The sequence below is a fragment of the Ambystoma mexicanum genome, chromosome 1q (genome assembly GCF_040938575.1).
Source record: "Ambystoma mexicanum isolate Mex_15411 chromosome 1q, UKY_AmexF1_1, whole genome shotgun sequence".
In the NCBI taxonomy this organism is placed as follows: domain Eukaryota; kingdom Metazoa; phylum Chordata; class Amphibia; order Caudata; family Ambystomatidae; genus Ambystoma; species Ambystoma mexicanum.
In genome coordinates, this window is record NC_090922.1 from 391,972,236 (window position 1) to 392,548,951 (window position 576,716).

The following is a 576,716-nucleotide window of genomic DNA, read 5'->3' on the forward strand; positions in this document are numbered from 1 at the left end:
GTCATTCTCCTGTCTTTATTTGTTATCGTTCTGGTAGGGTTAGTTAAGGTTAGTTTTGGACGGTGCACAGATTCTGTTAAAACATTCACTGACGACTGACGAGCACCTTAGCTCATTTTGTTAGATAGGGACGACTAATAGCATAGGCAGAGGTAGGCATTTTCCTTTTCTCTAATAAAAGCTACAGGGAAATGGCTTACCAGAGTCTGCGCCTTTCTTCTGACCCACCCCAGGTGTGAATGTGGTTCAGCAGCAACCCAAAAAGCAAAGTATAACAGTCCAAAATAAAGGAATGTCCAAACAAGTTTGTATTAAAAAATATATATCTATATGTTACACGGCCCGCAGTAGCGGCCGTGTAGTTATGGTTAATTTGCTAAACCCATAGGAAGACCACTTTTTGGGCGGCTTATAACTTCACTCCCCCTCGAGGAATCCTCACCAAACTTTGCAAAAAAAGTTTATGGCCCGCTCCAAATTCTTTCGACACGTTTGGTGAGGTTTCGAGCTGGGGAGGCAAAGTTATAGGAGGGGTCCTACATTTTTTTTTCTCCATAGACTGAATGGGCAAAACCTTTGCGCACGGCTAGACCCCAAATGGCTAGATGAATTTTTACCAAATTTGAGGCAGTAGTGGGGGCTTGGTTCCCGAAAGCGTGCTTTTGTGTGTTTGGTGGAAATCCGACCAGTACTTCTGTTGCAAAGAACTGAAATGTACATCTAAAAAAATAAGTGATATCTGGCTCCGCTCTGTGGATCCATTTACCCGTTCGCTCCACTGACAAAAGTCTAGTTTGCTTGCAGTACGCCATGATGTCAGCGAATATTGGACGCTGGCAGTGGTTTTGCTGGAGGGAAATGTGCTGTGCATCAAAGGTTTTGGGAAACGCCGCCATGGTGTATCGGAGGACAATGCTGTGCCGGAAGGTGTTGCAAAACATGGTTTGCAGGATCAGGTGGGTGAAAGAGGGGATGAAAAGTTTGGGGGAGTGAAAAGCGGAAAATATGATATATTTGTTTAGGTCAAAGAAAAAGATGGTGTGTGAGGGGTGTATGCGAGCAATGCAGCAATTTGCGGGTAGCTCCTTAGGCAACCTTCTGTGGCGACTGCATGGACACTCCATTAGGAATGGGGACTGCATTGCAGATGATGCGAAGAAATTGACAATGTATTGTGCTGTTGGCTACGGGTGTCGGTGGCAGTGGTACATTTGGCAAGTATGGTATGTGGCCAAATGTTCCCATGCATGCCTCCATTACCTTGTGGTTATGGGCAAGACATAGGCTTTTGGGTGCATGGGCGGAGGCCGTAGACCACTGCATGCACCCAAGATCCTAGGGCTTGGGCACAGCCTTGCTTCAAGGAGCACAGTAAAACATTGCCACATGAAAGGATTTTTTACCATCACACTTTTGCGATATGGACCATTTGTACCCAAGAGCCTAGGGCTTGGGCACCACACCCGCAATGCAATGCTGCCATGCATGGGAGAGCAGTGAGGCAATTTCCAGGTAGCTCATCTAGGGGCTACCTTCTGTGGCGATTGCATGGATGCTCCATTGGGAACGGGGACTGCAGTGCAGATGATGCAAAGAAATTGAGAATGGGCTGTGCTGTGGGTTAGGGGTGCCAGATGGTATCTTGACTTTGTGGGTTCCCATTGTGTTGTGGCGGTGGGTAGGGGTGTCATTGGCTGTGCTACGTTTGTAAAGTATGGTACATGGCCACATGTTCCCATGCATGCCTCCATTGCCTTGTAGTGTTTGTGGGCAAGGCCTAGGCTTTTGGGTGCATGGGCAGAGGCCGTAGGCCACCGTATGCACCCAAGATCCTAGGGCTTGGGCACAGCCTTGCTTCAGGGAGCACAGTAAGACATTGCCACATGAAAGGATTTTCTTACCATCACACCTTTGCAATATGGACCATTTGTACCGAAGAGCCTAGGGCTTGGGCACCACCCCGCATTGCAATGCCGCCATGCATGGGAGAGCAGTGAGGCAATTTGCGGGTAGCTCATCCGACTACCTTCAGTGGCGATTGCATAGATGCTCCATTGGGAATGGGGACTGCATTGCAGATGATGCAAAGAAATTGAGAATGTGTTGTGCTGTTGGCTAGGGGTGCCGGTGGTTATGTTGACTTTGCGGGTTCCCATTGTGTTGTGGCGGTGGGTAGGGGTGTCATTAGCTGTGCTACATTTGTGAAGTATGGTATGTGGCCACATGTTCCCATGCATGCCTCCATTGCCTTGTAGTGGTTGTGGGCAAGGCCTAGGCACTTGGGTGCATGGGCAGAGGCTGTAGGCCTCCGTATGTACCCAAGAGGCTAGGGCTTGGGCACAGCCTTGCTTCAGGGAGGGCAGTAAGACATTGCCACATGAAAGGATTTTTTTACATCACATGTTTGCGATGCGGACCATTTACGCAGCTACTCACATATACTTCATTGGTGGGTAGCTGCACAGGCGACTATCATTTTTTGGTGAGTGCAGGCAGACTCCATTTGGGATGGGGAGTGCATTGGAGACAATATGAGGACACTTCCAGTCGGTGTACTATGTTGTGTTGTGCCTGCAAAGCCCCTGCTGCCTTGTATGCATGGCTAGGGCCCATGGACCTAACAGTCTAGACACTGGTTGGAAGTAGGTTTCAGAATGTTGCCTTGTTTGGGTCCGTTACTATACCCATACGCACCTGTAGTCAGGAAAGCTATGTGGCCACATGTTCCCATGCATGGCTCTATTGCCTTGTAGTGGGTGTGCCCAAGGACTAGGCTCTTGGGTGCATGGGCGGAGGCCATAGGCCTCTGCATGAAGTTTCCCACGCGAAAGGGCCCTGTGCGAGTGGGGTACGTGTATAACTGGGGTTTGCATGAAGTTTCACACGCAAAAGGGCCCTGTGCGAGCGGGGTACGTGTATAACTGGGGTTCGCGTGAAGCTTCACACGCGAAAGGGCCTGTGCGAGCGGGATACGTGTATAACTGGGGTTCGAGTGAAGTTTCACACGCGAAAGGTCCAGTTTGAGTGGGGTACATGTATTACTGGGGTGCGCGGGAAGTTTCACACGGGAAAGGGCCTGTGCGAGTGTGGTACGTGTATTACTGGGGTTCGCGTGAAGTTTTACACGCGAAAGGGCCCTGTGCGAGTGGGGTACGTGTATTCCTGGGGTTCGCGTGGTTTGACACGTGAAAGGGCAACGCCCGTGCGTGATACATCACAGACGCGCTTACACGCTAAGGGCCTTTGGTCCAATGAAATCGCGTACGTGTGCTGACCTGTTTACGCGCTAAGGGCCTTTCCTCGAATTACACGCTGACGTGCAATTTTTTCACGTGCCAAATCACTCCGTATCAAGCTGGCCACGCATACACACACGAAAGACCACGCTCCTGCCCTGAAGGCCATTTTCCTGCCCCCCAGAACCCCGAGCACGCTCCCACCTGCCATCTGCTGCTGCCTGACTGTCTGCTGCCCACGTTCCCTGCTATTTGGTGCCTGCACATCAGCCATCTGCAATGGTCCAGTTGCTGTGTCCACCCCTGCTGGAACAGAAGACTCCCGACTGGGATACCATCGCTCCACAGCCCAGCCCCAGGTCCCGGTTGCCCACCCACTCCTGCCTCTGGGGTTGCCATGTCGGGCACATCTCCATCTGGCACCACTGGCAATCCCCAGCCAGAGAGGCACAGGGCCACCCAGCTTCACTGCCACCGAAGTTGGTGTCCTGGTGGAGCATGTCCTGGGGCATTATGATGCCCTCTTCGGAACATCACGCGCCAACAGGGAAGGACAGGAGAGGATCTGGGACGACGTAGTGGTTGCCATCAACGCGGAGGGGGTGGCAACCCACGACATCAAGCATGTCAAGAAGCGCTGGGAGGACTTCAGGTCCAGGACCCTCCACAAGGCCCGGCGCCTCGCGGAGGGGGGCCGGGCACGCATGTGTAACATCGAGATGAGGGTCCTGGAACGCGTAGGCCCAGCGCTCCACGCCCAGATCCTTCGGAGGCAGACCCGTCCGGAGTTGAGCGGTAAGTGGCCAAGCATTGCTGTGTGAGACAGGGCATGTTGCAGTGTGCTGGTAGTCTGATGCTTGCCTGTATGTGTGACATAGGCCATGTATGGATGTGTGTGTGCAGGGACATCATTGTCATGCATGTGAGACCAGTTATGTGTGAACCACATGTTTGGTGCATGTGTTTTAATGCAACATGGGGAGCTCTATGCGGAATGCACACATGAAAGCATGGCTGTCTCTGTTCCTGGACATGAAGGGGGGGTGAGGAATGGGTGCTGATGTCATGTACATGTATGGTGCACATGTGTGTGTGTGTGCCAGAGAAGTGTGTGTGTGACTTTGAAACGCCATGGCTGCATGCGACTTTGAAGGCAACATCATGGTTTACAGGGGCCCTTCTACATGGATGTTGATGTTGATTGTAGGGGCTAGGACTGTTTCTGCATGTGCGTTGTGTGCATTCACCCATGTGTTGTGGAATAACAGGATGGAAGTGACATTTGACAGTGCCACTCATGTGTTATTGCTTCCTGTCTAGGGTATTTTGTACTGTACCCTGATGCTTGTGTTTTATGTCTCCCTCTACGCAGCGTCAAGTGAAGAAGAGGGCGGAGACGGCGCTGTGGAGCCAAGTGGTGGGGATGCCTCCACTGGGCGACGATGCAAAGCCCAGCCACCCTCCCAGGAATTACCATCATCCGGGACTGAGGGGACTGGTGCTGCGTCTGCCACAATGGCTGTGGCGGAAGGGCTGGGTGAGCCCCCACAGGGGCTTCCAATGGCGGAAGACGGTATGGAGACATCCAGGTTGGTGGTCTACACAGAGGAGGAGGAGCCCGCTACTGAGCCGCACATGGGGCCTGGTGGGGGTAGTACCACTGGTGGAAGTGGTGCAGTCCAGTGCCAGGGTCAGGAGGCAGCACAGGTCACCACGGAGGGGCCTGTGCATGTCGCTGTCCCTGACCATGTGACTGCACCACCATGCACCAGCAGGGAGGCCCCGTCCCAGGCCTGTCCGCAGGTAGGGGAGAGTACCATGTCATCTGCCTCTCCACTACCTGCGGACGAGGGGTCCCACGAACGTATGGGCTCCGTCCTAGTTGGTGGGCCCCTAGATGTGTCGCGCACTCTGGCGGACCTCTCCTCCTCTGTGGAGACTATGCACCAGTCGTTCTCCACACCGTCTTCCGGCCCAGATTCCACCAGGGCCCCCTGTGGACCTGGCCCGACCAACACAGCCAGCTTGGTGGAGCTCACATCCCTGCTACAGACGGGAGTCGGCGGCCCAGCAGGGGTGGACACCACAACTGGAGACCAGCTGATGGAGGATGTGCAGGCACCATCAGACACGGCACATGGACAGCAGCAGCAGGAGCAGGTTCTAGGTGGGAGCCATCATGGCTTGGGGCCTTCAACATCGGAGGGACAGGCATTGGCCAGAGGGCAGGAGGACCCAGGACTGGAAGTGTCTTCCGTGTGGCAGCGGTTAGGCCATGCCATAAATACGGAGCGGCAGCGGGCAGAAGAGGCACGGCTCACGATGGTCAGGGCGGAGAACTCCATGCGGAGGGCCCTGAGGCGGGCTAAGTGCCTCGAGGCAATTTGCAGGGAGTTGGAGGAGAACATGTCATCGTCCCTCAGAACCCTCGGGCCATGGAAGAGGACCGCCTCCAGGACATTGAGCAGGAGTTCGATGATGCCCTGGCCCGGGACATCCAAAAGTGAGCTGTCGGACTAGCCCGCTGCCCTTGTAAATAGTTTTTAGAGTTAGGTTTCCTTTCGTTTTCCTTTTATTTGTGGTCAATGGACAATGCCACACAAATTTTATATAGTTATATTTTTAGGTAAGTAGGTAGGTAGGTTTCAATGTTTTTGGTTGGGATCATGGACCCTTTACATCCTTGGACAATGGATTGTATATAGTTGGACTATGGATTGATTTCTCTTATTTTCTGTATCATGAACATGAAGCAATGGAGATTTTTTTTACATTTCCTTTGGATTTGCGTTGTTGGAGGGTGACTTTGGACTGTTTTTCTTTCAAATGTTTTTGGATTGGTTATCATTTTCAGTCAATCATCTTTTTCACATGCTTTGCATTTCATTTTTCATATTTTGGTATGCTTTCATTTAATTTTGATTCCATGAACATAATACATTTTCATTTTTTAGTTCCATGTGTGGGATTCGCTCATTGGGTTTATGCATGTGAAAATGTGCATTTACACAAGCAATGCCAACTAGTGTATGTGTGTGACGGACATGTGTTGATGTACATAGTTGAATTTTGGTTTCTGTCATGAGATCAGCATTTCACTGCTGGGGGGTGGGGGTGCTGGGGGACATGAGTGGGGGCCTGCTGGCAGGTGCCCTGCACTGCTGGGGGGTGGAAGTGCAAGGGGACATGAGTGGGGGCCTGCTGGCAGGTGCCCTGCACTGGTGGGGGTTGCTGGGGGACATGAGTGGGGGCCTGCTGGCAGGTGCCCTGCACTACTGGGGGGTGGGGGTGCTGGGGGACATGAGTGGGACATGAGTAGGGGCCTGCTGGCAGGTGCCCTGCACTGCTGGGGGGTGGGGTGCTGGGGGACATGAGTGGGGGCCTGCTGGCAGGTGCCCTGCACTGCTGGGGCGTGGGGGTGCTGGGGGACATGAGTGGGGGCCTGCTGGCAGGTGCCCTGCACTGCTGGGGGGTGGGGGTGCTGGGGGGACATGAGTGGGACATGAGTGGGGGCCTGCTGGCAGGTGCCCTGCACTGCTGGGGGGTGGGGGTGCTGGGGGACATGAGTGGGACATGAATGGGGGCCTGCTGGCAGGTGCCCTGCACTGCTGGGGGGTGGGGGTGCTGGGGGACATGAGTGGGACTTGCGTGGGGGCCTGTTGGCAGTTGCCCTGCACTGCTGGGGGGTGGGGGTACAAGGGGACATGAGTGGGACATGAGTGGGGCCCTGCTGGCAGGTGCCCTGCACTGCTGGGAGGTGGGGGTGCTGGTGGACATGAATGGGACATGAGTGAGGGCCTGCTGGGGGGTGGGGGTGCTGGGGGACATGAGTGGGGGCCTGCTGGCAGTTGCCCTGCACTGCTGGGGGGTGGGGGTGCTGGGGGACATGAGTGGGACAGGAGTGGGGGCCTGCTGGCAGCTGCCCTGCACTGCTGGGGGGTGGGGGTGCAGGGGGACATGCGTTGTTGATCAGTAGTGCAAGGTGACATGTGGCTTGGCTGGGGGGCATGCCCATGGTGGATGAGCTGCCTGTGGGACATGACCAGAGGTGCAGGGTAGTCCCCTATGGTGTGGGCTGCCTGCAGGGTCCGTGGAGGGTGCAGAGGGAACACCTGGGAGGACCCACACTGCCAAATCACATGTAGGACTCCCCTGCGCCCCCGAAATACACGTACCCTGCTGAAATGGCGTGAGACTTCCTGCGAGCCCCATAATACACGTACCCCGCTTGCATGATCCCAACCAAAAAAATTGAAACATACCTACCTACCTAAAAATATAACTATATACAGATTTGTGTGGCATTGTCCACTGACCACAAATAAAAGGAAAACGAAAAGGAAACCTAACTCTAAAAACTATTTACAAGGGCAGCGGGCTAGTCCGATGGCTCACTTTTGGATGTCCCGGGCCAGGGCATCATCAAACTCCTGCTCAATGTCCTGAAGGAGGTCCTCTTCCATGGCCCCGAGGGTTCGCAGGGACGACGACATGTTCTCCTCCAACTCCCTGCGAATTGCCTCGAGGCACTCGGCCCACTTCAGGGTCCTCCGCATGGAGTTCTCTGCCCTGACCATCGTGAGCCATGCCTCTTCTGCCCGCTGCCGCTCCGCATATATAGCATGGCCTAAACGCTGCCACACGGAAGACACTTCTAGTCCTGGGTTCTCCTGCCCTCTGGCCGATGCCTGCCCCTCCGATGTCGAAGGCCTCGAGCCATGATGGCTCCCACCTTGCTGCTACTGCTGTGCCTCTGCCTGTGCCCTGGCTCTTGCTGCCTGCACATCCTCCTCCAGCTGGGGTGCAGTTGTTGAGGTGGCCACCCCTGCTGGACGTCTGACTCCCGACTGTGGCAAGGATGTTTCCTCCACCAGCCTGGCCGCAGGGTCAGAGGCAGCTCCACAGGGAACCCAGGTGATACATGGGTGGGAAGATGGCATGGAGGACGACTGGGGCATAGGGGGTTCAGTTGAGGAGGGGGTCGGAACAAGGTCCAGAAAACTGAGGAATCCGGCCCTGGTGAGCTGTCCCAGTAGGTCCACGCGGTCAACGAGCCATCCGAGAAGACGTGCAGTCTCCTCATGGAAAGACTGCAGGTCAGCTCGCATGGCCCATTGACGCAACGCCACCCCACCCAGGACAGGCTCTACCCGGTCCCGGATAGCCACGTCCACAGGGAGAGGAAGGCCAGTTGTAAGCGGATCCCCTCCCTGAAAACGGGTCTGGACGTAGGCATCCCTGCTGGTGCGGGATGATGCAGCCACAGGATCGGGAACAGGATTACAGACAGGCACCTCCGCGGTGGCCTGTGCTGCCTCCTGTCCCTGCCCCTGCACTGCACCCCTGGCACCAGTGGAATCCCCACCTCCAGACCCCATCTCTGTCCCTTGCATGGCCTCCTCCTCCACCAAACCCCCCACCAATCTGGATGACTCTGTGCCATCTTCCTCCGTCGGACCCTGTGGGGTCTCAGCTGCCCCTTCCGCTGCCGAGGAGTCCAACTCCAACCTCTGCCTCTTGGACCTTCCCTCGGCAGCTGCGGCCTGGGACGCGGCACCGGACTCCTCACTCCCAGACAAGATGATAACCTGGGAGGGGAGCCGGGCCTTGTGTCTCCGGCTGGCGGGATGATCCCTGCCGCTGTGCTCCACAGCACCCTCTCCGCCCTCTTCTTCAGTTGACGCTGCAGACAGGGAGAGATAAAACACAGGCATCAGGGCACTGTACAATGGACTGATACACACATGACAGTTGCACATGACTGGCATTGTTTAACTACAGACACGGCATCACACTCCACGACACACATGTCATTTTAACTCACACACATGAACATTTCAACAGCAACATTGCACCAGGCAGCACCATCCATACACATACAACAGCATGAACAGGCAAAGGTGAGCCTAACATCACATGAAACATAAGGAGTGCACTAGACATGCACACACGCCACCAGACTTACATGCATGTCTACATCTCCTCCAACTGTTGCAGTGATGAGATCGCCATACATGTCACATCTGCCATTCATCCTTCTACATATCAGTGTCACGTGCATCCTTGTTGCATCACATTTGCACACTTGTCAGATACACATACATGCACATGTACACAGTGCAGATACATGCATTATGAACCACCATCCATGCCACAACCATGCCAATGTACATACACAGAAATTCACACATGTGTGCTCCCACACATGCATTTGCCCAGCATGCTTACCAACACATACACCATCAATGTGTCTCACAACTGAGAGGACTCACATGTGGCTGCCTCACGCCCATGTTCATACACATCCCTACATGCCCCTACATAAACACATGTGCAACTGGCACACTACTGGCACACCACGACATGCACAGCGTACTATCACCATGCATGTACACTTACCGCTCGACTCAGACGGGTCTTCCTCTCAAGGATCTGGACGTAGAGCATTGGGCATATGCGTTCCAGGACCCTCATTTGATGGTCGACAGCTGGCCCCGGCGCCCCTTGGCATCAGCTGCCTTAGCGAGGCGCCGGGCCTTGTTGAGGGTCCTGGACCTGAAGTCCTCCCAGGGCTTCTTGACATGATGTAAGTCGCGGACTGCCACCCCCTAAGCGTTGATGGCAGTCACAATGTCCATCCAGATCCTAGTCTCTCCATTGTCGGCGCGTGAACTTCCAAAGACGGCATCATACTGCCCCAGCACTTGCTCCACCAGAACACCAACTTCGGTGGCAGTGAAGCTGGTGGCCCTCTGCCTCTCTGGCTGGGGGTTGCCAGTGCTGCCAGATGGTGTTGTGCCTGACAGAGGCAGGAGTGGGTGGGCAACTGGGTCCTGGGGCTGGGCTGTGGAGCGATGGAATCCCATTCAGGAGTGTTCGGTTCCAGCAGGGGTGGTCACAGCAACTACACCCCTGGCTGACGTGCAGGCAGCAAATGGCAGGGCACGTGGGCAGCAGGCAGTCAGGCAGCAGCAGATGGCAGGTGGGAGCGTGCTCGGGGCTCTGGGGGGCAGTAATTTGGCCTTCTGGGCAGGAGCATGGTCTTCTGTGTGTTTTCACGTGGCCAGCTTGATACAGAGTGATTTGCACGTGAAAAAATTGCACGTCAGCGTGTAATTCGAGGAAAGGGCATTAGCGCGTAAGTGCGTCAGCACACGCACGCGATTCCATAGGACCAAAGGCCCTTCCCTCATAGCACGTGATGACAGAGCACATGTGGAAAAACTGCACGTCCGAGTGTCATTGCGTGTAATTGGAGGGAAGCGCCCGCGTACACGCGTATCTGACGTGTGCGTGTGGGCCGGTTTAAAAGCTATGTGTAGGACGCCATTTCCTTGTACGTGCTTTTCGTGGAGAGCGAGTGGGTGAAATCTGTACTTCTTGTCGGTTCACACGCGATTACTTCACAGCGTTTCTAGTTCGTACTCCCTGTTACCTCTGACAGCTCTTTTCTGATTTTTTGTTGGGCCTGTTTCCTCTAACAGAGTTCACTTCTTTTTTTTGTCCTGTCTCCTCAGACAGCGTAAAATTATTCTTTTGGCAGGGGTGTTGCCAACGTGCACACGCGTGTATTTTTCACATTCTTTTTCCAGACAGACGGTGAGTTCCGCACGTACTTAGCAACTGTGCTTGCCCCGTGTGTCACGTTCCCCTTCAGAGGTCATTGTAGGCTGCGTGTATTACGCGTACCCTTATTTTTGTGTTTCTGGGTGCCACGGTAGTGCAGGTTCATTTTTTTACGCACATGGTCTACGAGGGGTTGCGTGCACGTTAATTTTTGATTTTGGGCTGCCTGTGCGTTGCGTGACCCATCATCTTCCCACAGAGGTCACAGACAGCCTTGTTAGAGCACTAGGGTACGAATTCCATCTACTATCCTACCCCTTTGACCTCCAATTGCCCAGGACAATAGTTTACTGCAACTCCCATACGCACAACAACATCAGTGCCAGGGCTGGGAGGCGACCAAGCAGTAAGGGAGGCAAAGGTGGCCGACCCTCAAAAGGTGGGCGTGGTGGGCGCGGTAGGGGACGTGGCCGGGATTTGCAGGGTGCCCCTATACCCCCATGTGTGGAGGACCAATAAGGGACACCCATGCCCCCCCCATGGTTGAGGGAAACATGGCTGACACCATCCAAGCTAAGCCCCTGTTGGACCAGCCCATTGTGGCACCTGACAAGGCACAGGATGACTCCCTGGCTGACTTTCAGGTCAGCAAGTCTAGGCCACGTGTGGCGGTGCAAGTTGTTGTCACCAATCCACGTGGATCTGGGGCAGCTATGTCATCTGCTGCCCCAAGTATGCAGGGTGGGAAGGCTGCAGGGGCAGCTGCAGCTCCATCCGCCCCAGCTCTGACTCTCCCAGCCAGGACAGTGTCAGTCCCGGTCCATCAAACTGACGTTCCCCCTGCTAACATTACCATGCAACCAATGCTTGCATCAAGACCTATGGTCATTGTGCATTCCCACACTCCTACTACCCAGTCCACCGGTGATTCTGCCCCTACTGACCAGAGCGGCGTAAGCCACTCTGGCTCTGCTCCACCTTTTAACAAGAGGAAGAAGGGTGCTTAGGCACAACAGGCTGAGACCCCAGACACGGCTACCCACTCCGGTACCTCAAGGAAGCCTTGCTTTAATGATCCGGAATTTGATGCACTTGTGGGCTATGTGTCGGCACATAGCCATGAAATGCTGGTGACTGCAGGGTACAAGACCACACCTGGTCAACGTAAGGCACACTGGCAGACCATCGCTGACCGCATAAGTCCCCTTGGATTTGTGAGGCGCACAGCTGATGATTGCTACAAGCGGTGGAATGACCTGAAACGTAGAGCAAAGAACAAGCTGGCCTCAAATCATGCCGCTACTCTGGTGACTGGCGGTGGGTCTCCACAAGAGGACAACAAACTCACTGAACATGAGTCTGTTGCTGGGGCCTTCGTCACAGAGGAACAGATCCAAGGTGTGGGAGGACTACCTGATTATGATGCATTGTCGGGTGAGTGCCCAAGCATGTGTGTGTAATGCATGTGTATGTTGTTTGGGTGACGGGTTCTGATTGAGTGCCAGGTGAGGGTGAGTGTGCCTGAGTGGTATGGGTCACCCATGTGCTTCATTCAAAACATTCAGCGGCCTTGGATTTGGGTGTGACAGTATCCCTTCTGCCCACATTAGTAATTTGGCTCAACATTACGGCAGTTGCCCTTGAAGTGGCATCTTGCAACAACATTGTTTGTATTTTTCCGTGTTCGTTCAGGCTGATTGTTTCAATTCTCCCACTTTTGCTAAGCATACCTCAGCCCTATTGTCACATTTGTGACATGCTTCTGTCATTGATGAACCCCACATTGGCCCACATGTGTTACCTTGTTAGATGAATGATTTGACCATTCAGGCTAATTGAGTATTGGCCTGATCACAGGAATATTTGAGGCCTGTTTGAATGTGGAACATGATAGTTGTTTTCTGTCATGTTGAAGTGCACAACCATTGATGTGTACATCGGCCTGCAATCACTGTATTTTTGTACACTGGATGTGTTGCAGTGTGTAGCACATGCCTATTTTGTCACACTATGTAGCATTTTTCATCTCATCATGTCCATCTCACATGGATGGCTGACAGTATTCATTCACTGACATATGGATGTACTTGTGGAATGTACCATGGCTATGTGTGATGGCATGTGTCATGTATGTGTATTGGACATGCCACTCACAGGCAAATGTATGATGGCAGTGCTACCCAGCATGCAGCAAATGTGTTGATCTTCCATTTTGGTGTCATCAGTGTCTGCCTTTTGCCTCCCCTTCCAAATCAGTGACAGTGCATGCATGGGAGGGTTATAGTCATATGGGACATGTGTAAATCATGTACTTGTTCTGTAGCTTGTCAGGCCTATTTGTGTGCTATGGTGCTAATGCCTGTTTCCATTTTTTGTCTTTCATGTTTTTGCAGGGGATGACGCACTTGATGCTGTTGAGGTTGAGGAGATGGTGCAGACCCAGGAGGAATCTCAGGCACGACCGGGCACCAGTGGGGGATGTGGTGTGCTGGTGGGTGAGAACCCAATCTTGCTGCAGAACATTCTGTCGAGCGGTGCCTCTGGGTGCACCTCCCCAGACCTCTATTCAGGTGCTGATTCGGATGATGAGACCTATGTGGCGTCGCAGGTAAGTGTTTCTGGCAGGGATTCTGTTCTGTCCAACCCGCCTGTACCAGGGGTAGAACCCTCTATGGGGATGTCAGTGTTGGTAAGCCCGCCTTTGGTGGTTTCGGATGCAGGGTCACACTCCACAACATCTGATCCTGTTCCTGGGCCAGCAGATCAGAGGGGGAATGCAGTCCTGCAGCCTCAGGCAGTGCCGGCACAGCAAGGCGCAGATCGCCTGCCCCAAACAGGTGTGGTGCCCGCCGACGCGGTGGTTGTATGCCACCAGGCAATACCGCATGGGAACAATCCATGTACGGTATGGCAACCCAACAGGCAGCATCAGTTGAGATGATGGCTCAAGCAATGGAGAGGGTGGCCACTTCCATTGTCCCCCCTGAAAGGCAGATGGAGCAACTACAGCAGGCAACAGACTCCATTTGCCAATCACACAGGTAGGACATGTTGACGTCCAACAGGGACAGATGGGCGGCACTGGAGACTCTACGCCAATCGATATCAATAGAGTCCCAGGGCCACTGGGGAGCCCTGAGGGTAGAACTCCATCACCTCAGGGAGACTCTTGTTGACCTTGAGGCTTCTACCAACTTGAGAACAGAACAGCAGCTGGAGCGGCTCACACGTTCGCTCTCAGCTGAGATGCAGGCAACTCGGGAGGAGATCCGGGCATCACGTCAGGTGCTGCATGGGGATCTCCGCACTAAAATCCTCCAGAACGAGACCTTCCACACCCGCATGCTTGCTGCCATGGAGGACCATACCAGGGCTTTGCGTGGGCTGCCTCCCATAGCACCACCACCTCCTGTGGCAGCACCATCTCCTGTGGCAGCAGCAGAGGGTGATGAGAGCAACAGCAGCAGTTCTCCCACATTGGCATAGCCGTGCAGGCCATGAGCCCATGGGGGTGTTTTTTTTCCCAACATCCACACAGGTGGGTGTTGGTGCGCACCCTGTGCTCGGACCTCCTGGATGGCCTCCCCTCCCCCGCCCCCCACATGGCCATTTTTGATTTTTGATTTTCGATTTTCGATTTCGATTTTTGATTTTGTTTTTAGTGTGTTGCCTTGTGTGGCTCCCGTGGGCATCCACTGTATTCCGGCTGGGCACATGCAGGCTTGTCCTGAGTTTGGGTTAGATGCTTGGGTTTGTGAGACACACACCCCTCCTGCTTCCCGTTTCCATGGCCTTGCAAAGGGTGTGCCCAAGTGACAGTGACTTACACGGTGACGTTGGACTCCCATGAGCTGTGTGGGCAGTCTGTAGTCAATACTGTGTATACATTCCTAGTGGATATTGTTGTTGAATTGTACACTGCATGGTGTATTGCTATGTGCTTGTGCATCCATCTCTTTCGCCTAATTTGCAGGTTAATTCCTCATGTCTTCACAAGGCCATCTACTTTGGAGATGGAGCTCATGTTGTAAGCAGTGCACTTAGACATTTGCGTGGCAGCAGCACTGTACAGTTGGAAGTGGCCGATGTGCTGGCATGATCAGGTTGTAAGACTGCCACTACTTTAACTTAGTACTGTCATGTTTATGCTATGTTTGAGGTTGTGTAGCTGCATTGTATTGTTGGTAAGTATTTGGTCATGTGTGTTGTTAGTTCTACATTACTGGGAGCATATTGTTTGTGGGCAGTTTCCATTAGGGACACTGTACTTTGACACTTGTGTCAGGTTTTGGGGATTGCTTTGTTTGCTCTCACATAGCATGACATGCCATGGTGTGTTGGGTGGCGGTGCTGGGGAGTGGTTGGGTGACATGGCACTGTTGTCATGTTGTATTTTGCAACGGGGTAATGGATTTAGCAGCATAGAAGTGGGTCTTTTGATGACACAGCATTGGTGGTGTTTGTGTAGGTAGGGATGCACACAATGTAACACTTCCAGGTGACCAAACTCAGGGTGGTATGGTTGTGACAGTTGACTGTCCCTTATGTCATCATCATTGATTGTCAGATGGTATGTGCCAGGGCTGTGTGCACTCCACAGGTGTGTGATTTTAGGTGAAGTAATTAGCCACCAGCTGCGTACGGGCTGCCTCACCCTGTGCCCTTTCCCCTCCCATGCGCAGCGGGCGTGCATTTGGTTGGGGATGTGGGGGCACCACCATGTCCACGGGTAGGCCCCGGCGTGTTGCAACGTTGTGCAGGACACATGCTGCCACTATGATCCTGCACACTACTGGGGGAGCTTATAACAGCTGCCCAGCAGAACGGTCTAGGGAGTGAAAGCGTGACTTGAGCACTCCGAAAGTGCGCTCCACTATGCCCCGGGTTGCAATGTGGGCTGTGTTGTATCTTACCTCAGGTGGCGTGGTGGGGTTCCGAATTGGCGTCATCACGTGGGTGCTCAGAGGGTAGGCACTGCCCCCTGGGGAGGTGGTGATGGGTATCATTAGTGGGGTTGTGACATTGCTCAGTATCTGACATGCATGCATGTGCTGTGGCATTTATACTCACCGAGCAGCCATGTATCGCCATGTCGCCCAGCTTCTAGGTCCCGGTTTAGGGTTCACATTCTGTAAATGAAACTGTCGTGGGTGGACCCTGGATAGTTGGCATATACTGAGGTGATGATTCCCTTCCCTTGGCATCACATACTACCTGGGTGTTGATGGAATGCCAGTGCTTGCGGTTTCTATAGATGTGCTCTGATGCCCTGGGGGGACGTAGAGCCACATGGGTGCAGTCAATGGCACCTAGCACTTTGGGGAAGTGTGCCACCCCGTAAAAATCCTGGACGACAGCCTGCCTTTCTGCAGGTGTTCTGGGCAGGTATATGTGCTTGCGGACTGATGGGCCTGCAGTCATGATGGCCAAGACCTTGTGTAGGCAGTGTGACTGCGTGGCCTGTGACATCCCCCCCACTATAGCAGTTGTCCACTGAAATGATCCAGTGGCCAAGAAGTGCAGTACATTGAGGACATTATGCAGGGGGCTGAGTGCTTGGGAGCACAGGGTGGGTGATGTGAGGTCATCCTCCCACTCACTGACCAGGTTGAGTATTATGTGAGGTGGAAACCTGTACCTCCCATACACCTGGTCATCAGGCATCCCAAATAGGCTGGTTCTGGCTGTAAAAATTCTGGGTCTGACTATCCTCCTCCTCCTCCTCCTCCTGCGGTATCCCACGACCACTGCTGCTAGGAACGGTATATTCATTCTGGCGTCTGTGCTTGTTTGTTGTTTGCGCGTACGTTTATGCTGCGCGGGTCCACGTACGCCTGCTTCCTGCTGGCGTACGTGTTTCCTGATCAGCACGTCTTTTTTGGCGCACGCTTTAGCCCCGTTCAATTCCATGAATACGTGTTTTGAACGTGCGTGTGGGCGTTCCGTGCACTTGCCTCCTGTACTTCCCCTGTGACGCCCACATTTTCACGAGTTGTTCCCCATTCCGCGTGTCACACCCCCTATTCCTCCTACTTTTGTTGTGTGCGCCGCGCTATGTGCGATTTCACTGTGCGCGTAGCGCACGCTGTTTGGAGACATGTACGCCAGCGTACGCCACGCAGAATTTTGGCGCACATCCTGGGATTTACACGCGCACAGACTTCCATGAATCGGTGTGCGCGCGTTTCGGTGCGATTTTCGCACTGGCACTGCGATTCGCACGCTTTCGCTGAAAATTTCAGAGCACATTAATTCCATGAATCAGCCTCTGAGTTGAAATGCTGCAAATAACATTGTAGTATTCTGGTTGCAGTTAGATACCAGGTGGTGTATCCTAACTTTTTACAGTGTCCCATTCCTATACGGTACATTTACAAGTTTTTGCATTCCTGTTGCTACTTTCACATCTGTGTACATTCTGAAGTGGTGGTGTACCACTATGGGTTTACGTAGTCATAGTTCCATATGTATAGCATTTGTATGCATATTCTTAGAGAGGCAGTGACTCATTTACATACTTGGTGGTTTCAAAGGTTACTGAGGATAGTTTTGAACCCGCATACTTAGTACTTTCCCATTTAAGTATCATGTGGAAAATACTGCTACTGTCATTTGTGTACACGTATTGTTTGTCTTAGTGTACTCATTGGGTTCATTGGGGATAAAATTATCCAAAACACATTTTAATGCATTTCTTGAATGCTTGCTGTATGCTAAGTTGCTTTAGGGCGACATTGTGGAAGGTAAATCTTTATTTGTGCCATTATGAGGGTACTGGTTGGTGCTGGGGAGTAAGGTATAGTAGTTTTGTGCATCAATGACTACATTTTGGCTTCAAGAATATTAAGTAGGCATTTGCAAGATTTGCAGGTAATCTCTGCTTTGGAATAATGTAAGTATCATTGCATTCTCACCATTAGCATAGCTTTCTAATGTATGCAGTATAGTGGCCTCCACTGATTGTGTCACCTGTGTGGTAGATTATGGCTACTGTTGTGAAGGTTTTCTTGCCAAGTGATACCTAGCCATGTGTGAAGGGAGTAAGTTTCCAAATGTTTTTGGTTCCATCGGCATTGTATCTTAAGAGCATTACAATTACATATTGACTATGTGAGAGTATATGTAGCGTCGAACAATTATCAGAATTGCACGATGTACACAATATGCTATGGTTTGCATTTTGCACCATTTGCTGAAATGGAATGGAGTAATAGTTAGACATTGCTACATACACAAAGCATTCATTGGGGACTTGCTCCTGAATGACATGGTTGCAGAGACTGCATGTATGTTTCCACATGCAGGAAATGTGAAAGATTTCATTCATGAGTATGTTTTTCCTTTCCAGTATTTGTAATAAGTACATTAGAAATTCATGTGGATCTTCTTGTCGGTTTAATGTGAATTTCACCATTCCAGCACAGTAGTCCAACTCTTGCCTTACTCCTGAGACACTGTAAATGTTGTCAGGATTACTTACTGCATTTCTGTGAAGGACGAGTATTTGTAAACACAACTGGTCTGTGACATTTAAATAAATGTTTTCCACAATTGCTGGCATTTGGAATAGAACATTCATTGTGTCATTTGTATAGCAATTAACACCTGTTGTATTAGAAAATGTGAATGGACCAGGTCTTTCTGTGTATGAGTACTTTGATCGAAGGGTACGTAGTGTGTTTGAAGAGGCACATTTTTTTGTGTGTGCAGTTGGGTATGCCTTGTCTTTTTTTTACTCCTTTTGTCTGTGCTTTTGGTAGTTGATGTAGTATGAGCTGATTTGTAATTTCTTTGGTGGTACTGTTGCCAAGTCATTTAGCACTTCTGATGAAATGCGCTTTTTTTTCAAACCTTTGGGTTTATAAGGAACAGGGTACATTTTCAGATGGGATGTGTAGAGTGCACTTAGTCTATTGTACTCTATGATGCAAGGAATGTCTGTGCTGACTGCAGTTGCATAAAAATTCACTAGATATAGTCATTCCAGTGTACGTAGCAGTGACAGCGCTTCGTAACTCATGCCTTCTTTAAAGACTGTGCTGCCAATATCAATCAATGCTTGATCTAAGGTTAGACCTTGCGATTTATGAATAGTTACTGCATAAGCTAGCGACAGAGAAAACTGTTCTCCTCGTACATACATGTCTTTGAAAAGAAGGAATCGAGCCATTGTGCATCCTATCTTTTTTAACTTCTGAAGGTTTGTCAAACTGGATGTTGACAAACTGATTGCTGTCGTCCCGTGGGTATGTCTGGAAGCCAACAACTCTACCAAGTGCTCCATTAAGTAAACCTTGCTCAATGTCAAGGATACGCTTTAGCATTACTCTACAGTTCATACATAAACTTTTGTCCAAACCAGCTGTGTTGGAGATAGAGTTTTTTTAAGGTGTTTAGTCGTGCTATGGCTTGTTGACACATAGGTATTGTCATACAGTGTACGTCTAGTTTGTCTGTGGCGTGAATTTCCACTAGTGGTTGTTTTTCTTTTTTCAGCATTGTTGCATTCAATTGTGCACAGCTTGGTAGAGTTGGCATTAAGGACATACAGGTGACATTTTTGTGAGCTAATTGTTCCATGACATCAGTAGCACATGTGTTACGCCCGTACAGCTCATGGATGCGTCTAGTATTGAGGGTAGACTGTGCCTCCTTTGATAGTACACCAATCCATATGTTTTTCAAAATGTTGGCATAGTTGAGGTCTGCAGACTGACGCATGTTTTGAGTTAGTTCTCTGTATTGGAAATGTTGCCAGAGATTTACATTCCCAATGCTTCCAAGACTTTTATGGCACACTTTGTGTCCTAAGGCTTTGAAGATAGGTTCACCTTTCACTGGTGTTAATTGAAGGAGATCTCCGAAGACAATGACATGTTTTCCTCCAAACAGTTCTTCGTAGTCTGTTTTGAGGACCTCTTGCAATCTGATGTGAATCAAAGCTAACATTAGGTTAGAAACCATACTCAACTCATCTATTAGGAGCATTTTCATTTGTTTCAAAACTCTGCGTAGCTGCATAGCAGCTTCTGCTGAAAGTTTATAGTACTCTAATTTGTTTTGGTGTTCTACTGGAAGGAGTAATAATCGGTGTAGAGTGACTCCACCTGTGTTGTAGCCAGCTAAACCTAAGGGGGTGGTTACAACAGCTGAAAGGTTGTTGTTTGTTAATTGTTGGAGGTATTTGCTGATAATCTTTATTAAGAATGTTTTCCCTGACCCAGCTTCACCACTTACATACAGCAGTAGAGGTTTGTAGTTGTCACAGGTACAAGTTTTACTTTCGTGCTGTATACCATGTTAAATTGTTTCACTTACTTCTAGAAAAATGGTACGTTGCTCATAGTTTAGTTCGGTTTGCAGTACAGCCAACTCTTCTGCAGATTGCACATACTGAAACATGGTGGTGGTTACTTCCATCATGGCTGATTCTCCCTCATTTGCTATGAGCGGCTGTCCAAGTGGTTCTTGGCTGCCTGTTACAGAAGGTTCACTGCTCTCAGAAGTGTCTAAATTTAGTTGTGCTTGAAGTTCTTCTTTTTCTTGGCGTTCATTGTCCAATATGGTTTTGTACCGTGTAAAGTTTCCATCTGTAATTGTACTTTCACTAGCATTGAAAGCATCTTCATAGGAGGCGTGGATGGCTAATAAATCTTCTTTTCTCCATGGTTTGAAAAGTTGCAGTAGAGCCATGTAGTACAGTTCTTTGTGTTGAGGAGTTTTTAATGACAATTTCATGTGGTTAATGAGCCTGCGTTTGGTAAGTTTTACCAGGCTGCCTTCACAACTTTCCACTCTGTATCTACCTTTTTTCTCATCTGGTTTAATGTTATTTTTGTATGAGAAGTTTTGGGCTATCTGGTGCAGGCACATGGCTCCTAAAGTAATACTCCTGTTTGGGTAGTATGTGCCCAATAAGTTGTTCTTCAAAATGTCCTGGCTGTTGGGATCGTTTTTGGCTATTGTTTGTATGTCTTCGTACGATTTCAGTGCTCTCTTTCTGGAAGCAGCAGGACCAAGGCTTAGCCACACTATGTTTTCAGATTTCCCATATAAGGCGGTGCCAGTTAAACGCTCTGCGGCTGTCATGATGCCCGCTCCCGGGGAGCCGGTTCAAGCCCTGCGTCCCCGAAAGCGGACATCCAGTCCCCAAGGAAGGACCTAGCAACCCCATATAGGGGCCCTTTGGACAGTGTCCTGGCGCCTATGGCGCCAGGCTCATAAAATACATCAGTCCTGGCGCCATAGGCGCCAGGCTCATTATGGGAGTGCTTGGGTGCACTTACCTGATGCAGACCATGCTGCAGGATCCCGGCCTCCTTGAGGCCTGAAAGGAACTACTTTACCTGTGCGACTAATTTACCATCCGGGCGTGGTCGGGGAAGGATACATACCTGATTGGAGGAAGGATACATACCTGGAACTTCTTCCAAGGCTATTTAAACCCCACCCGAACAGCCACACGTGCTTCGCGTTGTTCTGCATCTAGCAGCTGGACGCTCACCGTGTCTGCTCCTGCATCCTGACTTCTGCCACGCCTGCCAGCATCCTGGATCACCTGCAAAGAAGAGAAGAAGAGAACAGAAGAAGGAAAAGTCCTTACCTGCTAAACCCGCATCACGGAGACATCTCGCCGACAATCCTGAAAACGAAGACTTTAATTTAAAAGCTCATCGCGTCGATCGCTGCAGCGCCGCATTCCACTCACTACAGGGCGCCTCCATGTTCAGCAGCGATCATCCGGATTCGCAGTCACGCCCCAGCGCCTAGGGTGAAAAAGACCAGAACAAAAGGTGAGAGAGAGAAGGGAATAAGGAAAGCTAAATCTCCATGTTAAGACTTACCTGTTGATTCATTCCCTCTTCATTTCGGGTCCGCGCCGCATGCTGGCATTTCCGGACCCCGGCCCCTAAGGGGAAAAAGAGACATCAGCGTTAATGAGCGAATGATAAGACATTACCAAAAAAAAGCTCATTAAAGACTTACCTGATTTCTACAAGGATTTCACCTCTCATCTCGGGTCGGTGCCTGTTCCCCGGCATTCCGTACCCCGGCCCCTATGGGGAAAAAGACACTAGCATTAGTACATTAATGCATGGACACAAGGGGAACCTCTTATCAAAAAACTTATCTGGAAGCCAAGCAAGTTTGGTTCTCACCAATCCGAAAATCCAGTGAAGTAACTGGATACCAACGCGCCCCTGCATCAGAAGCAGGATGGAGAGCTCGTCCTTCCAGACCCTAAGGTGAGACTCTACGAGAAATCACAGAAGGGTTTCGAGGAGGGTGAGAGGGAAAAGTGGGAGGCTGATTGCATTACCCCACAGACAGTTAATCCCTATTTTCGCCTGCAGAAGGATACTTCTGCGAGCCAGGCAAGCCAGATTTGGGGGCCCGGTCCAGTCCGTCTTCCGAACCCTGCGCATCACCTTAGAAGAGGCCACAGCAGCGCGAACCAGGCCAGCGCCTCCGTGGGAGTCAGGTGAGCGTAACAGAACGCGAAGCCTTCCTACAAATTCCCACCCAGGCGCTATGGAAAGTTCTGAGACTGATAAACTGGCCCAATTACTGGGGAAATTACGGGCCGAAGTACATGCCGCTCGTCAAGAGACTAATGCCCTCAGGAGGGAATTAATAATATCAAAGGAAAGAACTGATGACTTGGCCAGACAGCTTTTGCAAGGTCAAGCTGGGCAAACTCCTCTACCCGGTTCCGGAGGGAACCCAGCTCCTGTGGTTTCCAGTAACCCTGTGCAGATTAATCTACCTGGAAACATGCCGCTGGCCCCACCCGAACGCTTTGCTGGGGACCCCAAACGATTTGCCGTATTCATGAATCAGTGTCGTTTGCACTTCCTATGCAGACCTGGGGCCTTCCCTAATGATCAGACCAAGGTAGCCTTTGTATTGTCATATCTCAGCGGCTGCGCTGCCGATTGGTCAGTTCCACTGGTTACTCAAGATGACCCGATTCTCCGTGATTTTCAAAGGTTTCAAGCAAGCATGGAAAGGTTATTTGCTCGACACTCTCAGGTGCAGGCTCTGGATGACGAACTTCTATCCCTGTGACAGGGCAATCAGGACCTCCTATCCTATATTGCAACCTTTAATAGACTAATTGTGGAAACGGGATGGCCAGAGGATAAAAGAGTCACGTTGTTTTATCGAGGCCTTCGCGGAGAACTTAAAGATGTCTTGGCCCAAGTTGTAAATCCGCCCCAAGAATGCACAGAGTATATAGACTTAGTGGTCCAATTGGATCACAGACTTCAAAACAGAAAAGCAGATCGGTCCAGGTTTGAGACCCGGGTGTTGGTCAAGACCCATGCTAATCCCAAGGGAGTTGATGTCTCTGAGCCTATGGAGGGACTAAAGGACCCTTAACTCAAAAGGAACGTGAAAGGAGGCGGCAGTTAAAATTATGTCTTTATTGTGGGAATTCTGGACACTTTCTACGAGATTGCCCGGCAAAACCGCCCCAAAAGGCGGTAGGAGCCACTGATAAAAACCATGAAGACTCTGTTTCGGGAAACGACTCTGCCCGACAAGTGTAGGGGTCCGCTTGCCGAGCTTGAAAACTAACTCTCAGACCTCGCATTTCATTGTGCCAATGGTTCTCGTAGATCCAGAACAGCCTAAGCGGTTGCATGCAATAAAGGCATACATCGATAGTGGGGCTATTGGAAACTATGTGGATCGTGAATTGGTCTCTAGGATTAACCTCCCTCTCCGTCCTAAAACCAGCAAAGATGTCATCACCACAGTCGATGGAACTGAAATTGCCTCTGGACCGGTAACACATTCCACTACTGAGGTGACTCTTATTGGTCCCGACGGCCATCGGGAGGGTGTTGTGTTTGATGCAATCAAGGCTCCACAGTTTCAGGTTATTCTTGGAATCCCTTGGTTAGAGACACATAATCCTCGAATTGATTGGCGAGCTAAGAGAATAACCTTCCCGGATTGTACACAAACCTGCTACCCAGAAAACCTGAAGATTAATCTAGCATCTGTAACCTCTGCCTCCATGCAACTACCTCCGGAATACCAAGACTTTCAGGACGTCTTCCAAAAGGAACAGGCCAACACGTTACCTCCTCACAGATCGTACGATTGCCAAATCGATCTGGTGCCCGGTGCACAGCCCCCTTGTAGCAGGATTTATGCCCTTACCGAACCTGAGAATCTGCATTTGAGACAATATTTGGATCAATACCTAGCTAATGGTTTTATTCGCCCGTCAAAGTCCCGGGCATCCTCGGCTTTGTTCTTCGTGCCCAAAAAAGAAAGCAACCTTAGAACTTGTATCGATTAACGCGCATTGAACCAGATAACGGTTAAAAACCGTTATCCTCTGCCTATGATCCCTGAACTCCTTGACCAGGTGAAGGACGCTTGCATATACACCAAGTTAGATCTCCGGGGGGCTTATCATCTGGTACGAGTTAAAGAAGGCGACGAATGGAAAACTGCCTTCTGTACTAAATACGGATTATTCGAGTACCAGGTGATGCCTTTCGGATTGTGTAACGCGCCTGCTGCCTTCCAATACTTCATGAATGATGTCCTTCGGGAACTCATCGATGTTTGTGTTGTATATATCGATGACATTCTGGTGTACTCCTCTTCGGAATCTGATCACAGAAAACACGTCAGGGCAGTACTTGAAAAACTGCCCCAACACAAACTATTTGCTAAATTGGAGAAATGTGTTTTCCATACCACAGAAGTCGAGTTTCTAGGTTTCATCCTGACACCCAAAGGAGTCCGAATGGACTCAAGAAAAGTGGATGCCATCCTCAAATGGCCATCACCTAGCTCTGTAAAAGGGGTTCAAAGCATGCTCGGCTTTGCCAATTTCTATCGCAGGTTTATCCCGGAATTTTCACGCGTGGTACAACCCATTACTGCACTCTTGAGGAAAAATAAACGTTTTGAATGGTCTGAAGAAGCCGAGCAGGCCTTTCAGGATTTAAAAGCTAAGTTTACCTCTGCACCTATATTGAAACACCCGCGTCCAGATCTCCCTTATGTCGTCGAGACTGACGCATCCAGCCTAGCCATGGGAGCTGTCCTGTCCCAAAGAGATCCCGAAACCAACCAACTGCATCCCGTAGCATTTTGGTCCAGAAAATTCTCGGCACCCGAGGTTAATTATGCAATCACGGACAAAGAACTGTTAGCCATTAAGTCCGCTTTTAAAGCCTGGCGGGATTATCTGCTTGACGCTCAACATACCATCACAGTGATCACTGATCACCGGAATTTACAGTATTTGAAAACCGCCAAGGCTCAGTCATCACGGCAGCTCCGATGGGCTTTGTTTTTCGCTGAATTTGATTTTGTGATTACCTATCGACCTGGCTGCAAGAATGGCAAAGCAGACGCCTTATCCCGAATTGGAATGGGAGAATCTGATACAAACTCAGAACCAGTACCAATAATTCCCGAACAGAGGATTCTAGGCATGACTTCGTTACAGACGCTTGAAGACATTCAAGCCAGAGTGAAACAACTCCTGGACCCTACAACCTTACAGGAATGGATACAAAAGGGATCAGACTTTACCATAGATAATGGTTTACCTTATTTCCAAGGACGCTTATTCCTGCCACATAAGGAATTACACAAACTAGTTATTTCCGGTTATCATGATACATTAATAGAGGGACACCCCGGTATTGCCAAGACAGAGGAAAAGGTGAAACAACAATTTTGGTGGCCCTCTTGGCGAAAAGATGTTAAATCTTTTGTGATGTCCTGTGGTGTTTGCGCCCAAAATAAAAATCAAAAGAAATGACTAGCCGGTCTCCTTCAACCTCTAGACATACCACCAGCACCCTGGCACACCCTATCAATGGATTTTATTACGGACCTGCCTCCTTGTTCGGGGTACAATACTATTCTGGTAATTGTGGATTTGTTTTCCAAAATGGCCCACTTTATTCCTTTGAAAGGTTTACCTTCAGCTTCTGTCCTAGCCAAAGAATTCCTCGAAAATATTGTTCGGCTACATGGATTCCCATCTATACTAATCTCTGACCGGGGAAGCCAATTCATTTCCCACTTCTGGCGCAAATGTTGTCAAATGGCGCAGATCGACGTAAGATTATCGACCAGTCACCACCCTCAGACCGATGGTCAGACCGAGAGGACAAATCAGACCCTTGAACAGTACTTACGGTGTATGTTACAGCAATCTGAAAGCAACTGGAAAGACATTCTTTGGATAGCCGAATACGCATATAATAATTTGGTACACTCTGGAACTGGCCACAGTCCTTTTTATAATTTGTTTGGGCATCACCCTCGAACCTCAAACCTTGACTCAGCTCAGAACCTCGGAATGCCTGCAGTAGAACATCTGCATTCTACAATTACCCAAGCCTTCAAAGAGGCAACTACGCATTTACAACAAGCCAAGAGAAAATACAAGGAGAATGCTGATCTACATCGGAGTGAAGCACCTCCGTATCAGATTGGGGATCAAGTGTGGTTAGCTACCAGACATTTACCACTCAAAGGGCCTAGAACGTTTAACCCAAAATATCTGGGACCTTATTCTATTACAGCAATAATTAACCCAGTGGCTGTTAAACTTGATTTACCAGCTAGTATGCGAATTCACCCTGTTTTTCATGTGTCACTTCTGAAACCAGTGGTACCCGGAACCCGACTACTCAAACCTCCAGAACCTATTCTAATAGATGGGGAGCCCGAATTCGAAGTGAAGAACATTTTAGACTCAACAATGTTTAGGTCAAAACTGTTCTACCTAATTGATTGGAAGGGGGACGGACCTCAGGAGAGGTCGTGGGAACCCAGCGACCATGTGCATGCACCTCGATTAGTCAGGAAATTCCACCGACTCTTCCCAGACAAACCAAAACCCCCCGAGGGAACAACCTTGGGAGGGGCCTTGGGGGGGAGTGCTGTCATGATACCCGCTCCCGGGGAGCCGGTTCAAGCCCTGCGTCCCCGAAAGCGGACATCCAGTCCCCAAGGAAGGACCCAGCAACCCCATATAGGGGCCCTTTGGACAGTGTCCTGGCGCCTATGGCGCCAGGCTCATAAAACACATCAGTCCTGGCGCCATAGGCGCCAGGCTCATTATGGGAGTGCTTGGGTGCACTTACCTGATGCAGACCATGCTGCAGGATCCCGGCCTCCTTGAGACCTGAAAGGAACTACTTTACCTGTGGGACTAATTTACCATCCGGGCGTAGTTGGGGAAGGATACATACCTGATTGGAGGAAGGATACATACCTGGAACTTCTTCCAAGGCTATTTAAACCCCACCCGAACAGCCACACGTGCTTCGCGTTGTTCTGCATCTAGCAGCTGGACGCTCACCGTGTCTGCTCCTGCATCCTGACTTCTGCCACGCCTGCCAGCATCCTGGATCACCTGCAAAGGAAGGGAAGAAGAGAACAGAAGAAGGAAAAGTCCTTACCTGCTAAAATCCGCATCCCGGAGACATCTCGCCGACAATCCTGAAAAGGAAGACTTTAATTTAAAAGCTCATTGCGTCGATCGCTGCAGCGCCGCATTCCACTCACCTTTACAGGGCGCCTCCATGTTCAGCAGCGATCATCCGGATTCGCAGTCACGCCCCAGCGCCTAGGGAGAAAAAGACCAGAACAAAAGGTGTCTTTTTCCCTATGGGGAAAAAGACACTAGCATTAGTACATTAATGCATAGACACAAGGGGAACCTCTTATCAAAAAACTTACCTGGAAGCCAAGCAAGTTTGGTTCTCACCAATCTGAAAATCCAGTGAAGTAACTGGATACCAACGCGCCCCTGCATCAGAAGCAGGATGGAGAGCTCGTCCTTCCAGACCCTAAGGTGAGACGCTACGAGAAATCTCAGAAGGGTTTCGAGGAGGGTAAGAGGGGAAAGTGGGAGGCCGATTGCATTACCCCACAGACAGTTAATCCCCTATTTTCGCCTACAGAAGGATACTTCTGCGAGCCAGGCAAGCCAGATTTGGGGGCCCGGTCCAGTCCGTCTTCCGAACCCTGCGCATCACCTTAGAAGAGGTCACAGCAGCGCGAACCAGGCCAGCGCCTCCGTGGGAGTCAGGTGAGCGTCACAGCGGCTTCGTAGGAGCCAAATTCTCTATGGGACAGCATTTTTATGCCAAAGCTGTACAATTTTTGTGAGAGTGTTTTGTCAGATGATACGTCATCCCAGAGGTCTTTCAGCTCTGTTTTCTCTGCTTTGGTTAAGTAGGCTGTGACATATCGTGCAACTGCAGTGGATTTGTCTGCAATGTACTATACACCAACATTAGCATTCCATAGGAGGGTAATTATTGAGGTACTTTGATGCTTCACTCCTTTTTATGCAGTATGTGTTCCTAGGAGATTTCCCTTTCTCACTGTGTCGAATCGAAGACATGAAGCTGTTTACTTGCCCTGTTGCTGAAACTGGTGTAGGGAAGCCAAAGCGACATTTGGTGTAGTATTTGCCTCTGTTTTTATATTTACGCCAACAATACTTGCCACACTTGTGTCTTTGGAACTGCAAAATTTGTGCATGTAGGTCACTATGTGTACTTTCTGAAGGGATTTCGAAAGTGACATATTTGTGAATGAACTGCAAAACAGTTTCATCACTCTACTCACCAAATTTAGGAGCATTTCTAATCCACAAAAGCATGTGGATGTGTGATACTCCTCTGGCTTGATATTCTTTTCCCCAAAGGGGAGGAAGTGCTTTATTGCAAATGAAGTGCAGCATGGCAAGGAAACGATGATGGAAGTAGCGTGAAACATTTACAGGATCAAGCGAGCAAAGTTCTCCTGGTGTTTTCATGTCTACACGTGTTTTTTTTTTTTTTGCTATGCGTAGGAAAGTGTGCAAGTCTTCCCATGCATTCTCTGCACAACTTAAAGTGACAAACCATGTGGGTGGGCCATGGTTGCGTAGCATACACCGTACATCTGAGTGCCGTGGGGACCAGTACTCTTTCGTACCACGCATGTTTGCCAAGAGATTTGTAATACTCGACTGTAAAACTTTGTCCTTGTCTTGCACCTTTTGAAGTAGCTGTCTAGTGAAAATGGGAACCTGTTTTCAATGTGTGTGCCACTCCATAACATAGCGTTGCCAGTTCACTTTCAAAGAGGATGTGGAATATGTACTCCACGTTCTGTCTAAATCTAGGGTCTTCAGAATACATTCGTAAGCAGCGGTATTCTGATGCTGTTATTTGTGTGCATCTTTCATCATATCTTCCACCTTTTCCAGTCGGGAAAAGCAGAGGAAAGGCTTGTGCTTCTACACTTTTTCCCATATACCAATTGGCGCTCCTTTGGCTTGCCGCATTTGATATGTTTCTAGTGCATCGTCTATGGTGTCTTTGGAGCGCAGTGGGTGAATTGTATAGTGGTCTAAAATATTGGAGGCTGAAGTAGGATCTAGACATTGAAATTTGCCAGTTGTTGAGGAGTCCTGAATTATTTCAGTCGTTTCTCTCAGGTTTCCTTCAATTTTTTTTTCCTTGTAGTATTCATTGTGGGTTTTAAGGTATTGCAAGGCTTCCATAACTTTGTTTAAGTCCACTAGTTTCTGCCAAATTTTGTGTTTTGTAGGTACACCATTTACTCCGATAATCAAAGATTCTTCTATTGGCCTTTGCACTCGTAGAGTGTCTCAATTTTCTTTCAGATCTAATGGCAAATAAACTACTTTCCCATGAATGCCTTTCAGTAATTCGGCGGGAGGCAGTTGTGCAGTTTTCGTTTGAAGTCATTTTATTGTTTGAAATGGGTGAACTGTTTGTATTATAATGCTCTCATACAAATGAAGCTGCTCCAGTGCGTTTGGCAGTGGAAATACTTCCAAATTATTACTGATCGCCCGTGAAGGCCTTTGGTTATTCTCAAGTTTTGCAGTGCAGTAGGTGCACAGTATGGAGGTGTTCGTAATTTCGTATTAGTTTTCAGTTATAAGGTACAGAGCTAACTGAAATCATTGGGATTCCTCATTGTCTTCTGTTTTCTGAATTATATCAGTAGTTTTGGTGCTCTTTCTATAGAAAGTTCTACGACAACACACACATACTTGGTTTGGCATTTCAGCAGATGTGCTTTTGAACTTTGGTATTTCTTTTTTTGTATGTGTGATATAGAGGTTAATAGCTGCAATGTTGTCAGTACTGTTGTCGGCAAATGCTGGAGTTTGTAAGTGTTCTTCAGTTCCACAATATTACTTTGGATGTGCTCTATTGGTTCGAGCACTTGTTTGGCTGTACCGTGTAGAAGAATATCATTTAAATGTTGCAGTGGTAATGCTGGACTTTTTGCATAGTACAGTTTGTAAACTAGATTTCTGACTGTTGAATGGTGGGTTGCTAACATTTTGATACGGTGGAATGTGGTTTTGCAAGCAGGTTCAGAAATACAGTCTAAGAATGTCCTCGTATTCCTGTGTAGTTGCGCACTGGACTGGAGTCCATGGTTTGTAGTATTTTTATTTTTATTTTCTTGTTGCCTTTGATATAGTGATTGAGGGACTGCTACAAACATTTGATTAAGCATTGGCGAACGTTACACATTGATGTGCAAGGTCATTTGTAGGTGAGACGTGTTGGTTTCCTGGAATGGAGAGTGACATCTAAGTTTGATGGGGATATTTCTGAAAGCAGTCTTTCTTCTTCCATTATGGTATTGTGTATCTTCTCATACCCTCGTCCACTCCGATTTAAGGCAATTTGGTTTGTTTGTTCTTGTTTGTATGATTCTTCATTGAAGTATGGCTCTGCGTTGGTGGCGTGATTCCACTAACCTGTACAGATGTGGCCAAAGGTATCTATGCTGATATTGCGTTTGTTTCGAAGTAGTGCTTGTAATTTACCAATTAATTTTGTTAATGGTTTAATTCTGTTTAAAATTACTATAAACCATTTCCATTTCATGATCATTGCACTGTCTACAAAAGCTTCCAGAATGACTTTTCTGCGGTAGGCTTTGAGGGTTGAGCGTGATTTCTGCCCTCTATTTATAAGGTTTTGAAGAACTCTGTGGTGTAGAATATTTTGTAAAATGAATTTTTTGGAATGCTTGGTTGTGGTTACATTGCTATTTGTACGTGCTCTGTTAGCAGTAGTGCGCGTTGCATTGTTTTTAGTGCTTTTCTTTTCATTCTCACATTTTGACAGATGAATTACACTGGGGCTGATTCATGGAATTTGTGCGCCGAAAAACGGCGATTTGTGCGCTATTCTGCCCGCAAATCCCTGTTTAACAAATGGGCATTTGCAGGCAGAATGGCGCACAAATCGCCGTTTTTCGGCGCACAGATTCCATGAATCAGTCCCACTGTCTTTACTGGTAGGTGCATCCGTTTTCCTTAATGAGTGCATTAGCTCTTCTCTTTCAACTTTATGTAGAAGTTCTGCTTGCAGTGGGTGGCTACTTTCTATGTTTTTAGGTTGCGTGGCTCTATTTCTGCATTGCTTTCTACAGAGTTGAAGTTTGGTAGGCATTGTGTAGTAGCTGTTGGCGAAGAAAGGGAAGTGTGGGCATGCAGATTTTCAAATATAATATGTGTGCAATGTGAATGAGTGGGTCAATAGGATGGTAGGCATATACATGGAAGTGTGTCACTGTGTAATGGCCTCTAACTTTTGGTTGTGGACAGCACCTTACTATGTGGGGATTAATCTAATGGTGGCGACAAAATAAACACTGAGCACCTGTAGAGGTGTCATGAGTAATAATGAAGTAAATACTGGTGGATTGCTGCAAATCTATATTCTACAATGCAACAATAGTGCACTCTTCTAGGAAGAAGTACAACACTATGATGGTATTGTACTTACTTTGTTGCTTGGTGAGAGTAGGTTTATTGCAGGTTGTAATTTGAAGTGCACACGCCAGTGGCTTTCCGGAGAGAGGTGGGTACTGCACCTGTATAAGAAGATGGTAAGAAAATATGTTGGCTAATGGCATAGTGCTTATATTTGTACAATACATTCTTTAAAACTATAGTGGGATTTCTTGGCAGGAAGAGAGAGAGTTTGTATATAAATGGATGGCTTACTATATGAATGGGGACTTGGGAGCATAACCATGTTTGGTAAGGGGGTAGGTGGGTTATTTGGGAGTGTATTGTATGACATCTTATTTAGCATGTGTGTGTATTAGTGTATCACTATTCACTTTCAAATTGGAGTACTTCGCATTGTGGAAGGATGACAAAAAGGTTTGGAAAGCGGAATGTTTTTGTCTGTGCATTTGTATGTACTTCTCTACATATATATGCTTGCTACATGAGTGGAGCCATTGTTTCCAGTCTTTAATTTCCATATGCGCATTTATGAATTTACTGTTGTCAATGCACACAATTTTTTTTTCTTTTTAAGTAATGTTGTAATCCTTGAAGTGTAAAAGGTAAGTGGAAGGAAACAGTTGTTATGCATGGAATGTATGCACTTGGATTAGTTTGGTGGGATACGCTCACTGATCCTTTTGTGTGCGAGTTTTACAAATTTGATTGGAGGTGCATTAATGAGGGAAAGCTTTGTAAAATTGACTGAACAAAAGTACAGAGTAACCATTTGCAAATAACAATGGCTGCTATGGGCAAATGCCAACTTTGCCAGCACCTACCACTGTATGAATTTTGAGTACGTTATGGAGGTTCAGTGCCAGGTACCCTGTTGCGACAAGCTTATAACACAGTTGCAAATGTACTGTACAAAAAGTTTTGATACATACAAGGCATGGTGATGGGTAGCGATGCCGATGTATGTGGATGCAGAATGCGTAGATCGTTTTACAGTACTTTCCAGTGCAGGTGCTTTTGATTCATAGGACAATTGAGCTCTGTGTGTTTAACGGTTAGTATGGACTGTTCAACAGAGGTGATAGCGTAAGATGCAGAATTCTTGGATGTAATTGGTGGATGCGTATGTCACCGTTTAACAGTAGTGAATGAGTGAGTGCTGGGGAAATACTACTAGAAAGGGAAGAAGGACTGCCCCTGCTTTACTGGGGCACGGTCCTCGCGGTAGTTGGGGAAAGCGCACGTGCTACATGCTGTCCTTATTGATATGCTTCGCATGGAAATGGGACTACGGATTATGAAATCATTATTATGAATGCTTTTCTGCTTCATGCTAGGATGTTCTTCTGTGCCCATGAGAACCTTAGTGCTTCTAGTGTGATGTTTGTTAGTGGAGCTGATATTTTTTTTCCCCCTATTGAAAGTAGTCTTCTGTTCCACAATGTAAAATGTAGTTTTCAGAAACTCGTGTTATAATGTAATAATGTAAGGAGGAAAAGCAGAGAGCAGTCCCCAGCAACTACCAAACAAAAAGGTGTTTCTTTACACATTGCTTTACAAAAACAAAAAGAAAAACATTTTTCACAACTACCAACAAAGAGGGCATTCTCTATCCTGCTTCAAATGTGTTTGTGAACCCCGCACACAGGGCAATATGTTTGCGAAAGCCACGGCATTTGTAGGTGTACACGTGCTACATCCGGGTCTTTTCAGGGTGGTTGGCACGGAAATGGGACTGTGCAAGAGTTGGGATTGGTCAATACAATTTCCTGAGTGTGGTGTGTAGCAACAGATTGTGTCAGAATGTGTGTTTGCAAATAGGAGTGGAGATGGTTACGGTATGGTTGTGCCGTTCAGTAGGTGGGCTATATGGCTTTTGGGCGACTCCTGGATACATTGGGTAAAGGTTTACGCCGAACGCTGTGCACTGGCTGCACACCTTGGGTTCCATCATGTCGATGCCCACTGGTACGGAATACGTGGGATGAAGAGGCTTCATGTGGGTCCTCTTTGTGCCAGTTTGGTGACACTCGCTCATCCAGACATTATTATTGTTCATTGAGGAGAGAACAGTTTAGGAGATGTTTGCGACATCTAGCTGCAGGTTTTGGGAACAAGGAGATATTTTGGCACCTCATGGAAATGTTTCCAAAGTCGCACATCATTTTTTTTCGCATTGCCCAGAGACAGATGTGGCTGCGTTCTTCTCATGTGGGCCACAAATGGAGAAAGCACGGTGCAATGTGAACAAGGCTTTTTGTGCGAGACGTTGGCATGTTCTCCTTCCACAATGAAAACATTACGTTTCGTAGCAGCACCATTTTTTGTTCAGATGGAGTTAATCTGACTGATGCTGGCAATGAGCTGTTTCTGCGTAATATCCAAAATGCAGTGCAGCGCTTCCTGCAAGTTTAGCAAGCATTTCCCCTGTGGCTGTTCACCATTTCAAACGTTACAAACACAAACAGCACAAAAAGGCTCTTTTCAGAGCCACCACTTCGTTTTGATAATCGTACAATGTTTTTCACAAAGTCCTGCCACCCATTGTTCACCACCCTGTATGCAGCGCCTGCATGCTTTCATTAAAATTCTATTTTTGAACAGTGCAAGGTGGCTCTGAAAGGAACCTTTTTGTCACCCCTCCCTTCTATTTGTGTTGCATTTGTCCTGTTCTTATAAGACACGCCACTGAAGGACTAGAATGGAAGGGAGGTTTGGCAAAGGATACCAAACTCAGGGATAAGAAATTGCATGTGGAGAGCAGAAGATATTGGGTGGACCTTACTTGGGTGGGGGGCACTCTTTGTCATGCTCCCGGACTGAAGCCTCGAAAGCACTTTGAAATTGTTCCCCCCTGCACAGTACCGTGTCTCAGTACATGCACAATACAGTGACCTTTGAAAGGTATGGGTCTGCTGCGGTGCAAATGGCCTGCAAGGATGGTTGCGGAATGTGCTGGCCCATTGAAGTGTCCCTAGTGGTGGCAGGAGCAGATGCAGAGGATGCTGCAGAGGAAAGTAACCTACTGCCTTCTTGTGCCGCATGCAGGTGGTGCCGTAGCTGTACGAGCCAGGTTTTCTGCGACTGAGTGGAATGTTGCACTCAGTGCATTTTACCAGGTTTGAACAAGATTTGGGAATATCTACAACGGTGGTAAATAGTTTCCACACCCATATTTCACAAAAGGTACCAGGCGCTCCTCTCCAGAGAGAACATGGCATTTCCACACCCATGACTCATGCTGGCTGCACCCAATGGGGATTCCCTCTACTTTATCCTTGTTTCCTTTTTGATGTCAATCTACATTATCACGCCTGTTCCCTTGCTCAGGCCCTTCAGAAGGAGGTGGTGGTGGTGAGGGTATGTGTGTTCCTGAGTCAGAGGTAGTAGGAGAAGCCCTCTTGGTCATTACTTGAAAAGGTACTTTCCAGGCACAGAATTGGTCTGCACGAAGCAATGTGCAGCGCTGCTCTATTCTGGGAAAACCAAACACGGATTGCAGCGCAGCTGTGGGCTGTGGGTGTGCCCTTTTATAGGACTGTTGTGGAGCACGTGCAACCAGAAAGTGGCCCTAAATCTTTCCCTACAATAGGTAGATGCAGAAGGGAGAGTATAGGACCTCTGTAAGGTTGCACTCCCACTGTAAGGCTCCAGACATTGCAGAAAATAGTACTTTTTCGATGTGCACAGGCCCAGATCGTGTCGGCCAAATAAGGGCCCATGCACAGGATGGTTCCGTTCCCATGGTTTGTTTGTTTGTTTGTTTGTTTGTTTATTGTTTTTATACGGCGCACCAAACCCTAGGGTAACTGGGCGCAAGCAGTACAAGAAAGCTTTAGGATTGATGATACATAGAGTTACAGTCATAGAATTACAGTCATAGAATTACTGGTCACATGTTACCGGCAAGCAGTTAAAGATATATACAGTACATTACAATATTTACAGTTGCATTATGGAAGGCAGTAAGAGGTGAAGTTTCAGTGCCAGCTTATATGGTGGCAGGTACTGGCTTAATCTGTGTTTTGACACTAAATTGTTGGGTGAGTGTCATTGGTTCTAATCCATTTCTGTATGTTTCATCTGAAACTGGGGTAGGTTTGATCAGCCCAGAGTGAGTAGGGGAGTGAGTTCCATGTTTGGGCTACCATGACTGGGAAGCTTCTGCCGCCAGATTTGGCTAGGTTGAAACGCGGTACGCTAAGGTAGCAAGAATTGGAGGATCTAGTCAGGCGATTAGTAGTTTTCTTGGCTATCCGGTCAGAAAGGTACTGTGGTGCTGCATTGTTAAGGCATTTGTGGGTCAGGGAAGTTGTTTTTAGCATAATTCTGTCTTTGATTGATAGCCAATGGTTTTGTCTTCTGATCGCAGATATGTGATCTCTGTTTGGGATATTTAGTGCCGTTCTCAGTGCATTGTTTTGTAGCGTTTGGATTTTGTTTAAGATGTATTTGTTAGTCCCCATGTAGAGGGCCTTATAATAGTCCAATCTTGAGAGTATAAGGGCATTAGCGAGGGTAATGCAGCTAGTTGGGGATAGGTAAGGTGTGCAGGCCCTGATTAGTTTGCATGTGTATGCTGATGTGGACGCTAGGGAGTTGACTGGTTTCCTCATGGGTAGGGTGGAGTCGAGGTAGAATCCAAGTATTTTTACTTCCTTTGCAACCTTGATGGTATTGCCATCAATATTGAAGAAGGAGTACTCGTTGTTGAGTTTTTTAAGGTTAGCCGGGGTACCTAGTATTCAGAGTTCGGTCTTGTCGTCATTCAGGCAGAGGCCGTGCGTGGACATCCATGCCTGAATGAGGCGGTAGATTTTGTTCACGAGAGCTGTGTCAGTGATGTAATTGCCCGAAAGGGGTATGAGGATCTGGGTGTCATCTGCGTAATTGGTGTAGGAGACACCCAGAATGTCCAATTTGTCAAACAGTAGCTTTGTGAAGATATTGTACATGGCGGGTGAGACGTATGATCCTTGTGGAATGCCACAAGTTATTGAGATAGGATCTGCTGAGTCTATAGGGGAGAATACTCACATGGTTCTATTGTTGAGGAATGATTGCATGCTACTGCTTCCTTAGAAAAGTGAGCCACTGAGGCAAGGTGTTGGCAGAGGATTTCGTGGTCCACCAACTCAAAAGCAGCTGACAAGTCAAGGAGGAGCAGCATGATAGTTTTCCCTTTGTCAGTGAGGGCCTCAATTTGTGTTTTTAAATCGATCAATGCAGTTTCAGTGCCATGTTGCGGCCTGAAACCTGATTGGCGGGTGCCGAGGAGATGATTAGTGTCCAGGTATGGTTGTATCTGGATGTACGCTACTCTGTCAAGTATCTTTAAAAGAAAGAGAACCGTTGTGATGGGCCTGTAGTTAGTTGGAATGGCTGGATCTAAGGTTTGTTTTTTCAGCAGGGGTAAGACCCAGGATACTTTCAAATTACTTGGGACAATGTTAGTTGAAAAGGATGCATTGATGAGTTTGGTGATAAATGGTGACAGGTCTCTCGCTGCATCTTTGATTAGTTGAGCTTGGGCAGTTGTCGCCCTGGCATCTAGTTGGCTTCAGGGAGGAGATGAGTTTCTCTACTTCAAGGATGGAGACTTTGGCGAATTTAAATTGGTCTGGTTTATTGGTTGGTGTGCCGGTAGTTTGGGAGTGAGCATCATGTTTGGTAAGGGAGGATTTCTTGTTCGCAATCTTTCCTTTGAGGAGTACAATTTTGTTGGCTAAAGCATTCTGAATGTTGGTGCACCAGGCTTTGTCTTTAGTTATATTGTCAGTTGGAGGGATTGGTGCCTCCATTTCTCTTAGTTTGGTAAAGAGTTCTTTTATGTTAGAACTGGCTTTGGCAATCCTGTCATTGTAAAGGTCTTTCTTGGTGTTAATTATTTCTTTTTTGTAGTGGTTGGCAAATTTAGTTAGGTTTGTTTTATTTTCTGCTGATTGTGTGTGTTGCCATAAGGCTTCCAGTTTTCTTTTTTTTGCCTAAGTTCTTTTAAGTGTGGGGTGAACCACGCCTTTAGGTGTGCTTGTGATTTGCTTTTGTGCAGTTTAAGAGGTGCGATAGAGTCCAATGCTGTGGACATAGTTGTGTTGTAAGTGTCGACTGGTATGTTGGGGTCTGTGGATGAAGATAGACGGCTTAATGAAGGCAGGATAAGTGGTAAGAGTCTGTCCATTGTGATATCTTTTTTGTTCCTGGTAGGTTGAGGAGGAGCTATAGTCATGTTTGTTTGTGTCTGTTTGCGTATTACCATGGTGAAGGTAATCAGGTGGTGGTCAGTCCACGGCAGTGGAGAGATGGAATTGATAGATATGTTACAATTTAGGTCGGCCACCCAGTCAAGGGTTCTGCCTTTTGAGTGTGTTGGTAGGTTTACTTTTTGGACAAGTCCTTGTTCTGAGAGCATATTAGTGATAGCTTTGGCGTCATTGTCTGTTTGGTCATTAAAAGCAAGGGTGAAGTCCCCTCTGAGGAGTACTTGAGAGGTTGCATTTGTGTTATTGGAGAGGATGCTTGAAATGTCATCCTCGAAGGATTCATTGGGTCCCGGAGGTCTATACACTAGGTAGATTGTTAGAGTCTTAGAGCTAGATATTGGTATTTTTGTTATAAGCATGTCGCAGGTCGTGTTTGGAGGTGATGGTATAAGTCTGATTGCTAGTTGTGTGGTGACTTGGTGGCAGCGCTATTGTTCTCCATTTGGACGGCTGTCTGCGGGACGTGTAATGGCCAGAATACATTGTTCCCATGTGGATAGCTCTCCTACGGATACCCTTCGGACTACTTAAATGTACGGCACACATGCACTGAACATTTCTAAATAAGCTGAGTGTGTGAACGGTACAGTAGGTGGGATGTTCACGTGCAAAGGTACCCACAGGGCGTGGGTGAGCGATTCCACCTACTAAAAGTACATCACACGTTTCTTCGCATATCTTTGCCAGGGGCGGTGTTACCAGGCGTCACAGGAAGAGATACGCATGCGCAAACTTGTGCGACTGACAAACGTGCGGTCCTACAACTACTTACAGGTGTTTCTGTGGATGTAAACATGCGGCCTGTAGTGGCATCCTACGGATTCTTCCATTGTCCAAAATACTTTCAGCTATCCCCCCGCAAATACCTCCCCTCTCGAGCTCTTCGCTCCTCTACCTCTAACTCCCTCAGGGTCAGTCGTTTTTCAAAGAAACAAGCTGGGGTTAGATCTCTGTCTTCGGCTGGGGCCTCCCTCTGGAACAGCCTCCCTGCCACTCTAAAACTTGAGGAGAAGCATCTCCGGTTCCGGAAGCACCTCAAGACCGATCTCTTTTCTTTTGCCTTCGCTCGCCCTCTCCCCTGCTGATACGTTCTCTCTTGGCACCGTGCACCTGGCCACCCTCTGTCCTGTGGGCCCAAGTACCTGCTCACCCTGCCACCCTCCCGCACTGCCTGCGGGCCACCCCTTGCACTGGGGTCTGTATCTGTACGCATGCAGCCCCCCTTTTTCTTCCTGCACTTATCAGACCTAGCCTGTCTGCTGCCTTAAACCTAGCACTTGCAATTTGCTGGCTGCACTACCACTGTTTGTTGCCTTTATTATTTATTTATTGTTATTTATCTGTTTATCCTCTGCTTCGCACTTTCCACTTCTCTCGCCTTCCATGCACTTTTCCCCTCCCCCTCTCCATTGCACTTGCATGTTCTCAATGTCACTGGGCCTAGTAAGATCGCTGTTTTGTTCTCCCCTGTTCCCCTCCCTTGCCTTGGCACGCTCTGAAACACTTGTGTACGAGCGCGATAGAAATGAAATATCAATATTAATTGTAATTGCGCATAGACCAGCCAAGTGCAACGGTCATACGACTCCTCCATTTCCCTCAATTGTGATCATCCATACCAGTGCTGTGACTTTCAGAGTTACAATGAGATTCTTAAAACAAAGGAAAAGGCACATATACATTCAGTAACAATTTACATATCAACATTTAGTTGCACACATTCATAGCCAATATTCGGAAAGGGAAGGGGGAACAGAAACTGATACATATACTGGGGATTTCGCGTCTCTCATGACATGCAATTTGCCGGGATGGGGGCTGGGAAATGGGTAAAGGGGCATGTGCAGGTGGGGCAGTGGTATTTTATTTTCTCCATAATATGTTATTGTGCAACATTTTTCAAGGTGGCAAAATTGTTCAGCAATTCATCCATTTTGGCGTTCAGGTGGTCTACTTTCATATTTACAACGTTTCCTTCAGTTTCTGTGGCCGTATGTTGTTGTGGAAGAGGTGCCGCTTCCGGTGTACTCCTTTGTATTCCTGTATGTTCTGTTAAAGAAAAACAAATGTGTTTAGTATACATGAAGCAATATATTGTAATTGTGTTTCTTTTCACACTGCGTTCCCTGGGGTTACTATGCTCACTCATTTTGTCATGCGGGAAATTCTCTTCCAGCCATTCTAGAGTGCTTGCACTTGTAGTCATTGTTTCCCTTTTCACACTGCAGTGTCTACCAATGGTGTTATCGTCCTCATTCATTTCTTCATATGTAAAATTCTGTTCCAGCCATTCTAGGGTGGTTGCCATTGCTGCGCACAAAAAGAAAACTTTATGCTTTCCTACTATTGTACACTATAGGACCTGTGCAATTATAACATAAACTTTAGTTTACTTGCCACCTTGCAGTGACTTTCTGCTCTCAGTAATTGGCGTCCCTAACTCTACCTCTTTGTTCGAATGTGAAGCAAGTCTGCTGTAAGATTGTTGAAGGCAGAGGTTATCTGTTGGTGCATTCCATCACGCTGCATACCCTATACCTTTGCGCTGTTTGTTTAGAAAGTACAGACTTTGTGCAGCTACTGCATTTTCCCTTCACATTCACGCACTTGCTGCTGTTGTATGTGTTTCTTGTCTTTGCTGCATGGTATCACTTTGTACAACCACCCCTCCCTTTCTCGGCAGGCTGGAAGCCACCCGATGTCCGCGAACAGATGCACTATTCGCAAACCCTGTGGCTATTAGTATGGAGCCACCGGCTTCAGTAAGCTGTGCAGTAGATCTATACAAAATAAGAGTATCCTGCTAAAAACCTGTGAAATTCTGTGGAAAAAAAACGTTGTTAAAGGGACGTTATGGTTAAGTTGTGCTACTAAAACCCTATCACCTTCACTGAAAAAACTATGATAAAGGAACGTTATGGTTACAGTGCCCTATTACAAATCTTTTCTACAATCCTCCCCCTGCCGACCACCAACTGCTGAATCCTAACTGCTAAATACCTCTCGCAAGAACCAGTTCCTCAAATTGTGTTCCCTAATTCAGATGAAAATCAGCACCCTTTGTCCTTAAAAGGGGGCTCGCCTCCCCCACACTTCCCATTTATCCACTAATCACTGACCCCTTGACTCCACTCCCTGCTTTTTCAATGCTGCTTTCCACCTTTGCCCCTCCTTCCCCCCCTTTCACATTCCATCCGGACACCTCCACTCCTGAGTTGCTGCATCCTCATGCGGTGGCCCTCTTCCAGTGGTTTCTTGTGAATTTTTAATTGGAGGGGCATTAATGTTTCACTTAAATATGGCAGAGAGTGGAGGAAAGGAGAGGGAGTGTGGAAGAGAGAGAAATAGTGAGGGAAGGAGGGGAGTACGGAGGAGAGGGTGGTGTTGTGGTGGAAGGGAGTAGGAGTGTGGAGGAGGGCAGGAGGAGTGTGGCGGAGGACCTTGGTAGTATAGCAGAGGGGAATAGGAGTGTGGAGGAGGGGTGTAATAGAGCAAAGGAGGAACACTACTGTGGAGAGAAGGAAAAGTAACATCAAAGGGCGGAGGCATGATCAGGAAAACAGAAGCATCAAAGATAAAAAGGAATGGTGGGAGGAGTAAGACAGAGAAGACAAGAGTAGAGAAGGGAGAGATGAGAGTGGGCGTGTTAGGCAAAGTCTGAATCACAGCAAGTGTTTTTGAGGCACCATCCCACAACTTAGACCAATAACAGCTTATAGAGTAGGGCAGTGGTATACAACCTTTTTTATTCTGAATGCCTCCCCTTCCCTTGAGTAAAGATATTGTTGTCGAGCCCCCTTCCCCTTGAGTACAGATAATGTTGCTGGGCCACCAAGATGCTATATCTGCTTATATTGTCTGTTGAAAGCAGTCACCGTACACCCTTTCTGAAGAGCCCCGCGCCACACAGGCCATGCTTCAGGTCCCCCGAGCGGGCAGCCCCACAATTTGAAGACTACTGGAGTAGGGAAAGTTAGACAGCCAACTTAGATTATCATCTCTAGCATAATCCAGTTTGTTTAACAGTATGGGTCAACATTTGGTAGCACTAACATGGGGTTTAAGGATGCCTGTGATAGGGAAGAGGTTCAGTAAAGACAAGAGAGAGAGGGGGACGCCCTTAGTGCCGAGCAATCCTTCAATAAAAACCCTTGAACCGCCTCAAAGAGTTCGAGTGTTTTCTGTGCCATCTGTGAAATATGCCTCTAGCATTTCTCTTGGGCTCCCCTAGCTTTTCCTATTTTAGAGGATTGCCACTGTATATTGTCAGACATAGCGGGCATACCTTTACTTGAAATCCCAGGAGGTGGACAAAATGCCTGTTCTACATGCGTGGGAGGTTCTTATTAATAACCTGGTTTTGTCTTCAGTCTGGTTTTTTATTTTTTATTTTATTGTATATGGTTTCCAAAAAACCTTTTCCAAAAAACAGATAGATAATAAAATATATTTCCACGAATATCCAGTAAATTTCATCAAGCATATAATGGGGGGCTATACATTCATATGCATTAAAATGAATTACCCTACAAACACGTCTGCCTAAAACACATAAGAGCAACACATTTAATTACTAAAACAAAAGAAAGGGAGCTACCTATCTATATCAACCAATTAATAACTTGTAAGAAATACTCCACAGCTTAAAACAAATGAATATCAATTTAATAGATAAATAAATCAGATGTTCAAGTTTAAAATTTTCAGAAAAGCTGCTACAGCCAACACATCCTTAATATTCTCACTACTCAAACACTCAGTGGGCCTGATTACAAGGATGGGGGTAGCCTTGCCGGTAAAACCAACAAGGCTACCTCCAAACTTGCAAGAAAATCCGGCATCCGTGAATGAGCAATTACTGGGGTATTCCGGGCCAGCTGGATCCGGTAATTGCCCTTTCGCGGTTGCCGGAATCGGGTGATCCCCATTCCCATTTGAGCCCCATAGTGCTCAATGGGAATGGGGATGCCTATAGCACCGGCACTGTTCATAACGGTGCCTGTGCTACAGGCATGCTGTGCTCGCGGGTGCCTTTCATTCCACCAGGTCAGACCTGATGGAATGAAAGGCACCCACGAGCAGAACTTGGAGTTTCCCGGTCCATATACAACAGTACCGGAAAGCTTACCGGTACCATTGTATCCAGACCGTCAAACTCGTAATGAGGCTCACTGTCTTCATAGGTTTTCTTCATCATGCCATTGTATTGACCGCAGCATTCTGTCCAAATAAGCAGCCCTCTGCACATTCAAAGTGGTACATTGGAAATCAAGGTGTTTAGCGGTTTCTACAGCATCGTTGTTTTTCCCTTCCATAACAAAATCTCCTTGGTCAACAACAGGTTCTGTAATATTAATACAAGTTCTGTAATATTAATTTTGAAACTAAAATAAATATGGGGCAATGGAGCCTCTCTTTTTGTGTTCATGTACCAAGTGCTTCATAGGGGGATAGTCATGGAATCTGCCTGTTGTGTGGACCCAATGCCTGTCGAAGAGAGCATTTTTGACTCTTTCCGGATTATAGATTAATTAATTCTGATCACAACCCAGTTCGGACCATAACATCAAACACTGCCCTCTCACTTGAGCCAGAAAATGTTTCCCACCCCCCAGTGTGGCATATACTTTCATTTCATCATACAGTGAGTCCTGCAATGGGAAAATTAATTTACGAAATAGTGACAGCAATCTCCATTGTGCACGGACCTTCAAGGACAAAAGAACACATTTGAATCTAATTGTCGAAACAGGGATAGCATTAGGAACTTTTAGTACAGCCCTCCATATAAAAGCTTCCAACAAATCCAACTATGTAATTGACACTTCTGTGAAAAAATTCAAATCCATAAATTAGTTTAGGGACTACTTTCCCTTCATAACATTTAATAACTGGAATAATAGAGAAACTGCCAAATTTCCAGTTTACGTTTACAAGTTGGTTTGTTAGCACGGAAATCTTCTGAGCAAGAGCGTGATGAAAGTTTCCATAAATCGGTTCAGCCGAAAAATGAAAACCTAATTAAATAATACTTGAGGAACTTCTGATTGCAGTGTTGTCAAATATCCATGTTAAAGGGCTGCATTTTTTACCACTCGAAATAGAAAGAATTATAGATTTCCACAGGTTGATTAATGGACTGTTGACCTTCACGTAGCCTGAAAAAGACAAAAGAAGCCTCTGCAGCCTGACCCGAGAGTTATCAAAAAGCAGGAAATCGTTTGCATAAGTGATCCAAGGGATTTTTAACTTTCCCAATTTAGGGGGAGAAAAGAGGATGATATTAGGTGTTCATTAATATCTGATACATATAAATTGAAAAGGCAGAGGGCCAAATCGCACCCCTGCCTCAAGCCAGATTGTGTTTCAATTCTTTGTGACATATCCCCTTCCTTATTCAGGTGAACCAATATACCTGAATCCTCATATAAGCCCATGATAAGGCTCAAAAGACTCTGAGGCAGTCCCAACATTTCTAACTTCCACCAAAGTCTTCTCCGATCCACTCTATGGAAGGCTGCTGAAAGGTCTATTGATGCCATAAAAGTGGCTAGAGAAGTCTCACCCCATGCAATTTTCTGAATAACCTGGAAAATGAGCCCATTTATATTGGTTGAATGGCCCTTGCAAAGTCCAGTCAGTAATTTGTTTAACCAATTGACCGAAACGGCCCACTCCTCCAGGTGATGGCGCATCAAGAACACAAAGACCTTACTATTGGCTTTGATTAATGAAATCGGCCGATAATTCCTTGATTTGGTCCTTGTGCTCCGCTTATAGATGGGAATAACAGAAGCTGTCTGCCACACAATTGGAAATGTGCCCTGTAATACTATGCTCCCAAAAAGCATAGTAAGTACGTTAGCCCAATTTTTAGGATCTCACTTCAAAGTATTATTTGTTAGCCTGTTTGGGTCGCAGCACATGATCGTTTACAAGCTTTGATGATTTCCCAAATCTTATCGGTTTCAACATGAAGAGATCAAGGGAAATTCAGGGCTCTTTCATCCTGGGAAAAGAAGGGTCTTACAACTGGTAGAAATTGTGTAGAGGTCTGTTAAAAAATGGACCCACTGTAATTCAGAGACTGCATTTAACTGAAGAACATCTGAAATTGCATCCTGCACATTCACCAGATCCCAAAATGCTTCTGCATCTCTTCTTAAAAGGCTCTGGAGCATGGTCTCTGCATCATTCTGTAAAAGAGATGATGTTCGAGATTTCTGCAAATTTCTATAGCTTTGTTTTACACTCTTGAATGTTTTACAGTTTAACATCTTTTTGGTCATTTGAGTGTTGAATATCTCTAGTACTTTTCCTCATGGATTGTTTTTCTAGTGCAAGCCATTCATCGTACTTACACGTGCCTCCCCTCTTACCCCCATGGGCCTGAGTGCAGGATTCCTTGAAACTGTGTCCATCAATTTAGACACAAAGGATTTGATGTGGTCAACATTAAACACCTCTATTTTCCATTCTAAGGCTTACTTTTCATAACCCTGTTAAAGAGTGCATTAAAAACACCTATATTATGTGCCATCAAACGAACATAATTTCTACCTCCATGGATTCTCAAATTAGTTGGGCCACCCTCGGTTCGAGCATTCAAAAACGTTTTAAATTTGACCTACATAATTGAATGAGCGCTCCATGGGTTTTCAACTACATGCAAGCCAATACAGCAAGTAAACCAAAAGTGGCTCCCAAAAATATGATCTAAGGTAGACGTACTAGAACCTCTATGACATGTATGCTGGCAAAGTTCATTGCCCTGTACATTGCCGTTCACTAATTGGAGACCAACTGATGTCATTGCAACAAACCATTTTATACCCGTCAATTACAGGAGAGGCAGTGAGCCATGTTTCTTGAAGGAAGATAAAATTTGACTCTTTTAAAAAGTGTATTGCAACTGTATTAGAAAACAGATGTGAGCTGCCCCTCGAATTCCATGATGTTAATGACAATTGTACTTTGCTAGTTATTAAAACACTACCTTTAAGCTGGTCATGGTTCTGATTTACACCACAAAGTCGATGTAACTCCTGTCCAGTCAATTTTACTCACATGTTTAACTTCTGGGCATTTCCTTACTTCTTATTGGCGAGTAACATCCACATTCATAATCATTTTAAAACTGCCGCCGGTACAGGGTCCCAATGTTTCAAATATTTGTTCCCTCCAGTCATCAATAGAAAACTCTAGATCAATTAATTTCAATCGCTCCGAATATATTAACTCTTTCACCAGTCTTGACCCAAAGTAAAGAATACACATATTAGTATTTCACCAGTCTGGGAACTCAACTCTTTCAAGATCTGATGAAGAGAGCGCATTTAGAGTCAGGACCTCGGAAAAAATCAACAGTATGTTGGTTCTATTTAGACTCATAGGAACATTTTCACCCAGTAAACTGGAAAACCACTAATTTATTTTACACAGAGGAATTCAGGGAGGTAGTTTCCCCTTGGTGGAATCTGGATTTGCTATGTGTTGTGTCATTTTCTAATGGTGACCGACCTAGCATTACATCTGTGCTCCTAGTGTGCCATAAGATACTGAAGGGTATATTATGTGCCTTACCCACACTATTGGATGTAGCTTTAACAGGATTACCAAGCATACGTAACATTTCATTAGGGACACAGTTACTAGAGACCATACATTGATTATCGATAATGGGTGCGGGCAGCGTCTGTTGAAACCTCATAATATTGGGTGTATACCATTTTTTCCGAACACTTTCAGGAGCGAGACAAATTGGAGGGAGGGTAGGTACAGATACACTGTTAACATTATGCAATTTAGGGGAGACCGTTGTTGGCCCATCCTGTGTATATAACCCCTGTATAGGTGGAACACTCCAGCTAGACAAATTCTATTATAAATCTGTGTTCTTTAAGATCTGATTCACAGTTTCCTCCTCCCCTATCCGATGACCAGATAACACATCAGTTTGGGTCCCTATATCAGATGTTAAACTGTTTTTTGATTAAGGACAGCATTATTTTCAATTGGATCTGAAGGGGCATTGACCCATTCTAGATTCAAAACTGGTTCAATTTCAAGTCTGCAGGGGAAGTGGTCATTGACCAGCACTGCTCCCGAGTGCACAGCTGGATACTGCATAGGATCGCATTGAACTCCCACATTTGTGTACAGTTCATTGCAAATTTCTTCTAATACCGGAGTCATCTGTTGGAGCAAGTCATTTCTCCTATTACCTATTATACTCTGTAATTGTTCAATTTCTCAAAAATGTTCGTGAGGAGATATTCTTTTTTACCAACTTAATATTTTTAGATTTTTTCTTTTTGGATGTTGGCCCAGAGTTAGAGTCACATGTTAAAATGCTGCCTCCTCTATGATTTAATGATGAAGTGTCAATACAAGCGTGGTGTGATTCCACCCCACTGTTCGGCCCTCCCTCATTATCTAAAATTACCTCTGATATATCTCTATTAGTATGAAAATGAGGGGGGGTAGAGGCTCCTGCTCCCGATTCTTCAGAGATTTTAATTGGAGTATTGTTTAAAACTCTACGTGCAACAATGGGAGGTGAAGAAGGAAGAAAGTGTGAGCTAGGTAATTGGTTTTTGAGTTCGAAACCTTCCAATTTAATGTTTATTGCAGTCAGAATTAAAGTGTGTGCCCTAACCTCATCCCAGATATTGTCATAAAGACTGACAAAAGAACTAAGGACCATGTTAAGTGCAGGCACAGTGGGGGAAGTGAGGCAGATGCGCTCATTTGCTTCTCGCAAAGTATGATGAATTACACCCTCCTCCTGACAAACGTCTTCTTCCATTGGCCCAGAAAGAAAGTGGTCATTTACTCTGTTGGAATACCACCACCAGATGCATCACAAGTTTGTTGCACTGCACTTTCTAAAGTGCAACCCATTTCCCAGTAAGACAGAGTCAGCATATCCAATTATGTAAAATTATTCAAGTTATTCAACTCAGTCATTGAGTGTAGCCGTTCCTCATTGGGGCAACCATTCGTATCTCGGTGCGGGTGCCTGTTTTTTTGAAGAAAAAGTCTGTTATTCTCTGGCCCGTTATTGGTGACAATATAGGCTCCACTGAGAGCTTGCGGGCTAGAGCAGGCATATCAGTAGATGTTTTCCTACTTCCTTTAGAGCGGGATACGAAAGGTTGATCCAAAGGAACCAAAACAGAGTTGTACGATAAACGCATTTTCTACACACAAGATTATGCCTAAGAGCTGCAACTATTTCAGTCTCTCTTTGAGCTAAATCCAAGATTATGACGTTGGAATCTGATTGGGATGGACAGAGTAAAGGTGCGTGCCATCATTGAGTGCTTCACCTTTAATACTGATTCAGACTGACTGCGAAGCCCGGAACGTGAGACCATGGCTCGTCCCGCCGCGTATCTAAGAAAATCAAATACAGAGGTTCCTTAACACAAATAGCGTATTATTATATAAAGGCTGATTACCCCGCAGTCTCTGTAGTATTAGCTAACTACAACATTAGCAATGGGGAGCAAGGACAAAATCACTCTAAAGAACAAATCAGGCAAGGAACAGCAAAAGATTAGGTAAGCGTGAATTAATGGACTACAGGTCATAGGGTAGAAACCTGCAGTCCCTGCAGTATGTTGAGGGTTCCTCCATGCCCCCATGCGGTCCCATAGCCCCACCTTGTAAGGACGACACTTCCAGACGCGTCCTCACTGTTCGGGCTTCCCGGTCACTCGGCGCGTCCGGGAAACGCCCCGTTTATTTATGTTGCACGCGACGGCGTGCAACATCACGCCGCCGCATGCGTGCCCGTCATCGGGCAGCGCCACACTCCTCCTTTTTCCAGGAGAACAACAACACACGCTACAACTATTCACTGCACATTAAACACACATTATAACCATAACACTTTAACATTCCCCATTCTGAGAAATGCCCCTTTATTGCCAGCCACCCGGGTCCCCTTACTTCAACAGTGATTGCCACTACAGTAATCAGCCAAATGTCCAAGTACGTAATCGGTGAGGTGAGCAGGTTTCCCTCGCCCAGCCCTCTGGGGGTACCTCCTGCTCACCTCCGGCACGGGTGATCTGTCCACAGGTGTTGGTCTGGCCGGGGACTCAGGTAGGCACGGTGTTTCATCAGTGTCCTCTGGGAGATCCCCGAGGTCGGGCTCAGGAGGCGGGTCCGTTCTTGGATCCCGCAGCTTCTTAAAGAAACTGACATTTCGCGTGACCGCAGACCGGCCATCCGATGTAGTTACCATGGACCCTCTGACCGCGACAACGTCCAACGGTTCTGGCTCATAGGGCAAAGAGAGCTTTCCATGTGGGTGTCTGTTACGAATGAGGACCTCATCACCTGGCTCCAGCCGCTGCAGGCAAAGCCCTCTCCGAACATTCTCCTGCTCGATCCGTGCTCTTTGGTCTGCCTCGACCTGCTGATCATCGATCACGCCCGATTCCTTCTCCCCCACTTCCGGTAGCAATCCACGCGGGCAGCGCCTGAACAATGCCTCCGCCGGGGCCACTCCAGTGGATGCGTGGGGCGTGGTACGATAGACCCTCAGAAATTGGTACAGGGCTCTCTGCAGTGGTTGTCCCTGCCCCTGGGCAATTCTAAAGGTCTTATTTAGAGTCCTCACGAGCCGTTCAGCTTCACCATTGGCCCTTGGCCACAGGGGAGTGATCTTCCTGTGCACCACCCCATAGCTCTCCATTAATTCCGAGAAACGTTCACTCTGGAATGGTGCCCCATTGTCCGAGCACAGCGCCTGTGGGAATCCAGGGGCCGCAAATACCTTCTCCACAGCGACCACCACGTGCTCGAACGCTACCGAGTCCACAAACTCCACTTCTGGATATCTTGAATACTCGTCAACTAGTACCAGGAAGTGGGTGCCCATCGTGGTGGAACCGAAATCCGTGTGGATGACCTCAATGGTCGCGTCCCGCGAGGCATCGCCTCGATCTCCGGCTCATGCTGTAGTGGAGAAGCCGCCTGAAACCACACACAGGCCGCCATGAAGTCATCCACCTTACGCTCCAGTTCCGGAAACCACACCTTCAGCCTTAGGCGGGCCTTGGTCTTGGCGGCACCCTGGTGACCACGATGTGCCAGTGCAATCACGTCGCCCACCTTCGACTGGGGCACCACAATCCGATCACCCCTGAGCAGGAGCCCGGACGTTGAAAATGATAGTTCCTCCCGGACTTTCCATAGCTGCTCAAGTCCAGTCCTGGCCTCCTGAGTGCGCCCTGCCAGGGCCTCCAGCACCGACTTCCAGGAGCCTTGTTGCATGGACTGCTTCAGAATGTTAAAGCACTCATCCTCAGCGGCAGCCGCCTCAAGCTCCTGAAGAGGCATGGCATTCGGCGTGGCCGCCTCCACTACCACCCGGACATGTTCTTCTGCCTCCTCTGCACAAGTGTCAGGGTCTCCACCACTGGGCGCCCCAGGGTGTCTGGAGAAGTAATCGGCCGCATTATTCGCCCCAGGCCGATACACAAGAGTGACCCCATACTCCAGAAGGGTGAGCATCCATCTCTCAATCCGCGTGGGTGGCTTGGATGACGACCCCGCCAGGATAGGAAGCAACGGTTTGTGGTCCGTCACCACCGTCACCGGGTGTCGAGAACATAGAGTCGGAAGTGCCGGCATCCCCAGAGAACTGCCAATGCCTCCCGCTCAATTTGCGAGTATCGTTGTTCCGCCTCAGACAGGGCCTTGCTCGCGTACGCCACCGGGCGGATACCCCCATCAGGGTCTACCTGGGTCAGCACGGCGCCCAATCCAAATGGGCTGTCGTCGACAATGATCTCCGATGGTAACATGGGATCAAAGAATGACATGGTGTCCACAGCTGCCAGGGCGCCCTTGATGTCGTCAAACGCCGCCTGCTCCAGTGGGCCCCAGTTCCAGATTGTGTCCTTCCTCGTTAGTGCCCTGAGCGGTTCCGACCTGTAGGCAAGATTCTTAATAAACCGTCCACAGTATGTAACCTTGCCCAAGAAGCTCCGTACCTCAGACACAGACTCCGGAGGCTGCGCCTTCTTTATGTCCTGCACCTTCTTGGGATCAGGAGACACCCCCCCTCCTTGATCACAAAGCCAAAGAATTCCAGATCAGCTAAGGCACTCCGGATGATGTTCTGGAATACCTCTGCCGCCGAGGAGACACCAAAACTAAGTCTCTTGTAACGGTAGAGCCCTCGATGTGTGGTGAAGGTGGTAATATATCTCGACTCGGGGTGGAGTACAACCTGGTGATACCCTGCCCTGAGGTCCAGTTTCGAAAAGAAGCAAGTACCTTGTACCTCAGCAATGATGTCATCTATCGTCGGAGTGAGGTGCCTCTCTCTCCTGATGGCCTTGTTTGGGAGCCTCATGTCAACACAAATCCTGACAGCGTCGGATTGTTTGGGTTTTCGTGCCACCACTAGAGGGGACACCCGGGGGTGGGGCCCTCCACCTTCTCTATTATGTCCAGATCTACCAGGCTGTCCAGTTCCTTATCGACGTGTTCTCGAAGGTGAAACGGCACCCTCCGATGCTTCAGGGCAATGGGCTGTACCGACTCATCAATATGTAGTCTCACTGGTTCCCCAACCATCTGTCCAATCCCCTTAAACAGTGCCGCATATTTCTCCAACAAGTCATTTATGCCCTCCAAATAGACAGAATATGCGAACGTGACAATGCCAAGGGCCTCTGCTGCAGCACAGCTCAGCAAAGTGTTGGTGCTCACCGGTGTCACATAGAACCGTGCTTTAATTTGAGAGCCATCATGCTCCACCTTGGCCACAAATGCACCATCCAGGGGGATAGGGTCAAGACCACCGAAAGCAAAGATGCGGGCCCTTGGCGTGGCCAACTTGGTGGGTTGGTTCATGGCATCATAATGTCCCCGTGCCATTACATTGACGGATGCACCAGTGTCCACGAGGACCGGGACGGGAGACTGATTCACCTCGATCACACACCTGGGCTCTCTCCTGTTCTTACTCTTCAGGACCCCCACACTTGAGACAAAGAACACATTCTCTTCCTCATTTTCCTCCACTTCCTCCACCTGGGCATCCTCCTCGCTCTGATCCACCTGAGCGACGTTCGGCGGTCGACCCTGGCGGATGAAGCTTGGCCGCCCTGGGCCTCTCGGTACCAGCACAGGCGTGGCCGCCTTGCATACCCTTGAGAAATGGTCCGGCAACCCACACCGTCCACACGTCTTTCCGGCCGCTGGGCACTCTGCTGGGTGGGGTAGGTCATATCCACACTTTATGCATATTTCCCCTGCCCTTCCGGCCCTCTCTCGGGGACCACCTCCAGGTCTTCTGACACACCTGCCGCCGCACCACATCGCACGCACATACCTCCTCAGTCTTGATGGAGCGCGACCCTGCCTCCATTTTGGTTGCTCTCGCCTCTGACACCTCATGGCACCTCCCCAATTCAAGGATGCGCTGAAGCGTGATGCCTGGTTCTCGTAGCACCTGGCGCCTACTCTTGCCCGATGAACACGCCTGGATAAGCATTGTCCTAATCATGTCCTCTGCATCTCCCCAGGCACAGGCTAAGGTGAGACGCCTCAGGCGTACATAGAAGGCGTCCAGGGTTTCATCGTCCTTCTGTTTGGCCGATAGCATCACAAAACGCTCATTGTTCGCGTTGGCAAGAGGCAGAAAGTAAGCTTGCAGGGTGACCTTCGCCTGGCCATACGATCCATCGCCAGGCGGCAGTGATTCAAAAATCTCCTGAACAGACGGTCCCGCCAGATACAGCATGGTTGCCAGCCTAGTGTCATCATCCACCACCTGGGCCGCTCGAAAGTACATGTCCAAACGGTCCACCCACCTCCTCCATCTGGGCCCTAAGCTGGAAGGTGGGCCCGAAACATCAAACTCGGGGATGGGCTGCAGAGCTGCCTGGGTACGCACCTGAGCCATGACAGGAAGGATCTGTGGAGCAGCAGGCCCTGCCACTGGCTGCACGATAGGTGGAGGACCTTGAGGAGCCGCCTGAACAATTGGAGGTTGCTGCACAGGCTGCACTTGAGGTAGCGCATGTGGGGGGGGCGGAGGGGGCCGCTGTCCTGCTGCTGCACCACCTTTGTCCTGTGTCACTCATGAGTCTGAGCGCACAGGCACCCCAACATGTAACACAGGGGCCGCAACTCAAACTCCGCAGTCACTGCAACACCTTTGTGATGATGTAGAGGGTGAAGATCAGTGTGGCCATCAACCTGTTGATGACGATGCACCACCGTGATGATGAAGGGGATGAAAACAGAGTGAGTCCACCAGCCTGATGATGAAAAAGATGATGATGAACTATTCAGCTTTCAATTGTTCCCAAAAATTAGAAGAAGATGATGTGTGGGTCATGTAGATCCTAGGCCCTAAACCTTCTTTCTTGCTTTCACTCGACGTAGAAAACCCAAGGAAAAGGCAAAATTGAAATTAGGCATATAGTCCTGCAGGTATGCCTTCCTGCTATCAGGAGTTCCAAAAATTAAGCCTGGGGCCGTTTCCGAGCCGAAACCAGAGCCTCGTGAAGACCCACAGCTTGTTAACCAAAATGCCCGCCAGCCGTGTGGGTAACGCACTACCCGCAGCAAAGAAACGAAGTGTTGCATCCACCTCGTTTCGGTGAAAAATAAATCAACAGTCACCGCCGGGCCCGGGCATCGTTTCCCCCACTCGTCGCCACTGTTGAGGGTTCCTCCATGCCCCCATGCGGTCCTGTAGCCCCACCTTGTAAGGACGACACTTCCACACGCGTCCTCACTGTTCGGGCTTCCCGGTTGCTCTGCGCGGCCGGGAAATGCCCCATTTATTTATGTTGCATGCGACGGCGTGCAACGTCACGCTACCGTGTGCGTTATAGGCTGCAAGCTTCAGCAGCGTTATGAGAAAAGAGAGAAAGAGAGCAACTCCTCGTATGAGCAATAACCCTTAAATGTAGGAGAAAGAGAAAGGCCCGTTAAAGGCAGGCCAGCTCTGAAAACAAAAAGCAGAAGAGAGTCTGCTTAACAGCTTATCAACTTACAAATGTTTCAGCGATCTTCACCAAAAGCAAAATGCAGAGAGCAGGGTGCAGAGGTGGGGGGCGAGGATCACAATACCTTTATAATAAGACCTCTAGGCCATCCGACAGCTCACACGTCTCTGAGGCACTGAGGCAACAAGGCATCATTCACTTTGACACCTCAAGGCCAGCACCTGCTGAGTGTCTGCCATGGCTTTTGGGTCTTATTTAGCACCATCTCCTCCGCACCTCCTCTCTGCTGCCCCACTGCAGCTGCTACACCCATAGCATTCTGAAAGTTAGAGGAAAGGATGAAATGAAAATACCACCTCCCCGTCAGGCTGCAATGCCTCTGACACACACACGCACTCAGCCGCTTCCGAAAGCCGACTCTGAGGTTTTGCAAGTCCTACAGTCAGGTTCCTCTGCTCTTCCAAGTATTCTTCTTGTACGCATGACCAAACCACTGGTTGAATTCAGGAATGCCTGTTCCCAACCTTGGGGTTACACTAGTTTACACCACCCATGATTTGTTTCCCTTCTTCAATAGCACCTTGACTGTGCAATAATATTCCCTCCAACTATGAATGCAGATGGTTGGTACTTTGTCTTTCCACAGCCTAGTTTCTGGAGTTAGGATTTTGGGGTAAACAGCATTTTATTAGCTTCTCGAGTCTAATTTGGCAATTATGTTCTGCCCATTTACATTTACTGGTACTCAAAACATTTTTTATATGTTGTAAGAGGGCCCTTGCAAATACATGTAGGTTTTCTCCTTGGGACCCTTCCTTTTCTTGCAGGTTTTCCTGTGGTCTGGTATAATTTTGCCAGGGTAATTGGTTCCACTTGCCTGACCTCTCTGGTGGTCTAACTGATTGCCCAAAGATCATGAGTGGCATGCTTTCAGAATCTTCACCCCTCATCGGGGGGTCCTCATATCCTTCTGATATAGAGTATGGTGGAGAATAGGAAAGTACATTCAAGAGGTGATGTGGAGCACACTCCCATGATTGTTCAAATATTTCAATCATATCTTCCGGGCTTGGATCTCTTTCATACTTTGAATCAGTGTCCTCATCGGTAGACTACCTCCCTGTAACTTTAGAATCCTGTTTGGTCTGCATCATCAGAACAGGAAATTCATTGGGTAAGTAATTAGCGTCATAAGCTGCTACTCTCCCTGCATCAATGTCGACTTCGGGCAGCATTCTGTCCAACTCGCCTCTCAGGGGCACTAGATGCTGATCCCTCCCACTTTCAGATGTCTCTTGTGTGGGGGCTATGATGTTCTCTGTCTTAGGTGGTTCTTCCTCATATCTTCCATAAGAAAGGTAATTTGCTCTGGGAAATCCAGTTTTGGTGCTTCTGCCTTCAAGTGCAGGGATTTTTCAACATCCTCTTCCAACTCCTGTACACTCTTGGTGTGGCTTACTGGGTAGATGACTTCATCGAATCGTGGGGGATATTCTGGACCATTTTTAAAGATCTCTTCTCTGGTGAGTTGCCAGAATCTTCCCTTTACTGTGCACTTATGCTGGACATGGGGACTGCACTAGCCTTCTTCTGGCGTGGAGACCTTTTGAAGGGAAGTGTTTTCTACTCTCAGTTCTTCTCTTCTTTGCTCTTCCTTCAACTCTTGGGAGGTCACTGCATACCACTGTGTCATAGTGGAATTGGGTAATGATATCTCCCTCCTTAATCTTCTGCTGGGTGAAGGAAAATGTACAGTGAGAACAGCTTGATTGCTTGGATGGTGTGTAGATACCAGTGTAATTGACACCTTGCAACTTCTATCAAGAGGAGTGGCATTTGAAGGCATGAGGTATCCATGGCAGTTGTGGGGCAGCTCTCATTCAGGTCAGTTTCCACAAAAACCTTCTCTCACCCTGATATTTAGTATTCAGAAGCACTGCATATGTCGTAACAGGTGTTCCAGAGTGAACTACGGTTGGGATGTGGGCCTGAGGGGTCAGGAGGTGAAATATTCATCCTGGTATTCTAAGTTCTCGCCTAACAGAGTTCTCTCAAGTCCGATCCAGGGTTGAGCATGCAGAACGTTACTTACGCTTTCAATGGGAGGCATAATAAGCTGGGTGGACCTAACCTAATCTCCAGTCTTAATTGGAGGCACTTGCTGAACTTTGTACTAGGTTCTGCGATCCCAGTGGTGACACCAAGTCAAATGGCTGAGGGAACACACAACTACTGACATCAGAATAAGCCTAAAGAGTTTTTAAAGGTGCAGAGATAGGAGACAGATACAGGAGTGGTAGGTTTGTTGGCATAAACCTTTATTCAAAAGAAGATAAGGGAAAACCCTACCTAGCCCTATTACTAAGAGGGGTTCCTCTGCTTCAAACCAAATAAGGACGTCCGTAAAAAGTATATAATCCACCGTCCTGTGTCAAAAACCTATTTCTGTCCCTTACCTTATCAACTAAACTAGAAAGGATGTGGGTCTTCTTGATCCAGAAGAATGAATTAGAGTTTCAAATTGAGGACAAACAAAGTTTCAAAGCATTCGGAAAAAAAGTTCTAAAGTGTATAAAAACAAAGTTCCAATGTAGCAAAGTTCTCTGGCTAAAAACAAAGTCCCAATTCAAATATCTTGACACCAAGGGAATGCCTTTCTTCTCTTGGTCTCACTCAGGCTTCTCATTGTGGTTAGAAACACCAGGGTAAATGCCTCCCTTCCCCTGGCATCCTCTTCACAATATGAGGGAGGATACTTCCCTTCATCTGGTCTCTTCTTCACAATACGAGAGAGGATGCTTCCCTTCATCTGGTCTCTTCTTCACAATACCAGGGAGGATGCTTCCCTTCGCCTTTGTTCCTTTTCATACAATAACAGGGAGGACGCTTCTCTTCCCAGGGTCTCTTCTTCTTTCACCTTGCTTCACCTTGCTTCCAAGTCTCTGGGGTACGGGTTCCAAACCTGTAAGGTTCTTTCCTGATATTGTGCTAGAACTGGTTCACTAGCCTGCCAAGTAATGTGACTATGAAGATGATTGACAATGGTAATCTTCATTAGACGTGGGTCTGAGACCCGTCTTCCTTGGTTTCTTTCTTGGGGGTTCAGGAAGGTTACTTTACTTCCCTGAGATTCCCTTATTCCACTGTTTAGTTGGGTCAGGGTATCCCACTGCTCCCTTCTCCCACTACCAACTGGCCTGGTCACGCCAGTACCTTTAGGGTCGATTCTGGTAGTCTTTGGTCACTCTTAGGGTCTTTCTACCTCGGTTTTGGGCTTCTGCAGTCTTCTCCTCTTCTCTGATGTGCTGCGGTAGCTCTGCAGCATGTGGTCCCTCGCAGTGAGCGCGTGTCCTCTCGACCGCGCAGTCCCCTGGCTTCTCCACCTGGATTGCTGCTTCTCCCTATAGTCAGACGGTCCTTCCACCTTTGACCGCTTGGGAACACCTCTGCAGCCTCAGTAAGCTTATGCTCTACAGCCTCTTCTCCTGAAACAAACCCTCTGTGCTTCTTGCTCCTCCAGGGAGGACTTCTCTCACACTTCCTGAGTCTGTCTTCTCTTTTATACTGGCTCTGGTCAGAAGGACTAAAGAAGTCACTAGACCCCTCAACATGGTTCCTATAGGTAATCCTCATGCCTCCACACTTCTCCCTCGTCACTGTACTGATTTTAGGACTCCTCTGAGTCATTGGGGTTCTTTCTTGTCACAGTAAAGCGAAAGAGATCTTCAATTAGGCCACTCCTATTTTTCCTCATCCTAGTTCTTTCTAGGGGATTGTTAGAGTGACTGCAAGTTAGAAACTTATTAGGGAAGTAGTTGTTCTTAAGCTTATAAGGGTAGGCTAGGGTCTGTTGATTGGCAGGAATACCGCATTCTCAGGGGAGGGTTGTCCCTAGTCCCATAACGGTTTTCATCTCCCATGTGATCCTCCGCCTGTGTACCACCCCCACAGGGACTAATGTACGAAGAAAACCACCCTGGCGCCATGGGAAAGGTCTCCCCCTACGGGAGAAGGAACAACATCCACAGATTAATCACAGGTTTTATTAAACAAAAGTAAAACATAAGACTATTGCTTCGAAATTAGTTCAGGGTGGCTGTAACATAAAGTTAGTAATTGAACTCAGGGTGATATATGAAGGCCAGCAAAATAAAAGGCATATAGAAGGTTCTAGACAGGAAGGTATCCTGCTCAGCGATTTCTCAAGCCTAGTCTTCCTCCTATTTCCATGTGTCTCAAAAGTCCTCCCCTTCATGGTGGATCTCCTTCTCTCTGTTACTTATTTCCCTCTTCCAGGGCAAAGTGGCTGTGCCCCCTGTTAGATATCTGCTCTCCTGCAGATTAAAATTACTCTTTTTCTCTTTCTCTTCACTGTAGTATACCCCTCTTTGGGGCTAATAGGGCTTCCTCCATCTCCCTGTGGCAAACCCCTCATCTGGGATCCCACGCTCTACTCTTCCTTAGTGCAGGCCAACTCTCTTCTTGCACATGGGATTCCCTCTTCCTTACTGCATTCTGCCCCTCTTCTGGGCTCATGGGCTCTTCTCTTTCTCCCTGCAGCCAACCCTTCTTCAGGGCTCATGAACTCGCCACTTCTTCACTGCAGCCCACCCTCTTTCAGGGTAATGGGCTCACCTCTTCTTCACTGCGGCTCACCTCTTCTTCACTGCAGCCCACCCCTCTTTAAGGCTCATGGGCTCACCTCTTCCTCAATGGGGTGCTTCCCTCTTCTGGGATTCAAGGGGCTTACTGGGGTACACCCTTCTTGTGGAGATCATGGGCTCTTCTCCCACTTCATTGGAACACACCCCAATTCCAGGGCTTAAGGGGCTTTCCCTCCCCCACACTGGAGCACACCACTCTTCTGGGCTCAAGGTGCTCCCCTGCTCTGGTGCTCTCCCACTTCCTTAGCAAACATCTCTCCTCAGCTCCCAGCCCAAAAGACACAGTCTGTGTTTCTTAGATTCAGTTTTAAAGACCTCACCATCCTCCCATTGGCTGCGGAAAACCTTTGAGTTGATTGATGAAATGCCTTCCTATTCCAAGCCAGGGGTATTAAGTCTTTAAAAGGATTGATGCAGTTTTAGATTTCTTTCATTGATTGTCTGCTGCTGGGCTCCTGCCTTGCTTTCTGGCTGTCCCCCTGCACAGAAGTTTGTTTGGTGGGTTTCTGGTGTTTACAAAGCCATTTTAAGGTGCAAGAAAACTGTAGTCTCCTGTCTGTTTTGCTCTGGAAGGGTGTGTGGCTGAGAGTGTGATGCAGTGGAGTGCTGATGCCAGTTTTCCCTCATAGTGTTCCAAGTCTGTCAGTTAGTGCAGTTAAATCTGACCATCCTGGGTGTGGGATGCCCGATATTCTGGCTCCTGAATTGCTTACCTGTCTTTCCGACCTTGAGTCCTGAACATGTTATCCTAGTCTGGAATAAAGTGTACATGTACCTACAAGCCCACATCAGAGTCTTACCTGCCTCCACAAAACTTCAATATAACACTGGCCATGAGTTGGCTAAAGAACCCAGCAGGCCTCACGTGAACTGAAGGATATGATAAGCTGTGAGAGGGGACAGCTGCCAGAATTACCACCCCTCACAAGTAGAGCATCCCAACGCAGCGCCAACCGATGGGACAAAGAGGGTCAACCAAGAGTTCCCACCTGTAACAATGAGTTACGTTTTCCCCTTTATAGATCTGCACCTGTTGTCTAAGGGGTATCTCTAAATGTGATAGTGTTTTCCAATTGCATGTCTCCCTCTGAATCCCATGTAGACATTCCAGAATCTGCACTGGGGGTTGGAGCTCTAAAGATAATGCATCCTGGCAGATGTAGTCCCAATCACCCTATGTCTTTGAGACCTGGTAGTTCCTTGCTAGTCGCTTTCGGGAGGTTCGGGAATAGTTCCGTGCTAGTCCACCTAAGATCCTGGGTGTGATTTAGAAAGACTCTCTGCTAGGGTCTTTGGGGAGAATCCTTCTGCAGAATTATTCTGCAAGGGCCTTTCCCCTTCATGTGCAGTTATTCTTTCCCTTTACCAGATTATATTTAGGATGATTAGCTGGTCAGGTTGGGGTGCTTTTAGGGTCCTGATAGCCCTGCTCTCAGGCAGACAGGAGACAGGATGCACAGTTGACCCAGTGACTTTGACACATGAATTAGATTGTTTAGGGATATGCTGCCTCGCTCTGGCAAATGGAGGCACTATTTAATGTGTAATAATTGCTCCTTTCCACTTTCCACATTTGCCCTGGGTAACTGATCAGAACTTCGGAACTCAGGTAAGTAACTCGAGGTAGTTGCCCCTTCATAAATGCTCTTGTAAAAAAACTAAAGTGTGTAACACTGGCGGAACTATGTGACAGCACAGTACTGGAGGAGCAACAGTTACTGAAGCATAGGTTTGAGCACAGTAGTAGAGCTGGCTGCAGGCGTAGCAGTGGAATAGCAGGGGGTCTGGGAGAGGAATGATATGGCTGAGGATATTTATTCACTGGCAGAGTAGTATATGTGCCCATTACTGCGATAGCAAGGTGTGCAGAAGCTCAGAATTAAAGTGTACTGGCAGATCTATCCTGTCGAGTCTTCTCACGATGTCACTCTTTCGAATGACCATAATCTAGGACTCTGTTGTTCTGTTAGTAAGTCTGCTTCCCCCAAAAGTAAATTGCCACTTTTAAATACCAGATCCCTTGTTCAATATGCGGTGGAACTGTCCGACTTAATTGAGGATACTAAACTGGATGTATTGTTCCTTACTCAGACATGGCTTCATGGGGCAGCCTACCAGACAGCAGCTCTTGCTGCTCCAGCTGGTTTTAAAATAGTCAGACTTGATCGCACTGTTTCACGAGGCGGGGGTGTCGCTATTATTTAATATTCCTTAATATCCAAAAATCTAATATATTATCAATTAATGCTTCTGAAGCACTTTTAATCAAACTTAACCTTGACCAGAAAACATGAATTAGTATTGACCTCATGTATAGGCCACCGGCTTCAGCTCCTGATTTTGAGGAACAATTATTGGCTTCCTTATCAGATAATTTGAGAACTAATTCCCATTTTCTTTTATTGGGGGACTTTAATTTTAAGCTGTATAATCAAACTGTTTCCTAGGCCACGTCATTAACTAATGCCCTTGAAGCAATTGGCTTCCAGCAACACATCAAGTCCGAGACGTATTTTTGACTGGATTCTTACACATAATCTCAACCTTGATTCTCTTAACATCAAATCATGTCGTTGGTCTGATCATATTACAATCTTGTTTGAGTTATTGCTTCCTTCTCCAGTACAGGGTAGGGACAATAATTTAAGAATGTTTACAAAATCCAGAAACTTGAAAAGGCTTACTTTGACAGCTATTGAACCATTAGTTGCCCCCAAATTGGCAAACCTTCAAACTTTAAAACACTCTAAGGACTTTGTACAGCATTTAAAAAAAACTTTGCATGATGCCATTGACATTCTTGCTCCTATTTCTAATAAAACCATAAAAACCAAAACAATCAAGAATACCTGGTTTAACAATGTTGTCATCAAAACCAGGAAAGACAAAAGGTGCCAAGAAAGATTAATGACGAAAAATTCCTAGTACCGAAAGTTCACTAGCCTATAAGAAATTTGTCAATGATTACAAACAGGATATTCTAGACGCCAAGCCAGTAGCCTATATCACAAGAATAGGCAATTCAAAGTCTAATTCCTGAGATCTATTTGTCATCCTTATATAACCTGATGGCAAGGCCATTTCTAAAACATCCGTGGCTGTCTCTAATGAATGGTGCCAAAATATGTAATTATTTATTGTGCTTACAATACACATGGTACTTTACACAATTCTCCTTCATATAAAAAATCACAATCAATATAAAAACTATATTATATGATATGATACATGACACATAGTTAAGAAATATAGAATTTTCTTAAAAAGAAAACAGCAACATTGTAAATCACAACTTGAACTAATATACATTCTAAAAACAATTCAATGGAAGACACACACCTAATCCACAATCAATTAATAATACAAATCACTAAAATCATATCAGTACAGCATAACCATACACCTAATCCAAAGTTTTAAAATCCTTTATTAGCACCGATTCACTTCGTTAGACATCATTTCACATAAGTCTTGTTCACCTCGATCCGTCATATTATTAAGTTCCCCACAGATGGTTTATCAGAAATTTAACCAGTGCTAAAATGAGGGAAGACTGTGTAGTCATCATTAGTCTGTCCCACAAAGCTGATGATCTTACCTGAGTACTTGAGTACATAAATGGTCCCAGGTTCAAAAAACCTATTGTGCATAAGCTCGGGACACTCAATCACAAGATGATACAGTGACTCTGGTGGGTCCGCATTGCATTATCTACATTTACAAAGAACCTTTGGTATACCCAATCTAGTGTACCATTCCCGGTAATAATTTGATGGAAACCTATGAAGGTACAATCTTGTCTCATTCTATGGGAGATGAGGAATTGTGTACATTCAGTATAATTTCAGTCTAAAGAGATCTTGATTATCAGCCAGCTTGTACTACCGCTTGATTTTATTTTGCAACACCCAATAGGACTCAGATTCAACTGTGTCGGCCAAGGCCATAAAATTGCTGCACCTCGCTTTAAGTTCACACAGGAAGGGATTTTAATCTTTATTTATAAGGTTGCTTATATATGAGCCAAGACTCGGTTTGCCGATATCAGGTGCCCTCTTTAGTAGGACAATGCTTCTTTGATTGCATTGTGCCCACTAAGATTGGAGTCCCAATTCTAGGTGAATCACACTAATGGGATCCGTTCTTGATAAGCACAGTACCTGTTTCATAATGTTCCCTTCCAGTGAATCCAAGTACTTCCTATTATTAAAACGAATCAATTTGCAGCCATATAGCATTATTGCAGATACTTTCAGTCGATAGAACTTGATAAGAGGTATTAACCAAAAGGCACACAACTTACTTCTTACAGACTTCATCAACATTACACAAGACCATTCGATTTTTATATCTTTCCAGTGCCTTTTTTTATGAAATCACAAAACCTAGGTAATAGAATTTATTTATGTATTTATTTATTTTTGTTGCTTATATAGTGTGCCAAGCCCAAGGGCATCTGGTCGCTTGCTTGCACAAATAATCTCACATTTGTTGCACAGGTTACAGGCATACAGACATATTTACATTTATTATACAATTTTTGCAGTTTTATAAATGATCACATTCTATAATATACAAATATACAAATATATAAAGGTTGAATCAAATACATGCGTTGGAACAGTATGTACTTCAGAAGCGCAGTTTATGTGTGAAGAGGTCAGTTTTTAGCGGTTTACGGAAATTCCAGAAGGATTCATGGGCTCTAAGATGGACTGGTAGGGCGTTCCAGAGTTTTCTGGCCATTGTGGGAAAGCTGAAACCCTCTGCTTTTTGAAGCTTGAATTTGGGGATGATGAGGCGGTGCTTGTAGGCTGCTCTTGTGGGTCTGGTGGACTGAGGTTTGGAAATTTTGTCTGCGAGGTAGGCTGGGGCTACTAGGTGATACATTTGTGAGTCAGCGTGAGCGTTTTAAACCAAATCCGTTCTTGGATGGGTAGCCAGTGAAGTATCAGTCTAGTTGCTGAGATGTGTGCTGACCTGGGAATGTTCAACGCTGCTCTGATGGCGTTGTTTTGAAGCATCTGGACTTTTTGTATGTTGTAAGTCGAGGTGCCAGTGTATAGGACGTTGCAGTAGTCTAAACGGGTTAGGATCAGGGCTCTGGCCAGCGTGATGCAGCTGTCAGGAGAGAAAAAGGGTCTGCAGGAGTTGATGAGTTTGCGTGTGTATGAGGTGGCTGAGGCAGTGGCGTTGTAAAAGCAAGGAAATATCGAGGCTGAGTACCACAAAAGGAAATACACCAAACACGGGCTATAAAGATTCACAGAACTTTTAATTTACTGTACAGTTACAAAGAAACAGAAATACAGATAACTATCTGGCTCTCAATATATCACAATGAGTACCAGCTCGTCGGAGTGAGGAGAGAGAGTGCTGGACATCTAGACATTCGGTTTTTATACATTTCAGTAATATTGTCCAGCCCCTCTGCAGGTTAATAATCTGTGGTCTAGAGTTCATGCCGAGTTCACTTATGGCTCATACAATAATATGCACATGGATTACATAGGTTTGTGTTTCCAACAAGTTACAATGGCGATGTATATTCTTAGCTCCAACAGTAAGCCTTAGCACATATCCCTTCACAATGCAGTTCAACCTGTGTCCACGCTTGGCATTTACATAGTATTGTTCTCGATGTATGTTCGTATAGGAGGCTTGTTAGTGCAGACAAGTCTAAACCTAGTCTAAACAGTCGGCCCTCGGACAGTCTAACCATTAACAGAACTCAAAGGTCAGGAAGGTTTGGTTGCAAGTTAGAAACACAGTCCACCATTTTAGAACACAGAATCACATACAGACAAAAAACAAAATGGCGAATGATTCTAAAATGGCGGCGAAGTCGATCTAAAATTGGAACTTTGCAACGTGGTTTTCTTCGCAGTGTGACTAGGCTTAGGCCAATATAATCAGAAGGAGGCACGATATGATTTCCCGTTTAACAAACCCTCCTTTTGGCCTAAGCCAAGCGCTAAACTACAACTAGTCACTTTACGAGTAACTCCACCTCTCAATGTCCATACATCCTGAATCGCAATCATCAGCGATATCAATCGCCATAAGGTCTGTAGCAGAAAATTTCCTTTAACACAAATTCTTTGGTCATTCTTTCCGGTGCGCGTACCTTTTGTCCTAATGTTCCAATTAGTCTGTGCACAACATCCCACTAACATTGAACATATGGCAGGAAGACATTGTATACAGCAACAGCAGAACAACAGAATACCCAAAATAATCAATAAGACTGAGCGTAACTTCCATCCTCAAGATCGTAAGAAGTCCCAGAACCAAGCGCTAAGATCCCAATTTCCGTCGGTAACATGCACTTCTGAACTGAGGACGTGCAGATTTTGTATAGCCTTAAAAATGGTTGGGGAGGAATCCGGTACGAAAACGCAACAAGCGGACCCCACTAATTTCCATACTCCACCACGCTCAGCCAGGATGACATCTAACGCCATCAGGTTCTGAAGTGCCACTAACCTTATTCCTTTCTGTTCTAGAGTCGTGTTATAGAGTATGTCAGTGGTCTGGTTGATGGTTCCCTCCAGTACTCTCGCTAGTCTTCTGATATCCTCAGAGTTTAGTATTTGTCCCCAAAAAGGTACAAAGGATTTTGCTACGCCATCTAGAACTTGTGACAAAGTATCGCCATTTTCGTCCCGCCTTTGACGAGCCCTATAGATTTCTGTGGTACTAGCTATAAATACTCCTGGCAACAGAATTAATAAATAACAGGTTCCCTGCCAATCCCTAGGTAGCCATGAGAAAGCTTCATTACCGCAAACGAAGTAGACAGGTTCGCCTACATACAAAGGTCTGTCCTCACTGGTCAAGTTCGCAACATTGGTGAACCCCTTGAAATCACCCATTGACTGAGTATATTCCTCTATGTGCAGAAAGAAACTGAGTCGGGACTATGGTTAACAGTGTAGGAAGGTGGCGTGGCATCCCTATTGCCTATAGGAGCCATCTTGAAAGAGATCAGAGATTGAAAAGGTGGAGACAATCTATCAGAAGGCCTAATGGAAGCAACATTAAGCTTGCTGCTATTTGCGAAAAGTGAGCATCCCAGGGGTGTTAGAACTTGTCTTTCAAACTCATTCAAATTTGTTCCATCAAAGTTCCTCGAGATGCTATCATTCCATCGGCCAAAGAATAGTGCCCTGAGAGAAGCATAACATGCAGTAGTTAGAGGCAAAGGATGAATATACCAGCCCAACCCTTTGTCTCCATGTTGCAGTAGATGAGAGCATACCCAGCAATTAGACCTGTTCAAAATGGCATGTGTTGCATTCATTATAAGCAGCAGTGTGTTATTATGGTAACTCTGTCTGTGTTGAGAGTCTCTAGGAGATGGAGTGTGCAGATGCACGAAAGTTGTAGGTACAGTGGGTACATTTTTAGTGGGCAAAAGTGTTTTGAGCGGACGTATTTCTTCCATGTACCAAAATCCTAAAGCAATTACTATTGTGAAACCGGTTAACATGATTACAAGAAAACAATACGTTTTAAAAGACCACGTATTCGATCGTCCATTGTCTTTACTGGCCACACAGTCACTTGTTTGTTCCATACGGGTAGAGGCGATAAAGGCATTGTTCCTTCAAAACGAAAAAGCCTGTAGTTAATTTGCTGGTGATCTCCAGATCATGCATTTTCTTAGTCTTTCCCTATCCCTAGCCAACAACTTTCCTTTGTATGCAAAAGACAGGGCAAAGGACAAGCCCTATAATGATTTTCCTGTTAGCACAGCCGAACTGTGCAGTAAGTCTAGCTCCGTGGATGCAGATTGTACCTTGGGACTCCTGGTACAGTGTGGTCTGCGAACAGCGTGTCGTTGCTTCCTGATGGAAGTGGTGAATTTGCAACAGAACCCAACTGTTACGCTCACCTGGCTCCCACAGAGGCGCAGGTCTGGTTTGGAGTGTTGTTGCTTCTTCTATGGTGAAGCGCAGGACCCGGAAGATGGACTGGACCGGACCTTCGAATCTGGCTTGTCTGGCTCGCAGGAATATCTTTCTGTATATGAAAAGGGAGTATTAACAATCTGCGGGAGAAAGCATAAGCCTCCCGCTCCTTTCTCACCCCTCTACGAAACCCTCCTGCGACCCCCACGTGAAGTCTCACCTTAGGGTTTGAAAGGTTGAGCTCTCCATCCTGCTTCTCATGCAGGGACGCGTTGTATCCAGTTACTTCACTGGGAGTTTGATTGTAGAGGGTTCAAGTTTTGTTTTCCCGGTACAGTACCGTAAGGATTCTGTTAATGAGTATGATTCCGCAATAATAATTGTTCGTTGTCTCTTTTTCAGGTGCGGAAACTATTCCAAGAAGAGCTGTGGAACCGAAGAATGAGACTCTGGTGAGCTTGATGAGAGTTCTCTCATTGTCCTTGTAACAATGCGCTCACTAACGCTGATGTCTTTTTTCTCCATAGGGGCCGGGGTCCGGAAATGCCTGGATGCGGCACCGACCCGAAACAAAGCTCAATCCAGAAGAGATCAGTTAAGTCTTTAATGGGGGTTTGGGTAATGTCTTTTCATGCGCCCACTAACGCTGATGTATTTTTTCCCCATAGGGGCCGGGGTCCGGAAATGCCTGGATGCGGCACCGACCCGAAACAAAGATCAATCCAGAAGAAATCAGGTAAGTCTTTAATGGGCGTTGGGTAATGTCTTTTCATGCGCCCACTAACGCTGATGTATTTTTTCCCCATAGGGGCCGGGGTCCGGAAATGCCTGGATGCGGCACCGACCCGAAACAAAGATCAATCCAGAAGAAATCAGGTAAGTCTTTAATGGGCGTTGGGTAACGTCTTTTCATGCGCCCACTAACGCTGATGTCTCTTTTTCCCCTTAGGGGCCGGGGTCCGGAAATGCCAGGATGCGGCACCGACCCGAAATGAAGTTGGAATAACCCAACAGGTAAGCTTTGAAATGGAAATTAAGGTTTCCTTGTTTTCTTTCCCCTCTCACCTTTATTCTTGTCTTTTTCTCCCTAGGCGCGGTGATGTGGCTGCGAGTCCAGATGTCGCCGTAGAACGTGGTGGTACCTTGTACAGGTGAGTGAGATGCGGCGCTGCAGCGATCGATGCGATGTGCTTTTAAATGGATGTCTTCCTTTTCAGGACCGTCAGCGAGATGTCTCCGGAATGCGGATTTAGCAGGTAAGGACTCTTCTTTACCCTTTTCTCTTCTCTTCTCTCTTTGCAGGTGTTCCAGGATGCTGGCAGGAGTGGCAGAAAACAGAATGCAGGAGCAAACACGGTGAGCGTCCAGCTGCTAGATGCAGAACAACGCGAAGCGTGAGTTGCTGCTTGGGCGTGGCTTAAATAGCCTTCAAAGTAGTTCCAGTATGTATCCTTCCCCTCAGGTATGTATTCCTTCCCTGACCACACCCGTGTGGTTAAGTAGTTCCAAAGATAAAGTAGTCCCATTCAGGCCTCAGAAGGCCTGGATGTTGCAGCATGGTCTGCATCAGGTAAGTTAACACTAAGCACCTTTAACATAAAGTCCCCTTTTATGAGCCTGGCGCCTATGGTGCCAGAACTGTGGCCCGATATGAGCCTGGCGCCAAAGGCGCCAGGACTGAGTCCAAAGAGTCCCTACTTGAGGCTGTTGTGACTTCCTTTGAAGACATGATGTCTGCCTCTGGGGTAGCTGGGTCTTGTCTGGCATCTTGGAGGGAGGCATCATGACACCAACAGCGGGGAAAAAGGATCTGCAGGAGAGTGTGGAGATGAAACAGCTGTTTCCCCAGGCCCCACGGGCTCAGGGAGTGTCTCCGAAGCACTCTCAGTACTACTCAATGCTGAGCAATCGTTGGGAGCAGAGCAGATACGTTTTTCCGTATCTTCTTTATCGTATGGCAAAGGGAAGGGTATGCTCTTGACATGCGACGTATGTATCCAGTGCCTCTTGCCCTCCACCCGAATCGCCGTCTGTGTGGCCAGGAGGACCTGGTGCGGGCCTCTCAACCGCGGTGCGAGACAGGATGCTCTTTCGAATGCCTTCACGAGCACCCACTGCCCAGCTCGGATACTATGACCTGGCCCCTCGTACTTTACTGGGAGGGCTTCTCGCACCTGTTGGTAAATCAAATACAGATTTTTAGTTAACCGGTCACAGTAGTCAGAAAGAAGTACATGCTCAATGTCCCTCAGAGCCCAGGGTTTTGGGAGATTCCAAATGTTAGCTGGCCTACCCATGACCACCTCATAGGGGGAGAGCCCAGTCTTAGTCTGTGGGGTGGTGCGCATTGACAGTAACACTATCGGTAAGGCGTCCGGCCATTTCAATTTGGCACACGTCTTAGCAAGCTTGTTCTTTAAAATTCCATTATGTCTCTCTACCAATCCAGCACTCTGAGCATGTCTAGCCGAATGGAACTGTTTATCGATCTGTAATCCCGCGCATATCTGCAGAATTACAGCAGCGATAAAATGTGGACCATTGTCCGACCAGATGACCCTTGGCAAACCAAACCTAGGAAAATATTCCTTGAGCATGGTTTTCGCCGTTGTCATTGCTGTGGCATCTTTTACAGGAAAGGCTTCAACCCATTTACTAAAGGCGCAGATAACAACCAAAACGTATTTAAAGTTATTACAACGTTCCATTTCAATAAAGGCGAAATGTATCACTTCGAAGGGGACAGAAGGTAGACCAAAACTACCCCTTGGTGTCGATGTGCCCTTCCCCATATTGTGCTGTAGACAGATCATGCAACTTTGGACAAAACGCTCAGCTGTTTTGGAGATGTTATCGTTCACCCAGACATTTACTAACATTCTACAAACCTTCCTCGCACAAATGTGGTCGGGCCCATGAGCCATTGCGACCATCATAGTAATGTACGCATCTGGCAACATCCATTTTCCCTCTAACTTATCCAACCTCGCCAAACTCTCAGCCCATTGCTTAGTTTCTTCTAAAGTGGCATCAGCTTGGATATTCTTTACAGATTCAATACCTTTATCTATGGTACAAACATTTGTGGCCTCCCTTGTAGTGTACATATCTGCATAGAGATCAGTAGCAGTTTGTTTGGCTATCTGGTTGGCGAAAGCGTTCCCTTTTCCTACATCACTTATGATTTTCTGATGAGCTGCGCATTTCATGATCGCTAACTAAGTGGGAAGTGCAAGCGCTGAAAGTAACCGCACTATCAAGGAGCCATATTGAATCTTCATTCCATGTGAGGTCAAGAAACCTCATTCTGCCCAAAGTCTACCGAAGTTGTGAACTACCCCAAAAGCATACCGACTATCAGTATATATGTTTACTCTAAGCCCTTTCGGAAAGTTCACAAGCTCGAGTCAATGCAATAATCTCTGCGGCCAGCGCAGAGTTATGCAAAATTCTTTTGGTTTCCACAATCGTGCTTAGTGTGGTGATGGCATAAGCAGCCATGGATGTACCATCCTGAAGTTTGAAACAGGAGCCATTGCAAAACAGCTCCCCTTGTGGGTCGTTCAAAGGTGTATCAAATCGATCCTGCCTTTAGTCTCTTGTTCTGCGGTGTAAAGGCAGTCATGTGACATTTCGTCACTCAAGCAGTACCTTGCAGGAAAGGTAATAGTTCAGCCAGATTCAATACACAACACCTCTTTATTTGAATATGCAGTGAAAACAAGATCAGTTCATATCTCGTTAATCGTGCGGAGGTGAGGTGTTGTGTTTGTGTTCTATTTAATAGAACATCTACAGAGTGAGGTACCAACAAGGTTAAAGCATGGCCTAGGACCATACCCTTGCTCTGTTTTACAGACACAGCAGCAGCAGCGACAGCTCTCTGACATCTCAGCAAAGCGCATGCAACAGGATCAAGGGCGGAAGAAAAGTAACCGCACTGCCTATTCTTCCCTCCATGTTCCTATGTTAATACAGCCAAAGCACATCCATCATATTCATGCACATACAACTCGAAGGCCTTTTCATAATTTGGTGTGCCCAAAACTGGTGCTGAACACAGTGCAGTCTTGAGCTGATCAAAAGCTTTCTGGTGTTCCAAGTTCCACGGCAACGGCAAAGAAATGCCCTTCTTTGTCAAAGCCAACATTGGCTTAATCACTAGTGAGAAATTGGGGATCCACTGCCTACAGTAAGAAGCCATTCCTATCAAGGCTCTGACTTCCTCTGTGTATTTGGGACAGACATGCTAGAAATTATTTTAATTCGTTCAGGCATCAACCTTCTTCCCTCCTTTGACAGGAGATAGCCTAGGTAGGCGACCTCCTGTCGACAATATTGAAACATTTTGAGTAAAGCTTTATGTCCATGTTTTGCTGGTGAATAAGCAACAAAACGGTGCCCTTCTTACAGGAACTTTCTGAATCAGCAGCTAAAAGAAGGTCATCTACGTATTGAAGCAATGTACAAGTGGTAGGCAACTCAGGTGTATAAAGCTGCTCTTTCAAAGCCCTACTGTAAATGCTCGGACTTTCCGTGTACCCTTGCGGCACATGAGTGAATGTAAACGAGCGTCCCCCTAAGGTGAACGCAAACAGATATCTGCTATCCTTGCCTAAAGGAATGCTAAAGAAAGCGACACTAAAATGAGTAGCAGAAGCTGGGATCATAGTTAATATTGTCGTCACATCAGGCACAATAGGACATTTTGGAGCAACAAATTTATTGATATTGTGTAAATCAATGATAAAACGTGTTATCTCCTTTCTTATACACAGGCAAAATCGGACTATTGCACAAACTACCTGCAATTTCTTCAATTACCCCACGGTGTACAAAATCGGAAACTATACGCCTCAAAGCATGCTCGCCATCAATTGAAATCTTATACTGTGGAATACGTGGCAACTTTACTCCTTGTTTCAAAATTATTTTAATAGGCTCAATTTGTAGAACACCGACATCATTGTCATCAATCGCCCATAAACTCTCTGGAACATCACTAAATTCCGGCAGCAAAGGTCTAGTCAGGAACTGTGAGGCAGAAAATTGCTGTGGTGAAATCGTCAAACGCACTCCATCCGAAGAACAATGAATTACCGCATTTAATTCCTTCAACAGATTCAACCCCAACAAATTCTCTCCACAGTTCGTTGTCAAAAGAAACAGACAGTGATCTGTCAGTGGACCCAGTGTAATTGGTACCGGCAAAGAAACCGGACTAACCACTGGTGTACCAGAAATCCCTACAGAAACATTGGTTTGCCCTGACAGTGGAATGTTTGGAATCCGTGAATGGTCAATAGAACACTTCTGCGCTCCTGTATCTATCAAGAATAGATGTTTCCTATTTCCCACTATCATTTCAACGTAGGGACCTTTCTGATTAACGGGAATAGGAGTTGGTTCCAAACCCTGCTTCGGGCAATCCTAGCAAAACAATATATCATCAAAAGGAAGGCCTTCAGAGAGCTATCCAGTAGAAGGATGATCAAAAATGTTTCTATTATCCACACTTGGTGATTGGTTGTCTTGTGAAAAAGGCTGTGAATTCTGGGAAAAGTGGCTTCTACCAGGACCCCCGGCCCCAGGGCGGCCTCTGGATCGTCCACCCATGATACCAAATGTGTTATTCGACCTCTGCTGGAGGATCGGGCATTGTGCTCGCCAATTACCCACTTATCTGCAATAAGCACATTGGTTTGCGTGTACAGGACCCAACGGCGCATTACCCTGTGGAACATACTGTCCCCTAAACTGTGTACTACCCCCTCTAGGGCCTCTCACAATCTGTTGCAACACAACCTTCATTTTCAAGTCTTCCTTTTTCTTTTCAATCCATTCTTTCTCATTATTGACTCGTAAAACTGAGCCATATGCAACACTTCAAACTGAGACTTAGCTTGCAAAGCGCTCTGAGAAGTCATAATTTGCGACTGGATGTCAGGTAGCAATCCACGCACAAATTTGTCTACAAATAGTCGTTTTCCAGACTCTATGCTCAAATCTTGTCCACTGAAATCTGAAAAACACTTGTTCAAACCGATTAAAGAATTCAGTAGCACCCTCAGACTTTCCTTGGACACAAGCAGTAAGTTTGTCCCAAACAATCCTTCTTTCAGGAATTAAGGCTTTCAGTTTCGTCACTATTCTATCAGGCAAAGTCAGTATTACCTGTTTCTCGCCAGCTGGTCTATCTCTATCTTGTCTAACCAAATTATCCCATGTGTCCCCTAACCCTGCTGCATCATCTACTGTCCTAATCTGTTTCCACAAATCAATGGGTAGGAGCACAGGAAATACCAAAACTATATCACTCAGTAAATACTGACTACTGCAAGACAGATTCTCTTTATAAAACCCTGTCAGATTCTTTCTAATATCTGGGTTAGATTGTCTGATGGTGTTCACTTCCTGTCTTGAGAACGGGACGTGAACCAACTGTGATACATAATGTGCAGGAATATCATAAGCAGCTGTACCTGCTGCGGTATTAGCTGGAACCTCAAATTTTGGGACAAATGTCAGAGGAACCTCTCTCATAGGCAACTGAGAGATAGGAAACTCCGAACGCTTACTGAGCAACTGTTACGCTCACCTGACTCCCACGGAGGTGCTGGCCTGTTTGCGCTGCTGTGACCTCTTCTAAGGTGATGCACAGGGTTCAGAAGACGGACTGGACCGGGCCCCCAAATCTGGCTCATCTGGCTCACAGAAGTATCCTTCTGTAGGCGAAAATAGGGGATTAACTGTCTGCGGGGTAATGCAATCGGCCTCCCACTTTCCCCTTTCACCCTCCTTGAAACCCTTCTGTGATTTCTCGTAGCGTCTCACCTTAGGGTCTGGAAGGAGGAGCTCTCCATCCTGCTTCTGATGCAGGGGCGCGTTGGTATCCAGTTACTTCACTGGATTTTCGGATTGGTGAGAACCAAACTTGCTTGGCTTCCAGGTAAGTTTTTTGATAAGAGGTTCCCCTTGTGTCCATGCATTAATGTACTAATGCTAGTGTCTTTTTCCCCATAGGGGCCGTGGTACGGAATGCCGGGGAACAGGCACCGACCCGAGATGAGAGGTGAAATCCTTGTAGAAATCAGGTAAGTCTTTAATGAGCGTTTTTTGGTAATGTCTTTTCATTCTCTCATTAACGCTGATGTCTCTTTTTCCCCTTAGGGTCCGGGGTCCGGAAATGCCAGGATGCGGCGCGGACCCGAAATGAAGAGGGAATGAATCAACAGGTAAGTCTTAACATGGAGATTTAGCTTTCCTTATTCCCTTCTCTCTCTCACCTTTTTTTCTGGTCTTTTTCTCCCTAGGCGCTGGGGCGTGACTGCGAATCCGGATGATCGCTGCTGAACATGGAGGCGCCCTGTAAAGGTGAGTGGAATGCGGCGCTGCAGCGATCGACGCAATGAGCTTTTAAATTAAAGTCTTCCTTTTCAGAATTGTCGGCGAGATGTCTCCGGGATGCGGATTTAGCAGGTAAGGACTTTTCCTTCTTCTGTTCTCTTCTTAACTTCCTTTGCAGGTGATCCAGGATGCTGGCAGGCGTGGCAGAAGTCAGGTTGCAGGAGCAGACACGGTGAGCGTCCAGCTGCTAGATGCAGAACAACGCGAAGCACGTGTGGCTGTTCGGGTGGGGTTTAAATAGCCTTAGAAGAAGTTCCAGGTATGTATCCTTCCTCCAATCAGGTATGTATCCTTCCCCGACCACGCCCGGATGGTACATTTGTCCCACAGGTAAAGTATTTCCTTTCAGGCCTCAAGGAGTCTGGGATCCTGCTGCATGGTCTGCATCAGGTAAGTGCCCCCAAGTATTCCCATAATGAGCCTGGCGCCTATGGCGCCAGGACTGATGTCTTTTATGAGCCTGGCGCCATAGGCACCTGGACACTGTCCAAAGGGCCCCTATATGGGGTTGCTGGGTCCTTCCTTGGGGACTGGATGTCTGCTTTCGGGGGTGCCGGGCTTGAACCGGCTCCCCGGGAGCGGGCATCATGACAGCACTTCCCCCCAAGGCCCCTCCCAAGGTTGTTCCCTCCGGGGGTTTTGGTTTGTCTGGGAAGAGTCGGTGGAATTTCCTGACTAATCGAGGTGCATGCACATGGTCGCTGGGTTCCCACAAGCTCTCCTGAGGTCCGTACCCCTTCCAATCAATTAGGTAGAACAGTTTTGACCTAAACATTTTTGAGTCTAAAATGTTCTTCACTTCGAATTCAGGCTCCCCATCTATTAGAATAGGTTCTGGAGGTTTGAGTAGTCGGGTTCCGGGTACCACTGGTTTCAGAAGTGACACATGAAAAACAGGGTGAATTCGCATACTAGCTGGTAAATCAAGTTTAACAGCCACTGGGTTAATTATTGCCGTAATAGAATAAGGTCCCAGATATTTTGGCTTAAAGGTTCGAGGCCCTTTGAGTGGTAAATGTCTGGTAGCTAACCACACTTGATCCCCAATCTGATACGGAGGTGCTTCACTCCGATGTAGATCAGCATTCTCCTTGTACTTTCTGTTGGCTTGTTGTAAATGCGTAGTTGCCTCTTTGAAGGCTTGGGTAATTGTAGAATGCAGATGTTCTACTGCAGGCATTCTGAGGTTCTGAGGTGAGTCAAGGTTTGAGGTTCGAGGGTGATGCCCAAACAAAGTATAAAAAGGACTGTGGCCAGTTCCAGAGTGTACCGAATTATTATATGCGTATTCGGCTATCCAAAGAATGTCTTTCCAGTTGCTTTCAGATTGCTGTAACATACACCGTAAGTACTGTTCAAGGGTCTGATTTGTCCTCTCGGTCTGACCATCGGTCTGAGGGTGGTGACTGGTCGATAATCTTACGTCGATCTGCGCCATTTGACAACATTTGCGCCAGAAGTGGGAAATGAATTGGCTTTCCCGGTCAGAGATTAGTATAGATGGGAATCCATGTAGCCGAACAATATTTTCGAGGAATTCTTTGGCTAGGACAGAAGCTGAAGGTAAACCTTTCAAAGGAATAAAGTGGGCCATTTTGGAAAACAAATCCACAATTACCAGAATAGTATTGTACCCCGAACAAGGAGGCAGGTCCGTAATAAAATCCATTGATAGGGTGTGCCAGGGTGCTGGTGGTATGTCTAGAGGTTGAAGGAGACCGGCTGGTCTTTTCTTTTGACTTTTATTTTGGGCGCAAACACCACAGGACATCAAAAAAGATTTAACATCTTTTCGCCAAGAGGGCCACCAAAATTGTCGTTTCACCTTTTCCTCTGTCTTGGCAATACCGGGGTGTCCCTCTATTAATGTATCATGAAAACCGGAAATAACTAGTTCGTGTAATTCCTTATGTGGCAGGAATAAGCGTCCTTGGAAATAAGGTAAACCATTATCTATGGTAAAGTCTGATCCTTTTTGTATCCATTCCTGTAAGGTTGTAGGGTCCAGGAGTTGTTTCACTCTGGCTTGAATGTCTTCAAGCATCTGTAACGAAGTCATGCCTAGCATACTCTGTTCGGGAATTATTGGTACTGGTTCTGAGTTTGTATCAGATTCTCCCATTCCAATTCGGGATAAGGCGTCTGCTTTGCCATTCTTGCAGCCAGGTCGATAGGTAATCACGAAATCAAACTCAGCAAAAAACAAAGCCCATCAGAGCTGCCCTGATGACTGAGCCTTGGCGGTTTTCAAATACTGTAAATTCCGGTGATCAGTGATCACTGTGATGGTATGTCGAGCGCCAAGCAGATAATGCCGCCAGGCTTTAAAAGCGGACTTAATGGCTAACAGTTCTTTGTCCGTGATTGCATAATTAACCTCGGGTGCCGAGAATTTTCTGGACCAAAATGCTACGGGATGCAGTTGGTTGGTTTCGGGATCTCTTTGGGACAGGACAGCTCCCATGGCTAGGCTGGATGCGTCAGTCTCGACGACATAAGGGAGATCTGGACGCCGGTGTTTCAATATAGGTGCGGAGGTAAACTTAGCTTTTAAATCCTGAAAGGCCTGCTCGGCTTCTTCAGACCATTCAAAACGTTTATTTTTCCTCAAGAGTGCAGTAATGGGTTGTATCACGCGTGAAAATTCCGGGATAAACCTGCGATAGAAATTGGCAAAGCCGAGCATGCTTTGAACCCCTTTTACAGAGCTAGGTGATGGCCATTTGAGGATGGCATCCACTTTTCTTGAGTCCATTCGGACTCCTTTGGGTGTCAGGATGAAACCTAGAAACTCGACTTACTTCTGTGGTATGGAAAACACATTTCTCCAATTTAGCAAATAGTTTGTGTTGGCGCAGTTTTTCAAGTACTGCCCTGACGTGTTTTCTGTGATCAGATTCCGAAGAGGAGTACACCAGAATGTCATCGATATAGACGACAACACAAACATCGATGAGTTCCCGAAGGACATCATTCATGAAGTATTGGAAGGCAGCAGGCGCTTTACACAATCCGAAAGGCATCACCTGGTACTCGAATAATCCGTATTTAGTACGGAAGGCAGTTTCCCATTCGTCACCTTCTTTAACTCGTACCAGATGATAAGCCCCCCGGAGATCGAACTTGGTGTATATGCAAGCGTCCTTCACCTGGTCAAGGAGTTCAGGGATCAGAGGCAGAGGATAACGGTTTTTAACCGTTATCTGGTTCAATGCGCGGTAATCGATACAAGTTCTAAGGTCGCCTTCTTTTTTGGGCATGAAGAACAAAGCTGAGGATGCCGGGGACTTTGACGGGCGAATAAAACCATTAGCTAGGTATTGATCCAAATATTGTCTCAAATGCAGATTCTCAGGTTCGGTAAGGGCATAAATCCTGCTACAAGGGGGTTGTGCACCGGGCACCAGATCGATTTGGCAATCGTACGATCTGTGAGGAGGTAACGTGTTGGCCTGTTCCTTTTGGAAGACGTCCTGAAAGTCTTGGTATTCCGGAGGTAGTTGCATGGAGGCAGAGGTTACAGATGCTAGATTAATCTTCAGATTTTCTGGGTAGCAGGTTTGTGTACAATCCAGGAAGGTTATTCTCTTAGCTCGCCAATCAATTCGAGGATTATGTGTCTTTAACCAAGGGATTCCAAGAATAACCTGAAACTGTGGAGCCTTGATTACATCAAACACAACACCCTCCCGATGGCCGTCGGGACCAATAAGAGTCACCTCAGTAGTGGAATGTGTTACCGGTCCAGAGGCAATTTCAGTTCCATCGACTGTGGTGATGACATCTTTGCTGGTTTTAGGACGGAGAGGGAGGTTAATCCTAGAGACCAATTTACGATCCACATAGTTTCCAATAGCCCCACTATCGATGTTTGCCTTTATTGCATGCAACCGCTTAGGCTGTTCTGGATCTACAAGAACCATTGGCACAATGAAATGCGAGGTCTGAGAGTTAGTTTTCAAGCTCGGCAAGCGGACCCCTACACTTGTCGGGCGGAGTCGTTTCCCAAAACAGAGTCTTCATGGTTTTTATCAGCGGCTCCTACCGCCTTTCGGGCGGTTTTGCCAGGCAATCTCGTAGAAAGTGTCCAGAATTCCCACAATAAAGACATAATTTTAACTGCCGCCTCCTTTCACGTTCCTTTTGAGTTAAGGGTCCTTTAACCCCTCCAATTCGCATAGGCTTAGAGACATCAACTCCCTTGGGATTAGCATGGGTCTTGACCAACACCCGTGTCTCAAACCTGGACCGATCTGCTTTTCTGTTTTGAAGTCTGTGATCCAATTGGACCACTAAGTCTATATACTCTGTGCATTCTTGGGGTGGATTTACAACTTGGGCCAAGACATCTTTAAGTTCTCCGCGAAGGCCTCGATAAAACAACGTGAGTCTTTTATCCTCTGGCCATCCCGTTTCCACAATTAGTCTATTAAAGGTTGCAATATAGGATAGGAGGTCCTGATTGCCCTGTCGCAGGGATAGAAGTTCGTCATCCAGAGCCTGCCCCTGAGAGTGTCGAGCAAATAACCTTTCCATGCTTGCTTGAAACCTTTGAAAATCACGGAGAATCAAGTCATCTTGAGTAACCAGTGGAACTGACCAATCGGCAGCGCAGCCGCTGAGATATGACAATACAAAGGCTACCTTGGTCTGATCATTAGGGAAGGCCCCAGGTCTGCATAGGAAGTGCAAACGACACTGATTCATGAATACGGCAAATCGTTTGGGGTCCCCAGCAAAGCGTTCGGGTGGGGCCAGCGGCATGTTTCCAGGTAGATTAATCTGCACAGGGTTACTGGAATCCACAGGAGCGTGGTTCCCTCCGGAACCGGGTAGAGGAGTTTGCCCAGCTTGACCTTGCAAAAGCTGTATGGCTAGGTCATCAGTTCTTTCCTTTGATATTATTAATTCCCTCCTGAGGGCATTAGTCTCTTGACGAGCGGCATGTACTTCGGCCCGTAATTCCCCCAGTAATTGGGCCAACTGATCAGTCTCAGAACTTTCCATAGCGCCTGGGTGGGAATTTGTAGGAAGGCTTCGCGTTCTGTTACGCTCACCTGACTCCCACAGAGGCGCTGGCCTGGTTCGCGCTGCTGTGACCTTTTCTAAGGTGATGCGCAGGGTTCGGAAGACGGACTGGACCGGGCCCCCAAATCTGGCTTGTCTGGCTCGCAGAAGTATCCTTCTGTAGGTGAAAATAGGGGATTAACTGTCTGCGGGGTAATGCATTCGGCCTCCCACTTTCCCCTCTCACCCTCCTTGAAACCCTTCTGTGATTTCTCGTAGCGTCTCACCTTAGGGTCTGGAAGGAGGAGCTCTCCATACTGCTTCTGATGCAGGGGCGCGTTGGTATCCAGTTACTTCACTGGATTTTCGGATTGCTGAGAACCAAACTTGCTTGGCTTCCAGGTAAGTTTTTTGATAAGAGGTTCCCCTTGTGTCCATGCATTAATGTACTAATGCTAGTGTCTTTTTCCCCATAGGGGCCGGGGTACAGAATGCCGGGGAACAGGCACTGACCCGAGATGAGAGGTGAAATCCTTGTAGAAATCAGGTAAGTCTTTAATGAGCGTTTTTTGGTAATGCCTTTTCATTCTCTCATTAATGCTGATGTCTCTTTTTCCCCTTAGGGGCCGGGGTCCGGAAATGCCAGGATGCGGCACGGACCCGAAATGAAGAGGGAATGAATCAACAGGTAAGTCTTAACATGGAGATTTAGCTTTTCTTATTCCCTTCTCTCTCTCACCTTTTGCTCTGGTCATTTTCTCCCTAGGCGCTGGGGCGTGACTGCGAATCCGGATGATCGCTGCTGAACATGGAGGCGCCCTGTAAAGGTGAGTGGAATGCGGCGCTGCAGCGATCGACGCGATGAGCTTTTAAATTAAAGTCTTCCTTTTCAGGATTGTCGGCGAGATGTCTCCGGGATGCGGATTTAGCAGGTAAGGACTTTTCCTTCTTCTGTTCTCTTCTTCTCTTCCTTTGCAGGTGATCCAGGATGCTGGCAGGCGTGGCAGAAATCAGGATGCAGGAGCAGACACGGTGAGCGTCCAGCTGCTAGATGCAGAACAACGCGAAGCACGTGTGGCTGTTCGGGTGGGGTTTAAATAGCCTTAGAAGAAGTTCCAGGTATGTATCCTTCCTCCAATCAGGTATGTATCCTTCCCCGACCATGCCCGGATGGTAAATTAGTCCCACAGGTAAAGTAGTTCCTTTCAGGCCTCAAGGAGTCTGGGATCCTGCAGCATGGTCTGCATCAGGTAAGTGCACCCAAGCATTCCCATAATGAGCCTGGCGCCTATGGCGCCAGGACTGATTTCTTTTATGAGACTGGCGCCATAGGCGCCAGGACACTGTCCAAACGGCCCCTATATGGGGTTGCTGGTTCCTTCCTTGGGGACTGGATGTCTGCTTTCGGGGATGCCGGGCTTGAACCGGCTCCCCGGGAGCGGGCATCATGACAGCAACAGAGCTAAATCGAACGCTAAAGCAGCTAAAGATGTGTCAGACGAAAAGACTCTCTTATAGATGTTCAATAATTCTGCGGGACAACAAATCTTTCTTTTTATACATTCATCCTGCAGGTATTCTACCATAAGCTGTATCACTTTGCTCTGCATTTCTGGCGTATACTGACTATACGTGTCATATACTTCTACGGGAGATATCGACATGTCTGAAATCCATCTAATTGCATCTTTTGTGCAAATTTGTGTTTCCTCACTCATCGATTTACAAAGAGGAAGGAACCATTTCTGTACACAAATAGCGCTCAAACTGTCACCATCAATTTCTTCATTCCGTAACCAACTCCCTTCTATACTCAAAAACCCTCTTGACGTGCTCATATACTTTCTCTGCAGTATCTCTTGAATATGCTAAAACATTCAGATCCCTCAACCCTTGTGGGAGATCTACATCATTCAGCCTGTTCCACATTACAGACAAATGAATTCCAAGTCCTTCAATAAAAACATTTTTCTCAGGAAAACTTTCTAGATTAGAGGGTATCAGGTAATATTTTCGCCAGCAAAAATATCGCCAAACATATGGTCGTCGGGAACGGCCACAGGCGATATTTTTGGTGGCGAAAATATTAGGTGCAGGGTTGCGGGGGTGTCCCCCGCAGGGTCCATGTGTTATTTTCAGCGCAATAATATGGCAATATTTTTGCATCGCGATTTTTTGCATTTTTTGCGGCGAAAATATCACATGGAACCGAATAGAGAGTGTGGCAAAAACATCAGATTGTTCACCCTTCTCCATGCATTGTCTAACCCATGCGGTCAAATCATGCTTTCTCTCTTTAGACACAGTATTGCGAGTTACAATCTTTGATTCCACTCCCTTATCAACTACAAGCGGAACAGAACCACTTGGAAGAGAAAGAGTAGAAGAATCTTGTACAATCGATAACAAGGGTGCTATCACTGGTGCAGAAGACAAATCTGCCAGACCCGTAACAGTAGGCAAAGGCGGAGGTACAGGTGGAAGAGCAACGATAGGAGGAGGAACGATAACCGGAGGAAGGGGAGCAATAGGAGGAACGATAAGAGGAGCAGGAACTACCATGGAGGAGGAACGACAGCAGGAAGAGGTAAAGCAACAGGAATAGGAACATGCGGACGTGGCGCAGTGGCACCAGGCCTTCGTTCATTTAAAAGCTTGTCAATTAATTCATCAGACACATGAAAATCTTTAGACAGATATATTTTCTGAATACCAATTTGAAAAGCCCTATACATATTCCTAACTGACTCTGACTGTTTACTTTGATCATACAATAACACTTTCTGAGCGTTGGACATGTATCGGCGCGCATGTTTCTCTCTACTATTAAGTTGCTGCATAGCTTCTTTCTTCCAATTTTGTAATACATCGAATGCTGCAGGTCTAGCTTTTTTCTTTAACAATATAGACTCTAAATATTCTATACGAGGAATCTAAAAGCTACCATTGGTTGGCCACTGAAGTTCGGAAGCATCTCTAGTTTGTCTATGCCAAATATCATTAAACTATACACTATCAATGCCATGCTTACAGTACATAGTACACACCAGCGACCCCTCCTGTGGTGCCGGATGGCTAAATTCCAAAGATTGTCTGTCTCTGCGGAATAATGCCCTGAAGCAGGCAGACAATTTCTCAGGCATATCAGATTCCTGGTGTTACCTGGTCAATAATTGTGCTCGCAAGTACAATACGCCAAAATCAAATTATCAGGATACTTAAGAATCGGGTCACGACTCACCTGATCAAAGAACTAAAGGAGGTCCGATCGGATTACAAAGGACAACTAAGGACCCTCGTGGTTGGTGATTTTGGCAAAACTGCCCGCCTCGATATATGGACCCTCGTCAAGATGCTGTCTCGTACCGCAGGCTCACCATCCAGGGATCGGGTCGTGCAGTACTGTTGAGGTATCGCGTCTCATCCAAGAAGGGGCCTCCTTTCTCACCGTCCGATCCCGGTCCGATAGCCGCGTCAACACTTCAACGAGATGGCATCAATCTTGAGGGTCCCTGTTCGGGCGCCATCTGTAAAAGCAAGGAAATAGCGAGGCTGAGTACCACAAAAGGAAATACACCAAACACAGGCTATAAAGATTCACAGATCTTTTAATCTACTGTACAGTTGCAAAGAAACAGAAATACAGATAGCTATCTGGCTCTCAATACATCACAATGAGTACCAGCCCGTCAGATTGAGGAGCGAGAGTGCTGGACATCTAGAAATTCGGGTTTTTATACATTTCAGTAATATTGTCCAGCCCCTCTACAGGTTAATAATCTGTGTTCTAGAGTTCATGCCAAGTTCACTTATGGCTCATACAATAATATGCACATGGATTACATAGGTTTGTCTTTCCAACAAGTTACAATGGCGATGTATATTCTTAGCTCCAACAGTAAGCCTTAGCACATATCCCTTCACAATGCAGTTCAACCTTTGTCCACGCTTGGCATTTACATAGTATATTGTTCTCGATGTATGTTCGTGGATGTGGCTTGTTAGTGCAGACAATCCTAGGACAACAAGTCATGCTTGGTGCAATGTCTCTTTACCTAGTCTAAACAGTCGGCCCTCGGACAGTCTAACCATTAACAGAACTCAAAGGTCGGGAAGGCTTGGTTGCAATTTAGAAACACAGTCCACCATTTTAGAACAGAGAATCACATAAAGAAATCAAAATGGTGGATGATTCTAAAATGGCAGCAAAGTCGATCTAAAATCAGAACTTTGCAACGTGGTTTTCTTCGCAGAGCGACTAGGCTTAGGCCAATATAATCAGAAGGAGGCACGATATGATTTCCCGTTTAACAGCGTGAGGGAGGAGTCTAAGTAAAATCCCAATGTTTTTACTTGGTTGGTCCGTGATATTGTTTCCATCGATGTTAAAGGATTGAATTACAGTGCTGAGTTTGGCAAGCCTAAGCTGATATCCTATGAGGAGCAGCGGGATCTTGTCATTGTTGAGACACAACCCGTGGTGAGCCAGCCATGACTGTATGGTATGATAAATGGCGTTGAGTGTGAGGGTGTCAGAGATGTGGTCTCATGTGATGGGTATGAGGACCTGGGTGTCATCTGCATAGTTGTTGTAGGTGACGCCCAGCCCATCAAGACAGTCTAACAGGGGCTTTGCAAATCTGTTATAGAAAGTGGGAGACACGCATGAGCCTTGAGATACTACACAGGTAATGGGAGTGGGTGGTGCCTCTGCCTTGGGGGAAAAGACCCTCATAGTGCTGTCAGAGAGGAAGGACTTTATCCATAGGTTGGCATTGGGTGAGAATATGTGTGGCTGTGCTGAGGCGGTTTCATAGGATACTATGGTCCACCAAATCAAAGGCAGCTGAGAGAGCCAATAGGAGCAGCAGGGCGAGCAGCCCTTTATCTTTCATATCGTCCATTTGGACTTTTAAATCTAAAAGGGTTGTTTATGTCCCGTGTCTCAGGCGGGAGCTGGATTGCCTGAGGCACAGAATGTTATCTTCCAGGTACTTCTGAATTTGGAGGTAGTCAACTCTGTCTACATTTTTCAGAAGAAATGGGACTGTTGTGATGGGGCGGTAATTAGTGGGGATGTTGGGGTCAAGGGAGTTTTTTTTAAATAATGGTAGAATCCAAGAGTTTTTGAGGTCTGTTGGGCCACAGTTGTTTTGGAACGAAGCATTTATGAAATTGGTAATGAAAGGAGCAAGTTGGGGTGCACAGTCCTTGATGACTGAGGGTGGGCATGGATCCCCTTGGCATTTGGACGGTTTTAAACTAAAGATCATTTGGAGGACTTCCGTGTTGTTGAACAAGGAGAATTCAAAGGGAGGAGTTTCTGGGTTGTTGGTGGGTTTAGGTTGGTGACTGACTGTGGCAGACGGGTTTGCTAATGTGCCCTTTTTTGCAGATATTTTAGCCTGTAGTTGCGTGATTTTGCCCAAGAGGGAGTTCTGGATGTCCAGGCACCAGTTAGCATTTTTATTGCAGTTTTCTACAGGGGTTCTGGGGGTTTCTAACTCTCTAAGGATAGTGAATAATTATTTAGATTTTGAGTTGGCTTTAGCGATTCTGTCGTTGTACAGTGCGCTTTTGGTTTCGAGGACTTGTAGTTTACAATCTCTAGCAGCCTTGAGGAAGGCGGATTTCTTTAGTTCGGTGGGTGATTTCTTCCAAGAGGCTTCAGCCTTTCTTTTAGTTTTTCTTAAGGTGTTTAGTGTGGTGGTGAACCATCCATTGAGATGTGCAGGTTGTTTGGCTTTGCGAAGTGCAAGGGGGGCCAGTTGGTCTATGACTGCCAGTAAGGTGTCATTGTATTGTTGTGTCATAATGGTTGGGTCTGGGTTGTTCTTGATTTGGGTTGCTATGAAGGGTTGCAGTAATGGCAGTAGGTTGTCAGCCGTTATGTTTCGTTTATATCTGATTGGCGCTTCTGGAGCTAATTTTGGGTTGAGGTTCCTATTGGTGCGTGTTTCGATTTTGAAGGTAATGAGGTGGTGATCTGACCATGGGCAGGGTGAGTAGGATGAGATGGTGGATTTGCAGTTGATGTCTGCGAGTCAATCAAGAGTGCAGCCTTTCACATGAGTGGAATTGTGGATCCTGCGTGAAAATCCGAGGGCAGACATGGTGTTGGCTAGGGTGTTTTTGTCCAATGGGTCACGGTAATTTGGGTAACATCATTTTCGAATGAGAGAGCAGGCCCCGGTGGTCTGTAGATGAGATGGATGTTTAGTGTGGCGTTTGCATTCAGAGACATTTTAACTGAGAGGTGGTCCCACGAGATGAAGGGGTAGTGGGTGCCTCTCTCATGTTTAGGGAGGTTTTGGCTATGATGGCCACGCCTCCACCTTTGACTGTGGGTCTGTCCATTCAGCAAATAGAGTAGCTGTCTGGGATGGCGATAGACAGGGAAGGGCCAGCCGCTGTGTGTAGCCATGATTCGGTTAACGCAAGGAAGTCAAGTTTGTGGGACGTGATAACATCCACCTCTACGACCTTCTGGTTATTAATCGTCCACACATAACTTTTCCTTTTTTTCCTTGTATGAGTGTCATGATATAGGATTTAGCTGAGTTGATTACCAATGAATTGTCACCCAGGTAGGCTGTCACTGCGTTAAGTGCTTTTTGCAGACCTGCTGGAGTACAGTCCATTAAAATCAGGTTGTTCGCATTCACGTTATATTTCATTTTTAAATCAGCACATTTTGGGGGTTACCCTACGAAGTATCACTTACATCCCACAAGTCGCCAAATAGTAATTAAAACATGTTGGCACAGGTACACAACCTTGGGGAACTCCCTTCTCTAATGGTATACCCCTTGATAGGTCACCCTTTGTATTTAGTCTACCTTTTGCTGTGTTCTCTATATATAATAGCTGTTTCATATGCAACAACCCCGGGTCAATACCCCAAATAACAAAGCACCAATAACCAATTACTTTTTGGAAAATACAATCTGATATTATTATTCCATCTGATGTCAGGGATATGCTGGCTAATTCCAAGATAGTTAAGGACTTTCTTTGTTTATCCTTTTGCCAAGTAACTGAGGATGATGTTAGAACTATCATTAAAAAACTCAAACGTACTCTTTGTTTAGGTGATATCTGCCCAGCTCAAACTTTAAAGGATGTCTGAACTTTGTACTTCCTGCGATTACTCAAATTGTGAATCTATCCTTTGCGGACTTGTAAGTTCCAATTTCCCTTACACAAGCCTGGATCACTCCCTTACTTAAAAAGGAACATTTTGATCAGACAATGGCAAGTAATTATAGTCCAATAACAAACAACCCTTTCCTCATAAATATCATAGATAGAATTGCCTATCTGCAGCTATATGAATATATTGAGAAACATAATATACTATATTATAATAGGATACTGGACCTGCATCTAAAATTGCTTCCCTACAGCATGCCTATTCATCCTTCAGCATTGATGGCACTACTACCCCAGTACTTAAACAAGTGAAGACACTTGGTGTCTACCTAGACGCCACTTTAACTATGACTAAACAAATCAACACCCTGACCAGCTCCACCTCCTACACATCCAAACTCATCTCCCTTAGCCGCAAATTCCTCTCAGCCAACAACTGTGTCACTCTAGCAAGAGCTCTCATACTTTCGAAACTTGACTACTGCAATATCCTCTATCTAGGCACTTCCAATACCAATATAGCTAAATTCCAACTGATGCAAAATAAAGCCCTTCGAGCGGCACTAGGAATGAAAAAATCTGACCACATCTCCAACATCAGGAGAACTAACCACTGGCTCCCCATCAAAGCAAGAATACTATTTAAAACCCTCAGCATCACCCATAAATGTATCAACAACAAAGCGCCAAAATATCTCCTCAATGCAGTTACCAAGAAAAACCACACCAGACTCCTCAGATCCAACAACAGCGAAAACCTTGATATCCCACGATATAAAAGAGAAAAAGCAGGCGGGAGCAGCTTTAAAGTACTCGCTCCTAGGCACTGGAATTCCCTTCCTTGCAATATCAAGAATGTAAACTCATACCTGCTATTTAAAAAAATCGCTAAAAACCTGGTTATTCAATCAATTCCAACATGATCATAGAACCAGATCAGTGCAGACTGAATCCTTCTGCCCTCTGTATATCATTTTTTATAATACTGTTCATGTATCATGTCCTATTTTTGCTCTATGTTACTCCAAGTTTGTATTTTTTGCTGTGTTTCACTCCAAGCCTGTATTTCCCCATTGTCTGTAACTACGCTGTGATACCTCAGGGTCTGGGCGAAGATCATTGACGAAATGTACACTGCAGTCCTCATGCTGTTAGACTTGTCAGCGGCCTTTGATTTAGTCGATCATTCAGTGCTGATAAAGAGACTAGGTGAGGTGGCCAATTGCTCGGATGATACAACCAACTGGATAAAAAAGAATTTGGGGCCTCGTACAGTTAGGCTAGCCGTGTGTGATTTGCATGCCATCCCAGTGGATCTTGAGTGCGAGTTCCACAGGGTGCATGCCTCTCACCCACACTGTTTAATGTATATACTAGACCACGGTTCGATTTACTGGATAGCATTAGCATCCCCTATACCAATTTTGCAGATAACTCCCAAATCCTATTAGAGTTATCAAATGATTATGATCAGGATTCCCAGTCCCTCAATAGGATTTTTTCCATTATCGAAGTGTGGATGGCAACTAATTCCTTGGCGATGAATGACAGCAAAACTGAATTCTATGTCAAGACCGGAGGCTCACATTATGCTTCTCTTTCTTTTAATAAAATTACGTAAAGAAAGCTCAGCAGCAAGGTATTTTATGCACTTTCATATAAAGCAAACTCATTCCGAAAGTATGTTGAAAAATACATAACACAGAACCTTTAAAAGTAAAAATATAGTCCATAACATTCTCAGGACAACAAAGAAACGTCATATCCCATGACGCTCCAAAGGTCATCCAGTGTTCTTGGTCACGTGATACTGTTCCTCCAATGAGTGTAAAGGTGCTCCCATAAACAGTCCTGAACAAGAAATAACTTACTCTTTCTTTGCTTCTCACAGCAAGAGATAAGTCATTTCTTGTTCAGAACTGTTTATCCCAATTACAATATTTATCTGTTATTGATGATGTTTATTTTCATGAGCGTTTTTCGATAGTATGTTTAGCTTCATTTATTGAGGAATTTGTTGGCGAGCATTTGTCTTGTTTCCTCCTCATTGTTCAACGACGCCAGCTGCTTCCTGCTGACTTCGGTGCCAATGAGGATCGAACATACATTTTGTTCGTAATATATTTTTCTGTATTGCAGCCCCAGTTCAGACTGCTGCGGCGCCCGCCGTACCTTCTGCTTGCCTCCCTGACCCAGAGTTACACGCGCGGGCTCTGGGGAGGACTACTCAGCCCTCAGCAGGGCGCAACGTGCCTGTGTACCACCATGGGAGCTCCTGCTCTCCCTGGTCCTTTTTTCGACGCTCCGGCGCTCGCACGAGCATTTCCGCTTCAACGAAATAATGGTTAATGTAAGTGCGAGCGCCTGAGCAGATACAGTGTGTGAGATTTATATAAAAAAAAAAAAAATGAGAGAAAGTAAGAGGGATTGCTGGCAGTATCCAAAGCCTAACAGATCTTGATCTGCTCAGCATCCCACACTGCCAAACAATAACTGGAGGTAATACGCCAATGCAAATACGACATTTTTTTATTTATTTAATGGATCTGGCATAATAACATATCTGGGCCAGTGAGAGAAGGTGATCAAGACCAGAAAAGAAAAAAAAAAAAAGAAAAAGAGGAGGTAAGGTGCTTTTAATAATGGCAGCACAATATTCCCCTCAATCAAACCAGGAATGGTCAGAAGGTGAGGACTGTTGTTATATCGATGAAGTAGCAATGGAGAGGAGCCTACAAAAGGTCCTAGGATCCGCTGTTGAGAGCAGCGTCAAAAAGGCTGTAACAGGTATGCTTCTACCAATACAGCAGCGCTTGGAAGACATGGAAGAACGCATGCGAGGGGCTTCTCCAACGAGAGGAAAGAAGACCCAGAAGAGAAAAAACCTTACCCAAGGGGGAAGTAGTCCGGCTCATAAGAGCAAAAGCTCTCGAACCCCCCGAGCCAATTGATGCCTGCCACTGCTGCCGTGTCTGACGGCTTCTCCAGGCTGAAACAAGCCTTTATGACCAGGAAGGTAACCCCTTCCTTTGAAAGACCCTCTACCCCCGAGGAAGGAAACAGGGGTGTTGGACCCTCAAGCCCGGAGGGAGACAAAGAGGGCGTGGATGATGAAGTAAATCCAAGATTGTATGATGACGAATCATCACACACTTCTTCAGAAGAAGATACTGAGACTTGGGATTCGAAACCCTCAACCTCGGGGAGTGTGGCAGTCCCCATCCCCAAGGGAAACAGCATACTACAGAGGGGATGTTCGACCCTGAATATTTGATACATCCCAGGTCCCCCGACTGGGAACATCAGTCAGGACAACTGACTATATGTTTAACAGACTATGTAAGCCTCTGGAAAAAGAGATCAGAGCGAGACTCAGGGCAGAATGTCCATGCCCCGAGATACCACACAAAGCACCATAATTAGATTCGAAGATGATCACATTCATGGCGAAACATGTGAAGGACCCTAGAAAGGGGATAGACAGAGCCTGGAAGTCCTGCCAGGATAAGCTATTGGACGTTGCTGGCCCCTCGCAAAAATATTAGACCTGGTGGAGGGAGCCTCCACTTCCTCAACTCCAAACAATCCAATCATTCTCTCCGGGTGGGCTCAGTGAGCCATCTGCTTTCTGGGAAATGCGAGCTGCGCTATCTCCACCGAGTGCAGGAAGGGCATACTTTTCAAAATAGACTCAAAACTAGCAGAATTGGCGAACACGGAGTCTGGCACCGACGCTCAAGGGCTACTCTTTGGTGATCCTTTTATGAAGGAGATGTCCAAATTCATAGGTACCTTTACTGCACTAGATAAAGCCCAGGCCTCCATCAAGAAGGTTTTCTCATCTAAGGTTTTCACCAGGGCGATCGAGGTCGAGGTCGCTATTCCGGCCTTTATGCCTTCGACAGAAGACCTCAATATCAGCAACAGAATACCTGGCACGACCGTGCCGGTACCTTTTTCCCCTCCAGAGGACATAGCAGAGGCCGCTACTGGAGGAGAGGACCGAGGAGAGGAACGCAACAACCCTCAGGTCAGTCTAATGATAACAGCGCCTGCACCGTTCACACCCATTGGGGGGAGGCTAATATTCTTTTCAGAAGCTTGGGACGCTTTGTCAGGAGACACCTGGGTCAGGGATACGGCACACGGGCTGCGACTGGAATTCTTTGTGCAACCCTTTCAGACCAGTTCCCCTGCCCCAATAATAATGTCAGAATTAGATCAGAGAGCGTTAGACAGCGAAATTCACAGTCTATTTCAGAAGCGAGCGATTCGTCCTTGCTCGACCCCGCAGAAAGGAGAAGGTGCGAAGAAAGGAGAAGGTAAGGCCTGTGATCAATCTAAAAGCACTCATCAAATTCATAGTTTATCGGCATTTCAAGATGGAAGGCATTCACATGCTCAGGGACCTTCTCAGACCAAACGATTGGCTCATACGTCTAGATCTCAAAGACGCTTATCTCGCGCTGCCGATCCACCCGGAATACGTAAATTATCTAAGATTTTCTTGGGAACGTCAAGATTGGGAATTTACGAGTTTACCCTTCAGTCTCTCTTCAGCTCCCTGGGCATTTACCAAGCTGTTGAGACCCGTAGTGGTTCAACTAAGAGAGCAAGGCGTCCGCCTGATAATTTACCCGGACAACATTATTCTCATGGCTCAATCTCAAGAGCTAGTGCAGGAACAAGCCAAGCTGGTTATAGACTTGCTCCACAGTCTCGGCTTCCTCATCAACTGGGAGAAGTCAGTTCTTTGTCCTTCCAGGAATCTAGAATTTCTCGGGTTCGTAGTAGACACCCCGAATTCACAGCTTTGTCTTGCCGCTGCCAAGATACACTCAACCAAAAGGGAAATTCGCAGGCTCCTTCAGATGGACTTGATCTCTCTGCGGGAGCTAGCAAGAGTGATGGGTCTTCTTTCCTTGTCCATTCAAGCAATATTTCCGGGTCCCCTACATTACCTGGAATTGCAAAGATAGAAAGGCCAACACCTGAGACGCAGTCTCTTATTCTCAACGCTTGACACTATCCCTTCAAGCGAGGACAGAGCTAAATTGGTGGCTTTCACACATGGAGGCCTGGAACGGCAGAGCCATCTTCGGTTCCACTCCAGATATCAGCATAGAATCGGACGCCAGTCACTCTGGATGGGGAGCAAGATGTGGCACAGTAGCCACAGGAGGGACTTGGTCCCCACAGGAGCTGGAAATGCACATCAATTGTCTAGAGCTCCTCGCAGGATCATTCGCAGTGCGCTCTTTTGCTAGGGACAAAGGGAGCTGTTGTATACTACTAAATATGGACAACATAACCGCCGTAAGATACATCAATCATCTGGGTGGTACCAGGTCTCGTCCTTTAGCAGAACTCGCCAAAGACTTTTGGCATTTCTGCTTAGATCATCAAATTTCAGTCACTGCGGCATACCTGAATTCTCAAGAATGTAATAGCGGATTTGCACTCCCGCCATTACGTTGATTCCAGCGACTGGAGTCTCGACAAGAATATATTTTTCCGCCTACAGCAGTACTGGGGTCCACTGTCCAAAGACCTTTTTGCGTCTCGGCTCAACACTCAGCTCCCTGTGTTGTACAGCTGGAGACCCGACCTGGCGGTCTCAGTGACAGATGCAGCCTTGGACACAGGGGGTTCTCTACGCATTTCCCCCCTCCTGCATGATAGCGAGGATCCTGGTGAAGGTCCGTCAAGACAAAGCAGAGCTGGTCCTCATAGCCCCAGTCTGGCCCTCTCAGACCTGCTACCCAGTTATTCTGGAACTTTCCACGGATTCTCCAATCCTTCTACCCTGGTATCCAGTTCTCCTATTGGATCCATGGGGACAGGCTCACCCTCTGCTAGTCTCCGGCTCTCTAACTCTAGCAGCTTGGAGGATTTCAGGGCAGGATGGAGAACTCCGGGCATGTCCCGTAAGCAAATTCATCTCATTGAAGAAAGCTGGGCCCCTGCTACCCGCAAACAGTATTCCAATTCCTGGAATACATGGAGGATATGGTGCCAGGACCGGGGTTTCCATCCAGTTTCAGCACCTTTTGAGGAAATGCTCAATTTTTTAGCCTCGTTAGTAGAAAGAGGCCTTGGTTACAGAACGGTAAACGCATATCGATCAGCGATCTCTGCAGGCCACAATTTCATACAAGGGGCCCCAGCTGGGGAGCATCATCTCGTTTGCAGATTATTAAAAGGTATCCGCGTTACAGTACAGCCTCCGTCCGAGTTACAATAAACTTTGGGAAGTTAATAAAGTGCTCAATCTTTTCCTTTCATGGCCAGCTAATGAAGAGCTATCGTGTACGGCACTCTCCAACAAGCTTACTACCTTGCTTTGTCTGGTTTCTTGCAGGAGAGTGTCGGACGTTAGAGCTCTAGATCTAGAGGGTAGGTCTTTTTCCCCTGATGGTATCGTTTTCCACATAAAAAGAACGAAATGCGATTCAAGAGTAATTTCTTACCCGGCTTTTAGAAAACAACCCAAGCTATGCGTAGTTCAGTGTTTAAAAGCCTATGAGGAAGTAACAGCTCTGCTTAGATCCACTCTGGGCGGTCAACTTCTCATAGCTATTCGCAGACCCCATAAGGCAGTCTCAGCCCCTACTTTGGCACGCTGGGTGCGCTGGATGCTAGCCCAAGCAGGGATAGATACACTCCAATTCGGAGCTCATTTAGTTAGAGGAGCAATGGCCTCTAAAGCCTTCCAAGTTGGCGTCCATTTGGAGGACATCATGAGGATGGCTGATTGGGCAGGCAAATCGATTTTTAAAGAATTCTACTTGAAACCAGTAGATCAGCCTGCTTCGATAGTGGTAAGTAAGCTTTGAACGAGCATAATGTGAGCCTCTGTTCTTGACATAGAATAAATATTTTCCATAATGACTTACTAGAAATTCTTGATTCTATTAAAGACACGGAGGCGAGCATTATCCCACCCATCGAAGAAAAGCATGTTTCTTACCGCTTAAGAATGACTCTACCATTATAACAGTCTGTTGATCTAATTTCATGTATTGTTTAACAATAATACAATGCTTTTTTCTCCCGTCCCATTAAGGGAACTAGGGTTGTTATACACAAGAGCTAATATATTTTATTTCTTTCCTTGGCAGTCTCTACAGACAAATCCACCTGATCCACGTTTCAACGACTTCATCTGGTTGAACGAAGTTTGGAATTCTAACACCGAAAGACAGCAAAAGTTTGCAGCCTCGAAAGAGGAAGTTATTTCTTGTTCAGGACTGTTCATGGGAGCACCTATACGTTCATTGGAGGAACAGTATCACGTGACCACGGACACCGGATGACCTTTGGAGCATCATGGGATATGACGTTTTTTTGTTGTCCTGAGATTGTTATGGACTATATATGTACTTTCAAAGGTTCTGTGCTATGTATTTTTCAACGCACTTTCAGAATGAGTTTGCTTTATATGAAAGTGCATAACATACCTTGCTGCTGACCCTTCTTTACGTAATTTTATTAAAAGAAAGAGAAGCATAGTGCTCGCCCCTCTGTCTTTAATAGAGTCAAGAATTTCTAGTAAGTCATTATGGAAAATCTTTATTGCTCATCGTTGGCTCAGGACCACGCCTGAGTAAACTGCACACTAGACATGACTACTTTGTTATTGCTGGCTGTTATATCAAGGTTGCATCCTGTATGAAAACGCTGGGAGTCTACTTCGACTCTCAGCTGCTCTTTTACAATCATGTTTCTCATCTTAGTTCCACATGTGGGTACTGGGTACATTAACAAACTACTGCTTCAAATCCATCTATTCTCATCATTGTAAAATAGAGCCCTATTAGCCACTGCCCTTATAAATTCTAGGCTTGACTATTGTAATAGCATATTCAATGGCATTTCCAAGAAAATTATGAACAAGTTGCAAGTTCTTCAAAATGGAGCAGTCATGGCTACTTACGGACTGGGAAGTCCCGTGCATGTCATCTCTTTCAGGCGTGCACTTCACTGGCTCCCTGAGATGCATTATATTTAACGAAAGGTCATGTCTCTGACACAGAAATGCATCTATGGTGGTGCTCACAGCTATTTGAGCGCCTGATTGCATGTGAAACCCATCACCAGAACTCTTCGCTCGAACAATGATATTTTGTTATGCCAACCTATATATAAACCTGTCAAGTTTGGGGGTTCCAGTTTTGACACCTGGGCCCCTAGAACTTGGAATGATCTTCTGGCTGACATCAGGAATCCTTGTACGAAGAAATTGAAAATAATTTGAAAACCTTTCTTTTGAATAAAGGTATCAATTGAGCTGTTTCTTCCCCTTCTTAAGTCTTGATTTGTGTTGGTTTGCCTTTGTGCCCTGAGACCCCTTGGGGTGTGGCGGCATATACAAAAATAAAAATAATTAAATAATTGTGCGCCTACCCGAATGCTGAGTGGGAATCAACATCACATAGACATGGAAATAACAATTTGAGTAAAGGTTTATTAAGGGTAGTTAAAATGTTGGGCCCAAAACAACATTAAACATTGCCCCACACTGCTTCCCAGGTGCCTAGGTCTAGCCAGAAGCAACTTGTGGGAACAATCAATACAATGGTTTCTCTGGGGCCCTAACCAAACTCTGTATCCCAGAATCGGGATGGCTTCTCCTTAATTTTACGTAGTCAGTCTCTGAGCCTCTTAATCATCAATCTGCTGATCCCTTCCTGGGAGGTGTCAGCACTTTTCTGAATATAATCTTAAAGACTGTAAAGATAATATGCAAAACATATGTTTTTCTTTATGGGATGGCATGTTCGCTGTTCTCCAAATGTAGGTGATTTAGCCAAGAACTTATCTTTACAATTTTGAAGTTTGTATTCAGGTTATGCGACCTCCAGAATACACTGGTCCTGCTGGGTAGTGTGATGGAGTGGTTAGTAGTGTTCATCACGGGCACCGATACAGGTGTTGTGGTTGTGCTCCCCAAGTTCAACAGAATTTTCATCACTAGGATGCCCCATGGCAGCTTGTGAATGCTGAGTGCTCCCACTAGGTATTTCCTTTTGCAGGCTCGCCCCACCACAGTGGCAACAACTTTCATTATCTGACATATGCCTGACAGATGCCAGCAGGGATGGTGACTGGATGTCCCTTGGGAAATACAACTATACAACTTTACCTAATAGTCCGAGCTATGGTGCTCTTTGTTCGTTCTTGTTGTACATAAGGATCAGGTACAGCACAGACAGGGGCAGTAGAAATGTCATCTACATACAAAATAGGTACGGCATGGATAGAGACAGTGAAAGCTTCCCTTCAGTAATGAACTTACATTTCACAGGTAAGGGTAGGGCAAGTGTACATAGCATAGGCAAGATCAGTGCTGTCTCCCCACGAATGCAGAATAGCTACAGTACACATGGTGCTTCCAAAACATTCAGAACAGCTATTGCATGGACGAGTGTTGCAATAGTCCCTCAAATGGGGAACAGCCACGGCATGGGGTGGGGTAATGCAGTCTTGCCTCTCACACAAAACATCTACAGAATATGTCAGCGGCTGTGCAGTCTTTCCTGAAACACATGCCAGATACAAATACAGGAGGGCAGTGCAAGATTCCGTTAAAATGCTGAATTGGCACCCTCTAGATTATGCGTGTGGAAGATGAGGACACAGGTATGGTCTCCCTTCTGCCAAATTCGGAAAATCTTTACTCTCTGTGCACTGGTATAGGAACCCTGTGCTGTGTCCTTTATGGACGGACACAGTTCTAAGTAGGGATAGGATGAGTAGAGCTACAGGGACCAAAGCCTTCAATGAATTACCATGGTACTAGTATGAAGACATATTATATAGTGTGCAGGAAGAATGGCACTGTGACTCACTGGGACACATGCATGACCAGAGATTCTGTGTCTGAATTGCAAAGACTCAGTCTGCATTTCACCATCCTCATTCATTACAGGGCAAAAGGAGTGGCTTGAACAAACCCAAAGGTGGTTAGGCCCCATCTCTGCTATAGTAGTGGGATGGTTGGGCAACTGTTGCTGGCCTGGCCTTCCCTCTTTACAGCCACAAATTGGTAACAACCCCCACCCCCAAACCGCTAAAGGCATGTGAAACTACAACCCAGTCATCCAGCACAAAATGATGCCCTAACAGAGGAGCAGAGTAAGACAGACGTATTGGTACAGATATTAAGATATTTCCAATGCGTGACTCATCGGAAAAGAGGTGCCCCACGTGACCCACATTGATGTCGGAAATAAATCTATGCTTGATTATGCATTGTGAGCAGCAACGTGAAATGTCTCATCTTCATCAGATGGAATGGATTCATAGAGCAAGGAGGGGTCCATTCCGTATCTGTACAAATCTGCCTTACGAGCAACTGCAAATTATTCCCTCACTTGCGCAGCCCAGAATATGCCCACTTTCCCTGTCTCTGTCTTTCTGGGAAGAGAATAGCAACCCAAAATCCACGCAATAAAAATAATCCAAAAAGCCAAGTAAGCACTGCACCTATTTACAAGGGAGAACAAGTTTTAGTACATGCAAAAAGGTCTCAGACAGTTCAGTAGAACTGAACTGATATGGAGCTTGCCATGTCCCACAAGGTTACATGCTATCAATGTTATCCCACCACCATCATTGGCTACTGCCTCTACGACATGACAATGCCCCCCATTTGTCCCTGTACCAATTTGCCACATCTTATCTAACCCCATTCCTCTGAACACGTTGTCTACTACATCCTCATTGGTGACTCCTGGTACGGGATTGGTTATTCAAGCATATTTATAAATTAACAAATCGTGACCGTAATTCGATGCACACCCTTCTGATCCAGATGTGACCAGAGTAAACTGGCAAGGCAAACTCTGCTTTGATTAGACAATAGGCCTTCTCATTATACCAGATGCATTAGCACACACAAGTTGTCTCCCCAACCTTATACTTAATTTATTTGCATCATCTCTGCTCCTCCTATCCCAAATCATGGAACGTATCAGACATGGCTCCCCCCTTATCTCCTCCAAACCCCAGATGCCCAGTAATGACGTGACTGGGGCAATGCTCTTGTGTCTGAATTTCAGGGATTAGTTTGTCTTAGTTCTGTGTCTACTGGTAATTCCTATGGATAACTGCTCATTGGCGAGGGCAGTAGTGCTCTAAATCTTCACCTTGCCGATTGGCATCACAAAACCTTATGTCTGCTCTCATGAATTTGTCCTTCAAAGGGCATATTCCTACCAGCTCTACCAGCAGCTCACATTCCGTTCCCACCATGTTCAGACCTGCAGCTGGATATTATCATTTATCTGTGCACCACGGGTGCCTCTGACCTCGGTTTCTCTCTTGGGGAACAGAAAAGAGGATTTGTTTTTGGGGCTGAGCTACACAGAGCCACACTGCACATAAGGGCATGTGTTCTATTATATTCATATGGTGTACTAGGCTTTCCCATCTAATATGGTGACACTTCGGCCATGTGAACACACTGACCTCACTTCTTGTTACACTCACCTGGCTCCCACAGAGGCGTCGGTCGGACCCGGACTGCTGCGGCCTCCACCCACGTGATGCGTAGTGCAGCGATGACTGACTAGATCTGCCCTTCTAATCTTGTCTGCTTGGCCCGTAGAAATATTCTCCTACAAGTGGAGAGATGGATTTAGCCACTTGTAGATTCAAGTGATAGCACCCCCACTGTCCTCCCCACTAATCACCTCTGAAGCACCCTCTCAGCAATCACACCTTATATTCTTGAAGGATGAGCCCTCCATCCTGCGAAGCACGCAGGGGCGCGTTGATGACCAGTTACTTCACTGGCTTGAAGGTATTGGAAGAGTTGTAGACGAATCCTGACTCCAAAAGATCCTGACGAAGAGCCGTAAGTATATAGTTTGTAAGAGTTCAAAATGTCTGGAATTCACTCCTGTCCAATTCCTCTTTTATCTTGCAGCTTTGACCCAATAAGAAGATTGACAGCTGAAAGCGCTCCAGTAAAAGTCTGTGTTACCCAACACTGTCCGGTAAATAATGCCAAGGGTTAAACTTGCTTCTTTCTCCTTATCTTACAGGTGCGGCATAAGAAGATGTGGCGTGCTGATGAATTATACCTCCGGCGGTAAAATCAGGTAAGCATATGGCGGCTAAAGAGATTGTCTCTGTCTGTTCTCTCTGCTCACCTTGTTGTTTCTTGTCCCCCTTAGGTGCCGGGATTCGGCGATGTAAAGATGGAGACAGCGCCGGATCGAAGAGAGGCTGCGTGGAACAGTGAGTTTGGCGCGGCGCTGCTGCTGGCGATGCGACGCATTTAAAACAAAGTGTTTCCTCTGGTTTGAAGATGCGATGAATCCGGAATCAGGTAAGATATCAGGCAATACTTTTGTTCTAACCTTTGATTCTTTCCTTCTTTCAAGGTGCTCCAGGTTCGAGGCTGTCGTGGCAGAAGGCTGGATGCTGCTGCTGACATGGTGAGCGTTACGCTGCTGGATGCAGAATAATGTGAAGCGTGTGCTGCTCTTCGGGTGTGTTTTAAATAGCCTCCAAAGTAGTCCCAGGTAGGTATTCCTCCCCGACCACAACCGAGTAACAAAATAGTCCCTAAGGTAAAGTAGTCCCTTCCAGGCCTCACATGGGCTTGGATCTTCTTGCAGCATGGTCTGCATCAGGTAAGTGTGCACCTATGAGCCTGGCGCCTATGGCGCCAGGACTGATGTCCCATATGAGCCTGGTGCCATAGGTGCCTGGACTGAACCCAGACAGCCCCTAGCAGGGGTTGCTGGGTTTTCTCAAGGCGACATGATGCCTGCTCCCGGGGCTGAAGGACATGGTCTGGATGCCCGGGGGTATGCATCATGACACTTCTACCACAGTTCCTGTCTGACTCCATCTTTCACCTGTTTCAGCTCTTCCCGCACACCTCACTTTGGATCATAATTTTGGATACAACAACTAAACACGGCCTATAATACTGTCCTATCTATAACCTCTGCAAGCGCAACAGTAATACATGTGTTACTCTTTCTGTGTTGCTATACGTGAGTTTCTAATATGTGTCAAGCCTAACTAAAAACAATTCATGCACCTTCTTCTGCGCCAACCTCAGTCTTCTCCCATAATTATATGTGCTAATAGGTTCTTTTCAACCTAAGTCCCTTTGCCTGGCTCGGATACTGTACGTGCATCCCAACATTCCCCCTTTAGTTAATACTCCATTAACTAACCCTGCTGCCTCATTCTTTCTATAGTCATCGTCATTAGGTACCCATGCCCTACACACCTGATGTCAGCTCCCCCCTTGCCTGGGGCATATTCTTCTGCGGTACCCGTCATAAAGCAACACCCTCCATCTCCTACTAAATCAACCCAGCACTCCATGTAGCTCTCTGGGTATGGTGCGAGTGTGGTCAAGGCACCCTGGGGGTCCAGAACCCGCTCTATTTTTACCATCCTTGGTCTTACAACCCTGCTCCATCTATCAGTCTGGGTGTACTTGTGTTTTGCGAGATGAGGAGCTCTGCCTGCTGTTATTTTTTTTATTTGTATTGTGTTTTGGTTTACAAGAAACCTTCCACAAAATACAAAACATACAGATAATAGGCATAACAAAGTATAAAAACCAATCTTGATTTGTACAAAGGAATACAAATTAAGCACTGAAGTCCAAGACAAAATTATTTTTCGTGTTCCATAAAGAAGAGAAAAAAAAGACATATTAGTTCCCCACATCAGTCTATACCAAAACAGTTATTTGGAATACTCTTTGGAGAAACTCTCCTGTTCCTTGACAAAAACAGTCTGTCTGATTATACTGAGTGCTTCACAATCGAATGTCCAGTGTTTAAGAGTTTCAGTAATCTCGTAAAATTTACAGCAGCAGCAATTTAGGGGGATCCCATACCATGAGTAGGCGTAGACCAGTGCCTAGTTCGCTCTATAGAGTGGAAGTGATTAAGTTTGAAACAGAAAAACCTGCTGGGTCTTTTGGAAAGGAAAACACTTCAGGTATATAGGTAGGTCCCTCCTTTTTCTGGGGAATTTAGAATAGTCTCTGAAAAGTGAATATTTGGATAAAGACTCAATGGTCAACATACAATCATCCTGGAATAGTTCGAATTTCACTTTTCCTGGATTCAAACTAAGTTCCATGTCTGAGGAGGCAATTTCTTCCAGTAGTTCTCTCATACATGTTCTATGTTTAATCACGGATAGAACAGTACCATTTTCTGCCATAAATTGAAAATTCACAAATAATGCATTTGCCAAAGGTCTCAAAAACTTGTAACGTATCTAGAGTTATTTCCATTGATATCGAGCATGGAGGGAAATGAGATCTAGTTCATGGCGAATTACTGTATTAGGGACTGATGATGCTAGGCCCAATACGTTCTTCCACATTAGTCCTTGCAGGCTATCAATAACTGGTCACACATCAACAGATGTCATGTCAAGCCAATATAACAGGACCGGTTCTACCTTGCCCAGATAGTATTTGACTGCTGGTAAAAGTGAAAAGCCACAGACTCTCCTAAATATGTGTTTCATTTGGGACCTCAATGGATTCATTTTGGCCTATAGTGATTCTTTTCACATCTTGACCGAGGATGTATAAGCAGATAGAGGCCACCCTCTCCACCTGTCCATTGCCCAATACCCAGCGCTTGACCACAGACTTTCTTCCACTAGAGAAAACAACCACGTTGGACATATCACCATTTACCACTAGATTGTTAGACTGGGCGTACTCATAAAAAATATTGAGCTTATGTTGGAGGCCTCGCGCTGTTCTGTCAAAGGTGACAACGTTATCAGCAAAAGCCAACCAATGAATGCCAAGATGGCCCAACCAAACAGGAATCAGACCCTGGCATGCCAAATCTCCTCAATATCACTAAGATATGCATTGAAGAGGGTTGGAGCAGGGGTACAGCCCAGCTTCAGCCCCACCTTAACCAATATATGTCCCGTCACTGCACCATCCTTACTTAGGCAGACTCGAAGTTTAGATTCACAATGGAGTGAGGCAATCAGCTGAACAATTTTTATGGGAACCTTGTATCCAAGTAATTTAGCTCACAGACATTCATAGACTGCGCAGTGAAAAGCTGATGAAAAGTCCAGCGAGGTCATATAAATGTCCATACCCTGGGTAGCTTTGGCTTTTTGCAATAGATGTTTTAGCAGTGTAGCATTGAGGGATGTGCCAATTTCTTGACGAAAGCCCACCTGAAAGCATGAAAGAGTAGTATTATGTTTCAGGGAGATGTTAAGATCCCTTAAAAGTAGAATAGAAATCACTTTGCATGTGGAATCGGTAAGAGCAATGGGCCTATAATTCCCAGGGTCTATGACATTTGTATATGGGAATAACAATAGACCCATTTCAAGACAAGGGAACCTTGTTAGTAGCATATACCTCATCAAAATACGGCTTAAGGAAACCAGGCCAGTATTCCTGGTCCCATTTTAAAAGAAAAGGTGGAGGCCATCAGGGCCATGGCCCTGCAAGGTTTAAGTTTATTTATGGCCCATACTATATCAACCATTGCCCAAGGGCAGGGCTCATCACAAATGGGTTGATCAAAGACACTGGAATAGCTAACAGCCATAAATGGAAGAGTACCAAATTTGTTAGCATAATACGAGACCAATATGCTTTCTTGTATGGAATCCAGTCTAGTGTCATAGGCGGAATCCTGAATTGTATTTATGTAAGCCACAAATTGTCTATTATCGGATTTAAGAAGTGTCTTCATCATGAACTGATTATCTTGCTGATAAAGATCATATTTAAGTACTTTGACCAGATTCCTATGTCTAGTGACCTCCTTAGTCCTATGTCTGTGATATTCACAGTCGGATCATCCCCAGCACCTAAAATGCTTCATAGCCTGCCTCTTGTGTCTCTCGGACTCTCTAATTCGGGGATCAAAATGATGAGTATGTGGCCCAAAGATGGCAGAATCCTGCCAGTGGAGGCCACATTAATGCCCTCAGCAATGCATTTGTCCAGGGGTCTCTCACCAGTAATCCATAGCGAGTCATAGCCCAGGAAGTTGTCATCCCTTGTTTTACAGACCTGCATCAAGTAACCTGTGAGCCGTTCATTGGTCCCCTTATCCCATCTACAGGAGAGACCATTCCTAGAAGGTTCAACAGGAATCAATAAGGCCAAACTGACGCAACTACATGCAGATGTCAATATGGAAAAATGAATGATTAAGTGGCCACTACTCCCAGGATCCCGCAAACACATAGGAGTACATCTACACCTCATGGAAGAAGACACAAAAAAGTTATCAATCCATGAGGTACTAGAGCCCCTATGCCAAGTATAGACAGGAGTGCCAGATGAGGAAGAGGCCTCTATAAGCAAGAGATCCCAAGAGGACATGAAATAACCCCTTTCCATGCCCCACCTAAGATTAAGGCAGCATTTAAGAGGTGTAATAGATTTGCCATTTTGAAGCTGACCTTCTGTACAAAAGGCATTAAAATCACCCCCAAGATCATAGCATGCTGATATCCATCTGCCAGCCAGCGGTCGAATAGACTAGTAAGTAGCTCCTGAAAATCCTGGATAGTATGTTTAGTCGGATTCTAGTATACATTGATCAGCAATACATTTCCTATGCCACCCAAAAAACAAACATGTACAGCCAAGATGCCTTTGGACACATACCATAAAGTGGAGGAGACTGAGATATTAACATCAATGGCAATAGCCATACCCCCACTAGTTGTAGCTGGACAAGAGAAAGTAGAATAACCATCCAGTTCAAAGCTCTCCATACACATGATTTCTTGAAAAAAGAGAATATTATGTTTAGACAGTTCAGGTACCATACACCAGGCCCGCTTTAAATTAGTCATACCACAAACATTCCAAGACCACAGACTAACATTGCATATGCTAGAAATGTAAAGGTCTAGCACCCAGAGCTACAAAGGTTTTAATAGCAGCCTCGATCCAAGACTAATCTTGATTTTCCTGCGGTCTCTTGCCTATACCTAATTTAGTCGGCATTGTAGCCAAAACATGTGAAGCAACACCATTGGGAATAAATGCAGATTGCTGGAGAGATTCAGGCGGGGTCAGGTATTCTTTAACCATTTCGTCATTTGTTAGCTGTCAAATGTCATAGTCATAAGACCTACTCCCAAGTCTAAGGTTGTCCGAGCTGATGTCTCGTTTGGACCAGTCATAAGTTTTGTTTGAGGAGGCTGCATGATCAACCTCAACCCGCGCCCCTCCACAAAATTATTCACTCCCTCAGTGGGCTGAGTACCTGTCAGACCTACAGGAACAGAAGCCCCCACACGTGTAATAGGTACAGATGGAATATTGCCCCCTATGCCTTTAGGGTGTATATTCCATAACAAGGTTAACTTGGATTGAACCCCATTAACCAGGGACTCAATTCAACCAGGATCAAGAATGGTTAGGTTACTATTAGGCCTTAAACAGGAGGCAAGTCTGAGTTGGACGTCATTCTTTTGGATTTACAGGCAACCATTTACCTGGCCCAGAACTTTATTTAACTGAAATGACCTTGTTGGTTGGTAAACCAAAATAGGAGCATATTTACCATGTTTCCCTTGCCACTATTTTGAGAGTTTTTCATGCCCACCGTAGAAGCGCTAGTATGAGTAGTTGGTTCTTCAGGTATGCTTGCATAATCATTTTCCACAGCATTAAGAACAATTAGAGTATCTAAGGGAGAGATCTGCACTACATGTTTTTTAGCAACATTGGCAGATCGTTGTTTACCAATAGGTTGATTTTTAGACTTCTTACCCATATTGGCCTTTGCCTTTTTCTTTTTCTTTTTTCTTTTTGTCTGGTAAGGGACAAATGGAAGGGAATGAACCTTGACTGTGGTCAGGGTACCCCGATGTTCACCATCTTCCTCCACAAACAATCCTGTATCCGATATAATAGCAGAAGTAGACCCCATTGCTTCAAAACACTTTACCAAGTGGGAAGGGGAGCCCAAACACTCATTGTAGTTTAGATCTAGGGAGACTTGACCCTTGCAAACGACCTGCAAAGATTTTGGGCCACAAATCTCCGCTCCACTATCTATCACTGCCAGGTTGTATGCCCTTGGAGAATGGGGATCCACAGCTCCCGACTCCCTATCAGCCAGCCCCCTGAGATAGCCCTCAACAAATTACTTCTCATGTATTGCGGCTAGTGTGGCAGTATTAGCCCTGACAGCAGTGGAGACCAACTCTTGCTGTTCATAAAGTGCTGTAAGCTCTTTGTTCACATTGGAAGAAAACCAACCCCATGATGCGTTTTCTCTGGGTAGAATACAGTTCCCAGGTGGAGGCTTAGTCCAAAAGTCCCCCGTAGGGGGATGATGGCAACCTCTGTAGAGCTATCCCCCTTACCTGAGGTAGACCCACAGTTACAGATCCCATAGCTTTAGGTGCCACACCATGATCAACATGTAGACCATCATTGGCCGGAATGTGACAACCCAAGCTCATGGTTTCAGCCAGTAAGGTTTGGCACTGTACACCATGAGAATCAAAGGCAGCCCCTGAGTCTGAAGACCCAGTGTTAATCGCTCTTTCTCCACCAAGAGGACACTTGTTGACCCCATCTGAAGCAGTCCTGGGGATAGCTGTTACATTAGATTCATGATGCCCCTGCCGTATATTTTCCCCATTCAAAGTAGAGACAGTCAGATTAGACCTCTCACAGCCTGTAGTAGTTCGCAGTCCGTGATTTCTCTGCAGTTGGTCAGTCTCGCAATATGCAGGCTCATATAGGAGTAATCATTGTAATTAGCCTGGGCACAGCCAATAGTTACTTCATCCAGATTGGCGTGTTCCATTCTCACACCATCTTGAAGGTGTTCGTCAGCACAGTTTGACAAACCCTTATAGTTTAACAAATGAGGTTCTCTTGTTCCAAAAACAAACGGTTTAGCAGAAGAATGGCGTCACCATACTGCAGGAGCCGAGTGAGGAGCATTGGTCCTGTCCATCAGCTGTTTAGGTGTAGAGACAGTAACAGCTATATGGAACCGTACCTGCTTGGATAGAAGTGAATTGAAAGGGCCATGTAGCATAGATTGCAAAGTACCCAGAAAAATATTCATGTGGCACGAAACTCCAGAAGAGGATAGATCCTTAGGAGGGTCAGAGAAGACATCACCCACATTAGGCGACCGCTCTTCTAAGGATATGGGAGGCTGAGGGCATAAGACTGCAACCCTTTCAGCCACCAGGCTCTCTTCCATTGGGTCCATTGCGACTATAGGTTTGGGTACCGTTTTATGTCGCTCATTAGGTTCCATGTCCGACCTTAGATCATACTACCTAAAATGGGTTCAAAGGTGCGGTTCTGCCCGCAGTCACTGATAATAGGTTACAGCAAATTGCAAAGTCCTAATAGCGGGGGCCCTAGGGTAAAATACCGGCCTAAGTTTGCAAAATTCTTCAATATACAGCTGGTTCAAAGGCCCTCTATGGCCCGCAGTCACTGACTGTAATCCAACTGGATGAAAGAAGCAGGAAAATATTAGAATGTAACACTGGTGAGGATGCAGGGGTAGGGAAGATCCTCAGGCAGAACTTCAAACTTCATTCACAGTGCAAAACACCAGCATTAGCCCACCGCCCCCAAGCAATTGTCTCAAACGGAAAGACAGCAATAGCCAGCGCTACAGTCACCAAGTGCTAAGGGAGGAAACCAATAGCCGGACACAGAGCAGACCAGATAATATGGTCACTGAGGGATAGGTTACGATTGAGGAGCAGAGGCAGAGGCAAAGTCAAGGGCAGAGAGTACGTTTGAACGGCTTACCCCAACGCAATGCCTGAAGTCCACAAGTTCCGTATTACAGGGTTGAACGTAATATGACCTTCCAGCAAAAAAGAGAGAGTGACATATGAGCCGTGCAACTCCCCTCACCCCCAAACACCGGAACACTTTGACTCACTTCGTCCACTTCGCTTCCGGGCTAGAATATGAGAGCAAATCCTTAAAGGGACAGGGGGTCATTCTGAGGTTGGAGGTAAGGAATTACCGGCACCGGTAAGGGTGCTGATGCTGGTAATCCCTTACCTCCGTATTCTGAGGTCCCTTTGCGGGTCCTTCCTTACCTCCTGCTTTTAGCAGGAGTTAAGTACGGGACCCGCAAAGGTACTTCGGAGGTAATTATGGTACCGTAATTTACGGTGCCGTAATTACCTCCTTCCCCATTCCCATTGAGCCCTATGGGGCAGAAATGGGAATGGGGAAGGGCAAAAGGTGAATGGGGAATTACCGGTCCCTCCAACCCTGGAATGGACCGGTAATTACTCCATTCACCATGCCGGATTTGGGACGGTTTCGGAGGCAACCATGGAGCTAATTACTCCATGGTTAGCTCCAAACCCGGAATGAGGCCCACAGTGTCCCACACGAAGAGTTAAGTAGAACGCAGTTCCTCACTGCTAGGTTTCACAAAGCAAATGAGCAGTCTCTGGTTACACCGGCACACTTTGCCTCACTTCGCCCACTTCGCTTCCAGGCTACAATATGAGAACAAATCCTTAAACGGACAGCGTCCCACACGACGAGTTCAATAGAACGCAGGTCCTCACTGCTATGTTTCACAAAGCAAATGCACAGTCTCGGGTCACACCGGAACACTTTGCCCCACTTTGCCCACTTCGCTTCGAGGCTAGAATATGAGAGCAAATCCTTAAAGGGACAGCGTCCCACACAAGGAGTTAAGGGTCACGCTCACCTGGTCTCCACGGGGGCGTGCTTGTGTGCGTAGGGTGTTGTCTGTCCTGATGCTGCTCTGCTTGGCTGGTGATGCTAGCTTGCGTCTCCCCTTACTCCTTGCTTCAGGAGATGTTAGCCTGCAAGTCGAAACAAGATATTAGCTACCGAAGGGAGCTGGTCAGTGGTTTCACCTCCTTCCGGTCTATCCTTCACTTCTTCTGGCTCAACTCTGTTTTTTAATGGGCGAGCTCTCCGTCCTGCACACTCTGCAGGGGCGCAGTTCACAGTCTTTCCTGGATCGAGTTACATCACTAATCCGATGGAAGTTGCTGAAGTAGAAGGCCCGGTAGTAAGCAGGTAAGTCTCTATTCCAATAACTGCTTGAAATGACTGCCTTTAAGTCTTTCTGTTCAAGATAACTAATGTCTGTTATTGTCTTACAGGTGCGGTGTTAAGCGACCTTCGGATGATGGATGACCCTCCTGACAATGATGCTCAGGATTCCTGCCGGTAAGTATTGCGCTGTGCTGGGCGCGCAAATTTTCGCCTCTGTAGCCTTCCTTTGCTACATGCGACTAACCTGTTTGTCTTTTTCTGTTCAGCAGGTACGGCGCGAGTCCAGGAAGAAGAATAGAAGATCCGTGTAGCGGTGTCGAGCTGCGGCGCCCTGCTGAGTGAAGAACTGTCCGATGAAGTTCCTGGAGCGGGCCGATCAGGTGAGTAGCTCCCCGAGAGGGTGCTTCTCGTTCTGTTCTACAGATGCAGCGGTCCGTGGGAAAGCAGGAGATGAGATCTGGATGCACTGCAGGTAAGGCCTTCGATGCTTAAATAACTCCTGTTATTCTCTGTTCGCAGGTGTCGATGGATGGAAGACTCTGGACGGGCGTGGCAGAAGGAAGCAAGAACTGATCTGACACGGTGAGCGTTACGCTGCAGGAGTGCAGAATAACGCGAAGCATGTTCATATTGTTGGGTGCGGTTTAAATATCCTTGCAAGTAGTTCCAAGAAAATAGTCTCTTGTCCGTATCCCTTCTCTCAGGTAAAGTAGTTCCAGGCCACACCCTGAACTGAATGGCTCAGCCTCTCAGAGCCAAGTTAGTGGACCATGTAACTAATACCTCTATGAGCCTGGTGCCAGCGGCACCAGGACTGAGTCCAGGTGAGCCTGGCTGGGGCCTGATAAGCCCCCAAGGGGGCCAAAGTCCGGGATGGCCCCACCAGTTTCAGGGCTTTGGGTGCCTGCACCATGACAGCACTCCCCCCCAAGGCCCCTCTGATGGCTGATCCACTCATCGGTCCTGGTTTGTTTGGGTGATTACGGTGGAACCTTTTCAATAACCGTGGAGCATGTACATTCTCGCTAGGTTCCCATGATCTTTCATGCGGTCCATACCCTTTCCAGTCTATCAAGTAAAAGAGTTTTGATTTGGTGATTTTTGAGTCCAGAATCGCTTTAACCTCGAACTCGGGTTCTCCGTTCACTGTGACCGGTTTCGGTGGTTTCACAACTCATGTTCCAGGTTGCACTGGTTTCAAAAGTGAGACGTGGAACACTGGATACATTTTCATGTGCGGGGGTAAGTCCAATTTCATAGCCACTGGATTAATTATGGCCTTGATGGTATACGGACCCAAATATCTGGGATTGAAGGTACGAGGCCCTTTAACGGGTATGTGCTTTGACGCCAACCAGACTTCATCCCCAACCTGATAACTTGGAGCTTCACTTCTATGTGCGTCGGCTGATTTCTTGTACCTTTCCTTAGCCCGCCTTAGATGATCTGTTGCTTGTTTGAAGGCTTGGGAGATGGTAGAGTGCAAACTTTTCACAGCTGGCATTTCCAGAAGTTGTGGCATGTCAAGGTTGGAAGTTCATGGGTGTAACCAGTAGATTGTATAGAAGGGACTTTGACCTGTGCTGGAATGGAGTGAGTTGTTATAGGCATACTCGGTGATCCATAAAACATCCTTCCAGCTGCCTTCAGTTTGATGTAACGTTCACCTGATATATTGCTCCAAGGTCTGGTTTGTTCTCTCTGTTTGACCATCGGTTTGGGGATGGTGACTGGTGGAAAGTCTTACGTCGATTTGAGCTAACTCACAACACTTCTTCCAGAAGCTTGAGATAAACTGGCTGCCACGGTCTGAGATCAGAATGGAAGGGAATCCATGAATTCGGACAATCTGTTCCAGAAATTCATTAGCCAGAATTGAAGCTGAGGGTAGTCCTTTTAACAGGATGAAGTGGGCCATTTTTGAAAACAAATCCACCACCACTAAAATTGTGTTGAATGCATTACTCGGAGGAAGGTCTGTTATAAAATCAAGAGATAGTGTATGCCAAGGCGTTGGTGGAAAGTCTAATGGCTAAAGCAGGCTTGGTGATTTTTTCTTTTGGGCCTTGTTTTGAGCGCAAACTCCACAGGATAGCACACACTGCTTGATGTCCTTACGCCATGTTGGCCACCAAAATTGTCGTTTGACCTTGGCCTCAGTTTTTGTAATTCCAGGATGACCTTCTACTAATGAGTCATGGTAATGTGAGATGACATTTTCCTGAGGTTCTCTGCTGGGTAGATAGAGATGTCCTCGAAAATAGGGTAGTGTTGGGTGTCCTGACCCACGTTTGAGCTATCATGCTGCAACATTTGGTGCTGTGGGCTTAGAAAATCCAAGATGGCCAAAAAGCCCACATGTACGCCAGAATAGGAAAACTGTGCAGTACTGGCATGGAAAACATCATGATGGCCAGAACTTCCCAGAAAATGCACAGGGAAATGCATGAAGAATAGGCTGCCACCCATTTTGCCTAGGTTGTGAGCACAGGAGGGCACTGCCTAAAACCACCATTGGGCTACCCACACAGTAGCCTGAAACCATTGGGAATGGCAATGCTGATTGCCAAAAGCAACCTAGAACTGTGGGGAATTAATTTTCTTAAATCCCAAAAATGGTTGCATTACCAGTACTCACCACTATCAGAAAGCCGGCGTTTTAAAACCACCAGACTTTTGTGTAAAACTGAACAAATGAAACAAAACCAGACCAAGGAAAGACTTGCTAAGAGGTGGATACAATGTAAAACTATACTCTGAAATGACTTGAAGGAAGTAATTATTGAATGTGTATGTAAAAATCGTAATAGACTTAAACTGGGGGACAAAAAGTGACATTTAGCTGAAACCTGGCTTAATGAAACTGAATTCTGCCTGACATCTACCCCCACAGGAGTTGAAACCTGCTCAGCCACTCTTCCCCTTGCCAAAAGGAGTTGTCACCTCTCTGATTAGATTAGGGGTGGAGCAGCTACAGGGAGTTGAACAAAGGCCTGTCCTGGGCCCAGGCAGATGGTTTATTGGGGGGATCGTAAATGGCTTCCTTTTGAACAAAGCCCTTCCTTGACTCAGGCAGAAGTTATATTGGGGGCGTCGTAAAAGTGGCTTCCTCTTGGCAGAAACGGGGAGGGGCAGCCCCCTCTGAGGACAGGCTGAGCTTAAAGAAAGTGGATAAACTGGTTTCTCCACCATGTGACCTGGGAAGACACACCCCTGTTGGACAGAATATGATTTTAAGAAAGATGTATAACTCATGGTGCGGACTTGTCAAAATTAGCTAAATGATACCATAATTCTTGTGATTTTTCTGCCCACATTTTAAGAGGTTTTAGGACCCGGTGGTATGATCAGAGGGGTTGCTAGTGGAAAATAGGGTTTCACTCCAAATGTCTGCATGTTAAAAATCTGACACTTCATCAATTAATGTCCACACTCCTTGCGCACATGTGTGTAAATTTGGGTAAATGTCCGATATTGCAAAACCAGTTAAAACGTGCAAAATGTTGCCATTTCTGAATGCAAGCCCCCAGGAAGAGCTTGAACAGAGTATACCTCATGTGATATGTGATGGGTGCATGTAATTTTAAACAACTGTGTATCTGTGCAATATGTATTTGAATCAAATATAGATTTGTGGGCAAACTGACCAGGGGAGGATCCTCTGACCCATTTCCTTCCCCCAATCATGGGAGAGGGGAGAATTGGGCCAATGACAAGTAGAGAGGGGCAGGCTTAGCTAGGCCCAGGCACACACCCACTTTCAAAACACATAAAAAGAGACTGCTGGGACAGGTAGAGACATTCAATTCCATTTGCTGCGGAGCATGCTGACCGACGACTTCACATCCAGAGATCCTACACTTAGACTTCCAAGCTAAACAGAGACTACAGAACTTTGAACCAAGAAGGCCCACTGCAAGCAAAAGTATTTGTCAGCAGGCCCAAAAATCATTTGCAGACTATTCACAGCCGGGCTGAGCTGTTGATTCTGGCCTGAAACCCTGCGCCAGAAAGATCCAGAAGCAGTGCTGTACCCAGAGAAAGCAGAGCAGTATCCAGAACAATGGCCGCAGATCCAGAGTGACCCAGACTGCTGTTATCAGAACCAGAGAGTTGACCCAGATCACTGTGAAGTGCCTAGACCAGAACCGGAGTCCAGTCCAAAACCTGACCAGATACGTGGCGAGGCCTATTTCAAAAATATATTGTGAGTACCTAGCAGAACTGTGCAGAACCAATCTCTTAGTTAAAATAATCTAATCCAGACTATTTTAATCTAACAAGAACTGCCTCCTAGAAGTTGTCACTTGTCATTTTGTAAAGCTGCACCACTGTCACTTGTCAATTCTGAAGCTGCAAGCTGTCACATGTCATTTATTTTGAGTTTACTTAAAATCCGAAAAACTACCTTTATTTAATCGTCCGTATCTCTGGAACCGTTTGGGCTACGAACTTGGTTTAACTTTCCTCTGAAAGCTTAGAATCTTACCTTTCCTTTCCAACAAGCCTAGAAGCGACTTCCTACTCCTTATACTTTTTCCGCAATCACGATTCACACACTTGCGAATTTTACCGCGATTTGCGATTTGGTTAAAAATCCAGTCACGTGTAACCATCAGCAGTCATTTCTTTCCTTGCTAAAAATTCGTTTGCCTCTTAATCACCATCTCTGAATCATTGCTAAAGTGAGCCTGCACTCATCCCTAGTATCTCCCACTCACCCTGAACCTCCTGAAGGGAATTAAAAGCATTTTCAGCATATTTCTCACTTCATTGTCGCCATATTCAAAGCATTTTGCCTGTGTTTCAAAACTCCTATCTGTTGTATAAGCTGCTGGGGGGAATTGATCTGAATTCTATTTGATTGCATTCCTAAGAACTGTGTGCTCGCCTCTTCATCTCCTTACATTGCATAAAGGGGGGTGAATTGTCCAAGAAAGTGATTACATTGTCTTTTGCTGAACACCTATCAAGTTATTTTCTGTACTGCATTTTCATTCCATATTGCATCTATTTGAAACCATAAAAGTATTGTTGCTATCTTATCCATCCTATACCCACTCATCATTGATTATAAAGAAGTGTGCTAGTGCCAGACTATCCATTATTGATTACTGCTCAGATTAAGTATGATATTCAATTATTAATTTATTATAAAGTGTGATATATATATATTGTTTACATTCTCAAATAAACCTTTTAAAATTGCAAAACAGAACTACTTCTTGGCTCAGTGGGGTCAGGGGGATTCTAAGAGAGGGGTGTTATATAGGGATAGTCATCCAGAACTCATGAACTGGACATAAAGATATACCAATAAGGGTTTCCATTCAGTATCCCAGACTAGGCATTGACTTAGCTGTAGTGTTGAATTGAATCCTCTTACAAATTGGGAGCTCGAGCCGGACGTATGGGTTAGATCTATCACTTGTGCAGATTAATACAGTGTGCTAACTGACGGGATACATACATCCGGTCGGATCACCACGCTGTTTTACGCTGTAAAGCACTCTTCAAAGGGACACTCTAAGGAAAAGGTCTGTTTTGCAAAAATAAAATACTAATTTCTGTAAGTCAGGACAGAGATCAATGTCTAGAATGACGAACTTGGTAGACATGAAAATAGCGAGGGAGCACCTCTTACATAAGCTATTTGTGAGAGGTGAGTGGACTCACCAGGACCAAACGGTCTGGTTGCAGGCCATCGCGCAACAGGTCACTGAAACAGGGTCAGACACATGGAGAGATCAGGGTCCATTACATGTGGCCCTGAGTGAACTATATATGGCTCCTAAAGCCAAAGATGAACAAAATAAGATTGCCAGGATAGCGGCATACCTGTGCCTATATATGGGAGACATGCAGGATAAATGTACTGAAAGCCAAGATCTGGCAAATAGGCGACAGATGGCGTTAGAGAAGGTCCAATCTGATCTGGACTCTTCTGAGCAGAGGCTGCTCAGGAGCCAGGAGTCAGAAAAGGACAGCAGACAGTACATCACTAAAATAAAGGAGGACATGGATGTGCTGCAACAGGAAAAGGCTGACCAGGATACCAGAATTCTGGCTTTGCAGAAGGAGCACCAAGACAGTTTGGACTCCTTACTGCAGTGCCAGAAAAAGCTGGAGCAACAGATCAATTTCAACAGGGCATGCACAGAGCAGGTAGCCACCCTGCAAATCCAACTAGACAGAGAAAAAGAGGAGAGCAATAAATTGATTCTAAAAGACCTGGATACCCAGGCAGAGTTTGATGAAGAACGCAAGAAAGCTGGTGCCTTTCAAAGGCAGAGGGACGACCTGGCGTCACAAATGCAGGCTCTTGGTCAGGAAAGGGATACCTTTGGCCAGGAAGTCTGCCACTTAAAAAGGAAAATGGAAGAAAATCACCTGGCCCTCCTTAGGTCAGTGGGGGGGTACCCATCAAATCCTGGCAGCAAGGAGGAATCTGAAGACTCCTGTGAACGGCACAGGACACAGGTGACCAGGTCCCCACATTCTGCCAGCCATTCCCAGGCTCGCAGAATCCGGGAAAACCTGGAAGATCAGACAGGAACCTCTGGGAGCAGTGCCTATGAGTCAGAGGATGAATGGGCCAGGGTTACCCGAACCAGAAAGGCCAATAAGGCAAAAAGGGCCTTGCTTAAGGACCCATTGAAGAAAATAAAGGCAATAAGGAGTGTTATCACGCCTTATCATAAGAACGCCAAGTATTCTGTATGGGAACACTTGGAGCTCTATGAGAACATGATGGAGACTTTCCATTTGAAGGACAGCAGTAGCTGCATCCAGTACGTCAAATGGACATTCTCCCCAGAATACTCCAGTTTCTTTGCGGGGCTGGAGGACCAAAATCATTTAAGATGGTCCACCTATAAGGCGGCCATCTTGAAACATTTTTCTGTTCACAGAAATCCTCAAGAGGCTTGCAAGGCAGCCTACAATTTGCAATGTGGGGAGGATCAGGCCCCACAAGAGTTTGTGCAAGAATTAAAACATGCTTTTGCGCAGACCACCAGAAGGGTGCGCACGGATAGCAGAGAATTTATCAATACGTTTTTCCATGCCTTACCCAAATACACAATGACCCAGCTCATGAGAGATTTTCATGAGAAAAAATCTTTAGACTGGGTCATTGAACAGGCTACCTGGATCTATGAGGTGCAGAAGCCTATCGAAAATAGAAATAACGCACCGAAAAACCCCAAAACCAACAGCACCCCTGCTGCTGCCAAGGTGGCAGAGGTAAAGGTTGCCCCCGTTTTAGATTTGGAGATGGGGGGCCTAAAAACCTGCCTGCACCAAATAATTCACAGCCCAGAAGGCCCTTGGGCTAGTCACAGACAGGGAGTCGAGGAGGTAGTCCCACAAATGGGGTCCCCCGCTCCCCTGACTATGTAAGCCCCCGCTACAAGGGAAACCGACCAATCCTGAGTTATGTGTGGACTCCTCAGGCCCAAGGGGGGGGATCCAGCCAAGCACCTGACCCAGGGAACTTCCCTCCTAACTTCCCCCAGGAGGGCAGAAATTCTTCAAATCCTGGGCAGAACTTTTTCCCCAGGTATCCACCCAATTTCCAGCCCCAAAATCATCCATCCTTCTTTCCCCAATTCCCTGAGCCCAGACAACCTAATCCGGAGAGGGGAGGCCAAGGGTGGAGGGGTACCAAAATCTTCCCAACCAGGGGTACTACCAGAGAAGGGATAGCTACCCTTACCGGGATCAGCCCAGGGAAGAAAATAGAGCCCGTATCAGCCTGAGCGGGTTTCACAACTTGAGCGCCAGGTCCAAAATATGGCATGAGATCTGGGTCACATACTGAGGGCTCAACAGAACCCTCAGATGAGCATGCCACCGCAGAATGCCCCAAACAAAATCTCCTGCCCCTGAAAGCCTGCCTCCCAAGGAGCAGAGGGGGGGGGGTAGGAGAAACAAAGGACCCAAACAGACCCACTTTGTGGAGGAGGTACAGGTCTTCCAAGTTGAGGGGGAGGGATCCTCAGAAGATCCTGGGAAAAGGATCTTCTCCTTCAGAGATGGGGGAACTCCTCCCAAGGAAAAATGGGTCCCAAGGGATGCCAATTCAGACTGGGGAGATGTGGAGACTGAGCTACCGCCGCCCATCATCTCATCCCAGAACCGACAATACCAAAATCCCCTGGTTCAAACCCATCCTGGTGACTGCCCCAAAAAAGGGGGGGGCGGCCCGGAACCGGAACCAGGGGAACCCACCATGGCTCTGATCTCCAGTTGCAAACTTTTTCTTTCATATTCCCAAGACTCTCCACAGAATTCTGCCCAAATCTCTTCTCTAGCAATGTCCAAAACCAGAAAGTTAGCCCACCAGTTGTCCAAAAATGTGCATTATCTGTGCCCCCTTGAGGAGAAGGAGGGAAGATACTATGCCCCGGTACAAGTACAGGGGCAGGGTACAGTTTTGGCACTGGTGGACACTGGATCACAAGCTACCCTTCTGTCCAAAAGGGCCTTTGAGGAACTAAATGCAGGAAGGGGGGAGAATTACTGTATTCCTCTCACCTCTCTTCCTGGACAACTGCATAACTTTGACGGGAAGAAAATTCCTGTCGAGGGGACTGCAGACTTGGACATTAAAATTGGGCGACACAAGGTGAAACACCCGGTCATAGTAGTGACTCCAGAGGGCACCCCTTGTTTACTAGGGAATGACCTCCTGAGAAGGTTGTCACCCCTAATAGATTGTGTAAACAAGGTCCTCTGGACCCAGACTAGCCGACCAATAAAATTAAAACAGAGTGTCAACCATGTTAGTTTAAACGGCACCTGCCACATGGTTGAACAAAAATCTGACCAAGTAGAATTTCACTTCCAGAACAACCAAACTCCAGACGTGACAGTAATAGCAGTAGGACAACAGACTGGTGATGGGGGGTCCTCTCTATTTATGAAAATCAACCTTCCTTCCAGTTTAAGGTGGTATTCCACACTGGAAGGAAACACTCTGAAATTCTTTACTAATCCACAATCAGAAAATCCCACTCCTATAGTCCAGAAAGAGGTGAAATCAGCTCAGAGCCTGGCTGATATTCAGCAAATTGGAGAGCAGTTGCTCATCCCTGTTGAGTTAAATGATGGGAAGGACTCTGTTCTCGCTCGAGTGTGTGTGAACAACAGTAAGAGCTTCATCAGCGAAGCCATGTTCCGCCAACTCCCAAAAGATCCGGCCATTCCCACATTCAAACTGATAGACAAATGGGAAATGGACCTGGAAGCACCTAATTCCAAACATCTCCTGCCAATCAGGTGTATGCTCAAAATCTCCATTGGCAACAAGAGCATAGTCCATAATTGTTGGGTCGTGCGAGACGCCACTGCCGCCTTTTACTTAGGCAGTGACATTCTCAATCGCTTTGCCATTAGTTTGGACCTAATAAACTTCAAAGCTTGGTCCCGATTAGCGGATAATCCCATGGGCTTTGATGATCCAGAAAAAACATTTAGGTCAGCTCAATTGCTAACTTATGCAGTTGAAATTCAGATTAAAGAGGAAGTCACCATCCCAGAAAGGACCCGACAATTTTCCCTGGAAGTGAAAGTTAAAAGAGGACAACATTTGAAAAACCCTGATGCTTACATACATCTAAACGCTTCTCTCCAACAGCAAGGGTTGGGGGTAAACCCAACACCATTAGTCAACATAGAACTTGACACCATTCCACTAGAGGCGGATAACAGCGACTTAAAGAGTATTACTCTAGCCGCAGGCACCATTATTGGAATGGCGGTTGATGACCGACGTTTCTCCATTGATTTAGGAAATGAACTGTTAGGGCCAATCCCCAAGGACTGTTTTGACAGTGACAGTGAGGACAATACAACACCAGACAGGATTTTCACCCGGCATTGGGGGAACTTCCTGGTGTACACTTCTTGCCCTTATGGTAAGGAAGATGTGACTTCTGACTTCCGGAGGGATGAGGTGATTTTCCAGGTCCATGAGGGCTGCCTTTCCCACCTGAAGCCTCCAGTCCAAATCAGCACTCTGACCAGGGACTTCTCCACCCAGCTGGAGGAGGCCGCTGAGATAGCCAAACCAGAAGTCTTTCCAGGCTTCAGGCAGATGGTGGAAGAGAGAGTCAACCTAGCTGATGCCTGTGTGACTCTGGAACAGAAGCAAAAGTTGAAACATGTTTTCTTGAATTTCCAAGATCTCTTTGCGGTAGACTCATATGACTGTGGTCGCACTGACATCCACACAACAACAATTCCCACGGACCCTGGAATGACTCCAGTGTTTGTGAAGCAATATCGTTTGCCTCTCGCATCCATGGAGTCCCTTACTGAAATAATTAAGAACCTGGAGTCCCGGGGAATAATCCGTCCAGTTCACAGCACCTTCAATAACCCGGTGCTGGGAATATTGAAACCAAACGTCCAGTGGAGACTCTGCGCCGACCTCCGGGAGCTCAACAAATGGGTCCATACTTCCCGATGGCCTCTGCCCTACATTGACCACGGGCTGGCCCAGATTCAGGGGTCACAGGTATTCACAGCAATAGACCTTACCAATGGATACTGGACCGTGCCTGTCAGTAGGGAGGACCAATACAAACTGGCTTTTACCTTTGGGGGCCAGCATTAAACATGGACCCGGACTCCCTTTGGATACCTCAACTCCGGCAATGAATTCAACATTTTCCTACATAAGGCCATGCCCGACCTGGATGCGAGGGGTAACCTGGTTTATGTAGATGATGTCCTCATCAAAAGTTCATCTGTGGAGGAACACATAGCGGAGATCTGTTATGTTCTGACCCAGTTGAGGGCCGCCGGAGCAAAACTTTCCTTTCAGAAAGCACAGTGGTGTAGAACCCGTGTTAATTTCTTGGGGCATGAGATTACTCCTCAGGGTCTCTGTCCCCAGGAAAAGAAAGTGGAAGCAATTCAGAAACTGAAAGACCCCACAACTCTGCGGGAACTAAGGAGCCTCCTTGGACTGACTAATTACAGCAGAAAGTTCATTGAAGGCTACGCAGAGATCACTAGACCCCTGATTCATCTCTTGAAGGGGGTGGTCAAGTGGGAATGGGGTCCAGAACAATCCGAGGCGGTAAGACAACTCAAAAGAAGCCTCTCACAAGCGCCTTGCCTAGCTTACCCTGTCAGAAACAAGGAGTTCTTCCTGGAGACGGGGTTCTCTAATACGTGCTTGACGGCAGTATTATACCAAAAGCATGACAAGGTCAATAAAGTAATCTCCTATGCGAGCAAAACTTTATCCTCTGTGGAGGAAAAATTCAACGATTGTGAGAAGGCACTCCTGGCAACGGTGTGGGCATTGAAGAATTACCGCCCGTTTATCCAGGGGGAACACATCATAGTGGAGACTCCACACCAGCCTCTGCAATATCTCCAAAGTGACAGAATCCGGGCCAGAAATGTGAGTAATTCCCGAATTACTTCCTGGATTCTGTCAATGCAAGGCTTTCCTGTGGAGGTCAGATATGGCCAAAACAAGAAGAGTCCCCTCGCGCAAGGTCTGGCTGACTTGCATGATTGTGCCAGAGAAAACTGTCTCGAGGACGAAAGTCTAAAAATCAAGGACAACACGGAGGCATACCTTAATTCCCCACACAAAGTCTTTGAAGAAGACAAGTGTGAGGGAATGCCCACTGTCTATGTGGATGGATGCTCTTACCATGTTGACAACGTCGGGGAGAAAGAACTGGTGGCTGGCGTAGGGAATGCATGGGTGAAGGAGTTCCCAGAACCCTCCACTGGATACAAAATTGGTCCCCGAAGTAGTCAGGTGGCAGAATTGATGGCTGTGCATCAGGCCATCCTCACTGCTGTCCAGCATCAACTCCACGAACTGGTCATAATCACAGATTCGGATTATGTACGGAACGGGTTCGTGGAGCACCTGGTTAATTGGAAAACCAGAGGCATGTTATGCGCTAATAACAAACCCCTGAAACATGGGAAGTTAATCCAAAACATTGATGATCTGGTCACCTCGAATGGGATGACCATCTACTGGAAAAAGATCAAGGGTCATTCCAAAGTAGAGGGACCAGACAAAACTGGAAATGACTTAGCTGATCAGCTGGCCAAAACCGGGGCCATCCAAGGGGATCTAATCGAAATAGAGTCCCTGTTGGGGGAATTCCAGGTCACTGCTATCACTAGGTCCCAGACAAATGCTCACAATGATCTTTCAACTGCCCAATGGAGCAAGGAGACCCCTGATGCTGATTTGATTACAGCTCAGAAGGGGGATCCAATTATTGGTAAGTTTTACCCACAACTTGAGGACCCTGAGAACTTTCCCCTGACGGATACCGATTACATTGGGAAAGAGGACCTAAGAGTGTTGATGAAATGTCCAAAAATGTTCCGGATCCAAGACGGTTTGTTGGTAAGGAAATCCAAAGCTGGCCACGATCAGTGGGTGGTTCCTACCTCATTCCGAAGCCTGATGTTAAGTCACGCCCATGATGCGGCCACCGCCGGTCATAGGGAGTTTCACACAACATTGGAAATCTTAAGAGAGGTTGCATACTGGCCACACATGGGGCAGGACCTCGACCTATACTTGAAGGGGTGTCTTGTGTGTGCACAATTTCAGCCATCATCCCTCACGCACCGTGCACCCCTCCAAAAGAGGGGGATGACACTGCCATGGTCAGATTTGCAAATCGACTTTGTAGGCCCTGTAATCCGCTCGTCCAGAGGAAACAAGTACATGTTGACCGTTACATGCTTGTTTACCAAGTGGGTGGAATGTCTCCCAGCCCCAAACTGCAAGGCAGAAACAGCAGCTGCCCTGATGATTAACCACATCTTTTCCCGTTTTGGTCTACCTCAAAGGATTGAGTCAGACAGAGGTAGCCACTTCACCAGTGAAGTAATGACAAAGATGTGGGAGATACTAGGGGTTAAAAGGAAGCTACATATTGCTTACCGGCCAGCTTCTTCTGGGGCAGTAGAGAGATATAACCGAACCATTGTGAGCATATTAAAGAAGTTTGTGGCAGATTCTGGGCCAAGTTGGGATATCCGATTACCTCTGGTCCTAATGGCCATCAGATCTACCTCTTCATCTGCAACCAAAATGTCACCATTTGAGTTGATGACTGGACGCAAGATGGTGCTTCCCCAGCATCTGCTCTACAGAACCCAAGAGCAAACGTTGATAAATGCCTCCACAACTCATGAGTATGTGGAGAATTTAAGGAAACACCTTCAGCATGCTTTTGCCTATGCTCAGCGGAATCTAGAAAGATCAGCCGAGAGCATGAAGACCCACTATGATTTAAAAACTACCCGAAAGGAATATAAGGTGGGTGATCGAGCCTATCTATACAATTTCCAAAGGAACCAGGCCAAAGAGCGAAAATTTTTGCCTACATGGAAGGCACCCTTTGAGATTATAGACAAGATCTCCCCTGTGGCCTACAAGATCCGCATCCCCAAAGGCGGTTTGGCAGAGGGGGAAGACAAGTGGGTCCACATAAACCAGTTGAAGTGTTGCCATCCCAGGCACACTTTGCAGCAACTGGAGGAGTCCTCGGTAATCCCAGAGGGTACCGCTCCAGAGTAATTCAATTCCAACCCTAAAAGATCCTACATATAGCCTATCCAATTCTGTGTTTCTCAAGTTTATGTGTTCCTGTCTCTTAATTTAAAAAAATGTGCATGTTCATATCTGTTGAGTTCTAAAATATATATGCTACCCCACTATATCAATGGTGGGGAGAAATGTCCATGAATAGGTATTGCCGCTCTTCCTTTGTCGTCCTAGGAGAAAGAAAACCTGGAGACTGGCCAGGGAGGACGATCCGGAGACCGGGAGCAGAGACCCAAGGGGCCCGGGGTACCGCCCAATATTCCCATCAGAACCGGCGAGGAGAACCGATCGATCAGTACTGGATGGAGGAAAAGATGCTGAACTGTGCCATTTGCAGAATTGGAAGAAGATTATGCGGACATACCAGTGCGTGGGTCATAACCTTCTGTGCACCCGACTCCCCATCGTCTCAAATTCAAAGTGCAGTCGCGTGGGGGGGCTTTGTTGGGTGTCCTGACCCACGTTTGAGCTATCGTGCTGCAACATTTGGTGCTGTGGGCTTAGAAAATCCAAGATGGTCAAAAAGCCCACATGTACGCCAGAATAGGAAAACTGTGCAGTACTGGCATGGAAAACATCATGATGGCCAGAACTTCCCAGAAAATGCACAGGGAAATGCATGAAGAATAGGCTGCCACCCATTTTTGCCTATGTTGTGAGCACAGGAGGGCACTGCCTAAAACCACCATTGGGCTACCCACACAGTAGCCTGAAACCATTGGGAATGGCAATGCTGATTGCCAAAAGCAACCTAGAACTGTGGGGAATTAATTTTCTTAAATCCCAAAAATGGTTGCATTACCAGTACTCACCACTATCAGAAATGACTTGAAGGAAGTAATTATTGAATGTGTATGTAAAAATCATAATAGACTTAAACTGGGGGACAAAAAGTGACATTTAGCTGAAACCTGGCTTAATGAAACTGAATTCTGCCTGACATCTACCCCCACAGGAGTTAAAACCTGCTCAGCCACTCTTCCCCTTGCCAAAAGGAGTTGTCACCTCTCTGATTAGATTAGGGGTGGAGCAGCTACAGGGAGTTGAACAAAGGCCTGTCCTGGGCAGATGGTTTATTGGGGGGATCGTAAATGGCATCCTTTTGAACAAAGCCCTTCCTTGACTCAGGCAGAAGTTATATTGGGGGCGTCGTAAAAGTGGCTTCCTCTTGGCAGAAACGGGGAGGGGCAGCCCCCTCTGAGGACAGGCTGAGCTTAAAGAAAGTGGATAGACTGGTTTCTCCACCATGTGACCTGGGAAGACACACCCCTGTTGGCCAGAATATGATTTTAAGAAAGATGTATAACTCATGGTGCGAACTTGTCAAAATTAGCTAAATGATACCATAATTCTTGTGATTTTTCTGCCCACATTTTAAGAGGTTTTAGGACCCGGTGGTATGATCAGAGGGGTTGCTAGCGGAAAATAGGGTTTCGCTCCAAATGTCTGCATGTTAAAAATCTGACACTTCATCAATTAATGTCCACACTCCTTGCGCACATGTGTGTAAATTTGGGTAAATGTCCGATATTGCAAAACCAGTTAAAAAGTGAAAAATGTTGCCATTTCTGAATGCAAGCCCCCAGGAAGAGCAGAGTTTGAACAGAGTATACCTCATGTGATATGTGATGGGTGCATGTAATTTTAAACAACTGTGTATCTGTGCAATATGTATTTGAATCAAATATAGATTTGTGGGCAAACTGACCAGGGGAGGATCCTCTGACCCATAAAACCTACAGCATCACTCTGACTCACATTTCCTTCCCCCAATCATGGGAGAGGGGAGAATTGGGCCAATGACAAGTAGAGAGGGGCAGGCTTAGCTAGGCCCAGGCACACACCCACTTTCAAAACACATAAAAAGAGACTGCTGGGACAGGTAGAGACATTCAATTCCATTTGCTGCGGAGCATGCTGACCGACGACTTCACATCCAGAGATCCTACTTAGACTTCCAAGCTAAACAGAGACTACAGAACTTTGAACCAAGAAGGCCCACTGCAAGCAAAAGTATTTGTCAGCAGGCCCAAAAATCATTTGCAGACTATTCACAGCCGGGCTGAGCTGTTGATTCTGGCCTGAAACCCTGCGCCAGAAAGATCCAGAAGCAGTGCTGTACCCAGAGAAAGCAGAGCAGTATCCAGAACCAGAGGCCGCAGATCCAGAGTGACCCAGACTGCTGTTATCAGAACCAGAGAGCTGACCCAGATCACTGTGAAGTGCCTAGACCAGAACCGGAGTCCAGTCCAAAACCTGACCAGATACGTGGCGAGGCCTATTTCAAAAATATATTGTGAGTACCTAGCAGAACTGTGCAGAACCAATCTCTTAGTTAAAATAATCTAATCCAGACTATTTTAATCTAACAAGAACTGCCTCCTAGAAGTTGTCACTTGTCATTTTGTAAAGCTGCACCACTGTCACTTGTCAATTCTGAAGCTGCAAGCTGTCACATGTCATTTTGAGTTTACTTAAAATCCGAAAAACTACCTTTATTTAATCGTCCGTATCTCTGGAACCGTTTGGGCTACGAACTTGGTTTAACTTTCCTCTGAAAGCTTAGAATCTTACCTTTCCTTTCCAACAAGCCTAGAAGCGACTTCCTACTCCTTATACTTTTTTCGCAATCACGATTCACACACTTGCGAATTTTACCGCGATTTGCGATTTGGTTAAAAATCCAGTCACGTGTAACCATCAGCAGTCATTTCTTTCCTTGCTAAAAATTTGTTTGCCTCTTAATCACCATCTCTGAATCATTGCTAAAGTGAGCCTGCACTCATCCCTAGTATCTCCCACTCACCCTGAACCTCCTGAAGGGAATTAAAAGCATTTTCAGCATATTTCTCACTTCATTGTCACCATATTCAAAGCATTTTGCTGGGGGGGAATTGAACTGAATTCTATTTGATTGCATTCCTAAGAACTGTGTGCTCTCCTCTTCATCTCCTTACATTGCATAAAGGGGGGAGGGGTGAATTGTCCAAGAAAGTGATTACATTGTCTTTTGCTGAAATCCTATCAAGTTATTTTCTGTACTGCATTTTCATTCCACATTGCATCTATTTGAAACCATAACAGTATTGTTGCTATCTTATCCATCCTATACCCACTCATCATTGATTATAAAGAAGTGTGCTAGTGCCAGACTATCCATTATTGATTACTGCTCAGATTAAGTATGATATTCAATTATTAATTTATTATAACGTGTGATATATATATATTGTTTACATTCTCAAATAAACCTTTTAAACTTGCAAAACAGAACTACTTCTTGGCTCAGTGGGGTCAGGGGGATTCTAAGAGAGGGGTGTTATATAGGGGTAGTCATCCAGAACTCATGAACTGGACATAAAGATATATCAATAAGGGTTGCCATTCAGTATCCCAGACTAGGCATTGACTTAGCTGTAGTGTTGAATTGAATCCTCTTACAGTAGTTGGTTAGTGACCGAATGGTGAGGACTTTTGGTCGGCCAATCCTTTAGGGTGTTGGAATCCATGAGATGAGAGATACTCTCTTGAACATCTTCTAATGTTAGAGACGTAGTAATCCCAAGAATCTTCTCACCAGGAATGATAGGCGCTGGGTTGGGATTGCGTTTTCCTCATCTACTCCTAAATGGGACAGTGCATCTGCCTTGCCATTTTGACAGCCATGTTGGTAGGTAATTACAAAGTCAAGCTCCGCAAAAAATAATGCCTCTCGGAGTTGACGAGATGATTGGGTTTTTGCCACCTTTAAGTACTGTAAATTGCGATGATCGGTAATTACTGTGATGGTGTGTATAGCTCCGAGGAGGTAATGTCGCCAGGCTTTGAAGGCCGCCTTGATGGCTAACAGTTCCTTGTCCATAATAGCATAGTTCAGCTCGGGAGGCGTACATTTCCGTGACCAAAATGCTACCGGGTGCAGTTGACCAGTTTCGGGATCTCTTTGTGAAAGGACTGCGCCCATTGCCAAACTGGAAGCATCCGTTTCGACCACGTACGGTAGATCTGGACGAGGGTGTTTCAAGATCGGGGCTGAGATGAATCTTTGTTTTAGTTCCTGGAAGGCTTTCTCAGCTTCTTCAGACCATTGAAAACGCTTGTTTTTGTGCAACAGAGTGGTGATGGGGTGCACTAGTTGCGAGAATCCTGGAATGAAGCGCTGATAGATGTTTGCAAAACCGAGCATACTCTAAACTCCTTTAATCGAGGTTGGCGACGGCCAGTTGAGAATGGCATCCACCTTTCGTGAATCCATGCACACACCATGAGGGGTTAGAACAAATCCGAGGAACTCAACCTCAGTAACATGGAAATAACATTTCACCAACTTTGCAAATAACCTGTGTTGTCGAAGTTTGTCCAAAACTGCTCCGACATGTTTCACATGTTCTTGCTCTGAACGGGAGTATACCAGAATGTCGTCGATGTATACTACGACATACACATCAATCATTTCTCGCAAAACATTGTTCATGAAATATTGGAACGCCTCTGGGGCATTGCAAAGGCCAAAAGGCATCACCTGGTATTCAAATAGCCCGTATTTGGTGCGGAAAGCGGTCTTCCATCCGTCCCCTTTCCTGATCCGCACCAGGTGGTAAGCTCCGCGGAGGTCTAACTTGGTGTAAATCTGGGCATCTTTAACTTGATCCAATAAGTCAGGAATCAAAGGCAAGGGGTAATGGTTTTTAACAGTGACCTGATTCAATGCGCAGTAGTCGATGCAAGTTCTAAGGTCACCTTCCTTTTTAGGCACGATGGATAACAGCGAAGCCGCCGGGGACTTGGATGGGTGGATGAAACCGTTAGCTAGGTACTGGTCTAAATATTTTTTCAAATGCAGGTTCTCGGGTTCTGTGACAGCATAGATTCGACCGCACGGAATCGGTGCTCCTGGTACTAGATCAATCTGGCAGTCATACGACCTACGAGGGGGCAGTGTGTTGGCTTGATCCTTTTGGAATACATCCTGATAGTCTTGATATACCAGAGGTAGTAAGTTGGTTGGTTCCCTGATCGTTGTCGCCCCAGTGACCAAAGTACCTTTAGTTGGATAACAAGTCTGAACACAGTCGACTGAGAAGGTCAGCCTCTTGGCATGCCAGTCTATGCAAGGATTGTGTGATTCCAACCATGGCATACCCAGAATTATCTGAAATTGTGGGGCCTTGATTATATCAAACACTATGGTTTCCCGATGACCGTCTTGGCACAAAAGAGTCATCTCTGCAGTAGAGTGTGTTACCGGACCCGAAGCTATTTCAGTTCCGTCGACTGTGGTGACTAAGTCTGTTGTTGCCTTTTCGCAAAGGAAAAGGTTCAACCTTGAAGCCAATTCTTGATCCATATAATTTCCAATAGCTCCACTGTTGATGTATACTCTGACTGCATGCATTCGAGACGGTTGCCTGTGGTTTATAAGGACCATAGGCAAAACTAGGTGCAAGGTCTGGGAGTCCTTCTTTTCGCTCAGCAAGCGGACCTCTACGCCTGCCGGGCAGAGAAGTTTTCTGGCTCAGACTCTGTTTCAACCTTACCAGCGATTCCTACTGCCTTTTTAGGTGGCTTCACTGGGCATTCTCTGAGAAAATGGCTGGCTGAACCACAATATAAACACAACTGTTGTTGTCTTCTCCTATCCCTTTCGGCCTTGGTTAACGCCCCACGTACTCCCCCGATTTGCATGGGTTCTGACACATCGGTGGTCCTGGAGGCATTTTCCTTGGGACGCACGAATACTCTAGAATCAATTCTAGCATGATCTGCCTTACGGTTCTGCAGTCTGTGATCTAGCTGGACTACCAAGTCTATGTACTCAGCACAGTCCCTGGGCGAGTTCACCACTTGAGCTAAAACGTCCTTTAACTCCCCTCTCAGACCACAGTAAAAAAGCGTTGTTCTCTTGTCGTCCGGCCAATCAGTTTCCACAACCAGTCTGTTGAAGGTTGCGATGTATGTTAACAAATCCTGACTGCTCTGACGCAAAGACAAGAGCTCATTATCTAATGCCTGACCTTGACAACGCCGGGCAAATAGCTTCTCCATATCCAATTGGGATCTTTGGAAGTCTCGCAAAATGGGATCATCCCGACTGACCAGCGGTACAGACCAGTCAGCCGCACTGCCGCTAAGATATGAAAGTACAAAAGCCACTTTGGACTGGTCATTTGAAAAGGCTCCTGGCCTGCATAGAAAATGTAGACGGCACTGGTTCATAAACACTGCATACCTTTTCGGATCCCCAGCGAATCGCCTTGGGGGTGCCAAGGGTACAGGTCCAGGGAGGACCACCTGAACCAGACTGCTTGATGTGGGGGGTACTGCTGACCCCACCCCGGGTAGCAGCGTCTGCCCCGCCAGTGACTGGAGCAGCTGTCTGGCGAGATCGTCGGTGCGCTCCTTGGCTAAAATCAGTTCTCTTCGTAAGGCATTGGTTTCCTGTCTAGCCGAATGGACCTCAGCCCTGAGTTCCCCCAAAAGCTGAGCTAGCTGATCAGTTTCTGAGGTTTCCATGACGCCCAGGTAGAGAATTTTGTGTAGGCTTCGTGTTCTGTCACGCTCACCTGGTCTCCACGGGGGCATGCTCGTGTGCGTAGGGTGTTGTCTGTCTTGATGCTGCTCTGCTTGGCTGATGATGCTAGCTTGCGTCTCCCCTTAGTCCTTGCTTCAGGAGATGTTAGCCTGCAAGTCGAAACAAGATATTAGCTACCGAAGGGAGCTGGTCAATGGTTTCACCTCCTTCTGGCCTATCCTTCACTTCTTCTGGCTCACCTCTGTTTTTTAATGGGCGAGCTCTCCGTCGTGCACACTCTGCAGGGGCGCGGTTCACAGTCTTTCCTGGATCGAGTTAGGTCACTGATCCGAAGGAAGTTGCTGAAGTAGAAGGCACGGTAGTAAGCAGGTAAGTCTCTATTCCAATAACTGCTTGAAATGACTGCCTTTAAGTCTTTCTGTTCAAGATAACTAATGTCCGTTATTCTCTTACAGGTGCGGCGTTAAGCGACCTTCGGATGATGGATGACCCTCCTGACAATGATGCTCAGGATTCCTGCCGGTAAGTATTGCGCTGTGCTGGGCGTGCGAATGTTCGCCTCTGTAGCCTTCCTTTGCTACGTGCGACTAACCGGTTTGTCTTTTTCTGTTCAGCAGGTAAGGCGCGAGTCCAGGAAGAAGAATAGAAGATCCGTGTAGCGGTGTCGAGCTGCGGCGCCCTGCTGAGTGAAGAACTGTCCGATGAAGTTCCAGGAGTGGGCCGATCAGGTGAGTAGCTACCCGAGAGGGTGCTTTTCGTTCTGTTCTGAAGATGCGGCGGTCCGTGTGAAAGCAGGAGATGAGATCTGAATGCACTGCAGGTAAGGCCTTTGATGCTTAAATAACTCCTGTTATTCTCTGTTCGCAGGTGCCGATGGATGGAAGACACTGGACGGGCGTGGCAGAAGGAAGCAAGAACTGATCTGACACTGTGAGCGTTACGCTGCAGGAGTGCAGAATAACGCGAAGTGTGTTCAGATTGTTGGGTGCGGTTTAAATAGCCTTGCAAGTTGTTCCAAGAAAATAGTCCTCTTCTCTGTATCCCTTCTCTCAGGTAAAGTAGTTCCAGGCCACACCCTGAACTGAATGGCTCAGTCTCCCAGAGCCAAGTTAATGGACCATGTAACTAACACCTCCATGAGCCTGGCGCCAGCGGCGCCAGGACTGAGTCTAGGTGAGGCTGGCTGGGGCCTGATAAGCCCCCAAGGGGGCCAAATTCTGGGATGGCCCCACCAGTTTCAGGGTTTTGGCTGCCTGCACCATGACATTAAGTAGAACGCAGGTCCTCACTGCTAGGTTTCACGAAGCAAATGAGCAGTCTCTGGTCACACAGGAATACTTTGGCTCACTTCCTGCTGGTTTTAACACCATCATCATCAACGTCGTTTTGCAACATCTCCGGATCATCTGACACAAACAAAAAAGTATGAGCAGAAAAATCACAATGGGAGCAAGCAACTTTATGGCTATTTCTAACCATGACAGGGCCCACCAAAACATTCCATCGAGGGCCCCTCTCGCATTGGGTCAATGACTCTTTATCCACATCATTTGGGGGAGATATGTGAAGTGAAGCAAGATAGAGGCATTGTCTTGCACACTCCCCGTTCCATAGCCGTGAGCAAATCCAGAACATATCTGTCCTGGAGGGTCATAAGCCTTATTGCCCACAATTCTGTCTTTATTGAATTAAGACAGTAGAACAATGGACCTAGATATATGTGAGGCTAGAGGCAATATTTCAAAAATTACAGAAATGATTCTTGTAATAGAAAAATATATATTTTTATTTATATTTATATCACCTCCTATTTCAAGACTTAAATCAGAACATATTTCAACAGTATATGATCTAAGACACCAATATATATTCTTTCATACAACCATTCATACACAAAAAACAAATCTATTCTATTAATGAAAATAAACCACAAAAAGTTGTGTGACATCTGTTCTCGCAAAAGAACATAAACAACGCATCTAATTATATTGCTGTTGTCTCTTATAACTTAATACATATTCTGGTGTTCATAGAGTGGATCTTCTTTCCTCTCTCTAAGATCACTAAGTAATGTAGTCATTCTTGTGAGAAGGTGGAGTGGTGCTGGGTGCTCTCCAAACATCAGATAAGTGGACCCAGTACCACAACTCCTTCACCCGGACTCCAAAGGCTTAAACAAAAAAAACAGTATAAGGCCCCTGGAACCTCTGCTCACTCCAACAGTGGACAAAATTCCTTACGAAGTCTGGGTTCCCTGAATAGTGCTGTAAGTTCAGTTCCGTTCATCTGTCAGCGATACTTCAACTGTGTTTTCTCTTCTAGGAGCAATCTAGTGAGATAAAACTTTTATACTCCATGTTATCTCACGCAAATATCCCTAAAGCTCCTCCCCCAAAACTCCTGCTACCCTGTGAGCATCTGGTGCTGTGCTTGTAGGTGTGAGAGGCACGTGCATCCTCCTCCCAACACTATTTGTTACACTCACCTGATATCCCCAGGGGCGTCTGCAAGGCTCTGAGATCTGGAACCCTGGATGCATAGTTGCCCAGTGCTGAATAATGAATCTGCAATTACAGAAGGGAGGATTTGTGATAACTGTCTCTAATGGGTGAATCTCCCACCTCCCTCTCACCGATTCCCTTCCCACTGGTTTCTTTTCTCACCTTAGTTATTTGTAGGGTGAGCTATCCGTCCTGCGTTTCTTGTGCAGGGGCGCTTGACGTTTGTTGGCGACCTGCCCGAGTTGCTTAATTGGTGCAGTTCGCCTTCCTCGGGCCCAGGTCTGCTGTGACCCCGAATCTGCTGGTAGGCAGGTAGGTTTGTTAATTGTAAGTCGTTGTTCTGTTTATGGTGGGAATTCATTAAAGTCTTTATCTCCTTCTTTTCAGGTGGGAAGGTTTTGATGCTGGCGTGCAGGATGGAGAGGAACGTTTGTTAGGTAAGAGAAAGCGTGAAGCGCAGTGCCTTTATTGTCTTTTAAAGCTAATCTTTGTTTTCTTCTTCTTCTCCTCACAGGCCGCTGTGGTGCTGTGCGGCATCTCAAAATGTGCATGGATGGGCTTGACAAAATCATTTCATATGCAGAGGCCCTTTTTGTTGATCGAGTGGATTTAGATCACTCAAGGATTGCAAACACTGCATGCTCAAATATAATGTCACTGAGCACCCCGTAGTGATGGCTGCAGACTTTTCGATGGCAAAGGCTCGGCATCACTCAATCTAATATGCCATAGTAGTGTCCTTGAGGTTTGTGTCCTAGAGGCTGGGGACCGCGCCTGTCTAGCAGCGCCGGCTTGCTTCTGTGGTCGTCATGAATACCGGCACTTTTTTACCGGCGGACGACTTAGAATGAGGCCCATTATACAGTATTTCTAAAAGTTGATTCTTATTGGATTTCATCTCTTCCGCACATACGTTGCTAAGTAGTACTTCAATGAACTTTCCACGTTTCCCAACCCAGACGTTTTCAGTTTTGTTTCCCAAATGGTTAACCATATCGTTATAAAATACAAACAGGCCCCTTTATACGCGAGACACAAATGTCTAAGCGACCCATAAACAACACATATCATGAAGAGAGACACCAAGAAGAGGAAAATCAGCAGTGAAGTGGTCAAACAAGGGCAAGAAGAGGCAAGAGCATGAATGCCAACAACAATATATAAATTAAATACCAGTGACATTGTACATTTATCTAGCGCGCACACATAATACATCCGATTTTGGCATACCAATATTACAACAATTTCTCTTAATTCCTTTGTTAATTTCCGTGGTTTATGGGATACATTATAATCCCTAACTAAGCCCACCTAGCCCCACCCGTGCCCTAAACTCACTGCCCCTAAACAGGCAGCAACCTAAAATAAGAATATTTCTTAGGCTGTGGACCGCGCCTGTCTAGCAGCGCCGGCTTGCTTCTGTGGTCGTCAACTCCTTGATCTGTTTCTGGCTGGGACTCGAAGTCTGCATGTGACTGGTAGTATAGCTGCAGTAGTAGTAGTCAAATATTTGGGTAGCCAACTGAACACCAGCATGACTTCATAGATTTTTCGTAATTACCCAGGTGAGACAAAGGCTGTTGGGCCAAAGTTAAAAGGTAAGGCGTCAACCTCCAAAGACTGGTCTTTGTGACCCCGAATCTGCTGGTAGGCAGGTAGGTTTGTTAATTGTAAGTCGTTGTTCTGTTTATGGTGGGAATTCATTAAAGTCTTTATCTCCTTCTTTTCAGGTGGGAAGGTTTTGATGCTGGCGTGCAGGATGGAGAGGAACGTTTGTTAGGTAAGAGAAAGCGTGAAGCGCAGTGCCTTTATTGTCTTTTAAAGCTAATCTTTGTTTTCTTCTTCTTCTCCTCACAGGCCGCTGTGGTGCTGTGCGGCATCTCAAAATGTGCATGGATGGGCTTGACAAAATCATTTCATATGCAGAGGCCCTTTTTGTTGATCGAGTGGATTTAGATCACTCAAGGATTGCAAACACTGCATGCTCAAATATAATGTCACTGAGCACCCCGTAGTGATGGCTGCAGACTTTTCGATGGCAAAGGCTCGGCATCACTCAATCTAATATGCCATAGTAGTGTCCTTGAGGTTTGTGTCCTAGAGGCTGGGGACCGCGCCTGTCTAGCAGCGCCGGCTTGCTTCTGTGGTCGTCATGAATACCGGCACTTTTTTACCGGCGGACGACTTAGAATGAGGCCCATTATACAGTATTTCTAAAAGTTGATTCTTATTGGATTTCATCTCTTCCGCACATACGTTGCTAAGTAGTACTTCAATGAACTTTCCACGTTTCCCAACCCAGACGTTTTCAGTTTTGTTTCCCAAATGGTTAACCATATCGTTATAAAATACAAACAGGCCCCTTTATACGCGAGACACAAATGTCTAAGCGACCCATAAACAACACATATCATGAAGAGAGACACCAAGAAGAGGAAAATCAGCAGTGAAGTGGTCAAACAAGGGCAAGAAGAGGCAAGAGCATGAATGCCAACAACAATATATAAATTAAATACCAGTGACATTGTACATTTATCTAGCGCGCACACATAATACATCCGACTTTGGCATACCAATATTACAACAATTTCTCTTAATTCCTTTGTTAATTTCCGTGGTTTATGGGATACATTATAATCCCTAACTAAGCCCACCTAGCCCCACCCGTGCCCTAAACTCACTGCCCCTAAACAGGCAGCAACCTAAAATAAGAATATTTCTTAGGCTGGGGACCGCGCCTGTCTAGCAGCGCCGGCTTGCTTCTGTGGTCGTCAACTCCTTGATCTGTTTCTGGCTGGGACTCGAAGTCTGCATGTGACTGGTAGTATAGCTGCAGTAGTAGTAGTCAAATATTTGGGTAGCCAACTGAACACCAGCATGACTTCATAGATTTTTCGTAATTACCCAGGTGAGACAAAGGCTGTTGGGCCAAAGTTAAAAGGTAAGGCGTCAACCTCCAAAGACTGGTCTTTTCCCTGGGTTTTTTTTTATGAACATTTCATTAAGGCCAGAGTAGATACATACCACTACGAATGTTTTTCATGTGTGCTCTTTCATTGGCCCGAAATCGGTGAATCTGAAATATTTCTTCAGGTAAGTCAATGTCATGCAAAGGTTTTCTTTCTGATTTTGGCAAGGCAATGCAAGCCCAGAAATCGTGTAATCTCGAAATATTTCTGCAGGTAAGCTGAATACTGTGCAAACGTTTTAGAATGCATGAAGGCAAAGTAGGCGTAAACGGGGTCTTTTCCACGAAGTAGGCCAAGTTCGTGTGTTTTGCCTCACAGGCAAATATTTCCCCCACCCGGAATCAGGAATGAGTGAGGGTCAGTGCTGGAGAGCGCCACCATCACAGGTCATACTTGCAGGACTGTAGACCAGAACTAACAGGAGGTAGGCAGGCTGACTCATCAAGACTGGACAGAGTGGAAAGGCGTGCACTATTACCCCGTGCACCGATTCATCCTAACCAAGCAGTCAGTGCCTTGTGATGAAACATTTCTAGAGCCACGCTATATGACCATTCCATTCACTTTTCAATCAGAAACACTTCAGGAAAGATGATTAATAAAAGGCAGAATGTACTTTTAGAAGCAAAGTTTACAGAAAGACAAAGGACAGGGTTGAGACAGTGAGAGGTTCTATGTTGGTATAACATAATTGTTATGAGATCCGAATACCAGTTACCAGAGTCCCTTACTAACATTCATGTAGAGTACCACACCTGTCAACGCAGCCTGGTGAGGGATACTCGCAAATGAGTCAGTTTTGGCTTAATGCACAAAAACCCAGACTCGTTTAAAAGTGGAAAAGGTCGCTTTAATGTGACAGGCCAAAGCTTACAATCAAACGCTTAACTGGCTCCATGGCCTAACAAACTAAAGGAATATTTTAACCATCACTTAAATAAATTAAACATTTTCATTTTCCCCCAACAATTAAATAATTAAATAACCCAATTCCTCCCTAATGATCCCTTGGATCCTACCGTCTCCTTGCCCCTTTTCCAGGCGTCCCGCTTTCTCCCAGGGGCCATGCCCCTCCAGGCTCAATACCTGTTCCCCCGGGGTGACCTGCTTGTGCAAACAGCGCCACCCCATCCTTTCCCGTGTCATTCCCCCATTGGGCTTCCCTCCCCCCACATCAAAAGGGGCCATGCCCCCGGCACCAGAAAAACCCTCCCCCGAGGAGTTCTTTCTGCCCCAACCCCCCCCACTTTTCTACCTCCAACTTTTTACCCATTCTCCCAGCCAAGCACCAAATTCCGCCAGGTAGTGATTATTCCCATACACGGACAAGTGTACCCCAACCTCTCTAAAGATAAGGAGACCCTCAAATGTTATTTCTTTATGGTCCATGACCTGCACTGCCACCGAGGCACAACATTGTACCCTTTCTCTGATTATCCCCTTCCTGGCCCTTCCCTTGCTCCCCCCTTTCCCATCCACTCCACACTCATTGCGGCAACAACTTAGTCCAAACCACCACTGCTTGAGGCCACATTTACCGCACCCCCCCTAAGTCCCTCTTATTTTCCTTAGCAGAGCCAACCCCAAATCTCTCACCAGGTCATTCTCCCCTGCATGCATAATCACCACCTCTGGAACCCAAGCGTTCCCTCGTCCCTGCCAATATATAGGAAGCAGCTGATCCCACCGCCGGCCCCCCAACCCGTGCCAACTCACCACCACTTCCTTGTAACTGCACCCCTGTTACCTTCCAAACCCCTTACTCCACTTCCTTCCCGGCCCACTTAACAATTGAATGGCCAACAAATCAAAACTTGCGCCAACTCCCCTTCCTTTCGCGCAGCATCTGAAAAAGAAAATGCAAAATCACTGACAAGTCAAAAATATTTCAACAACAGTTGGCCCACAAAGCCCTAACCACCTTTTCAACATCCCCATTATCAAACTCCCTGCCGTACCCCTTGTATTTCCCAGACCTTCAACGTCCCACTCTTTCCACCTTGTCTTCTGAAAAAACCCAGCCCGGTACCCACAGATGCTGCGCCCCTCCTAAAGTAATGAGTCCCAAAATCCTCTTCCTTTTCTCCCACCGCCACCAACTCCTTCCGCCATACCCCTAGCACCTGGAACTGGGCATAAGACCTTGCTCCCACGACCCAGCCGAACCCAAGAGCCCCCTCCCTTCTTAACCGTCTTATACCTTTCAATCTTGATGTCTAACCATCTTCTGTAATTTGAAAATCTTCCCATTGCAGTCGCCCTACCCCCCACTTTCCCCCTGACCAACTCAGAAGCCCTGAAAGCCCCCAACAATACCCACGTAAAACAGGTCGCAAACAGCTCCCCTACAAGCAATAAACCATTTGTTCCAACTGTTGTGCCCAGTATTATTCCTTTACATTCCTGCCTTGTCCCCCCTGCACCGGGGGCCCACGTGCACCCCCCCGTCCATGCAGGCCCTTTAGATTATTAATCCTCTCGCCATTGCACCAGGGGCCAAACCTGCACCCCTGTCCATGCAGTCCCTTCCATATAACTCTTTAAGCTCCTTGCATCCCTTACCACCTTTTTCCCGCCTGCACCAGGGGCCCTAATGCACCCCCGTCCATGCATGCCCCTTTCCTGCCTTACCCCTCTCCACCGCTGCACCAGGGGCCAAACCTGCGCCCCCGTCCATGCCGTTCCTTCCATATCACCATCTTCAAGCTACTTGCGTCCATTACCACCTGTTTCCCACCTGCACCAGGGGGCCTAGTGCACCCCCGTCCATGCAGGCCCCCTTTTTCCTTTACTCCTCTCCACCGCTGCACCAGGGGCCAAACCTGCGCCCCCGTCCATGCAGACCATTACACATAAATTTCTCTTCCGGCACCTCGCTTCTCTGTTCCACTTTTTTTTTTTTTTTTTTTTTTATTTAGCTGCACCAGGGGCCCTAGTGCACCCCCGTCCATGCAGACCCATCTCCTCACTTCCCCCTGCTGCACCAGAGGCGCTCCCGCACCTCCGTCCATGCAGCCTGAAGCCTACTCACCTTGTCGTGCGGCAAGCGTGAGGGCTTCACCACCGTCGTCCCTGCCCTCCCAACGACAGCTACCTCTCCCTTACCAATTTCCACCGACACCTCCCCCCTGGGCCCTCCCCTACCTCCGCAACTTCCTCCTCACCTTTCTCCTGTCCCCTTTAATTTGCTCCCAACAAACCTTTCATCAAACCTTGTGCCCCCCGCCTCCTTTACGATAAACTGAGCCCGACCTACCAGCACACCCCAATTTACCTGGCATGCGGTCCTTCCCCCCCATTTCCTTGCCCCGCTCATCACCCCGACCCACTGTCCCCTGCCTGAAAACAATCTGTAACCGGATGCCGACCCGCACACCTGCTGCACTCGTGTTTAAATTTGCACATCCACCTCGTGCAGCCTTCCTTATTGAACGCCCAACATGCTGTCGAAAGCTGTCCTCCGCCTCCTCCCCCCGCCCTCTCATGGGCGGGGCGACCAAGAAAGGGCCGGTAAGGCACAGGCAGCCCACTTGCTGTGAGCAATGTCGGGGCAGGCCTCGTTGGGGCCATCCATTGCAGCCAAAGATCCATATCTATCTCCCCCCAGACCGCCTGACTGTCCTCTGCCATTCTCGCTCTAAATTCCTCATCATACCTTACCCAGGCAAAGCCCCCAAAACTCGTGAAAGCCTTCCTTATTACATCCATATATTTCAACAGGGCCACGCAACGCTCCGGGAACTTTTCGCAATACACACTGGCATAACTGATAAACGCCGCCGTCCAATTCTCAATGGTCACCGGGACCCTCGGGCGTGAAGCCAGCTCTCTCTCTTCCTCCTTAGACCCCTCTTTCGCTCTCACCTCCCTATGAAGCAATTTGAAGACATCCACAAATTCACCTCCCTGTATCTTCTCCCTGGTCGCTGCCATCAAATGTGCCCCCAATGGTTTTGTTATCCCCATGTATGGCAATTTCTTCTCCTTTCCCTTTACCTCCACCTCTTTATCTTTTCCCCCCTGCACCTCGAGCCCCAATGGCTCCACCACTTTGCCCGTTTGGACCTCCACTGAGCAAATGTTCTTTTCAACCCCTTCGGCTCCAAAAGCCTGCACCCCGACCTCCTTCATCACACCTTGAAGACCACCCCGGTCATCCCCCAACCCCCTATTTGTGACCCCTCTCTGCCATGCAGATGACCATTCCCTTTCCCGCTCACCTCTTTCCACGCCTGCCATCTGCGGCCTGGCATCCACACCGGTGCTCCTCATCTCCATTCTTAGAGGGCTCCTGCATTGAGGATGCGGGCTCCTGCCCGAGATGATTTGCTGATCTTCTTCCGAGCCCGGGGCGTCCGCCCCGCCACTCCTCTGACGTCTTCTCGGCGGGGCTGTGGGAACCTCTGCCTGGTCCTCTTCTCTTGGGCGAGGCGTTCCGACCTCCACCCTGACATTCTCGTTGCTAGGGGCTGTGCTGCGCCCTCTAGGCTCTCCTTGCGCTAACCGAGGAGGGGCCGTACCGAAACCCTCACCCTCCATCTGCACAGCGGGAGCTGCGCAGCGCCCTCCGCCCCCACTCCTCCTATCCGGGGGGGCCGTTCCGCGCCCCACCCTACCCTCCTCAATTGACGGGGACCTCTCCCTCCTTCTCCCACCTGCGCTCTTCTGCAGGTATTTACCCCCTCTTCCTCTCTGCCCTGCCACCCCCACCTGCGCCCCACCCCTGCCCCCACTGGTGTTCCCTTGGTCCCTACCCTCTTCCCTAGCGCTATCATACCCTTCCTCCCTCCCTGCTTGCCCCCCTGATCTCCTTAATCCCCCGTCCGCCCTCCTGTCTATCTCCCTCCTCATCTTCCTGCCCCTAGCTTCCCAAATCTCCCCTCTCCCTGCCGTAGGGGTGCAAGCCACCACAGCCGCCAATGCACCGTCTGCCGCCGCTCTGCGCTGCGGCCGGCCCCCACCGCTCTCCTCCTCTCCCATAACTTCCCCTACCTCCTCTTCCAATTGGGCATTAGTTGCCCTGCTAATGATTTCCAGGGCCTTCTTCAAGGCCCCGGCGTCCACCAGCCCCTTCTTGCTCGCCCCCCGGCCTGTCATAGTGCACACTAAACGCGTGTGCCCAAAAATATGCCCCTTTAACTAAAACTACTTACTCTACGCCCCCGAGCCGGGACCTACCCGAGGAAACACCCTGGCCCTGCGAAAACCTAACGCTAAAACAACCAGCCCCCAAAACAAAAACACCACCCGAGTGAGTACCCGAAAATAACCTCATTAAATTTAAAATTAATGAGAGAAAAATTTAACCCAATTATCCTACCTAATTACCAATTATTACCAGGGTTGCCGCTATGCTGCTTTCCTTACACTAATTTGAAAATTTTAAATTTTTTATTTTTTTTTTAATTACCAATCTTTCTTATAAAATCCCTCCCTCCCTACTCCTAGCAAAAAACCCCGTGGAAAGGGGGGGGAACAGAAACACACTATAAAGAAAACAGCACTAATTAGTGCTTGCTCCCTGTCGCGAAGCGCTGCCCCCTAGCGGTGCCCAGACAGCACCGCACTTCACTAAGAGTGCAGGACACGGCCCCTTTAAGACCGCTGCCCGGCCCACCAGACCGAGACAAACGCTCGCTCACAGCGGGCACACCCACGTAAAGAGCCGCGGAGAAGCCGCCGCCGCTCTGCTAATTCCTTGGCCTGAAGCCAACTCGAAGCACGCTCGCGGCACAGATTGCCGCTCCCCCCAGATCCCTGCTCACACCCCCCCGCCCACGGGATAAACCCGGCTGAAAGCGCGGCGGCCCGAAGATAAGGTAAAATGTGAGGGGTGTCTTATCTACGGCACCCCTCCTATGTAATCCGAAAGCAACCGCCACTTATCTTCTTTTTTTTTTTTTTAAACTTAAACTCACTCCTTCCAGATACTCCCCTCCTCACCTGCTCTAAGTACTCCACCTAGGCCCCAGGCGCTACAGGGAAGGCTCGGGAGCAGGCAACAGGACCTGACAATCATCAAGTCCTAACTGACGCCTGCCTCCCGAACCTTCCCTGAGCCCTTAAATACCCCCCCAGGAGGCGCTCTGCCCCACGGCCACTCGCTGGCCATGTGCATCGCCAAAAACTCCCCGGGGGGAAACGCTTCGCGTTCCCCCCGGGGCCCCCCTTCTCTCACCCGCAAATCCTCTTGGCCGTCAATAGGTGTCGGTGGAGGGTACGCCCACACAACTAAACTCGTTTGTTTCAACCGCATTTTCATTTCTAAAGGTTTTATGTGCCGCTCAAACAATGGGATCTGCAGGAGTTCTAATAGATTGAGACCCTCGAGGCTCACAAAATCGTTCTATTTGCATGCAGGTTTTATATATTAATCTTTTTTTAACTTTAATTAACATTTGGATCCCTCTGCCATTCGCACTTTAGGATAATGGGTTAAACAGATTTCCACGGAAGACCTTAGCATGCCCTCATCCGCCCCTCCCTTTTGGAAGATTGTGAGAAGGTAGCCAGGCCTTAAAGTTGTGGGTTTGTACCACCCTTAGAACCCCCAAAGCATGCCATTTCTCCTGAACCATGCCACTGGTAATGGTGGGGGAGGTGTAAGAGTAGTAGTACATGGAGACACCGGTTGAGGTGGAGAGGGAGCACTAGGTGCCAGACATTAACTTATGCCCTGTCACTTGAGAACCCGTCACCTTTGTCTCCTCTGGGCTGCCCTGGCGCATGCCTGGCCACCGGCCAGACCTATACGCATCAGAGGAAGGCCGTTTTCTCCTCAGAGGGTGATTAGGGAACACTGAGCTTCGCGCGCTCTTCAGAAGCCCCTAACGATAATAGATCGCCTTAGATTTCTGGCGCAATAAGCATTCGAGACGATAAGTCTTGTCAGCCTACCCCTCTCGACGCGCCACCCTCATCATCTAGTTTTTGAATCTAGTTTAAATGGCAGTTAAGGATAGTGTGCGGCATCTCACAATGACATTTCGCCTGACAGTTCGGACACGGAACTCAAAATAAATGGTTCCCCGTCCAAATAATAAGTAATAACAATGTTAGCTTGCATAAGAAGAGCAGGAGCGGATTCAAATGCAATATTAATTTTAGGAATATGAGTGACTAGGGAGAGGCAGTGCCAAAGAGACAAATCCCTCATACAGAGCAGCGCTCCCTGCTCGTCCCCCAGGCAACTGCCTGCCTTTCACCCCAGCTCAGCAATTATGTGGCATAATGACTGCAGTGCAAATAAGCAGAGGGATTTTATTAACCCAAATGAGCAATCATCTGCGTATTATTGGCGTTTGATTGACAGTGACAAGTGTCGAACAGACACAGATCTGAGCGTGATGAAAGAAGCTGGCGGCAAAGCTCTTGATAACGTTACTCTAGAAACAGTTGCTTGGCGAGCCTCAGCGAGTAAACAAAGGCGAGGGGATGTGACGCGCATTAATCCCGCCAGTTTTCAACCGTCCTGGGCACCACAAGGGAAAAAAAGAAACGCAATGGGTTCATCGTGTGGCATTTTATATGAATACCAAGATTGCGTTTATGACTCTACAGTAATATATTAATATTGAGAATAAAGGTCATTCCACGTAACGGTTAAGCTGCCGAAGCTCCAACCTTTACATCAATAAGAGTATAGAAACAGTTTGGTATGAAATGCTTAAATTATGTAAAAGAATGTTATTTTATTTCATCGCTAGGCGGGGGCTGGGTGATACCTACAGCGGAGGTGACCTTTCACAGCACCATAACCGTACTCTCCAGGTGTGATCTATGTCTAGGTTGCTTTAGAGTGCTCGACTAAGCGCCCCACAGGCACTACTGCCCCCTAGAGGACCCACACGTTTCAGTTGTGGGGACGGATGGGATCATGGTTGAAGATCGTGCCATGGGCAGAGTGGCCATTGTCCATATGATATTCGCAGGTCGTACAGTGGCCCATGGACCTGTCATGGACGAAAAGTGGTCACTGAGCCAAGACCCAAGTCAGGCTCAGTGGCAATGAGAGGTGACTGGATGGAGACAGGGCGAGGCAGTGTATGGCCTAAGGACAGGCCTCAGGCGTGGCAAACTGGTAACTGACCCCAGTAGGCATGAATTATGGCTTTGGACATGACTGTAGGACAGTGGTATCATTCAAACTGAGGGGAGGGGCCAAAAGGATGTCCTAGGGGCCAGAACTGTTTAAAAATCGATCAAGATGACTGTTTTTAATAAAAATAGTAATCACCTAAATCCTTTTTAAAAGAACCTGCCCAGAAACAATATGTTTACTCAAGGGGGGTGGTGTGGTGGGACCTTGGTATGAAAAAGTTTGAATACCACTGCTGTAGGCCATGGCCAGTGGGCCCTGGACACACAATGGTAGTATAGTGACCACACTGGTTACTTTAGGTTGCAGGACGGGGCCTGGGGCATAACCAAAGTCCAGGTATCAGGAAAATTGATAACTGTGAAGTCGGCGATCCCTGCCTCAAACGGGACCACCAGGATAAGGGTTTCCTCTGCGCGCCCTGCCCTGCATGGGAAAATAAGGAGGCCGAGACGGAGCTCTTCACTCAACGTCTTTATTCATTATCTCCTTTCATCAACTGGACGCTTTCCGGTTCCCACGTCACTTCCCTGCCCACACCCTTGTCCCACCCTCCCTATAACAACTACAATTCCAGACAGTACAGTAACTGGGTGTGGCTAAAGACCTAGGCCAGTGGGCCACAGACCTGCAATGGGGGAAATTAGCCACATAGTCAGGGTGTTTGCCAGGCGAGGTGTCCGGAAGAAGTAGCTTGAAAGGCCCTGGCGCATGACAAAAGACCATGCTCTAGTCAAAGAGGACATTGGCATTGACCACAAGCCTTGGCCAGTGGGCACCCGAAATTGCGATACTGGTCAAGAGTCCGCGGGGCCTGGCCTGCAGCCAGGCCAATTGGCGTCTTCCAAGGGTATGGCAGGACCTAGGGCAAGGTCAAAGGCCCTGGAACAGATATTGTAGCTAGTGGCACAGAACCTGTAGTTCAGTGACCAAAACATTGGATAAAGAGACTTTATGGAAAAGCTGTTGAAGAGAAGGAGTAGACGGAGAAAGGAAGGGAAATATATCATGACAAAACCCTTCAAATTCAGTGAAAAGGCTTTAGTTAAAATGCAATTATGTTGAAACAGCTCAATGGAAAAAAGCTCTTGAAGTTCTTAGTTTTTAGTTAAAAAGATGTTAAGTTTCTAATTTATCACAACAAACCCCCAGAAATTTGGTGGGTTAGGGCAGCTAAGCAACTTAACTTTGGGGCCTGAGCTCCATGGTTCATGAGTACTGTTAGGCATTTGCCCAACGCCTCAGCGGCATTGAAACTGTCTGCGTTTTCCTCCTTATGGAAACGTTGGCATCTCTATGGAAATGATCGCATCCCAAGATGGCGCCATTATAGGAAATGAATGGCATGCAATGATGATATCATGACGTTCACTATGGCCGCCTCCATTGGGATTGCATCGGAGAGGAGTCACAGCTCATTAAAGGTAGCAGCAGGCAAGAACTCAGTGCATCGTAATGCTGCTCACTAGGTTGTCATACACTCTGTTCCCTGCTACCCTGTTATTCTCTGTGCCTCCCTGACCTTCCTTCTTTGCCCACTATTTTCTGGACCTCAATTACTGCTTTGAAGAGAGGGTCCATGTAATGCCCCTTGTGATCCCTATATGCATGACAGCCCGGAGACTGAGAAATTAGAGATGCCAGTCACTGTTTGGCCAGCCCCCAGGAGGGCCAGTAACTTCTACATATGTGAGCCGATATTTTCTTAGACAACCGTTTAAACCTTATCCAGCTGATGTCTTATCGGTTACAGGTGCCTCAACACTGGACGAGTTTGACTAATGATAAATATCCAGCTCTGCTGATGTCATTAGAGACACCACGACATAATAACGTTAACCACAAAACAAACTCGCATTGCTGCACAAAGTTTCACAGACACACAGTTGCACACACAAAGAACATGCTCACACATTCCTGAGCTTATGGAAACTAACCATATGGAACTACAGGATTATATAAGCAGCCTGGAAGAGCCAAGTACCAATAACCCATAAGGAAATTAGTACAATATAGACATGTAGAAAGCATAGCATAACTATAACAGAGTTACATGAAGCCACAGGCCTCACAATAAGAGATGAAGGAAAACAGATTTTACAGCACGCTGCTCAGAACTACTGCTCGCAGCCCAGGCCAGAGGTGAGCAAAACATTCCTGACTCCAGGGACAAGGAGCCACCTGCAAAATAACGGAATACATCCTCACTAATTGCAGTCCAAAAAGCTCAGTTTTGCGGTCCACACTGACGTGATGTGGCCGAGCCGAACAATAGCCATTTCCCTGCAGTGGGAAGAGGAGTACTTTCCAGTGAAGAAGACAAGAACTGATACATGTGTTGTCTAACAATGTTACAACCGGAAGGCACTCTCTCAGGATAGGTGAATTTACCAGTGGCAACAATGGGGACACATAATCTTTCTCATCACTTTGAGAAGGTACACAGAGTGCTGAGAACAGAGCAGGGTCCCAGGCCTAAGGAGACCTGCTCAGCCAATCAGGAAACACAAATCCAGGAGTGGATGGCAAAGGGCACGGGCCAATGGTAGTCCTGCGACCCTGCAACAATGTAATAGATAGTTTTGGGGGAAGTCTCAAGAGAGACCACCTGACATGCAAGGACCAGTCAGCTAACCTTTATAGTTGCCGTCTATAGGCACTACCACCCAGCCACCCAATAGGATGGGCTTGTAGGTTTTTCGGGATTGGTTCTACATTGTGACGACATTTGCTAACAAAAACTCCTGACACGGGTTCAGGAGCTATGATTGCTGGAGAATTATGTTCCTGTATGATCCCTGTCTGTTATGGAAAATAAAGAAGAGTTCTAACTTGCCTTTGGCTGAGTCCTCCATCATTTTCCTGGGGGAAGGTTTGTTGGGCAATGGGTACTCTGCTAAACAGTGATTGTGTAGCATGAATTTCGGTCCTCTGGTATACCATACTTTACAGCTTTGTGTCTCCCAGGCTTGTTATTTTTCTTCCTCTCTGGCTTCTGCACACTAACATTCTAAGTTGATCTCATACTCTCTGCTTACTAGAGCTGAGGCTTGTTAAATCCTGTGTTCCTGGAACGCCTTGCCCCTGTTCTTATGGATTCTCTGTTACTGCTATCTGGAGTGCTGTGTCCTTTCATCCAATTGGGATATTCTGTTTCACCTGGGAGTACTTTGATCCTGTGTCCAGTCCTTCATCTCCTCTGGGCTATTCTCCAGGATTCCAGTCAATGAGGCTTTTTCCTGATACAGTTTTCCTCCTTAATTTTGCAGCTGAGCTCCTGGGGAGATTCCCCACCCCTCTGTCTTTATTCATAGAGGCGAGGTGGCTTCTCAGGGAGACAGGCCTTATCTCGTTGCTCTACATCCCGAGACACTTCTCAGGTAAGGCCTGTCGCTGAGAGATTCCAACACCACCTTCAGAAGGAGGAGATGGTTCAATTACAAGAACTGACTGCTGCAGTGTAGACGTTGACCCGAGAAGTATAGAACCTTAAGACGAACAACGTGATTCTTCATCAGTCAATGGTAAACCAGGACATGATTATGTAAGCATCTCGACCCAAGGGGGCCACCATAGACAAATATTTTGGTGATCCAAAAAAATGTAAAGAGTTTGTCGATGCCTGCACAGAGGTGTTCTCTTTTTGAGAAAATGTCTCCCCTACCTATAGAGCCAAGGTGGGGTTCTTGGTGTCTCATCTGGCAGGAAGTGCCCTGCCTTGGGCTACCCCTTTGGTAATGGCAGGAAGCACGTTACTGGACGACTACAGACTTTCTTTTTGACAGAGTTTCAAGCATATTTGATCAGCTGAAACTCACATACACCAGACAAGATAATCTCTTACAGTTTGTGCAAGGAACCTTGGACATACTCACGTATGCTATGAAATTCTAGCAGCTGGTACTACAACCAGCTTAGCCTGAAGAGGCCTGTTTCACATTGTATCATCGTTGTTTGTGTGACAAGCTCAAGGATTAGTTGGCTCATGTTCCCCGTCCTGCTAACTTTAATGATTTAATACGGTTTGTTCTTCAAATGGATTATGGTTTACAGGAAAGGAAGCAACAAAACTATCCTCCACATCCTCCAACCCCTTCCATAAATCCTTCAGTAACTGAAGAACAAGAAATAGAACCAATGCAGATTGGAGCTGCCCAGGGACCCTTGTCTGAGGATGAATTTACAAGGCGAAGAACCAAGGGCCTGTGTATATATTGTAGCTTAATCATCTAGTACACCTTTGTCCTATTGCACCTCCCAGTAGAAGGGGAAACGCCAGCCCCCATCCATAGAAGGGACAAATGTTTGGGAGAATTCCACAAGTCCCCCCACTATTACTTCACTTGGAACAACAACTGAGCCCAGTACCACTCTTCTTTGGTACTTAAGGTACAGATGGCTGTCAGTGTAAACTGCCTCCTTAGTAGACTTGGGAGCTGCTGGCATATATATGGATCTAGGAAGGCCCACAAGTTGGGAATAACTGAATACTCAAGAAAGAAGCTTTACCAGTAGAAGGGGTTGATAGCCGGCTTCTTTCTAGCAGCCGCATAACTGAGAATAGGCCACAGATGCAGATGAGAGTACAGCAACATAAAAAAACCTTGCCTTTTGATTTAATGACCACAGCAAATGTTCCCCTAATTCTGGGAAGACCTTGGTTGACATACCACAACCCCTTCATCAATTGGACAGCGCACATGTTGCTTTTGGGTTCAGAGACATGTGGCCAGCATTGTTTGGAGGACACTAAAGGCAGTCAGACTCCAATATGCTTGTTGGAAAAATCAACTACACAGACGCTTCATGTTCATCATTTGAGTCCCTCAACGTTTCTCCGGACTGGTTCTACCTCTTAGTCAACTCTTGAAAAAAGGATTTCCCTTCTGTTGGTCATCTGATGCTGAAAAGCATTCCAGGTCTTAAAAGAACATTTCACACTGCACCAGTATTACAACAACCGTCATGTGATCACACATTAATTGTCCATACTGACACATCAGACTATGCCATTAGAGCTGTTTTGACACAGAAGCAAGATCAGGAACAAGAGCACTGCATTGCGTATTATTAATGCACATTAAACAGTGCTGTACTGAACTATTAGGTTCTAGAGAAGGAGCTATTAGCCATAAAACATGTCTGTAAGGAAGGGAGACATCTGTTGTTGTGTGCTTTCTGGCCAGTTACCATACGCACGGATCATCATCACTTGCAGTTACTAGAGAACTTCAACTGTCCGAACAGTCGACAGGTTAGCTGGGTCATTTCTTCTCACATTATGACTTGATAATCACATACATCCCCAGCTCAAAGAACCTTATCGCAGATGCCTTATCCAGGAATGGATGGAAAGAAACCAATACTCCAATTTTGCAGGAAAACAAGCTGCCTAAAGCAACTTTTCTGTGTGTGATTGACACATTCCTTCAGCAACTTCAACAAGCCACTGCAAACTACCCGCTGGACTGGGTGACAAGAAGAAACTTGTCCTTCAAGGAGATCTCCTGAGATATAAGAACTGTATTTAAATACCTACCAAGTAGTTACAAGCTAAAATTCTTCAGTTATCTGATGATACTTGTATTGCTCGGCACTAAGGTGGGAGATCCATACAAGACCTTATTTCCAGGTATTTTTATTGGCCAGGCCTACGTCAACCAGTACAGGAATAAATTTGTCAATGAACGGTCTGTGCACAATATTAGACTGCTCGTACCTTTCTGGTGGGACAGCTAAACCACGCAAATATTCTCTCCAAACCATGTCAAAGAATCTCCACCGATTTCATCACTGATCTGCCTCAATCAAATGGATGTACAACCATAATAGTCATCGTGGATACGCTCACCAAAATGGCACATTTCTCACAATTGCCTAAATTACCCACAGCAACAGAAATGAGTCACGTCTTTGTAAAGGATGTTGTACAGAGCTGTATGATGCCTACTGTCTCGTGCTGTGATGCGACTCCTTGTTTTGATTACATCTGGAGTGTTGCGTGACAGCAGAGACGGTTGGGGAGCATAGGCGGACAGTGTGCTGCCTCCGGGCCGGGCTCGCCTAAATAAAGGAATCTCTACTCACCACTTCTGCCCCCGAGTTTCCTTCAGATGTCTTCTGTTTACATGGGTTGCCTGAAGTCATTGTGTTGAATCGTGGGACACAGTATACATCTAAATTCTGGACTGTTCTGTGCAAAGAATTAGGGATCAACAGGGCTCTATCTTCTGGCGATCATCCTGAATTAAACGGCCAGACAGAGAGACTCAATCAGTCTGTGGAGCAATATCTCAGATGCTTTGCTAATGAAACCCAAGACAACTGGGCTTTTCTGCTCCCAGTCGCTGAATTTTCATATAACAATTCCATACATACTGTAATCCAAATGATTCCATTCTATTGCACATTTGGTTACCATCCCCATTGAATTCCTTCTATAACTTCTCATGGTTCCTTGACCCCTGCAATTAAAGACATCATACAAAACCTTCATAAAGTACAAGATGAAGCCAAAGAACAAGCACAAGAATCGACCAAATGGTTTGTGGCCCACAAAGAACACTTGCCCTATAACACCAGGTGGCAGACCAGGTGTGGCTATCCACTAAATACCTACATAGACATTTGATCCCCACAAAGTTCTCTCCTAAGTACTTTGGACCGTTAAGAATTATGAAGAAAATCATCCCTGTAGCCTTTCATTTGCATCTACCCAGGACCTGGCATCGCACATCCTGTTTTCCATGTTGCCTTGTTAAAACCCTATCACAGTTCCTCCCATGTTTCAGCTTCTCCACCTGTGCTGCTGGGGGATCAACAGGAGTATGAAGGGGAAGCAATGTGATATCACAGAAGCACATCACAATATTTGATTCATTGCAAAGGATACAGCATTTCTGAAAGATCTTGGGAATCTTCAAACGACGTCCATGCACCACTAGTGGTCCACTCCTTCCACAGGAGATACCCAGGTAAACCTGGTGGAGTCGGGTCTGGAAGGGGGCATACTGTTAGCCATTTTCCCATCACCTCCGCAGCATGGAAACTGTGCGCGTCTTCCTCCTTATGGAAGTGTTGGCGTCTCTATGGAAACGGCGGCACGCTATGATGACATCATGACATCCAAGGTGGCCACCGCTATCAGGATCGCATTGGAGAGGAGTCACGGCTCCATAAAGGCAGCAGGAGGCAGGCAGGTACTCAGCGCATAGCAACTCTACTCACTAGTGTTTTGGGCGAACCCCCCTTTATATTTAATAAGCCCTTTGTGCGTGTTCAACCTCCTTTATTGCTCTTCATCTGAAAACAAAACTTCCCTCTTTTCCTCACTCTCTCCTTCCTGCGGCTCCCACATGCCCTCCCTTGCCAAGTGTACCCCCATTTAAAGGAGCCATGCTGTGTTCATCCACAACAACTCTGCCATACGCTCTGTTCCCTGATACTCTGTTTTTCTCTGTGCCTCCCTGGTCTTACTCATCTGCCTGATATGTTCCGGCCCTCAATTAATGCTCTGTGTCTCCCTGGCTTCTTATTTTCATTCTGCTCTGTCTTCTGCACACTCTCGTTTTAAGTTGATCTGTGTCTCTCTGCTTACTCGAGCTGGGGCTTGTTCTAGCTTGTGTTCCTGGAACGCCTTGCCCCTGTTGTTTTGGATACTCTGTTACTGCTATCTGGAGTCCTGGGATACTCTATTTCACTTGGGACTACTCCAGTCCTTCATATCCTCTCGACTACTATTCTCCAGGATTCCAGTCAACGAGGTTTTTTCTGATAAGGTTTCCGCCTCAAGTTCCCCAGCCTTCTGTCTCTATTCAAAGAGGCGAGTTGGCATCTCGGGGAGACAGGCCTTATCTCTTTGCATCTCCACCCCGTGACACTTCTCAGATAAGGCCTGTCGCTCAGAACCACAGATGAAATCACAGAAGACATCACAAGTGACATCATCGTGACATCAACTATGACATCAAATATGACCTCAATGATGGTGTAGAAAACACCTAATACTGACAGAGATGCATTTTTCTCCAAACCCACTACAGCACTCTGAGAATAAAATTAAGTTTGACGCTACTGGACAGCATGAACTAGCATCCCTCTTCCTCCTTCTTGCCAACAGACTTTCAATTGCCCTGGATGAAGCCCATTGCGAAGCCTGCAACAAAAGGAACACCGGAGTTGAGGCAGCTCAGGCAGGGAGACTGGCCAGTGGAGATTGAACCCAGTTTGTAAGTGCTTGTGATAAGAAATATACATCCATTTTATTTATTTTAATTTCATGTAAGCCGTTATGTAAAATCACATGAAAGCAAATTCATTCTCTCTGCACCAAAGCAGTAAGAAAGCTGCATTGCTGTTGGTGATGACATAGATAACAGAAGCCAATGCCTTAATCAAAGAGAGAGCAACAGTACTGTCTGATATTTGTAAGGAATCTGACATAGCAAACAGTTGTGATGCCTCTGCCTAAGGGAGCAATCAACCGAAAAGAGCAACCGACAGGTATAGGAGTTGGAGCAGAAAGGGGGGCAATGGTCTCCAGATGTATGTGAGCAAAGCTGTTGGTCTGATGCTGGCAAAGATAAAGTTTAAAACTATCATCTTTACTCTCATCGCACCTAGAAATGAAGAATGGATTTACTACCTGCACATCGCCCCAAACCCAGTACAGACATTCAGGTGTTGGAGATAAACACTGCAACAGTTCCTATACCCATGCCTTAGCGGTCATACCTGGTTGTCAAGGAGATTGGTGCATTTGCGGGTGGAGCTCCAGATCGCGAGCCTGATGAAGTGACCAAATATCAGTGATTGCCGCCGACACTGAATGTTACATTAAACAACTTCCCTTTAGAATATCATCCAAGAGGAAGAGGACACTGACATTGATGACGCAATTAAAGAAAGCTACACCAAAGAACAGACACTAGCACAGTGGAATATATGAAACTGACATTGAACAGGGCATATGGGACGATTGCCCCCCCCCCCGCTCTGCCTTGTCCATCGTGCGTTGCACAATCAAGGGGCAGAATATTTACGGGCTAAATTCACCCTTTATCCCCCAAAACTGACATTACGATTGGCTTCGGCGGGTCTGCCGTGTGTACCATCCTTTTGCCGCTCTAGTATTGGAGGCCGGGCCTTTTTCGGTGGCCGCAGCCCAGTTATGGAATGATCTATTGGCATTGAAAGATCTGTCTAACCATTTGGCGTTCAGAAAGGCCTTGAAAACCTGTTTGTTTTAGAAGACCTATTAGTGTTAGATGGGCATGCAGACCATTACCTCCCTCTATAGCGCCATGATACCTTGGGGTGACTGTGCACTTTATACATTTTCGTTAAAAAAATATATATATATTCAGAAGCAGCAAAGGCAATGATGTGTAGGTTTGACAATGGAGGTCACTGCATTCTTGCTAGAAGCCAAGTCAATGAACTCTCTGGTGTTGTGGTTAAAAGATGGAGTGGAGGGCCTGAAGAGGTCACCCACCGATTAACAAAGGGGTTTGGTACCTCCTACTTTTCTCAACTCAGGAAATTAGTATGACTGCAGAAACCTTTATAAGGAGCATGGAGCACTCCAGTCATGTATATGGGCTGAAATGCCTAATCCAACAACAGAGGGCCTATTATCAATTCTGTTAATCGCCGAAGTCCCAAACACTATTGTTATCCATTTTAATATTTTGTATTTTATTTAGTTTTATATAACGCCTTACACCAAAGCTCTGAACATAAGAACAAGCATGGTACAAACAATTAAGTTAATATTTAAAACCCAGAATATTTATGTGGTTTCCGTAACCTTCAATTAACCAGACGAGAGAAGGTATGATCAGAGAGAGACCCGAAAAGATAAGTAAACAGTGATGGAACAAAGAAAGAGTGGGAGAGAATTCCAGTCAAAGGGTGCTAAAAGAGAGAAAGACCAAAAGCGAGATTGAGTACAAAGGGGATGAGGAACACATTGCTCAACATACACCCTGGCACCCACCTCCAGGCTGAAGGTACAGGCCACCTAGCAGACATAACACATTATCAAAGCTGCGAGATGATGGTTCAAGATCCTTCAGTAGGGACAATGGGGGACGCCTATGAGGGCCATATAGTTTTCATGACAGGGATACCTAATTTTCAAAGAGGATTGCTAGAGAGGGGTGATGTACTGCTTAACAAGTGCATCCACTGGACTTGGCCCATTAAGGGATGCCTTTCTCTCATTCAGGGCAACATCGTGGATTATGAGAGGACAAGGAACAGGCAGGATGCCATTAGAATGGTGAGGGCAAACACATTCCTTGTCATAAGGTGCTGAGTTTAGGCACATTCAATACACGGCTATTCCCCCTACCACCCTGACAAACCTTTCCCTCTTGAGCTAGTCAGCCACTTCAGGTAGGCTGGGGCAGCAAAGAACTTCCATTAAATCACGGAATGATTGTAAGAATAATCTAATCTACAGCAGAACCCAGGAGAGAGTCCATGCAACATCTACGAAACCAAGAAGCCAGCCACACTCCATGCTTATTAAAGATAGCCAAAGGCCAGGACACCCACCCGCACATATCTGCAAACATACATCACTCCCAATGACACATCGCACAACACCTCTGCCATTAGAATGCAGCTATCATCCCACGATAACAATATGGTCTATCTGGACACATAATGAGTTCTACTACTCTCGCATACTCTCTTGTCAATTTCAAAGCACCCATCCACTTGCCCGCTCAATTTGGGTAGCTAGTAGGGATTTTGGCCACCCCTACCCAACTTTGCTTTGGCCAAAATGTACACACGCAATCTAAACTTCTTTGATCAATTTTCCCAAACCTTGGACTACGGTCCCCCGAGGGCATTCACCCACAGCACTTTTAGGCCATACCAAAGGGATAAAGTGCTATACAAATGACACATTACATTACATATTATGCAATGGGGTTCTGGGAGTCTCTCTACTAGCACAAACACAGCCCATTGACCTGTTCTTGGGTGGATGGCACCTGAGAGAGTCTCAACCAAGTGTTTAGCTCACCCAAAGTGCTGGCAGAGAGACTCCCAGAACCCCCTTTGTTTTGCATATTAAGTAACCTTGGGTCTCACCCTAAGTTACCAGGGGAATCCAGACGTGAACCCTTTGCTCACTGTTCTCAGAGAGGCACAGCTCCACCTCACTGATGATGCCCAACAAGGCTGAAACTTGTGTATGGGGTTGCTGTTGGTACTCTTGTTCAGAGGAGAATTGCCTAGCATTTTGGTACTGGACTGTCCCTGGGCAGGACAAAGACTGATATGCAGGGATATTTCTTCTCTGTGAAAGGGACAGTGAGCTAAAGACTTGGTCCCGGGGGCCATCCACCCAGGGGGCCATCCACCCAAGAACAGGTCAATGGGCTGTATTTGTGCTGGTACAGAGACTGCCAGAACCCACTTTGTTTTACATTACATATTACATTAACATTCCCTCTTTGGAATTCGGGATTCCACTCAGAGGTGCACTGTGCAATAAATTGTTGAACACTGTTGATACGTTGTTTGAATCAATTGTTAATTTCCCACCACGAGAGATTGGGTAGGGCTATTGGCCCAAAGTGCCAACACATGCCAGAAATGATCTGAATGAGGTCGACTAACAAATCTCACCCTCAGTCAAACCTGTCCTAGCGAGCCATTGAGCCCCACAGTTACATCTTGACAGGCCTAAAGGTCCTTTCCTGGAACATTACCTGCCTGAGTAGCAAAATACTAGACCAAGCATGGCAATGGTTCTTTGAAGATAAGCATATTGTTTGTTTTTCAACCCCATTTTTGAATCAATTTTTTGGCAATTTTACTTTGCTCTCTAAGAAGGATGATCGAGAGTGACCGAGTGCAGTGCTCATGACGTGGATAGACATTACTTTAAATGCCACTGTGAAAATATCAGACTCCGCCTTACTTAGTATACGGTCCCTAAATAGTATTTTACCCACTCCTACACGACGGTCAGACCCAAGCAGACGCTACACCAGGACCCCAATCCCAATGTGGCGCCACCGCAGCCAGAAACGGAACCTAAAGATACACTAGTCCTACAAGCCATCGCAGCACTACGCACCTCTATCGAAACAAAAATTGAAGAGATAAGGTCAGATATGCAGCTCATGCGGCAAGATGCCCGTAACCTAACGGAAAGAGTGAACACAAATGAAGCTACCTTGCGAGACAGCGTCGCTGATACCACAGACCTGAAAACAAAGGTAACGGACCTAGAAATGAAAGTAGCGAGGCTAGAGGCGAGATCCGAAGATGCGGAGGGCCGCGCACGGCGCAATAATGTTAGGATCCTGGGGGTCCCGGAAGACATGGAGGGCTCGGACCCTACGGACTTCATAGAAACCTTGCTCCTACAAGAAATAGGGGCGGGAAAACTCTCCCAGGGGTTCTCAGTGGAGCGTGCCCACAGATCTCTTCAAAAGCGCCCCCCGCCAGGGTCGCACCCACGCCCGATAATAGCGAAAATCCTCAACTTCCGAGATAGAGAAATAATACTACGACACTCCAGAGAAGGCGGTGAGATTAGAAGACAGGACTCCAGAATAGTCATATACCCCGACTATACCCCAACGGTCCAACGAGCCAGGAATTCTTTCATACCGGTGAAGGCTAGACTACGAATACTCAATATAAAATATATGCTGCTCTACCCATCTCGCCTTAAAGTTTTATACAAGGGGAAGACAACCTTCTTGGAGACTCCAGCGGCGGCGATCATGTGGATGGAACACAATAATTTAGCGGACAACGGAGAGGACCTTCAGAAGAACAAATAGAAACGAAGTGAATAATAACAAAACGAACACCTATGGAAGGTCCCACACTGAAGATGAGACGCTTAACTAGATATTGCAAGGGACCACACTGAGAATATGGCTATATCGGGCAAGACCACGAAGAACCACGAGCAGAAACACCGCTGACACACCCCCTCACGGAAAGTGCAGGCCAAATGCCTACACTCCACCCGCACCGAAAGGCCTGGAGAGGCCCAGAAAGCTCAGGAGCCCCTGAGCGCTGCAAGTTAGAAGCAACTGCTGGGGGCAGTTTGCAGTTGAACGTTTTTGGTTATTCATCCGTTCAGATGAAAGTTACAACAGTTGGTAAGTCTCCAGAATGCATTAATTCGAAAGAGGGGGAACGGGTCAGGGGAGGGGACACCTGGAGGGCAAACTTCCTCCGGAGCACTGTAACCAGAGACCTCCAGCCAAAAACAACATGGCAGGGAACGTGAAAATAATGACATGGAACGTGAGGGGCCTTGGCACCTACCTCCGAAGGAACAGAATTAAGTCATACCTAAACAGGAAAAAGGTTGAAATAGCGCTTTTACAAGAAACACACTGCACAGCGATACATATGGGTAAACTCCAGGAACATTGGGGAGGACAGGGATTTGGGACTGCTTACTCGAAATATGCCAGAGGGGTGTACACATGGATACACCCCCAGCTCCCTTTCCGCTTATCCAAATCTGTTAGTGATCCAGAGGGCAGATATGTGATTGTATGGGGACATCTCGAGCAACAGGAGCTATGCATAGTGAACACATACCTACCCAATAACAACATCCCGGCCTACTTGGCCTCGATGTACAACATAACCACTCCACATCGGGACTGCCTCTTCATCTGGGAAGGAGATTTCAATTGTGTACGGGATCTCATACTAGACAGGTCGCTACCGCCGCCTACCACCACTATGGCTGCCACGACGGCACTAAACACGCTGATAGACAGACTAGAACTGGCTGATGTGTGGAGGGAACTCCACCCCCACACACGTCACTACTCCTACTTCTCGTCCCCACATGGCCTCCATATGAGACTAGATCACATGCTTGTCGGAAGGGAACACCTACCCCAGATGGAGGGAGCAGAATACCTGGGAAGAACGATCTCAGACCACTCCCCATTAACGTTGAACTGGAACCATGCCGGCCCTTCGCCCCCCATCCCTATGTGGCGCATGCCAACGGTGGCCCTGATGGACCAGGCATTCAGAGACCAACTGCAGGACACGATAGACGACTATATAGAACTGAACAGGGGAAGCGTGAACTACATAAGCACGGTATGGGAGACCCTAAAGGTAGTGACCAGGGGGGAAGTCATGGCAAAAGCAGGCGGCATCAGAAGATCGCTGCGCAAGGAACTAGAGCAGGGAGAAGCAGAAATTGAGAGGCTTAGCACAGACCCCATAGACCCACAAAGGCACGAAGACAGACTTCGAACACTTCGCGAGAAATGCTCAGACGCTTGGAGCAGACTCGCTAAGTTCGATTTCACCACTAGAACAAACAGGACGCACACAGAAGCGGATAGACCCAGTAGGCTCCTGGCATGGCTTTGCAAGAAGGAACATCCCAGACACACTATCACCCTGATTCAGGACGAGCAAGGCATTACACACCAGACACAACAGGAAATAAATGACACTTTTAAGAATTACTACAAACATTTATACTCCCACGAAATGGAAATACCTGGGGACCAAATAGCGGATACCTTAGAAGAAATAGGGCTACCTAGGCTCAACCCGACACAAGCAGAGGAACTAGAAGCAGATATTACAACAGAAGACATTGCCGAAGCGATTAAAGCACAAGCTACGGCCAAGACTCCTGGGAGCGATGGGTTACCCTTGGAATTTTACAAAACATATAGTTCCTCCCTGATACCGCTCTTACACGAGGTCTTTCAAGAAATTTATGAACGAGGTATTCTACCTGACAGCATGAGGGAAACCCTAGTGATCCCAGTACTTAAGCCAAACAAGCTGGCCGAACGCTGCGATTCATATCGCCCGCTGGCTATGCTTAATCAAGATGTTAAGCTATTAACCACAATCCTAGCCCAGAGACTGTCCAGACAGATAGGAGACATCGTACACTCTGATCAGTGTGGGTTTGTTCCAGGTCGAAACACGACCATGAATCTACGCAGACTTCAACACATTATTGCACAAACAGATGCGAGCACCGAATCTTACGCCCTGTTATCACTAGACGCCACCAAGGCGTTTGATTCCATATACTGGGAGTGGCTCTTGGCGGTCCTGAAGGAATTCGGGTTCGGGCCACGATTTATTAGGTGGATCCGAGTACTCTACACCGAACCAAGAGCACAGGTAAAGACTGGGAGACACGTGTCAGAAGTTTGGGAGATATGCAGAGGTACCTGACAAGGCTGCCCACTATCCCCCATGCTTTATATATTGGGATTAGAACCCATAGCCATCTATTTTCGGAAACAATTTTTTGACGCTGGGATAAGGCTAGGGACGATAGATCACATAATTTCACTTTATGCAGATGATGTTCTTTTATACGTCAGAGACCCGCAACTCAATGTCCCAACTATGATGGAAGTCCTTGACAATTTCTCCAAAGTCTCAGGCATCCAGTTCAACAAGGCAAAGTCCTGCCTATTTCCACTATCAGGCCTTAAGGGCAAATGCTTGGAGGAGCTTCCAACACTGGAGATACAGTGGCAGACCACCAAGTTCCGCTATCTGGGTATTCAGATCATGCACACTCCCCAATTGATGCATGAGCATAACACGAATGCAGCAATACCCGCGCTGCGCAGATCAATGTCCTTCTGGGCAAAACTCCCACTGTCGGCAATGGGGAGAATTTCGATAACCAAAATGATAGTCCTCCCCAGGCTCCTGTATAGGTTTCAAAATGTGCAATACTACATCAAGAATTCGTTCTTCCGCCTATTAAGGTCCTTAACTAGAGAATTCATCTGGGGGCAGAGAAGGCACAGAATAGCACACTCTACGCTAGTCTTACAATACGCCCAGGGCGGAATCCAACTCCCGCACTTCGAAAAATATTATTTGGCGGCCCAACTCAGCTTTGTGTCCAAATGGCTGGCTGACGAGAACACATCCGAGACCCCCCTGCTACAATCTCTGATCTCACCACTACAACTTAAAGAACTTCTCTGGGCTCCCCAACGCCTGCTGAATGACACACCTTTCATAGTTACCCTGGGGAAACAAATATGGCAAAGAACAAAGTCACTAAGAAATCAAACACACTTGTACTCCCCAGAAATACCGATGATTTGGGATCTATGCAGATCAGATTCAGACCTACTACACCTCAGGGCCTGGGAGAAGAAAGGGGTTTACATGTGGGGAGATCTATACGATGACGGCTCCTTTAAAGAGTTCGATACACTACAGACCATGGATGGAATACCCACTGGTCAATACCTGTGGTATCGTAAAATACGCGAAATAGCAAGACACAAATGGGACACCTGGCCTGGAGAACCTGAATCAGATCCTCTTACAACACTATTGTATAACCTAGGAGAAGGACAGAAACTGGTCTCCCAAATATACAGACACCTCACCGACAACCCCAATCCGAAGGGAGAGACCCTGAAAAGCAAATGGGAAACAGACACTGGTCGAGAACTCTCGAAGACGGAATGGTCCAGAGCGCTGGCATTCCCTAAAGCTGTATCAAGAAACCACAGATTCCGCTTTATACAACTGAATGTCCTACACCGGACATATCTCACTCCACACAGGATTGCGACATTCAACAAAAATGCAAGCTCCAACTGCCCATGGTGTAAAGCGGACAGAGCTGATCTCATACATATGTTTTGGGAGTGCACCACAGTGCAATCCCTGTGGGCAAGAGTCAAGCTGACATCTGAAAAGACGGGAACCTCCAACTACAGATGGACTCCTGAGGAATGCCTCCTAGGAACGTATCCCAGACCGGCCAAACTTAAACATCGAGTGAAGCTAATGGATCTATTATGCCTTTTGGCCAAAAGACATATCGCTATGTCCTGGAAAAAGCCAGCAGGACCACGGTGTGACGCCTGGCACAGCAAACTTATTAGATGGATTGATGCAGAGACTAAGGCGTGGGAGGATAACGTTACCCGATCCACAGATGAGTCCAGCTCCACCCTAGAAGCATGGCGGGAGATAGTCAGAACTATAACATACCCCTCAGACGACAAACCCCCATGAACAATCACCATCTGGACCATACTAAACTGCAGACACCTAGTAACCCACAAGGGTGATCCCCAAACACCTGAAGCAATCGATGCGTCCAGGAGTCCCCCCCTTCCCCACAATACCCCCCACTAAAGACTTGCTATATGCTTGATGAAAGCAAGATATGGAGACAGTTCATGTTAATGTTAACTGTTTATTGTTCGAAATGTTTTCTCTTTCTTAAGATCTTTATCTCCTCTCTATCCCCTCCCTCCCCCCTCCTCTTCTTTTTTTTTTTTTTTTCTTCTCCTTCCTTCCCTTCCTCCCCTCCCCTCTGTCCACTATTTTATTATTTCAAAGAGTTTTGCAATACATTGCTTGAGAGATCAGCCATTGAGACTGTTTATGACAAATGCCAATAAACAAACTTAAAAATTAAAAATCTAAATAGTATTTTACCCAATCATTTTGGACCATGTGAGAAAAAGTTGGGGCTTTTGGGAGACAGTAGGGTAGACCTCTGGGCGAAATGAGCCGGGTTTCTGGCTGCTGTCCCCTCCCCCACCCCCACTACCCTGACTAACGCCCAGAAAACACCTTGCCCTGCTTCAACAGGCAGGACACTGAGCATAGCACCAGAGCATTTTAGGGTAAGATTTGAAGCATCTCTCCGCCTGCTAACCAACATACTACGGAGGGTGAAATGGTTGACTGCGGTCCTCAAATTCTAAGCTGCCCTTTCACTAAACTGTAGTTAATTGCTTCCATAAGCCTTGCCAGGTTATGGTAATGTCAACACCCCACCTTTCCCTCCTTTGCCAACTTGTAAATACTTGTTATGTTCCTCATGGCGTATATATATATATATATATATATATATATATATATATATATATATATATATATATATATGAGCGAGAGTGTGCGCATTTGTATCTAAAGAAATGGCACCTGTATGCAAATGGGTGTGGGTCGAAGTACAGGGTTGCAGGTGGTTGCCTTGTAAGGCCTACTCCCGCTTTCCCCCACTAACCAACTCTCCTCTAAGATCTCCTACCACCTTTTACTACACAGTCAAATCCCCACAGGAAGCCACCACAGGCCTACCTTTAGCACATCAACACTAACCAAGCCACCATTAAGCTCTCCTCTTTAGCCCGGTCCCACTTGCCCATATTAGGGACTGTGACAAATCATGGGGATTTGTCACATCTTCGCAAGGGGGAGCCTTTCCCTGTGAGGCTAGGGAGGTGAGCCCACCCTTCAATACCCATGTAGAGGTTGAGACAAGCAGGACCTCACTGGGAGAGACTGCCTCTTTGGGGACACGGACTTCCCTTCTGATGAGGAACTCCCTAGGAAACACATCACCAACATACCTCTCAAAATGTCTAGTGAAGAAAGGTCTGAAGAAAATTTCAAAATCTGTAGTCATCAAGATACTCAGATTATTCCTCTAAGAGAAAAACAATATGGTACTGAGATGAGGGAAAAGACCTGAGGAGGAATACAGATCATGAAACAACCAGAGAGAAAGGGCAGTGACATTAAACAGGGAAGTCCCAGGACAGCGTAAGAAAGGAAGTAGGTGGAGACTGGGAGAAGAGTGTCAGAACATGTGAGTTATAAACTGGCTTTGAGAAGTATCCTGAAGGAAAGCTAGACACGTGGCGTCCAATGCGAAGGCGGAATCCAGCTGAAGTTTCAGACGTGCAGTATTGGATAAAATAAAGGATGAGAGAAGCCGATGTGAATACAAGGCATCCCAGTCCAGAACAAGAGCTAAGTGGTGGCGTGACCGAAGGCACGCAGAGGTGGACCAGCAGGCCATGAACAACGCTGAAACCACTTAATTGAATGGAAGAAGAAACAAACCGATAAATCAGAGACCGAAGAGACCATGTATGAAACCACAAGAATTAGGAGAGGCCAGCCTGACAAGTGAAGAAGGAAGTCCCAACCTGTCGAACGTCCTGGTGACGTTATGCCTGAGCACAAGAGTTAAGGGGGAAAACTGGAGATCCTGGAGGGGGACTGAAGAGAATCATTACTGGCACGCTCAACTCATCCCAGTCTAAATAAGAGATTGACATTGAGTGAAGAGAAGTGCTATACAAGACCACGTAAATGACATTACATTACAAAAGTAATGTAGTTTTGATCCTATTGAATGAGTACATTTGGCCAACTGCCGCCCCAGAAGATATTAGGCACCTCAACATTTTAGAAGACTTGATAGTCACCATTGAAGAACAACATAATTCAGAAGTCTTGCACTCAGGCTTTTACCAGGGGGTTTCAAAATAAAGTCATTAGGTGTACCCTTGGAACTTCAGAAGATGAGTGCATAGGGATTCACCGAATTACAAAACGCAGTACCTAAATGCCAATATCACACAACATCTATCTAGCATTGCTCCTGATAAGGTCAGATTTGAGGGCTTGTAATGGCAGATTACCTGGGGGCACCCCTACACACCCACCCTTCAGGGTGGTCTCTAAATGCAGCCACCTAGATCATATCCTGGTGGATCTCTTGGGTGCGATAAGGTACAGCATCTGGTTATCTGAACGAGATCAGAAAGCATCCACAACCTTGTGATTGTTAACACATCTATTGTGTCCAACAGGGAAATCATTGCAAGCACAAATATACTTGTTTCCAATAATCAGTAAAAGATTAGGTGGGCCTGCCTGGATCAAGATACACCCATCCGGCAATGTATATTAATCCCATTCTCTTTTCACTAGAGTCCTCCTAGAATCCCTGTACTCATTTTACATTACAGAAATGTATGAAATGTTGGGATGGTTGGCCACGGGAGGTCATATTGGTGAGTTGGTGCAAGTGGATCTTGGTCATGTGGCCTAAACCATAGCTACGTGTCAATCATTGCTAATATTTTGGTGCCTTTTATTGCTGCCCTTTTTCCCTACTTAAGCAGCCCTCCAGCCTTATTGCTTTTGCAGTTGGTGAGCAGGTGCAAGTTGATCTAGGTCATGTGACCAAATCCCCATTTGCCTGCTTAGCCCTGCCCCTTCCTTATCTTTCTTAACTATTAGATGAAAGGGTGCCTCCCACCCGGGTGTCCAAAGCAATGGGCAGACAAAGAAAAAGGCAATTCCTGTTGGACCTGTTCAGACCAGAAGGAGCTAGGACCAGAACCCCTGCTCCTGTAACATCAGGTATGATCCTTAGACTATGTGTTTTACCCCCTCTCCCAACTTTTCATCCCCACCATCCCCACTAACCATGGTGCTCACCAGCAGCCTCACGGGCACCATCTCGCAGCAATCTCACCAACGTCGCCATGGAACACAACAGCACTCCATTATCCACCTGATGCGCGCCAATGTCAAATCACCAGTAAAGCATGCAGCAGGCATCCCCAACCTCATCTTTATTACAGAGACCTGGATGACATCCATCTCGACCCATATCCTAGACGTCCCCATCCCCAATGGCTGCAGAATTCTACAATAAGACAACCCAAAAAAGATTGGATGAGATCTCGCTAACATACTCAAGGCATTATGGCCATGCACTGAAATGGACATTGCCAATAATCAACTCTTTCATAAACCTTTCCTGCCACTTCCCGCTCTTCCCAGCAGATATAATCACTTTCCACCTCATCTGCAGACCAACCAACCCCAACACCTTCTTCATCAGAGACTTCACAGACTTGGTCAACACCACACGTCTCATGATTGCAACAAAGTCTTTCTCTGCAAATTCAAAATCCTTGGCATCACAGCAAGCAAGTCAATAAAGGAAGATCTCCACTGCCTACTCGACACTCTGAACCTCACACAGCACACATAAGACCCACCTCCCAGAGAAAGCAATATCCTCAACCTCATCATCACTGCCCTGTCCACACCAAATCAGAGCTCTCCAATCACGCTCAACTGGTTGGACCATCTTTCAATCCCATTTTACATTAGTCCCACCACCTCAGTCCATGAAACCCATCAGAAGCACAGCAAACAATCCTTCAGATCATTCAAGAGCTTCCCAGTGGAGGCTCCCACAGAAGAGATCACACACTTCCACCTCAAATGGGCTGATCTACCTCATGTGAACCAGGACTGGAACACGCTTCTCCAAGAACTAAAGTCCCTCAGAACCTACATTACCCACCATGCCCCAGTGAAACAAGGTACCCTCAAGCCTAAACCTTCTGGATACTGGTAGACCTAAGAACATAACTCAAACTAAAGAATGCAAGGAATTCCGTGCTACACACAGACAACTGATCACCACTGCCAAGGCCAACTAGTACCAAATTACCGTAGCCAGTGGCCAACAATGAAAGCAGAGCCCTCTTCAACGCCATCAAGCATTGCACTAACCTATGCCTGCCCCAACCATACCCCATTTAATCAACCCCCATAACTCTTTCTTCATTAAAGACATAGGCATCAATGCCACAACTAACAGCACACTTACACTTCCCATCTCGCCAAACCATCACTACCTGGACAGCTTTCAAGACTTTCACAATGGGAAACCTCACTTCCACTGTAGCATCCCTCAAGGCTATATTGTACATGGACAACACCCTCCCTGCCTCGGTCCTCAAGACCTTTCCAACTGAAGCACTCCTCCCATACCTGACAATCATCAACAGCTCCCTCATTCAATGCATCTTCCCCTCAGCCTTCAATATTAGACACATCCTTGCGCAGCTCAAGAAACCAATACTGGACCCTGGCGACTTAAGCAACTTCCACTCAAACTTCCTAGGTAATATCCTTCAGAAAGTAGTAGTCACGCAACTCCTCCAACACATGGAAGCCAACAACCTCCTTCAGTACTACCAATCTGACTTCAGAACTAGATGCAGCATGGAAACAACTACCATCACGGTGATCAAAGGTGCCCTAAACATCCTTGATGATGGCTATCCTTGCCTCATGATTCTCCTTGACCTCCTAGCAGCAGTCAACACAGTAGACCACAAGACATTTCCTGACATTCTACATCGCCACATGGGGATTGGCGAGATAGTCCTCAGCTTAGTCAAATCCTACTTTGTGACCCGCCACCAATTCGTCAAAATGGCTTCCTCCAGACCACCAATTCTGGTCATCACCTGTGGAATTTTGCAAGGATCCATCATCTCACCCGTGATGTTCAACCTTTACATGGAACCGCTCAGAACCCTCCTGGCTCTACACAGCATCCTTATCCACCAATTTGCAGATGACATGCAGCTCTACCGCAGGTATCCTCAATCGAAGACATCTACAGGCTCAAGGCTTGCCTCTCATTGATCCAGTGCTCAATGTACAGTGCTTACCAGAAGCTCAACCCCTCCAAGAAAGAACTCCTACTGCTGGCCAACAGCTCTGAACACCCTGATATCAGACCATGGCTCTCTGCTATGAACCTTCAGGACTTCACACTCCATCTGACCGGCTGTGCCAATTCTCTTGCGTTTGACATCGACCAACCGCTTTCCTTCAGGCAGCACATAGCAAGGAAAACACAAACGGCTCCGTACCAACTTTCTCTCCTGTGGAACAGAAAGCCAATTTTTCAAAAGACAACTTTAGATCTGTTGTCCAAGCATTGGTCCTCTCCTCACTGGATGGTGACAATACCCTTCTGGGCAGACTTCCAGCAACTTCCCTGGCACCCCTGAGATTTGTGTTTGCATACTGCAGCAAGACTTATCAAATACTCCACAAATTCAACCACAACACCCCATCCTCATCAAACTGCACTGGTTCCTGCTGCAAACACATACCATCTTCAAATCCTACTGCATTATTTTCCAAGCAGTTGCCACTAAGTTCCCAAGCTACCTCACTGAGAAAAACTCTGCATCTCCAAAGGCCTACGAACAACCAGAAGTAAGGGCATGCAGCTCAAACTTGAATTGCGATGATGCAGGAAGGAAAGAACCTGTACAAAGACCATCTCTCTCTACACCCCGAGACTGTGGAACCCCCTCCCAATCAACATCAGACTCACTTTTACATTTCAGGAAAAGCTCAAGGCACTCTTCGTCAAGAAATAGGTCCTCCCTAACACCTAGGTCCACATACGCTGCAATCCCCACCTCACATGAGACTGGGTGATCTGCTCCCCCTTGTTCCCTCCTCTGGCTGCTTGTATATCCCTTGCTGCCAAATTGCCTGCCCTCTACCTCCCCCATTGTTAGCTCACCCCTCCCTTGCATCTCTGCTTCGCTCACTGTGTCCTTTCCCCTGCGATTTGGAAAGTGATTTGTTGCTTCCCAAAGTTAGGTCAATGCTCAATAAATACCCTAATACTAATAATAATGTTTTGACAAGAATTACAAGAAGGATAAAGCCGATCTACTGAGAGCCTTAAAATGACCATCCAGAAGTTGAGAAACATCTACAAGATGCTTGTCTAAAAAAATAAGACTAGATGAGAGCTTGTACTGGGAGGCATGGCTTATGGCTATTGCCAATGATAATCGGTAGGTCTTTTAGAGACTAGTAACAGAGGGATCCATGAGTAAACCCTCAATGTTACCAAAGGGAGGGATGACCGAGAAATGGAATTAAGATAGATTTTAGCCTGCTTTATCAGCTTGTCCATCCCATCCATTTTCATCTAGCTGTGACAATAAAGCTATACTGTTCATACTGGCCCTCGGTGAAAGGCTGATCCTCACAGAAGTGTAAACAATGTTTGCACTCTATTTCCAGGAGCCAGGGAAGGCCCTGGGATAGAACGACCTCTCTACTGAGCTATTTAAGCCTGAACCGTGGGCATGAGTGTCTTTTCTGATCAAATTATGTCCTGCAATACATGTTCATAATTGGTTATCATCCACTTGGTGTGGAGCCAAGATCATTCCAATTTTTAAATAGAGCCAGAGAAATGAGCTGGTGAATTATTTCCACATATCTTTGATTGCCAGCCTTGAAAAGGTAGATAGCATGATTATGCTCCATTGATTGCAGCTAGCAATGCATCAGTGTCAGACTGGGCATTACAATTGGCCCAGGCACCAATGAAAAAGTGTTCCACAGTTGCAAATGGCAAGACATTCCTTTTGTGCTTGAGTAGTACCCAAGGGGGAACATTTTGGTTAAAATGTTTGCCAGTTGTGTACATGTTTTCAAAAAGTAACTATAAACAACAAAGTCTTTCTCTGAAAATTCAAAATCCTTGGCATCACAACAAGCAAGTCAATAAAGGAAGATCTCCACTGCCTACTCGACACTCTGAACCTCACACAGCACACAAAAGACCCACCTCCCAGAGAAAGCAATATCCTCAACCTCATCATCACTGCCCTGTCCACACCAAATCAGAGCTCTCCAATCACGCTCAACTGGTTGGACCATCTTTCAATCCCATTTTACATTAGTCCCACCACCTCAGTCCATGAAACCCATCAGAAGCACAGCAAACAATCCTTCAGATCATTCAAGAGCTTCCCAGTGGAGGCTCCCACAGAAGAGATCACACACTTCCACCTCAAATGGGCTGATCTACCTCATGTGAACCAGGACTGGAACACGCTTCTCCAAGAACTAAAGTCTCTCAGAACCTACATTACCCACCATGCCCCAGTGAAACAAGGTACCCTCAAGCCTAAACCTTCTGGATACTGGTAGACCTAAGAACATAACTCAAACTAAAGAATGCAAGGAATTCCGTGCTACACACAGACAACTGATCACCACTGCCAAGGCCAACTAGTACCAAATTACCGTAGCCAGTGGCCAACAATGAAAGCAGAGCCCTCTTCAACGCCATCAAGCATTGCACTAACCTATGCCTGCCCCAACCATACCCCATTTAATCAACCCCCATAACTCTTTCTTCATTAAAGACATAGGCATCAATGCCACAACTAACAGCACACTTACACTTCCCATCTCGCCAAACCATCACTACCTGGACAGCTTTCAAGACTTTCACAATGGGAAACCTCACTTCCACTGTAGCATCCCTCAAGGCTATATTGTACATGGACAACACCCTCCCTGCCTCGGTCCTCAAGACCTTTCCAACTGAAGCACTCCTCCCATACCTGACAATCATCAACAGCTCCCTCATTCAATGCATCTTCCCCTCAGCCTTCAATATTAGACACATCCTTGCGCAGCTCAAGAAACCAATACTGGACCCTGGCGACTTAAGCAACTTCCACTCAAACTTCCTAGGTAATATCCTTCAGAAAGTAGTAGTCACGCAACTCCTCCAACACATGGAAGCCAACAACCTCCTTCAGTACTACCAATCTGACTTCAGAACTAGATGCAGCATGGAAACAACTACCATCACGGTGATCAAAGGTGCCCTAAACATCCTTGATGATGGCTATCCTTGCCTCATGATTCTCCTTGACCTCCTAGCAGCAGTCAACACAGTAGACCACAAGACATTTCCTGACATTCTACATCGCCACATGGGGATTGGCGAGATAGTCCTCAGCTTAGTCAAATCCTACTTTGTGACCCGCCACCAATTCGTCAAAATGGCTTCCTCCAGACCACCAATTCTGGTCATCACCTGTGGAATTTTGCAAGGATCCATCATCTCACCCGTGATGTTCAACCTTTACATGGAACCGCTCAGAACCCTCCTGGCTCTACACAGCATCCTTATCCACCAATTTGCAGATGACATGCAGCTCTACCGCAGGTATCCTCAATCGAAGACATCTACAGGCTCAAGGCTTGCCTCTCATTGATCCAGTGCTCAATGTACAGTGCTTACCAGAAGCTCAACCCCTCCAAGAAAGAACTCCTACTGCTGGCCAACAGCTCTGAACACCCTGATATCAGACCATGGCTCTCTGCTATGAACCTTCAGGACTTCACACTCCATCTGACCGGCTGTGCCAATTCTCTTGCGTTTGACATCGACCAACCGCTTTCCTTCAGGCAGCACATAGCAAGGAAAACACAAACGGCTCCGTACCAACTTTCTCTCCTGTGGAACAGAAAGCCAATTTTTCAAAAGACAACTTTAGATCTGTTGTCCAAGCATTGGTCCTCTCCTCACTGGATGGTGACAATACCCTTCTGGGCAGACTTCCAGCAACTTCCCTGGCACCCCTGAGATTTGTGTTTGCATACTGCAGCAAGACTTATCAAATACTCCACAAATTCAACCACAACACCCCATCCTCATCAAACTGCACTGGTTCCTGCTGCAAACACATACCATCTTCAAATCCTACTGCATTATTTTCCAAGCAGTTGCCACTAAGTTCCCAAGCTACCTCACTGAGAAAAACTCTGCATCTCCAAAGGCCTACGAACAACCAGAAGTAAGGGCATGCAGCTCAGACTTGAATTGCGATGATGCAGGAAGGAAAGAACCTGTACAAAGACCATCTCTCTCTACACCCAGAGACTGTGGAACCCCCTCCCAATCAACATCAGACTCACTTTTACATTTCAGGAAAAGCTCAAGGCACTCTTCGTCAAGAAATAGGTCCTCCCTAACACCTAGGTCCACATACGCTGCAATCCCCACCTCACATGAGACTGGGTGATCTGCTCCCCCTTGTTCCCTCCTCTGGCTGCTTGTATATCCCTTGCTGCCAAATTGCCTGCCCTCTACCTCCCCCATTGTTAGCTCACCCCTCCCTTGCATCTCTGCTTCGCTCACTGTGTCCTTTCCCCTACGATTTGGAAAGTGCTTTGTTGCTTCCCAAAGTTAGGTCAATGCTCAATAAATACCCTAATACTAATAATAATGTTTTGACAAGAATTACAAGAAGGATAAAGCCGATCTACTGAGAGCCTTAAAATGACCATCCAGAAGTTTAGAAACATCTACAAGATGCTTGTCTAAAAAAATAAGACTAGATGAGAGCTTGTACTGGGAGGCATGGTTTATGGCTATTGCCAATGATAACCGGTAGGTCTTTTAGAGACTAGTAACAGAGGGATCCATGAGTAAACCCTCAATGTTACCAAAGGGAGGGATGACCGAGAAATGGCATTAAGATAGATTTTAGCCTGCTTTATCAGCTTGTCCATCCCATCCATTTTCATCTAGCTGTGACAATAAAGCTATACTGTTCATACTGGCCCTCGGTGAAAGGCTGATCCTCACAGAAGTGTAAACAATGTTTGCACTCTATTTCCAGGAGCCAGGGAAGGCCCTGGGATAGAACGAGCTCTCTACTGAGCTATTTAAGCCTGAACCGTGGGCATGAGTGTCTTTTCTGCTCAAATTATGTCATGCAATACATGTTTATAATTGGTTATCATCCACTTGGTGTGGAGCCAAGATCATTCCAATTTTTAAATAGAGCCAGAGAAATGAGCTGGTGAATTATTTCCACATATCTTTGATTGCCAGCCTTGAAAAGGTAGATAGCATGATTATGCTCCATTGATTGCAGCTAGCAATGCATCAGTGTCAGACTGGGCATTACAATTGGCCCAGGCACCAATGAAAAAGTGTTCCACAGTTGCAAATGGCAAGACATTCCTTTTGTGTTTGAGTAGTACCCAAGGGGGAACATTTTGGTTAAAATGTTTGCCAGTTGTGTACATGTTTTCAAAAAGTAACTATAACTACCTCTGAACATAAGAATGTGTGATTATTAGGAAAGAGATTCTCTATATATGGTTTATTTATTTAAAGACAGATTTCAACTGTGTACTATGTCCACATCTGCGGAGTGCCTTAAGTACCTTAAATATTCCTGCACCCGCAATGCAAAACTTATATATGCAAGAAGATTATTTGAAAACAAACAGACTTCAGTGGTGAGCAAGGATTGTATTATCAGTGGTATTTTAGAGTATTTTTTTAAACATTCGAAATCGTTTTAGAAGTCTGCAAGATACTGCATTTATATGACAATTTACTATTTGATTGAATTGACTCTAGAGATTCTATTATTGGGACCATATAATAACATTAGAGAAATTAAATAAAGTACATACCCATGTGATATGAAATGGTAGTGATTCTAACCTTGGACAGGGTCACAGTCATCATGGCAGCTGCTTTCGGTGCCTTGGCAAAACAGCATTGTAAGAGCATTTGGCAAGATAACAAAGAAAAAGACAAAAATGGGCATGAACATTTTGATTGCTAGGCACATCCACGACAACACCCAAGAAAAAAGAGAGTCCAACCAAGGGTCATTTGTGATTCCTGCCTCGTTCTCCATGACCACCCTAACCGTGAGCAAAGCAGCAATAATCTGAGTCAGAGTCCTATTCTCTGAATCATTAGGAGGCACAAATGTGCAGCACATGTTCCCTGTCTTCTGACAGACCCCTCCCTCCATAGCTGTTAGGCAGTCAAGGATATACCTATTCTGCAAGGCTATGAGCCTCAGGGCCCATGGTTCTTCCTTGATGGCACTGAAAACTGATTCGAAGGAATTCACACATAACAGGAGTTCGTACCGTGTCACCTGTAGGCACTTTGCGTTTGCTGCAGGTTGGACACCTGGTGCAAGGAGGGAAGAAAGAAATGTCTCTGTACGACTAAAACAATATTGTTCCAGGATGTCCATCAAAGCTTTTGAAGATGTCGCTGAAAGTAAGTTTGACTGCTTGGTCCTTCCCAATAGTCCCTCCATCCCACGATCAGACAGAGTCATTGGGGTGTCCATGTGTGATGATGCTGAGAAGTCAAGGGGGACAACAGATGCACCGATGTGGCTTTGAGCATTGGGCAGGCGAGGATTAAATGTTCCTCAGGAAGAGCAAGGACAGGCACATTCAACAAGGTGAAACTGCACACACCTTGCCAGGCTGGAAGTAACTGTCTGTAGGCATGCTGTCCACAAATCTAAAAAACATTGAGAAGCGCAGCTGTACCTCCAGCCAGATCAGCAATGCAAAGTGTGTGGCTGCAGTTCCTATTTGTGCCAAAAGGCACTGTGCCATCGCCTTTGAAACACAGAGAAAAATGGGTCTCTGTATCTTAACAGGTTTTTCCGGCTCATGAGTCATGTTAGATACTTTCAATATTTCTACCACACATTTCCACATTCTTGATTGACACGTGCCACCCCTTCTTCTGAGAATCCCTTCATCCGTCCAGCTCTGCAACTCTTCACCCTTTGCTCTCATCATTTGTTGACAATAATGGCCCCTTTAAAACTCAACTGGACTCTTTGCGTACAACAAACATTCTTCTGCTCTTTACAATCTGTGGCTGAACATTCTTCGTCAACAGGTAAAATAGATACTGTGACTGATTTGAAAATGCCCTCAGACCCTGCACAAAGCTAGGTGCACTAGACATAGTGCCTCTGCTAACTCGATTTCATCTGGGATAAACACCCTAGGGTTAGCAGAACCATGAGGGATGAGAGAGCAAATGTAGCAAAATCCTAAAGATCTACCTCTGCCAGCTCTCCTCATATGGCTATAGCATACATTACCTGCTGCAAAACCATTTGCATCAACTATCGGGTCTAAATTTACATTGTCACCACTGCCCACAAAATCAACGTCAACATTCATTTGTGACCACAATAATATGTCATCAAATTCTAAAATGCTAGATACATTTAAACCATTCACATCCATGCTGTTTGCAATTTCTGAACATGATGACAAGAGAAATGAGAAAGATATATAAACCATCATTTGAATATGCACTGTATATCCAAAGTTGTTTTCTTATTCTTGAAAAATAACAATTTCTGGTTTTCATTTGTTCCCCCTTTTCCACTGGAATGAACTGCAAATTCCTACGGCATACTTAACTTTGATCCTGCCCCTGTGCCAGTGGAGGGGCACCGGTATCCCTTTGTACGTTGATGATATAGACCCAGCTCTTGCTGCCCTCCACCTTCACAGCAGTTGGAATGGTGCGGCCCATGGAAATGCTGCTCATTCCAGTGTTGCACAAAGGAACAGATGAAGATCAGGTCGGTGAGAAAACACAACTTTGGAAAATTTAATTCTGACACATTTGGTTTATGCTCTAAGGTACTCCCTAAACTCCTCACCCAGGACCTCTGCTGACTTATGTGCATTGGATGCTGTCTGTGCAGGTGAGAGAGGTGTGTGTAAGCTATGCCCTGTCACAATCTTGTGAGGGCTAAGGTGGTGATCTTTCCCTGGCTGATTCCTCAAATAAAGCAAAACCAGTGGCAAACAATATAACCAATTTTTACATAAATCAATACACATTTTGTACAACCGGCTCTTAAGAGCTCCATTCAACCACTGCACAATTCATTTGGCCTGTGGGTGATACACTGAACACAACTTGTGCTTCATCTTCAAGAGCGAAGGGATTTCTGAGAACAAGGCATTAAAAAAGTCGGTTTCATTGTCGGATTTCAGGACCTCCCAAATTACTCACTGTGGAAATACCTCCCTCACCACAAATAGTGTTGCAGACTTAGCATCAGGGTGTATGCAGGGACCAACCTCAAGCCATTGGCAGAATGGGGCAACTACGACTTTAAGGTAATGGTAATTATTACATCTTACAATCATATCAACAAAATCAATATGGAGTTTCCGAAATGGCACAGACGGTTTTGCAAAACTCCCCTTACTGACCTCAAGGTGTTTACAGGATTGAATTCGCTACTATGCAGTTTCCTTCAAATCTACTTACCTATTCCTGAAGGTTTGGTATGAACCATTCCTCCTGGAGCTCTGCTGCAATTTATCACCGAGAAGTGTGCTCTGGGTAATGTAGTTGCTCTATAGCCAGAAGATGAAGCTCTACAGGCATTACTTCCTTCCCCGTATGCTCCTGTCTCTGCAGCAAATCCCTGGGTGAGAGGGCACATCCTCTCTTTGCCCAGAGCTCCTGTTCCTCCTTAGGTGTTTTTTTCCATGTATTTCTATAATCTGAAGCAAAGGGACTGCGGTGTGTGTAGCTAGCAACTGTACCTGCTGGGATAAGGTTTCCATTTTCTGGGGTTCTGAGAATGGCAAATATGCAGCTTCTTTCACCGCCCTGTCTGCGGCATCATTTCTAAGTGCTACGTATTTAGTATGATTAGTATCTGCAGTGCACGTAACGATCCCAACCACTGTGGACAAGGTTAGCGCATCAATTAATCTGTATAGCAGCGCATCATGCTGGAAAGGGGACCCGTCACATCTCCTAAACCCTCTTCACTGCCACCTTGATAAACCTGAATGCACAGTGGAGGTTACATAGAATAAATAGTGACTGCCTTCCCCTTACACATTTCTAGCATCTCTATAAATACCACTAATTTTGCCTCTTGCATAGAGTAATGCAAAAGCAACCATTTCTTCAGTCTGACCTCATATTCCCCACCCACAAGGCCCCACAAGGCCCACAATGACTGCACCCATATGCCTCTAACCAGTGTCCTGATTGTTTATCGAGGACCCATCAACAAAATGTTCCTCAACTCCCTCCAAAGCACACTCTTTAATACTCATCCTGTCTTCCTCTTCTCCCTCATATGTTGCACAATCTGGACCTCATTACGAGTTCGGCGGTTGCCGTTAAACTCGTGAAAAAACGTTCCGCCGCCTGATATCCCAGTGCCATTGCAAGTCCCGGCAGCCCGAGATGTCAGGCGGTGAAAAGTGTAAGTTCCCATTCCCGTGGAGTCCCGTAGGACTCAGAGGGAACGGGGACATGGAAGCACCGGTACTGTTGCCAATGGTGCTTCGGTGAAAACCATGCCTGCAGGGGCTGGTGCCCCCGGCAGCTCAGACCTGCTGGGAGCAGCAGCCCCTGCAGGCATACTTGTACTCTGGCAGTCAGGCAAGGGTGCCAATATGCTGCTACCAGCACTGTTATTTCTGGACAGCCAGGCTTGTAATGAGGCCCAATGACATCAGGTTTCACTGGTTCAGCTACAAATATCGCAGGATTGACTAGGTGACACCGTACGGGATGTATGGATGCATTCGATAGAATAACCTCATACCCCAAAAATCTTTTAGCCATCAGAGTCGACTTGCATTTTTTCAAGATCGCAAAGACTGCATGTTCCACGTACAATGCCACTGGGCAATCCATAGTAATGGATTAAGACTTTAGAATTGCAAAATCTGCAGTTGCTAAAGCTTGCTCACAAAGGAACTGTTCCTACATCACTGGGTCTAAAAGTCCATATAGTATATTAAAGGTTTACGGCCTAGCAACGTTTGCTGGGCCAAGACTGCTGCATCACCTGCCTGTTTGAGTGAGTAAACAGATAAAATGGTTTCTTGTTATTCGTGGGTCACCAAGACTAGAGCATTGCCGATCGCAGCCTTGAGTTCCCAAAAGCAAGTCACCATTTCTACAGCCCATTCTATTGGACCCTTCACTTCTGCGCTTCCTTAAGTCCCTACAGTTAGGGCTTCACATAACTAGAGTAGTCAAAGATCCAAGATCTACAATAGTTACAGAGTCCCAAAACTGCTGCATGTGTCTCACCATGACCGGTTAAGGCGTATTTTTAACTGCAGTGGCTCCCTCTGGCTTTACCTTCCTTCCTGTGGGTGATATCACTTGTCCCAAATATACTACATCTGTCTGACAGTACTGCAATTTTTCTTTGTCCACTTTGTACCCCTTCTTTGCAAGCAGGGTGAGGAGCGTTATTGAATCTCCTCGACACTGCTCTTCCGAAGTAATACAGACTAGCAAATTGTCCAAGTACTGCATTACTTACTGGACACATGTACATTCCCCAAAAACATTTGATCCACCCTGTTGAAAACACTTAGAAATTTACAGTACTCCTGGGACAGCCTTGTGTGCTCGAATCTCTAACCACAATATGTAAACGCCATGAGGTACTGAGAATCGGGGTTTAAGGGGACAGAGAAAAATGCATTCTTTAAATCGTTTACTGTGAAGTCGGTCAACCTATTAGGGATATTACAGAGAATGATAGCAGAATTTGGTACTACTGGGAACTCCACCTCAACAATATTGAGGGGATGGAATTCCTGGACCATCCTCCAACTGGATCCACCCTTTACATGGTAGATGGCCATGTTACATGGGGACACAAAAGTTTGTATTATGCCTTGCTTTAAACAACACCATAATGGTCTCGTAAATTCCTTCTTCCACCTCTCTAGACATGGGGTACTGCTTAATCCATGGTAATATCGCACCAGGTTTCAATTTTATCCGCACTGCTCCACCACTCTTTAACAGCCCACATCATGAGGATTGCTGGTCCAGAAATGGTCCGCCACTTTTTCCAAATACTCCATCTAATATGGCAATGTATTTCTAACAATGAGCATGGTCTGTGGTATTTCCCTTTGCTCTATCGCTATCTGGCAAGGCACCCCAATCTCAAAAACCATCTCTCCTGTGTTTTCGGTTTCTTCGAACAATTTCTTGTCAGACACTGATCTTAGCGATAATGTCGGATCGATGCACAAAACTGTGTGCCACTCTCCGCCTTCCTCGTTGGTGCCTGAGAGAAACACCCCATTTTTTTTGATGACTACTGCTTCTAGAAGAATCATAACAATGGTGCCTGGTGTTATCTCCTGCGGCACAGCAGGCCAAAACAAAAACTCAATCAGTACCCACCATGTCTGATCTCTGATTCCTGGGACCCAACTCAACAAAATTATTACCCCATAAAGAAACAAAGTCGAATGTACAGGTATCCCCCTTATCGTGCTATAACTACATTATGCATGCAAACGCGCCGCTTCTCTTACTGGATACAAACCTGGAGTCAAGCATACTATACCTTCCTCCGTGAAAGCAATCGACATGTGGAGTCAACTAAGGAGATCTCTGCCCAAGAGATTTGCATGGCTATTTGTGGAATACAACAAAGGACCAGGTACATTTTGTGTGCCTACCCTAATACGTAGATCTTCAGTTTAAGGAACCAACAGGATAGCCCCAGAGAATCCCTGTGTGTCCATCATTTTGAATGACAAAGGGACCTCACCTTCTTTGATGCAAGATTTTGTAGCCCCTGTGTCGACCATAAATGAAAATGTTTGGTCACCTACCTGCCCACCTAGCTGCGGATCCTCTTCCCGATCGGTGGTAACGGACAGGACAGGACACATCAGAGAACCCTCTGAGCTGTCCTAATCCTGGTACATATTAGAATCTGGAAGCAAGAAAGGATTCCCTCCAAAAACACTTGCTCCAGTGTAATGAGTGACCGTTCTTTGGGGTAAAGGATTTTTCTCCTATGTCTGTACCAGTGCCTGTGCTGGCATGGTCGGTTAAATCACATAGGTCTTTGCAGCCCCAGTTGCTGGGTTCTGTTGAACCCATGCCTGCTGTGATTGCACAGAGCCTGGGGAATATGGCATGGTCCAGAGTTGCATTTACTGAGCTCCTGCATTGAAATACAGTGGCCTGTTTCTGCAATCTCATGCCACATGTTCCATCCTTATGCACAACCAACACTGAACCCCAGACAACCCTCCATAGTTATTTCTCATTGGCCCGTTAAACCGGGGACCCATTCCTCTGAACCCGCCAAATGACCCATTTCCTTGTGAAAATCCTCCCCTACCCCTTGGAAATCCTCTCTTTTGCCTTGGACCGGGAGCATACCCATTGATCCAAACTTGTCTCATATCCGATTCACTATGTCCCGGTTGTGTCAATTGTCCCTGCCTGGACCTGGTAATCACTGCTCCTTCCAAACAGATTTTCACTAGCTGCATAAGCTTGGCCTCTGTCTTTTGTACCTTTTCTATAATCTCCTTTTCCTTCTCTTGGCTTCTTTTACAAAACTGTAAAATTTGTGCCTGAATTTCTGGCCAACTCTTAGCCTCCATCCCTACTACTTTGTCTAGATCATGCTGAACTTCCTTAGGAAGTCCCTTCTTTAGCATATAGCAAAACAACGCAACATTCTTTCCCCACACTTATCCATCTCTGCCCTCCACATTTCCTGAATTAATTGGATGTGTGCAGCAGGATCATCATCATCATTGTTTTGGCCAGAATAGAATGTATTTCGGGCGTATCGGGATATATAACACCCAGGGCCCCCCATACCTGCACCCTGTAAATATTAAATGCTGCTCCATCGTGGGTATTTGTATTCAACTGAAATCCTGGATACCCGCTCACCTCCAAAGCTCGTCTAACCATTCCTTCATTAGAGCCACGAACAAGTTTTTCATATCCGCTATTGCCAACATGACACTGGCAGTGTGTTTCTTTAATGCATGAATTCACTTTCCGCCCCTGCAGTGAGTGAAGGCAGTATCTTCATCATATTATTCTGGTCAATATATGACCACAGGACATAATACACTCTTCCCCGACCCTCCTGGAGCAATGGAAATTGAGTTACACATGCTTTTACAGGGGCTTCCACCATCTCTCTCCTACTAGTTACTACGGCCATGCGAGTACCACGGCATGTTCTAAGATCCCATGGTGTACTCTCTGTCGCTGCTACTGAAGTGGGTAGATGGGCTGCTACACCCTGCTCAACAACCAATTCCCATTCACCTTCATCTCCTACTCCTGTTATTACTTCCCCTGATACTTCTATAGGCACAGAAGCATACTCAGCACTACCGTAGGGTGCAGGCTCCCGTTCTCCCTGCTCGAATTCTGTACCCATAGCAATACTTCCATCCTCCATATGCACATTGAACACCTTTGATAACTGATTTATCCAACCTAACAAGAACTTGTCCATGCCGCCACCTTCCTTCCTCTGCGTCCTTTGCCTGTCTATTCACTTCTTCCCACTCTTCACTTCTCCGCTGTCATAACAGCACTACCTTTTCTTCTGCTAGCCTCAGTGCTTTTTCCAATATTTTTTTAGTTCCTGTGTCTCTACTGACATTTGCAGCCTATCCTCGATCCTAGCGGTAAAAGGCATAATCTCCCCCCCATTTTCACTCATTCTCAACACTTCATCTTCTCTTCTGGCTGCCAACCTCACTCTCTCTCGTTCCTCCACCCTTAATCTCTCTGCTAACCTAGCAGTCGGGGAAGTTATTCCTTTTCCACTCCCCATTCTCAATCTTTCTTAAGCCCTAACCATTGAAGTAGTTACCCTTCGAATTTCATCTATATCCCATTTTCTGGGAATCGTAGGTGATGGAGGTGTTACCTTTGTCTGTCTCGCAACCACTGGCGTGGCCACTGGAAAAAATAGACGTTTGAACTCAGCGTCTGTATAGTCTTCTACAGGTGATAAAGGATAGCACGCATAAATATGGGGGCAGTAAGGAAGGAATACCTGCACCCTCCTTTTCGGCCCTTCCTCTGAGACTTTAACATCATGGACCTTCCCACCTTTCTCATACATCGTCCATAGCTCTAAGATGTTTAACTGCTTCTCTAACTTTGAACCTGTGTGCCTTGCAGTTAAAGTATGCAGGTTTTTCAATATCCCCTTATCATAGGTCCCCTCAGTAGGCTAAGATTTGAGCATTTTACCCATAGTTTCCCGCAGCCGTTCCTGATGGTACTTTAAAATCTTCACCTTATAGCCAGGAAGTACCTATTACCTGACAGAAATGAGTCTCTATACTCCACAGCAATGTAACCAAAATAATTTCACAAAAATAACACTGAAGATGAACCTGCAGCATAAAGGTTCCACCCAAGGAACCCCCCTTTTTGCCCTTTTCCGGTTTCTTAGTCTTCCCCCACAATCAGTCACCTCGCTTAGCTATTTACTTTAATTATACTTCTCACTCTTACACAAAGACAGCATATTTATCCAAATAAACACACGCCGGCCAGTATCTCAGAGATATCTCCTTCACTTGAGCATAGAAGGAGCGCAATGTTTTCCACTACAACACTGCTGCTCTCACTCTCTTCATTACTAGTATGATATTTCTACTACAACACTGTCTTTTCCTAACTAGATGTTGATACAACAGGTTATACCCTTTGTTTTTGTTTATCGAGGGGTTTGTGGTGTATAAGGGTTTCCAAACTAGAAGAAGAAAAGGAACCACAAACGACCTCGTACTCCTGCATTTTTTACCGACTTTCAATAGTCAAGAGCAAGTGATTAGCTCTCACTGAAAATTTCTTCATGTTCGAAGACACATTTTTCCAACAGGTGCATGGTACAAGTATGGTGGCGACATTTGCACCGGACATTGCAAATTTATATATGGACTCTTTTGAAAGAAAGTTAATTTATAATGAAACAAATCCTTTTAGGCAATATATTAGTAATTGGCACCGTTACATAGATGACATTTTTGTCAAGTGGAAGGGAAGTGCTGGGGATTTGGAAAACTTCAAAAATTGGTTGATCACACAAGATCCATACCTGAAATTCACGATGACATCAAACAGCAAAGAGCTACCGTTCCTGATCTAAATGATCCAAAAAAAAAAGGAGGGTAACCTAGAGACAACTCTATATAGAAAATCGACTGATAAAAACACTCTGTTGCATTACGGTAGTAACCACCCTACAAATTTAAATACAAATCTTCCTTACAGACAATTCCTCCGTATAAGAAGAAATTGTAGTAAGAACGAACAATATGAAAAACATGCAACTGATTTGGCGGAGCGACTACAACAACGAGGCTATCCACGCAAATGCATCAGAACGCAAAGAAAAGGGCAATAAATACCCCTCGAGAAATATGTTTGAACAAGCATGCAAAAACCAAAGAGGAGAAAATCACATGTGTCACTACATATAGCCCCATAAGCAATGCAATTAAGAAAACTATCATTAAACTATGGCCTATCATTAACATCCTGGATTTCCAACCTCAAAAACCACGTTTTGTGTTCAAGAAGACACAAAACTTAAGACAAATGCTAGTACACGCGTTTGAGGAGAAGACCATTAAAAACACTCAACAGAATCTATGGTGCCTCCCACCTGTAATAAGGCATCACAAGTGCGGACATTGCTCCGTGTGCCACCTCACGGAGAACCTGAAAGTCATTAATCTAAAGAACATTAAGTGGACATGTAGACTCCATGGGCCATATATGGAATTCGTTGCCCTTGCAACTTATTATATATTGGCAAAACAAAAAGGCAAGTCCGCCAACACATATGTGAACACCGGTCATGCGTTCAAAATAAAGTGGTTGACAAACCGTTGGTGGAACATTTTCAAGCCAAGAAACACACTGAGGCAGACATTAAATGGTTTGTGATCCAAACGGTACCCACCAAACAACGAGGAGGCGATAGAGATCTCGCCCTAAGACGACTGGAGCAAAGATGGATCCAGAAACTTGACAGTGTGCACAATGGCTTAAATACACACATTGAATGGAATTTGTTTTTGTAAAAAGACTAGGACTATCAATGTTGGCAAATAAGAAGGCATTTAACATTACTAGCCTTACATCACTAGTAGCCATAGGTATACACTATGAGGTAGACCCTGTCTAAACAAAGGGGTAGTAAACCTCGGATTTATTAAAATCTGGCCACCAGCCCAATAGCAATAACTGGCACTTTATCCCCACCCTCTGTAGACGGTAGGGAGGTATATAAATCATCACATATGAGGGGGGTAAGTGTAAGCCAAGGGCCAGATAAGAACATCATAATATAACTGAAGGGTGGAAACAGTAGAAAACTGGTGCAATGTGCTTTGCGGCACAAATCTTTATTTCTGGCACAAATAGTACTACGTTTTGTCTGCATTATGCTCTGAACGACTGTGGCATTTTAGGAAATGATACATCATTATGACACTGCTAGTCTGTACATGGAAATAGTGCCACTGTAATTTTTGAATAGTTTTTGTAATAATTTATGTAAAAATGTTGTTGCAAAGACTGCAAATGCCTGTGCCTTGTCTCCCATTTTTCAGGGAATGGTGTGTTTTCACAGTGCAGATAAACATATTCCCCCCCCACACTTTTTTCTAATAAGGCTGTGTTTTCCATTCATTTATTTGTGTGTATATTTAATTTGTTGTATACTTCGCTTCATCAGCCTTGGATACATTTTAACGTGGGGAAATAAGTCCTCTTTCAGTAGACACGGGCTGAATAGACGTGGTATACAGATACCGGAGTGGGCAGCGTTCCCCTCGAGCGCAGCTGCATCTGTTGCGGGCTAGCACACAGCACGTCATTCTGTCTAGTCTTTTCAAGATCAATTAACTTTCCGCATTTGGTGCCGCCAGATTCGTCCTGGGAGTGATCAGCTGACGTGATCAGCTGACATACCCATGTGACTTCAAGGAAGTCATTGAAATATCTGTGAGGACACGCAGAGTTTCCCTCGAGCCCACGCCACATCGACTGAGACGTCAAATTCCCGTGGAGTCCCTCTGAAACTTGTGCCCAAGGGTCCTTGCTTGGAACAACAAGGTGAGATGTGCTTTTAGCACACAGTGGCAAAACGCAAGGAGTTTTTCCCCGACCCAGCCGCCATCGAGTGGCTCTGAATCACAGTACTCACTGCAGTCTGAGCGTTTTTTTCAGACCTTTCGGGGTCTACTAATTTTGTGAACAGACGGGGAAACTCCAGTGTGTGTGGAGTGATAAATACCTGACAACAGTTGCTGAATTGTTTGAATTTCTTTGAAAAAACACAGGCCCCTATCAGCACAGTTAAAACTAGGGTTGTTTTGGCCGCTTTTTTAGGTGAGGGACGGTTTCGCCTGTGTGCATAAGGTGGGACTGAATAAGCATCTATACCCTGTCTCTTGAGCTGCCTCACCCGTACCTCCACACCCACAGACAAGGTATGTCAGGATTGCAAGCTCAGTGTGCACGACAATGTTTAATGTTTAATCATTCAAATCTCATTGCGTATGTAAAATTGGCTTTTCACTCAGTCTATAGGTACTAGTATGTTTCCCTTGTGCTTTGTCGCAGTATAGGATACCGGTCATGAATTTGAAAATGACAGAAATAGTAATGTAGCTGGTCCCTGCGTGTCCATCACTTAAAGGTGAGTGGACTATGATCAAGAAATACCCCTTTTTACTGTGTACATTAAAGAGTACCGGACATATCCATATATCCTTTTCTTTTGTTTTTATGCTTTTAGACAAAAAAGCGTTTTTTTATTTTGGAGGTGTATTCCTCCCCATTCTATCAAGTTTATTTCCTGATGAATGCCTGGTTATATTAAATGATTGGTCAAAACCTCTACAAAAGAAATCCAATCTTCTCCAATTCCCCCATTATCATTGGTCACAATTATCTTAACAACCATCTTCAGCTCATGTGTACAGCACACTCACTTTTAGGATTTATCCGTGGTAGGACATGACATCATCACATAGTTGCACATTTAAACATAAACATAATGTATTTAAAGTTCCAGCTGGCCTGGTTCCTTCACATCCCAGATGTGACTGCACATGTTTTGCAAGGACACTTCAAATAATACGGGGAGGGGGAGAGTAAATATGTTTCCTTTGAACTGGTGATAATTATCTCACCCACCCAGACTTGCTGGCGTCCCTGAAACACTCTAATCTAAACAACTACCAATTCAGCATGGCCTCTGGACATAATCCGAAAAAACAATTGAATACCATATGTATCGGTCAACTCTGGCCTCAGGTGTCCCTTCACCCCAGGTTTACTGCTGATCAAAAGCAAATGGCCTTATTCCCCATAACAGTAAATAACAAGATCCCATGCACTTAAAAGATTGCATCTCCTTTGCGCGATATTGCCAAGTCATAAAAACCCCAGGCCGGCCTGTTGGCTGGCCATCTGCTTAATTTCAAAGCCACTCATTACCTTTCCTTTGGCCTCCAAACACTGCAAAGCCAGTTTTCCCAGTCACATAATACACCTCGCAAAGCCCTGACTGCAGTGCGTGGCCGAACTATGAAAAACACACAGCCTACAGATCTGTTGTTAGAAATTGATTCTGTCTGAGACATGCCGCTCTCCTTGGGGGCAGCATATGCAACCCTGATGGACACAGCGCTATGTAGCTGCCATCGCTTTTCCCATTCGACATTGTTCGTGGAAGAACAAACTGCCACCTTCAAGATGGCCACCCTGTTATATCATGCTACCCAAACCAAGATGGCCACCAAGTGGGACCATGCCGCCCAACCGAAGATGGCCACTGGCATCCAGTCTCAACTGGCAGTTGTTATCAGCAAGCAGTCAGTATAAAAGCAGGACACAAGCAAGAAGCAGTATCTTGCTTTGCAGATCCTGAGATGCCATTTCGAAAGACTATAGGTATTTAGCCTTACGTTTGCTTTCTTAACTGTACAGACTGCTTGCCTAAGTGATCACTACTAAGCCCTTTATGTGTTTGTCTATAACCCTGGACCCTTGACTCTAGACCCTTTTTCTTAAACTGGAACTCAGTATATATACCTTTTTAAGATACCCTTGTGGTTTGAGCTCCAATACTGGAGATTAAGGTGATTATTCTTATACTGGGGAAGGGGGAAAGAACTCTGTAACTGACCACTATTACCGACACTAATTGATTGTTATTGTTTCCACTACAGCTCCCGTTTTGAGGTGCCAGGATATCAACCTGAAGCATCTATGTTATGTCACTTCTGTTTTGGTAGTCATAGTCCCCTCCTCTGTTTCATTGGTGAACAGGGAGTAGTCTCTGACGTCCAAATTAGGAGTAGAACCTTCTTCGTGACTCCCAGGAGGACGCCGCTGTTTGTCAGAATCACAGTTGTGACATCTGTACATTTTCATCATGCTCCCCAAATTGTCCCAAACATATGCCCTTGAGACGTCCATGTATATATGTCGGTGCAAGCATGTTTTAAAAACTACCACGTCCTCTTCATTGTGGTTTCTTCCTGACAAATCCATTTTCTCGCATGTGCATTTTGAAGCTCCTCAGTTGCTCAGCTTCTAGGCACTTTGTGGCACTCCATACCCAGATTGTATTGATATTTAATTGGTGATTTTGACATTTATCTTGCTGTGCACGAGCATATCTTAAATGCGTGAACTTAAACACCAAGTAACACTTCAAATAACAAATATTCCATTCTCATTAACTACACTGGATACATATAACAATGCGACATTGCGCCAAATTTGCTGCTCAATATGGCACGCGCAACGTGAACCCCTGTTTCTCTTTGGAACCTTTCCTGGCCACCCCAAAGCACTTCTCCTTGGCTCACAGACTGCTGCTTGCTTCGTTTAGCTGGCATTTCTCTCTATGCCTTCACTTGCTTCTTTGTAGTGTCCCGGTATTGCACGGCATGACCGGACATCTATCGACTTGCTTTTACTAGTGGTCTCGGCAATCGTTTCTGTAAGGGCTATCCACCACGGTGTCTTGTTCTTGGTCTTGCCACAACCTCTTTGCAGGCTTCTGCCTTGCTGGCTTCTCTCAGTCCGGGTTCAACTTCACAGTGTCACAGGCATCCCTCTGGCAAGTTTAAAAATTGCAGGCTTCCTGGTTTCCGTCTTCCCCAGGTGTGATGTAGCAGGGAAGTTCTCACGGAGGACTCCTTAATCAACCTCCTCGTAGATTGGTCCCTTTTATTTAACGAGATATGCTTGTCTTCCATAAGATAATGGCATCAGTTAGGTGCCTCTTCCTCCCTGTCTTGATACTTTAAATCTTTGCGTCCTTTTGAGCATCCCATGTAGGTTACACTATGTCCAGCCTTAGGGAGTTCCTCATGGCATGGAAAGTCGTTGTCCTCAAAAAGGGAGTCTCTCCTGGTAAGGTCCCACTTGTCTTGCGGGTATTGCGGAGTCGGCTCACCTCCCTAGCCTCACAAGGGGCTCCCATTGGTGGAGAAGGTATAAATTCCCTCGATTAGTCCCACTAGACTGTGACATGTGAAAAATGTCATATGTGCAAGAAGATTTGAAAACCAACTTCATTGGTGAGCAAGAGATATGACATTATATTATCAGTGGTATTTTAGAGCATATTTAAAATATATCTATATATTTGTATTTCTTTGTACAAATCAAGATTGGTTTTTATGCCTTTTATGCCTATTATCTGTTGTTTTGTATTTTGTGGAAGGTTTTTTGTAAACCAAAACACAATTAAAAATATATATATATATTTGAAATAGTATTAGAAGCCTGCAAGATTCTGCATTTATATGAAAATGTACTATTTCATTGAATTGACTCTTGAAGGATTTTTTATTGAGACTATTTAATATCGTTAGAGAAATAAAATAAAGTGAGTTAATTATATGTTTCAGAGATGAAGTCACACTCAATTAACAATTACTGTATAGCTGATCATGAATTGAACATATGCATGACAGTGCATAATAAGTCAAATGCTTTTAGGATTATCTTTAATCTTTTTACTAATATAGGTGACCTAATATACTATTTTCTTGTGTTTGTCTGTTTTCCTTTGCTAATTCTTTCTTTTTTGATTGATGGTGTGTTATAATGCTTAGATGTATATATTTAATGATATTTATTTTGTAAACATTTATATGTGAAATGTGATGAATCTGATGATGTCATCACTCCTTTCCCAGAGGAAGCCTCTCCTCATGTGGCCAGGGGACGGCAGCCGCTATCTGATCCTGACACTGGGGGTGGCTATTTGAGGGAGAACCACATGGGGAGAGGCGATCCTCAGGGGGTGGAGCGATATCATTGGGTGAGACATGGTATCCCCCATTCCCTTTTAGGGACACCCCTTCAATACCTCAGACCCTCATAGCATACTGTGGCAGTAACCTTCAATATTCTCCAACACTTAGTCATAGCACCTTTAAACATTACGTAGTGATATCTGTAATAAACACTGACACGAGGAAGAGAGCAACTGGAATGAAGATTACTCAGCTAAACTGAAGTGAGCAGTCTAGTTGCTGGAGAAATCTGATTGGCTCCAAACGGCTTCTTTCAGTAACATGGGCGTTCAAAGATGGAGCCGAGGAGAAATGTAGAGATATCCGACCTGCTAGTCTCTGGTAGGGAAGCCAAACTGTCAGATGGACATGTGAGTGAGGAGACGCGAGAGAATCCAGGAGGCGGCGAGTGAGGCAGAGAAGCGGCCAGCAGAAAGGGGGAGACAGCGTCTGGACCACAGATGCATTCCTGCAGGCAAGAGAGATGCTGAAGTGGGGCATGAGGCAAAGGAACTTTGTGCCGTCAAGGGAAGCCAGAGCGACATGCAGACTGCCACCAGCCAGAGCGACGCGTTGCCCGAACTGGAGAGATTGGAAGCGGAGATAGACCTCAGTGGGGTTGAGAAGTCAACAGAGCCGTCCTTAAACCAGTGAGCCCACAGTGTAGGGTTGGGGCCCTGGGAGGCAACTGGAAAAGGCAGTCCTGGTCCCTAACTGGAAGAGGGGGCAAAGTCCTCATGGTTTACATCACAAACTGAGTTTCACAGTACTTGTATTTGGGGAGCTACAACAACACTAGTGATAAGAGGAAATATGGGGGAAAGCATATACACTCAGATCCTGAAAATTAACATATAAATCTGGCAGGAGAGTATACCAGGTGTTTTGTGAAACTAGTACCTGCACCCAAATTGTATCAAAGAACATATGAGCGAACCTAGCAGGAGAGTATACCAGGTATTTTGCGAGTCAGAGAATCCCAAGGAAAATTCATGCCCTTAGGATTTTGAATTACGCTGAATATGGAAAAGACCTGGGGAAGGGAGTAATTTCCCCTGGAGTGAATGGCAACACTAAGAGGAGGGGGTTATCCTCTTCGGTTACAAAGAACCTGGTTATTCTTTTGAACGTTTGTTTTGGTGGAGTGAAACCCGGGGAAGAGAGTCATTCCCTGGAACCGTGAACACTATCCATTTGGAACTTTTGTGGATTTATACCTTTTGTTGAACTTGAACATTTGTACACGTTTCAATTCAAAGACAATACGCTTAACACCTTAGAGTTACTTTTAGAATTAGATGGCTGGGGTAGGATTTCGGACACAGGACATTTTTGCTTTGGACATCTTGACATAGAACAGGCCTTTGGTTGAGGTAGGGAAATACCTCCTAGATTAGGGACAGTGAGGCATTTTCCAACCCATTTATTATTTTATAAAAGTTTATACCAATCGCCATGAGCCCTCTGTGTCCATGTCTCGTTCCTAGTTCCTCACAGTAAGAAGATTAGAAAGCAAACTGACTTCATTGTGGATAGATATCTCTACTATTGAAGCTGTAAAATATATGTGTAAAATTCGAATGCTTGCTATGCCTTAAAAAAGCCCAGAGGGTCAAACCATGTGTGGTCATATTTGTACGAGTCTGGCCCCAGAGTCATTACATACATTCATGCTACTCATGGTTTCTTTTACCCTTAGCACTTTTACAGAGATACATCCTATCTTAGTTGGCATGTGAACAACTTGTTTTTGAACCATTTTATTGGTACCTCAAGTCATGTGTTTGACCCATGAATGTTTGCACTGTTTGAGAGAGGTCTGCGGTCTGTTGGAGACACAAGGGTTGATATCTGGGAGAAGCTATCAATGATTTTGGCCACTCTCTGATCACTAAACAAATGCCATTGCTTAACCAATGGCCAAATTTGGAGCAGGGCCCGTTTGGCAAAGCACCTGAGCAGGTAAGGGTGTGGTTTGAGATTTCTCTCAGCCTGCCAACCAGCATAATAGGAACAGTGAAATGAGCACCGAATAGTTCCTGTAACCCTTTGCACTTCGCTGAGGGTACTAAGTTTTGTTCCAAGACATCCCTTACCCTCATCTGCCAATTCCCCAATCCTTGTTGCACATGGTGTAACATGTGTCTATTCGAGGGAGAGAGAGGCGAGGAGGGGTGGTTAACAGTGACACAGTGAGAAAGTGAGGTGTCCAGTGATAGGTGTATAAGTAGGAGGCCATGTTGCTAGGCCTTTTCATGCCCTGCTCTGACATTTAATGCTTTGTTATGTCTTTCATTCCTTTAGACGCCTCGCTGAACCATGTCATGCAATGCTATATGTGGTTTATTTATTTATTTGAGTTCATCAAAAAAAAATCCACGTGCTGTTTAGAGTATTACGAAAAGTGGTGATGAATATTACGTAAAGAATTAATGCAAGCAACAACAGGCTGCATTTTAAACTGCAAGGAATAGCTAGAAGAGTAAGTGTGAAGGCAGAGCGGTGGGTAGCAAGTGTGGGAGTGAAATATAAAGAAAGGAGGGCCTTCCAGAGGTAAGGGGCTAACAGTGAAAACTAATGAATGCACAACTGAGCACCATGGGGGGCTTGGGATTGTCAATAAGAAGAGGGAGGCGCAAACGGGGTGACTAAGAGAGTAATCTGAAACAAGAGACGAAAGATACGAAGACGCAAGGTCATGAACGCATTTACAAATCATTCATAAGTAGCAGAACGGAAAACAAGCAGGGAAAGAACAACATTCAAGTGCAGTAGGCGAGTAAGAAAAATTAGGCTGGGGAGAAAGCAGGCAAGAAAACAAACGGCAGAGGAAAAAGAACGACGGAGAGGAGAAAGAGTGCTAGGAAAGGAGTGAGGCCCATTTATCACTTTAGGAAAAATCAGTGTGAGCAGTTGCAGTGAAAAAGTTTTTTAAAAAAATTACAGGGGTAATTCATAGTATTTAGCGCACAAGTGGCGCACGCAGCTGATGCACAGTGTGCGCATGTGAATCTCTGCGCCAGCCGCGTGCGCTAAAATCCATTTCCGCGCACAGCCTATTCATGGATTTTAGCTACCAAAACCAGCTGTGGCGCACAGTGGTGCAGCGACCCTGCAGCAGCGCCAGTTATGCCCCCAAGAACGCCCCTTGCGCAGGGAAAAGCCATCAAAATCCCCAATCCAGCGCAAAGGGCTGCGCTAACCCTGTACCAGCACGGCAAGCAGGGAACGTGTATTACTGGGGTTCACAGGAAGTTTCACACGCGATAGGCCCTGTGCGAGTCGGGTACATCTATTACTGGGGTTCGCCGGAAGTCTCACACCCGATTGGAGCAGGGTACGTGTATTCCGGGGGTGCGCGGGAAGTTTCACACGCGATTGGCCCTGTGCGAGTGGGGTACGTGTATTACTGGGGTTCTCGGGAAGTCTCACACACGATTGGAGCAGGGTATGTGTATTTCGGGGGTGCGCAGGAAGTTTCACACGCGATTGGCCCTGTGCGAGTGGGGTACGTGTATTACTGGGGTTCGTGGGAACGTTCACACGCGATTGGAGCAGGGTACGTGTATTTCGGGGGTGTGCGGGAAGTTTCACACGCGATTGGCCCTGTGCGAGTGGGGTATGTGTATTACTGGGGTTCGCAGGAAGTTTCACACGCGATTGGAGCAGGGTACGTGTATTTCGGGGGTGCGTGGGAAGTTTCACACGCGATTGGCCCTGTGCGAGTGGGGTACGTGTATTACTGGGGTTCGCGGGAAGTCTCACATGCGATTGGAGCAGGGTACGTGTATTTCGGGGGTGCGCAGGAAGTATCACACACGATTGGCCCTGTGCGAGTGGGGTACGTGTATTACTGGGGTTCACGGGAAGTTTCACACGCGTTTGGAGCAGGGTACGTGTATTTCGGGAGTGCACTGGAAGTTTCACACGTGATTGGCCCTGTGCGAGTGGGGTACGTGTATCACTGGGGTTCGCGGGAAGTTTCACACGTGAAAGGGCCTTTGCGAGTGGGTTACGTGTATTCCTGGGGTGCGGGGGAAGCTTCACACGCGATTGGAGCCGGGTACGTGTATTCCTGGGGTGCGCAGGAAGTTTCACATGTGATTTTGCTGTCAGAGCGGGGTACGTGAATTTCGGGGGTGCGCGGGGAGTCCTACACGTGAATTGGCAGTGTGGGTCCTCCCAGGTGTTCCCTCTACACCCTCCACGGCCCCTGCAGGCAGCCCACACTACACCACAGGGGACTACCCTGCACCTCTGGTCATGTCCCGCAGGCAGCCCATCCACCATGGGCATGCCCCCCAGCCAAGCCACATGTCACCTTGCACTAATGATCACCAACTCATGTCCCCTTGCACCCCCAGCACTGAGGGGCACCTGCCAGCAGGCCCCCACTCATGTCCCACTCATGTCCCCCTGCACCCCCACCCCCCAGCACTGAGGGGCACCTGCCAGCCGGCCCCCACTCATGTCCCCTTGCACCCCCACCCCCCAGCACTGAGGGGCACCTGCCAGCAGGCCCCCACTCATGTCCCACTCATGTCCCCCTGCACCCTCAGCCCCCAGCACTGAGGGGCACCTGACAGCAGGCCCCCACTCATGTCCCCTTGGACCCCCACCCCCAGCACTGTGGGGCATCTGCCAGCAGGCCCCCACTGATGTCCCACTCATGTCCCCCTGCACCCTCAACCCCCCAGCACTGAGGGGCACCTGCCAGCAGGCCCCCACTCATGTCCCCTTGCACCCCCACCCCCAGCACTGAGGGGCACCTGCCAGCAGACCCCCACTCATGTCCCCCTGCACCCCCACCCCCCAGCAGTGAAATGCCGATCTCATGACACAAACCAAAAGTCAACTATGTACATCAACACATGTCCGTCACACACATACACTGGTTGGCATTGCTTGTGTAAACCCACATTTTCACATGCATCAACCCAATGAGCGAATCCCACACATGGAACTAAAAAATGAAAATGTTTTATGTACATAAAATCAAAAATGAAATGAAAGCATACCAAAATATGAAACATGAAATGAAAAGCATGTGAAAAAGATGATTGAATCCAACAACGCAAATCCAAAGGAAATGTAAAAAAAAAATCTCCATTGCTTCATGTTCATAATAAAAAAAAAAGAGAAATCAATCCATAGTCCAACTATTTACAATCCATTGTCCGGAAAAAACAAATCCATTGCTTCATGTCCATAATGGAAAAAAAAGAAATGAATACATGATGAAAATATATACAATCCATTGTCCAAGGATGTAAAGGGTCCATGATCCCAACCAAACAAATGAAACCTACCTAACAAACTACCTAAAAACATAACTATATAAAAATTTGTGTGGCATTGTCCATTGACCACAAATAAAAGGAAAACGAAAAGGAAACCTAACTCAAAAAACTATTTACAAGGGCAGCGGGCTAGTCCGACGGCTCACTTTTGGATGTTCCGGGCCAGGGCATCATCGAACTCCTGCTCAATGTCCTGGAGTCGGTCCTCTTCCATGGCCCGAGGGTTCACAGGGACGACGACATGTTCTCCTCCAACTCCCTGCGAATTGCCTCGATGCACTCGGCCCGCCTCAGGGCCCTCCGCATGGAGTTCTCCACCCTGACCATCGTGAGCCGTGCCTCTTCTGCCCGCTGCCGCTCCACATCTATAGAATGGCCTAACCGCTGCCACACGGAAGAAACTTCCAGTCCTGGGTCCTCCTGCCCTCTGGCCGATGCCTGCCCCTCCGATGTCGAAGGCCCCGAGCCATGATGGCTCCCACCTTGTTGCTGCTGCTGCTGTGCCTCTGCCTGTGCCCTGGCTCTTGCTGCCTGCACATCCTCCTCCGGCAGGGTTGAGGTGGCCACCCCTGATGGACGTCCGACTCCCGACTGTGGCAGGGATGTGTCCTACACCAGCCTGGCCGCAGGGTCAGAGGCAGCTCCACAGGGTACCCAGGTGATACATGGGTGGGAAGATGGCATGGAGGACGACTGGCGCATAGGGGGTTCAGGTGAGGAGGGGGTCGCAAGGAGGTCCAGCACACGGAGGAATCCAGCACTGGTGACCGTCCCAGCAGGTAAACAGGGTCAGAGAGGCACCCGAAATAACGTGCTGTCTCTTCACGAAAAGACTGCACGTCACCTTGCATGCCCCATTGACGCACTGCTATCCCAGGCCAGGACAGGCTCAACATTGCCCCGGATAGCCACGTCCGCAGGGAGAGGAAGGCCAGTTGTTGTGCGCTCATCGCCTCCCTGAAAACGGGTTTGGATGTAGGCATCCCTGCTGGTGCCAGATGATGCAGTGACAGGATCAGGGACAGGATTGCACACAGGCACCTCCGCGGCGGCCTGTGCTGCCTCCTGTCCCTGGTCCTGCACTGCACCACTAGCACCAGTGGAATCCCCACCTCCAGACCCCGTGTGTGTCCCTCCTCCTCCACCATACCTCCCACCAACCTGGATGACTCCATGCCATCTTCCTCCGTCGGACCCTGTGGGGTCTCAGCTGCCCCTTCTGCTGCCGAGGAGTCCACCTCCAACCTCTGCCTCTTGGACCTACCCTCGGCAGCTGCGGCCTGGGACGCGGCTCCAGACTCCTCACTCCCCGATGAGATGACAATCTGGGAGGGGAGCCGGGCCTTGCATCTCCGGCTGCCGGGACGATACCTGCCGCTGTGCTCCACAGCACCCTCTCCGCCCTCTTCTTCAGTTGATGCTGCAGACATGGAGAGATAAAACACAGGCATCAGGGCACTGTACAATGGACTGATACACACATGACAGTTGCACATGAGTGGCAATGTTTAACTTCAGACACGGCATCACACTCCATGACACACATGTCATTTTAACTCACACACATGAACATTTCAACAGCAATATTGCACCAGGCAGCACCAGCCATACGCATACAACAGCATGAACAGCCAAAGGTGAGCCTGACATCACATGAAACACAAGGAGTGCACTAGACTTGCACACATGCCACCACACTTACATGCATGTCTACATCTCCTCCAACTGTTGCAGTGATGAGATCGCCATACATGTCACATCTGCCATTCATCCTTCTACATATCAGTGTCACGTGCATCCATGTTGCATCACAGTTGCACACTTGTCAGCTGCACATACATGCACATGTACACAGTGCAGATACATGCATTATGAACCACCATCCATGCCACAACCATGCCAATGTACATACACAGAAATTCAAACATGTGTGCTCCCACACCTGCATTTGCCCAGCATGCTTACCAACACATACACCATCAATGTGTCTCACAACTGAGAGGACTCACATGTGGCAGCCTCACACCCATGTTCATACACATCCCTACATGGCCCTACATAAACACATGTGCAAACTGCACACTACTGGCACACCACGACACGCACAGCGTACAATCAACATGCATGTACACTTACCGCTCGACTCCAGACGGGTCTGCCTCTCAAGGATCTGGACGTAGAGCGCTGGGCATATGTGTTCCAGGAGCCTCATTTGATGGTTCGACAGCTGGCCCCGGCGCCCCTTGGAACCCGCTGCCTTGGCGAGGCGCCGGGCCTTGTTGAGGGTCCTGGACCTGAAGTCCTCCCAACGCTTCTTGACATGATGTAAGTCGCGGACTGCCACCCCCTCCGCGTTGATGGCAGTCACGATGTCCATCCAGATCCTAGTCCGTCCTTCATTGTCGGCGCACGAACTTCCAAAGAGGGCATCATACTGCCCCAGACTTGCTCCACCAGGACACCAACTTCGGTGGCAGTGAAACTGGTGGCCCTCTGCCTCTCTGGCTGGGGGTTGGCAGTGCTGCCAGATGGTGTTGGGCTGGACATGGCGACCCCAGAGGCAGGAGTCGGTGGGCAACTGGGTCCTGGGGCTGGGCTGTGGAGCAATGGAATCCCAGTCGGGAGTCTTTGGTTCCAGCGGGGGTGGTCACAGCAACTACACCCCTGGCTGACGTGCAGGCAGCAAATGGCAGGGCACGTGGGCAGCAGGCAGTCAGGCAGCAGCAGATGGCAGGTGGGAGCGTGCTCGGGGGGGCAGTAATTCGGCCTTCTGGGCAGGAGCGCGGTCTTCCGTGTGTTTTCGCGTGGCCAGCTTGATACGGAGTGATGTGGCACATGAAAATATTGCACGTCAGCGTGTAATTCGAGGAAAGGGCCTTAGCGCGGAAGCGCATCAGCACACGCACGCGATTTCATTGGACCAAAGGCCCTTAGCGCGTAAGTTACATTACGCGCCCTGGCGTTTCCCTCATAGCACGTGATGACAGAACACACGTGGAAAAACTGCACGTCCGAGTGTCATCGCGTGTAATTGGAGGAAAGCGCCCGCGTACACGCGTATGTGACGTGTACGTGTGGGCCGGTTTAAAAGCTACGTGTAGGACGCCATTTCCTTGTACGTGCTTTTCGTGGAGAGCGAGTGGGTGAAATCTGTACTTCTTGTCGGTTCACACGCGATTACTTCACAGCGTTTCTAGTTCGTACTCCCTGTTACCTCTGACAGCTCTTTTCTGAATTTTTGTTGGGCCTGTTTCCTCAAACAAAGTTCACTTCTCCTTTTGTCCTGTCTCCTCAGACAGCGTACAATTCTTCTTTTGGTGGGGGTGTTGCCAACGTGCACACGTGCGTATTTTTCACATTCTTTTTCCAGGCAGACAGTGAGTTCCGCACGTACTTAGCAACTGTGCTTGCCCCGTGTGTTGTGTTCCCCTTCAGAGGTCATTGTAGGCTGCGTGTATTACGCATACACTTATTTTTGTGTTTCTGGGTGCCACAGCGTAGTGCGGGTTCATTTTTTCACGCACATGGTCTACGAGGGGTTGCGTGCACGTTAATTTTTGATTTTGGGCTGCCTGTGCGTTGCGTGATCCGTCATCTTCCTCCAGGGGTCACAGACAGCCTTGTTAGAGCACTAGGGTATGAATTCCATCTAGTATCCTACCCCTTTGACCCCCAATTGCCCAGGACAATATTTTACTGCAACTCGCATACGCACAACAACATCAGTGCCATGGTTGGGAGGCGACCAAGCGGTAAGGGAGGCAAAGGTGGCCGACCTTCAAAAGGTGGGCGTGGTGGGCGCAGTAGGGGACATGGCCGGGATTTGCAAGGTGCCCCTATACCCTCATGTGTGGAGGAACAATCAGGGACACCCATGCCCCCCCCCCATGGTTGAGGGAAACGTGGCTGACACCATCCCAGCTCAGCCCCTGTTGGACCAGCCCATTGTGGCACCTGACCTGGCACAGGATGACTCGCCACGTGGATCTGGGGCAGCTATGTCATCTGCTGCCCCAAGTATGCAGGGTGGGGAGGCTGCAGGGGCAGCTGCAGCTCCATCCGCCCCAGCCCTGACTCTCCCAGCCAGGACAGTGTCAGTCCAGGTCCATCAAACTGACGTTCCCCCTGCCAACATTACCCTGCAACCAATGCCTGCATCAAGACCTATGGTCATTGTGCATTCCCACACTCCTACTACCCAGTCCACTGGTGATTCTGCCCCTACTGACCAGAGTGGTGTAAGCCACTCTGGCTCTGCTCCACCTTTAAAGAAGAGGAAGTAGGGTGCTCTGGCACAATAGGCTGAGACCCCAGACACGGCTACACACTCCGGTACCTCAAGGAAGCCCTGCTTTAATGAGGCGGAACTTGATGCACTTGTGTCCTTTGCGTCGGCACATAGCCACGAAATGCTGGTGACTGCAGGGTCCAAGACCACGACTGGTCAACGTAAGGCACACTGGCAGATCATCGCCGACTGCATAAGTGCCCTTGGATTTGTGAGGCGCACAGCTGATGATTGTTACAAGCGGTGGAATGACCTAAACGCACAGCAAAGAACAAACTGGCCTCAAATCATGCCGCTACTCTGGTGACTGGCGGTGGGTCTCCACAAGAGGGCAACAAACTCACTGAACATGAGTCTGTTGCTGGGGCCTTCGTCACAGAGGAACAGATCCAAGGTGTGGGAGAACTACCTGATTATGATGCATTGTCCGGTGAGTGCCCATGCATGTGTGTGTAATGCATGTGCATGTTGTTTGGGTGACGGGTTCTCATTGAGTGCCAGGTGAGGGTGTGTGTGCCTTAGTGGTATGGGTCACCCATGTGCTTCATCCAAAACATTCAGCGGCCTTGGATTTGGGTGTGACAGTATCCCTTCTGCCCACAGTAGTAATTTAGCGCAAAATTACGGCAGTTGCCCTTGAAGTGGCATCTTGCAACAACATTGTTTGTATTTTTCAGTGTTCGTTCAAGCTGATTGTTTCAATTCTCCCACTTTTGCTATGCATTCCTCAGCCCTATTGTCACATTTGTGACATGCTTCTGTCATCGATGAACCCCACATTGGCCCACATGTGTTACCTTGTTAGGTGAATGATTTGACCATTCAGGCTGATTGAGTATTGGCCTGATCACATACATTTTTGGGGCCTGTTTGAATGTGGAACATGATAGTTGTTTCCTGTCATGTTGAAGTGCACAACCATTGATGTGTACATCGGCCTCCAATCACTGTATTTTTGTACACTGGATGTGTTGCAGTGTGTGGCAGATGCCTATTTTGTCACACTATGTAGCATTTTTCATCTCATCATGTCCATCTCACATGGATGGCTGACAGTATTAATTCACTGACATATGGATGTACTTGTGGAATGTACCATGGCTATGGTACATGCCATCTGTGTGATGGCATGTGTCATGTATGTGTATTGGACATGCCACTCACAGGCCAATGTGTGATGGCAGTGCTACCCAGCATGCAGCAAATGTGTTGCTCTTCCATCTTGGTGTCATCAGTGTCTGCCTTTTGCCTCCCCTTCCAACTCAGTGACAGTGCATGCATGGGAGGGTTATAGTCATGTGGGACATGTGTAAATCATGTACTGGTTCTGTAGCTTGTCAGGCCTATTTGTGTGCTATGGTGCTAACGCCTGTTTCCATTTTTTGTCTTTCATGTTTTTGCAGGGGATGACGCACTTGATGGTGTTGAGGTTGAGGAGATGGTGCAGACCCAGGAGGGATCTCAGGCACGACCAGTGGGGGACGTGGTGTGGTGGTGGGTGAGAACACAATCTTGCTGCAGACCATTCTGTCCAGGGGTGTCTCTGGGTGCACCTCCCCAGACCTCTATTCAGGTGCTGATTCGGATGATGAGACCTTTGTGCCGTCGCAGGTAAGTGTTTCTGGCAGGGATTCTGTTCTGTCCAACCCACCTGCACCAGGGGTAGAACCCTCTCTATGGGGATGTCAGTGTTGGTAATTCCGCCTTTGGCAGTTACGGATGCAGGGTCACACTCCACAACATCTGATCCTGTTCCTGGGCCAGCAGATCAGAGGGGGAATGCAGTCTTGCAGCCTCAGACAGTGCCGGCACAGCAAGGCGCAGATCGCCTTGCCCCAAACAGGTGTGGTGCCCGCCGATGCGGTGGCCATACGCCACCAGGCAATACCGCATGGGAACAATCCATGTACGGTATGGCAACCCAACAGGCAGCATCAGTTGAGATGATGGCTCAAGCAATGGAGAGGGTGGCCACTTCCATTGTCCCCCCTGAAAGGCAGATGGAGCAACTACAGCAGACAACAGACTCCATTTGCCAATCACACAGGGAGGACATGTTGGCGTCCAACAGGGACAGACGGGCGGCACTGGAGACTCTACGCCAATCGATATCAATAGAGTCCCAGGGCCACAGGGAAGCCCTGAGGGTAGAACTCCAACACTTCAGGGAGACTCTTGTTGACCTTGAGGCTTCCACTAACTTGAGGACAGAACAGCAGCTGGAGCGGCTCACACGTTCGCTCTCAGCTGAGATGCAGGCAACTTGGGAGGAGATCCGGGCATCACGTCAGGTGGTGCATGGGGATCTCCGCACTATAATCCTCCAGAACGAGACCTTCCACACCCGCATGCTTGCTGCCATGGAGGACCATACCAGGGCTTTGCGTGGGCTGCCTCCCATAGCACCACCACCTCCTGTGGCAGCAGCAGAGGGTGATGAGAGCGACAGCAGCAGTTCTCCCGCATTGGCATAGCCGTGCAGGCCATGAGCCCATGGAGGTGTTTTTTTCCCAACATCCACACAGGTGGCTGTTGGTGTGCACCCTGTCCTCGGACCTCCTGGGTGGCCTCCCCCCCCCAGTCCCCACATGGCCATTTTTGATTTTTTGATTTTTTTTTTACAGTGTGTTGCCTTGTGTGGCTCCCGTGGGCATCCACTGTATTCCGCCTGGGCACATGCAGGCTTGTCCTGAGTTTGGGTTAGATGCTTAGGTTAATGAGACACACACCCCTCCTGCTTCCCGTTTCCATGGGCTTGCAAAGGGTGTGCCCAAGTGACAGTGACTTACACAGTGACGTTGGACTCCCATGAGCTGTGTGTGCAGTCTGTAGTCAATACTGTGTATACATTCCTAGTGGATTGGTGTTGTATTGTACACTGCATGGTGTATTGATATGTGCTTGTGCATCCAGGTCTTCCCCCTAATTTGCAGGTTCATTCCTCATGTCTTCACAAGGCCATCTACTTTGGAGATGGAGTTCATGTTGCAAGCAGTGCACTTACACATTTGCATGGCAGCAGCACTGTACAGTTGGATGTGGTCGATGTGCTGCCATAATCAGGTTGTAAGATTACCACTACTTTAACTTAGTACTGTCATGTTTATGCTATGTTTGAGGTTGTGTAGCTGCATTGTATTGTTGATAAGTATTTGGTCATGTGTGTTGTTAGTTCTACATTACTGGGAGCATATTGTGTGTGGCCAGTTTCCATTAGGGACACTGTACTTTGTGACACTTGTGTCATGTTTTGGGGATTGCCTTGTTTGCTCTCACATAGCATGACATGCCATGGTGTGTTGGGTGGCGGTGCTGGGGAGGGGTTGCGTGACATGGCACTGTTGTCATGTTGTATTTTGCAAGGGGGCAATGAATTTAGCAGCATAGAAGTGTGTCTTTTGATGACACAGCACTGGTGGTGTTTGTATAGGTAGGGATGCACACAATGTAACACTTCTAGGTGACCAATCTCAGGCTGGTATGGTTGTGACAGTTGACTGTCCCTTATGTCATCATCATTGATATTCAGATGGTATGTGCCAGGGCTGTGTGCACTCCACAGGGGTGTGATTTTAGGTGAAGGAATTAGCCACCAGCTGCGTACGGGCTGCCTCACCCCGTGCCCTTTCCCCTCCCATGCGCAGCGTCCGTGCATGTGGTTGGGGATGTGGGGGCACCACCATGTCCACGGCAGGCCCCGGCGTGTTGCAACATTGTGCAGGACACATGCTGCCACTATGATCCTGCACACTACTGGGGGAGCGTATAACAGCTGCCCGCCTGAACGGTCAAGGGAGCGAAAGCGTGACTTGAGAACCCCGAATGTGCGCTACACAATGCCCCGGGTTGCAATGTGGGCTGTGTTGTATCTTACCTCGGGTGGCGTGGTGGGGTTCCGAATTGGCGTCATCATGTGGGTGCTCAGAGGGTAGACACTGTCCCCTGGGGAGGTGGTGATGGGTATCATTAGTGGGGTTGTGACATTACTCAGTATCTGACATGCATGCATGTGCTGTGGCATTTATACTCACCGAGCAGCCATGTATCGCCATGCCGCCCAGCTTCTAGGTCCCAGTTTAGGGTTGACATTCTGTAAATAAAACTGTCGTGGGTGGACCCTGGATAGTTGGCATATACTGAGGTGATGATTCCCTTCCCTTGGCATCACATACTACCTGGACGTTGATGGAATGCCAGTGCTTGCGGTTTCTATAGATGTGCTCTGATGCCCTGGGGGGGCGTAGAGCCACATGGGTGCAGTCAATGGCACCTAGCACTTTGGGGAAGTGTGCCACCCCGTAAAAATCCTGGACGACAGCCTGCCTTTCTGCAGGTGTTCTGGGCAGGTATATGTGCTTGAGGACTGATGGGCCTGCAGTCATGATGGCCAAGACCTCGTGTAGGCAGTGTGACTGCGTGGCCTGTGACACCCCCCCCACTATAGCACTTGTCCGCTGAAATGATTCAGTGGCCAAGAAGTGCAGTACATTGAGGACCTTCTCCAGGGGGCTGATTGCTTGGGAGCACAGGGTGGGTGATGTGAGGTCTTCCTCCCACTCACTCACCAGGTCGAGTATTATGTGAGGTGGAAACCTGTACCTCCCATAGACCTGGTCATCAGGCATCCCAAAAAGGCTGGTCCTGGGTGTGAAAATTCTGGGCCTGACTATCCTCCTCCTCCTCCTGCGGTATCCCACGACCACTGCTGCTAGGAACGGTATATTCATCCTGGCGTCTGAGCTTGTTTGTTGTTTGCGCGCACTTTTATGCTGCGCGGGTCCACATATGCCTGCCTCCTGCTGGCGTATGTGTTTCCGGATTAGCGCGCCTTTTTTAGCGCACGTGTTAGCCCCGTTCGAATCCATGAATACGTGTTTTGAACGTGCGTGTGGGCGTTGCGCGCATTTGCCTCCTGTACTTCCCCGTGATGCCCACATTTTCATGCGTTGTTCCCCATTCCGCGTGTCACGCCCTCTGTTCCTCCTACTTTTGTTGTGTGCGCCGCGCTATGTGCGATTTCGCTGTGCGCGTAGTGCACGCTGTTTGGAGACGTGTGCGCCAGCGTGCGCCATGCAGAATTTTGGCGCACATCCTGGGATTTACACGCGCACAGACTTCCATGAATCGCTGTGCGTGGGTTTCGCTGCGATTTTCGCACTGGCACTGTGATTCGCATGCTTTTGCTGAAAATTTCAGCGCACATTAATTCCATGAATCGGCCTGGTACATTTTGCATGTGAGTTTGAAGTGGCTGGAGTGAAAAAAAAGAACAAATGTAAACAGTACAGGAAAGTGAGAAGTTTAAAATTGTACCAAGATTTTGGGCAGAAGAAGAGGAGAGAAGAAGATTAGGAAAGAAGAAATGATGGGGCGTGGGAGTGGACAAGCATGAGAGAAGGGGCAGCAAAGCAAAAATCGCAGTTTGCAACTGGTTGAGGTGAAGAGCCTGTGAGATCATCCAGAGAGTAATAGTAGAAAGTCAGTCAGGAACAAAAGCGTGATATTTATCAGAAAGGGTGACATGGCTTGCTCCTTCAATGGGCTGACGCCTACAGTGGGAATGTGGGAGTAGGGGTGCATGACAGTTCTCTTGGTGTAAATATGAGATCAGATAATGGGACGGTGAACTGTAGGGCATATTGTTTGTGGTGTTTATATAGGCCATAAAATCTGCTGAAAAAAATGGAAAAGGAAGAGAAAGAAAGATTTGAGAATCATCATCATCATCATCATCGTCAGCAATGTAAGCCAAAGGAAATTATATTAGAAGAGAGAAGGAGGCTTTAGACAGAACTTTATAACGGGCTTAGCACTGGCCCTTGAGCGAAACCAAAGTGTAGTTGGAGAAGATGAGAAGCAACACCAGCCCAACAAACGGAATATGAGCGTTTAGAGATATAGTAATAGGACTAGGAATGAGCAGACGCAGAAACACTGTCAAAAAACGAAAAGAAAGGGAGGAACCATGAATAGAATTATCCACTCTGTTGAAAGATTATTTTTTATTTATTTATTTGTGTTTCAGTTCAAAGAACATAAAAATCATAAAACAATAAATTAAAAATGTAAAAGGACATTACTAATTTACATCTCATTATATAAACTTTAAAACAAACAAGGAAGGAAGAAAATGTACAACTCATGATATTATAACTAAACTTAAACCACACCTTATTAGATTTTCTGATTTCACATATTTTCCTCCATTCACGACAGCTTTGGACTCTTAATTTCCGGCATTTATTAGAACCACATTGTAAGGGCATTTCTGACACTAAATGCCATTTGAAACCCTAGCTAACAGACCACCTAGTCCACCAGGCTCTCTAGTTGACTCTTTATTTTTTGCCCCGTCTTAAAGAGAGCAATATTCCTGTGATTATTCCTAGCTGTCAAACAAATCAACCAAAATGAGTAGGACCGTATCTCATTTAGGCAATGCACAAATTCGCTCAAGTGTGCCATGTATACAGGGCCTAGCTTTGTGTCATTCTATGTCTGTTTGTCTCCTCCAGTTCAATGTTGGCACACAATCGACGCCATTGATTTTCATTATACCATAGAAACGGCGAGCGGGAGGAGTGATATTGTCAGGGAGTATGTGATACAGCAGCATTCACAGGCTCTGTGGAAACTGAAAGCCGGTCCAATTACTGATTCAGGTAAGGATACTGAGACGCATTCGAACATTAACAACATAGGGTAGATCATAGCCATAGGTGGATAAGTACACCTCTGTTGTATAATGATGCGCAGGAAACCTTGGTGAGGCTGGTTTGACCCCTTTATTGTGGCTGCAACATCAGCTTTATTACTATCACAACTCAACAGTCCATGAGTCCCGGGGCAACTGGCCCTCTACAATGTTGGATGCTGTGACAAAGTAATTTCTCAAATGGAAGTGATTCTCGTCCATGAGAGGAACATCAGGAGCTCAACCTGCTTCGTGCCCTCAGCTTCGACTTCTGGAGCTTTGCGCTCTATTCAGCCGGCACTTCCTTGTTCTCACGAGATCTCGCGAGACTACAGGTCCCGCGATATCTCTACACACCTCCCCTTGATAATGCAGAACAGCTTATTGCATAACATAGTCATTGTGTCTCACCGGTCTTCTGTGTTCCCTTTTCGGCCAATCTCCTTTCCCGTCACTGGTGTCCAGTACCTGACCAGTTTCCTGGAAGGCTTCTGGTGCATCTCCTTTGGCTTCATCCTTCGTGAAGTCTCTCCCTCCTGCTTCCAGTTCTTGTTCTCGCAAAGTCTCTCTGTCAGGGCCTTCGTAGTGGTTGGGTTCCTCTTGTGGCTTTTCACCTTCACAATGCTTCTCAAACATGGCTACTCGCTCCATGTTCCATGTGTGGCCATCCTCGGTGCGGACATGGTTGGTTCCTCTATGAATCTCTCTTATGGGTTGACTGAACTTCGAACCAGTCATTTGGTCTGTGGTTGGTAGACGTATTTTAATCCAGTCACCTTCCTTTACCTCTCAACCTTGTGTCGTCCTTCTTCTGTTGCTCCATCTTTTCATGCGTGCCTTGCTGTTTTCTAATCTCCATACTACTTCTGACATATCTACTTCATCGTCTTCTCTTACTCTGGCCAACCATGGTGGCACTAGTGTAGACGCTGCTCCCCTCCCTCTCAACATGTGAAATGGGGAGATTTCGGTGATACCGTTGGGCGTTAACCTGTGGGCCGCAATGGCCCCCTTGACAGTTTTGAGGGGATCCATCCCTGAAGTGGTCGCCAATTGGATGGCTCCTTTAAAGAACCTATTGCAACCTATTGCATCCCCAAGCAAAAAGTCAATTTGCTTGGGGATGGTACAGCGCCACTTTCTTTTGATGAATGTTGTTTTTGTGCAGGAATGACTCCATATCCCTTGACACCAACTGTACTCCATTGTCTGTTACTAACTCACTGGGGAGACCCTCTCTCTGAAAGATAGATGTGAGGACTTCTATCACGGTGGCAGTCGTGATATCGGGGACGAACTCAGCTTCTACCCACTTCGACAGGTAGTCCACCAGTACTATACCGTACCGATGCTCAGGCATCATTGTCCCCAGTGGTTCGATAAAGTCTAGTCCCACTTTCGACCATACTGTTTCGGGGATCTCCGTGGGAATCATCAGAGCTTGCCTGATCTTCAAGCGCTTATCACTGTTGAGACACTTGTGGCATCTCTCAATCATTGTGCGAATTTCCTGATCCATGGAGGGCCACCAGTACGCTTCTTTCACTCTTCGCCGCATCATAGTGTTCTCTAGATGCCCTGAGTGGGCTCTGCACAGAATGCAGAATGATTTTTCTCATCCCTGTCGGTGGTATCACTTGGTCCTTTTTCATGATCAGCCCATCCGCCTCTGAAACTTCCTCTGCCACTTTCCAGTACAGCCTCATGCCTTCTGGCACTGACCTTTCATCTGGCCATCCATTCCTGATCCATTCTCTAATTCGCACCATGGTGGGGTCTTTCCCGTCTTCTTCATTCCAATGTCTCTCACTTAGTTCCAGGCAGTCTGGGGCCTTGAGATCTTGGATGGACGTCACTATGCATTCCTCCTGTAGGAAGGTGGTGGCTTTGTCTTTGTCTTCGGGTAACCTTAATATGCAGTCTGCCTGCGCATTTTTCCATCCTGCTATGTGATTAATCTCGAAGGTGTATTCCTGCAGCTTGGCTGCAATGCGTGCCAACCGGGGTGTCAACACTTTTGTCCTTCCTGGACTGAGCCTATGAATGATGGGTTTATGGTTGGTGACCAGTTTAAATTTTGTGCCCCAGCCGTGGAAAGGGCTTTAGAGGCGAATGCAACTACACGTTCTGCATCTCCTTTCCTTTGGGTGAGGATGGCTCCTAATCCACGCACGCTGGCATCCATGGTGATGACTATACACCAATCTGGATTGAACGGTTGCAGGCACAGTGTATCCACTATGTGCTGTATGATACCTTCTACTGTTTCTTTTTTCTGGGCTTCTAGCCATGTGAATTCAGTCCCTTTTTTAAGTAGGTCTCGCAGTGGCGTCGAAGTTTCCGAAAACCTGGGGGATGCATTTGGCATAATATTCTGCTAGTCCTAGGAATGACCGCACTTCATCCTTGTTAGTTGGCTCTAGAGCTTTGATTATTGCTCACAGCAGATTTTGTTTGGGGCTTATGCCTTGTGACAAAATCTTGTATCCTGAGTATTCAACTTCACGTGCTCTCGGTACGCATTTTTCATAGCTTAGCTTGACTCCAGCCTCTTGCAGCTTGGTGAGAACCTTCTTCAGGGTGGCATCATGCGTATGTTCATCTGCGGCATACACCAGGATATCATCCTGGAAATAGGACACATTTTTTATGTCTCGTAGTACCACATCCATCATACGTTGAAATGCTGAGGCCGCAGATGACAGGCCAAAGGGCATCTTCGTGAACTGGTAGGTGCCAAACAGGGTGATGAATGCAGTCAGCGGCTTGGAGTCTTCGTGCAACAGGATTTAATGATACGCATCCCTCATGTCTTACTTGGAGAGCACTCTGGCCTCTTTCATCATGAGGATTAGCTCATTAATGCTTGGCACGGGGCAGCTGACTGAAATCACTTCCAGGTTGAGATTGTGAAGATCGATGCATACCCTTAAGTCTTGTGAATTTAGTTTTTTAATGAGAACAACGGGGCTCAACAACTCTGATGCCTCGATTTCCTTGATGGTGCCTTCCTTCACCATTCTGGCGAGTTGATTTCTGAGCGTGTCTCTGGCGGTCGCTGGTACTGGCCTTACTTTGTGCTCCACAGGGACCGCATTTGCCTTGAATAGTATTTTATGAACAAAGCCTTTAATTTTTCCAGGCCCTTCCGCGAACAGCTTTGGAAAGTTTTCCCTGACAACCGGCGCTGCTCTTGTACTAACTGTCAACACTTGGTCCCCTGTGCTGGTGTGGAGCTTGATTTTGAGCTTGGCATGATCATCCCAACCTAAGACTGCTGGGCCTTCTTGACTGAAGTATATTCTTGTAGTGGTTTCTCTCCCTTTAAACTCCATTTTCCCCTTGATGTAACCTAGTAGGTCGATGGATGCAACTCCGAACACTGTGGGCTTGTGGCAGTTGAGGAGGACTTCGACTGTTTCTGTGCCCATCATCTCTGTAAGTGCGAAGGTGCAAGATGGTTAAGTCTGAACCTGAGTCCGCCATGACTCTCGTTCCGATCTGTTTATTTTGATGGCACAGTGGGCTGTTCACCATTAGCACCGTGGGCCTCCCTTCTTCGTCGGAGGAGGATTCCCTTTCTGCGTTCTACTCTGCATTGACGTTGCTGACCTTTTTGCTTCGCCATCTGCACACAATTGAAAAATGTACGATCTTCTTGCACACTGAGCACTCTTTGTCTCTTGCGGGACATTCTCTGTCATTGGCTAAGTGTTTGGTGCTGGTGCACCTGTGGAACTTCAATGGTTCTTTCCTTACCCACTTCCTGTCTCTTGTGTCAGCGACTGGTTTCTCCTTCTTGGTCTGGAAAGCTATAGCCTGTACCTCTGCAAGGCTGGGTCCGCCTGCGCATTCTTTCCTTCTTCCTGTGGTCTCTTCTACAGCCCTCACAATCTTGACGGCCTTTTCCAGCTGTAACTTTTTTTCTGAAATTGATTTGTCCTGCACCTTCCTGCTGTTGGTATGTACTGTTAGCATATCGCATATCAGTCCTTCAGCGTTATTTCCGAAATTGCACAGTGCGGCTAATTTGCGTAGTTTGGTCACATAGTCGCCCACTGGTTTGGATGCTTTCTGTTTGCAGCTGTAAAACCTTATTCTGTGCAGCACTGTATTCTCCTTGCTGGCAAATCATTTGACGATTCTCCTGACCGCCTCCTTAAACACATTGTCATCTTCACTGGCCGCTAGTTCGGGCATGAGGCTTGCAAACACGCGTTGTCCCTCAACGCCTAGTGCATTCAATAACATGGCTCTGTGCCTTGCCGCCGTGTACCTTGCACTGCCTAATGCCTCCAGGTATGTAGTGAATAGGGGATGCCATTGTGGCCATGTGATGGCAGGCCTACCTGGCGTTTGAAGGAACGGCGGCGATGGGGTTGCTCCTTGCATGGCGCCACATGGGTTCACGTCCTGATCCTCATCGCCAATTATGGTGTATAATGATGCGCAGGAAACCTTGGTGAGGCTGGTTTGACCCCTTTATTGTGGCTGCAACATCAGCTTTATTACTATCCTACACTAGACAGTCCATGAGTCATAGGGCAACTGGCCCCCTACAATGTTGGATGCTGTGGACAAAGTAATGTCTCAAATAGAGGTGATTCTAGCCCATGAGAGGAGCACCGGGAGCTCAACCTGCTCTGTGCCCTCTGCTCCTGCTTCTGGCACTTCGCGCTCTATTCAGCCGGCACTTCCTTGTTCTCACGAGATCTTGCGAGAGTACGGGTCCCACGATATCTCTGCTACCTCTCATATGCGTGTTTTTTTTGTCCCCCCACTCTCCACAGTACCAGACGCGTAGAGCAAGAGAGATCTGCAGTACAGCACGCGTGTTGATGGCGCAAACTAAGGGCCTCATTACACGGTAGGCGGTATGGATTTAACGTTACCTGTAATGGAATACCGGTAACGTTAAATCCCCATGCGGATCACGACCCGGATCACCGCTATTAGCGGCACCGCTAAGTAGGCTGCCACTAATAGCGGCCAGTCCGTGTGCGTGCGACCCATCATCCCGTAAATAGCGCCATGCCGCCAATAGCACACCATCACGAGTCAAGCGGCCATGCTAATAGCGGCATGGTAAAGCACCCAAAGCCCCTTACCGCCATGGCGCTAATACCGCCATCGCGACCCACCCGTTAAGAGAACTGAGAAGTGTTCCCACCTGCCAGAGGTGGACAAAATCAGCACAGGTGGAGGCAATGGAGACTGTGGCAGCTCAAAAGGAGCACACCACACCCCTTCCCACACCCCTTCCCACACCAAGATGGTTCCAATATTGGCAGCATTACATGGCCTGGAGGACCTCATTGCAGTGCAGCTGCAACAACAACAGGCAGCACAAAGGAGACGCAGGAGGAGGAGAAGGGCAAGACAGGCACACAAGCACCACCACGGCACCCAATCATACCACAGAGGCACCCACCAATCCCCAGGATCAGAGCCAGTCCATTTAACCTAACCCCTGAGCAGATACACACCCTGTACCGTCTGGACAGGGCTCCCATCACCAGCATCGTGGACATGATCCATGATGACATTGTGAGCCTCATAGACATCAGAACTGCCATCCCCCCGCTACTGAAGGTGGTGAGTGTGCTGCACTTCCTGGCCACAGGCACCTACCAGCATACAGTGGGACAGATGCATGGCATCTCACAACCAGTATTCTCCCGCACGCTGAACCAGGTACTCGATGCCCTCCTGAAGCATGCACCTGAACACATATCCATGCCACGGACTGCCCAGGAGATTGCAAACACAAAAGTTGGCTTCTATTCACTGGCAGGCATCCCAAGTTGCATCGGGGCCATCGACTGTACCCATGTGGAATTGGTGGTCCCACATCACAATGAAGTAGTCTACCGAAACAGGAAGCAATTCCACTCAATCAATGTCCAAATGGTATGTGACGCCAACAAGATAATCACACATTGCTGTGCTCGATTTCCCGGATCAACCCATGTTTCCATGGTCTTGCGGAACTCAACTATCCCACGCTACATGGAGCAACACACCGGACAATGTTCGTGGCTACTTGGTGAGTAGCAGGGCAAGAACATGGCAATGTGACTGGTGGGGGTTGAGAGATACGTACTCCAACTGGGTGTGAATGGGGGCGGGAGAGATACGTACTCCAACTGGGTGTGAAGGGGGGAAGAGATACGTACTCCAACTGGGTGTGAATGGGGGGGGAGAGATACGTACTCCAACTGGGTGTGAATGGGGGGGAGATACGTACTCCAACTGGGTGTGAAGGCGGGGGGAGATACGTACTCCAACTGGGTGTGAATGGGGGGGAGAGATACGTACTCCAACTGGGTGTAGCCTGTCGTATGTGGGCAAAATGCACATACAGATGTACGGCAATGTCCATCTGGGAAGGCGGCAACGTACTTGAGATGAACCGACATGCAAGTATAAGCTACACAACACAGATGACATTCCAGGTAAAGTAACATTAAACATCCATCCACATACACATTGCACAACATTCCGCGCCACAAAATACAAAAATTCCACACATGCCATCAAGATAGCATCCTGAATTAGTCCAGCACAACATCAATAATGCAATGTGCCCTATAATGCATGCTAAAGGGATCACCACTAGCCATAGCATTTCCCCACACACCTATTCCACCACTGAAGAGATGCCTCTCTGCATGGCAACATCAATGTTGGAATGGCAGTACACCAGCAGTGTGGAAACATATCTGCCTGGGCCCAGGGACACCGAAGACCTCGCATCACCCAGGACATGTCAATTACTGTTTGAGGCATCAATGTGGCATGTCTACTTGCAGGGTCAACCTCCCCCTTGCACGTTGCTGTCACCCAGACCATCTGCATGTATGCTGTCTGAATCACAATGCAATATCAATTTGTGTGATATGAACAGGCCGCTCTTGAGGTGAACAGTAACAGGAACCCGTTCCTTCCCCCACACAGGTGATGCGGGCTATCCCCTGAAGACCTGGCTCCTCACACCTGTACGGAACCCACAGAACAGGCATGAGGAGGAATACAATCGTGCACATACCCGTACCCGCATTGTGATCGAGCAGACTTTTGGCCTTTTGAAGTCACGGTTTAGGTGCATTAGCAGGTCTGGCGGTGCTCTCCTGTATGGACATGAGAAGGTGGGCAAGATCACCACGGTATGTGTCATGCTGCACAATATGTGTATCAGACGGAATGTGCCACTGCCCCCTGAGGTTGAAATGGAAGCACCTGATGAGGATGATGATGGTGATGAGGACGGAGGTGAAGGGGATGCAGGTCTTGCATGAGGTGATGGGCAGGAGGGACGTGCTGTGAGACAGCATCTGATCAACCAAATATTCTGAGGAACATGTTTTTGTACTGTCACATGGATATGGGTATCAATGCACTGGTGTATGTTTGGGAGCCCGCAATGGACCCTGTCGCCAATAAAGTACACATACACAATGAAGATGTCCAAGCCTGTGTTTTGATCATAAACCAGTGTATTGAGAAACAGAAAGGTGTAGAAGTGCAAGTAACAAAACATCCCACCACCCTACCCCTCACCCCCCACAACAGACCCATAATACCCTACCCCCCCACAACAGACCCATAACACCCTACCCCCCCACAACAGACCCATAACACCCAACGCCCCACCCCCCACAACAGACCCATAACACCCTGAACTCCCACCCCCCACCAACAGTCCCTCATGTGTCTGCCATGTTTGCCCTGGCCAATGCACACAGAGGAATCTCCATTGACACCCTATTTGCCATTGTCTTTGGCAGCATCTTGGGGACGGTCAGTCGTGCGCCTGGTGGTGCGTGTAGAGCGCCGGAGGGGGCTTGTCTGTCTCGACCCCGAAGATGATGATGGGGCAGACTGGGCTGGCTGTGAAAAGTGGCGGTCCATGGTGTCAGCCATGCGAACAAGGACCTCCCTGAGCATCGCTATCTCGTTGCATAGCCTGTCGGTGTTTGCATCCATTCTCTCAGTGGAGTGCCTCACCGTCTCCACAATGTTCTCCCTGAGTGGGGCAGCCTCCTAGATATGCTGGCCAACCAGCACAGTAAGCTCGTGTTGTCGTTCCAGGATGGTGGTCAGTTGGGGGGCAGTGCTGGGTGACCGTGCACTGGATGCTGTGCCCTCTGATGCCCCCACTGCAGCAGGTGAAGGTAGGTAACATGGGGGACATAATTACTGGGTAGTTGTCCTCAACAGTCACATCAGACCCAGGGGTCTGGGATGGGGCTGGCTCTGAGGTTCTAGGGGGGCTTGGGGTGTGCATCTCCATAGGCTCGACTAGGGTGTCCTCCGGATCGGATATGGGGGCAGTGGCGGCTGCCTCACCAGCAGAGCTTGCCACAGCTGATGGTGGGCCCTCGGTGGCTGGCATTGGTGCCAGTGGGTTCACCACCGGTGGTGGGGCTGCAGTTTCTGGTGCAGCTACTACTGCCCTGGCAGTGGCACTGTGACAATGTTTTCTGCTCGTCAGGTGTGACCTTCCCTCCTTGCCCCTGGATGTTGTTGGGTTGTCCTTCGGCTCCTGTGCCCTTGGCCTCTTGCACGTAGCTGGTGCCTGGGATGCATCAGTGGCATCCTCACCATCTGTATGTGAGCCTGTCAGGGACGAGAAGGGGGATGGCATTGGTTGCGTTTCAACATACTTAATGCAGATTACATAAATGATGCAGTTGTGGCCATTGGGACTTAGTAGTTGTGGATGCAGGTGATGTGCCAGTTCAGTGCCTCATCCATGCATGGTTGTGTTTGGAACTTGTCTCTGGTGATGTGTGCATGTGTGTGTGTTTGGGTCTGACACTGACATGGTGAGGGATGGATGCATGTGTGGATGTGTGTCCATGCATGAGAGGAGGCTGTGCTCACATATGGGGGGGACAGTACATTCACATCGCATCCTGTCATGTGTACACTCACCTCCATCTGAAGTGGTACCCACGCCGAACTCCATGCTGCCCACTCCCTCAATGGATTCAACGGCAATCAGGTTTTAACATGTCTCCTCCCATTCCTTCATTCTGATTGGTGAACCATCTCCACCGGCACTGGCAATGCGATGGTTTTCAGCCAGGATGCCCCTCACCCGCAGTCTGAGGTCGTCCCACCTCTTCCTGCATTCGCGCACAGTGCGCGTGCTGGTGCCCACAGCACTGACTTTGACTGCTACCTACTCCCAGATGGCTTTTTTTTTTCAATAAGGTTGGCCGGCGCATGTCATTAGCAAAAACTACCTCTGCATTCTCAGCCAGGGTCTGTGTTAGCATGTTCAATTCCTCTGGCGTATATTTCTCCTTGCGCTGCCTGTCAGAGGTTTTTTTTAATGCCTTGGGCATGATGCAGGTGTCCCAGATGATTTTGCACTGCTCACAACTCAAAACAGGTCCTGGGGGCAGAGGATGGCAATGGATTGTGTTTTTAAAGATGGCCGCTGTGCTCTTTCCCGTTCCTGTGCGATGACGCTATTTCCGGTTCCGCAATTTAACGGTCACCGCTAATAGCGGTGACGGCTATTTGCATGTAGCGCGAGGGCGGAGGTGCTATGTGCACTTTCGTGGAAGCCGGTAAGGGACTTTTAGGGGACTTTACCGGCATGGCGGTAGGGTCATTAACGGCATGGCGCTATGCTCGTGTCCGCGTACTCGTGATTGTGCGCTATTAGCGCCCTCTTGCGAGGGCAGACACGTTAATAGCGCCATGCCGCTAATTTGCGTTTTTTACCGCACAGCGTGTAATGAGGCCCTAAGACATTGAACAGTGTGATTTCAACCAAAGTAGCCACGTGAACCCAGACTGATAATAAGGTCAGGATACTAATGACTAGTGTGACCAATGCACCTTAAGGGGACATGTGAAGAGTGGGAGGAAGATCCTGGGAAGCAACAAGGTATATAACTGCTGCCTCCTCTCCACCCCGTATCAGGCCGAGAGAAGGTACCCTGGGACACAGTACAAGTGAAGCCACTGAGACTTCATAACAGCCATTTTGACTGTTACTCTGAACTGTGTGCAACAGAATGCAGTGAAAGACATTCAGGTATGAGCAAGCTTGCTCTTTTGAGTTTGACTAGACATACCGAGTAATGTCAGTTTGCCCATCTCAATACATGGGGCTACCCTTTAACCATGAAAGAGCAACCTAATTAGCCCCGACCTCACTATGCGGAACGGTATTGTGAACGCCAATGGGAACAAAGAGATTTTAGGGTCTGAATTGGAGTTGGTAAGTTAAACCCAATTCAACAATAGCTGTTGGTAACATTTAAACAGCGGTGACTTGTGAGCAACAAGAGGGCACAATTGAAATGTAAAGTTAATAAGAGTATCAAACACTCCTGTAGCATATTTAAAATACAACACACGTGGTAATTGTTACACATGTTCATGTCGTCTCAGAAGATAATTTTGGGTTCCCTCCCATCGACCAAACCCGGATCTATCGAGTTAAAGAGATCAAGGGACTAAACTGGACTAATTAATAAGATCTACAGACTACAAAAAAGGGAATCAAGAAATAGCATACCCCTGAAGAATTTCCTACAGTAGTTTTTAACTGAGAAGAAGGAATGACACATGTTGGGCGAATGTAGTATGAGTAGTAGGAGTGAGTTAATTTGTTTTTTATAGTTAATGTATGGTATTGTATAATTAATTGTATGCATTAAAGCAGAAGCACTTTAGTTACTCTTTCGTGTTGCATTGCTGTGTGGACTTCCCATTTGAGAATTTCTTTTTAGAGTTATTTAAACATAATAAAAATTGTATTTTTGTACATTAATGAATTGACTGGTCCTTTGTAAATGTTATTATATAACAGTGTGATGTAAGGTGTAACCTAAAACCGTCTGAAATGACCCGACCCAGTGACACTATAGTTAATATTAGGTTAGTAACCTGCAGAGGGGCTTTTTAACTGGGTCATTATATTTTCCCTCGAGTCTCTATTTTTGTTTTGTAGAGGCACACAATTGAAACCATCTGTCCTTTTTTGCCATACCAATTCTGGGGCCTGTTAAAGCCTGTGAGGACAGCTGGTTTGAGAGCATCAGTAACACAAATCTTCTCAGAGCCAGGCGCCCTCCTCAGATATTTTTGTGGACGCAGATAGTCCAATTGAATGACCAGATAATCCTTGCGAGTCCTCAGGCCTGCCAAATGGGAGTGGTTAACGCTCTAATCCCACATTATTAGCCTGTATCTAAACTCCCTCCCAAGGATTTCTGGATAGTTCTCCCATTGTGAGCACCACCCTGTTACTTCAAACAATTCTTCATTCCAGCAAACCTCTGCAATTGGTGTTGCCCCTCAGTTTTTATAACCATACTCATAATCACCAGTAATGTTGATAGCGGGGTCTTCATAAACTTAATGTAGAGCAAACTCATCTTTAAGTGTATAAGGTCAGCCAACGAGGTGAGACCGAGCTCTAATCTCACTACGTCTATTGCTACAGACTGCGGGTTGTCCCAATATTCTTTTCCAAACCTTCCCTTCCACTATTTGTAACCATCTAGTGTCAGCCTTGAGGGTAGCTTCAAAGCCATAAATAACAGCGGGGGAAATGCTCTGTGCACACACCTGTATGACTCCAGCCAGGCTAAATCCTGCAGTTCTTTCTGCAAATGCCTTAACACCGACAGTGTGTGCTATCGCGCCATCAGTTATTATTTCAATAATATCCGTACATTTATTGTCAGCTCTGATTGGCAGTCCAAGGTATTAATACACAGATACCCTTGTGATATCTGCTGAGCACGTCTCCAGCTTCCTGGTTAAGCCTCTCCAGGCATAGACCATCATCTTTGTTTTGCCAAGGTTTATTATAAGACCATTCTCAAGCACATGTTGTGTGAGTTCAGCCATTGCCCTTCTCAGTCCCACACTGACACCCAATTTACATGCGTGGCCCCAATCTTAGGGAGGAAACAATTCAAGGAAAGTAACCGAGCAGGGAAATCAGCAAGGAAAAGGTTAAAAAGCATGGGTGCAAGCACACACTCCTACTTTAAAGCTCTCACAGTGGGTATTTCCCTTGAGCATGCACCCATGATAATAAGCTTCACCTGAACACTCATCTGCAATATCGTCAATAATGGCTCTCACAGCCCCCATCCAGGTAATTTTGCCCACAGTCGGTCTCTGTCGACAGTGTCGAATGGCGTCTTAAAGTCAACATATACCAGGTACATTGGGGGCATCCCCTTCTTTTTTGTGTTGGCCATTAGCCTGCTCAGTAACAAAATATTATCAGCAGTGGAGCAACCCGACCTGAATATCATCTGGAAAGGGGATACAATCTGCTTTTCCTCAGCCCACTCTTTTAGGGCCTTTAGTATCATGGAGGCGAACATCTTCCATGCAATGTCCAGCATAGATAGTACACAGTAGTTTGCCAAACCGTTGCAATCTTTATTTTTATAAATGGGTATTAAGATTGCCCGTCTCCATGATTCCAGAATTAATCCCTCTACATAGACGTGGGTAAATAATGTTAACAAAATCTCACACAGAACTCAGGGTTTGCAGAAATAACCACACTAGCCAAGGCATCCGGCCCGGTATTCTCGATTTTTTTCCATTTTTTAATCAGTAACATTGTATCCTCCTTATCAAACTCAATCTCAAATTTGGAGCCCCCAATTTCCGTTCTGCGAAGTGAGTCCATTGCATCACCCCCATATGTGTGAGTTATATGTTTTATCCACACTTCTTACTTTATGAGGTTTATAACAATGGCTGACTTGGGTCTTTTTAGGTCGTTCAGAGCTTTCCATACGCTCTTGTATCTCCTATAGTAATGACCCATGGCATATACTGACACTAGGCATTCTAAATGGACAGGCGCCATCTTTTTAGCCAGTTACGATATTTAGATTTCTCATTCTTTATTTTAAGAGCTATCACAGATGCCTCCAGCAAAGACCTCCTGATCGATCTTATTTTGCGCCTTAGATCGTTTTTTGCTTCATGTATAGTTGGGTCAAATACTCCTCCATGTAACACAGCGTCCTCTGTTACCAACTGCTGCTACACTGACAGAACACAGAGCCATCCATCTTATAAAGTCGCTGGCAGGAATTGATGGTTTTGCATATAATACTTCGGCCATGTTTCTTATTACAATGTCCTCCATGGCCTTCATATTTTTGACCGTCCAGATTATCCTGTTTTCCCCCATGTTTATATCAATATCACCAATTCTAGCAGATGATTTAGAGGTATATTTAATCCAACCATTGCATGATCACTATCGGATGTATGCAGGATGGAGGGTCTTCATTGATACTATGTTCTCAAGATCACAGGGACTGACAAAAAATAGTCCAAGATCGGCTTCCTACCAGCCATCTGCCACGCATGCTCACAGGGGGCGTCTCCCGTCATTCTCCTGTTAAGCATGCATAACTCCAATTCTTTGTCAAAACGCATCCACCGCAGACTCGCCTTATTAGGATGGGTCTGCATCATAGTGCTGGTGGCCCTCACATGCTGTGAAGGAGTTATTATCTTCTTATCAACACAATGTGCGTTGAAGTTACCGCCAACTACAATCGATTTCAACCCATTCTTTTGGTACCAGTTACTGATGATTTCAGATAGAGACTCCTGGATGCAGCTGGTGTCAGCACCCCCTGGTGGATCATAGACGTTGACCACCAGCAGTGTTTTCCAACCCCACTGCAAGTATATTTTCCCTATTTCCAGTTGATCTAATTTCTGTCACCTCGAGATCATTTACCGCACCAATAATCATACCCCCATCGGTCTTCCAAGTGTAGCCTTTTTTGCCATGGCTTGTGGGTTTCTGTAGCCATCCATTATCAAGAAGGGCGATGAGAAAGAAGGGGCATTTCTTTTTTTAAACGTATATTTTTATTGATTTCACAGAAGAGCAAAGAGAAAGAAATTATCATCAATCGACAAGCATTACATGGAACCAATAAGTAAGGGCAATGCAAGTACTTGGCATTTCCACAGTGACACTAATGGACAGGAGGCCATAGAATAATTCAACCAAAATGTCACCATTAATGCCAAAAAGAGGAATGAGTGGGGGCGGGAGGTAAGAAGCAAGAGGACAAAGGGAATACCAAGGAGAGAGGGGAGAAGATAAAGAAAAAAAGGACGAAGAAATCTCGCTTAACCGGGCCCAAGGATGGGTCAGCCACAACACTCCACAAAACCAACTCAGAGTCTGTCAAAGTTGTTTTCACACACTCACCTTTTGTAGTCAAAGCTCTCGTGAGAGGCCAGAGTCTTATACTTGATACACCTGGTTCCTCATTCTGTTGGCATTTGGTTTGTTCTCCTGAAGGACTTTGAAACTGAGGGTCCGCACTTTCTGGCTGAGTTTCGCGTTTCTACAGTTTCCTTGCTCAAGGAGATCTGCTGCTTTTCTCATCAATGAAAAGAGGACTCATCAGCGGATGCACCTGTATTCAGAGGGTGCGAAGAGTCATGATTGGTGGGCTCCCTTTCTCCCCAATTGGTTATTTTCGTCGCAAGTGTCCTGGGAAGTGTTGGTCTTTCTGTAGTCTTAATTTTCTTAGCTGCTGCTAAAAGAAATTGAACAGTAAAGCATCATTTTGCTTCCTTGCCTTTAATGGCCTTTAATGAAAGAATGATTTACATTTTCTAGCTCATAGGTAGAGAATAGAAACCTGTCATTGTTGGTGCAGCGCCTGGTGGCTTCTTTATTGTATCTTGTAAAGATTTTTTGGCGTTGGATTCCTCCTCCACTAAATGCTCCATCGGAGTCACTGAAGTGACCACCATCAGTGTATTTGCCTTCTTGTTGGCCAACGTTGCTATATTATTTTTGATATTACTGCACAGCTCTGAATCAGTGCCAGTTGTTTGATTTTCTTACTAATAGTCTGTTTTGATGAGTTAAGAGACGATTTGCTTCTTTGTCGTTTCCTGGGTCCTTCAGTGCTACCTGGCGCTGTGGCTGTCTCTGTGCTGATTAGTTGACCTCAAGTAGCATGTGGAGATTAGCTGCTTATGGACATTTGAATACGTTCTTCGTTAGGTTCGTTGGTGGAGCCTTGCCCCATAATGTGTTATTCGTCGGCAAGGGGTAGGTGATATTCCAGATCTTCCAATCTTTGACTCACTGATTTCTTGGGGAGGGAGATGATAATGGAATGTGCATGTGATTATTAATCTGCTGCGTTTTTAGAATTGTCGAGCCCCCGGTGTACTTTTCTTGAGTTTCCTTTTTATTGCCGGTCTAGCGAGATGACTTATTCTATTCTTCACTGCATGATATCCTTAGCATAATAGATAAGCCAATTGCTCACACCATAGGCATTTTATTCAAAGGTGTGAATGCCTTTGAACAAATGTTGTATGTTCCAAAAGGACGTTTAGTCAATGAATGCCTCTCTCAAAAATTCAACAAGGTGTAAGTGCCAGCTAAAGGAACATTTCCCAGATGCAGACTCCCTTGGCTTGATAACTACTTATGCGATTGTTGGAGTTCATGTTTTCGTCTCAGCCTATCAAGAGGTGATAATCCTTCCTTCTAGTTTACAGGCTGGATTTTGACATTTGAATGCATTTTGAGGATATTGGCGTGTTTTGTACCTGCTTTTTTCCTTCCGTTTCAATACATTTTGATCCTGCCTTGTGTGTTTCTAACAACAGGAAGTGTTAAAAATACATCAGGATTCGAATTTCCAAAAAGCACAGAAACTAAATGCATAATGTGGTTGTAGAGTTGTTAGAAACCTTCCAGAATTATTTACCAAAATGCGATGACATGAAGGAAGAAGGCAGCAGGAAGAGAGAAGGCAGGTGAGAGGAAGGGAAAGGACACAGGATCACTAGCATCGAAACCAGAGAGCAGGGAAGTGAGTGATTGCAACACAAGGCAGTTCAGTGAGCAGGGACAGAAAGGAAGAATACCTCTGAGGACCATGGAGGTGCAGCTGGTAGTTATCATGGGGGTGATAATTGTTCACTCTTCGAGACACGTCGAGTGAGTCGTGACGGGCGTCAGTATTACAGCAGGAGGTAGGGTTCGGAGCAGTCTAATTGTCTCACCTCAAGCTCACACACTCTCAGAAGCCTAACAGCACGCTTCTGGAAGGTGAAGAGGAGGAGGCTGGCAGGCTGCGCAGCAGTGCACTGCGCACTCCCAGGCAGGGCTGGGCTGGCACGTGCCGTATTCCCCGGGGGTGGTGGAGGAGGGGAACGCACGAGCAAGAGTTGTTGTCAACAACTCTTGCTCGTGGTCCTGCGTCGTTCTCCCCCCCTCTTCCGTCCCCCACTGTTGTTGTGAATGGAATTGGATTCGGATAGAATCCACCCGGCCGGGCCCGTGCCTGCTGCATGCAAACTTCAGAGTCATTTCAGAGTCTGAAGTTTGCACGCATCAGTACACATGGCACATGCTGCTGCAGAGCAGACTCCCGGACACACAAACTGGGGTGGATAAATGCCATTGCCCCCCCACTTAAGATTGTTGGGGGGATTTGTCCCTGCATGTCCTACCCCCATGATAACTAGGGTCAGGATGAGAGAGAAACCTCCCCCTCAGATGTTACACCTTAGTGGTCAAGCTACTGGCCATTCTCTTCCCTTGTTTCAGAAGCCACCTCGTCTCCATTGGGGAAGCAAAATGTTCATATGAACTGCCATGGGATAAGTTAGAAAGGGAACCGTGCACCGTCATGCAAAAGAGCATAAAGTATGGGAATAGAAAGGGGGTTGACCCATGAAGCACTTTGGAGACGGGATGCCTAAGTGGACACATAGCACCTGATAAGATGGAGCAAGGATTTCTAGAGAACGAAGCAGGGAAAGATAACACATGACCCAGCGAAGCAGGGATGTCCGATCGAGGCATAGCAGAAGATGACGCCATGCTTACCAAATGCAGCTCTTTTCCAAGGTCATGGAAGCCTCTAGCCTACATTAAAAAGGGCTTCTTTTGTCTGTTCAGGGATTTGTTTATTCGGACTGGGAAACTCTTTCGGGTTCTTTCCTTACAGTTTAATGAAAATAAATGGACTCTGTTATCTGTGGTAACTCGAAATCGCAGAGTGAGTTTTTGCTTATACTGGGCTGTCCCTACAGGGATTGCAAATACCCAGCTGAGACATTGACAGGACTGTGGACTTCTCTCTGAAATCCACGTGCCAAACAGAGAGGTAGGAGACCTTATGAAATCCCTTCCGGGGTATGAGATAGGGGCTGATTATAAGTAGGTGCGTCGTTCTGGGCTTACTGGGTATGAACCATATTATATTAAGCAACAGAGAGCAGACGCATGTTTGGGCGGAGGGAGTTGCTGTCCTTCAAACTAGTTAAACAGGTCAGGTCAGGATGGAACACATATGCACAATGTCGGTAACAATAACCAGCATAATATGATGCATCATGGAATCCGAAAATTATGAGCAGAAATACCCCAAGAAGAGAATAGAGGGATGAGCTGGTGGGCAGAAACCAGGCAAAGAACATAGCTCTCAACCATTTATGTCGCAAAGGCGGGTGAAAACACCCGATTTTATTTTTGGCGGGTGAGAGGCCCATTGAAACGAATGGGTGTGCATGAGACTTGGCGAGTCAGCTGTTTACAAGGCGGGTAACACCCGCCAAAAGCGTGTGAGTTGAGAGCTATGCAAAGAACGAGTGATGATGAATGCGGGGACGAGTTCCTGACCAGGTCTGGGACTTAATCTGGCTTCAGCAGCACCAGGGCCTTCCGATGTGAGTGAGTTCTGAAAGCAAACGGCTGGGGACAGGACCAGTGCAACCTCGTGACCCCGGAACTGATTGAGAATATTCGTATCTCGGGCGCATCTGGCATTGCTGTAAATGTCTCCTTCCTAGAGCTCCTTAATAAGTAGAGCTTTGCTTTTGTGTGATTGCAAGATAGGGGCACAACATTCCACGAACGTGTCGATTCTACGAAGGGGCACAGGACAGCAGCACATTTTTTGTATATACAATATAACCAAGAAACGTACACGTTCTCACAAATGGGGCTCCCTTACACACGAAAATGGGTATAAATAATGTCCAATTGAAGTTGGAAAGGTAAACTCGTTTTTGCTTCGAATCAGGTGCAAGTCTGAAATGTTGGGGAGCCGGATGTGAGCAGATCTTGAATGGAGGGCTATGGTCTAGTAAAAGAACTCATCAACTCTTTAGAGGTGCCTGCAGGATCCTTTGTGTTCAGGTTCTTCGCTGACAGGTTCTCCCATTGTGTGGTCTGGGTCCTCATGGACAATACCTAATCCCCCACACTAGCTTGAGATGGGGGTTTAGATTCTATAAAAGACAAGGAGGCGAGTATTATGCATTAACAATCTTTACTGAGATCCACAGCAGCAAAGAAAAAACTTTGTAAAACGAAATTTTTCTAAGAAACATAAAGTCATAACAATGCAATGGGAACATCCCAGTTCAACATGGTGGGCAGGTCATGCCCTGGAGGTAGCCAATAGGGAGCCGGCCAATCCCATATAGGTCCATTCCTTTAACAACTCCCCCTCTTTCTGAAGCTGATCCTTCTCACACGACCACCGAACAACTTCTCCACGTACAATGAAGACCAAACTCCTATGGAGACGCCGGAGCTGAACCGTCAGCAACTTGGAGCGGAAACTCTTTCCTCTTCCTGCGTCAAAGCCATCAATCGAAAGCTGAAACAACAACCAACACCAGTAAGGGTGGGTGGGTGGGATAATACTCGCCTCCTTGTCTTTTATAGAATCTAAACCCCCATCTCACGCTAGTGTGGGGGATTAGGTATTCTATGGCAAGACAGGAGGCTCATATTATGCAAGTTCAAAGCCCTTGCATTACATTCACCGCCACATGAGCAATACGTTTATGGTAAAATGTCTTAAAAGTTGACTCCCTTGACCAGTCAGCTGCTTTTAGAATCTGTTCCAAGCTACCCCCCAGAAAGGCTGCTTTAGAGGCCATAGCGCCACGGACTGAGTGGGGACCAAAGGAGGAAGTGTCAACCCCTGCCTCTCGCATAACCCATTTGATCCATCTGGCCAAAGTAGAAGGGGAGACCGGTTTATGGGGTTTTCGGAAGGAAATCAGCAGCTGAGAGGTATTGGGAGGTCTAAAACGTTCAGTTTTGAGCTCAAAACATTTCAGACAATTAACCACACATAATTTACAATCTTCAGGAAAAGCTGGATAGGATATCGAGGAAGTCATGCATTTAGTCCTTCGTGAGATAAAGAAAGTAACCCCCTGAGGGGTGAACATCTTATTATCCACATCCAAAGCTCTGATATCAGAGACCCTTTTAATAGATACTAGACATAGTAACATAGCAAGTTTGGCAAATAACTGCTGCAGGGACAGTTCTTCATTAAGAGGCCAGGACCTGAAGAGCTGCAGAACCATATTAACATCCCAAAGAACCGAATACTTCGGTTGTGGTGGAACCTTAATACGGATAGATTTGAGGGCTCTTCTCACCAAAAAATGCCTACCCACCGGTTCCCCTTTCACCAAAAGGTGTCCTGCTGAAATAGCTGAACGAAAACCATTAACAGTCCTGTAGGCTTTTCCTTCCTTATACAACTCCACTAAAAAATTAACCACCTCTACAGGAGGGGCCGAAACGGGATTGAGGTGCCTAGCCACACACCAGCTAACCCATTTGTTCCATGCTGAGGAATACCCCCCCTTAGTAGAGGGTGCCCAGGAGTCCCTGATGACCGCCATAGAGTCTTGCGAAAGTCCTCTGAAGCACCAGGAAGAGCTGAAATCTTCCAAGCCATAAGGGCAAGGTGTCCCCGCAGGACCAACTCGTGAGGGTGACCCTCCGGATCCACCAGCAATAGGGGATCGGGAGGGAGGAGACGGGGAATATCTACTGCTAATTCCAGCAGAGCCGGAAACCAAACCTGAGAGGGCCAAAAGGGGGTAACTAGAACCAGAGACGCCGCTTGTGTGCGCGCTTGGACCAGAACCCGCGCTATCATGGCAAAGGGAGGAAAGGCATACCCCAACTGACCCGACCAATCCTGGAGGAAAGCGTCGGTGCCCAGAGCTAACGGATCTGGTCTCCAACTGTAAAACCTGGGAACTTGACAATTCAGTCTCGAGGCAAACAAGTCTATGGTCAGGGGACCCCAGAGGGACGCTAAGCGGGCGAAAAGAGATCTGTTCAACATCCAATCGCTCCTGTCTTGCAGGTGCCTGGAGTTCCAATCTGCCACTTCGTTGCTTGCTCCCGGGAGGTATTCCGCTTTCAATATAATATCCCTGTCGAGGCAAAAATGCCAGAACTCTCTTGCAAATCCGCCAAGACCTTGGAGCTGGTACCCACCAGATGGTTGTCCATGCGGAGGAGAACACAACAATTCCCCCGATCCTTGAGGAGACTCCGAACCGCAAAGGACCCCGCTAACAACTCTAGGCGGTTGATATGTAGTTGTTTCTCTGACTCCGACCATTTCCCACCTGTGGAAACCTGACCTAATCTGGCTCCCCAACCTGATCTGCTCGCATCTGACTCCAGTACGACATCCGGAGATGGGCCAAATATTGCCTTGCCATTCCATGCCTCCATGTGCCTGAGCCACCACAGGAGTTCCAATCTGGCTTCCGGTGGCAATACCACCATTTGGGAGTAAGAGAGACATTTGCTCAAATGCTTGGCTTTTAAGCGCTGCAGAGCTCTGTAATGTAGGGGAGCAGGGAAGATAGCCTGAATGGATGCTGACAGCATTCCCACAACTCTGGCTAACTGCCTCAGGGAGATGCTCCATCTTTTGAGGAGCAGACGAATTTCCTTCTTTATCTTGGAGAGTCTGGTGTCTGGGAGAAGAAGGATGCAAAGCTTTGAATCTATATTGAAGCCCAGAAATTGGATACATTGCGTAGGCTTCAATATGGATTTTTTTTACATTTATCACAAAACCTAGATCCTGCAAGAGGGTCACAGTTAATTTCAGATGAGAACACAGAGTTTGATAATTCTGGGCTAGGAGCAACATGTCGTCCAAATAAATTATGTTCCGAATCCCCCTGGATCTGAGAAGGGCCATCACCGGCCTCAGGAGCTTGGTGAAACACCATGGGGCCGAGGACAGGCCAAACGGAAGGGATGCAAACTGCCACACCCGCCCCCCCCATTGAAACTGAAGAAACTCCTGATGCGGGGGAAAGACGGGAACAACTAGGTAAGCGTCTTTGAAGTCCAATTTGACCATCCAATCTGCAGGGAGAAGGGTGTCCCTGAGTAAATGAATTCCCTCCATTTTGAAGTGGTGATACACCACAAAAGAGTTGAGGGCTTTCAGGTTGATTACTGGGCGAAACCTCTGGTCTGGTTTCGGAACTAGAAAAATGGAACTTAGAAACTGAGAGGCCTTGTAAGAGGCCGGGACTACCGCCCCCTTGGAGATGAGATCCCTTACCTCCAAATCTATGAGGGATTGTTTGACTTCGTCGAACACCAGAGGAAGGGGAAAGGACAACTGACAAGGTGGGGCATAGAATTCTATTTGATAACCCTGAACCGTTTGTAACACCCAAGGATCTGAAGTGAGGGCCTCCCACTGTGGAAGAAACTTGGCTAGTCTGCCCCCTAGACTTTTGAGGGAAAAAACTTTTAGCACCTGAGAAAGTACCTGAATGCCCTCTTGATCTTCCGGCTCCTCTGCCGGCACGTCCTCTCCCAATCGAGTTTTGTTGTGGGTAGAAGTGGTTATGTGCTCCCCGAGCAGAGGAGGTATGGTGTGCGCCACGGGGCGCAAACTGGCGGGGACGGGAGGAGCCCTGGGAAAATCGGCCGGAGGAGCGGGCCCTACCTCGTCCAGCCTTGTTAAAAACCTTTGGGGCAAAGACCTTTTTTATATTAACCTGCACCTTGTCCAGCGCTGTAAAGGTGTGAACATAAGCCGACAAGTCTTTCAGGAAAGAATCCCCAAATAAATTACCCTGAGCTGAAGGGCCACCTTCTCTTTCGGCCATGTCTGCCAACTTGGAATCCAACCTCATCAACAATGATTTTCTCCTCTCCCTACATATGGAGGCATTAGCGTTGCCGAGCAGGCATACCGTACGTTGGATCCAACCCCTTAATGCGTCAACGTCAACCGGGGTATTAGAGGCCGCCGCCTCTTCTGCCATTTCAAAAATCTGCGTGACTGGACCCAGGATGTCCAACAGTCTGTCTTGGCAACTACACCACGCTTTATCGACCCCCTTCTTGGGGTCCTTCCCTTTTTGGGACAGAAAAGCCGCCATAGACTGGTCTATTTCTGGCACTAAAGCCACCTTGTCTGCAAGCACAGGTCTGGGACATTCCGACCGCATCTTATTACGATCCTCTTTGGGCATAGGGCGCCTTATCCAGAACTTGAGGAACGAGGAAACCTCCTCAGAGGGCTGCCACTCGGCTGACCTGGGGTGCTGAATCAGGGCAGGGTCAAAGAAAGGCACCCCGATACCATCAAGCAGGGGCGCTTCCTGAGGGCCCACAGAAGTTACTTTCTTTTTCTGCCTCCTAGGGGGCGAATCAGAATCAACAGAACTTTCTGAGGATGACACCGCAATAGGGTACTCCTCCGGCGCGAAACACGCGTGCGCAGGCCCAGGTGTGGAAGTGAAAGGTTGATGAGACTCTTCCCACCCTCTCTTTAAAGTTATTTTAGGGGAAGATATGGGAGAAATGGCCAAGGGGGGACTGAATTGTCCCTGGATATGTTTAGTTTTGGCCGTACATTTTTTAGGGGCCAGGGTTGCAACAGATGGGGAAGCATCATGGGAGGGGTGGAAATCCGCAATGCGGGATATTAATCTGTCAAAGGCAGACGCCAAGGTGTTATTTAAACCAGTTAAAGCTGTGTCCAACGAGGACTGAATAGCTTGAGCCACTGAAGGCTGGGCATGACAGGATTGATCCCCTATATTGTCTCCAGACCTGTCGCTTTTCTTGGCAGTACGTACTTGAGTGCTGGCATCAGCAGAGGAGGGGAGCACCCCCTTATCCATGACAGCACTTGGCAGTATTCCACTCGGAATAAATATATATAAATATATAATATGTCAACAAACAGCCGGGCAAGCTGTTAAACCATGCAGGCCTAGCAGGCTGAACCCACAATTCCACAGGGATTAAAATCAGGGGGAGGGCCCCGTAGGCCTCACACAGGCAGAGGCTGCTGACTAGCAGTCAAAAGCACGCGAGCAGCGTGAGGGAAAAATTATAAAACAACATATGTTAAAGAACCTTTGTAATTATACAAGAACAATCCACCAAAATTATTTTTTCTATTTACACAGAAACCCCCCCCCAGGCGGATAGCAGGTTCGAACCGCAAACCTCCAAACTAGCAGTGGCACACCTACAGCATGTGCCAGAGACCCAGTGAAAACGCACGCAGTCTGTCAGAATATAAGCTTTCTGACTCAGGCTGCCGCGCGATAAAACAAACAAAGCAGACGCCGCGGCCCCGAACAGGGACGCGCGCCTGAAATAGAACGCTGCGAGCGTTCGCAACAATGTGTCCCTAAGGACCCACACAGCGTGTGAGAGGGAACTCGCGCCTTTCAGGCAGCGCGTAGCACCAAGAGGCGGAGCGGGCTCCAATTAGGAACGCCACGCTCGCGTGTGTGAAGGAACATGAAATAAAATGAAAACTCTCAAGGAAAAAAAGCACACGCTTTAAACGAACGCCGTAAATAAGGCAAACAAAGATAATAGAGTAATAAATCAATCAATTCCTACAGAAATGCCACAATGTAACAAGTACAAGCTAAGCAAACTGTAGGTGTGACTTAGCTGTGGGTCAGCAGCAAAGAAAGAGGGGGAGTTGTTAAAGGAATGGACCTATATGGGATTGGCCCGCTCCCTATTGGCTACCTCCAGGGCATGACCTGCCCACCATGTTGAACTGGGATGTTCCCATTGCATTGTTATGACTTTATGTTTCTTGGAAAAATTTCGTTTTACAAAGTTTTTTCTTTGCTGCTGTGGATCTCATTAAAGATTGTTAATGCATAATACTCGCCTCCTGTCTTGCCATAGAATCATTCAGCCGTTTGTTATGACAACAAATTGGGCAGGACCCGTTCCAGGCCCCTGGCAGAGCTAAACAAGTGGTTTTTGGGAGTTCTGTCTGGAATACGGTAAAAGGGTTCAGGCGAATCAGCCACCAGGGGGTGCAGAGATGTGTTAACTCTTCTGCGTCGCTCCATCCCTGCCTGGTGAAAAAGGGACCTGAGCCTCCTCACAATGGACCTGGTGCCCCAATGTGCCCCACAACATCTGCAGAACACAGGAGTGAAAACCTGGGCTCACAGACCCCCGGTAAACCGGGGATACAGCGCTGAGGAGGAGGACCCAGTGTCAGCGGGGTGCTCGGGCCATCCTCCAGCTCTGTACGGAAACAGCGCCAGCCCATGGCACAAGAGGTGAGCCAGACCTGGGGGTGCACAGAGGACAGACCGCGGGGAAACGGCCAACTGGGGGGCACAACAGAGCAACTAAAACCCCAGGGAGTGATGCCCGGTACCATCAGGCACAAAAGGAATAAATAAGCTGGGACATTGCTGCGAGGCACCCACCCACGGCTGGACTGAAACCACCAACACCCCAGGACCCAAACAGAACGGTGAACGCCCGGAGCGGGCAGACAACCAGGCTAATACCCACGGCAGACGGCCTTTGAGCGAGCTGCGCAGACAGCCCTGGATTGCAACTCCAAACACCAGCGGTTGCATCCAGACACATCTGAGTGGGGTGGCCCTTGCTCCCTCCCCCACCTCATGGGAGTAAGGGGAAATAAGCTGACTCATGGTCACAGAAGCCAAGAAAGAGACTGCACTGCCCCAAGAGGGCCCACTGGCCCAGGAGACACCTAGTGTTTCGGGGAACGGCCCCACGGGGTACACTGTGTGCACCTGGCTAAAGCACTGGTCAGGCCTTGACAGGGTCAGAGATAATGGGGGCCGGGCTACCCCGGGGGTGCGGGGGAACAGTGGCATTGAATGGACTGAGCCCAACCCCACCAGCATATCTCACCAACCCTGGGAAAAACCAGAGGAGGCTTGGTGAGCTACGTAATAGAACTCTGCCAAGCCCTGAGGAAAAAGAATATTAACAACCTCCAGGGGTTAACAGGAGGGGGACCACCCACCCCTCACCACAAGAAATAATGCCTGCGACACCACAGACACTACCTGGATGAGTTGGAAGAAGGCCCTGCAGGAATTCTGCTTCCAAGAAACCCCAGAGAGCTAGGGAGGCGCGACCCCCCACAAAATGGGCAAGCAGACGACACCATGTCCACAAAAACTGACATTGCAGCACTAATGCAAGAAATTAGGGACATGAAAGCCGACATAGGCCACAGGCTGGAAAAGATGGATCAAAGAGTCGACAAGATGTGTAGAGGAGGTCCCAAATAAAGCCTGCACTCCAGTCGCCCATTTTGAAGTACCAGGAACGTTCACACCAAAATATGTGACGTATGATGAGCAGATGAATCAGCAGAGAGCTGCAGTAGGGCTCTGCTCAGTACCTATCAGAAGAGCAACACCTATTTAAGAACCGATACCAAGAAAACCATGGACAGTAAGGTATCCATTAAGGAAACCTTACCAGCAAATGAGACGAAATGAAGATTGCCTAAGTACAGTCCCGGAGAAACCAAAAAGGTCTTAATGGAAGACGAATGGTGACGTCACGAGGACCCCGACTGACGTAAAAGTAGAAGAAATGACAACCCGAGAATGACACCCAGAGACAAAACGCCATGAATAAGGATATTGTGAACCTAAGAGGGGAGAACGATGTTGAAATACAAATTAGCTTAAGCTGTAAACAGGATGAAGGTATTCAACCAGCTAACACCTGTACATATGCTCGGAACCGCAAGAAAGCTAAGAAAACAATGCAGCTTGCAATGCTAAGTAGAAGAATAGTGCGGCAAGCGCCATTATACATAATCTACCTCAAAACGAAGCACAGTATTATAAGTGTTATTCCACTTTGCAAACGAAGCAGAATCAACCCAGGTTACTAAAGGCCGAATGAGCAAAGATTCATATTCTGGCAAAATGAGAAGAGACGCCTGAATCGAGACTCGGCAGATGCAACTCCTGCCAGGAGAGCCAAGGTCATACCAATAGAAGGAACGCACAGTAGCTACATATAACTGAAACTTAAGAACAGAATATCCTGTCTCTGAAAGGCCCAGATAAGGAGGTATAGGCAGGTGGCAAGCTGAATAAGAATCAAATGCACAAATTAAGAGAAACTATACAAATTCACGGTCTGGGAAGCACGTGACCATCCAAGCGAGGGGAAGCACAAGTTCACACCTACGCTTGGCATCCGCCGAGGCAGAGATATCAGGACTTTCCCAGACAAAAGATGCAGTTTCGAGGCCAACAACAGTAACCTAATTGACACATAGTTGCTGAAGTGATGATTGATTGTAACTGTCACGACCCTCGCCCAAAACCCCCTCTGGCAAACCCATTGGGCAGGTGGAGTCAGGACTCTGGCCTCTAGAGCCTGGCATCCTCTTCAAAAGCCTTCATGGGGCCAGTCCTGGTGCCTATGGCGCCAGGCTCATACACCATGAAAAACAATGTGCTTGGGAACTACTTTATTGTATTGTCAGCCAACATGGAGGCATCCACATAGCTTGGTTCCAAAGAACCAAGCTATGCAGTCTAGTGTTTTGGGTATGGTAGCCTAGGGACTACTTTACCTGGACAATTTTGTTGGGGCTATTTAAACCACACCCGAGCAAGACAACACGCTTCGCGTTACTTTGCAGCTTGCAACGTGACGCTCACCGTGTCCAGCTATTCCCTCGAACCTCGGAGAAGCAGAGCCTGCAAGGAGACAAAAGGAACATCATTAGTAGCAGCAGCATCTTACCTGCAGTCTTCATCTTTAAACACTCGGAGCTACTGAGTACAGCTTCCTCGAATCTGCACGCCTCCCGGACAGAACGACCTGAAAGAGGAAGATAGAGGCAACATTAAAGAAAGCAGTAGAGATATTTACAAATTACGAACTGCTCAAAAGACTTACCTGGCAGGTCGCCTCTCGGCTGGCACCACTCCGGACATTCCACTCGTGCTGAAGAACACCGCGACCTACAAGGAAGGAAAACACAGGTTAGAAAAGGCAAGACTTTGCAGCACTGCTCATAGCGCTTACTTACCGCATCATAGCGCTCTTAATGCGCCATCATTTACCAGTGGGGCTCAATCAAGCCAGTTCACTGCGCTGAAGCTTTGCATACCTAAGGGAGAAAAAAGAGACATTTTATACAAAGAAAGGCATGCAGGATAGCAACAAAACTAAAGAACAGCAATAAGACCCACCTGAACAATATCAAACAGGCCGGCGTCAGTGAAGTAACTGGACTGCACTCGCCCATGAAAGACAACACGCCCCTGCAAAGAAGGCAGGACGGAGAGCACGCCTAATTCTACCACAAGGCAGAACCTTCCTCGCAGACCACATCAGGGCAAAGCTGAAAAGCATACCAGTGAGTAACCCGGCTGTGTGGCGTCCCTGTGGATACCAGGTGAGCGTAACAGAACGCAAAGCCTACCATAACAAATCCACCTGGGCGCCATGGAGACATCAGAAATGGGCCAATTGGCCCAATTACTAGGAGAGCTTCGTGCTGAGGTTCATTCTGCCCAACAAGAGACTAATGCCCTCCGGAGAGACCTAATAGTGACCAAAGAACGCACTGAAGAGATTACCAGGCAATACTTGCAATCACAGGCAGGACAGACGCCTCTACCTGGAAGCAATCCAACGATGCAAAACCCCGCCATACCACCCACTCCGGTACAGATCACGTTACCTGGAACAGTGCCCCTGGCACCACCAGAAAGGTTCTCAGGCACCCACGGAAGTATGCGGCATTCATCAATCAGTGCCGCCTTCATTTTCTTTGTAGGCCTGGAGCATTTCCAAACGACCAAGCTCGGGTAACTTTTGTCTTATCATACCTGAGTGGTAGTGCAGAAGATTGGTCGGTGCCGTTGGTAACCCATGACGATCCTCTATTACATGACTTTGGGGGGTACCAGAGAGAAATGGAAAAACTTTTTGCTCGCCATACCCAGGAACAAGCAGTAGACAATGAACTCTTGTCCCTCCGACAGGAATCAGGACTTGTTAACGTACATTGCTACCTTCAACAGACTGGTTGCCGAAACTAGGTGGCCAGAAAACAAAAGAACCACGTTATTCCATCGAGGCTTACGAGGCGAATTAAAGGATGTCTTAGCCCAGGTGGTTAATCCACCCAGAGACTGTGCAGAATTCATAAATCTGGTCGTGCAGCTAGACCACCGGTTGCAGGACCGAAAGGCAGACCGGTCTAAGACGCACCCTCAGATCGTGTATATTCGACCAAGGGAAAACACACCCCGTGTGCCTGAAAATGCTGTAGAACCCATGCAGATTGGAGAGATACGGCCTCCATTAACAAAACAAGAGTGGGACAAAAGAAGACGACAACAGCTCTGTTTGTATTGTGGGAAACCAGGACATTTCCTGAAGGACTGTCCAGTAAAACCCCCAAGAAGAACAGTCGGGGCCACAGAGAAGGATGAAGCTAAGGAATCGGAAAACTACCAAGCTCGACAAGCGCAGAGGTCAGTTTGTTGAGTGAGAAGAAAGAGTTGCTGACCTCGTACTTTGCAATACCAGTGATCTTAATTAACCACCAACAGTCGTCAAGAATGCATGCCATTGAAGCATACATCGATAGCGGAGCAGTTGGAAATTATATTGATCAAGAACTGGCAGCAGAGATGGGGCTTCCTTTGTGTTCTAAGCCAACTATGGACAAGGTAACCACCGTGGATGGGACAGAAATCGCTTCCGGACCAGTAACCCAGTGCACAGCCAGGGTAACCTTGCTGTGCCAGGACGGACATCGGGAGTCTATTTCATTCGATCTCATCAAAGAACCTCAGTTCAGGCTAATACTAGGGATGCCATGGTTGGTTGCTCACAACCCTTTGATAGACTGGCGGGCACGAAAATTAACCTTCCCCGGTGACTGCTCCCAGGTCTGCTATTACCAAGAGGAGAAACCCGACGTCTGTATCCCCATGACTCCCGGAGTGACAGTATCAACTCTGGGAGCAACTAATACCTTGCCAAGTGAATACCATGATTTCCAGGATGTTTTCCGAAAGGACCAAGCCAATACATTGCCGCCGCACAGGCCCTATGACTGTCAGATCGACCTTGTTCCTGGTGCACAAATACCTTGCGCTCTCACAGAACCAGAAAACCTTCATTTGAAATCCTATTTAGACCAGTATCTTGCAAACAGATTTATCCGTCCTTGGTTCTTCGTACCGAAAAAGGAAGGAGACTTGAGAACCTGTATTGACTACCGCGTATTGAACCAGATCACCGTGAAGAACCGCTACCCCTTGCCACTCATCCCTGAGATGCTAGACCAAGTTAAAGATGCCCAGATTTATACCAAATTGGACCTTCAATGAGCGTACCATCTGGTCCGTGTCAGAAAAGGAGATGAATGGAAAACCGCCTTCCGTACTAAGTACAGCTTGTTTGAATATCAAGTCATGCCCTTCGGGTTATGCAATGCTCCTGCGCCATTCCAGTATTTCATGAATGACGTCTTAAGGGAGTTAATTGATGTGTGCGCCTTAGTGCACATAGACGACATCTTAGTATACTTAGCCTCGGAACAAGATCATGTTAGGCACGTTCGTTCAGTCCTCACCAAGATCCATCAACATTGCTTGTTTGCAAAGCTTGACAAATGCTTTTTTCACGTCACCAAAGTAGAATTTCTTGGTTTTATCCTTACTCCAGGAGGCATCAGAATGGACGTGCACAAGGTAGATGCCATTCTGAAATGGCCTTCACTGACGTCTCTGAAAGGGGTACAAAGCATGCTGGGCTTTGCGAACTTCTACCGCCGGTTCATCCCAGACTTCTCTCAGGTTGTACACCCAATCACAGTACTATTATGAAAAAACAATAAAAAGTTTGCTTGGACTGAAGAAGCAGAAGAAGCCTTTCAGGAACTTAAACAAAGGTTTACCTCCACTCCAATCCTGCAACATCCTCGTCCAGACCTCCCTTATGTCGTTGAAACTGATGCGTCCAGTCTCGCAATGGGGGCTGTCCTTTCACAGAGATACCCGGAAACCGGCCAGCTACATCCGGTGGCCTTCTGGTCGAAAAAGTTTCTCACCTCCAGAGATTAATTATGCCATCACGGACAAGGAATTCCTGGCTATCAAATCTGCCTTTAAAGCCTGGAGGCACTACCTTCTGGGGGCCAGACACACCATTACAGTCATCACAGACTACCGAAACCTGCAATATCTCAAAACAGCCAAGGCCCAGTCCTCGCGCCAATTACGGTGGGCCCTTTTCTTCGCCGGATAGGATTATGTAATCACATTTCGACCAGGAGTCAGAAACGGAAAGGCGGATGCCTTATCTCGCATGGGCATAGATGAAATAGTATATATAACTCCAGACCCAGTACCTATTATACCAGAAGACAAACTCTTAGTATCACGACAGCCTTAACACAAGCAGAACTACAAAAAGAAAACCAACGGACAATGAATCCTGATGCCTACCTCGCATGGCAAACTCAAGGAGAACAATATACCATCAAGGACCATCTACCCTTTTTTAGGGATCGCCTATATGTACCCAAGAAGGAATTACAACAGCATATTATTTCAAACTATCACAATTCACTGATCGAAGGGCTTCTTGGGATCGCCAAAACCCTAGCTAAGGTGAAAGAGAACTTTTGGTGACCTACCTGGCGTAAGGACATCGTTCAGTATATTCAGTCCTGCGGTGTCTACACACCAAATAAATCACAGAAACAAAAACCATCTGGTCTCCTACAACCATTGGACATTCCTCCAGTTCCATGGCACACTCTTTCCCTTGACTTCATCACTGATCTACCTCCAAGCCAAGGGTTCAGCACCATCCTTGAAGTTGTGGACTTATTCTCGAAGATGGCCCGTTTTATTCCCCTCATAGGCCTCCCAGACGCAGCCACTTTAGCAAAAGTGTTCCTGGAGGGCATGGTTAAGCTACATGGCTTCCCTTCGGTTCTGGTCTCTGATCAAGGCAGCCAGTTTGTTTCAAACCTCTGGAAAAAATGTTGTGCAATGGAGCAGATCGACGTTCGGCTATCTACCAGTCACCATCCCCAAACGGACGGCCAAAACGAGAGAACCAATCAGACACTCGAGCAATATTTACAGTGCATGCTGCACCACGAACAAAGGAATTGGAAAGACCTACTATGGATAGCCGAATATGCATCTGACAATTCTTTTCATTCAAGCACGGGACACACAATCATTACTCAGGCTTTCAAAAAGGTAAAGGAACACCTTATTCATGCCAAAGAAAAACAAAAGAGATTTGCCGACCAACACCAGACAAAGGCCCCTGAGTATCAAGTAGGAGACAAAGTTTGGTTAGCCGCTAAATTCGTACCCACCAAGGGAACCCGGACCTTTCATCCCAGATTCTTAGAACCCTATACCATTAAGGCAATTATCAACCCAGCAGCAGTGAAACTGGATTTACCATCTAATCTACACATCCACCCGGTATTCCATGTGTCCCTCCTGAAAACAATGCAACCCGGCACACGGATTGGGACACCACCTAAGCCCATACTTGTTGATGGAGAACCAGAATTCAAAGTCAAAGATATCTTGGACTTCAAATACTCTAGGACCAAGCTATATTATCTCGTCGATTGGAAAGGATTTGGACCACAAGATAGATCCTGGGAGCCCAGTGAGAATATCCACACACCACGTCTAATCAGGAAATTCCATCAGAACTTCCCAACCAAACCTGGGCCAGACAGAAGGAACACCATGGGAGGGGCCTTAGGGGAGAGGGCTGTCACGACCCTCGCCCAAAACCCCCTCTGGCAATGGCCAGGTGGAGTCAGGACTCGGGCCTCTAGAGCCTGACATCCTCTTCAAAAGCCCTCATGGGGCCAGTCCTGGCGCCTATGCCGCCAGGCTCATACACCATGAAAAACAATGTGCTTGGGAACTACTTTATTGTATTGTCAGCCAACATGGAGGCATCCACATAGCTTGGTTCCTAAGAACCAAGCTATGTGGTCTAGTGTTTTGGGTGTGGTGGCCTAGGGACTACTTTACCTGGACTATTTTGTTGGGGCTATTTAAACCACACCCGAGCAAGACAACACGCTTTGCGTTACTTTGCAGCTTGCAACGTGACGCTCACCGTGTCCAGCTATTCCCTCGAACCTCGGAGAAGCAGAACCTGCAAGGAGACAAAAGGAACATCATTAGCAGCAGCATCTTACCTGCAGTCTTCATCTTTAAATGCTCGCAGTTACTGAGAACAGTTTCCTTGAATCTGCACACCACCCGGACAGAACGACCTGAAAGAGGAAGATAGAGGCAACATTAAAGAAAGCTGTAGTGACATTTACAAATTACGAACTGCTCAAAAGGCTTACCTGGCTGGTCGCCTCTCAGCTGGCACCAGTCCGGATATTCCACTCGCGCTGAAGAACACCGCGACCTACAAGGAAGGAAAACACAGGTTAGCAAAGGCAAGACTTCGCAGCGCTGCGCATAGCGCTTACTTACCACATCATAGCGCTCTTAATGCGCCATCATTTACCAGCGGGGCTCAACCAAGCCAGTTTGCCGCGCTGAAGCTCCGCATACCTAAGGGAGAAAAAAGAGACATTTTAAACAAAGAAAGGCATGCAGGATAGCAACAAAACTAAAGAACAGCAATAAGACCCACCTGAACAATATCAAACGGGCCGGCATCAGTGAAGTAACTGGACCGCACTCGCCCATGAAAGACAACGCGCCCCTGCAAAGAAGGCAGGACGGAGAGCACGCCTAATTCTACCACAAGGCAGAACCTTCCCCGCAGACCACATCAGGGCAAAGCTGAGAAGCATACCAGCGAGTAACCCGGCTGGGTGGCATCCCTGTGGATACCAGGTGAGTGTAACAGTAACCTTAATTGGAGAAAGGCCAGGTAACTATGGGGCACCCTGCACTTGGCTGACCATTCTGGGTGCTGCCAAGCAAAGTGGAAATGTATGCATAGGGTTGTTGCCAAACCAATCACAATGGACCAAATAATCTAGGGTCCTATAGTTAGTAGAACCAATGGAACGTTGTACCTTTAGTAACGTCTACAGTAGTCATGTTTGAAGGAAGGGCTTAGACGCCACCTGACAATGCTTACCCAATCCCCTCACTCCGTTACCATATACAGATATAGTATCTATATTAAAGTTACCTTTTCCTAACCAATAGAATTGCATATTAACTTTTGAGTGCTGTACGTCAATTATGACGAATTTTCAGTATAAATGCTATGATTTTTATGAAGTTCATTGGAATTGAAGCGAGGAGGACGATCGCATCACTGCTGATTTCCATGACTCCCTGTTTTTTATAATTGTCATTAAACGGACTCACTTTACCAAACCATTGAGTTGTCCTTATTGATTGGTGTTGGAGTAATAAATCTGCACCCCATCCATCTCAAGGGTGCAGCTATCTCGTCTTAAAGTACTTTTGGAGCAACCTCGGCTCTATGGGCCGGCCGGAGGTCTCCAGAGTACAGATGGAAGATAGAATACAGAGCTTGGAGGCCAACCAATCATCGGTAGACATACTGGAGGCACAGATCGATACCAGATTATCCCCTTTGAAGAAGAGGATTGAGGATAAGACCCTACAAATGGACGATTTTGAAAACAAGGAGTGGAGGAACAACCTCAGGATCTTTGGCTTCACGGAGAAGGAAGGGGAGACGGAAAGGGACATCTACTGGGCTGTCAAAGATGTGGTCCACCTACTGTTCAGCGATGAGGTGACAAATGAACCCACCATAGATAGAGCACACAGGGCAGGAGGTAGAGTCGGTGGACCGCTTTCAGTTCTGGTCCACTTCCATTAATATGCAGAAAAGGTAAAAATCTTGAAAGAAGCTAGGAAAGCTGCCACCATCACCTACAACAATGCGTCAATATCGATCTATCAAGACCTCGCCTCCTTCACTCTGGCTAGCAGAAGGATATGTGCCCCACTAACACAGTGTCACTAGAAAAGGGGATACGATATTGCTGGGGCTTCCCCTTTTCACTTACTTTCGAATATATGGGCCAGAAAACTAGACTGGTCACCGAAGAAGATAATAAAGGAGCAATCTGAGAATATGTGGACACCCCGGACGATCAGAGACAGCCCTCTGGGGAAGCTGTTGATGGGAGGAACGGAAGAGGACCACCAAGGGACACGACACAGGTCCAGGGCTCAAGGAAATTAAAAAAATTGAACAAGCCACCGCACAACGGTGGCTTCCGATACCATCGAGGGAGGGATGCTACCTTATGCTCGATCTTGTGGATGCTCAGTTTAGCTGTGTTTGGGGGGCCCTCCTTATCTCTGCTGGCCTTAGTGGGTAGGCCTCACGCTGAGACTGGGGTCAGGAGGGAAATTACATATTGGCCTGACGAGGAGAGGGGGAAGAGGAGTGTTAAAGGTTAACAGAATGGTTTTGTGGGGGGCTCGACACACAGAAGTATTGCTGAAAATTAGCCCAGGGGCATAGGGCAGGTTGGTGGTCCAGTCACGTACCAGGAATGGTTAGACTCCCTGACTGGGCGCCTGGGAAGGAGGGAGGGAGGGAAGACAATGGGGAAGTCGGGAAGGGAATGAGGAGAGACATTGGAGAGGGTGCAAAGGAGAGGATGGGGTCTCGCTCCTTTCAGGTGGGTGGGGGAAAAGTTCACAGGGAGTTGGGGGTTTTAGTTTTCATGGTTTCCAGCACACGGAATAGTTCATATTCAGGGCCGCAGGCAGCAATAAACAGAACCGGGAACAGTGTAGCAAATTACAAGGTATTCAGGGAAAAAGTGAGTCTCTAACAGCCCGATGGCTGACATGCTACCAACCTTGGAGATAGGCTCCTTCAACGCTAGGGGAGTCAACTCTCTGACAAAGACATTACTCCTAGTGCGGGAATACTCATAGGCTAAACTAGACCTGCTCTTTCTACAGGAAACACACTGGCTGAGGGGACAGGAGCCATCTCTCCGGGGTGGGGGTAAAATAGGGGAAGTCCATCGACCCTCATTCACATCCAAAAAGAGAGGGGTAGCAATCGTCATGTCCAACACACTGGGGTTCAAGACGGAAGCAACATTAAGGGACCCGGATGGACGATACCAGTTCATCAGAGTCGATATCCAGGGAACCCCACCAGATCTGGGAGTGTATATATAGCCTGAACGAAGGTCAAATACCCTTCTGGGAGAAAGTCCAGGACAAGCTGCAACTTTTTGTGGGAGGCACCCTCATAGTAGGAGGGGAATTTAACATGGTCCTGGACCCCCTAAAAGATAGGAAGAGGATGGCAGCGCAGAAGCTCCCCCTGTTAGATGAAACCACATCACAAAACTTCCATAGGATCAACTAAGACATGGGCTTGGTGGACTCCCTAACCCCCTCGTCCACAGGGTACCCCACTCCATGTATTACTCGAAAGCTCACAAATCCTTTTCTAGTATCGACCACATCCTAGTGGATAGCACCTTAGCTGGTCTTGTGGAGGAGACCCGAGTGGACCCAGCCCCGTGGTTGGATCATGACCTTGTGCAAATTACCCTGAGAGGGGGCTAGGGACTCCAACGAAGAGGAAGATGGAAGTGTAACAACTCCCTACTGAAAGATAAAGAGATAGCCCAGATGGTGCTCAATAACATACAAGAGTACTTCAAACTAAACAACAATGGGGAGGTAGGCCCACATACTCTATGGGATGGATTCAAGGCCACGATCCGTGGGGTCCTAATACGGATATGGTCCCAAAGGAAGAGGGAGGGGAAGAAACAGGAAGCCCTCCTAATGGGGATGATCGCTGAAAACCAGTCAGGACGAGTCCCGGGAGGTTCCATTACCCTAGACCAGACGAAGTTGCTAGAGAATTATAATGCTCAACTAAAAGACCCTCTGCTTAGCAAGACTGAGAAGAAACTACTCTTCTTAAAACAAAAATATTACGAAAAAGACGACAAAGTGGGCAAATTATTGGCATGGAAGTTGAGAAAAGCCCAGAAAAGTAAGAAGGTCAGGGCGGTGAGGACCGATGAGGGGACAAAGTGTTATGACACCAAAGGTATAGGGATGCCCTTTAAAAAATATTATGAGTTGTTATACAAGTCCGAATTTGACGGAGACGAATCCCATCTAGAGGACTTCCTGGGACAACTCCCCATACCGAGACTAGCCAGAGAGACCGCTTCCGACCTGGAAGCTCCAGATCATGAAGGGGGGTACAACAGAGGGGGGGATGGGTTCTCAGTGAAATCGTTTAAGACATACCGGCCCACCCTGGCCCCACACCTGGTGAAAGTTTTCAACGCAGTTTTAGAGGAACACTTGCAGAGACAATGATGGGGGACATTATAGTGGTAATACCAAAAAAAGGTAAAGACCTGACCTGACACAGCGATCAATCTCTCTACTCAACACAGACGTGAAAATCTTGGCAAAAATATTGGGCAAAATGTTGTGGGGGTTTTGCCTTCCTTGGTCCACAGTGACCAGGTCGCTTTATCAGCGGTCGCCAGGGATCAGACAATATTTGGAAGACAATCGACCTAATGCATAATGCGAGACAGACCATCCTGGATACGTGCCTCCTTTCGCTCGATTCGGAGAAGGATTTCGATAGGGTGGAATTGAGGTATATGACTATCCTTCTGGAAAAAATGGGAATAGGGGAAAACATTCGTAAATGGGTGGGGGCACTATACAGATCACCGGGTACATGGATCCAGGTTAACAGGGAACTGACAGATTCTTTCCGGCTCACTAGGGGAACAAGACAGGGGTGCCCCTTTATCCTCCTTATTGTATGCGCTCACGATGTAACCCCCTGGCAATATCAATAAGGAACCACCATATCATAAAGGGTATCCAGAGAGGGGAAGCAGAGTTTAAGCTCTCTCTATTTGTGGACGACATATACCTCGTACCTCGACATGTACCTCGTCGACACACCTTCATCGCTCCCAGCCCTATTATTCTCACTCATCGACTCATTTGGCACCTTCTCGGGCCTACGCATTAATAAATCTAAATCGGTCCTGATGCTACTCAGCATAGTTGACCCAGACATAGACCAGAGGAACCGAATGTTAGGGGTAAAAGTAGAAAAATCAGCTAACACATACCTAGGGGTACAGCTCCCACAGAACTTAATTACACTCGCAACAATGAACAAGCCGCTGATGCCGACCATAAAAGCCAACTTGAAGCTGTGGGGTACTATGATATTATCCTGGTAAGGTTGCATGACAGCGATAAAAATGAACATCCTCCCCCGACTTCTATATCTGTTCACAGCCCTACCCACGAGAATCCCAGAGCCTTTCTTCGCAGACCTCCATCGCAGTGTACAGAGGTTTGTCTGGCAGAATAAAACCCAGAGGATCAGAAGATCCACCCTCACCTTGCTCAGGGAAAGGGAGGCTTTGGCCTCCCAGATTTTGTCCCATACCATAAGGCGGCCCAATTGAGTTTGATCCTAGAACATATGCATGACTATCTGGAGACATACTGGACATACCTAGAGGACATGGATACACACCCAGCCAAAGTAAGGGACTTACTCTGGGCCCCATAAAGGGACATACTGAATAGGCTGAAAGACCCCCAATCCCTGTGAGTACTGTGGTCCCTTTGGGGGGAGGGAAGACACACGGAGAATCTGTCCACATGGCCTTCCCCAATGTCATCAGTCTGGGGCCCCAACATAAGACTGAGGGACAAAGGCTTCTGCAATGCGCCAGCATGGTCTGAGAGGGGATTGGAAAGGGTAAGATAGCTTTTTAGGGATGAGGTGTTCCTAGACTATGGACCAGTGGCAGAAGTACTAGGTAGCGACAAGATCACCATATTTGAATACCTACTCCTGAAGGGAAAAGATGGGGGGAAAAGTTAAGACGCCCACTCACACCATTTGAGAAAGTTCTAGATACCTCACAAATGAGGAGCATAATTATGACCAAACTTTATAAGTTCGGAATACAAGCGACAAAACGAGCAGGCAAGGTTTTAAAAAACACTGGAACTAACTTGCCGGTGAGGAACTCTCAGAAGAGGTTTAGGGGAGGACATATAAAATAGATTTCCTCCTTACAACAGCTATGGAACACAATTTAAAAGTGATACATGGGTGGCATAGGGACCCCTTGAAGGTTACTCGAATGTTTGCGGGGTCATCCCTGTTGTGTCCAAGGGAAGAGAAAAAATGTGGTTGCATTGGCCCCATATTCAACTGTACTGGAAAGATCTACTGGGCTGGATGTCCGAGATCATAGGCGAAACCCTCTCCCTTGATCCCCTCCAGATATTACTGCCCCCCCCCCCCAGGGTTTCCGACACTTAAAGCCTCAGAATGTGGGAAACGGTGCTGAGAGTGGGCAGGGTGGCTCTTGCCCTGAAATGGTGGGGTGCTACAGTGCCAAACAAAAGCTAATGGATGCAGAAACTAAGAGATATGAATTTAATGGACAAGCTGACAGCTATGGTGAATGACGAGATGAGTTGGTTCAGGAAGGAATGGAACCCTGCCATAAGCAAATGGGGATGGGACGTACACTACAGGGCGTGGGAAGCCTAGAAACCAAGATAAGGCAATCTGAGATGCAGGGGGAAGGAGAGAAATAATTATAACACGATCCTTGGGGGGATGGAACGGGAAAACGAAGAACTGCTAATTGTTGTACAGCCCAAGGAGTTTGGGGAATTGCCGAAGGAAATGTGAAAATAGACTGAAGCCTGGGCCACCTGGGAACTTGAATTACCTTGCCGTGCTCAAAGGAGAAATAGTGACTCTCGACCCGCATGGGAGTGATGCACAAAACCATTGTTCTTTGTTCTGTTAGGGAGCGAGGGGGTGGCCGGCAAAGGGAAGCTTACCTTGTTGATCTGTATGACTACAATGTGATATGTATACCTGGTAACCTTCAATAAAAATTCAAAATTTTAAAACAAAATGGGTGCAAGCGGAAATACCTCCAGGCACTTGGAATCTGGTGTCAGACTGGTGCTCTCAGCATTGGCGGGATTCCAGGGATTGAATGCTTCTGGGTCTCTCTTTCTGATGCTAGAAGCACATAGGAGTATCTTCCAGATAGACCTTTTTGCATCCTGCCTCAACTCTTCTTCAGCTGGAGACTGGAACACTCTCCCAAAGCAATGGACACATTCTTCGGGGAACAGGGATTCACTATGCCTTTCCTCTCTTCATCATTGCCAAGACTTTACTGGATGCACAGCTGCAGGGGTCAACATTGGTGCTGGTAACACCATTTTAGATAGCTCTGCCATGTGTTTGTGCCCTCCCCGACTCTATGTGAAAAGAAATGAATAATACAGACACTACCTGGACAGGGAATAAGGCACAAAAGAGCAGGCTGTGAGAGTTCAAGGAAAAGTTTATCTAGATCTCTGAGAGCGCTCTGACCACATCAAGGTTACAACACATTTATATAGTACATTGACATCTTTAACATATGATGCTACGTTGGACCTGGATTGGTCAGCCGGGGTGGTGTCTTAGGTGTGGGCATCATCTCTTCCTCCGGGTTGGTTGCTTGGTTGGCGGGAGGATTGACGTCAGACATCTGTGCTCCGGATGGGTGAAGGTCAGGTCGCTGTGAAACACGGTGGTCACTATCTAAGCTAAGCTAAGAAAATACATTCTGAGTAATGTATGCACTAAATAATAGTTGATCAAAAGACCCTCAGTAGTGTATCATGTCATTGTACAAATCACTCAAGAGTTTATATCATCTAAACATTTGGGTTATACAGGATACAGGTTTATGGGCCTTGACCACTATAATACTGTCATTGAACTATAGGGTTAGTCTCACAAGAATCTCAGGTATGTGGCACTTGTTAGTATTGGGCACGATATACTGCAGCAGGGGTCTAATGTTAGTTGAGGGTCTGTTGGGTGGGCTCCATAGCATGGTTGGCAGTCTGGCACATGAAAGGAGTGCCTTGTAAGGACACGGGTTACAATGGCAATAAGTTTCAACTGGCGAGGGTAAGAGGGCAAGGACACTTTTGTGGAGATGGACGAGCTATGTGCTTGGCTCATGTTGGTTCACATGCAGGACAGTGATCTCAGAGGAAAAGGGATGTGTTACATTTATTATTTGTTGCAAGCAGCTCCGGATTCAGCGTGAGAATGGAGCTGCAGAGTTTTCCACTTGGAGTGGGGACGTGGCGGGGGCCATGTGCTCCGAGCTACTGCGGTGGGCAAAAGGGAGAGATGCATTTTGTACTATCGCAGTGAGGCCTGGTTACCAAGATGGATTCGAAAGGGGGTACAAAAAATGGATGCCCTGTGCCCTGCTTGGTGGTCCCATCTACGCGAATGTAACCCAAAGATAACATCTCATAAGGGCGAGGGGCGTACTCACCACTAGAGGCACTTGGTCCAAGTTTTGTACTGAGAAGTGATGGTAGAGAGGGGCCCACTGGCCCCTCGCTCCCACACATTCCCCCCTTTCGTTACATCTAAAGTAATGAATACTTCTACTTTTTAATTTTTTCATTCTCCCTTCGGTAGTACTCAGCCTCTGCCACAGCCACGTCCCACGCAGGGGTGCCTTTTATGGGCATCCATGCTCTGCATACGCTTCTTAAGCTATTTCTTCTTCAGGCATATTCATCTGGTGTACACATTAAGTAAATACCTCCATCCCCATCTAGATCTACCCATACCTCTTGGTACCATTGGTACCTCTTGGTTCTTTTATCGTTGTATGATGCAAATTATCAACTATATGCCCATATTGCCTGTAAATTGCTGTCATCCTGTATTGTGGTGTAGTGTATTCCTCTGTTTGCATTTGTGCATCTATCGTTGTAGCTACCGTTGTCGGTCGGCTCATTGTTACCATCATCATAGCTGAGGTTGGCATGCTTTTCTCGCAACACTGTAGTCCCAGTTGACACACACAAAAGAACAGGAGCACAAAGACGATGATGGGGATCAGTATTTTCATTGCCACATTTACCCATGATGGTATCCAGCTGAACAAATTGTCGAACCATGTGCTTTCTTCTGCTCCTCCTTCCGCTCTCATTCTCTCCCCTAGATTGTGCACTGCTGTTATCACATGGGAGAGTCTCCAGTTATCAGCATCTTCAGTTGGCACGAATGTGCAACACGCCCCCCCCCCGATTTTTCTGCAAACACTGCCGTCCATCGCCGTGAGGAGATCTAGGACATATCTGTTTTGCATTGTCATTAGAGCAGTGCGCGGAGCTCTATTTTTAACTCGTTGAACCCTTCTTCAGTGTCGTTAGCCAGTTGAATGAGCTCCCAGCGCACTATCTGCAACCATTTGGCGTTCGCTCGTACTTGCAGTCCCGGGACAAGAAGTGAGGCGAAGAATGTCTCTGCTGATGAAAAGAGCTTGTATTTCTGCGGGATCTCAGCAAGGAGTTTCGATGATTCGGATGAAATGTAATTGTAGGATCTTTTACTTCGTGTCAATCTTTTCTTTAGTTCATATTCTGACAATAGTTCAAATGCTGGAGCTTCTGTTCTTATTAGTTGGGGCGCTGTCGATGGTTCAGCCAATTGCCCTGCTGCCGATATGCCAGCCGATTGCTCTGCTGCCCCTTGGATGTGGCTTTCTGGTATTACCATCAGGGCTGTGTGGAGGGTGGCTAGAGCACAAGTTCCATTCCACGATGCACGGAGGTGCAGGTAAGCTTGTTTGCCGCAAACCCAATACATATCCATTAGTGCAGCTGTGCCTTTCTTCATGTCGGGTATGATTACTGCTTTGTTACATCTCCTTGTCTCCCCCATGTTCACTTTTCCTTCCCCATGGAAACACAGTTCATGTGGCACTTCTTTTTGTATTTTAATAGGTTTTTCTAATGCTGTGACCCACGTTAGCTTTGTGACATGTTGCGACCAGATGGGGTCACATACCTCTTTTATCCATTGGAAAGTGTCATTTTATAGGCCTCGAAGTTCTTCGGCTTTGCATTCAATTGTTTCTTCGTGCCACTTGTTTTCTGCATATCGCGTCCCCTTAATGACAAGAAATGGTTCTTTGAGGCAAATTACTCCTTGGTGTCTGCTTGTGCACGTTTTCTCATTCTCCAGTTTTTTCAATGTGACGGTGTGTGCTTGGAATGTGCTCTTTATTCTGCATAAAACCAGGTGAATTAAACATTGGGCCTCCGACAAGGGCACTTCCTGTGGTACTAACATTTTCGGTGTTCCTGATGCGTGCGGAATGAGTGAACAGACGTAGTAGCTTTCATTTGTTGCTTGCTTCGCCATGGCACTGATTTCAGAATACCATTTATTTTATTGATCAGGGTGGTGGGGATCTTCTATTTCATCTAACCCCAGGTCATGATAGATGTCGTATCTTTTCCCTCCCGCCCCCCTTTTCCTCCTCCTCCTCCCTCCCTGGTTATTGTTTTTCACCCTTTTGTAGTGTATTGGAAGGTTTATAGTCAAAATGTCGAAAAAAAAATGTCGACAAACAAAAATGTCAAAAAAAAATGTCGAAAATAATAATGTCGACATCCTATACTTATAATGTAAAAAGTCATTTTTTTGAAAAAAAAATGTCGACAAAAAAATGTCACTTAAAACTATCAACACCTCACCCAACACCCACCTGACACCCCCTCCCCCCCACACCCCCCACCACCACCCTCCCACCCCTCATACTCAACACATTCTAATTATATATTTATTTATTTATTTTTTCAATAAATAAATAACCAAAAAGAGTATCATTTACTATTGGGGGGGGTCCCCCCAACCCCCCCCTCACCCAACACCCCCCTGCCACCCCCCCACACCCTCCCCAACCACCCTCCCACCCCTCATACTCAACACATTCTAATTATATATTTATTTATTTATTTTTTCAATAAATAAATAACCAAAAAGAGTATCATTTACTATTGGGGGGGTCCCCCCCCCAGCCCCCCCTCACCCAACACCCCCCTGCCACCCCCCCCCACAACCCCTCCAACCACCCTCCCATTCTAATTATATTTATTTATTTATTCTTACAATAAATACAAAATTTCGAAAAAATATCGAAAAATGTCGACATTTTTGTTTGTCGACATTATTGTTTTTCGACATTTATTTGTCGACATTTTGACTGTCGACATTTTGACTGTCTACATTATGACTGCACACCTATTGGAAACATTCCAGCCCAGGTTGTATCTTTGCTATTCAATATGGCATGTGTATCGTCATCAGTAGCAACAATGTTGGGTGAGGTAGCGTGTGTGGTTGTCTGTAAATTGGCACTAGTGTTAATTAAATCATTTGGCCAATAATAATCTCCATCATATTCGTTATATCCATAAGCATTACTCATATTTATATTGAAACGTAATACTGACACACTTGTTGATCCTACAGTGATGCATTCTGAGGGTTGCAACACATCTGTTTTGTTGACATTAATCTCATGTGACTCTTTCCATATAGTCTTTACCCAAGTCCATATCATTTGTGATCCTTCTCGTATCATGTTAGCCCCGCTTCCTCCCCTTTGCATGTTATTAACAAAAGATAAAAGGGTATAATACCAAGCTGCGAAAAACAACATTACTGACATCAAAATTGCAGCACATTTCAAAACACATTCAACGTTACTGAACCTTTTAGCCCTAATGGCGACCCTATCACTATCTAGCATTAATTCGTTCTCAGCGATTGTAGGTCGTTGGGCCATTTTTCACCTGGAGGGGCGATATAAATTTGTTAAGCCACCACAATATATACATGTATTTACATTCTTTGTTCAACTTCATGTTTTAATCATCATTTTAGTCTTGTTTGTTCTTTTACTCTATTGCACATGTACTTTTGCTATAGAGATAGTAATCGGAATGGAGGTGGGAGATAGAGAGGGAGAGATAGTTGAGGTGTATGGAGAATATTTCGATCATTACAGAGGAGAGGAGGAAACTATAGAAAAGAAGGAAGGAGGAGATAAGTCGAGCAGAACAAAATACATATCATAACTTTTATCTCTGCATATTCTCTTTACTGACAATTTTGTTATTTGTTTTCAACCTCATTTGTGGTACCAGTGGCACCATCTTGCTCCTCCTGGGGGATTGTACTATCGTGTGCCCTCCTCACATCTGATAAGTGCACCCAATACTTCAATCCTTTTACCTTCACCGCGGTGGTTGTACTATAGATGACCTCATAACGGCCATGAAACCTGGGTGAATTCCACCTCCTCACAATGCTGCGGACGTACACATGTGCTCCTGGCATCAGTGGCCCGCTTGAACTGTCTATGGCCGTGGTAGTATCCGTCGCCACATTTTCAGTAAAAGGTGGTGCTATTTGTCGCGCTATGCAGCGTACTGCACGTCTTGACTGGGTCAGGTATTCCTTGAACTCTTCCCCCCGCACTGTGGCAGCCCTGTGCGCATCTGATGCTCTTCTAATCGGGGATACTGGCGTGTGTATTCACCTCCCAGTCACAATTTCGTGGGGGCTTAGATGGTGGTCTTTACATGGTTGCGTCCTGAGTTGGAACAGTGCTAGGGGCAAGCAATACACCCATTTTCTCTTCAATGTGTTACACAGCTTAGATAGCTTACTCTTTAATAATTCGTTGATCTTTTCTACCACTCGATTCGCCATTGAGTTATAAATTGAGCATAGTTTGTGTTTTACCCCCAAGAGTGATGTCACTTCCTTAAAGAGGTCATTCACAAAGTGCGTACCGTTGTCGGATCTAATCACATTGCATATTCCCCATCGTGAAAACACCTCCCTCACAAGGAACTTGGCCGCACACTTTGTGTCTGGGTGGGGACATGGGCCCGCTTCCACCCATCTTGAAAAGGGGCACACCACCACAATCAAATATCTTGCTCCATTACACCGCTCTCCCATATCAGCATAGTCTATGTGGAGCTCTCTAAATGGTCCTGTTGGTCGGGGCAGGGTACCGCGCAGTGTTCTTAATGTCATTCCTGAATTATATGTTTGGCATGTTATGCATTCTACAATGAATTTCGACAGGTGCTCTTGCAAATTGGGGACGAACCAGTGTTCCTGGATGTCTGCGGGAATGTGTTGCTTTGCTACATGGCCGGGGAAATGCAGCTGTTGGAATGCTATTTCTAGTAACTCTATGGTCATTACAACCTTTCCTGTTGTCTCCTGTCTCCAAATGAGATCCGTGGCTGATTGTTTACATCCCCGTTTGCTTCACAGTTCTTGCTCCTCTTGTGGTGCTCGTCTTTGTAATTCTATTATCCGCACTATTGGGGTATTATTGTATGCTTCTTCTTGTGGATCTGTGGTGGTTGCTTTTACAATGCATTTGAGTGTTGGTGTCACATTGAAATACGAGGCCTCCTTCGCTGCTGCGTCGGCTGCCGCGTTTCCCAATGAGATTGCATCTGTATTGTTGGTATGGGCTTGGCATTTCACCACTGTCACTACCGATGGTACTGCTAATGCATCTATTCGACGTGTTTTTCCCCTGTTTCGGGGTTTATTGATGCTGACCCATCTATGAAATATATTTCTCCCTCCTGTAGGGCATTTTCGCTTGCTTTCGGGATGTCATCACCTTCCCCCTCATATGTGGCACAATCGTGTTCCTGTATGTCCTCTGTCGTGCATGGCTCTGTAATAAATGTTGATGGGTTCACTGTTTTGCACCTCACAACATGTATGTTGGGGCTTGAAATTATTACTTCATATGCTGTTGCTCTTTGTGTCGTTAGTGTTGATTTTGATCGCTCAAGGATGGCGAACAGGGAATGCTTCGCATATAGCGTTACAGAACATCCCATGACAATGGTGGCGCTCTTTTCAATCGCGAAGGCCTGAGTTGCGAGAGCCTGTTCGCACGCGAAATGGCCTTGCATTACTGGATCTAGTGTCCCACTGTAGTAAGCCAATGGTTTGTGACCTAGGGATGTTTTCTGTGTCAGTACTGCTGTCATCAGTGTCCCATTGCAGTGTGAAAACAAGAAAGATTCCCTCTCATAATCTGGGTTCGCGAGGACTGGGGCGTCAGCAATGAGGTCTTTTAATTTCAAATACTGTGTTATCATTTCCTGCGTCTATTTTATTGCTGCTCTATTTTTCTGTGCCTCTTTTAACGCTTGTAGTAAGGTGCGTGTGTATGTCGCGTAATCAAGGATCCATGCTCGGCAATAGTTACAAATGCCAAGAAACTTTTGCATGTCTTTCACAGTTTTTGGGATTATTATGTTGCGTATAGCAGCTGCTCTGTCTGGGAGTATTCGCTTCCCCTCTTTTGATATTAGCTGTCTGAGGTATACAACCTCGGCGAGATAGTATTGCAATTTCCCTTTGTCTACCTTGTATCCCTTGGTAGCTAGCACATTCAGTAGTGCTATCGAGTCTTCTCAGCACTTTTCTTCTGTATGGCTACAGACAAGTAAATCGTCTACGTACTGAATGATGGTGCTCTCTACATCTATATTTCCAATGTCTTCCCGTAACACCCTGTTAAAAATGCTGGGGCTTTCACAATACCCTTGCGGGAGTCTGCGATGTTCATACCTGTTGTTCCCTAATGTGAACGCTGTCAGGTACTGGGATCCTGGGTCGAGTGGTATGGAGAAGAAAGCATTCTTCAAGTCAATTACAGTGAAACATGTTGATTCTTTTGGCACACTGCACAATATTGATGCCGGGTTAGGCACTAATTGGAACTCTTTTTGAATGACGTCATTGAGTGGGCGGAGATCCTGGATCATCCTCCGCGCCCCTCCTTTTGCTTTTTTGATCGGGAAAATCGCTGTATTACATGGGGAGTTTGATGGCACTATGATGCCTTGTTTCAGGAGTGCATTTATGGTCTCCCTAATTCCCTCCTCCGCTTCTCTTGATATATGATATTGTTTCATCCTTGGCAGTATTGCACCTGGCTTGAGTTTTATTTTTATTGGTGTCACCTCATGCAGTAGCCCTACATCGTGGGGTCCTGTGGTCCAAATTTCAGGTGCTACTTTTGCCATGTCTTCCTCAAATATAGTCAGTGGGGCCTTAATGCTAGCCATCAGTGGGTTATGTACCTCTCTGTACTGGATGATAATATCACATGGTATGCTTATTTCCATTATTATTTCTCCATCATTCTCACCATCAGTGAATAATTCCTCGTCTGTTATATCTCGTAGCATTATGTTTGGGTCTATGCATAACACAGTTCTCCACTCGCACCGATGCGCGTCCAGTCCTATGACCACAATACGTTTGCTGGATACTTGAACTGCCTCGATGTCTATGGACATTATCGTGCCTGGCACGACGTCTGTGTGTGCAATTGGGCGGAATATGAAATCTGATGGTGTTCTCCATTCTTTTCTCGTTATCTCTGGCACCGCTCGTGCTAATACCTTCATACCATAAATAAACATGCTTATATCAATGGGTATTCCTCACACCACAACTTCGTTCATTACTGCGCTGATCATCAACATTGCTCGTACTGGGCATACGCTTGGTGTTGACCACACTATTCCTCGTTCTGTAAACGAGATGGTCATGTTTAATTTGCGTAACAAATCTCTCCCCAGCAAATTGATTGGCGCGTCTTCGTGATACAGTAAGGGTGCGTGCACGGTTTTTCCCCCACCGTTATTTCAAGATTTTTAGTGTAAGGAACTTTTAAAATAGCCCCAGAGAACCCCTGTGTCTCTAAATTCCTGCCTGAGAGCGGAAACCACCCTTCAATAAGACATGATGTCTCCGCTCCTGAGTCTACCATAAAGATAAACTGCTTATTTCCTATCTCTGCACCCACTAGTGGTTCCTCTTCTGCACATAGGGTGGGGGATAGGACTGGACACGCAAGTGTTCCCTGTGGGCTGTCCTAATCTGAATGTCTTTCTTGCCCTGGCACTGAGAAGACATTGGGCCTCATTACACGGTAGGCGGTAACCATGGCGCTATTAGTGCCATGGTTGCCGCCAGTATTTTACAGTGTCCGCCTTGGTGGATGGTGGAATTACCGCCCTACTCCAAGGTGAGCGGGGGCGGTAATTCCCCATTCACCAAGGCACTTCCCCATTCCCATTTTTGCCCCCATAAGGCATAATGGGAATGGGGAAGGCACTAGTTACGGTACCGCAAATTACGGTACTGTAATTAGCACCAAGGTCCCTTTGCGGCACCCTACTTTAACGGCTGGTAAAACCAGCCATTAAGGTCGGGTCCCGCAAAGGGAACCCGTAGTAAGGCGGTAAGGGTTTACCGTTACCGGTGCCCTTACCGGTACCGGTAAACCCTTATCACCTACCGTGTAATGAGGCCCATTGTCTCCAATCACGGACACGCCACGGTATGGTGCGGGCGCACCGTTTGCAGATGTTGCATAGCAATTATTGTTTGCGCTTCCCACTGCATTTTGTCTTGCCATAGGTTGTTTTGGTGGTTGCTGTCCTTGCTGCACCTGAGGTTCATTATAGCATTGGTCTTGCTGTCTCCCACTTCCCATCGGTAGTCCATAGGGGCTACCTGGGTGTGGGCACCCCCAACCTTGTTCGTTCTCCATGGGCTGTTGCCCCTGGAAAAGAATACCCAGAAGGCCGCATTCTACAATCTCTGCAGTAGTGTCCCCATCTCCCACAGTTCCAGCATGACCATTGTGGTCCACCTCTCATTCCCTGACCGCCAAATCCTCTATTTCCCATACCTCCAAACCACCCTCTTGGCCATGGTACCCACCTCTTCCTCTTGCTGGTCTTTCTTACCACTGTTGTCCACCGTATTTCTCTTCTCCGTTCCACTGCCCTTGTCCTCCTGTGGCCCGCAGTGCTGCTATTGTTGCTGGTCTGTTTCCCACTCCTTCGTCCCCCTCGTTTTCTCGGTCTGTGGCTGCGCTGGCATTGACGGCGGCGACCTTCACTAATTTGTTCTGTACCAGCTTTGCTTCGTCTGTCAGCCTTTTTTGTGCTATCTCCTTTTCTCTCTCTTTGATCCTCCTGCAGTGGTGCACAATTATACTCTGTATTTCATGCCAGCCCTTGGCTTCTATCCCAGCTATTTTGTCCAAGGCCTTCTGCACCTCCTTCGGGAGCCTCTTTTTAATGATAAAATAAAACAAGGCGGTGGACTGGTTCCATGCCGTGCCAGTTTCGCTTCTCCATAAATCCTGCACCCGCAGTATGAATTGCATAGGATCCTCGTTCTCCTCCATTGTGCACTGCATCACTAAATGTAAATCTGGAATATCTGGAAACGTGCGCCTCAATGCATCCCATACTTGTGCTCGAACGTTATTGAACACTGATCCATTGTGGCGGTCACAACTCATCGTGACTCCGGGGAATCCGGCCTTTTCCCACACTGCGTCTGCTTGGTCACCAATTGCTGACACTAATAAGCTCTTCACATCCCTTATCACTAGCGGCACTCCTGCTGTGTTTTTCTCAAAGGCGTGTATCCATTAACCCAGCCCCTCCCGATAGTGGGGGGAGGACCTTAAGCAAGTTATTTTTATCCATTTGAGCCCATGGAACGTAGTGTGGCCTAACAACATTAACCAAAAGAAGACAAAAAGGGCTACTAGATAAAGCTGCGAAATTCGTCCCCCTTAACTCGGCCTACGGTCGTTTCAAAACATAAAGAATCTCGCAGCCTCCATATAGGACCCCCTCTTAGGTATTGAAATTCACCAAAGGTCGAAAATTACAAACAGTAAACCATATACACCACTGAATGGTCTAAATCAGTATAATATTTTATTAAATTGACATGTTGAACTGTTCAATTTTCTTACAAAAAATATATTTGTTAAAAACAAACAATCACTAGAAGCCTAAAATCACATTAAGAATCTCGTAAACATCCTTACTCATAATAAAGTGCACAGTGAACCCAAAACTATTGGGAAAATATTTCTTTTTAAAAAAAAGGAAAATAGGCTCTGCTACAAACAACTAACTTCATTGTCAAGTTGTAAGAACAGAGTAAAAAAGACCCAATCTCATGAAAACTTTGCGTTTTGATACTAAACTCAGTAGGAGTCCCTACTATACCGGGTACAACCTCTCTATAACAAATACCTGGTTCGGTGAATCCGCCTGATGTAAGATTGGCGGTTCTAAACAGTTAAATATAACTTTAGTGTATCAAGATGTTGGCAATAATACAACATCATCATAAACCCGACATGTTTCATTCTCAAACAACGATTTATACAATTGCGAGAAATTCATCAGGGGTGGAGCAAAAAAACGACAAAAATAATAGGTCTTGGAACTGAAAACTTCAGACACTTCGGTTTAGTTTCCTTCACGGTGAATATCATTTACCTAGGGGGAACAATATGGAGAAAACAGCTATAAGTAAAAGCTGTGAATACTATGCATAGCTCAAGAAACAGCAGGATTGTTAATTGCACCACTGTGAGCTTACCGTCAACGTTATCAAGTAAACTGTGAAGGGACGGGTAGGTAAAGGTATCTTCTTAGTAGATACAGATGAATCTAGAACAGACAATATAACAACGCTTAAGGAAAAAACTCATCACGGGATTTGCAACCTCAAAACATTTATAATTTTAGCCTAAATATTAAAAAAACAGATTATCCAAAGGATGGATGAATTAATGAAGGGTCTCTTACAGACGGAGTGTACTCCAAAGAATGAATAGATGGATAGACAACTAGAACTCTTAACATTCTAATATTTTGTTAGTATATTACATAGTTCGCCTATTCTGAAGTCTGCAGGAAAACATTCAGAAACTGTTGAACATGTAGCAACTGTTCAGCTAAAGTTTGAAGACCAAAGTGGTCAGCGTCTTGACATATAGCAACATTTACCTTGTGTTCTAAGTACCTATACGTCCACTCTCGCCAACTCCAATATGTGGGGACTGGTACTAGCCCATTATGGACTTAACCCCGATGGCAGAAAGGACAAGATGAAAAAACCGCTCGGCGTAGATACGTGTGTTCTCAGTCGTATACAATGGCGAACTCCTGGATAAAAAGAAGGAGAGACGCCATGAGTGGGACCATTTAGGCATAAAAGTAGCTGTTAGAAAAATGTCTCGTTAACCGATGTATAAAGTGGCAATACACGATAACCGCCTCAACACTAGCCGTTGTTTAGCCTCTGTGACTTCTGAAGGTAACTGAGCTCGATCATTACTTACTTCATGTCAGTTTGTCGAACTCGCGAGCTTCTGTTTCCAGTTTACGAATTCGGGCCGCCGTCGACTGTGTTGACGGATGTGACGAATTTTTAAAAGCTCCGCGTAGGAGATTGTGAAACTAGAACACCTGTATAGGGAATTGCTGGCTGATTAGTTAAAGGGGCAGCGCCCGTTAGGTAACGCAAGGGAGCCGAGCTCGAGCCAAAATAACCTACTAGAGAGAAATGGGCACTGGTCTGAGAATTGCAGTAGAAAACTTGCACTGCATATCCATTCGGTACTACTCGGTAAAGCTAGCGAAAACTAGGAAAAACGGAACTAGAGTTTTACATGCTATTCCAATCGATGGCTTCGTTTAGTCCGATCTCTGTTGTATTGCACAAAAAAATTAACCAGGTTTCTTTAGTTAATAGACGTTTCGTAACAGAGTCACCATCCGAGCCAGCAGCAATATGCAATAACACGGTCCATCTAAGTTCATCTGCTTTGTGGTTCATAACCACAAAATGGCCTACCATAGGTGCTGTCATCACTTTATTCTTAATGCAACTCCTGTGTTCGGAGATTCTTACTTTCACTTTGCGTTTGGTCATTCCTATGTACATTTTACCACAGGGGCACCATATTGCATAAACCACATTGCTAGAATTGCAGTTAGTAAAGGTTTTTTGTAACCAAAGTTTCTTAAGGCCAATATCAACGTGCAATGTTCTACTAGTAAGTATACAATTGGTACAATGGCCACACGGTGCATGGCCCACCGTTTTTGGTAGACCCCACATTTCAGTAACACTCTTTTGCCGGTGTTGACCTCTGGAGATGTCATTCTTCGTGAGGAGTTCTTTGAGGTTGGGTCCTCTTTTGAATGCACACATAGGTGGATCTAACGGGCATTCGCCTTGTCGGAGGATGTGCCAATTTTTCGTAATAATTTTTACGACTTGATTAGCTAAAGGGCTGAAAGTGCTGACAAACACTAAGTTTTTACTTTCTGTGGACTTGTCCCGATATTCTAGAAGTGCGCCTCGGTCATTGTTCGAGGACCTCTTGTAAGCACGCTTAATAATCTTTTCAGGATAACTTCGTGCTTTCAATTTGGACCCTAAGGCTTGAGCTTCTTGACGGAAAATGTCACGTGTAGAGCTGTTTCTTTTAAGGCGCAGAAATTGGCCAAACGGAAGATTTTCCCTCGTATGTCTAGGGTGGCAGCTCCTAAATTCTAATAGTGAGTTGCGGTCGGTGGGTTTATGAAAAGGTTTGACTTTCAAAATATTTAACCCGCTATCTACCCAGATGGTAACATCTAGAAAGTTAAGTTCCTTGTTGCTATGGGTGGAAGTGAACTTCAAATGTCGGTTTTGTTTATTGATCCATTCTACAAATTCTTCAAACATGGCCAAAGTGCCATTCCAGATGATTAATATATCATCAATATAGCGTCGCCACAACCCCAGATTGTTAAAAAAGGGGTTAGAGGGGTTGTAAATCACACCTCTTTCAAAGCTTTCTACGTATAGGTTAGCTGCTGAGGGGGCAACTGATGACCCCATGGCTGTGCCATGAACTTGATGGTATAGCTGGCCATTGAACCCGAAATAATTTTCGGTTAAGGCCATCTCGGCGCACCACAGAATGAAACTATTGGGTACTTTGCCCTTTGTTCTTTTGGTTAGGAGTGTTTCTTCCAAAACTTGTAATGTATCCTGCTGGGGGATACAAGTATAGAGAGACACTATGTCAAGACTAACCATTAACTGCTGATGAGGGTCGAATTGCATGTCTTCAACCATGTTAATCACTTCTGTGGTATCTTGTACAAAGGAATACATGGCTGCGACATGTGGTTTAAGATACCTGTCGGCAAACCGCGAGAGTGGTTCTAAAATCGCACCAGTGCCTGAGACAATCGGACGTCCCGGAGGGTTCACCATTGTCTTATGAATTTTTGGAAGAATGTAGAATTTCGGTATAGTGGGATCTTTAACTTGTAAATAATCGCACTCTTGTTGACATATCCAACCACGTTCAAGTGCCTTCTCTACTTTGTTGGTAATGAGTGCGGCCAAACGTTTAGTAGGATCTTCCGTGATAGGTTGGTAGAAACTTTTATCGTTGAGTTGGCGTAAACATTCATTAATGTAATCACTCCTGTTAAGCGTAGTGTGGCCTACCTGCTCCTTTATGTATCAATGGCATTTGTAACTTGTGTTTCTTTACTACCTTACTTACCACACCTTTCTTTATTTTACTTACCATCATATTTCCCCCTCGCTGTCTTAGTCTACCCTGCCATAGTGGTGGCTATGGTGTATCTGGGTACCGGCGGTTTGGCAGTGGGGACCCGGTCTCGGCAGCTGCCTCTTCATATTCGTCTAAGTCACTCCACACCTCTTCTATTTCTGATTCTTGCTCATTGTTCCCTTCACATCCTTCTCCTCTCTCACTCTCTGGGGTGGGTGGGCGTATTATCCTCACGGGTTTGTCATTTAGATGAAACAGGAACTCCCCTGACCGCCACTCTTTCTCTTGCCCTTGTGGTATGCTTGTTCCTTGTGATGATACTGATCGCGCTAGCTCTGAGATCACTTGCGCCACTTCCCCTGCTGTGCTCAATGTTGGCGTTAGATCCACTATGGATAATGGTGGCACCTCTCCTCCCCCTGGCAGCATTTGGCCTCTATCGCACAATGCTCTTAGCCGCGTTATTTCCATCTGTGCATGCGCTAGCTGGCGGTCTAATTCTCCAGTGAAGTGTGCCAAATTCACGGGGGTGCGCTTGTTGGCCCATACAACCCTCCTTTATCATAGGGGGGTGGTGCTGTGGCAACTGCTCCGGTTGTGGGTGCGGGAGTGGGACATGCTGGTATGTACAGGGGCTCACTGTATCCTACTGCTGGCCTTGACATTAAAGGATATATTTTGGTTGTATCGCCTTCAGCTGTAGTGGTAGTGCACTCGCCCTTTGGCGTTCACTTACCTCTTCCTGCGTTTTCTGTGTTTCATTTGTTTTTTCTTTATTTACCTCTGCTGTAGGCGTAACTTCTTCAAACATTCGCCACAAGTCTAGTACTTCCCTTCTATTTTGTAGTTGTTTCCCCTTATACCTTGCTACCAAGTGTGTGGATACTAAATCTAATACTCTTTTGTCGAATGACCCACCTTCTGGCCAAATTGGCGTCACACTGTCCCCTTTTATCTTCGTCAACCATTGGTCGTGGTACTTTTGTATTTTCTCACTGTATAACATAACGGAAGGTGCTGACAAATATGTGCTAGTGGTGTTATTCCCCCCATTACGATGTGTTTCCTTTCCTCCCTTTGTCTGTACTTACCTTTCGACCACCCTTTCCCCTTAATCACTTCTTCACTAGTCTTTTTTCTTTCTAGTTGGATAATACACCACGAGTCTTCTCAGTTACTTGTAATTTGTATGCACATATATGTATCAAGATAAATATATCAATCACTTTTCAACATTAACCTTATAGTTGTTGCATGTTCAAATTCAACAGTTCATTGTTGCATATTTTGCCACTTTACCCACAAATTAATCACAGTACTTGGATATCCTTGATGAATAGACAGAACACGAAAGCACATATAACACTTATCATGCACATGCACTGCCTGCGCGTGTTTTCTCCCCGTTTGCTCTTTTTTCCACCCCTTTCCCGTTTCGCCTACTCTTCTCATTCACTCCCCACCTCTTACACCCTCTTACTTTTTTCCAAGAATCCTTTCGTTCCCAGAAAAAGAATGTTCTAAATAACTACTCCGAGTCTACTCAATATACGAGACTCCTACTATTTTCTCTGTATCTTCACTGATTTATTCTGCACTGGACGAGACAATACTACGCGGCGCCGCCTTCTACCCCGTTCGGGCTAGGATACCACTTCTCTTTTTTCTCTTCACTTCTTACAAAACCTAATGGCCATATAAAGGACAGATCAGAAAAGCCTAATCATCACTCATACAGGCCCTACTCTTCCCTATTACCCGTTACTACCTGTTTCCCCTATTTCCCCCTTACCTTTCCTTCGTAACCTTCGCAACCGGCACTCACGTGTTCAGTCAGGTGACCCGAGGGTCGCCACTCGCAGTCCGACCCCAGTCAGGCTCGCACCCCAACCAAGCCGTGGCCCGCCTCGGCGAGCAGCTTTTCAGTCAGGTATTCGTCAACCGGGAACCCTTGACCCTTCTTCGTAGTGCGCACAGGCTGGTCAGCCGCAGAGGCGATGGTTTTGCTGGGGGCGTCCCGGATCTCGCCGGTCGGCGCCGGCCTCGAGGCACCTCTCCGATCATTTTGCAGGGGGTCACCAAATTTTTGTGCCCTCCCCGACTCTACGTGAAAAAGAATGAATAATACAGACACTCCCTGGACAGGGAATAAGGCACAAAAGAGCAGGCTGCAAGAGTTCAAGGAAAGGTGTATCTAGATCTCTGAGAGCGCTCTGACCACATCAAGGTTACAACACATTTATATAGTACATTGACATCTTTAACATATGATGCTACGTTGGACCTGGATTGGTCAGCCGGGGTGGTGTCTTAGGTGTGGGCATCATTCTTCCTCCGGGTTGGTTGCTTGTTTGGCGGGAGGATTGACGTCAGGCATCTGTGCTCCGGATGGGTGAAGGTCAGGTCACTGTGAAACACGGTGGTCACTATCTAAGCTAAACTAAGAAAATACATTCTGAGTAAAGCATGCATTAAATAATAGTTGATCAAAAGACCCTCAGTAGTGTATCATGTCATTGTACAAATCACTCAAGAGTTTATATCATCTACAACATTTGGGTTATACAGGTCACAGGTTTATGGGCCTTGACCACTATAATACTGTCATTGAACTATAGGGTTAGTCTCACAAGAATCTCAGGTATGTGGCAATTGTTAGTATTGGGCACGATATACTGCAGCAGGGGTCTAATGTTAGTTGATGATCTGTTGGGTGGGCTTCATAGCATGGTTGGCAGTCTGGCACATGAAAGGAATGCCTTGCAAGAACACAGGGTTAGAATGGCAATATGTTTCAACTGGCGAGGATAAGAGGGCAAGGACACTTTTGTGGAGATGGACGAGCTATGTTCTTGGCTCATGTTGGTTCACATGCAGGACAGTGATCTCAGAGGAAAAGGGATGTGTTACATTTATTATTTGTTGCAAGCAGCTCCGGCTTCAGCGTGAGAATGGAGCTGCAGAGTTTTCCAGTTGGAGTGGGGACGAGGGTGGGGGCCATGTGCTCCGAGCTACTGCGGCGGGCAAAAGGGAGAGATGCATTGTGTACTATCGCAGTGAGGCCTGGTTACCAAGATGCAGTCAAAAGGGGGTACAAAAAATTGATGCCCTGTCCCCTGCTTGGTGGTCCCATCTACGCGATTGTTACCCAAAGTTAACATCACATAAGGGTGTGGGGCGTACCCACCACTAGAGGCACTTGGTCCGAGTTTTGTACTGAGAAGTGATGGTAGAGAGGGGCCCATTGGCCCCTGGCTCCCACACACATGCTACCCCGTTGGCCCTGCAGCTGGCCATAAAGCTCACAATCTTGCTGTCCCAGCTCCAGGACTTTCTACTGGATCCATCTCTTTGGCCTCATCCGGGGCATTAAACGAGTCTGTTTATCTAATGGCCTGGAAGATTTCAAGGGTAGATGGGCGTGTGAGGGTCTTTCACCAGCAGCTTCAGGCTTTATCAGGCATTCCTGGGATGCTTGCTCGGGCAGGGTTTATGACTCTGCTTGGAAGGTCTAGGTTCCCCTTAATTGAGGACTATCACAGGTAGGACATGTTTGGCTAACTCGGCTTCATCTTTATCTTACCAGATGGTAAATACTTATAGGCCTGCTATCGCATCAAGGAATTGGCTGGTTGTAGGTATGCAGGTAAGGGAACTTCCTTTGGCCTGTCAACTGTTTGGGGAAATTGGGCTCAGCAACCCTCCTCAGTCCATGTATTCCCGTTTGTGGCACTTGAACTGTGTGTTGTCTTTGTTCAGGGACCGGCTGCATAATGGGGACCTGTCTTTGCAGTCAACATTGTCAAAGTTTCTGATGCTCATGTGTCTGGTGGCTTTCAGAAGAGTGTCTGACGTGGGAGCTATTGCACTATCTGGGAGGTATTTTCCCCATATGGGGTACTTTCCTCTTTTCCTGCAAATCCCAAACAGGGTGTAGGTGTATCTCTGTTCTACGGTTGGATGATTTAACTAAACGTTGTGTATTTGGATGTCTTAGGAAATTGAGTCTTGGGACTCGGGCTGTGAGGAGCTCGGCTTTGCAGCTTTTCTGATCCTTCCTTGAGTTGTCTTCCTGTTCCTTCCCCTACACTGGCTAGATGGGTACAGTGGGTGATGTCTTTGGCCACGGTTGGCACCTCCATGTATGGGACCTGCTCAGCAAGGGCAGCTATGGCTTCCAAGATTTTTTGGTCTGGGGCCTGGTTGGATATTCTCTACGCAACTTATTGGTCTAACAAACAGATATTTATGTATTTTTAATGTAGACCTGGTGTGCATGTGTCCAGCAATGTTTTTGAGCAGCTTTCAACGTGCATAATAGGAAGCATCCGCGCCACTGAATTTCGATTATTCGTAGTAGTTATAATGGAAAATCTGGATTCTACCAATGGCACAGAGGTGAGTATTAACCTGCGCAATGTGACCCACCCTCATTATGATCTTTTTGTGTACTTTGCAGTGGCTGAACCGTCTCGGTCATTCCAGACTTTTGTCTGAGTAGTTTGGCAGGATTTTCAGGATTCTGAGATGGGCGTGTTATTTGTTGGTATTCATCTCCCTTTTTCTGAAGTTGCCATTGAGAAGGGCTGGTGGTGGCAGTCATTAATGGCCGTCAGAGGAGTCACAGACATTTTTTTTTTATAAGACTAAGGATACCATTGCTGTCAGAAGGGGCTCACGTTGTATCCATTGGATTTGTAGTTTGTTTTTTATTTTTTTTACTGCTGTGGAAAATTAAAGAAATGTGAAATGCATAACACTCGCTTCCATGCAATTATTAGAATCTCGACTCTCCATCATAACTACGAGTAATAATCGAAATTGTAGTTTAAAGGGGTGCCTGACAGCCCCACGTGGTATATACCTCAGTTTTGAAGGAGGCGGTGACATGCTTTTTGTTATGGGTATTATTTACAATAAAATAGAGTTTATTGCCTTTAAAGCATTAGTCTCACCTCCCTCTTCACTTTCATTTAATTTAAGATCTCAGGTGCATCTGGTGTGCCCCTCTCCTGTTGGCACCACAGGTTGGCACCATTCGTGTACTCTATGTTTTCTGTGGGGCACTCTTTTCCAAGTAAGAAGTCTATATATCTACGGGGTATCGCATGTTTTTCCGACATGATTTTTTTCAAAGTAATTTTTGCGGACACAATGTGCTATAGAGGCAAAGAACACGGATGGCACGGAGTGTGATTGCATCTATGAGAGGGCAAATCTTACGATCAAATGAATGTTTGGTGTCAAATTAAATATCACAGTAGAGCATCACAAGTTTGATTCCAGACTCAAAGCACCTCAACAGTACATAACTGATTTTGTGACTGGGCTATGGGAACTGACTATCAACTACACCATTGGTGATGTGGGTGACCAGTTGATCAGGGACCAACCAATAATCAATTTCTATTAACACAAAATACAAGAAGCCCCAAGGTGCAGCAGGGATTCCACCCTTGATGATCACCACAAGCATTGACTAACCCTTATATTGTATGATAAAGGTCAATAAAACGGGCAAAAAGAATAATAAAGACTTCACACCGGGCAAACAGACCAGTTTCTGGGAGAATTGGGGACAAGGGCAAACATCTCACTTGAAGGATTTCTTTCAGGGGGGAAACCCACTAATATTCGAAGCAAAACTTTGGCGTAGGGGAAAAAGATAGATACACGTACATTCAGATTCAGCATTGGATAACACAAAAGGAGGTTAGGAAAGTGGCCACCCGGACCCCGATAGGCCTGGAGCTGACGCTGCATGAAGGGGACGTTTCAAGGGTAGAATCTAGACTGTATAGGCTGCTGGACAAAGCACAAGGGAGCGACACCCTCTCATATATTGACAACTGGACGAGGGACCTGGGGGCTCCCATCACAGAGGAGGAGTGGGCCCAAATCTGGAGAACACAGAAATCCTCCAAATGTACAGCAATTGGAGAGACGGCATATAAGATTTGTTTTAGGTGGTGCTTGACCCCCCATAGTCTGCACAAAATGATCCCTAACTACCCGCCCACGTGCTGGAGGCAATGCAGAGGTAAGGGAGACCAATACCACATGTGGTGGTCCTGCCCCAAGGCCACTTTTTATTGGAAGGAAGTCCTGGAGCACATAAAGGAAACTACAGGGAAACAACTGCCAGCCATACCTAAGGTTATATATTTGGGAACAGTGGTCGAAGGCATTTACGCAGCAACTAGCAACAATGCCGCCCTCATTACCTGTAACGCTCACCTGATTCCCGCAGAGGCGCCGGTCTTGACTGGGTGAATGCCGTATCTTCAAAGGTGATGTGTAACACACGGTTGGCTCTTTGGGCTGGACCTCTGTGCACTGTATGTCTGACTTGAAGAGTAAGATGTCTGCAGATAGAGAATATGGGATTAATGAACTGGGGTTATTGGGTGCCTCTCTCCTCTTCCCTTTCTCTTCTCCTGTAGAACCCCAAAGGTTAACGCCCTCACCTTAGGTAAGTGAACGCCGAGCTCTCCATCTGCCTCGGGGCAGGGTGCCGTAACCAGTTTCTTCACTGGATAAGGGTGCAGGCCTCTTGCCCTCAGAGGACTGCTGTCCGTCGTTAACTGCACGAACGGTAAGTTCTGGGCACTTCAAATGTCTTAAAAGTCTTTTGTAATGATATCTCTTGTTTTGCAGGGTTCCGGCGATGGCGGATGGCGGACTGATGAGAGTTGAGGATCGAACCCGCGTGAGGAATAGAAGCGCCTGGAAGCACGTAAGTAAGCGCTTGTAGCCTGCTTCACGATGCGCACTAACTGTCCCTTTTATCTTGCAGGTACAAGTTCGGAGCTTTAGAGAAGCTGAAGGGTGCTGGAATACCCACTGGATTCGGCGTGGGAAGGAGTAATGGCACGTGAGTAATAAAGTTGCCCAATGTCTTTAAACGCACCTTCTTTTGTCTTTCAGATGCGGGATGCAGCGCTGAAGGCCTCCGGAGCGTGCGAAGAGTAGGTAAGCCTTTGTCTTTCAGATGCCGGAATGCAGCGCGAGGCGTTGGTGACAGCCGATGGACCAGGTAAGAGATGCGCTGCCACTGAAGACCGTAGTGCTAACCTGTTCTTTCTTTGTCTTTACAGGTGCTGCTGAAGACTGGATTCCAGGATGGTAAGCCTTTGTTCCCTTAGGCCCAGGATCAGAAGCAGAGGACACGATGAGCGTTCTGCTGCAGAGAATGCAGAATAACACAAAGCAAGATTCATCCATCGGGTGTGGTTTAAATAGCTTCCTCTAGTGCTTAGGTGTCTCCTTCCACAGCCACACCTAGGTAAGAAAAGAGTTCCTGCTTTCCAGAAGAGTTCCAGTGTTCTGAACCTAGGGAGTGGCTCCTGCCCCACCCAACAGGAAAAGTAGTCCCAAACAGAAGAGGATCAGGGGTTCAACTGGCAGGTAAGTAAGCAGCATGGTCTGCTGCAGGTAAGTCCACCCAAGCATTATGAGCCCGGCGCTTCCAGCGCTGGGACTGGGCATCTTTATGAGCCTGGTGCCACTGGCGCCAGGACAGGGTCCAAAAGGTCCCAATTGGGACTGGCTGGCACTCGGAACCGGGGTTATGGGTCTGCTTCCAAGGGAGTCGGGCAAGTCCTGATCTTTTGGAAGCAGAGATCATGACATTACCCACCAGTTAATGGCAACAAAGATGACCCTCGCCCAGGGCAGGAAGAATCCAGACGTCCCTATAATAGCATGCTGGTGGGTAAAAATGTTGAATGTAATGGCCATGGAGAAAGTAGGGGCCCTGAAGGACGGCAAGTATCTGACATTCCGGGCAATACGGGACCCCATCCTTGAGTTTGTCAGAGAGAGAAGCACAATATTATAGACCGAAGGTGTTGAGAGCTATATAAAACTGAGGGCCAACAAAGAAGGAGCAGGGAATCCCGAACCTGCGAACTATGTAGGTTAACGCGACACAAGGATACCACCGGAGGTCAGAAGAATTGGGTCCATACCATACGGGGATGGGGAGGGCGGAGGAGGGGGATTAGGGAAAATCTGTTGAACTGTTATAATCAATGTTGGTTCAAATCACTTAAAAATACACAATCTACAACCCTAAGGATAAATATGTAAGTGTGGCTATCGTAAACTGTATGTGATACAATGGTGGCACAAGTGCCCCAATAAGTTTAACGGAATAATGAATGTGATTGAAAAAATTAAGTTTTGAAGAAAAAACAATCCTGGCAAAAAGAAAGAGGTGTGCACAACATCAAAAAACACGGGCGACCACCCAGGATGTCAGTTGCAGAAATGCTGTGCCTCTATCGGGGATCAACACAACTGTTATACAGGTGTGGTAGTTATGCACACCCAACCAATAGTATGACTGCCCCAAAAATGACAGCAAAAGCAAGTTCTGGAGGAAAACTAACATTTTGACAAGGCCTGCTACAAAGATTAATCAAAGAAATAGTGATGGCAAACATTCATGAAGACTCAGACAACAAACTAGTCCTCCTAATTTCTGATCACTAGCAATCCAAACAATGGAAGAAACAATACTGAGACATAACCTTTCTACAATTCTGATGATATGATCACCTCAGAGTTGCCACAGACCAGCATGAATATAACAAAGCAAGGATGTGACCCCATGTAATCGTGCAATATTTAGGGAGAATAAATCAGTTCGGAAAGCAAATTTGAAGCGCAAGTCCTAATCTACAGAAGGACCATGGTCCAAAACCCAAATACTTCTAAACAATAACAATTTGCATTCATGGTTAGACTGCTCAGAAGGTATTCTACAAACTCACTTTCAGTTCTTGTGGGATTGCAAGGTCTAAAACCATTCTATAGATGATGCCTGTGAATGCTGTCTGTTTTGGGAATTGGCGCGTGGCCTCCAGGTGACACTTGATTGGTCCCTCGTCGGTCCAGAACTAATTTTCATGGTTCAGTTATTGTACTGTGCCCGTCAGCCTAGGGCGTTGAGCCACGCTCAGAGCTAGTCACAAGCTCAGATTGATCTGGAGACTACCACAGGCTTCACATCCTCACAAGTCAACCACAAGCTCGGCATCTCGGAAAGATCTCCTGGCTTGGACTTTCAGAGAAGCTTCCTGGCTAAGATTATCTGGGAGCCTTTTTAGCTCTGATGGTCAAAAAGCCACACTCCACACTTCATTCACAAAGCAAATCTTATTTTTTCTTGGTGAGTTTAGCAGTCTCACCAGCAATCCAGATGGTTCCTGGGTTGCCTCTATCTCTCATCCACTCTTTGTGCTTCTTTCTATTCCTTTGCAACAAGTCTTTTCTGTTTACCCTGGTGGGCTTGCCAGACCCACCAGGAAGTCTCCCAGCTAGACTCTGACTCTCTTTCTCTCTCTCAATCTGTCTGTCTTTCCCTCTCTCTCTCTCTCTCCCTCCCTCTGTCTCTCCCTCCCTCTCTCCCTCTCTCTCTCCCTCTCTCTCTCTCTATCTCCCTCCCTCTCCATCTCTCTATCTGTGTCCCTCTCTTTCTCTGAGTCAACAGTCTTCCGGCCCCAACTATTTCTTGACCCAGATCAACAAGACTATCCACCTCCCTAGCACTTGCACCATGCCGTTCCCCAAGATAAGGATCCATAGATCTAGCTGTCTTCCTCTCAGCAGCCCTTGGCCTTCTTGGCTTGACCAATGGTGGTTTCATGTATTGGGCTTCTCTGTCCACCTCTGCCTCCTGTGACGAATTGAGGGAACTCATCCCTTTTCCCCAGGGGGAGCCTCCCCCTTTGAGGCTTGAGAAGTGACCCCGGCTTTGCAAGACCCTGCCTAGGGGTTTGGGCAAACAGGACCTCACTGGGAGAGACTCCCTCTTAGGGGAAAGGACTCCCGTTCCTTTGAGGAATTCCCTAAACCATTCCCCATGGTAGCATACATGGGACTGTCTGACCTGAAGAACAATATAAAATCCCGACAGTTGGCTGAAGGCAAAGCTAGAATATGTTGTTTCTACCAGGAAAAGGGTTCTGTCACTTGAAAGAGAGACATCCACTCAACTGGGACGAGTGAACTGTAAAAGGGGGCCAATCCAAGGTGAGTAAAAGAGACGCATACGCAAGCGGGGAGGCCCCCTGTATGTGTAGCAGCTGACAGAGTAGGAGTTGAGGAGAGCCGCAGAGCCCATGACTTTCAGAAGTAGTCTGACAGCATGGACCAAATGCTGAAGAGCCAGTGTCTACCCGTAACGAGATACAGTAGAGAATAGGATATACATCCCGGTGATGGTGTGACCACGACAACTTCGTTGAGGGCAGGGCGCCCATCCAATGATGCCGAAACCATAAGGCTGAGAATTCAGCGAACAAGTAGCTTACCCAAAGTGATAACGGGACGCTAATCGATAGAGGACCAGTAGTGGGGACCCGGTCAAAGCAAACAGACAGAGAGGCAGAACGAATGAGAAGAACCTGAGCAAGTGCAGGCCCCAGAGAAGTTCCCCTGTAAGACCAGTGGTAACAGGGAAAATGGGAGGCCCGGGAAACTGCCGGGGACTCGTTATTTAACAGGAGAAACATGTTGCAGTGCAAATGCCGAAGCATTGAATGTAAAGTTGATGAAGTTGAACTTTGACAATGTGATAGAGAGAATCACGCCTAAGCCTGAGAGAGAGGTCATTACAACTTGGATACAAATACCCTGGGAAGAGAGGAAAGTACCCTATATAGGAGGAAGTAAAGAGTGGACTACCTCAAAGAGAGAACATTCCGCTGACAGAAAAGGAATTATGATCAACAGTGAAGGAAATATCCTTAAGACTCGAACACCAATACCCTGGGAAGAGGGGAAACTGGCCAATATCCTAAGAAGAAGGGAACCGTGGAACAATACAGAAAAATAGAGTATGCTAATGAGAAGAAGAAAGTAACGATTACATTTGAACTAGAGGTCAGTAAAACAAGGAGAGCAAGGCCCTGGGAAGAGGGGCACATAGTCCTTAATATCAAGAAACATAAAGTGGAACATATCAGAAAGAGAATTCTGTGAAATAAATTTAAGAGGAACTCATAGGAGAAAAGTGATACAAAGTAAATCCTATTAGACAGAGAAAGTAAACCCGCACCAGAAAAGGGCCAGGAAAATTCATTGTCAAGGCAGCATACCACTCATAAGAAAGTATATGTTCCAGAAACCTCTAAGACCTGCTTGTCTGAATCAAAGGAAAAAGCAAAGTACTATTAGGGGTTCCTGGAGAACAACCCCAAAGAGAGGGAAAAACACAAAGACCTGGTGAAGGAATTACAAGTAGTCATACAGAGTGTTACAAGATACTATTTAAGAACATGCTATTAGCAAGAACTCAGAAGGAGAACCATTGCCCGATGAGACAATCAGGGGAAGGGAAGCCTTGTCCTGAACTTAGTTTATTTGAATAGTGGTATGGTCAGTTAGACTTCGCTTTTGGACAGCTGACTAATTCATTTGGACATTTCCTGACAACTGACAAGCACCTTAGTTATTTACATAGGTAGGGAACACCCACATAGAAATAAGGAAAAATTTGCCTTTTTCTTATCATTTAATAAAACACTCATTAGAAATGTCATCACTGTGTCTGCATCCCTCCTTTGACCCGCCACACTCTGTAATGCCCTGCATCAATCTCCAGCCCCTCGTAGCCTCTCTGAGTCTCCTCATTCCTTTCTCTCCGTCTCTTTTCCAACCTCCACCTAGCTCAGTTATTTTTCTCATTTCATCTCTGTTCCACCTCGCACTCTGTTCCTTGCCTGATGCATCCTCCTTACTCCTTCCTGATGTTGCTCTTCTCCACTTCCGTCCTCACCTGGATACTTCCGCCTTCCCCTCCAAATCTAGCTTGTTTGCAGCACTTCCTCACTGCCGACCTCTCTACAACACCTTTTACCCGAATCTGTCCCTGCCTCCTTTAATGTTCATGGCTGTTAGAAGATTGTGGCAATGAGGTCCTGACTGGTGAAACATGGGTCCTGGTGGCAGTGAACTTCTTTGATTTGCTATTGGCATTCCCTGGGTTCCTGCTGCTGTGTACAGCATAACTAGTGGACAGTGCTCACGCAACACCTCTATGTACAGCCTTCTGTCGTGACCTTGCGATCAGCAAACGCGGATTGTGACTGCCATTCAGGCATGGCAGCACCCGAGTTTCCCATTCCAACAGGGTCTGTGTGGAGGCGGACTGAGTTCTAAGGTCTCCATCTAGGATTCTAACATTGTCAGGGGAGATGGAGTCGGACCGAATTACAAAATTGGGAATGGATAAAAGTCACTGGTCGATCCTCCATGCACCATCTCACGAGTGGGCGGCTATCGCGGGCACCCAGCATCAGTATCATGACCGTCCCCTGCATCGCTCAGGCAAAGCTATACAAAATATAGAAAGAGCCTCTCTCACCCTAGGAATGGAAGATCAGGGGTCATTGCAGATCAAGCTATATCCATGTGGCGAGGAGCCATTCATGGTGTTACAAATCTACACATATGGCAAGCTGCTAGCCAAGGACTCAACTATCATTCACAAGGTTGCAGGTACAGGGTATGTACATACAAATCATTTTAGGGACGGAACCATACAAGGCAGCTGGCCAAAGAAACCCACATTTCGGGGATGTGGGGCGCTAAATCTTCAAATGTTGGGAGAGGCGCTAACTTCAAAGATGGCGTCGGGGGGCAAACGTATTTGCGTGAGGGCATCTAACTTATTTACGCATTCTAATGAGACTATTCTAGTGCAGCTTCAATGTTACAAGCAGTTAACTCTCTCATTTAAGTCTGAAAGCACCCACTTAATGACTGCTGTGAGAATGAGCGGTCTCCTGTCCACCCTCTACCCTTCCAATCACTTCCCTGGCATGCAAGTTCTAACCCCACATCACTATTTCAATTGTCTAAAAATGTATGCATGTGAATGCAGGTGCTAACAATAAAATGTTTTATGTTAGTCATTTCTGGGCCTTCAATAACAGCACAGCCTAGGAGCTGTTCAACATCTGCGCCCTGGACTGTCCAGTTATGGCTCTGTCAGAGATGGATTTAACACGGGGGTCCCCTGCTCTGCCTTTCTCATATCAAAGGCAAACAGCCTGGAACTCCTACTGAGATCTTATTCTTTTAACAGGCTCAGCAAACACACCATTTACAGAGGGAGGTGATTAGTGATGTTAACAGTTTACAATGCATGCAACATTTGTCCTTAAAGTTCACAATTGTTGCACTTGTGATGGCCATTAATTCCTCCCAGCCTAAGCTATGCCTACCCAGGGCCCTCTAAATCTGCCACTGGGCGCTGTAGGTCAGCCAGGTTGAGTCAACATAGAGGGTGGGGGGCCTGAAACCCGGTCAGCTCAATGGTGATGTGCCACTGATGCAAGTATACCAAAGAGCCAGGTCTGTACCCTTCTCAGAGAGAACTGGACTTACGTTGTTCCTCGACAATCATCTGGTAAACAAGGAAATCAAGTTTGTGGCAGCCTTAGTGTGGCTGAGTCCCATTGTATTCACTGAAAAGGTGAATGACAAGGAAATGTGTCTCCCTATCAGTCTCAGATGTCTGAATATGACCATAGTTGCAGACCATTTCCACCTGCTCAACTGTACAGACCTGATCCTACAACTACATAGCTCCCACCCTTTTTTGTCACCAAGGCGGGTGAAAACACCCGATTTTCTTTTTATCAGGTGAGAGGCCCATAGAAGTGAAGGGGCATATGAGGGACTTGGCGGGTGATTCATCTGCTTTCAAGGTGGGTGACACCCACCAAAAGTGGGTTAGTTGAGAGCTATGCAACTATAACACTTATTGTTCTCAACTGTGCATGAGGAGTTCATATTACCAGATCATGTTCCACCACATGTCCAAATGGCTCACAGTGTTTTTTTCCCAAGGAGGATCTACTAGTACACCAGTATGCCTTTCCACTTGTTGTAAGGCAAGACCGCCAGACAACCAGATAATAAAAAACACTTCTCTTAAGAAAAAGGCTTGATGCAACTCTTTGCAAGGAAAACAAGGTTTACTTTGCATACAAAAAGGATAAAGGTGACAGAAGGTCCCGTAGAACCAGACTGACACAGAGCTCACTGTTAGTTCAAAGCAAGTATGCAGTTTTATATGAAGCCAACCTCACTCGTGATGTAAACAATATCAACCCACCACCCTCATTGGCTACCACCTATATACATACTACTGGCCCCTTATACTCCCTTGACCGATTGGCCACAGTCTAATCTGCCCCTACCCCCTAACACGTGGTCCCCCTACTCTGTCATTTAGGTTTTCCGCTACCTGATTGGCGAGGTGCCTGATTTGTCCCCCTCCTCATTGGATTGGTCACATGGTGTGCACCTGGTTGTTAACAAGAGCTCAGTGGATAACTCCAAGGTCAAACTGGCTCCTTAGAATAATAGTGCCCTTCTCGATGTAAAACACACAGGCGCCCCACCATGCTTCCCCATCGATGAACTAAATTTGTTGGTATCACCTCCTGCGCCTTGTATCACAAATCACTGGGTGTTTGACTCCCTGCTCCCCTCTTATCACATTCCCCTCTCAAGAGCTTCACCTGGGCCTTTTGAGGACCACACTAATCAGCCAAATTCTGATGGATTTAGGTGTCCTGTTTACGGGCATCTGGCAGTTCAAACGGGATGGCCATTTTCCTGGGGAGCGCTAGTGCCCTAAATCTAAAACAGACATGCTGGCAGCTCAAGACCTATAGCCAGGGTCTCATGGGTTTGTCCCTCAGGGCGGGCACTGGCCTGCCCATGCTTGGCCATTCACATTCCTTTCTGCCTTTGCAGGCCTACAGCTTGATACAATTGAACTTTTATCTGTTCAGCCTGAAGGCCTCTATGCTCGGTTTCACTGCTGTGGCTTGGGAAGGGGAGATGATTCGAACTGTCTATTGCATTACGCTGCCACACTTCCAACAGGGATTGCAAAATACTAGGCCTCACTTCCGATATGGCAGTGGATCAGTATTTCTTGTGCCTGGGCCTATGGAAGTGTATTCCACAACAACAATATCTATTATTCCAGGCCCCTGCAGCCGTGCATGTTTACCTTTGCGTGCGCTAATAGATTTTCCTGACCCTGAATCATTTGGGTGGGCATGGGAGCTGAACGTGCATCCCAACATTCTCCCCTTTAGTTAATACTTCATTAACTAACCCAACAGCCTCCCTCCTTCTATATTCTTCATCTTTGTGGACCCATGCTCTGCACACATTATGCAACCTTCCCCCACTGCGGGCATACTCTTCTGGGGTGCCAGTCATAGAACAACACCCTCCATCTCCTGCTAAATCGTCCCATCATTCTCTGTAATTCTCCGGGTCCTGCGGGGTTGTGTGCAATGTCCATGGGGGGTCAAGGGGCCAATATAATATTATCATCCTTGGCATATTGCCATCCCATTTATCCATTTGGATATATTCGTGATTTATGAGAGGAGGAGCTTTACCTGCCCTTATCAAAACCATCATAATGGTACTGTTTGGAAGAGCCTTTGTGCAGCATCGGAGTATCATTTGGCACGTGCAGCGGGAACACCGTGATAGAAACCAGTATCTTCACTGCTATTCCAAGCCAAGTTGGAGCCCACGAGAACATTGTATCGAACCAATCTTCAGCTTCACTCCTGCTTCAGTTTGCATGCCTGTCAATAAGTCCAGGACGTACCTATTTTATAGCCGAATTGCACATATTTCGATTTTTATCGAATTCAACCCCTGTGTTGTGTCGTTCGCAGGCTGGATCATTCCCCACTGGACTATTTGCAGCTATTTGGTGCTGGTTGCGGCCTGGACACCTGGCACTAGTAGAGAGGCAAAGAACATTTCTGTTTGGTATACAGTTGATATTTATTTGGGATTGCTTTCAATAGGTTGGAGGAGTCTTCATATAAATAGTTTGAATGCTTTTGTCTGTTTCTTCCCATTGAGCACTTCTTCCTCTTCACTTGTGGGGGTTCAGATAGCCTTGGCTCTGCTGCAGGCGTGTTTGCTATTGCCATTTGGGCATCAGGAACCGCTAAAATAGCTGAATGCAAGGTCATTAATGAGCATGCTCCTCTCCATGATGGTGGGAGATGCATGTATGCCCGTTGACCGCACACTCAAAAGATGTGCATAAGAGCAGCAGATGTGTTTTTGCTGAGGTCTGGAATACACAGTGTCTTGTTGCACTTGCTGTTGGTTGCCACAGGAACAGTCCCATGTCCTTGGAAACAAAACTCGTATTCGTCTGCTGTTTGCACTTTCACTGGAGTTTCTTTTATTTCAGTCCATGTTAATTTGACACAAACGTGGCCCATATAGTGAGACAGTTCTTGTTTATGTTCAAAATGATCTCTTCATCGAATCCCGCCTAACCCCTGCCGCACAGCTTACTACTGCCTCCTCTAATCTGTTGGATACAAACAACACTCCTTCCATCTTCGGCAATGCTTGTGCCTTGCACTGGGGTTCTTTTTCATCTTTTGCAAATTTTTCCTCATCTTTGTCCATCAATACAACTTGTTCTCCGTGCCCTTGGAACATGCTTTGTAACAGACACAGTGCCAAATGGATTACACACTGGGCTTCTAGGGGTGGTATCTCTTGGGGTATTAACATTTTGAGTGCCTCTGATGCATGCATGGTGAGAGAACAAACATAACAGCTCTGATTTGACCTCTGCTTCCCCAATGAGCACATGCGACTGTACCACAAGTTACTGAATTCTGGATAGTGCACATCAGTCATTGTATCAAATACTACCTCTTTGCAGTGGTCATATACCTTCTCTTCTTCAACCCCTCTTTTGACCCTGCGGGTCTTCCAGTGTTAAGTGGGCTAAGGCGCCTAGTGCTTGAGATGGGGATACTGTGGCATCTGGGATAGTGAGGCAGTTTTCCTGGCAATAGGTAGACTCAAAAAGCACATGGCCCTGGGACCAATTGATGATGGGATTGTGAACCCACAACCAGGGTACGCCTAGTATGGGTCTGAACTGTGGGGTGGTGATTAGATCAAATGCAATGGTTTCCCTGTGGGTATCCTGGATAAGTAAGGATAGAGGTGCTGTCTGGTGCTTGATGGGGCCTGAAATCAGAGATGTACCATCGACTGCCTGCACTGGCTCAGGACGTTTCTTATTTTGCAAAGGTGGGTTGAGAGATGCAGCCAAAGAGATGTCAACATAGTTACCCATAGCGCCTAAATCTATCACCAGCTGCACAAGGTGTTTGGTGTTGTCAGAGGACCACAGTACTGCGTGAATGAACATAGTCCTGGTGTCTCCCAGTGGTGGGAACGACATTGAGGGGGTCGTGTAATGGCTCATTCATGCCCCCTGTTCTAAGGACGAGCCTTCTGAAAACCCGGCAGCTTTATTGGCTTGGGGCGTCTGGGGCATTCCTTAATGAAATGCCTGTTCACACCACAATATAAGCATGCGTTAGCCAACCTCCGTCGCTCTCTCTCACTGGCATTGATCAGGCTATGGATGCACTCTATTTGCATGGGTTCCCTGGAGGTTTCAGTGGCAGGAAGAACAGGGATAAAGGATAGACATGGACCTCTACTGGCCTCCATTTTTCATTCTGCTCGCCGGGCGTCCACCTGAAGAGCTAAATCCACCGGGTCGGGGTATTGAGTGGGCAAAGCAGGTACTACAGCCAAGGCGTCCTTCATGGGTTCACTTAGCCCCCTATAAAAGACAACAGCCTTCTTGTTTTCTGGCCAGGCCGTTTCTACTGATAACAGATTGAAGCGCGTGATATAGTCAATTAGGGAGGTTTTTCCCTGGGTTAACTCAAGGAGTTCCAGGTCTCAGGTTTGTGCCTTATGACGTGTGTCAAACACTCTAGTCATCTCGGTCACTGTGAAGCAGCAGCGCCTCGGCTGGTGCCGCGGCGGCCGCGGCGTGTAGCCGGCACGCACGAGTCGGGAGGCGCTGCCATGTCCGCGGCAAGAGAGGGGAAAGGGAAACCCGCGGAGGTTAGCCGCGCGGCTAAAACCGCTACGGGTGGACACGGCAGGGCCGCGGAAGAAGCCGCTATGTGCAGCCGCGGCGGGGCCGCTCGGCACTCACCTGTTCGCCCCAGTCCGGGGGGGGGGGAGCAGTGTTCACGACGGCGCCGGGATACGAGGGAGCAGCGCCCGGCTCGCCGGCCCCGTGCTGCTCATGGCGCTGACGGAGCTGCACGTTGCAGGGGGGGAGGGCCCAGCATCAGGATGCGTCCCTACGCGTCGCGGCCACAACCGCATGGCCAACACCACCGCCCTCCACCACCAGGGGAACGGGGCCAACACCACCGCCCTCCACCACCAGGGGATCGGGAAGAGCGACACACTGGGATGGCAACCCTTAAGAGAGGTGGGACCATGTCCCAGGAACCAATGAGAAGGGGGTTAACTCAACCCCTCAGTGATTGGTGGGGGCTTGATACCTCCAGCTGTGATAAAAGAGCGCCCAGGGAGACTAATGGGTTGTTCTCATTACACAGGACACGGGGAGGAGAGAGGAGAGCGAACCAGAGTGGTGGGCCTATCCGGACAGCGGCTCGAGATAGGACCAAGCCAGGCCTAACGCCGTTGTACTACAGGAGGACAAGACACCGGTGAAGCTAACCGGGAGGACTTAATAGTTATTATTTCAGCATCTGCTGCCTTAAGCCAGAATAAATATTGTTTTAGCACTTGCCTGTCTCCGACTATAATTCCACCCTTCACACTGGCGACGAAGGTGGGATTTTTAGACAGCGCTATGGAGTCGTTGATAAAGACCCTGTCTGAGGGCCAACAACAATTGCAACAGATGGTACAACTGCAGTCACAACAAGCAGCTGCGGATCGGCAAGCCTTTCAACAAGCCATACAGCTGCAGGGCTCTATATTGACCACCGCACAGGACAACCAGCATGAGGCCATGTCCCGTCTCACCGATGCAGTGGCCAGCACTAGAAATCAACCACTGGTGCCCTCGGCCCTCCTACAAAAGTATAAGGACGGAGAGGATCCCGCCTTCTTCTTTACTAGTTTTGAACGTATAGCCAGAAACGCACAGTGGCCTCCTGACCGGTGGGGTCAGTACGTCGCCCCCCTACTGTCCGGGGTGATGCAGGGCGCCTATCAGGCGGTAAACCCCAACGGCAACACGCCGTACGGGGAGATCAAAGCTGCCGTACTAGACCGCTTAGGCCTGGACGACGAGGCCTACCGGATCCGACTGAGGGAAACCAGGCTCAGGACCGGGGAGAATCCACGCCAGCTATACTATAGGATAAAGGACCTAGCAGAGAAGTGGTTGTTGGCTCCAAACCCCGCTAACCAACCCCTAATCGATAAAATCATTCTGGAACAATTCGTCGAAGCCCTGCCCGGCCAGATGCAGAAATGGGTTAGGCAGCACCATCAACCCACCCTGACCGAGGCTGTGGATATTGCATCGGCATACCAGAAGGCAGGCCACTTCCGACTACCAGCTACAGGGGTATCAGCCCGCATCGCCATCCCGATATCCGACCCCCATATGATTAGGGGTAACCGAGCCTTACCCATAAGATGGAGACCTTCCGATGAGAACAACAGGAGACCCGAAGACAAGAGACCAGGAAGCGAGGAGAAGGCCCCAGCACCGACCCCTGGTTACAAGCAACCGCAGTGCTATGAGTGCAACGAGTGGGGCCACATAGCCCGGTTTTGTCCCAGGAGAAGAACAGTCGAACCCATGGACATCGGCTATCTGACCCCGATAGACGAGAACGGCGTCCCAGGACCATATGTGGTGGACGTTCGAGTCGACGGCAGACCATCACGTGCACTTTTGGACAGCGGCAGCAGGCAGACCGCCATATCACCAACCGTGAGTAACGCTCCCTGCTTACCTAACGTAACCGTACCTATCCGATGCATTCATGGGGACACCAAATGTTATCCGATGAAGGATGTAGTGATTGACTTAAATGAAACCTCCTCTCCCTTGAGGGTTGCCGTCCTACCTTGTCTCCCAACCCCGGTGGTAATTGGGACCGACCTCCCCGGTTTCGGTCAGACATTAAGGGATACAAGGGAGGGGCAGTCCCCGTCCAAATCCGATGTTGCAGGAACCGACCCCGTCTCCCAGGAACCCCCACCCGGGCGAAAGAGGAGGACCCGGATGGCATGGTGTCAGGCCAGTTATATGACCCGGCCTATCGACTGGAAGCTAGAAGGCAACGAAGACACCATAAGGGGGGAGACCCTAACTGACCCCACCCTACGAGTGGCCAGAGAAAGGGCCGCCCGGGAAGGGGAACCCAACATAGCCAGAGGCCCAGGGTTTCTACTGCGACAAGGTCTCCTATACCGAAGGTATAAGGGTGACGACGACGCCATGAAGGAACAACTGGTGCTACCAAAGAGCCACCGACTTATAGTGCTACAACTGGCCCACAACCATCCTTGTGGAGGTCACATGGCCTCTCTTAAAACCCAACAAAACCTACTAAAGAGGTTTTACTGGCCCGGCATTTATGGGGAGGTTGCCCAACACTGCAAGAACTGCCCCACCTGCCAATTGACTAGCGGGGTTCTACCCGCAAGGGCACCACTACAGAAAATGCCCCTCATTTCAATCCCATTCCAGAGGATCAGCATGGACATAGTGGGACCCCTGGAACCAGCCAGCCGTGGTTATAGATACTTACTGGTCGTAGTCGACTACGCTACTCGATACCCCGAGGCCTTTCCCCTAAAGGGAACGTCGGCCCGGTTGTTATGCGACCAGCTAATTCCATTCTTTGCCCGAGTGGGGATTCCCTCCGAGATAATCACCGACCAGGGGACCAATTTTATGTCGACCCTCCTAAAACAAGTATGTGGACAGTTCCAGATCAACCAGTTGAGAACCTCAGTATATCATCCCCAGACTGATGGGCTGGTAGAACGTTATAATCAAACAATCAAGAAGATGCTAAGAAGGGTGACGGGACCAGACGGAAAGAACTGGGATCGGGTGATTCCCCTGGTGTTAATGGTGTTAAGAGACACCCCCCAGTCGTCCACCGGTTTCTCTCCCTTCGAGCTCTTGTTTGGGAGACAACCTCGAACAATACTAGACCTGGTTAAAGAGGAATGGGAAACCACAGAAGAAGTGTTTTTAACCGAGTATACAGAGGAATTAAAGGAACACCTAACCGCACTACGTACACTGGCCCAAGATAACCTTGGACGTGCCCAAACAACTCAAGAAAGAAACTATAACAAGGGGAGCCGTATGAGAACCTTTAACCCAGGGGACCAGGTATTGGTACTCCTGCCTACCAGCACCAATAAACTGTTGGCTAGATGGAGAGGGCAGTACGAGGTCACTGAGGTACTAAGCCCAGTAACCTACCGGGTACACCAGCCTGATCGTACCACCCCTGAAAAGGTCTATCATATCAACCTTCTAAAAAAATGGAATGAGCCTCTTCTGGGCGCCTTTGTATGTATCGAGGAAGCCAAACCGGACGAGATCCTGAACACCGTTCCTGATACCCTGAATTCAGTCAATTGGGGAGACACCCTAACCCTCGAAATGAAGACGGACATCAGGAACCGGTTGTCCCCTTATGCTGACGCCTTTTCCGCCTTACCTGGAAGAACCGATGTTCTTGAGCATATTATCAAAACAGATCCCGGACCACCTGTGAGGCTTAGACCCTACCGGATACCCGAAGCCAGGCGAACCATCATCAATTCCGAAGTGGACGAGATGCTAAGGATGGATATCATCGAGCCTTCGGTCAGCGTTTGGTCATCACCCATAGTGCTTGTCCCTAAGCCGGATGGCTCGGTTCGTTTCTGTATGGACTACAGACAATTGAACGCGGTGTCCCGATACGAAGCCTATCCGATGCCTCGGATGGACGAACTCCTGGAGGGCCTTGGAGCAGCCAGTTTCTTAAGCACTCTCGATTTAACCAAGGGCTATTGGCAAATACCCCTTCGCTCCCAGGACAGGGAGAAAACTGCCTTTTCCACCCCACAAGGCTTATATCAGTATAAAGTCCTACCCTTTGGTCTCCACGGGGCTCCCGCCACATTCCAGAGATTGATGGACATCATACTGAGACCGCATACTGGATACGCTGCTGCCTACCTGGACGATATTGTGGTATACAGCCAATCCTGGGAATCGCATCTGAACCATCTAGAACAAGTAGTGGCTGATTTACAGAAGGCAGGGCTACATATCAACCCCAGGAAGACTACGATGGGAACCAATGAAACCAAATATCTGGGCCACATAGTGGGTGGGGGAGTGCTAAAACCGCAGTTGTCCAAAACACAGGCTATCCAAGATATACCGACTCCCACCAACAGGAAACAAATACGAGCTTTCCTGGGATTGATCGGGTATTACAGAAGATTTATCCCTGACTTCTCCTCGATAGCTGCTCCCTTGACGGACGCATTGAGGCTCAAGGGGAATCCCAACCTGACCAACAACCCGAAGGCCTTGAACGCCATAGCACACCTAAAACAAAGGATCACGTCCAACCCGGTCCTCTGTTGCCCGGACTTCCAGAAACATTTCTTTTTACAAACGGACGCCTCAAACCAGGGCCTGGGAGCTGTGTTATCGCAGAGGAATGGGGAGGACCTGCAACCGGTGTGCTTCATCAGTCGGAAATTGTTGCCCCATGAAGCGGCTTACTCAACCATCGAGAAGGAGTGTTTGGCCATCAAGTGGGCTTTTGACTCGCTCCGGTACTATCTGTTGGGTCGCCGGTTCACTCTGTACACCGACCATGCACCCCTCCAGTGGCTGGCCCAACATAAGGACACGAACCAGAGGGTCCTCCGCTGGTTTCTCTCCCTTCAGCCATTTGATTTCGTCACATTGCACAGGCCTGCCAGGTTTCAGCTGGTGGCTGACTATCTGTCTAGGTGTTCACCCTGGCCCGAACGGCCTGGGATTGGGGTGGGGATGTGTGAAGCAGCAGCGCCTCGGCTGGTGCCGCGGCGGCCGCGGCGTGTAGCCGGCCCGCACGAGTCGGGAGGCGCTGCCATGTCCGCGGCAAGAGAGGGGAAAGGGAAACCCGCGGAGGTTAGCCGCGCGGCTAAAACCGCTACGGGTGGACACGGCAGGGCCGCGGAAGAAGCCGCTATGTGCAGCCGCGGCGGGGCCGCTCGGCACTCACCTGTTCGCCCCAGTCCGGGGGGGGGGGAGCAGTGTTCACGACGGCGCCGGGATACGAGGGAGCAGCGCCCGGCTCGCCGGCCCCGTGCTGCTCATGGCGCTGACGGAGCTGCACGTTGCAGGGGGGGAGGGCCCAGCATCAGGATGCGTCCCTACGCGTCGCGGCCACAACCGCATGGCCAACACCACCGCCCTCCACCACCAGGGGAACGGGGCCAACACCACCGCCCTCCACCACCAGGGGATCGGGAAGAGCGACACACTGGGATGGCAACCCTTAAGAGAGGTGGGACCATGTCCCAGGAACCAATGAGAAGGGGGTTAACTCAACCCCTCAGTGATTGGTGGGGGCTTGATACCTCCAGCTGTGATAAAAGAGCGCCCAGGGAGACTAATGGGTTGTTCTCATTACACAGGACACGGGGAGGAGAGAGGAGAGCGAACCAGAGTGGTGGGCCTATCCGGACAGCGGCTCGAGATAGGACCAAGCCAGGCCTAACGCCGTTGTACTACAGGAGGACAAGACACCGGTGAAGCTAACCGGGAGGACTTAATAGTTATTATTTCAGCATCTGCTGCCTTAAGCCAGAATAAATATTGTTTTAGCACTTGCCTGTCTCCGACTATAATTCCACCCTTCACAGTCACCAACAGGTCAAAATCGTACAAAACAGGGCTGTTGCCCTCCAAAAACAGATTGGGCAAGGTAGCTGCTATGCCACTCAGATGGGATAATGTGAATGCAGCCTTCGAGTCGGGGAATGTTTGAGGGTGACACAGGAAGTGAAATTTGCACTGGTTCAGGAAGGTATGGAACTTCCAAGGGTCACCCCGAAATTTCTCGGGAGCTGCCAGGGGAAAGGGTGTGGGTACGTATACTGGGGCCTGGGGTTATGTTACCGGAGGAGCCGGGTTGGGCAGGAGGATCTCCAAACTCAGGATCTGAGGGCAGGGCATGATGTTCCCTTTGTATGGTGTCTAGCCGCTGGTGGACGGCAGCTGTGGCAGCCGTCAAGTCAGCCCACAAGACCGTAATAGCTTGGACCAAGGGAGCCACTGGGTACCCCGCGGAGGTATCCATATCTAGGTGGAAAGCTTCTCAGTCTGTCAGGACTCGAGGTCCACGTAGATAGGTATACCTCTGTCCCCAAATACCAGTCAGAGAGATCTAAAACCACTCGCTGACCGGTTATTGGGGCCACAGGTGGCAGGAACAAGAACACCGGATCCCCAGGTGGCTGCAAGGGAAAACAAGCAGGTTAGGCAAAACCCCCAAATACACACCACCCGTATAGGAATCAGAATAAGTGAACCTGACACCTACCAGTTGGGAGGCCTGGAGAGTGGTAGAAGGGAGGAGATGGAACAGGATTGCTGCGTTTCCCCCCCAATGTGATCCGGTGTGTTAACAGGGAAGGAATGATTTCAGGATCCTTGCGTTTTCTCCACAGCAGCAATTACAATGTGGTATGGCTTGTTCCCTCCAGCAAGAAGCAGGATAGTAGCAATTGATGATTCACTGATGAGGCTTTAGGCGTTAGCGGACAGTTACTGGGTTGCCACCATGGGTCAAGGCCAACAAGACAATGGGCCTCATTCCGAGTATGGCGGTAAGGGATAGCGGCCACCGCTAACGAGACCGGTGGCGGTAATCCCTTACCGCCATACTCCGAGGTTCCCTTTGCGCCCTCGCCTTTAACGCCTGCTTTGAGCAGGTGTTAAAGTCGAGGGCGCAAAGGGGCCTGCAAGCCAATAACGGTGACCGTAATGAACGGTCACCGTTATTTGCATTTCCCCATTCCCATTGAGCCCTATGGGGGCTCATTTGGGAATGGGGAAGAGCCTTGGTGAATGGGGAATTACCGCCCCGCCAACCTTGGAATGGGGCGGTAATTCCGCCATCCACCAAGGCGCTGCCGGTCCGGGTACGGCGTCAACCAAGGCGTTAATAGCGCCATTGGTTAGCGCCGTACTCGGAATGAGGCCCAATGTCCCAACCATATGGTAAGGACGTAGCGTGGTTCAAATAAAGGCAATTCAAAAGCAGGCCATTAGCTAAAGTACGTGATCAATACCTGAGATATTCACGTGAGGATGCGCCGAGGCCAATGGAAAAGGAAGAGGCAGTCCGTTAGGCTGAAAGGACGAGGTCAGAACAGTCCGGGTGATCAATCCAGAGAACGCCGTTGCAAAAGGGGTAAACAAGAAGCATTCCGTGAAGCAATCGTAGGTCAAATCCAGGAAATAAACAAAGTCGAAACTTGAAACGTTGCACTCCGGTATCAGCACAGCTGAGAAGCACCGTGCAGCACTCTCAGCGTTCATTTATGTTGCAGTCATGTGCGCCGGATCACGTGAACAGGTCCGCCGCGCCTCACGTGAACACGTGATCGGGTCCGCCGCATAGCGTGCGTTGTTCGTGGGGTTGTGCTTGCGTCCCAGCGCCATGGCAACTGCCACTGCAGATGCGGCCATCGCCGCCATGAACAACGTATTCTGCCTGATGCAGTATTTCTCGTGGATGGCGCGGAGCGGCAGCATGCCTAATGTGCGTACTACTGCTGCTGCTGGGCGGAATCACCCTGGGACCTGTGTGTGAATGTACCTCAAGATGGTGAAGGCACATCGGGTGAGTGCTGTGGGGACGTATGCATGACAAGAAGCAATCATGAAAACCAAAAATTAGGGATCCCAAATTATAGTGAAGAATGTTACATATTCTATCATTCAAATGGAGAAGTTATGACAGCAGTGCTCACACAGAAGATCACATTATAGCAGAACCAGTAGGAGAGGATGATTATGTACATGATTGTACAACGTATACTGAATGTTATAATGATATTCCCAAAGATAGAGAAAATGCCCTCGGGAGAGGCGAAGTTGCTTTCTTTGATGGGTCATCCGGAATTGAGCAGAAAACTGGGGAAAGGCATACTGGAGCAGCAGTAGTAAAGCTGAATCGAGAGGGTAAATTTGAGGTAGTGACAATTATGAGATTGTCTTCGAATCATTCAGCACAGGCTGCAGAGTTAGTGACGTTCATCGAAGCACTGCAGAGATTTGAGGATGAGGAAGTGAGGGTGTACTCTGACTCAGCCTATATGACATTAACTGTAAACACAGGTTTGTCACGTTGGAAAAGGAGGGGCTTCCTTCGCGCAGACGGCACTCCAGTGCAACATGTAACCCTATTGGATAGGGTTATAGAAGCATTAAGTCTCCCATTGACCCAGGCAGTTCTAAAATAACAGATTTTATCAAAGCCGCAAGTTCAGAAGCCAAAAGAGCAGACTATTATCCACTCATGTCTAGTCTTGAAATAGAAAATGTTAAAGAGATGATAGTATGATGCATGTTAGCAAAGGAGGGCTTTAACGTGCTGTTTATTGTCCAGTTAATTGAGATACAAGGTTGAGCCACACAAGAAGAACAGGGTCTATGGAGAAAGTGGGGGTGTTCTTTATTCACCAATGAGGCAATTTGGAGACAGACTAGCACTGGAAAGCCAGTTATCCCTCTAGCATTATTGAGAGTAGTGCTGGAGCAGCATCACTACCCAGCGCACATGACTCGAGAGAATCTTGCCGCTACAATTGCCTAAGAATGGTTCCCACCCAATCTAAGAACATGTGGCACAGTTCATTGTAAATTGCATCGTATGCCAGAAATGTACTGCAGGGCTCACTTTGCGAACAGTAACAGGATCAAACCCTAGACCTACTGGCCCATTTCAGCATCTACATATAGATTATGTGGATATGTTACAGACATGAAAGGGCTACAGATATATTCTCATCATAGTATGTCCTTTTTCTAGATGGATCTAGGCAGGTTCATGCACGCACCCTGATGCCTCATGTAATGGCAAGTTCCTTGTGCGTGAGGTGTTCCGCAGGTGGGGTGTTTGCCAGGTGTTGTGGTCTGGCAATGGACCACATTTTGTAAATTAGATGTTTGAACAAATAGTTCTCCTATTAGGTATTAAGCTCAAGTTTTCTTCTGCTTATCACCCACAGGCGAATGGCATCTTTGAGAGATTAAGCAGACTATTTTAAAGAATAGTGAAGCTCAAAATGACCTTAAAAAGGGATGCTACATTTCCTGCCCTGCTAAATCAGCCTGGCTCAGATCACCATTTAACGCCTCATGAGTTGGTGACTGTAAGCTGTATGAGAACCCCACTTGCTCCCCCAACTAGGATAAGAACTGATGCCCACAGTGTAGTGAAGGCATTAGGTAATGAGATGAATGATTACCTAACGACAATGACTGCAAGTGTTTCTTTCATATCTCAACTGGTCAAAAACAGAGACAATCAACCCAATGATTTAGAAGATTTATTGCAGCCACCTGTTTTGTATCCAGGAGACCAGGGGCTAGTACAGAAATATGTGTGTTCCTGGAGCATGCCTAGTTTTGAAGGTCCCTATGAGGTGGAGGAAGTTAGTCCCACCGCAGTAAAGTTAAAAGGTGTCATGGGCACTAGCGTAGCTAGCACTTCCAAGTCACCTTCATATTCAATTCACAAGAGGGGAAAACAGACAGGAACACTGTGGGTGAGGGCATGGCGAGCAAGGATAGGGTTAATATCCATTTCATCCATTGGTACTCCCTACTCCCATAGAATAACATGAGACTTCCTGTTTCCACTAGTATGGATCCTTTTTGTGCCAACCCGGAACTAAGTTGAACACTCTAGTCTTCGGGCGTATCTCTCTATAAATGAGCAACCCATGCTTCGTGTGCTTTCTGTAGCTTCGAGCACACGCTTACGTGGTTCCTGAGACTTCTACAGCTTTCTTCAGCCCTTGTGACCGGCAGATCAGTCTTCTTCACTGCGATCACCTCTCTTGAAAAGAGAAAAACAGAGACGTAAGCTGACAAGCGGTTTTCTACTCACCGTTTTTCAGAGCCCGTCCGGAGGTTTCGCGACTCCTTTTCCACTCGCGGACCGACAAGTCAATCCCGCTCATCTTCTCTGCAAGCTCTTCCGGATTTTCCATCCCCGAGTGACTCTGGCAACCTGCAAAGAGAAAAAACAAAGGAAAAGCAGGTTATTATTTAAAGACACATTGTTGACAAAGACCTTCATAGACAATACGAACCTGAACTCTTTCACACGCGCTAACCCAGTGAAGCAACTGGGATTCCAAGGACATATAGCACTTACCTTATTCCGAAAAGGAATCCATTTGTGCACATATTCTATTCCCGCAGTACGAAGGTTCCAGTGAGGTAACTGGCCTTGGGACACTCTTTGGGAGCTCCAGAACTCCACTATCCAAAATAAACAGTGGAGTTTACATCGCCGAACCAACACAGCAACCAGCAAAACCAGCACCAAGTCAGCGCAACAGCCAGCTGGTCCCGCACCGTAGCGCCCCTGCAGAGGCAGGACGGAGAGCCCACCATCCCAAACAAAGAGGGGAGCCCCAGACACTATATTGCGGCACACAGAGGGGAGAGGGGGTTCCCAGGGGGGTTTGGGTAGCACCACTCACTAACCCGTCATTCTCCCTCCAGGTAAAACTCCCAGTATTCCGGGTGAGAAGAGGGCAAGGCCGAGGTTGGCAAACTCCATCGTTCCTGCGGAGATTCAGGTGAGCATGACAGAACACAAAGCCTACCCTAAAACACCTCCGCCTGAGCGATGGAGATCTCAGAGGTAGATCAGTTGTCAGAGTTATTGGGGGAACTGTGGGCTGAGGTGCATGCAGCCCGTTCTGAAACAAGCGCCTTGAGGCGTGAACTGATAGTGAACAGGGACAAGACAGACGAGATTGCTCGCCAATTACTACAGACTCAAGCGGGATTAGCTCCATTGCCAGGGGGAGCCACGGCTATGCCAACGTCACCACCTCAACCTATAGCAGCACCAGTACAAGTAGTCCTTCCAGGCAACATACCACTGGCGCCCCAGGAGAGGTTCTTAGGAGAGCCCAAAAGGTTCGGGACTTTCATGAACCAGTGTTGCCTACATTTCCTGTGCAAACCAGGGTTGTTCCCCACTGACCAATCAAAAGTGACCTTTGTGTTGTCATACTTGGGGAGACATGCCGCGGACTGGTCTGTACCATTAGTCAATAGGGACGACCCTTTGCTCTGGAATTTTGCCGGTTTCCAGCGTGAGTTGGAAAAGCTTTTCGCTCGTAGCACACAAGGACAGGCCTTGGATGATGAATTGTTATCTCTTCGGCAAGGAAATCAGGATCTTTTGGCTTATGTAGCAACTTTTAATCATCTGGTAGCCGAAACAAACTGGCCCGAAGAAAAACGTGTTGTATTGTTGTTTTGTTTGAATAAAAAATAATTTAAAAAAAAAAAAAAAAAAAAAAACTCTATTTTACCGAGGTCTACGAGGGGAGCTCAAAGACGTCCTGGCACATAGCAATTCAGCTTGATTACCGTTTACAAACCCGTAAGTCCGACCGCTCACGCTCTGAGAGCAGGGCATTCTACATGCGGCCCAAAGAGACGCCGGTTTGCCAGCCCGCGGAAGCACATCCTGAACCCATGCAATTGGTGGAGTTCAAGGTCCACTCACCAAGGCAGCACAAAACAGAAGGCAGCAGGAGCAGTTATGCTTGTACTGTGGAAAATCCAGCCATTTTCTTCGCAATTGCCCAGCAAAACCCCCTCGAAAGACTGTTGGAGCTATGGACAGAGCAAAGGAAGCAACCGAGGCGGAAAACTCCAACTCCCGACAAACATAGAGGTCGGTTTGTCGAGCGCAACTAAGAATCCCTCGACCTCCCACTTTACCTTCCCGGTGACCATCGTGGACCAACGCCAGCCCTCCAGGTTACACGCACTTGAAGCATTCGTGGATAGCGGAGCCATTGGGAATTATTTGGACCTGGAGACGGCAGACAAAATCGGTTTACCAGTCTGTGCAAAGGAAGTCGTAGACAATGTAACCGCTGTCGACGGAACTCAGCTACTATCAAGCCCGGTTACCCGTTGTACTGCAAAGGTCATTATGCTCTGTCAAGACGGACATAAGGAAGAAATCTCATTTGATCTGATTTCGGCTCCTCAATTCCAGATGATCCTTGGCATACCTTGGCTCGAGAAACACAACCCGCTCATAGATTGGTGTAGTAGGTTGTTAACCTTTCCCAGGGACTGCAGACACTGTTATGAGACAGGTCAGGCACCAGAACATCCGATATCTGCATCTCAGAAGGCGTTCCCAGTATTGGGAATACTAGGGGCATTACCCAAAGAATACCAGGACTTTCAAGACGTATTCGCCAAAGAACAAGCCAATACACTGCCCCCGCATCGTTCTTACGACTGCCAGTTAGACCTGGTACCGGGGGCAAAGGTCCCATGCAGCCGCATATACGTCCTGACAGAAGGGAAAAACGCCCATCTAAAGACCTACTTGGACCAGTATCTCGCAAAGGGTTTTATCCGCCCTTCCAAATCTCCCACGGCTTCTCCCCTCTTCTTCGTCCCAAAGAAGGAGGGGGACCTAAGAACGTGCATCGATTATCGCACGTTAAACCAGGTCACAGTAAAGAACCGGTACCCGTTAACGCTAATACCTGTATTGATTGACCAAGTACGACAGGCGCAAGTGCTTACGAAGCTGGATCTTCGAGGGGCCTATCACCTGGTGTGCATAAAGGAGGGTGATGAATGGAAGACCGCGTTCCGCACCAGGTAGGGCCTCTACAAGTATCAGGTAATGCCGTTCGGGCTATGTAATGCGCCGGCGGCATTCCAACACTTCATGAATGATATCCTGCGAGAACTGTTAGACGTATGTGCCGTAGTGTACATAGATGACATCCTCATTTACTCGGCTTCCGTACAAGAACATGTAGCACATGTGCAGGCAGTTCGCCACAAGTTACGCGAAAACCATCTATATGCCAAGCTTAAAAAATGTTCCTTCCATGTCCCCGAAGTCGAGTTTCTAGGATTCGTGTTGTCACCACAAGGGATCCGAATGGACGATAGAAAAGTAGAGGCGATCCTCACTTGGCCATCACCCTCGTCTCTAAAGGGAGTGCAGAGCTTTCTTGGTTTTGCAAACTTCTACCAATGTTTTATACCAGGATTTTCGCACATGGTGCATCCTATTACTACCCTTCTACGCAAGCACCGAAGATTTGAATGGACTCCCGTAGTTGAAGAGGCATTCCGTGCTCTAAAGAGCAGGTTTACGTCAGCCCCCGTATTACAACATCCACAACCAGACCTCCCTTACATTGTTGAAACCGACGCTTCAAGTGTAGCCATGGGAGCGGTCTTATCCCAATGGAATCCCGACACAGGTCATCTTCACACCGTGGCTTTCTGGTCGAAGAAGTTTTCTCCAGCCAAACTGAATTACGCAGTCACGGATAAAGAACTGCTTGCAATTAAGGAGGCCCTCAAGGAATGGAGGCATTATTTACTCGGAGCCAAGCATACCATCACCATAATAACTGATCATCGAAATATCCAGTACTTGCGCTCGGCTAAAACACAATCATCCCGACAGCTTCGCTGGGCTCTGTTCCTATTAGAATATGATTTTGTGATCACTTACCGGCCCGGAGTAAAAAATGGGAAGGCAGATGCTTTATCACGCATCGGCAAAGGGGAACAAGCTTACAGCATTCCTGATCCGGTGGACATCATCCCTGGTGACAAAATCCTGGGTCTATGTGGAGATGATTCTTCATGGGAGGCATTCAAGCAGAAGGTAAAGGATAATCTGTCCGTCAGAGAATTACGAACATGGGAATACAAGGGAGTTAACTTTTCCATCAAGAACGGCCTACCGTATTACCGAGATCGTCTTTACCTTCCAACGCGTACCTTGCAGGAAGAAATACTCACTAACTACCATAATTCACTAATTGAAGGGCACCCAGGAGTGGCAAAGACTGCTGAAAAGATTGAAAGATCCTAGTGGTGGCCAACTCAGCGACAAGACACCCACGACTTTGTTAACTCATGTGGAACATGTGCTCAAAACAAGGCCTCAAGACAAAGGCCCGCCGGCTTATTACAACCACTGGCGATACCACCCACACCCTGGCACACCGTCTCTATGGACTTTGTCACAGACCTACCTCCCAGTTCGGGATTTAACACCATCCTTGTGGTGGTAGATTTGTTCACCAATATGGCCCATTTCATCGCTTTAAAAGGCATTCTATCTGCTCAGGCCTTGGCTCGGGTATTTCTCAATAACATAGTGAAGTTACATGGGTTTCCGTCCATATTAGTCTCCGACAGGGGAAGCCAATTTGTGTTACGATTCTGGAAGCATTGTTGCTCGTTGGCCGGAATAGAAATCCGGTTGTCCACCAGTCACCATCCGCAAACAGACGGGCAAACAGAGCGCACAAATCAAACTCTGGAACAATGCCTCTGTTGTTTATTACATCAGACAGAATACTCTTGGGAGGAAATCCTGTGGATAGCTGAATACGCATACAATAATTCAGTACACGCCTCCACACGCATGAAACCATTTTACACTCTTTATGGCCGCAACCCAAGAACTTCGACATATGACCCGCCAAAAGCCATTGAGATGCCAGCCATTAAGACCTTACACGAAAACATCTCACAAGCAACCCAAGATGCAGTTGAACATCTTGAGGCAGCCAAGGCTACACAAAAAAGGTATGCTGATCGGCACCGATGAGAGACCCCAAATGACCAAGCAGGTGATTCGGTATGGCTTGCATCTAAATATATAGCATTAAAAGGAGCCAGAAAATTCCAACCCAAGTTCGTAGGCCCGTTCACAATTGAAAGCGTAGTTACTCCTGTTGCCATGAAGTTGACTCTACCACCACAAATGCGCATACACCCGGTTTTTCATGTTTCCTTGTTGAAACCTGTACACCCTGGGACTAGAACACTAACTCCACCAGCCCCCATAGAAATCAAAGGGGAGGAATCAGAGTACGAGGTAAAGCAAATGCTGGATTCCAAGATAGTACGAAACACCCTGTATTACTTAGTGGATTGGAAGGGATATGGGCCCCAAGATAGGTCATGGGAGCCAAGCGAGAACATTCATGCCCCTCGGTTATTACTCAAATACCATCGGAACAATCTCACCAAGCCTGGTCCAGGAAGCACACCTTTGAGAGGGGCCTTGAGGGGGGAGGACTGTCATGGGTATTAGCGTAGCTAGCACTTCCAAGTCACCTTCATATTCAATTCATGGCAAGAGGGGAAAACAGACAGGAGCACTGTGGGCGAGGGCATGGCTAGCAAGGATAGGGTTAATATCCATTTCATCCATTGGTACTCCCTACTCCCATAGATTAACATGAGAATTCCTGTTTCCACTAGTATGGATCCTTTTTGTGCCAACCCGGAACTAAGTTGAACACTCTAGTCTTCGGGCGTGGCTCTCTATAAAAGCCATGCCCAATGAGCAACCCATGCTTCGTGTGCATTCTGTAGCTTCGAGCACACGCTTACCTGGTTCCTGAGACTTCTACAGCTTTCTTCCGCCCTTGTGACCGACAGATCAGTCTTCTTCACTGCGATCACCTCTCTTGAAAAGAGAAAAACAGATACGTAAGATGACAAGCAGTTTTCTACTCACCTTTTTTCAGAGCCCGTCCGGAGGTTTCACGACTCCTTTTCCACTCGCGGACCGACAAGTCAATCCCGCTCATCTTCTCTGCAAGCTCTTCCGGATTTTCCATCCCCGAGTGACTCTGGCAACCTGCAAAGAGAAAAAACAAAGGAAAAGCAGGTTATAATTTAAAGACACATTGTTGGCAAAGACCTTCATAGACAATACGAACCTGAACTCTTTCACACGCGCTAACCCAGTGAAGCAACTGGGATTCCAAGGACATATAGCACTTACCTTATTCCGAAAAGGAATCCATTTGTGCACATCTGCTATTCCCGCAGTACGAAGGTTCCAGTGAGGTAACTGGCCTTGGGACACTCTTTGGGAGCTCCAGAACTCCACTATCCAAAATAAACGGTGGAGTTTGCATCGTCGAACCAGCGCAGCAACCAGCAAAACCAGCACCAAGTCAGCGCAACAGCCAGCTGGTCCCGCACCGTAGCGCCCCTGCAGAGGCAGGATGGAGAGCCCGCCATCCCAAACAAAGAGGTGAGCCCCAGACACTATATTGCAGCACACAGAGGGGAAAAGGGGTTCCTGGGTTTGGGTAGCACCACTCACTAACCCGTCCTTCTCCTTCCAGGTAAAGCTCCCAGTATACCGGGTGAGAAGAGGGCAGGGCCGAGGTCGGTAAACTCCATTGCTCCTGCAGAGATTCAGGTGAGCGTGACAAAAGGGTAGCGAACTTCGCTGCATTTACATGATATCAAGCCATAAAATTGAGAAACACCAACCCCTCCTGCAGCTGCCCACAGTGAAGCAAGAGAAGTAGTTCTGTGCATGCTGACTCGTTTGATAACCAAGAAGCAAGCACAAGAATGATGAGCACATAAAAGCACTTTAAACAAGGGATCAATCTTTTCAAATCCGACAAAGAATAAATAGGGCCTCATTACATGGATGGCGGAGAACCATGGCGCTATTAGAGCCATGGTTCATGCCGGTAAAATACCGGCACCGCCTTGGCGGAAAGGGGAATTACCGCCCCATTCCAAGGTTGGCGGGGCAGTAATTCCCCCTTCCACCATTGCCCTTCCCCATTCCCATTTTTGCCCCATAGGGCTCAATGGGAATGGGGAAGACGCTAATTACAGTACCGCAAATTGCGGTACCGTAATTAGCTCCCTGGGTCCCTTTGCGGGTTGGTTTTTAACGCCTGCAAAAAGCAGGCGTTAAATCCCCCAACCCGCAACGGGACCTCGTAGTAAGGCGGTAAGGATTTACCGGTACCGGTATTTTACCGGTACCAGTAAATCCTTACCGCCATCCGTGTAATGAGGCCCATAGACTTGCAATTATCCTGGGAACTTTTCTTCTTTTCTAGATAGGGTTGAGGAACAATGGGACAGAAGAACAGGAGTCAGAAGAAAAGGAGCACATTTCATCTTTTATGAGACCTATTGTAGACACTATACACACAATCTTTCTTGTATGTTATTTTTTCTACATATTCCAGTCTTATCCAGCTGTAATAAGACGATACACGAATATAGTGACATTTCTTAGTAATCCAAGGTGCAATCCTATCATTTTTAGAGTAATAGTTAATGTGAATGTTAAAGGTTACTTGTACCGTGCACTACCACCACCGCAGTGGTCCCCTGGTGCTCTGGTGGATCTGAAAAAGGACAGTGTGAAACAGGGAGGCTGGTGGGAGTGGTTAGTAGGGTGCAGTGGGTGTAGGAAAGTGAGATATAATGTTCTGCTGGCAGCTTCAGTTCGGTTTGCACCATTCGCTGAGCTTAGGTGCGATTTTCGAGTCTGAGCGATTCCCCTGTGCTGTTGTGGATGGTTATGTCTTGTTTGTATGTTGTTGCAGTGTGGTGAAGTACGTGCAGTTTGCTGTGCAGAGATTTGGTCGTATAAGTTTCTGTAGGAGAAGTGTTTGCAGAAAAATTAGGTTTTAGTATTGGGTTAGCAGGGGTTTCTTTTGGTTTTTTTTCCTTACCTCTTTGCTTTGGTTTCTGTGGTCGACATCTATAATCATCCTGTGTGCTTTGATATTGTTTGGCATCCTAGTCGGTAGGTACATTGCGTTGTGGTAATTATCTTCTGTAGAAGTTTAGCGATTTGCGGACGACATGGGTTGAATGCATTTTGAGCATATTGGCGTGTTTTGTACCTGCTTTTTTCCTTCTGTTTCAATACATTTTGATCCTGCCTTGTGTGTTTCTAACAACAGGAAGTGTTAGAAATACATCAGGATTCGAATTTCTTGGGGTTCAAATCCTTTTCAATCAACTAGGTTGTATAGCCTTCCCCTCGAATGCTTGGAAACCAAGATGCTTCTGACTTCGAATTCTGGTTCTCCATCAATAAGTATGGGTTTTGGTGGTGTCCCAATCCGTGTACCGGGCTGCATTGGTTTTAATAGGGACACATGAAATACTGGGTGAATCTGTAGGTTAGGTGGTAAGTCTAGTTTGACGGCCGCTGGATTGATTGATAATTGCCTTGATGGTGTGAGGTCCTAAGTACCTGGGTTGAAAGTCCGGGTTCCCTTGATGGGTACAAACTTGGCAGCCAGCCAAACCTTGTCTCCTACCTGATAGTCTGGGGCCATTTTCCGGTGTTGGTCGGCAAATTGCTTTTGTTTTTCTTTGGCGAAAATAAGATGTTCTTTGGCCTTTTTGAAAGCCTGAGTGATGTTGGTGTGAAGAGTTTTTACTGCTGGCATTTCCAAACTTGTTGGGACATCTAGTTCTGAGGTACATGGGTGTCTACCATAAAGGGTATAAAAGGGTGTTTGTCCGGTACTGGAGTGCAAGGAGTTGTTATATGCGTACTCGGCTATCCATAACAAATCTTTCCAATCTCTTAGTTCATGGTGTAACATGCACCGTAGGTATTGTTCGAGGGTCTGGTTGGTCCTCTCGGTCTGACCGGCCGTTTGGGGTTGATGGCTAGTGGATAGCCGGACGTCAATTTGTGCCATTGCACAACATTTTTTCCAGTAGTTGGAGATGAACTGGCTACCTCGATCGGAGATCAAGACTGATGGGAAGCCATGTAGTTTTACAATACCATCCAGGAACACTTTGGCTAGAGTGGGTGCGTCAGGGAGGCCTTTGAGCGGAATAAAGTGCGCCATCTTTGAGAACAAGTCCACGACTACCAGGATAGTGTTAAACCCTTGACTGGGACGTAGGTCAGTGATGAAGTTGAGGGGAAGAGTGTGCCAGGGAGTGGGGGGAATGTCCAAAGGTTGCAGAAGACCGGATGGTTTTTGTTTTTGTGACTTGGTTTGCGCACAGACTCCGCAGGACTGAACATATCGGATTACGCCAGGCAGGCCACCAGAAGCTCTGTTTTACCTTGGCTAGAGTCTTGGTGATTCCAGGGTGCCCTTCGATCAGGGAATCATGATAACATGAAACAATTTGTTGTTTTAAGTCTTTGGTGGGTACATACAACCGATCCTTAAAAAAGGGTGTGATCTTTAATGGAATATTGTTCTTCTTTGCGCTTGCCATGCGAGGAAGGCATCTGGGTTCATGGTTCGTTGAATCTTATTTCTCAGTTCAACTTGGGTTAAGGCCGCAGTGAGGCCCAAGATCTTGTCTTCCGGTATGATGGGGACTGGATCTGGGGGCGTATATACCAAGTCATCAGTGCCTGTATGAGAGAGTGCGTCAGCTTTTCCATTCTTGACCCCTGGTCGAAAAAGTGATGACATAGTCATATTCGGCGAAGAAAAGGGCCCACCGCAATTGGCGTGAAGACTGGGCTTTAGCTGTCTTAAGGTATTGCAGGTTTCGGTGGTCCGTGATAACTGTAATGGTGTGTCTGGCTCCCAGAAGGTAGTGCCGCCAGACCTTAAAGGCGGATTTGATCGCCAAGAGTTCTTTGTCCGTGATGGCATAGTTCATCTCCGGGGGAGAGAATTTCTTCGACCAAAAGGCCACTGGATGTAGCTGGCCTGTTACTGGGTCTCTTTGTGAGAGGACAGCTCCCATCGCTATGCTGCAAGCGTCTGTTTCCACGATATAAGAAAGATCTGGGTGAGGATGTCGCAGGATTGGCGCAGAAGTGAACCTTTTCTTGAGTTCCTGAAAAGCTTTCTCCGCTTATTCGGTTAAGGCAAATTTTTGGTTATTTTTTCTTAGCAATATGATGATCGGGTGTACGACCTGTGAGAAGTCTGGTATGAACCGGCGATAGAAGTTCGCAAAGCCCAACATGCTCTGTACCCCTTTTACTGACGTTGGTGATGGCCATTTCAAAATGGCGTCCACTTTATGCAGGTCCATTCTGATGCCTCCTGGAGTAAGAATAAAACCCAGAAACTCAACTTCGGTGACGTGAAAAAAGCACTTCTCCAGCTTTGCATATAAACAATGTTCCCGGAGTTTGGAGAGGACTGAACGGACGTGCTTGATATGATCCTGTTTTGAAGTTGAGTAGACTAAGGTATCATCTATGTACACTAGGGCGCAGACATCAATTAACTCTCTCAAAACGTCATTCATGAAATACTGAAACGCTGCAGGAGCGTTGCATAACCCAAAGGGCATGACTTGATATTCGAACAAACCATATTTGGTGCGGAAAGCAGTTTTCCATTCGTCTCCGCTTCTGACCCGTACCAGGTGGTATGTTCCTCAAAGGTCCAGTTTGGTAAATTTGGGCATCTTTGACCTGGTCCAGCATTTCTGTGATGAGCGGCAAGGGGTAACGGTTCTTTACAGTGATCTGGTTTAATGCGCTGTGGTCAATACAAGTTCTTAAGTCCCCTTCTTTTTTCGGTACGAAGAATAAAGGACTAGCTGCAGGGGACTTGGATGGGCGGATGAATCTAATTGCGAGGTACTGGTCTAAATAAGCCTTCAGATGAAGGTTTTCGGGTTCCGTGAGAGCATATATTCTGCCGCAAGGAACTTGAGCACAGGGAACAAGGTCGATCTGGCAGTCATAGGGCCTGTGCGGCGGCAGCGTGTTTGCTTGGTCCTTCTGGAATACATCCTGGAAATCATGGTATTCCTCAGGCAAGGTACTAGTCACTCCCAAAGTTGCCACTAGCAGGTTTCTGTTCTTGGTAATAACAGGCTGGAGAGAAGTCGCTGGGAAAGGTTAATTTTCTTGCCCGCCAGTCAATCAAAGGGTTGTGAGCAACTAACCATGGCATCCCTAGTATGAGCCGGAATTGAGGTGCCTTGATGAGATCGAACAAAATAAATTCCCGATGTCCGTCCTGGCACAGCAAGGTTATCTCAGCTGTGTGCTGGGTTACGGGTCCAGAAGCGATTTCTGTCCCATCCACCGTGGTTACCTTGTCTGTAGTCGGCTTGGAACACAGGGGAAGCCCCATCTCTGCAGCCAGGTCCTGATCTATATAGTTCCCAACTGCTCCACTGTTGATGTATGCTTCAATGGCATGCATTCTTGATGACCGTTGGTTATTAATTAAGATCACCGGAATTGCAAAGTGTGAGGTCGGTGGCTCTTTTCCCTCACTCGACAAACTGACCTCTACGTTTGCCGAGCTGGATAGTTTCCCGACTGACACTCCTTGTCTTCATCTTTTTCCGTGGCTCCAACAATCTTCCTCGGAGGTTTCACTGGGCAGTCCTTCAGGAAATGCCCTGACTTTCCGCAGTACAGATATAGTTGTTGTTGTCTCCTTTTATCTCGCTCTTGTTTTGTTAGCGGGGGTTGTACCCCTCCGAGTTGCATGGGCTCCACAGTATTTTCTTGCACTCCCGTTAGATTGTCTCTAGGTCAAACGTACACTAGCCGAGGGTCCATTTTAGAACGGTCTGCTTTTCGGTCTTGCAACCGGTGGTCCAGTTGCACAACCAAGTCTATGAATTCAGAACAATCTCTGGGAGGATTAACCACTTGAGCTAAAACGTCTTTTAATTCGCCTCGTAAGCCCCGATGAAACAATGTGGTTCTTTTGTTTACAGGCCACCTAGCTTCAGCAACCAATTGGTTGAAAGTAGCGATGTACGTTAACAAATCCAGATTCCCCTGTCGGAGGGAAAGGAGTTCATTGTCCACAGCTTGTTCTCGGGTATGGCGAGCAAAGAGTTTTTCCATTTCCCTCTGAAAGTCCCCAAAGTTATGTAATAAAGGATCATCATGGGACACCAATGGTACTGACCAATCTGCGGCGCTGCCACTTAGGTATGATAAAACAAAGGCTACCCGGGCTTGGTCATTTGGGAATGCTCCCGGCCTGCAAAGAAAATGAAGGCAACACTGATTCATGAAAGCTGCGTATTTTTGTGGATCACCAGCAAACCTCTCCGGTAGTGCCAAAGGAACCGTACCTGGTAACACAACTTGTACCGGAGTAGAGACAGTGGATGACATGCTAGGATTTTGCATCGGTGGGTTGTTCCCAGGTAGAGGCGTCTGACCCGCTTGTGATTGCAAGACTTGACTGCTGATATCTTTGGTACGCTCTTTAGTCACAAATAAGTCTCTCCGGAGAACGTTAGTCTCCTGTCTGGCAGAGAGAACCTCAGCACGAAGTTCTCCCAACAATTGGGCCAATTTGTCTAATTCTGATGTTTCCATGGTGCCCAGGTGGTTTGGTTTGGCAGGCTTCGCATTCTGTTATGCTCACCTGGTATCCACGGGGACGCCACCCAGCTGTGGGGACTCTGGTACCCTTCTCAGCCGCTCCCAGGTATAATCAGCAGAGACGTTCTGCCTGGAAAACAGGTGGGCAATGCTCAAGACTGGGCAACTGGGGGAAGAGCCTCCTGACACCCCGTATGCCTGCAGCCCCTCCCCAGACCTTTCCTCACCTTGTTATGGGTTTTGGTGTGCTCTCCATCCTACCTTCTTGGCAGGGGCATGTTGTCCTTTGTGGGCGAGTGCGATCTAGTTACTTCACTGATGCAGGCCCTTTAGAGTCTTTCAGGTAGGTCTTATTACTGTTATACTGTATGCCTTTCTTGGATTTAAATAATGTCTTTTCTCTCTCCTGAGGTGCGCGGAAGTTCGCTGTGGAACGTTGGCTGATTTGGGACTCGCCGGCAAGTGATGGTGCTTCGAGAGCGCCTTGATGCGGTAAGTAGGCGCTATGCGCAGCGCTATGATGCCTTGCCTTTGCTAACCTGTTGTCTTTTGTTCCCGTAGGATGCGGTGCTCATCTGGAGCAAGAAGTCCCAAGGCGATGCTGGTTGATGGGCGACTCGTGAGGTAAGCTGCCGGCACAATTGTAAAATGTCTAATGTCCTGTTCCCCTCCTTTTTGCAGATCCGACGGTCCGGGAGGCTCGCTGTTCCTTGGATGCTGTTTGCAGGAGGGGAGGGCAGCTAGCGGTGGAATCACAGGTAAGCTGCTGCTATTAATGATGTCCTTTTGTTTTTCAGATGCTGTTCTTCCGAGGTTCGCAGATGCATCTGAACACGATGAGCATCACGTTGCAGGATTGCAAAGTAACGCAAAGCGTGCTATCCAAGTCGGGTGTGGTTTAAATAGCATCAAGAAAGTAGTCCAGGTAAAATAGTCCCTAGGCTACCACACCCAAAACACTATACCGCATAGCTTGGTTCCAAGGAGCCAAGATATGTGGATGCCTCCATGTTGACTGGCACTGAAATAAAGTAGTTCCCAAGCACAAGTCTTCATTAAGTATGAGCCTGGCGCCAAAGGCGCCTGGACTGGCCCCAAGAGGGCCTAGGCAAAGGATGTCTAAGCTTGTTAGGGGCCCGAGTCAAGACCCTCCTGGCCCATGGACCTGCCGGGGGGGTTTCAGGAAGTGGATCGTGACACTCACCTAATTTTGAGATTCCAAGATAGTGGGAGAAAGGCCTAGTTTTCACAGAGTGGCAGATAAGAAAGGTTTGAGATTCATACATAGTGTGAGAAAGGCCTAGGCTTTAAAATATGAAGGGCATTTAAGTTTGCTTGGATTTGCATTGGTCTTCCCAGAAGATCTGACGGGAGTGTGTGATTGGTGCAATTATTGCACGTTTTTGGCTGATTTTGGTGTGCTTATGTTGAGTAGGTAATAAGAGAGGCAGGGCTTTTTGGAATACAGTGATTGCTGTATTCCCCACCCAGACCACACTTATCTTGTCAGTCGCTGCTGGTTGAAGGCTGGCTACTGGCTTCTCAAGCTAACACAGGCAGATACAGTCTGGAGCTGCTTCGTTGGGAGCTGCCCTTTGCCTTGGGGTCCTTAGAAGAAGGGGCTGCATGGGCAGGGGGCTGCCTTAGGGGGTGTGGTTAAGGGCCTGCCTCCTGGAGGGAGACAGCCAATCACAGACAAGGGGCAGGGGAGAGGTCACACAGTTGTGGCAGAGAAATGGAAAAAAAAGTCCAGAAGGCAAGTGGAAATGGCTGTCATTAGCAAGGCAGAGACACACCTGACTATTCTAACCAATCGCAAGGGGAGAGGGCGGGGACTGGGAATAAAAGCCAGAGACAAACAAAGGACTACACCCCAGGGACTTCACACTCTAGATGCAGGCCAGCTCAGAAAAACAGGGTGAGAAGCCACAGAAACACATAGAGAAACCCACCAGAATAGCAAAACTGGTCAAAAATGATTTTAAAAAACACTCAAACCCCTCCACAGGAGCACATGAAACAGGCCAAAAACGGATTACAATCAATGTACAACTACTCACTGAGCATCAACCAACCTCTGAGACTGCGTCCCAACTGGTTTCCTAAGGAGATCCTTTGAGATTGCAGTCCAGAAGGCAAGGCATAGTGGCAACTATCTTACAATTTCTGATATTTGTGTGATCCAAAAGTAGATAACAGATTTGCATATTAAAGTAAACACAAAATGAAGAGGTTTCAGAATTTCAGAAATGTACTACCAAGTTTTCATGGAGTAATAATTGTGATATCATTTTGCATTATGATTTGTGTTTTCCTCCTTATTATGATGATGTTTAGAGACGTCAAAAATGACAATACAGATATGGACGATGTTAATGAAACAACTACTATTGTTCCCACTAGAGGCACAGACAGCTTTTTCTATAATACGACTAAACATCCATGGTATCGATTTAAAAGGAATGTTGAGGAGAACCATGAAAATGTAAATACGTATTTTGACAATTCGGCACAATTAAAGTATAATCTATGATATCAGCACATGGAAAAGGTGGGGAGAAGAATGCCAGATGAAAGCTCTTATGTGTGTTCCCTTGTACTGTATGCTCTGGGAACATCTCAAATATTCATAGCAACAGAAGTATCAGTGAAAAAGGCACATTGCCTGACCACCTTGCACTTTGCCTGACAAGAGGACAATTCCAAGGCAGAACAGCATCCATAGTATGGATGAATAAAAAGACGTATCAAAGAGAAGAAAATAATGTACAAGATATAAAGTCAAGCGAAAACCAAGAGACAATGCATCAAATAATAAAACATGAACAGCCTGGAATAAATGGAGCAGGAATCAAGATAGGTGAAAATAAGATGCCCCAATGTGAAGACAAGACTAGGGAGGAAAGATGAGAATTCTGGGAAAGAGGACAGATACGAATTAAAGGACCAGTGCTCACTCGTGAAGGATGGGCTGATGGATTGGTTGTGTGTAAAACACTAGCATTAACAGGACAATTAGAACACAGAGAAAGAATGCAAGGACACATGCCATAAGACTGCAAGATTGTTTTTGTTGGGCGGCGATGAGGGGGGACCCTTGCAAATACTGTTAGGACTGATTTTCTATACTCTGGCCTGAGGGACAGATGTATAGAAGGCCAACCTCTATTGTGACAGGGACAACTCTGGGAGCTGTAGCCAAACCAGTTCAAGGTAGCAGTGACGAGAGGTCTACGCTAAGTCCCAAGAGCCAAGAGGTGGTGAGCTTATAAAGGGTCCACAATGAGTACACACAACGGGAGTCACAAATTACATTTAGACAATATGTATAAAATTACAGATATTTATGGCCAACAACTCTGTGAAAATTGACTACTAACAGGTAGAAGTATCACACAACACTAATAATAGAATACATATATACAGTCTCTAGATCAACCCCCTGAAAAGGAAAGTGTAGATTAGTTTATGCACTACATGTCCACAGAGAATAAGCCCTAGCTTCAAATGTCCTTCCCAAAGTAGTCTGGGGCCTTATGCCCAAAAGTTCAGGAAAAGTTCTGACACAGTTTGTAACGCTGGATTAAATGAAGCTAGGGAGTCTGGGGTCCAGTGAATGATTCCAGGGGTTAGAGGACAATGTATTCTAACAAAACAAAAGTGTCCACAATTTTTGAAAGGCTTGCGTGAGCAAGCAATGGCAAAGCTAAAGTATTGTAAAGGTTTTAGAAAAGTTAGCAAAACCTTTAAAGGGAGTTTAGGGGCAGGTAAGAACCACTGTAACTTACCCCTGTACTCTGATTCTTCACAGGACTTGGCAGGTCAATGGAAGAAGGTCCGAGGTCGCTTTGCCCGCCGTCAGCTGCTGTCCTTCATTTGCAGGGGTTACAGGTTCGAGCAGATCTCCGGTCAGTGTCTTTAGCTGATGCAAGGACTTTCAATGGCAGAATGAAGCAAAACACGATTCAGGACCCCTCTCAGGACTGGACTCAACTTAGGTAAGCTGTTTTGGATAGTAGTCACCACAGCAGGGCGAAGCAGAGGGATTCACTTGTTGTGGTCGGACTTTCCCTCCTATCTCGGGTCCCCTTGATGCTAGGACTCTGAAATCTCCTTGAGGTAACTCTTGTAGGATGAGCTGAGGATTCCCCAAGTTTCAGGCCTCAACACAGAATGGTGTCATTGGCAGCACAGTAGCCCAAACTCAGAGCTGGTCAGCCACAGGGCAGTCCTGGGGCACTCCCAAAGGCACTTCTTCGCGGGGCACTGAGCAGATGTCAGGAATGGATGTTCCCTCCAATCCACAGGTCACAGCTCCCTTGCAGGACTGCTGAAGATCGATAGCAAGACAGGGCTCATCCAAGACAGCAGCAGAAGCAGGTTGCCAGGCCTCCTTCAGGTGGGTCTCCAGTCTCCTCACGGGTCTTACAGCCGGACAGAAGTCTTGGCTCCTTCAGGATTCTCCAGTATCTCTCTGAAGTGGGTACAGGGGTCCTCTTCTTATCCCAAAAGCCAGGTAAGAGCAGAAACTCCCACTAGCCAATATTAGAACTAGCCCCACACACCCACCAGGAGTGATCCAATCAGGACCACTGGTGGGAACACTCATGCGTAACACTCAGAAACACTGAAACCAGTTTGTGGATTGGGTCTAGACAGTCCCAGCCTACATCCTGCTAGCAAACACAAATAGCCCTCCATTGGCTGCCAAAAGCCTCTGCTTTCCTGGGCACTGGAAATCCATATATTTTTTTTTTAAATTTATTTTATTGACTTTAGTTTTGTAAAAGAAAACAAACTTTTTGTCAATCCTGTTCCAAAATCTCCATGTATTTCTATCACACTACAAGAAAGGCAGGAAAAAAAGGGAAAAAGAAGAAGAGAAGAACAAGAAAGAAGAAGGAGAAAGAAAAGAAGCAAAGTCTTTAACTTCTCTCTTCGACGTCATGCAACAGGCTAACAACGATAATTTAAGAGAATGCCAGTCATCTGTTCTTATCTACAATTTATCATCATGTGGGGCTAAACAGCAACTCTGGTGATTGTGGTAGTATCATGTCCATAAAATTAATAACATCACACGTTAGATGGACATTTATCCCCGTTATTAGGTAATATCATATTTCCATTTTTTGGAGCATAACGTTCTAGGTGCATGGAGCACTGGACATCAATCTTTGGGCACTCAATTATCAAATGTTTAATTGATTCCACCTCTATCTGACAGAATCGACAAGTATCGTTCTTAGTCGTTGGATCTTTTATTTTCATCAACCTTTCTTGCGTGTGGTATAGGTTGAGGCGTAGTCTTAGAAACTGATTCCGATGATAATTCGACGGAAATTTGGCAAGATATTTTGGCAATTCGCCTGCTTTTTGCAGTGTCAGGCCCAAGTCTATCGTTGTTGCCAGTGAGGCTCGTTTCTCTGTGTATATGATCCAATTCCATTGTCTGAATTTTTCTTTTGCCAGTTGTGGAATATTTAGAACCAAGGACATTTTTATATCAGCGGCGTTCAGAAGAGCCATTAATTTCTCTTCCCAACTGTTTAGTAGGGAGGCAGATGCATCATGACTTTTGTTGTTTAAAATGAGGTATGCTTTTGTTACGGGTGATTGTCTCATTTTTCGGAGAAGTGTTATCGATTTCCACAAGACAAGGGAATGTAAGGATTCAAGACCCAGCTCGTGCCTTATTGCCACCATTGAGACACATGGCGGGACTCTGAGAGCTTTACGCCAAAAGCTCCCTTCCAATTATGACCAAAAATTTGCATCCATATTCCACCCTGTTTCGCAGCCAAAACATACCGCTGGGGTCAATTTTTTCTGGTAAAAGGTTACTAATGGTTGTAGTGTGAATTTTCCATATTTTGCATGCAGTTTTAGACCTTGCAATGCAAACATTCTCATGCGAGATGAGACCCGATTGGTCCAGCTCCATTCTCTAATCGAGATGTTGAAAGAGACTCCCAAGTATCGAATTGCATCTGTTCTAGTCAATGATTTGTTGTATACTTTCCACCTGAAGATCTCTTTCTTCGTTTTAGTTTTATGTCCCAAGGCGACAACTTGTGACTTTTTTACATTTATGGTTAGCTGATTTGCCATTAGGTAGTCTTGCAGAGCTGACAGCAGTCTTTGTAGACCTATTTCAGTGCTGTCAAGCAGCACTACATCGTCTGCGTAGATTACGTGGCTTAAGTGATTACCATTTACTTTGGGGGGAAAAGACCGTGCTTGTGCAAGTGCTGCTGGAAGATCTGATATAAAAAGTTTAAACAGCAGGGCTGCCAAGGGGCAACCCTGTTTTACACCTTTTTGGTTTTTATTTCTTCTGATAGTTCACCTTCTGCATTTAGACGCATACGAATGCTGGTGTTTGTGTGTAGTGCCATCAACGGAGATAGTAGCTGATTTGGACAGCCCCAGGTCTTCAATTTCTTCCACAAGAGCTGACGATTGATGCTATCGAAAGCTTGTTTTAGGTCAATGAAAGCTAGAAACATTCTTTTCTTGTGTTTTATTGCATCCAGTTTGACCAGATTTAATAGCATCAGGTTAAGTTCCACTCCGACTCCTTTGGTGAACCCAGTTTGTCTTATGTCATAAATCATGGCGTCTTCTGCCCATATGGAGATTTTTCTTTGGAGGAAGGTGGCAAATATGTTCCCCATAGTGTCTAACAATGCTATGGGACGATAATTTGCCGGATCGTCTCGGTTTCTTCTTTTAAACACTGGGACTACGACAGCACAAGTCCAGGAGACAGGGATCATTGCCGTTTGGGCTATGTGATCGAATAACACTTTGATAAATTGCGCCCAATTATCTTTATTTGCTTTTAGCATATAGTTTGAGATCATGGTTGGTGCAAACTGGAACTTGAAAATATCTTGGAGGACAAAAACGAAGTAAATTTAAACAGAGCTAATGTAATGAGGTTGCTTCATTATGTACCTGCCTTACGAAACATAAGATCGGATGACATTGCAATAGAAGAATACAAAACAGAGTCCAGATCTGACTGGGTAATCCTACATATGAAGTCAAAGACCGTAGCAAGACCACTACTAGATGCAAAAGATGACTTATTGTTCTTCGGATTTGATTTATCAGTGTCTGAAGAGCAGCAGTCTTTCCACAACCCCACATATAAGAAAAGCCAGCATCCTTCTTCCAACAATGCCAAAAGAGAAGTGTTGTGGAAACAACTCAAACACCAGTCTGCACATCCAGCCGAAACAAACAAACAAAGGAGAAATGTATAGGACCACGCTGGGTCAAGAGGCATGACCCAACTATTAACATCATGGAATACGTGAGGATTCGCCCACTTGTTTCAAGAAGGAGGGCCACAAGATATAAAAAGTGTGTTCATCTGTTTGCAAGAAACCTGGCTCCGCAAAATCCCTTCATGCGATGGCTACATGATATTCTTAAATGAGGCTGGTGAAAAATCAATTTGGACGCCCTTCTTCTTGTCTATTGTCCATGATAAAGAACTCCTCAGGTTGGGAAGTGATAGAAATTCAAAACCCCAATTTATTTGTTCAGGCGCTCACTCTTCAAATATCTACATCCGACAAGTCAGGAAATATACAAAAACAGCAACTGTTGCTAATAAACAACCTACTGGAACCCTGTAATGATCTCAGAGTCTGACTATTTGGCTTTATTAACACTGCAAATAGACAGTTGCTACGCATCATTCACAGATCCATTCATCTTAGTGTGTGGTGATCTAAACTACACATGGTTCGGCGAAACAAAAGTTCGTAACCCCAGTGACATGCAAAAAATTCCAACTGTACTTTCAGATTGTGGCACTAAATGGGATTACGAGCTAACGACACGAAACTGCGTAATGCTAAACGGATGCACCAGAGGCGACATCTCTGCAGCCCCCGCTTGGCACTGAGGGGAATTAAAGAAAACTCTGGATTATATCTAGGTTTCCGAAAATCTACACTTTCATATTTAATATCCATTAATAAAGAAATCTACATCAAGCGATCACAATACACTTGTGTTATCCTGGGAGAACTTATATAAACCATGTCAACCCAGCCATGTAACGCCACTAGACATCAACAGCACTCAAAATCGACTGCGAAGAAACAGCAAGTCGATACGGCAATCTGACAACAGATTATATCCAACACCTGTACCCATAGCTCACATGTAGAATATGTGTCTTTACTAAAATAGTTCACCTGTATGCACAAGTCGATGCCCAGAAGCTATAAACATCCATTTAGTCCCGAATTACGAGAAGCTAAGAAAACATTACAAAAAGATCTAAAAATGTTAAAGAAGGCTGGTGGAAAAAATCTAATTTTGCTGATGGCTAAGAGACGTCAACGTTATCGAAATTGGCTCAAGTCTTTTAACAGCATACTGGGACAAGAACACGCTGAACTGATGCTGCGCTTACTGATTCAAAAAGATAGCTGCAACATATGGAAAATCATAAACTCTGGTCACCTAAATCACATGAGCACTCTAGCGAATGGAGTGAATGATGCTAGCTTGGTGAAGCACTATACGGCAGTATTCAACAACGATGACGCAGATAATCTTGCCAATCCTACACTAGAAGCTTGCAATTGGGACGTGATTGAATCTGTTGAAGATATCGGAAATGCAAATCAAAAACTGAAGTCCTTGCGAACCGCCGATCAGTCTCGACTACTTTGGTGTTTCTGATTTTGCGATTGTGCATTCATGTATTTCAGATTAAGCTTCAGTACTGGATTTACTGGAGCTCCAAAGGATTTACTTCGTGTCCCAAGTCGATCGTTGGAGTTGACGAGCTGTTCCTTATTGCGTCCAAGTGGCCGCAATCCAGATGGCCCCAGTGGGTAACGTTCATTCTGAGCGAACTTGCCAGTGATGGCTTGTTCTGGTCTCTCATCGCAATTCATTTCAGGGCCTTCACTTTCAATCGTTGCGCTTTCTGGTTCCTCTTCCTCATCTACTGTGTAAGTTGATAGATCACACAGATTTATTGAGCTATTTGCAGTAAGATCCACTGATGAACTAATGTCATCTCGCCCACGTTTTGTAGCCTTACCTAAGGTGGTTGCAGGTGCTTTTAGTTGATTTTTGTTATTATTTTTCTTTTCTGGCTAATTGAGCACCGAGATGGTTTTTTCAACATTAGGTTGTGGAAGTGTGGTCAGATTTCTTATACATTTTTTTTAGCATCGTTTGTGCGTGGACGTTTTGGGTCTGGGCCCTTCTTTGTGTTTCTCGCAGTTTTTGATTGCTTAGACTTCAGCAGCGCTGGAGCATCTGTGGATTTTATTGATTTGGCCGAACCAGAGAAAATTCCAGACGAGGCTTTTTGGTCCAATACTATTGCTCTGTTATGTTGGGCATTCGAGGATATGGACTTATCATCATTAAGTGACTTACAGGATTGTACAGGAAGTGCCTCTTTACTAGCCAGGGCATTAGTTTGTGAGTCAATGGGAATGTTCAAGCTCGCTGCCATTGTCACTCCATTAACCATCAATATGGTAGAGTTTGGAGCTACTACATCCTCCTTGTTTTTGTTTCTCATGTCAAGGTTTTTCGTGCCTCTGAGAGACTCTTCTGCAGAGTTTAACGCTGTTTCCGTGAATGGCATCACAAGTTGATCTAGTTGAACATTGCGTGGTTTGTTCATGTCCTGGTCAATGTTGTGGTACTTACAGGTGCAAAACTCTCTCATTGTGCTCCCTCGAGGGTGCACTGCGACGTTAAGCCTAATCCACTTTGTGCATTCGACTAAGGCCTCTGCAAGATCAACTTTTTCGTGTGCCTCCCGTTTGGTTATTTCGTTCAGGCGAGAATGCTACTGACGTGAAGTTGCAGCCTAAGTGCTCATTGAATTTTTCCAGAGATGTCAATTTGTTGTTCACAGTAGCTAGTATAGAATTCTGATCACGCACCGCGTCGTTCAACGACTCGTACAGTTTCATAAACAGCATTAAAGCAATGGAAGTTGCTGCTAAGACGTTATTGTAAACCTGGATACCAGCTGCAATGGAAATGTTCCCTTTAGTGTTTGTGGGGTCCCCAACTTGATTACTTGTACACATCTGAGATGGTCTGCTTCCTAACAGGTTGTATTCAGCCCGTCCTGTTTGAGTTTCATCAACGTGGGCATTATCAGTTATTGGTTTACGTGAGCCAGTTGGCTGACAATCATCTGATAGGTCTAGGTTGATCGAGCCCACTGTAATTGGTGGATCATGTATGGAAGCTGCTTTGTTAGCAGAGTGATTAGGTTCTTTCAACATCGTGCTCACTTGTCGAAGTTTTGCGTGTCCCTTATCATGTTTGTTTATGAAGCTGTCATTTAGGCGCTTACGCATGAGGATGAAATCAGCTTTTAAACGTGCCGTCAGCCGTGCTTCACGGGCGGCAACGTCATGAGTCGTGGAGGTGCTTGCATTGAGTGTTGAAAAGGGTACAAGTGGAGACGCCGCCACGTCCATTATTTTGGATTCATCAAGCGTCAGTACTTCTTTGTCACTGGCACATAAATTGCCTGCAGAGTCTTTTAAGATGTTCGCCGCCTTTGTTTCCTGGATGTTTAATTGTAAATGTCATTGTGTTCGCCTTGTGTCTTATTGGCTGCCTCGATGACTTTTGAGCTCTCTAGTTCGTTAGAGGATCCTCGTTGCATGTCATGTATTTGTGCCGATTCTTGCGGTTGTGTAGAATTTGTCTGCAGTATTGGCGAATTCAGTGTTCCAACTGACGGTGACCGCATTGCCAGCAAGTCGGCGTCAGTTATATCGAACAGAAATGTTGCATCTGATGCATCCAAGTATACTGTGGGCGGAGGTAGCGACCTACTATTGCCTGGAAGGTCCTCAGAAGGAGAGTGGTTTACACCTTTACTCGTCGAGTGTTTGAGTTCAACCGTCAATGGAATTGACAATCTGCCATTGTTCGGCAGGTGTTCTGTTGTGGTAATCTGAGGTGCAGGGGTCAAGGTATCCAAGTTTGACTGATGTATGTCATCGACCACCGCCGCAGCCGCCACAGCATTTTCTGCAGCTATTTCTGCCGCTAGCTTAGCAGGCGTATTTGCTGGAGTAATGCTAGGCAGCTCGGAGGAACCCGCCGTCGACAAGGTAGCACTATCAGGTGTTACAATTGCTAGCGACTTAATTTTCGGCAGAGGCACATCAGCTGCTATGCATGACTCGCTTACCTTTGATTTTGCTGGTTTAGAATGCTGCCTCCGCAACTGCAGCAGGCGGTTGCAGGTGTGGGGTCCAACATCTGTTAAAGTCGCTTCAGAGTAATTCGGGGGCAAATCCATCGATAGACTCCCCGCGCAGGCTGAGGGCGGTCTGAGGTGGACTGGGCAGACTGGACTCACTGCCGGACTCCGTGCCGCCTCCGCGCGGGAGATTAGTTTAAATAGAAGCAGAAAGAGGACTAGCACGCTGTAGCTGCAGTTCCTCAGCGACTATCATACAAAGCCACACAAGCAGAGTTTCGGGCAGACTGGACTCACTGCCAGACTCCGCGCCGCGCTCCGCGCGGGAGATTAGTTTAAATAGAAGCAGAAAGAGTACTAGCACACTGTAGCTGCAGCTCCTCAGCGACGATCACACAAAGCCACACAAGCAGAGTTTCGGGCAGACTGGACTCACTGCCGGACTCTGCGCCGCGCTCTGCACGGGAGATTAGTTTAAATAGACGCAGAAAGAGGACTAGCACGCTGTAGCTGCAGCTCCTCAGCGACGATCACACAAAGGCACACAAGCAGAGTTTCGGGCAGACTGGACTCACTGCCTGACTCCGCGCTGCGCTCCACTTGGGAGATTAGTTTAAATAGAAGCAGAAAGAGGACTAGCACGCTGTAGCTGCAGCTCCTCAGCGACGATCACACAAAGCCACACAAGCAGAGTTTCGGGCAGACTGGACTCACTGCGGACTCCGGCATCACACTGCATCGTTTTGAATGTAGAATATTAACAACTGGTTGCAGGCTGATCAGACCTTCTGTGCCAGATAAGATTAATAGCACTCCCCTCGAAGCTGCTGATGAGTCCAGTTAAATGACTGCTGACTCTGCTGCTTTCTTCCCATACATCTTCCCCAGCTGTTTTACGTCTTCCCCCGCTGTTTTTACCATATAAGGATTTTCCTGGACTCACAGGCTAGAAAGAAGGCTAAAAGACAAGAAGGCCAAAGGACAAGCGAAAAACCTTGTGGCATGGCCATGTTTGGTCACTAGCCACAGTTAGTAGCCAAACGCGGAAAAAACGGTAACGCTAAAACAAAAAGCACCAAAGAAGAGTCACTGCTGCCACCAGCTTGTCTATTTAGCACACCTAGAGTAACCAAAAATCACCTGAGTGTTAGCCTAGGGCAAAAATAAACTTTTACCCCATTTTACTGAATTGTAAGCTGCATTATACAATGATAAGAAAATGTCCACAAGTCATATAAAGTTACTAAAAGTAGTAACCAAGTAACAAGACTACGGAAAACAATGTTTCCCAGTACTGACAGCCTGAAGGACATAACAGATGTGCAAAAGACAGTGTACTGAAGCTTAACCCTTTACTGCACTGTATAAAGTACAGATCGGTATCAAAAATAAAAGCAAATGGTTTGGGGGTCCATTAAAATGGGAGGAAATGCGCAATAAAGAGAAATCTTTACTAACACGCTGCACCCCCCAGCCCCCAGACTGGGGACAAGGGGAACTAATCCACCCCTGGAAGGGTACTCTGTTCCAGTCGGTTGTCCCAGTTGGACAGCCCATCAGAATTGCTAAATTTGGGATCTGGCCTAGGCCCAATAGTGAGGTTCAAGGCCTGCAGTCTCATGAACCACCTGAGTCACTTTGGAGTTTCTCCCTTAATATCCACCAACCACTTCAGGGGTTTAGGGCAAGCATACACAGTGAAGTGAGTCCCATGGAGGTAGGACCTCAACTTCCTAAGGCACCATATGATGGAAAAACATCTTTTCTCCACCTGGGGCCACCTGAGTTCTCCACACCTAAACTGGTAGCTGATGTGACATATAGGTTGTTCCTCACCTTTGTCATCAAGCTGCGAAAGTTTCCCAACTATCCCAGTGTCATAGGCATCTGTCTGCACTAGGAAAGGTATCTTCCAATCAAGTGCCCTTAAACCAGGGGCCTGACCTAAGGATTCTTTCAGGCCAGTGAAGGCCTTCTCACACTCAAGGGTCCATAAGAACTCTTTAGGTACCCTTTGAGTAGTGAGGGCAGTCAGAGGGGCAGCTATATTGCTATAACATGTCACTTTACTCCTGTGATTCTCAGTGAGGCCCAGGAAAGTCCTCACTTGGGCTTGGGTAGTGGGGGTTGCCCAGTTCTGTACATGAAGTACTTCACTGACAAGAGGTTGCTTCTTACATACACCACCTTTATGCTCAAGGAAGGAAATGGCCCCTGTTCATTTTGACACTTGTCTCCCTGAACAAGTTGGCCTGATGAAGGTCCTGACACCCAGTCTCTTCAGTTATTCCCAGTCCAGTTCTTTCCAAGTGGGGGTTGAATCTGCCAGGTCATCCAGACATGTATGGCTGAGATCCATTTTCCCATTCAGAACAGCGGATAATCTCATTTGACAGGTGGCAGTTGCAGCCACCAATCCAGAAGTTCAGACACTGAAGTAAGGATCTGAAAAGGCAGAAACTGCTGTCTCCTCCTCAGCATAGTCTGCAAGGGATATGTTTCCATACCCTGTAGAGAGATCAACCAGGCATCTGTACTTTTCAGTACAGAGCTGATCCACCAAGTTGTTACCTCTTAGTGGACCGTGTCTATCTGTCTTGGGGACAGAATACATAGCTCTAGTGTCCATACAGAATCCCAAACTGGCTTTACCTGTATGTTTCTCCAGATTCTCAGAACTGGACTCTAGAGAGCTAGAGTGCTTCAAACCTCCTTGTTCCAACACAGGGTGGATCACACATCAACTGGCAGAACTTCTCTTCTGTTCTGAACCACCACAACACCCAGAATACAGCCTGGTTTACAACAATTTGTTATAGGGGTCTTAATGACAATAAGGAGGGGAATTGCCTCAGTAAAAGTGATTGTTTCCATGTTATCTATACCAGTAGATGACTTAACTACAAGGAAATCAAAAAATCACTGTCAACTGTGTAAGTATTATCTGGACACGCCACCAATGTACCACACTGAGATACCCAATATTGATCCTTTTCACAAAACACCCACATGTGACGTGGAGAGGGTCACACACATTTGTTAGGACTGATTTTCTATACTCTGGCCTGGCAGACAGATGTAGAAGGCCAACCTATAATTTGACAGGGACAACTCTGGGAGCTGTAGCCAAACCAGTTCAAGGTAGCAGTGGCAAGAGTCCTAGGCAGTCTCAAGAGGTGGTGAGCTTTTAAAGGGTCCCCAATGAGTACACACAAGGGGACTCACAAATTAAACTTAGACAATATGTATACAATTACAGTTATTTATTTATGGCCAACAACACAATGAAAAATGACTACTAACAGGTAGAAGTATCACACAACACTAATAATAGAATACATATATACAGTCACTAGAGTAGGGCATAATACAGATCAAACCCCTGTGAAGGAAGGTGTAGATGAGTTTATGCACTACAGGTCCACAAAGAACTAGCCCTAGCTTCAAATGCCCTTCCCTAAGGTGTCTGGGGCCTTTTGCCCAAATGTACAAGCAAAGTTCTGTGACAGTTCATAACGCTAGAAAAAATGAAGGTAGAGTCTCTGGGGTCCCGTGAACGATTACGGGGGTAAGAGGGCAATGTATTCTAACTAACAAAAGCATCTCCAACTTTCGGAAGGCTTGCACAAGCAAGCTATAGCAAAGCCAAAGTATTGCAAATGTTTTAGAAAAGTTAGCAAAACTTTTAAAGGGAGTTTAGGGACAGGTAAGAACCACTGTAACTCACCCCCCCCTACTCTGATTCTTCACAGGACTTAGCAAGTCAATGGAAGAAGATCCGAGGTCGCTTTTCCCGCCGGCAGCCACAAACCTTGATTCGTCGAGGTTGCAGGTTCGAGCAGATCTCCGGTCAGTATCTTTGGCTGATGCAAGGACTCTCAGTGGCAGAATGCAGCAAAACACAATGCATGACCCCTCTCAGGACTGGGCCCGTCTCAGGTAAGCTGTTTCGGATGGTGGTCGCAACAGTACAGCAACGCAAAGTGACTCACTTGACGCAGTCAGACTTTCCCTCCTATCTCGGGTCCCCTTGATGCTAGAACTCAGAACTTTCGTTGAGGTAAGTCTTGTAGGACAAGCTGAGGCTCTCCTAAGTTCCAGGCCTGAATGTGGAACGGCAACGCATGCAGTGCGGTAGCCCAAATTCAGAGCTGGTCCTCCACAGAGCAGTCCCCGGGCACTTCTGAAGGCTCTTCTTAGCAGAGTACCAAGCAGACATCAGGAATCGATGTTCCCTCCACTCCATGGGTTGCAGCTCCCTCCCAGGACTGCTGAAGATCGATAGTAAAACAGGGCTCTTCCATTACAGCAGCAAATGTTGGTCACCAGGCCTCCTTCAGACGGGCCTCTGGTCCCCTCACCGGTCTTATAGCTGAACAGGAGTCTTGGCTCCTTTAGGTTTCTCCAGGATCTTTCTAGAGTAGGTGCAGTGGTCCTCTTCCTAGCCTGAAATCCAAGTAAGTGCAGAAACTCCCACTAGCCAATAGCGGAACTAGCCCCACACACACCCCAGCAGTGGTCCAATCAGGACCACTGGTGGGAACATTCATGCATAACACGTAGACACACTGTAACCAGTTTTTGGATTGAGACCAGCTAGTCCCAGGCCACATCATGCCAGCAAACACACATAGCCCTGCAGTAGACCGCCAAAAGCTTCTGCTTTCCCAGGCACTGGAAGTCTATATAAGGATTTTCTAGTGTGATGAATGTCCCTGTGTCACTGATCTTGGGGTTGGGCTGGCCCGAACGAAAATTCAGATGTACCCTCCATGGCTGGTTAGTCACACCCGGCACTGCATTGAGCAATTCTGTACCCATATAGATTAACAGATGGGGGTGCACTGGTACGCCTCAAGTTGCTCCTTCACTTCCCAATGCATGCAGAAAGACCATTGCCCTTAAATTGCATATAAATAGCATATACCTGGGGTCAAACACACTACCCATTCCTCCATTAATGAGATTGCCATGTTCAATTTGCTTAGTACATCCCTGCCCAACAGATTCACAGGGGAGACCTCTGAGAACAATAATGGTGCTCGCACTTCTCTGTTACCTACCTTGATGGGTAATTCTTCTGTAAATGGAACCAATTGTATTGCCCCAGAGAACACTTGTGTGTCCTTTACCTCACCCGATAAGGGGAAATGCCTCTCCTTAATGCATGACTTTGTTGCTTCAGCGTCTACCAAAAAAAATGAATGGGTTATTGCCCCAACCACCAATGGTTCCTCTTCTGGGCTAATAGTGATTGACAGGACTGGGCATGCTAAGGCTCTCTGTTGGCTGTCCTAGTCTGGATAGGTGTTCATTCCTGGAAAGGTGAAGGGATTGCCCCTTACGCTGGCCCTCTGGTAGTTTGTGACTGTTCCATGAGTTACTAGGTTATCATTATGCGCTTGACGGGCCTGTAGTGGCACAGGATGTATCGCATAAACTGGTGCGCCATTAGGTGCTGGTATAGGCATCTGCAAGAACTAAGGTGGGGTGGGTGTGCAGGAGCAGCCATAGGCAGCGGTGCACCATAAGGAACACTCGTGGGTGCCATGGGGTATGGCTGGAGGTAAGGGACCAGTGCACATGGTGCATATGGGGCCATTTGCGGGTTATATGCAGCCATGCGTCTGCTCCTACACTCCCGTAAGAAGTAGCCCATCCTAACACAAGTCCAACATTGCCCCATGTTCCCATCTCTGAGGCCCATCCTTTCAAATCCTCCATGCCCCCCTGAAATCCTGTGACTCCTCCCTTCCCTCTAGGGAAGCTATATTCAAACTGTGGGGCGCGACCCCCCAGGGGTCCGCGGGTGCATCCCTGGGGGGCCCTGAGAGCTCAGCATGAAATATAAAAAGAAAACATTTTTTTTTTTTTAAATTGGAAGAAATGGGCAGGTGTGGCTCACATGGTCAGGCTGAAGCATGAAACTGTCTCATGCAACAATGAAAAAGTGGGCCGTAGTTGTAAATGGATATTCATTCCTTTAGTCACAGACTGGGCGGCACCTGCGAGCACAGCTCGTCGGATACACCGTCACCGTTATTAATGGTGCCAGTGCATCCGAGCTCCCCATTCCCAATGAGCCCTATCGGGCTCAAATGGGAATGGGGATCTATCGGTACTGGCACCAGCGAAAGGGCAATTATCAGGTCTGCCTAACTCGGCATGACCCGGTAATTGCCCATTCGTGGGTGCCGGACCCGGATGCAACTCCGGCAGCAGCTGTGCCAGTTTTACCGGCACAGCTACCGCCAGGCTTGCAATGAGGCCTACTGTTTCAATAGTACCCAAGGGGGTGCTTTGTGTTAAAATGTAAGTAAATTGTGATATGTTCAGCAACAATGGTCAAAGTTACTAAATGCATAGTTAAGTAACTCATCAAACTGGTCTACATTGGCCAACATGGTGGCCTATTTTGACTGGCCCACACTAGCATTTTACATTTTTGGTACAGGTATTGCCCTATAGGCCAGTCCGAGCCTGGCGGCTCATCCATAATGGGGAGGGGGCGGCCACCCAGTGGCCCCTCACCCATTATGGAGGAGCTAAGGAATCAGCCCAGTGAAACAGTGAGCACTCCCTCAGCTGCTTTTTCCAGCTGGTGGAGTGCTCCTGGGCTGGCTGAACTGTCAAAGGGAAACACTGTTTCCCTTTGACAGGTCAGTTTAGTTCCCCAGCCGCACATGCTCACTGAGCCATGCAAGTGCTGGGGCGTTTTGCTTTGCCAGCATTGCATAGCTCATTGGAAATACTGGCTGGGGCACTGCATGTCTGTATGTCCGAGGGGGAGCTCCTGTGGCTCCTTGCACATACGGACAGAGCAGCCTGGAGCAGGGCGTTTCAGCACCCACACGCAGGCCAATGCAGAAGGTACGTTTATGTTCATTGTTTTTATTTAAACATGTGTATGGATGCGTGTATGCTTATGTTATGAGTGAGTGTATGGTGATGGATGCTCGTGTGAATGATAGAATGATTGCTGTATGAATGTGCAGCGCCTTGCTTGCACAAATAATCATGTTGATTATGTTAGACCCAGTGGAGCCCAGGGGACAGGGATGGCATCTTTTTACTGGACATCTATGATAGATGTCTAGTAAAAAATGGTATGCCTGCCCCCTGGGACCCCCAGCACCAATTGCAAACTGTTTGGTTATTTACCCATTTTTTTGTTAAAAGTATGCTCTATAATGCAACATTTTAAACCATTATTTAAAATAAATTCACAGGGGGAAACTCCCCCTGAATCCCCTTTATTGGTACGGGCTCCCTCACTGCGCTCGGTCGCTATGACATTTTTGGGGGAAATAGTTATGCCCCTCCAAAGGGATGGGGGCGGACCCAGGGACTATGGTGGGAGCACAATGGGTGGGAACCATGGGATAGTGGTGGGAGCAGAGTGGGGAGAGCCCTGGGAGTGTGATGGGGTGGGGAGAACCAGGGACTGGGTAGGAGTGGGATGAGGGAGCCCAGCGACTGTGATGGGAGCAGGTGACGGTGCGCAATATATACTGTCCATTTGGTATTTTTGGGGGTCCCGACCTGCCCAAACTTTGCTCAGGGGGGCCATGGCCAAAAAAGTTTGAAGACCATTGCTCTACGGTACCCTCCTTGGGGCCCTGCCTGATACTGTCCCTGATACCCAACATTTCAATCATGCCACCCTCCCCACACAGGTGCTGCTCGTACCTCTCCCGGTTTCGCCCTGTGTTCCGTCTGCCCTTCTTGTGGTGCAGTTACTACCACCCTCTGTACCGTCAACTTCACCAGCTTCTTACTAGTTCTGCATCCTCCTTTTCTTTTGCTTCTGCCATTTCCTTTGCCTTCTCTCTAAGCCTTTTACAATGGTGTACAATGATGAACTATATCACCCTTTAGCTTCAATCCCTACCACTGTATCTAGCGCTTTCTGTACTTTCTTGTGGAGGCCCGTCTTCACTGTATAATAGAAAAATGCTATGCACCTGTCCCATGGTTCCCCAGTCTCTGCCCTCCACATTTCTCACATCTGCAACATATACTATGCCGCGTCCTCATCATCTTTCATAGTTTGCGCCATTAGAGATTGCATATCTGGTGTGTCAGGATATGTGCGCTGCAGCGCTGCTCATACACCGACCCTACAGTCATTAATGTGGGCCATGTCATGGCTGTTGTCTCCTATTCGCATCCCGGGATACCCTGCCTTGACCCAAATGTCATCTGCCTGGTCTCCCAATACAGAAGCAAACTCTTTGTGTAGCCCAGAGCTAGAGTAATACATGCTGTCTGCTCCTCGAATGTGTGTATCCATTTCCCTGCACCCGCAGTAAGGGATGGTAGTGCTTTGATCAAATTGTTCTTGTCTATATGGGACCAAGGGATATATTTTACCCTTCTAGGACCCTTGTGTATAACGGGAACTGTGCCTCCACCTGTTTTGCCATCTTCTACTTTCCTCCTTCTTTCCCCTTAACTACTGCCATGCGCTCATGGCGCCCCTCAACCTGGGTCCCCATAAACTTTCCACCTGCAATGAAATCATGGGTGGGGTATTATCCTTCCCCTGCTCCTCTTCCGTATCCCACCCTTCCTCCTCTGCTACTGTGGCCATATCGGCATCGGACTTGACTGATCCATAATTTAAACTACTGGCCTGTGTTCGCCCTCTATGTTGCCCCTCAGAATACTTTTGACTACCTTCGGTTTCCACATGCACATCCCTTATCGCCGTACTATCCATTCTGAATAAAATGTCCCCTGCTCTCCACTCATCTGTACCAACTGGGCTCTCTGCATGTCCCCTCTGTCCAGCTTTAATCTTGCTAACTCTTCTTCTGTCTTTTTTTAACACTTTTTCTAACTTCTTCTGTGGCTTTTGCTCTGATTCCCCACGCACTTGAGCTTTTGCGTTTGCAGATGCTATGGTGTTCAGGATGTTCTCATGTTGAGCCACTGTCGAAGGAGGGGAAGGGGCTGTGGTGAGCAGTGGGAAATATGTGGGGTTTGTGTAACCTGTTGTTGTGTTTGTGGGGTAACACCCTGCTGGGGGGCTGTACTACGCATACTGTGTTTGGTGGGGCAGGGCACCCTTGGGTATTCGGAACACTGGACGTGGATCGGGCTGGGACACACGTTACCAGTGGCCCACTCGCTGTTCTTGTAGGTTCTGTCTGGGCATCTTCAAAATCTTCCACCATCGTCCATAATTCTAGGACCCCTTTTCTGTTCTTCAGTTTCTTCCCCTTGTATTTAGCTGCCAAGAACGTATCCATGTGATCCAAATCCTTCTTATTATTTGTTCCCTCTTCTGACCATGGCTTATACATTCCCCTCTCGTCTCAACCACCTACTCTCGATGATACTTCACAATTTTCTGCCGATAAAAAGGGAGGTCCGCACACATATACTCCAGTGGAGTCGACAGCTACATTTTGATGGCCCCTACCTGCTTAAAACATATTCTGTCAACCCAGTCCCTGATCCTGCGGTGCCTTAATACCCCTGCCCCACCCCTTCCCATTTCTATTTTGCTGCCCCCTGCTAGTAACCCCTCACCCACACACTCCAATCTCCTCACACCACTAGAATCCACACACCCTCATACCAATCGCCACACCTTACTTTCACGCCACAAAATAATATACAACACCTCTGGACACCTTGGTCCACACCTCCACAGTAAAAATGCAAATAAAACACAACAACCTACTATTTGTCCTTGTGCACCCTTTTTATCGGGCAGACGGATCCCAGGCCCACTCAATAAACAGGTTCTCTACCCTTATTCTATGTTTTCCTCATAATTTTACAGCACTGTCTTCTTCCCCAATCAGTGAGGATACCATTGCACTCTTATCCTTTACCACATATAATAAAAACCAAACTATAAAATACCACATGGTCTCTCCAAATCCACTTCACCATCAACACACAGTCACACACACCCTGCTCCCCTGTTGTTTTCTCCCACAAAAAGTACACTTATGTCTTCACACTCTCCCGTGTTCCTCCATCACGGGGTCCTGTCAATGGCCTGCACAATCCAGGGGCGGCACCCTGCTCCAAAGACAAGACAGGAATCAGGCAACATGACTCCTGTAAACCTCTCCAGTTTGTGCACAGGTGACTGGTCACCGCAGGTGGGCGCAGCCCCTCTGGATGTGCAGCCAGGAATCCAGATGGATCACCACGGATGGTCTGGGATCACATTGGGTCACTAAATTTGTATGTCAAGAACTTCAGACAACCAGATAATAAAAACACTCCTCTAAGGAAAAAGGCTTGGTGAACCTCTTTGCAGGGAAAACAAGGTTTATTTTGTATACAAAAAGGAAAAAGGTGACAGAAGGTCCCATGGAACTAAACTGACATGAGCTCACTGTTAGTTCAAAGCAAGTACATGTAAACCATATACAGTATTACAGTATTATACAGTATTAACCCTCCACCCTTATTGGCTACCACCGATATACATACTACTGGTTCCCTATAGCCCCTTGACTGATTGACCACAGACTAATAAACCCTTTCCCTCTAACACATGGTCCCCCTACTCCGTCATCTGGGTTTTCCGCTACCTGATTCGTGAGGTACCTGGAATGTTACGCTCCCCATTGGCTTGGTCATGTGGTGTGCACCTGGTCGGTAACATGAGCTCAGTGGATAACTCCATGGTCAAATTGGCTCCTTAGAATAGTGGTATACTTCTCTTGATGCCAGACATGCGAGTGCCCCCACCATGCTTCTCCATCGATGAACTAAATGGGTTGGCATCACCTCCTGCTCCTCATATCACAAATCACAGGGCGTTTCAGTCCTGGCTCCCCCCTTTTCAGCTGCCCCTCCCTGTAGCTTCGCCTGGGCCATTCAAGGACCACACTAATCAGTCGAATTCTGATGGATTTTGGTATCCTGTTTGATGGGCAGCTGACAGTTCAAATGGCATGACCATTCTCCTGGGGGGCACGAGTGCCCTCAATCTAAACTGGACATGTGGGCAGCTCAAGACCATGGGCTTGTCCTTTGGGACGGGCGCAGCCCTGCCCATGCTTGGCCATTCACATTCCTTTCTGGTTTCACAGGCCTACAGCTCAATACAATTAAATTTGTATCTGTTCAGCCTGAAGACCTCTATGCTTGGTTTCACTGCAGGGGCTTGGGAAGGGGAGATGGTTCGAACACTCTATCGCACTAGGCTGCCACACTCCAACAGGGAATGCAAAATACTGGGCCTCACTTCCAATATGGCAGTGCTTCAGTATTTCTCGCGCCTGGGACCAGGGTCTGTGTCATCATTGCTATACACTATATTTTGGCTACTATACTACAATAGCTACATTTACTTTCGCATGCACTAATATATTTTCCTGAGCCTGAATCGTTTGAGTGAGCATGGGAGCTCAATGTGCATCCTTACATTGTCCTCGGCTGCCTCAATTTTCGGAAGTATAATACAATACACCAGGCTTGTTGCCCTACATACCCAGAGGCACAGATTTCCAAGGTGATACATTGGTCTACTGTTCCTCAGAGAAACAATGCTACCTTTCATTACAAAGAGTGCTACAGTATGCAGTGTACATATCAGTAGCCTAAACTTACAAAATGAGTAGTACAGCTTCCTGCAGGGCCAGGTTAAGTACTTGGGATGCTCTATATCAGAAAAAAGTATAAAACACAAACAGAGCTTAGAGGAAGCTCACACGCTCCCCCACAGAAAATCTCTTCCCACCTGACATAAATGGCACCAATTTACATGAAGTTACCTTTCATGTTATGTTGTGTGAAAGACAAAACCAGGTTTTTTGATTGACTGCCTTAAGCACCTACCTTCCACTTGCAACCAACCAGAAGAATGGGACTGATATAAGTGCACCATTGCCAGTCTAGCAGCTATTCAAAGTCACTAGAGGTGTCTATAATGGAGAAGCCTTAATTCAAATCTAGTAGCTCAAGCTTTGATCAGAGTCAAGCACTCCAGCACAAAAGGAGGGCCCTCTGAAGGCAACATGAAGCATGACCCGTCATTATATTGTAAAAATATCTCTGAGATAAATATTAATTCTAAACTAGTCATAGCCAATGAGACATTCAGACCACCCATTTACAGAAAAAGCACTTGCATCTCTCTTGCCCAGACGGGCCATCTGGTGATTACTCTCACAATACGGGGGCTCAAAGAATGCAATCCGTGGTCAGCGATGGGCAGAGAACTTGGGATGCAGGTTGCACAACGCATATTTTTCACCAACAGTGTCGAGCATCTAGAGACCACAATGCCCCACATACAGCCATGTAAAATTAACAGTCAGGATGTTTGAAAAACTGAATGTTGACTTAATTTAGCCATTGGAGCTTGTGCTGCCGGAACTGACACATAGCCTGGTTATTGCATGCCACACTTCCAAGGAGCCCATTTTGCTCTGTAACTTAAATTGGCCGGAGGGGAACGCTTACGTTTGCACTTATGTGCAAACAGGTCCCCTCTGGGCATTTTTCATCATTTGTAGAGTACAAATGAGAAGAGTAAAGAGACAGCAGAAGCTTCTTTATACTTTTATAGAGTAAACGCTGCCTGCCATATGGAATCTGCCTGATTTTTGCTGGTGCAAAAAACAGGCATATTAGACAAGAAATCATTGGTTTTACGCCAGCATGAAAATCTCATGCTGATGTAAAACCAAGTTGTTTTATGAAGGCAGAGGGCAAACGGAAGGCGGAAAACTTAACTCCTGTTCTGCCCACACCTTAAAAAACAATGAAAACCTGGAGCGTGAATTGAGGCTTTAACACAGGCGTAACCCTGTTCCGCATGTCTTCAGCGCTTCCATTTACGCTCCGGGGGCTCGGAAATGAGCCCAAGTGTTTACAATCTGAAATCAAGCCCAGGATCACGACGGTTTCGCCTTTTCAGCCTACCTAGAGCTTTTACCTATACACTATTTTTGGGCGATGGGGTGCAGTTCAAGCACTTTACAAAAAAAGGCATTGCAGTCTCATCGTGTACCACCCAAGAAGAAGTGGGCAGGTAGAAAGAAAAATAATTTAATAAAAGCAACCCTGCAATTGACCAGATCAAAAATCAAGGATGGCAGCGAAACTACAAAAACCCAATTTCTGCTCACAGAATTGGCAAGAACTTCATGACAGGCATCGGCCCCTCGTAAATAATGATTCTTTACCCAGCGACACCAAACTGAAAACAGGTCTGATATCCCCAAGGACCAGTAAACATTGATCTACTCAGGTCGACACCATGAGAGAGTATGTCAGGAACAAGTGAAAAGAGAAATCGAGTACGGCTCCTGGCTCACCACCAGGCACCATGCTACACAAAGGCGAAGGTTAAGCGGTGCCTCCAACCACTGATTTTTCCAACGCCCATAACAAGGACTGCCCCCAATCTAGTGCCTTTGTTTCCTTCCAGCTGGTGTACCCGATTGCAGCCGAACCCTAGAAGAACAAGCACGCACGATAGGTCATTCTCGAGAGCTGTTACGAGCACCAAAAGAGTGGCACAGGTGCAAAGCTCTGCGGTCAGGGTGCCAATGTGCACTGCAATCAACGAGGTACGTTCCAGCCGTGCCTACTTCCAGCTATTGCACCGTCTTTCCGCATGCCTGGGACAGGACAAAGACGCAGTGCTTTAGAAAGAGGCCATCAACCGGGCGTGGGTGCGTACAGTACACACAATCCACTGCTCTGCCTAGATAGGCCAGACAACTCAAGTGCCTACTTAGCCCGACGACGAGAGCTTCTGCCTCCCCTGCCTGGCACCCGGCCAGAAGTTACATATTTATAATGCTCCCCTCAATATCGCGGTCATTTACTTCCTCGGTAATAATAATATTTAGCTGACGAGAAGAATGCTTTAGGCTGCAAAGCGGGGGTTTTCGTTTTAAAATGACAGATCCCAGCCCTTCAGAAATCAGCTTCGTTATGAGACATTAGCGGCAGTATTGCCTGCTTTAATATTCCTGACTGTCTCCGGCAGATGTATCACACATTGGCATTTATTAGTGCCGGGCACAAGTAAGGGGCCATGTTATTAGATTTAAATAACAGCTCGCAGCTACGGTTTGAGTCCAGAAAGATATTAGTCAGAAACAATCTCATTTAATAACACCAAAAAGTAATAAAAGAAAAGCATTCCAACTGATTTGAAATTGAATTTATGAATATTGCTCAGCAGGATTAATGATAAAAAAGTGAACCTGTTTGTCATGTTATAACAGACTTTTCCATTTAAATGCAAAGCTGCCATGCTGTGAGTCCAATGGGTGTGTATATTGCTTCTAAGGAACTGGTCTATTTCACAGGCTGTCTCGGAAACTGGCAATAAACTCTAATTGTGGGGTCAGATAATCAAATTATAATAAAATAGCCTGACGCTAAAATCTATGTTTGAAATTAATGAGGTACAGTAGAGCTGCTATGCATTACAGTAATTCTGTAACGTGCTAAGAGACATTTCATTTGAAATCAGAAATCACCTAAAGGACACTTCCTTCAATTGCAGCTGCGACTGACTGTAGAGCTCCATTTCATTCGGAATGCGCGCCAATTTCAGGCCACGCACTTTGTCAAATGTTCACTTCAAATCCGCCCAATTATTTCTGTGTTTGTGTAAACTAAATACTATATTAGAGCCACCAACGTGTTATTATTCAATTATACAACAAGTTGCTTTACAACGAACCTCTTCCTTTCATTGTACACGACTTACCGCGTAGCGCAAGGCGTTTGCACGATTTTTTATGATGCGACATCGTGTGGATTTCCATCTGTTCTGTGTTTTTTGTGATGAACAACTATTTACCTGTACATTTTGTTTAAGTGGAAAATCTTAAATACTTTTTTTTCAGGAAGTCATCTTCTAGCACCCATACAGTTGTTGCTACGGAGATGTATAGGTAGCTGGGAAGCGAGGGAGTGCTGCACATAGGGAAAGCAGTCAGGGGGCAAGGCTTTAAGTGCGCTGGGGCTAGCCTGAGAAGGGGCTCCGACGGGCATTGGGGCTCCCTAAAGTGCCCTGCTTACCCCAGCCTATCAGGCTGCTAGATGCCAAGGCTTTTTTTCTGAAGCCTGAAGCTCTCGCATGTAACCGAGAGCTTCAGGCTTTCCCAAAAAGCCTCTCCTTTTCATTTTGTTGCTGCCCCCTCCCCCGGCCAGATACCCCTTTCATTAGAGATGCAGGGATCATCACCCTCGCACCCCAGCTGAGAGGGTGATGATCCCTGCATCTCTAGTGAAAGGGTTGCCTTTCAGGGAGGGGGTCATGGCCTCAATTAAAAAGCGAGGCAACACTTACCTGGCCTGAATGCTCCCTGCTAGGCCAGATCAGTGGGCTATGTGCTTTCTGAACTTCATGAATGGCGCACTGTCAACATCTTCTGCTTTCAACCCTTCCTTTGTTTTTTTTTGTTCAACAACTATTTACCTGAACTTAATCTTTAAATAGGAAAATATTGAATATCTCTTTTGTCAAGAACTCTGCTTCTAGCGCTCTAAAAAGTTGTTCCTATGGAGATGTATGTATGTATGACATTTGTAAAGCACACATCTAGCATGGGAGCAAGGGAGAGGGCACATAGGGGTTACTCATAGGGGCTACACCCAGGGGTTACAAATAGGGGTTACACCCAGGGGTTACACATAGGGGTTATACCCAGGGGTTACAAGGAAGGGAGTGTGGGAAGCACCACCACAATTCAAGTTACTCCCACCTAAGGACTTGGGTGGGTATATATAGCACACAGGTCCTGTTGTCTAAAACCCGCCCGATGAAGGCCTAGCCACAAAAAAAGCAGCTTCTCTTAGGACGATTAGGAGCATCCTTCAATAAGCAGGAAAAGCAGATTTCAGGGGCGGGGGGTTACCCTGAAAGTCCCTTGGATGCAGAAGGTTATGAATAGTGAACTAGGTGTCACTACAAAATGCTTGGCTTGTAGATAAAAACAGTCCAACATTGTGTTACAATCAGCAAAGAAAAGGCAGATGAGGTTGATAAACCGTAGCAGGTCCTTCGTAAGGATGGACTGTCCGGATGGGCCATGATATTCAAAATGTGCAAGTGCAATTTGTGGATGAACAGTCGTAGTTTTGCAAGCGGCATAGTTTGTGTAACTTTAAGAAATGCAATGGACATGCTTGGGAACAGGCCATACAGCTGCAATGGTGCTGCCTGGTCTGAAGAGAAGATGTCCCACAATGATGCAATGGCTTAGTTTCATTCACCAGAATAGCTTGCTCCAAAAAAAAGGAGGATGACAAAAAATGCATATCTTGTATAATTAAAATACGTTTTCACATGCCCAAAAATACACAAGTCAGGAATGGGAACTATATTTTTTATCCCTAAAAATCATTGTACTACCAAGTTCCCAAAATAGGGATTACAGTACTCTTATCGCAGATTCTCATTTGGGTCCCATCACTGCCCCCAACAATCCAAAGCCTAAACTCATGGCTGTTTAGTGACCCTTCTGTGCTGAGAACTCAACAGGGACTTCTGACAGCAGCAAAATAACTTTGATCAATAAAATGATAGTGAGATTTCATTGGTTTTGGTGAGTCTATCAAGGCTGGGTTTCCCTGGTCAATTAGGACTATCTTGTCACAAAGTGCTAGTGTGGACTGGTGTGTTGTGTTCACAGACTCTTGTTGGATGCATTGGAAGAGTTTCTGTAAACTCCCTAACAGCAACTGCAGGCCGACCTGAAGGAGCTGAGAGCAGGCTGTGAGAGAAGATGGCATTTGATTGAGAAATATGTGTTATTATAGTGTTGTGCTCACATCCTTATACTAGTTTACGTGATGCTTTACGCAGCAACACTCTCATGAAGGTTCACCAAATTTGGCATGCAACGATCTAGCCAAATTTGAACATTGATGCCATGGCGTGTTTTATGGACATTCATGTGTAAAAAAAAAAAGTATGCGGAAAAATAGGTGTATTTTCCACTGGGTTTTCCATAGACCCAAAAAAAGATTTCGCGACAAATATCTCGAAATGTTCTTTCATTTTTTTCACATTTCGGACACAAACCCGTTCCTTCAGGTACTCGTGCACACCAGAAAAGATATCTAAAATGTGATTACGCAACCTCAGTGGATCACACCATGGCAAAGAACAACACGCTCACAATCACAGGCGTTTAATCCAATTGAACAAGTACATACATCCATCATGAGAGGCACTAACAACAGGCACAGACCATGCGCCTAATGGCAGAATACAAGTGACCACAGATATAATCAATCCACACAGGCGGCACACACAGGTGGAATACAATTCCGCACAAGAGCCACAGACAACAGAGATGGCCAATATACACGCGAGTACACACTAGGCCACCATAGGCCTATACAGCACACATGAGTTTCTAAATGAGCACCAGCAGGTATCAAACGCCTGAAATATGCACAAACTTTGCAACCCACAGACACACACACACACACTTATCTAACGCACACAGACCTGTGTAACACTTTTGTCTAACTCACACATTAGCTGACTCCTAGAGATTTGTATAACTGCTTTTTCTTGCTCCCTTTCTTCGACCAATATGGGTTCCTGAAATCATGTGTTTCCATAACCCCCATCAGCTTGAATGTGCCTAGCCCCTACAGTAGTGTGTTTAGGCCTTCTGCTGCCCTACGCCCAACTAAGATAAGTATGCCCCCCCCCAACTTTACTCCATCTCTTTGCCAGACTCTGCACCTTCACAGACTCCGCCCCTTCACCAGACTTCCCCTACCCCGGTCAAAAACACCCCTTCACCCACATCTTGTAACAGGTTGGCCCCATAATTTAAGGACATTTTTAAAAAATATAGATATATTTTTTAATTCAGATTCACAGTGAGACAGAAAATACAAAACATTCGCCCCTCGCGAGGGGGAGAAGCGTGTGCATCAATAACCGTTTTAACATTTTATTGATGAAACAAAACGATAGAGACGAGAGAAGAAAGAAAAAAGGTGAGAAGGGAAAGAAAGATAGAAAGCCTGGAAGAACCCACCCACCCCACCCTAGCCCGGGGTCGTTTCCTGCTGCTGTTTTTTTACGGATAATTGAGGGTTTTCCTGCTATAACAAGGTGGCAGGACGTTTGTGATGGTTGACTGTAGCATGCACCGACAGTTGGAGCCTTGATGCTCGTATTGGTGCATCAGTGAGGCTCAAGAAGCAAGATGTCTACTTGTGGGGTTGTTCTAGTCTAACTGTGGGCGTTCCTTTGCGGGATCTTCTGAGACGGCTCAGGAGCGAGTTTGCAAGGGCGTGGTATTCAACTCTCAGTATTCCAGGAAGGGGAGCCACTGCACTGCATGTCAATGGGTGTATGAGATTCTTGGAGTTTTGTTGTAAGGCTTTCCATTTCATAGATCTCTTTTGCTTTGTGCAGCCAATCCTTCTTGGTGGATAGGTTAGCCCCTTTCCATTTTATGGTTATGCATACTCGTGCTGCTAAGAGCAAGTTTCTTGGCATGTGAGGGAGGATCCAGTAGTGCTCTTCGACATTTTCTACTCCAAACAGTACGAGGAGGGGGGACAGGTCTCTATTGATACCTTCTATATCTTGGATCCACCCTAGGATCTCCTTCCAGTAGGTCTGAATGAGTGGGCATTCCCACCATCGATGCCAGTATGTATTAACGGTTACATGTCATTTCATGGCGGGATGTTTTTTTGCAGGGTTTTTTACCACTGATTTTTTTTGTAAAAAAACTCATCGAATTTTTTAATTTTTGGGGGTTGCACCCCCAAACCACCCATCCCCTTTAATTATTTTATATCCCCGTACACCCACACCCAATTTATATAATTTTTTTACCCCCCCAAAAAAGTGATGATTGTTTTCGAAAAAAAATCTGCAGTAAAAAACCCAGCGAAAAAACATCCAGCGATGAAATGACATACCGTATTAACTTGTTGACACCCCCTCCAGCAATACGAGCTGGTGCCCCTGTACATTTTAGGTAAGCGGTGTGGGGTTAGGTGCCATTGGACAAGGATCCTGCAATTGTGCATTTCGTATTGGACTACTATGGACGATTTCCAAACTGCTCGATAGATGGCCTGCCAGCCCTTCTGATTGTCCTCCCATACCAATGCCCTATCCCATAGCGCTTGGGTGCGGGGTGCCGGCAGGTGACTACTCTTTATCAGGGCTCTGTAGATCTTTGCAATCAAGCCCTTAGTCTCTGGGTGAGAGTTTAGTATGTTCTCGAAGGGGGTTAGAGGGCGTTGTAGCTGAGCTTTCCATCTCACATCCGTAAGGACCCATTTCAACTGTAGTTAGGGTAGTGGTTTAATTTTGAGGCCCTGCTGGGCTTGTTCTAATTCTTCCCTGGACAGGAAGTTGCCCTCCTTCCACATTGGCCTGCTCTGAGCAGCCCTTGCTCATATTGTGCTTGGAAACGAATCGGGTCTATAAGGAGGTCCCTAATCGGGGGTGAGGGCCCAAATGCAACTCAGGGGTGATGGCCATGTTGTGATCCCAGTCAGGCACAGGTTCCCTTTTTTCCATATAGACCATAGGACCTTCAGGATCGGGTGGTCCAGTACTCGACGTGGAAATGACCCTAGAGGAGCCCAAAGCCATTCCCCTAATGTAACTGAGGCAAGGTATTTGTTTTCCAGGTGGACCCATTGTTTGTCTTTAGTTTCCCTAAAATGATCTACCAAGACCCGGAGTTGTGCTGCCCTATAATACTCCTGAAAGTCTGGGTAAGCAAGGCCGCCCTTCTCTTTGGGTAGAATCAGCGTGCTGTATGCGATATAGGGTCTTTTATGGTCCAAAAGAAAGGCAAGGAGGGTACTCTTTGCTTCTGTGAGGAAGGAGTCTGGTAGGGTGATCGGGAGGGATTGGAATAAGAAGAGGAGTCATGGGAGAACATTCATCTTCACCGCCGTAAGTCTACCCGCCCATGAGAGCTTCAGCCTGGCCCATCCCTCAGTGTCGCATTTGATTTGCGTCCAAAGTGGTTTGTAGTTTGCGTGGTACAGTTGTTTAGGTGTTTTGTTATGGTTATGCCTAAATATTTGAATTCATGTCCAGCTGTCTTTAGTCCCCAGTTGCCCGAGTATGAGTCAGGGTATATTGCTTCATCTGTTAACGGCAGGGCTATCGTTTTATTGTGGTCGATACGGAACCCGGAGTATGTGCCATATTCTTCGATTGTGGACAGGAGTGCTGGGATTGACTGCGAGGGGTGGGTTAGATAGACCAGGACATCATCCGCAAACAAGGCTAATTTGTATTCTTTACTGAATCTCCTGAAGCCAGTTATTTCATTCTCGCTTCAAATGATTTGGGCGAGGGTCTCCATGACTAACACATAGACCAAAGGGGAAAGGGGGCAGCCCTGCCTGGTTCGTCTAGTGAGTTTAAATGGGGAAGATGCTACTCCATTAACTACCACTCTTGCATTCGTGTTGTTATAGAGTGCTCGTGCACCTTGGATCCAGACCTGCTCTTTCCAGGACAAGGGTCATGAAACGCCATTCGTCTCGGTCGAACGCTTTTTCAGCATCAACCGATATCAGTGTCGGGTTCACATCGCCGTGCTCCACCGAGGCCATTAGATCAAGTGTCTTGCGGACGTTATCTGTGCCCTGTCACCCCTTTACGTAACCTACCTGCTCGCTATGGATTAAGTGTGGAAGGATCATATTCAACCTGTTGGCGAGGATGCTGGTATACTTTTTGGCATCTACATTTAGCAGTGAGATGGGTCTATAAGAGCCACATTCTAGTTTATCTTTATCTTCTTTCAGGATCACAATGATCCTGGCCTCCATAAAGGAGGGCGGGGCTTGCCTGGAGGTCATTACATCGTTGAACAGAAGGGATAGAAACGGGGAGAGGGCGTTATTCAGTCTCTTACAGTATGTTGTGGTGAAGTCGTCTTGGCCTAGTGCTGAGCCAGCTTCAAGGTTTGAGATGGCGCGGTGGATTTCCTCTATTGTGATCGGAGCATTGAGCTTTGCTCGGTCTGGGGGATTAATAAGGGGGAAGGTGACTTTGGAAAGAACTTCTGCCTTGCTTTCAGAGGAGGCGCTACAACTAGAGGTATGTAATTGTTCATAGTATTGAGCGAAGCGTGCTGTTATGTCAACCGGGTCGGTTGGAGTATCTCCGGTTGGGGATTTTAACTTGACTACTGCTCTTTCCACTCTGTTTTCTAACTCTGGCGGGCAGGAGTGTGTGGGCATTGTCCCCTTTCGTGTAATATCTCTGCTTGACATATCTAAGGTGGGCTACCGCTTTCCCATGCCAGATGTCTTTGAGTTCCTGCCTGAGTTCTGTGGTCTCAATTAGGAGTTCTGGGGCCTGTACCTTGTCCTGTTCCAGGGCTTTTTCCTTGTCCTGTATTAATTTCTTTAGTCTGGTCTCCCTAAGCAGCTGGGTTCTTTTAATTGATGCCCCCTGGGCCATAATCAGGCCTCTTATGGTGGCCTTTGCCGCCGCCCACACAGTCGTCCTAGGGACGTTGCCTGTGTCATTTCTCTCGAATAACTCTCTTATTTCCGTGTCTATTGATTCTCTGAAGGGTCCGTTTCTAAAAAGCGTGTCATTGCATATCCACCGCTTGTCAACCCGCTTACTGGGGCCCAGGTCCAAACCCTCCACTGCCAGGTCATGGCCAGACCAGCCTATTGATTCTATTGTCGCATTGCCTAGACGGTGCTCCAGGTTTCCTTCCAGGAAAATGTAATCGATTTGTGTGAAAGTGTTGTGCGGGGGAGAATAGAATGTGTATGACTTCTGTGTAGGGTGCTGAGTCCTCCAGGCGTCTATTAAAATATGTTCTTGTATTAAATTCCGGAATAAACCCGTGTCTCGGGGGGGGAGGGTCTGCTCCCTCTCAATAAGATTTCTAGTCTAGTGATGGGTCTGTGACCAGGTTAAAGTCCCCCCCCACATACCAGGGAGCCTGACCTTTTATTTTATAGCCGTGTGAGAAGGTCTCTGCAAAAAGTTAATTGCTGAGCGTTGAGGGCATATACTGAGCATAAGATAATGACTATCATTTTTATGATCCCGTGTACTATCAGGTACCTACCCTCTGGATCATTGTAGGTCCGTGCAATGTGTAGTTCGATGACGTTGCGATACTTAATGCCCACCCCCCCTTTTTTGTCTTGTCACGTGGCCCACAGTGTTCCCCCAACCTGTTTGCCACGCAGCGGGTATTCCTCTCTGCTTTTAAATTTGGTCTCCTGTATGAACAACAAGTCCAATTTTGAAAGTTGGAATAGTCGAGCAGCATGTATCTCTTTTGTGGCGAGTTAAGGGCCTTGACGTTCAGAGACCCGACTCGTATGGTGTCAGTCGCCAGCAAAATGCGGTACTATGTGCCTTACGTGTACTGTGCCCAGCCGAGAGCATGGGATACTCACTTCCCACCCGGTGAACCCACACTGTTGGGGCAACTCTGTTGTCGAGCTGCTCAGACTCGGACATATCAAGTCTAACCTCTGATCACGCCTACCAGCATAACACTGTTGATTTGGTGCTTTCTCTAGCGGAATAACCCTTCCAGCGGCATTGGTAAAACTCGAGTTGTGTATCCCCCCAGCACACCCCCCTAAAAAACTACAAAGAAGGAAAAAGAGAGAGAGAAGATAAGATGTCTTAGGACTCGGAGACGCCCTAGTGAAAGTCATAGGGCCACTCGACGAGTGTCTCCGTCAGAAATCAAGTTCCAAAAACCTTATAACACTTTAACTGATAACCAAACGATTTGCATCATGACTCATATAGGTGCTGTCCAGCCCGGTCAGCAAGCGCAAGAGGACCCAGAGTGGGTTGCCCTTGGACTGATGCAGGTTCAAATGTATTATCCCGCTGGGTGGTCAACGCGACCTGCTCCTTTCTTCCTCTGGGTGAGCATCGGTCTCCCTGGACCGCAGTATTTGCGACTGATAGCTTAAAGGGAGCCTAGTCAGTTCTATGAAGGACCAGTCTCTTGAATTTCCTGGTGCCTTTTGCTTGGCCTCGTCTCGGGTATGGTCCTTGTGGTATTCGTGTGGTTTTCCAACGACGATGACAATTCCTCTTCACCTTCCGCTACGCCGTTCCTCGCTTTTAGTCTATAATCTTTGTTCGCAAATCTGAACGTGAGCGTGAAGGGGTAGCGCCATCTGTATCAGGTGTCTCACTCGCGCAGCCATGTTGTCAGGGGGCGACAGGCACGCCCCTGGGAGAATGTGGCAGCCGAGAGTTCTCGGTAAATCTTGACTCTAGAGTTCTCGAATGCTATTACGTCTCGCTCTCTGGCAAGCCGCACAATTTCCACCGCCTGCCTGTAATAGTGGCATTTAGCTAGGACTTATTTAGGGCCCCCTGGTGGGCCACCCACCCGATGAACTCTGTCAAACTCCAATGCTGGGGTCGGGGGCACCAAGAAAAGAGAGTTCACCAGTGCCTTCACCTTCCTCTCCAGGCCAGCTGGGGCCTCCCCTGGGGTTTCGATCAGACCCTGAATGCAAATGTTTGACCTCCACTCCCTGTTTTCCAAGTCATCTACTTTCACTTCCAGGTTAAAGTTCCTTTGTTCTATGTCTTGTAGGCAGCCCTCGATTCTCATTTCCCCAATGTCTGTGGATTGCTAGTAGTTTTCTAGGGCCTCCACTTTGTCTTCTATTTTGTGGACCTTTTCCTGTAGTGCATTGACCGCTGCAGTCATGTTGCTGCTAAGAGAGCGGATTTCGTCCAGCAGGTGGAGAACATCTGCTTTTGTGGATGCTTCCTGGTCTCCTCCTGGGATCAGCGAGGCTCCCTGGGATTGAGGAGATGCCATATCTCCGGGCTCCCGCCAATACTTTTGTAGCTTCAAAGCTGTGGCAGGGTCCAGTCCCGTCTGCATGTGCACCTTGAGCCACCGGAGCACACCTGGTGGGCCGGTCCCTGTGTCCTGTGTTGGTAGGTCTTTCACACTGCAGGCACTGTTTAGATGCTTCACTCTGTTGCTCTTGTAACCTCCTGGGCCCCCGGGGTCCTGGGGCAGTACAGGTGAGGACATGACAGCCAAGTGGGATAGGATGATGTGACCCCAGTGCTCTGAGTGCTTGCCCGCAGGTGCAGGAGTAGCCGCTGAATGTGGACCGCAGGTGAATGAACCGTTTTCTTAATGTGCCGGGGAGGGGGCAGCAAGGTGCTGCTGCCCTTTTGCAGTGGGAGGTGGTTCCTGCGCTGATAATGAGGGGAGTGCTGCCCCTGCGCTGGGTTCGTTCTCTGGGTGTTCTGTGGCGCGCTCTGCGTCTTATCTGGTAAAGTTGCTGTATGTCATGCATCAGCCCTGGAAGCTTGTCCATCGCTGGAGGTACTACTAACATGGATGCCAGAAGCAAGTCTAACGGTCTAGTCTATTCCAAGATGGCCACCCACTTCTATGACCTGCTGATCAGACTAGCGCTCGGCGCGTTGTATCGAATTGCTACCAGCGCTGCCAGTCCCTTTCAGTGACTCGCTTTCTCTATACAGCTTAGTTCCTAGCCTTTTTTCTGTGCCTTTCATATGTGGTGCTTTCAAGTCTTCAGGTAAGGTGATTGGGATCTATCCAAGCTGTCTTAGCTTTCACTACGCGTTTACTTCGTTACATGTGTATTCCCTATCAGTGTTTACTTTTGCGTTTCGCCCTGCCCCGCCGTGTACAACCGCTAACGCGGTTAGGGTAATTCTGTATCTTTTCTGATCTATTCCCTATCTGTGTTTCCTCTATTCCTTTCCTCTACCACTCAGTATAATTCGGCTTGTTACACTCTCTGCCAGTTTATTCACGGAGGCCAGTGATACCGAAGAAACCTGCGGTATCTCCGCACGCAGAGTCCAGCAACCCGCTCCTTATTCCATACCGGAGTGTTCCATTGCTGGAATTGGTAAACCAACGTTCCCGCTTCAGCAAATCTTCGACAAGACCTAAGATCTTCTTATCTCGATGATCTTGATTCCATCGGGGTTTTTTGCCTATACGACTTTTTCCCCATTTAGGGCGTGCTCCTCTGGTAACCTCCGGTTCTGCATTAGATTCAGACCACGGAGGCGGCCGAGGGAGCGCGGCCATATTTACGACAAAAAAAGGAGAAGAAGAAGCTAGAGAAGAAGATCAAGAAGAGAAGCTCCGTCAGGGTGGAGGAAGAACCTGAACAGACAGGTGAGGAGGAGTCAGGGGAGGAGGAGACCCCGCTTGACACTGTAGCGCTACACTTCTTGTTCGATGCAGCACTCTCCCCTCTGTAGCCAAACTGGGCAGCGCACCTCTGAAGTCCGTGTCAGTTGTGAGGCGGGTGGAGGTCTTCACTTCATTGCTGATCAGGGTGAGGGGTGCCCTGTGAAGCTTGACCCGGGGGGCTGCGCTGGCCGCCTTAGTTCTGTGTTATTATCGGGATGTGTGTATGCCCCTCTGGTCTCCTTCAGTTTGACTTGGCTGTGGTGCCTCCAATATGAAGGGTTGTAGGAGGCCACGGCTAGCAGTCCCTTCACTGGAATCGCCCCCTTCTTGCCAGCCAGCACCAAGCGCAGTCTTCGTGGCATTGACTTGCCCGCCTCTTTACTTCTTGAGGCTGGGCGCGGGCGTAAGAGTGATGATTCCAAGGGCGGGCCGGCCGGCTCGCGGTGGAATGTACGTGTTATACACTGCCCAGAATGCTGTGGTTGGTATGCCTTGACAGAATTGTGTGCGGGACCAACGAACTATGGGCTGGTGCCAGCAAGGGTCTCTCGAAAAAAAAAGTCACTGCAAATGAGCAAAGAGTCTAAGGGAGCGCCAGTCCGCTTTCCTCATATGCCGCCTCTCAGTCCACCTTCCCTTATGGCAATGCTCCTTTGGCTAGCAGGCGGGCGGAGGGGCAGAGAGACCATGGCGTTTGGAAGCGATGTATGAGTTCTATCTCCTCCTCCCGACCCGCTCCTTACCGCCATGCTCCTTGCGGGGGTGGCACTTCTTGGTTTAGTTTAGTTTGTTTATTTATAAAGCGCGTCCGAACCCTCAGGTAGCTGGGCGCATAATCATGTGCACAGCAGAGTTACATATCGTTACACAAACACCTTAATACACCAGTCAGAGCATACATTAGTCCAGGCTCTGAGTAGTTACATACAAGAATAAAGTATACAGAGAACAGGGTACAAAATAGTTACAGTGGAGAGTGAGGACCGGGTTACAGGGTGGTACTGAATCGGATAAAGACATGGTGAACATTACTACATGGTGGCGAACGGCGGCTGGCCGAACGTGTCATTGAGAGATTAGATGTTTAGGCTAGTAACCATGATTTCACCATGGCTCTGAATGGCCAGAATGCGGCTTCCGATCTAATTGCAAGTGGGAGGGTATTCCAACATTGTGCTGCAAGCACTGGGAAGCTTGAACCACCTGCTGTTTTTAGGTTATAGTTGGGGATCTTTAGTTGGTGCAGGTAAGGGGTTCTGGTGGGTCTAGTGGAGCAATGTCTAGTGAATTTGTCTGAGAGGTAACGAGGGGCGGTGTGTGACAGGCACTTATGGGTGATGACCAGAGTTCTTAGCTTGATTCTGTCGCGGATCGGGAGCCAGTGGACTTCTTTGCTGGCCGTGGATATGTGAGCCTTGCGCCGGAGGTTAAGGGCACATCTTAATGCATTATTTTGCAGGATCTGGAGCCTGTTAAAGTTTTTTTGTGGTAGAGCCTAGGTAGAGTGTGTTGCAATAGTCTAATTTAGACAATATCAACGCTCTTGATAAGGTGAGGCAACTAGATGTGGAGAGAAAAGGCCTACAGGCATTGATCAATTTATTGGTGTAGGTGGTGGCTGAGATGGTGGAGATTATTTGTGTTTTTAGTGACAAGGTGGAGTCGAGGTACACACCTAATGTTTTGACCTCTTTGGAGACTTTTATGATGTTGTCGTCAATGGTAAAGGATTGATACCTTTGGTCTAGTTTGTTGAGGCGAGCCTGGGAGCCTACGATAAGCAGTTCTGTCTTATCGTCGATGAGGCAAAGACTGTGTGTGGCCATCCAGGCTTGGATTTCTAAGTATATTTCATTAAGCTTTGCGACATCCTCTTCATAGCTGCCAGTGAGGGTGATGAGGACCTGGGTGTCGTCTGCATAATTAGTGTAGCTGACACCCAGATCGTCAAGACGGTCAAAGAGGAGCTTCGTGAAGATATTGTAAAGTGTGGGGGAAATGCAGGAGCCTTGGGGTACTCCACATGTGATTGGGATAGGGTCCGCAGCCGCGGTGGGGGCAAAGACCCTAGTCGACCTGTCAGACAAAAATGACTGGATCCACTTAGTGGCATTCTGAGAGAATGCAGCAGCCGAGGAGAGGTGTTGAGTGAGGATCTGGTGGTCAACCAGATCGAAGGCAGCAGATAGATCCAACAAGAGCAAAATGGCCAGTTTGCCCTTATCTTTGGCATCATCCATTTGGATTTTTAGATCCAAGATGGCAGTTTTAGTCCCGTGCCTTGGTCTAAAGCCGAATTGTCACAGGCCTAGGAGGTTGTTGTCTTCCAAATGTTGTTGTATTTGGAGGTAGGCAACCCTGTCTAAGATTTTGAGGAGAAATGGGACTGTGGTGATGGGCCTGTAATTTGTGGGGACGTTGGGGTCTAGGTTGGGTTTTTTGAGCAAGGGTAGGACCCACGCTTCTTTAAGGTTATTGGGGACCACTGAGTTTTTGAAGGAAGCATTGATCAAGGAGGTGATGAGAGGGGCTAACTCATTAGCCCCGTCTTTGATGACAGAGGCAGGACAAATGTCACCTTTGCAGTTGGATGGTTTGAGACTGGCGATTATCTTGATTAATTCCTCTTCTGTGACTGGTGAGAAGTGGAAGGAAGGGCAATTAGGGGTGGTGTGGTTTATTATGCTGATGGGATTCTGTTTGGAGGCAAGGTTGGCTTTTTTTGCTTCTATCTTAGTTTGTAGGAGGGCAATTTTATTAGCGAGGGCCAGCTGGATATTATTGCACCAGGCCTTGTCTTTAATGCAGTCCTCTGAAGGAGGCAGTGGTGATTCGAGTTCCCTTAGTATAGAGAATAGTTCTTTGGTGCCTGATTTGGCGTTTTGTATTCTCATGTTATATGGTTGTGGTGGCGCTTGCTGTCAGCCAGTCTGCACTGCGGGGGACCGCCTCCCGGCTTGGCGAGCCTCTCGCAAAGCTGTGTTACTGGGGCTCAGACGTAGGCAGGCGTTCCTGTCGTTGGGACGGGGTTGTACAGCTACACTCAAAGCCTGGCAAGCTGCATGACTCCCAGGGGTAGGGGGGCAGCGAGCTGTGGGGTCCGGGATACGCTTTACTTAAGCAGCAGGAGGCTGCCTCATGTGTTTCACTGCCGGTGCGCGGCCTTGCCACGTGGTCTGGCCCAGTCTCCCGGGGCATTGAGGTCGGAGGCTGAAACTTAGGCTATCCTGGTCCGATTCTCTCCAGGAATGCACCAAGATGTAGCTGGCGTCTTCCTACTGCCTTCCTAGGGGTCGGATTAGCCTGCGGGCTGGGCAAGTCTGTTCACGATCGGTGTTGCTTTCAGGCTCTGACGTAGGTATGCGTTCAGGCGTCCATATTGCCTGTGCCCCCTGGTGGTCTCCCCAAGGACATTTTTAAGACTGTGCGGATTAGAAAGTAATTGCACTGAGTATTAATTCAAGCACGTTATCATCGATGTATGTTGGCTGAAAGTGTGTTTCCAAATCTTTTATGCCCAGGGTTTGGAGACGGCAGTTGAGTACACCAGAGCAAGATGTAGAACCTACCTTTTGTTGGCCAGATAATCATCTTTAAGAGGAAGTGATTGGAGCATGAGATTTCTGCCAAATGGACACAAGTGAGGGAAGGTTGGAACATAGCTTTTCAGTGCCAGTGCTTTCTCGTGAGTAACCTGCTGCCAGTGCCCCCACGTAGATAGCTTCTAGAATGGTCTGTAATTTCTAGAATGCTCTGTAATATGAATGGTTCAGACAACATAACTAACAATGTTTACATGTGAGGTTGTCCAATGTAAATTTTACTTATGAAATATATGCAGGTAATACAGTCACATTAAAAGAAATGTTGATTAAAAAGAACAAACCTCCTGGTACCAATCTCTGGGTCAAACTGATTCTGAGCGACTGGTTCAGCATATATCTGTGAGCCTATATTGCCTAGCCTTCCAAATGGTGATATCGCTGATCTTCTGTAGGTTCAGATCTCTGAATTCTGGGTCTATACTGGTTGAAATTGTTCGGATCACTATTATAATCTCCATGACTCTGCTCCGAGAAGCGTTGATCATTTGGATAGTCCTCAAACTCCTGGTTTACTCTGGTAGGATATCTTGGTACCAATCTCTGGGTCAAACTGATTCTGAGCAACTGGTTCAGCATATATCTGAGCCTATATTGTGCTCAGCATTGCATTATCTTGGGTTTTCTCCTTTGTGAGATATTTGCATCTGGCAACCTGAATCTCATGTCAGAGTAACTTATTGTCTCTGGAGACATTGGAAGCATCTCTATGGACCTTGCTCCGAATTCTCTTAATTCATTGAATGAAGCCAGCATTTGATATTTCCTTTGTTCAATTGGGCTATAACAAAACACAACACTGGGGTCTGAGCCTTTATATCAGGGAGTGACCTAATTGGAACCCATGATCTGAAATGTAGTTGTGGATTACCCAGTATTTAAGGAAATTACCTTCTCATGAGGAAATTAATTCGGTTGACCCTTCTGGGTTTGCTCTTGCCCTTGTAAGTTTGTAAAGCTAGATTATTTTTAAAGAAATGTATTTTGTTTCATGGCTTTTACCTCTAGATCTTTGGTCCCTGGACTGAAAATTATATTCTCCATTTCTTGGCTTTTATTAGAATTGTTAGTTTGAGGTTTTGCATTCACCTCCCATATTTGTTGGCCGATTGTCATGATAATCTCTAGCGAGGTGTGCTATGGTCTCCACTTAGGGAGTAGAAGTAGGTTATATGTAAATTTGATGGTTCAGTTAATGTCTACATTTGGGGCCATGCTTTAAAATGACAACTGAATCTTTGAACAAATGCACAAGGGGATTTTCATTTGGCTCACCAACAGAGTAGGCAACACATTTTGCTTCTTGAAATGAGCGTTATGGATTGATATGTCTGTGCAATTAATTCTTAAAAGCATTCCAACTGCTGGCATTTTGTTCTAACAGACTGGAGAAAAAGGCAGCCTGTTTTTAGCTATTGTCCAGCTAAAATATTTGCTGTTCAATGCTTGCATCTTCATCTGATTTAGAAAAAAGTTACCAGACTTCCTAGATTTTTGTGGGATCCATGTTTTGTTTATGATGTTTATGGTCTTCTACCCTGACGTTGCCTCATCTTCCTCTGATGCTGTATAGTATGTGTCTCCATTTGTCTTAATTAAATCTTGGCCTAGCCCTAACAATGCTACCACTATGGGGCTTTTTGTATTTTTCTTTCAACTTGAAGGCAGACTTACTGGCCTTTGCATAGCTGTTGCCATCCAGGGGGTTCCTACACCTGGTCTATAAATATCTCTCATTTCCACCATTTTCACTTTGAAACTGTCAGTTGCAGTTTCACCTTTGTCCAATAGGTGGCGCTGTGAATGTGAGCTCAAGCACACCATCTTTATATTGTCGTTAAACTGGTGGGTTTTTCATAAGTATTCCACCTACTCCCTCTCCTCTGTTTTTCAGGTTGTAAATCCTCATCCTCAGAAGAGATTTCACTTTGGATAGTGGCTTTGCCACTTTTGAGAAGCCACTTTGTCATTTGAGCATTGTGGTTGTAGAATGCAATGCTCTCTACCCTACCCTGCAATACTTGTAAGTTTAGTTGTTGGTGTATGAGAAATATAATGTGCACGGAGCATATCATATTCCCCTTTCAGTAACTCAAACTTTAGTATTGTGATTATTGTCATCTTTCACCTTTCTAATATTGGAATTCAGTTGATGAATAAATGCTTGGTGCTGTTCAGCCCCTAGTGACAATTGCACCAGATTACTGAATAATTCTTGGCATGTCTGTGACCAGTTTGAAAATCACTTTGTCTAAATGATTCACCTTGTGTTTCACTGCATTCATCTGGTGTAAATGGGAATCTATTTTAGATCGCTGATGATCCACTGTTCTTTGGAGTTCATGTTTTTGTGGAACATTGTGCATGCTCTCACAGGAATTTTAATTGTCACAATCTGTGCACATTCTTTTTGCAAGTAAATTAGCTCAGTTATCTGGTATTCTTCACCCTTATATTGTGTCACTTGGTCTATCAAAATGTTCCTCCTTTGTGAAAGACACAGTGAGCTAAAACATGTGACTGCAGACTCTGAGTGGGCACATTGCCACAGAACAGGTTATCATGCCATGGTCTTTCTTGCAGAGGGGCGCGCATTGACCTCTTTTTGTACGAAAAAAGAACTTGGGATTGGTTACCCTAAGTTCCCTAGTGTTTTCCAGACGTGGACCCCTTGCTCAATGTGCTCAGAGAGGCACAGCTCTACCTCACTGATGAGGCCCGACTAGGCCGAAACACATCTCTGGGGTTGCTGTTGGTACTCTTGTTCAAAGGAGGATTGTCATAGCATTTCAGTGCTGGACTGCTCAAGTGGACGGGACAAAGACTTGTATGTAAATGGTTATTCCTCCTATATGAAAGACGCAGTGACCTAAAACATGTGGCTGCGGACTCTGAGTGGGCACATTCCCACAGAACAGGTTATCATGCTTTGTTCCTTCTTTCAGAAGGGTGCCCTGACCTTTTTTTGACTAGCCTTGTTTGTTTTCAACCAGGCAATTCTGCCCTGTAATTGCTCCTGCTCCTCAGCACACCATCTTAGAACGAACTAGTTTTGCTGCAAGCTTAATTACCACGCCGATTCATGGAATTAATATGCGCTGAAAATTCCCGCGCAAGCGTGCGAAACCGTGCGAATCGCTGTGCAAGCGCGAAAATCGCAGTGCAAGTGCGAAAATCGCAGCAAAACCCGCGCAAATCGATTCATGGAAGGCCATGCGCGAGTAAAATCTGGGATGTGCGCTGAAAATCTGCGTGGCGCACGCCGGTGCACAGGTCATCTAACAGCATGCGCTACGGCCACAGCGAAAGCGCACATAGCAAGGCACACATAACAAAATTAGGCGTAACACGGGGCGTGACATGAGGAATGGGGAACAGCGTGTGAAAATGTGGGTGTCACGGGGGAAGTACAGGAGGCAAGTGCGCGGAACGCCCACACGCTCGCCTACAACACGTATTCATGGATTCGAATAGGGCAAACCAGCGCACGGGCAAAGACACGCACAGGCCTAAACACGTCCGCCACACGAAGGCAGGCGGTAGCGTCCAAGCGCATGAAAAAAATGTGCGCCAAAATATGCGCTAACAAAAAGCACATATATACAGCTCCGATGAATGTCCCATACTGTGGCCCTCTAGGACAAATGACGTGCAAAGGGGTACGCGACAAACACAGACACCCGCTATGTCAAAAATAGCGTGTGCATGTATTTCGGGGGTGCGCGGGAAGTTTCACACGCGATAGGCCTTGGGCGAGTGGGGTACGTGTACATCTGGGGTTCGCGGGAAGTTTCACAAGCCATAGGCCTTGGGCGAGCGGGGTAGGTGTAAATCTGGGGTTTGTGTGAAGTTTCACACACAATATGCCCTGTGCGAGTGGGGTGCGTGCATTTCTGGGGTTTGCATGAAGTTTCACACGCAATTGGCCTTGGGCGAGCGGGGTACGTGTAAATCTGGGGTTCGCGGGAAGTTTCACACGCGATAGGCCTGTGCGAGTGGGGTGCGTGTATTTACGGGGTTTGCGTGAAGTTTCACACGCGATTGGCCTGGGTACGTGTAAATATGGGGTTCGCGGGAAGTCTCACATGCGATTTCAGCAGGGTACTTTTATTTCGGGGGTGCCGTGGAGTCCTACACATCAATTGGCAGTGTGGCTCCTCCCAGGTGTTCACTTTACACCCTCCACAGCCCCTGCAGGCAGCCCACACCACAGGGGACTACCCTGCACCCCTGGTCATGTCCCAAAGGCAGCCCATCCACCATGGGCATGCCCCCCAGGCAAGCCACATGCCAGCTTGCACTACTGATCACCAACGCATGACCCCCTCAACCCCCACCCCCAGCACTAAGGGGCATCTGCCAGCAGGCCCCCACTCATGTCCCCCAGCACCCCCAGCCCCCAGCACTGAGGGGCACCTGCCAGCAGGCCCCCACACATGTCCCCCAGCACCCCCACCCCCCAGCAGTGCAGGGCACCTGCCAGCAGGTCCCCACTCATGTCCCCAGCACCCCCACCCCCCAGCAGTGAGGGGCACCTGCCAGCAGGCCCCCACTCATGTCCCCCAGCACCCCCACCCCCCAGCAGTGCAGGGCACCTGCCAGCAGGTCCCCACTCATGTCTCCCAGCACCCCCACCCCCAGCAGTGCAGGGCACCTGCCAGCAGGCCCCCACTCATGTCCCCCAGCACCCCCAACCCCCAGCAGTGAGGGGCACCTGCCAGCAGGCCCCACTCATGTCCCCCAGCACCTCCACCCCCCATCAGTGCAGGGCACCTGCCAGCAGGCCCCCACTCATGTCCCACTCATGTCCCCTTGCACCCCCACCCCCCCAGAAGTGTAGGGCACCTGCCAGCAGGCCCCCACTCATGTCCCACTAATGACCCCTTGAACCCCACCCCCCAGCAGTGCAGGGCACCTGCCAGCAGGCCCCACTCATGTCCCCCAGCACCCCCACCCCCAGCAGTGAAATGGCGATCTCATGACACAAACCAAAAGTCAACTATGTACACCAACACACGTCCGCCACACGAAGGCGGGCGGTAGCGTCCCTGCGCATTAAAAAAATGTGCGCTAACAAAAAGCACGTATATACAGCTCTGATGAATGTCCCATACTGTGGCCCTCTAGGACAAATGACATGCAAAGGGGTACAGGACAAACACGGACACCCACTGTGTCAAAAATAGCGTGTGCGTGTATTTCGGGGGTGCGCAGGAAGGTTCACACGCGATAGGCCTTGGGCGAGCGGGGTACGTGTATTTCAGGGGTGCACGGGACGTTTTACACGCGATTGGGCCTGGGCGAGCGGGGTACGTGTATTTCAGGGGCTCGCAGGAAGTTTTACACGCAATTGGGCCTGGGCGAGCAGGGTACGTGTATTTCAGGGGCGAGCGGGAAGTTTTACACGCGATTGGGCCTGGGTGAGTGGGGTACGTATGTTACTGGGGTGGACGGGGAAGTACAGGAGCCAAGTGCGCGGAACGGCCACACGCTCGCCTACAACACGTATTAATGGAATCGAACGGGGCTAAGGCATGCGCCAAAAAAGACGCGCTAGGAAGCAGGCGTACGTCGACCCGCGCAGCATAAAAGTGCGCGCAAACAACAAACAAGCTCAGATGCCAGGATGAATATACCGTTCCTAGCAGCAGTGGCCGTGGGATACCGCAGGAGGAGGAGGAGGATAGTCAGGGCCAGAATTTTTACACCCAGAACCAGCCTTTTTGGGATGCCTGATGACCAGGTGTATGGGAGGTACAGGTTTCCACCTCACATAATACTCGACCTGGTCAGTGAGTGGAAGGATGACCTCACATCACCCACTCTGTGCTCCCAAGCACTCAGCCCCCTGGAGAAGGTCCTTAATGTACTGCACTTCTTGGCCACTGGATCATTTCAGCGGACAAGTGCCATAGTTGGGGGGGTGTCACAGGCCACGCAGTCACGCTGCCTACACCAGGTCTTGGCCATCATCAATGTACGCCCCTCAGTCCGCAGGCACATATACCTGCCCAGAACACCTGCAGAAAGGCAGGCTGCCGTCCAGGATTTCTACGGGGTGGCACAATTTCCCAAAGTGCTAGGTGCCACTGATTGCACCCATCTGGCTCTACGTCCCCCCAGGGCATCTGAGCACATCTATAGAAACCGCAAGAACTGGCATTCCATCAACGTCCAGGTAGTATGTGATGCCAAGGCAATCATCACCTCAGTATATGCCAACTATCCAGGGTCCACCCACGACAGTTTCATCTACAGAATGTCAACCCTAAACCGGGACCTAGAAACTGGGCGGCATGGCGACACATGGCTACTTGGTGAGTATAAATACCACTGCACATGCATGCATGTCAGATACTGAGTAATGTCACAACCCCACTAATGATACCCATCACCACCTCCCCAGGGGACAGTGCCTACCCTCTGAGCACCCACATGATGATGCCAATTCGGAACCCCACCACGCCACCCAAAGTAAGATACAACACAGCCCACATTGCAACCCGGGGCATAGTGGAGCGCACATTCGGAGTGCTCAAGTCACGCTTTCGCTCCCTTGACCGTTCTGACGGGCAGCTGTTATACACTCCCCCAGTAGTGTGCAGGATCATAGTGGCAGCATGTGTCCTGCACAACGTTGCACCACGCCGGGGCCTGCCCGTGGACATGGTGGTGCCCCCACATCCCCAACCACATGCACGCCCACTGCGCATGGGAGGGGGAAAGGGCACGGGATGAGGCAGCCATACGCAGCTGGTGGCTAATTACTTCACCTAAAATCAAACCCTTGGTATGTGCCAGGGCTGTGGAGTGCACAAAGCCCAGGCACATACCATCTGACAATCAATGATGATGACTCAAGGGACAGTCAACTGTCACTACCATACCGGCCTGAGATTGTTCACCTGGAAGTGTTACATTGTGTGCATCCCTACCGAAACACCACCAATTCTGTGTCATTAAAAGACATACATCTATGCCAGGACTGCACAACTGATTTTGAGAGAGGGCTGAAAGTATCTTACATGAGGGCTATAGTGGCCCGAAAAGTAAATGTGGGCGGGGCGTTAGGTGGTGTGTGGCAGGAGGCTCCTTCGCCCCCAATTTGTATTAAACACATGGCAAAAGAATATGTTGTTGAGGGGTAACAAATTTCATTTGCATTTCAAACGTACATTTAGTACTACACATTATCCATTGTCATGAATCATTTCAATTTAGTAATTGTATATCGTCTGTTCAATCAAATCATATATATTTTATTGACCCTTGATTGGACATTCAGTTCTTTTTCACTGCTATAGTTTACTGTTCGGGTTGGCCAAGAGGAGTATGGCCTTCGTTGGGTCAGGTTTCCTCATAAAGCAAAGGATGTACATCTCCTAACTGTGCCTGTTTCAGCTTTATTATTGGGTTCACTCTTGGAGTGCAACACAATGCCCCATGGCTCCCACCCCCAACCAAACACTATTCCCCAAGGCCCCCTCACCCCCAACCAAACACTATGCCCCATGGCCCCCTCACCCCCAACCAAACACTAAGCCCCATGGCCCCCTCACCCCCAACTAAACACAATGCCCCATGCCTCCCACCCCCAACCAAACACTATGCCCCATGGCCCCCTCACCCCCAACCAAACACTATGCCCCATGGCCCCCTCACCACCAACTAAACACAATGCCCCATGCCTCCCACCCCCAACCAAACACTATGCCCCATGGCCCTCACCCCCAAACAAACACTATGCCCCATGACCCCCTCACCCCCAACTAAACACAATGCCCCATGTCTCCCACCCCCAACCAAACACCATGCCCCATGGCCCCCTCACCCCCAACCAAATACTAAGCCACATGGCCCCCTCACCCCCAATTAAACAAAATGCCCCATGCCTCCCACCCCCAACCAAACATTATGCCCCATGGCCCCCTCACCCCCAACCAAACACTATGCCCTATGGCTCCCACCACACTTCGGACCAACATCTCCAATCAGGCACGAACTCGAACCCCCACCCCCCTAACTCAGCACACACACTCTCAAGCATGCACCCATACAGACCCGAACCCCACACCCCCCAAATTGCTAAAACATGACAGTACTAAGTGAAAGTAGTAGTAGTCTTACAACCTGAATAAACCAGCACATCAACCCCTTCCAACTGTAGAGTGTTGCTGCCACGCAAATGTGCCAGTGTACTGCATACAACATGAACTCCATCTGAAAAGTAGACGGCCTTGTGAAGACATGAGGAAAGAACCTGCAAATTAGGAGGAAGACATGGATGCACAAGCACATATCAATACACCATGCAGTGTACAATACAACAACAATATCCACTAGGAATGTATACACAGTATTGACTACAGACTGCCCACACAGCTCATGGGAGTCCAACGTCACTGTGTAAGTCACTGTCACTTGGGCACACCCTTTGCAAGCCCATGGAAACAGGAAGCAGGAGGGGTGGGTGTCTCACAAACCCAAGCATCTAACCCAAAGTCAGGACAAGTCTGCATGTGCCCAGTCGGAATACAGTGGCTGCCCATGGGTGCCACACAAGGCAACACACTGTAAAAAAAAAAATCAAAAATAGCCATGTGGGGGCCAGGGAGTGTGGGGGAGGCCACCCAGGAGGTCCAAGGACAGGGTGCACACCAACAGCCACCTGTGTGGATGTTGGGAAAAAAAACACCTCCATGGGCTCATGGCCTGTACGGCTACGCTATTGTGAGAGAATCGCTGCTGTCGCTCTCCCCACCCTCTGCTGCTGCATCAGGAGGTGGTGGCACTATGGGAGGCAGCCCACGCAAAGCCCTGGTCTGGTCCTCCATGGCAGCAAGCATGCGGGTGTGGAAGGTCTCATTCTGGAGGATTATAGTGCGGAGATCCTCATGCACCACCTGACGTGCTGCCTGGATCTCCTCCCGAGTTGCCTGCATCTCAGCTGAGAGCGAACGTGTGAGCCGCTCCAGCTGCTGTTCTGTCCTCAAGTTAGTGGAAGCCTCAAGGTCAACAAGAATGTCCCTGAGGTGATGGAGTTCTACCCTCAGGGCTTCCCTGTGGCCCTGGGACTCTATTGATATCGATTGGCATAGAGTCTCCAGTGCCACCCGTCTGTCCCTGTTGGACGCCAACATGTCCTCCCTGTGTATTTGGCAAATGGAGTCTGTTGCCTGCTGTAGTTGCTCCATCTGCCTTTCAGGGGGGACAATGGAAGTGGCCACCCTCTCCATTGCTTGAGCCATCATCTCAGCTGATGCTGCCTGTTGGTTTGCCATACCGTATATGGATTGCTCCCATGCGGTATTGCCTGGTGGTGTACGGCTACCGCGTCGGCAGGCACCACACCTGTTTGGGGCAAGGCGAACTGCGCCTTGCTGTGCCGGCACTGCTTGAGGTTGCAGGACTGCATTCCCCCTCTGATCTGCTGGCCCAGGAACAGGATCAGATGTTGCGGAGTATGACCCTGCATCCGTAACCACCAAAGGCGGACCTACCAACACTGACATCCCCATAGAGGGTTCTACCCCTGGTGCAGGTGGGTTGGACAGAACAGAATCCCTGCCAGAATGACTTACCTGCAACACCACATAGGTTTCATCATCCGAATCAGCACCTGAATAGAGGTCTGGGGAGGTGCACCCAGAGACACCCCTGGAGAGAATGGTCTGCAGCAAGATTGGGTTCTCACCCACCACCACACCACGTCCCCCACTGGTGCCCAGTCGTGCCTGAGATCCCTCCTAGGTCTGCACCATCTCCTCAACCTCAACAGCATCAGGTGCGTCATCCCCTGCAAAAACATGAAAAACAAAAAATGGAAACAGGCATTAGCACCATGGCACACAAATAGGCCTGACAAGCTACAGAACCAGTACATGATTGACACATGTTCCACATGACTATAACCCTCCCATGCATGCACTGTCACTGAGTTGGAAGGGGAGGCAAATGGCAGACACTGATGACACCAAGATGGAAGAGCAACACATTAGCTGCATGCTGGATAGGAGTGCCATCACACATTGGCCTGTGAGTGGCATGTCCAATCCACATACATGACACATGCCATCACACAGATGGCATGTACCATAGGCATGGTACATATGACAAGTACTGCCATATGTCAGTGAATGAGTGCTGTCACCCATCCATGTGAGATGGACATGATGAGATGAAAAATGCTACATAGTGTGACAATATTACACATGTGCCACTCACTGCAACATATGCAGCGTACAAGAATACACTGATCGCAGGCAGAGGTACACATCAATGGTTCTTCACTTAAACCTCCCATGAAACAACTATCATGTACCACATACAAACTGGCCCCAAAAATCAATGTCAGCAGGCCAATTCTCAATCAGCCTGAATGCTGTACTCATTCACCTAACAAAGTAACACATGTGGGCCAATGTGGTGTGTAATGAATGACAGAAGCATGTCACATATGTGACAATAGGGCTGAGAAATGCGTAGTGAAAGTGGGAGAATAGAAACAATCAGCCTGATGAACACTGAAAAATACGGAACAATGTTGTTGCAAGATGCCACTTCAAGGGCAACTGCCGTAATGTTGCGCAAAATGTCTACTGTGGGCAGAAGGGATACTGTAATACCCAAATCCACGGCCGCAGAATGTTTCGGATGAAGCACATGGGTGACCCAAACCACTCAGGCACAGACACCCTCACCTGGCACTCAATCAGAACCCATCACACACACAGCATACACATGGATCACACACACATGCATGTGCACTCACCGGACAATGCCTCGTAATCTGGCTGTTCTCCCACACCTTGGATCTGTTCCTCTGTGACGTAGGTCCCAGCAACATACTCATGTATAGTGAGTTTGTTGTCCTCTGGTGGAGACCCACCGCCAGTCACCAGAGTAGCGGCATGATTTGAGGCCAGCTTTTTCTTTGCCCTGCGTTTCAGGTCATTCCACCGCTTGTAGCAATCACCAGCTTTACGCCTCACAAATCCAAGGCCACTTATGATGTCCGCGATGGTCTGCCAGTGTGCCTGACGTTGACCAGGTGTGGTCTTGCACCCTGCAGTAATCAACATTTCGCGGTCATGTGCGGACACATACTCCACAAGTGCATCACGTTCGGCCTCATTGATGCTAGGCTTCCTTGACGTGCCGGATTGTGTAGCTGTGTCTGGGGTATCAGCCTGTAGTGGACGAGCACTCTTCTTCTTTCTTTTCGAAGGTGGTGGGGATAGTAAGTGGCTTACGCCGCTCTGGTCACTAGGGGCATGAGCACCGGTGGAATGGGTAGTAGGAGTGTGCGAATGCACACTGACCATGGGACTTGGTGCAGGCATTGGCTGGAGTGTGATGTTGTCAGGAGGAACGTTAGTATGATGGACCAGGACCGACACTGTCCTGGCTGGGAGAGTCACAGCTGGGGTGGATGGAGCTGCAGCTGCCACTGCAGCCTCCCCACCCTGCCTACTCGGGGCAGCTGATGACATAGCTGCCCCAGATCCACGTGGCCTAGTGACACCAACTTGTACCGCCACACATGGCCTAGACTTCTGACCTGGAAGACAGCCTGGGTGTCATCCTGTGCCAGGTCAGGTGCCACAATGGGCCGGTCCAACAAGGGCTGAGCTGGGATGGTGTCAGCCACGTTTCCCTCAACCATGGGGGGGGCATGGGTGTCCCTGATTGGTCCTCCACACATGGGGGGGCTAGGGGCACCCTGCAAATCCCGGCCACGTCCCTTACCGCGCCCACCACGCCCACCTTTTGAAGCTCGGCCACCTTTGCCTCCCTTACCGCTTGCTCGCCTCCCAGCCATGGCACTGATGTTGTTGTGCGTATGGGAGTTGCAGTAAACTATTGTCCTGGGCAATTGGGGGTCAAAGGGGTAGGGTACTATATGGAATTCATACCCTAGTGCACTAGCAAGGCTGGCTGAGACCCCTGGGGGAAGATGACGGGTCACGCAACGCACAGGCACCCCAAAAACAGAAAATAACGTGCACGCAACCCCTCGTAGACCACGTGCGTGGAAAAATGAGCCCGCACTACGCTGTGGCACCCAGAAACACAAAAATAAGCGTACGCGTGGTACACGCAGCCTACAATGACCTCTGAAGGGGTACGCGACACAATGGGCAAGCACAGTTGGTAAATACGTGCGCGACTCACCGTGTGCCTGGAAAAAGAGCGTGAAAAAGAGGCGCGTGTGCGCGTTCGCAACGCCCTGCCAAAAGAAGAATTGTACGCTGTCTGAGGAGACAGGACAAAAGGAGAAGTGAACGCTGTTTGAGGAAACAGGCCCAACAGAAAATCAGAAAAAAGCTGCCAGAGGTAACAGGGAGTACGAACTAGAAACGCTGTGAAGTAAATCGCGTGTGAACCAACAGGAAGTACAGAATTCACCCACTCGCTCTCCATGAAAAGCACGTACAAGGAAATGACGTCCTACACGTACCATTTAAACCGGCCCACACGTCCAACATCAATTCCGCGTGTACGCGCTTGGGCCCTTTCCTCCAATTACACAAGCTGACACTCGGACGTGAGGTTTTTGGACTTGTACGATGAACATGCACCCGGGTTCAGGGAAACGCCCGAGCGCATCACGTCACAGACGCGCTTACACTCTAAGGGCCTTTGGTCCAATGAAATCGCATACGTGTGCTGACGCGCTTACGCGCTAAGGGCCTTCCCTCAAATTACACGCTGACATGCAATTTTTTCACGTGCCAAATCACTCCATATCAAGCTGGCCACGCGAAAACACACGGAAGACCACGCTCCTGCCCTGAAGGCCATTTTCCTGCCCCCAAGAGCCCCGAGCACGCTCCCACCGGCCATCTGCTGCTGTCTGCCTGCCTGCTGCCCGCGTGCCCTGCTTTTTGCTGCCTGCACATCAGCCAGGGGTGCAGTTGCTCTGACCACCCCTGCTGGAACTGAAGACTCCCGACTGGTATACCATCGCTCCACAGCCCTGCCCCAGGACCCAGTTGCCCACCCACAAGTGCCTCTGGGGTTGCCATGTCGGGCACACCACCATCTGGTACCACTGGCAACCCCCAGCCAGAGTGGCAGAGGGCCAACAGCTTCACTGCCACCGAAGTTGGTGTCTTGGTGGAGCAAGCGCTGGGGCAGTATGATGCCCTCTTCGGAAGTTTGCGCGCTGACAAGGAAGGACGGACCAGGATCTGGACAGACATCGTGACTGCCATCAACGCGGAGGGGGTGGCAGTCCGCAAATTCCAACATGTCAAGAAGCGCTGGGAGGACTTCAGGTCCAGGACCCTCAACAGGGCCGGGCGCCTCTTGAGGGCAGCGGATGCTAAGGGGTGCCGGGGCCACCTGTTGGAACATCAAATGAGGGTCCTGGAACGCATATCCCCAGCGCTCCACGTCCAGGTCCTTGAGAGGCAGACCCGTCTGGAGTCGAGCGGTAAGTGTACATGCATACTGATTGTAAGCTGTGCGTGTGGTGGTGTGCCAGTATCGTGCAGGTTGCACATGTCGTTTTGTGGGGCCATGTATGGATGTGTATGTACAAGGCCGTGAGGCTAACAAATGCGAGTCCTCTCATGTGTGAGACACATGGATGGTGCATGTGTGTGTAAGCTTGCATGCCAAATGGAGATGTGGGAGCACACGTTTGAATGACTGTGTATGTAAGTTGGCATGGTTGTGGTATCACACATGGATGTCGGTTCCAGCTGCATGTATCTGCACCGTGTACATGTGCATGTGTGTGTATTTCACAAGGGTGCAACAGTGATGCAACATGGATGCTTGGGACACTGATATGTAGAAGACTGATTGCCAGATGTGACATGGATGCCAATCTCATCACTGCGACAGTTGGTGGAGGTGTACACATGCATGTAAGTGTGGTGGCGTGTGTGCATATCTAGTGCACTCCCTGTGTTTCATGTGATGTCTGGCTCACCTTTGGCTGCTCATGCTGTTGTATGTGTATGGATGGTGCTGGCTGTTGCCATATGGCTGTGGAATTGCTCGTGTGTGTGAGTTGACATGCCATGTGTGTTGGGGATTGTGATGCCATGTCTGAGGTTTGACACTGCCACTCATGTGCAACTGTCATGTGTGTATGAGTCCATTGTACAGTGTCCTGATGCCTGTCTCCTATCTCTTCCTGTCTGCAGCGTCAACTGATGAAGAGGGCAGAGAGGGTGCTGTGGAGCACAGCGGCAGGGATCACACCACCAGCCGGAGACGCAAGGCCCGGCTCCCCTCCCAGGTTGTCATCTTGTCGGGGAGTGAGGAGTCTGCTGCCACGTCCCAGGCCGCAGCTGCCAAGGGAAGGTCCAAGAGGTGGAGGTTGGAGCTGGACTCCTCGGCAGCAGAAGGGGCAGCTGAGACCCCACAGGGTGCCGCGGAGGAAGATGGCACGCAGTCATCCAGGTTGGTGGGGGGTTTGGTGAAGGAGGAGGCCGTGCAAGGGACAGACACAGGGTCTGGAGGTGGGGATTCCACTGGTGCTAGTGGTGCAGTGCAGGGGCAGGAGGCAGCACAGACCGCCGCGGAGGTGCCTGTGTGTAATCCTGTCCCCGATCCTGTGACTGTATCATCCCGCACCAGCAGGGATGCCTACATCCAGACCCGTTTTCAGGGAGGGGATCAGCTTACAACAACTGGCCCACCTCTCCCTGCGGACGTGGCTATCTGGGACCGGGTTGAGTCTGTCCTGGGTGGGGTGGCGGTGCGTTAACGGGCCATGCGAGGTGACCTGCAGTCTTTTCATGGGGAGACTGCACGTCATCTCGAATGGCTCGTTGACCACGTCAGCCTACTGGGACAGGTCACCCAGGCCGGATTCCTCCGTTTGCTGAACCTTGCTTCGACTCCCTCCTCCTCTGAACCCCCTATGCGCCAGTCGTCCTCCGTGCCATCTTCCCACCCATGTATCACTTGGGTACCCTGTGGAGCTGCCCCTGACCGTGCGGCCAGGCTGGTGGAGGACACATCCCTGCCACTGTCGGGAGTCGGACGTCCAGCAGGGGGGGCCACCTCAACAACTGCACCCCAGCCGGAGTAGGATGTGGAGGCAGCAGGAGCCAGGGCACGGGCACAGGCACAGCAGCATCAGCAACAAGATGGGAGTCATGATGGCTTGCGGCCTTCGACATCAGAGAGGCAGGCATCGGCCGGAGGGCAGGAGGACCCAGGACGGGAAGTGTCTTCCGTGTGGCAGCGGTTAGGCCATGCTATAGATGGGGAGCGGCAGCGGGTGGAAGAGGCTCGGCTCACTATGGTCAGGGCGGAGAACTCCATGCAAAGGGCTCTGAGGCGGGCCGAGTGCCTCGAGGCAATTCGCAAGGACCTGGAGGTCTGGATGTCATCGTCCCAGCGAACCCTCGGGGCCTTAGAAGAGGACCGCCACCGGGACATCAAGCAGGAGTTCGATGATGCCCTGGCCCGTGAAATCAGGAAGTGAGCTTTCGGACTAGCACGCTGCCTTTGTATATAGTTAATTAGTGTTAGGTTTCCTTTTGGTTTTCATTTCATTTGGGGCGCGTGGACAATGCCCCACCTTTTTGCATATAGTTGTTCGTTAGGTAGGGTTTTTGTATGTTTCCTTTCAATGGTTGGGCTCATGGACACTGGATTTGTACTTTGTATATAGTTCTACACTGGATTTCACTTCATTTAAGTTTCTTTTATACCATGGATCAATGGATGTGTCTTATTTTTACACTTTGGATTTGGTTGGACGACAGACTCTTTGGACACATTTGCTTTTGGATTGAGTTGGATTCTGCTTTCACACATTTTTTAAAAAATATTTTGGACATGCAGCTTTTTCTTCATTATTTCCATTATTGTGTGTGTTTTTTTATTCATTGGGTTAATTATTGAATATACATTTATTATATACTTTACCGATGTGGTCTCTTTTGTTTTGTGCATGTCACAATGTTGATCTTTTCACAGTCATGTGTCACCATTGCGTGGGTCTGAGGGACATTGATTCATGGCCATGCTGGTTATGTATTTTCTATCATGACTTTGGGAATTCAATGTGGGGTGTTTGGACTGGGGTGGGATTTGGGTGGCCATGAGGGGCATGGACCTGGAGTGTGATGACCTGTCGGGGGAGACATGTATGGCGGCCTGCTGGCAGGTGCCCCTGACTGCTGGGGGGTGGGGGTGCAGGGGGACATGAGTGAGGGCCTGCTGGCAGGTGCCCCTGACTGCTGGGGGATGGGGGTGCAGGGGGACATGAGTGGGGGCCTGCTGGCAGGTGCCCCTGACTGCTGTGGGGTGGGGTGCAGGGGGACATGTGTGGGACATGAGTGGGGGCCTGCTGGCAGGTGCCCCTGACTGCTAGGGGGTGGGGGTACAGGGGGACATGTGTGGGACATGAGTGGGGGCCTGCTGGCAGGTGCCCCTGACTGCTGGGGGGTGGGGGTGTAGGGGGACATGTGTGGGACATGAGTGGGGGCCTGCTGGCAGGTGCCCCTGACTGCTGGGGGGTGGGGGTGCTGGGGACATGTGTGGGGGCCTGCTGGCAGGTGCCCCTGACTGCTGCGGGTGTAGGGGGACATGTGTGGGACATGAGAGGGGGCCTGCTGGCAGGTGTCCCTGACTGCTGGGGGATAGGGGTGCTGGGGGACATGTGTGGGGGTCTGCTGGCAGGTGCCCTACACTGCTGGGGGGTGGGGGTGCTGGGGGACATGTGTGGGACATGAGTGGGGGCCTGCTGGCAGGTGCCCCTGACTGCTGGGGGGTGGGGGTGCTGGGGGACATGTGTGGGGGCCTGCTGGCAGGTGCCCCTGACTGCTGGGGGGTGGGGGTGCTGGGAGACATGTGTGGGGGCCTGCTGGCAGGTGCCCCTGACTGCTGGGGGGTGGGGATGCAGGGGGACATGTGTGGGACATGTGTGGGGGCCTGCTGGCAGGTGCCCCTGACTTCTGGGGGGTGGGGGTGCTGGGAGACATGAGTTGGTGATCATATTGCAACGTGACATGTGGCTTGGCTGGGTGGCATGCCCATGGTGGATGGGCTGCTTGCGGGACATGACCAGGGGTGCAGGGTAGTCCTCTGTGGTGTGGGCTGCCTGCAGGGGCTGTGGAGGGAGTAGAGGGGACACCTAGGAGGACCCACACTGCCAATTCATGTGTAGGACTCCCCGCGCACCCCCGAAATACGTGTTCCCCGCTCTGACAGCAAAATCACGTGTGAAACTTCATGCGCAGCCCAGTAATACACGTACCCTACTCCAATCGCGTGTGAAACTTCCCGCACACCCCTGAAATACACGTACCCAGGCCAATCGCGTGTGAAACTTCCCACGCACCCCTGAAATACACGTACCCAGCCCAATCGCGTGTGAAACTTCCCGCGCACCCTCAAAATACACGTACCCAGGCCAATCGCGTGTGAAACTTCCCGCGCACCCCCGAAATACACGTACCCAGGCCAATCGCGTGTGAAACTTCCCACGCACCACTGAAATACACGTACCCAGGCCAATCGAGTGTGAAACTTCCAGCGCACCCCTGAAATACACGTACCCAGGCCAATCATGTGTGAAACTTCCTGCGCACCCCTGAAATACACGTACCCAGGCCAATCACGTGTGAAACTTTCTGTGCACCCCTGAAATACATGTACCCAGGCCAATCGCGTGTGAAACTTCCTGCGCACCCTTGAAATACACGTACCCAGGCCAATCGCGTGTGAAACTTCCCACGCACCCCCGTAATACACGTACCCCACTCGCACAGGCCCTTTCGCGTGTGAAACTTCACGCGTACCCCAGTAATACACGTTCCCCGCTTGGCGTTTGCTGTTTGGCAGCCATGTGAACTGGTCCAGGGTTAGCGCAGCCCTTTGCGCTGAATTGGGAATTTCGATGGCTTTTCCTTGCGCAAGGGCATTCTTGTGGGCGTAACTGGCACTGCTGCAGGGTCGCTGCGCCACTCTGTGCCACGGCTGGTTTTGGAGGCTAAAATCCATGAATACGCTGTGCGCGGAAATCGATTTTAGCACACGCGGCTGGCGCAGACATTCGCACGCGCACACTGTGAAAATAGTGAAGGAACGTCCCTTATTTGTGCGTCCCAATTAATTGCAATAATTATAATAATAGAAATGCACCCCGTCAGTGAATGAGACCAAGAGATAGTATTGCAGCACGTTATAAAATACAATTACATCATCAATGATTATTTTAGGTGGTGGTAAATGCGGGGTTGCTGGTTGGTGGGGGACATATAGATGCTTCTGCTCCATAGGGGATGGCAGACGCCTATTGGCCGTTGCTCCCTCAGTCCATCTTGTAGCACGTGGGTCAGCTGGGCTCATCACTGCGGTGAAGGATAGTTCAAGCTGGTGTTACATTTCTAACTAGCTATCTAAGTTCAACAATAGGAATTGAATGATGGCGAATATCTGGACATCACATGCAAGGGGGTTCTTTGTAACGGGGGGATAATATATTGGCATGCCGACATACACATTCAGGGCTTCATTGATACCGCACCTCCTGCACTCTGTATCTTTCCTGGGAGCTCGAATTACTGCCTATCATTCTGGTGCCTCATGATACGAACAGACATGTGTTGTTGTTTGGAAGAATCTATTACCACCTGAAATTAGGCCTAGGGTGGGTGTTCTGGAATGGTCAAGGCAAGGGGGTTAGATGCTTATCATGAAAGGAATGGTGAGGTTGGGGCGGGTGAGCTCTGGCCTGGTGGGGGGAGGGTAATGGGGCACGGGCAGTTTAGTGGAAATGGATGGGTATTTGTGCTGCAGCCTGTACCTGTCCCACGCTCTTCACCGAGCACATTCTGTGCAAGAATGATACTAGAGAATTGTAACATTGAGAGGACAGTGAACGGATGAACTTCCATGAGAACAAGGCTAATGCAGAGCTGGTATAATGTGTGAATGGCTTTGTCCCTCTGCGATAAAGGCTGGGGGTGCGAGTGCCGCAGCTTCGCGGAGTGGTGGATTTCGGGCCTAGTAGAAAGATGGCTTTTAGGCCTGGTACAAAATGGAGTTCTAAGGACAAGGCATGTGTGGTGTTATTAGCCTATTTCGTTATGCTAGAGAGCTCTTGCCCATACAGTGTTGGAGGGGGCTTCTTCCCACATGGCTGTGAAGACATTTATTCTATTTGGCGATGCCTAGTGGAGTGGGATAGGACCATATCCTTCCAACATTCCCCCCTTTCATTATTCCTTCAGTAATGAATACCTTTACTCAGTATTTCTACATTCATTTGCCCTTCTCTCTCCTTCTTCCCAGGCAGGGCTACACTTTACAGGCAAACCCTGCTGGGCACACACATTTTAGGCTCTCCCCCGCCAGGCATATTCTTCAGGAGTACAGGGCATATATATACATCCCTCATCCTCATCCAGGTCTACCCATACTTCTTTGTAATTTTCAAGGTCTTCTGGTTTCTTAATGGCTGAATGATGATAATTGTCTAACTCATCCCCAGTGTGGTATATAGATACCATGCAGTATTTGGGTTCATCGCTCTCTCCTGTTTGTATTTGTGCTTCCTGAGTATTTTGAGGTACCTTATGATTATTTCTATTACCAATAGTCACCATCATCATTGCACTACTTGGAATCGTTTTTGCACAACATCAGAGTCCTAACTGGCACACACAGGAGATCAGCAGGATGAACACGATGATAGGGATCAGCATTTTCATTGATGTTCCAAGCCATGAAGGTACCCAGCCGAAGGCCATGTTGAGCCAATCATTTTCCTGCTCTCCGACCTCCTCCATCTTGGCGCCAAGTTTGTGCATTGCTGCCATCACATTTGATAATGTTCCATTTTTAGCATCTGTAGAAGGTTCGAATGTGCAACATGAACTCCCGATCTTTTTGCAAACCCTGCCCTCCATTGCTTTGAGGAGGTCGAGGACATAACGGTTCTGCGTCACCATCAGCTGGAGTGCTCTGAGTTCTACCTTGATAATGTTGAATCCTTTTCGGTGTCATTCGCCAACTGGATCAGCTGCCATTGCACGATTTGCAGTCACTTGGCATTTGCTCTTGCTTGGATGCTGAGCACGAGAGAAGCAAAACATTTCTCTGCTTAGTTGAAAAGCTTGTATTCATCTGGGATCTGTGCAAGCCAAGTCAGATGAACATTGGGACAAGTAGTTGGAGAAGTGTTTCTTCCGGAACAGGTGATCATGTCCCTCTTCTTCTGACAGTATTGCAAAGATGGGGGGTGATGCTGTGGGCGGTGTCTCTGTCAGCCTTGGTGCTGTCTGGCCATCTGCAGTTACATCTCCCCCCTTTAGATGCTCCTCAGGTACGATCAGCAGTGCGGAATGTAGTGTTGCCAGAGCATAGTAGCCCCTCCAGGATGATGGGAGGTGCAAGTATGCTTTTCTGCCGAACACCCAGTAGTAGTCCATTAGTGCTGCAGTATCTTTTCGATGCCTGGAATACCTTAACACCTAGGATATGTAAGATTGAAGATCATCTTCTCTTTCGCAAACAGTTAAAGACAATCTTGTTCAGTTAGGATAAAATCTCTAGTTCTCCCCTGCTACTTCTGTCTTTCGGCGCCTGGATGCCTGCGGGCTTTGGCGCCTTATAAATCTGAATAACATAACATAACAATGATGATGGTTCTGTTGCAACGTTTGTTAGAACCCATGGATACTTTTCCTTTGCCATAGAAACAAAGTTCATAATTCTCTTCTTGCTGTGAATATACAATCATCATGCGGCTACACTACAGAAGCTTTTGCTGTGTTTGCCATTGTAGCGCATCCACAAGTGCAATTCAGTTCTTTCACCCTTGCCCCCTGACCCGAGCACAAGGGAGACACAATCCTGAGGGCCGGAAGAAGGCACCACCTTTGGGAGCTGAAATGTCCAAGGACTTGGCTCTACAGTAGCTTGTCTACATTAAGTAAGTTTAGGGAAACACATTCCAGACGTAGACCTAGGATTGCTCGTTTTTTACTGCAGGCAGACCCACACGAGCTGTGGTCTTTTTGAGGACACACACTTTTACTTTCTTCACAAAAGAAATCTTTGTCAGTTTGTATTTTCACCTTTATGTCTACTTTATATGTGCAGATGTGTACTATGGTACTCAATTATGCTATGTACCTGCCTCCGCTTGAATTGATGTTTTGTTTAAATGTGAAGTCTTAAACTGTTGTATTTCTAGAAATATTGTTCACCTTTAGCATGAGACTTATGCTCTAAACCATTTGTTTAAATATATGAACTGGTATGTATTCATCCGATTTACCATCGATTGGAGTTACCAGGCTGTGAATTTCCTCGATCTGCACATTTATAGATCAGGCAACAACCTCCAAACCGAACTTTACAGGAAGCCATCTGACCACAACAGTTTACTGCATTTCTCGAGTTATCACCCCCAGGGTCTTAGATACAATCTTCCATACGGCCAGTTTCTAAGAATAAGACGGAACTGTTCAAGCAAAGAAAAATACGAGCAACATGCCAACGACCTACAACATCGGCTGAAGGAGGGGGGATACCCCAAAAAATCAATTAGACAGGCAAGAAAAAGGGCATTGAACACTGACAGACCCATATGCCAGACACCGAAGGAGAAAACTGAAATTAACAGATTGGTCTGTGTCACTACATATAGTCCTCTGAGTAATCTTACCAAACAAACAATCAACAAACACTGGCACTTGATAAAAAACAAGGGTACCCTGGAGAAAAAGCCAATTTTTGCATTAAAAAAGAACAAGAATCTAAGGGATACTTTGGTTCATATTTACATCGAAGAAATTAAGACACCAAACACATTGTGGGACCTCCCGAGTGTGGTGGGACACTACCGGTGTGGTACTTGTGTGACATGTCGCTACACCAGCTCCACAAAAACCTTTGGCTACAAGGATTACCATCATATTTTACAGACCCACACCAACTGCAACAGCAAGTTTGTGATCTATGGAATACAATGCCCGTGTCACCTGCTATATATAGGAAAAACCACTAGACCAGTGAAACAGCGAATTTCAGAGCATAGATCCTGCATCAAAAACAAGGTACTGGACAAACCCTTGGTTGACCATTTCAGTCGACTTGGACACACAAATTTTGATATTTCCTGGACCATTATACAGCAACTTACTCCACAAAAAAGAGGAGGGGACAGGGACAAAGCTCTGATGAGACTCGAGCAACAGTTAGTCCATAAACTAGACACTGTCAGAACAGGTTTAAATATATCTGTAGAATGGAAACACTTTTACAGCCAGTGAATTAAAATGAACGGCTTAACTTCCATGATGACCTCCACAGATCCTACACTCTCTGGTACCATGGGTACTATATTTGAGGTTATGTCGCTGGGGAATAACAACCGTTCATTTATACATCTTTATTTTTAATGTATATATTTGGTTGTTGCAAGTTGCACTGTATAATATTCATGTCGTTCTTTAGTGAACGTGTGCATATCTTTGTCTGTATATATTTTTGTTCTGAAATTTGATGCATAAGTGATTAACATGTTTCGATTGATTGCAGATTGTAAGCCATACTTGATTTTACTGTAACGGCTTCAAGTACACAACATTGCGATATACAACATTGCGATACACACTAGGCGCTTCCACCTTGTATGTTGATTAGATCGTAACAACACACGCACTCATTGCCGACATTAGCATTCGTACACATTGTATTACGGTCAGATATTGGTTCTATTTGTTTCCACATGTTGTGTACCCACACTTCAGGTCCCCTACCGTTTGTGCAGGCCCATACAACATTGGGCGGCACCACATAAACTCTGCCTACTTCACGGCATTACATCTGTGAAGTCTAGGCGCTTGCACGCTGTTCCTTTAACTCTGCAGCTGACGTGCAATCAGCGCGCACTACGCTAGCCAAACTGCACACAGTATTCTCGCCCCAAGCGTATGCGTCTAGCAGGTCTGCCCCCTCGAGCCCCTGTGGCATTTTACGATTGGTTTGATTACCCGAGGTCGTCATGGCTACAGTTTCACTTTCACGGCGTTTGTGTCCAGAGACGCTGCGCCGCCTCGCCTAGCCCAGACGAACACATTAAGGTACGAATGTAAGTCAAACCTAATGCGCTCTGATTTTGGGCCATGAAACAGGGCATAGCACAGTACGTTGCCCTCACTATACCTGCAGACCAATATTTTGCTCATAGAAAAGTTTCTTTTCATCCTTACCCATGTGCGTTTTTCGTACACAGATACTGTCACGCTTGGACAATCGTCTCCGCCATTTTGAACCAAGAAGACACATCTTACCATTTCAGGTAAGATTTTATCCATTTTCCATTCACTCATACATGGCACCACGATCTGTACAGAACTCTTACAGATCTTTATATGTTGTTACAGGTAAACATTTGTTCCCTCAACGGCACATTGAATGCCCCAAAGATATCTATACCCATGATGGATTATCTTACTTACCCTCGCACTGGATAAGTCTTTGGTAAGATCTAGGCTCCTCTACTAGGGAGTTTCCTGTTTCTTTTTAAATGAAGCATCCTATGGGAGCTTTGTGAATTATCATTTTACTTAAGGTCATTGTTCCACTTACCCTTTCCCATTTGTTGTTCATAGATAGAGACCCCGGGACTACCATCCATTCCATCACACGTCCTGATGAAGGCCTGCTCATAAAGCTGCACTATACAGCTCTTCGAGGCCATAACACCTTTGTGTCATTCCATCACACGTCCTGATGAAGGCCTGCTCATAAAGCTGCACTATACAGCTCTTTGAGGCCGAACCACCTTTGTGTCGAAGATATCACCATTTAAACGGTGCACATTTGAAGCATTGTTAATGTGCTTTTTGTATATATGTCCATTTATGTGGGTTTATGTTTATTCCTGTGACTGCACAATTGAAATGATCAACCAATAGTAGCAGTTTTCCGTTGTTGTTATTGCATTGAGATCCAGCCTGTCTTACTGGATCATAGCTATATGTATTGTTTTTTCTAAATATCTCTGGGTGCTCTATCCCCACCAACATTATCCAGATGTCATTAAAATACATTTTGTGAAAAGAAATGCAGTAAGAAATGACTGTTATATTTATTATAATGTTGGAACTTTGTGACCTCTCACCCTGAAGTTTTGGTTTTGTTTATCCAATGATAAATTAGACATTTTTGTGGGTGTGATTATGGTTTTATAAGGTGTCACACAATGTAAAAGAGGATCTGTCTGGGAAATGAAGGAATGAAGAGCTGCCTAGAAATCATCAGGTGGAATTGCTAAAAAATTGCTGCAGAACTAACCTTGCCTTGGAGACAGGAATTGGGAGACGAGGAAACAGAGACAGATGCTGGGATCTTTGCAAGGGTAGCCAAATGGAGGGATGAATGCTGTAACCCAGATCAAATTACTGTCCATGTAACTAAGTCACTCTCATGCAATAGCGCCATGATGCCTCTGGGTTGCTAGTGCGCTTTATAAATGTTAAAAAAATTATAAAATTAAATAAAATGCTGGTGGGTGGCTATCCATGACTGAAGTGCCTGACTAGATCCCTGTTTTCCCCAAGAGAGGATCCAGATATGCTGATGTCTTTCATGAGCACCAAACCAAGTGATGACTATGTAAGTTACCTTGCCCAACCAAAACTGATTTTGTGAGGATCTATTTGAATACATAACTTTCCCTTTATTAGTGGATGGGGGGCTAGCTGTAGACCCTTAGCAATTTTACCAAATAATAATTAATTTCCATATAGCCAAATTTACATGGGTTGATTTTATTGAAATTCAAAATCAATAAAATCGCTCTAGTGTGGATAAAAAGCTAGTCTGTAAGATAATTGGGTACTCCTATTTTGCTTACCCCAAAACTCCCTACAGGGAGGGGTGCATTAAAATGAAATTCCCTACTGTTTCTCATTCCCTGAGCCCAGCCTTTAAGGTAAAGGGGTCACAAATGATCAAGTGAGTTACTGGGTTTGCGTTGGGGCAGAACAGTGTCTTCCCAAAATTAAACAGAGGGAAGTCACTGATTTAAAAGTACATCTCTGCTGACCTTGGGAAAGTGTTTCGAGAGAGAAGGGAGATTTTGCATTGCAGAGTGCTGATGAAAAGGGTCTCAAAATAAAGGAAAATTGTTTGCTTTGAACACTTTGTTGTGCTCCAAATGCTAGAATTATCAAGCACGCAGGGAGATCAAGAGCTCTGCGTGTGTTGAATATCAAACAGCATTGCATTTTATTTCAATTCAGCTTCATATAAGGTCATGTTTTAAGATGCTGCATCCTTTTGGCATTCAGGGATTTTGTGTGATAAAAGTATTGAAAAGTTCATTTGAACTGTATTCTAAGCAGAAATGCACACGTATTAGGATTTAATCTTTGTGTTGGTGCCATAGAGAATGTGGTGTGTTGTGTGAAGTAGTTTCTTTATTGATCTTTCCATAAAGGTTAATAAAAAATATGTTCTTTCTGTACACCAGCCTGGTTTTTGGCTTAACGTTGCTAAAGGGGAGAGATTAATTGGTTCTAGATGGGTTGCAGTCAGAGCAAAATAGAATATCAAGGTCTATTTGTGTGGCGCTGTTAATCCCCACATTACCACTGATCCCATAAATATATCTCACATACCTTCTCAAACACATTCCGAACACTGTATTTTCTTAATTCTGAAATGCTAATCTCATTTTGAAATGAAATAAACATTTGGAAAATTAGAATTAAGAAACAAATTGTGATTTTTTTTTAAATTCCCTACATGCTGGGATTAATTTAGGACATATATTTTCTTGTCTGTAATATGAAAAAAAAACCTAGCACCTATGATACAAGAAGTAAAATATGATGTATTAATTTCCGAAAAATAGAATGGTGGAGTTTTAGGCTTATTAATTAGGCACTTCTATTCACTTAATATTTGTGAATATATACAACCTTTTAAAAATGTACATTCATTGAATTTCCTGATGATCAATTAAAATGTAAACTTGGTATTAGTCGTGTGGTTTTATCCATCATTTGGAATATTAAACAACTGTTTTAAATTAGGCAGAGAATAAACTATAAATATATGTTTTATACTCTGTGCAATGCTAATTAGTTCTAAAATGTGTTGTTGTTTTTTGACCTGGTTTTGAACATTTGAAAATGTTCAAAACCTCTCAAAAGGTCGTATTTATAGATCCCAATGATATAATTATGTTATGCTAATTTGGGCAAAGAAAACCCTAGGCATTGCTCAGCCTTATTCATGTGCTTGTAACGTCGACTTCATTTCTTGAATCTACTACAGTGCAACATGAAGTATATGGAACACATCGAAGAGGAGGGGGGGCGTATTATTCAGTACATGCTGTAGTGAAAAACATTGTAAATCATTTGAAAAATCACACTGTCAACATCTTCTATGTGCACTTTAATGACTGCTCACACCTTGGCTGAAGTTCCCGTACACAGGCCACCAATCTCCGGTAGGGATTTTACAGTATATTTATTTATTTGTTTATTTATAATGTGCCAGAACACACGGGCATCAGGGCGCAGAAGAAAAAGAGACGAAGTCAAGGTCAAGTACAGACAGAAGCAGATCAATTCAATGAGTTCATTCAAAAAGTACTGTTTTCAAACGTTTCCTAAACATTGCATGGTTGCTATCCACACATCGGCCTTTAGAGAGGTTATTCCATTCTGGTGCTGCCTTTGACTGGAAAGACCTACCAAGGCCTTTTGCCCGTTTTCTCTTTGGGCAGACCAGGCATATGGAATCGCTAGATCTAGTCGTTCTCTTGGGGCTCGAAAAACTAATGGAATATTTTAAGTACCTCAGTGCTTGACCGTAGAGGCATTTATGCAGCACTGTGCAAACCCTGAAGTAAATCCTTGCCTCCACTCGGTGCCAGTGCAGGTTTTTCTGATGGATGGAAATCGGTTCCTGCCTAGGGATAATTTTTTACGATGCGCACAGCATCGTTTTGCAAAATCAGGAGTTTTCTCAAACTGCCTTTGTTTGCACTGGCTTACAGCGCACTGCAGTGGTCAATTCTTGGCATAGTCAGTGCACAGACTAATGTGATACAATTGGCGTCTGAGACAAAGGGATTCCCTAACCTAAGTAGTCTCAGGTGGTATTGTGTTTTATTGGTGATGTTGTGCACCTGTGCATCTGGTTTGAGGGATGCCTTAAGGACGACTCCTAAGGTCTTGGCCTTAGGGATCATACTGACATGATGATTTTGAATAGTAAAGCCCAAGCACTTGCTGTCGAGTTTAGATTGTGCCTGAGAGGAGCCAAAAATTAAAAGTTCAGTTTCGGCAGCGTTCAAGCACATTCCGTTGGCTGCCATCAAGTTTTGAATAGTTCCATTAATCAGAAAGATCCTCTGTGAATCTTGTTCATATTCTCCGCTAATATCTGTAATCAGCTGAGTATCATCAGCATAATTCGAGAAGCGCACTCCTAATTCAACTACAGGGTCTCACAACGGGCGGCACTAAACATTAAAAAGAGCCGGTGAGAGGCATGCGCCTTGTGGCACTCCATAGCCCAATCTTTCTGGTTTGGAGTGTGCTTCGCCCCATACGATTTTAGACAATCTATCATGGAGAAACGATTTGATCAGGAGGCTGCTTCATTAGAACAGTCACCTATGTTCTTGAGGCGGTCAATACGTTTTTCATGGTCAACAAGATCGAAGGGTGCTGAAAGATCTAAGAGCATCAGCAGCCCAGCTTTACTGTTGTCCATGATTTAAAGCATCTCCGTCTTCAAGTCCAACAAGGCACTTTCTGTGCCATGATGAGATCTGAAACCAGACTGCCTGGGATAGTAAACTTCAGATTTCTCCAAGTATAGTATAGCATAGTTACTGTCAGGTCTTAAAACCCCTATTTATTTACATTCATTTCTCATTCATTGGTCTTATATCCATAAAACAGGTCTTACACTCTGTCTTAACCTTGGTGGCCGATGGTCAAATAATTCTATAGGTAGAAATTGGCACTAACCATATTGAACTATAAACGTATCCTGTTTCAATTTTATTAGTTTAGAACCTGATTGAAATACTGCATCACATATTCAAGTGGAACTGGTAAAGAAAACATGCATTATGTGCATTATAATTGAATTCACTGACCCCCGAGCTCCAAAACTTTGTTTCTACTCATCGACGGTCCCAAATGCGTCTTTCTATTCATATTCAATTATTCACAGCATTGAATATAATATTCAAATAGCGTGCAGTCTGCGATTGCTCCTTCAATTAACTTCAATTGTCACGTTTATTTTCTGTGCTGGGCTACACTTGCATTCAAGGACAGTTCTGCACTCTGCTTGGGCTGTTCCATTGCTTGACTATCTCCAGCTCTGCTCAGTGATGAGTTGCAGTGTCAAGGCTTTCTCGGTTTGCCATTCAAAGGAAGTGGCTACATGTGAAACACCACCTTCTCACTCGCTGACCTTGGCTGTCTTCTTCTGAGTCCTTGTGGTTTGCCAGTTCCCAAGTATCTCATGGGAGTCCCAACTGTCTTTCCGTGACATCGCCCAGAGAACTTGAAGTGGGGGCACCTGTCCCTTAAAATGTCTTCTTCCTAGTCAGTCTGCATCTTCATGTTCCGAATGCAGCCTCCTCAGTCTGACTACAGCCTAATCCATCCTGAATTTAGGCCTCTTCTCCCCTCCCCTCAAGCCTCGTTCAATCTATTTTCTGTTTTCTGATCGGTCCATCAGTTTCCTCCCCCTTTCTGTGCCGTGCACATATTCTACTGAATGGGTGATTGTTATTTTTAGTTCACATATAATTTCTCTGTCTCGACGCCGCCGTCTGTCATCTTGTGCCTTCACTCCATTCCTGCGCAATGAGCTTTGATCACTCAAGATACATAATTCCTTTCCTTTTTTACTACTATACATGTTTCAAAATATTCCATCGTGGTCGGTCAACCCTTTTTGAAAGAACTTAACACACGGTGCACTGCTTTTGTGTGGACCAATGGTCAAGTAGGAATGAAATGGGCGTCATTGGCACTCCCTTATGAGAACCATTGCTGCTCCAAACTTTGAAATTATTACTTGATAGTGCAAATTGACTATGCAACCTACTGGTTTGTAGGAACTGGGTGCTCGTCCCATGACCGTGTGGAGCAAATGGCGATCGATACGGGTCCCCTGGAGGCCTCCATGGTGGGGGGTGGTTACCTTTCAGACAACCTACTGGATCCTGTGAGGGCGACAATGGGAACGTGAAAACGACTTCTTAGATGGCAAGGAATTAGCACACCAAATGGCGCTCCCTTCTGGGGAACGCCAGGGCTACCCCGACTATGGATGGGGCCATAGAAAAAACCCATTGAGTAGCAAATATATGTACTCTGGGGGATTCATTTATTGACGGGAATGATATCAGAACTATAGTGGGGATCCGCCGCTTCAGCTACTGCCTAACACCATAGCTCTCAACGGTTTGGGATGCCTGGGCGGATGACAACACCCGATTTTGTTTTTGGCGGGTGAACGCCCATTGACTTATATGGGTGGTAGGGAGCTGGGCGGGTGAGACAGCCACTTGCAGGGCGGGTGGCATCCGCCAAAAGCGTGTGAGTTGAGAGGTATGTTAACCCGCTTGCCTATGAGGAATTTTTAACAATATGGTACAGTGCCGTTTGTAATTGGGCAACAATTATCCCCTATGCAACACACCATTTTCAGTTGATTATTATATTAACGATGTGAGTGATTACTACTATTTATGCACATTGCTGGTTGGGATAACACAGCCATTAGCCACCCAGGGTTTTAATTGCCCTTCACTTTAAAATAGAATCTTGAATCAACAATATGTAACCGATGTGAATGCACTTTATTGCTTAGAAGGTAACACTCATTGTGGCTGTTATTCCCAAAAGTGAATTCTAATAGTGGGTTCTAGTTACACATTGAATTAACAGTATGTTCCTAATGAGTTGTGATGATAATGTATATTATGCCTTAGTAGGGTAGTATTTAAGTGTATGTAATGTCTTAGCATTAAGCAGAAACAGCAATTGCTGTAAAGACAACAGTATGATAGTTTTATTTACAATGACAAGACTCCTCTGTTTTTTTATATCTATCCCCCCGCAACATGACCTGTACCTACACACACCTCTACCGCCATTAAGCCCAACCTCCTAGCCTCAGCGATGATAAATCGTCCCGAACCACAAGATGATCTATACTACAAACAGAGGAGACCCAACCACCTTAATCCTGGATCTGCTAAAGATACCATCACTACTCCTACATTATCAGGAGCCCTTATTCATGCTAGGTCTCTTATAGCACACAATACTGAAATAGCTGATATACTGGCTATGGATAACTTAGATATCCTTGCTGTTTCTGAAACCTGGCTCCATGATGCAGCTGGCCCGGCCCTCATGACTGCCATACCGGACAATTACAACATCTTAAGAGTCGACCGGCCTAACACTAGAGGAGGCGGCCTGGCCCTCATAAACAAAACACAGTTAGCTGCTAGACTCACCCCACACCCAGCAATCACATCGTGCGAACTTCTTTCAGCTAAAATACCCCTCTCAAACAATAGCACACTAACAATACTTCTAGTGTACAGACCACCAGGCCCACTAGGCAATTTTGATGAAGACCTATCTAGTCTCCTCACGTATACCATTAAAGACACCACCCAGCTCCTCTTACTAGGTGACTTTAACCTGGGCTTTAACGATGTTGAAGACAAACAAGCCCAATCTATCCAATCCATCTTAGTCAATCATGACATTACCCAAAATGTCTTAGCTCCTACACACACAAAAGGTCGCACACTAGACTGGATAGCTAACCATAATTGCGACATCACCATCTCTAATATTCTACCTCAAATATGGACGGGCCACTATCTCATATGCTTTACAGACAGCATCGAGCCTCCCAAACCTAACAAGAATAAAATAGCACCCCCCATTCCAACGAGAAGCAAAAAAGAAATCACGGCTGAAAAACTACTCCCACTACTCCTACCAGCTCTCACCGCCAGCTCCATTGAATCCAACTCTAACGACTTAGTTGAGTCATTTAACACTTCTATGGCCAAAGCGCTAGACCTGATTGCCTCTATCAAACTTCATAAAAGTAAACGTGAAGCTCACCTTAACTCCTGGTTCACTCCCCAACTCAAAAAAATGTGCATTAAAAAACGCAAACTTCAAGCTATCTGGAGGCATACCCCTTCTGCTGACAATAAAACTACACTTGCTAACTTTGCCAGAAGTTACAAGAAGGAAATTATTCAAACTAAAAAAGATTCATTTAATGATAGAATCAGTAAAGCCAATTTGAACTCCAAAGAGCTTTTCACTATTCTCCGAGAATTGGAAAATCCAATTGCCCCCACAGATAATGTCCCCAAGGACAAATCCTGGTGCACTAGCATCCAAAATGCCCTAGCAAATAAAATCACAACCCTTCAATCTAAAATTGCTAAGAAAAAAGCCTCCTTGAGCCCTAGCGAAACTCACACCACCCCACGGAAAGAAATACCGAGCACATCCATCCAAACTAACTGTAAACCCTTCAGATTCACTAATATCTCCATATTGGAAACTGAAAAGGTCATTCTATCCCTTAAACCATCAAACTGCCAAGGCGACAGCTGCCCTGCGCAAATCATCAAGGATGCAGCTAGAGATTTAGCACCCTTCATCTCGAAACTTATTAACGCCTCTTTCAATACGAGTACTGTACCTACCAACCTTAAAGAATCCTGGGTACTGCCCCTACCCAAAAAACAGACACTTGACCCAGCAATCCTCACTAATTATAGGCCCATTACTACGGTCCAATTTCTCCTTAAAATCATCGATAGAGTAGCCTACCTCCAAATCCAAAACTACTTGGAGACACACCAACTATTAGGCTCATGGCAATCTGGCTTCAGACCACTTCACGGTACTGAAACGGCCCTTATTGACCTCAAGACACAAATCGACGAGTTGAAGGATAAAGGTACTACAGCTATGCTCCTCCTCCTTGACCTATCAGCGGCCTTTGACCTGGTGGATCATGCAGTATTATGCAACCACTTAGCATCTGCCGCCCATTTCTCAAGTGAAGCTATAGCATGGGCACAATCCTTCCTAGCTAATCGTACGATGAGAGTGTTCTCCCCCGTAGCGGCAGCGGACCCAATCCATATCACCTGTGGCGTCCCACAAGGCTCATGTGTCTCCCCAACAATGTATAATATATTTACTAAGCCTCTCTTCGACAAACTTGACAGATTAGGGGTAACCTACACTAATTATGTGGACGATACGCAGTTTCTCATACCACTATCTGGCAACTTTGTCGAAGACACAGCTCCAGTAAATAAAATGTACCTCCTCATTCAGGCATGGATGGCCTCCCACGGCCTCTGTCCAAATGACGACAAAACTGAGATACTGATCTTGGGATCCGAGTCCAACCTAAAAAAACTGAGTCCCAATTACAGCAACTTCAACATAGATGGCAACATAATCAAGGTGGCTACTGAGGTAAAAACTCTAGGCTTTTACCTTGATTCCACTCTATCCCTCAAAAAACAAGTTAACTCCTTGGCATCGTCCACAGCGTACACCTGTAAATTAATCAGGACCTGCAGACTGTACCTTTCCAAAACTAGCTGCATCACACTAGCTAACACATTAGTAATGTCTAAGCTGGACGACTGCAATGCCCTATATGCAGGAGCCAAGAAAACCATCATAAATAAAATGCAAATCCTTCAAAATAATGCTCTTAGAGCAGCTCTTGACATACCCCGCAGAGAACATATATCCAACATCAGGAAAGACCACCACTGGCTCAAAATTAGAGACAGAATCCTTCTCAAGACTCTATCGCTCACCCACAAAGGGCTTAACAACTCAGCACACCCCCCTACATCTCGGCCAAACTGACCAGAAAATCGTCCAGACACCACACTAGGGCTACCAACCACCTCCTGCTTGAAACCCCTAGATTTAGACGATCCAAAGCGGGCAGAGCCAGCTTCCCGGTCAGAGCTGCCCAGGCGTGGAACGCATTGCCTACTGCACTAAGGGCTAACCTACCCTATACCAACTTCCGATGTAAGGTAAAAAACTGGCTCTGGTCTAACGACAACTAATACGGCCATGATACTCCTGAAACCTAGTCCATGACTTTTCTGCGCTTACCCTTTTACCTTTTTGTATACTCCTTCAACACTATAACATGTTAGCTATTTATCGCCAATTGTTTGTATTGACATGTATGTACTGTATTGACATGCCTCTTCTCCCTGTATGCAACCCAAGCTTAAGTAACCTTGTACCTGCTGCGCTTGGCTACCCCTGGGTTTTTTGTGCGCATTATCAAATAATAAACATTTAATTATGGATCTTGTCCGTTGCACCCCTGGAGTAAATAACGAATGAACCCACTCCGTTGTATATATTAGACAAGAAATGTTATACGCCTTGGTTGAGCTAGACTTTCAAATTAAAGTCAATGGAATAGGATTGTAGGTTTATATAATTATTATTTTCATCCATTTAGCCCTCTGCGTAAACACGTGTTTCGGCCCCACAGCCTTTTTCAAAACTGGGCTGCATCAATTAGAACAAGAAATTCAAAACATAAATGTTACTAGTGCCCTGGTCTTGATTCCTTGGATTTCGAATTTAATAACTGCTGCTTCCAAGATTTCCTTGCTAGCTTTCTAATTTGTTTGAGCCAGCACTTGTCGGTGCTTTATTCTTCCTGGGGAACTCAGCATTATAGTTGCTTGCCCCTGCTGTGTTCTGCACTGTAATTGGGGATCCCTGTGACTCCACTTTTTGGGAATTCCTATTTTTGTTCCCCTACCCCTGCTTGTATTTGTTTCTTCTGTAACTGGCCCGTGTCAAGTCTTCTCCCGGGTTTTTCCTGCACTTCGCCTGGTGATAGGTGTGATGTGTCTTTGTCCCATGTGAATTGCAATGTGTTCCTCTTTATACTGGAAGCCCCATTGCTACCTGCTCATTGTCTAGAGTTAAAGTGTTTCTCCTATTGTTATAGACTTTCAGGCTTCCTGATTTTTTTTATAAGGCTTTGTGGGTTTTGCTGGCATCCCAGGTGGTGTTTATCGTACTAGTACATTTTGGGCCTCATTACACGGAAGGCGGTGATCCAGGGTGCTATTAGCACCCTGGACCATGCCGGTAAATTACCGGCACCGCCTTGGCGGAAAGGGGATTTACCACCCCATTCCAAGGTTGGAGGGGCGGTAAATCCCCCTTCCGCCATTGCCCTTCCCCATTCCCATTTCTGCCCCATAGGGCTCTATGGGAATGGGGAAGGCGCTAATTACGGCACCGCAATTTTGCGGTGCCGTAATTAGCTCCGAGGTCCCTTAGCGGGTTGGTTTTTAACGCCTGCAAAAAGCAGGCGTTAAAGCACCAACCCGCTAAGGGACCTCGTAGTAAGGCGGTAATGGTTAACGGTCACCGTTACCATTAACGGTGGCCGTTAACCATTACCGCCTTCCGTGTAATGAGGCCCTTTGTCTTTAAGTTGCCTTATATAATAACATGAAAGGTATCAGCTTCCCAATGCTGTAATTACATGCCCTTTGTGGGCTTTGCACTGGCAGTACCTGTAACATTGATTGTGGGTGAGGAGCTTGATGACTTTCCTTGTCATCATAAGTGTTTTCTAAGTGCTTACTCCACATCTCTATTCATATCACGTTCTACTTGCACAACCTGGATGTTGGCATGCGTATATCTTTGGTTCATGCGTGCAAACAGTTGATACATATTTATTCCCTGATCCTGTGCACGTGTTCGTTACCATATTATCCGCTCTTTGTTTACTCCTGACAGAAGCCCTGATGCTGCTTCAAAGAAGAGAAGGGAAAGGTTTATCCAAAGTCACTGCTCTAGCATAGCAGAAATGCAAGTTTCTGATTCTCAAACACATAAGTGGTCTTTTACTCTACTTGGGGCTCAGCTGCTTTGAATGAAGTAAACACTCCCGGTGAAGGTGAAACGATGTTTTTCGCTCATGACAATGACATTTTGATTAATAGAGTGTTCACCATTGTGATTCCTGTGTCGTCCGCTGCGGAAAGGGATTGCAAAGATATAGCTCATTCATTGCTTTCTGGTGCCAGGGATTCTACTGCCCTCTGGATGCTTTATCTGAGCCTTAAATAAGTCTGCCATTGGCCCCTGGGTTTTCAGTCGGTACTCAACCTTTGTCTCTTCTGAGACCTTAACTCCGGCTCCATAGTCTATTCAATCACACAGCCTCTGACATGCCTGCCATCAACTCAAGTGCCAAAACCATGCAAGTGCTCTGCCTCGAAGTTTTCAGCCCCAGTCACCCATGGCACATCTCTCTTCAGCCATAGCCTCCAGCAAACACTCCTGAATGCAAAGTCTTCAATCGCAGAGCCTGCTGCATGTCTGCCTCCATTTCATAGGACACCTGCAGCATGAGTATCCCCAGTGCCAATGACTTGGGCATTGCTGTCTATGGAGACGGATCCCACGGCATAGCCTGTGCCTCCAGAGATTCCTCCCAAATCATTCCAACCAACTACTCCAGAAGTACCTTCTGCTTCAGGGGGACCACAAGAGTGCCTGCTTTCTGCAGGAGCAGATTCTCCCAACCGCTTGACTTATATTGAGACTTTGCCTGCCTGCAGCTTCTATGCCTCCTGCCTTTTGGCTCTCGGCTAAAAGGTTAGGAGGCTGCCATTATCTAGTAAGTTATGCTAGCCTGCCATCATCCTCTTGGACTTACAAGTGCCTGCTCCCAGTGGTCAGGGTCTTTGCTGGCCTCATACTGTACTTTAGATGCTCCATGCTTGCCTGTAGCTCATGATCCTCTTCCTCACCAGAGGCATGCCTCTGATTCTTCTGTTGCACAGCACTCTGACCATCTTTTTTTAACCACAAATTGCGACTTCCATCAGTGCCTCCACAAAAATGAATGCCTAACCTGGAAGCAAGATGCTTGGTTTGAGTGGCGGATGCCAGAAGACTGACATGGGTGGGAGTAGTCATCGGAATTAGCTTCCTTGGCTCTCATTCCCGCCATTTGGGGGCATGCTTTGCCTGTTGGACTTTCCTTCTGAACCTTTTGACAGTGTTGTGGTTATTTGGGAGCTCTAAAATCATACTTGCCCTTCGCTAACCATTTGGGGTTTGAGGCAGCCAGTATGCTATATTCAAAAGGCCATGCTTCCCAGAATGCCTGGTTCACTGCTTCATCTCCACCCTAACAGAACAAGGTATGGTGGAGAATAAGGAACACAGGAGCTTGCTCCTTTATTATAAATAGTTTGTAAAACTATTTATAAAAAAGCGCAAGCTCCAGGCTCCAGTCCAGGCCAGAGGTTGCAGAATTATGCCAGGCATCGCTGGGGAGATGGCAGAGATCGCTTCTGCAACCTCTGGCGACCCCCAATTGACGTCCCTGAAAGCACAGGACAACTGCCCTAAAATATCCAGAACAGTGCTCAGCGCAACATAAACAGAGGACGGTGCAGGAATTCAATGGCAAACGGAAGGGAGCGCAGAGCCACAAATCTATACGTTTACTGAGACCCCCTTCACTGCGACCCCGAAATTGCTGAGTTTTTTTTATTTTGACCCCCTTTACACCACATATATATATGCGGGGGGACCCCTCGCAGACTCCCTACTTGCATTATATACCATTACCCCCCCCCACATATATATATGTGGTGTAAAGGGGGTCAAAATACAAAATAAGTCGAAGTCTTCAATGGTCGCAGTGATGGGGGCACAGTAATGGTATAAGCACCAGTGCCACCTTTTAACACTGGAGGTTGGTGCACCAGGCTTAAAGCACATAAATCAAAGCATAGACATAAGTACATGAGAAGAGGAAATGCAGCTTTACCAGACATAATTGTGCCTCATTGGGGAATCACGGTTGCAATGGTCAGCACACTGGATGGGCCAGGAAAAGCAGGGTAGAACGAGGCTAAGCAGCAGGAAGACCAAATTAGCTGCAAATTAGCTGCAGAGCAAGTGGGGCTGCCAGCCCTGGAGGATACTCACGAGAATAAATAGCTGGAAGCAGCTCGCATGAAGTGCCTGACCACAGCACCTACAGAGGTTGCAGCAATGGCAGCAACAAGGCAGCACAAAGGAGTGACTAGGGCGGCCAGGGGGACAAGCCTCAGTCAGGCCTGACCACAGAGCACAGGCTGACAGGATCTTCAGAAGGTCTCAAGGGAAAAAGCCACACACAAGCCAGGGGTCTTGGACTAAAATAGCCAAAAGGACAATCCAAGTGGATCTGGTGTGGGGCCATCAGGACAGTACCACTGCCTATAATGGAATAGCAAACCCAAGCACAATACATTATAAATGAATTCTAACCAAACACTATACATTAAAACACTCCTAATATTTAAATTCCAATAACATGATCAATTAATGAAATTAGACATGTGTCCATATTTAAATAAATGCACGTTTCAGAAGCTGTCTAACTGATATCATGCAGTTACGCACAGGTGGGCTATCTCTTCCTGAGGGGAGGAGGAGGCCTGGAACCTTCCTCCATATTAAAGATATGGACAGTGGAAAAAAACGGTTACATTTTCTAAATGTCACAAATGAAATGTCTCGTAGACAGGATCTGGGGAATGGGCTGAGCAGCAATACTGAACATTGGTACATTCCAACATATTGAAATCAATGCAGTCCATTGAACAAAATGAGGGTTCATAGAAGATAATGTCTATCCATTGGAATCCATGGGCCTCAATATGGCCATGCTGGTCTGGAAAAAAGTGCCGGTAACAATGGTTACTGGCACCTTTTCCAGACCGGCATACTCTGAGTCTGCCGGTAGAATTACTGAACTACCAGCAGGCCTGACCTGCCAGTAGTTCAGGCCCTTACCGGGGCTGAAAAATCACTGAAGCACCGGCACCATTAGCCGTTAAATGCCAGTTCAGTGTTCCCATCCCCATCGAGTCCAACAGGAATGGGAACTTACAGTTCCTCCGCTGCCTGTAATATCCTGGTATTACCGGGATATCGGGCTGCAGAAACTGTAAGCGGAGGTTGCTGATAGACTGCCGGTATTACCAGCAGGCAGATCAGGACATTCTGCCGTGGCCGGTTTGGCATGGGCTGATTTGGTGTGGCCAGTTAACCGCAGGAGCCGGTTCGGCGCGACTGCTTTGGCGCAATTTCATATTTATCAGGGAGTACAGCTACATCCCCAGCAGTGCTCAGCAGACCCGTGATAAAAGGAGAGAAGGCGGAGTATTCGGCCGCGAGTATATGAACATATTCTCTAAAGAAAAAACATACCAACGCTTCTCTTAAAGGCAGAACATAGTATTCTTTCGTGGGTCCGATACCCTTGTGGTAAACTGGGAAAGGCTCTCCTTGAATGGCATTTCCCTCACGTTGCATATGGGAATATGGACTAACTCTCCACATGCTCGCTAGCTGAATAAGGTTTTCTGCTACGCCTTTCTTTTGTACAGGGTTTTCACGTTTTATTTCTATTTAATACTGGTCACATTTTGTGATATGCGTTTGAGCGCACTGAAGCTGGGTTTCTATGTGAACAGGAGTTGCCCTTCAAAAACTCGATTGTAGTACTTCTTTGCTCTTTCACAGTTACATCCAAGAGCAGCGGGGCCAGCACCCATGCTGTCCAGATGTAGCGCACAAATGTTGGAGGTGAACTCAGATGTTGTAGTATATGTGCGCTCGAGGTTGTGTAGGTGCAATCCTGATAACTGGAACTTTGTGGTCTACCATTACATTCCTGTCCTGTTTCGGCACGGCAGGACAAGAATGTACTGCCGCGCCAAAACATGCTCGAACCAAAACATCCATGTGGTGGACTCCTCACAGCAATCTGGCAGCGATAAATAGGCCTGCGCCGAACTGGCCGCACCAAAATGGGGTGTACAGCCGGCGGGCCTACTGGCAACCTTGGGCCTCATTACAGGTTTGCCGGTCTGGTAACAACGGTGCCGGTAAGCTACCGGCACCAGTGCTACTGGACCGGCAAACTACGAGGTCTGTGAGCAGGGGCCCTTTCCACCCGACCTGGTGGGCGGAACGGCACCTGCTCGCAGACCTTGATGGATGCACCAGGACCTTTCATGAAGGGTGCCGGTGCATCCGTCGTCCCCATTCCCATTGAGTCTAAGGGGACTCAAATGGGAATGGGGAGTCATTTGTTCCGGCGCCAGGCAATAGGGAATTACCGGGACTGCCGGGGCTGTAATGCCCGGTAGGTCCCCATTGCCAGGCGCCGTAAAAAAATGACTCCAGCGGCAGCCGTGCCGGTATTTACCGGCACGGCTACTGCCGGACTCCCGGACTCATAATGAGGACCTCTGTCTTCTGAGGCCTATCTAAGTGGTTAGGTCCAGTGCACTGTGGGATTGGAATTTCTGTCAGGACATGTTCACCTGGGTGTAATTTTAAGGGGGTGACAAGGGTGTTTGTCCCCCCAACTTTTGTGGCACACCATTTTGTCCCACTCATTCTGCAGGGGCCCCTTTCAGTTAGATGTAATGCCCCCCCCCCCCAAACATATTCAGCAAAGTTAATCCACTGCATGTTCAATACGTGAGGCAAAGGATAGTTAAAGACAGTTTTATGTTAAAATTGTGACTGTAAAAAGGTACAATGGTGGAAATCTTGAATGTAAAATTGTTCAACCGCAAATCATATAACTGCTATAATTTATAACGATAAATAGGGAGAGCACCCTTAACCTGGGGAATTACTTCCCCCCCCAATCAAGGTGCCTCACAATAAGTCGTTTAGGGTTTTTAGCGCTAGCCCCATTGACGACTCATATAGAGCCACGTAAATCTCCCCCCGTGCCAACAGTGATCCAATAACCAGCCCGGGGTATAGAAAGGAAATATATTTATTTAAATTATAAGCTCAATAAATAATGACTTTACTGGATTACACATGCCAACTTCTCAGTAGCACCAAACACAGCTTCAATTGCAAAACACACTTTTTAGGATGTTACTTTTAAACACACTTGTTCTGCATTTTACTTTTGTCTCACAAACATGGAACACTGGCTAAATAACTGGTTCAACCTTCTTGTCCCACAAATCCCTTTTGCAAAATTAAAGAATGCTTGGTAACATGACTAGAACATAAACATTAGCATTGATAAGGGTTTTACTTTTAAATCACATACACATTTTGATTTTCAGAGCAATATTACAGCAACATTTGTTAGGTTAATTTCCCTGTATGCTTGAAATTGCTGGCAGTTTGAAACCCCACATTTCAATTGTCAATGCTTGGGACTACTTCACCCCAAAGCACTACAGAATCTTTTTTGCTATTAAGATCACTTATTCACTCTCAGAAAAGAGTGTGTATTGTTCAATGGAAATTACACTAATTTAACTTGGCAAAACTCCTCTCCACACAGCACCAAAAACCCAAGCATCAGTGAGATGCAGCACCCCTCTATTTAAAGGCCAGGTCTAGGGAGTGCGGAAAGATTAGGAAATTTGTTAGCGGCCAAGGGTACCCTTTTGTTTAATACAATGTTTAAGGAGCGGTGACATTTGGAATGTTTGTTTTAGGATAAGAATACCTTTTATTTAAAAGCAGGTTTTGGGAAAGGGTATCAATTGGAATTTTCGTTTTAGGCAAGCAGACCTTTTTCTCTTAAAGGCAAGGTATGGGAACGTTGACCATTACCAATTTCGTTTTTGTGGCCAGGAAACCCTAATACTTTATCTGATTGTAAAGGTATTCCTGCTAAGAGAGGGGGTGAAAGTTTAGAATTCTTCCAAACTCCCCTCTGCGTCAATCTATTTGTGAGTTAATTAAATTATTATTCAGTAAAAGATGCTAAGGGTCTACACAATTTGTCTCCCACCCACCATTGAGGGAAGAATATTAAGGCAAGCGGATTACCACACACTTAATTTCATTTTGCATGAGTTACTTACATGGGATTTCTCTGGGTCTGGTACACGGGAATGTCAGTCAGGTTCCAGGACCCTCTCTTGTGGGAACCCCCAGGATCTGGTCCTTGTAATTCAGTCAAAGGCAGACACAAGCTTCCCCTCTCCTCAGCTAGCTCTACGCAGCTTTAGGTTTCGCCAATGGCTGTCCTACCGGGCAAGGTTAAACATTTATTCAGCTTTCAATAGTGGCACCCAGATAATGTTTAGGCAGCTGTCCTGACAAGGTTAAATTATGCCACAATCCTTCTGCTTTTTCCCCAGGTGATTTTAGGCAAGAGCCCCTGGAAGGTTTGAGCTCCTTTCTTCTGATTTAGGCAGCTGCCCTGATGGTCAAATTCTGGAGCCCCACCTCTAAGTATTACAATTAGATGGTGCAAGTTTATTAATGCTAACTTTCCCATTGGAGAATCATTCTGTCTTCCTCCTCCCAAGAGACAACCCCTCCCTGTGGATAGGCTAGGGGAACTCAGAGAATTGAAGCAGTACACTCCTTTGTCATTTACACATTTATTTAGCTGTCATCTTTTTACCCCAAAAGTCCCTACGTGGTGACATTTTGTAATTTACCAATAAATGCCATGATATGTAGATATTAATATTCCCCTCTTCATGACAAGTCAGTAGAGGTTATTTTTATTTTGGCACGCTATTGCACGGGCATGCTATGTTTTTTCACTCTTTCCTTAAAAACAATAATAGTTATGAATATAAAATTTAACATCCAGTTACCTAATTTAAACAGCTATCAGCTCGCCAATATTTAGCTTCAGAACAGTTACGGGGACGCTGAAAACACATTTTAGGTGCTAACTAAAAAACTTCAAATCACATCAGAATGAAAGTCACATTAATAGCATTGCCTGAAAATTTGCTTTAAAATGAGATCTCCCACAACACTGTAAGTCTAAATAAACTAATATTGAAAAACAATTACCACATAATTAATATATATAGGTTTTAAGGTCACATCACACTTTCCATTTCCTTGGTTTCATTTCCTTGAAACTACATGTTTCAGAGTCTGCAGGCTACAATTTTGACATAGGGCCTCATTACGAGGACGGCCGTAACCCACCAGTGCTACCGGCGGGTTGCCACCATTCTCGTAACACCGAATCTGCTGCCTGATATCCCAGTGCCATTGGGACATTACGGCCCGGGATATCAGGTGGCAGATTCGGAAAGTACCCATTCCCGTGGAGTCCTATAGGAATCCACGGGAAAGGTTTTGTGGAAGTACCGGCACCGTTGTTAACAGTGCCAGTGCTTCAGTGACAGCTCTGCCAGCCGGGGCTGTTCCACCTGGCAGCGCCCCTCCCCACAGAGTTGGAGTGCGGCTGTCTGGAAAGGGTGCGGGTATGTTGTTACCGGCACTCTTATTTCCAGACCGCCACACTCATAATGAGGCCCATAGTCTGCAATTAATTCAATAGCGCTCCTCTGCCCATGGCTAATAGTCATTTATATTGATCCTGTCAGAGACCAGGCCTGTGTAAACTCCTTTGATCATGGTCTAAACATTCTGCCTGACAACTGGCTCACATCCAGAATCAAAACTTACAGTTCTATATCTTCCTGAACTCAGGAGAAATGTACATCCAGGACCTGAAAGCAATGGTCACTTTGTTTTTCTTTCCTATGCAGACTTTATTCCTTGAAATAACTATGTATTTTACTACCATGGTTCAATGCGCTTAGTATTAGTTTTCAAATGGGGCATTTTGAAAGTGAAGGGCTGCTATAGTTCATTTTCGTCACTCACAATGTGCATTTCCATTTATCAACTTGCATCCTGATTTTACTTTTCAGCATACTCTGTGTTTGAACTGCAGAAAGACACACACTTTCCTTAATACACTGCTCCTTGTGTCATCTTGCAGCAAGACACATATTTTGCCTCACCAGGTCCTTTTGCTGTGTTAAGGTTCGGGTTTAGAATTTATATGTCAGTGTGTGTTTTCCTATTTCAACAACGTATTTCAAATCAGAGCCCTAACCTGGCCTTTCAGTTATATCTGTTGGTGCTGCGATTAAACCCCACAAGCCCTCCCCACCCCGGATCTTTCATGATTCTTTCGTGGGAAAGAGCAGGGGAGAGTGGGGTTTTCTACTTTCTGCCAAAGTCCTTTTTAGAAGTTAATTATCTAGAAATAGGAAGACAAAGAGAGGTTAAGTGTTTTTTTACAAAACATATTTCCCCAGAATCATTACAGAGAATTAAAGATACAATATTCGAGAAACACATAGAACAACATTTCAAAGGAAAAAACATATACAGACTGCTGTTTCGATTAAAGTTTTTAAACTCCATACTTTTCTTTTTACTTTATGACTTTTTTCATGGGCATTAATTAAATTACTCTGTTATATATCTTTTGGTCTCCATCCAGGTTTTTCCTCCTCAGCCATCATTCCTCAGATGATTCCTCAGTTCAACTTTCATTGGGCTCCTCAATCAGTCGTACAGTTTGTCTGGGATGACAGATTTCAACTGATTAATGTGGACCAATTTTATTTCCATCTGTTCTCCTCTTGGGATGCGGATCTTGTAGCCAACAGGTGATATTTTATCTACAATTTCAAAGCTGCCACGCCAATACGGAAGGAATTTCCACTTGGTTTAATTCCTCTGAAAATTGTACAGGTAAACCTTGACACCTACCTCGTGTGCCTTCTTTGTGGTCTTGAGATCATAATTTGTTTTCATGCCTCCCACAGACTTTTCTAAATTGTGCTGAGCATAAGCAAAAGTGTGCCGGAGGTACTTCTTTACATTTTCAATGCACTCATGAGTGTTGGATGCATTTATCAGAGTCTGCTCCTGAGTTCTGTAGAGCAGATGCTGAGGTAACACAATTTGTCCTCCAGTCATAAGCTCAAATGGAGATATTTTAGTTGCAAAAGATGGTTTAGACCTCATAGCCATCAGGACAAGCGGTAATTGAATGTCCCAACTGGGTGCAGAGTCTGCCATGAACTTCTTTAAGATGATATGATAGGTTATTTATAACGCGCTTAATACCCAGAGGCCTCTAAGCACGACCCGTGGATCGAACCTGTGCTGCTCCATGTGGTCTTTCTTCCAAGGCGAGGACATTACTGCTGGGCTATCCTCCCGAGGCGGTCTTGTTGTATCTCTCTACTACCTGCTCGAGGCTGGGCAGTAGGCAATGTGGAGTTTTCTTTTTACCCAAAGAATCTCCCACATCTTCACCATCACCTTGTTGGTAAAATGAATTCCTCTATCTGACTCAATCCTTTTGCATGAGGCCAAAACAAGAGAAGATGTGATTGATCATGAATGTGGCAGCTGCCTCTGCCTTACAATTCGGGTCTGGAAGACATTCTACCCACTTTGTTAACAAGCACGTTACAGTTAACTGGTATTTGTTTCCTCTAGAGGAGCGAATCACTGGCCCAATGAAATCGACTTGCAAATCTGACCATTGGCATTCTGCTTTTTTATAGGGGAGCTCTGTGTGCGAGTGAACTAGGTTCGAAATGAGCATACACAAGACACCCCTTTAGATAGATGTTGAGGTACTGGCCCATGTGTGGCCAGTAAGCAACCTTACGCAAGATTTCCAATGTCATATGAAACCCCCTATGACCAGCAGTGGCCACATAATGGGCGTGGTTCAACATCAGGCTTCACTGGCAACACCAGTTGCATCTAGATAGGACTCTCTGTACCAACAAACAGTCTTGGATGCAAAACATCTTGGAAAACTTCATTAACACCCAGAGATCCTCTTTACCGGCATACTCTGAATCTATTAGAGGGAAACTCACTGGGTCTTCAATGTGTCGATAGGATTTTGCAATAATCGGGTCTTCTTTCTGTGTAGTGATCAAATCTGCATCTGGGGTATCTTCACTCCACTGGGCAGTCGAGAGTTCAATGGTGGATTTCAACCAGCAGGGATTATGTTTCTATGAAATCCCCTGCAGATCCCCAGTTTTGGCCAGCTGGTTAGCCAGATCATTCCCAGTCTAATCTGGCCCCTCTATTTTGGAATGACCTATCTACTTGCAATAGATTGTCTTCTCATTAGAGGTCACCAGATGATCAATTGACTGGATCAATTTGCCATGCTTTAATGGTTTGTTGTTGGCACAAAGCATGCCTCAATTCTTCCAGTTAATCAGGTGCTCCACTAACCCATTCCTGATATAATCAGAGTCAATGATTATGACCAGTTCTTGGAGTTGGTAGTGCACTGCACTGAGGATGGCTTTATAAATGGCCATCAACTCTGTCACCTGCCTACTTCAGGGTCCTATTTTGTTACCATCAGAGGGTTCTGGGGTATCATTCACCCAGGCATTCCCAAGGCCAGCCACTAGTTCTGTTTCCCCGTTATTATCAACATGATAGGCGCACCTATACCCATAAACTGTGGGTATCGCCTGACATGTGTCTTCTTCATAGAACTTGTATGGGGAAGTTAGGTACGCCTCCATATTGTTGTTGGTCATTAGACTTTTGTCCTCGAGATAGTTTTCTTGAGCACAATCATGCAAGTCCACAAACCCTTGCGCTAGAGGACTCTTCTTGTTTTGGCTATATCTGACCTCCACAGGAAAGCCTTGCATGGACAGAATCCAGGAAGTAATTCTGGAATTACTAACGGTACCTACCCAGATTCTGTCACTTGTCAAATATTGCAAGGTTTGGTGAGGAGTCTCGACTATGATATGCTCCTGATATGCTCCCCCTAGATGAATGGGTGGTAATATTTCAAAGTTTTGCTCGCATACGAGATGACTTTCTTGACCTTGTTGTGCTGTTGATGCAACACAGCTGTTAGGCAAGCATCTGAGAACCCTTCCTCCAAGAAGAACTCCTTGTTCTTGATGCAGTAAACCAAACAAGGAGCACAGGAAAGGCTTCTTTTCAGTTGTTTAACTGCCCCAGCTTGTTCCGGACCCCACTCTCACTTGACCAATGGACCAAGGGTCAAGTGACCTTTGCATAGTCTTCAATGAACTTTCAACTATAATTAGTGAGTCCAAGAGGGCATCTTAATTCTCGCAGAGTAGTAGGATCTTTTAATGTTCATAATGCTTCCACCTTCTTCACCTGGGTATTAAGAGCCTCTTGGGTGATCTTGTGCCCTAAGAAGTTCACTCAGGCCTTACACCACTGTGCCTTCTGAAAGGACAGTTTTGCTCCAGCTTTCTGCAACTGGATTAGAACATAGTGGATTTCTGCTATATGTTCCTGCACAGTGGAGCGCTTGATCAGAACATCATCTGCATAGGCCAGGTTTCCCCTTTGGCCCAAATCAGGCATGGCCTTATGCAGAAAGAAGTTGAACTTATTTCTAGAGTTTATATATCCAAAGGGGGTTCGGGTCCACATATATTCCTGCCCCCTGACGGTAAAGGCCAGCTTTTATTGGTCTTCCCTACTAATGGGTACTGTCCAGTAGTCATTGATCAAATCAATGGTGGTGTACACCTTTGACCCTTGGATCTGTGCCGGCCCTTGGTCGATGTAGGGAAGTGGACATCTCAACATGTGGACCCATTTGTTCAACTCCCTCAGGTCTGCACATAGTCTCCATTGGTCATTTGGTTTGAGTATACCCAGTACTGGGTTATTAAAGGTACTGTGGATCGGACAAATTATCCCACAGGATTCTAAGTTTTTAATAATCTCTATCAGTGACTCCATGGACATGAGAGGTGACCAGTATTGTTTACTAAATACTTGAGCCATCTCGGGGTCCGTGAGTATAGTGGCTCAATACATGACTGTGCATCCTCAATCATATGAGTCCACTGACTGAAAAGATATCCTGGAATTCCAGGAAGACCTATTTCAGCTTTGTCTTTGCTCATCGGTCTCACAGGCATCATTAAGGTTGATCTGTTCTTCAACCATCTGCATGAAACCTGGAAAGACCTCTGGCATGGCAATTTCAGCGATATCCTCCAGGTTGGGGGAGAGATCTCTTTTTATGGTGTTAACCTGGACAGGCGATTCCAGGGATTCGAAGAAGTGGTTCTTGTCTCTGAGAACTGCCTCATGAGTACTTCCTCATCCCTCTTGATGTCACAGGTCACCTCTTTCACCCCATAAGGGCAGGAATAGTACACAAAGAAATTCCCCCCTTGTCTGGTAAAGATCTTCTCTGGAGGAATATCGTCGCTGGTGTCGAAACAGTCATTTTGGATTAGTCCAATGATTTCATAACCTAAACCAATAAAATAATGTTGGGCATCAACCGCCATTCCAATAAAGGTGTCTGCGCCCAAAGTGATTCTTTGAGGGTCGCTCTATTATCCACCAATATTCTATTGGTGTTGTGTTTTAGATCTACTAGAGGTGTTGGATTTATAGACAAACCTTGATGTTTGAGATGAGAATTAAAATGTATATAGGCATCCTGATGTTTGAGGTTCTGTCCTCGCTTAATTTGGAGGGGAATAACAAATTGCCTCACCTGTCCTGGGATGTAACCTCTTCTCGCCCGTTAATTTCAACCGTATAAGGCAGCAACTGAGCTGACCGGAGTGCTTTTCCGTTGTCGTCAAATCCCATGGGGTTACCCCCAGTCGTGAACAGGCTTTATTATTAATTAGGTCCACATCGATTGCGAATCAGTTGAGAATGTCACTGCCTAAATAAAAGGTGAAAGGGACATCTCTCATGACCCAACAAATATGTTCTATGCTTTTGTTGCCAATGGAAATGTTTAGCATACTCTGGCTAGGCAGGAAAAGTTAGAATTCGGGGCTCCCAGAGCTACGTCCCATTTTTCAATCAATTTAAATGTGTGAATGGTCTGATCTTTTGGGAATTTCCCGAATAATCCTTCTCAGATTAAGCTTCTTCCATTATTCAGTCATACTCTGACAGGCACCGGCTCCTCTCCCTCATTTATCTGTATGGGGAAAAACAACTGTTTGCCCTTTTTCTGGATGTCCTTCAGACTTTGGCCTGATCCCTCATTGTCTGGTTTCATGGAAAACAATGTTTCTTCTGATTTTGGACTGGTGTACAATTTCAGAGTGTTCCCTCCCAGAGTGGAAAGCCACCTAAAACTGGGAGGAAGGTTGATTTTCAAGAACGGAGAAGGGTTCCCATCACCGATTTGCTCTCCTACAGAGATGACAGTGATGTCTTGGACCTGGTTATTCTTGAATTGGAATTCTACTTTCTCAGAGAGTAGGTCAATTAAATGGCAGGTGCCATTCATGCTAACATCATTTGTATTCATTTTTAGTTTGATAGGCCAGTTAGTCTGGGTCCAGAGGACCTTGCTTACACAGTCGATCAGAGGTGATAATCTGCTCAGGAGATTTTTCCTCAGTAAACAAGTTGTGCCCTCTGGAGCCACAACTATCGCCAGGTGTTTCAACAGATGTCACCCATTTTGTATTTCCAGATCTACAGTCCCTTCGACGGAAATGTCATTTCTGTTGACATTTTTGAGTTGTCCGGAAAGTGGTGTGAGGGGAATCTGGTGATCCTTCCTGAGTTGAGTTGGTCAAAGGCCTTTTTGGACAGGAGGATGGTTTGCTGTCCAGTGTCCACCAGAGCTGATTGTTCACACTGACCGTGCACCTTGACTGGTGCATAAAATCTGCCTTCTTTCTCCTCCAGGATACACAGAAAGTGTGAGTTATTTGCCAGCCCAGCAGTCATTTTTTTAATATTGAACTCTGACACTGGGTGATCTTTTTGTGTCAGAGATCAAGAATCTGTAAGAAACATTTTACAACGGACAATGGGCGGATTTAGGAAATCCTCTTTCTCCCCCGACGCTTTGCTGTCCCCCTTTACCTGGAGGCAGTTCTCAGAACCTGTTTGGGGGAAAGCTTCTGCTTTTTTTGGCTCACATGTTTGGGGTTGAATAGCTTCCTGGTCTGGGTCGTTCTCCATACTTATCCTGTCAAAATCAGGATCTTTTGGGACCCATTTTTCTTTGGGAGGGATCCCCCATTCCTGAAAGAGAAGGTTGACCTACCTGAATCCTCCAGGGACGCTTCTCTTTCAAAGGGGATGATCTTAAGTTCCTCCACAAAGCGGGTTCTTCTTTGGCCTCTCCTACTTACCCTTTGCTCTTTGGGTTCTAACTTCCTGGGGGTATAAGAGTCCCTTTCATGCTGAGAGGTTTCCAGGGGTTCTTTCTGGATGAGAAAGGAAGCTTCCTCTAGGACTTGGCATCTCCCTTCCACCTGGGCCCACTCCTCAGGAACCTGTGGCTTGTCGGATGTTTCCTCCTGTCATTTCCCCCATGGGGCATCCAACCTGGGGGTTGGGGAATTTTGGGACGCATGGTTAGGTTAAGAGTTGGAATGAGCCCTCAGCATGCACCCTAGGTCGTCGGTCAGTTGCTGGACATGTTGTTCCAGCTGCAAGATTTTTTCTGGGTTTAAAGGAGGTTGCGAGTCATACCTCTGCTGCTCCCGAAAAGGGTAACTGTCCCTTCTCCCGGAGTAGCTTGGGTACTGGAAATTTCCCATATAATTTTCCATCCTGAGTCTCCTTTCTCCCCAGAGAGGAGGATTATTTTGGAGGTTCTGGTTTGGGGGTATCTAGGGAAAAAGTTCAGGTTGGGAGGTGGAGTGATACTTCTCTCCTGAGGGAAGTTTGGAGGGAGGTTTCCCGGGGCAGTACTCACCTGGTTGGGTGCACCCCCATGGGCCAAAGGGAGTCTATGCATACCCCAGGATCAGTTTGGCAGCCTTGTACCTAGTGCTTACATAGGTGGCAGGGTCAGAGGGATCACTGTTCTGGACCCTTGCCTGACTACCATTTGATTGGGCTGGGGCAGGGGGTCCACTCTGCCTTCGATTTTGCTTGTTGGCAGGTGGAGTATTTTTAGGCACCCCCGACTCCAGGGTCAAAGGAGGGGTAGTTCTCACTCTTGCCACCTTCAGAGCAGCAGGTGTGTTAGATGGCTTTGGGGTTTATGGGTATTTTTGCTATCAGTGGGCTTCTGGACCTTATGTATCCTGGTGCCTTGTTCAATTAACCAATCCAGAGTCCTGTGCTCATTAAAGTCCTGCACAAACTCCCTAGGTGCCCCGAATTGCAAATTATATTCAGCATTACAGGCCTTTATTTTGGTTTGTGTGTGTAGATAAATGATTTAAAATGGCCACCTTGTAGGTGGACCATTTATAATGATCCTGGCCTACCAGTCCTGCAAAGAAACTGGAGTACTCAGGTGAAAAAGCCCATTTAGCAAATGCTATACAATTCACATCATTTCTGATCTGGAATGATGCTTTCATCTGCCCATAAAGTTCCAAGTGCTCCCACACTGAATATTTGGCAGTCTTAAGGTATGGGGTGAGGAAGCTCTTAATGTCTTTGATTTGTCTTATTGGGTCGTTAACAAAACCCTTGCTCTGTTTTGCTTTCTTTTTCTTCCTCTGCACCCGAGTCCATTCATTTTCACACTCAGAGCTAGCTAGTCCTGGGATAAAATGCAGTTTCAGTTTCTACATCCCTCCTTACAGGGAGTCTGGGGGAAATCCCTCCTCAAGCTGAATGTATGGAGGTTTTTCGTATGCCCTTCCTCGGCTGAAGCTCTTGCTTTTCTCCTCCAGCAAAGCGGGCTAGGCGGTCTCTTTGTAATCTCATTTTCAGCCAATCTAACTCCCTGATTTTCTCATCACAGGGGCTTTCATGGTCTGAAGAACTCACAATATTATGTTAAGTCTCCCAGGACAGTGTGGTCCGTCCCCCTTCCCTTTGGTGTGGTAGAGATGAATACTCATCAATATCAGACAAGGACTGGCCTTCTGGATTTGTTTGGCTAAGCCTGGGTGAGTCCAAATGCCTCATGTTTCCCTGTTCTTTATCGGTGGCATACATGAGGTCAGTCCCCATTTGTGCATTGGAAATGGTGGATATCTGGCCTGAGGTCCCTAATGGGAGGGGCATCTCTCCTTCATCAGAAGGCCCTATAACATGATTGGTCAGGGTGCCTCAAGGCCTGTTTATATTTTTCAATTTCCTTGATGAGACTCTCACACCTACTTCTCTCTGTCCCTATTTCCTGTTGGTATTCAAAGAGCTGGCTTTTTAATTCCGTTGGGAGTCCATCTGTTTTATGATGAACTGACTGTTTTCCCATTCCAATTTCTTTAGGGTTATTTTGAAATACATAATGGGCCTCATTCCGAGTTCGGAGGTAGCCACGCCGCTATTTTGCGGCATGGCTGCCTCCGAACTCGTTCAAACTCCGGCCTGGTGAATGGAGTAATTACCGGTCCATTCCGAGGTCGGAGGGACCGGTAATTCCCCATTCACCAGGGCCATTCCCCATTCCCATTTGAGCCCCCATAGGGCTCAATGGGAAGGGGGAAGTTGGCAATAACGGTACTGTAAATTACGGTACCGTTATTGACCCCGAAGTCCCTTTGCGGGTCCCGTCCTTAACGCCTGCTAAAAGCGTGGGGAACTCGTAGTAGGGCAGTAAGGGTTTAATGGCACCGGTCTCGTTACCGGTGACCGTTAACCCTTACCGCCCTACTCGGAATGAGGCCCCATGTCATCCAACAACATCCTATTGTGAACATTCTGATCATTCAATTGGCCTTGAAGGTGACTTTCGGTTGCTGCATTCTCTGTGCATGTATCATGCATATATATGTGCGCTAGCTTGCTGCTGTGTTTTCAGCTACTTCTGAATTAGCTCAATGAGGTCAGTCTGATTCATTACATCACCATCTTTATTTTACAATGTCTCTTCAAGTATTTGCACGTGAAAATATAAATGAGCTGTGAGTTGAGCCATTAGAATCTGCACATCCCGAATATTTTGGGTTGTAAAATTCTGATAATGCTTGATGCAATATCCCACCTTCAAGCCAAATGTCAGTGCTCACTGAGGTAACATCCAGGACCATTCCGGTTTGCCAGCTCCCGGCTTCACCCTCTCTCCATTCTCCTAGGATGAAAAGCTTAGCCAGGAGATGTTTCCTTGCATCAGACACTTACAGTACTGATTTTTAATATGGCTTTTTGCAACTTCTTGACACTTTCTATGAGCAGGGGCAAGCTTACCCTGTTCCTGCTTGATCTCCGTACACAATGCCAAATCAAAATCAATTCTAATCATTCTCCTTTTTGCATTGTTGCTCTACACAATCTTATTTTTCTACACCTATCCACCTCCCGCGAACCCAGGGGTCAATTCCAACTGGTACTGTAATCAATGCAGTTACACCAAAATGAATACCCTATGACCAATGCATTTGTCATTGGTCAACAATAATACACTAGACCTCGGTACACGCACCCCCAATTTGTAACAATGTATCAAGATACTACCCTTAAACTTAGGAGCCCCACAATAAATTGTTTACGTTTTTTAGTGCTAGCTCTATTGACGATTTATATAGAGCCACGTAAATCTCTCCCCCTCCCACGCCCCCTGCCGACAGTGACCCAAGAACCAGACCGGGGTATAGAAAGAATATATATTTATTTAAATTATAAGGTCACTGAATAATGACTTTACTGGATTGCACACGCCACCTTCTCTGTGGCACCAAGCACAGCTGCAATTACAAAACACACTTTTTAGGATGTTACTTTTAAACCCATTTTTCCTGCATTTTACTTTTGTCTCACAAACATGGAACACAGGCTAAATAACAAATTCAACCCTCTTGTCCCACGTACCCCTTTTGTCAAATTAAACAATACTTGGTAACATGACTAGAGCATAAACATCAGTAAGAACACATACACATACACATTTTGATTTTCAAAGCAATCTTACAGCAACATTTGTTAGGTTATTTTCCCTGCATGCTTGAAATTGCTAGTAGTTTGAAATCCTATAATTCAATTGACAATGCTTGGGGCTGATAGAACACTCCTTCCTACTTCACCCCAAAGCACTACAGAATCTTTTTTGCTATCAAGGTCAATTGCACACTCTCAGAAAAGAGTGTATATTGTTCAATGGAAATTACACTAATTTCACTTGGCAAAACGCCTCTCTCCAAGCACCCACAACCCAGGCATCACTGAGATGCAGCACACTTCTGTTTTAAGGCCATGTTTAGGGAGTGGGGAAAGTTTAGGAATTTCGTTTGGGGCCAATGACACCCTTTTGTTTAATACAATGTTTAAGGAGTGTTGATAATTGGGTTTTTTTGTTTTAGGATAAGTATACCTTTTATTTAAAAGAAAGTTTTGGGAAGGGGTATCAATTAGGGTTTTCGTTTTAGGGACAAGGACCTTTCTTTCTTAAAGGCAAGGTATGGGAATGGTGACCATTACAGATTTCATTTTTTGTGTGTCCAAGACACCCCAATTATTTTATGTGACTATAACATTATTCCCGCTAAGAGAGATGGTGAAAGTTTAGAATTCATCCAAGCGACCCCCTCCGTCAATCTATTTGGTAGTTAATTAAATTAATATTCAGTCAGAGGTACTAAGGGTCTACACAATTTGCCCCTCACCCACTATTAAGGGAAGAATATTAAGGCAAGCATATCCCCCACACTTAATTTCGTTTTGGGTGAGCTACTTACATGGGATTTCACTGAGTTGGGTGCATATAAAAGTTATCAGGTTCCAGGACTCTCTCTTGTGGGAACACTGGGATCTGGTCCTGATATTTTGGTCAAAAGCAGGCACAATCTTCCCCTCTCTTTTTGGCTCCCCTCAGATTTAGGCTTCCCCAATGGCTGTCCTCCGGGGCAAGGTTAAATCTCCATTCAGCTTTCAACAGTGGCACCCAGATAATGTTTAGGCAGACGTCCTGGCAAGGTTAAATTAAGCCACCTTCCTTCAGCTTTTCACGAAGGTGATTTAAGACAAGTGTCCCTGGAAGGTATGAACTCTTGTCTTCTGATGTGTTTTTTAGGCAGCTCCCATGATGGTCAAATTCTGCTGTCGTAATCCCCTCTTGCAAAGCGAAAGTGTGTTTTACTGTATAAGCCCCACCTCCAATTATTACAATTAGGAGGTGCCAGTTTATTAATGCTAACTTTCCCATTGGAGGATCATTCTCTCTTCCTCCTCCCAAGAGCCAACCCCTCCCTGAGGATAGGCTAGGAGAGCTCCGTTATTGGAGAGAAGTGAAGAGGTACACCCCTTTGTCAGTTACAATTGTTTTAGCTGTTTGCTTTTTACCCAAAAAGTCCCCACATGGTTACATTATGAAATGTACCAATAAATGCTATGATATATAGATAGTAATATTCTCCTCCTCAGCACGGATCAGTAGAGGTTATATTTATTTCGGCACGCTATAGCATGGGCGCGCTATGGTTTTTCGCTCTTTCGATAGTTATGAATATGAAACTTTACATCCAGATACCTAATATAGCAACCCATCAGCTCGCCAGTTTTTCAATTCAGGACAGTTTTGGGGAAGCTAAAAAAACATTTTAGGTGGTAACTGAAAAACTTCAAATTGCATCAGAGTGAAAGTCACATATATACCATTGCCTAATAACTAGCTTTAAAATGTACCCTGTAAGTATCTCGGCCTCGAAATGATTAAATAAACTAAGATTTGTAATGAAAGTCAATGACCACATAATTAACATATAAGATTTTGTTTCACATCAAACTTCCCATTTATTGGTTTCATTTCATTGAAACCATGTGGTTCAGAGTCTGCAGACTGCAATGTTGACACAGTCTGCAACTAATCCATTAGCTCTCCTCTGCCCATGGCTAATTGTGGTTTGTATTTCTCCTCCTGGAGACTTGACCTGTGTAAGGTCATTTGATCATGGTCTAAACATTCTGTCTGACAACTGGCTCAGATCCAGATTTTAAATTTACAGTGCTGTATTTTCCTGAACTCAAGAGAAATCTATATGCGGGACCTAAAAGAAAATAGCCTCCTCAATGGTCACATTCATTTGTTTTTCCTATGCAGCCTTTTTTCCTTGAAATAACTTTGTATTTTAATATCATGGTTCAATGCACTTTTGAATCAAAGGATTTCTTTTTCTTTTTACACAGTATTAGTTTTTCAATGGGGCATTTTAAAAGTGAAGGGCTGCTACAGTTAATTTTGGTCACTCACACTGTGCGTTCCCATTTTTTAACTTGCAATCCGATTTTACTTTTCAGCCTAATCTGTGTTTTAACTGCAGAATGACACACATTTTCCTTAATACACTGTTCCTTGTGTCATTTTCCAACAAGACACATATTTCCCCTCACCGGGTCCTTCTGCTGTCTTAAGGTTTGGGCTTAGTACATATATGTCAGTGCTAGGAATGAACCTCCCCTCAATGATGGTGGCCGATCAGCAAGAACCCAACGGGGGCCTGTAGAAGTCGTAGACGGCAAGTTCTTCCTATCAATGTACCCCTTGGTCATTCAAATTTGACAATCCACTTGTAAACTCGACAGAAGTACTTGTCGATGGAGCGAGGTGTTATGGCAGGGTGTTACCTACAAGAACAGCAGAGAAATTAGAATGACGTCAGGCCCGAAAGGAAATAAGAGCAAAAGTACACTGAAGGTGAATTCCTTACCCTCTATGAGTCCAATGGTAATCCAGATGGAAGTCTTAATGTGTCAAGCAACACTGAATGAAAATCCAATGAAGATAATGTCCAAACTACCCTGACAGCATGAGGACGCCTAACAAAGAAGCACCAAGCTACTCTAGTCCGTGCAGGAGCTCACAACGTTCCAAAAGAAGTCTGGGTGAAAACGAAGTTCAAATCCAAAGAGAACAAGATCCAAAAGCAGTCAGTGTAGCAAACAGTAGTCGGCGTTGATCGGTTGGAGACTAGAAAGAAAGCGTGGAGTACACCAGTCCTTTGAAACAGGCAACAGGGTCTGGCACTGAGCGGGCATAACAAAACCAAACGTAGATCAAGGAGCAATCCGTGTGGCAGGCAATGGTCAGCGAGGAGCAGGAGCACGGTGCAAGGCAAGGTGAGGTCCTGAAGCCAAAGGTAATGTTGAAAAAACGGGAACGTAAGCGCAGAACAATGTAACAGGAACAAAGGCAACAACTTCATTCAGACGCGCCGTTCATAGCTGTGGGCTGTGTTTTATGTCCAAGCCTCCACGTGATTCGGGTGCAGAGTGCCTTCCTCTGCAAGTCACGTGATGATTCCTTGTATCTCGCTTCCCTAGTTTCCAAGGCAACTTGTAGCGATTATGAAATGGAGCAGCCTGTGATCCCGGGGAGTGGTGGAAACGAATGTGCAAGGGTGCTTCCCGCATTACTGAACGTTTCCCTGTGCCAGTCAAAGTATGTGTGAACACGTTGTTGGCCAAATGCTGTATAGGCATGCAATGTTTTGACACAATGGGAGAACGTGTCCTAACAGCATCCTCCCCCAAAGGGCCCCCCACATCCCTGGATGCCAAAAAATGAGAGATCAGAAGAGGAGCGTGGATGTTGCGTTCAGGTTCCCAGGTTCGATCCTCAGGCCTGTACCCTTTCCAGTCGACCAAGTAGTGATGCACACCCCGACGTACCTTAGTATCCAGGATGGCATGCACTTCGTATTCGTCGGTAACATGCACCGTGACCGGAGGAGGAAGGGAGGGAGGCAAGGTTTAACGAGGATGCGTTTTCCACAATGAAGGCAAAGTCAACCTACAGCAAGAGAACTGAGGACCTTGGTTACAAAGTAAGGGCCAACATACTGGGGTGGCAGTGACCTGTGACCCGGCATCCCAAGGTTTTTCACAGAAAGCCAGACCTGCATGCCAACCCGTTATTCAGGAGCAGGCGAATGATGGGCATCTGCAAATACCTTGGAATGTTTTTGCGCATCCAACAGATTCTGTCGGACCTGTTGGTGTATGGTGGCCAAATTCCGGACACAGCAAGGGCAGCCGGGCTGTTCACAGGGAGAACCGGGTTCAACGGGAATGCACGTGGGTGCTGTCCACATAGGGCAAAAAACAGTGAAGACCCCGTAGAGGTGTGAAGGGAGTTATTGTAGGCGAACTCAGCCGCCACCAACACCGATAGCCAGGTCTCCTGGTGTTGGAGGGTGAGACGACATAGCTACTGCTCCAGAGTAGCATTGAGCCATTCAGTCTGGCCATCTGTTTGTGGATGATATGTGCTGGAGTACCGTTCGTCTAAGCCAAAGTATGACGTTAGGGCCTTCCAAAATCGCGATGTAAACTGCAAGCCACGGTCTGTTATGATCATATCAGGTAGGCCAAAGAAACAAAACACATTTCTTAGGAAGAGAGCAGCAAGCGTGGTAGCGTTGGGATGACTCCGGCATGGCACAAACAGGGCCATCTTGGAAAATGAATCCACAACAACCCACACTGTGCTGTACCCCCGTACGGGAGGCAGGTCAACTATGAAGTCCATGGACAACATGCTCCATGGCCGCTGCAGAACAGGCAATGGTTGCAGAGGACTGATAGGTTTAGCTGAGGATGACTTGCCCTGGGCACATAATGCGCACAAGGATATGTATGCCGCCACGTCCTGCTGCATCAAAGGCCACCAGCACCAACGACACAGGAGATCGATTGTTTTCCGTTGACCGCGGTGAGCCATGTGTACAGGGTTATGGCACCAGTGCACAGCTGTGCATTGAGTTTCCGTATCTGGGACATAGATACTTCCTTGCTCATATGGTAGTGAGTGGACTATGTCCATATTGTACTCTGCCAGATCAGGCGGTTTTCTAGAGGCCCACGATTGGATGGACGACTTCAGAGATGGCTGTAAGGTGCACCCACAGACCACCTGTTTAGGTAGTATTAAAGAGTCACCAGATGCTTTGATGAACGTGGTACCATGCATGCGTGAAAGGGCGTCAGCTTTGAAATGTAGGTGACCAGGGCGGTATGTGATAATGAAGTCAAACATTGCAAAAAACTCATGCCACCGAGCCTGCCTGGCCGTTAAACACTTCACAGACTTTAATGCCAGCAGGTTTCAATGGTCCGTGTATACCTAAACCTGATGCGAGGTCCCCAGTAGATGATGTCTCCATTCCATTAGTGCATCCCGAACTGCCAGCAGTTCACGCTCAGTGATCGTATAGTTCTTCTCATACTGTGACAGTTTACGGGAGAAAAAGGCAGCTAGGTGCAGCTCACCTGTATCGCGGCACTTCTGGGATAATATGGCACCGATTGCTACCCCGGATGCATCTGCTTCCACACAGAACGGTAAAGTAGGATCTGGGTGCTGTAAGATGGGCGACGTGGTGAAAGTGGTTTTGAGAGAATCAATTGATACCTGTGCCTCGGCAGACCAAGAAAAAGGGACCTTGCTGCTTGCTATGGCAGTCAAGGGGGCTACCACAGTCGAAAAGGATTGAATAAATTGTCTGTAAAAATTGCCGAAGCCTAAGAAGGATTGTAAGGCTTTTACGGTGGTACGGACGGGCCATTCAAGTATTGCCTTTACCTTGCTGTAGTTGATCTTCACCCCTTCACTAGTCAGAGCATAGCTCAGGAATTCCACCTCTGAGGCATGGAACAGACCTTTCTCGAGCTTGGTGAAGAGATGATTCTCTTTTAGGCGCTGCATAACTGAGGATACATGCAGAACGTGTTGTTCACGAGACGGAGAATACACCAATATGTCACCCAGATATATCATGACATACTGATCGATCATGTCCAGGAACACGTCATTCATAAAGAACTGAAACGTGGCTGGGGCATTACAAAGCCCGAAGGGCATTACACAGTACTCAAAAAGCCCATACCGCATCTTGAAGGCGGTTTTCCACTCGTCACCCTCGCGTATCCTGATGAGATTGTAGGCCCCACGCAGATCCAGCTTGGTGAATATGACTGACTTGCCCAGTTGATCCAATAGTACAGATATCAGGGGTTAAGGGTACTAGTTGTGGATGGTTATCGCTTTAAGAGCCCTGTAATCGATACAAGGCCTCAGGTGCCCTACTTTCTTTGGAATGAAGAACAAAAGACTTGCAGCAGGGGACCAGGACTGTCTTATCAACCCCATGCTCAGGGCCTTATCAATATATCCCTTTAGGACCGTGTTTTCACTCTGGGTGAGAGAATACACCTGACCAACAGGGATCTTAGCTCCTGGAACGAGGTCTATGGGGCAATCGTATGGCCTATGTGGAGGCAGTTGCTCTGCGTGGTTTTTATTGAAGACGTTGCTGTACCCTTCATATTCCTTTGGGAGAGTAACAGCTGATACAGCTCCCACAACCCTCAAAGCACGCAGCAGGGGTCAGTAGGTCAGGATGGTCTGTTGACATTGGTGCCCATGCAATGGGAATGACAGTGGTCAGAGGAAAAACAGACATCATGACAAGACCAATCAATGACCGGATTATGCAGGGATAGCCATGGAAGACTCAATATGATATTATATTGAGGGGCTGCTATCAGATCAAACATAATGGTCTCCGAATGACCACAGTTGGTGGACATCCGTAAATCGACAGTGTGTTCAACAACCATTCCCGAACGTAGTGTAGTACCAGCAACTGTGTTGACCACCTCGGGACCTGGCTTGGGGACGATGGGGATACATACCCCTTTCCCGGGCGTACTTCATATCCACGTAATTACCTATCGCCCCTGAATCAATGACTGCGGAGGCTTCCCATGGGGAACCTGAATGTAACGGGATAACTACAGAGAGGGTAAAAGGAGACAAAGCAGAGGAGTCCGGGGTGGAGGAACTCGACAAACAGGCTCTGTCTATTGTCGAGCCTTGGAGTTTCCCGAACGTTTGACAAGTCTTTTCAGACAAGATCGTAAGAAATGCTCTGAAGACCCACAGTAGAAACAAAGGTTTTCCTTCCTCCACATTCTCTTTCTGCGGAGGAAAGCGGACTACGTATTGCGCCTATTTGCCTAGGTTCGCTTTGCCCACTGCTCATGGTGTCAGGCCGTACAGACGCCGGGGGAGCGGTCTCCTTTCGCCTTTTTGTTCTGCCTTCCAAGCATCGATCTGCAAGACCAGAGCTAACAATCACTGAAGGCTGTGGGAAGCACCGGAACGGTAGCCAGGATGTCTTTAAGTGAATCATATAGGCCTTTGTAGAAGAAGCTGGCCCTCTTTTCTTCGGGCCAACCTGTCTCGGCTACCAGCTGGTTGAATCGCACTAGGTATGTCAATAATGAGGAATCGCCCTGCTGTAAACCAAGGAGTTCTATATCGGTTGCTTGCAATTTGTATTTGGTGTCAAACACCCACCCATGGCTGTGATCAGGTCGTCACAGTCGTACATCATGTAGCTGCCTTCTTCTAGCCGAGGATTGGCCCAGGCAGCAGCCGTAGCCCCCCAGATAAGACAAAACAAAAGCTCTCTTGGTGGTGGAGTCTGGAAAGGAGACAGGGTGACATATAAATTTAAGCCTGCATTGATTAATGAATGTTCTGAACGTTTTAGGGTCCCCAATAAAGCGCTTCGGTGGAGCTAAGGGAAACTGGGCAGACATCAGAACCAGGACTGGCTCCTAACGAGGTAAGGTATAACCCGAGCCAGAAGGGACCACAGGTGCGGATGCCTCGGCACCCAAGGTTCGGGACTGGAGGGCATCGATATGGCGTTGGGTGGCCTCATTGGCCGCCGTCATTTCCTCTCCGAGGTCTGAGACCAATTGCACAAGAGTCGCCAGGGGGTTGGTGGTTTCCATTTTAGTAGACTTCTGAATTTGTTAGGAATTAACCTCCCCTCAATGACGATGGCTGACCAGCAAGAACCCAATGGGGGCCTCTAGAACTTGTAGACAGCGAGTTCTTCCTATCAATGTACCCCTTGATCATTCAAATTTGACAATCCAAGGTGTCAATTGATGGAAAGTCATGGGGCTCAATCCTCGACAACACCGGCTGCAAGGAAAATAACACACGATTAGCACGGTTGTAGCACACCCAAGTAAGAGTGTTACACGTAGTGAATAATGGCTAACCTTTAGGTCACAGTGGGACTTGTAAACTCGACAGAAGTACTTGTCTATGGAGTGAGGTGTTATGGCAGGGTGTTACCTACAAGAACCGCAGGGAAATTATAATGACACCAGGCCCGAAAGCAAATAAGAGCAAAAGTACACTGAAGGAGAATTCCTTACGCTCTAGGAGTCCAATGACAGCCCAGATGGAAGTCTTGATGTGTAAAGCAACACTGAACGAAAATCCAATGAAGATAATGTGCAAACTACCCGACGGCACGAGGACGCCTAACAGTCACATGGGCCTCATTACGCGGTAGGAGGTAGACATGGTGCTAGTAGCACCAAGGCTACCCCCTTACTGCATTCCAGGTCCGGGTTCCCGAAACAGGGACTTACCGGGTCATTCCTACCTTGGAGGACCCGGTAAGTCCCCATTCCGGGAACCATTCCCCATTCCCATTCGAGCCCCCATCGGGCTCAATGGGAATGGCGATGGAGCTAATAACGTTACCGCAATTTGCTGTACCGTTATTAGCTGTGAAGTCCCTTAATGGGTCCCATAACGGGTCCCATCCTTAACACCTGCTCAGACCAGGTGTTAAGGAAGGGACCCGCTAAGGGACCTCGGAATAAGGTGGTAAGGGATTACCGGCACCGGTGCCCTTACCGGTGCCTGTAATCCCTTACCACCTACCGCGTAATGAGGCTCAATGTGTCTTTTCCCATTGGAACAATGTATTTCAAATCAGAGGCCGAACCTGGCCTTTCGGTTATATTTGTTGGGGCTGTGATTAAGCCCCACACATTTTACATCATAAGTGCAGCAGAAGATCTCAAATCAAATGGTTTCAAAATCAAAACTAAACTGTCATGCAATTATCTTAAGAAACACAATAGTTTAACTGACCTCTACCCTACTTACCTCCATCCTTTCTGAACTTCCTTTTTAATCAAACGTGTCCTTAGTGAGATGTAACCCTCAATCCCCATTGTATCCACTCTTAATGGCAGAAATACTCCATGTGAAGCTATGTCCTTGCTGGGCATATAAAGCTGCATGTGGCCTTAAGGAGTCACACCTTTTGGCTTTGGCGATGCTTGTTTTGTATTTACGTGAGCAGCTGCCTCACTCGGTTAGAAATACACATTTCTGAATCGAGGCCATAGAAAGCGACACTGGCCTCAGTGGGAGATGACTTTAGCGGGCATTTGGGGTTTCCAATCTCTGTCCAGCCTTCCAACATTTACTTTCACTCAGAGCTGAACAAACATTGAAACTGTGCCCCCAACACGGCTGCTCTTAGGGAAATTAAGTTGGCAGCACCTTGAGGTGAACAAATGAAGCCTCTCCTCCCTCCCACTTCTAGACAGCTTCATATCATACTGGTTTGGTATAAACATGAAACTACCAGTATCTATGTTTATATGTATGGGAATGTATTCTGCATGGACCTGATTAACACAGAGGAGCGATGTACACCAACAGGGGCAGACCTAGGGGGGTCATTACGAGTTTGAAGGTAGCCATGGTGCTATTAGCGCCATGGCTGACTCCAAACCCGGGTCCTGTCTCACTGAATAGGGACTTACCGGGTCATTCCGACCTTGGAGGACCCGGTAAGTCCCCATTCAGTAAACCATTCCCCATTCCCATTTGAGTCCCCATAGGGGCCCCCATTGTAGGCTCAAATGGGAATGGGGAAGGCGCTAATTACGGGCCCGCAAAGGGACCTCGGAATAGGGCGGTAAGGGTTTACCAGCACCGGCATCCTTACCGGTGCCCGTAAACCCTTACCGCCCAACTCGGAATGACCCCCCCTAGTCATGGCCAGTCCTACAGGTCAAGTGTGTACCAGCCACTTACTGCTTACAGTCTCACACCTCCACAGATATCTTCTGATCAGCAGTGCCTAAGGGGCAATAATATTATTACAGCCCACTCTGAAGAAAACCTTTTGAAGTAAAAGACATCTTTTATTTGCATGCAAACTAGCTGCAAAGGGTGTATGCAGTGCACCGTAGAGAAGATGCCTGTATTAGAGTTCAAAAATCTCACTTGGGAGTGGACATTATATTTTCTCCCCCTAAACATCGTTTTACTGCAAGCTTAAAAAATAGGGAGTAAATGCCTCCAACCTCATGATCCTATCTGAAGCCCTAGAGAGGGGATAGGGAAAGCAGAGGGCAAGTTGACTTTTTCTTTTCGTGCAGTTTTTTGTTTACTTGTCCCCCACCCCCTTGACCTCTAACACCTTCAATTCTTTGAACGCTGTATTGGAGATGTTTCCACCCCTGCTAAGTACCCTTATTCGCTCCGGGTCGTGGGATCTTCTGCTTCCGCATTCTGTGACAGCCGGAAGCGACACCATGATGCTTAACTAGATGTTCGCTAGATGGATAAGGGCGGCAGTCGGGAAGGGGATCGCCGAACACTTTTTTTGTTGGTCTCCAGGCTTCTGCGTTCACTCTATTGTGAGGGATTAGCACGAATTTATTTGCAACATGGTTTAGAACGTCGCCTCCATACCAAGCAGTGCCGGCATTACAGAAACAGATTATGTGCACTTAGCAGTTGTCGTTGCCGAAGCCGCTTGATGGGGGACATTTCTATTGTGGCTCAGAACAATCTGCTTCAGATAGATACACCAGCGGTGACACAGATAAATGGAACGCGTCTAGTAGCATTAATTATGTTAACTCCGGGAAGTAAGTCACGAGCAATGAGGGGTTTTCAAGGATTGCAGATTTGCATATTCTGACTGTAGGTGGCGCTAAAACATAACTAACCTGTCTCCGCGACAGAGTATTTACAATCACGAGCTAGCTGAAAACAGCGCATTTTTTCCAATTTCAATTTAAAAATCAGAAAATAAAGCATTATACGTAAAATTAGCATCTCACAATTAATTTAGAAATCTAGATGAAATGTGTCTAATTTTGTACATTGCAATGTTTGTTCATTTTGATATTTCGTCAAAGCTTTCCGAAGATGCTGGGTTCAGTTAATTCTCTGAATACGTACAGTGTGGGCAGCCTTCACCATGCAGCCCAGTCAGCTCGCTCTTTCTTTTAACACTTCTGACTCTTGAGGGGTTTTCTTTTGAAAGACATATTGTTTGTGTGTGCAAAACACTGCCCCCTGAAACAACATAGGAGTTTGTCTATCCCAAAATCCTTCAGCTTCTTTTGGCCTGCTGAAAACGTTCCTATTCCACCCACTCTGTGACCCTTCTGCTGGGCCTTGCCGAGCCATCATAAGCATTTTCTGACAGTTGCAATGGTGTCGTTGTGTGGTAAAGACAATGCAAATGTGTTCTTACAGTACTGGCCTTATTGGACGAGGCGACGAGCCCATCATGAGTGTTCTTACAGTAGCAGTACTGGCCTTAGTGGGCAAATGCATCACGTGTGTCCTTACAGTTGCAATATTAGCATTGCATGGCAAAGCCAACACGTGTCATTTACTGGCATACATTGGTCAATACCTCCATCAATGTGTTCTCACAGTTGTAGTACTGGCATTAGTTGCTCATCAATGTCTTCCCACACTTGCAGTACTGGCATTAGTGGCTCATCAATGTGTTCTCACACTTGCAGTACTGGTATTAGTGGCTCCATCAATGTGTTCTCACACTTGCAGTACTGGCATTAGTGGCTCCATCAATGTGTTTTCACATGTGCAGTACTGGCACTAGTGGCTCCATCAATGTGTTCCTATAGTTGCAGTACTGGCATTAGTGGTTCCATCAATGTGTTCTCACAGTTGCAGTACTGGTATTGAGTTCTTCCCAAGAAAATGCTTGAAAGTGCAGATTCTAGTACTGGTTTCTGCACCCATAAGCAAGGAGGGGGAGTCATTTGCTAGCTCTAAGATTGGGTGCACAGGATTTCTTTATCCTTCACCCTTTTATCCAGCAGGTCCTTGTAAAAATCATGGACTGTGCGGACGAGGTGCCTTACGAGGATGTGGTTTTCGTTGCTGGTCTGAATGGCAAGTTCCCTTGTTGGAAGCTCTCTTCCTATTCTTGCTCCCTGTTGGAGATGGTCAATATGGAGACTGAGCGGAAAGTTCTGGAAAGATAGGGTCTCTCTTATGGGGGCATCTCTTTCACTGTAGCAGTCCAGAATACTGACTATCCTCGAGTGTTTTGAAAGGCATTGGAAAACCTTCCAGATGTGGTCTGGAAGGAAAGAGGTTCTTCCTTTGAGTAACTTGCAGGGTGGAAGTCACTGAGCAAGGAGGTGAGGCTTTTTATGGGACTATCAATGTTTTCCCTCAGCACCCATTCTCGGTGACTAGAACTTTCTGTGACCCCGGGGTGAGCTTCTAGTGAGTCGATCATTCAAAATCTTTCCCATTGCCCAGCCCACCTGGCAACTTTCTTCGGTTCTGCAGGAAATTTAAAAACACCCCTTTGAGCCCTTGGATTCCATTGACTGGAAGTTGCTTTCCATTCAGGCCCTTTTCTGGTGACCCCAGCTCGGAGACTTGGAGAATTAAGAGCTCTTCTTTGCGTAGAGTCCTTTTTTTGAGAATTCTGCCTGTCGCATTAGCACTGTTGTGGTTCCGGCTTTAGAACTTTGACCCTTTTAATTGTCCTCAAGCTCATTCTGCCTTGATTGCGCCCTTCGCCGCCGACTCGTGAATAGGTGATCCACTGTCGAGACGTCAGAAGAGCTGCTCTACTTACCTTAGGTGATCCACTGTCGAGACGTCAGAAGAGCTGCTCTACTCTACCTTAGGTGATCCACTGTCAAGACGTCAGAAGAGCTGCTCTACTCTACCTTAGGTGATCCACTGTCGAGACGTCAGAAGAGCTGCTCTACTCTACCTTAGGTGATCCACTGTCGAGACGTCAGAAGAGCTGCTCTACTCTACCTTAGGTGATCCACTGTCGAGACGTCAGAAGAGCTGCTCTACTCTACCTTAGGTGATCCACTGTCGAGACGTCAGAAGAGCTGCTCTACTCTACCTTAGGTGATCCACTGTCGAGACGTCAGAAGAGCTGCTCTACTCTACCTTAGGTGATCCACTGTCGAGACGTCAGAAGAGCTGCTCTACTCTACCTTGATTGCACATTCCAGTTCCAGGGGTCGCATATCTGGGTGGTCTGAATGACATAAGGCCTAGTAAGATCGTTGTCTTGTCCTCTTTTTGTCTTACCTTCTTTGTCTTGTCACGCCTAGAAAATAAATTACTTATCATACCATGTCATATAGCCTCTGATAGTTTTAGGGCTTCTGAAGGGCATGAAAGTCCCCACCCTTTCTTTAAGTAGATGGACTAGGGACATCACGGCTTTAGCCTTCTCCGTAGTAGATGTCCCCTTGCGTTCCGCGAATCAGGGCAGGTCCACTATGCAGGCGCGGGTGAGGGTCAGGGGATCTCCTGACTGAGTACAGGCACATGGAGGTCTATTGGTTGTCATTTGCGATGATGTAACTTGGTATGTTATAAACGCATCTATTACCATCCTCAGGTGACTGATTCTAAGTTTGGAAAATTATTTCTTGGGGATGTCTCCAAATGAACTACTAGGCTTCTTTCACGAGTTCTGCTCCATTTTTGTGTCAAAGTCCCTTCAGGCTCTGACTGCATTTGAATTTCTTGTTTCGAGAGCGAGAATTAAGCTTTCATTCTAGTGGAGCTGATGACATCTTGTTAAAACCTCATTTTAAAATATTCTTTAACGCTGTGGACAAATGACCGAATGGACAGAACATAACGTGGAGGTTCATGTTCTCTACACTTCCAACAGGTGAAGCCGGTATGCAGTGATTATATCGAATCCAAAACAACGAATGAAAAAATAACGAATGAAAAAACAACTAATTCCAAAATAACTAATTTTGAAATAAAAAAAATGGGGTTGTGAGAGGAAATAGTGGTTTTGGCGGTGGGGGAAAAGTATTATTATTTTTTAAAAAGGGGGCGTTTGTGGGGGAGCCCCCCTCCCCAAAAACAACAAAAAATGAATTCTTTATTTTAGATTCATTATTTTTTCATTAGTTATTATTTCATTAGTATTAATTACATGTAACCAGTGAGGCTACTGGCCTTAGAATAAGAGGTTGTTTAATTCTATTCTTGGTGTCTACAACAGTTTTCTGATGCTCCTGCTGAATGTTTTTATTAAGGCCGCCTGAACCCCTTACACTGAATTGTCAATGAAAAGAGCCCAACTATATTGCTAAACGTTTGTGGGGTAAAAAGACAGCCCCAGAGTGACAGAGATGGAGAGGCCATGCTAGGCCCCTATTGAAGTTAGCTAAGGTGGAGTTTCATTGAAATATAGAGTACAAAACAGTGATTGCAACAATAGCCTAGTGAAATGGAAAGAAATTATATAAAACTGCAGCAGTGCTTGTGGAAAGAAAAGACTCATTGGAAACACTGCACATTTGGAAGATAAAAAGGAGGAATGATGCATGACATTTAAGAAATAAAGTCAAGTGATAGACTGTGTTTTCTGGAATAAAGAGACTAATTTCAGCACATAAAATGACAACATTTATAGGGAAAGGCCAATTTTGTTTTTTGTAAAAGTGAACATGTGTGTGGCCTATCTGTGTGACTATTATCCAGAGGGAACTTATTTCTGTTCAAACATTATGTAAAGAAAGAGTTTATTTCTTGCAAGCAGGCCCAGATGCAATACAAAAGGTCATGTGTCCCCACATTGGCAATTTAAAATGGTATTCTTTCAGAATTGTGAACTGCAACTTGTTTTTCTCTCTGAGGTGAAAGTTTGACCCCAAGACCTTTGCAGCTGGACTCACCAAGGAAACAGGTCTCGTTTTCAGTTCAAATGTTAAAAATACAGAGAATTAGATTGGAATTGTGGAGGATACAGATAAGACAGCCAGCAGAAATGACCCTTAAGGTCAACTCTTCACATTAACTGTCCATTATCCCTCAAACAGGATCCTTTGAAGCCCAGGAGGAGGAGGTTAGGATAAACATGGGCCAGAAGATGGCCTGGTCACATGTTTAAAGATAAATGCAACTTAAGGGAAGAAATGATGGGGGCCATAAGAGTGAAACTAGGAGCACCTATCATACAGTGCCATTAATTAACATTGCACTCATTTTCCCTAATAAAAAAGAAAATTGCGCGTCCCAGTGAGCTCAGCCCAGATTCATATTAAAGGATGTAAAGAGCCCCTCTGCCCCATATAAAAACAACATTTGTGTAATGGATGTAATTTAAGTTATGATAAAAATTATGATTCTGGCATTTTCATACATCTGAGGAACTGGAAAATTTGATAGAACAATAGACGGTGAAATTAATGTTGGAAGTCTTTACTGTCAGAGTTGTAACTATTACAGCACAGCCACAAAGCATGAAAAATGGTGGCACTGCCCAGGAAGGGTGTGCCGAAATAAAATTACTATTTTCCGACTTGCCATAGAATGTAGAATTCAAACATATATAGATTCATGTAGTTATCTGAAAAATTCGCATAGCTGCCATGTTGTTAGATTTTCAGAACCCAAAAAGGTAAACACCCACCTGTCATTTTGAAATGATGTATTTTTCCTCCTACCCCAGCTTCCATAACCCATACCCCCCACTCCTGGTCCCATCAGCAGCCAGTGGGAGTATTGGTGGGAGATGAAGGGAGACTGCTAGCCAATCCTTACAGTGGAATTATGATAATGGTGGAGTGTCATCAGCCCTGTGAGAGGTTAATATTGCAGCAGCACAGGTTTATTTTCCACTTTATTCTGGGAGGTAGTCTACTGCTGGACTCTGGTGAGGAACAACTAGCAGAAAGGCCTCAATTCTTGCATTGGAGACAGTGACAAGGAAATCTAGAAGCTAGCTACAACCCCCACCAGAGGAGTCAGAGGAAGTCTGGGTGCAGGAGAAAATCCCTGACTGAAGCCCTTGACCAGATCTGTGCTGTCCTCAGAGGAGCCCTGCTCTTTTTCCCTGGATGCCCCAAGCCTCCCATGTAAGTACACTAATACAAAAGCCATCAATTGTGTGGGGAGCTACCTGCCTTTATCCCTCTTCATTAGTGAGGGGTGGGGGTGAAACTGTGAATGCCCTTCACAACTTTTATTAAATCTCAGTTGAATCTGTATAAGCGCTTTGGGCGCTTTGGGTGCCCGCCACCTTGCTTGGGGGGAAAGGAACTCCCTGAGTTGAGAGTGACCACCTAATAAACCGCGACAAAGCTGGGGAATCTTTCTACTTCTCCTAAAAGGCCAAAATGCAGGTGGGACCACATCACTAGTACATATGTATGGGATGGGAACCGTTAAAATAACACCAATAATGGAATCCCTAATTAGCTTACAAGAGCAGACATCTGTTCATCTGCTACTGAAGTGGATAAGGTTTTTCAGCAGGAACTTTTATTGCTGCCCTTTGATCCCAACCCCCGAGGAGAAAGGTCTCTTTGGCACATCACATTCACAAGTCTGGCAGGTCACACAGATGCTTCCTGTCTTGAAACACACACTGCTTAACTGTCAGTCTTTATTCACTTTCTGAGAGGAAATGAATATTTTACATAAATCTGCCAGGCTTACTCAGACCCATAATCATTGCCCTCTGTCAGCTACTGCAGCAATGGGCAGTGTTTACAACATTTAGGGCATCCCTTGGTTACCTTTGAAGGCTAGAAGTAGGACAAGCCCATCTAACTGTCACTATTGAGCCTGATCACCTTAAGTTTCGAAAACTCCTCAAGACCTTCCTCTTCTCTTCCTCCTTCTCTCTCCCTCTCCCTTGTTAAACCCCTCTCTATTCTTGCCCACTGCCCTCCTCCCTCTCTCCCTAACTAAGCTCTGTTTGCTAACTGGTTGCCTGCTGCACCTTCAGAGCCACACCGATCTCAGGCTCCCCCGCCAGTCCTCGCACTTTCCCCTAGGCCTCTGCACTGCACTCACCACTTCTGAACTTCCTTACTGATTCCTTGAGAATGGTAACCTCTCGGCATTTAACCCAGGGCCTTGGACGGGGGCACACATGTTCCCCCGCCCCCTCCCTTTCATTCCATGTCTGTCACTTACGATATCTAGAATGTACTTGGCCTGGTCAGCCAGACTTAGTACAGTAGTTTTTTGTTTCTGTATGTGTAACGCTCACCTGATTCCCACGGGGGCGTCGATCTGAACTGGACTGCTAAGGTCTCCACCAGCGTTATTCGTAGTGCAGAGACGGCTGACTGGACCGGCCTTCCTAGCTTCGTCTGCTTGATTCGTAAAAGTAGTTTCCTAAAAGCAGGAGGAGGGGAATTAGCCACCCAGTGGATGCAAGGAAACACTTGTTTAATTTTTTCCCTCTAAGCACCCCGATATTCCCCTTTTGTTGTCTCACCTTATTGTTTGTAATGATGAGCTCTCCATCCTGCACCGAGCGCAGGGGCGCGTAGAATCCCAGTTGAGTCACTGGTTTGAAAATCTTGGGCGAGTTCCAGACGTGTTGGACTCCGTGGTAAATGGCAAGGAGCCGTAAGTATAATGTCTATAGAGTTCAATTGTCTGTTACTCACTCGTTTTTATCCCTTTTGTATTGCAGCTTAATCCGAGAAGAGTTCACCTGAAGTGCTGCAGGTTGCGCGTGGGTAAGAGTCTGTATCACCCAGCGTTGTCCGGTAAAAGCGAAATAAATGTCTTTAACAAGTGTTCTTTCCTCCCACAGGTGCGGCGTTAAAGAGGTGGAACGCTGATGAAAGATGCCTAGGGGAGCGGTAACTCTGGTGAGTATATGGTTGCTTTGATTGTCTTTGTTAGCACCCGGCTCACCTTGTTCTCTTTGTCCCTTCCAGGTTCCACGCATGCCGTGATGAAATGATGGCTGCAGCGCTGAACCGGGGAGATGCAGACTGGTAAGTATGGCGCGGCGCACCTGCTACCGATGCGATGCTTTTATTTCCGACGTGTCTTTTCCAATTCTGAAGTGCGGCAAATTCGGGAACAGATGAAGATTAAAAGGTAAGTTCTTGTTCTTATTTCTCTTTCTTCTAGGATGGTGTCCAGGTTCGAGGCGGGCGTGGCAGAGGACTGGATGCTGCAGGCACGGTGAGTGTCACGCTGCTGAAGTGCAGAATAACGCGAAGCATGGGCTGCTGTTCGGGTGTGGTTTAAATAGCCTGCAAAGGGGTCCCAGGTAAGAAGTTCCCCAGAACCACACCCGAGTAAAAGATAGTTCCTGTAATAAAATAGTCCCATCCAGGCCTCACGTGGGCTTTGATTCATTTGCAGCATGGTCTGCAGGAGGTAAGTAATGTCTATGAGCCTGGCGCCTATGGCGCCACGACTGATGTCTATTATGAGCCAGGCGCCTAGGGCGCCAGGACTGAACCCAGATAGCCCCCAGCCGGGGCTGCTGGGGTCTCAAAAAATGTCTGGATGCCTGCTCCCGAGGCTGCTGGGCTGGGTCCGGATGCCCGGGGGTAGGCATCATGACAGCATGTCCTTCTCCTTCTCCTCCCCCTCTTTATCATCTTACCATCTGTCATGCACTGCACTACTTGAAACGTCGTTGGCCGGGTACGGCAGCTAAGGATTGTATGTTTTCTCCTTCTCCTCCCCTTTCGCTCCTTCCATTTTGTCTTACACCTGCACCTTTAGTAAGGCCGTCAGGCCAAGTTGCTAGTCATTTTTGCAAGATCATTCGGAAACTTCAAGGCCTGAGAATGACTCTGTATTCCCCTGTTCCCTTCCCGCCTTGAAGTGCTTTGAAGCACTTCACCTGAGTATAAGCGCTTTATAAATAAACAATTACAATTACTGCCAATTAAGAAGCAAAACCTGTGAACACTTTTTCCTCCATAACCTAGTAATCATGAATGGTTTTAGGGGGCCGCTCCACCTCTGCTCTGATCTCTATTCCCCTTAAGCACTCTCAAGAAGCCTCTGGGCAGTCTTAAGTGCTAGAACAGCAAACTAAGATTGATGCTTCTTTTCTGCTCCTCACCTTCTCTCCCAGCGATACCACCCCTTTTGTTCACTTTCCTCACTGCACAGAGGTAGCAATACTTTGAGATGGATGGGGATGCAGAAGTTGGCAAATCAAAGCTGTTTTATTTCCAATTGTCTAAAACAGGGAGTTACAACGAACATCAACAATTCTTTCGATCTTCTCACTCAGCAAATTTCATAAAAAACATGTTATATAGCGAAAACTCGTCATTGCTGACGTCATCCTGCGTGGCAAACTACAAAAACTTATTGGAGAAAGTGATAGGCTTAGAGGAACATCTAGGTATACGTTCCATACTCGTCTAAGAGAGTGATGGGGTCTGTAACATCAGGTGGGGCAACTAAGCCCTCTCCTCATACAGGTCACTATGAACGTCATCAAATACATGACGTCCCATTGGTTACACAAACTATAGGGCTCTTTACTACGTGGTCCTCTATAATTGTTTGGCACCCTTACATTCATCAGTACTTTTCCACATACGCCAGCAGCATGCAGGCTGGCATCCCAGGGCTGGTGGGCTGGTCTTGACCATAGCTTCCCAGCTAATTAGCCCACTATTCATCATCACTCTACTGTCTGCCAATCAATTAGCCCTTTGAAGATTGGCCTTGAGTTTGTTCTTCGTGCCTGGGAATAAGAGGGAGTATAGCATACGCTGTCTCCCTGTGTCGATGTAGCACGTCACGATTATCTGTTCTCATCCACCCATGTGACTGAAAACCATGTTTTTGAGCTTTGGTGCTTTTAAAATACTATTACTTAATGACCCTCTGACGTCTTCAGTGTTTCCGTGCCCATCCTCTGAACAGGTGTTTGTTCTTTCACACGGTTGTAGCTACGGTCTGATCATTCCGGCCCAGAGTGACCTTGGCTTCCTCTGCTGGTCCAGCCTCACCGTTCTTTTGGTTCACCTCTGTAATTCAATTGCTTTTCAGCTGCGACACACTGGAAAAGCCTTCATTTTCATGGCCCAGCTCTGCTAAAATGCATAGTGGAAGCGTCCATAGTTCATTCACTCCTATAAATATATGTTTGGCGCATGCCACAGTCTATTCACTGTATAGCTAGCCTCATGACTACTTTGCTTGCGTTTCTTTGCATATGTACACGTGTAAAATGACTTGATATCTTCATCGTCTCTGTAACCTAAACATCTTCATTTCAATCCCGAAATGTTGCTTATCTACAATACTTTCTTATGCTATATTCTCTTGTCTCTGGATCTCTTCTGGGTGCGTCAGTCTTGCTTCATGTGACGTCACCAATCTTCCCTTTTGCTCATTTTTCCCGCTTCTTCTGGGATTTCATTCAAATGGCTGTCATATTGTCATGTATGTAGGTATGGTTTTCTCAACGGGAACCCTGCTTCAAGGATTCTCCTTGGTATTGGTATCTTTGCTGGTAATGCATGTGTTTCACATTCTGGTTCCCAGAAAAGAGGCAACATGGGAGCGGTGCTTGAGGTGGGGGTACTTGGCTCCTTCTCTACAGTGTGTTTCTCACTCTTACCAAATAGATGTTATAGGCTAGCTTTTTGTTATATGTGCTTCTTAATTCCTGAATATGGAAAAATGGTAAGTAGGTCGAATTGTGTTTTTGGTTTTTTGTGTGCATTTTTCTGCTCACTTTTTGGCAGAAAATGTAGATGGTAAGTTGGTCTTTGGCAATATTGGTCAGAGTTAGGTGGGGGACGTGTAGGGGCAGTGGTAATGAGATTGGGGTGTCTCCCTGCTTTGTTTAAAAAAAAATGAGAGCAAAGAACTGTGAGAAAAAAAAATATTTATAAAAAAATTAAGACAAACGACTACAAAATGTGGTGAATTCATCGTCAGGCTGGATTATTTCCAAATTTTCCTAATGGAATCACACCTCTGGAAACCAGTAAAACACTAGGTTTGATAGAGCTCTGCCAACACTGTGTGCAAAAGAGCTCACCATCACTTCATTTGCAGCACAGCCCCCTGGATATGCACAGGTCGCCTCCAGCCCATGTCCGAAAAAGGGGCATTACAAAGAAATGCATCCTCTATCTGGACCAAAGAACCTGACTCACAGATTTGCACTTTAGCCAACAATAAGTTGCCATGACCATCTCTGGCATGCACCTGTTTCCTGCTACCTGATTCATAAAGCCTAACCCAGGAGCACATCTGGAGGTGCGCAGATGCCATGCCCTTGGGTACATCTTTTTAAAATGCCTCTGCATGTGAGCATCTCAAAGATGCTCCCGGCAGCTCCAGTTTTCGGCTTTATGAATCAGGTGTAAGGCCTCTCCTCCTTGGCTCCAATGTAAACCTTTGAGCCAGGCCCATAGAATGGCGATTGCTGCTGCTAAGGACCTATGAAGCCATGCTGATCTGACTGCAAACGAAATCCCTTTGTCCCCCTACCCCCACCCCAAACAGTGAGGTTCATTGAAGTCATCTGTGATGGAACAATCTTTGGCTCATGCAGTGCCTTTCTAACTTTTGATCAAAGCAAAACACATATTTGATTAATATGTAAAGCTCTCTGAGTGTGGCTGGAATGCAAGGCTTTCCTCTGGAGGCACATGTGGGCTTGGCTGTGGGTGGCGGTGCCTTCACAGAGGGGCCGCAGTACTGCAGATAACATTTCTAGGTGGATGAGGTTTTCCTCTTTCATTCTCCCCACATTTCGCAGGAGTGGGTAAAAACAGTGTTTTGGATGCTTTGGCTATTCATTTTTAAACCTGGGTACTTATTTTACAGTGAATAGTTTAATTGCAGCTTAGAATTCACTAAAATAAAACTACCCATCATTATCAGGGATAGCTTTGATGCCATGTCTATCCAATTTTAAAGAAAAATGTTTTGTTTTTATACCTATTTATAGACTAACCAAGTTTGCATGCTTGGGTGAGAGAGCTGATTGGAGCCAGAAGACTTCGAAAGCCTATACACAGAACCTGTTGTGTCAAGCCAGAATAAGGACTCAGACCAGAAGACATTGTTCTATCGCCATGGAGGCCCCAACCCATAGTTACAGCAGAACTATGAATACATACATTCATTGCACCTGTTGCCACATTTTTAATTGTTATCTGAGACCAGATATCCTGCACCCTCCAACTGTGCCCCGTAGTCACTTTCTCCAGGGCATTGACTTCAGACACCTCTGTCCATCAGATGTGCTCAATGAGTTCCAGTTCTGAAGCCAATCGGATTGGCTGTTTTTCAACTCGCCAATCTGGTTACACCATATTAAAATCTATTGACATTTTGCAGGTATGTGAAAACCAATTGCCAATCCATACCCCGAAAACATCTCTGTTGGTCTGCAAACAGTTCAGGGGAACTATGATGTCGCTAATGGGCGTTTGGCCACTTTCTGATAGATTTAAATTAAACCTCTAGGCAGTTTACCACCAAGTGAAGGTATGCTTTCGGACCAACACCCACTTCTCGTGATACTTTGGTGCAGAGTGCTCAAATCACAATAGCATAACACATGTCTGGTAGTTTGGGTTGTAGGTCTTCTCAGCGTTCAGATCAAGGCGCTTTCTGTATATATTTTGAGACAGGTGTATGTTTCATTAATACATATCTGAATTAATATTTTTTTCTTTTTAGATAAACAGGACAGATCCTCGTAACTATCATGCCCTTTGCCAAGTGCAGCCATGCACTGACCTTACTAGGTCAGCAGAGTGTTTACAGCTTAATTAAAGTTACCTGAGGCAGCAGTTCTGGGAATCCATCAGATTATAGGTATACTACATGTACAGTAATAGAAGATATCTATTACCTAAAATTCAGTATGGAATATTTGAGAAAGTCCTTATACGGCTAATTCATTTTCATGTTAGACTATTGCGACACCTATAAAGCCCAAGCTATTGCATGAATGGACTGATTCAAGTACAGATAGGCAGGAATGGCATCTGACGAGGGACGCAGTGTATAGGTGCTTGGTTATGAACCCACCGATTGCCTGCCCATGACCATGCTAATCCCTATGGCCATTCCCACCCATTCCTGCCTCTCCCCGCCCAAACCTCCTCCTCAAGAGAACTCTTTCATCTCTGAGCTCGCTTCAAGCCTTTCAGGTCCGTGTTGACGTAAGGCGCAGGCTGCCTGGTTTCTCCTACACCCTACACCCTGGGTCTAGTAGCACCACACAGCCAGTCACCCCATCAATTGAAAGAACGAGACTATAGCTCGTGGAATAGTAAGTGGATGGAGCTCTGCCGCAACCACCTCCAAACCACATTCACTAGTCAATCAAAAGAAGCCAAGGGACTCTCCAAGGGACACGTGATGTGGCCAATCATACCCTGGTGCATGTGTCGGAGGGCTGGAGTGCTCTTAGTGTCTTAGTTCTACACTGAAACAGAAAAGGGTCTAACATTGAGGCTCCCCCGGAAATGTAAGCGTAAAGAGACTTTGTATATAGTATTTGGAAGGAGACCAACACTGTACCATGTACTTAGGCATGCCGTAAGAGCACCAGTGATTTATCTGCTTTAGTAATTTCATGCATATATGAACATATCTTTGTGCTTTGTACAATGTTTAAATGTATAACACTATTACTTGAAAAGATAATGGCAATAGAGTTTTTATTCAGGAAAACTCACTTTTTGGTTATGTGAATCAATGAGGAAGCCATGTTACACTATGCCCATCAGTCACGCGATACGGTGGCGGCCAATGGAGGCTCGTGAATTGAAAAGCCTTTGAAGTAGATCAATGATTGGGCCCCACTCCTCTGCTGTGATTGGATGAGGAGCTTGCCGAATGGGTCTCTGTTGAGTGGTTGCCCTGAATGCGGAGCCGGCGCTCTGACAGCCCGCGAGAGTGCCAAGACCGTCCTATGGTGAGTGTATGGCGCTTTACAAAAACACTCACAAATAAATGTGCACTCTAGAGTAACCAGTTGGCAAGTGATTTTGTAACTCTTGACGAGTAATAAATAATGTGATGTCTATGTGGAGTTCTGGGGCTTTGGGGACTCAAGTTACTTTTTATGCCTGGGTAGTAAATGGCTTCTTGACATTTTGCTCCTCATCATTTGCAAAAGATGGCCATGGATAGTCCAGAAGTGTGCTACCAATACCCATCTGGTTTTTTTGTCTCTCTCTTATATATATGCAAAAAACGAAAAGTTGTCAAGCTGCTGTGACCCAGTTTCACCTGAACTTTGTTCTAGGACAACCCAGCAGCTCTACCTTTTCTTTAATTCCCCCCCCCCCACTTAAGGGTTCAACACCGCAACGTTAATGAGTGAGCAGCAAGGCGGGGCAATCAGGCCAGCCTTTAGGAGTGCCTAGAGGGGCAGTGACAATATCATAATATCATCTCAAGTCGCTTAACATTTTATAAAAAAAATCGTCAAAAGAATACAACTATATTATAGTCAGCCTGAATCCAATGGGCACTGCCTGTTAAAGCCTGTAACTTGTGCTCGTACGTGTGCACGTCCCCTTACTGCAGTCAGTTGCCAATTTCAGGGATGCTGGGAGGGCTTTCTCAAAGCTGCCAGTAGAGGCTGTGCATCAGCATTGCTGAAGCCTTGCTGTGGAAAAGGCTCATTCGGTCTCTTCACAGTGCAGTGATGTGCAGCCTCTCGCCTGGAGAGGCTCAGGTCATGACACGGTCATTTCTAGCAATCTCATCCGGATACTACGGGCGTTTCTGCAGCCCAGTCTTCTGCGTAATAGCAAAGGGCATGGCTGGGGGGAGGGGATACCGTTCACAGACCAGTCCCGGCATGGAAGAAGGCACCTCATGGACTGAGAACCAGGCCAAATGCTCTAAAAAAGAAGGGGGCGGGGGGTACATTGCTAAGTCTGCTTTTAGGACGCGCTTGGCCTCAGCTACTCACGTTCCGCTGGGAGGACTCCTCTGAAACGTGTGCAGGTCTTTTGTGGCCTGCGTGTCCATCCCGGGGGTGGATGGACTACTTGAGATCCTGAACACACAAACGGCTGCAGCTTTGGTGCAGAAGGCTTCCCTCGGCCTCATTGCGGTCATCGATGCAGAGATCGAAAGGAAGTCACCGTCTATCAGGCAGCATTCAGTAAGCAGGAACTACCCGAAAGGAATGGGGAGCGTGTGCTTTATGTGACACAAATCAAATTCCACACCAGATAAAACTAGAGCTTTGTGTCCATTGCATAAGATCCATTTGCTTGAAATAACTCTACGAGCTTTCTTATGTACCTTTGACATGTGGCATATATCTGTGTGTATGGCAGTAACACAACGCCCATTGCAAGGTTAAGCTATTAGGAGGCCCCCTACAAGCTGAAACTATTGCATTAGAGCACAGAAAGGAAGACGTGGCCTATGAGGAGGGACACAAAGCTTGCAGGGGCCCACCCATTAACTGCCCATGTTAATTCCTATGCCCATGCCCACCCAGTTCCTGCCCCTCCCGGTATAAAACACCGCCTCACGGGAACTCTTTGTGGTCGCTTTAGTCAAGCCTTACCATCAAACTTTGCACTGGGAGGGCATGTGAGTGCTTTTTTTTAATAAAACAGTCTTCTTAGAGTGAATGACTTGGAGTTGTAAACGTGCTACTGGCATAATAAAAAGGTCTTAACCAGGTCTGGCTTCAGCCACTCGATTTATAAGCACTCTGCATATCCTTCACTGAGGTCCTATTAAAACAAGCAAAGCCAACAGTGTTGGCTTGTGTATAAGTACTAGACATTTGCCAGGCACTGCTATTAGATTCCCATTTAATTGCACTATTTTGCACCTGCTACCAACGACAGCCAGTCAAAACCACTACGGCAGTGCCAAGCAAGTGCCTGTCCCATGCCTACACAAAAGCCCAAACAGTTGCCATTGCCAATGGTTGTATAAATCCGTTTCTACCTTCTTTTGATAATGAAAATGGACTGTGTCCAGTAAGTAACTGATCATGCCCCCACTGTGCCATGTTTTGGAATGCACTGAAAGAAAAACCTGGACCCTTCTGTGCATTACACCGAATAGCTGGTGAGATGATGGGCACCAGAGATGCCCACTTTTACGCCCCCTTTTACAGTCCCTCTGCAAATGTTTTTCCTGAAGGGGTGTTTGTGGTTTGTTTGGAAGTAACAATGAAGGATATTTTTTTTGAAGGAATGTGACCACTTAATCAGCTGGTATGAACCTTTTGTGGTGTTCCTCCAGAATACCACTTGATTTAAGTACCACCTGACCCATGATCAGGTGAGTGGTAAAAACAGATGCTATATACAAATACTTCCTGCTTTTACCAATGCCGCTGACCTCATGGCGAGGTCCTGGGTGTGTGCGTGTCCCATGTAGCTGGCAACAGGGTGGCTGATTTGCAGGCTCCTGTCTCACAGTAGGCCACGCTTTGTTTCATCACCTCCTTGAAATACTAAAATAATTGGATCAGAAAGCCACCAGAGACCGCCCATGGGCTGTATGCATGAGGAGGAAGCAGACTCCATGCTATAAATGGTCAGTGTCAGGGTCGGACTGGGGCATAACATTGTCTCGGGCACCAATTAAAAAGTGTCCCACAGTTACAAACGGCAATTCATTCGTTTTGTGACAGACTGTTTGGGAAGTACTCAAGGGGGAGTTTTAAAAAAAATAAAATGTGATGCAAATTGTGCATTTTAAAGAATGTTTATTCAGTAACACTGGTTAAACTACTAGCCACATGGTGAAGTAACTCATCAAACTGGCTCGCACTGGCCAAAAAACTGGCCCACTTTGACCAAAAAAGCTGGCCCACACTGGCATTTTGCGTTTTGGGTACGGGCACTGCTCTTTTTCCATGTGGGCCAGTCCGCGCCTGACCAGTGGTAGGGAATGTAAGATTCACGTCAAGAGGAGTCTTTGCTCTGCTTCTTGACTGGCCTCGCCTTGGAGACCTCCCTCTGGTGCATGACGCCTTGGCGAACGGAGGCCACTGTTTACTAATGTCATCCACTCTGAAACCCGTCTGAAGAAGATTCTGCACATTGCCGTGGAATGGCGTGGTCTCTTTTGGAACAAGAAGGCGTCCTGACGCTTGCTGTTTAAGACATACCATGGTTAATGTATGTTTTGTTTATTCCAAAAAGTGTTGGCTAGAATTAATCTGTCCTTTGAACCCATCCAAAGTCTTTTTCTAGGCTCACCAAGTCATTGTTCAAATAAATGGAACTGTAACTTGTATGTATCATGACAAGCTTCTTTAATTGGCTGTGACATTATTTTTCTTCATGTTTTTTTAAAATACATCTTTGCATGTAAATAGATAGATATTGCAAAACTATTCATTCCTTTCTTAGTAAATTCACATGTGTTGAACCTAACATATGTAAACAGAAAAGTAAAAATGGAAGTGTAACACAAAATGGACAGTGCAAAGTGCGGAAACCGTCAATTCGTTCCAAAGGTGGCATTCATGTGCATCGTTGCAGCTACAGAACATAATGTCACAATTGTCAAACATATATGGACAAAAAATGAAAAAAAGGCTAGTGCAACAATGTTAGTGAGTCCTTATATGTGTCCGCGGCTAGGACCTGACATAGGTCGAACGGCAGGCAGAAAGTGACCAATCCCAGGTCTACATCATGGTGATAAACCCTAGGTGTGTTGCGGACTCTGCGTCAAGGAAAACAGCTTTAGGCAGTGCGGGACTCTAGACGCCGCCTCGCAGCAGACATCAGTCAACGGTCTCTCCAAGCTACTACGCAGAGAACTTCACGGACAGAAGTAATCAATGAACCCCGACTAACATAGGCCCCCCCCACACACCAAAAGCCATGGCGCCTCCATAGCACACACCCGAACAATGGGACTATAAGAGGGAATTTCACCGCGCAGAGACAACAACCCTTAAGCGCCAAGGGCGCGCTAGCATCACAGAAACAGCAGTGGCGCCTGTCTATCAGTCCAGTAAGGCGCAGCACTAGCCTCCACACCGCCATAGAAACTGCTTCACGCTCAACTCGACGCCCCACCACCCCATGTGGGCTCATACAAGAGAGACACAATCCACGGCCCCGAAGAAGGCGCATTTATCTGTAGCCGAAAGGTCCATGGACCTAGCGTTTTCCTAGCTGCAGAGTCCACAAGACACCTAGGGTTTATCACCCTGACGTAGACCCAGTCATGGGCACTTATAAGGACTCACTAACATTGTTGCACTAGCCTTTTTTTCATTTTTTGTCCATGTATGTTTGACAATTGTGACATTATGTTCTGTAGCTGCAACAATGCACATGAATGCCACCTTTGGAGCTAATTGACTGTTTTCGCACTTTGCATGCACTGTCCATTTTGTGTTACACTTCTATTTTTACTTTACTGTTTACATATGTTAGGTTCAACACGTGCATTTACTAAGAAAGAAGTGATTAGTTTTGCAATATCTATCTATTTATATGGAAGGATGTATTTAAAAAAGAAAAATAATGTCACAGCCAATTAAAGAAGGTTGTCATGATATATACAAGTTACAGTTCCATTTAGTTGAACAGTGACTTGGCGAACCTAGAAATAGACTTTGGATGGGTTCAAAGGGCAGATTAATTCTAGCCAACACTTTTTGGAATGAACAAAACATACATTAACCATGGTATGTCTTAAACAGCAAGTGGCAGGACACCTTCTTGTTTCATGTATTTCGAGCCTGTAGTCCTTCCACATAGGGCCGCCTCTCCAGTTACCCGTGGTGTCTTTTGGGGCAGGGCCCTCTCACTGTAGCGCCTGCAACTCTGGAATAGCTAGGCATTAAAGCGCACATAGACATGGCGCTCAAAGGGCAGTGGAGTTGAGCGTGTCTAGAATGCCCTATCATCAGTCACCGGGTCAATGATTCATGTATTCAAGAGCAAATGCTGCTCTCTCGGGTGAGAATTCTTCCATTGCCGTGCTCTGCCTTCATTGCGCCTTCAAGACTGTGTATGTAATACTTAAAAGGCACTTGAGAGCAGCTGTAATACCTGTTAAAATGAAACAGATGTTGCAGAGTGTCCTTATGAATTAGTTCTGTAATGGGCTGTCAACTTCTGCATAGTACGCATCGCATTCACTCAACACAAGCGCTGAATGTGTCTGAGGAATACAAGGGCGCAGTATCGGAGGGGTGAAGGCAACCTCGCGCCCTTCTTTCCTGGCACGGGGCGCCGCCCTTGGCTCGGGTACGGCGTGAGGTGCTTTGACTGATGGCATGGGGTCCTGGCCTCACTCCCAAACACATCTGGCATGAGCAGTCAGCTGGCACCACACGTGCAGGGAGACGTGCTTTATAAAAGAAAGTCAGGCACTGACCGCAGCACCATCAAAACAAATCACCTGCGCAACGCCTGGCTAAAAGGCAGGGACACTTTGGGGTTGCTAGGCAAGGTCCCTAAATTAATCCCCTGTAGCTCGAGTCCGTAGCTCTGAGGGTTCCAGAAGCAGGTCCATTGAAACATAAGCAATGGAGAGCTGTGCCTTGGGTTTTCACGCATGCGCACTATACGTTCTATGTATACCTGATCCGCCATGTCATGTCTTTCCTGCTAACGCTGCTTTGCGTGCTGCTGATTCTACAGTAAAGTGGTGCAGGGGCCGAGCAAAAAATGCAGGGCGGCATTAGAGAAACTGTGTAGCGGTGTAAGTGCAATTTTGAAAAACAATTGCCCAAGTGTTAATTCCCTACACAGATTGCGATAGTCCAATAAACGTTTTATTTCAGTGCATGTCTGCACTATCCTTCTAAAGCAGAATGGGATTAGCATCAGGTTAAACTTTGCAGGCGTGAAATTAAGTATTAAAAGAATAGGTTTTTTTGCACCTGGGCACGTGCTGTGGTAAATTACACTCGAGCTGGTGCAAAGTTTCTTTAATACGACCGGTAAGGCTTACAATTAGCAAAAAAGGACTCATATTTGTGATAATGCTTGACGGGCATCCAGGAGTGTTGCTAGGTCTGGAAAAGATCAGGGGCTAAGCTAATGTCGGGACTGGCGGGATTCGGGGCTAGCTATAGGCTTTTGGTGTTAGTCCCTGAGCTTCTATCCGGGGCTACAACCAAAAGACCTGGGGCTATAGCCCCCTCAGCCCCCCCCAGCAACGCCTCTGCGGGCATCCACTACAGATCCATAAAAGAGGTAACCTATACCAAGTGTGAGGCATGTACCCTGTTGGAGCCTTTGAATGCCCTAGATTCGATATATAAGGTGACTGTATTTAGTGATTGCAAAGGGTGTAGCAATGTTGTGACCTCTTCCTTTGGAACGCCATGATTTCACACAGAACTTCCACACCTCATTACAACGTATTACATTATCCAAGGATAATCCGTCCTTCTAGGTGTATCCATTGTGAGGAATCCAGGGTACTCCTCCCTTCTCCAGAGTGAAGGTCTACAGCGGCCAAACCAAGATACGGATAACGAGGTGGGCCAGGAGGTCCACGAATGAGGGTTAGCTACAACAAAGAGTGATTACACTCCTCCGAGGAGGTGCAATAGCCCCAGAAAAGGGGTGGTTAGGATGTGGCTGGTATCTGGAAGTGAATGAGAAAAGTAACCTTTCTTCAGCTTCAGGGAAACTTCTAAGTGTGGAGGATTGACAAAGGCTTGAGAAGTGAAACGTGTTATCACCAAACTGAGTGACATTTGTACCAGGAACTGTTGGCAACGGCCAGATACTGAGAACTGTGACAAACTTATTTTCAAGACTGGCACTTTATACCTGCAACAAAAGTTAAAACTTTGCCTCACACCCCGCACCCTAAGGTCAAGCACCGGTCTCCTTTTAGGGATCCCTCCCACCAACTCTGTCAGGATCAGAGGATCCGCTTTCTCAACCTTGGCCCCGAGCCTGTGGAACTCGCTTCCCCCACATATTCGACAAACCCAAGACTATATGACATTCCGCAAAGTACTAAAAACATGGCTGTTTCCGATAACACCAACCTCAACCTCAGAAGCGACTGAATTTCCAACAACCCACTGACTAAATACACATTGGGTCTCCCGACCATGGCATCAACCAATACGACCATTAGTTCAGCCATAGACAACTGTTACCGTGAATCCAGAATAATGATCTCCTTGGATCAAATCTCCGCTCATTACACTGTTCAACAACTCGTCCCGTTCTGTGAGGTCGCTGTGTAACCCGTGAACCGTTGTCTACCTTGGCCACCTCCTCCCGTGATGTCGCAATGTATCCCTCTGTATTGCCTTCCCCTCTAGTCCCCATGATGTTGCTGTATACCCCACTGTGCCCATGTATCGCTGTGTACCCTGCCTCCCTGTCCACCATGAAGCCCGACCCTCTGTCACTGTAAACCCAGCCCTCTGTCTCCTGTGCCCATTATGACCATGTGTTGCTGTGTGGCCTTGCCCCCCTGTTCCTGTGATGCAGCTCTATATCCCCGTGATGCAGCTATATATCCCTGTGATGCTGCCATATATCCCTCAGTATTACCCGCCCCTCTAGTCCCGTGATGTTGCTGTATACCCCTCTAGTCCTGTGATGTCGATGTGTTACCCCTGTTCCCGTGTGTCTATGTATACCCCTCCCCTCCAGTCCCCGTGATCTTGCTGTATGCCCCACTGTACCTGCGAATCGCCCTACCTCCCTGTTCCCAATGATGTTGCTGTATACCCCCTGTGCCCGTGTGTCTCTGTGTACCTGTCTCTGTGTACCCCTCCGCTCCAGTCCCCGTGATCTTGCTGTATGCCCCACTGTGTATGTGTAAAGCTCTGTGCCATAGCTCCCTGTTCCTAATGATGCTGCTATGTATCCCTCTACCCCCATCCTGTCTCTGTATCCTCAGCCCTCTGTCTCTCTGTTCCCCTTTCATGCCCATCCTGAAAAGCATATGCACCTTGATGTCGCTATGTCCTGTCACTGCAAGCCCAGCCCTGTGTCTCCATGTGCCCCTTATGCCCGTGCGTCACTTTTAATTTAATTTAATTTAATTTATTTAACATTTATAAAGCGCTCACACAGCCCACAGGCATCGAGGCGCTGTTACAGGAATTGTTTGTTTTTCTTAGTTGTGTAATTGTGTTGTTTTTTTTGTCTTAGTTACGTATTTATAACGCGCTTAAACACCCAGAGGTTTCTAAGCGCGGACCCGGGGATCGAACCCGTTGTTGCTTCGTGTCGTCTTGCTTCCAAGACGCGCACGCTGCCACTGAGCTATCCTCCCGGGTCACTGTGTACCCTGCCCTCCTGTACCCATACTGCAGCTATATATCCCCACGATGCTGCTGTATATCCCTAGTACTACCCGGTTATCTCACTGTGTACCCACTGCACCCCTGTGTCGCTGTGTACCCCTCCCTTCCAGTCCCTGTGATGTCGCTATATCCCCTACTGTGCCTGTGTATCGCTGTGTGCCATGCCTCCTTCTTACCAGTGATGTCGCTATGTATCCCTCTTCCTCCCATCCTGTCTCTGTATGCTCAACCCGAAGTCTTTTCGTCCCCCTTCTGTGCCCATCCACAAAGCATATGCGCTTTTTGGATTAACTATTTTATCAAACCACATCATATCACTATGCATACTCTCTACTCTACACCATCACACAATTAGAGCACAGGTATACCCCTCGATAAATTCGTCCTAGCTGCTCACATACGAACACTACCCCATAAACACCTCATCAGTCTAATACAACGCAGCTATATCCCATGACAAACCGGCCTAGCTGCTCATATAAGCGTCCTACAGGCCTAAAGCAGCCAGAACCCAGTCTGGGCGCCCACCCACCAGACTGCACACATTCAACTGATCTCTCATCCACAACATCTAATGCTAGGATGCAGCTACCATCAGGCTATTACATCAGCTGCACACATAACCGGTGCACCCACGCACCCTACGACACTAACTCTCTCTACTCTCTCTACTGACCTGGACTACGGTCCCCGAGGGCGTTCAACCCACCAGTGCTTTGAGGTCATACCAATGATATAAAGAGCGCTATATAAATGCCAAATAACATAACTGTTATTTTTGCACAAGAGGACTGGTGGCAACTTTTCTATGACCATTTACTTTCAAGAACTGATAAGCAAGAAGGGAGTCGGCTAAAAGATCCTAAGCATAACAGGCATTTACATTAGTCTTATCATTTGTATACAGTGATGGGGCCAGTTAGTTAGATTCGATTTGGGACTGAGGACAGACCTTTTTTTGTTGACTAAAGATCCCGACGAGCTCCTTCGGCTTTGCAGTTGTAGATGGGGAAACTCATTGTAGCAATAGGGTCAGGTAAGGTAGGTCTTTTCATTTGAGTTAATAATCTTCTGTTTAAACCATGCCTGGAGGTCTGACTCCTTTGTCTGGCTCACCGCACCATATACTGTCTCCTATTACTGTGTCCTTGTTGCACAGCATGTGCTCTGTTGCTTACCTGCTTGTTTTGCTCCATATAATACCCAATACATACGCTAGATCTACGCTCCTGCCAGGTACGTCTTGAGCTTTGGAGACCTAAGGCATGTTAACCTTTATCTCATGTATTTGTTACCTATGGCTTCTGATAAATTAACCCAATTTATGTCCACCTAAATGCCCAACAAATACACATGAGGTCGGATACAATGAAGAATGGAAACCTGCTATAAGCACACAACACTGGCTCACACTGCCATTTTGGCCAGATCTACCTCATTTCACAGAATGGGACATTTTACTGCATTTTATCACTATCCTTCTACGGGTAGCCAGCCCCCACACATGCTTGTGCTACCGCCTCCTACACCTTTCACGCTTTGCCCCTCTACTCTCTGTTTTCTGCCCTTCTACCAGCCCCACATCTGGAATGGTAAAATGCTGCCAAACCTCCTGCAGAAAAATGCAGCAAAATTGCAGCGGTGGAATGGGGGCATGAGGGGGTTGGTGGGGACATCGTCTTGACCAGATATAATCCCACTTGCAGGGCCATTTTAAGCATTTTTGGGGCCCTGGGCATGGACATCTTTGGGGCCGCCCTCCAACAAACCAAAGGAATTAAGTGATCAAGAATACCTATATGTTGATATGCTGCCTAGTAGCATTCAAAATAAGCATATTGACTCCCTTTAAGCCCCCTTACTCTCTCCATACTTGCTCTAATCAGAATGAAAAACAAGTAGCATTTGAAGGCCAACATTAGCAATCTATGAAGAGGTTACTTCTCTTCTAGTATAGAAACAAGATACTTTTTATCAGTAGCATCTGGGAAGGTATGCAGCCTGTAGTTTAATGCAGGACTGTAGGTAAAAGGTACATTTAACCCAAAATAGGCAGAGAACTCACATTAGCTGCCTCAGAGAATGCAAAGGTGCTCAAGCATGGATAGAGTAGACCAATTGTAAGGAAGGAGAAAGCTACACATAGCATAGCATGGATAGTGAATGCAGATTAGAAGCTACCAGGAAGGTGTCTCTATCCAGACAGACAAATTAAAAGTGGGTCATGGTTTTCAAATAGTGTTGTCATTGGAGATCAAGGGAACAAGTGCCTGTGGTGTGTAGTAGATCAATGCTCACTATTACAGTGGAAGCAACCCTATAGCCAGTGAAACCATGAGTGAGGCTTTTATGAAGATCATACCCTGAGAAGGAACTCACTCTGAAGGGCTGACAATTTCGAAAGGATTAGGAACTGGCAATTCTGAGAGGCTAGGCAATACAAGATTAAATGAGATGCCCAGGATCACACATTGCTTACGCTGTGAAGCTTGGATGTGTGCCAACTCTGCAATTTCTGCATTTGAACACTTTCTTTTCCCAGCTCTTACCATATACTAAAACAATCTCATTTTACAAAACTGACTTGCAAAGTACACAAATCACATTTCCAAACCTGACAATTTTTAAAACCAAAATATTACAGAAGGGTGTTATGCAAAATGGGAATGATTCTAGCTTCATTCTCTCCATCATCAAGGGAAGTATGTAAGTACCAGCATACCAATCAATGTGATTTAACAGATTTAATCTAGGTATGTGTTTTGTACTTTTAAGCTTTAAATATTTCCAAAGCAACGGCTTCTGAAATTGTCATTCATAAACATGCAGAAAAACCTTTCGCTTTTATACAAAAAGCAAAACGTTTTTTGTCTCAAACGAGCAGACCTTAAAATATGCTTGTCCAAGGCCTACAACATCTGGTCTGCTCTCTCCTGTCTACCACCCCTTCCACTCAAATGGCATACATAAGAAGAAAGATCAAGTAATAAGCTAAACGATGCCACCAGCATTCAATAAGGCAAACCTCACAGAAGACAGCACAGTAATGCAAGAGATAGGATACAAGCATGAACACTTTGGTTCCACAGTCTTGAATTTGGATACTTATTCACCTCTTGGACTAAAAGTATATTCTCATCTTTGAAGGGGATTGCCTAGGTTTTAGAATGGCCCATCTGAACAAACCAAGTTCTAGACCTTCAACATACGAATGGCATGTTAATTTTTATAGCAACCCCTATCTGGTGCAGGAACACTCCTGATAATAGTATCTCTTATGCTGCAAAACCAAGTACATATGCAGTTATGTTTATAAACTTCCGACATAGAAAAGGTTCAGCCAGCCTTGCTGTAATGTGCTCTTCTAATCTTTCAAATGAACACATATATCTGCAATGAGTGCCTAACACACTGAGCTAACTTCTGAACCATTGTGGCACTCAATTTATCAATATGGATTTCAACTTTGGCTATTGCAATGATCAACATAATTCCCACAGGAAGGAAAGAATGCTACATAAGTTGTGCGTACAAACTATGTATTCCACAGTGAACACAGAAAGCATAACATGATTAATTGATCAAGGCAGAATGTACTTGTCAAAACAGACAGGCAATGGGTTTAGCGCCTCAGCAGCATGCCATAAAATCTCCTGGCGTGCTATTTAAGTCTGGTGAACAATGGAATCTTACTTTAGATCAGGCAAGGTGGGGGCCCTGGGCAAGTGCCCCTTTTACCCTCCCATAAAAACGTCTCTGCCCACTTGGTCAATTTCCAGGATTAAAACCATGCTCCTCAGAGGGTATCGCTACAAGGCGTGTGTTAGCAGCTCTATTCTTCAAGCGGTAGTGATGAAGCATGGCTGTATAATCTTTATATCTGTAATTGCAGTTTTCAGAAGCTCAACGTGGCCACGGCTCCTTCAGAGTGTGGATTGGCTCTTGTTCATAGGGTGGTTTTCTGGTTGTTAGCGTGGAGTAACACAATCCAAACCATTTTATAGCACATTTATGGGGACAGCGCCATTTCTAGACGCTATTCATCGAGGTCTGAGGAGTGGAACAGCTGGGGAGTGTTTATAGGCAGGGTTGTAGTGTCAGGTAGGGATGGTTGAGGAGGAAACACCTATTCATTGGTTTCCTGACTTGACCTTCAAGACTTGGGGACGTTTTCCATATTAAACTAATGCATGGGTTTACATGCCTGGGAGAGATGGCCATGTTTCCTCAATCCAGAAACAAGTCTGATAGCTGCCCTTTAAGCCACGTGTGAAAACATTGATTCCACAGACTAGATCACCTGTAGGAGCGTAGAGACGCACACTAATGTGTCACCGTTGAATCTTTCCAAGATTTTTGCAGTTGCCCAGACAATGGTGGCCAGATAGTAACCTATCAGCCAGGCACACCTGTTGCTCACACTGTGCATCAACCATGGCAGAGTGCTGTTCTGCTTGGCCATGGCCTCATGTGTTGATCTGAGAAACATGGCCCATCCATCAGAAACAGTCTGCAGGTTGATTCTGTGGGAGCATTTACTATTACATAAAATGCATCCCCATTCCTTTCTGGTGGTGTGAATGCCACATGTGAGCCATCAATCATGCCTACAATGCTTGGGTAGGCTGCTGTGGAAGGATGACTTCAGCATATTGATTGTTTTGGCATCATTTGGGAAGACCACTGAATGCTGGTTGTGACATGACGACTGCCAGACCTACAGTGGTATGGAAAGAAGAACAGGAAGCCAAACCTTTTCAGTACTGCTACCATGGAGGTCACAAGGTTCATCTGTGCCACACGGTTCACGGTTGAATGATTATGGCACCTGTAAGGTCCAGAATTGTATGTTGGTTGAAATGAAACATGCAGAGTATGTGCTCTGCTGTCATCACCTGCAAATATGCCTTTGATCCATAGGTGCAGGATCTGCAATGGTGCATGCCACAGGTGGTTGTGCCACTGCTGACCTGTCCGTTTGCATGCAAACTCCCAATGTCATGGTTGCCTACATGGGACGGGAGTGTTGGGTGTCACCCTGCTATACTGTACGCAACATGCATGTTTTCCTGTCCCTCCTAGCCACATGGTAGGCAAGCGGTTCCCCTCAGGTCCACATCTACATTGCCTAACTCACCACAAATGTGCAGCTTGGTCCTCTGATGCTTGACACCCTCCAATTGGTTCTCACCTTATGAGGCTTCCACTACCCCAAGCTATCTTGCCATCTGCCATATTGTCTGGGGTTGCTGTTGGTACACGTGTTCAGAAGAGAATTGCCATGGACTGCCCATGTGGGCGGGACACAAATTGATATGCAAATGGATATTTCCCTTCTTTGAAAGGTACAGTGAGCTAAAGTGTTGCTGCGGACTCTTGAGTGGGTGCCTTCCCAAAAAACAGGTCATTTAGCCGTGTTCGTACTTGCAGAAGGGCGCCTATGACTATTTTATGATTGTTTAAGGGACTTAGGTTTAGTCACCCTAAGTTTCCTAGGGTCATCCAGACGTGGACCCCTTGCTCACTGTGCTTAGAGAGGAACAGCTCCACCTCACTGATGAGGCCCGACTAGGCCAAAACACGTGTCTGGGGTTGCTGTTGGTACTCTTGTTCAGAGGAGGATGACCTACCATTTTGGTGCTGGACTACCTATGGGTGGGACAAAGACTGATATGTGTATGGAAATTTCTCCACTGTGGAAAATATAGTGAGCTAAAGCATGGTTGAGACCCTCCCAGGGGCCATCCACCCAAGAACAGGTCAATGGGCCGTGTTCGTACCAGTAGAGGGTTTCCCAGACCGCTTCATGCACATTTTGGGTACTTTGGATTCTCACCCTAAGTTACCAGGGGAATCCAGACGTGGACCCCTTGCTCACTGTGCTTAGAGAGGCACAACAGCTCCACCTCAGTGATGAGGCCAGACTAGGCCGATACACGTGTCTGGGGTTGCTGTTGTTACTCTTGTTCAGAGGAGAATTGCCTACCATTTCGGTGCTGGATTACCTGTGGGTGGGACAAAGACTGGTATGTGTATGGAAATTTCTCCTCTGTGGAAAGCATAGTGAGCTAAAGCGTGGTTGAGACCCTCCCGGGAGCCATCCACCCAAGAACAAGTTAATGGGCCGTGTTCGTACCGGTAGAGGGATTCCCAGGCCTCTTTAAGCATATACGTTTAGTAGGTGTCATTTTGCACTCTCACACAAGTAATGTGCCTGCAGATAAATGACTCTTGTTTTATTTATGTCCAGATAACACATGGCACTATGGAGGTTCTTTGCTTGTCCTAGGCGTTTGCAGTACATTGATTTTTTGCATATTTTTCCAACAATGTGTTTTGTAAAAGCACCAGGCTGCTCCAAGATGCATGGTGAATCACTGACAAATAACTCTTGTGGTCACAAAAAATATGCAACATTCTTCTCATTATCCCAGGCGAGAACAGCGGATCAGGATCACAAGGCTGACCTGCGGCACAGAGGCAAAGCATGGAACCTCCATTAAAACAATGACGTGTGAGTGCAGCAGACGAAACATTTTTGTAGAAGCCAAGCCAACTGTGTACCTTGAGGCTAAAGTTATAAAACGTTGCCTGCATGTGCACTATTAGTATGACAGGTCGGGTCTACCTATGAGCTGCACTGATATGTGTGCAGACAACTTACCCGTGTGTCCATTGTTTCCAGGATAAAACGTTACACTTTGATTTTTGAAATGCTTTCACAGTGCACTGGTATTTTATAAACGTATAGTCTGTATTCTGCATATTATTCTGTTAAGGTAAAAGGCTGCTGCAGGATGTAGTGCTAAACCGTTATATTATCTCAGGTGGACATTTTGATGTGGATGGGCAGTCACGATTTCAATCTGTGTAGCACGACCTTAAGCAGTGCGGCAGAGCCTGAATCTAGCACCTGGTGTGCAGGAGTGCACTCGCAAAGGGGCTGGTATGCATGTCTATGCAAAAAGGATGAGCATAATCGTCCTTGGCACTTAAAGGGTTAATATACAACACTGCACAGTTGGGCGTCAACATTGGATGTGCAAGGTTACTGTGTTGTAGGCAGTTAATGGGTGGAGTTATGTTTCTGGCAATATACAACACGTGCCTACATCAGTCCAGTTGAGCACACAGTTAATACATGGTGATGTGCAGTGTCACAAAAGTAATGTACGTGCAGCCACCCTACACTTGTGTCACTTTTGTTCAAGTGACACATAAGACTATGAAACTAACTTGGCTAGTGTGAAAGCCTGTAAAAAAGAAAGTCAGTCGATTCCTAACAGGCAATTTTGTGCAGCTGGGCACCAACAATGGATGTATGTGGTGCGTTACCACAAGCTGCTGATAGATGGCGCTGTGCAGCCTAGCATACCACAGCCTCCACAGCTCTACTAGACCTCGCAGATTGGCCCAAGCCAACTGCCTCGTCATCCCACGATTCAATCTCCAAAGATCAGGTGGAACCAGCTTCCCCATCATGGCAGCTAAATTATGGAACTCACTCCCTAATGAGCTGAGAGCAGAACCCTCCTTTCTGAGATTCAAATACCTTACCAAAGTCTGGCTGTCCTCCCAAGACATCTAACACTGGTTCACTGCTTAACTTGTACTTTTGACGTACCCTTGTATATACATTCTGTTTGTCTTCTTATTGTTATTATTCTGCTTGTAAATTTTGTAACTCACCTGTAAACATTGTAATTAATGCCATGATCTGCTTTCATCATGTTGTATCTAAGTGATGCGCCCGGTTGCCCCTGGGCCTGGTGCGCTATAGAAATAAATAAATAAATACATAAATAAATAAATAAATAAATAAATAAATAAATAAATAAATAAATAAATAAATATTGAAAGTGCAGCAAAGCTAATATTGAGCCTCTGTTCCACCCAGTGTAGTGTACCTGTCCTTCGTTATTTGTCATTGGTATTTGCTCCAGCCCTGTTACAGTTTTTATTAATTGACCAGTTGTAGAATTGATGTCCATTGTACTGCTGTATACCAACAGGCTTTGAAAGGCACACCCATGATCTTGTGTTATTTTTAATGTATACACAATCCTCATTCTATGTGTTTCCAGTCACACATTTGTCATGACACGCAAGTGTTTCTGCACACACAAGTTAGTACGCAGATATGTCATATGTCTCAAGCCTTGAATGTGATCAGAAAGAGACTAAGACCAAATTCTCTTTAGCATGGATTATTTCCAGAACTTGGTGAACAGGATAGCTGAAATGAAAGATCTATTGTAATCCCACCAACCGGGTCAGGAAAATACAACTAAGATTTTTGGCCATGTACTAACCTCTTACTGGGTTTCTTTAGACCTTCTGGGCTTTCTCCTTCCCGAAACCCACTTTTCCTTCTAATGTGGCCATCATGCCATGTCTCTTAATGTCCAAGTCTCTCAGGCCAAATGTTCCAAGCCAATCGCATGGGTCCAGATTCTCTTCTCCCAAGAGTCTTAGGGTGGTCTTCTCCCTGTGTCCCTTCTTCTGTAGAGGTCTACTGCCTTGGCACTTGCTTCACCTGCTTCCCAAGCGTCCTGCAGTAGATCCTCCTTCTCCAGTTAGCAGGTATGGTCTAGCAAGGTGGAGGGAAGAGCTTCCTGCTTGGGTTTTAAGGATAGACCTTCCCTCCTCTGAGCTCCCTCGCCTCGGTGTGGCAGCACCATCTTGTACCTCCACCCCACCTTCTGTGCCTGACTTGGGCCGGTCTGGTTCGCTGGATCCTCATGATGCTTAATATTATAATTATTATGGAAGTTCTTTTACTGAACACTTTCATCCTCTACTTCTCTTCCCCTTTCATCCTCTAAAAAACAGTTTGTCCCTTATTAATCTATGAGTACTCCCTGTACCTCCTTTCTTAATATCGGGGTACTCCCTGAACCTCCTATTCTAAGTCTCTAGTGTCCCCTGCACCCTTACCTCTAAATAACTGACACCAAGTCTCTGGGTGACATCTGCTTCCCCAGAGACCAAAGCCTCCTGCACCCACTCCTTCAATTCCCTAGGGGTCTTCTGGCTCAAGCATCCCCCCTGGCACAACGTCATGCAGCCCCTTCAACTCTGTGACCCTTGCAACCCCTCCTTCCATTCTTTAAGTGATCCCTGCACCCCCATCCTTTGGGTGACTCTTGCACCTCAACGCTCTCCATGGTTCTCAGTCTCGCCATGGGCTAACTTCTTCTCTCGCCAGTCATCTTCAGTAGCCTCTCTACGGCTCCACCCCCACTGCACTTCCTCTCCAGAATGAACTGGAAGGAAGTTACCTTGTACTTTCCCATCCCCCTGGGTGGAACTTTGGGTGAGTGTTTTTCCTGTGTGAGCTTAGACTGGCTAATTTGTTTGTATTTGGGCCATGTGATCCAGGTCATGTGGACAGACAGAAGGTTGGACCAAGCCTATAATTGGAGTGGAGCAGATCGTTGGCAGGCTGTTCTCTGCTGTTGCCGCGAGCTGGGGGCTGTGGAGGGGAGGAGAGGCGCCACCTGCAGCGTTTCCGCTGCCTAATCTTTTAATCCTTGCTGCTCTGGACATGTGGAGCAGAGCAGGCAGCGAGCAGTCTGTTCCCTGTTGTTCCTCTGCAGGGCCTTACCGGTGGCCTCTGTTGCCTGCGTTGCCTGATGCTACATGTGCTGCTGAGGCTGCGATGACAGAGGACATACCACGGAGCCCCTGCTAGCGAGCTAAACGTGGGTGGGTCGCAATGCCTGTCTACAACTGACCCAAGACACTCAGCTGCTAGCCCATGGCCTTGTTTTAATGTACCTTTTTGTAGGGCTTACTGTTCCTGCTCTTTGTGTGCAATCTATCACTTTCTCAAGGGCTACAAACGAGTTGAGAAGTGTTTGGCCCCCTCTCTTGGATTAAACTAAGGCTAAAGATGGATCTGATTTCTCTCAGTTAACACTCCGGGGAGAGAGTCCATCAAAGGCCTTCCTTCTTTCTCCCCTGCTTGTATTTATCCCTTCCCACCATTGTATCTGAAAGAACTTGCCAGGTGTTGTGGAGGGGAGTCGGACTCAGGGTGCCCCATTAGCTATCAAGCATTCCCTACACTGGCCCTGGGCTACATACATTTATTTCAGCTACTTTGGGATTTCCCCTGCGATTTGCCACCCCTAGTGGACTCGGGATGGAGGAGCCAAGCAAGGGGATGGCTGGATCTGCTCAAATATATTTTGTCTGCTCTTTCCCTGGCTCCAAAAACTTGAAGCCTGATTGAACTTGCCAGGTCTCGGGGAGCAGTTGGACGCCCCCTGCACTGGCATGCGGCTGCTTGTTCATAACTCGGCCTACCTTGTGGTCCATTTTGGGTACTAAGTGAAGAAATCAATTTGTAAAAATTGATTTCTTCAAAGACCGGTTTACAAAGCACGCTCGGAGACTGCTCCTAGCGGTCTTTCCAATTCGACTGTCAGCACCTGCGATGCACACGAGTGCCAGAGACAGAAGAGGAAAGTTGCTGGGGCTCAGGTAAGCGTTTTGTTTTTGTGTCTGATTGTGTGTGTGTGTGTGAGTAGTGTTTGGGGAGGGGGAAGTGGGCAGCGAGTGGGCAACTAAGTGTATTTGTGTTTGAATGCGTAAAAGTCTGTGATGAGAAAGGCTTTTGGCGGGGAAGGGTGGAGGAGAGGGAGGTAAGAGGGGTTCAGGGGACAAAACCCCCGATAGACAAAACAATTGCCAGTGTGGGAGGGGTGTGGGGATCGTGGCGGGTACGTGGGGTGGGGGAAGGAAGAGGTGGTGGGTTGGGTATCATATAAAGTGATATTACGGCATATTGAGGACCGCACAAAATCAGTAACTTTTGTGTTCGGTCTTCAATATGCGGTAATACCACATAGAACCCCATTTTGTTCCTATTACAGTGGCTACACTGATTGCTGCTCACCTATATTGAGCTCCTTTATCATTATTCATTCTTAACTTGGGTACAGACATTTAACACCATGCAGCTTGTCAATTTTTAGATATAAATGTTACCCTGTTATATGGATAGTGAATCTTTTATAAAGACGCACATGCACTTTCATTGTCTATTCTACTTGCACTCTGTGCTTACGCAATACATGAATACATACACCGTACAGTCATACCTAGTGCTTACCTGCATTTCTTTTGCCCGGTATAAATTATTCATTGGAATCTGGCATCTGGATGCCAGATTGATTGCATCCCATCTGTTTATGCTCTATATGGAAAGCTTATACTTTTAAATCCTGAAATTTGCATTTGCACTTTATTGACTGTCTTACTGTATCTTGTTTAGTATACATTGAGGATTGTCTTAATGTCGGACAGCGGATATTATATGAACAAGCTAATTTTAAACTATGATTGTTCTTTTAATTTTCCTCATTATTAGACTAAGGTTTTAAATATGGCTAAAAAGAAAGCAAATACACATATATCTTCACCCAACAAAATGTGGAAATCCGCCCATTTAATGAGTCCGATCAATGATACTAATATTTTAATTAAGGAGATTGAGGTAGTAAGTGACCTGGGCGAAAGCAGCACCCACCAGCCACTTACCAATAGCAAAGTATGACATCCTAACAACAAGCAGCACACTAACAACACAATTGCCCCCAATGATCTTTTCTATCAGTCAACTTGATGACCAAACCATATCGCAGGACCCTCCCGGACTGACAAGCAGCCTACTGTCAAGGAGTTCCCCCCTTCTCACCTGGTTCCGATGTTTGCCGGTGACTTCGATCGCTGCCTTCTTGCGAAAGCTCCTGGTTTTGAACAGCGCTGCTCGAGATTCATCTGGTTCCAGGTTCTGTTTAGTTCCGGGACCAAGGAGTCCAGGAATCCGGGAGACTGGAAAAGGCTAGAAAAGCTCGGAACCAGGAAGGGGGAAAGGAAAAGGAATGGGTAATAGCACTGGGACAAGGGAAACAATACAGCGAGCTACGAACACACGTCTGGGCTACTCTGCAATAGCATTGAGACGTGCAGAGCCGCGGAAGGCGTGGTCTATAAATAGACCACGCCGCGTTCAGCGCATGGAGCGAGCCTGGGCTTCAGCTCTGGACGGCCATGTTAGAAGTAGTACGGAATGCAAGCCCCGTTGAGACAAGGACCAGGAAGTCCAAAAGCGGCGTGATCTGAAGTTCATGACAGCATGCCTCCTCCGAAGGCCTTTCCCTCCAGGTTTGTCCGGGTGTATTAGGTGAAATCTTCTGAGCAACCGAGGAGCCTTGATATTTGAAATAGGTTCCCAGGTCCTTTCGCTAGGAGGATATCCTTTCCACTCCACTAGATATTGAAGATGGCCCCGCTTATACCTGGAGTCACAAATCCGGGACACCTCATATTCCAGTTGGTTGTCAACCAGTAGAGGAGGTGGTCTACTGGGATTTCGAGAGGACTTGATGTAGGGTTTCAATAGAGATGTGTGAAAGACTGGATGAATTCTTTTCCAGGAGTCAGGTAGCTGGATTCGATATGAGACAGGATTGATAATCTCCTTGATGGGAAATGGACCATAGTAGCGGGGAGCCAGCTTGTTTGGTTGTAGTTGTCGGGGGAGTAGTTTTGATGACAACCACACTCGGTCACCGACCGTATAGGACGGACCTGGCCTTCTCTTGGAATCTGCATACCTCTTGGTCTGTAATCTGGCTTTCTCTAAGTGTTCTTTAGCCTCCCGGTGAATGTTGATAAGAGTTTCGATCCAGGAGTCAACAGTAGGTACTGGTGTAGGGTCAGGAAAAACCGAAGGTAAGACTGATGGATGGAACCCCTGACTACAATAAAAGGGGCTGGTCTGTAACGCTGAGTGTTCGGAGTTGTTGTAAACGAATTCCGCAACGGGTATCAGTAGAGACTAGTCATCCTGGACCTTGGTAGCAAAACATCGGAGATATTGTTCCAGGGTCTGATTTGCATGTTCTGTAGCTCCGTTGGTTTGGGGGTGATATCCTGAAGAGAGGGCATGTTGGATTCCTAATACCCGACAGAGGTGTTTCCAGAATTGTGAAACGTATTGGGGACCCCAGTCAGATATGATCTTGGAAGGAAGCCCATGTAGTCGGAATATGTGTTCCAGAAATATTCCAGCTAGTTCTGAAGAGGAGGGTAGTTTCATCAGTAGCGTAAAATGGGCCATATGGGTAAACAAATCTATGGTGACCATGATGGTAGTATATCCTCGGGAAGGTGGTAACTCCACTATGAAGTCTGTAGTGATGATTTCCCATGGTTTAGAGGGTAGAGTGGGCTGCAGAAGAAGACCCGCCGGTCTCTTGTTATCATGTTTATTTTGGGCACAGGTTATACAAGTCTGGATGTATTGCTGCACGTCAGACTTCATTTTAGGCCACCAGAACTGTCTCTGTATAAGACGGAGGGTGTTGTTGATACCTCGGTGCCCGGAATGGAGTGTGTCATGACAAAGGTTTATTATCTTTTGCTGTAGCTTCCGTGTAGGAATGAATAGTGCGTTGTCCTTGAATAACTAGCCTTCCTTGGCTCTTAATTTCCAGAGATTTCGTGTTGAAATGTCCTTCCATAATTCCGAGGATTGGGTTTGCGATCGGACTTCTTCCAGGAGATTAACTGCTTGGGCTACGAATATTGTGGGAGAGAACATTTTAGGAAATGCTTTATCTTCAGTGGTCACGTAGTCAGGACGGCGAGACAAGGCGTCAGGTTCTGTGATCCAGGGACATGGGTAATGTGGAACTGATACTGGGCAAAAAAGTAGGCCCAACGTACCTGATGACTGTTTCTGCACTCCAGTGACTGTAGAATCTGTAGGTTTTGATGATCAGTACGGACTTGGACAGGATGTCTGGCTCCTAGAAGTAGGTGTCGCCATTCAGTGAAAGCTTGGCGAATGGCTAAGAGTTCTTTTTCCAGGACGGAGTAGTGCGTTCCACTAGGAGTTAAGGTTCTTGACAGATAAGCAACGGGGTGTTCCAAATCGTCCTCCATCTTCTGCTTCAACACTGCTCCTATGGCGTAATTAGAGGCATCCGTTTCCACTAGAAAGGGTCGACTTGTATCGGGTTGAGCCAATATGGGAGCTTGTGTGAACTCAGTCTTTAAACGCTGGAATGCAGTCTCTTGTAAAGTTGACCAGACAAATGGGGTGTCCTTCTTTAGCAGAGCCACTATGGGTTGTACAATCTCGGAAAAGGTGGCTATGAACTTCCGGTAGAAATTGGCTAGTCCTAGGAAGGATTGGATTTGTTTCACGGACGTGGGAGTAGGCCAGGCGAGAATGGCCTTTACTTTTGAAGGGTCCATGCCAATCCCCTCTGGACTAAGGATAAATCCCAGTTAGTGCACAGAGGTAACGTGAAACAAACATTTTTCAGGCTTGGCTCAAAGGTGAGAAACAACATATCAGAGAACACCCTATCCATAAAATGTTGGAAAACTGCTGGGGCATTGGCTAGTCCAAAGGGCATGACCAGGTACTCGTAGTGGCCAAAGGGTGTTCTAAAGGCGGTCTTCCACTCGTCTCCTTCCTGGATACGGATCAAATGGTAGGCACCTCTGAGATCCAATTTGGTGAATATTACGGCTCCTCTCACAGCTTCCAGGATATCCAAGATCAGGGGCAGTGGGTACCGATCCTTGAGAGTGCATTGATTTAAGCCTCTATAGTCGAGGCAAGGTCTGAGTTCCTTGGTATCCTTCTTGGGAACGAAGAACAATGAAGCACCCGCTGGAGATTTCGAGGGTCTTATGGTGCTATTTTCAATATTTGTGTCTAGGTATTCCCGAAGGGCCTTTTTCTCGGGTTCGGAAAGAATGAACATTCTGCCGAAAGGAATTACAGCTGAGGGATCAGTCTCTATGGCACAGTCTTCAGGCCTGTGAGGGGGTAAGGCCTGGACTATGGCAGTAGAGAATACATCAGCATATCCCTGATAGGCCTCTGGAACTTGTATGATATTGGAAACCATGAGTGGTGTTCCTTGGTCTCTTAGTGGTTCTTTAGGAGTTACCGAGGAGGTATCCAGGGACAGACAGTGGGACATACAGAACTCTGAGCCCAGGAATAATGATCCTGCTGTCCAATTGATATACGGATTGTGCTTTTGTGACCAGGGCATTCCCAAAACCATGGGGTAATGGGCTGACTTAATGATGTCGAATGTAATCTGCTCTTGATGATGGTTTATGGAAAGTTGGATCGCTTTAGTCTGCAGGCTTATGGGCCCTGAAGAGAGTGGTCTTCCGTCTATTGCTTCCACCGGCTGCATGGTGTTTTGGGTCTCGTACGGAATATGATGACTAACCACCCAGTCTTGATCAATGAAGATTCCCATAGCTCCGCAGTCCACCAAGGCCAGAATGGGATAGGTCTTGTCTTTGGAGGGCGACAGGAAAGCCTGTAGTATCACCTAACTGTTTTGTCCAGGAGAGTTCAAGGATGGAATTGATGTGGAGCAAACATCTCTCTCCCGAATCTCTGCTCCATTTAAGATCGGGAGCTGGCGTTTCCCGAACTCCGAGGAGGTGCCAGAGGACATTCCCTGACTAAATGTTTGTCTGAAGCACAATACATACACAAACCCGTATGGATCCTTCTCAATCTTTCTTGAGGCGATATGGGTCCACGAAAGGCTTCAATTTGCATGGGTTCAGGTTCTGGGGCTGGACTTGGGTTTGCGTCCGATCTGTCTGTGCTCTCAAAGGACGTCGTGGGTGGGTTTCCCTTGAATTTCTTTCTTTCAGCCTTCCTTTCCTGGATGCGAAAGTCTATTTGCAAGGCCAGGTCCATTAGTGCATGGAATGAATTTGGTCTGGCCACCCTGGCCAGTTCATCCTTGATCTCTTCGTTTAGACCTCTCCTGAACAGGGTAAAACTAGCCTCAGGGGACCAGTCTGCTTCCTTGGCCAATTGTTTAAATCTGGTCACATAAGTGAACATATCTTGGGAGCCTTGTTGAAAGTCCAGCAAGCGTTCTTGGGCAGTATAGACCTGCTCCGGACGGTCAAACATGCCTTTAAGGGCCTGTATGAACCCATCATAGTCGTCTAGGAGGGCATCGCCGGAGTTGACAAGGTGTGTTGCCCAAGTTAAGGCGTTGCCGGAAAGGTGGGATATGATAAAACCCACCTTAGCCCTAGGGGTCGGAAAATAATAGGGCTTGAAGGTAAAGTGGACCAGGCATGAATCCAGGAATCCGCAGAGTTTTTTTGCCGAACCATCATACTTGGCAACAATACCGCCCAACAGGGCACCCTCCTTTGTAGCTGAATCCCGGGATAAGACCAATTGTTTGAGCGCAGCGTTTTCCGCCTTAAGATTTTGAACCTCGGTTGATAGTTCTTGCATGCGCAGCATTAAGTCCTGCACGGCGGCTTCCATCTCGTTTTTAGGTTCGGTCGGGTGGCGTCTCAAACTGTCAAGGAGTTCCCCCTTCTCACCTGGGTCCGATGTTTGCCTGTGACTTCGATCGTTGCCTTCTTGCGAACGCTCCTGATCTTGAACAGCGCTGCTCGAGATTCGTCTGGTTCCAGGTTGCATTTAGTTCCGGGATCAAGGAGTCCAGGAATCCGGGAGACTGGAAAAGGCTAGAAAAGCTCGGAACCAGGAAGGGGAAAAGGAAAAGGAATGGGTAATAGCACTGGGACAAGGGAAACAATACCGCGAGCTACGAACACACGTCTGGGCTACTCTGCAATAGCATTGAGACGCGCGGAGCCGCGGAAGGCGTGGTCTATAAATAGACCATGCCGCGTTCAGGGCATGGAGCGAGCAAGGGCTTCAGCTCTGGACGGCCATGTTGGAAGTAGTACGGAATGCAAGCCCCGTTGAGACAAGGACCAGGAGGTCCAAAAGGGGCGTGATCTGAAGTTCATGACACCTACTGCAGAGCACCCTTCCATATATGCCTCTGGAGGGTGGCAAATAAAACTGCACTCAGAGACGATTTTATGACGGACGTCCAACGCCCCACAGATCAGGAAGGAAGGAAGCTCTAATCTACAGCAGTTGCTATTAATTCCCAAAATTGTCCGATCACAGCCGGCCCGGCCAGCCCAATTTCGAGTGTTAACGGAGCAGCAGAATCCTGTGCAAGTAAACCCCCTAGTTCGTTCATTAACCCTTTAATTTAATTTATTAACTGATTTGATATTTTGAGATCCGATATAGATCAATCAGATATTTATGTATCCACTGAGGGTGTCGCGCAACATAGCTGTAGTGGCCACCTGCACCGCTCTTAGAAGAAAGGGCCCCACCTAATCCAAACTCTACCTCCCTTAACCATAAAACAGTCTACATGTTCATCCTGTGTCTTGTTCTCTCTAGAACATCTTAAAACAAAACTCTATTCTTTATAGGATCTAGTATCAATTTTGCGTCAAGATGTAATTAAATGAAATGCCGATCTTGACAATAAAATGGGAAAGGCTGTACCATCCGGTTTGAATACTGAAGCACCCGTCTTCACAATCTCTGTTATTGAGCCCAACATAAGGGTGATTGGCACTACTTCTAGAGTACACAATCTAACTGTAGATAGCGCAAACACTGGAATGTGTAAGACCCCACACTGGACTGATTGATCTGACACTTAAGCCTTGTGTTTGTTATTTCAAAGCGCACTAACCACATTGATCAACTTCTAGAAGATAAACAAATCTGCACAAGCTCCACAGGAGCCCTTAGAGCAGGTCAATATCCACTTGAACCACTTCTCCAACATCTCAAATGGGGGGGGGAGGGGCAGTGCTCCCATCTGTGAAAATAATGTATTTATGACAGACGTACCTAAACTAAAGAAGGGTACTTTTGAAAATAGTGATTCACAGGATGTCTATTAATCTTAAGGGGGGACATTATTCAAGCTCGCAGACTTTCCATCCAAAATGATAATTTTGATTTGGTACAACTATTATTGTCTTCTAATCGTATTATGGAATAATTAACCACTCCATTGATGGGCTCCAAGATCCAAACTTTAAATACATTTTATTCTTATCCCATGGTGCTCAGGCAGAATATTGTGATTAAAAGGGGGATTCCTGTTTCGTATCCCCTCCAATCTGTTGAATATCCAACACATGTATGAGAAGGATTCCCCTCCCCAACCCCCGTCCCTGATTTGACAGCAAACAGGGATTTACCAGGCTATTTGGCGCATTTGCAAATCTTATCCTGTAATGTATCGGGTATCCAATCGAATCTAGCATACCCAGATGTTCCTTCATTCCTAGAAACAAATACTATCATTGCTTTGCATGAAACTTGGGTTACACACCAGACTTCACATGCTTCATAAATCCTGCAACAAAAGGGGGGATAAGATGACCAAGTGGTGGTCCCCTTATATGAGTCAAAACTGGCCTTAATGCTAAAATCCAACAAGTAGACACTAATAATGTGGATTTTCAAATTAACCCTCCCGGATCTTTTAAATACCCTCTTTAATGTGTATATTTGGCTTTACCAGTGTGTCTCCGCCGCAATCTTTCGAGACCTGGCTGGACTATATGCAAAATGAATCAAAGGGGATGCAGAAACCTTTGTTAATCCTACTGGGCGATTTTAATGCCCAGTACAAGCCTTGGAGTTGTCTTAAGACATTCTTGATGACGAAGATTAGTTTTGGGGTATCCCAGAAATAAATATTCCAGCTAATGAGACTTATCATGGGACCACGCTTACCTTAGGGTCCCTGTTTGGGGGAAAAGGCTGACGTACCTGCATAGGCCACTTCTTAGGGTATATACGAGCTTCCCCAACATATAGATCAGGGAATTAGAAAAGCCACATTGATTTCTGCCTAATTGATCTGGCAAGTTTGGGTCTTCTGAATGAACTGCGGGTTGTCCAAATGGACAAAAGTGATCATGACCTGTTTGTCTTAACGCTGAATGGCGTCATATCTGACACAGGACACAATTGCCCTACCTTAACAATACACTCCACAAATGTCAACCGTAGATTAAAATGGGCACTGAAGAACTTTGAAAAACTCTCCCACGATATCTATAATACAAAAGTCCCTTGTTGTGCGAGTACCTTACATAAGATCCAACCCATAGGATAGATGGTACTATTTTAAGTTTTTGTTTGAGAACATAGTGGCTCTTATCAACCTGATTTATTACACAACCAAGTTCGAAAATTATATCCAAAGCCACAAATATCTTGTCTTGGTCTGACAAAGATGGTAGACATTTAAAAACGAAACTTCTGTTAGAGCTTAAGACTAACAAAGAGGTGAAATCCCAAAAAATCAACACCCTAAGATCGAAATATCGAACAACGATATTGAATAAAAACAAAGAGGCCACATTGCAGATCTGGGATGATCCTTGTAGGTGAATGACCCAAAACCCAAACAATAAAAACACTCCCAAATAGGCCAAATAATCGATGCACCGTTTGCAAGGAAAACAAAGTTTTATTATATGGGCAAAGTATCAGATGGTCTTGTAGAACTGAACTAACACAGAACTCAACCCACCCAAAAGAGTTACAGCTTAGCCGAAAGCCGCAAATTAACAAAACTACGCATAAAAAAGGTTACAACATGGATCCTGCACTCCCCCATTGGCTAACACCTATATACAATTCTAATTATCCCATATAGTCCATTACCCTATTAGTCACACATTATCTAAAACAAATTCCCCTAAACACATGACCTGCTACATCGTCATTGTGAAACTTAGGAGCTGATTGACTACCAGGTACATTGTTACCATAATACATTCTCTATCAAGTAAAATAGTCTACACCATCACGTGATGTGCACCCCTCCATCGGAACCCGATCAAAGCGTGAATAGCAAAGTCAACTCTGCTTTGATAGTACAATGGACTGCCTCATTATAGCAGATATTGTGGCACGCTGTTAAGGCATCATGACGCAAGACACAGACAACAGATTCAAAGTTAAAACAAAATATATTTATCATCTTAAATGTCAGGATGGTATAAGGCCTAATTTGCCCTATGCTAAGGTGGGATTTCCCTACCTAAAGAAACTAAGGATAGTCTGAGTCAGTAAGTTTAACTTAAAAGTCTGTCTGTGTCCAAAACCTATACTTGCCCTCACAAATAAGCAGTACAATGTGTAGGGATGTCAGCAACAAATGAAATAGTGTTCCAAAATAAAGTTCTGCGCTTCTTCCAGCTCCAGGCCTACTTTCCAGCTAGCCTTCCCCAAGTTCAAAACAGTTCCAAAAAGCCTTAGGGTTCCTTTCCCCAAGTAGACAACACAGTTTCAAAATAGCCTCAGGATTCTCTTCCCCAAGGCTGCAACACAATTCCAAAATGGCAGCATAATTTCTCTCTGGGGGAACGAAGGGGGACCTGACTCAGGATCAAATGGACAGAGTTGCAGCTCCATGTTTGGCCTGTTTCTCATACTTTCACAAAACCCATCCTGTAACATGCCCTAAAATCCAACATGGTGGAACTCCTAGCCCCTGGACCTCGCCTTTACTCCAACACTTCTCTGACTCCATCTCACACACCTACCTTTGTCAGCTACCCACTCACACATGGCCTAAAACATAACACTGTATACTACCACTAAATACAAAATACATCACCCTATCTTGAACCTTTGCATCCGCTACATGAATACATTGTTGCTATTTCTGAGAGGCTATGTGGTGTTTCTAATATGTGTTAAAACTAACAAATGGATTCCGCCGCGCCCAACGAGAACTGCTAGCACTAGGCCGCTTGCTGATGTTTGCGCAGTCTAAATCTCTTCACCTGCCTGGGATGTTGCACTTGCATCCCAACATCCTAAACAGGTGGTGAACAGACAAGATCAAAAACCTTTTACGGTAATGCACATGCCCATGCATCCATTGTTGTTCCTCCCAGCGAACATCTGGTAACATCTGTATATAGCATGACCACATCTATTAACAGGCCATTGATTGAGAGTTCTTCCCTCTGGCGTAATGAACATAGTAGTTTGGTATTTACAGCTAATGAGGTGGTGCTTGCTCTAGGTTCTCAAAAATCTGGCCAGCCCCCAGGAGCCGATCCACTGCCGATAGATTTATTTAAATGGGAACCTACGATTTGGGAACCGATATTGAATGACATAATTGCCCCCATTTTAAAAATGCAACCAAAGTGACCCTGCCAACTATCGCCCCATTTCCCAGCTGGATAACTTTGGAAAGACATATGTAAAAGTCCTTGAAATTAAACTTAAGTAGTGGGCCGTGGAAAATAGAGTCCTGAGTCATGTGCCGGCCGGGCTTCCGCAAGGGGATAGGGACTATTGAGCAAGCTGTTAGGCTTACATTAGTGGTAAAAAAATATGTTATGCAAAAAAGGTTTCCCTCTATTTAATATTTGTCAACCACAAGGCGGATTCGATTAACGTCAAACAAAATCTGATATGGGAAACTCTAACACAGGGTATCCTACATGACCTCTTACTCGCTATCAAATTACTCTATATAGCAAATAAGGCTGAAGTGAGAGGGGGACAAGCGGGACAAAAACAATCTTTCCCAGTAACCAAAGGAGAGTGCCAGGGTTGCGTTATGGCCCCTCTATTTTCCCTTTTTATCAATGACATAGATGCTAAATTATTAAATTCCTCTGTGGATGCCCCAAATCCCAAATGGCAAAATGTTAGGTATACTTTCACAGACCATGCAGTCCTTTTGTCAACATGACCCTTTGGTCTGAGAAAAGCGCTTAAAGTATTTGTTTTTGCAAAACTAAAGACCTAGTAATCAATGAATCTAAAACAAACTCTATGACCTGCCATTGGAAATTGCCCAGTCAATTAGGCTAGAATTAAACGGAACCCAGATGGAACTAGTGTCGCACTTTGATTATCTGGGTGTACATGATAGTAAAGACAACTGGAACAATCCAATTCTAAACTCTGGCCTTTCCTTGAAGAGCGGCTCAGTAGCAACTCTTAGTTTCTGCAACAAGTTTGGGGAAGATTCGTAGACTCCAGACTCCACTTTAGAGGCATATAGGGCCCAGGTCCAACCAGCTGCCATGTATGGTATAGAATTATGGGGTTACTCCAACACTGATTGCCTGACCATCAGTGAAAATATGTGTTTTTAAAAAAGAATTTAGAAGAGTCTCCCTTTTCCATCGGGTATGCAAAATATACCACTTAAAATTCAAACTTGGGGTTATGGGCATTGACCGTACCATTATAGTTGAGCTTGTATTGTTATGGCTAAAACTGTGGATTTGCGAAGAACTGGTTGTCTATAAGGGGACAATGATGGATGTCATGAGAGGTTATAGTGTTAAACCTTGTTTGTGGCTTTCCCACATAAGAAGGAGTCCAAGAAGGATTGAGATGGGTCATATATGGGATCACCCTGAGACAATAGGAATTTCCGACATTAATGCAGTAAAAAAAGCATATTGGGTATTTATGCTAGTGGACTAAATGAATAGGACTTACATGAGACCACATGCAACTCAATCCATGAAGACACAAACCCATGTGTGTAACCAGTGGAGTAACTTTGCTGAAAATGTTGGGGGGGACATAACAAGTGAAAGAAAGGGGCAGTTTGGAGGAAGGGCGGACGGTGGCTCTGAGGGAGAACACTAAACTACTATACCACAAGAGTCCATTGCCAACGCTCTTATAACTTTCATAAGACTGGTGGCGTATCTTTAAAATTCAATTCTAAAGACACTACAGTCTTCTGAAACATATAACACTACAGTTGGTCTGTAGAATCTACTGCATTGACAACAGTAAAAAAGCCTGTGCCCCCTCTACCTAAAGAGGGCCTGCAAGCATGCAGAAGGGGGCTGGTGTTTGGTTATTGGCACTAGGGCACTGACTCAAACACGCATATAGACATAATACAAAATGGATGCCTGCAAGATTTTAAAACGGCACATTAGGTTGATTATTCTGATTTCAATAATTACTTGCAACAGTCTGACTCATTAAAATTCAGGTACGTTTTCCTGTGTTCAAATGACCCGAAGCAGTAGCGTCCCGAGCAGGAGGTCAGACCGGGACATTTGTCAGTGGGGTGCCACTCCCATTCGGCACCTCAAAGAGGGTGCCAAACGGAAAAGGTGTCCCACTCGTAGAACAATGTGTGCCAAGCAATTCCTGCTCAGCACGCTTATGTCCTGCCAATGGGACACCTTAACCTTTCCAAACGGTACAGGTGTCCCGCTGCCAGGACAATGTTCCAAGAGCTCCGGGAAGCTAAGGTTCCGCACGTTGCTTTGTGTCAACAGAGAATTACACTGTGAGCTATTAGGCACTGATGGGTGGGAGGGGGCGACTATTAGCAGGGACTTTTGTCCCTTTAAAAATGAGAATGGGAGGGAGTGATCAGAAATGAGAAGGGTGCATAATGGTGCATGTTTTACGAAAAGATGACTATGGCTTTAAACCCCAAGGGGGATTTCTTAGGCTTGCGTTAATCTGCTTGATGCTATTGTGATTTTGCATTCAGGATGGGGAGAATAAAACTAAAGCCATACTTTCATTCCTCAACATATTTCTATGACAATGTATATACTGTACAATTAGTTTACTATGAAAGGCTAGCTTATTATGCAATGTGGTTTGCTTCCAAGGCATTGCCAAAAATAACTATTTAAGCACATTAAATGTAAAACAAAACCTTAATATATATATATATATCAACTAAACCTGGCAAGATGTACATGGTTGCTCAAATCAGTTTCACCATTTAACCAAAGTGTGTGATCCTGTGAAATTAATTTCATCACATGGTTTCTTATCTGAAGCTCTGTACGTGAGTCTGATTTGCTTCAAAGCTTATGTTGATATAACATGGTATTATAATGCCTAATGACTATACAGTTACTCCATATATAACAATAGTGCAATGTAGGTATTGTGCACCACAAAGTTATTTGCCATTTGGCTTACTTATGGCAACTTATTGTAAAGTAACTTCCATGGTGCCTCCACGTATCAAAGACTAATGATGCTCCGGGTTTATAGTCATTTGGTCGAAAACAAAAATGTTGAAAGTCATAATGTAGACTTTCCCCCCACCCCCTCCTTTTTTCACCCATTTTTTATACTTACCAAACCCAAAAAATACATATAAATAAAAAAATAATAGATTCGACTTTTTTTTCGACATTTTGTTTTGACATTTTTGTCATTCGACTTTTTATTTTCGACATTATGACTGCACACCGATGCTCCGTCCAATGTCCTTTTCTGTGAAGTCACTACTGTTGGTGCAATCCATATGCAAATTAGGAGGTTTGCATGTATTTTGTCCCAGAGTGCCTGGACAAAGCTCTAATAGATGACTTTCCTGTATCTGCAATGAGCCGCAGTTTTTTTATGTTTAAAAATGTCATCTGCCACTAATGTTACCAAAAAACTAGATTGGGGCAGGTTTGGGAGATTTGGGGGTGTGAATGAAACTATTACCCACATTGCATTTCGTGGCTCCCCTCACCCCTCAGTCTTGCAATGCTGGATTCTCCTCTGACACCAAATGTGATTGTCCAAATGTGCCCCCTCACTAGGGTCAACCAGCAGCCCAGCCCTCCAACAAAAATACACGCATCTGAGCTCAGTTTAGCATTATGTAATGAAACAGAGGGAGGCTTGCTGGTCACCTCAGCCAGGCTCAAGCTGTCCCATTATATGATCAATGAATGCGGCGGCCCCAATGCGGCCCCCAACCCTCCCACCAAAAGATGGGGGGGACAAAAAGGCATGCCACAAAAGTTGGGGGGACTTGTCCCCCGTGCCCCGTATAATTACGCCCATGTGTGTAACGAAAATGACCTTGACTGACTTAGTCTTACCAGAGAGGAATGTATACGTTACATTTCGATTGGAAATCTTGTCTGTAATAAGTTATGCTAGTAACTGGAAGAATTTAAACACTAAAGCATGTCCAATGTGCCTGAACCTTATTGGGGATGTTAATGTTAATGTTAAAGGACATTTGTACTGCGCACTATCACCACCGGAGTGGTCCCCTGGCGCTCTGGCGGCTCTGAAAGAGGATGGGAGGGGTGGTTAGTGGGAAGAAGCTGGAAAAGTGCAAGAGAGCAGTGATGTGCTGTTGGCGGCCTCAACCCGGTGGGTCTGTTGGTTGGGCCTGGGGTGTTTTGCGGCCGGTAGTCGTCGTGTACTGTTGTGGGAGTCTATGTGTGTTTTTGTTTTGTTGTTGCAATGTAGTGCATTTTCTGCGGTTTGTTGTGCAGTAGGTTTGTGGTTGTGTTTGGTTTGGAGTTTGATAGGTGTATGCAGAGGGGGAAATTGTTAGTGCAATTGGTTAGTTGGCATCTTTTATCCTGATTTGAGGCGCTGGGCTTCTGTAATCTCCCCAGGTGGGGTTCGGGAGCACCCCTGAGCCTCTGTCCTGATCTGGGTCCGTCCGTCCTTCGAGGTCCCTTTCACATCTGGATCCATCCTTTCCACAGTTTTCCCTTCCCACTCATACGGCTAGCGCACCTGCCCATGTCCACAGCTCAGATAGTGTGGTGATTGCTAATATCCCGATAATTCCACTACTCTGTGGTACCTGGAGCGAGTGCAGGTGTTGGGTGGGATTAGGGTGGGATGTTGACTCCATTTGAGTTTGGGTGACGCATGTGTTCCCCTCTACCGGCGTTCTTTGTCAAGGTGCCGTGGGAGCTTCTTCACACAAGGAGATGTCCACAGTCTGTACTTGGGTTTGCCCGTGCCCACTCCAGTTTATTTTTCACGTTTATTTTCTGTTTCGGTTTTCAGTTTGAGTCTGTGGTGTTGAAGAGCCAGCTTTTTAGTAATTTCCTAAATTTTAGGTGATTTTTGGTGTTTCTTATATCTTTTGGGATGTTGTTCCAGGTTTTTGCAGCTAAGTGGAAGAAGGATATGCCTCCCAGTCTCTTCTTGAGGTATGGTTTAGGTTCCAGGTGGATTTCGTTGCTTGACCTGAGGGGTCTTGTTGGCTTGTAGATTATTTTCTTTTGTAGGAATTCTGTTCCCTGTCCACTGATTGCCCTGCGCGTCATGCACATTGTTTTGAAGGTGATGCAATGTTTTACTGGGAGCCAGTGTAGTGTTTTTAGTGCAGGAGTGATGTGTTCTCTTCTTGATAGTTTGAGGAGTAGTCTGGCTGCTGTATTTTGGATCCGTTGTAGTTTCTTCAGGGGTTATTCTGGAATTTTGAGGTAGAGGCTGTTTGCACAGTCGATACTTGACCTGATGAGGGCGATGATAGTGAGTGTTTTGTGCGTGAAGGAGAGGAAAGGTAGGATTCTTCTTGCCGTGTGGAGGAGGAAAAAACATTTCTTGACTGTTGCATTTACTTGTGGTTCTAAGGTTGTTGTCCATCAGGACTCACAGATTTTTTACTACCTTAGATGGTGATGGTGCGGTTCCCATTTCCGTTGGCCACGGGATGGCGGTTTCATTCTGTTGGTCTTTGGATATGCTCATGATTTCAGTCTTTCCTGGATTGATTTTCAGGTTGTTGGCCGTCATCCAGTTGAAGACTTCTTTTAGACACTTGATTAGGGTTGAATGATCAGCTTGGGTGTCATTGATTTTGCAGATGATTTGGGTATCATCTGCGTAGTTGTAGCATGTAATGTTGTATTTTTTGAAGATTCGGATAACCGGAGTCTGGTAGCTGTTGAAGTACAGTGGTGATAGTGAGGATCCTTGTGGCACTCCACAGTTGTTAACTCTTGGAGTGGATTTGAAGGGTTTAATCCATATGGCTTCTGTTCTGTCTGCTAGGAATGATTTAGTCCTGAGTAGTGCTGTGTGTCTTATGCCTATGTCTTCTAGTCTTTTGGTTAGGGTGTCATGACTAACTTTGGCAAAGGTTATGGAGAGGTCGAGTAGAATGAGGGCTGAGGTTGTGTTTGAGTCTGCATTGGTTTTTAGGTCATCCCAGATGGATAGTAGTGCTGTTTCTGTTCCTCTTCTGGGTCTGAAACCGACTTGAGCTTGGTCTAGCAGGTGGTGTTTTTCTATGTATTCTTGGGTTAGTTTATATACGTAGGTTTCCAGGAGTTTTGCCCGGTAGGGAATGTTTGAAATCGGTCTGTAGTTGGAGAGGTCTTCTGCGTCACCACTTGTGTTTTTCAGAAGTGGTTTGATATATGCTGATTTGAAGGTCTGTGGTACAGTTCCTGTTGCTAGAGAAAGGTTCATAAGGTTTCTGTAGTATTCTGCTGGCGTTCCTTGTGCGATGATTGATTTGTAGATGTCCGGGGTACAGGGGTCCATGGGTGATCCAGATTTCTTGCTGTGTTTTACCAGCAATGCGAATGTCTCTGCTGATATTTCAATAAAGTTTTTGAGTTTGTGCTGAGGTTCTGTGATGGGTTCGCTTTGTAGTATGTTGTGGTCGGTTGGTATGTTTTGTATGGATTGTCGTATGTCATTGATTTTTTTCTTGAAGCGGTCTGCCAAATCGTTGCACAGTTTCTCTGATGGGATTGGGGTGTTGTCGCAGCCTGGTGTGTTTCTTATCTCTTTAATGATGTTAAACATTTATTTTTGTGTGTTGGCTGTATTGGTGATTTTGTCATCATAATGCCTTCTCTTCGCCTTTTGAATTTCCTTCTTGTATGTGAGGATTTGTCTCTGGAACAGTGTTTTTTATCCAGGTTGTATTCTTTTCTCCATTCCAGTTCCATTTTTTTGTTTTCCTTTTTCATGGTGCTTAATAGTGGGGTGAACCATTTCACCATTGCTCTTTTTTTTGATGGGGTGAATGGTTTTTCTGGAGCGATCTTGTCGATTGCGTCTGCGATCCATTTGTATAGTAGCTCCACTTTCCCGTCTAGGTCAGTTAGCTCTAGTTCTCTAGTTGAGGGTTTGGTTAACTCCAGTTGTTCGAATAGGTGGCTTTCTTTGACGTGTTTCCAGTTTCTTTTTGAGGTGGTCGTGAGTTTAGGGGGTTGGATGCAGACTTGAGTAGGCAGAGTGATCACGAATGGGATGATGAGATGGTCGCTCCACAGTATTTGTATCGGCGGTACCGTGGTGATGAGCTTTTCCTCTGTGAAAATTGCGTTGAGGGTGTGTCCTGCCGAGTGTGTTGCCCCTTTGACTAGTTGCTGTAGTTTCATGGTAGTGAGTTGTTCAGTCAGTGAGTTTAGGGAGTTGGCATGACTGTCTTCAAACCAGATGTTGAAGTCCCCCAGGATGGTTAGGTGTTCGTGGTTGATGGCTATGTTGGTGATGGCTTCTATGAAGTTGTCGACTGAGGTTGCATCATATGTCGGTGGTCTGTACACCAGGATGAATGTGACGTTGGTTTTTAGGCTTGCTGTTAGGTGTATTACCATGGTTTCACAGTTGGGGATGTTGAGCGGTTTGTCTGTTTTTTTTTTCAGGTGTCCTTTGAATGCTATTGCAATGCCTCCTCCATTTTTGATTTTCCTGTTTATTTGAAGGAATTTGAAGTTGGTTGGAAGGCAGCTTTGGAGTGTGATTTTGTAGTTGTCGTCCAGCCATGTTTCTGTGATGAACAGGATATCAATGCTGTTGTCATCGAGTAGGTCGAAGATTTCTGTTTAGTGTTTTGACATGGATCTTGAATTTATAAGATTGCAGTGGAGTTTGGAGGTGTCGTTTGGCTTTGACTTTCTTGTTGCGGTCGTCTTCTGATCGATGTTGGGGTTTCCTTCCTGGTTGATCTCTTGCTGAGGTGTGGGTTTTGGGGTGTCAGCTTCTTCTAGGTTCTGTCTTGGGTTTTTGTTTTCATCAGGTTCGTCTTCCATGAGTTGTGGTTGTCAATTGGAAGTTCTTCTTGCTTTGGGGATGAAAGGTATTATCGCATCAGAGGTATGTTTGTTGTTTCTTGTGTTGTTCATCCTTCTTCTGCGCAATTGTGTGGGGTAGTTTAGTGTTGCGGCTTCTGGCGTTGGGTTGGTTTGCTCTGGTGACCCACAGTCGGCGAGGTAAGGAGTTAAGTAGAGGGATTTGTCTCTTCTATCGGTGTTGGCTCGATTTTTGTTCTTGACTTCGGGATGTGTTCTGTAGTTGTGGTTCTTTGTTGCTGTTCTGGATTGTTGGGTGCTTCTTCTATTCTTCTTTCCCTCGGAATACATCGTTTGCATGGCCTTGTTAAAGGTTGCTTAGTCTTTATTTGTTTGCAGATGTCAAGTTGGTTCTGCTTTGGTCTGGTTGTCTTGTGGTGTTGTAGTGTGTGTGGAGGGCTGTCCGCTAACAGTTAGGTATCTGTCTGTGAGTGGTATTTCCGGCTGATGTTGTTGACTCGTTTAGTTGCTGTCTAGAGGGGTTAGGGGAGGTGGATTAGGGCTTATATCGTTAGGTGTTCTCAGTGGCTCTCTTTAGTGTCCGTCTGCGTATACCTGGTTCACTGCAGTGAGCAAGCAGTGACGGCTTAAGGAGGATATTGGTGATTTAGAGGGGCTAAGCTAGGACATATGCCTTATGAGGTGTTATCCTCTAATCAGGGTGTCACTTCACAGTAATTCACTTGTGGGTTCTGTCTCCCTTTAGGGGTGAGTTGATCAGCAGGATTTGAGAGACCTGTCTAAGGACCTGTCAATTAGATCTGATATCGTACTATGCAATCTAGAACTAGAACCCATACTAAGCTTGAGAGACCTGTATAGTGGGAGAGAGGCCTATCAATGCAATCTGAAATCACACAACGTAGCCTGGAAATAGAGACCCTACCAAGTTTGAGAGACCTGTATAGTGGGAGAGAGGCCTATCAATGCAATCTTAATATCACACAATGTAGTCTGGGGATAGAGCCCCTACCAAATTTGAGAGACCTGTATAATGGGAGAGAGACCTATCAATGCTATCTAAATGTCACAAAGTGCAATTTCGACAAAGAAACCCCGACTAAATTTGAGAGACCAGTATAGTGGGAGAGAGGACTATCACTGCAATCTAGATGTCATACAATCCAGTTTGGAGACAGAACCTCTACTACATTTGAGAGACCTGTATAGTGGGAGAGAGGCATGTTAATGCAATCTAGATATCACACCATGCAATTTGGAGATAGACCCTCTACTAGATTTCAGAGACCTGTATAGTGGGTGAGAGGCCCATCAATACAATCTAGATATCATGTGGTGCAATTTAGAGATATAACGCCTACCAGATTTGAGAGACCTGTATAGTGGGACAGAGGCCTATCAATGCAGTCTAGATATCACACAATGCAATTTGAACACAAAATCCCCTGCTAAATTTGAGAGACCTGTATAGTGGGAGAGAAGCCTATCAATGCAATCTAGATATCACACAATGCAATTTGAACACAGAAACCCCTGCTAAATTTGAGAGACCTGTATAATGGGAGAGAGGCCTATCAATGCAATCTGAAATCACACAACGTAGCCTGGAAATAGAGACCCTACCAAGTTTGAGAGACCTGTATAGTGGGAGAGAGGCCTATCAATGCAATCTTAATATCACACAATGTAGTCTGGGGATAGAGCCCCTACCAAATTTGAGAGACCTGTATAATGGGAGAGAGACCTATCAATGCTATCTAAATGTCACAAAGTGCAATTTGGACAAAGAAACCCCGGCTAAATTTGAGAGACCAGTATAGTCGGAGAGAGGCCTATCACTGCAATCTAGATGTCATACAATCCAGTTTGGAGACAGAACCTCTACTACATTTGAGAGACCTATATAGTGGGAGAGAGGCATGTTAATGCAATCTAGATATCACACCATGCAATTTGGAGATAGAACCTCTACTAGATTTGAGAGACCTGTATAGTGGGTGAGAGGCCCATCAACACAATCTAGATATCATGTGGTGCAATTTAGAGATATAACGCCTACCAGATTTGAGAGACCTGTATAGTGGGACAGAGGCCTATCAATGCAGTCTAGATATCACACAATGCAATTTGAACACAAAATCCCCTGCTAAATTTGAGAGACCTGTATAGTGGGAGAGAAGCCTATCAATGCAATCTAGATATCACACAATGCAATTTGAACACAGAAACCCCTGCTAAATTTGAGAGACCTGTATAATGGGAGAGAGGCCTATCAATGCAACCTAGATATCACACAGTGCAATCTGCACACAGAAGCCCCGTTATATTTGAGAGAGAGGCCTGTCAATGCAATTTAAAATTATTATGAAGTGCAATCTGGACAAAAAAACCCTACTAGATTTGAGATACCTGTAAAGGTCTATCTAGAGGTGGGGAGGTCTGTGCCTAGCTGGTCAGATTGGTACAGTCTTGAGTAATGATTACATTTTTCTCTAAGTTGAGGGTGGGGGGGCAGTGGGGAGTAATCACCTTGTTTATTATGAGTTTGGATTCTAGGGTAGAGTGGTTGCCCTTACTCCTGACCCCGGCCACTCCTACCTTATTGGTCATTGATGGTTGACGGCTGGTCCCTGCTTCCCCTGCGGACACCTGCTGACACCTCTTGGAGCTGCCTCTGATGGAGCAGCCCTTGGCCTTAGGGCCCTTAGCCGCAGGGCTGCACGGGCAGAGGGCAGCCCTGGGAGGAGCAGTGTTGAGGGCCGAGAAGACCAATGGGAGCAGGGAGGATGGTCCGGGAGGCTGGAGGAGGGGAGGGTTTGTGGATTGGGATCTGGGGAGGGTCTGGGCGACCTACACGGCTCACGGGCCTGGGGGAGCCCGAAAATTGTTCAAAGTGGTCCCAAACAAGGCCCAAGGGGGTCCTTGCTACTAAATCACTCACCTGGGCAGCCTTGGTGGAAGAAGTCACTCGCAGGCAGTGCCGGACACCAGAGCCCCACACCAGCAAGGGCTGGGCCGATCAGGGGAGGGGAAGGCGGTCCGGGAGGCGGGAGGACAGGAGGGTTTGTGGATTGGGAGCTGGGGAGGGTCTGGGCGACCTACCCAGCTCGTGGGTCTTGGGGAGCCCGAAATGTGTTCAAAGTGGTCCCAAACAAGGCCCAAGGGGGCCCTTGCTACTAAATCACTCACCTGGGCAGCCTTGGTGGAAGAAGTTCATTTGTTTCCTTGTCTTTTCTTGCTTTTTATGTTCTTTAATGCAACGTGTTAAAGAAATTGTTTCTGAAATAAACTGTGATGACTGGCTTATCAGCCATTTTGGAATTTACTACGGCCTCCCTGCTCCTCCCTGGTACTGCTTGTAATGTAAGGCAAGCTGCACTTTTGTGTTCCCTGCATGCTATCCATGAGTTAGTGCGGCTTTCATTGGGCATGATGAAACAGCAACATTGAATCTTCAGAGTAAAACTTTCTCAGCAGAGAACACTGCACTCGTGTCCCTGTTTTTCGTGATGTCCTGTTCAATTAGTGGGAGAACTGAATCTTGGAAGTTTGCATCCTCTGAACTACGGCGTCCATTTTAGGTGATGTTATCAGAGGAAAAGAAGCCAATAACTGTTGCCAAACCCATGTTCCTATTTATAAAATGTTTGGAAATTATTTCCCTCAAGAGAAATGAATATGTTACCACACCAGAGATTGTGGGAGTAGTGAGTGGCTGCCTACGTTCCATCACTACCCACCTAGCCATTCTATGTAAACCCCAAAAGGGGTGGGGGCTTTCTAATGTGACTCTCCGCTGCCTTACAAAAAAAGGTAACATTTAGTTTTTACCCAGGGAGTATTACTGCGAATATCTGGTCAACCCATTCTATCAAAGTGAGTTTGAACACACTTATAATTTTATATTGCAGTGTTTACCTTTATGAGGGACACATGAAAAACGTGAATGTAGAACTCCAATAATGTCTTCATAAGATTGGATACCGTGATTAAGTAACACCATAATTCACCAATTATTCATCAGGTTGGTTATATGAACCTACTTCAATAGACCATTACACGTGATACAGAATATCCTTGCACGGATTTTATGTGGATGAGATCACATTTACCAGTGCCCTAGACACAGAAGTGAGAAGGTACTTGTTCCCTTTACCATACAATATTGATCCTTGTTTGCACGTGGCATTATTACCTAATCATGCCCATCAATGGTTTGTTTATTGCAGTGGTGGTCCCTATCCAGATGTATCAATATAGTTGCAGGTTTCCAATCAATCAAGTCATAACTTGGAGTAGTGCCAAAATGGAATAAACCACTACAATTTAACAAGTGGGGACCGACCAGATGAGAAGTGGCCTCTCGACGATTTAAAAAAAAAAAAAAATTGTTTGCATTTTTAAAGCACTCACACAGCCTTGGGGCATCAAGGCGCTGTTACAGGAATATGTCTTAGTTGCGAATTTATAACACGCTTAAAATACACAGAGGTTTCTAAGTGCGGACCCGGGGATCAAACCTGTGTTGCTTTGTGTTGTCTTGTTTCCAAAGCGAGGGATTCATTCCCTTCCTGCATTCCTTAAACTGTGGCTCTTTGAAACTGCTAACTAGGATGTGAGAAAAAAATGAATGTTATTTTCCTTGATTAATGTCTACATTGATTTGTAAACACATAAACATGTTGGAAAGGTTTATACATGGGAAATGTTTATATGTACTAATTGGTGTGAAAATAAATAAAAAATGATTTACTATTGAATATGTATGATATACACTTTCTTTTTGCGAGTGATTCACATTGAGCTGGTAATCTTTTCCTGATGGCAGTTCTGTCTCTGAGATAATAATAGATGTAAGTTTATCCTATTTTAGCAACTTTTATGCACATTTAGAAATACATTTTCAGTACAAACGACTGCATGATACTGACCAGGGGCCAATTACAGAAACTGTGCACTGGTGCAAGTGTATAATTGCACCGTATTAGCACTAAGGAAAAGTTTGCCCATTTTTTAAAAACACTGGGGCATAGTAGAAAACCTTTGCACCGCTACAAGTGCAGATTGGCTTGTTATAAAACAACAGGGCAAAAATTGCCCTATTAAAAAAAAAGATACATTTTTATTGCATTTTTACACCAGAACAGACTTTGCCCTTGTGCTAATACCAATCCGCATTAGCACAACGGCAAACTTTGCCCTGGTGCAAACATGCATTGGAAATGTACCCTTTTTGAACAAGCACAATTTTTGCCCTGGTGCTTATAACATGCGAAACTGCACTTGTCGCAGTGCAAAGGTTTTCTAATATGTCCCAGTGTTGTTAAAAATCGGACAAACTTTGCCCTGCTGCTCACACCGTGCCACCTTGCACTTGCACCAGTGCAAAGTTTCTGTAATCTGGCCCCTGGTGGGTGTTTCTAAATACCCCACTCTTGTGTTCCGAAATTATAGCAGGGAGTCTTCATCGCATAGAAACACTAAAGTCGACTCTTTAAACAATTGTAGTCCAGTAAACATTTGCCCAAGAGACTTTAGCCTCAAAGCAGGAGCATAGGTGACACTCACACTCTGGGGGGGGCAACAAGTGAAAGCCCGTGGATTTGCCGCGGACATCCAAACCAAACTGCAGTATTGATTGAGTGCCTCCATAGCCTTGTGTGCATCCCTATATTTCCTTGCAGAAAAACACCAAAAAGTAAAACACTTCTACAAACCTAATTACAAGTTAGGGATATTAATAATACCCTCGCCCAGGCAGAAAATGAGCAGCAGGTGGTTTGCGGAAGAGAGATTCTCACCTGCTCAGTGTGAATGTGTTCACTTTACAGGGCATCCTGTGGGTCGATTTGCAAACTTACAGACCCCCTACTCTGTCCTTCTCACTGATAATTGGATATCTGCTGTTTGGCAGGGCAACAGATGGGTAGTGTTTGCATTTCAATGACTGCAGGAGCTGATTTTAAATGTTCAGGTCTACCTATGTCTTTTAGCAGCGTTTGATTTTGAAAAATCCAGTGGGTCCCTTTCCCTACTTCCTCTGCTCGGGAAAGTGAGTGGGATAAGTACTCTTATACCCCAAATTTCCTGAGTGGCGGGGTTACAAGTCCCCTCAATCGCTTCTAATTCCGATGCCCTTTCCTCAATGTCATTTGAGAATGTCAGGAAATAAATATTTGAACATAAAATAGAAGGCCCCTCCTGTGTACGGATACGATTTATGCTGTAATTAAACTCTATAGTGGGTTATTATATTGGCTGATCCTTTCACAAACCCCCCTTGACTGAAGAGTGTCCTTGAAGTAATGGTTGGGTAGTGATGTTGTGCCGACTTTTTTTTTTTTAAAGGCAAAGCCAATAGCTGTGGCTTTGTAAATGGAGTTTGTTTTTTGTAGACATGCAAAAAAATGTAGCCTCTGAATTTGCAAATTCAGAGGCTCATTTCACGATTCTCATTTCCTTTGGCTATGCCCTAACCCCTTTTTCCAATTTACACTTTCTTTTTCACTGAATGAAAACAATACTCCAATATTGGAGCACCAGTGTAAAGACAAATCACAAACATAAACCAGCCCAAACTGGCAGCCATTTCGGCTTCCTTGGGTGGAAAGACAGATTCTTACTTTCTTATTTCTACCTCCAGCCAGCCTCTGTTCTGAAGGCTTTGTAAAATTGTTATGACTAAAGGCCAATTTCGGCAATGTCCCATAAGAAGTTGACAAGACAAACAACCTCTGCATGATCGTACATTACAATACATTCAAGTACCCGTTACAACAGACACAGCTGCTAATGGGCAAACTTCTTAAAAATCATTTAGACTTAAGGCTCCGAATAGCCCCAGGGTAAAGAACATGGAAATCTCCCTGATCCGGCAACAAACCACATGATAACTATTTTCCCCCAAATGCACTGCAAACGGGTACAATGAAACCAATTCTTCAGAAAATGTCAATACATTTTGAGAATAAGAAAATGTAACTGTCGATTGTGTTCTCCAACCCCTTCTGCACTCTCTGTATTTATCCTACAGAGGACAACTCTGCAGTTGACCCGTCTGTATAATTCACAGATTGATAATGGCTAGCTTCTTCCCTAGTCACAGTTCTAACGGAATGAGAGTGAACACTGGACAACACACTAGCCTGGTAAATGTAACCAACCTTTGACCCCTCCTCTTTCCTGAGGACATGTATGTGATGCTGGAAATGCATTGGAGGGACAGGGCCTCCCTGTCCTTGTCCTGTAGTCCTTTATCATTTGTGTTCTGTATTGTTTTCTGCCCAGGAGTCCAGGTGGGACTCCTGGCAGTGGAGCTCTTCCTGTTTATGGTTTGGTGTACAGACCCATGGGACACCCTTATGGCACCCATGGGTGGGGGGTTCAACCCTATGGCCCTAGTGTATGTTTTTGGGCACCTGTGTGTGGCCCACAGAGCAGGGTATGGGCTGGTGGCAGCTCCATGCTGAACTTGACAGGTGCTCTGAGTATCCTCCGTTTTGGGATACCCAGACCCTGCCATTGGAATCAGTTGATTCCTGATAGGAAACAAGATGGCCCCTGTGGCCTCTTGTTTTCTATTGACTGTTACCTTGTTTTCCCAAAATCCTGGAAAGCCCTGACTCTGTCCCTTCCCCCTGACTGGCTGTTGGGTGGAAGTTCCATATATGGTGTTGTTGTGAAGTCCAGGCGGTATCAGGTAATATTATCCCCATATATATGATCGCCGTAAATAATATTGCCGGGAAAAGGTTGCAACAATATTATATGGGTGACCATATATATGGGGACAGGGGCAAAAAAAAATTAAACAAAAAAAAGAATAAAAAAGTTTGGGGGTTGCGGGGGTGTCCCCCGCCTGTTCCATGCAATAATGTCGCCACAAAAAACAGCCATTTTTCGGTGATATTTTTGCATGGCAAGATTTTTGAGGTGACATTATTACATGGAACCATCCAGGCCAGACTGGCTGGAGCCTTCCCAGTGACTGTATGTTGTGGGTACACCCTGTGGTGGGGACCTGGTTGAATGGAGTGTGTGACCAATATGCACTTCTTGTTGTGGGTGTCTGGTATGAGAGACAAAGACTGAGACAGCCCTGCCCGAAACTGGTATGAATGCAGTGTGTAGTGTTGAATGGCTGGGTACTTGTCCCAATGCACATTCCTTGTTGTGAGTGTCTGAGAGGGAGGAGTATGGCCTGAATGCACTGTATGCCTGATTGGCTGACTGCCTGCATGAATGCCCTTCTGTATGATTGGCTGCTGAGTGTGACCCAGCAGTGTGGATGAGAGGCAGAATAGTATATCTGGGGACCTCTCACCACTGGAAATTGTTCAGAAGCTGTGTCTACACTTGAATAGTAACTGGAACTGCTGATCCTCGACACCCACCTGGAATAAGAAGAACTGCTGCTGCATTTGCTTCGACCCGATCCGAAAGCTGCCGAGTTCATTGAGGACTGATCCGAGAGAGGACCTGGCTAGGCGCCCTCTTCCCGTGCTCTGAGGGACCATAGAGCACGGCTAACCTTCGCCAAAACTCCCTGGAAGTCAGACCCTCGAAAGGCTGCCGACCGGAGACGGGGACCGCCAAGGAGAATGAAGTCCATTGCCATCAACCAGGGTTCGGAGTATCGGCGTAACCGCTGGAGGCCCATCGAAGCCGTGTTGCCCAGAAGAGGGCACTGCTTGATGTCGTGCCACTGACGACCGGAGCCGTCCGCTCCTTTGCCTAAGACTATTGAATCGAAGGACTCCCTTGTCTGCACCGACGACCGCTTTATCCCTCCAGAGATTCTCCAGAGATGCGCCGAGGAGAATCTGCCAGTGGGTTTCCCGCCACCGAAGACCACAAAGACTTCGACGACTTGACGCCCTTGTCGGGCCACAGTTCTTCTGAAACTCTGTGGTTCAGAACTATCAAACCCTGAGGTGCCCCGCACACCTCATCCTCGCAGGACGTCATCGACGAGCACCGCCTGGATCGACGCCATGGTCTCAGCACCCTCGAACTCCTCATTGATGCCGAGTTCACCTTCTTCAACACCGCTCGACGATCCATGGCTCCTGCTTTAAAGGGAGTTACTCAAGAAGGATCTCTCGACGCCTTTTCGAAGAACTCTGCTCCACCAGGTACATTGGGGGAGGTAGAAACCTTATAGAAGGAAATAAGACTTATAGAACAATATATGGACTGGGCTTGTGTTATATCTTTATTTACAGGTTGCCCGGGTGCGGGGATCTCCACACAGAACTGTGTATAGTGGTAGGGGCCAGTATTCTGCAAATTGTTCTAGCCAACTGCTTTCCTCCTATGTCTATTGTTGGTTCCCTTTATTAATTGATTTGTGTGACATTTAACCAGCATACAGTTGATGCACTTTAATGAAATCTGATAATAATTGTGATACCACTTAGAACTGTATATATTTGCCATTGTAGATTTTCTTAGCACAAAGTGAGTTATTGTGATAGTGTACATAACCTTGAATATTAATTATATAAAGACTTTGTTTTCAGTAATACAGTGTTTGGACATTCCTTTCTGGGGGATTGGGGACTACACTGTACTTAAGAACCAGCCTGCATCACCTCCTGAGAAGCTAGGCCTTGATTGCTCAACTATGTTACCAATAATAGAGAATCTTGGCTGGGGTCCTCTGTGCCTCTCCTCTACCATATAGAGAGCAGAAGTACAGACCCCCCTCCGGTCCTTTACAATGTATACCTAACTTTGGAGCCAGAATAGTGTTCGTCTACTTAGAGAATTCAGACGCCTTCCTGAAGCCAGATGCTGCAATGTTGTATCTAGCTAAATTCCATGTTTTTCTCCTTTGTTAGGCTCCTGTGAGGTGAGCATGGGCTTTGTTGGATCAGGCTGATATCCTAGAACCGGGGCATACCATTGAGATTGAGGTTGGAGGAACATCTGGGCCTGCATCTCTCAAAGATGTTGTAAGAGGATTCAATTCAACACTACAGCTAAGTCAACGCCTAGTCTATAATACTGAATGAAATCCCTTATTGATATATCTTTATGTCCAGTTCATGCGTTCTGGATGACTACCCCTATATAACACCCCTCTCTTGGAATCCCCCTGACCCCACTGAGCCAAGAAGTAGTTCTGTTTTGCAAGTTTAAAAGGTTTATTTGATAATTTAAAATATATATATCACACTTTATAATAAATTAATAATTGAATAGCACACTTAATCTGATATGATAAAGATCAACAACGGAGAATCCGGCACTAGCACACTTCTTATAATCACTAATGAGTTGACATGAAATGGATAAGGTAGCACACTGGTAAATAGGAACAAAAGTATAATGTGGTAGAGGATGCTTTATGTAAGCTCAGGTGGATGCAATATTCAATGAATGCAGTACAGAAAATACTCAATATGATTTCAACCAAACAATGTAATCACTTTTCTCTGGCAATCCACTCCCCCCCTCTTTATGCAATGCAAGGAAATGGAAGGAAAACACACAGTTCTCAGAAATGCAATCAAATGTGATTCAGTTCACCCCAGCAAGCTTACACTACAGAAAACAGATAGGAGTTTTGAAAACACAGGCAAAATGCTTTGATATGTGCTAGCAATGGATGAGAAATATGCTGGAAATGCTTTTAATTCCCTTTCAGAGGTTCAGGGTGAGTGGTATCTAGTTAATATTAGTCCAGGCTCACACTAGCAATGATGCAGGGATAGTTAGCAGGTTAAACGAATTTCTGGCAAATGGAAGGCAAGCAGCAGCAGTTTTTACATGTGAAGAAATTTGCAAATCGCGGTAAAATTCGCGGATGCGTGTTCCGCGATTGCGGTAAAACTATAAGGGGTAGGAAGGTGGTTCTTGGTGCGATTCAAAGCTAAGATTCTAAGCCTTCAAATGAAAGTTACTGCAAGTCTCTAGCACAAACGGTCGCGGAGATATGAGCGATTTAGTGAAGGTCGTTTTTCAGATTTGAAATTTTAAAGTTCAAAAAGACAAGTGCAGCTTGCAACTAGAAAATGACAAGTGACAGCTATGCAAATGACAGGTGACAGTTAGGAGACAGTTCTACTTAGGTTAAATAGATTGAATTAGATGAATTTAAACTAAGAGATTGGTTCTGCACAGTTTTCTAGGTACTCACACTATATTCTTGAGTGAAATGTGCCTCGCCATGGATCTGGTCAGGTTTTAAACTCGCCTCTGGTCTCTGCACTTCACAGTGATCTGGGTCAGCTCTCTCTGCTGGTCTGGGTCTCTCTGGGTACAGCACTGCTTTCTCTCTGGTCTGGTCTCTTAGTTCTGGATAGATTGAAGTCTCTAGTTTGGCTTTCTGGAGGTTTGATGGAGGTAAAGTATGGATTTTTCCGGCAGAGCTTCCAGCGGCAGATGGATTTGAAAGTCCCTATCTGTCCTGTCTGTCTGCTTTTATGTGTTTAGAATGTGGGTGTGTTCTAGCATCACTGACCCTACCTCTCTCTCAGCTTCTAATTGGTCAAACTTCCATTTATCATTTGATTGGGGAATGAACTGTGAGTCAGAGGGATGTCATTTTATGGCTTGCAGATAGGACACTCCTCTGTCAGATTGCACACATTCTATATTTGATAATAAAAGACATATTTCACAGTAACACAGTTGCTTGAAATTACATATACATGGTGTGGCTGAATTTAGCCATGTCTCTGTCCAAATCTGCTGTTTCTAAGAGCTTGCATTCAGAAATGGCACATAATTGACTTTTTAACTGATTTTTCAATTTCTGACATTGACCCAACTTTACATACATGTGCGCAGGGAGTATGGACATTAACTGATGAAGTTTCAGATTTTTAACATGCATACATTTAGAGTAATATCCACTTTTCCGCTGACACCCCCCTGAACATGCCACCGGGTCGAAAAACCTCTTAAAATGTGGGCAGAAAAATCACAAGAATTATGGTATCATTTATAAAATTTTCACATGTCCGCTCTATGAGTTATTCATCTTTTTAAAGTTATGTTCTGGCTCCAAAGGGGTGTGGTTTCCTCTCAGCACAAGGTAGAAATACTGGTTTATCCAGTTCTGCCAAGCCAGCTTGCTCCCACAGGCAGTGCTCCTCCCCTTTCCTCAGGAGGAAGCCACTTTTTACGACCATTTACGACTCCTGCCAATAAAACCTTTGCCTGAGCCAGGACAGGGCTTTGTTCACTTTCCTGCAGAGCACAGGTAATTCAATTATCAGATAGATGGCATATCCTTAGTGTGAGCAGCAAAAAGGCAGATGGGCCTGGGAACACAGTTGTGACTCAAGTTTCACTCCTGATGGGGGTAGTTGCCAGGCAGAATTGGAATCTCTTTAAGCCAGTTTCAGATAAAATGTCACTTTTTGTTCCCCAGTTCCTGCATTCAAATAAAACTAAACATTTTTACATATGCAGCTAGAATGCTGATTATAAGTGCAAAACTATGGCATTTCAACAGTTACAAAGGCATGTGACACCAAACATAGGTCACTCATTTCATCTAAACATTTTCGATTTTAGTGTCTTTAAATCCAGTGCAACTTAAACTGCTGACTCCATAGCAGTTTTGTTATAAGCACTGTTTTGGGCTCTTCATTTCCCAGATTTTGTAAGCACACAAAACCTCATTCTGCCAAATGTCTGCTGGTGTTCAGTGAATATTTTGCACATGTTGCAATGTTTAAAATAGACACTTTGGCTTGCCTTCAGAGGAACAAAGGGTGGTTTTAAAACGCCGGCTTTTGGATAGTGGTGAGTACTGGTACTGCACCCATTTTTGGGATTGAAGAATGAATTCCCCACAATTCTAGGTTGCATTTGGCAATCAGCATTGCCATTCCCAATGGTTTCAGACTACTGTGCGGGTAGTCCAATGGTGGTTTTAGGCAGTGTCCTTCTGTGCCCATAACATCGGCAAAAATGGGTGGCAGCCTATTCTTCCTGCATTTCCCTGTGCATTTTCTGGGAAGCTCTGGCCATCATGATGTTTTCATGTCAGTACTGCACAGTTTTGAGGTAGGGCTCGGATGCATGGGTAAATACATCCCACAAGCCCCCCTCTTGCGATGGCCATTCTATTTCACGAATGGGACTCGCAAGACCTGGGATGTTTCCTCATCTTCTTCCAATAGATGGCACAGTTCAGCATCTTCTTCTCCATCCGGTACTGATCGATCGGTTCTCCTCGCCGGTCCTGATGGGAAGATTGGGCGGTACCCCGAGCCCGTTGCGTCTCAGCTCCCGGTCTCCGGATCGTCCTCCTTGGCCCGTCTCAAGGTTTTCTTTCTCCTAGGACGACAAAGGAAGAGCGGCAATACCTATTCATAGACGTTTTTCCACCACCGTTGAGATAGTGGGGCAGCATATGCATTTCATCATCACGAAACATTACATTCTTATTTTGAAAAAAAAAACAGTATAACTAAGAGACAGTTTCATGCAAATCACAATATTTTAGAGACTAGATGTGGTATGTTTTATGATTGGAACTGAATTAGTCTGATATAGTACCCGCTAGGATTCCAGAGGATTCCTCCAGTTGTTGCAGAGTGTGCCTGGGGTGGCAACATTTCAACTGGTTTATGTGGACCCACTTGTCTTCCCCCGCTGCCAAAGGACCTTTGGGGATGTGGATTTTGTAGGCCACAGGGGAGATCTTGTCGATGACCTCAAAGGGTCCCTTCCATGTAGGCAAAAATTTGCGCTGCTTGGCCTGGTTCCTTTGGAAGTTGTATAGATAGACCCGGTCTCCCACCTGATATTCCTTCCTGGAAGTTTTCAGGTCATAATGGGTCTTCATGCTATCAGCTGATCTTTCTAGATTCCGCTGAGCATAAGCAAAAGCATGTTAAAGGTGTTTCCTTAAATTCTCTACATACTCATGAGTAGTGGAGGCATTTATCAGTGTCTGCTCTTGGATCCTGTAGAGCAAATGCTGAGGAAGCACCATCTTGCGCCCAGTCATCAACTCAAATGGTGACATTTTGGTTGCAGATGAAGGGGTAGATCTGATGGCCATTAGGACCAGAGGTAATCGGATATCCCAACTTGGCCCAGAATCTGCCACAAACTTCTTTAATATGCTCACAATTGTCCGGTTATATCTCTCTACTGCCCCAGAAGAAGCTGGCCGATAAGCAATATGCAACTTCCTTTTGACCCCCAGTATCTCCCACATCTTTGTCATTACTTCACTGGTGAAGTGGCTACCTCTGTCTGACTCAATCCTTTGAGGTAGACCAAAACGGGAAAAGATGTGGTTAATCATCAAGGCAGCTGCAGTTTCTGCCTTGCAATTTGGGGCTGGGAGACATTCCACCCACTTGGTAAACAATACAAAAAAGGTAGCAGGCGCCCCTCTCTCGAAAGAACAAGGCATGATAACCTGTTCAGTGGTTATTAACCACATTGAGAGTTCGCAGCCATTGCTTTTTGCTCACTGTACCTTCACAGATGGGAAATATCCATTTGCATATCAGTCTTTGTCCCGCCCACAAGGGCAGTCCAGCACCGAAATGCTATGGCAATTCCTTTCTGAACAAGAGTACCATCAGCAACCCCATACACGTGTTTCAGCCTTGTTGGGCATCATCAGTGAGGTGAAGCTGAGCCTCTCTAAGCACAGTGAGCAGGGAGTCCACGTCTGGTTGCCCCCAGGTAACCTAGGGCGACCAACCCCAAGTTCCTTTCAAAAATACAAAAAAGGTAGCAGGCGCCCCTCTCTCGAAAGAACAAGGCATGATAACCTGTTCAGTGGTTATTAACCACATTGAGAGTTCGCAGCCATTGCTTTTTGCTCACTGTACCTTCACAGATGGGAAATATCCATTTGCATATCAGTCTTTGTCCCGCCCACAAGGGCAGTCCAGCACCGAAATGCTATGGCAATTCCTTTCTGAACAAGAGTACCATCAGCAACCCCATACACGTGTTTCAGCCTTGTTGGGCATCATCAGTGAGGTGAAGCTGAGCCTCTCTAAGCACAGTGAGCAGGGAGTCCACGTCTGGTTGCCCCCAGGTAACCTAGGGCGACCAACCCCAAGTTCCTTTCAAAAATACAAAAAAGGTAGCAGGCGCCCCTCTCTCGAAAGAACAAGGCATGATAACCTGTTCAGTGGTTATTAACCACATTGAGAGTTCGCAGCCATTGCTTTTTGCTCACTGTACCTTCACAGATGGGAAATATCCATTTGCATATCAGTCTTTGTCCCGCCCACAAGGGCAGTCCAGCACCGAAATGCTATGGCAATTCCTTTCTGAACAAGAGTACCATCAGCAACCCCATACACGTGTTTCAGCCTTGTTGGGCATCATCAGTGAGGTGAAGCTGAGCCTCTCTAAGCACAGTGAGCAGGGAGTCCACGTCTGGTTGCCCCCAGGTACAAAGGCTGATATGCAAATGGATATTTCCCATCTGTGAAAGGTACAGTGAGCAAAAAGCAGATGGCTGCGAACTCTCAATGTGGTTAACAACCACTGAACAGGTTATCATGCCTTGTTCTTCCGAGAGAGGGGCGCCTGCTACCTTTGTTGAATTCTTTGAAGGAACTTGGGGTTGGTCACCCTAGGTTACCTGGGGGCAACCAGACGTGGACTCCCTGCTCACTGTGCTTAGAGAGGCTCAGCTTCACCTCACTGATGATGCCCAACAAGGCTGAAACACGTGTATGGGGTTGCTGGTGGTACTCTTGTTCAGAGAGGAATTGCCATAGCATTTCGGTGCTGGACTGCCCATGTGGGCGGGACAAAGACTGATATGCAAATGGATATTTCCCATCTGTGAAAGGTACAGTGAGCAAAAAGCAGATGGCTGCGAACTCTCAATGTGGTTAACAACCACTGAACAGGTTATCATGCCTTGTTCTTCCGAGAGAGGGGCGCCTGCTACCTTTGTTGAATTCTTTGAAGGAACTTGGGGTTGGTCACCCTAGGTTACCTGGGGGCAACCAGACGTGGACTCCCTGCTCACTGTGCTTAGAGAGGCTCAGCTTCACCTCACTGATGATGCCCAACAAGGCTGAAACACGTGTATGGGGTTGCTGGTGGTACTCTTGTTCAGAGAGGAATTGCCATAGCATTTCGGTGCTGGACTGCCCATGTGGGCGGGACAAAGACTGATATGCAAATGGATATTTCCCATCTGTGAAAGGTACAGTGAGCAAAAAGCAGATGGCTGCGAACTCTCAATGTGGTTAACAACCACTGAACAGGTTATCATGCCTTGTTCTTCCGAGAGAGGGGCGCCTGCTACCTTTGTTGAATTCTTTGAAGGAACTTGGGGTTGGTCACCCTAGGTTACCTGGGGGCAACCAGACGTGGACTCCCTGCTCACTGTGCTTAGAGAGGCTCAGCTTCACCTCACTGATGATGCCCAACAAGGCTGAAACACGTGTATGGGGTTGCTGGTGGTACTCTTGTTCAGAGAGGAATTGCCATAGCATTTCGGTGCTGGACTGCCCATGTGGGCGGGACAAAGACTGATATGCAAATGGATATTTCCCATCTGTGAAAGGTACAGTGAGCAAAAAGCAGATGGCTGCGAACTCTCAATGTGGTTAACAACCACTGAACAGGTTATCATGCCTTGTTCTTCCGAGAGAGGGGCGCCTGCTACCTTTGTTGAATTCTTTGAAGGAACTTGGGGTTGGTCACCCTAGGTTACCTGGGGGCAACCAGACGTGGACTCCCTGCTCACTGTGCTTAGAGAGGCTCAGCTTCACCTCACTGATGATGCCCAACAAGGCTGAAACACGTGTATGGGGTTGCTGGTGGTACTCTTGTTCAGAGAGGAATTGCCATAGCATTTCGGTGCTGGACTGCCCATGTGGGCGGGACAAAGACTGATATGCAAATGGATATTTCCCATCTGTGAAAGGTACAGTGAGCAAAAAGCAGATGGCTGCGAACTCTCAATGTGGTTAACAACCACTGAACAGGTTATCATGCCTTGTTCTTCCGAGAGAGGGGCGCCTGCTACCTTTGTTGAATTCTTTGAAGGAACTTGGGGTTGGTCACCCTAGGTTACCTGGGGGCAACCAGACGTGGACTCCCTGCTCACTGTGCTTAGAGAGGCTCAGCTTCACCTCACTGATGATGCCCAACAAGGCTGAAACACGTGTATGGGGTTGCTGGTGGTACTCTTGTTCAGAGAGGAATTGCCATAGCATTTCGGTGCTGGACTGCCCATGTGGGCGGGACAAAGACTGATATGCAAATGGATATTTCCCATCTGTGAAAGGTACAGTGAGCAAAAAGCAGATGGCTGCGAACTCTCAATGTGGTTAACAACCACTGAACAGGTTATCATGCCTTGTTCTTCCGAGAGAGGGGCGCCTGCTACCTTTGTTGAACACTTGGTAAACAAGCATGTCACAGTCAACATGTACTTATTCCCCCTAGCCGAGCGAATCACAGGGCCTACAAAGTCGATTTGTAAATCTGACCATGGCAGTGTCATCCCCCTCTTTTGGAGAGGCGCACGGTGCGTGAGGGATGATGGCTGAAATTGTGCACACACAAGACACCCCTTCAAGTATTGGTCGAGGTCCTGCCCCATGTGTGGCCAGTATGCAACCTCTCTTAAGATTTCCAATGTTGTGTGAAACCCCCTATGACCGGCGGTGGCCGCATCATGGGCGTGACTTAACATCAGGCTTCGGAATGAGGTAGGAACCACCCACTGATCGTGGCCAGCTTTGGATTTCCTTACCAGCAAACCGTCTTGAATCCGGAACATTTTTGGACATTTCATCAACACTCTTAGGTCCTCTTTCCCAATATAATCGGTATCCGTCAGGGGAAAGTTCTCAGGGTCCTCAAGGTGCTGGTAAAATTTACCAATTATTGGATCCCCCTTCTGAGCGGTAATCAAATCAGCATCAGGGGTCTCCTTACTCCATTGTGCAATTGAAAGGTCGTTGTGAGCATTTGTCTGGGACCTAGTGATAGCAGTGACCTGGATTTCCCCCAACAGGGACTCAATCTCAATTAGATCCCCTTGGATGGCCCCGGTTTTGGCCAGCTGATCAGCTAAGTCATTTCCAGTTTTGTCTGGTCCCTCTAATTTGGAATGACCCTTGATCTTTTTCCAGTAGATGGTCATCCCATTCGATGTGACCAGATCATCAATGTTTTGGATCAACTTCCCATGTTTCAAGGGTTTGTTGTTAGCACATAACATGCCTCTGGTTTTCCAATTAACCAGGTGCTCCACGAACCCGTTCCGTACATAATCCGAATCTGTGATTATGACCAGTTCGTGGAGTTGATGCTGGACAGCAGTGAGGATGGCCTGATGCACAGCCATCAATTCTGCCACCTGACTACTTCGGGGACCGATTTTGTATCCAGCGGAGGGTTCTGGGGACTCATTCACCCATGCATTCCCTACGCCGGCCACTAGTTCTTTCTCCCCGTCGTTGTCAACATGGTAAGAGCATCCATCCACATACACAGTGGGCATTCCCTCACACTTGTCTTCTTCAAAGACTTTGTGGGGGGAATTAAGGTATGCCTCCATGTTGTCCTTTATTTTTAGACTTTCGTCCTCGAGACAGTTTTCTCTGGCACAATCATGCAAGTCAGCCAGACCTTGCGCGAGGGGACTCTTCTTGTTTTGGCCATATCTGACCTCCACAGGAAAGCCTTGCATTGACAGAATCCAGGAAGTAATTCGGGAATTACTCACATTTCCGGCCCGGATTCTGTCACTTTGGAGATATTGCAGAGGCTGGTGTGGAGTCTCCACTATGATGTGTTCCCCCTGGATAAACGGGCGGTAATTCTTCAATGCCCACACCGTTGCCAGGAGTGCCTTCTCACAATCGTTGAATTTTTCCTCCACAGAGGATAAAGTTTTGCTCGCATAGGAGATTACTTTATTGACCTTGTCATGCTTTTGGTATAATACTGCCGTCAAGCACGTATCAGAGAACCCCGTCTCCAGGAAGAACTCCTTGTTTCTGACAGGGTAAGCTAGGCAAGGCGCTTGTGAGAGGCTTCTTTTGAGTTGTTTTACCGCCTCGGCTTGTTCTGGACCCCATTCCCACTTGACCCCCCCCTTCAGGAGATGAATCAGGGGTCTGGTGATCTCTGCGTAGCCCTCAATGAACTTTCTGCTGTAATTAGTCAGTCCAAGGAGGCTCCTTAGTTCCCGCAGAGTTGTGGGGTCTTTCAGTTTCTGAAGTGCTTCCACTTTCTTTTCCTGGGGACAGAGACCCTGAGGAGTAATCTCATGCCCCAAGAAATTAACACGGGTTCTACACCACTGTGCTTTCTGAAAGGAAAGTTTTGCTCCGGCGGCCCTCAACTGGGTCAGAACATAACGGATCTCCGCTATGTGTTCCTCCACAGATGAACTTTTGATGAGGACATCATCTACATAAGCCAGGTTACCCCTTGCACCCAAGTCAGGCATGGCCTTGTGTAGAAAAATGTTGAATTCATTGCCGGAGTTGAGGTATCCGAAGGGAGTCCGGGTCCAGGTGTACTGCTGGCCCCCAAAGGTAAAAGCCAGTTTGTATTGGTCCTCCCTGCTGACAGGCACGGTCCAGTATCCATTGGTCAGGTCTATTGCAGTGAATACCTGTGACCCCTGAATCTGGGCCAGCCCTTGGTCAATGTAGGGCAGAGGCCATCGGGAAGTATGGACCCGTTTGTTGAGCTCCCTAAGGTCGGCGCAGAGTCTCCACTGGCCGTTTGGCTTCAATATTCCCAGCACCGGATTATTGAAGGTGCTGTGGACTAGACGGATTATTCCCCGGGACTCAAGGTTCTTAATTATTTCAGTAAGGGACTCCATTGATGCGAGAGGCAAGCGATATTGCTTCACAAACACAGGAGTCATGCCAGGGTCCGTGGGGATTGTGGTTGTGTGGATGTCAGTGCGACCACAGTCATATGAGTCTACCGCAAAGAGATCTTGGAAATCCAAGAAAACTTGTTTCAACTTTTGCTTTTGTTCCAGAGTCACACAGGCATCAGCTAGGTTGACTCTCTCTTCCACCATCTACCTGAAGCCTGGAAAGACTTCTGGTTTGGCTATTTCAGCGGCCTCCTCCAGCTGGGTGGAGAAGTCCCTGGTCAGAGTGCTGATTTGGACTGGAGGCTTCAGGTGGGAAAGGCATCCCTCATGGACCTGGAAAATCACCTCATCCCTCCTGAAGTCACAAGTCACATCTTCCTTACCATAAGGGCAGGAAGTGTACACCAGGAAGTTCCCCCCATGCCGGGTAAAAATCCTGTCTGGTGTTGTATTGTCCTCACTGTCACTGTCAAAACAGTCCTTGGGGATTGGTCCTAACAGTTCATTTAATAAGTCGATGGAAAAATGTCGGTCATCAACCGCCATTCCAATAATGGTGCCTGCGGCTAGAGTAATACTCTTTAAGTCGCTGTTATCCACCTCTATTAGAATGGTGTCATGTTCTATGTTGACTAATGGAGTTGGGTTTACCCCCAACCCTTGCTGTTGGAGAGAAGCGTTTAGATGTATGTAAGCATCAGGGTTTTTCAACTCTTGTCCCCTTTTAACTTTCACTTCCAGGGAGAATTGTCGGGTCCTTTCTGGGATGGTGACTTCCTCTTTAACCTGAATTTCAACTGCATAAGGTAGCAATTGAGCTGACCTAAATGCTTTTTCTGGATCATCAAAGCCCATGGGATTATCCGCTAATCGGGACCAAGCTTTGAAGTTTATTAGGTCCAAACTAATGGCAAAGCGATTGAGAATGTCACTGCCTAAGTAAAAGGCGGCAGGGACGTCTCGCACGACCCAACAATTGTGGACTATGCTCTTGTTGCCAATGGAGATTTTGAGCATACACCTGCTTGGCAGGAGATGTTTGGAATTAGGTGCTTCCAGGTCCATTTCCCATTTGTCTATCAGTTTGAAGGTGGGAATGGCTGGATCTTTTGGGAGTTGGCGAAACATGGCTTCGCTGATGAAGCTCTTACCGTTGTTCACACACACTCGAGCGAGAACAGAGTCCTTCCCATCATTTAACTGAACAGGGATGAACAACTGCTCTCCAATTTGCTGAATATCAGCCAGGCTTTGAGCTGATTTCACATCTTTCTGGACTATAGGAGTGGGAGTTTCAGATTGTGGATTGGTATAGAATTTCAGAGTGTTTCCTTCCAGCGTGGAATACCACCTTAAACTGGAAGGAAGGTTGATTTTCAGAAATAGAGAGGACCCCCCATCACCAGTCTGTTGTCCTACTGCTATTACTGTCACATCTGGAATTTGGCTATTCTGGAAGTGAAATTCTACTTGGTCAGATTTTTGTTCAACCATGTGGCATGTGCCGTTTAAACTAACATGGTTGACACTCTGTTTTAATTTTATGGGTCGGCTAGTCTGGGTCCAGAGGACCTTGTTTACACAATCTATTAGGGGTGACAACCTTCTCAGGAGGTCATTCCCTAGTAAACAAGGGGTGCCCTCTGGAGTCACAACTATGACCGGGTGTTTCAACTTATGTCGCCCAATTTTAATGTCCAAGTCTGCAGTCCCCTCAACGGGAATTTCCTTCCCGTCAAAGTTCTGTAGTTGTCCCGGAAGAGAGGTGAGAGGAATTTGGTAATTCTCTCCCCTTCCTGCATTCAGTTCGTCAAAGGCCCTTCTGGACAGAAGGGTAGCTTGAGATCCAGTGTCCACCAGTGCCGAGATTGTACCCTGCCCCTGTACTTGTACCGGGGCATAATATCTTCCCTCCTTCTCCTCAAGGGGGCACAGATAATGGACATCGCGAGAGAAGAATTTTGGGCAGAATTCTGTGGAGAGCCTTGGGAATCTGAAAGAAAAAGTTGGCAACTGGAGATCAGAGCCATTGTGGGTTCCCCTGGCTCCGGTTCTGGGCTGCCCCCCCCTTTTTGGAGGCAGTCCCCAGGATGGGTTTGAACCAGGGGATTTTCTTGCTGTTGGTTCTGGGATGAGATGGTGGGCGGCGGTAGCTCAGTCTCCACATCTCCCCAGTCTGGATTTGCATCCCTAGGGACCCATTTTTCTTTGGGGGGAGTTCCCCCCTCTCTGAAGGAGAAGATCCTTTTCCCAGGATCCCTCTCCCTCAAATTGGAAGATCTGTACCTCCTCCTCAAACTGAGTCTGTTTGGGTCTTTTGTTTCTCCTACCCCCCCTCTGCTCCTTAGGAGGCAGATTTTCAGCGGCAAGAGATTTCGTTTCTGGTTCCTGGGTTTCCAGGGGCTGTTTACAAGTGAGGAAGGAAGCTTCCTCCAAGGCTTTACACCCCCCTTCCCTTTGTGCCTCCTCCCTGGGAACCGGTGAGTTATCGGGGTGCTGCCCCCGTCATTGTTCTGGAGCACCAGGTCCAGAGTTGGGTGCGTTCTGCGCCGGCACGCCCATCTGAGGGTTCTGCTGAGCCCTCAGTATGTGACCCAGATCCCGCGCCATGTTTTGAACCTGGCGCTCTAACTGGGAAACCCGCTCAGGCTGATACGGGGCCCTGTTTTCTCCCCTGGGCTGATCCCGGGAAGGGTAGCTGTCCCTCCTCTGGTAAGACCCCGGGTTGGGAAGATTTGGGTACCCCTCCACCCTTGGCCTCCCCTCTCCCGGATTCAGTGGTCTGGGCTCAGGGAATTGGGGAAAGAAGGATGGATGGTTTTGGGGCTGAAAGTCGGGTGGATAACTGGGGAAAAAGTTCTGCCCAGGGTTTGGTAAATTTCTGCCCTCCTGTGGGAAGTTTGGAGGGAAGTTCCCTGGGTTAGGTGCTTGGCTGGATCCCCCCCCTTGGGCTGGAGGAGTCCACACATAACCCAGGATGGGTCGATTTCCCTTGTAACGGGGACTTACATAATCAGGAGAGCGAGGGACCCCATTTGTGGGGCTGCCTCCTTGGCTCCCTGTCTGTGACTGACCCGAGGACCTTCTGGGCCTAGCATTATTAGGTGCAGGTAGGTTTTTAGGCCCCCCCATCTCCAAATCCAAAACGGGGGTGACCTTTACCTCTGCCACCTTGGCAGCAGCAGGGGTGCTGTTGGCTTTGGGGTTTTTCTGGGCATTACTTTTGCTATCTACCGGTTTCTGCACCTCATAGATCCGGGTAGCCTGTACAATGACCCAGTCTAAAGATCTTTTCTTGTGAAAATCCCTCACGAGCTGGGTCATGATATATTTGGGCAAGGCATGGAAAAACGTTTTAATAAATTCCCTGCTATCCGTGCGCACCCTTCTTGTGGTCTGTGCAAAAGCACGCTTTAACTCCTGCACAAATTCTTGTGGGGCCTGATCCTCCCCACATTGCAAATTGTAGGCTGCCTTGCGAGCCTCTTGAGGATTTCTGTGAACAGAAAAATGTTTCAAGATGGCCGCCTTATAGGTGGACCATCTTAAATGATTTTGGTCCTCCAGCCCCGCAAAGAAACTGGAGTATTCCGGGGAGAAGGTCCACTTTACATATTGAATACAGCTTTGGCTGTCCTTCAAATGGAAAGTCTCCATCATTTGTTCAAACAACTCTAAGTGCTCCCAAACAGAATACTTAGCGTTCTTATGGTAAGGCGTGATGACGCTCCTGATCGCCTTAATCTGCTTTAAGGGGTCCTTAAGCAGGGCCCTTTTTGCCTTATTGGCCTTTTTGGTTCGGGTAACCCTTGTCCATTCATCCTCGGACTCAGAGGCACTGCTCCCAGAGGTTCCCGTCTGTTCTTCCAGGTTTTCCCGGATTCTGCGAGCCTGGGAATGGCTGGCAGAATGTGGGGACCTGGTCTCCTGTGTCCTGCGCAGTTCAGAGGAGTCTTCAGATTCCTCCTTGCTGCCAGGATTTGATGGGTACCCCCTCCACTGACCTAACTGGGCAGAGGTTTTCAGGATGCCCTTAATGGGCCTACTCTTCTGGGGTTCCCCATCGAACTGTACTGTACTTGGGTGCCCATACCCGGATGCCCACCCCTCCATTCCTGAGTGGTACTGGCCTATGAGCCCCATACTTTTAGCTGGATAGTAATCTGCCATCCCTGTGGCCCTGTGCTCATGTGCACCAGGGGACATGGGGGTGGCAGAGTCCAGGGACTGAGAGGTATGAGGGCCTCTGGTACTAGGGCTCCTGAGGTTATGCTCCGGAGTTTCCATTTCCCAGCGAACCTCATCTCTATCCGCCCCTGCTCCCTGTTGCAATGCAAGAGCCTGCATTTGTGCCTTCAGTTCCTCTGTTAAGGCCTTACTCGACTCTATCAGTTTCTCCTGCATCGCTACCTGTTGCTGGAGCCTATCATTGTGTTGACAGAGGGCCTCATTCTCCCTCTGTGCTTCCTGGTTGGTCCTGGAGAACTGGGCCAGTCTTTGCTGCAGGAGGTTTACCTCCTGGGCAATGTCCCTATTGGCCTGCTCCTTTCTTGCTAGAGCATCTTCCACCCTTCTGGTGTGCTCTACCAAGTTCTGGTTTTCTTTTTGGAGATCACCCAGCCCCTGGAGGGCCAGGTGATTTTCTTCAATTTCCTTTTTTAAGTGGCAGACTTCCTGGCCTATGGCGTCTCTTTCCTGACTAAGAGCCTGCATTTGTGCCGCCAGGTCGTCCCTTTGCCGTTGAAGGGCACCAGCTTTTTGGCGCTCCTCATCAAACTCTGCCTGGGTATCCAGGTCTTTCAAGATCAGCTTGTTGCTCTCAACCTTCACTCTATCTAGATGACTTTGCAGGGTGGCTACCTGCTCCGTGCATGCCCTGTTAAAGTCTAATTGTTGCTCCAGCTTTTTCTGGCTCTGCAGTAAGGAGTCCAAACTGTCTTGGTGCTCCTTCTGCAGGGCCAGAAATCTAGTATCCTGTTCTACCTTTTCCTGTTGCAGCACATCCATATCCTTCTTTATTTTAATGATGTGCTGCCTACTATCATCTTCTGCCTCCTGGCTCCTCTGCAGCCTCTGCTCAGAAGAGACCAGGTCAGATTGGGCCTTCTCTAACACCATCTGTTGCCTATTTGCCAGATTTTGGCTTTCAGCACATCTATCCTGCATGTCTCCCATATATAGGTACAGGTATGCTGCTATCCTGGCAATCTTATTGTGTTCCTCTTTGGCTTTAGGAGCCATATATAGTTCACTCAGGGCCACATGTAAGGGACCCTGATCTATATATATATCTGACCCTGTTTCAGTGACCTGTTGTGTGATGGCCTGCAACCACGCATCCTGGCCCTGCTCAACCCATTCACCTCTCACAAATAGTTTATGTAAGAAGTGCTCTCTGGCTATTTTCATATCTACCAATGTCGTCATTCTAGAGATTGGTCTCTGTCCTGACTTACAGAAGTTAGTGTTTTATTTTTGCAGAACAGAACTTTTCTTGGAGTGTCCCTTTTGAGGAATGCTTCACAGCGTAATGCAGCGTGGTGATCCGACCGGATGTATGTATCCCGTCAGTTAGCACACTGTATTAAGCTGCACAAGTGGTATTCTAACCCAAACGTCCGGCTCGAGCCCCCAATTTGTAAGAGGATTCAATTCAACACTACAGCTAAGTCAACGCCTAGTCTATAATACTGAATGAAAACCCTTATTGATATATCTTTATGTCCAGTTCATGCGTTCTGGATGACTACCCCTATATAACACCCCTCTCTTGGAATCCCCCTGACCCCACTGAGCCAAGAAGTAGTTCTGTTTTGCAAGTTTAAAAGGTTTATTTGATAATTTAAAATATATATATCACACTTTATAATAAATTAATAATTGAATAGCACACTTAATCTGATATGATAAAGATCAACAACGGAGAATCCGGCACTAGCACACTTCTTATAATCACTAATGAGTTGACATGAAATGGATAAGGTAGTACACTGGTAAATAGGAACAAAAGTATAATGTGGTAGAGGATGCTTTATGTAAGCTCAGGTGGATGCAATATTCAATGAATGCAGTACAGAAAATACTCAATATGATTTCAACCAAACAATGTAATCACTTTTCTCTGGCAATCCACTCCCCCCTCTTTATGCAATGCAAGGAAATGGAAGGAAAACACACAGTTCTCAGAAATGCAATCAAATGTGATTCAGTTCACCCCAGCAAGCTTACACTACAGAAAACAGATAGGAGTTTTGAAAACACAGGCAAAATGCTTTGATATGTGCTAGCAATGGATGAGAAATATGCTGGAAATGCTTTTAATTCCCTTTCAGAGGTTCAGGGTGAGTGGTATCTAGTTAATATTAGTCCAGGCTCACACTAGCAATGATGCAGGGATAGTTAGCAGGTTAAACGAATTTCTGGCAAATGGAAGGCAAGCAGCAGCAGTTTTTACATGTGAAGAAATTTGCAAATCGCGGTAAAATTCGCGGATGCGTGTTCCGCGATTGCGGTAAAACTATAAGGGGTAGGAAGGTGGTTCTTGGTGCGATTCAAAGCTAAGATTCTAAGCTTTCAAATGAAAGTTACTGCAAGTCTCTAGCACAAACGGTCGCGGAGATATGAGCGATTTAGTGAAGGTCGTTTTTCAGATTTGAAATTTTAAAGTTCAAAAAGACAAGTGCAGCTTGCAACTAGAAAATGACAAGTGACAGCTATGCAAATGACAGGTGACAGTTAGGAGACAGTTCTACTTAGGTTAAATAGATTGAATTAGATGAATTTAAACTAAGAGATTGGTTCTGCACAGTTTTCTAGGTACTCACACTATATTCTTGAGTGAAATGGGCCTCGCCATGGATCTGGTCAGGTTTTAAACTCGCCTCTGGTCTCTGCACTTCACAGTGATCTGGGTCAGCTCTCTCTGCTGGTCTGGGTCTCTCTGGGTACAGCACTGCTTTCTCTCTGGTCTGGTCTCTTAGTTCTGGATAGATTGAAGTCTCTAGTTTGGCTTTCTGGAGGTTTGATGGAGGTAAAGTATGGATTTTTCCAGCAGAGCTTCCAGCGGCAGATGGATTTGAAAGTCCCTATCTGTCCTGTCTGTCTGCTTTTATGTGTTTAGAATGTGGGTGTGTTCTAGCATCACTGACCCTACCTCTCTCTCAGCTTCTAATTGGTCAAACTTCCATTTATCATTTGATTGGGGAATGAACTGTGAGTCAGAGGGATGTCATTTTATGGCTTGCAGATAGGACACTCCTCTGTCAGATTGCACACATTCTATATTTGATAATAAAAGACATATTTCACAGTAACACAGTTGCTTGAAATTACATATACATGGTGTGGCTGAATTTAGCCATGTCTCTGTCCAAATCTGCTGTTTCTAAGAGCTTGCATTCAGAAATGGCACATCATTGACTTTTTAACTGATTTTTCAATTTCTGACATTGACCCAACTTTACATACATGTGCGCAGGGAGTATGGACATTAACTGATGAAGTTTCAGATTTTTAACATGCATACATTTAGAGTAATATCCACTTTTCCGCTGACACCCCCCTGAACATGCCACCGGGTCGAAAAACCTCTTAAAATGTGGGCAGAAAAATCACAAGAATTATGGTATCATTTATAGAATTTTCACATGTCCGCTCTATGAGTTATTCATCTTTTTAAAGTTATGTTCTGGCTCCAAAGGGGTGTGGTTTCCTCTCAGCACAAGGTAGAAATACTGGTTTATCCAGTTCTGCCAAGCCAGCTTGCTCCCACAGGCAGTGCTCCTCCCCTTTCCTCAGGAGGAAGCCACTTTTTACGACCATTTACGACTCCTGCCAATAAAACCTTTGCCTGAGCCAGGACAGGGCTTTGTTCACTTTCCTGCAGAGCACAGGTAATTCAATTATCAGATAGATGGCATATCCTTAGTGTGAGCAGCAAAAAGGCAGATGGGCCTGGGAACACAGTTGTGACTCAAGTTTCACTCCTGATGGGGGTAGTTGCCAGGCAGAATTGGAATCTCTTTAAGCCAGTTTCAGATAAAATGTCACTTTTTGTTCCCCAGTTCCTGCATTCAAATAAAACTAAACATTTTTACATATGCAGCTAGAATGCTGATTCTAAGTGCAAAACTATGGCATTTCAACAGTTACAAAGGCATGTGACACCAAACATAGGTCACTCATTTCATCTAAACATTTTCGATTTTAGTGTCTTTAAATCCAGTGCAACTTAAACTGCTGACTCCATAGCAGTTTTGTTATAAGCACTGTTTTGGGCTCTTCATTTCCCAGATTTTGTAAGCACACAAAACCTCATTCTGCCAAATGTCTGCTGGTGTTCAGTGAATATTTTGCACATGTTGCAATGTTTAAAATAGACACTTTGGCTTGCCTTCAGAGGAACACAGGGTGGTTTTAAAACGCCGGCTTTTGGATAGTGGTGAATACTGGTACTGCACCCATTTTTGGGATTGAAGAATGAATTCCCCACAATTCTAGGTTGCATTTGGCAATCAGCATTGCCATTCCCAATGGTTTCAGACTACTGTGCGGGTAGTCCAATGGTGGTTTTAGGCAGTGTCCTTCTGTGCCCATAACATCGGCAAAAATGGGTGGCAGCCTATTCTTCCTGCATTTCCCTGTGCATTTTCTGGGAAGCTCTGGCCATCATGATGTTTTCATGTCAGTACTGCACAGTTTTGAGGTAGGGCTCGGATGCATGGGTAAATACATCCCACAAGCCCCCCTCTTGCGATGGCCATTCTATTTTACGAATGGGACTCGCAAGACCTGGGATGTTTCCTCATCTTCTTCCAATAGATGGCACAGTTCAGCATCTTCTTCTCCATCCGGTACTGATCGATCGGTTCTCCTCGCCGGTCCTGATGGGAAGATTGGGCGGTACCCCGAGCCCGTTGCGTCTCAGCTCCCGGTCTCCGGATCGTCCTCCTTGGCCCGTCTCAAGGTTTTCTTTCTCCTAGGACGACAAAGGAAGAGCGGCAATACCTATTCATAGACGTTTTTCCACCACCGTTGAGATAGTGGGGCAGCATATGCATTTCATCATCACGAAACATTACATTCTTATTTTGAAAAAAAAAACAGTATAACTAAGAGACAGTTTCATGCAAATCACAATATTTTAGAGACTAGATGTGGTATGTTTTATGATTGGAACTGAATTAGTCTGATATAGTACCCGCTAGGATTCCAGAGGATTCCTCCAGTTGTTGCAGAGTGTGCCTGGGGTGGCAACATTTCAACTGGTTTATGTGGACCCACTTGTCTTCCCCCGCTGCCAAAGGACCTTTGGGGATGTGGATTTTGTAGGCCACAGGGGAGATCTTGTCGATGACCTCAAAGGGTCCCTTCCATGTAGGCAAAAATTTGCGCTGCTTGGCCTGGTTCCTTTGGAAGTTGTATAGATAGACCCGGTCTCCCACCTGATATTCCTTCCTGGAAGTTTTCAGGTCATAATGGGTCTTCATGCTATCAGCTGATCTTTCTAGATTCCGCTGAGCATAAGCAAAAGCATGTTGAAGGTGTTTCCTTAAATTCTCTACATACTCATGAGTAGTGGAGGCATTTATCAGTGTCTGCTCTTGGGTCCTGTAGAGCAAATGCTGAGGAAGCACCATCTTGCGCCCAGTCATCAACTCAAATGGTGACATTTTGGTTGCAGATGAAGGGGTAGATCTGATGGCCATTAGGACCAGAGGTAATCGGATATCCCAACTTGGCCCAGAATCTGCCACAAACTTCTTTAATATGCTCACAATTGTCCAGTTATATCTCTCTACTGCCCCAGAAGAAGCTGGCCGATAAGCAATATGCAACTTCCTTTTGACCCCCAGTATCTCCCACATCTTTGTCATTACTTCACTGGTGAAGTGGCTACCTCTGTCTGACTCAATCCTTTGAGGTAGACCAAAACGGGAAAAGATGTGGTTAATCATCAAGGCAGCTGCAGTTTCTGCCTTGCAATTTGGGGCTGGGAGACATTCCACCCACTTGGTAAACAAGCATGTCACAGTCAACATGTACTTATTCCCCCTAGCCGAGCGAATCACAGGGCCTACAAAGTCGATTTGTAAATCTGACCATGGCAGTGTCATCCCCCTCTTTTGGAGAGGCGCACGGTGCGTGAGGGATGATGGCTGAAATTGTGCACACACAAGACACCCCTTCAAGTATTGGTCGAGGTCCTGCCCCATGTGTGGCCAGTATGCAACCTCTCTTAAGATTTCCAATGTTGTGTGAAACCCCCTATGACCGGCGGTGGCCGCATCATGGGCGTGACTTAACATCAGGCTTCGGAATGAGGTAGGAACCACCCACTGATCGTGGCCAGCTTTGGATTTCCTTACCAGCAAACCGTCTTGAATCCGGAACATTTTTGGACATTTCATCAACACTCTTAGGTCCTCTTTCCCAATATAATCGGTATCCGTCAGGGGAAAGTTCTCAGGGTCCTCAAGGTGCTGGTAAAATTTACCAATTATTGGATCCCCCTTCTGAGCGGTAATCAAATCAGCATCAGGGGTCTCCTTACTCCATTGTGCAATTGAAAGGTCGTTGTGAGCATTTGTCTGGGACCTAGTGATAGCAGGGACCTGGATTTCCCCCAACAGGGACTCAATCTCAATTAGATCCCCTTGGATGGCCCCGGTTTTGGCCAGCTGATCAGCTAAGTCATTTCCAGTTTTGTCTGGTCCCTCTACTTTGGAATGACCCTTGATCTTTTTCCAGTAGATGGTCATCCCATTCGATGTGACCAGATCATCAATGTTTTGGATCAACTTCCCATGTTTCAAGGGTTTGTTGTTAGCACATAACATGCCTCTGGTTTTCCAATTAACCAGGTGCTCCACGAACCCGTTCCGTACATAATCCGAATCTGTGATTATGACCAGTTCGTGGAGTTGATGCTGGACAGCAGTGAGGATGGCCTGATGCACAGCCATCAATTCTGCCACCTGACTACTTCGGGGACCGATTTTGTATCCAGCGGAGGGTTCTGGGGACTCATTCACCCATGCATTCCCTACGCCGGCCACTAGTTCTTTCTCCCCGTCGTTGTCAACATGGTAAGAGCATCCATCCACATACACAGTGGGCATTCCCTCACACTTGTCTTCTTCAAAAGACTTTGTGGGGGGAATTAAGGTATGCCTCCATGTTGTCCTTTATTTTTAGACTTTCGTCCTCGAGACAGTTTTCTCTGGCACAATCATGCAAGTCAGCCAGACCTTGCGCGAGGGGACTCTTCTTGTTTTGGCCATATCTGACCTCCACAGGAAAGCCTTGCATTGACAGAATCCAGGAAGTAATTCGGGAATTACTCACATTTCCGGCCCGGATTCTGTCACTTTGGAGATATTGCAGAGGCTGGTGTGGAGTCTCCACTATGATGTGTTCCCCCTGGATAAACGGGCGGTAATTCTTCAATGCCCACACCGTTGCCAGGAGTGCCTTCTCACAATCGTTGAATTTTTCCTCCACAGAGGATAAAGTTTTGCTCGCATAGGAGATTACTTTATTGACCTTGTCATGCTTTTGGTATAATACTGCCGTCAAGCACGTATCAGAGAACCCCGTCTCCAGGAAGAACTCCTTGTTTCTGACAGGGTAAGCTAGGCAAGGCGCTTGTGAGAGGCTTCTTTTGAGTTGTTTTACCGCCTCGGCTTGTTCTGGACCCCATTCCCACTTGACCCCCCCCTTCAGGAGATGAATCAGGGGTCTGGTGATCTCTGCGTAGCCCTCAATGAACTTTCTGCTGTAATTAGTCAGTCCAAGGAGGCTCCTTAGTTCCCGCAGAGTTGTGGGGTCTTTCAGTTTCTGAAGTGCTTCCACTTTCTTTTCCTGGGGACAGAGACCCTGAGGAGTAATCTCATGCCCCAAGAAATTAACACGGGTTCTACACCACTGTGCTTTCTGAAAGGAAAGTTTTGCTCCGGCGGCCCTCAACTGGGTCAGAACATAACGGATCTCCGCTATGTGTTCCTCCACAGATGAACTTTTGATGAGGACATCATCTACATAAGCCAGGTTACCCCTTGCACCCAAGTCAGGCATGGCCTTGTGTAGAAAAATGTTGAATTCATTGCCGAAGTTGAGGTATCCGAAGGGAGTCCGGGTCCAGGTGTACTGCTGGCCCCCAAAGGTAAAAGCCAGTTTGTATTGGTCCTCCCTGCTGACAGGCACGGTCCAGTATCCATTGGTCAGGTCTATTGCAGTGAATACCTGTGACCCCTGAATCTGGGCCAGCCCTTGGTCAATGTAGGGCAGAGGCCATCGGGAAGTATGGACCCGTTTGTTGAGCTCCCTAAGGTCGGCGCAGAGTCTCCACTGGCCGTTTGGCTTCAATATTCCCAGCACCGGATTATTGAAGGTGCTGTGGACTGGACGGATTATTCCCCGGGACTCAAGGTTCTTAATTATTTCAGTAAGGGACTCCATTGATGCGAGAGGCAAGCGATATTGCTTCACAAACACAGGAGTCATGCCAGGGTCCGTGGGGATTGTGGTTGTGTGGATGTCAGTGCGACCACAGTCATATGAGTCTACCGCAAAGAGATCTTGGAAATCCAAGAAAACTTGTTTCAACTTTTGCTTTTGTTCCAGAGTCACACAGGCATCAGCTAGGTTGACTCTCTCTTCCACCATCTGCCTGAAGCCTGGAAAGACTTCTGGTTTGGCTATTTCAGCGGCCTCCTCCAGCTGGGTGGAGAAGTCCCTGGTCAGAGTGCTGATTTGGACTGGAGGCTTCAGGTGGGAAAGGCATCCCTCATGGACCTGGAAAATCACCTCATCCCTCCTGAAGTCACAAGTCACATCTTCCTTACCATAAGGGCAGGAAGTGTACACCAGGAAGTTCCCCCCATGCCGGGTAAAAATCCTGTCTGGTGTTGTATTGTCCTCACTGTCACTGTCAAAACAGTCCTTGGGGATTGGTCCTAACAGTTCATTTAATAAGTCGATGGAAAAATGTCGGTCATCAACCGCCATTCCAATAATGGTGCCTGCGGCTAGAGTAATACTCTTTAAGTCGCTGTTATCCACCTCTATTAGAATGGTGTCATGTTCTATGTTGACTAATGGAGTTGGGTTTACCCCCAACCCTTGCTGTTGGAGAGAAGAGTTTAGATGTATGTAAGCATCAGGGTTTTTCAACTCTTGTCCCCTTTTAACTTTCACTTCCAGGGAGAATTGTCGGGTCCTTTCTGGGATGGTGACTTCCTCTTTAACCTGAATTTCAACTGCATAAGGTAGCAATTGAGCTGACCTAAATACTTTTTCTGGATCATCAAAGCCCATGGGATTATCCGCTAATCGGGACCAAGCTTTGAAGTTTATTAGGTCCAAACTAATGGCAAAGCGATTGAGAATGTCACTGCCTAAGTAAAAGGCGGCAGGGACGTCTCGCACGACCCAACAATTGTGGACTATGCTCTTGTTGCCAATGGAGATTTTGAGCATACACCTGCTTGGCAGGAGATGTTTGGAATTAGGTGCTTCCAGGTCCATTTCCCATTTGTCTATCAGTTTGAAGGTGGGAATGGCTGGATCTTTTGGGAGTTGGCGAAACATGGCTTCGCTGATGAAGCTCTTACCGTTGTTCACACACACTCGAGCGAGAACAGAGTCCTTCCCATCATTTAACTGAACAGGGATGAACAACTGCTCTCCAATTTGCTGAATATCAGCCAGGCTTTGAGCTGATTTCACATCTTTCTGGACTATAGGAGTGGGAGTTTCAGATTGTGGATTGGTATAGAATTTCAGAGTGTTTCCTTCCAGCGTGGAATACCACCTTAAACTGGAAGGAAGGTTGATTTTCAGAAATAGAGAGGACCCCCCATCACCAGTCTGTTGTCCTACTGCTATTACTGTCACATCTGGAATTTGGCTATTCTGGAAGTGAAATTCTACTTGGTCAGATTTTTGTTCAACCATGTGGCATGTGCCTTTTAAACTAACATGGTTGACACTCTGTTTTAATTTTATTTGTCGGCTAGTCTGGGTCCAGAGGACCTTGTTTACACAATCTATTAGGGGTGACAACCTTCTCAGGAGGTCATTCCCTAGTAAACAAGGGGTGCCCTCTGGAGTCACAACTATGACCGGGTGTTTCAACTTATGTCGCCCAATTTTAATGTCCAAGTCTGCAGTCCCCTCAACGGGAATTTCCTTCCCGTCAAAGTTCTGTAGTTGTCCCGGAAGAGAGGTGAGAGGAATTTGGTAATTCTCTCCCCTTCCTGCATTCAGTTCGTCAAAGGCCCTTCTGGACAGAAGGGTAGCTTGAGATCCAGTGTCCACCAGTGCCGAGATTGTACCCTGCCCCTGTACTTGTACCGGGGCATAATATCTTCCCTCCTTCTCCTCAAGGGGGCACAGATAATGTACATTTTTGGACAACTGGTGGGCTAATTTTCTGGTTTTGGACATCGCGAGAGAAGAATTTTGGGCAGAATTCTGTGGAGAGCCTTGGGAATCTGAAAGAAAAAGTTGGCAACTGGAGATCAGAGCCATTGTGGGTTCCCCTGGCTCCGGTTCTGGGCTGCCCCCCCCTTTTTGGAGGCAGTCCCCAGGATGGGTTTGAACCAGGGGATTTTCTTGCTGTTGGTTCTGGGATGAGATGGTGGGCGGCGGTAGCTCAGTCTCCACATCTCCCCAGTCTGGATTTGCATCCCTAGGGACCCATTTTTCTTTGGGGGGAGTTCCCCCCTCTCTGAAGGAGAAGATCCTTTTCCCAGGATCCTCTGAGGATCCCTCTCCCTCAAATTGGAAGATCTGTACCTCCTCCTCAAACTGAGTCTGTTTGGGTCTTTTGTTTCTCCTACCCCCCCTCTGCTCCTTAGGAGGCAGATTTTCAGGGGCAAGAGATTTCGTTTCCGGTTCCTGGGTTTCCAGGGGCTGTTTACAAGTGAGGAAGGAAGCTTCCTCCAAGGCTTTACACCCCCCTTCCCTTTGTGCCTCCTCCCTGGGAACCGGTGAGTTATCGGGGTGCTGCCCCCGTCATTGTTCTGGAGCACCAGGTCCAGAGTTGGGTGCGTTCTGCGCCGGCACGCCCATCTGAGGGTTCTGCTGAGCCCTCAGTATGTGACCCAGATCCCGCGCCATGTTTTGAACCTGGCGCTCTAACTGGGAAACCCGCTCAGGCTGATACGGGGCCCTGTTTTCTCCCCTGGGCTGATCCCGGGAAGGGTAGCTGTCCCTCCTCTGGTAATACCCCGGGTTGGGAAGATTTGGGTACCCCTCCACCCTTGGCCTCCCCTCTCCCGGATTCAGTGGTCTGGGCTCAGGGAATTGGGGAAAGAAGGATGGATGGTTTTGGGGCTGAAAGTCGGGTGGATATCTGGGGAAAAAGTTCTGCCCAGGGTTTGGTAAATTTCTGCCCTCCTGTGGGAAGTTTGGAGGGAAGTTCCCTGGGTTAGGTGCTTGGCTGGATCCCCCCCCTTGGGCTGGAGGAGTCCACACATAACCCAGGATGGGTCGATTTCCCTTGTAACGGGGACTTACATAATCAGGAGAGCGAGGGACCCCATTTGTGGGGCTGCCTCCTTGGCTCCCTGTCTGTGACTGACCCGAGGACCTTCTGGGCCTAGCATTATTAGGTGCAGGTAGGTTTTTAGGCCCCCCCATCTCCAAATCCAAAACGGGGGTGACCTTTACCTCTGCCACCTTGGCAGCAGCAGGGGTGCTGTTGGCTTTGGGGTTTTTCTGGGCATTACTTTTGCTATCTACCGGTTTCTGCACCTCATAGATCCGGGTAGCCTGTACAATGACCCAGTCTAAAGATCTTTTCTTGTGAAAATCCCTCACGAGCTGGGTCATGATATATTTGGGCAAGGCATGGAAAAACGTATTAATAAATTCCCTGCTATCCGTGCGCACCCTTCTTGTGGTCTGTGCAAAAGCACGCTTTAACTCCTGCACAAATTCTTGTGGGGCCTGATCCTCCCCACATTGCAAATTGTAGGCTGCCTTGCGAGCCTCTTGAGGATTTCTGTGAACAGAAAAATGTTTCAAGATGGCCGCCTTATAGGTGGACCATCTTAAATGATTTTGGTCCTCCAGCCCCGCAAAGAAACTGGAGTATTCCGGGGAGAAGGTCCACTTTACATATTGAATACAGCTTTGGCTGTCCTTCAAATGGAAAGTCTCCATCATTTGTTCAAACAACTCTAAGTGTTCCCAAACAGAATACTTAGCGTTCTTATGGTAAGGCGTGATGACGCTCCTGATCGCCTTAATCTGCTTTAAGGGGTCCTTAAGCAGGGCCCTTTTTGCCTTATTGGCCTTTTTGGTTCGGGTAACCCTTGTCCATTCATCCTCGGACTCAGAGGCACTGCTCCCAGAGGTTCCCGTCTGTTCTTCCAGGTTTTCCCGGATTCTGCGAGCCTGGGAATGGCTGGCAGAATGTGGGGACCTGGTCTCCTGTGTCCTGCGCAGTTCAGAGGAGTCTTCAGATTCCTCCTTGCTGCCAGGATTTGATGGGTACCCCCTCCACTGACCTAACTGGGCAGAGGTTTTCAGGATGCCCTTAATGGGCCTACTCTTCTGGGGTTCCCCATCGAACTGTACTGTACTTGGGTGCCCATACCCGGATGCCCACCCCTCCATTCCTGAGTGGTACTGGCCTATGAGCCCCATACTTTTAGCTGGATAGTAATCTGCCATCCCTGTGGCCCTGTGCTCATGTGCACCAGGGGACATGGGGGTGGCAGAGTCCAGGGACTGAGAGGTATGAGGGCCTCTGGTACTAGGGCTCCTGAGGTTATGCTCCGGAGTTTCCATTTCCCAGCGAACCTCATCTCTATCCGCCCCTGCTCCCTGTTGCAATGCAAGAGCCTGCATTTGTGCCTTCAGTTCCTCTGTTAAGGCCTTACTCGACTCTATCAGTTTCTCCTGCATCGCTACCTGTTGCTGGAGCCTATCATTGTGTTGACAGAGGGCCTCATTCTCCCTCTGTGCTTCCTGGTTGGTCCTGGAGAACTGGGCCAGTCTTTGCTGCAGGAGGTTTACCTCCTGGGCAATGTCCCTATTGGCCTGCTCCTTTCTTGCTAGAGCATCTTCCACCCTTCTGGTGTGCTCTACCAAGTTCTGGTTTTCTTTTTGGAGATCACCCAGCCCCTGGAGGGCCAGGTGATTTTCTTCAATTTCCTTTTTTAAGTGGCAGACTTCCTGGCCTATGGCGTCTCTTTCCTGACTAAGAGCCTGCATTTGTGCCGCCAGGTCGTCCCTTTGCCGTTGAAGGGCACCAGCTTTTTGGCGCTCCTCATCAAACTCTGCCTGGGTATCCAGGTCTTTCAAGATCAGCTTGTTGCTCTCAACCTTCACTCTATCTAGATGACTTTGCAGGGTGGCTACCTGCTCCGTGCATGCCCTGTTAAAGTCTAATTGTTGCTCCAGCTTTTTCTGGCTCTGCAGTAAGGAGTCCAAACTGTCTTGGTGCTCCTTCTGCAGGGCCAGAAATCTAGTATCCTGTTCTACCTTTTCCTGTTGCAGCACATCCATATCCTTCTTTATTTTAATGATGTGCTGCCTACTATCATCTTCTGACTCCTGGCTCCTCTGCAGCCTCTGCTCAGAAGAGACCAGGTCAGATTGGGCCTTCTCTAACACCATCTGTTGCCTATTTGCCAGATTTTGGCTTTCAGCACATCTATCCTGCATGTCTCCCATATATAGGTACAGGTATGCTGCTATCCTGGCAATCTTATTGTGTTCCTCTTTGGCTTTAGGAGCCATATATAGTTCACTCAGGGCCACATGTAAGGGACCCTGATCTCTATATATATCTGACCCTGTTTCAGTGACCTGTTGTGTGATGGCCTGCAACCACGCATCCTGGCCCTGCTCAACCCATTCACCTCTCACAAATAGTTTATGTAAGAAGTGCTCTCTGGCTATTTTCATATCTACCAAGGTCGTCATTCTAGAGATTGGTCTCTGTCCTGACTTACAGAAGTTAGTGTTTTATTTTTGCAGAACAGAACTTTTCTTGGAGTGTCCCTTTTGAGGAATGCTTCACAGCGTAATGCAGCGTGGTGATCCGACCGGATGTATGTATCCCGTCAGTTAGCACACTGTATTAAGCTGCACAAGTGGTATTCTAACCCAAACGTCCGGCTCGAGCCCCCAATTTGTAAGAGGATTCAATTCAACACTACAGCTAAGTCAACGCCTAGTCTATAATACTGAATGAAAACCCTTATTGATATATCTTTATGTCCAGTTCATGCGTTCTGGATGACTACCCCTATATAACACCCCTCTCTTGGAATCCCCCTGACCCCACTGAGCCAAGAAGTAGTTCTGTTTTGCAAGTTTAAAAGGTTTATTTGATAATTTAAAATATATATATCACACTTTATAATAAATTAATAATTGAATAGCACACTTAATCTGATATGATAAAGATCAACAACGGAGAATCCGGCACTAGCACACTTCTTATAATCACTAATGAGTTGACATGAAATGGATAAGGTAGCACACTGGTAAATAGGAACAAAAGTATAATGTGGTAGAGGATGCTTTATGTAAGCTCAGGTGGATGCAATATTCAATGAATGCAGTACAGAAAATACTCAATATGATTTCAACCAAACAATGTAATCACTTTTCTCTGGCAATCCACTCCCCCCCTCTTTATGCAATGCAAGGAAATGGAAGGAAAACACACAGTTCTCAGAAATGCAATCAAATGTGATTCAGTTCACCCCAGCAAGCTTACACTACAGAAAACAGATAGGAGTTTTGAAAACACAGGCAAAATGCTTTGATATGTGCTAGCAATGGATGAGAAATATGCTGGAAATGCTTTTAATTCCCTTTCAGAGGTTCAGGGTGAGTGGTATCTAGTTAATATTAGTCCAGGCTCACACTAGCAATGATGCAGGGATAGTTAGCAGGTTAAACGAATTTCTGGCAAATGGAAGGCAAGCAGCAGCAGTTTTTACATGTGAAGAAATTTGCAAATCGCGGTAAAATTCGCGGATGCGTGTTCCGCGATTGCGGTAAAACTATAAGGGGTAGGAAGGTGGTTCTTGGTGCGATTCAAAGCTAAGATTCAAATGAAAGTTACTGCAAGTCTCTAGCACAAACGGTCGCGGAGATATGAGCGATTTAGTGAAGGTCGTTTTTCAGATTTGAAATTTTAAAGTTCAAAAAGACAAGTGCAGCTTGCAACTAGAAAATGACAAGTGACAGCTATGCAAATGACAGGTGACAGTTAGGAGACAGTTCTACTTAGGTTAAATAGATTGAATTAGATGAATTTAAACTAAGAGATTGGTTCTGCACAGTTTTCTAGGTACTCACACTATATTCTTGAGTGAAATGGGCCTCGCCATGGATCTGGTCAGGTTTTAAACTCGCCTCTGGTCTCTGCACTTCACCGTGATCTGGGTCAGCTCTCTCTGCTGGTCTGGGTCTCTCTGGGTACAGCACTGCTTTCTCTCTGGTCTGGTCTCTTAGTTCTGGATAGATTGAAGTCTCTAGTTTGGCTTTCTGGAGGTTTGATGGAGGTAAAGTATGGATTTTTCCGGCAGAGCTTCCAGCGGCAGATGGATTTGAAAGTCCCTATCTGTCCTGTCTGTCTGCTTTTATGTGTTTAGAATGTGGGTGTGTTCTAGCATCACTGACCCTACCTCTCTCTCAGCTTCTAATTGGTCAAACTTCCATTTATCATTTGATTGGGGAATGAACTGTGAGTCAGAGGGATGTCATTTTATGGCTTGCAGATAGGACACTCCTCTGTCAGATTGCACACATTCTATATTTGATAATAAAAGACATATTTCACAGTAACACAGTTGCTTGGAATTACATATACATGGTGTGGCTGAATTTAGCCATGTCTCTGTCCAAATCTGCTGTTTCTAAGAGCTTGCATTCAGAAATGGCACATAATTGACTTTTTAACTGATTTTTCAATTTCTGACATTGACCCAACTTTACATACATGTGCGCAGGGAGTATGGACATTAACTGATGAAGTTTCAGATTTTTAACATGCATACATTTAGAGTAATATCCACTTTTCCGCTGACACCCCCCTGAACATACCACCGGGTCGAAAAACCTCTTAAAATGTGGGCAGAAAAATCACAAGAATTATGGTATCATTTATAAAATTTTCACATGTCCGCTCTATGAGTTATTCATCTTTTTAAAGTTATGTTCTGGCTCCAAAGGGGTGTGGTTTCCTCTCAGCACAAGGTAGAAATACTGGTTTATCCAGTTCTGCCAAGCCAGCTTGCTCCCACAGGCAGTGCTCCTCCCCTTTCCTCAGGAGGATGCCACTTTTTACGACCATTTACGACTCCTGCCAATAAAACCTTTGCCTGAGCCAGGACAGGGCTTTGTTCACTTTCCTGCAGAGCACAGGTAATTCAATTATCAGATAGATGGCATATCCTTAGTGTGAGCAGCAAAAAGGCAGATGGGCCTGGGAACACAGTTGTGACTCAAGTTTCACTCCTGATGGGGGTAGTTGCCAGGCAGAATTGGAATCTCTTTAAGCCAGTTTCAGATAAAATGTCACTTTTTGTTCCCCAGTTCCTGCATTCAAATAAAACTAAACATTTTTACATATGCAGCTAGAATGCTGATTCTAAGTGCAAAACTATGGCATTTCAACAGTTACAAAGGCATGTGACACCAAACATAGGTCACTCATTTCATCTAAACATTTTCGATTGTAGTGTCTTTAAATCCAGTGCAACTTAAACTGCTGACTCCATAGCAGTTTTGTTATAAGCACTGTTTTGGGCTCTTCATTTCCCAGATTTTGTAAGCACACAAAACCTCATTCTGCCAAATGTCTGCTGGTGTTCAGTGAATATTTTGCACATGTTGCAATGTTTAAAATAGACACTTTGGCTTGCCTTCAGAGGAACACAGGGTGGTTTTAAAACGCCGGCTTTTGGATAGTGGTGAGTACTGGTACTGCACCCATTTTTGGGATTGAAGAATGAATTCCCCACAATTCTAGGTTGCATTTGGCAATCAGCATTGCCATTCCCAATGGTTTCAGACTACTGTGCGGGTAGTCCAATGGTGGTTTTAGGCAGTGTCCTTCTGTGCCCATAACATCGGCAAAAATGGGTGGCAGCCTATTCTTCCTGCATTTCCCTGTGCATTTTCTGGGAAGCTCTGGCCATCATGATGTTTTCATGTCAGTACTGCACAGTTTTGAAGTAGGGCTCGGATGCATGGGTAAATACATCCCACAATGTGCTGTGATAGCAATTATGTTTACCTTTGGCTGATGGGTCTAGCGGGGGATACCTAGTATGACAAATCAATTGGCATGCAAGTGTTTATAGAGGAGAGATAGATATGAGGAGGAATACACAGCCCATGGGCGTTGTTTGAGTATAGCAAATAGTGTGGCAAGTTGGAATGAAGACTTTCCCAGCCCAGTCCAATGGGAGCTTCCCAACAGGGAAGCATCAAAAACAAAAAATAATGTGCTTTGTCAAGATCATTATCATTTATTTTACTTATCTCAACAGAGTGCAGTTCTAGCATCTACGCCCTGTACTGCACTGAGCGCGCAAAGCCGAACCCCCACATTGCATATACACCCCACACTGAGTATAGACACACCATCCCTAACACTGCGCACATTGCCCATAGCATATTAACACACATTGTCGCCAGCGCTGCAAATACTGTCCTCAGCACTATATAAATACAAACACTGTCAACCGAATCTGCCCTTGAAGTACTAACTGGGCATACTGGAATCTAGGATAACCGTGCTTTCTGGACATAATGGTGATTGGCTTCAATGTGGTAACTATGAATATTAGAATCTGCCCTTGAAGTACTAACTGGGCATACTGGAATCTAGGATAACCGTGCTTTCTGGACATAATGGTGATTGGCTTCAATGTGGTAACTATGAATATTAGAATCTGCCCTTGAAGTACTAACTGGGCATACTGGAATCTAGGATAACCGTGCTTTCTGGACATAATGGTGATTGGCTTCAATGTGGTAACTATGAATATTAGAATCTGCCCTTGAAGTACTAACTGGGCATACTGGAATCTAGGATAACCGTGCTTTCTGGACATAATGGTGATTGGCTTCAATGTGGTAACTATGAATATTAGAATGTGTCCTTACAGTACTAACTGGGTATAATGGATTCTGGAGTTGCTCTTTTACTGGGACTGATAATCTCTGGACTTACTGTGCTAAGTAGGAAAAATCAAACATGCCAATGTTTTGATTGGGTTTAATGGACTCGATGTGCTATAAGTGGGCTTAGTTGAGCCTGGATTTTCTTGGGGGGCATTAAGGTCTGGCACTACTATGACAACTGGGCCTAGTGGAACCTGGCAGTGCTATCAAGAGGTTCTATGTTGTTTGTTAGTGGCAAATTGCTTGAGGAAGATTTGTTCGCATTTTTCTTTCTTTTTTTGGCAACATTTCCTCGCAAATCAAATGAAGGGGACAACCCCGGCATCCTCCCACCCTAATTAAATACCTTAACCCACCACCATATATATTTGTGAGGAAATGTGTTACAAAGTTGCAATAAAACTGGCATCGATGGAATGGGCATGAACGCAATCTAGACATATCATTGACCAATGGTTTCAGTCCCTAGGCATTGAATGGCAACCGTGCACATCTTTAGTTTGGGTCGCAATAGTTGCCAATGACCTGAATCCTTAGCCTTTTTATACCACAACCTTAAGATGACGTGAACACCTTGGCCTTTGATGGCATTATTTGGTATCTCACAGCAATACCTAGCATTTGAAAACCAGAGAATATTATGTCAGTAGATGGTAACTGATGGTACTTCCTTGGCGCTTAATGGATACGGCTCTCTGTCCATCAAATATGGCAGGTATTCGTGCTATTCCAGAGTTCCTCGAAAAACGTGCCTTGTAACTATTTCCTGTGCTTGCAGATGATGGACTTGGACTAGATTTCTTTTGTCGATACGAGTTCGAATACATCTCTCTGATTGTAAAATGTACTCATTTGATTCCAGCTGTGGCCACTAGGAGCAAGTGCTGCGGGTGAAATACATTGGCTTCTTCTGCTGTAATGCTGTTCCGGGTGGCCGTACTCCCTGCGCCACGTCACACCCGCATGTGTAACGTCAAGACTAACCACTACTTTGTCACCCTCCTCTAGCATCTCTGTCCCAGAACATAGGATACCTTTCACCGCAAATGGGCTGCGCTTGCGGTAATCTCTTTTCCGGACATGGACTCACCCTCATTCTGTTTGAACTGTGATGAGAGGGAATAGCCCTCAGTGCAGTGGCATAGCCAGGAATAACATTTAGGAGGGGCACAGAGGGGGCCAAAGAAAAAAGTAGGGGGGGGGGCACAGACCAAAGTGAGGGGGCCACCGATGAAAGGTAATGGGTGGCGTCACAAGCACTCCTGCAGAGAGGCTTTTGTGCACACCAACTACTCACACCCGACCGCACCTCCCCTCCCATCAGAATGCAGGCACAAAACCATTCAGTGAGGAATGACCCATTGCACACTATGGAGGTCACTGTGCAGAAGCCGGGCTGGAACACCTGAGAAGTGGCTCGTGCTCATGTTCATACCGATGCCAGAATGCAGACCAAGATCACTGATAGCTTTGAGACAAAAGGGGAGTATTTGCCGTGTGATATGCAGCCATCTGCCTTAGTGAGAGTCACAAATAACATCACGAACGGAGAACACGGTCACTGCCGCCTTAGGTAGGGGGGCGCAAGGGGAGGATTCCAGAGAGGGGTGCCAGGGCCCCCCACATTTCACCCCTAGCGACCCCCCTGACTCAGTGTAATGAAGTATTGAAACATTGCACTTAAAACAGCAGCACTAACGGACAGACTTGCAGCTGTTTTTTGTTTTAGTTTTGGCTCAACGTATTGCAGGCGACGCCTATTGTGACAAACCTTTTGGCATGAGACGCAAAACAGAGGAGAGGTAGGTACACTGAGCGATACACTCTGCAGATGTTTGAATACATCTAATGGGGTGGCCATTTCGAAATCTAGACTTTCACAGCCCGACCCAATCAGAGTTTCTCTATTGGGAAGCATCAAACACAAAAAGTCCTTTGTTTTGTCCAGAAAAATGAAACATTCATGTGAGGGGCTAAATAAATTCACGTTTCTTTTCGCTTGTGCAGTTTTGGCCACGGCCTGACTTCCGGCACCGCATGCGGAAGAGTGTGCAGTCAGAACACTGGCAGCTTTTCAGTTAAAGTCTGCCTTTGATAGTCACGGATGATCTATGTGTACTCATTTGTCCGCCAGACACTGTGCAATACTTTTCTTATCATGGAAAATAAACAATTTCTTTGTCAAACATATATCCTGCAATAGAGTGTTTTTATATATGTGTGCGCGTGTATATATGTATTTTATTTGTGCTGCTTTATCAAGAAATGAAAAATACATGCTATTTATTAACTATTGGCTGATATTTATAAGCTACAACTTCAGAACAAATGTTTGAGGGTACAAGGAACAGGAAATGGGATTTCGTTATTATCTTGGCTCTTTCCTAGGATCTATCAAAAGCCTCGCGACCAGATGTACAAAGCCAGCTCTGGACAACGTGGCAAAACCTGCCCTGTTGCAGTGTCATTTCTCTCTGATGTACTTTTTTGGAGTACAAAATTGTAACATTTTCCGAGTTGGCGGTCGGGGTGGGGGCAGGGAGCAGTATGTGTGTTGTACTACTGTTCCCTTCAGAGGGGTTCACTTGCCTGGAGCCCTCGGTAACGGCCTTCGCTTCGCTCGGGCCGTTACCCCCGTTCCAGCCCTTGGATCCGGGTGCTAACACCACATTGCAGCTCAGTTGTGAAATCACAATGCTGCTGCCCGTGCAGGCTCAGAAGAATTCCAGCTGCCAATAGATCCCTTCATTTAAGGGATGCCTAGATTTTCACATTCCTTTCTTCTGAACTGCCAGTGGAAATTCTTTCATAAGTTGATGAGATATCTATGCTAGTATAGATATTTAGTGCACTGATAAAGTACAGGAGACAGAATGGTACATTATTGCATGGTAAATACATACTTTCAATCTTTGAAATCACAAAATTGAGTTTAAATTGATTTTTTGTAGCTACTTACAGCATTTGTTGATTCTAAATGTATTCCGCGTATGAACAAGGGCTAAGCAGCCATGCAGTGTGGACGCTTCCAGCAGAGCTCCTGCCTGATCCGACATAATCCGGGCCAATAAAGCGGATCCGATGTGCCCCGAGGCATACATGTGCGCCCATGCATGCGCTAACAACAAAGGATCACAGCAGTGAAGAGTGCCGACATTCGGAAGCTGCAGAAGAGAACCTGGACCAGCCAACAGGATTTCCTGCATAGCTGGAGGTGTACCCAAGATGGCGGATGGAGCACAATAACTTGCCCCAACCCAGCGGTAAGATTTAGAGAGGATCTAGCAGGTAGCAGGGAGTGCACAGTGTGGGGCGACATAACAGGCCAGTTCGGTGTGTATCTGGGAGCGCGCTGAGCACCGAGTAGCCCCCCCGATCTGACGTGAAGACAAGCGCTGAGCCAGGTATCCGGGGCACTACACAAAGAACAGAGCACCCACGGCTGCAAGTGAAGCCATGGGTGTTTTCCAGCAGCTAGTGAGGAGGGTGACCAGCAACGAGCGTGGCACCAGAGCTTTCTACAGGTCTGTGTAGACGAGCAGCCGCTGCGACAGAGATCGGTTGCAATGAGGTTAACAAAGTGCCAAAGCAGAGGAACCAACGGGTGCGCCCCGAAGGAGTGGAGACACACGCGGTGTGCAGGTGGGACCCTGAGAGGACACAAGAGCGCTTCTGACGAGTGTGAACTGTAGGCTACACTAACGAACCACGGCATATCACCCTACTTCCCATGTGGAAAGGAGAACGCAACCGCATGCACTGAGGACAGCCCCGTGAGCATGGCCCTGAAGAGCAAGACTGGGATACTGGAAGCAGTCCATGATCCAGGGTGCACCCCTAAGATAGGAACGTAGCACCATTCATAAGCTACAACAGGCATCATCGCATGGTGCCAGCGCAGCCCCCAGTGCCAACAGGAGCAAATGCACAAAGCAGAGTGCAGTAGGGCACTAGGGTGGTCCCATAAAAGTGCACTTGATAGGAAGCCTTTACAAGGGCACATGAGTAAACACCCACCCTGTGTTTATATATAACATAGAGAAGAGGACTGGTACATTATTGCAGAGCGTGGTGCGGAGGTCTCAAAGAGTGAAAGCTGAAGTAGTCACAAAGCGGATGCAGGGATACGGGACATTGGCGACCCAAGGGCTATAACACGACTACACCCTTAAGGCCACACAGCTATGGGCTCACAGAGTGCGAGACAAGTCACTGTATTGAACACAAGCAAACTGCGACGCGAGATCACACAGACACCACAACGTGGGCTGTAATCTATGCAGGTGTATCGGGTAAGCACCATGTTGCTAGCACCCCGGCGCAAGGCTGTATAGCAAGTTGCAGCCAAGAATCCTTGAGCACACCAAACAACAATAACAAACGGTGAGGGCTCATACTACTGCAACAACAGCAGGAGCACAAATGGCATCCAAAGCCTCCAAGAATAAATCCAAGCAGCCCACGCTTGACACATTCAAGAAGGCAGCAGGCTCAACCGGTACATCTATGCCAGCTAATCCAACGCAGCAAGGAGCGATGACAACAGGAGACAGAGACCAGCCAGTTCTATCTGCCATAGAAGCTCTGAGAAGTGCACTAGAAGCCAAGATGGATGCCATTGCCATCAACGTGAACCTGTTGAGGCAAGATGTAAGATCATTGGCCAAACGAACGGGGACCCTAAAGAAGCAGGTCTCGGAGGCTACGAGAGAACTGAAAGAATCCACAGCAGATATAGCAATCTTGCAGCAGCAGATGAGGAACCTAAAAGGAAGGGTTGAAGACGCAGAAGGCTGCACAAGAAGGAACAATGATAGAATCGTAGGCCTCCCAGAAAGCGATGAAGGCGCGAACCTTACGTACTTTGTGGAGAATATGTTGCTGCAGGAAATTGGCCCAGGCTCCCTCTCCCAAGGCTTTACGGTCGACCAGGCGCACAGATTCTGGGGCAAAGCACCACTTCCGGGGGCCCCATAGTGGCCAATCATAGCCAGGATACTGAATTATAAAGACAGAGAAAAGGAACTGGAGTACTTCAGGAAGGGCCACTATAACGGCGTACCCCGACTACACACTACAAGTACAGAAACAAAGGATGCACTTCACCTAAGAGAAAAAGAGACTCTGAGACGCCAATCTCAGAAACATGCTGCTGCATCCAGCAAAGCTAAAGAGCATACGGAATGGCGGCCCCCTTTTCTTTGATACTCCAGAAGAAACGCATAAGTGGCTGGATAGTGAGAACTTCTAGACAAGAATGGAATATTGAACAGCGGATGCAGCGGGTCCGTCAAGCGCCTAGCATGTTAACAGAAACCACACAGCCAGCATTGGATGACAGAGGCAATAGGCATACATGACATATTTGGCATAACACTATTAACGTATGGCAGGAAGTACAACAGAACCTCCTAGGTAGCAGGAGCACTTTGCAGGAGTGACCTTTACCCAAGTTACGTTTTTGTTGACGGATACTAGTTGTTACGTGTCTACCCGCTGCACTCCAGACACCAGTGGACAAATTAACTGGGAAAGAAGAGAGAAGTGGGGATGCTTGAGCACAAGGTATTGAGCTGGGCAACAGTTAATGGGTTTGGGGGGAGGGAGGAGGAGTTGAAAGCGTTAGTTGGGATTCAGCCAAAGTCACTACATATCACATGCATGTTATACACAGTAGAACTACTTAGTTGCATAATAGTGTTTGCATATGCCTGAGGTACTGAAGATAATGTCAGGGGGCTCAATAGCTATATCAAAAGGAACAGGGCTATGACATACCTGTAACATCAAAAGATAGATATAGCACTCCTGCAGGAGATGCATCTCACTAAACAGACAAAGGTACCCCAGAACAAAAGATGTAGTGGTACAGTACTAGGTCCCTTGTACTCGGCCTATGCCAGGGGGGTGTTAGTGTGGGTGGCGCCATCTGTCCCCTTCCAAGTCCTCAAGATGGTTCAGGATAGGGAAGGTACGATGATCACGGTGCACTGGCTCCTGGAAAATAAGGAAGTATGAATTGTTAGCACTTATGCCCGGAACCACGATACTGCTGCCTATTTCCACTCCTTGTACCCGCAGATTTGCCCATATAGAAACTGTACATTAATATGGGGAGAAGATTTCAATTGTACACTAAACACGAAGTTAGATAAATCAGACGGCAAACTTGCGCAACCAGCCCTTGCAGCCAAAGCACTTAACACCCTACTACAAGAGTTTAACTTGACAGACATATGGAGAGACCTACACCCGGGGATGCATGGATATTCACACTACACAGCCCGTACAGGATTGTTCACTAGATTAGATTATGTCTTTACAGGGAAAGAGACCTGTGATGGGTTTACGATTGTCGAATATAAAGTGCACGTGCTATCAGATCATGCATCATTGATTATTGGATGGAGGACCTTCCCACTAGAGCAAATATTCCGACATGGAAGCTCAGAAGCGAATCCCTGAAGGATGAGGAATTCCGAGAGAGCTTGAGAGCAGGAATTAAAAATTACTTCACATACAACATAGGCAGTGTGTCTTCGGCAGGAACACTATGGGAAGCTTTTAAAGTGGTAATTAGGGGTGTAGCAATAGCTGAAGCAGGGTGCATGCAAGCCGCAATCAAGAGAGATTAGGCGAAGACAGAAAATACATTAGAAGATAGAGATAAAGCAGAGGGCAGCGCCAGCGACTGAGCCAGTGAAGGCAAACCGACTGAAGCACAAATGCTGGACACATTGGGACAAGCTGGGTGCTTTTAGCTATGCGAAATATGTCAAAAGACAACATGCTGAGGGGGATAAACCAGGACGTCTCCTGGCTTGGTTGTATAAAAGTGAAACTAAGCACAATACGATCAACTCAATTATAAGCGACAGCAGAGTAATGTATACGATGCAGGAAGACATAAACAATTGCTTCCTGGACTATTATAAAAACATATATGAGGACACATTGTGTGTAAAAGCCTTAGATAGGAGACCCTAGCACAGATAGACCTCCGGAGACTAGCTCCGGAAGTGGCCAGAGGCCTGGAGGATCCAATAACAATAGCGGAATTGGACAGCACCATCAGAGGGCTACCGACAGGCAAGATGCCAGGAACAGGGGGCTTGCCCAGCAAATTTTACAAGGAATTCTGCTCAGATATTATACCTCCACTGCTGGCTAAATGAAGCATTCGAAAAAAGGAGCTCTGCCGGTCATACTAAGGGAATCCCTTATCATACCTCTGCCTAAACCAAATAAACCAACACTGACTGTGGGTCATACAGACCACTGTCACTACTAAATCAGGATAGAAAAATATTGACGACCCTATTGGCCAACAGGCTTAAACTAATAATAGATAGACTCATACACCCGGACCAGACTGGGTATGTGCTGAATAGGAACATCACATGGAACCTACGCAGACTTTACCATGTCATAGACCACACTAAGAGCAGCACCAATTGTTACGCAATCGGTTCCCTGGATAGTAAAGAAAAATCGATATGGGACCGTCATACATTAAATGGGTGTGATTGCTCTATAGCACTCCAGTAGCGAGAGATAAGACGGGTGACCAAATCTCAGAACAATTGGTGCTAGGGAAAGGAACGAGACAGGGGTGTCCCTGGTCACCTATGCTGATTATATTGGCGCTACAACCCTTAGCGGAGTACCTCCGTGAGAATTTCAGGAAGCTGGCATAGATATACGTGTTAAATGGAAACTCATCTCTCTATATGCAGATGACATGCTCTTATATCTGCAACAACCAGAAACCAATCTACAATACATACTAGAGGTATTTGAGTGCTACGCAGACCTCTCAGGTATTACAGTCAACAAACAAAAATCATGCTTGTTCCCCTTGGCAGGATACAGATATAGAACAGCAGACTCTTTACCACCGCTTGAAGTGGAGACGTTCAAATACTTGGGTGTGGACATCTTTCATGACCCCAAAATTGAGCATGTACAAACCACACAGAAGGCGATCGATAAAATTTGGAAATCAATGGAGTTTTGGGCTAAGTTGCTGTTTTCACTGATGGGGAGGAATGGATTACTGCATTACTGAAGATGGTGGTCCTTCCAAGACTCCTTCATTACTTTACTAATATTCCATATGATATCCCAAAAACCTTCTTTAAGAAACGAGACTCTATGTGCCGGGGGTTCCTATGGAGTAACTCTAGGTGCAGACTAGCGTTGACGAAATTACAGAAACCACATAACCAAGGGGGCATAAAGGTGCCTAACTTTGAGGCGTATTACATAGCATGTCAATTACAGTTTTTTACAGAATGGCTCTCGGACGAACAAACTCAGCACTTTCCCTGGTCGATGCCAGCATGCGCCTCTTTTTTCTTAAGGAGGTGGTATGGATACACAACGCACAATTTGAGGAATCCCCTCTCCTGTTAACACTGGGGAAAAGGATATGGCACAAAGCATGCCGGCTAGTAAAGAGCAAAACACCCTACTCACCACAGGCCCCACTGGAGGCGCTAGAAAGTAGAGATGTGCAATACAGGATTAAGTTGAGAAAATACTGGGAACCACTGGGGGTGGCGACAATAGGAGACCTGCTCAGGGACGAGAAACTAAGAGACTTCCATACACTGGTCTTAGAAATGGGCTTACACAAGGGACATCTACTGCGTGCCTCCTTACTTGGGAAATTGAAGCAGAAGTGGCCAGAGGGATCTGGGGAGTTAGTGCAGAAGGAGGCGATCAAAACATTATATGACATATCGGAAGGGGGCCACGCAGTGTCGAGGCTGTATGAGCTCCTTACGACCCAGGCGGGCAACGAGCTAGAGTCTACGTGCCAAAATTGGGAGGACAAATTACAAACACCAATTACAGATAAGGAATGGATAAGAGCGATAGCCTATCACAAGACAGTGGGCCTCATTACCACTGTGCCGGTCCGGTAACAACGGTGCTGGTAAGCCTACTGGCACAGTTGTTACACAGTTGTTACTGGACCGGCACAGTACGACTCTGCGGCCAGGTACCGTCCCGCCTGCCATTGTCAGGCCTGGCGGGTGGAACGGCACCTGCCCGCAGAGTTTCACGGAAGCACCAGCACCATTATTAACGGTGCAAGTGCTTCCGTGGTCCCCATTCCCATTGAGTCCTATGGGAATCGGGATTTACTATTTACCGGCGCCTGACTTCCCAGAACGCTGGGTTTGTAAATATTGCAAGTCCGGTGGCAGCCCACCGATAGCACCAGCAAGGTTACTGCCGGGCTTGTAATGAGGCCCAGTGGCGAGAAATGCGATACTCCAGTTAATAGAATTGTATGTAACACACAGGACATTTCTGACCCCTGAAAGAATAGCAAGGTCTAGAAAGACTCAGGAACAGAATTGCCCGAAATGTGGGAGAGAAGATGCAGAATGGTGCATATATTCTAGGGATGTGGGAAGATCCAGCAATACTGGAAAGACATACCACAAATGTTAGCTAAAGCAGACATAACACTTGATGTACGTTCCTCCGAAACCTGCTTGCTAGGCATCTTCCCATGGCCGAAACACGTGAAGCATGCCAGAAAACTGAAATACCTGGTGTATATTCTGGCAAAACATAGGATTGCCATGTCTGCAAGGCACACAGTGTCCTGTTCCACGAGTGTGGCGGGGTGACCTTCAAAAATGGTCACTGGCTGAAACTTCGTTATGGCAGGATATGGCATGACGGGGGCAAGAGGGACAAACTACAGACTAAAGCTTCTGGAAAATAATGATACAAATACTAATGGCCTCGGCCAGTGTCACAAAAGGAAAGGAGGACCCAAACCTGTCACCACCATCAGACGGAACCAAGTAAAATGGTGTTTGGACATGGACAATAATGCATAGATGATCCGTAAATTGAACAAGACTGAAGGGGGAGGGGGGCCAGGGAAGTTGAAGAGGGAGGAAACAGGAGGGACGCAGACACAGAATTTGTATTCATGAGAAATCGGAAATGCCTGGATGCTATATATAAACGTTAATAAAAATAAGTTTAAAAAAAAGATATTTAGCATCCGCTTGTGTATGAGACCAAGTATTGAAGATGAGGATGGGAGTAAAATGTCCCCTACTATATATATCAAAAGGATATTCCAAGTCACCTTGGACTTCCATGATCATGACCTTATAAAAGAACTCTGCCTCCAGCCTCATGCCTCTATTTCAAGAGTCTTTAACCATTGGCTCTCCAGATGTTTTGGACTACAATTCCCATCAGGCCTACCCAGAATAGTCAATGATGAGGAAATATGGTAGATGTCTAAACATCTGGAGAGCCAAATGTTGCAGACCTCTGCTCGATGTGGTCACAGAATGCCTCTGCAATATCCCTTTTACATATGATAGGGTGCACCTTAAGCTATGTATTACTACTAAAGTCAACAGTACTCAACTTTTCAACCTATGAAAGGCAGAGTCAGAGCGACGACTTTTGTACCTGTCGAAATGAAGTTCACACGCAGCAAAGGCGGTCTGGGTGCCTGCTGAAGAAAGGGAACTAGTTCTGGGCGAAACGCCTCACTATTGCCTTTCCCATGCAGCCTCTCGTGTGAATTGTCCATGCTGACACCTCAGGCCTCAGCCCAGGAATGGACCAGCATCGCTGAAAACTGCGCCATCACAGGTATTGCCCACCTTGCCTGAAATTTTCAGACTTCAACCAGCTTTATTTCCCTGCCATGGCAGACCATATATATACCCATGCCACTGTGACACTCAGGGCTGCATGAAATAAGTTTCAAGAGACAGAAGTAGGACCCATTGACTATCGCAGCTTATCATACAAGAAGTGAAGAATATTACATTCTCACTAAAAGGTTTATTATATTTTAGAATGTAAAAAATGAACGTAGGCCATTTTCTCCATTCCTTGCGAGGAACACAGATTTATAGAAATGAGCTTGGTTTATTTGTATGCTGGATACACAATCCTATTCGAAAGTAGTGTGGAGCATTGTCTAACATGCATTTGGGGGGTCGGGGTTCATTAGAAGTCATGTATCCCTTAACTATTCTTTTGTAGGGGTCGGAGACAGTCGCTGCGTTGCTCGGTGTCTCTCTTTACACACTTGTTATTTGATAGCCATCTCGCTAACTACACATCTTTTCAGTTCTAAACAGTTGTGCTATCATTAATGGCCCACCCCTAGAGTAGTTGCAGATTACCAACATTGTTTGACTTCACTGCAAATTAGGGTGACCAGACGTCTGGGTTTTCCCGGGACAGTCTGGGGAAATCACCCTCTGTCCCGGGGTCCCGGGAGTTTTTTCATTTTAGAAACCCTGTCCAGGGTTTACATAGTTGGGTGCTTACATAATTATTTTTCACAATACTTTTAGAATTTTGAAGTTGGAGGATTGGCATGAACCCGCGACCTTTCAGGTACCAGTTGTGGCGCTGCCCCCTTGAGGGATGCGCAGGCGGCGGCGTGACGTTGCACGCCGCCGCGTGCATCATAAATAAAGGGGGTGTTCCCAGGCACAGCAGTGCGACTGGGAAGACGGAGACGATCAGACATGTCCACCTGAGTATGTTAGTACTTGGGGGCTTACGGGCATCGCAGATGGGGGTTCTGACATAGCCCCAACAGTGGCAACGAAGTCGGGGTAATGCCTGGGCCCGGCGGTGAGAGTCATTTCAATTTTTCTCCCTGAAAGGGAGATCTGTGAAGAGTTTCGTCTCACGCCGTAGGCCGTGCAATAACCACACGGCAGGCGGCCATCTTAGTTTTCGGGCCGTGGACACTCATCGAGCTCCGGTTCGGCCGGTGAGAGGCATCCAGGCCCAATTTTTGGAAATACTGATTGCAGGCAGTTCTACCTGCATCCATGCCCGGATTTTGGATTTTTTCTGTTTTCTGGGCCTCCTACGTCGAGTGAAGGCGGGGTTGTAGTGCTGAAATGGCTGGGCCTGCTTAGCCCTATTCCTCCCTGGCTCAGTTTTTGGGACCTCTGTGCCTGACCACTGCACTGCGGCTGCTGTGGACTTCCATATTTATTGTCCTCTTCATCATCACACCTGTGGGTATGGAATACTGCCAATCATCCTCATCATCATCATCAGCCCCAGGTTTGGACTTGTGTTGCCTGGGTGTGGTTGGGACTGGTGGCAAGTGGTTCCCAGGAGGGGACTGAACTGTGGGTGGTGGGAGTGAGTTGCGGCCCCCAAAGCCAAGCTGGGGGTGCCTGTGCGCTCTAACCCATGAATGCGCCCAGTGACCAGGACGGTGGGCAGCCTGCAGACCTGCAGCAACCTCAAGTGCAGCCACAGCCTCAGGTGCAGCCACAACCTCAGGTGCAGCCACAGCCTCAAGTGCAACCACAACCTCAGGTGCAGCCACAGCCTCAAGTGCAGCCACAACCTCAGGTACAGCCACAAACACAAGCACAGCATCCCGCTCCACCAGGGGCTCAGCCAGGTGTACAGCAGACCCCCCAGCCATGGCGCAGATGCGGGCCCCGGCAGCCCTGCAGTCCATCCCGGAGTTTGATGTCTCAGGCCCACCATCCAGCCTGGGGCCGAGATGGAAAAGGTGGGTGGATTGTCTACATATGTACTTTAGTGCAACTATGGAAACCGACAATGACAGCAAGCTTGCCACCATGCTGGATGCGGCTGGACCTGCAGTGCAGGAAATATTTGAATCACTCCACACAGCTGACGCCACCTATGCAGCTGCAAAGGCTGCTTTTCAGGCTCATTTCCTGCCCCTCGCCAATGCTGACTACAAGAGGTTTGTGATGTTATTGGCTCGGCAGAAGGAGGAGGAGACTTTAGATACTTTTGAAGACATGATTTGGAAGATGCTCATTCAGGTGTGTTCATCTGGTAAACTGAGACGGCAGGTGTTGAGGGAACCAGGCATCACGCTCCCTCGCATCCTTGAGCTAGGATGCTGCCATGAGGTGTCTGAAGCCCGGGCGCCCAGGATGGAGGCTGGATCACGCCCGGTGAAGACTGAGGAGGTGTGTGCCATGTGGCGAGGCAGCAGAGGTGTCAGAAGACCTGGGTCTGGCCTCCATGACAGGGGTGGAAGAGCTGGTGAGTCGTGCCAGAAGTGTGGATATGACTTGCCCCACCCTGCTGAGTGCCCTGCGGCTGGAAGAACTTGCGGAAGGTGTGGTCTCGTGGATCATTTCTCCCGGGTGTGTAAGGCAGCCCTGCCTGTGATGGTGCCCAGAGGCCCAGCCGGTCCAGATTCTTTCGTCAGAATCGCCCCACGAATGTGGCCCAAGTTGATCAGGGCGAGGAGGGCGCCCCAGCGGAAGAGGAACAAGAGGAGGGGGAAGAGAACATCTTCTTTGTGTCAAGTGTGGGGGTCCTCAAGTCAAAGAACAGACGCCAGCCGAGGTGTGTGGTGGAGGTTAACAAGTCACTGGTCCCAGTATTCGTAGACACGGGGGCCTTGGTCAATGTGATGGCCCGGGGACACTATAATGCCATGGACACGCCTCCCAGGTTGGTCAGTCCAAAGGCCTGCATCTTTGCTTTTGGGGCTTGAACCCATCCCGTTGGACGGTGCCTTTGTTGCGAAAGTGGAACATGACGGCTCGCAGATCACAGCTCGTTTCTACGTCATGCCAGTGAGCACGAAAACTCTCTTGAGTTGCGCTGCAGCAGAGGCCCTCGGCATTGTCAGTTTCGCATATTCCGTGTATCTCGAAGACATTAATGATCTCCTGGACAAGTATTCCACGCTGTTCCACGGAATTGGACGAATGACTGGAGACCCGGTGAGGCTGCACATTGATGAATTGGTGCAGCCCATAGCCCTGAAACATCGGCGGGTGCCTTTTCATCTTCGGGAGCAGGTGGATAAAGAGTTGGACAATCTTGTGAACTTAGACATCATCGAGAAGGTGGAGGGTCCGACTCCGTGGGTGTCCCCGATTGTTGTGGCAAGGAAGCCTAAGCAATCTGACGCCATCCGCATATGTGTCAACATGAGGCTACCCAACAAGGCCATCAAGCGGGAAAGACATCTCACCCCAACTATCGATGACATCATTGCGGAGGTGCAGAGTCCTCGATTTTTCTCTAAGCTGGATCTCCAGGCCGGTTACCATCAGGTCATCCTACACCCGGAGTCGAGATACATAACCATGTTTTCCACCCACCGTGGACTTTACCGTTATAAGAGACTCAGTTTTGGCGTGTCCTCGGTGGCAGAGTTGTTTCAGAACATCATCCGGGGAGCCCTCGCTGACCTAAAGGGCATCCTAAACATTAGTGATGATATCCTAGTGTTTAGAACAAAAAGAGTGGGCACCACTGCGAGATGTTCACGTTTCTCAAATATTCGTTTCTGTGAAAAAGTTCATTTCCTTGAAAATTCCTTGTTAACAAATTATAAAAAGGAGCTGGCTGTGACGAATAAGGAGACACCCAAATTCAAAATACACAAGAAGCCAAAGACCAAGTGGGATGCAAGGTCACACAGCCGCTCTCTTGGAAGACCCAATCAGGGTATATAAGTAATGTAAACTCTCCAAAGCTTGATGAATTCCAAAGTAAAATGTTTACATATTCAAAAATGATGATAGTCATAGAAGTTCAGTGATTTTTCAAAAAGCCTTTTATCAACAAATGATTTTGTAAAAGGATAATGCGTCTCTTGATATGAGGCGTCACTAATATCTTCTTAGTGAGGAAGAAAAAAGCCACTAGCATTTTACATCAGACCAGAACATTTTTTGCCAATGCATTTCGGATTTACAAATCCTTCATCGGGGCAAGTCTGCAATTAACATGTACGATTTCATAACATCCAAAAGACAGTGTATCAAAATGCACATTCACATAAAAAATGTAAATAACATACCAATCATTGTAGTGGTAGAAGAAGTCGAGATTGATGAATACATAGAATATAAAACAGAAAGAGAAAAAAAGAGCAATGAGAGGTCTGTTTATTATGAGGTTGGCGGTGACAAGAGGTGCAGAAAGCATTTACCTGAGAAAATGGTGGAATGCTTGCATGGAAAGTGATTTGGTAAACGAGAACCATGAAGTAGGCAGAAAACTGCCCGGAGAATATCAGCGCCGAGGCGCAGCCTTCAGTAGATAGGCTGAAATGTAAAAAAGGCATTGTAAGAAACACGAGTGGAATCCGTGTGAAAAATACGTGTCATAGCATCAAGGAGGCTTACCATGAGACCAGCGAGGAGTCGGACTGATCCTCTCGCTTGCTGGCGTGAAAGTGCGTTGTTCGCATCGGAGCGTTGCCGAGACAACGCTCCTTTAATACACCACGTGACCGCGACCTGGAGGGGCACGCGGTCTGGGACAACAGGCTGCATACGGATCTTTGAGCAGGATTTCAGAGATAAAACCTAATTATCAGCCTTGGTGGGAATGTGTAAATAATTGGGATAACAAAAAAATGTAAAAATCAAGATATGTGAAAAACATAGAGATAGAAGAAATAATCCAATGCGAGCCCTGATGCAAAAATCAGGGACTAAGATATATGGAAAGTCACAGGTGGGCAAAATATAACAGAAGTGAAAAAAGTAAAAGAGATAAAAGAGATAAATAGTAACAAGAAGAGAGTCATGAAAAGGAAGTAGCAAATACAGAAGAGCCCAAAAAAGTAGCTGGGCTGCTTCAAGGAATTTGCAAAGTCAACACATGGTTATAAAATCTACATCAACATTAATATGTTTTTGCCCCAACTGGACCGTGTCGTCAAGTGACGGCATCTGGGGCTGTTTTGTACAGTCATGGGTCAAATCCGATAAATTGCTAGAGGAAAACCGGTAGTTAGGTTAATGGCACATGAGTCATTCTTTATGTAAACCCCCACTGCAATGGTGTCGTCGCCAGACGTCACCTTGGGTCCCAGACTAATGTCCAGGAAACACAGCGGGATGGCCTTAGGTCCATAACACACAGGGTATACCGCAGTATATAGTAGCTAGAAGCATATACCTAAAAGCAAAGAGATTACAAGATTATAAAAAACAGTGATAGTTAATCTCCTCGTTGATCCCATTGGGAAGCAAACACCCAAGTTTGTCAATCCAAAATGACTCCCTGCGACTCAACCGCTGGTGCAGGTCTTCATGTGGGCTGTTTCTTGTGAGAACCTCCAAAACCACAAATCTAATCTGAGTCAAATTGTGTCCGTTCTCCATCCAGTGCCATGCTACGGCAGAGTTGGTGTTAGCATTTCGAATACATGAACAATGCTCATTCCACCTTGTTTTGGCCATTCTTGTGGATTGGCCCACATAGAATTGTCCACACGGGCATTTAATGCCATAAATTATGTTGGTGCTGTCGCAGGTACCATAGTTTTTGAGTAGAATCTTTTTCCCTGTTCTGGGACCCCACCCTGCCATCAGAAGTCATCGCGGATGCCAGCCTGTTTGGCCTGGGGTCTGTGTTAACGCAGGTCGACCGGGAGGGCAGTGTCCGCCCAGTGTCTTATGCCAGCAAGGCGCTGTCTGACACCGAACAGCGATACTCGCAAATCAAACGTGAGGCTCTGGCAGTGCTATGGGGCTGCCGTCTTTCCAGACACTATGTCCTGGGCGGCCCAGTGACTGTTGTAACAGACCATAAGCCCCTTCTTCCCATTCTGGCGGGATCCTCATCCAAGCCACCGGCGAGGATAGAGCGATGAATGCTGGCCCTCCTGGAATATGGGGTTGCGCTCATATATCGGCCAGGTGCAAACAACGCAGCAGATTATTTGTCCAGGCATCCAGGCGAGACCGTGGGTCAAGAACAAGACACATGTGCTGAAGAGGCGGACGATCACATTTGCCTGGTCATCGACACGGCTACCCCCAATGCCATGCCACTCGAAGATCTGGAGGCAGCGGCAGCGGATGATGAGTGCTTCCAAATACCTGAAACACGCCATGCAACAGAGCTCTTGGAAGACAGTGCTGGAGTTCCTGGCCGTGCACACACAAGATGCCAAGATAGGGCTAGAGCAGCTGTGGAAGGTGCGGGGTGAGCTGTCATTCTCGGCTTCCGGTCTTCTGCTGAGGGGCGACCGAATAGTCGTGCCCCAGTCAAAGATCAAGGAGATAATCACTCTGCCTCACCATGGACACCAGGGCGCTGCGAAGACCAAGGCCCGACTGCGCCTCAAGGTGTGGCTCCCAGAGCTGGAGCGGAAGGTCGATGACTTTGTTGCTGCCTGTGTCTGGTGTCAGGTGGCGTCCCCTCTGCATAGAGAGCCGTCAATTGAGGCCATGCCCCGAGGAACGATGCCCTGGGAAGTAGTACATGCAGACTTTGGATCCACCACGATTGGCACCCATTTCTTGGTCGTCGTGGATGAGTACCCTCGATATCCAGAGGTGGAGTTTGTGGACTCAGTGGCTTTTGAGCATGTGGTGATGGCCATCGAGAAGGTGTTCACTACCCACGGGTTCCCACACACCCTGTGCTCCGACAACAGGGCGCCATTTCAAAGTGAGCGGTTCTCGGAACTGATGGAGGGGTATGGGATACAGCACCGGAAGATTTCCCCACTCTGGCCACGGGCGAATGGTGAGGCAGAGAGACTGATGAGGACACTAAACAAGACATTCAGGATAGCCCAGGGACAGTGCCTTCAGCGGGCCTTTTACCAATTCTTGCGTGTATATTGCACTACCCCTCATGCCTCCACCGGAGTGGCGCCGGCTGAAGCTCTGTTCAAACGGTGCCCCCGAGGGCTGCTGCCGGAGGTGTGGGAGAAGGAGCCCGGGGTCATCGATGATCAGCAGGTGGATATGGATCGTCGGCTGCGGACTGAGCAGGAGAATGCCAGGAGAGGGCTTCGCCTGCAGCGACTCGAGCCAGGAGATGAGGTTCTCATCTGGAACAGACACCCCCATGGAAAGCTCTCTCTCCCCTACGAACCTGAGCCACTTGATGTGGTGGCTGTCAAGGGGTCCATGGTGACGGCCTCGGATGGGCGGTCGGCCGTCACCCGGAATGTGAGCTTCTTTACGAAACTAGGAGATCCCAGAACTGAACTTCCCCTTCAACCGGACCGGATGGAAGTGCCTGATGGTGAGGAAGGCCAACCGCCCATGACCGCGTCCCCTGCCCGGGGCGGGCCACCGGATGGACTATCCGTGCCAGAGGTAAGCAGGAGGTACCCCCAGAGGTCTGGGTGAGGGAAACCCGCTTACCTCAGCGATTACGTGTTGGGACATGTTTCATGAGTGGCCCGTTGGCTCATAGTGTTACCTAAGGGGATCCAGGGTGGTTGTGAATAAAGGGGTATGTGGGGTTTTGACGTGTATATTGAAAAGTTATGTTGACAAGTTATGTGGTGATTGTTTAGGTTATTAAACTATTGTTGTTTGTCCTCATGGAAAAGGAGGAGTGTGGCGCTGCCCCCTTGAGGGACGCGCACACGGCGGCGTGACGTTGCACGCCGCCGCGTGCATCGAAAATAAAGGGGGCATTCACGGGCATGGCAGTGCGACCGGAAGCCCGAGACGATCAGACGTGTCCGTGTGAGTCTGTTCGTACTTGGGGGCTTGCGGGCATCGCATATTGGGGTTCTGACACGCCCCCAACACCAGTCATAACACTTACTGTTACTGATTGGCTGGATAATGATTGTACAGCAAGCCATGTAATAGCAATTAGAGCAAACGCTTTTTTTGAATTAACATGCCAAAATTCACAGACAAATATGATTGGGTGGTGGCTGTGGGGGCGTGTTGGGGGAGGGGTGGGAATTGGTGGGCTGCGATGCGGTAGTCGCTCTTTTGTGTTGTTGGTCGTTCCGGTTTTCCGTTTTGGAAATCTGGTCACCCTACTGCAAGTGTATGTGTGTGTCAGAAGGTTCAGGGACAGCATTGAATGAAATCCCGCACATGCGCCCTAAGCACTGGCAAAGCCAATCGCTTTTGCTTTTGCATAGTAACATGTTTTCTAGACTAGCAGACATTGGCCTCTTATGCCGACGGATTCACACCCTTTCAAATGTGTTGCCATTAAGAACCCAAGTCCATACGTTTTCTGATGTTGCCATGATATGGTCGAGTACTCACATGATGTGGTAGTATTGATATCATGAAATGAGTAATCCCAAAGCGTGCCTGGGTGCACACATCATTATGAGATGCTGTCATCAAATGCCTACCATATGTCCGTGGTTAAAATCATATGCAAAAATATTCACACCATGTGGCAGAGTTAAACATCGAATATCCACACAGTAGGTAAGAGATATTAACAGCAAAAGACCAGGTACTCATATCATATGCCAGGTGCTACCCCCAATTTCCTGATATTGGCATCATATGCCCAGGTGCTCACAGCTGTAAGGTATTGTCTGCACATGCCCAGGTGTTGACAATATTTGCCTGGTATTGGCTTCATATGCACAGGTACCCAACACTCCCATTGGTGCCTAGCGTTGTCTGGGTGGCAGCGAGGCATCAGAATTCTTCACCAGCATTGCACCCTGGGAGTTATCGGGCTTTTTTCCCCGTTTTTGACTGGGGTCTCTTCCAGGCCTTCAGTGTGAAGAAGTGAACCTTTTCCACCACCGAGTCCCTCTAAGTGTCCCTCTCGTCGGTTCTACGTACTGAACTCACCTGTTGAAGGCAGCATCCATAGATGACGGCTTGATCAGGCTGACATGGAGCAGCCTTCAGCTGGCGAGAATATGACAATTTCCGGGGGTTTTAACCACTCAAACCCTTCTTGGAGCGGCACCGCCCCCCCCATCTCCCCCACCACCAGCCTCTGCCGCCACCTCCACCAGCACTGTCAGGATTTTCTTTTCCTTCAGGGTAGGCTGTGGAGGTGGTTCACACCCCGAATACTCCTTTCACTCCCTAGGTCTTTGTGTGGGCTACAGATTCCTCAGGTGTTTGTTATTGGCAAGGAGACTGTGGCTTCTACCGGTGCTAGTTAAGAGGGCCAGAGGTTCCTCCATTATACAACCACGACCTATTTCAAGCATCTGATCTATGTGGGACTGGAGGAGTGTGTAGTGCCCGTTGCCTGCTGGGCAAGCGGCACTCCTGACCCTCAGTCTTTCAGTAAACCGGGCCTCTGTATCTAAATTGTGGGGTTTGGAGATGCCTGCTGTGGCAGTTTAACAAGCATCATGGTCCTTCTCTATACTCTGACTGTACATCCCATCTTTCTGCCACCAAGGAGTTTTAGGGACAAGAGGGTGGGCTATACCTACAGAGCTAGGGATTGGCTGGGGAACCTGGATGATTAGCCATATACCTTCTCTGTGGGGCAGCATCACAGTGCGGGGGTGGGTCCATGACCCCCCGAGTTACACCAAATCCACACCCTAGCATCGAGCTTGTGACTTCATCACAAAGCCATATGCCTTGCTCTTCTGTTGGCCAGACGATATGGGAGGCCATCCATCTTTCTCACACTGTAAACATCAATGTGTGCGACTTGCAGTGGTGGGAGAAACACGCTGTTCCATGAAGAAGCACTAGATCAGAAACAGAACACAAGCCACTCTATAGCAGTTCACACTGGAGCTGCCACCTTCTTACATGCATTTATGGGAGTAGAAACAAGACTGTCTCCAAAGATCGATCAGCAGTCTACTGGTTCTGCAGAACGCAACAGCTGTGGGATGCAGCAAAGGCACACTAACAATAACAGCACGTGCATGGCCTCTGGAATTCTCTCACGCGCATGTGGTGATTGTTGTGGTGACTTGCCTTCACCTTTAAATCACTCTACAGAAGTCAGAATAAATTAAGTGCAGGAGCAATTCTACTTCATTGTTACTTTTTTTGAGTAGTAGCACAATGGAATGGAAGAGTGTGTATCAATGACGTGGGGTAACTCTCTTATTGAGTTTTTCACTCTACTAGAAGCAGATTCATTGGACGAGATTCTGTGTTGTGGAAATGAGCACAGTCATTGCAAAATGATGACACCGCCACAGGTCCTTTGGTCATGGGACGAGGATGCATGCATATTGTAAAGACAGCTTTTTGCGTTTCCAAGGAAGTCACTACAGTGACTCCCCTTCACAATCAATTGTCGCTATTAGCCCACATATCAGATACACACACGTGTCAGATCTTCTGTCCCCTACCTGAATGCCTAACATTCTCCAGCTTCCAGCAAATACTCTTGCTATCCCTATCGCAACATTCCCATCTTTTCCCTTCTAAATCTATGTATATATTGATTTCTGCATCGCCCCATTGTGGGCACCCTGCATCCTTCCATAACCCACCCGAATGTCTGCCCTTCCCTGCCCTACTAGTGAGTCTCATTGCAGCCTCTTCCCGGGACTTTGGGTTTTCCTTGCATCTGCCCCAGAATTCCTCCCTGTCATGACTGCATGTTGCCCCACCTACATGAGTTCCTTCCTAATGGGAACAGACAGGCAGCAGTCTGCCTCAGCATCCTACAAAGAATAAAGAAATAAGGAAGAGAAAAAAAGACAAACGAACGAGAAGGGTTGATGCCGATGCACACATTCAACAAAATGAAAGGAACAAAGGAAAGGATCAATGCAAGAAATAGTTGTGAGTATTTCAAAATATGTTCTAAATCAATTAGAAAGGAAGGTGTAAGGTTATGTTTGCCCCGCCAATGTTTTTGATGGTAGAAACTAAAATTGAAGTTACTAGGTTTGCCAAAAATTAAAGCTGAGAGAATGTTTCTAGAATGTGAATATCCATGAAGAGAAACATAAGACTGAAACCATGAAAATTGGGGATTTGGAGACTCCTAATACTGCTTGGGCATATGCCATGTGGATGAACTAGAGCAAAGTGCTATAAGAATGGATCCCAGTCATTTGCGAATTTGCACGGACCATATGCAGGCTATTACTTTTAAATCCAAATCTTGTCTAGGGAAGGGAATGCTTGGTGAGTGCCGTGATCCAGAACCTTGGCGAGTACTGGAGCTTGCCTGGGTGGTGGTCGGCCACAACAGGCCCAGTTGCAGAGGGTAGACACCGCGGCCCAACAGTGCTGAGCAGGCAGAGGAAAGAGGCGGCGCAGGCAGGGCGGCCTCATGCATCAACAGTGATCGCAGACAAATTGTGGCTCGGGGAAGGTGAACACCGGCATCCCCGTAGCAAACACTGGGCCTTTGTGCACTGGGGGTGGCCTGGCTGCCTGGGATCCCGCTCTTTGTTCAGTTGATACTGGTGCAGGGGCCTCCAATACGGGCCAGAGTGGGTTTGAACAACTGGAGTGGCCTCCCAACGTGTGGAGATACTCCAACATACACACTTCAGAGGCAGCACTCCGAGTCCCTTCATGCCAGGAAAAAAGGCTATGGGACAGGTTAAGCAAATGAAAATGGAAGCTTACACCAGGAAAAGGGAGGGAAAACAGCTGAAACCACCCAGTGTGGATTCGGGCTGCTCCCCCCACATCACATGAACATGAAAACCGGACCCTGATGGCCATCGCAGCCCTAAGAACCTCGATGGAACTCAAAATTGATGAGGTTAAGCTGGATGTGGGCCTTCTAAGACAGGACGTCCGCTCCTTGGTGGAAAGAGTGAAGCTGGCCAGACTGTGAAGCTGGCCAGATGCAAGTAGAAACAAGCAAAAAGGATACCAAAGAATTGCAGGTGGCAGTGAATTACTTAACGGCTAGGGTGAAGATTTTGGATCATAGGACGGAAGATGCAGAAGGCAGGTCTCAGAGGAGCAATATCAGAATTCTGGGATTCCTGCAGAGGGGACCGATCCGACAACTTATATAAAAATACATGTTGCTTCAGGAGGTCGGCCCCGGTACACTCATGCAGGGATGCAAGGTGAAAAGGGTGCACAGATCTCTGGCTAGAAAGCCCCCCAGGACCACCTCCAAGACCATTGATCGAAAAAATCTTGCATTTCAAAGGCAGAGTGGATCTTGGCACTTTCCAGAAGCAGTGGGATTATCAGAAGGTCATCTGCAGCGCTGGCTATCTATCCGGATTACACGACACAGGTCCAGAGAAGAACAGCCATGTTCGGCCTGACTAAGGTAAGGCTACAGCAGTTGGAACTGAAGTACAGGCGGATGCACTCAGCCAGACCTAAAGTACTGCATAATGGAAGCCGCTTTTCTTTGAGATACCTGTGATGAATCTGATGTCATCACTCCTTTCCCAGAGTTAGCCTCCCCTTATGTAGCCAGTGGACGATAGCCACTAGCTGATCCTGTCCATGGGGGTGGCTATGTGAGGGAGGATCAATTGAGGGGAGGCGACCCTCAGAGGGATGGACAGGGGTTTGTGGTGCTGTAATGTAGTGTGGTGGCCTTGTAGGTAAGATTCCTTGGGTAGGTTCTCTGGGTTTCAGAAATAGGGACCGTGACTGGGCCCTAAGGATTGAGGTTGCCTAGAAGGATTGGAGTACTCAAATTCTGAGAACGGTCAATGGTACCAGCAGTGATACTGGTTGGGTGTTCTAGTCGGGGCTGTGGGACAGGGGCTTGGAAGTACTGTTGGATCATCCCAGTTACTGGTAGGATGTGTAGTTTGTTAATCATTATATTGGCAATATGTATGGGTAAGTGCTTACCTTTTAGTGAGGTGGTTTGAGCGTATCTGATTAAGAGAGAGGAGAATGGATTGTTTGGACTGGAACGTTAGCATGCCATTTTTGTATGAATGTAATATTTTGTATCTAGACTGTGGCATTAAAGATTCCCACCTAGTCCTCCATTTATAGTTTGCTTGTTAATTATCTATATAAATAAAAATGTAAATATTTGTTTGTTCAAAATCTTAATTCTCCGAAAGTTCTTCACCGATTGCTTTGAAATTTTGACACAACGTTGCATCCGAATTGGTGCATGTTTTTATATATCTACTATACATAGATGTCACAACTGCGACGGGTAGAAACATGCTTCTTCTGAAAAACAGCACCATCTGTTGGACGTAAAAGCAACACACGCTATACTGAACATTTTACTGCAAAACAGCCCCATCTGTTGGACGTAAAAGCAACACATGCTATTTTACGATTCCATTTAAATGCTCAAATACGTGCCGTGGAAGCAGCAGAGCGACGTGCAGCCAGGCTTTAGGATGCACAGTTGCAAGCACGGCGATCGCGTTCTGCAGCTTCAGATTTGCTTCGTTCTCAACAGAATGAACGTGACAGGCTGAGAGTGGCTGAAAGATGTCAACGAGAAACAGCAGATCAGCGTCAAACGCAACTCCGTGCTCAGCAAACACGACTCTGTGCTCAGCAATCACGCAATTACAATTGCCATGCATTCCGGTACTACCCAGCTGATGATTATAGTTTGAGCCGCATTGTTCTCATCGGCACCATGACTGAATTGTGTCCTTATTGCTCTGAAATTTAATGAAGAAACTAAAGGAATGTGTTGCGCCACCGGGAACATTAAACTGCCTCAACTTGGAGAACCGCCAGAGTGGAAAAATTAAACTGCATCAACTTGGAGAACCGCCAGAGCCATTAAAAACTACCCAAAAGCATTGTCAAATTAAACATATTAGAAACATGCGCTTTCTCTTTTCTTTCTTTTCCATTTAAACAGACTGAGCCACAGCAACGAGTGGCCGGGGACAGCTAGTAATGAAATAAGATTTTAGGGGAAATCTCAAATTGAGTAGGTATTTGGATGCGATGAGGATATCTATGGCCTACTCTTGTGTATTGCCATTGCAATACCTGTCTGTGAAGTGGATGCGTGTTCAGTTGATACAGTTTGTAATACTTTTTTTGCCTTATTCGGTGGGGTGTGGGGAGGGTCACAGTTAAATAGCAATTAAAGAAGATGGGAGTGGGTTTGGGGGGGGGGTTGGTTAAGGGCCATTGTGTGAGCCAGAACTCAGTTTAAGAAGAGGTTTGTGTACTAGTTCCTAGTAAAGTTGACCTGGTCCTTCTAAAATGGGTCCCAAGAAGGTAGATGAAAGTGGGGTAATCAACTAGGCAAGAGCCCTGAAAGATGACGACAAAGCGTTGGGTAAGCAGCAGTTCAAAGGGCTGTTGCTGAGGCGGATGGGCAGAGGGAGGTTTCCTCATTATTTGAGGGGGGTGATATGTAATAATTTAATAATTGGGGATGGAAATTAAAGATGTAGGGTAATTGGCACAGATTATCAAATCCACAGTTCCTGCAGCTCTTTGTTTCCCAGGCAAGTGTTTTAACGTGGTCCACCAACACTCTGATAATGTATGCTTTGTCCACAATATGCACTGGCGTCTTAGAATGAAAGAAGATTCACATACATCAAGTGCAGGCATTATTGAATGACAGTGACACACCTATATGTAAAGACGGACAGCATCTGGCATGGTGGCATAGGCAGTGTATTATGGAAATGTTGGGGGCAAAACAGTGATGATAGGTCTTGATGTAGTTGCCACATTTGGTGGAAATAAAGCGATACGAGTAGTGCATATACCAAAATGAAAACCTGTCTTGAAAGCTAAACTGCAATGGAAAAGTAATATTGATAGGGAGATCTCTGCATCACAATGCAGAATTGCATGTTAACATGTTAAGAAGGTATCTCGCAATACGAGATTTAAACAGGTGCAACATCATGTCTCCCGTCCTCTTGGCCTGTGCGTCCCCTACTTTTCTCTCCTTGATCCTCTTGAGTGAACCCGACTCCCGACTGATATCAATGATTATCATTGCTATCCATGCATTCAAATCTGCTCTTGAACCCCATTTCCTCTCCATGTAAGGGCTCCCACACTGATCAATAACACTTTCCTTCCCCTTTATCCCAGCCTCTTCACCATGGTGCATATTGTATGTACGGCTATGACTGTTATTTAATTGATGTTTGAATTAATTAGTCAAAAAATTGAGAGCCCCCTCTACTAGGGATGAACACAACTTAAATCGCCAGTTCTTTGGTAAAATATCAACTCAGGAGGGACTAGAATCACATTTTAGCCCACTGTGCCTCTCCGTCGCCTGTCAGCATGGTCCCTATGTGTGGTATGATGTCCTTCGCACTCAACTCGCTTCGCTTCATACACACTACTGTAAAGCAACGAATCGTGGCACTGATCAGAAGTCTGCCCTGTGCTATTGTCAGTGGTTGTGTTAGAAGCACCTTGCTCAGCTTTAAATAAATCTAATTCACTAGTTAACAACGGGTCTGATAACTCCAAAGCAAGTACCTGCTCCAGGTACGGTCAGGGGGAAACAGCATCTTGTCACCTGATGTGTCTATGGCCTGCGTTGAATGATTATTGGGTGGGATAGGAGAGGCTTTAGAAAGGACAGGAGGCAAGGGAAGCCTGGGAAAACTAAAAATGTCTTTGTTGAGGGGGGGGGTCCCACAATCCAGGGAAGGGTAGTACATCACTGAGCAGACCTATGCATTTTGGTTTCCTGCTGCCGTTGAATGTGTGATAAGCTGTGAATCATTCCAGTTTGGTGACTTTGGCACTGGACATGAACAGATGGGTGGTTGTGAAACTTCAGGCCATCAAGTTGGACAATTGGGGGATTGAGGAAGAAGAAGATTCTTCTTTGGAGTGGGGTACATTGCTGAATTATTTACCGCCTCCTGCTGATGTATCACCACCTTGAATGGACCCGGTCTTCGTAGTTGTAGGGACAATCCAGACTCTGGTGGTCACTCTCATCGTAGGAGCTCATCGTAGGGTCACACATCCAGATTCATGACCAGGCCCGAAGATGACTTTTTTAGTACTTGGATATGGTGGAGTGACCTCTGGAATGGAAGTACCACAGTAACCCTGTCTCTGATGTGCACCACCACTTTCTAGGAGCTTCCTGAAATCCCTGTGAGGTTAATACACTACTATGCACACTGTTTATTATTATAATTATGTCACCTTGTCTCATTTCTATTGTTGATTCATGCAAGTGTATGTACAGGATAATTTCTACACTGTCTGTGGGGATACATACCCCTACTTAACTAGGAGCGCTTCACAGAAGACACGCCGGACACCAATAGCTGTAACCCGTGGTGACGGAGGAGAGGGGCATTATCACATGTACTTTAAAAAAACACAAAGAACAATTTTGGAACTTTGTTGTTTGTAAAATGAGACTTCCTCCACCTGCCACTGTTTTAGCGAGCCTGGCATTCACCTCAAAAACATCTAGCAGATACATTATTCTCGGATTCTTTAATCTCGAAGAAACATTTAAGTAGACAAGCAAATTGAACAAAACCAGTCCCTTTTGTTTCATCAGGCGTGAAAAGCTCTGGAGCAACACATAACAAAGTGAGCGAGCATATGCCAGGATATAAAGTGAAATGTCATCGTAACCCTGAAAGCATTTCTTTTACGGAGTAGCTCTATTGCTTGTAAAATGGCAAAACTGAGCCAATGCTACATAGTCATGCTGCTCCACACAAACCACAGACTAGACAAACCACAGACCAGACCACAGGGAAAGCATTGCAATTCTTTGCGACTTCCACAAACTTCCTCCTCAAGAGCAGGGCCTGGTGCTCCCATCAGTGCGCCTCTGTTACTTCATTCCCCTGGTGCAGGCGCTCTCTTTTGACTCCTGGCCACCACCCTCTGCTGTCACCTGGCAGGTGATGGTCCTTGCCCCACTCCAGTGAGCCTCATCTTCTCCTCTGCCGGCTTGACAAATGGCCCTAATCTTCCCATTTTGGCTAACACCAACCTCCTCCGGTGAGTAGAGGAAGCTGCCTTTGGTGCTGTGGGGGAGAGAGGCAATAAGGCACCAGGAGGAAGCCAAGAGGGGGTGGCGGTCCCCTGTCCCCACCCCTGACTTTGTCACTGCCTCCAGTGTACCTTTTGAATGACCCAGATTTGGACGAGGCTTTGCAGCATTAACCTGAAATTGACGGTTCACCTACAGTAAAAGTTTTCATGGCAGGTTTTCTAGAATCCATGGAAATTCCTGTTCCCGAGTCTCTACAAACTGAAACTAGGGTCCTCGTCTCGGTCCTAGCATGTAGAAGCTCTCATCACTTTGGCATCCCCCTTCAAAAGGACGTCTTGGCTGCGGCCTCTAAAATCTGTCGGATGCCCCACACCACTCCAGTGATCAACAAGAGAGAGGGGAAGTCCGCTCCAGTCCTGTCTTCTCCAAGAAAGTGTACGCAGCCTCCCACCAGCCACCCGCTCCTCAGTGGTAGCAGCCTCTACTCTGTATTGTACGATGGCTCCCACGCTCCCACCGTTGGGTCTTGCCCAGTTGTGGGGTGTGAAGAATAACTGCTGGGTGGGGTAGGGGAAAACATCTTCCAAAATGCTTCTGACCATTGACTCCAGGTGAACTTTGCTTTATTAGCAAGACTGCTTTATTAGCAGCACCCATGACCACCTTGCAACCTGACATGCAGAGTACATCGTGCCCAGCTTCTCTCTCTTCAACCTATACATGATTCCCCCCCTGCTGGATCTCGTCAGCAACACAGGCCTCACAAACTTCAACTTCGCAACCAACAGGCACATTGTTTACAAAATCACCAACGACCTAACAGTGATCACCTCTGACTTAAACACATCCCTTGCACCCGAGGACATTTGGATGTCCTGTAACAGACTGGGCCTCATCAAGAGTTGGGTGGTATCCCTGCAGTACATTGGCTGGAATACCACCCAATGCAATTACCAATGCTGCCACTCAGGGCCTTATTATTAAGTGGCGGTATAAGGTCCAATTTTCTTTTTAGTCTATAGGACTCAATAGGGCAGTTTCAGTTCAATTCCTGCAGCGGTAATTGCGCTGTGGTAATCGTACCAAAAATGACTGGAAAGTCAGCAGATTTACATCCCCCCCAAACTCATAATTGGGCGGTGCATTAATGCAGCAGTAATGCTATTAGCGCCACATTTTTACTGCACCGCCCTGCTCAACCCATGCAAAACAGAGCTCATGATCAGTGGTGCAATACCACACAACCCCACAGCAATCCCCTGCCAGGAAGTAATGGGCCTATACCCAGTGCCTATTCTATTGTAAAAAATATTGGAATCACAATGGACAGCGACCTTAAACTAGAACCACGGGTTAAAGCCTTTGCAAGGAGCTGCTTCTTCCAACTCTGCACTCTAAGACACACTATACCCTACCGGATATTTAAGCAGAGAACCATATCAGTTATCTCACGTGTATCATCAAGACTTTACTATGCGCACAGACTTAACCTTGGTCTCCCAGATAATCTACTTACCGGACTATAAAGGGGCTCCTATTCCAATTCCCTGGAGCGTAAAAGGAGTTGCGAAAGGCAGGTATGCATGTTTGAACGCAGGGCCGGACTGGGACAAGAAATAGGGCCAGTCACCCAAAAAAAAGTGGGCTACCCCTCGCCTCAAAAAAGTAGCCCACCCCTCGCCTCACGACCCTTGACCTCTGATAACATCACCAGAAGTGATGTCATTTGACCCCACCCCAAAGTTCCTCCTCTACCTCTCTGGCTCCTCTCCAATCCCTTTCACCTCTGCTGCCTCCTCTGTGGCTTTCCCCTCGACCCCTCTCTGGGTGCTTTGCCACCAACGCTACCACTACCACCAATCTGGCTCCTCTGCATCCTTCCTCTTCTTCCACTCTGGCACCTCTGCCACTCACCTCCTCCTCGGCTACCTCCTCTCTGGCATCTTCTTCCTCCTCTCTGGGCCATCTGCCCCCTCCTTCTACCTCTGCCCTCTCTTGGCTCCTCTGCCTCTTCCACTGGGTATACCTCTCCCCTGTACCCCTTCCCGGAAGTCTTTCACAAGTGGCAACCTGGTCCACGTAGGTACTCTCAACGCTCCCTCTGCTTTCAAACACTCCTCTGTCATGGCCAGCTCTGTCAGAAGTTTTGACAATCTCCTCCCTGAGGGATAAAAGATCCTCTCTGAACACAGGACCAATCAGCCTGGAGGTGGAGTGGCCCTGAAATTTCCTGAGTGGGACCCTGCCTCTATCATTCCCACCCACGCTTATTCCTCCTTTGAAAGCCTGGTCTGCAGGCTCTCCATCTATCCTGGCTGCTCTCTGCCTCTGGCCACCATCTACAGGCCATCTGGCCAGGTCGCCCTCTTGCTCTCTGACTGGGCTGATCTCTCCTCCTCTCTCCATGCCTCTACCTCTAAGCTTCTCTTCCTCAGGGATTTCAACATCCACTTGGACTCCTTTGAGACTCTCTCTGCCTCTCTATTCTTCCCTCTGGTCCGGCACACTCAACCAGACACACCTTGGATGTTCTCATCTCCTCAGGCACCCCACTCTCTAACCATTGCACCACTCCACTCTCTTGGACTGTCCACTTTCTGCTTTCCCCTCCTCTGAAACTGTCTGTTCTCCTGGCAAATCCCATGCCAGCACTGCCACCTTCCTTCATGGTCATTTGACCTATGAAGCGGGTGTTAGTTGCCACTTTTACCTCTACTTTCTCTCATCCACCTACCCCTGTGGCTGACTCCTATTCTGACACAGCCCTCTTCAACTTCTTCAACCTTCATCTCTCTACCTTCAGTGCTCTCAATATCCCTATCCTGAAACGCAAGTGCAGAGCGGCCGAGCGCAAGGGAGGGCTTCAGGCACATCCTCTGACAAACTAGCCTGCCGCCTGCTCCAAAGGCAATACAGACTCCATCGTCTCCAAAAAGAGGGTCCACGTTCAAGCCTGCATCTCTGCGGCCTCTAACAGTATGGCCGAATTTTGAAAAATCTGCAAGGAGCTGGCCAATACAACTGCAGTATCTACCTCTCCTGTTCCTTCCCAGGCCCTCTGTACGGCCCTGGCCTCTCATTTCACCACTAAAACTCAGGACATCTTGCCCACGCTATCCTCCTCTCCTCATCTCTTTCCCTCTACCTCTCTCAGGGCCCCTCCAGACACCATTCCCTCTCCTCTCCATCTCTCCTGTACCTCTCCCGTAACACCTGATGATGTTTCTAGACACGTTCGGTCTATGAAAGTTTCATCCAAACAGGTGCTCCCCTGCTCCTCCAGAACCATTAAGGACAACATTGTTTCCCTCGCTCCAGCCTTGTGCGATTTCTGCAATCATTCCTTTACCGCTGGTTATTTCCCCTCTCTTCTCAAACATTCCTTTGTGCAGCCCCTCCAGAAAAAGTCTTCTGCTGATCCTTCCTGCCCAGCCACCTATCGCCCGATTTCTATCACTCTCCAGAGCTCTGGTTCTCTCCAGGTCGGAATACTGCAACAGCCTCTTTCTCAATCTCCCTAACTCTACTCTTAGCCCTCTTTAACTAATCCATACCAGGACTGCAAAACTTATCTGTGGCCGCAAGCCCAGGGACCGCATCTCTCCAGCTCTGAAATCTCTCCACTGGCTAATCCAGCACTCTTCCTAAATACCTACTTTCTAGAGCCCTCCGCTCAGCTACCTCTAACTCTCTGCAGGTCAGACACTTCTCCAAACAGAGAGTGGGGGTAGATCCCCTCTGCAGGTGCCTCCCTATGGAATGGCTTCCCTGCCCCTCTCAGACTTGAGCCGGATCACCTGAAATTAAAGAAGCTGCTCAAGACCTTCCTGTTCTCTTCTTCCTTCTCTCTCCCTCTCCCCAGCTAACCCACCTGCCTGCTCATCCTGACTGGTGGTGTGATTGCCCTCAGAGTCACAGAGGTACCACGCCCCCCCTTGACCAGTCACACTACACGGTCATCTGTCCTACCCAGCACTTCCAGCCTGGGACTGCACACGTTTAGTCCTCTACCACCCTTACACTTACTTAGAGCCCTGCTACCTTGACTGCACTTCCCCTCGTACCCTTTCCCTGCACTTCCCCCACACCCTCTCCCCTGCATTTGCACAATCTGAATGTCCCAAGGCCTAGTAAGATCGTTTGTCTTGTCATCCCTCTGTCTCCCCTCCCTGTCTTGTGGCACATAGAAACACTTGTGTAGAGGCTCGTTATAAATACCAAATCATATCATATCACCATTCCTCCCATCTCACTTGCAGTTATAATTTGAATATTTTAGTTGCTAAACTTAATGTAATGCTGGTAATCTTCATATGGCTAATTTGTGTATTTGTAAGCATTAAACCAAGACGTTATTAATGAGGATGTATGCTTTTATTTAAGACAAACAACACCCCCATTCCCTATTGCCCTGGGCCATGCAGATACCTCTCCTCAACAGCAAATGAGCTGTTTTGAACATTAATATTCTTTGTCAGAGTTATCTGAATACATGGGGCCGCCTTCTGAGCAAAAGGTTTATTTACAGAACACTGCTTTTAAAATGAAATGCACACTTGGTTCTGGGCTGTGCAGGTTACACAACCTGTAATTGAGGGTGCAGTATGTATTGCCAGCATACATACACCTATGAATAAATGTACTAAATGAATAATAAAGACAACCTTTACTTTGCATGCATGTATAGAAGGAAAATATTGGAATAATTATCTTACAGCAAGCCTTGCTTATCAACAGCGGTGCTACATTTACATATCCTGATATTCTCAGAGAAAAGGCCCTGGTAAATTTCGTTTTTTACTTTGTCTTGCCTGTTTACCATTAATTATTTGCTATGTCAGTGTAAAGTAGGATGTAACCCTCATCCTTTAATATAAATAATTACATTCAAACAAATTATGCATTACAAATCAACACACCTCTAAAATCTCATAGCACTGCACACTACACACGCACATGCCCCACTGATGGTCGTCACACCTCCAGCCAACACCACATGAACATTCACGATTCATGACTAAGTTCCCCTCTTATTACCCAAAGCACGTTTACTTCCCCCAGATTAAACTCTCCCTTCCAGATAACTCCCTAGGAGTCTCATCCCATCCAAACCCATAGAAGCATACTGCCACACAGGACATGGCTACCTTCAAACTGCATCCATCAAGGCCACAGGCTTCCCATTAACAACCCTCCCTCTTTTCCTACACAGCCACTTACAGCAAGGCCAACAACAAATGGCACTATACCAGACTACCTTACTGTTGTGAACTCTCACTGTTGTCATTCAGGTGGCTCAGCACTCAGACACAGACCAGCTGTTGAGCCATTGGATTGTCCAGGTGGTAGCTTTATTATACACATGTACAGCCTGTACATTGACCATTTACTCTTGAAGTATTTACAGTGACACATAGGACTGGACAGGAACTGGGATAGGTAATAACTTTACATACAAAGGAGCAGAGACCCACCGGCCAGCCTATCATCCCAGTCAGGCCTCCAACTGACACTCATGGAAACATTCACTCACAAATCTACTCAAAAGTTTCCTAAGCTGCATTCATACATCAACATTCTGATAGCAAGCACTCCAGGCCAGTGACAGCACAAGACTTACAATACAACACTTACATACTTCTTTACCCTGCACAACCCTCTGGGTAGTGGTCCAAGGGTAACACAGGTTAGGGTGGTCTTTAGATATCTTCACAAATCCGTTGACCCATATCCACTCCTCAGTCTGTGCAACTGTATCCCCAGCAGTGGGCTGCAGGCAAAACCGAGCCCCAGATGTATATTGTTTCCTAACCGACAAGTGGAAACAGCCATCAGAAGCTGTTCATTGTGCTGTACTCCAGCTCAATATTCAGACAGGAAAGCCCGGCTGAGAGGCTCCGAGCCGAACCTGAAAAGCAAACTAAATGATATGCCAGAATGCATAAGGGGCACTCAGGTTATGATTATGACATTTCAACAGCAAAGAAGCCCACCACTTAACATAGAGCACAATGGAGGGCACTCACTGAGGGCAAAAAAATTACTTTCCTATGTAACGTTATGTTATTTAATACCATCCTGAAGTTTCAGCGCTCCTGAGGGGCTTTCCTGAAGTGACATGTGGAGAGTAGGGAACAACTCCACCCAACATTTACAACAGGCACCCGACACGGTGCTTGCAGGTTCCTGAAGTGAAAAGGAAATTAGCTAATAGACAGACTGGTCGCTGAACAGACAGCCCCGTTGAACCTGTAGGCCCTTTTAATGGGGTAATGCTTTATTGGATGGATGGGGATGCAGAATAATAAGACCGACTCAGGAAGTTGGCAAAATATAGCTGCTTTAATATCAATTGTCTAAAACAGGGAGTACAACAGACATCAATGGATGTCTCAAAGCATATCTCCCAACGTTTTACATAAAAAACACACTCTGATAGGAAAAACCTGTCATCATTGACGTCATACTATGTGGCAAACTAAGAAAATGTATCTAGGATTGTGGTTGGTCTACGGGGAACATCTAGGTATACTTTCTATGGGGGATAGGATTATGATTGGATCTTTATAGTCAGGTGGACAACTATTCCCATCCCTAGTGCAAGTCATCTTCATTGTCATCAAATACATGTTTCGTTGGCTCTCAAACTATAGGGCTCTTTGCTACGTGGCCCTCTATAATTGGTTGGCACGCTTGTACCCTTCTGGAATATTCTACTCGCTAGCAGCACGCAAACTGGTACCCTAGGTGCTTGTGGGTGGACTTGACCATGCCTCCCCACCCAATTAACCCACCATCCATCATCACTCCTGCTGTCTGTCATTCAAATTGTCTTTAAACTTGCCCTTGTAAAGTATCAACGCGCCCGAGAATAAAAGGGAGTGTGAGCACGATATTATCTTCAATCTCAATGTTGCTTGCCCAAAGTCTATTTCCATTTACCCCTTGTGACAGGCGACAGTGTTTTAGCTCCTTCTTCATATTTAATACTATTGAATGTATAAGACTTGGCACTCATAGTATTTTTCCATTGCATCTCATCAGGAGCTTGCCTCACTTCTCACGTTCATTGTATCTTCTTGAATAGATAACCAGTTTCTTGGCTGCCTCAACGCTTGACACTGGGCCAGACAAGCCTTCTCGATTCTTCCTTCATCTTCAGCTGTTTTTCTCTGCTGCTGCTGCCCCACACTTTCAGCCCTTTTGCTACTGAGGTCCTGGTTTGCTAGAATGCGACGTGGAACATCCAGATTCTATACACATATATATATTGGTGGCGCCGCCTGCAATCTATTCTCTACGTATAGCCAGCCTTCACCGTTACTTAGTCTACTTGCATTGCAGCATCTGTACAGTTTATAAAGTGACTTATATTTTCTTCAGTGTTCTTTGCACATGTTGTCTTCATTCTGCACAGGAAATGTTACTTGATTCTTTATTTCGTCATCAGGTTCTATAAGGTTTATACATTCTCTTCTTTGATCATCCTTCTCAGTACGTCACTCTGCTTTCTTGTGACGTCACCATCCTCTTACAATCACCGCTTCACACCTCTTCAGGGACCTCCTTTAAGAGGCTGTCATCTCTCTGCAGGTACATCATATAGGGTTTTCTCAATGGATACCTTGTTTCGAGGTTTCTTCGTGGGATAGGTACCATTATCTGTGCTGCGCATGTTGCAATTTCCGGCTTCCAACATATAGGCAAAATAGGGACAGAATTTCCGGTAGTGGCATTTGGCTCCTCCTCTACACAGTGGACACTGGAGCTATTATACTGCAGAAGCTTGAATAAAACAACCATGTAGATGGTCAATGAATATAGTCCTCACAAAATGATGGCTCAGAAATTGAATCGGTAAGCCTGCTCTTTCAACACAATGCATAATTTACATCTAAATCAACAATGAACACAGTTATCTTTTGGTCAGTAGAAGTCAGTCAAACCAAGCAACAATTGGTGCCCAAACCTCGCCTGGGGATATGCTTAGTCGATGTCTGACGCGCATTCTGTCTTTTGCGGGGGGTTCTGATTTTCCCTGGGACATACAATTTCAGAAACCAGAATATCTGTTTGTATGTTGTGCTTTTTCCGCTCCCCACTCCCCTTGCACCCTCCCCCTCCACAGATTTCCCTTTTCCCCCCGCCCCCTTCCCTCCACTTACTTCTTTTTCGGTTCCTCTTTGGAAGCGGATGGGCTGGAAACACTTCTGTTTCCAGCATGTCCGCTCCTGATCCACGACACACCACTATGGAAAGGAAGAAGAAACTACAAGTAGTCCCTTCTCCTTTCCATGGCGGGCATTTTTTATTTATATTTTTTCCACTTTTTTGAATGGCCGCCATTGAAAGGGAGAAGGGACAATTGAAAAAACAAGGAAAGTGAGTCAAGGCTACCCCACCCTTTCCATGGTGGCCATTTTGTTGGTTTACTTTTTAACTATTTCCAATGGCCGCCATGGAAAGGGAGAATGGACTACGGCCATTTTTTTTCTTCGTTGCGAAACGCACAGCAAAGAAAATTGCTTTTAGTATGGTCCAATGGGCCAGGGTACTAATAGCAATAATCCCCTTGCTGGGGGAGGGAGGCATTACGGCGTCAGGCAATGCCCAGGGCTTTAGCTGACTATGGGACCCGGGGCATTACCTGACTCAGTAATGCCCCCTGACCCTCTCCCCGGCTTGGGGATTATTGCTTAAGTGGGAGCCGGGAGGATGTGTAAATGTGCAAATTAACATTAATGGTGTGGAACCAATGGTAGAGAAAGATTTTCCACAAGAATGCGATAAAAATGAAACATCCACACATTAAAGTGAAGGCCTCCAGCAGATCAATTTAAATGACAGTGACCTGTCATGGGGAGGAAAGGAGATGTCCAGTATTCACTTAGGCAAGTGTATAACACCTGTACCTCCCTTTTTGCCTATACCTGGCAATCCAAGCATGAAATGGGAGTTATGGAGAAAACTTTTTTGAAGATTTTTTGGATGTGCAAGATGGGGAGGACTTTAGACCCTCTAAGGTGCTGTACATTCTTAAGACCACCATTGAATCATTGACAGTTAGACTAATGAAGCACCTACCACTTAGTACAGAGGAATAAAGTAAAGATTTGTACACTGTGTTACTGGGAAGGTTGGAGAGCAGATTGACTGAGAAAACCAACGTGGTTTGAGAAAGGTTCACATTTTATTCATGTAGGCTACTAGCAGGTGAGGAAATTGATGGCTATGTAGGGGCACTGAGAAGGCTAGTCGCTACATTTAATTTCCAGAGAATTATGCCTGACCAGTACTGCTGAACACATATAACAAAATAATTAGGCAGGGATTGTGGACAGGAGCAAACCATCATTTGACTACTTCTAGAAGCAAAGAAATATAGCATGAAAGCGTTGGAAGGGGGAAAAGCTGGATGCAGTTTATGCCATCGCACCTACTAGGAAGCCAGGCCCTAAAGTGAAAAGAATGCTACAAGTAGCAAGTGTACCTCAGGAAACTTGCAGAGTTATTGTTTCAGGTGTTGCAAGCGGGACCACTTGGTGAAATCAAGGCAGCACCCTGTGACAGACAAGGACTGCACTATTGTGTGGCAGGAGAAGACATTTCTCATGCACTTACTTGACAAGGAATACAATCAGAGTCAACTTCATCAATTCTGATGCAGAAAGAAGAGAGAAGGAGATTGAATATTTTGTTTCAACGGTCCGGGATTTAAGACCGGGTGTGAACTAGAGCGACCGTCGTGCATTTTGTCTTTCAATGCATTTGAGAAATGAATGATGGCAGACTTTTGGTTTGTTCAAAACACACTATACTTAATTTAGAGGATTTTAAAGGCATTTTGGGGATTACCAGCTATTCAGATCTGACATTAACCCTCTATGTTATGGTGGAAGAGAGATAATAATTGTAAGGTATATCCACTGTACCATTATGTACAAGGGATGTAGCAGACAGGCCAAGATATATGCAGACAGGGCAAGATATATGCAGTGGTTCAAGGAGCATTGATATTCAATTGGATCGACCAAGGTTAATTGCGAATGAGATGCATTCAGGTTAGGGATGCACATGGTAGGCCTTGAGCCCCCAGTGTTTTTTCACTTCCTTATTTCATTTGGTTCCATTTCTTTTGATTTGTTTATTTCCTTTTAGGTTTGGGTTTCATTCCCTGCCACGGCGCGTGACTGGGAGACTCACTCCCTGCATTCACGCTACTTCATGGTATTTTTGTTATTTTAATTCTGCTATTTATTGGATTTATATGAGTTCCTTGTAACCAGTGTTTGCACCGGTGACAGGGGGTGCCTGGCCTCTTTAGGACTCCGAGGCAGATACTCGGTCTGCAGTCCTATTTTTATGTCAGACCTCCACGCATTGCCGGCAGGAAGTGCCCCTCCATACCTTTTGATAGCACAAGGGGATTGGCCATTTTAGAACTTATAGCTCCAGTCCTCCCAGTTCACAATGGATACACACGGTAAGGCGTGAGCCCCCAGTGTTTTTTCACTTCCTTATTTCATTTGAATCCATTTCATTGCATCATTTTTTTCCTTTTAGGTTTGGGTTTCATTTCCTGCCGGAGCGCGTGACTGGTTGCCTCACTCCACGCACTCGCGCTATTTTGTGCTTTTTTAATTATTTTAATTCTGCTATTGATTTTATTTATATGAGTTCCTTGTAACCAGTTTTTACACCATTGACAGAGCCTCTGTGCCTGGCCTCTTTAGGACTCTGAGGCTCGTACTCGGTCTGCAGTCCGATTTTTATTTCAGACCTCCACACATTGTTTGTTTCTTTTGTTTGTTTATTTTATTTGTATAGCGCTCCAGACCCGGGAGTAAAAGGGTGCTTAGGACAGGTTACAAGGCACAATATATATAGCATTTGCAGTAATACATTTGTAAAGTTATGTACAGTATATACAGACAGAGGTAGTTATAGCTTACAGATGCGGCATAGGTGAGGCATGTATAATATAAGCAATTTGTTATAGGCTAGGTCTAACTTAAGGTTAGTATTTGGTCAGTAGCCAACCAATGGCAAGTTTCCTGAATAAATGGAAGGATTTGGTCAATTTAATGTTCAAAGGCAGGGTGTTCCAGAGTTGAGAGGCGAGGACCGTGAAGCTTGAGCCGCCGGCTCTTTTAGAGGTGAATCTGGGCACAGTGAGGCATAACGTGTTGGAGGATCTAGTGATACTAGTGGTTGGTTTCAAGGTGAATTTGTTAGTGAGGTAGGGAGTGGCTAGGTGGTTGAGTGCTTTGTAGGTGAGGCAAAGAGTTTTTAAGTCAATTTTTTGTTGAATGGACAGCCATTTGCATGATATTCTGGTGGCAGATATGTGTACACGTCTAGGAATGTTTAGTGCTACTCGTAGCGCATTATTTTGGAGGACCTGAAGTTTGTTGATTATGGATTGATTGGCACCAAGATAGAGGCTGTTGCAATAATCAAGCTTAGATTGTATGAGAGCCCTAGCCAGCGTGAGGCAGCTGTTAATGGATAAAAAAGGTCTGCAGGCTTTAATTAGTTTCCCTGTGTAGGCGGTAGCTGAAGCAGTCGTGTTAACTTCTTTGGTGAGGTTGGTGTTGGCGTCACGATAAAAGCTGAGGGTTTTCACATTTTTGCCGACAGGGATAGTGTTACCGTCAATGATGATGTTGGAGTAGTTAGGGCTCAGTTTCTGTAAGTTGTTAGGTGATCCGACAAGGAGAAGTTCAGTCTTCTCATCATTCAGGCAGAGGCCATGTGTGGTCACCCATGCCTGAATGATGGAGAAGATTTTGTTAATCCTAGTGATATCGGTATTGTAGTTGCCCGATATGATGAGGAGTATCTGGGTGTCATCCGCGTAGTTGGTGTAGGTGACACCCAGATGGTCCAATTTGTCAAAGAGAGGCTTTGTAAAGATGTTGTATAGGGTGGGGGAAACACAAGAACCTTGAGGGACCCCACAGGTGATAGGGATAGGGTCTGCTGCTGCTGTGGAAGAAAAAACCCTCATGGTTCTGTTGGCCAAGAAGGATTGTATCCACGTGACAGCCGAGGAGAAGAAATGGGAAGCGGAAGAGAGGTGGTTACAGAGTATTTTGTGGTCCACCAGGTCGAAGGCTGCTGAGAGGTCTAGAAGGAGTAGGATGGCAGCCTTGCCTTTGTCTTTAATGTCATCAATCTGACTTTTGAGGTCGACAAGGGTGGTTTCTGTTCTATGCGGAGGTCGAAAGCCAGATTGACGCAGCCCTAGTAGTTGGTTAGTCTCCAAATAATCCTAAATTTGCAGGTAGGAAACTCTATCAAGGATTTTTCGAAGGAAAGGGACTGTGGTGATAGGCCTGTAATTAGTGGGGATGGCTGGGTATAGCGATTGCTTTTTTAGAAGAGAGAGAACCCATGATTGCTTCAAGTTATTGGGTACTGAGTTGGTGGCGAATGATAAGTTTATTAACCAGGTGATGAAGGGGATAGGTCTCTTACTGCATCTTTAATGATCTGAGCAGTGCAGCTTTCCCATTTGCAATTTGAGGGTTTGAGGGATGTTATAATTTTTTGGATTTCTGGAGTGGTTACCTTTTTGAATGTGAAGCCTGAGGGGGTGTTAGTGGTGGTAGGTTTGTTAATGGTGGAGGGATTAGGGTTGGAAAGTTGTAGTCTTTTGGCCTCAATTTTCGTTTGCAGGGCAGTGATTTTATTAGCAAGGGCTTCTTGGATACTCGTGCACCAAGGTTTGTCTTTCACAGACGTGTCCGTCGGTGGGTTAGGGTTTTCTAACTCCTTTAGGATGGTGAAGAGTTCTTTAGCACTGGATCCTGCATTGTCTATTCTGACCTTATAGGCTTCCTTCTTGGTGCGGATTATCTCCTTATAAAGGGAGGAGATATTTGTGGGATTCGTTTTATTTTCAGGTGATGGAGTCATTTTCCATAAGGTTTCCATCTTGGCTTTCTTTTTTCTATGTATTTTGAGTTCGGGAGTATACCAAGAGTTCATATGAGCTCTAGGTTTGCTTTTGCATGGCTTAAGTGGGGCAACAGAGTCAATGGCTTTGGTCATAGATTTATTGTAGGTATTTACCAGAATATTGACGTCTGCGGTGGCAGGGAGTGTATTTAGGATAGGGAGAACCAGTCGCATAAGGGTATCCGCAGTAATGTTGCGCTTGTTTCTGGTCAGGCAGGCTGGTGCAGGGGGGCCTTGTTTGGGGTTCTGGTTGTTAATGCTAATGTCAAATGATAAGATGAGATGGTCAGTCCATACGAGAGGTTGGGGGGCTTTGCAAGTGACATTGCAGTTGTGGGCAGCAAGCCAATTAATGGTTTTACCTTTCTGGTGGGTGGGTAGTGTGTTGAGTTGAGTGTAGTTATGTTCGGAGAGGGTGTTAGCAAGGGAGGACGTAGGAGTGTCATTGGGGTCGTTGTATCCCAAGTTAAAATCACCTAGGATGATATTCTGTGAGAGGGGCTTAGAGTTTTCAACTATAAGAGAGGTAATGTTGTGGGATGTTTTTATCCACGCATCCAAGCCCTACCTCAAAACTGTGCAGTACTGACATGGAAAACATCATGATGGCCAGAGCTTCCCAGAAAATGCACAGGGAAATGCATGAAGAATAGGCTGCCACTCATTTTTGCCGATGTTATGGGCACAGAAGGGCACTGCCTAAAACCACCATTGGACTACCCACACAGTAGCCTGAAACCATTGGGAATGGCAATGGTGATTGCCAAAAGCAACCTAGAATTTTGGGGAATTCATTTTCTTAAATCCCAAAAATGGTTGCATTACCAGTACTCACCACTATCAGAAAGCCGGCATTTTAAAACAACACCAGATTTTTTTCTTTAGTGTAAAACTGAATAAATGAACCCGAGGCAGGCCAAAGAAAGACTTACTGAGAGGTGGATACAATCTAAAGTTATATTCTGAAGTGACTTGAAGGTTTATAACAAAACTGGCTGAGTTGTGGATTTCAGCAGTTTAAGTAAATTTGGACTGAAAGACACTAAAAATCTAAATGTTTAAAAGAAATGAGTGACCTACTTTTGAGTGTCACATAAGTTGCAATTGTTTAAATGTCATAGTTTTAAACTTAGAATCAGCATTCTAGCTGCATATATAAAATGGTTAGTTTTATTTGAATGCAGAAAACTGGGTAACTAAAATTGACATTAGCTGTGGCCTGGCTTAAGGAACTGAATTCTGCCCACCAGCTACCCCCGACAGGAGTTGAGACTTGCACAACTGCTGTGTTCCCAGGCCTAGCTGCCTTTTTGCTGCTCCCACCAAAAGGGATATGACACTTCTCTGATTGAATTACCTGGGCTCTGCAGGAAATTGAACAAAGCCCTGTCCTGACTCAGGCAAATGTTTTATTATGGGGGCGTAAAAATGGCTTCCTCTTGAACAATGGGCCTTCCAGGGCCCAGGCAGATGGTTTATTGCAGGGGTAATAAAAATGGCTTCCTCTTGGCAGAAACTGGGAGGGGGAGAAACTGGAGACAGAGGCTGAGCTTGAAGAAAGTGGAAAAACTGGTTTCTGTACCATGTGACCTGAAAAGACACACCCCTGTAGCCAGAATATGGTTTTAGAAAAAGATGAATAACTCATAGTACAGACTTGTCATAATTATTTAAATGATACCATAATTCTTGTGATTTTTCTGCCCACATTTTAAGAGGTTTTTAGAACCGGTGGCATGATCTGGGGGCAAGCTAGCAGTTAAGAGGGTATTACTTAAAATGTATGCATGTTAAAAATCTGACACTTCATCAAGTAATGTCCATACTCCTTGCGCACATGTGTATAAATTTGGGGTAATGTCTGATATTGGTAACCTGATTAAAAAGTGAAATATGTTGCCATTTCTGAATGCAAGCTCCCAGGAAGAGCAGATTTGGACAGGGTATACCTCCTGTGATATGTGATGGGTGCATGTAATTTTAAACAAATGTGTACCTGTGCAAATATGTCTTTTGGGTCAAAATATAGATTGTGTGTAATTTGACAGGGGTGGGTTCTCTGTATCATAAAAAGACCTCATCATGATGACACTTCATTTCATTCCCCCAATCAAGGGGAAGAGGATGAAGTGGCCAATGACAAGTGGAGAGGGGTAGAGCCTAGTGATGCTGCACACACACCCATTTTCAAAACACATAAAAGCAGACAGTCAGGACAGATAGGGACATTCAATTCCATTTGCTGCAACGCGCTCTGCCGGACCATACCACATCCAGAGATCCAGACTTTAAATCCATCAATCTCCAGAATCCAGAGAGACTAGACCAGCAGAGCAAAGCTGACCCAGACCACTGTTAGCAGAACCAGAGAGTTGACCCAGATCACTGTGAAGTGCAGAGACCAGACCAGAGTCCAGTCTAAAGCCTGACCAGATCCGTGGCGAGGCCCATTTATTTTAGAAATATATTGTGAGTACCTAGCAGACTGTGCAGAACCAATCTCTTAGTTAAAATAATATAATTCAATCTATTTAATCTAAGTAGAACTGCCTCCTAACTGTCACCTGTCATTTGTAAAGCTGTCACCTGTCATTTTCTAGTTGCTACCTGTCACTTGTCTTTTTGAACTTTAAAATTTTAAATCTGAAAAACGACCTTTACCATATCGCTCATATCTCCGTGACCGTTTGTCCTAGAGACTTGCAGTAACTTTCCTCTGAAGGCTTAGTATCTCAGCTTTTCAACGAACCTAGAACCGCATTCCGATTCCCTATACTAAAAAAATGCACTCGCGAATTTACCGCGATTTGCAAATTTCTCCACGTGTGAAAACAGCAGTTTCCTTGCTAAAAAATTTGTTTGCCTCTTAAGAACCATCCCTGAATCATTGCTAGAGTGAGCCTGGACTAATATTAACTAGATACCACTCACCCTGAACCTCTAGAGGGAATTAAAAGCATTCTAGCATATTTTTCACTTCATTGCCAGCACATATAAAAGCATTTTGGGCCTGTGTTTCCTACTTCTGTGGTCTAAGCTTGCTGGGGTGAACTGAAATACATTTGATTTCATTTCTGAGAACTGTGTGCTTTCCTTCCATTTCCTTGCATTGCATAAAGGGGGGAGTGGATTGCCAGAGAAAAGTGATTACATTGTTTTGTTGAAATCATATTGAGTATTTTCTGTATTGCATTTCATTCAACATTACATCCATCTGAACTTATATAAAGCATCCTCTACCACCTTATTCTTCTGTTCCTATTCACAAGTGTGCTAGTGCCAGACTATCCCTTATTGATTACTGCTCAGATTAGGTGTGATATTCAATTATTAAATTATTATAAATGAGTGATATATATATCTATTGTTTAAATTATCAAATAAACCTTTTAACTTGCAAAACAGAACTACTTCTTGGCTCAGTGGGGTCAGGGGGATTCAAAGAGAGGGGTGTTATATAGGGGTAGTCATCCAGAACGCATGAACTGGACATAAAGATATATCAATAAGGGTTTCCATTCAGTATCCCAGACTAGGCATTGACTTAGCTGTAGTGTTGAATTGAATCCTCTTACAAATTGGGGGCTCGTGCCGGACGTTTGGGTTAGATCTATCACTTGTGCAGATTAATACAGTGTGCCAGCTGACCAGATACACATATCCGGTCAGATCACCACGCTGTGTTACGCTGTAAAGCACTTCTCAAAGGAACGCTCTAAGGAAAAGGTCTGTTTTGCAAAAATAAAATACAAACTTCTGTAAGTCAGGAAGGAACTCAAATTCCAGAATGACGACCTTAGTAGACATGAAAATAGCCAGAGAGCACTTCTTACATAAGTTATTTGTGAGAGGTGAGTGGACTCACCAGGACCGCATGGTCTGGTTGCAGGCCATCACGCAACAGGTCACGGAAACAGGGTCAGATATATGGAGAGATCAGGGTCCCTTACATGTGGCCCTGAGTGGACTATACTCGGCTCCTAAAGCTAAGGATGAACAAGACAAGATGGTTAGGATAGCGGCATACCTGTACCTATATATGGGAGACATGCAGGATAAATGTACTGAAAGCCAAGATCTGGCGAATAAGCGACAGATGACATTAGAGAAGGTCCAATCTGACCTGGTCTCTTCTGAGCAGAGGCTGCAGGGGAGCCAGGAGTCAGAAAATGAGAGTAGACAGCACATCATTAAAATAAAGAAGGATATGGACATCCTGCAACAGGAAAAGCTGACCAGGATACCAGATTTCTGGCCTTGCAGAAGGAGTACCAAGAAGGTTTGGACTCCCTACTGCAGAGCCAGAAAAAGCTGGAGCAACAGTTAGACTTCAATAGGGTATGTGCTGAGCAGGTAGTCACCCTGCAAAGCCACCTAGATAGGGAGAAGGCAGAGAGCAATAAACTGATTCTGAAAGACCTGGATACCCAGGCAGAGTTTGATCAGGAGCGCCAGAAAGCTGGTGCCTTCCAAAGGCAAAGGGACGACCTGGCGGCACAGATGCAGGCTCTTAGTCAGGAAAGGGATATCTTAGGCCAGGAAGTCTGCCACTTAAAAAGAAAAATGGAAGAAAATCACCTGGCCCACCAGGGACTGGGTGACCTCCAAAAAGAACACCAGAACTTGTTAGAGCACACCAGGAAGGTGGAGGATGCTCTAGCAAGTAAGGAGCAGGCCAATAGGGACACAGCTCAGGAGGTAACCCTCCTGCAGCAAAGACTGGCCCAGTGCTCCAGGACCAATCAGGAGGCACAGAGAGAGAATGAGGCTCTCTGCCAGCACAAGGATAGACTCCAACAACAGGTAGCGATGCAGGAGAGACTGATAGAGTCTAGTAAGGCCTTAACTGAGGAACTGAAGGCGCAGGCTCTTGCATTGCAACAGGGAGCAGGGGCGGAGAGAGATGAGGTTCGCTGGGAAAGAGAAACTCCTGAGCATAACCCCAGGAGCCCTAGCACCAGAGGCCTTTATTTCTCTTAGTCCCTGGACTCTGCCACCCCCATGTCCCCTGGCGCACATGAGCACAGGGCCACAGGGATGGCAGATTACTATCCAGCCAGAAGCCTGGGGCTCATAGGCCAGTACCACCCAGGAATGGAGGGGCGGGCATCCGGGTATGGGCACCCAAGCACAGTGCAATTTAGTGGGGAACCCCAGGAGAGTAGGCCCATTAAGGGGATCCTGAAAACCTCTGCCCAGTTAGGTCAGTGGGGGGGTACCCATCAAATCCTGGCAGCAAAGAGGAATCTGAAGACTCCTCTGAACGGTACAGGACACAGGAGACCAGGTCCCCACATTCTGCCAGCCATTCCCAGGCTCTCAGAATCCAGGAAAACCTGGAAGATCAGAGAGGAACCTCTGGGAGCAGTGCCTCTGAGTCAGAGGACGAATGGACAAGGGTTACCCGAACCAAAAAGGACAATAAGGCAAAAAGGGCCTTGATTAAGGACCCATTGAAACAGATTAAGGCAATCAGGAGTGTCATCACGCCTTATCATAAGAACGCCAAGTACTCTGTTTGGGAACACTTGGAGCTCTATGAGCAAATGATGGAGACTTTTCATTTGAAGGACAGCCAAAGCTGTATCCAATATGTAAAGTGGACATTCTCCCCAGAGTACTCCAGTTTCTTTGCAGGGCTGGAGGACCAAAATCATTCCAGGTGGTCCACCTATAGGGCGGCCATATTAAAACATTTTTCTGTTCACAGAAATCCCCAAGAGGCTTGCATGGCAGCCTACAATTTGCAGTGTGGGGAGGATCAGGCCCCACAAGAGTTTGTGCAAGAACTGAAACGTGCCTTTGCGCAGACCACCAGAAGGGTGCGCACGGATAGCAGAGAATTTATTAATACGTTTTTCCATGCCTTGCCCAAATACATAATGACCCAGCTCGTGAGCGATTTTCATGAGAAAAGATCTTTAGAATGGGTCATTGAACAAGCCACCCGCGTCTACGAGGTGCAGAAACAGGTGGAAAACAAAAACCAGCCCAAAATCCCCAAAACTAACAGCACTCCTGCTGCTGCCAAGGTGGCAGAGGTAAAGGTTGCCCCCGTTTTGGATTTGGAGATGGGGGGGCCTAAAAACCTACCTGCACCTAATAATGCTAGGCCCAGAAGGTCCTCGGGCCAGTCACAAACAGGGAGTCAAGGAGGTAGTCCCACAAATGGGGTCCCTCGCTCTCCTGACTATGTAAGTCCCCGTTACAAGGGAAATCGACCCATCCTGGGTTATGTGTGGACTCCTCCAGCCCAAGGGGGGGATCCAGCCAAGCACCTAACCCAGGGAACTTCCCTCCCAACTTCCCACAGGAGGGCAGAAATTCACCAAATCCTGGGCAGAACTTTTTCCCCAGGTATCCACCCAATTTCCAGCCCCAAAATCATCCATCCTTCTTTCCCCAATCCCCTGAGCCCAGACAACCTAATCCGGGAGAGGGGAGGCCAAGGGTGGAGGGGTACCAAAATCTTCCCAACCAGGGGTACTACCAAAGAAGGGATAGCTACCCTTCCCGGGAACAGCCCAGGGGAGAAAACAGGGCCCCGTATCAGCCTGAGCGGGTTTCCCAGTTAGAGCGCCAGGTTCAAAACATGGCGCGGGATCTGGGTCACATACTGAGGGCTCAGCAGAACCCTCAGATCGGCATGCCGGCGCAGAACGCACCCAACTCTGGACCTGGTGCTCCAGAACAATGACGGGGGCAGCCCCCCGATAACTCACCGGTTCCCAGGGAGGAGGCACAAAGGGAAGGGGGGTGTAAAGCCTTGGAGGAAGCTTCCTTCCTCACTTGTAAACAGCCCCTGGAAACCCAGGAACCGGAAACAAAATCTCTTGCCCCTGAAAGTCTGCCTCCTAAGGAACAGAGGGGGGGTAGGAGAAACAAAAGACCCAAACAGACACAGTTTGAGGAGGAGGCACAGATCTTCCAATTTGAGGGAGAGGGATCCTCAGAGGATCCTGGGAAAAGGATCTTCTCCTTCAGAGAGGGGGGAACTCCTCCCAAAGAAAAATGGGTCCCTAGGGATGCAAATCCAGACTGGGGAGATGTGGAGACTGAGCTACCGCCGCCCACCATCTCATCCCAGAACCAACAGCAAGAAAATCCCCTGGTTCAAACCCATCCTGGTGACTGCCTCCAAAAAGGGGGGGGGGGCGGCCCGGAACCGGAGCCAGGGGAACCCACAATGGCTCTGATCTCCAGTTGCCAACTTTTTCTTTCAGATTCCCAAGGCTCTCCGCAGAAGTCTGCCCAAATTTCTTCTCTTGAAATGTCCAAAACCAGAAAGTTAGCCCACCAGTTGTCCAAAAATGTGCATTATCTGCGCCCCCTTGAGGAGAAGGAGGGAAGATACTATGCCCCGGTACAAGTACAGGGGCAGGGTACAATTTTGGCACTGGTGGACACGGGATCTCAAGCTACCCTTCTGTCCAGAAGGGCCTTTGATGAACTGAATGCAGGAAGGGGAGGGAATTACCAAATTCCTCTCACCTCCCTTCCTGGACAACTGCAGAACTTTGACGGGAAGGAAATTCCCGTTGAGGGGACTGCAGACTTGGACATTAAGATCGGGCGACACAAGGTGAAACACCCGGTCATAGTAGTGACTCCAGAGGAGGTTGTCACCCTTAATAGATTGCGTAAACAAGGTCCTCTGGACCCAGACTAGCCGACCAATAAAATTAAAACAGAGTGTCAACCATGTTAGTTTAAACGGCACATGCCACATGGTTGAACAAAAATCTGACCAAGTAGAATTCCACTTCCAGAATAGCCAAATTCCAGACGTGACAGTAATAGCAGTAGGACAACAGACTGGTGATGGGGGGTCCTCTCTATTTCTGAAAATCAACCTTCCTTCCAGTTTAAGGTGGTATTCCACACTGGAAGGAAACACCCTGAAATTCTTTACTAATCCACAATCAGAAACTCCCACTCCTATAGTCCAGAAAGATGTGAAATCAGCTCAGAGCCTGGCTGATATTCAGCAAATTGGAGAGCAGTTGTTCATCCCTGTTCAGTTAAATGGTGGGAAGGACTGTGTTCTCGCTCGAGTGTGTGTGAACAACGGTAAGAGCTTCATCAGCGAAGCCATGTTCCGCCAACTCCCAAAAGATCCAGCCATTCCCACATTCAAACTGATAGACAAATGGACCTGGAAGCACCTAATTCCAAACATCTCCTGCCAACCAGGTGTATGCTCAAAATCTCCATTGGCAACAAGAGCATAGTCCATAATTGTTGGGTCGTGCGAGACGTCACTGCCGCCTTTTACTTAGGCAGTGACATTCTCAATCGCTTTGCCATTAGTTTGGACCTAATAAACTTCAAAGCTTGGTCCCGATTAGCGGATAATCCCATGGGCTTTGATGATCCAGAAAAAGCATTTAGGTCAGCTCAATTGCTACCTTATGCAGTTGAAATTCAGATCAAAGAGGAAGTCACCATCCCAGAAAGGATCCGACAACTCTCCCTGGAAGTGAAAGCTAAAAGAGGACAATATTTGCAAAACCCTGATGCTTACATACATCTAAACGCTTCTCTCCAACAGCAAGGGTTGGGGGTAAACCCAACACCATTAGTCAACATAGAACATGACACCATTCCAATAGAGGTGGATAACAGCGACTTAAAGAGTATTACTCTAGCCGCAGGCACCATTATTGGAATGGCGGTTGATGACCGACATTTTTCCATAGATTTAGGTAATGAACTGTTAGGGCCAATCCCCAAGGACTGCTTTGACAGTGACAGTGATGATAATAAAACAACAGACAGGATTTTTACCTGGCATGGGGGGAACTTCCTGGTGTACACGTCTTGCCCTTATGGTAAGGAAGATGTGACTTGTGACTTCAGGAGGGATGAGGTGATTTTCCAGGTCCATGAGGGCTGCCTTTCCCACCTGAAGCCTCCGGTCCAAATCAGCACTCTGACCAGGGACTTCTCCACCCAGCTGGAGGAGGCCGCGGAGATAGCCAAACCAGAAGTCTTTCCAGGCTTCAGGCAGATGGTGGAAGAGAGAGTCAACCTAGCTGATGCCTGTGTGACTCTGGAACAAAAGCAAAAGTTGAAACAAGTTTTCTTGGATTTCCAAGATTTCTTTGCGGTAGACTCATATGACTGTGGTCGCACTGACATCCACACAACAACAATCCCCACGGACCCTGGCATGACTCCTGTGTTTGTGAAGCAATATCGCTTGCCTCTCGCATTAATGGAGTCCCTTACTGAAATAATTAAGAACCTTGAGTCCCGGGGAATAATCTGTCCAGTCCACAGCACCTTCAATAATCCGGTGCTGGGAATATTAAAGCCAAACGGCCAGTGGAGACTCTGCGCCGACCTCAGGGAGCTCAACAAACGGGTCCATACTTCCCGATGGCCTCTTCCCTACATTGACCAGGGGCTGGCCCAGATTCAGGGGTCACAGGTATTCACTGCAATAGACCTGACCAATGGATACTGGACTGTGCCTGTCAGTAGGGAGGACCAATACAAGCTGGCTTTTACCTTTGGGGGCCAGCAATACACATGGACCCGGACTCCCTTCAGATACCTCAACTCCGGCAATGAATTCAACATTTTCCTACATAAGGCCATGCCCGACCTGGGTGCGAGGGGTAACCTGGCTTATGTAGATGATGTCCTCATCAAAAGTTCCTCTGTGGAGGAACACATAGCGGAGATCTGTTATGTTCTGACCCAGTTGAGGGCCGCCAGAGCAAAACTTTCCTTTCAGAAAGCACAGTGGTGTAGAACCCGTGTTAATTTCTTGGGGCATGAGATTACTCCTCAGTGTCTCTGTCCCCAGGAAAAGAAAGTGGAAGCACTTCAGAAACTGAAAGACCCCGCAACTCTGCGGGAACTAAGGAGCCTCCTTGGACTGACTAATTACAGCAGAAAGTTCATTGAGGGCTACGCAGAGATCACCAGACCCCTGATTCATCTCCTGAAGGGGGGGGGTCAAGTGGGAATGGGGTCCAGAACAACCAGAGGCAGTAAAACAACTCAAAAGAAGCCTCTCACAAGCGCCTTGCCTAGCTTACCCTGTCAGAAACAAGGAGTTCTTCCTGGAGACGGGGTTCTCTAATACGTGCTTGACAGCAGTATTATACCAAAAGCATGACAAGGTCAATAAAGTAATCTCCTATGCGAGCAAAACTTTATCCTCTGTGGAGGAAAAATTCAACGATTGTGAGAAGGCACTCCTGGCAACGGTGTGGGCATTGAAGAATTACCGCCCGTTTATCCAGGGGGAACACATCATAGTGGAGACTCCACACCAGCCTCTGCAATATCTCCAAAGTGACAGAATCCGAGCCGGGAATGTGAGTAATTCTCGAATTACTTCCTGGATTCTGTCAATGCAAGGCTTTCCTGTGGAGGTCAGATATGGCCAAAACAAGAAGAGTCCCCTCGCGCAAGGTCTGGCTGACTTGCATGATTGTGTCAAAGAAAACTGTCTCGAGGACGAAAGACTAAAAATAAAGGACAACATGGAGGCATACCTTAATTCCCCCCACAAAGTCTTTGAAGAAGACAAGTGTGAGGGAATGCCCACTGTGTATGTGGATGGATGCTCTTACCATGTTGATAACGACGGGGAGAAAGAACTGGTGGCCGGCGTAGGGAATGCATGGGTGAATGAGTCCCCAGAACCCTCCGCTGGATACAAAATTGGTCCCCGAAGTAGTCAGGTGGCAGAATTGATGGCTGTGCATCAGGCCATCCTCACTGCTGTCCAGCATCAATTCCACGAACTGGTCATAATCACAGATTCGGATTATGTACGGAACGGGTTCGTGGAGCACCTGGTTAATTGGAAAACCAGAGGCATGTTATGTGCTAACAACAAACCCTTGAAACATGGGAAGTTGATCCAAAACATTGATGATCTGGTCACCTCGAATGAGATGACCATCTATTGGAAAAAGATCAAGGGTCATTCCAAAGTAGAGGGACCAGACAAAACTGGAAATGACTTAGCTGATCAGCTGGCCAAAACCGGGGCCATCCAAGGGGATCTAACTGAGATTGAGTCCCTGTTGGGGGAAATCCAGGTCACTGCTATCAGTAGGTCCCAGACAAATGCTCACAATGATCTTTCAATTGCAGAATGGAGTAAGGAGACCCCTGATGCTGATTTAATTACAGCTCAGAAAGGGGATCCAATAATTGGTCAATTTTACCAGCACATTGAGGACCCTGAGAACTTTCCCCTGATGGATACCGATTACATTGGGAAAGAGTGTTGATGAAATGTCCAAAAATGTTCCGAATCCAAGACGGTTTGCTGGTAAGGAAATCCAAAGCTGGACACGATCAGTGGGTGGTTCCTACCTCATTCCGAAGCCTGATGTTAAGTCACGTCCATGATGTGGCCACCGCCGGTCATAGGGGGTTTCACACAACATTGGAAATCTTAAGAGAGGTTGCATACTGGCCACACATGGGGCAGGACCTCGACCAATACTTGAAGGGGTGTCTTGTGTGTGCACAATTTCAGCCATCATCCCTCACGCACCGTGCGCCTCTCCAAAAGAGGGGGATGACATTGCCATGGTCAGATTTACAAATCGACTTTGTAGGCCCCGTGATTCGCTCTGCTAGGGGGAATAAGTACATGTTGACTGTGACATGCTTGTTTACCAAGTGGGTGGAATGTCTCCCAGCCCCAAATTGCAAGGCAGAAACTGCAGCTGCCCTGATGATTAACCACATCTTTTCCCGTTTTGGTCTACCTCAAAGGATTGAGTCAGACAGAGGTAGCCACTTCACCAGTGAAGTGATGACAAAGATGTGGGAGATACTGGGGGTCAAAAGGAAGTTACATATTGCTTACAGGCCAGCTTCTTCTGGGGCAGTAGAGAGATATAACCGAACCATTGTGAGCATATTAAAGATGTTTGTGGCAGATTCTGGGCCAAGTTAGGATATCCGATTACCTCTGGTCCTAATGGCCATCAGATCTACCCCTTCATCTGCAACCAAAATGTCACCATTTGAGTTGATGACTGGGCGCAAGATGGTGCTTCCTCAGCATTTGCTCTACAGGACCCAAGAGCAGACACTGATCAATGCCTCCACAACTCATGAGTATGTGGAGAATTTAAGGAAACACCTTCAGCATGCTTTTGCTTATGCTCAGCGGAATCTAGAAAGATCAGCTGATAGCATGAAGACCCACTATGACCTGAAGACTTCCAGGAAGGAATATCAGGTGGGGGACCGGGTCTATCTATACAATTTCCAAAGGAACCAGGCCAAACAGCGAAAATGTTTGCCTACATGGAAGGGACCCTTTGAGATTATAGACTAAATCTCCCCTGTGGCCTACAAGATCCGCATCCCCAAAGGCGGTTTGGCAGAGGGGGAAGACAAGTGGGTCCACATTAACCAGTTGAAGTGTTGCCATCCCAGGCACACTCTGCAACAACTGGAGGAATCCTCTGGAATCCTAGAGGGTACTGTCTCAGATTAATTCAGTTCTAACTTAAAATATCCTACATATCGCCTATCAAATTCTGAGTTTCTCAATGTGGGTGTTTTTGTTGTTGAAGGGAAAAAAAAATGTGCTTGTTCATATGTTTTGACTATCAATTTATATGCCACCCCACTATATCAATGGTGGGGGAGAAATGTCCATGAATAGGTATTGCCGCTCTTCCTTTGTCGTCCTAGGAGAAAGAAAACCGGGAGACGGGCCAAGGAGGACGATCCGGAGACCGGGAGCAGAGACGCGGGGGGCCCAGGGTACCGCCCAATATTCCCATCAGGACCGGCGAGGAGAACCGATCGATCCGACCGGATGAAGGAAAAGATGCTGAACTGTGCCATCTACTGGAAAAAGATGAGGAAACATCCCAGGTCTTGCGAGTCCCATCAGTGAAACAGAATGGCCATCGCAAGAGGGGGGCTTGTGGGATGTTTTTATCCACGCATCCAAGCCCTACCTCAAAACTGTGCAGTACTGACATGGAAAACATCATGATGGCCAGAGCTTCCCAGAAAATGCACAGGTAAATGCATGAAGAATAGGCTGCCACTCATTTTTGCCGATGTTATGGGCACAGAAGGGCACTGCCTAAAACCACCATTGGACTACCCACACAGTAGCCTGAAACCATTGGGAATGGCAATGCTGATTGCCAAAAGCAACCTAGAATTTTGGGGAATTCATTTTCTTAAATCCCAAAAATGGTTGCATTACCAGTACTCACCACTATCAGAAAGCCGGCATTTTAAAACAACACCAGATTTTTTTTTTTAGTGTAAAACTGAATAAATGAACCCAAGGCAGGCCAAAGAAAGACTTACTGAGAGGTGGATACAATCTAAAGTTATATTCTGAAGTGACTTGAAGGTTTATAACAAGACTGGCTGAGTTGTGGATTTCAGCAGTTTAAGTAAATTTGGACTGAAAGACACTAAAAATCTAAATGTTTAAAAGAAATGAGTGACCTACTTTTGAGTGTCACATAGGTTGCAATTGTTTAAATGTCATAGTTTTAAACTTAGAATCAGCATTCTAGCTGCATATGTAAAATGGTTAGTTTTATTTGAATGCAGAAAACTGGGTAACTAAAATTGACATTAGCTGTGGCCTGGCTTAAGGAACTGAATTCTGCCCACCAGCTACCCCCGACAGGACTTGAGACTTGCACAACTGCTGTGTTCCCAGGCCTAGCTGCCTTTTTGCTGCTCCCACCAAAAGGGATATGACACTTCTCTGATTGAATTACCTGGGCTCTGCAGGAAATTGAACAAAGCCCTGTCCTGACTCAGGCAAATGTTTTATTATGGGGGCGTAAAAATGGCTTCCTCTTGAACAATGGGCCTTCCAGGGCCCAGGCAGATGGTTTATTGCAGGGGTAATAAAAATGGCTTCCTCTTGGCAGAAACTGGGAGGGGGAGAAACTGGAGACAGAGGCTGAGCTTGAAGAAAGTGGAAAAACTGGTTTCTGCGACCTGAAAAGACACACCCCTGTAGCCAGAATATGGTTTTAGAAAAAGATTAATAACTCATAGTACGGACTTGTCATAATTATTTAAATGATACCATCATTCTTGTGATTTTTCTGCCCACATTTTAAGAGGTTTTTAGAACCGGTGGCATGATCTGGGGGCAAGCTAGCAGTTAAGAGGGTATTACTTAAAATGTATGCATGTTAAAAATTTGACACTTCATCAAGTAATGTCCATACTCCTTGCGCACATGTGTATAAATTTGGGGTAATGTCTGATATTGGTAACCTGATTAAAAAGTGAAATATGTTGCCATTTCTGAATGCAAGCTCCCAGGAAGAGCAGATTTGGACAGGGTATACCTCCTGTGATATGTGATGGGTGCATGTAATTTTAAACAAATGTGTACCTGTGCAAATATGTCTTTTGGGTCAAAATATAGATTGTGTGTAATTTGACAGGGGTGGGTTCTCTGTATCATAAAAAGACCTCATCATGATGACACTTCATTTCATTCCCCCAATCAAGGGGAAGAGGATGAAGTGGCCAATGACAAGTGGAGAGGGGTAGAGCCTAGTGATGCTGCACACACACCCATTTTCAAAACACATAAAAGCAGACAGTCAGGACAGATAGGGACATTCAATTCCATTTGCTGCAACGCGCTCTGCCGGACCATACCACATCCAGAGATCCAGACTTTAAATCCATCAAACTCCAGAATCCAGAGAGGCTAGACCAGCAGAGCAGAGCTGACCCAGACCACTGTTAGCAGAACCAGAGAGCTGACCCAGATCACTGTGAAGTGCAGAGACCAGACCAGAGTCCAGTCTAAAACCTGACCAGATCCGTGGCGAGGCCCATTTATTTCAGAAATATATTCTGAGTAGCTAGCAGACTGTGCAGAACCAATCTCTTAGTTAAAATAATATAATTCAATCTATTTAATCTAAGTAAAACTGCCTCCTAACTGTCACCTGTCATTTGTAAAGCTGTCACCTGTCATTTTCTAGTTGCTACCTGTCACTTGTCTTTTTGAACTTTAAAATTTAAATCTGAAAAACGACCTTTACCATATCGCTCATATCTCCGTGACCGTTTGTCCTAGAGACTTGCAGTAACTTTCCTCTGAAGGCTTAGAATCTCAGCTTTTCAAGGAACCTAGAACCGCATTCCGATTCCCTATAGTTTTGCCGCAATCGCGAAAAACGCACTCGCGAATTTACCGCGATTTGCAAATTTCTCCACGTGTGAAAACAGCAGTTTCCTTGCTAAAAATTCGTTTGCCTCTTAAGAACCATCCCTGAATCATTGCTAGAGTGAGCCTGGACTAATATTAACTAGATACCACTCACCCTGAACCTCTAGAGGGAATTAAAAGCATTCCAGCATATTTTTCACTTCATTGCCAGCACATATAAAAGCATTTTGGGCCTGTGTTTCCTACTTCTGTGGTCTAAGCTTGCTGGGGTGAACTGAATTACATTTGATTGCATTTCTGAGAACTGTGTGCTTCCCTTCCATTTCCTTGCATTGCATAAAGGGGGGAGTGGATTGCCAGAGAAAAGTGATTACATTGTTTTGTTGAAATCATATTGAGTATTTTCTGTATTGCATTTCATTCAACATTACATCCATCTGAACTTATATAAAGCATTCTCTACCACCTTATTCTTCTGTTCCTATTCACAAGTGTGCTAGTGCCAGACTATCCCTTATTGATTACTGCTCAGATTAGGTGTGATATTCAATTATTAAATTATTATAAAGTGTGATATATATATCTATTGTTTAAATTATCAAATAAACCTTTTAACTTGCAAAACAGAACTACTTCTTGGCTCAGTGGGGTCAGGGGGATTCAAAGAGAGGGGTGTTATATAGGGGTAGTCATCCAGAACGCATGAACTGGACATAAAGATATATCAATAAGGGTTTCCATTCAGTATCCCAGACTAGGCATTGACTTAGCTGTAGTGTTGAATTGAATCCTCTTACAATGTCTTCCTCGAAGGTGCCTGTAGGACCTGGGGGTCTGTATATTAGTTCCAGAGTGATGGTATTTTTAGGGGTAGTTTGTATTTTAATGATGAGGTGCTCGCATGATTTCAAGGGAAGGGAGGTAACAGATCTGATGTCAAGTGAGGATTTAAATATGATAGCTATACCTCCTCCGCAAGCGTTAGGTCTGTCGGCCCTAAGGATGGAGTAATTTTCGGGTACCACAAGGGTTAGGTAGGGACCTGCTGCATCATGTAGCCATGTTTCTGTAGTGGCAAGGAAGTCGAGTTCTGAATGTCAGCAATTTCAGTGGGGTGAGCAACGAGGAATCTGACATTAAGTAGAGCGGTGTTAGCAGCATTGGAAGTGTTCTTATTAGTGGCCTTAGTCATAGAGGTTGTAGGCAGTTTGCTAGGTAAGATGTGGAATCTGGAGCCTAGTCTTTTGTTACGGGTAGTAAGGTTAGGATTGGCTGTGGGCCGGCATTCTGGTGTCTTGGCTGGGTTCTGGTTGGTAGCGGTGTAGTCATCTTTGGGAGGGTTGGGTGGAGGGTAGTGTGCGGTGGCGCTAATTTTAACGTTGTGGTATGAGTAGGCACTGTGGGGGAATGGCGGCACGGTGGGCAGGAAGGGTGTGGGACAGGGGATAGGGTGGTGTCTTGGGCAGCCGAGTTTGGCTAGTCCATTGCTGAGCGAGATGTAGCTATTTCTGCTGCATGGCGTATTGTTGGGTATGACACAAAAAGGGAGCATGATGAGGATGAACCAGGCGGGCATAATTGAGAGAGCAATGTAGGTGGGGCTGAAGAGCTGTGGCGTGCTGAGTTCTGTGGGAAGGGCGCATGCAGGTAAGCACGCTAGGCAATTGCAGGAGAGTAGGTTCAGTTATGCTAGTGGTCTAACAGGTTGTCACGCTCGGCCGCCGTTGGCGGCTGTGGAGACGCTGGCGATGGGGCGGCCATTGAATTGGCCGTCACGCTGACGGCGTCCACATCCAGCGGTCTAGTTTTCTCCGCGCTTCCCCGGCGGAGCCTATTTAACGTCACCCAACCCGGAAGCCCGCGCGTTGCAACCTTCGCGTCAGGCTCCGGGTTGGTACGCTGCAGTTTTCCTTTCCGTGGCTGTCGCCACCGCATTCCCCTTGTTGCTTCTCTCCTCCCTCTCTTGTTCCTCCTTCCGTTCCTCGTCCTCTCCCTTTGTTTCTCTCCCTCATTGACTACTGGGATCCCCTTCTTATGCTCTCTCATTGTGTCGCGTTCCCTACTGGCTCCTTTCTCTGCTTGCCGTTCTGCCTTCCTAGGTATACACTCCTGCCTCTGCCCTATTTAAGCGGACCCCTCAAGCTTCGCTATCGACATACTCCTGATATGCCCTGCAGTCCAGACCAGAACCACTACTGACCTGCAAAGAAGGGGTTTTTTGTGCCTTTTAGGCTTTTTCCCCTACACCGGTCTACCCCGGTCCGGGGGCCCCCTTTTTGCCCCGAGTTTGAGGGGCAGGGTGGCTTCCTCTCGGGGTAGGTCATATCATCATACCAGAGAACAGGAAGTCTGGAAAAGAAGATTCGGAGCTGAACCGGAAAAGATACCCCAAGGTGAGCAGGAAGGTATTGAAGATAGAGGGGGATCAGGGGTGAAGTTAGAAGAAAGTAGGAGTACAGCTGACAGATTGCAACGCCCGGAAGTAACAATGGCCACCCCTGAACAGGTACAGGAGTTAGTGGCCGCAGTTCAGGCCTTGAACGTTGAACTACAGAACGTTAAGGCTGATAATCTAACCTTGAGACAAATGATCACTTCACGAGAACCCAGGGATCATGATTTGCCTCCCATGGCCTTATCTACTGGCAAGTTTGACGGAACCCCAAGGCGCCTCAAAGAATTCCTGGAAGCATGTTCTATGTATTTCACGTTCAGACCTAGTCTGTTTTCAACTGATCACACCAAGGTGGGATTTATGGTTTCCAACATGACAGGGAACGCCTTAGCTTGGGTCACTCCCCTGGTGTCAAACAATGATCCTGTGATAAGTAATTTTGGTGGATTTATGACCTTATTGCGCCAGACCTTTGAACAGGACGAGATAGTCCATGTAGCAGCAGAAGAGCTATTGGATGTTCACCAGGGTTCCAGTGACCTGTTGACGTATATCTCCACGTTTAAGCGCTTGGCTTCCACCACAGGATGGCCAGAACAGGCCCAGTATACTGTGTTCCGTCGTGGACTGAAGGAGGAGATCAAGGACGAATTGGCAAGAATAGCTCGTCCAACAACCCTGTCGGATTTGTTTTCCATAGTCACCCAGATTGAGTATCGTTTGAGTGAACGTAAGGCAGAGAGAAGGAAGTATAAGTCCCCTATCTCCCTTCCTCAAGGCACCCATTCAGTACCTTCTCTAGCTCACCCCAGCAACAAGGAAGAACCTATGCAGGTTGGGTCTACCAGAACTCCTTTGTCATCTGAAGAGAGAAGACGCCGTAGAGAATTGGGACTTTGTATGTATTGTGGCTCGGATTCCCACCTGCTTCGAAATTGCTCAGAAGTACCGCCAAGGCGGTCGGGAAACGAACGACCTCGGAACTAAAGGGGACGAGTGAACGAGGTCGGACCTTTAGTCCCTATCTTACAGTGACAGTGACGTCACATCCAACTACGCTGGACTCACGTCTTATGGCTAACACTTGTACAAAGGGAGGAAGTCCAGAAGGTGGAAGGAGTCGATGGGTCTCCGCTTTCATCAGGTCCTATCACCCACTCCACCGAAACCATGATGGTTCGCATCTTTCACCATTCGGAACAGTTACAGTTCGATTTAATTCGAGCAGCACATTTCCCAGTAATACTTGGAATCTCTTGGCTGAGGATGCATAATCCGCTAATAGATTGGACACAGAACACTTTGGCCTTCACTTCCTCATACTGTAAACACAATTGCGGTATCCATCCCGCAGAAGAGCCGGTACAGGTCCTTACTCCTCTACAACAAGGGGTAAACGAGATTTGTAAAGTTCCTCAAGAATTGACCGAATTTTCTGACCTCTTCAAGGACAACTCAGTTTTGGAACTACCCCCACATCGGCCGGAAGACTGTGTCATCGAGTTGCTACCTGATGCCCTGGTGCCATTCAGTCGCATGTTCTCCTTGTCTCTTACGGAAAAGAGGGCCCTTCGTAAATATTTGGATTCCCATTTAGTCAATGGCCTTATTCGACCTTCCAAATCACCGGCAGGTGCATCTCTCTTCTTCATACCTAAGAAAGATATTTCTGAACTAAGGCCCTGTATTGCTTACCGGGGCCTGAACAAGGTCACAATTCGAGACAGATACCCAATGCCCCTGATAGCTGACATATTGGAAGCAGTCCAGGGTTCCACAATATTTTCTAAATTGGACCTTCGCAGTGCCTATCATCTCCTGCGAATTAGAAAGGGGGATGAATGGAAGACTGCTTTTCGGACCCCGTTTGGCCTTTTTGAGTATCGGGTGATGCCATTCGGCCTGGTAAACGCACCCGCCATATTCCAACGCTTTATGGATCGCCTGTTTTCCGATCTGCTATATTGTAGTGTCATAGTTTATTTGGATGACATCTTGGTGTTTTCAAAGACCAATTCCGAACACGTGTATCATCTTCGGACAGTATTCCAGCGACTACGCTCGCAACAGCTATTGGTCAAGCTTGAGAAATGTCTCTTCTACCAACCTTCTATTCCATACTTAAGATACATCCTCTCTCAAGAAGGAATCAGTATGGATCCCAGGAAGGTATCTGCCATCCTGGATTGGCCAGTTCCAGCATCCCAAAAAGACGTCCAACGGTTTTTGGGGTTAGCTAATTTTTATAGAAAATTTATCATTCACTTCTCACAGATAGTTCTTTCAATCACCGCCCTCCTGAAAAAGGATACCAAACCTTTCTTTTGGTCGGAATCGGCCAACCAAGCCTTTTTAGATCTGAAAGGAAGATTCTGCTCCGCTCCGATTCTGTCTCAACCGGATCAGGACCAGCCCTTCATAGTCGAGGCAGACGCTTCGGCCCACGCATTGGGAGCTGTTCTCCTTCAACTTAAGGATGGCACAGAGCATCCCGTAGCCTATCTCTCTAAAACCCTTTCAGCTAGTCAAAGGAATTACTCTGTGATAGAAAAAGAACTTTTGGCCCTCAAAGTCGCCTGTGAAGAATGGAGACACCTACTCCAAGGCGGTACCCATCCTTTCGTGTTACGCACGGACCATAAGAACCTAAAGGTACTCGGAAGTATGGAGTGTGTCAACTCCAGGCAGGCCCGGTGGGCGCATTTCTTTAGCCAGTATGATTTTGTGATAACCTACATACCAGGCACTCAGAATTGCTTGGCCGATGCCCTATCCAGAAGACAGTCTTTCGAGCATCTCACCCCCCCAATCGGAAACCCTCTGTTTCCTCGAAACAGGATTGTGGGATTAGTTTCTTCCTTTCTGCAAGAAATCAAGATGGTAACCAGACCGGACTTAGTCACCTCAATACCTGGGAGTCTGCGCTCACAAATAGGTTGGTCGGAAGGACTTTTGCTAGTGGGACAGCGCTTGTATGTTCCCTCCGAAATCCTACAGCGGAAGGTACTGGATTGGGGCCATAACCATATGACAGCTGGCCATAGAGGAGTTAAAGGAACCACAGAGTTGATCTCTCGCTCATTCTTTTGGCCATCACTATCTCAGGATGTGAGAAGGCACAGTAGAACGTGTATGGTGTGCGCACAGAATAAGAATACCACCTGCAAACCCTATGGGTTATTGACTCAACCAGAATTACCCAACAGACCCTGGACTCAAATTTCTACAGACTTCATTGTAGACTTGCCAGTGTCCCAGGGTTCGACTTGTCTCATGGTTACCATAGACACGTTTACTAAGATGGCACATTTTTCTGCATTACCAGGAATACCATCTGCCCCCCAGATGGCGGAAGTTTTTCTTAGGGACATATTCAGGCTCCATGGTCTTCCTGATAAGATAATCTCTGATAGAGGCACTCAATACACATCTCGATTTTGGGGAGCCCTATGCCACCGACTAGGGATAGAAAGGGCCTTATCATCTGGCTTTCACCCCCAGACCAATGGCCAGACGGAGCGAATTAACGCCTCCCTCGAGCAGTACCTCAGGTGTTACATCAACAAGAATCAGGACAATTGGGTTAGCCTTCTGCCCACGGCAGAATTCGCCTACAACAACACAGTACATTCGGCTACGGGTCTTAGCCCCTTTTTCTGCTCCTATGGGGTTCACCCTCGTAGTATACTTCCTGTGTTTCCCTCACCTTCTAATATGCCTACTATTGAATCTACCTTGGATCGCATAACTACCGCACATTCCACCGCTCGACGGAGTTTGGCTTCCACTAGGCATAGGTATAAGGTTTTTGCTGATCGGTCTCGCTTGCCTTGCCCTGATTGGAAGGAGGGTGATCGAGTTTGGTTATCAACCCGATTCCTGCCTAGATGGGTGCATTCGACCAAATTGACCCCCCGATTTGTAGGGCCCTATAAGATCATCAAGAAGATCAATCCTGTGGCCTATAAATTACAGCTTCCCAAATCCATGCACCGGGTACACCCGGTCTTTCACTCATCCCTCCTTCGGCCTGTTGATCCCCATATCTCAGTTAAGAAGGCTGTTGGATTGTCCAATAATGCCAAGAACCTGCCCAAAGAATATGAGGTATCAGCCATTCGTGATTCCAGATATCGCAAAGGCAGGTTGGAATACCTGGTTTCCTGGAGGAATTACCCTAGTTCAGAGGACTCCTGGGAGCCTAAATCCTATATTCATGCTCCCAGAATGGTCAGGAGTTTTCACCGAGCTCATCCGGGTAAGCCCGGGGGAACCAGCCTTGGAGGGGGGCATACTGTCACGCTCGGCCGCCGTTGGCGGCTGTGGAGACGCTGGCGATGGGGCGGCCATTGAATTGGCCGTCACGCTGACGGCGTCCACATCCAGCGGTCTAGTTTTCTCCGCGCTTCCCCGGCGGAGCCTATTTAACGTCACCCAACCCGGAAGCCCGCGCGTTGCAACCTTCGCGTCAGGCTCCGGGTTGGTACGCTGCAGTTTTCCTTTCCGTGGCTGTCGCCACCGCATTCCCCTTGTTGCTTCTCTCCTCCCTCTCTTGTTCCTCCTTCCGTTCCTCGTCCTCTCCCTTTGTTTCTCTCCCTCATTGACTACTGGGATCCCCTTCTTATGCTCTCTCATTGTGTCGCGTTCCCTACTGGCTCCTTTCTCTGCTTGCCGTTCTGCCTTCCTAGGTATACACTCCTGCCTCTGCCCTATTTAAGCGGACCCCTCAAGCTTCGCTATCGACATACTCCTGATATGCCCTGCAGTCCAGACCAGAACCACTACTGACCTGCAAAGAAGGGGTTTTTTGTGCCTTTTAGGCTTTTTCCCCTACACCGGTCTACCCCGGTCCGGGGGCCCCCTTTTTGCCCCGAGTTTGAGGGGCAGGGTGGCTTCCTCTCGGGGTAGGTCATATCATCATACCAGAGAACAGGAAGTCTGGAAAAGAAGATTCGGAGCTGAACCGGAAAAGATACCCCAAGGTGAGCAGGAAGGTATTGAAGATAGAGGGGGATCAGGGGTGAAGTTAGAAGAAAGTAGGAGTACAGCTGACACAGGTAGGCTACTACTGTTGTGTGGGTGGCACGCACGGATAGGCAGATACAATATTGCTAAAGCAGAGTGAAGACAGGCTAGGTTTGACTAAGCATGTATAATGCAGGGATGGGCTAGTTCAAATATACTGATAGAGAGCAAAGATGGGCAATTTCAATTTTGCTAGTGCAGTGCAGAGATAGGCAGATTCGATTTTGCTAGTACAGTACAGAGACAGGCTAAATTCGACAATGCAGGTATAGTGCAGCAACAGGCTAGTTCAAATGTACTGATAGCGTGCAAAGATAGGCAGAATCGATTTTGCTAGTACAGTGCAGAGACAGGCTAAATTTGACTATGCAGGTATAGTGCAGCAATAGGCTAGTTCAATTGTACTGATAGCGTCCAAAGATAGGCAGAATCGATTTTGCTAGTACAGTGCAGAGACAGGCTAAATTGAACAATGCAGGTATAGTGCAGCAATAGGCTAGTTCAAATGTACTTATAGCGTGCAAAGATAGGCAGATTCAATTTTGCTGGTACAGTGCAGAGACAGGCTAAATTCGACTATGCAGGTATAGTGCAGCAATAGGCTAGTTCAATTGTACTGATAGCGTGCAAAGATAGGCAGAATCGATTTTGCTAGTACAGTGCAGAGACAGGCTAAATTCAACAATGCAGGTATAGTGCAGTAATAGGCTAGTTCAAATGTACTGATAGAGTGCAAAGATAGGCAGATGAGATTTTGCTAGTACAGTGCAGAGGTAGGCTAAAATTCTACTATGCAGATATAGATCAGCAATGAACTAGTTCATTAATTAAGTGATGGGACACACAAATGGGCATATTGAGTTATTCTAATGCAGTGATGAAGTAGGTGAATTAGACTTTGCTATTGAAATGCGAGAGTAGGTTTGTTAAATTTAGCTGGTGCAATGCACAAGTGGGCACGTTCAATTAGCTGCAGGAATACAAAGCGCATTAGGTGTCCATATGTAGATCATGCAGTAGACATCATTTGAGACATGTGGCGTGCGTAGGTACAATAGGGCAGATGCATGCACAGGAAGCCGAGAATCGGGAAGCAAAAGCAACAGTGTGCTCGGAATCTAGTTAGACGCTGGAGGTGATGGTAGTGGGGGCTGGCACGCACATTAGGCAGGTCTTTGACGGCAGGAAGTCCCTCCTCCATACCTTGTGATAACACAAGGGGATTGGCCTTAGTAATGTAATGTGTATATTTAAAGTGCAGTCGTTCCAACAGCGCAGCAGTCGAGCGCAGAAGGAAAGAGCCCATTGCACTGAAGTCGCGTCAAAGTTGAGCCCGTCTGGGTCCGTCCGGGTCTCGGATGGCCAAGACGGCATGTTCCCTTCTCCTGTCCATAAATGACCGTGAGGCCTTGTTGGAGCTACCTCCTTCATATACGGTGTTGCCGAAAACCTTGCTTCGTTTTCTCCTGTTAGTGACAGTTTCGTTGCTGCAACTTCGTCACATTTTTTTTTTTTTTGCTTAATACACACTTAGTACACGCTCTCTTGTTGCCCATGCGTGATCAATTTACATTTTTTGCAGGAGCACTGATGCGTTCTACCTTAATGAGACCTGGTTAACTGATACCTCGGCGCCTATCATCTCACTTGCACTCCCGGATGGCCGCAAAGATACTCCATCTTGATCGGATAGTGACTCACCCTGGTGGTGTGTTAGCCATAATTTTTAAATCTACCTTGACTTTTTCCCCAATTCCAGTTCCTCATAATCTAAAAATGGAAGCTCTGTTGGTACGCTTTGCCATATCTGCCTCATATTCTATTCATTCTTTTTAATTATTTATCGACCACCTCGATCATATTCAGATTTCCTGGATCCTTTTATCGAGTTGATAGCTTCTCTTCAGGTTAAACTCTCTAACTTAATAGTATTGGGGGATTTTAATGTTAGATACAATTCTCCTCAAAGACCGATATTGGCTAAATTGTATATGTCACAAACTGATCTTGACCTCTACAAAATGGTTTTTGAACCAACCCACGTGATGGGTGGTATTCTGGACCTGATTTTCTCGTCAGAAACACTCATTTCCATAGGTTCAGCCCAACAAGTTTTGTGGCCTGACCATTATGTCATTTCTTTTGGAATTATATGTGCTGCTTCACCTTGTAAAGTTATTCCAGTAACAGTTATGAAACCCAAATGGCGTGCTGTAGATCGCACTCACGTGGCATCTCTGAGTAATGATACATGTCAGACCGCTTCTTCGATTGACCTATCTTCCTTATCAAAGAAATTTCAGAACGTGGCCAACTGTGTTGCTCCTTCGAAACCTGCCCGCGCTCGGACGTTCTCTTCTACTCCTTGGTTTTCAGAGGAATTAAAACATACCCATTTCGAGGTAAGACAGGTAGAGAGAAAGTGGTGCACAGCCTATGGCTCTTCTGAGAGACTGGCTTACCAACAGCTTACCTGTGAATACCACATGGCTGTTAAGGCAGCTAAACAAGCCTTTTTCACACGTAAAGTGGAGTCGGCCTTGAATCAATACAAAGAACTGTTCTCTATTGTGAAGTAATTCTCCTCTTCTGCACTTTTTAAAGCCAACATGACTACAACTCAAGCTCTCTGTAATTCCCTTTGTGAATTGTTTATATCTAAAATTGAAAATATTCGTACATCTTTTCAGTTGAATGCCCACCTTTCGACTAACATATCCCCAATTAGGACTGTTACTCCAGCATCTAATTCATGGTCTCACTTCCCTGTTTTCTCGGTTGAAGACGTTTCCAGGGCAGTGACCAAACCCAAATCTGCTTCCTCTGCAAACCCTGTCCTCTTGCAGTATTAAAAGATATTATGGCCACTATTATTTCTTGGGTTATGAAAGCAGTAAATCTTTCATGCCAGTTTGGCTTTATTCCTGAAGAGCTTAAACTTGCTAGAATCTCTGGTCTCCCCACTTCTTTCGGCCTTTCTAGAATCGTCCAGTTTCTTTTACCCCTTTCAGTCAGTATTCCGTACAGGCCGGGGAACAGAGATTGTCCTTGTATCTGTCCTTGATGTTCTGACCAAGCTGGTGGATCGTGGAGGAGTTGGAGCTTTAATCCTGTTAGATCTGTCGGCGGCTTTTGATACCATCGACCACCCCATTGAAGTGGGAAAATGGGAAAACACCCTCCCCCATTCTCATCCAGACCCTGGCCTAGAGCATCAAGGCCCAAGCACCCCCCGCGAGAGGAGTTTGACCCATTCACTTCTTCACCTGATGACAAAGTACCATGTGTCCATGGTCCCCACAAACGAGGAGCATGCCCAATAGCATGCCCTGGTCAAGCCGACGTCTGCGGCATGGACCAGCTCGACTAACGCAACAACCACGAAACACAACATCGTTAGAGAAGCCATGACGACATAGCCAACTGACAAGAACACACGTGCCATCATGCACACTGGTCACTCACACACCAACCTACATGAAGAACATACTCAGTGCTAGGACGTAGCGGACTGGCACACTCACGGACATGCATCATTGGTATTTTTCCACATAAGCCTCCTACCGCACTGCAGAAACGCAAGATGCCTGAAGAGCTCGTGTACACGCTTGCAGATGCTTCGCCACCCCATTCCCATAGAGACGCCATCATATATGTATGATGCTGCTTGTGACACTCTGTCACCCTGCGACATCCACATTATGGATTATGTATCACTACCCAGAAGCTAGGCCCGAGTAGGCCGCAAGCAAGAGTCCCCAGGGAAGAGCCTCTCAGACGACAGCCCTTCCAAGACAAAAAGCAAAGCACTGACCACGCAGAACGAGCCCTAACGAGAGCTCACCGCCAAGGCCGCAATGTTGCAACCCACATGCCGTGCTCTCTGTGCCAAGGTTACACCTGCCACCGCCAAGCGCCCTTCAGAGCCGAAATACAAATCAAATGCTCATAATTCTGCTCCAGCTACGGTCTTTCCACACGTGATCAAGCCGAACTGACAAAAGGCCAAGCTCATGAGACAGAAAGTCGCCGGGGTCCCACGTCTGGGATACAGGTTGCAACAACAAAGCAACAAGTTGGACACCTACACCGATGGGAAAGGCGTGATCATTAGCCACTAGCAAGACCTGTCCTAGACGTGGGACCCCGGCGACTTTCTGTCTCATGAGCTTGGCATTTTGTCAGTGGCTTGATCACGTGTGGAAAGACCGTAGCTGGAGCAGAATTATGAGACCTGTCCATTGTCCACCATTAACACATAGTTACACATTGTTGCCAGCATCAGGTACATCGCGTCCTGGGAACGGCGATGGTCCCAGGCTTGGGGGCTCGCGAAAGAACCAATCAGAGTACAAGGGGCACCTCACTGACGCCATTTCAGCCAGCCAATCACCAAGTGCCCCCTTGTAACAAATTTGCTGTAGCAGCTTTTAGGGATAACCCAAGTGTACCACCTTACCCGTCCTTATCCACTAATATTCCTTCAAATAGGTAACTATACTAACCCTACCACTCGGGGAACCAACCCGAAGTGGCAATAGGTTTTGTGACGATTTTCCCAGGTGACGCGAGTAGCACGTCATACTACGGTAAAAAGGGCCTGCGAGCCCGCTAACGATGAGAGCGTCTCCCCGGATGCATAGGGGCTGAGAACAATCCCTGCCGTTATTCTAATAAACAGCAGTAATTACTTCGCTCTTGTGTGTGCCTCATACTCCTTTTGGGACGTGGTAGAAGTTGGGGCCTCCCCAGCCCCGGAAGTCCACGGACAGCTCTGCCGGCCCCTGGGAAATCACCCTGACATGTTGGAGGCACTACTGAGATCGGTTTGAGGTCTACCTAACATAAGGGCATCACTAACAGGCCTCCTGCAGCGAGGCAACCCGGCAGCGCGGCCCCCTCTGCCGTTGCCCCCTTTTGAGGACTACAGGACCATCGCGGAACTGCCAGAAGACCGGACAGCACAATCTGGACATTGGCCCTCAGGAGCCGACTTGAGAAGTATCCCGCCTGCGGTTGGCAAGTGTCCAGACATGGTCCAGACGAGGGGAGGTGGCGAGCCGCTTTGGAGGGGTGCCCGCGGTCGAGCAGCCCCGGCTCACGGGGACTTGGTGAGTATGGCACATCCAACTAGCAACGTAATGTTGTGCGGGAGGGTGGAGGAATTGTAAAGAGGGAGGGGGTGGTTGTAGCAGTGTGTGGAAATTGATTTTGACTAATAAGCGGCGACTGAGTTGTGAGGCATAGCGGGACAGGCATGAGGATCGTCCCTTACAGCGTCACAAAGTGAGTTGGGTGGGGACCTAGGCACCCACGTACGACTGTTGGAGAGCGCGGATTGGTTTGAGATCACGGACACCTTTTTTCAGGGGGAGGGGCGTGGATTTCCTATGAGTTGATGTTGTAGATCAATGAATAGATGAGAATCCCTACTAATTGAGTGTTGAAGCTCGTTAAGTAGATGACGTTTTCCTGCAGGGGGTAGCTAGGTTTACCGAGTGCAGAAGATAATTGGCTGATTAAGCTCCTCTGGAGAGGGGGCGTATCACATGTGAGGCGACACAGCGTGCGCAGTCCGATTATAAAAGTTTATTGTTGATTACCTTGCTCCAGTTGAGGCGGGAAGACAGCTGTGTGGTAGTAGGGGATGAAAGTGTGAGAAATAGCGCGCATTGTAAGATTTGGAAATTGTACGTACTTACAGGATCTTGTAGAGGTTGGTGACATCACCCATAAGGCTTGTATAGGACACTGTGACTGTCTCGCGTCAATTAGGGGGGTGGTTGGGGATAAGGGACATAAAGGGGGTAGGGGAAAAAGAAGGGGGAAAGGCGGCCATGCATGGAGAACGCCGGCTGCGCCCAAAGGGGGAAGGGCAAAGGGGGCAGAGGCGGCCACGCACAGAGAACGCCGGCCGCACTTGACAAGGGGCTGCACAAGAAGGGGGAGCGGCCTGAGCCGATAGAAGGGACGGGAGAAGGAGGAGCTAAATTGGAGGGGCATCGAGTGCAGGAGACGCAGGAAGGTGGGGCCGCCTAGAGGCGCGCTGCACAGGACACAGAGCCGCAGGGGGCTTTGTGCGCCACGGCCGAAGGGGGCCATAGTTGTAACATCTGAAAGAAAGGAATAACAAAACCATACTTTCAGCGGACAGTCGGAAGTCCCCAGCTTAGGGGGCCAGGTAAAAGGTTAACGTTGACAAAAGTAAAAGTGTAACATGGCAACGTATTATGGATTGGGGCAGGAGCAGGATTGGAGTTCAGAGCAAATGCTTTAACTACACCACTCCAGCACATGTGCATGACATTGTCACCACACAAGGAGAAAATAATAAAGTATAGTATTGAATGGACATAAGGAACGGACAACAAAGTAGGGGTACCGTGGCCACCCAATGGCAGCTTCGATACGTTTATCCAACGCTATCTGGTAACATATCTTCACAATACATACAAGGGGAAGAAATTGGCAAACCACTTAGAAGTTTTTAACCTTTGGAAGATGTTCCAGGGAACTAGACCAGGAGACCCAGGTATGTTTACTTTACAGTGGGTAAAAGAGGAGAAGGGGGCATAGGGGTAAGGAAGCAAAGAACACGCCCAGCGCTGAAGAAAATGAGGAGGAAACAGAAGGTTCATTTGCGGTAGCAGAGGTAAAAGTTAAAAAAGAAAGGCCAGAGGACATGCCAATGGCTAAGGTAGTGAAAAGGAGGATGGGGGTTGTACCCAATAACAGAACTTAGAGAAGCAGCACAGCAGCAACTAATGGCTGCTGAAGGATACGCCAACCCCGCGTACAGCTCCCCACCATACGCACCCCCAGACGATTGTCAAAAAAGGATGGGGGAGGCAGATACAGTAGATTCCACCACGACACCGGTAGGAACGGGGAATGACAAGAGTGCCCTGGGGAAGTTTGCAAACGTAGGGCAAGATGAGTGGGTAGCAGCACAGGTACTTCTGAAGTTCCGGGGAACACTAACAAGGGAAGAGGAGGACACAGTGAGAAAGGTAAATAAGGAAGAGAAGGACGGCACACAAACAGAGAACGAGGTAAGTAAAGTGGGAGAAGAGCGGCTTTCATAGGAGGAGGAAGAGATACTGGAGGAAAGGTTGGCAGAGTTGAGGAACGTATGAAGTGCACTGATTAGACAGTTCGAGAGGGAGACACGGAAGAGACAGGAGGACAAGAAGGCACATAAGGAGGAGTTGGTGAGATTGAAGGAACAGGCAGAAGGAAGGAAAAAGGAAGAAGAGCGCATAAGGGCAATAGCAGAAAGAATGGCATGCGTAGAAAATAGGGAGATGAGAAGGAAGGAGGAGGAGAGGGAAGAGAATGATACGGAAATGGGAATGTGGAAAAACAAGATTATATCTGAAAGCGCACGAAAGTATGAAGAAGATAAGGTCATAGAAAGAATTTTAAAAAGGGAAGGGAGAACATGGGGAGAAAGGAAGACGAGGAACGAATAATAGCAAAGGTGACTGCAGAGGTATTGGAAGAGCTCCACAGGAAACGAGCGGAAATAGGTGGCGAAGTAGTGGAGGAGAAGAAAGAGGAGAGAGGAGATAGGAGAATGGAGAATGGAGCAAGGAAGTACGCGTGCCAGGACAAGGAGGTGGCATCAACATCAAAGAAGGGGGCTGAGGTTGAAGAAGGTGAATACACAGATGTGGATTTGATAGATTTACGAACAGTGACCGTAGGAGGGAAGAGCACAGAGTGGGGATTGACATTTCCAGACGGATTTTGCAGCGAGGAAGAGGACAGTTTGAGCACCAGTGGAAGAGATGGTAATAGGGAAAGTTTAGGCAAACTGTACATAACGCGCACTAACTGCGAGTCACCATGGGCATGCAAGAGGCGGGACAACAAAACGCAGGAGAAACAAAGATGAGGGAGCAAACAAAGAAAACGCTGTGCCCACTAACACCTACACCTGCACCAACACTACGCCCACTAACACCTACACCTGCACCAACACCACGCCCGCTGACGCCAACCCCCGTGCACACACCATATGTTGGCAGACTTAGGGACCTCCCAGGACGTAGGCAGGAAGAACGAGCAAACACACCAATGATAGGACAAGAAGGTAATAAGAGGGGAAGAAAGGATATAGGAGGCAAAAGGATAAACTCCTGTAACATTGACAGTACTGATGAATCACCAGATATGGAGGAAGATGATGAACATACTAACATAACCACACATAGGCGGTTGAGGGGAGAAGAGAGGGAGTACAATTTAATGCCACTATTAAAGAGGGGAGGAGCCAGACAACAATATATCCCCTGGAAACATGCCGACAAGGAAAATATAAAATGCAGGCTTCCGTCCTTGAGTGCTGGAGCAGGCAAGTGGATATATGAGATGGAAAAGCAAACTGCGGGGCAAACGTTAGTGGTGGGAGACGTGAAGGGCCTTCTGAACTCCATACTGGGGGATGCTGCGGATGACATTTGGAAAAGGGTGGGATTCCCAGGGGTGACAATACACGACACGGCACATGACGGGCCCCATTCGCCAACTGCAGACATGCACTATGGCAGGCATTGAGGGTCCAATATCCAGACACATCAGACATAGGAGCAATAACATCACGCAAGATGCGTGAGAATGAAGATCCTGTTGATTACATCCAGGAGATTCAGGAGAAGGGGTGCTTGGAAACGCGGGAACCGTGGGATAAGACATTAGCAATTTTCTATCACATACTAGTACAAGGGCTCCCGGAGCAGGTACAAAGACAGTTGAAGAAGTTGGTGGGGATGGAAGCTAAAGCATGGCCAGAAATACAACTGACCATAGTGCACTACTGCAGGATGTGGCAGGAAAAGATTACACAAAAGGAGGAAGAAAGGAAGGCAGAAGAAGTAAAATTGGTGCAAAAGAAGTTATCAAAATATGCCATGTAGGGTGCACTGATAACAGCACCTGCCCCCACACAGGCCACAGTGACACTAAACACAACAACAGGTATCACCAATGCAGCAAGCACAGGCAATGATACAACAAATGCCTCCACCCCCACCGTACACGGGAGGGGGCTATATGCAAATGGGAAATGGGTACTCGAATAACTACAGAGGGAGGGGCGGACAAATGAGGGGGAGAGGATATGGCCCACCCATCCAACAACAAGGGAGAGGGTTCCAGGGTTACAGTCAACCAGGACAACAGGGGTACCAGGACAATATGGGGGGACTTCAATGGCAAGCACGGGAACCACTGACATGCTGGATATGTGGGTTGGTGGGACACATGTCACGCACATGCAGAATGAGACCGGCACAGACAGCTTGGGGGGAGCAAGGACAGCAAGGGTCCATGGGGGAACAGCGAGTTTACGAACAACAGGGGACACAACAACAACTACCACCACAACAAGCGCTGATGCAACAACAACAGCAGGCACTGCAATCACAACAGCAACAACAACCACACATACAAAAATACACGCAAACGCAACAGCAGTGGTGTTCACGGTCCCCACAAACGAGGAGCATGCCCAATAGCATGCCCTGGTCAAGCCGACGTCTGCGGCATGGACCAGCTCGACTAACGCAACAACCACGAAACCCAACATCGTTAGAGATGCCATGACGACATAGCCAACTGACAAGAACACACATGCCACCATGCACACTGGTCACTCACACACCAACCTATGCGAAGAACATACTCAGTGCTATGACGTAGCGGACTGGCACACTCACGGACATGCATCATTGTTATTTTTCACATAGGCCTCCTACCGCACTGCAGAAACGCAAGATGCCTGAAGAGCTCGTGTATACGCTTGCAGATGCTTCGCCACCCCATTCCCATAGAGACGCCATCATATATGTATAATGCTGCTTGTGACACTTTGTCACCCTGCGACACCCACATTATGGATTATGTACCACTACCCAGAAGCTAGGCCCGAGTAGGCCGCAAGCAAGAGTCCCCAGGCAAGAGCCTCTCAGACGACAGCCCTTCCAAGACGAAAAGCAAAGTGCTGACCATGCAGAACAAGCCCTAACGAGAGCTCACCGCCAAGGCTGCAATGTTGCAACCCACATGCCGCACTCTCTGTGCCAAAGTTACACCTGCCACCACCAAGCGCCCCTCAGAGCCGAAATACAAATCAAATGCTCATAATTCTGCTCCAGCTACGGTCACATTTCCACATGTGACCAAGCCGAACTGACCAAATGCCAAGCTCATGAGACAGAAAGTCGCCGGGGTCCCACGTCTGGGATACAGGTTCCAACAACGAAGCGACAAGTTGGACACCTACACCGATAGGAAAGGCGTGATCATCAGCCACTAGCAAGACCTGTCCATTGACCACCATTAACACATAGTTACACATTGTTGCTAGCATCAGGTACATCGCGAGCTGGGAACGGCAATGGTCCCAGACTTGGGGGCTCGCGAAAGAACCAATCAGAGTACAAGGGGCACCTCACTGACGCCATTTCAGCTAGCCAATCACCAAGTGTCCCCTTGTAACCAATTTGTTGTAGCAACTTTTAGGGACAACCCAAGTGTTCCACCTGACCCATCCTTATCCACTAATATTCCTTCATATAGGTAGCTATATTAACCCTACCACTCGGGGAGTCAACCCGAAGTGGCGATAGGTTTTGTGATGATTTTCCCAGGTGATGCGAGTAGTGCGTCATACTACGGTAAAAAGGGCCTGCAAGCCTGCTAACGATGACAGCGTCTCCCCGGATGCATACGGGCTGAGAACAATCCCTGCCGTTATTCTAATGAACAGCAGTAATTACTTTGCTCTTGTGTGTGCCTCATACTCCTTTTGGGACGCAGGAGGAGTTGGGGCCTCCCCAGCCCCGGAGGTCCACGGACAGCTCTGCCGGCCCTCGGGAAATCACCCCGACACCATTTTTCTATCCTGCGTGGTGGCAGCTGGCCTCTCTGGACCCATCCTGATTTGGTTCTCATCCTCCCTGTCTGACAGGAGTCAATCTCTCTCTATGCCCCCTTTTTTCTCTCCCTCATTCCTGTGTTTAACATCTACGTTCAGCCGTTGGTAGGTCTTGTCCGCTCCTGCGGTTTCTGATGTTACTCGTATGCTGCCGACACCCAGATCCCGGTCCGTTTAGATATTGACCAGTGAAAGGAAGGCATGGTATCAACAGTAAGACAGACACAAGTGACCACAGTTCAAGGGTGTTTTTTTGAATTTCAACAAGGGTGTGCTGAACGCCTATCTAATCCTAAATCTGCAGATGGGAGCAAGCTATGACCATCCAATAATAATAATCAGTCCTGGTGAAGTCTTGTCAAAATAAAAGGGCATATACAAAAAAAACCTATTGCCAATCCTTACCGCTAAATACAAATATTGTGGGGTAGTGTTCATGAAAAAGGAAAGAAGTGTTCACAAAATTATATGTCAGGATGTTCAGGCCATTAGCCTCCCTTCCCCACATTTTCAGCACGGGACAAGGCGGTTCACTTGGGCAAAGCACACACTCTGGGTTCTTCGGCACAAGGATACAGTTCCGTTAACAGCATCAGGGCCTTCTGCACCCATGTCTCTTTACTTCAAAGTCTCTTGATTCAGAGGGTCTGATGTACCAAAACATAGCACAAAGTTCCTTTCCTTTTATAAGTACTCAATTCAGGTGATTCACTCTGGATCCCCCTCAGCCGGGCTCAGATCCCTTTTGTATCACAGTCGTTACTGTGGATCCCCCTTTTTACAATGTTCAGAAAATATTCTTCCTCGGGTGACTCACTGTTCACCCCGGACCTCTCAGCCAGGCTCAGATCCTCCCTTTTACACAATTAGTCTCCCTCAGCCGGGCTCGGACCAATTTCAGTTTGCATTCACCTATCAAAGACTTTCAAATATGCACAGGGTTTAACTCACTGGATCTGCTGTCTTTACTGGTGCTGCTTTGCTGTAGGAGCCAAGGACAGTACCGCAGCAGCAAATCCTCCTCCTCGTCTGGGTTATCAATACGGGAGAGCCCCGGGAACCGCCAACACACAATGCATGTTTCTTCAGCTTTATTACCAGGTCTTAGGTTTATTATTTTCCAAGGTTCACAAAAGTAACGGTCTGAAAAGGTCAAGGGCACTTCCCTCCTTGCAAACCTTTCTGGACTCGCCATCTTTCTCCTCGTATTAAACTGCCATCTTGGAACCGCTGCTTCCTCATGTGCTTTGCCTTGCTCAGAGTGTGCTTTCGCGCTCCGCCTTTTATGCGTATGAGGAAGTGTGATGGAAGTCAGGTGTGTGTAATGATCAGTAATTATGTGACCTTGCCTGACCATAGTATTGGGACATGGCAGGTATACGGCTCTGGTGTTAGTCCTTTTTCGCTCATGGTGAGCTGTCCATGAGAAAGTGTTTGTGTCGGGAAAAGGGGTGGGGCTGAGTTCCCAAGTATCCTGGTAGGATGGGGAAAAAGTGTTACTGTCATGATGCCCGCTCCCGGGGAACCGGTTTAAGCCCGGCGTCCCCGAAAGCGGACATCCAGTCCCCAAGGAAGGACCCAGCAACCCCATATAGGGGCCCTTTGGACAGTGTCCTGGCGCCTATGGCGCCAGGCTCATAAAAGACATCAGCCCTGGCGCCATAGGTGCCAGGCTCATTATGGGAATGCTTGGGTGCACTTACCTGATGCAGACCATGCTGCAGGATCCCGGCCTCCTTGAGGCCTGAAAGGAACTACTTTACCTGTGGGACTAATTTACCATCCGGGCTTGGTCGGGGAAGGATACATACCTGATTGGAGGAAGGATACATACCTGGAACTTCTTCCAATGCTATTTCAACCCCACCCGAACAACCACACGTGCTTCGCGTTGTTCTGCATCTAGCAGCTGGACGCTCACCGTGTCTGCTCCTGCATCCTGACTTCTGCCACGCCTGCCAGCATCCTGGATCACCTGCAAAGGAAGAGAAGAAGAGAACAGAAGAAGGAAAAATCCTTGCCTGCTAAATCCGCATCCCGGAGACATCTCGCCGACAATCCTGAAAAGGAAGACTAATTTAAAAGCTCATCCCGTCGATCGCTGCAGCGCCGCATTCCACTCACCTTTACAGGGCGCCTCCATGTTCAGCAGCGATCATCCGGATTCGCAGCCCAGCGCCTAGGGAGAAAAACACCAGAACAAAAGTTGAGAGAGAGAAGGGAATAAGGAAAGCTAAATCTCCATGTTAAGACTTACCTGTTGATTCATTCCCTCTTCATTTCGGGTCCGCGCCGCATCCTGGCATTTCCAGACCCCGGCCCCTATGGGGAAAAAGACACTAGCATTAGTACATTAATGCATGGACACAAGGGGAACCTCTTATCAAAAAAACGTACCTGGAAGCCAAGCAAGTTTGGTTCTCACCAATCCGAAAATCCAGTGAAGTAACTGGATACCAACGCGCCCCTGCATCAGAAGCAGGATGGAGAGCTCGTCCTTCCAGACCCTAAGGTGAGACGCTACGAGAAATCACAGAAGGGTTTCAAGGAGGGTGAGAGGGGAAAGTGGGAGGCCGATTGCATTACCCCGCAGACAGTTAATCCCCTATTTTCGCCTAGAGAAGGATACTTCTGCGAGCCAGACAACCCAGATTTGGGGGCCCGGTCCAGTCCGTCTTCCGAACCCTGCGCATCACCTTAGAAGAGGTCACAGCAGCGCGAACCAGGCCAGCGCCTCCGTGGGAGTCAGGTGAGCGTAACAGAACGCGAAGCCTTCCTACAAATTCCCACCCAGGCGCTATGGAAAGTTCTGAGACTGATCAGTTGGCCCAATTACTGGGGGAATTATGGTCCGAAGTACATGCCGCTCGTCAAGAGACTAATGCCCTCAGGAGGGAATTAATAATATCAAAGGAAAGAACTGATAACCTGGCCAGACAGCTTTTGCAAGGTCAAGCTGGGCAAACTCCTCTACCCGGTTCCGGAGGGAACCCCGCTCCTGTGGTTTCCAGTAACCCTGTGCAGATTAATCTACCTGGAAACATGCCGCTGGCCCCACCCGAACGCTTTGCTGGGGACCCCAAACGATTTGCCGTATTCATGAATCAGTGTCGTTTGCACTGCCTATGCAGACCTGGGGCCTTCCCTAATGATCAGACCAAGGTAGCCTTTGTATTGTCATATCTCAGCGGCTGCGCTGCCGATTGGTCAGTTCCACTGGTTACTCAAGATGACCCGATTCTTCGTGATTGTCAAAGGTTTCAAGCAAGCATGGAAAGGTTATTTGCTCGACACTCTCAGGGGCAGGCTCTGGATGATGAACTTCTATCCCTGCGACAGGGCAATCAGGACCTCCTATCCTATATTGCAAGCTTTAATAGACTAATTGTGGAAACGGGATGGCCAGAGGATAAAAGAGTCACGTTGTTTTATCGAGGCCTTCGCGGAGAACTTAAAGATGTCTTGGCCCAAGTTGTAAATCCGCCCCAAGAATGCACAAAGTATATAGACTTAGTGGTCCAATTGGATCACAGACTTCAAAACAGAAAAGCAGATCGGTCCAGGTTTGAGACCCGGGTGTTGGTCAAGACCCATGCTAATCCCAAGGGAGTTGATGTCTCTGAGCCTATGCAAATTGGAGGGGTTAAAGGACCCTTAACTCAAAAGGAACATGAAAGGAGGCGGCAGTTAAAATTATGTCTTTATTGTGGGAATTCTGGACACTTTCTACGAGATTACCTGGCAAAACCGCCCCGAAAGGCGGTAGGAGCCGCTGATAAAAACCATGAAGACTCTGTTTCGGGAAACGACTCCGCCCGACAAGTGTAGGGGTCCACTTGCCGAGCTTGAAAACTAACTCTCAGACCTCGCATTTCATTGTGCCAATGGTTCTCGTAGATCCAGAACAGCCTAAGCGGTTGCATGCAATAAAGGCATACATCGATAGTGGGGCTATTGGAAACTATGTTGATCGTGAATTGGTCTCTAGGATTAACCTCCCTCTCCGTCCCAAAACCAGCAAAGATGTCATCACCACAGTCGATGGAACTGAAATTGCCTCTGGACCGGTAACACATTCCACTACTGAGGTGACTCTTATTGGTCCCCGACGGCCATCGGGAGGGTGTTGTGTTTGATGTAATCAAGGCTCCACAGTTTCAGGTTATTCTTGGAATCCCTTGGTTAGAGACACATAATCCTCGAATTGATTGGCGAGCTAAGAGAATAACCTTCCCGGATTGTACACAAACCTGCTACCCAGAAAACCTGAAGATTAATCTAGCATCTGTTACCTCTGCCTCCATGCAACTACCTCTGGAATACCAAGACTTTCAGGACGTCTTCCAAAAGGAACAGGCCAACACGTTACCTCCTCACAGATCGTACGATTGCCAAATCGATCTGGTGCCCGGTGCACAACCCCCTTGTAGCAGGATTTATGCCCTTACCGAACCTGAGAATCTGCATTTGAGACAATATTTGGATCAATACCTAGCTATTGGTTTTATTCACCCATCAAAGTCCCTGGCATCCTCGGCTTTGTTCTTCGTGCCCAAAAAAGAAGGCGACCTTAGAACTTGTATCGATTACCGCGCATTGAACCAGATAACGGTTAAAAACCATTAACCTCTGCCTCTGATCCCTGAACTCCTTGACCAGGTGAAGGACGCTTGCATATACACCAAGTTAGATCTCCGGGGGGCTTATCATCTGGTACGATTTAAAGAAGGCGACGGATGGAAAACTGCCTTCCGAACGAAATACGGATTATTCGAGTACCAGGTGATGCCTTTCGGATTGTGTAACGCGCCGGCTGCCTTCCAATACTTCATGAATGATGTCCTTCGGGAACTCATCGATGTTTGTGTTGTCGTATATATCGATGACATTCTGGTGTACTCCTCTTCGGAATCTGATCACAGAAAACACGTCAGGGCAGTGTCAGGAACTGTCAGGTTGGAGTGACATATTCTTTACATACAGTATCATATACCTATTTACATTGGGTCAGGGGAGACACATATTTAGTATAGAAAGGTTTTAGGAAGTTATTATGGGTTATATTTTTAAACAGCCAATTTTGCCCTTAACCTTCATTGCAATCTATGGAAATTGCCCCAAGCCAAGATGGAGGTTCTCAGTCTAAAGTCTGATTGGCTGGAGATTGTTTATAGGGAGGACAATGAACATTCTAAACTGCCTTTCATCGTCCTAGCCCAGCAGAGAGGTCGTGTGCCTTGTAGCTCCTGCTTAACTTTGTCAAGGGTGACAAGTTTCTAGCAGTTGAGCGGAAAATCTGAAAGTATAACAGGAGTCGTGTTTGGAGTTTGGTGGAGACACAGGACAGGAGTCAGAAACTTCCAATTTTCTGAGAAAAGAAGTTTTCAAGTCTCATTCACAAGATAAGTGACTTTCCAGTTTTGTTGAACTTTGTAAAAAGGTTATATCAACTAGCTCAAACTTAACGGAGACAAGACAGAGATACTGGTTGTGGGAGCTACCTCTGACCTGTCTCTTTGGACTCTTTCTTCCGGCCCTCAGCTTTTGCTAATTTTCCTACCCCGGTAATGGTGGTTAGAAATATGGGGTCCTCTTCTCTGTTTCACTTTCCATGGTTCCCCAAGCGATTACAGTTTGTAAAACTGGTCACTTTTTTCTTAGAGTTCTTCGTAAGAAGTTACCTTTTCTCCCAGCTCATCTCCGTCCTCAAGTGGTCGCTTCTATTACCACCAGTCACAATGACTATTGTAACACCCTTTATTTGGTCCAACCACTTGGCCTTATATGTCGGCTCCAGCGTTTTACAAAATATGGCTGCCCTGTTAGTCCAAAAATATGAGGCTACTGTAAAGAAATGAAGACACACTAGTCACGAGGAACAAATATATAAACCAGTTTATTCACACTCGAGCAGACCCGACTTTTACAATGCACGGCATACAGGCATAGGAAAAGTGAGCAAAACGTGTGTGCGTTGGGGTGTTTTATGCACCTTTAGAATAACATGACGGGTTCGGGCTAGCTCATCACGTGATAATGGCTTGTGACCTACAGACCCATGAACGTTGTCAATTTACCATGGCAACATGTGGTCGAACACTCCATGTCACCCTGCAGACTACTTGCTGTCTGGGAAGCAGAGCGGAGAGGGGTGTAGGAGGATATCATGCTCTTCAGTACAAGGTAACATTCCTCGTGCTTCTTTATCTATGTTTGTGCTAGGCTAAAAGGTCAGTCTGTATTTCTGCTCATTAGCTTGATCATCTTAGCAACAGAATATGCTGTAAATAGTGCTTCGCTTTAATTATCTGGATTGCACATTCAGAATTAGCTGTGGAAAACAAGGCAGTTAAGGAAGACAGGATGGCACCTAATTTACAGATTAGCTACATTTGTGCCAATGCTTCAAGGTTCTGTGTTGCAGAGATCAGCGTGCTCAGTGATATCAACATTCCTGTGTAGGGGCATGCTTTAGGGAAGCTTCCGAAGCAGTGACTTTGTGAGTCTTCACCGCGTTCAGAATGAAAACTCGGAAATGAGAGCAAAGCAGCCAAGATGGCGTTTTCGGATACCACGATGGCGTGGTTCAATGTGTATGTGGTTAGGCCAATGTTATAATGCAAAATACATCTACTTTTACAAACTCTCCTTTTGGCCTAAGCCAACACATTGCTAGAAGCAAGTGACCATGTATCATTGTCATAATCAGAACAACCAGAGTCATCACAGTCCTCTATATTGATAGACATACACTGTTTGATAGTGGCTTCTTGCATTATAAATAATACAGCAAGGGTGGTACCAGGATAGCGAGAGCGACTGAAGAAGGCAGGCAGGAAAATATAAAATCAAATCAGTATTTTCATTTTATTTTGATTTGCATAAAAAAACATCATTGAGCATTTTAATCCATTTTTTTTTTAAAAGAGAGAGAGCGTCCTACTAATCATGCATTCATAACATTCATTTAAACTAATTGAATCTCTAAAACATGTCAATATTTTAAGATATTAAGAGAATTCCAATTTCATTTCCATTATATTATTAATGGTTCCAAACAAAATGTTATAGTTAATGACGGTTCATTCCAGAAAAAGTTTCTTGCATTATCAAGGCATTAGTTGCATTTACAGGTGGATGAGGACCAGGTCTAAGCTTTATTAGAGATTTAAAACAACAACTACCTGGTGCAGAACCTAAGACAGGCAGACATTGAATACAACAGCAGAAAAATACTATTACCCCAATGATAATAGCAAGTGCTGAGGAGATTTAAAAGAGAAAGAACTTCCTACTAATCATGCATTCATAACATTCATTCAAACTAATTGAATCTCTAAAACATGTAAATATTTTAAGATATTAAGAGAATTCCAATTTCATTTCCATTATATTATTAATGGTTCCAAACAAAATGTTATAGTTAATGACGGTTCATTCCAGAAAACGTTTCTTGCATTATCAAGGCATTAGTTGCATTTACAGGTGGATGAGGATCAGGTCTAAGCTTTATTAGAGATTTAAAACAACAACTACCTGGTGCAGAACCTAAGACAGGCAGACATTGAATACAACAGCAGAAAAATACTATTACCCCAATGTTAATAGCAAGTGCTGAGGAGATTTTCCAACTCCAGGTTTTTAGCAGATTCCAGGCCCATGTTCCCATGTCCCAATTCCCTTTGGAACGTGAACTTCAGTACTAAGTATGTGTAGTCTTTTTATCGCTTGGAACACTGTGGGGGAGGAGTCAGGTGCGTACACACAACACGCATACCCGACCATTTTGCATACACCTCCACGTTCAGCTAACATGACATCTAAGACCATTCTATTCTGAAGAGCCACGAGTCTAATTGCTCTTTGCTGCAATCTCATGTTGAACAAGATGTCAGTAGTCTCATTAATTGTATACTCTAATATTCTCGCCAATCTCCTAATATCTCATGATTAAGGACTTGGCCCCAGAAAGGAATCATGGTTTTCGCTATCTCACCCAATACCTGGGGGGGGGTGTCATCATCTATTCCCCTCCTAGGGTGAGGTTTCAGTTTGTCTGCTGTGGATGTGACATAAACCCCGGGCAGCAATATCCCCAGGTAACAAGTTCCCTTCAAATGTTTAGGTAACCATGGATATGCCTCTTTTCCAAAAACAAAATATATGGTCCCCCAATGTACAAGGGCCTATTTTCGTTCACTAAAACAGCAGTATTTACATATTTATCATATGTGCACATATACCAGGATCCTTCTTTTCTTAAACCAAATGGTACTATATCTGTATCATGATTAATGGTATAAGATGGAGGGACTGTGTCCCGGTTTCCTACTGGTGCCATTTTAAATGAGATCATGAATTTATAGGGTCTAGAATGTTTATCAGAGTTTCTAGTGGAGCCAATATTTGTCATACTCTTATTTGCAAAGACAGAGCATCTTAGGGGTAGTAATACCAAATGATCAAATTCATTGATGTTTGTCCCATCAAAGTTACCAGTGGCACTTATTGTTCCATTTCCCAAAGAACAGGGTTCTAAAGGATGTATAGCACAAAGTTGATAGTGGAAGTGGATAGATGTACCATCCCAAACCTTTCTCACCGTGTTGTGGTAGGTGAGAACATACCCAGCAATTAGTTTTATTCAAGATCGCATGTGTAGCATTCATAATTTGTATGAACGTGATGTTGTGGTAACCTTCTCGATGTTTCAAATCGTCGAAGAGTGTGAGAATGCACATAAAGAGGGGACAAAGTGGGGTTGGCAGTAGTCAACAGTATACTAAGTGGATGTGAACTCTCCAAATACCACATTACAGGTATTAAAATGATCACAACACAGGCTGCAAGCATGATTAAGATTATTTTTTCCTTTGTTGACCATAGTCCTATAGATGTGGGCTTTCCAGTAGCAATGCTATTCCTGTCCCCAAAGATAGGCATAGTTTTCAGTGTCCGTTAAGAAGCCTCACTGAAACAGGCTTTATAAGTTCATCCATAGGTGGCACTTGGCCACGTGGCCTATTTTGCTTGTAGTCTTTTTCGTGTTCGATAAATCTCTCAATCTTCTTTTCCCAGCTCCGCTGTTGCCCCAACACAGGAACATTCCAGCGTCTTTGAGGAGATTAGAGGGAAGGCCATTGGTTTCTTGTGGGTGCAGTATACAAACTACACTTTCCTAGTCTAGCAGAAATGTCATTCTCTATCTATTTCTGTGGTCAAAGGTTGTACCTTGTGACTCCAGGTACAGTGTGATCGATGAATAAAGAAACAGTTTCTGAAGAAAGTGAAGAATTCTCAAATTGTTTGGGTTCAAATGTTAGCCCCTGATCAGAATAGCCCTTGTCCACGGGCACATCTTTGTAGTCGGGATCATCAACAACCCCCTCCTTAACCATCTATTTCAGGGTAAAGGCAAGGGCACTTGTTTCAGGTGCACTGCATGAATACAGTGGTGCGTTCCGTCCACTCGAACAGCCGTCTGAGTAGCCAGTAGCACCTGATATGGTCCTTTCCAACGAGCTGCAAGACAGGACTTCCTCTCGAAGTCCTTCACCAAAACGAAGTCCCCAGGTCGAATGCGATGACCAGGTCCTTCGTATTTCTCAGGCAAAGCAGCTCAAACCTGTTGGTGAATCAAGTGCAGGTTTTGAGTCAATTGGTCACAGTAATCAGTTAATAGCGGATACTCTATTTCATTCAATTTCTTAGGTCTGGGTTCATTCAATATATTAGCAGGTCTCCCCATGACAATCTCATAAGGAGAAAGTCCCGTTTTGGACTGTGCTGCTGTTCTCATTGACAGTAAAGCTAAGGGTAAAGCATCAGGCCATTTCAGTTTGCTGTGTGCGCATATCTTTGCTAGTTTATTCTTAAGGATACTGTTGTGACGTTCCACTAAACTGGCACTCTGTGGTGAATGGAATCTCTTTTTTTTAAAAATGTTTTAATGTTTTAATTAATTTGCATTTGGAAAGCCACAACTGCCCTCGGGCATCGTGGCGCTGTTAAGAAGGCTTACTTAGTTACAGAAGTGCTTGTGAGAAAGCTTAGTTACAGAAGTGGTAGCAGAGACATACAGATTGCCTGACCCCCTGTAGAAAGGTGGCATCAGCATACAATGGAGAGAGTCAATATATGTGGCACAGGCATGATGCACAGCCCATCTTAAAAGGCGGAATAAGCATACAATGCATGGAGTCAAAATAAGTGTCACAGACATGATGCACAGCCCCATCTTGAAGGGCGGCATCAGAATACAATGCAGAGAGTAGATAAATGTGACACACACATGATGCGCAACCCCATCTTGAAGCGCGGCATCAGCATACAATGCATGGAGTCAAAATAAGTGGCACAGACATGAAGCACAGCCCCATCTTGAAGGGCGGCATCAGAATACAATGCAGAGAGTAATAATATGTGGCACAGACATGATGCGCAACCCCATCTTGAAGGGCGTCATCAGCATACAATGCAGAGAGTCAAATAAGTGGCAAAGACATGATGTACAGCCCCATCTTGAAGGGCGGCATCAGTATACAATGCAAAGGGTCAAGATATGTGGCAAAGACATGACGCACAGCCCCATCCTGAAGGGCACCATCAGAATACAATGCAGAGAGTAGAAATATGTGGCACAGACATGATGCACAACCCCATCTTGAAGGGCAGCATCAGCATACAACGCAGAGAGTCCAATAAGTGGCAAAGACATGATGCACAGCCCCATCTTGAAGGACAGCATCAGTATACAATGCAGAGGGTAAAAATATATGGCACAGACATGATGCACAGCCCATCTTGAAGGGCGGCATCAGCATACAAGGCAAAGAGTCAAAGAAGTGGCAAAGACATGATGCACAGCCGCATCCTGAAGGGCGGCATTAGTATACAATACAGAGAGCCCAAATATGTGGCATAGACATGATGCACAACACCTTCTAGAAGGGCGGCAGCCTAGGGTTCATTTTTTGTTAAAGTGGGCGTGGGGGTATCGTCAGCACTCACAGGCGACCAAGTGGGGGGAAAGGGGAGCATCCACACTCACAGGCAACTTGGGGGGGGAGGGTGTCGGAGGATCCGCACTCACAGGTGATCAAGTGGGTCTGGGGGGAGCATCCACACTCACAGGCAACCAAGAGGGGTGTGGGGGGAGCATCCATAGTCACAGGTGATCAAGGGGGGGTTTGGGGAAGCATCCACACTCACAGGTGACCAAGGGGGAGCTGGGGGGAGCATCCACACTCACAGGTGACCAAGGGGGAGCTGGGGGGAGCATCCACACTCACAGGCGAAACAGCGTACCATGGTGGACAGGGGTAGACAGGGCCTTTGTTATGGGCCTTAGGTGGATAGCCGGCTCCCGCCTCCCGGTTGCCCTTATTGGTTTATCAAAGCCAAGTGCAACCAATGGGAGGGGGAACAGGGCCAACTCACAAGACTGCAGTTCAAGTGGTGAGGAAAATGAGCAGCCATGATGGGAGGCAGTAAACACAATGAGGCAGGGTAACAGAAAGTACATACAAGTCTCTAAATGCAGTAAAGATGAGAAGCACTGCTCCACCAAAGTCAATCCTCGGCAAGCGCGATGATAAGATCAAATTTAAATGCACTTTTTCCAAAAAAATTCATCTATTTGTAGTGACTCGCACACATGTGGTATGATAGTTGCTATAAAATGTGGTCCATTATCGGACCAAATTACTCTGGGTAGTCAGAATCTAGGGAAATACTCCTTCAACATTACTTTGGCAGCTGACATGGAGGTGTTATCCTTCAGAGGGAATGCTTCAACCCATTTGCTAAAGGCACATATCACCACCAACACACATCTGTAGTTTTGGCATCTCTCCATCTCAATGAAGTCAAATTGTTTCACTTCAAATGGCATAGCGGTAGGTCCAAAACTTACTCTAGGTGCCGGTCTACCCTTACCAATATTATGTTGTAGGCAAATCAAACAGTTCTGAACTAGTTGTTCTGCAGCTTTGGGAATGTTATTGTTATACCAAACTGTGTCTAAGTGTTTACAACTGCTCTTCGCATTAATGTGTGCTGGTCCATGTGCCATAGTAACTATTGCTGTTACGTATGCGTTGGGCAGCATCCATCTCTGTTCTCCCCGATCTACCCGACATCCCTCCTTGTCCAATATCACAGGTCCTGAAGCCCATTATTCAACTTGTATCTCTTTCACACTACTAACGCCCTCCTCCATCATCCCAGTTTCAACAACCAATTTAGCAGAATGTAACACATACAAACGTGAGTGAGGGTCAGTAGAAGTTTGTTTAGCTATTTTGTCTGCAAAGGCATTTCCTTTTTCAATATCGTCAGTCACTCTCTGGTGTGCTGCGCATTACAATATAGCTAATTGTTTGGGAAGGGCTAATGCAGATAAAAGTTGTACTATCAAGGTCCATGCTAAGTTTCTGTACCATGAGATGTTAAAAATCCCTGTTCAGCCCACAATCTACCAAAGTTGTGAGCGATTCCAAAGACATACTGACTGTCATTGTATATGTTAACGCTGAGCCCTTGGGATATCTCACAAGCTCGAGTCAAGGCAACTATCTCTGCACCCTGGGCAGAGTTGTGTGGAATTCTTTTGCTTTCAATAATGCTGTCTAAAGTGGTGATTGCATAGGCAGCAGTAGAAGTGCCATCGGATAGTTTAAAACAAGAGCCATCACAAAACTGCTCTCCTTCTGGCGATGTTAATGGTGTATCAGTTAGATCGATTCTGTCTTTTGTCTATTGTTCAGTA